Raw genomic sequence first — 576,716 nt, forward strand, 5'->3', positions numbered from 1 at the left:
AGAGATTGATTGCAAACATGTATAATATTGCTCTGTTTTATTGAAATATAAAAGAAATGCATGGAAAATAAAATGACTGTTAAAGAACTCATTTGGAAAACAGGGCCTGTACAGGTGAATGGCATTCCTTTCCCCAGTCACCGCAACAGCTACAGGAATGGGGTATGGACTGTTTTCCCAGGAGAAAAGTGTGAACACTGGCTTTTGAAGTTCAACTATTAAAGTGTATGACTTTGCTTGGAGTTGGTTCTCAGGATACAGCTCTGGATAGTAAAAGCAAATGCTTTCCCTTTACAGCTTTCAGCTCCCACAGGACCTAGGCAAATAACTTATGAATACATTGAATCCATTCTGAGCACTGGTCTCCTCTCTAGTAATCAAATCACCCATCGTCCAGGGTTAAGGAAATGTTGCACCTTTGGAGACTGGATGTCTGACACAAGGGATAGGCTGAGGCTGGAACTCATCATGGGGGCGGACTGAATTCGTAAATGGTGCTGCTAGCTCTGTACTTCAAAGGACATTTCACTATGGATACAGCATTAGGAGCAGTCATAAATTGCCCAATTCTCAGATGTGAAGAAACTAACATTATACAACCTCAGATGTTCTGCTCTCAGTCAAGGGATGGTATGTCAGTTCAGATGGTGATTCATCCCATCATAAGCAAGAAAGAAAATAATACACTATGGGAAATGTAAATATGGAATCATATTTTTGCTTGTAACTATTAAACATAAGGTCCTAGAGACCTAATATTATTTCTTAATGTTCAGGACGAAACACTCTGTCAGCTGGAGGTAAACCAATATTTGTGTGTTTTTATGTTCATTATGTAAATTAGGTGAATGTGGATATCTTCGTGCAAAAAGAAAGCGTTCCAGTGATTTATGCATCTAAGCGTTCCTGCCCGGAAGCTTGTTATCGTGAGATGGAACTATAATTTTTGTATAAAAGTGTAGGAAGGAAACATTAAAAAATCTGTAACCATTTGTCATGACAAAACAAAATTCATGTTATTTGATTTCCCCTGGTGGGAGTAATCTGAGAACTGATTAGTAACTTGATCACATGGGAGGAACATGATATTCTAGAAAACTACAATTGTTTCATGTAGAATTGATTTTGATTTTTAATTTGATTTTCACTCAGAACGGACTTAACCGTATAGCGGCACAGCATGCATCAGAGACAGAACAGTGCATCCAGAGATTCATTTTGACAGAAGAGTAAACTCCTGCACACCACCCCACAACTCCCTTATTTAAAAAGAAAGGTCCCTTGCCCCCCTCTTTCTCCCGCTGTTCTCTCTTGCCACCCCTTTTTTTAATTGACGCTCATGGGATGTGGCTAGTGCCATGTGGCTCTTTGTTTCTTGAGTGACTGGCTTTCTTATTCAGGTATCTTAAAAAACAGTGGGTTCCACAAGTGTAACACTTTGAGCAGTGACGCTAATTAAGAAAGAATAGGAATAACAAATAATTTGTCTTTCTTGAATTCTATACAATAATTGCTAGACTCATTAAAGGATTATTTTAGGCACACTTCACAAGGTGAGTCCTTAAACATTTCAAATTCACAATGCAAACAAAAACTTCCAAAAAGCATTTATAGTAGAATAAGCATCCATTTCGCACTATGGGCCTCATCACGAGTTGGGTAGTATCACGGCTATTATACTGCCTGACTGTAATAGCCTTATCACCCACTTGTCCGGCGATATTACCGCCAGATCAAGGGTTGGGTGTTAACGGTAAATCTCCATTCCCCATTGGGTCCATTGGATCCAATGGGGCATTTTTGATGCTAATACTGCAGGCTAATACAGCCAGTGGTAATACCGCCAAAAACATGGCGCTAAATGGCATTTTCACCTCCAGAAATCTGGAGGTAAAACAGCACATTTAGCGCTCAATTCATGATAGGGCCAGCCCTTAAATGCAGTGGTTATACTGTTACCGCCACATTTAAGGGCTACAGCCCAACTCGTGAAGTGGCCCTATGTATTTTGCTTTTTGCACATTGTAGTTATAGCATGTTTGTTCTGCCATTGTCTCTGTTACGATCATCACAAGACATTCCATTGCGGTGTCTTCGGTCACTTGACAAAATCCTTGTGCCTAAAAGCTTGTGTACAGTGTAGAAATGTTTGATCATGGCCCATAAAATGGCCCTTGATTTCATTGTGCCACAATTAATGCTTTGTTGTAATGTGTCTGTCTTTCCTATCTCCATGGCATGATGTTCAGGATGTTTGTTTGCATGTATGAGGTAATGAGTGCCCAGAGTACGGGATACCTCGTGAGTGCGCTGCTTTCCCTGCACTACCCTAAATTCTTTAATACAAAGTTATGAACCCTCCCAATGGTATGTATTTTGCCAACCTTTGAAGCCTGGAAAGAAGTCCATGCATGCTTGACATGTGGCCAGCTTTGCACTAGACCTGCAGATGAACTGACCTGCTGTTACACCTCAGTTACCAGTTTAATGGTATCCACTACAGAGTGTAATTTGCCTTCTGACTTAGAGAACATTCAGAAATGTGATTGCTCATTTTACTATAGCCGGTAAAATAGCCAGAGCCGGTAGGAAACCTCAGTGTGTTGAGTACTCGCTGGTGAAATGTGTGTGTGATTTGCAGGTTGCAGCTTCTAATTCCGGCAAGGCCAACTCAGACTTTCATGCTTATGAGGTTGATAAATGACTAGCAACACAGGTTGGGTGACATTGTATGTATATTTGTTCTATATGAAGTGCTTAAGCGTAAGTGCTATATTATAACACATCATTATTATTTGGCCTTGGACGACTGCTTGCATTCACAGTAATTTGGTAATATGGGCTTATACGCGCTGATATTAACAATACATATGTGGATCCATTCTTGTTTGAAATGTATATCACATTACAGTGATATTGTACCATATATTTGGTAGTGTACTTAGGAACAATGCTATGTGATGCCACTTCCTGTTTTGTCAAGGGGTGAAAGGTTGTGTTCCATCGCTTCCCATGATGTCACTTCAGGGTGGGATCAAATTACATCTCTTCCTGTGATATCATCAGAGGTCAAGAGTCATGTGATGTTACTTCTGCTACCTCTTGCATTTTGGTGAAATGTCGTCCCTGACCAAAAACGCCAAACCTTCTGTCTCACCTTGAAACATATGTCGACCGAGGAACCATCAACAACAGCTGGTCTCTTGATCATTGTTAGGGAACATTTCTCTTATGACTAATTTCCCTCTATATTTGAGGACCCCCCAAACATTTTGCTTTTGTTTCAACATCCTGACCTGACTTTTGTCCGTTCAGCACAGCCTTCAGCTGCACTTCACTGGGCTTTCGCTCATCATTATGGGGAAACTGACACGTCCTTCAGGCTGTCAGTACTGACAAACCTTATTCCTCTTAGGAGGTCATTACAAGGTTAGAGGTAGCCATGCCGCTATTTGCGGCATGGCTACCCCCATACCGCATACCGGGTACGGGTTCCCTGAATGGGGAAATACCGGGCCATTCCAACCTTGGAGGACCCGGTATTTCCCCATTCAGGGAACACATCCCCATTCCCATTTGAGTCCCCATAGGGCTCAATGGGAATGGGGACCATGCTAACAACGGGCCCGTTAATAACTAAGTGTGTTGTTTGAGTGGTGATTTTAATGTGCATTTCATTATTCACTTGTGTGTATTCTTGGGCCTAATAAAATGTATATTTTCGTATACTATCTGTCTAAGGGTAATTCTTGGTGTCCTATTGTGTGTGCTAATCACAGACCCCAGATCACCCCCTCTACATTTGTGACTTAGCCTTGACTGCTCTCCAAGCTATGATGAAATGGTCTGGTTATCTTGCCAGAAGTGTTCTCGGTTTCACTAACAAGGGTGGCCTTCTAAACATCTGTTCACCAGAGCAGAGTTTAGAAATCCATTCTAACAAATTGGTGTACAACAGTGGGATAAGAACTGAGTTACTTTGGTGTTGAACACTGGTGTAGTGCATGGGTTACAGTTACACAGTAACACAGTGATTTTTGTTAGCTAGTAATTGTGAACCACCTGCTAAACTTATACAATGTAATCAGTCACTGCTATTACTCTAGGTGCTTCTAAATCTGAAACGTTAAGAAGGCTGTGTGAAGAAAGAGGTATCACCACCTCTGACACAACAACTGAATGGATCCAAAAGATTGTGGATTGGCAGGAAAGTAGAATTGTACCTCTTCCCTCCTATGATTCTGCAGACGGTGCTGGGGCTGCTCCCAGTAACAGTCATGATATGTCTGTTTCTAACATCATAGAGAGAGAATATGAGGAAGATTCTCAATCAGATGTATCCTCTCTTTCCTCTGAGGCTGTGTTAGAACTCAAGAGACAGAAACCTAGGGTAAGAGAAAAAGAACTTGAGTTTAGCATGGCTGAGCTGGAGATGGAAACGTTGGAGAAACAGAAAGATAGGGAACATCAGTTGGTGCTTGAAAAGCTTCAAGTTGCCAACAGCTCCTCAGAGGGCCTGGGAACGGTTCTGGTCCCTCCTCACATCTTAGATTTCCTAAAGATCAGTGTGTATGATGAGAAACATGATGTCATGGACTGGCTGATTGCATTTGAGTATGCCTGTGAAGTACAGGAAGAATTTGATGCTGATAAGATTGCATGGTTGCTCAGTAGACTGCCCCACTCTGGCTGCAGTGCTATTGTGCAATTGTCAAAGACTGGGACAAAGGATTTTGCAAAATTGAAGGAAACCCTGATCTCCTGCCCAATACTTGAAAAGATTCAGGGAGTACAAGAAAAGAGAGGGTAGTTCTTGGGTCACATATGTTACTGAATCTTTAGAAAACTTGACTGGCTTGGTGGAAGGTTATATGTTCACCACTTTTGAAGGCATGATCCATTTGGTTATGCTGGAACACATTTTTGCCTCATGTTCCCCTGAGCTTAAGCAGCATCTGGCTGACGCTAAGGAGATAGATCCTAAGAAGTTTGCCACTGCAGAAGATTTATAGGTATCCCCCTGGGTGTACCTTCAGGCCAAGCCTGCCTCTTGGAAGCAGGAAGAGGGAAAGAACCAAAAAGTGAAACAGGTGGGACAACTGAAAAACCTTCACCCCAAAAGGGCAATAAAATGTTTTGAAAGGGTAAGTCACATGACCATGTACAGGGTAGTGGGTCTAAGCTTCCCAAGCACAACTCTGGTTATTCTAAGCCTTCTTATGTCCCAAGACCCAGTGGATCTTGTGTCGCTTGTGGAGCAAATGATCATGTGAAGGGGGACCCCAGATGTTATGTTATGTTATATTCACTTGTAAAGCACACGGTTGCCCGAAGGCATCATTGCACTGAAGAGGAAGGACTGAACCGTTAGGAACGAAATAAAGAAAAAGGGCACTAGAAAAGGGTGGTCTAAGAGCTCTTCTAAAAGCAAGATGATTGGGGATTTTCCTCATGGTCGGAGGGAGATCATTCCAGAGGTTGGCTGCGGCCACAGAGAAAGCCCGACCGGCAACCCTGGTACGATGATATCTTGGGACTACGAGGAGATCCGCAGTAGAGGAGTGTAGATCTCGCTCTGGATGATAATGGGAGAATTTGGCCTGCATAAACTCAGCCCCTTGACTGTGGATAGCCCGATGAACTATGCACAAGGCCTTGAAACAGACACGCTGATTAACCGGTAGCCAGTGGAGGGAGCGCAGCACAGGGGTGATGTGAGCTCCATATGGAGTGCCAGTAGCCAGCCTGGCCGCCAGGTTCTGTATCCGCTGAAGTCGCTGGATCATGCCAATAGTCTGTTATAAATACAGCAATCCAAGCGGGAGAGAACTAATGCTGCGACCACCGGGGGGCACAGCTGTGGCGGTATCATAGGTAGTACCTTCCTCAAAACCCTGAGATGATAATGGCCTGCCTGACACACGACATAACTTGATGTGAGATAGAAAGAGAGGCAGAGAGAATAACGCCTACGTTTTTGACCTTACTAACTGGAGTGGGGAGGGGACCCAAGGAAGTGGGCCAGAAGGCAGTGGCCCATAATAGGGGATCAGGTGGGCAACCCACCACCAACACCTCGGTCTTGTCACCATTGAGCTTCAGCCAGTCCTGATCCATCCAGTCGCCCACAGCACTCAGACAGTCACAAAGGCACGATGACACCTCAACACGATCCTGATCTAGTCGGATCAGAATTTGGGTGTCGTTGGCATACAAGTAACAGTTGAGGCCGTGGGCGCAGATCAGGCATAGCAGAGCTCAGATATAAATATTGAACAGGAGGATCGGGGACAGTGAGGAACCTTGCGGGACACCACACGTGAGAGAACAGGGTGCAGAGAGGAAAGGGGGCATAGCTACGGTCTGGGTGCGATCCAATAGAAAAGAGGTGAACCAAGTAAGAACCTGGCTGGATAATCCAATCTGAGCCAGGTGTGACAGCAGGATGGGATGGTCGACCGTGTCAAACGCGGCCGAGAGGTCCAGCAAAATCAGCGCCCCGACCCCACCTGAGTCAACCAATTTAGACATGTCATCCTGCACGGACACAAGCACACTCTTTACCCCTGCCTGGTCTAAATCCTGTTTGTGCTGGGTTAAAAACCTTAGAAGATTCCAAAAAGGAGGATAGCAGGGGGGTGATAAGTGATTCCAACAATTTAGAGAGAAAAGGGAGTAAGAGGATAGGGCGAAAATTAGCAGGAACCATTGTGTCAAGTGAAGGCTTCTTCAGAAGAGGGACAACCCTAGCTGATTTCAACTCTGGGGGGGACAAATCCTGATTGACAGGAGTTATTTACTGCCAGTGTAAGTTCTGACAGGAGATCAGGAGCGATCTTCTTCATAAGTACAATAGGAATCGGATCTGCGGAGGAGGAATATTTAATTCTTTAGATGGAATCCAAGACCTGCACCTCAGTGAAAAGAGGAAAGGTCGACCAGGTATTAAGAGATTCAATAGGAGGAACAGGTAGCAACTTAGCGGTATTGGAAGTCGAAATGGCCAAAGATTTGGCAATTTTGGTGCGGATGACTTCTATCTTGTTAGTTAAAAAAAGAGAAAGATCATCGCACAATTCTTGTGATGGTTGGACCTTGGAAGTAAGGGTTTTGGAGGAGGCTAATGACTTTACAATAGAGAAAAGGGTTTTTGGTTGGCACAGTGCTATTTCAATTTTATGGGAAAAGAAGATGGCTTTGGCAGTTTCAATATCAGCCAGATAGGATGAGAGACAGGACTTGTATAGGTCTCTCAGATCTGGGTCGTAATTACTGCACCATTTACATTCCATCTGCCTTAGCTTCAGACAGGCAACTTTAAGTTGCTCCGAAATCCAAGGTTGGGAAGGTAGCCAGCAACCCTGAACCAATTGCAGCGGGGCACAGGATTTGGCACCATCCAGAAACGATTGAGAGAGCGACTTCAGAGAGAGTTGTCTTAATGGGGCACAATTAGTGATAATTTGGGCGCTAAGTACTTTAGCATCAACCGTACGCCATGAGGGTAGAAAAGTTTTCGGGGGCAAAAACTTAGCAGTAGAGATCACGGACTTAAAGGCACAGGATACTAAGTGGTGGTCGGACCATACCACTGGTTCAGTAGCCCCTGGGTGTAGCAATGAGTCCTTTGAAAAAACCACATCAAGAGTGTTACTGTGGACATGGGTGGGGCCTTGGGCCTGTTGCTGTAGACCAAGGTCAGATAAACTATCGAAGAAGGAATTCAGCTCATAAAATCTGGGGGGATTAAAGCGGAGATTAAGGTCACCTAACATTACTAAATTCATGTATTGTAGACACATATCTGCCACTAGGTCAAGTAATGATTTCCCAAAATGTCCAATGGGTCCCGGGAGGCGATATATAAGCAAAACATTACTGATAGGTGAAATAACACATCTGAAAAACAGGGCTTCCATGTTGATCTTATGGAGGCAGGGTATTTGAGTCACAGCATATTCCGCACGTAAAATGACTGCCACCCCACCCCCACGCTGGGGAGGTGGGCGATCAAATATGATGATGCGATAGTCAGGTGGTATTGCTTGGACCAGGGCAGGTGCCGAGCTGGGAACAAGCCATGTTTCTGTAAGGCAGAGAAGTGCAGGTTGCCTACTAGACAGCATATCCAGGATTTCCCCAGAATGAACTGGGAGGGACCAGGTGTTCAATAGAAGCAGGGTAGGTGCACAAATTAATGGCTTTTTAGTGCTACTAAAAACAGGAGCATTGGATGATAGGTCATTATTCCAGCCGGCTGGCCAAGTGGTGTCTGCTGGGGCTAGGGAGAACATGAATCTTCTGCAATATAGCTCCTCCCGTCCCATCCCGGCACGGACGGGCACAGACGGGCTTGCCTTAAGCGTGCCTTTGGCGTGCTGACAGCATGCCTGCTGCGCCCGTCGTTGCGCGGGTGGCCGTTATTGGGACATTTGATGCTGGTGCTGGAGTGGGAGAGGGGAAAGCCCCGCCTCCTCAAGAAGTAAAACGAGGACTAACCCTCTGGTACGGCAGTAATAGAACTGCTAAACAGCCGCAATACGGCAAATAAAATACACAAGTACAATCACAATCTCAGTGAAATAAATCTTTCATTCGAGCATCAAAGTGGTTTTAAATTGGCATTCCCATTCAGGAGCAGCCTCACCTCTCGATGCGCGGCAGCTACTGAGGCACTTTTGTTGCCGGTGCTGGAGTGGGAGAGGGGAAAGCCCTCCTCCTCAAGAAGTAAAAAGAGGACTAACCCTCTGGTCGGCAGTAATAGAACTGCTAAACAGCCGCAATACGGCAAATAAAATACACAAGTACAATCACAATCTCAGTGAACTAAATCTTTCATTCGAGCATCAAAGTGGCTTTAAATTGGCATTCCCATTCAGGGGCAGTCTCACCTCTCGATGCGCGGCAGCTACTAAGGCACTTTTGATGCCAGTGCTGGAGTGGGAGAAGGGAAAGCCCGCCTCCTCAAGACGCAAAAAGAGGACTAACCCTCTGGTATGGCAGTAATAGAACTGCTAAACAGCCGCAATACGATGTAAGGTCAAAACCTTTGGGGTCCACTCTGTGAATCTGGCCTTCTCTCATGATGAGGAGAAATCCTCCCAGCGGCTTACCCTGTGGGAAAGGATCAGAAGAAATCTTTTTTTCCCTGGGTCCCTGGGAACCTAGAGTAGCTGAGGCATATGCCTCCATCCCTGATAACCCAAAGCATTACTTCAAGTATAGTGTCATGTAAATGGTGTAACCACCTCTTCCATTGGGCACACTGGGGCCAGCAGAATGGTGGGATGTTCATCCATCGCTGTTTTTTTTTTTCGCTGCACATTTTGCCAAACATATTTTTCTGAAAAAAATCCTTGAAAAATATGAAGGGTTGGGGTAAGAGAGAGAGGTAGGATGGGGGTGGGTATAGGGTTGTCACGAGACATTATGCAGCACAAGCAAGTCATGGACCCTTTTCCCCTGCAATGAAGGTGTCGCACAAAAAAATTTTTTCATTATTCCAGAGAACACTTTTGAAGAGGCCTCCAACCCGTCTCGCACCCATCCTCCACAAGAACCCCTTTTCCCAATAGACCAGGAGCCAGGCTGGTGTGTTGTAAAGTAATAATCTTTTAATGTATTATTTTAATATTCAAGAACCAAAATATGAGAGCAACCACTGATGTTGTGGCAACACAATGCACAGGCTTCTAGAACATAACCAGGTTACAAGAGACGTCAATGCCACACCAATTTTGTGTTGTGAAAAACAATCCCAAATAATTTCCCTCAACTGATTGCAGGAAGGTTAACGCACCCCCTGTGACAATAGAAAACTGAGTTTTCAATGATTCAATACTACTAACATGGGACAGCACACAAGGGTACTGTGGGCTGTTTACACTAGAGAACAAATAGGTCTTCAAAACAGACTAGCTAGCACATATAGGAAATGTGATTTTAACACAGGCAGCACATGAGAAAAAAAAATCAAAAAAATAAAAGGGAATATAATTCGAATTTGTGAAAAGGGTATGATAGAGAAAGAAAGATAGAGTAGGAAAAAAAGCTCAGAACTTGATAGACGAAGGGGAATATTCTAGGAAAAATTTGAAAAAAACAAAATTGCAAATCCTACTAATTTGGCTGGGGCTAAACATGACACACACGCCTTCAACAATGAAAACGGCACATAGGAACCGCGGTTTTCAGTGAAAAGGACAAGAGCATCTCACAGGTATGTTCTGGGCAAAGAGATTCTCACAGTGGGAACAACAGTTTGGGTTTAATAGGACAGGTGTAAATGGGGATTTGTTTTTAAATACACAATGCAATACATGGACAAATTCGGTTTTAGCTCATAATGGGAATAATTATTTTGGGGCAACACTTTAATGACTACGACAATTAAATAACAACACTGGGCCCAAGATTGTTGATTTTGAATTGAAACGATCTTGATCCGTGAATTTCAATGGGGGAATTACTTGATTTACTAAGCCAAATACTAGGGAAATAACTTACTTAGCTATGCAAACAAACAAAGGACTTTTCAAGGGAAAGAGAACTATAATCAACAGATACACAAGGGATGACTTTGTTCCATAGGAAAAATTACTTAAATGCTTGGAGGAACACAGTATTTGTCAAGGGCAGAGTTACCAAATTGCACAGACAAATAAAATACTTTTCAATAGAAAAATGACTACATTTCACAAACCCATAGCATAGAGGATTTTTTCTTATGGGGACACTCTAGGGTAGTACTTAAATAGATAGGACTTGTTTAATCTATGGCTGTGGACATCTATACTTACAGAAGAAAAGGACTCTATAGTAATAAAAAGCCAGGGCTCCACCGCAGGGACCATCAAAGAGATCAACCAAGACCACACTCTCCACTTCCAATCAGCCACTACCGCTCCCTGCTTCCCTTCATGACTAGGCCCACATTTCTGCAAGTACAGCTCCAGAGTTACAGTCAGCTGCACACCTTGAATTTTGTAGAGAGAATCTTCATTTGCGGAGGAGTAACCTATTTATAAGCCAAATTACATCACTGCTGTGTCATCCTCCTCGCACAACTGATTGGGCAATGTTTAAGGATTCCCTTCCCCTCTGTCAGCCGGTAAGCTCAGAGAAAGAAGGCATGATTTGAGCAGTCAGGGGAGGATACCCCATCAATCATATGACACAGGCAGGGGGTTGGATCTGGCTTTTGTACCTGGAAACCTTACATTTTAATAAATACCTTTTCGCATCATGTTATGTCACCTATGGCAGCATTTCTTGATAATATATTTTTCAGGCAATCACCTAAACTTTGTTTGATGACCGTGGGACCTACTGGTGCGAAAGCACCATTTTCCCTCATTTCTGCCCAAACCATATTACTGAAAATTCAGGCATTCGATGGGCAGAACACCTAGCACCTGTTACACATTTTCTCAAATTCTTATGATCATCCTATTTACGCAGATATCATAATCAATTTTTCCCTTATAGCTTTTGTTAAGTTGGGGTCACCAAAATCATTTTCGGTTGATGCAGCTTGCGAACAGCTTTCCAGAAATCCGTACATGAATATTCTGAGATAAATATTGGGGTTATTACACAAAGAAAAGCATATCTCCCCATTGTGTGCAAGGGGACACCAACCCCCTCTATAAAACTGCCCCCACCCTCTGTCATGTGGGGTGGTGATGTCACAAGGGTTGCTGTTCCTGCTTCAAAGGGCTAATGGCCAGCCACAGCAGATTTTATGATGTCCTTAAGTGCTTTTGGTCGTAAAGTAAAACTGTGGAACCCAGAGAATTCCTCAGCCTATCTCCTTGGCAACAGGGCTCGGGCACAGCCAGTATCACACTGAGGGAGCCCACAGCAGAAATGAAGGTGAAACTCTGGCATTTCCCACACTGGAAGCATTTTCTTAAATCAACTATTAGAATGTCACAATTACAGTATGTAAAAACCTTCACACTGTGGTTGCCTGCAAAGCCTGATTATAGAAAGGCAACATAATGTATTTTACATGACTATGAAAGAACATGTGGACACTTCAAGTGTTGGTGTTTAAAAACACAATTAAAATTTAGCTGCAGAAAGTTCCAGCTTTGACCCTTCATTTCTGTTGCAGTTTTACATTACCCCACGTGGAATCTGCGAATTATGTCTTTTCATGATGGGCTCATGATGCACAAATGAACAGTTCCTTGATTATACTTTTGCCCCCTGTTGCTGTAATGTGATCTCCCTTGGGATGTTATGTGCTTGTTTGTATGTCATGTTGATGATTTTCTTGAGATACCCTCTCCTAGTCAGTTGAGCTTTCAAGTCTTTATCTTGGGTAACATAGTCTTGTTTGTTTGTGCACAGTCTTCTCTATCTTAAGAACTGACCAAAAGGCACATTTTCTCTCAATGCCCTTGGGTGGGCACACTAGCCGAGCAGCACCATAGAGATGCCCACCGCATACTACACACGCGGATGCCACGGATGTGACTGCCAAGGAAGTCTAAAGGTAAAATGGTTTTCGGAATGACCAGACCGCATGATATGACAACTGCATAACCCTATATCTGGGTTTACTCAACAACACAGGTTACATTCTAGATATTGTATACGCCCATAGGACCTGGACTCCATACAGCATGCTGACCATCTGAGTTTGGTCCAGCATAGCCTGCAGGCCACGCACAATTGTAGTTTCTACCCCGCATGAAGTAATTCCAGATACAAAGGTAAGAAGGACTTGATCCTCTGATCTCAACAGTGCCGTTACTCGGTTTACTCACAGATGGTAATGACATATATGTGTTTCTAGATGCATTGACGTCTTTGAACAAGCTTCCTACAACTTACGTTTTACACCATCCGTTCCTGTTAGAACTCCTTCAAAACGGATTTTGGGTAGGTTGATAGGCTATATATACCGTACTGCACACAGGCATGCATGCAGAACACATGGGAGAACTGGCAGGTGCCAGGAGTTAAGAATAGCCTGCACGCTACTTAGTTGTAGGATCATCACTGGTCACTGGAACACACCAACATAGTCTTAGCCATGTAACTCAGGTATGCATGTGGCGCACATGATCAGATAAGAGACCATGCAGATTAGAGATGCCTGCACACCGTCCCAGAATAATAATGCACAATGGTCACTGGGTATAGCATTGATGAAGACCACATCCCCCCTCCTCCCCTCGCGCCACTGCATGAATAGAGTGCTACTATAAGGAACAGGTATGTATATCCTTTAGTCATCGCACTGACTCTACTTAGAAGAGATGCAAAGTAATGTGGGCAACAGTAACCCGCAGCCATCTACACAGCAGGATGCTACAGGGGGCATACTTACCCTGTGTATCTTTCACTTATGTTTCCTTGTAGGAAGCAGAGGTGTCCCTCGGATCAGTACGTTGATCTCCAGACAGAATTAATACCACGTTTAAACACAATTGGTCCTGAAGAAGATGACCACAGCTACCTTGATCATTGAAACTGGTCGACCCTACCTGGCATGAGTGAGCTCATGCAGAAGACGATGTCCACCAACATACCATAAGGACACATGTAGACATTTGTTTGTAGTGATAGATAGGTAATATAGCCTCTAGCTCACATTGCTCTCACAGTAGATCAACTTTTACGCCTGTATCAGAATAAGGTCTGAAGTCACTGACACTGCCTCCAACAACTGGTGATTAAAACCTAGACTGAAAGTCCAGTAGAGAGGTGAAGTTATTGTTACTTAGACCGAGACACTAGCATATGGTATTTTGTCTCCTTACCATATTGAAGTCATTGGCCTTATCGTGATATTTTAACAGGTTATGTGTATGAAAGAAGGCTGGTTAGGGATATTCTTTTATCTATCCCTGTTAGATAGGTGTTACACCATTTGATGCCTAGGGAAAGACCCCCACAGACAGGGACAGGGTGTTCTTCCAAGTAGGGATAGTACTTAGGACCAAGAGTCTTCAGTTACTTAGCCCTAGGTGTGTTTTGGCTCCAGTTTTGGCCAACTGGTCAGCCAGGTAATTTCCGGTTTTGTCTGCTCCCTCTATTCGGGAATGACCCTTGATCTTCTTCCAGTAGATGGTCATCTCATTAGAGGTGACCAGATCATCAATGGATTGTATTAGTTTGATATGTTATGTTATGTTATGTTAGTAGTATTTATTGAGCGCGCGATCACCCAAGGTATCTTGGCACTATGGGAAGATGAAAGCAGCCCGAACATCGCCATGCTTTAGTGGTTTATGATTTGCACACAGCATACCTCTGGTTTTCCAACTTATCAGGTGCTCCACGAACCCATTCTGGACATAATGTGAATCAGTGATTATGACCAGTTCATGTAGTCAGTGTTGCATGGCAGTGAGGATGGCCTGATGAACCGCCATCAACTCCGCCACCTGACTACTTCGGGGGCCGATCTTGTACCCGGCGGAGGGCTCCGGGGCATCATTCATCCAGGCATTTCCAATGCCGGCCACCAGTTCCTTTTCTCCATTGTTATCAACGTGGTAGGAGCACCTGTCCACATAAACTGTGGTCATCCCCTGGCATGTGTCTTCTTCATAGACTTTGTGCAGGGAAGTCAGGTATGCCTCCATGTTGTCCTGTGTTTTTAGACTTTCGTTCTCGAGACAGTTTTCTCGAGCACAATCATGCAAGTCAGCCAAACGTTGCGCGAGGGGGCTCTTACTATTTTGTCCATATCTGACCCCCACAGGAAAGCCTTGCATGGACAGAATCTAGGAAGTAATTCTGGAATTGCTCACATTCCCCGTCCGGATTCTGTCACTTTGGAAGTATTACAAAGGCTGGTGAGGAGCCTCGACAATGATGTGCTCCCCCTGGATAAACAGGCGATCATTTTTCAATGCCCAAACTGTTGTCAGAAGTTCCTTCTTGCAATCATTGAATTTTTCCTCCACAGGGGATAAAGTCTTACTCACATAAGAGATGACTTTATTTACCTTGTCATGCTTCTGGTACAATACTGCTGTTAAGCACCTACTCGAGAACCCTGTCTCCAAGTTGAACTTATTGAGAGGGGAAAGCTAGACAAGGCGCTCCTGAGAGGCTTAATTTCAGTTGTTTCACTGCCTCAGCTTACTCTGGACCCCACTCCCACTTGACCCTGGTCTTTAATAAATGGACCAAGGGTCTTGTGACCTCTGCGTAGTCTACTATGAACTTTCTACTGTAATTAGTCAGTCCAAGAAGGCTTCTCAGTTCACGCAGGGTCGTGAGGTCTTTCAGTTTTAATAATGCTTCTACCTTTTTCGCCTGGGGACAGAGACCCTCAGGGGTGATTTCATGCCCTAGGAAGTTCACGCGGGTCAAACACAACAGGACAGTTTCATTCCAGCTTCCTTCAACTGGGTCAGAACATAGCAGATTTCTGCTATATGTTCCTCCATGGTTGAGCTTTTAATTAGGACATTATCCACATAGGCCAGGTTTCCCCTTTCACTCAAGTCAGGCATGGCCTTGTGCAGAAAAATGTTAAATTCATTGCCAGAGTTTATATATCCAAAGGGAGTTCGGGTCCATGTGTACTGCTGTCCCCGAAGGTAAAGGACAGCTTGTACTTGTCTTCTCTACTCATGGGTACTGTCCAGTATCCATTGGTCAGGTCAATGGTGGTATACACCTTTGACCCTTTATTCTGGGCCAGTCCCTGATCAATGTTGGGAAGAAGAGGCCATCAGGACATGTGGATCCATTTGTTCAACTCCCTAAGGCCTGCACATAGTCTCCATTGGCCTTTAGGTTTTAGGATCCCCATTATTGGATTATTAAAGGTACTGTGGACTGGACAAATTATCCCACAGAACTGTAGGTTCTTTATGATTTCCGTGAGGGACTCCATAGATGCGAGAGGCAACCAATATTTCTTCACGAATACGTGAGTCATCCCAGGGTCCATGGGTATTGATGTAGAATGTATCTCAGTAGGACCACAGTCGTACATGTCCATGGCAAAGATGTCTTGAAAATCCAGAAACACCTGTTTCAGCTTTTGATTTTGCTCCTCGATCTCACAGGCATCGGCGAGGTTGATCCCTTCCTCAACCATCTGCCTGAAGCCTGGAAAGACCTCGGGTTTGGCAATCTCTGAGGTATCCTCTAGCTGCGTGCTGAGATCTCTGGTGATGGTGCTGGCCTGGACAGGATGTTTTAGGTTGGAGAGGCAGTCACTGTTGACCTGAAATACCACCTCATCCTTCCTGATGTTGCAGGTCACCTCTTCCCCCCGACATAAATGCAGGAAGAGTACACCAAGAATTCCCCCCTTGCCGGGTGAAAATCTTTTCTGGAGGTAAGTCATTGTCACAGTCGTAGCAGTCATTTGGGATCTGTCCCATGATTTCATTCCCTAAATCGATGGAGAAATGTTGGGCATCAACCGCCATTCCAATAAAGGTGTCTGCGCCCACAATAATACTCCTAGGGTCGCTGTTATCCACCAATATTGGAATGGTGTAATGTTCTAAGTCAACTAACGGTGTTCGGTTCAAATACAGTCCCTCCTGTTGGAGATGATGATTTAAATTTACAGAGGCATCTGGGTTTTGGAGTTTCTGTCCTCTCTTAATTTTTAGGGGGATTATGAATTGTCAGGCCAGTTCTGGGATGGTGACCTCGTTTGAATTTCAACAGCATACAGCAGCAATTGAGCTGACTGAAATGCCTTTTCAGGATTGTCAAAGCCCATGGGGTTACCCCGAAATCAAGACCAGACTTTGTAATTAATGAGGTCCAAATTAATTGAGAATCGATTGGGAATGTCACTGCCTAAGTGGAAGGCAGAGGGGACATCTCTCACAACCCAACAATTATGCTCTCTGCTTTTATCACCAATGGACATTTTTAGCATGCACCTACTAGGCAAGAGATGTTTGGAATTGGGAGTTTCCAGGTCGGTTTCCCACTTATCAATCAATTTAAATGTAGGAATGGTCTGATATTTTGGAAGTTTCCTGAATAACGCCTCGCTGATTAAGCGTTTTCTATTATTCAGGCATCCTCTGGTGAGAACAGTTCCCCCCGCTCCCTCATTTACCTGAATGAGGAGGAAAAGCTGTTCACTCTTTCTCTGAATATCAGCCAAGCATTGAGCTTTGAGCTGGTTTTCCTTCCAGCCACTTAAAACTGGGAGGAAGGTGGATTTTCAAGAATGGAGAAGGGTTCCCATCACCAGATTGTTCTCCTTCAGCAATTACAGTTATGTAGAGGATTTGATTGTTCCTAAAGTGGAACTCAATTTTGTCAGACTGCTGCTCAGCCATATGGCATGTGCCGTTTATACTAACATAGTTGGTGCTCTGTTTCAATTTTATTGACCAGTTAGTTTGTCCAGAGGACCTTGTTTACACAGTCTATTAGGGGTGACAACCTCCAAAGGAGGTAATTCCCTAAGAGACAGGGTGTTCCCTCTGGAGTAACCACTATAACCGGGTGTTTCACCTTGTGTCGTCCAATTTGTATCTCCAGATCTGCAGTCCCCTCGATGGGAATGTAATTTCCGTCGAAGTTCTGGAGTTGTCCAGGAAGAGGTGTGAGGGGAATTCAGTGACTCTCCCGCCTTCCTGAATTGAATTACTCAAATGCCCTTTTAGACAGGAGGGTGGCTTGGGATCCTGTATCCACCAGCGCTGAAAATGCACACTGCACTTGCACCCGGACGGGGGCATAAAACCTACCTTCTTTCTCCTCCAGGGGGCAAAGGAAATGGGCATTTTGGGCCAGCTGGGTGGTTAACTTCTTTATTTTTACTCCAACACCTTGTGACCTTGTGTTACGCTCACCTGGCTCCAACAGAGGCGTCGATCGGAACTGGACAGCTGCGGTCTCCACCAATGTGACGCGTAGGGCCGAGATGACGGACTGGACTGGCCCACCTAGCTTTGTTTGCTTGGCCCGTAGGAATATTCTTCTGCAAATGGAGAAAGGGAATTAACCACCCGTGGAGTTGAGCGTAAATCTCTCCACCCCCGCTGTTCTCCCCACAGATCGCCTTTGATGTCCCCTCTTATAGTCTCACCTGATGGTTTGAAAAGATGAGCTCTCCATCCTGCATTGAGCGCAGGGGCGTGTTGATAACCAGTTGCTTCACTGGCTCGAAGGAATTGGTGAGTTCCAGAACAATATTGACTCCGAGATTCCCGGCAAGACGCCGTTAAGTATAAAGTTCGTAAGAGTTCAAATGCCTGACTTTCACTCTTGTCCGATTCCCTGCAGGTTGTAGCTTGACCCTAATGAAGAGTTCCTCGTGGCAACCGGTAGTATTCTGGTAAGGATTTGTATTTTCCAACACAGTTCGATAAAATAATTTCAATATGTAACCTGTTGCTTTCTCCCTTATTCAGGCGCTGAGAGAAAGTATGAAGTCTTGGGGAATAATACCTCTGGCGGTAAAATCAGGTAAGTCTATTGTAGTGAGGAGTGTTCCCCTTGTTAGTCCCTTTGTTTCACCTTGCTGTCCTTTTGTTCCCCTTAGGGGCCGGGGTTCAGCGAAGATGCAGTGGAAGCTGCGCTGACCCGTGAAGAGGAATAGTACCCCCGGTGGTAAAATCAGGTAAGTCTATGGGGGGGTAACTAATATTCCTCTGTGTATTCCCTTAGCTCACCTTGCTGTTCTTGTCTTCTCCTTAGGTGCCGGAGTGCGGCGGGAACATGCAGGAGGATGCGGTGGAATGTGAAGATGCTGCAAAGGCCGGTGAGTTCAGCTGCAGCAGGTGAGGCGACGCGCATAAAATCACTTCTTTCTTTCAGCTCGAAGGCGCGATGGATCGGGAATTCAGGTAAGGATTAAAGGTATTGCTCTTGTTCTAACCTTTTCTCCTTCTATCTCCCTTTTTCTAGGAGCTCCAAACTCGAGGTGGGCGTGGCAGAAGGCTGGATGCAGACTTGCAGGTACGGTGAGCGTTACGCTGCTGGATGCAGAATAACGCGAAGCGTGTGCTGCTCTTCGGGCGTGGTTTAAATAGCCTCCAAAGAAGTCCCAGGTAAGTATTCCTCCGCAGCCCCGCCCGAGTAAAAAAAATAGTCCCTAAGTAAAGTAGTCCTTCCAAGCCTCTTTTGGCTTGGAGCTCTTGCAGCATGGTCTGCATCAGGTAAATTTGCAGCATGGTCTGCATCAGGTAAATTTTAATCTATGAGTCTGGCGCCTATGGCGCCAGGACTGTACCCAAATAGCCCCTAGCAGGGGCTGTTGGGCTTGCTTAGGATAACTTGATGCCTGCTTCCGGGGTTGCTGGACGTGGTCTGGGTCCCCGGGGGTAGGCATCATGACACCTTGGGCAATTTTCTGTGTCCAAGTTCGGGAATCTGTAAACAAAATCTGGCATCCTGAGATTTGGGGGACTTGGGAATCCCCTTTTTCCCCTGATTCTGTGCTGTACACCTTTTCCTGGAGACAGTCACTTGAACCGGTTTGGGGGGGGTGGGTATCCCTCCTTTATTTCTGAGTTTGTGGGAAGACATTTTTGAGGTTCAGGGATAGGCGGTTCTAGGTCAGTCCCCATACTTTCCCAGCCTAAATTAGGGTCTTTTGGGACCCATTTTTCTATGGGAGGAATCCCCCCATCCTTGAAAGAGAAGACTTTCTTCCCCAAATCTCCAGGGATTCTTCCCCTTCATAATGGAGGACGCAGACTTCCTTCACAGAATGGGTCTTCTTGATCACTTGGTTTCTCCTACTTACCCACTGTTCCCTAGGTTGTAGGGGTTGGAGATTTGGGCTCAAGTTCAGATGTTTCTAGGGGCTTTTCACGGGTGAGGAAGGAAGCTTCCTCTAAGGTTTTGCATCAACCCCACCCTCCTCCTGAGCCTGCTCCTCTGGAACCTGTGGGTTGTCAGGGCTTTCTCCCTGTCATTGTTCCGGGGTGCCAGACCCTTGGTTTGAGCTGTTCTGGGCAGCCATGCTCTGCTGAGCCCTCAACTTGCGACCCAGGTCTTGGGTCAAGCTCTGGACCTGGTGCTCCAGTTGTGACACCCTCTATGGCTGATATGGGGGTCCTAGGTCAAATCTTTGCTGCTCTTGGGAAGGGTAACTATCCCTTCTCCCAGAATAGCCTGGATATTGAAGGTTTCCCATGTAACCCTCCATCCTTGGTCCCACTTCTCTCTGATTTGGGGGTCTAGATTCCTGAAAGCGGGGGGAGGGAGAAGGATTGTTCTGAATTTTGGGGTTTGCAGGGTACCTGGGGAAGACATTTAAACTGGAGGGTGGTAGATTACTGCCCTCTGAGGGAAGTTTGGCGGGAAGTTTGGCGGGAAGTTTGGAGGGAGGTTTGGAGGGAAGTTTGGAGGGAAGTTTGGAGGGAAGTTTCCTGGGGCTGTACTTACCTGATTGGATCCCCCCCATGAGCCGGGGGAGTCCATATGTACCCCAAGATGGGTCTGTTCCCCTTATACCTCGAGCTAATGTAGTCGACAGAGTCAGGAGACACATTTGTGGGGTACCCTGCCCGGCTACCACCTGCTTGAGACTGGTCAGAGGGTCTTCTCTGCATCTGTTTTGGTTTGTTAACGGGAGGTGTATTTTTAGGCCCCCCATTTCTAGGTCCAAAATGGGTGTATTCTTCACCTCTGCCACCTTGGCAGCAGCGTGGGTGTTGGTCGGTTTGAGATTTTTGGGGGAATTCTTATTTTCCACAGGCTTTTGGACCTCAAAGATCCAGGTAGCTTGCTCTATTACCAAGTCCAGGATCCTTTCTTCATGGAACTCCTTAACCAGCTGCGTCATTATGTATTTAGGGAGGGCATGAAATAGGTATTAATGAACTCCCTACTGTTGGTGAGCACCCATCGAGCGGTTTGGGCCATTTTTAACTCTTGGAGAAACTCTCTCTGTGCCTGATCCTCTCCGCACTGCAGTTTGTAGGCTGCCTTGCAAGCCTTCTGGGGGTTCTGGTGCACGGAGAGCTGCTTCAAGATGTCCGCCTTGAGGTAGACCACCTTGAGTGATTCTGATCCTCCAGCCCAGCAAAGAAGCTGGAGTATTCTGGGGAGAATGTCCATTTGTCAAATTCCATTGATAATTTTTTATGCCAAATGACGTCATCATCTGGTCATACAGCTCCAGATGCTCCCAGACTGATTACTTGGCATTTTTATGGCAAAGGGCCATGAAATCTCTAATGGCTTTTATCTGTCTACGGGGGTCATACACCCTCAGACTCAGAGCTGCCGCGGTTTGAGGTCCCATTCCAATTGTCTAGGCGCTCCCTGAATCTTTGAGACTGGGAGTCTCTCCCATAATTACAGGGCCTAGTCTCTTCTCCCCTGTTGTATTGTGGGCTCTCTGGGTCACTTCCCTTGGACTCCCTCTTTCGCATAGGGGAGTACTCATCTGACTCCACCCTTCTTCCGGGGTTGGTGGAGAACTCCTCCGAACCTCCTGAATGGGTGGAGGTTTTCAGGATGCCCTATTGAGGCCTAAACTCAGACCCTTCTTTATCTGCAAAGTGGACAAAGTGGTCCCTTTGTAGCTGACGTCTTTGCCATTCGAACTCTCTGATCTTCTCTTAATGGGAGTCCTCCTGGTCAGATATATTTGCCAAAATATTTTTAAACCTAAGCAAGGAGGCACGTCCATCACTCTCTGATGGGGGCTGGCCTTCCTGCTCAGTCATTCAGGCCTGCTTGGGTCCAGCTGCCTCATATTTCCTGGTTCTGGTTGACTCGTGGGTAAGAAGCTAGCCGCACCTTGCGCATGCAAGGTGGTGGACTGGTTTGAGGTCCCTAGTACAGGGGGCATCCCACCATAATCAGGGGTCACCCTTCCTTTCCCTGACTGTTCGGGGTTCCTCAAGGTCTGATTAAATCTAGCTGGTTCTTTTTCTGCTCTATCTAATTTATCTTTCTCAGCCCTTATTTCTTGGTAGTATACAGAGGCCTTAGCATTGTACTATGCTACCTTTCCTTGGGCCACTACTTGGCCCTGTAGCCCCTTGTTCTCTTCATTTAGGGCATCACTTTCTTTCTGTAACTTTTGTAGGATCTGGGAATACTCCGACCTCTTCTTTTGCAGGAGGTTAATTTCCTCATTCTGTGCCGTTTGTGTCTGTGTTGTCTGCTCTAGATCAAATTCTATTTGCCTCATATGTCCCATTCATTTTTCATACTCTGCTTTTAGGTCAGTCTGTTCCTGAAGACCTGACTTATTTCTCCAGGTCTGCTTTCAACTGGCACACTTCCTGGCACAAGGCATCTTTTTCCTGACACAGCCTACTATTCTGTTCACTGAGGTGAACTCTCTGTTGTTTCATAACACCCAACCTCTGGCGCTCTTGGTCAAAATTTGCTTAGGAATGGACCTCCTTTATAACCCATTGATTATTCTGCTCTTTCAATTGCTTAATCTGCTTTTAATATACACACATGTCCTCTAAGCAGGCTCTAGTGTATGTCACTTGTTGGTTCAATTTTAGTTGACTCTCATCCAGAGAGTCAACCCTTTCTTGGCACTCCTCTTTCAGTGCAGATAATTGGGCCTCCTGCTCTGAATTAGTGTATTGCTGAACTGCCAACTCCTCCTTGAGCTGCTGAATGATGTTTCCTAATTCTCAGAATGTTGGCTCTTTCGCACTTTCTCCTCTACCTGCCTTAACTCCCCTGTTACTTACTCCAATAACTCTGATTGATTCCGCCCCAAGGTTACACTCTCCTGGTACCTTTCTTCCATAACTATCATGTGGAAGAACAAGTATGCAGTGAGATCGACCATTTTAGTTTGCTCATATTTGGTGGTCTGCGTCATGTATAAATTGGTCAGGGCTTGATGTAACAGGCCACTGTCCTGCCACACATCCAGACTTGTAGAGGTTACCTGTTGCATCATCCTAGATTGCCAGGCCTCATGTCACTGCTCTGCCCATTCCCCTTTAATGAACAATTTGGAAAGAAGGCGCTTCCTAGCCATATTAATTTCCATGGTGGTCATTATGACAAGTGTTCTGCACCTGGTGGGTTATCTATGCAAGGGCAAAATCTCCACCCGGCTCCTTCCTAATTTATGCTTACGCTATTTTGTTTGACCACACAGTTCTGATACCTATGGTACAAGTTTGGCTGGCGCCTTCATAGCGTAACACAATTTACCATCCACTAAATGTAACAATACTTCAGTGGGCTAGTGTGCTGTCCTACACTGTCACGGATGGAAATGTTCTGTCAAACCCGGACAGACTGCCAAGCTGTCACAAGATATTATGCATCACAAGCAAGTCAAGGACCTATTTCCCTTGCAATGAAGGTGTCACACAATACAATGCCTTTTATTATGCCACAGAATTCTTTTGAAGAGGCCTCCAACCTGTCTCGCCCCAACCTCCACCAGCACCCCTTTTCCTAATAGATCAGTAACCAGGCCGGTGTGTTGTAAATTAATAATTTATTATTTTAATATTCAATCAGAACCAAAATATGACAGCAACCACTGATGTTGTGGCAACACAATGCACAGGCTTCTATAACATAACCAGGTTCCAAGAGACTTCAATGCCACACCAATTTTGGGTTGTGAAAAGCAATGCCAAATAATTTCCCTCAACTGATTGCAGAAAGGCCAAGCGCTCCCATCCTGTGACAATGGAAAACTGAGTTTTCAATTATTCAATACTACTACCATGGGATAGCACACAAGGGTACTTTGGGCTGTTTACATTAGAGAACGGTTAGGTCTTCAAAATAGACTACCTAGCACACATAGGAAATCCGATTTTAACACAGGCAGCACATGAGAAAGAAGCATAAAAATAAAATAAAAGGGAATATAATTCAAATCTGTGATCAGGGTGAAATAGAGAAAGAAAGATAGAGTAGGAAAAACGATTTTCCAAAGGTGAAAAGAAAGAAATTGTAAATCTCACTACATTTAGCCAGAGCTGGAACTGCCAGGCAAGCTCAAAACCATGAAAATGAAAGAAAGGCAATGCCAAATCCAAGTTCAGAACATGATAGAGGAAGGGGAATATTCTAGGAAAATCACTATTTAAAGGAAAAAAAATATTTGGAAAACAAAATTGCAAATCCAACTAATTTGGCTGGGGCTAAAAATGACACACACGCTTTCAACAATGAGAACAGCACATAGGAACCATGGTTTTCAGTGAAAAGGTCAGGGGCAAATCACAGGTATTTTTTGGGCAAGCAGATTCTCACAGTGGGAACAACAGTTTGGGTTTAATAGGACAGATGTAAATAGGCATTTGTTTTAAAACACACAATGTAACACATCGACAATTTCGGTTTTAGCTCATAATGGGAATAATTATTTTGGGGCAACACTTTAATGACTATCAGCCTCATCACGACCCTGGCGGTAAGTTACCGCCAGGGCCGTGACTTTACCGCCATGGCGCTAACTACGTTTACGCCATGGCGGTAAGGGGATTTACCGCCCCATTCCGACCTTGGCGGGGCGGTAAATCCCCAATCCCCATTTACCCTTCCCCATTCCCATTTTTGCCCCATAGGGCATAATGGGAGTGGGGAAGGCGTTAATTACGCCACCGTAAATTACGGTGGCGTAATTAACACCAAGTTCCCTTACCGCCATGGTTTTTTACACCCGCTAAAAGCAGGTGTAAAAACCGCCATGGCGGAAAGGGAACTCGTAATTGGCGGAAAGGGGTTGGCGCAGCTAACGCTGCCGCAAACCCCTTTCCGCCAGGGTCGTAATGAGGCCCTATAACAATTAAATAACAACACTGGGCCCAAGATTGTTGATTTCGAATTCCAGCAATCTTGATCTGTGAATTTCAATGGGGGAATTATTGTTTATAAAGCCAACTACTAGGGAAATAACTTACTTAACTATGCAAACAAACAAAGGACTTTTCAGGGGAAAGAGACCTATAATCAACAGAGACACAAGGGGTGGCTTTGTTCCATAAGAAAAATGACTTAAATGCACAGAGGAACACAGTATTTGTCAAGGGGAGAGTTACCAAATTGCACAGACAAATAAAATACTTTTCAATAGGAAAATGACTAAATTTCATAAACAGATAGCGCATTGGAATTTTTCTCATGGGGACACTCTACAGTAGTGCTTAAATAGATAGGACTTGTTTAATCTATGGCTGTGGAGATCTATACTTACAGAAGAAAAGGACTCTGTAGTCACCAATGGTGCCAGGGCTCCACTGCAGGGACAATCAAAGGGGTCAACCAAGGCCTCACTCTGTCCTTCCAATCAGCTATTACCGCTCCCTACTTCTCTTCAAGACTAGGCCCACATTTCTGCAAGTGTAGCTCCAGAGTTTCACTCAGCTGCACGCCAAGTACATTTTGTAGAGAGAATCTTCAGTTGAAGAGGAGTAACCTATTTATAAGCCAAATTACATCACTGCTGTGTCATCCTCCTTGCACAACTGATTGGGCGGGGTTAAGGAGTCCCTCCTCCTCTGTCAGCCGGTAGGCTCAGAGAACGTTGCCGTGATTTGAGCAGTCAGGGGAGGATACCCCATCAATCATGTGACACAGGCAGGGGGTTGGGTCTGGCTTTTTGTTTTTTACCTGGAAACCTCACATTTTAATAAATACCTTTTCTCATCATTTTATGTCACCTATGGCAGCATTTCTAGATAATATATTTTTCAGGCAGTAGCCTAAACATTGTTTGATGAACATGGGACCTACTGGTGCGAATCCACAGTTTTCCCTCATTTACGCCCAAACCATATTACAGAAGATTCAGGCATTTGATGGGCAGACACCTAGCACCTGTTACATATTTATTCAGATTTTTATGATCGTCCTATTTTCACAGAGATCATAATTAATTTTTCCCTTATAACTTTTTTTAAATTGGGGTCACACAAATCATTTTCAGTTAATCAGATGCTTTCCAGAAATCTGCATTGGGGATATTACACAAAGAAAAGCATATCTCCCCATTGTGTGCAATGGGACACCAACCCCCAGTATAGAACTGCCCCCACCCTCTGTCAGGTGTGGCTCTGATGTCACAAGGGTTTCTGTTCCTGCTTCTAAGGGCTGATGGCCAGCCAAGGCAGATTTTATGATGTCCTTAGGTGCTTTTGGTCGTAAAACTGGCAACAGGGCTTGGGCATAGCCAGTATCACGCCTAAGGAGCCCACAGCAGAAATGAAAGTGAAACTCTGGCATTTCCCCCACTGCAAGCATTTTCTTAATCAACTTTTAGAATGGCATAATTACAATATGTAAAAACTTTCAGACCGTGGTTGCCTGCAATCCCTGATTATAGAAAGGCAACATAACGTATTCTACATTACTTTGACGGAAAAGGTGGACACTTCGAGTGTTGGTGTTTAAAAACACAATTACAATTTTGCTGCAGAAAGTTCCAGCTGTGACCCTTCATTTCTGTTGCAGTTTCACATTACCCCACGTGGATTCTGCGAATTATGTCTTTTCATGATGGGCTCATGATGAACAAACGCACAGTTCCTTGATTATACTTTTGCCCCCATCTTCAGGAGCATATCTTTTATTGAAAAGGAAAAATGACTTTTGAAGACAATGTTTAGGTTCCAAGTACAAAACTCCATTCTGCAGTGCACGTCTGCACACAAATGTACACCCTGGATGCTGCCGTTTTTGCCAAGATGGTCTCAGCCTTTCCTGATCTTTCTCAAAATGATCATGAGGTCTTCCCCTCATGTGTGGCAGGGAACATTTTCAGGCTTCACTAGGCTTATATGTCTAAATTGGCTCCTTCGTGTTTGGGGAAAGGCCTCCTTTTGCACGCACTCATGTGCAGACCTGTAGTTATGGCATTTTAGGGCTATTTCACCCCACAGGGAATAAATGTTGAATGGGTGATTGGGGGGGGGCCTCCCCAAATAAAAAATAAAAAAAATTGATGTTTTTTTTTGGCAAACGATTTTCAACACAAAAAGCTGCGAAATAAACACTGGGATGAATGAACATAAAACCAGCAGAATTGTATTGGATTCCACATTGGTATACCCAGAGGAGCTAGCAAGAGCCCCTCTGATGCCCACTAAGTTGGCTGATGGACCCCCTCTCAAGTTCCCAGTTATACCTGTAACTCTAGCTGTGAATGGTGGAGTAGTTAGGAACCTGCAAACATTGAGAGGCAGGTCCCTGTGAAAGTTCTGCTGTGAAATGATCTCAGAGACTTAGGTCTTGTGGGAGATAAAGCAGAACGACCCTGCACTAGGTCTCAGACCAAGACTGCCCCAGCCAAGACCAAGACTGAGTCAAAGCCAAAGGGGAAGGGGAAACCCAAGGCTAAGGGAGTAAAGAAACCAAAAGGAGGGAAAGAAACTATTCCCCCTAACTCAACTACCACTGAGGTGGAGGCAGTTGGCCAAGCCCCTGAATATAACGAGGAAGAGTGGCTGCCTGAAATTCTCAACCCCCATGTCCACCCAGAACTGCAAAGCTTCCTTGCAGAAGGTGGTCCTGACAGGGAAGAGTTCAGTAAGTGTCAACGTGGGTACCCATATTTAGAAGGCTAGTTCTCAGCTTGAGGGTGAACCTCCTGGGAAACACAGAATTTATTGGGAAGGTCGGCTCCTATATAGTGAACCCACAAAGTTCACTGAAGGACAACATAGGAGGTTGGTGGTTCCCCTTCAAGTGAGACCCTTCCTCCTGCAGTTGGTGCTTGAGATCCCCCTTGCAGGTCATCCTGGCATCAAGAAAATTAAGGAGAGGTTAGGCATGCACTTCTACTGGCCCAATATGGGGGTTGTGATAGAAAGCCACTGCTGGAGTTGTGCCACTTGCCAAATCTCTGGTAAAAGTGGTGAAACAATTCAGGTACCATTGGTACCACTTCCTGTAGTGGGTGCACCATTTGAGAGAGCAGGGATTGACATTGTTGGTTCCCTTGACACTTCACCACCATATGGCAGCAGCTTTATTCTGGTGTTAGTTGACCATGCCACCAGGTATCCTGAAGCCATTACACTCAAGATAGTAACTGCCAGGTCAGTTGCTAAAGCATTGCTTGGCATTTTCACTAGGGTTGACTTCCCTAAGTAAGTTATAGGATATACAATATATAATTGGTTATTTATAATGCGCTTAATACCCAGAGGTTTCTAAGGGCGGACCCGGGGTTTGAACCTCTGTTACACTGCGTTGTCTTGCCACCAATGCGAGCACATTGCCACTGAGCTATCCTCCCGAGACAAGTTGTGTATGACAGAGGCAGCAACTTCATGTCCATGTGGAAGGATTGTTGGGTCTCCTTTACGTTTTCATCAGCTTATCATCCATGGACAAATGGCTTAGTTGAGAGGTTGAATAGAACTCTCAAAAGCATGATTGGAACTCTTGAGGAGCCCCAGAGGAAATGGTGGGATTTCCTTCTACCATGCTTACTCTTTGCTTACAGAGAGGTCCCTCGGCAAGGGTTTGGAAATAGTTCCTTTCAACTTCTCTTTGGTCACCCTGTCAGGGGACCACTAACTATAGTCAAGGAAGGATGGGAGCTCCCCTTTCCTCCTGTCACTACACATCTGGTGGACTATGTACTAGGGTTGAGAAAGAGGGTGGTCTTACTGATGACTCAGGCTAGTGACAAGTTGAAGGTTGGCCAGGCATTGGTCAAACATTGGTATGACCAGAAAGCTTCACATGTGCTTTTTCCTCCAGGCAAGAAGTCCTGATCATGAATCCCATAAGGCCCAGAGGCCTGCAGGATAAATGGTCAGGCCCTTACAACGTTGTGGAGCAACTGGGTGAGGTGAACTATTTAGTGGACCTTGGGAGGCCTGGTCAAGCCCTTAAAGTGTTCCATGTAAATATACTAAAGGCATTTATCCCTAGAGTTGAAATGGCTGCTCTGCTCTTGGTATCAGACAGAGAGGAAGAGGAATCAGAACTCCTCCCTGATCTATACCAATGCAATCCTTCAGATGTCTCCACTGAGAGTGTCAAATTAACTCCTCAACTGTCTCTTCGGCAGCAAGTTGAGATGAAGACTTTGCTGAGGCGATTCCCCCCCTTGTTCTCACTTTCTCCCAATTTGACAAATTGGTGCAAACATGAAATTAACACTGGCGATATTTTGCCTACCAAATGTAAGAGCTATATGGTGTCAGGTGAAGTAAAGTCCCACATCAACCCTGAGGTCAAAATGATGTTGGATCTTGGGGTAATTGAACCCTGCAGTAGTCCATGATTCAGTCCTGTGGTTCTGTTGCCAAAGGCAGTTACCTCTGAGTTGAGGTTCTGTGTGGATTACAGGGATCTGAATGCTGTCACTAGTCACTAAGACAGATGCTCACCCCCTACTGTCATGATCTCTGCTTCCAAAAGGTCAGGGTTTTCCCAACTCCCTTGGAAGCAGATCCATAACCCAGGTTCCGAGTGCCAACCAGTCCCAATTGGGACCTTTTGGACCCAGTCCTGGCGCCAGTGGCACCAGGCTCATAAATATGCCCAGTCCCAGCGCTGGAAGCGCCGGGCTCATAATGCTTGGGTGGACTTACCTGCAGCAGACCATGCTGCTTACTTGCCTGCCAGTTGAGCCTCTGATCCTCTTCTGTTTGGAACTACTTTTCCTGTTGGGTGGGGCAGGAGCCACTCCCTAGATTCAGAACACTGGAACTCTTCTGGAAAGCAGGAACTCTTTTCTTACCTAGGCGTGGCTGTGGAAGGAGACACCTAAGCACTACAGGAGGCTATTTAAACCACACCCGATGGATGAATCTTGCTTTGCGTTATTCTGCATCCTCTGCAGCAGAACGTTCATCGTGTCTTCTGCATCTGATCCTGGGCCTAAGGAAAAAGGCTTACCATCCTGAATCCAGTCTTCAGCAACACCTATAAAGACAAGAAAGAACAGGTTAGCATTACGGTCTTCAGTGACAGCTCTTCACTTACCTGGTCCATCGGCTGTCACCAACGCCTCGCGCTGCATTCCGGCATCTGAAAGACAAAGGCTTACCTACTCTTTGTGCGCTCCGGAGGTCTTCACACTGCATTCCGGCATCTGAAAGACAAAACAAGGTGCGTTTAAAGACATTGGGGAACTTTAATACTCACGTGCCATTACTCCTTTCCACATCTAACCCAGTGGGTATTCCGGCACCCTGCAGCCGCTCCGAACTTGTACCTGCAAAATAAAAAGACAGTTAGAGCGCATCGTGAAGCAGGCAACAAGCGCTTACTTACGTGCTTCCAGGCGCTTCTATTCATCACACGGGCTCCATCTTCAACTCACTTCCGCCCGTCATCCGCCATCGCCGGAACCCTGCAAAACAAGAAACATCATTACTAAAGACTTTAAAGACATTAGAATTACTCGAAACTTACCATTCGTGCAGTAAACGACGGACAGCAGTCCTCTGAAGTCAAGAGGCCTGCTCCCCTTATCCAGTGAAGAAACTGGTTACAGCACCCTGCCCCGAGGCAGATGGAGAGCACGGCGTTCACTTACCTAAGGTGAGAGCGTTAACCTTTGGGGTTCTACAGGAGAAGAGAAAGGGAAGAAGAGAGAGACATTCAATAACCCAGTTCCTTAATCCCATATTTTCTATCTGCAGACATCTTACCCTTCAAGTCAGACATACAGTGCACAGAGGTCCAGCCCAAAGAGCCAGCCGTGTGTTACACATCACCTTTGCAGATACGGTATACGCCCAGTCAAGACTGGCGCCTCTACGGGAATCAGGTGAGCGTTACACCTACCAAGAACAGATTAAATTGGTAGACAAGCTGGGTGCTTCCAAGAATATCAGCACTGTGTATCTCACTGCAGGGTATTGGCAAATATCCCTAACAGAAGATGCCAAGGAGAAGACTGCTTTTCCAACTCCAGAAGGCTTTACCAGTTATGGATTGGAGAATGCACCTGCCACTTTTCAGAGGTTGGTCAATCACTGTGCAATGGAATGGGTTGCTGAAGGCTGTTTTCCCGTGTTACTTCAAGTGCTCTGAGACTAGCCACATCAGAGTTTTCTTTGTTCTGCAACTGAGACAAGATATATAGCTCCTGGAGTAAACTGGACCCGCATCTGCACCAGCCGCGCCTGTGCATTTTGAAGCCGAATTAAGAGCAGGTAATTGTACCTCTGGCAAACCCCTCTAGACCTGCCAAGCTTGGACTCAAACCGAGTTACGGGCTGTGATTACTGAAACCACTTACCGGTGGCCCCTTTTCATCCATTGTAATTTACGCACAAAGGATCCCTTGTGGTCCTCTCTTTGGTTTGGGTAGCCACTGCTTCCTAAAGACCTCTGAAACTTGGGAATAGCTTTGTTCATTTTTGCAGTTCCTCCCTTGTCTCTTGAAACCATTTTTCATCCTTCTGAATCCTGTCTCTAACTTTGCCAGCTCCTTAGAAATTGTACTTTGTGACTTTACGCACAACTGAGCACTTTTATGCAGGGATCGAACATTGAGCACAAGGCTCCATTCATCATAGGGTTGGACTAATAAAGCACTCTCTATGCTATAAACTTTGCTTGCCATTTTCCCTTACAGGTTTTGGCGGGATTCTGCACTTTACCGCATTGACCGAAGTGACTGTATATATTTTACAAAATGTGTTGTTTTAGTAGTGATTTTACGGTGCATTTCATTATTCACTTATGTTTATTCTTGGGCCTAATACATTGTATATATTCATATACTACTGTCTAAAGGTAATTCTTGGTGTCTTACTGTGTGTGCTCATCAGAGAACTCAGATCATCCCCACTCATCCTGTTAGTTAGCCTTGACTGCTCTCCAAGCTACCGAGAATTGGTCTGGCTATCTTCCCAGAAGTGTCCCCTGTCCCCCCATCTGTTCACCAGAGCAGAGTTTAGAAATCCATTCTAACAATCATAGCAGCCTTGCAGGCTGAAAACGACAAATGTAATCTCCCAAATAGGCAGGAGCAAGTCCATTTAAACATTTAAACATCAGGCACGCCACCTTAAATTCAATACCATCCTCCATTGCTAACCAATGAAGTGTTCGGTGTGAGGACGATACATGAGCAGATCTGCCCAACTGGCAGACCAATCTAACAGCTGCATTCTGGACTTTTTGAAACCTGTACAGTTGTTTGGCCAGAATACCTGCCAGAAGACTATTACAATACTCCAAGTGGGCATTCACCATGGCACCCACCATATTCGCATGGTCTTCCCCTAGAATAAATGTCAGGTCTTGATGTAGCAACCGCAATGAGTAAAAATGTGCCTGCACCTTGGCACTTACCTGACCCTCGCCTCCAAGATCATCCTGCCAAATGCAGCCCACATTTTTAATCTTGGTTGCAAACTTCAGTTCAGTGCCAAGGAGACTAGGGACAAAGGAACATTTTGCTACCGTAAGTAGATGTTTAGGTCTAAACAATACCAGCTCCATTTTGGTCTTATTATGCTAGAGCTGGCTTTCGGACATCCACTCACTCACTCAGTCCAGGCACTGTTTAACCTTTAGGAAAGATTCCTCAATATTACCAATATTAATGAAAATGTGGGTGCTATAGGTGTAAGAATGATATTTCGGCCCATGACTCCTCAGAATATCCATCTGAGGGCGCAAATATAGGTTAAAGAGTAGAGGTGACAATGAGGACCTTTGAGGCTCTCCACATCCCATCAGGATGGGATCTGAAATATATCCCCCAAATTTGACCTGTTGTTGTTGGTCAGCCAGAAAAGATCCGAACCACTTGTTTGCATACTTAGAGATGTTGCCCACTGTTCTCAAGCGGTTGAGCAGGATATGGTGATCAACCGTGTCAAGGGCAGTGAAAATTACCAGCATCACCAACAGTGATAGCTCGCCTTGATCTGCAACCCTTAAGCGGTTGTCCTGCACTGCCAACAGCATTGTCTCTGTTCCGAACTTGGGCTGCAAGCCTGGTTGAAAGGAGTCCAATAACGACACCTTCTTCAGAATTTTCCCAGGCCACAGGAGTCCTGCTACTGGCCGATAATTCTGGAGACTAGCTGGGTCCACGCTGTTTTTTCTAACAGTGGCATGATGATGTCATTCTTTAACCTCTGGGGCACTATTTCCTGGTATGAATATTTGTTTATGAAATAGGCAATGAAAGGAGTAATCTCCTGCGCCATATACTTTGCCGCAGATGCGGGCATTGGGAACAATCGTTTATGAGTTTTTTTGCTATAATTAACGATTGCACGTACTCCTCGGTTACTGGGTGGAAGTCAAATGGGACGGCAAGCCCCGCCGCTTCAGTCTGCACTAGAGAGGGTACAGTTATTGGTCTAGGGGAACACAATGGACCAGTCTGGAATTTTGCCAGAAAAATGTTCAGGATGAGCTCAGTTTTATCCTTGAGGAATATATTGAAAGCATTGGATTGTGCTAAAGATGGCTTAATAGATGTAACACTACAACTGGGCTAACAAAACTTAGATACAACTGAAAATAATTCCCTTGACTGATTTTTTGCTGCACATATTTCCTTTTGTAGGAACTCCCTCTCAGCTTTAAAGATCACTTGTTTGTAATTTCTTAAGGTCATTTCAACCATCCCAGCACCATCTGGTGTTGTACTCTACCTCCATTTCTGATCTGTTAAGCTAAGCTGTTTACAAAGGGAGACTACATTTTGAGTGAACCATGGTTTTGATAACCTCTTCTTCTTTGGTTTTGGTGGTACAATTTTGGAGCATATGTCATCCATGAGCCTTGCACCAGAGGTAATTATACAAGAGGACATAATTTCAAATGGGAAGGAAACTGGTTGCAGAAGTCAATCTCATTAGACTGCCCTCTTCATTAAAGTGCCCAATGAGTATGAAGGGGTGGTTTAGTGTGATGTCACTTTCAGAACCCTGTCCAATCACATACATTTAGCAATTAAATTAGAAAAATCATACACACCTCTAAAGGGAATGGATTTTGCTCTATGCAAGTTAAAACCCATAGATTTTGGGGACACACACAGACTTACTCGCTCACTCACTGGCTGGCTGGCTGATAGAGGGGACGGAGGAGGGATAGGAGAAGTGATAACAGCAGAAAGAAAAATGGAATACATTGCTTTCCTTTGGGTTCATTTTTGGATTACAAGTAGCACATAGCAAGAGATACCTACGAGATAACGAGATAACAGATGTGAGCAAAATAGTAAGAAGGGAGCCAGACTGTGGAAGGAAGCTGATCCCAACTTGCTGACTGAAGTCCACCTGTTTCAGAGGGGAGAATTTAACCAGCCCTTAAGAAGGTGCCACCCATCTGTGAGACAACCAAAAGAAATGCACATGTAAGAAACATTTCAAGGGAAATATTATTTTGAGGGGAGCGATACGCTAAAGGGGAATCAAATGAATCTCAATCCTTTGTATTAGCGAAAGTACTGAGCAGGTGGGATATGTAAATTGAATAGACAGACTGAGAAATTAATAAACATTTTAGAAGTGTATGTTCTTCTGGAATTATATATTTCATAGAATAGGGCCTATGGGGTGTATACTGTGAGATACCATGCCTCCTTCTCTGTTTAATGATCAAACACAGAAATATCATAGGAGTCAGAAGGATAGCTCACTGTGTGTATACCTAGAACAATAATGTAAATTGAATTGATACAGGCATGAATAGGGATTCCTGTTGCCAACAGACTAGCCTCCATTAAGGACTGGATATCTCTCTGCTTGGGACAGAAACTCGAACCTGCATAAACATTTATTATGTGTCATTTATCGCCTTTCAACACTATTTCTCGAAGTGCTATTTCTTGAAGTGCTCTTTTGTTTCATGTTGTTTGCTGTTTATCAGGATAAGTATGAAGGAAACAAGGTAGTGTATTATTAAAACATTCACAATTGTTATGTGAATTCCAAACACGTGCATGCAGGGATTGAGTCAGGACCTTTCCAAACTTTAAGTTTTACTACACAGTAATATATTTGATTTCACAGCAACATATTTCTTGAATTCATAATTTTATATTTTGTTTTAACAAAAGTATGCCCAAAAATGTACTAATCCATTTGTTTTTTTCCATTTTTTTTTAAAACTAGTTCAAATAAAGGGAACACTCAAAGTTCATGGAACTCAATGAGCGGACCCAATTTCAAAAATGATTGCTCTACAATCATCTTTTTTTTTAATCATCTTCTTCAATTGTCTGGTATCGAGTTATCCCATAACAATTTCTTTAGCACACAAAAGCTCATACCTCAAATAGTTCAACAAATAGACGGCACCATTGGGCATTTTACCTCCTTGAAAAAACAGACACACATACAGTCAATACAAATGATCCTACAGCATAAACATCTTAACAACACAGATAATGAATATCCCTTCTGTCCCCAGGTGTTTTTTTAGTTCTCTCAAGCACCAAAGTGTTCTTATGCAGCAAATAATCTTGCTTTCTATACATTCTTTAAAACATGGTCTACGTCACAGAAAGTATCATTTGAATTTCTCCTATACTAGACCAGGAGGGCTTGCCAGGGTGAACCTTCGCCCCCCTGCAGCACTAGCCTGACACTTCGGGAGAATAATTGATGCACTGCCTTATCAGGATCTTATTTTGTAGCCACCTGCGCCCGAATAACAACATAAAAGGAAAGGTGTGTGAGTCACTCCCGTCCCACTTAAAAACGATGTACATTGATTGCTAGAGTTCCAAACTGCATATACATTAAGATCTTGCTAATTACCTGTCTTGCCAGACAATTGAAGATGATAAAATAAAAAAAGATTGTGGACCAATAATGTTTGTAGTTGGACCTGCTCATTGTGTTCCATGAACTTTGGATATTTCGTTTAATTGAACTAGTTTTTTTTTTTAAGTAAATAAAAACAGATGGAGTAAACAATTGTGTGTGCTGTGTCACATTGTCTGGCGCTGCTGAGTTGGTGGGAGCTGGCTGGGGACTGCTGAAACATGAAGATTTGCGATTTGTTGGAATATATTTTGTAAGTCAGAGCGGTGAATACTTTAAAAGTCGAACTTTCGCCTATTAAAAACATTTATAAACACAGTGTTTGCGAGGCCAAGATCTGAATTGAGCTGAACAACTTTCACAGAATGAAGGTATTTTTTGTAACATGTCACTCTGACTTGAGGGCTTCGTGACGATGCACCGCTAAAAGAATGACCAAAGTGAAACTCAGAATTCGTTTGGTCTAGGTTTAAGAAAACAATCACAAGTGAGAAAGCGAGCACACGCGTAGGCCTTTCAGGCTGAAAACCGCTTTTTCTGGTCTTTCCACAGTGGAACATTAGTCATTTGTTTGACAATACGTGGTGTGTACAGAATGCTGCACAAGCACATACAACTAGACAAAAGGCTGGAACATCTAAATTTAAACAAGAATGAGGAGGTACGGGAGGACTCTTATCCGCATCCGTCATTGGTTGGTGGCCTCTGCCCTGGTGACGTCTTTCTCGGCCGTTGCTATTGTCAGGGCTTCCACAAATGTCAGTGAGATTAATCAGTAACCAATGGCTGGAACGAGCTTTGTTTACCCTGAAGCAGCGCGTGCCATTAGGCAGTTACCAGTGAGAAAAAGAATAATGTTAATGTTAAAGATGTTTGTACCACGCACCGTCACCAAAGGACTTGGTCCCCAGGCGCTCAGCCTCAGCGCCGAGCTTACACAAATGAATACAACACATTAGGAAATAGGATCCAAATCGGTAAAAGTAACAGTGGGTTAAACTTCTTAGTAAGGGTTTTGATTAAGAAGGCTACGTTTGCATTAGTCTTCTGGTGCCTAGCAGCAGTTAATTTCTGACTACGCCATTATGACATTTGCACAGCATGGGAATCCGTTCTCCCTCATGATGAGCTTTTTATCCTACAAATAAAGAGGAGCACCTTCTAGAGCAGAAGAGGTTGAAGGAGTGCCCCTCCTGAAGGTGCGAGCAAGCGTACTTTCCACTCCATGATGACTGTAAGCTTCAGAGGCAAATGGGGTATAAATAGGGGAGACTGGCTACCCTTCCCCCCGCCCCCAACCCCCAAGACCGCACAATGGCGTGAGTGGGGGTTTAGAGACACTGAGGTGAGTATTATGCATAATCTTCTTAACTCCTTAACTCCTCTAACAGCAACAAAGAAATAAAACATGTTTTAAAACATTTAACATTTTTTTAAACATGAACAAACAAATTTGACACTTTGCGAGAGGACCCCAGTCCAAGATGGCAGCCATGCCTTTCTCCCCCAATGGGATCCTTATGTAGATAGTCCCTTGTCCTCTACTGTAGCTGTGAGGCAAAGGCAAGAACAACAAAAAACAGTCCAAACGAGTACCAAAACCCACGTCCAGGCATCATGCACCTTCTTTGGAACACTCTGCGAACCCCGCACAGACGACATCCTCATAAAGGAACTGCAACAGAGCAAACACATGAGGAGGGAGGGCAGGAGGGATATCACTCGCCTCTGTGTCTCTTAATAGAATCTAAACCCCCCACTCAAGTCAGTGTGGGGCGTTAGCCATTCTATGGCGAAATCGGAGGCTTCATATTATGTAAGTTCAAAGCTCTTGCAACACCACATTAGCACATGTTGAACATTTCTATGATAAAAAGTCTTAAAAGTAGACTCTCTGGACCAATTAGCTGCCTTAAGAATTTCTTGCAGACTACCCCAAGGAAAACTGACTTAGAAGCCATAGCCCCCCTAGAGGAATGGGCTCGAAGATGGAGACATCCACCCCCGCTTCCTTCATTAACCAACACAGCCAAGGCGCTAAAATGTCATAAGAAACTGCCCCAAAAGGCTTCGTGATGGAAATGAGCAGCTGAGAGGTAGAAGGATGTCGGTAAACAGAAGTCATACGTTCATAGCATTGGAAACAGTTAACCACACATAATTTTTGATTCTATGTCAAGACTGGAGGCTCCCATTATGCTTCTCTTTCTTTTATTTGACAATAAAAAAAAGAGCTCAGCAGCAATATATTTGTGCACCAAAATTGAGTGTGCCATGAGTAATGTGCAGAAAACAGGTGCACCAAATATATATAAGAAACATAGCAATATAACAGTAATATAACAGTAATATCTTAACATAAAAGGTAAGAGTCTCTGAAGAAAACTACATTTCCCAGGGAGCTTGGCTCCAGTTCATTTGAGGCCATCAACACGTGACCTAGTCCACCAATAGTAGTTCAGGTCCCCTGCATAAACAGTCCTAAACATGATGACACTTCCTCTTTCTTTGCTGCTCACAGCAAGAGATAAGTACTTCATGTTTAGCACTGCTTACGTCATGATTTTATAATTGAAAAGATAACGTTATAAAATGTCATAATATGTTTACTGCATAGTTATAGACTTATACGAATTTTACTTTCAATATTCATTTTAAAAAAAAAAAATAATAATAATAATTTGTACTTTGATTTTGGGCTCCGACGTCAGTCCTCTGACCTCGGAGACCACTTCACATGGTCACAACTGATCAGTTATTTATTCCGCTCGCGCCGCCTTTGCCGCAAAGTCGTTGCGCTCCTGAGGTACTGGGGATCCGGCGCGGCCTAGTCGGACCACGCTGCACCGCATGCAGGCTGCCAGGGGAGCTCCTGCTCTCCGGGTCCTTTCCTCTACATTCCGGCACTCGAGCGCGCATGCCCGTTATAATATAACGGTTCTTGCAGCTCGAGCGCCGGAATCTTTCCTCATACAAGAGCGACCGTTTCTTCTCGCTGATTTTTCACCGCGCATATAGCAAGAAATTCTCTATTCAGCATTTAAGAACAATTTCAAACTGAAATAACATTACTGGGCAGTGAGAGAAGGCGTTCAGAAGCCCAGAAAAGAAAAAAAAAAATGTGAGTAAGGTGCATTATAATGACAGAACAGTACTTGCCTCAATCAGATCAGGCTTGGTCTGAGGCTGAGGGAGATCACTGTTACATAGATGAAGTGGCAATGGCTAATAGTTTTCAGAAGGTTCTGGGATCCTCTGTGGAGACCAGTGTTAAGAAAGCTGTAACGGATATGCTCATTCCCATACAAAATCGTCTAGATACTATGGAGGAGCATTTCAGAGGGACCTCCCCTCCTGGGAGGAAGAGAACACAGAAAAGGAAGCACCTTACAGAAAGGGGATGTATATAGGCTCGCAAGAGTAAAAGCTCAACGACCCCCCCGCGCCAGCCATCTAATGCCACAGCTACCGTAACGGACGCCTTCTCAAGGCTGAAACAAGCCTTCATGAATAGGAAGGTAACCCCTTCCCATCTACCCTCTTACCCCGAGGAGGAAACCAGGGGAACTAGACCCTCAAGCCCGGAGGGACACGGACAGGGCTCGGAAGAAGAAGATCATAACAAAAACATCTACAACGCTGATTTTTCTCACTCCTCTTCAGATGAGGAATTTCATTTCGAGGATTCAAGACCCTCTGCGTCAGGGATTGCGGCAGACCCCATCCCTAATGACACAACCGGGACCAAACCTTCTACTGAAGGTATATTTACCCCGGAAGACTTAATACACCCCAGGTCCACCGACTGGGAACTATCTTCCAAGACATCGAGTTACATCCACCTTAGGCTGCACAAGCCGCTTGATAAAGAAGTTCGCGCCAGACTACGTGCTGAATGTCCACGACCAGACATTGCGGATAAAGTAGCTCTGACTCCAGAGCTCGATTCTAAAATGATTACCTTTTTGGGTAAAAACGTTGAAGACCCCAGGAAGGGTATTGATCGCACCTGGAAAGCCTGCCAGGACAAAGTATTGGACATAGCAGGTCCACTAGCAAAAATCTCTGATCTTGCGAATGCAGCTATCTCCTCATCGGACCCCATCGACCCAGTGATACTGTCCAGTTGGGTCCAGAGGGCTATTTGCCTCTTGGGCAACGCCAGTTGCGCCATCTGAACAGAGTGACGGAAAGGCATCCTATACAAGATAGATGCCAAATTAACCGACCTGGCAGACACAGAATCCGGCCCAACGGCGCAAGGCCAGCTTTTCGGAGACCCTTTCATGAAGGAGATGACAAAATTCGTCGGGACATTCACAGTGTTAGACAAAGTACAGGCTTCAATAAAAAGAGTATTTGCAACCAAGGTTTTCTCCAGGGCCGGACGAGGAAGACGTCGCTCTTCCGGCTGTTACGTCTTTGACAAGAAGCCTCAACAATCTCGAGGTCAGCATGATTCCTGGCAAGAACGCCCCAACACTTTCTTCCCCTCGAGAGGTCGTGGTAGAGGGGGTCCCTGGAGGAGAGCGGCCAGATACCCAGCCCAGCAACAACCCACAGGTCAGTGTACTGATAACTGCGCCAGCGCCACTAACACCTATACGAGGGAGGTTAAGGATGTTTGCAAATGCTTGGGATACCTTATCGGGAGATGCCTGGGTCAGGGACACAGCTCGCGGTCTACACCTAGAGTTTTTTACACAGCCCGTTCAGACATGTCGCCCCACTCCCATAGTAATGTCTCTATCAGACCAAACCGCCTTAGACAGCGAAATACTCAGTCTCCATCAGAAGCACGCGATTCTCCCCTGCTCAAGTCAGGGAGGCTTCTTCAGTCCCATTTTTCTGGCATGCAGGAAGCAAAAAGTGTGCCCAGTCATAAACCTCAGAGCGCTCAACGAGTTCATCCTTTACCGCCATTTCAAAATGGAAGGTATACACATGCTCAGAGATCTTCTCAGACCGAACGACTGGCTTATGCGCCTAGACTTAAAAGACGCTTACCTCGCAGTACCGATTCATCAAACACACATCAGTTACCTCAGATTCTCCTGGAGAAACCGTGATTGGGAATTCACAAGTCTCCCATTCAGACTCTCTTCGGCGCCTTGGGTATTCACCAAATTCTTAAGACCTGTAGTAGCTTGATTAAGGGAGCAAGGTGTTCGTCTCATAATTTATCTAGACGACATTATTTTCATGGCCCAATCACAGGAGTTAGTTCAGAAACAAACCGAACTGGCAATAAACTTGCTGCACAGCCTAGGTTTTCTTATAAACTGGGAGAAGTCAGTTCTACTTCCATCCAGAAATATGGAATTTCTAGGATTCATAGTGGATACACAGAATTCACAGCTTCGACTCCCATCAGCCAAGATTCACTCTACCAAAAGAGAAATACGCAGACTCTTACAGAAGAACATGTTCTCCCTTCGAGAACTAGCAAGAGTGATAGGGCTACTTTCATCTTCCATCCAAGCAATATTTCCCGGCCTTCTTCACTATCGAGAGCTGCAAAGATTAAAAGGCCAATACGTAAGGAAAAACCTTTCTTATTCTCAACTCCTGACACTGTCTCCTAAAGCGAGGACAGAGCTCAACTGGTGGCTCCCTCACATGGAAGCCTGGAACGGCAGAGCCATCTTCGGCTCCGCTCCAGATATTATTATCAAGTCGGATGCCAGTCGCTCCGGTTGGGGAGCGAGATGCGGTCCCATAGCCACGGAAGGGACTTGGTCCCCACAGGAGCTGGACCTTCATATCAATTGTCTAGAGCTTCTTGCAGGTTCCTTTGCAGTGCGCTCTTTTGCCGAAGACAAAGCGAGTTGCTGTATTTTACATTTTATAGATGGACAACATCTCAGCGGTAAGGTACATCAACCATCTGGGCGGCACCAAGTTGAGACCCCTAGCAGAATTAGCCAAAGACTTTTGGCATTTCTGTCTGGATCACCAGATTTCAGTTACAGCGGAGTACCTTCCCGGCCTCTCAAATGCAGTAGCGGACTGGTACTCAGGCCACTTGACAGATTACAGCGATTGGAGAATCAACAGAAAGATTTTCCTCCGCCTTGAGGAGATCTGAGGTCCGATGTCCATAGACCTCTTTGCTTCCAGACTCAACTCCCAACTACCAGCTTTCTACAGCTGGAGGCCGGACCCAGCAGCAGCTGCAACTGACACATTCCTACAGTCATGGTCCCAGGGAATATTGTATGCCTTTTCTCCTTTCACTATGATAGCGCGGACCCTGGCGAAGGCCTGTCAGGAGCATGCAAATCTGATCCTTATAGCGCCGGTCTGGACATCTCAGACTTGGTATCCAGTTCTTCTGGAACTTTCTACGGATTCTCCAATCCTACTACCCCAGTTTCCGGATCTCCTATTAGATCCATCAGGTCAACGTCATCCTCTCCTCCTCAACAGATCTCTGACCTTAGCAGCCGAGGATTTCAGGTCAAGATGGAGAGTCCCAGGCATTTCTCACAAAGCGATCAACCTTATCGAAGAGAGCTGGGCTCCTAGTACCTGGAAGAGATACTCCAACTCTTGGAGCATCTGGAGCTCCTGGTGTCGTGAGAAAGGATTACATCCAATTTCAGCACCTATAAAAGAGATTTTGAATTTTCTAGCATCCCTAGCGGAAAAAGGGCTCGCCTACAGGTCTGTGAACGCCTACCGTTCAGCAATTTCCACAGGTCATGACTTTATACAAGGAGTACCAGCAGGAGAACACCACCTCGTCTGCAGGTTGCTCAAGGGAGTAAAGCTTACCGTCCCACCTCCAGCTCGCTATGACAAGCTTTGGGACGTTAATAAAGTACTGAACCTTTTTCTGGCATGGCCTAATAACAAAGAACTATCGCGTACAGCCCTATCTGGCAAACTCACTACTCTACTCTGCTTGGTCTCCTGCAGGAGAGTCTCAGACATCCAAGCTCTAGATCTAGCAGGCAGAACCTTTTCTCCTCATGGCATTGTATTCCATATTCATAGAAGAACAAAGTGCAGTTCCAGGGTGATTTCCTATCCCGCCTTTAGAGACCAACCGAAGCTCTGCTTGGTTAAATGCTTGAAAGTCTACGAAGAAAAGACGGCTCCACTCAGAACCTCCCCTAACGGGCAGCTACTGATTGCTCTGCGTAAACCGCACAAAGCAGTATCGGCACCAACCTTACCACGTTGGGTCCGGTGGACGCTAGCTCAAGCAGGGATAGACACCAAGCATTTCGGAGCCCACTCAGTTAGAGGAGCCATGGCCTCTAAAGCATTTCAGGAAGGAGTTCGCCTAGAAGATATCATGAGGAAGGCAGACTGGGCTAGTGAATCGGTTTTCAAACAATTCTACCTAAAGCCAGTAGATCAGCCGGCATCTATTGTGGTAAGTAAGCTTTAAACAAGCATAATGGGAGCCTCCGGTCTTGACATAGAATAAAGATTTTCCATAATAACTTACTAGAAAGTCTTGATTCTATTAAAGACTCGGAGGCGAGCATTATCCCACCCGGCGAGAAAATAACAACATGTTACCTGATGTTAATTAAAGATGTAATGAAAATATTAATGTTCTGAAATTTACATGTACCCTATCGGAATAACTCCAAGATTTTCTCCCACCCTGATAAGGGATCTATGGTTGTCATATACAAGAGACTAAAATGTTCCTTTTTCTTGACAGCGCCTGCAGGCAAGTCCGCCTGATCACGGCCCGATACAAGTTCTTCTTCTTCAAGTTAGCTACAATTATCTCCTACTATGGACAGCCAAGTTCGCAGCCCAGAAAGAGGAAGTGTCATCATGTTTAGGACTGTTTATGCAGGGGATCTGAACTACTATTGGTGGACTAGGTCACATGTTGATGGCCTCAAATGAACTGGAGCCAAGCTCCCTGGGAAATGTAGTTTTCTTCAGAGACTCTTACCTTTTATGTTAAGATATTACTGTTATATTACTGTTATATTGCTATGTTTATTATATATATTTGGTGCACCTGTTTTCTGCACATTACTCATGGCACACTCACTTTTGGTGCACAAATATCCTGCTGCTGAGCTCTATTCTTTATTGCCAAATAAAAGAAAGAGAAGCATAATTCTCACCTCTGAGTCTTTAATAGAATTAAGACTTTCCAGTAAGTTATTATGGAAAATCTTTATTCTCCTGGAATGAAGGATAAGAAACCGAGGTGGTGAAATTCTTGGTTCTATGGGTGAAAAAGAAAGTTACACCTTCCACAGAATACACCCTATTGTCCATATCCAATGCTTTGACATATGAAACTATTTTTATGGAAACAAGACATAACATAGCTATATTTGCAGGCAGCTGTTGACGTGATAAGGGCTCATTACCAGGCCAAGACTGAAATAGGTGAAGAAGCAAATTAACATCCCAAAAAATAGAATACTTAGCCATAGGGGGGACCTTAATGTCACCCAAAAATTGACCACTTCTACAGGAGTGAAAAAAACGGGATTGACACCCCTGCCTACACACTAGCCCACCCAGCTTGCTCAGGCAGAAGAGTAGGAGATCTGAGTGGATCTAGACCACAAGTCTCTGAGTACCTAGAAAGCATCTCCCAAAAGCCCTGAGAATGCCCAGGAATCTCAGCAATCTCCCACGTGATGAGAGAAAGCTGCCCCTGCAACATAAGCTCATGTGGACCTCCCCCAGGATCTGTGAGAAGAAGGGGAAACAACGGGAGCAGGCGGGGCACATCTTCCGCCAGCTCAAACAGGGCCGGAAACCACACTTCGGTTTGTCAGAACGGGGTGAGCAGCACAAGAGACACCTGCCGGCCGCAAATCTGAAGAAGAACCAGAGGAATGAGAGAAAACGGGGAAACGCATAACCCCTGAGGTATCTCCAGTCATGGATAAATGTGTCTACTGCCAGTGCCTCTGGATCCGTATGCCAACTGAAGAGCAGCGACACCTGAAAAGTGAGGTGAGATGCAAAGAGATCGGTTCAGAACAGATTCCACACCTCTACCAGGAGCTGAAATACTTCTGCATTCGTTTTCCAGTCGCTTCCATCTCGGAGAAACCTGGAATTCCAATCCGCTACTGTGTTCACTGGATCGGGAAGATACTCTGCCTGCAGAATTATTCCCCTGTTGAGACAGAAATGCCAAACCCCCCAGATCCTAAGAATGCGTTCCTCCCAGTTTGTTGAGATAACGTACCATTGAGACGTTGTCCATTCTCAGGAGAATGCAAGAATTCACTTTGTCTTTGGCTAAACTCTTTACAGCAAAGGACCCTGCTGGAAGCCCGATGACACTTTATATTACGAGACCTTTCCCGAACAGACCACATTCTGCCCATTCAACACAATCTGCTTACCCCTGGCAAGGGAACAATACACCACTATCCAGACAAGACTTCAAAAGAGTACACATGTTAATGAACATAAAAGAAGGTGGTGTGATGAATCCAGCCAATTTGTCCCTTCTCCCTAGAGGGGAGCCACCCCAGTGAGCATAGCAAGGTGAGTCCGTTCCGCAAGACTCTCTCTAGGGGGCTGGGCAAGTGGGATCCCACTGGGAGTGATGCCCTTCTCTGGGACAAGGACTCCCAGTCCGATAAGGACCTCCAGACTACATTGTCTGCCTACATGGGATCAGGGAAAGCTGTTGTTACTTCTATTATGACTTCACCAACTAGTGACATTTCCTCCTTGTATTTGGCTCCTGGCAATGCTGTATTTTGTCAGAGCACCTCTGCCAAAGAAGAAGGACACACCCTTTTTCATCATGATCACATACATAAATCTCAGAGAAACTGTGAATGGAGATTGAACTACTATGCATGAAGGAGGGTGATTCCTAGACAGAGTCGAGCCCCGGGATAGGAGACTTCCTGGAGGGGTTGAAGTTATGCTTGGCCGCGCAGTGGGCAGTAACATGGAGAGTGAGCCTAACGCTGGCTGGACAGTGGAAGGCTGGCGGCCTATCAGACCAAGAAGCCAAGTTCGAGGGAAAAGGGGGAAATGGGGAAGCACCCGTTTCCTCTGGTGGCACGACCACAGGGAAGATGATATGGGCAACCGCTGCTGAGACCAGATCGCCGAGAAGGGGTGGAGTCATGCTTGCCACCGAACTGAGCAGAAGCATGGAGAGAAAGCCTAACGCTGGCTGGATGCTGGAAGCCTGGCGGCCTATCAGACCAAGAAGCCAAGTTCGAGGAAGAGGCAGAGATGGGGAAGCACCCATTTCCTCTGGTGGCACGACTACAGGGAAGATGTGATGGGCCTGGGGCCCGGCAACTGCTGCTGAGACCAGATCGCAGAGAAGAGCTTGGATCCCCAAGCTCTACGCCCGAAGGACATCTGCTTCATAGAGAAGCAGCAATGGGAATGTGAACACTCCCACGGAGAACCTACCCCTGAGAGTTACGGACACTTTGAGAGAGCCAACAATGTTATGGGTACCTGAGAAATCTGAGCGGGCAAGTGGCGCTTGTATATCAGAATGAGAGAAGTATGAATACTTTGAATTAAGGCTTGGAGAACTAACGAGGTCACAGGAACCTGAGAAACCTGAGCAGGCAAGTGGCCCCTTCAAATTAGAACAGGAGAAATAAAAACACTTTGAATTAAGGTGGGAGAGCCAAGAAGGTTCGTGAGCCTATGAAACTGAAGCGGGCAAGCGCCTCTGTGAATCAGAACGAGAGTGGCACAAACACTTGGAATCAGGCTCCAAGAGCCAATGTGGGTACGGGAGCCTAAGAGCAGAGTGGGCAAACACCCTATGTGCATTACGTTAATTGTAAAGAAACAAGTTTGTTAGAGGGCCGATGGACTTCAGAAAGTCCACGAGCCTCGACATTGTTGTAAAGCGTACTGCATTGACAGGAACCTTGAGAGGTTCTGAAGAAGAAACCCTTGTTTCCTCAGAAACCAGGAACCCTGCAGAGGATACCTTCTTCTGAACCAGTACATTATACAGGAATGCTTTGAACTATTTGACCTTTTCACAAGCTTAAATCTAACAATGAGCTACCCCAGTGATTGGGCCAGGCAGAAGCCTAAGAAAGAGCCCATTGCTCTAGCCTTTTCCCAAGTGTTAGGGCCAGATAAGTTGGATAGTATTTGGACTAAGGACTGCTTTTCATTTGACGAGCACCATTAGATTTAGTTTTAGGTAGGGAACTTCCCTCATAGAGATAGGGTAAACTAGGACCCTAGGGTAAATCATTAAACAATGTAAAAAATGTCTGTCATTTTTAGTTCACCACAATGGGTATAGGAGAGCTGAAGCAACATGTTGAAACTAAGGAGGGCATATTTATATTTGGCTAATGTTGATATATGGGGATTTTTTAAGAGGCTGGTACAGTTAAAAGGTTGAGCCTATGCTAGAGGCAGTAACTTGATGTTAGGGAGAATTTTCATTTCAGTGCTAAATTCATCACCCCCTTAGAGACCCGCAGCTCTTTTGCTGGAATTAGGACTTTTTAATTTTTACTCCTGAGTGAGTGGGACCTTTTTCTCACTCTCTCATGTGTTTTTCCCTGATTTGGATTTTGTGTTTTCACTGTTTTTGTAGTCTGACAAACTCCATAGGCATCTGCATTTTGTATAGTGACGCACAGCACCTTCAGTCCTTTGAATTTCTCTTAAGGTTGAAATACCTTTTCTTAGGTGAAGTCCCGTTCCCAAGAGTGGTAAGGTGAAATTGAACTTACTTACCTTTTCTCTTTGTAGGTGCAGCACACACCATCTTATGTGGAGTGCTGGGTGGTTACCTAGTTGCCCCTTGTCCTACTTTCTCATGTAACATCTTTTGTAATCCTCACTACTTTAAATGGCTGGTGGCAGAGGTTTACTTTTTCCTACCATTGTGCTTTTCTACCACAGGCTGAACGCTCAGCAGCAGTACTGCACCCATGGGCTGTGTCAAAATGGCCTGTGTCTTCTTTTTTTGCCATTTTCTGTTTGTGAGGTCTTTCGTGGCTTTTACTCTATGCTTTGAGATGCATTTGAGCCCTATGTGTGTGTATGCCTTTAGCGGGCTTCAGCCCTTAAACCCGCCCCTGGCTCCAGTGTTTCGGGAAGGACAGGATGTGAGGGGGTCCCAAAACTCCCCTCTCCTTTGTCTCTAGATGTGTCTGAATAAAACCAGCCCTGATTGGCCCGCTAGCTGTCCTGACACCCTCCTGTGTGATTGACAGCCTAGGCTGTGCATGAATTGGGAACCTGGCTTAAAAGGAGAGGGTATTGGGACTAAAGGCAGAGTCGCCCACTGGAAGAAACATTGAAAGAAGTAACCATGAAGAGAACACTGCTGCAAACTCCTGAAACTGGAATTGCCTGATGAAGCCCTGCTGCTATGCCAACCTCCTTTCTCACCTCGACAGAGAAGCTCTGGACGGAATGAATTCTCCCCATGGGTTAGTGAGACCAATTAACCCTGAGACGAACTCCACTTTGGCGCAATCCTGACTTACTGTGCCTCTCTGTTGCTGCAGAAGCCCAATGGCAGGGGTCGTGTCTCCATAGTTGAGTACAATGTCTGCCGCAGAACAAATCCGCCCAAAGCTCTTGGAGCCTCCTAAGGACACTCCAGAAGCAGGATTTCCTGATCCAGAGTCCCCTCACCAGAGTGCAGCACCGAGGGAGCAAGGAAAGTCCAACCAGTGTTCATCATTCTGCATCAGTGCTGTTTGCGCAGCACTGAAATCGCAGAGTGCTGCTGACAGGGACGTCATTTAGGGGTCGCCAGAGGTCACAACTGCGACCTCTGAGGTCTCCCTTGTGACCTCTGTGGTCTCACTTGCGACCTCTAAAAAAACATGTTTTTTTTGTTTTTTGTAATGCAAGCTCCTGGCCTGTGGCCAGCACCATGTGGCTCTTTACTTCTGGAGTGGCTGGTTTTCTTGTTCAGGCCCCTTAAAAAAAGGAAGAAAAATAAGAACAGGAATGCCACAAGTCTAACACTTTCTGCACTGACCCTATTTAAGAAAGAATAGGAATACCAAATAATGTGTCTTTCCAGAATTCGATACAATAATTGCTAGACTAATTAAAGGTTTATTTCAGGCACACTTCAGGGGGTGAGTCGCTAATTTAGTCTGTTCTTAATCGCCTCAACTCAGCCTTTCATCCTTCTGAGGTCGATAAATGAGTACCAACACAGGTTGGGTGATATTGGGTGTATATTTTTTCTATATAAAGCGCTTAAGCGTAAGTGCTATATAATAACACATCATTATCATTTGGCCATGGACGTCTGCTTGCATTCACAGTAATTTGGTAATATGGGCCTATACACACTGATCTTAACGATACATATGGTGATCCATTGTTGTTTGAAATGTACATCACATTAGTGATATCGTAACCATATTTTCCATAGTGTACAATGCTATGTGATGCCACTTCCTGTTTTGTCAATGGGTGAAAGGTTGTGTTCCATCGCGTCCCGCAATATCACTTTGGGGTGGGGTCAAATGACATCACTTCCTGTGATGTCATCAGGGGGTCAAGGGTCATGTGATGTCACTTCCCCTACCCCTGGCATTCTGGTGAAATGACGTCCCTGGCCGCTGAAATGAAGAAAACCCATAGCTGCTGATGACCTTCCCAAATACTGCCGCAGGAGCCCTCCAGAAGTCCTCCCTCTTATCCCCACAACTGAGTCTCAGGAAACAGGGTCTGCTTGGCTGTAGCAAGACAGAATTCCGCTGGACCCCTTTCTTCTAACCAAAGGTACTTTTTCGGGCTTAGATATACTTACCCTCCTGCCTTAAGTCGTGTTGTCTCACTTGCGACTTGCACCTGCTTACTTTCTGCGTTGATTTCAACTACCTTTGCACGGGTTTAACAGCTTGTGTCATTACAAGTGATTTTTCTGAACTCTCTAACTTCGTGCAAGACTTTTATCCAAGAAGTGCATCAGAACTATAGACTGTGTCCAAAAGACTTTGGCTGTCCTAGCTCCCTAAAGTCACTCTTCTAAATCCATTGACTTGGCTATTGCTTATTCCCCCATAGGTTGTAGCTTGGTAATCACTGTTACTGCTGGGAAAGGCTTATCTAGACTTCATTGGAGGATTCAGTTGTCCTCACATTTCCTGAGAAACTGTTCTAACATTTTTACTTCCCTTAACCCTTCCTTTCTGCAACTTAGAATCTACAAAGTTTATTGGTGTGATATGTAAATACAAAATCTATCCTTCTGATTGAAGTCACCTCCGGGTGTAGGAGAAATGTTTTGAGCATGTCCAAAGATTATTCACTGGCTTTATTGATTGTGAAAAGTTATTTCAAAGTTTAATCGTGTTGTTACAATCCTTTGCCTTTTTAAAGAATGCTTATTTAAAACTGATGTTAAATAAATAAGCAATTATTTATAACTGAAACCTTGAGTGTAAGTATTACCTGGCTACTTGTATTTACGGATTTCATTTGTACAGCTCTACAGCTCACATTTATCCCTCTTGAGATAGGCCTGGCTGCTCAGTCACACTACCAACTTGTCTAGTACAGACCTAAACCAAAAGGTGGGTTACCTAATACCAAGCAGATACGTCTTGTGTAGTCTCACACAGTGTGACTACACCAATTCTTAACTAACACTTGAGATGGTCATTTAGTTTTCTGAGAGTTGTAAAAAAACACATTTTAGGTGAGTATTATTGAATGGGAAGATCTATTCATATATGCTGGTTTCCCTAAGACTCTGATAGGGCTGTTGCAGAATCATTCCTATTGGGCATGTCTTACTCAACTATGTATCCTTTTGTGAGCAATCAAATGAGCAGCATTGAGTTGGATAATCTTAAATAGGGACTGCCTCCCTGATGATGTGATGAGGACTAAAACCGGTAGGAGGAAACCACCAGTGGCTGAGTAGGTGAATTGTGCAGGTCCTGTACTATATATATATTTTTTTTTCCAGTGAAAAAACATTATTAAAAGGACATTATGGTTACAAGTAAAATCGAAGGGGGGCATGGAGTGAGGAGGTGAAGCTAACAAGCTCCCGTCTTGATCCTCCATTGATCCTAAAGCTTGCTGAAGTGGTAAAACCCGGAGAGTGGGGAAGCAACCTACAGGTGTGAGATGGGGTTTCCTAAAACCCGGCAGAAGTTTTGCAAAAATCAGAGTTTCCAGGCGCCCTGAGTAGACTTGGAAGTTCGGGTCCCCCGGTGGTCAAAATGGCGGACGGCGCCGCGAGATACAGTGTGCCATAGCTTGCCACCAGACCCAAGCGGCGCATGGATCAGATGGCGATCTGACAGTTGGCACACCGCTGATTGAGGAGGCTAACGGCTAACAGAATCGGTGAGGGGATGTTGCCTGAACGAGCTAACAGGTGCAGAAGTGAGACGAGGCGCCCGGTGCACACGTGCGGACAGGAGCTATCCCGCAGGCCCTAAACCGACACAAAGAGCTGGGAGGAGCACTAACTGGCTGGAGGACTGCGCCGAAGTCGGATCTTAGGGTGGAATATCCGAGTGGATGCCTGGCTTGGTAACAGCGCTGCTGAGAGCCCTGCAGTGAGATGGAGGAGCAGGGCCTAGAGGCTCAGTGCATGAGACTGTGAGACACGTCCTAGCAGAGGGAGCCCGAGGTGGAGCCGGTACTCGGGCGCACACAGCCTATGGTCGCTGAACCCCGGCACAACACTGCTGAGGAGCTGCCCGGCTGGTACCCTGGGGCTGCCTCATGGCGTTTTACCGGGGGAACAATGGCCGAGGGATGGACAATGGAGAGGCTGTGAAGAAGTGCGCAATAAAGGAGGTGGAGCTCGGAGGACTAATGCAGGGATCTGGCGGTAAGTGCTGTACAAGGACGCAGGATGGAGAGCTCATCATTCAAAAACATAAGGTGAGATTACTGAAAGGGAATATCGGAGGTGATTAGTGGGGAGAACAGTGGGGTGCCATTACTAGAATCCACGGGTGGATAAATCCCTTTCTCCACTTGCAGGAGAATACGGGTCAAGCAGATGAGATTAGGCGGGCCAGTCCAGTCTGTCATCTCTGCACTACGCTTCACGTTGAAGGAGACCACAGCTGTCCGGGTCCGATCAACGCCCCTGTGGGAGCCAGGTGAGCGTAACAGAATGCAAAGCCTCTCTACAAATCCCCACCCGGGCGTTATGGAAACCTCAGAAACCAACCAACTAACCCAATTATTAGGGGAACTTAGGGCGGAAGTGCACTCCGCGCGCCAAGAAACTAATGCCCTCAGGAGAGAACTGATTGTGTGAAAGGAACAGACTGATGATCTTGCTAGACAACTGCTGCAAAGCCAAGCTGGGCAAACACCCCTACCTGGACTCGGGGGGAACCCAACTCCTGTTTCATCGAGCAATCCTGTGCAAGTAATTCTACCAAGGACTATTCCTTTAGCTCTACCCGAACGCTTTGCTGGGGACCCAAAAAGGTTTGCAGTGTTTATGAACCAATGCCGCTTGCACTTTTTATGCAGACCTGGAGCTTTTCTAAATGACAAAGCCAAAGTAGCCTTTGTACTATAATTTCTTAGTGACAGCGGATCTGATTGGTCAATTCCACTAGTCAACCTGGATGACCCTCTTCTTAGGGATTTTCAGGGTTTTCAAAGGAGCATGGAAAGACTATTTGCCAGACATTTACAGGGACAGGCCCTGGATAACAAACTTTTATCCCTACGACAGGGTAACCAGGATCTGCTAACCTATATCGCAACCTTCAATAGGTTGGTGGTGGAAACCGGATGGCCTGAGGAGAAAGGAATTACATTATTTCATCGTGGACTTCGGGGAGAAATAATTGTTTTGGCTCAAGTTGTGAACCCACCTCAGGATTGCACAGAATATATAGACTTAGTGGTTCAGTTAGACCACCGACTTCAGAATAGAAAGGCTGATCGAGCTAAGTTCGAGAATTGGGTATGGGTTAAACCCAATGTTACCCCCAAAGGAACAGATGCATCAGAACCTATGCAGATCGGGGGGGTTAAAGGACCCTTAACTCAAAAGCAAAGAGAAAAGAGACGGCAGATGCAATTATGTCTGTACTGTGGAACCGCAGGACATTTTCTACGGGATTGCCCTATAAAACTACCCAAGAAAGTAGTAGGAGTTGCTGACAAAAGCCGAATAGAGCCTGATTCGGGAAATGACCACACCCGACAAGCGTAGAGGTCCGCTTGCCGAGCTTAAAGAAGGACACTCAGACGTCGCATATAATCATACCAATGGTCCTTATTGATCCAAGGCAGCCATCACGTATGCACGCAGTAAGGGCATACATTTATAGTGGGGCCGTAGGAAACTACATGGACCACAAATTGGCCTCAAGGATGAATTTACCCCTTTGCAAAAAGACCGCTTCGGATGTCATCACCACAGTCGATGGAACTGAAATTGCCTCTGGACTCATAACTCATTCCACTACTGAGATGACACTGTTGGGTCAAGATGGGCATTGAGAAACTATTGTGTTTGATTTAATCAAGACCCTGCAATTACAAATAATTATGGGAATGCCATGGGTGGAAACACATAATCCTTGTATTGAATGGCGAGAGAAGAGAATGACCTTCCCGGATTGTGCACACACCTGTTACCCGGAAAAAACCTTGAACAAAGGCCTGGCCAAAGTCACTAATCCAGTTGTGCAGTTACCTCAGCAATATCAAGAATTTCAGGATGTTTTTCAAAAAGAACAGGCAAACACCTTACCACCTCACAGATCATACGATTGTCAAATCGACCTCTTTCCTGGTGCACAACCTCCATGCAGTAGGATCTACGCCCTTATGGAACCCGAAAATCTTCACCTACGACAATACTTGGACCAATACCTTGCTAATGGCTTCATTCGTCCATCCAAATCTCCTGCATCCCCCACTTTATTCTTTGTGCCTAAAAAGGAAGGTGACCTTAGAACGTGCATAGACTACCACGCATAGAATCAGATTACGGTAAAAAAATGATACCCATTGCCTCTGATCCCCGAATTACTAGATCAAGTAAAGGATGCTTGTATCTACACTAAGTTAGATCTCCGAGGGACATATCATCTGGTACGTGTAAAGAAAGGCGATGAATGGAAGACTGCCTTTCGCACCAAGTACGGGTTATTCGAATACCAGGTGATGCCCTTCGGGTTGTGCAATGCACCAGTAGTCTTCCAGTATTTTATGAACGATGTCCTTCGTGAACTCATTGACGTCTGTGTGTCGTATACATAGACGATATTCTAGTGTACTCCTCCTCAGAATCAGACCATGTTAAGCACGTTTGTGCAGTCCTTGAGAAACTATGCCAGCACAAGTTATACGTAAAATTGGAGAAATGTGTTTTTCATTCTACAGAAGTTGAATTCCTTGGATTTATCCTGACTCCAAAAGGAGTTTGAATGGACACTCGAAAGGTGGACGCAATGCTCAAGTAGCCTTCACCCAGTTCAGTTAAAGGGGTACAAAGCATGCTTGGGTTTGCTAACTTCTATCGCAGATTTATTCCTGAATTCTCACTTAGTGTACACTCCATCACAGCACTTTTGTGAAAAAACAAACGCTTCTTGTGGACTGAAGAGGCGGAAAGAGCCTTCCAAGAGTTAAAATTGAAATTCACGTCTGCACCTGTCTTAAAGCATCCACGCCCTGAGCTTCCATACATAGTTGAAACCGATGCATCCAGTTTAGCCATCGGAGCTGTCCTGTCCCAGAAGGATCCTGAAACCGGTCAACTTCATCCAATAGCATTCTGGTCAGGAAAGTTCTTGCCACCCGAGTTAAACTATGCGGTTACTGATAAAGAATTATTAGCCATCAAATCTGCCTTCAAGGCTTGGCGGCATTATCTTCTTGGTGCCAGGCATACCATCACTTTAATCACTGATCACAGGAATTTGCAGTATTTGAAAACAGCCAAGGCCCAATCATCGCATCATCTTCGATGGGCATTATTCTTTGGCAAATTCGATTTCGTGATCACTTATCGACCAGGTTGTAAAAACGGCAAGGCAGATGCCTTATTCAGAATAGGGATGGGAGAAGCATATTCAAACCCGGAACCGGTGCCTATAATTTCAGAACAAAGATTTCTTGGCATAACTACTCTACAGACTTTAGAAGATATTCATTTAAAAATCCAACTACTTTTCGATCCTGTAGCCCTGCAGGACTGGGTAAAGAAAGGCAAAGATTATTCAGTCAGCAATGATCTACCTTATTATCAAGGGCATCTATTTCTACCACACAAGGAACTACAAGAACTAGTTATCTCCAATTATCATGATGCTCTGATGGAAGGACACCCAGGTATCGCAAAAACTGAAGCTAAAATTAAAAGACAATTCTGGTGGCCCACCTGGTGAAAAGACGTAAAGTCATTTGTGCTATCTTGTAGTATCTGCGCCCAAAACAAAAGTCAGAAGAAAAAATCAGCTGGTCTTTTACAACCTTTGGATATTCCACCTACACCATGGCATACTTTGTCTTTAGACTTTATTACTGATCTACCTCCATGTAATGGATTTAACAACATTCTAGTTATTGTGGATCTTTTTTCCAAGATTCCACATTTATTCCTTTAAAGGGATTACCTTCCGCTTCAATTTTGGCCAAGGAATTTCTCGAAAACATTGTTTGAATACATGGATTTCCTTCTGTAGTGGTCTCTGACCGGGGTAGTCAATTCATTTCGCAATTTTGGAAAAGATGTTGTCAATTAGCGCAAATCGACGTGGGGTTATCAACCAGTCACCATCCCCAGACCCATGGTCAGAAGGAGAGGACCAACCAGACTCTTAAACAGTACCTACGTTGCATGCTACACCAAAAAATGAAAGCAATTGGAAGGATATTTTATGGATTTCCAAATACGCATACAATAACTCTGTACATTCAGGAACCGGACAAAGCCCCTTTTATACCAATATGGACATCATCCTCGAACCTCAGAACTCAATTCGCCTCAACACTTAGAAATGCCCGCAGTGAATCATCTGCACTCTACTATTACAGAAGCCTTTAAGGAAGCAACAGAACACTTGAAAGAAGCGAAAGAGAAATACAAGAAAAATGCTGATCAACATAGAAGTGATGCTCCACAACACCAGATTGGGGATCAAGTTTGGCTGGCTACAAAACACAAACCTCTAAAAGGGACTGGGACTTTTAATTAATCCTAGATATTTGGGACCTTACACTATTAAGGCCATTATCAACCCGGTGGCCGTCAAATTGGAATTACCCTCTAATATGCAGATTCATCCTGTCTTTCATGTTTCACTCCTGAAACCAGTTCAACCCGGGACAAGACTAGCCAAACCACCCGACCCCATCCTAATAGATGGGGAACCCAAATTCAAAGTTAAAAATATCCTGGACTCTAAAATGGTTAAATCAAGACTTTTTTATTTAATCGACTGGAAGGGTTACGGACCACAAGATAGGTCATGGGAGCCTAGTGACCACGTTCATGCACCTCGGTTGGTGAAAAAATTCCATCAGAACTCCCCAGACAAACCAGGACCAAGGGGAAGAACACCTTTAGGAGGGGCCTTGGGGGGAGTGCTGTCATGATGCCTACCCCCGGGCATCCGGACCAAGCCCATCAGCCCCGAGAGCAGGCATCCAGGTGCTTACTAAAAGCCCAGCAGCCCCGGCTAGGGGCTGTCTGGGTACAGTCCTGGCGCCATTAGCACCAGGCTCATAGAGGAAATCAGTCCTGTCGCCATAGGCTTCAGGCTCATGTACATTACTTACCTCATGCAGACCATGCTGCAATGAAGTCAAGCCAACGTGAGGCCTGAATGGGACTACTTTACTTCAAGGACTATTTTTTTACTCGGGTGTGGTTCTGGGGGAACTTCTTACCTGGGACTACTTTGAAGGCTATTTAAACCACGCCCGAAGAGCAGCACATGCTTCGCGTTATTCTGCAAACAGCAGCGTAACGCGCACCGTGCCTGCAGTCAGCATCCAGTCTTCTGCCACGCCCGCCTCGAATCCAGAGATCCTAGAAAAAGAGGAAAGAAGAAGGAAAGGTTAGAACACGGACATTATTTTAATTCCTTACCTGATTCCGGATCCATAACGTCTTTGAACTTGGAAAGGACATTATTTCTGCACGCGTCGCATCGCCAGCTGCAGCGCTGCGCCATACTCACCAGCCCTCATGGATTTTTCGATTCGGCGCTGCCACCATCATTTTCCTCGCCGAACTCCAGCATCTAGGGGACAAAAGAAATATAAGGTGAGCCGAGAGGGCCAATAAATCCAATCTCTTTTTACCACCATAGACTTAACTGATTTACCACCGGAGGCATTATTCTTTAACATCCCACAACTTCTTACGCCGCACCTGTAAGGAGAGAGAAAACAACAAGTTAAATACACGCATCTTTCACCGGACCGTGTTGGGTAATACAGACTCTTACCTGAACGCCATCAGCTGCCACAAGACAATCTTCTCTTGGACCCAGCTGCAACACAAGAAGGGAATGGGACAAGAGTGAACATAGGACATATTGAACTCTTTGGACTTTATACTTACGGGTTCTCGCCAGGAACCTCGGAGTCAATATTCATCCGTAACTCTTCCAACGCCTTCAAACCAGTGAAGTAACTGGTATCTATGCGCCCCTGCATTCCACGCTGGATGGAGAGCTCATCATTCAAAAACATAAGGTGAGATTACTGAAAGGGAATATCAGAGGTGATTAGTGGGGAGAACAGTGGGGTGCCATTACTAGAATCCATGGGTGGCTAAATCCCTTTCTCCACTTGCAGGAGAATACTTCTACGGGTCAAGCAGACGAGATTAGGCGGGCCAGTCCAGTCTGTCATCTCTGCACTACGCTTCACATTGAAGGAGACCACAGCTGTCCGGGTCCGATCGACGCCCCTGTGGGAGCCAGGTGAGCGTAACAGGCACTCCATGTAGGCATGCTCCCTTGCCCCTCCACCCCCCTCTGCATCCCAATCCCACCTTTGCACTGGTCTGCTTCAATTTTGCCATTGAGTACTTGCCTGTTCATGCATCCTGTGTACATGCTAACTTCCACCAGCCAATCTGCCAGACATATGCTGTGGGGTACATCCTTTGTACTTGATGAAGGGTGTCTCACTTGGACTGTGCAGAGGTCAGATGCCCCGCAGGCACATGAGTGCCCATTCATGCTCCATGTGGATTCCATGCATGCCCCTATGTGTCCTTGACTGGATGATCATTGTAGTACGTGTCCAGGGTGACCTACATTGCATGGCATTTCATCAGTCTTCCCATGGCTACTGTGGCTCAGTCCTGCATCGCACACATGTTTAGGGTGTGACAGTCTGTGTGGGTCACAGGCCTCAGCCTGTTTCATGGCCAATGACTCTGTCCAACTGGTGTAGTGTCTTCTTCACACGTGGGTGTACTCCAGAGGTTTCATCATGTGTCCTGCTTACTGTCCCATCATCATCTGCTGTGTTGTCACTTAACTCACACTGTCTGTCAATACACAGGTCTATGGTCATCATTTTGATGCCATGCAAGGCATCCCTGCATTTGCACTTGGGGGGAGGGGTGGTTTGCTTGTAGCCATGCTACCCATTGCATGCACATTGCACGTGATGGCTGAAGTACTGCCTTCACATTTTCTGATACACATCATGAAGTACTTGTACATGTGGATAGTGAGTAACGTACAAATGTGCTGCACTGCATCGACCCACTTCAGAGCGATATAACACCCTTCTACATGCCTAATCACAGAAGCAATGTCAAGTTGAGTCAGCATGCATGGCAGGTTCTCTTTTGTGTGTGACATGTCTGCTTCATGTGTTTGGTGTCTGAGTGATGTCTATGTGTGTGTGTGTTGTGTACTTTTAACATGTGTAGTGACCTTTTTTCTCTCTACTTTTCACATGATGATGCAATGGAGCCAGAGGATGGTGTTGTCATGCCAGGCACAGGGTTGTTGTCACTACAGCAACCCGGCACAAGTGGGGGTAGTGGGGTGGTAGGCCACGAAAACCCACATGTGCTACAGTCCATCTTGTCTTTGGCTGGCAATGAGTCCAGCCCTAATGACCACTCTGACGTCCATGTCGAGTTGGATGTACATCGGGTCCGTATGTCAGGGGTGAGTGATTCTGATGTGGGCACTCCTCTGTCCGTGACACCTGCACTGAGGGGTCAGACAGTCTTGGAACCTATGCCTGTGGTGGATCAGGACGCAGGGTCACCCTCCACACCAGTCACTGATGTGCCTGGGCCATCACGTCAATGGGGGCATGTAGTCGTGCAGCTGCGGATGGTGCCAACCCAACGAGGACAACCGGTCCTTGGGTCCCGCAGGTGTCAAGCCCAGCAACGCGGTCACCGCACGCAACCGCTGCATACTGAGTGGGAGCAAGACATGACTGCCAATTCTGAATGCCAGGGGGCAGCAATGGAGAACATCGCTGTGAGCATGGAGCTTGTTGCCCAATCCATGCTCCCCCTGCTTGGCAGGTGCTTCTCCAGCAGCAGGCGGCACGGTCCACAACCCGCTCGCTCAGGCTGGGCATGGCAGCCTCAGACAGGGCACGCCAGGCTGAAATGTTGTCTCTGCGTGAAGCAATTGCAGAGGCACACATGGAGGCCCTGAGGGAGGAGTATGCTTCCCTCAGTTCCACTCTGGGTGTCCTTCTGATGTCCCAGAGGGAGCGGTCAGAGGAGAGGTTTGCGCAGCTTGATCGTACCATCTCGGCTGAGCTACATGCTTGCCGGGAGGTGCATCAGTTGTCCAGCCAGGCCTTGCTAGAGGAACTCTGTGTTACACGTGTTACCTTTAAGAGGAAGCACACGTATCTCGTGAGGTTCTGCATGCAGACCTACGTGTCATCGCCGCACAGAACCAGGCTCACCCGTCCGGCCGACTTGCTGCTGACGAGGGGCAAGCTGCGGCTAGGCGTGGTCAGGCTCCTGTGAAACGACCTCCTTTCCAGGAAGAGCCAGACTCGGACGACGAGGCATCTCCCACACAGGTCAGGCTGTGCAGGTGTTGAGCCCACAGAGTTTTTTTTTTCCTCAACATCATCGCATGTGGGTGTTGAGCAGCACCCTGTACCTCCCCCTCCTGAGTGCCTCCCCCCCCCAGGTCGTATGTGGCCATTTTTGATTTTTCTTTGAGTATAGTTAGTTAAGTTTCTATTTGATAGTTAGTTTAATTAGGTAATGTAGGTTTTTGACAGTTAGTGTAATTAGTTAATATAGTTTAAAATTGCTTGTCTGTTGTGCTTTCATGTGACGGTGTGGTGCTTTGTGGCTTTTGAAAGCATCCACTGTCTGTTCCAGCTGGTCCCTTCAAGCTTGTCTCGCGTATGTGTTTGCAGCTTGGGGTCCTGACTCACATATGCCACTCCTGCTTCCCTTATCCATGGGCTCGCAAGGATGGTTCAGTGTAACAGCCTATTACACAAGGGCTTAGGACTGTCATATCTGTGGCATGTCTGCTGCTGTACTACTTGTGTTGACACCCCTAGTGGGGATGATAGGGTTGATTTTGACCGCAGTTCTTCCTATGCTAGATGGGTGGTTTCATGATTCATGTGTGCATTAATTGCTATACATTGTGTAGTGTGTTTCTTATCTTTGCTGTACATGTGCTTCATGCAATTCATGCTGTAGATAGTGGCTGACCCACTTTGGCTGGGAAACTTGCACTGATGGAGTGATTTCAGATGTACGTCTCAGACATGGTCCACTCATGACATGCCTGAGGAGACACACACAGGGAAACTTCATGCATTCATCATGTGTTTTCTGCCCTTTCTGCAGGGGGATGAGCCTCCAGACCACCTTTCCCAGCAGACATGGCCCATTGGATGTCTGGAAGCTGGCCACGTTCGGTGGTGCAGACATGCACATGTGTGCACAGGCAGAGCCACAGGGATTGCGCTCATACATCATACAGAAGTTGACGTGTTTCAAGGAACTCCAGGAAAGGTGAGCAGCACAAGGGGGCCACACCGCAGCCAACTGTCCACCAGGACAGTTGCACATGCATGCTAAGTAGCACCACTGACGGTGAGCCTGGACAGATATTGGTGTTGAAGTGCACAGTACAGCTAAGATGCTTTGGTGGAGTAATGGGTAGTTGATGGGAAAGTTGTCAGGGGCACATGCAGGGGCAGTGGCACATATCCTCCGGTCCAACATGGTCCATTGAGGCAGTTGTATTAGCCATGTAGCGTTCCAAGACAGGGAAAGAAGCAGCTCACAGGGACAGACAGCGAGGGACAAACTCGTGTGCAGTGCATTTCATTTACAGGTTTGAATTGCCGCATGCACTACCTACTTTATCTAGGTTATGCTGGAACATGACTTGTACTGAAGTCGTAACTTGCTAAATGCGTCTGGATGCTTACCCAGGGAACATTGGATGTTGTGTGAATCTTGACACATTGGTCTTACATTTGCCACGCACCCACCGGCGCATTACTTACTGCATTGACTGTGTATAAACCATCACGGGGGGAATCTTACGTATGGGTACGAAGCACCAACCAGATAGTTTCTAGAGTATCTTGTTACTTTGGGGCATGCATGGTGGTGTGCGTGTGTGTTATGGGCACACACAGATTAGTGACTCTGGCTCTCTTTGCAGCATTTAACTGCTCATGTTACCGGACCTGAGAGTGCGCGAGTTTCTCTTTGACTTCAATTTGAGTAATTTGGTACTATGTGCATGATGTACACGTTTGGTCTGATTGTGTATGTGTTAATGTGAGGCCTGTGTGAGTTTGACCTTGCAGGCTCCCAGACCACGGTAGGGGTGGTTGGTTCGTGCCACTCCTGCGTCTGTACACGGGAGCTGTGACAGTACACATCAGTTCGTGCTGCATCATTCGATATTATGTACCACACATGGTACACATCCTGTTGTGACATTGTTTTACTGTGCTACCTTGGTTGTTCCATCATTGTGCTAGTACTTGGGCTTTGTGACATACTGCTACTTCAAGTAATCTACTGGAGGCTCTTCTGGTTTGTCTTGCAGCCTGCAGGCTTTTTGCTTGGCTTATGTGTTGGCCTGCTTTGAGTTCTCTTTGATTTGTTGTTTTTGCAAGTCAAGGTGGCCTCTGAGGGTGCTGGACACTTTTTACACGCAAGGTGGAAGATGGAGACAAATGGGAAGGTTGATCCTGTGGCCAGGTGAACTTCAAGAATGAAGGCTTCATACCCCATGTGCAGTTGTTCAGTGGGTCATGGTGATATGTGAGGGGGGTATTTTGTTGTTGGACAGTTGCCTTGCCCCACAGTGTGTTGGACACCCTGACATTGTAATTGTGGTATCCTATGTACATGATATATTCTGCTGATCAATGGCTGTTCATGTGGTGTGTTTACCTTTCAGGTGTGAGGGTATAGTTGTGGTTTGACATGCTGTGGTATACACATGGGCAATGTTCACATGTGATGAGGACACTGATGGTCACTTGATTGCACATGCATGTATTGAGTGCATGTCCCTACTGACACACACACTCGCACTATGATCCACAACATGTACAACCACCCTTCCATGTCCACAAGTGCACACAGTTAGCCTTCTGGGGACCACTGTGTCCCTGCAGCACATGATCTATGACCATTTGTGGATCCTGTACATGCGTGATTTGTTTTTTTATTTAGTTTGTCATTTTCATGTGATGCTCAGGGTGTGCAGCACACACAATGACTGGTCACTATGCTGTGTGCTGAGCAGTGTGTTGCAGGAGATGGACACAGCACACGTATTATGCAGTGTTTATTTTGCCGTGCACAATGTGCATGTGAACTGGCAATCATTGTTATGTTCAAGCTACAACTGTTGTTATGTATTTGGGTATGACTTGCTTTGCGTGGGAGGTTGTTGGTCAGTCATTTCATCTGATTCCATGTCAGGCATCATTGTCTGACCCCACTTTGCTTTTTTCACATGTCAATGTGTACATTATTGTTATTGTGTTGGTGTTTTGCTATTGCTTGCCATGTCATGTTGTGGTTTTGGTGGCTTTGTGTGACATACCAGTGATTGTCATGGCCTGTTTTGCAAGTCTGTGTGATACACACCTTGCATGTGTACCTTTTGGTCACACAGGATTGGTTAGGTTTGATTAGCTAGGGATGCACACAATGTGGCACTTCCATGGCAACATTCTCAGGGTGGTAAGGTTGTGACAGTTGACTGTCTCTTTGTCATCATCAATTTTCACCTGATATGTGCCAGGCCTGTGTGCACTCCGCAGGGGTGGGAGCTTAGGTGAAAAATGTGGCCACAAGCTGGGTCTGGGCTGCCTCGCCACTTGCCCTATCCCCTCCCATGGGCAGCACCTCTGCCTGTGGTTGGAGATGTGGGGGCACCACCATGTCCACCGGTACGCCCTGCCGTGTTGCAAGATTGTGCAGGAAACATGCTGCCACAATGATCCTGCACATTACTGGGGGTGCATAGACTAGCTGGCCACAAGAGCGGTCAAGGGAGCGGAAGCGTGACTTGTGCACTCCGAAAGTTCGCTCCACTATGGCCCTGGTTGCAATATGGGCAGCGTTGTTTCTTAGCTGGGGTGGTGTGGTGGGGCTCCGGATTGGCGTCATCATGTGGTCGCTCAGAGGGTAGGCACTGTCCCCTGGAGAGGTGATAATAGTTGTGATTATTGGGGTTTGTGTATTTGTCTGTGTGTGACATGCATGCATGTGTACGGGCATTTGTACTCACCTAGGAGCCATGTGTCGCCATGCTGCTCAGCTTCCAGGGCCCGGCTCAGGGCAGACATTCTGTATATGAAACTGTCATGGGTGGAGCCAGGGTAGTTTGCATAGACAGAGGTGATGATTCCCTTGGCATCGCATACCACCTGCACGTTGATGGAATGCCAGTGCTTGCAGTTTTGGTAGATGTGCTCAGTGGCCCTAGGTGGACGTAGGGCCACATGGGTGCAATCTATGGCACCAAGCACTTTGGGGAAGTGTGCCACCCTGTAAAAGTCCTGGACAACGGCCTGCCTTTCTGCGGGTGTTCTGGGAATATATATGTGCCTGCGGACTGAGGGGCGCGCAGTCATGATTGCCAACACCTGGTGTAGGCAGCGTGACTGCGTGGCCTGTGAGACCCCCCGCACTATGGCAGTAGTCCGCTGAAATGACCCAGTGGCCAAAAAATGCAGGACATTGAGCACCTTCTCCAAGGGGCTCAATGCTTGGGAGCAGAGGGTGGGTGATGTAAGGTCATCTTCCCACTCCCTGACCAGGTCTAGGATGATACGAGGTGGAAACATATACCTGCCGTAGACCTGGTCTTCAGGCATCCCAAAAAGGCTTGTCTGGGGGGAAAAAATGCGGGCCCTGGCTATTCTCCTCTGTTAGGCAGAATCTGTGCAGTTCCCTTGGGGCACACTGCAAAAAGATTAAGACTACAGGAGCAGCAGTAAACCCAATTGGTAGCAGTCTGCACCACCCAGTAGCTGTGGCTGAGCAGTCAGACCTCTCTCAAGAAGAGTAGGGCAGTATGCAGAGTATACACAATAGCTTTGTATAAAAAGTATATAGTTATTTATTTATTTATTATTTTTATTTAAAACACACTTTAGGTAATACACTAGCACTCTCAATGAAAAGTAATCTAAAACACAGTCAGGTAAGTATCTACACCTCCCTCGATAACTATCAGACAAGTCAGGGTTAAAGCACAACTATTTGTTAAGACAGAAGTGAGCGCTTAACCTAGATGGCACGCCAATAGTTTAGGTTAAAAAGGGAGAGAAAAGGCAGAGCATAAAATAAAGCAGTTCCCAACACTTTTAAGAGTTCAGAGCAAGGGGAGAAAGGCAGGCTATACTGTAGAGCCAAAGTTCATAGGCCAGGCCCACGTTAAATGGAGCAAAGCGAAATGTGCCCAGGATCACACGGTTTAAAGTGCAATGAAAGTCTTTGCAGAGTGTTCAAAAGAGGTTGGGGTGATTCAAAAGATATAGTTAGAGGCCTCGAGCGAACCCAGTATAGAAGCCAAGGATTTCAGGGTCACCTTTAGCAATCTTTAGACAGGGAGGCCAGGCAGGACACAGTACCTTAAAGAGAAAGGAAGCTCCAGCAGGGGCAGTTGTTCCTGGCAGTGATTGCATTTCATTGTTCCGACCAGGGGAAGAGAGGATTTCATCGAGGAGGAAACTTGGAGTCGTTGCACTGCACAGGGATGAAACCAGCCGCGGAGTTCCTGGTTAAAAGGTGCAGTCCTTTTATTCGCGGTCAAAAGTGGTGAGCTTGGCTATCCAGCCGCCGGGGTGCTTGGCACAGGCGATTCGACCAAGGGCCATCTTTGGAAGGCGAAAAGGGTGAACTTGTTGTCCCACCAGCTCAGAGGAAGAAGACTTGCCAGCAGAAGATCTTCTCTTGTCGTCGGGAAAGTGGTGAGGTAGCTGCAGCAGGGCTTCACCGGTGGTGTTGTCGTTGCAGATGCCTCAGCTTCGTCCCTCTTCAGATTCTTAGGTCCTGTGGCGACTTCTGAAGTTCCAGTCCCAAAGGCCCTGCTTTTATGCAGAAAAAACCCATTCATCAGCCTAGCTGTCAATCACACATGCTAAGTGGTGGGCCGGGCGGCTCACCACTGGGCCAATCAGAGTAGAGTGCGACTTGGGTTGCTAAGGCAACGCAGTCCAGGGTGCCAATTCCCCCCTCCACCCTTCCTGTGGAACCCAGACAGAGTGGCACCACTTGGAGGGCTTCTGTGGAGAAGCCCGCCAAAATAGTGGAACAAAGGGCTCGACCTTGGTCAGAGTTACAGAGGCGGACACAACGCCATTTTAGAATCGAGTTCTGGCAAAAAGACCCAAACAGTGATTTAATATTAAATAAATAAACCGGCGCTATCTTTGACATTGCACCAAAAAGTGGTGCGTTTAATATGAATGGAAAAATCCCATAGAGAATATTCCGGTGGAATATTTTGCGTGGTAACCACTGCCACCAGCCAGAAACTCGACGAGGGGGGAGGGGACAGTGCCCCTTCAAAAACAGACCCAGGGGCAATCGAATTACCCCTTACCAGTACTTCCACAATATGATGGTTTGTACTGGTTCTGTTCACAATTTTGGACTAGTAAAGCCAATGGTGACTTTACATGCCCTGGGAGACAGTAGTCAGTCCCAGGGTATGGAGTCTATGTTTGGGGGTCACTGTGACACCCCTGTGGTACTGCACTGAGGGTGGTGTGTACCACACATACAGAAAAACAGATGATACCCTATGGAGTAAAAGAAACCCCATAGCCCATAAGCACATAACAAGTCAAAGACATACCTCAAATCATGCCTAAGAGTGGGAGTAAAAGAGTCTCACTCTTAGCAGGAGAAAAAAACAAACCCCAAAAATCCAGCAAAGCTGCTGGGGGACTCACTAGGTTTGGGAAATTAGCCTTATCAGAGAATTCTCTCTAACATCCTCCTCCTGTGGTGTCCCACGATCAGTGCTGCGACAAATGGGGCATTCATTGTAGCTGTATGTACGTGTTTGTTGTTTGTGCATGCTTTTATACTGTGCACAGGGACGCTCACGCCTGCCTTCCTGTGGCGGACGTGTTGACACCTGTGCGCGTCTTTTAGCGTGCACTTGTTTCCAGTATTCAAATCCATGAATACGAGTTGTTTGTGTGCGTGTGGGCGTTCTGTTTATTTCCTTGCAGTACTTCCCCAGTTACGCCTTATTTTTCACACGTTGTTCCCCATTCCCTGCGTTACGCCCCGTGTCCCGCCCCCTTTTTGGTATGTGCGCGGATATTGTGCGCTTTCCCTGTGCACGTCGCGCACGGTGTTTGCGATGTTGCAATGACGTGTGCCCCCGTGTGTGTCACACACAGGTTTGGCGCACATCCCGAGAAAAACACGCGCAGGGACTTCCATGAATCGCACGCGTGCGCTTCCTTTTTCACGCTTGCGCCTGCTTACGCCAGCCTGCGCCACTTTTTTCGGCAAACATTTCTTCCATGAATTGGCACCTTAGTTTCTTACAAAAAGCCAGTAACCAAAATAACCAACTGTCTCTTATCATCCACACAGTTTTAAAACCTGTTTCATTGTAGTGAAATGCTTTTCTAGGTGCACAAACTATTGACATTGTGGGCAATTCTATTTAGAATTTGCTGATACAAAACAAAGTTCGTAGTTACCTAAATGGTTAGTGTAGTTGAAGTAATCCTAAATTTATCTATACTACACTCTAGATACCTCTTCTCTTTGAAACTGTTATTCTTTAGCCTTGTGTTTCAACATAATGTTCATTTATACCATTTTGAACATTTTTATTAAACCTGTCATATATAAATACTTGTAAAAAGTGAGATAATATATCATTTGTATATTTATATTTATTGTTAAATATTTTACATAATTGAATAGAGTTTTATTCTCTCCACTGATACGTTTTTTTTCCTCTGAAGCATGTCTAATGAATACAACTTTTATTGGTTGTGTAATACATTCAGTATTCAATTAGTACCATTATGAAAACAAACCAATATTTTTCCTTTTAACTTATTATGAAATACATTTCATTCTGTTTCAGAAATACTGTTATTCAACACAGAAGATGACAACATACAAATTATTAGGTGAGACATTTTATAAATATAAAATAGCTATGTACAATGCACATATGTATACACACAGATTTGTATATTATTTTTATATAAATATATATAGCTGTGGCTACAGCAGCAGCCAATGAGATGCAGGTATTTGTAGGCGCGTCCAAGCTGAGCAACGACTGGAGTGCTTCTATCCGCAGCTAAAGGCCCATCCAGCAACATTATAACCACAGTTATAAGTGGAAATCTTGCAGGATTTTTGTCACTCAAAGTGCATCAAATAAATTACAATAGATATTTTAATATGTTTTTGCACCCTGTGTTTAATTTCATCTATTTTTGTAATTTAGAGGGTGGGCCTTAAAAGGGCTGTTATGGGGAAGCAAAGAGGGGGGTGGAACAGGGAAGGAAAACACATAAGAATGAAACATATAACATAGGGAATTAAAATAAAAATGAACATATTATTTGGTATTTTTATTTAGAATTATTTTAATGATTTTTCTCAAAAATGGAGGTAAGAGGAAATTACCACTTTAAAAAAAACAGGATGACGATTAGCCTGGTGTTCTGATATGAACTTGCCCCAATTCTTTGTTGTGGAACCTCACGTGGCTACCCATTGGTGGCATAGGGAACACTCTCATAACTGAAACATTGGGAGCTGGTAATTTAGGAACAGGTAGAATTGACACTGCTGCAGAAGTTGAGGTTTCATTCACTGTCGGTGGAGTCCCACTGGTGGATGGTGGTGCTGGAGGTGGTGCGGATTTATGTGCACGTAATGCATGAGGCATATACATTTGAATTTTGTGGTGTTCGAACGATTTACGATATGCACCATCCACATCGTCCCAGTGGTCTTGCACCAGATGATTTATCATCACTGATGTTACCAGGCTTTGTGACAGGAAATTTGATGGTCCCTGTCTTAGTATCTTCTTGAACAATGTGCATTGTACGTCGTCTGCCTCTTTTTAGAACAGTTCTCCAGCTGACTGCAGTGGTCTTCATGACGGTTGCTTTTTTCCTGCGTGGCAATGGATTGGGGTCCGAGATGACATCACCATCGCTGCTTTTATCATGGTCAGACATGTTTAATTGTCTAACTGGGAAAATATAAAACAACAACAATAACAAGACTAATAAGGCAATGCCACAAAAAATGAAAAGGTTTTAAAAGAAAGAAAAAACTGTAAAACAAAAAATAGCCTGAACAAATCACAAGACAGGGGAAAAGAGGATTATGTTAAAGTGGCTAAAAATGACCAAGAATTAAATGTTAAGCTGCCAAAGGTCCTTGTAGTTACTTGGACACCCTTTCACAAGGAATGATAGCAATGATCAATATAAAATTAATTTTTGTGGGTGTGGTGATTATTCACGGCTACATACTGCTGCACGCCCTGATTGACCACTTTCACATGCACGGATCCCGTCATAAGGCGTGGGCATAGCCACGTCAATAAATTGGGGCCTTTGTTGACGCAGTTAGGAGTCATGTGTAGGCGCATAATTGACTGCGTGATCCGTTTGCCTGGCGCAAACAATCATGAAGACGCGTAGCTGTGTCAATGATGCACGATGTCTGATTGGGCTATTTCACGTGCACGGAATATGTTATACGGCGTGGGCGTAGCCGCACCAATACATCGCACTGTGTGATTGGTCCGTTCGTTGAATCAGTTAGGACTCATTTGTAGGCGCGCAACCGCAGAGTGTGATCCAATTGGCTGGTGCAACAGGTGTGAAGACGCATAGCAGCGTCAATGAAGCACGACGTCGGATTGGGTGAATAATGCCCACGTGGATTCCGTCACATGGCATGGGCTAGCTGCGTCAATACATTGCATTGTGCGATTGGTCCATTTGTTGACGCAGTTGGGCATGTAACCGCAGCCTGTGATTCGATTGGCTGGCAAAACAGGCATACATTTTCAATGGCATTTGGCCTTTTCTTGACACGGCTACCGCCATGTGTAGGCACGTCCTCTCATTGAGCCATGCAATAGGTAAATAATTCAGGCACAAACACGTCATTACGCTTGGGCGTACCCGCATGTAGGGCAAACACATTCCGGTTGGTTATATCACGTAACCGTGGTTAAATACCTCTCCCAAGCACCTTTTTCCTGTTTTCTGTCATTGCTCTATGTCTCTTGGTGTCTCTTTAATGAAAGCATTCAGGAACTTTTAAAAAACAGTACTTTTATTTTTCCATTCCTTTTTTATCTTTCTTCTTCCTATAGCTTTGTCCTTTGTCTTGTGCTTTGTAGTTTGTAATTTCTTTTTATTTTAGCTTGTTATTTTTACTTAAAAATGTTTTATGATATTAAGTGGCAGAGTCCTTTTTGTGTTTTTTTTTTTTACAGTTTTCTTTTTTCCTCCACGGTCTTACATTTTAAAATGTCTTTGACTAGCAGCGAGGATGAGGTGGTGTCGGTGGCTTTGGCTTTACTTCAATGGAAAAAGCAATGTGCGCAAAAAACAATTGCTGACAGTTGGCAATATTTTTGGGTGGAGTACCAACACAGCAAGATGGAGATCGAGGAAGTGATGTGCAACTTCTGTGGTAAGGTTTTGCGCAGGGGACTGTTGTAAGGGTAGTCCAACTTACAGGGGTATCTCTAATTATAATGGTACCCCTAATCACGCTCACACCAGAGAAAATGCAGGGCCAAGAGTCTATCTTGCAAGGATAACATGTTTATTCTTCACAGAAATGAGGACGGCAGCAAAGAATTCTTCTGCCTGAATAGTCTCTTCTGTCCCTCACCGTTCCTTTCTCCTACCAAAATGATGCCAGGCAGGGGCTTATATACTCTTGGCTTGGTCACTGAATTTGGGCATGGCTCCATTCCAAACCGTCCTTTTTCCATATAAGGGATGCTGCAAAGTCTTCCTTTCTTCATTGTCAGCGATTTCTGTCAGGACATGCAACTTTACATATTGCTACCTTACACAGACACACACTGCAGCCCTGCAGACTTTTACACACCTTGAGGCCTAGCCCAAGGAAAAACAAAACATTTCTATAACCAATTTTCATTCATACTCCACTCATTCTATTCATATTTTTATCTGGTCTTATAATCTCCTTAAAACCTTGTTTTCCATAATTCTGCACTGTGTGCATTGCGCATGTTAAAATCCCCTTTTAGCATGCATGAGCTTTTGACAGACAGCAGGCAGCTGGTCAGTATAGTCATGCTGCTAGTGCTGGCACGAACACTGCAAAGCCTCTAGTCCAATTTTAGTACATGCTGCATTCTTTCTGGCAGAGAGTCTGCTTGCATCTACCGTGCTTTAAGATTTTAGAACTACATAGGATTCAACATTTACAAATGAATTTAGCTAATAGTCATTTGCACCTTATATTTAAATATTAACTGCCTTATTTTAGTGCCTGCCCATGTATGTGTATATGATTATATTTGCATGAGAGAGCTTTCCCAGTGCCTCCCTTTACCCCTCGTTCCTTGTAGTGTCTAGAAGCAGTCAAAAGAAGTCTTGCCTAATTCTAAAGCACTAGCACCTTCCCAACACCGTCAAACAAACTGTCACAAAGTTTGGGAATTTTAACATTGATTCAACATCTTGTTCATGTACATTGCCTGCACCCGATCTTTCAAACTGTTTGGTAATGTGCAAAACCTGTCACAGCTGGATTGAGTGGGAGATGTAACCATAGATGTTTTGGGCAAGGCTGTTTCAGAACACCAGGCGAATTGCCAACGCTAGCAATATTTTTAAATGACTATTTTCTTTTTACTTGAGCAGAACCACCTCCAGTTCTGGAAAGCAACTCAAGACCTTCCTTTTCACTTCCGCTTTCGCTCTTCATCTCCCCTGCTATTGTTCCTGATAGCTCTGCACACTGGTCACCTGGCCACCCCTGAACTCGGGCCCAGGCTCCTGCATGTCCAGTTGCCCTTGCACTGCCTCCGGGGTGCCTCAGCCCTTAAGGGTCTGTATCTGTAGCTCTACAGTCCCTTCTCTTTGCAGTTAAGAGCCACACTCTGGCAGCACTTATTGCATCCCCTGCACTTCTCCTCACCCCCAGGTCCCCTTGGCACGTCTCCCCTCCCATCTTCCTGCACTTGCGTGATCTGAATGAAACAAGGCCTAGTAAGATTGTTGTTTGTCCTCCTTCTGTTGCCCCCTCCTGGTCTAGTTGCGCATAGGAACACTTATATACAGGCACGTGATAAATGACCCCATTATTTGGAGAAAAAAACACAAAAATGTACAAAATATAAAATGCGAGAAAACAAAATGTTCCTTTTTAACCCTTTGTTATATGTATGAATCCTAATGTTTTTCCCTTCTCAGTTCCTACATTTTTTTTTATCTATCTCCCAAAACGGTACTTTTCAGGCCCAACTTTTCACTTTATAAAAATAGACCATAAAAATACAAACTTTATTAATGGATCAAAGGCCTTGAATTGGTCATTTGAATACAGTGTGTGTGTGTTAAAAAAAAGTACATATGTTTATATATTTTAATGTAGCCACGGCTACAATGATCTCCTATATCAAATTGGTAGCCGCTGCTATGAAAACATGTGTAAAAAAATATGTTTGTATGTAGCATATTTGTGGGAGGTGATATAGTAACATTTTACTATAAGATACATTAATTGGAGTCTTTGTACACAGTTACCATAACACTTTAAAAACAGTTTAATCGTGAATAATACATAAAAGTGAAAATACTTATAAAAAGTTAAATAAGTATTCAAACAAAGTTTTTTAAAAAGAGGTTTAGTTAGGGGGAATCTGGTTGTGCGATTTTTTTTTTCTTTAACTTCGTACACATGATACATCTTTTTCATAAGCCCAATTGTCTGGATTATTAGTGTCAATTATTTATGGAATAACACAACCGTTGAAATTTAAGGAAAAAACATTAGTTGCTGGGACGTTAAGGTGAGTAATACATTGTAAAAAATCCTTTAAATTAAAGGAATTTTTTTTAGCTGCAGTAACGTTAAGGTGAATAATAGCATTTTTTTTAAAACCTTGAAATTCAAGGAAAAAACTTCAGTTGCAGGGACGTTAAGGTGAGTAATATATTCTAAAAAATCCTTTGAAATTTAAGGAAAAAACTTTACAGAAAAAACGTGACTTGCAGGGATGCTAAGATGAGAACATAATGCAACAAAACCCCAGAAATTCAGCTAACGCCACCTTAACTTCACGCCCCCTGTTGCGCAGCCTGACCACAATGATGACATCAACAGGGTCTCGTGAAGTTAAAGTGTCTTTACCTGAATTTCCAGGGTTTTGTTGCATTAAGTTCTCACCTTAACGTCCCTGCAACTCACGTTATTTCTGTGACTATATATATACACACACATGAAAGAATAGACACCCAGCGGCACTCAAGGACTCTAGACACACGTGTCCTGTAGTGAAAACTTTAATGATGTAGAGACACAGGCACACAAGAGGATTGGGAGGTCACTCTCTGACGACGTTTTTCACCCATAGCGGGCTTCATCTAAGTATATATTTATATTCAGAGTAAAAAACTTTAGATGCAGGGATGTCAATGTGAAAATGTAACACAACAAAACCCCTGAAATTCGGCAGACAATTCAGACAAAGCCACCTTAACTTGATGCCCCCTGTTGCACACCATATGACCACAATGATGACATCAGAGATTATATCACTGATGACATCACTGGTGACATCAGCATTTACATCATACATGACATCACTGATTACATCACTGATGGTATCAAACATAAAATGACTCATTAGGTTTGTTACAATATGTATAGGACCCCTCTATATATGTGCTTTCAGAATACTTAATAACAATGAGAAGATTGTATAACAAAATTAAATGTCTTAACATCCATGACATCAGTATTTTTGAAGCATTTCGTATTTGGTAAAAGATGATATTTAAAGTATACATATGTATTATTTTATAAATATCTTTAGTTGTATTAAATAGCCAGTAAACGAATTGTCCATTGCATAGAATGTACCTGATTATGGCAAATATATGTAAGAAATGTGTAAGATAATATAGTATTTATATACAGTAGTACACACATATTCATTGAATTAAATAGAATTAGAAACATGTTGAAACCTGAGTCTTTCGTACATCTTAAATGTACAGATTTACATGTTTGGTTGTGTTTATTATAAAAATAGTATGTCCACGTATTGTTTTGTATGTGTTACACCTTTACAACGATGGCAGTCTAGACGGCATTGGTCGTTATACAGATCTGCACTTCGTCGGAATTCCAAGATGGCGGGGAATCGCCGGCACAGGAGGATTGACAGTCTAGTTGCTGCACGTCTTTCACTCACGGGATCGAACGATCACGTTACTGCTTTAAAAGACCAGAAACCTTCCCTTCAGTGCGTCGCTTCTGCTCAGTACGACGCTTCGTAAGTTCGCTATTCGCTTTTCTGAAAGATTCCAAATTATATCCATCGATATTACCTTAATTTCTTTTCTACCTTCTTCCCAGTCAGTATTCCAGCGCCTCCTGTCCTTCCCGCAAGAACCCCTTTCCCGAACTTCCGGTCTCATCATTCTCTTCCCGTTCAGGGTTCGCCTTCCTATGCAGAATCCCTCTTGGGCAAGCCTTCTTTCTCAAGACAGTGAGTTACCTTTTCTCCAGAACCAGGACTCTTCTCTTTTTCCTTCATTTCTATCACTTACCTTGTGCTTAATCCGGAATCTCCAGGTCTTTTCGGAGCCCACTCTCCCGACACCATCTCCCACCTAAGGAATATATCAGTGAAAGGGTTACATCAGTAAGTGGGGACTACTTCCAATAGACTAACTACCCCACTCTATCCACTCTCATACTCACATTCTCTCCTTTCTTCTGTAGAGAACTCCACTTCTGCTGCTACAAACCTTGTGCCAAAGAAGAGATCACTACCCAGAAGCACTCGTCAAGACCACCCAGGGTTTTCTTCCCCAGAGGGTTTCCCTGGGGCTCCTGTCTCTCCCTCTCTTGCATTCATATTCCCCGAAATTCGGGGAAGGCAGAGGTCTCCGGGAGATTCTCCCTTGCTGCTCTAAGAGATTGCCATCAGAACAGGTTAGTGACCATAATTGATTGACTGCCTTTAATTGTAACAGTAAGCGACGCCAAAAAAAGAAGTAGGGCTTACCTGACTGGGGCTTTATCATGGAGCAACAAATGCAAAAGCTAATGTCGGCAATGCAATCCATGTCTTTGGAGATGCAAAACCTTAAGCAAGATAATGCCCAATTAAGACAACAGGTCAATCGAGCCTTTTCTGAAATCCCCCCCCCCCAAGTACCCTTAGCATGGGTAAGTTTGATGGGGACCCACATAAGTTAAAGGAATTCCTAGACAGTTGTACTATCCAATTCACTTTTAAATCTCGTTTCTTTCCCACGGATAAAGACAAGGTCGGTTTTCTGATTTCCCATTTGTCAGGCCCTGCTCTGGCTTGGGCCACCCCCCTTAGTCACATCGGGCAATGTTATACTCGACTCCTATCCTGCCTTTGTCAATAGTCTAAGATCAATGTTAAGTCGTCAAGAAATTTCTGTTACCACACAAGAGAGACTTCTAGATCTTAAGCAGGACAATAAGGACCTAATGTCTTAGTTCACCTTGTTCAAGCAGCTATCCTCGGAAACTGGGTGGCCTGATGACGGATTAGTAACCCTATTTCGCAGAGGCCCCTCGGAAGAATTGAATGATGAGCTTGCTAAGGTTCCCAGACCTGCTAATCTAGCAGAAATGGTTACCCTAGCTATGCAAATTGACTATCGGGTTCAAGAAAGAAGCCATGAAAGGAAGAGATCTAAGGGCTGTCGCCCTCAGACAGATTCAGTTCCTTCCATGAATAAGCCAGCGACAACTGAGGAACCTATGCAGATCGGCTCTGTGAAAGGACTGTTATCAAGTACTGAAAGAGAGCGAAGGAAATCACTAGGATTGTGGCTCCTCCTCACATATATTGCGTGATTGTCCCATTGTCCCTCCTCGCAGGCCTCGACTGATGACGTCGGGAAATGCCAAGTGCCTGCCGTACAGGGAACCGCGGCAAGGGACCCCTCCAAGAGATCCCCCCAGAGATTAGGGTTGTCTCTAGACCCAGCAGATCAAAACCATTCTATGGTAATCCTTTCTTTGACGCTTTGACTACCTGATCGGGTAATTCCGGGTATTCCAGCCTTGCTTGATTGTGGCGCCGCTGGACATTTTTTGGATGATCAATGGGCAGTTACAAATGGGATAGCAAGGATTGCCAAGTCCTGCGCCACTCCGATCCAAGGCGTGGATGGGAATCCTTTCATTTCTGGGCCTATACGAGAACAGACCCAACCAGTGACATGCTTGGTTGCATCCCACCAGGAACAACTGGTGTTCGACCTGATAAGAGTGGCCCATTTCCCGGTGATCTTAGGACTCCCTTGGCTCCGTACTCATAATCCGTTCATTAATTGGACGGCAGGAACACTCTTCTTGGGCTCTGAGTACTGCATTAGTCATTGCCTATCTCAAAACGCGGTCGGATTGCAGATCCCTTCGGAGAATCCTAAGATTCCAGATGTCTCCTCTGTCAGCCAGTTGCAACTGATCCCACCATGTCATCAACAATTTTCCAAGGTGTTCTCAAGTCCTCTCTTTCCAACATTACCTCCACACCGCAGGGATGACTGTCATATCCCTTTACTTCCAGACCAGCCTCTTTCATTCGGGCAGATGTATGTTTTGTTCCAAAAAGAAAAGACAGCTCTTAAAGACTATCTCCATTCCAACTTACAAAACGGATTGATCACTGAGTCCAAATCGCCTGTAGGCTCCTCTCTATTTTTTATTCCAAAGAAAGACACTGGGGAACTCCGTCCTTGTATAGATTACCGGGGACTTAATAAAATCACCATCCCTGACAAATACCCCATGCCCTTAATCAAGGACATTTTGGAAGCAGTTCGAGGAGCCGCGTGGTACACCAAGTTGGACCTTAGAAGGGCCTATCATTTGATCCGGATTGCAGCAGGAGATGAGTGGAAGACAGCTTTTCGTACTCGTTTCGGCCATTTCCAATACCAAGTCATGCCCTTTGGATTAGTTAACGCCCCGCGGTGTTCCAACGATTCATGGACCATTTGTTTTCCGATATTCTTTTGCATTTTGTTATTATCTATCTAGATGATATTCTGATATTCCCTACAAACAAGAGTGATCACATACGTCATGTCAAAATTGTCGTGGATCGGTTACAAACTAACCAGTTATATTGCAAACCCGAAAAATGTGTATTCCATCAAACTCAAGTCCCCTATCTGGGATTCATTTTATCAGCTCATGGCATATCCATGGATCCCAGAAAGGTGTCAGCCGTTGTAGACTGGCCACCCCAACCACCGTTAAAGAGATTCAACGTTTTTTAGGGTTTGCAAATTTTTATTGCAAATTCATCCCTGATTATTCTGAAACCATCCTGCCAATCACCAAGCTTCTAAAGAAGGGAGTCACATTACATTGGGATTTGCCTGCCCAACAAGCGTTTGATACCTTGAAAGGATTGCTCACTTCTGCTTCGATTTTGATGCATCCCGATCAGACACAACCCTTCATCGTGGAAACAGATGCCTTCCATCAGGCATTAGGGGCGGTTCTTCTACAAAGAACAGAACAAGGAGAAGAAAGACCGGTCGCATATCTCTCCAAGACTTTCACCATGTCAGAAGAACATTATTCTGTACTCGAAAAGGAACTTTTGGTAATCAAGAGAGCCTTTGAAGAGTGGAGACATCTTCTGTTGGGATCTTCCTTTCCAATAGAGGTACGAACGGACCATCAAACCTTAAAGTCCTACAACAGGCCCAGACTACTAACAGCAGACAAGCACGGTGGGCCCATTTCTTTTTACCCTATAATATCGAGTTCACTTGTGTACCTGGGAAACTAAACCTAAGAGCAGACGCTTTGTCTCGCAAGAACCCTCAGATGTCTAGATTCTGTTCGGAGAAGATGTTCCCTCATGCCCGATTCATTTCTATTATCTCGGATTTTCTTCAGAATCTCAGACATGAAACCTCTCGCCGACTACAACAATGCGAAGACATAGCGGTTACTTATCATCTGATAAAAGACCAGGATTTATACTTCCGTGCAGAACAGGTATTGGTTCCCACATCTGCACTACAGTTGGAAGTGCTCAGAATGTGCCATGACTCCCCAGCAGCCGGTCATCGAGGCATGCAAACAACTCTCGACCTTATCCAACGACACCTCTGGTGGCCCACTCTCCAGTCAGATGTCATTGACGATGTCAAGGCTTGTGGTATATGCCTTCAGTCTAAGACTATACGCGCTCCTCTTTTAGGACTACTTGCCCGCATGCCCATCCCTGAGAGATCATGGCAAATAATATCTACAGACTTCATAGTGGAGCTTCCACCTTCATCACACAACACTACCATCATGGTTACCATAGACTACTTCACTAAATATGCCCACTTTACTCCACTGATCAAGATACCTGGAACAGGCCAAATGTCCAAGGTATTAATTTCTGAAATATTCTCTCGACATGGCCTTCCTGAGGTGAATAGATCAGTGAAAGGGTTACATCAGTAAGTGGGGACTACTTCCAATAAAATAACTATCCCACTCTATCCACTCTCATACTCACCTTCTCTCCTTTCTTCTGTAGAGAACTCCACTTCTGCTGCTACAAACCTTGTGCCAAAGAAGAGATCGCTACCCAGAAGCACTTGTCAAGACCACCCAGGGTTTTCTTCCCCAGTGGGTTTCCCTGGGGCTCCTGTCTCTCCCTCTCTGGCATTCATATTCCCCGAGATTTAGGGAAGGCAGGGGTCTCCGGGAGATTCTCCCTTGCTGCTCCAAGAGATTGCCATCAGAACAGGTTAGTGACCATAATTGATTGACTGCCTTTAATTGTAACAGTATGTGGGAAGAGAAATGTTATAAAAACAAAGAATGTGTATGTATTGGGATGTATTCTTAAAAAAAGTATTATTATAGCATAATAACATATAAATATATATACAAAAGAAATGAAGTTTACAAATTCAATGTTTACTTGTAAACGTGCAATAACATTTGTATTATTTTCAGTTTTCTTCTCCAAATGAATTATAACTTAATATTATAGTAAAACAGATACAATGCAAAAGGAGAAGAATCTTTAAATACTGTCCTGTTTTAATATATTCAGTTTAGTACCTGCTTCAAGTAGTAGAGCATATACCACACTTAAAAAAATGACAGCTGAAGAAAACGTGCCTTATAATTTCAGTAGAAAATAATGTACCTTCATAATATGTATATGTATTTTATGTGCATTAAAACAGTCCTACAATTTCAAAACTGTATTAGGTGTTTTCCTCTACAGCAACATGATTAATAGTCACAAACTAAATTTGTTGAGTACTAAGAATACATTGAGTATTCAGACAGTACTATTATGAAGGCAAAAAAAAAAACATAACCATTATTCTTTTTATTTCCATTATAAAACATGTATAATCAAATAATATATATAATCAAAGCTTTCATTAGATAAGTCATACATGATGTTATATCTGATGCCATTGGTGATGTAATCAGTGATCTCATATATGATGTAATTTGTGATGTCACCAGTGGTGTCATCAGCGATGTCATCTCTGATGCCATCATTGTGGTCATATCCTGTGCAACAAGGGGGCAGTAAATGAAGGTGGCTTTGCATGAATTGTCTGCCGAACCTCAGCAGTTTTGTTGTGTTAATTTTTCACCTTAGCCTCTCTGCAACTAAAGTTTTTTCCCTGAATTGCAAAGGTTTTGTTACAATGTATTGCTCACCTTAACCTCCCTGCAACTCAAAGTTTTCTCTGAATTTCAAAGGTTCTGTCATAATTTATTTTTCATTTTGATGGTCCTGCAACTGACGATTCCTTTACAGTGATTTTTAAAGGTTTGACTATTTTATAGTTTATACTCTCCTACAATAAATAAGTTTGTACTCACATTACAAAATGACTTATTTTCTACTAAAAATATTTAAAAAACAGATAAAACAGTAATTACTCTTTATTTTGGCTTACCTGAATACCTTTTTCCTCTTAACTCTTATAGCTTAGTCAACATGAAATCTGTCAATGAGAATGTAACATGTTTTATAATGGAAATAAAAAGAATAATGGTTATGTTTTTTTTTTTGCCTTCATAATAGTACTGTCTGAATACTCAATGTATTCTTAGTACTCAACAAATTTAGTTTGTGACTATTAATCATGTTGCTGTAGAGGAAAACACCTAATTGGAGAGGAAAATAAACTACTTCGACTTACAGTAAAATACATGTGTGACATATTCTTATTTTTATAACAATAGTGTTTGAAATACTGTACCAGTGCTAAAGGATAACATTTATAATAATACTAATACTTGTGTTATTCAACTGTTTCTAAAAACATCATTACTATTTAATGTAAATAATGCTAATACATATTTTTTCTACATGTAATTTAACTTTGAACAAAATAATATACACACATGAAAAAAATACTAAAACATTTCACAAAGTTATCCCTGACGGAATTTAGCACTTAAACAAAGTAACATTTTATTTACATAAATAAGTACACTAAAAATATCATAACGATAAATAACTATAAACAAATAGCTTAGGTTTCATGTCTGTACAAACTTTTGATTTACTTTACTATGTACATGGGATTTGCAGAGTAGTTTATGTAATCTTAGTAAAGAAACCGAGACACATAACCTAACTATGTTATCAGTTTTACTACATATACAAAGCCATGCCAACATTGTATCATTATTTTGAGCGAAAACCTTCTAATGTTAAGTCATACTATTATATAAAATAAATACATAGATAGTTAATACAAAACTTACTGAATCTGTGTTATCATTAGACGACCTCTTGTAAAATCTGTGTGCGCCTTTATTTTGGCCACCTACACACATAAGAGGTTTGTTTTTTTGTTTGTTTATTTTACTTGTATAGCACACCTGACCCAGGGGTATCTGGGCGCTCTTGATGAAGGTAGATGGATACAGATAGCGACAATGTCATAAGGAGTACAGTGTATAAACAGAAGGTACATACATGCATGGTAAAATAAGTACAGTTATAGTTTGGTGATAGGATACATGAGGATCAAAGGTGGTAGTGACATGTTACAGTTCAAAAGTGTTATTTCAGGTCAAGTAGAGTAGTCAAGACATGGGTGAAGAAACAGTTATGTGGTTGATGTCTAAATGAGGCCACCTGTTTAGTTCTTGTTGAGTAACCAAGAGATGACACTTCTCCTTAAATTGGCGAATACTTGGATAGATTTAATGTCAGATGGGAGGGTGTTCCACAGTTGGGAGGCCAGGAACGGGAAGCTGGAACCACCTGCTCTATTTAGATAATATCTGGGGACCACCAGACAGGAGGTGTTAGAAGATCTGGTAATATGTGTGGAGGATCTCAGAGTGAATTTCTCAGTGAGATACGGAGGGGCTGTGTGATTCAATGCTTTATGGGTCAGACATACAGTTTTGAATTCAATCCTTTCTTTTATGGAGAGCCATTTGCAATGTTTTCTGGTTGAAGATATGTTCTCTCTTCTTGGTATGTTTAGCGCAGCTCTAAGAGCATTGTTCTGCATTATCTGCAGTTTGTTAAGTACAGTTTTATTGGCACCTAGGCAGAGACCATTGCAATAATCCAATTTGGACTGCATGAGTGCTCTGGCTAGTGTAAGTCAGCTTTCTGTAGACAGAAGTGGTCTGCAGGCCCTTGTTAGCTTGCCTGTGTAGGCGGTAGCTGAGGCGGTCATGTTTACTGGTTTGGTTAAGTTAAAGGTAGCGTCAAGATAAAAGCCTAAGGTTTTTACATCTTTGGCGATTGGGATGTTATTCCCATCTATATTGATAGTGGTATATTTAGGGCTTAATTTGTTTATGTTGATTGGTGAGCCAACTAGGATAAGTTCTGTTTTGTCGTCATTCAGGCAGAGGCCGTGGACGCCCATCCATGCCTGAATGATTGTGAATAGATTTTGTTCACACAGTGTACATCTGTGTCGTAGATGCCTGTCAGGGGTAAGAGTATCTGGGTGTCATCTGCATAGTTAGTATAGGTGACACCCAGATGGTCCAGTTTGTCAAACAGTGGCTTTGTAAAGATATTATACAAAGTAGGCGAAATGCATGAGCCTTGGGGCACACCATAGGTGATGGGTATGGGGTCAGCAGCTGCAGATGGCGAGAAGACCCGCATGGTCCTATTATTGAGGAACGATGAACCATTGAATCGACCCATCTCCTTGGAAGAAATCCTGTTCGCTATCAAAAGCCTACCCAACACCAAAACTCCAGGCCCTGACGGCCTATCCAGCGAATTTTATAAAGCTTTTGCAACCACAGTGGCCCCACTCCTCCTATGCGTATACGAAGAGGCGCTAGAACACAAGATCCTGTCACTGACCCTTTGGGAGGCCAATGTGATTCTGTTACACAAGACAGGTAAACCCCCTGAAGATTGCGCCTCCTATAGACCGATCTCCCTGATCAATCTAGATAAAAAGATATTGGCTAAAATTCTCACGGCTTGATTGCTCCGCCTGATGCCAGGACTGGCACTAGGTGACCAGGCCGGCTTCGTCCCTGGGCGAAATATGACATTTGGTATCAGGAGATTGTTTGGAGTAATAGAAGCACTCGACCCCTCACGCAATTGCGGTCCTACTCAGTGCTGAGAAGGACTTCGACTCTGTCGAGTGGCTGTACCTCTTTGCGGTACTCAATCAGATGGGCCTGGGAAAATACTTCATCAGGCTGATCTCCCTTTTATACAACAGCCCACGTTCGTCCATTATTCTGGGCAACACAAAGTCTACAAGTATTGACTTACAGCGGGGGACCAGACCGGGTTGTCCACTTTCAGCGCTAATATTCGCTCTAATAATGGAACCCTTAGCGTCAGATCTTTGCTCATGCCAACTCCAGAGAGGCCTTGCTCTCGGACCACACAAACTACTAATTTCTCTCTATGCGGATGATGTGGTCCTTTTTATCCAAGATCTAGAAGTAAACCTGAATCCCATCATGCGCAAAGTCACTAAATTCGGCAATATGTACTTAAGAATTAACCACACAAAATCGGTAATATTTCCACTGACACCAGGTACCCAAAAATGTACAGATGACCACGGGTTCACATGGGAGGAGGCCCACGTACGATACCTGGGGATTAAGATGTCGCTTAACCATAACGACGTATTTAAAGATAATTACGAAAAGACACTGGGGTCCCTCCAAACACAAATACAAAGGTGGAAAACACTCCCTCTGACACTATGGGTTAGAGCCTTGTTGGTTAAAATGGTGATACTCCCCAAACTCCTTTACCTGTTTTCCAACATACCCATATTGTTACCTTATGCCTTTCTGCGGGAAGCCAGAAGCCTGATCCTTGAGTTGCGTTGGGCCGGAAAACCTGCAAGGGTGGCCTACACTACGCTCATATTACCCTCATCAGGTCTAGCACTTCCGGATCTAGAAAGATACTACTGGGCAGCCCAGGCACAGTTCCTCAGCTATTGGTATGCTACTAGCTTCATCAGACTGCATGTACAAATAGAACATGCCCTGGTGTCTCCCAATTTGCTCAGAGCGTCATCCTCGGTCATCTCTCAGTACCCCAATCAACGATGAAGGTAGTTCTTTCCACATACGCGATGTGGAGAAAATTAGCGCAGAAATATGGGGCCCACACTAGATTCTCCCGCCTGCTGCCAATTAAGTTCATACCCGGTATTCCCCTAACATCAGAGGCTTTCTTCCATCAGTGGGCGGGCAAACTACAGTTACGGACCATGGGCGACCTGTTCACAGAGTGGTCATTTATAACTCCCCAGGCAGCCAAAGAGGAGGGCAGCAACACATCCCTCGATATGTTTATATACTTTAGACACAAGGTCACCCTGCAAACACTGTTTCCGACCTCCGCGCAACAACCACCTACCTGGCAGCTCCTACACAATACAATTGAAGCCCAGGGCAAAGGCAGACTAGTCTCAATACTATAAAGGTCCCTCTTGACAGACAAAGTACCTAAAAACGCATGCGTGAGGGCCAGATGGGAAAAATCTCTACTGGCCCGATACTTAATGAGGACTGGACGTACGTCCTCTGACAAACTCAAAAGGTAGCGTTGAACACACACTTTAAACAGATCCACTTTAACTATCTCCATCAAACATACGACACCCCAGCTAAAAAATATATTCAACGTCCTGACTCAGAGGCCATCAGAGATGTGACACTCCAGCAGTGAACTTCCTTCACCTAGCGTGAGAATGCTCCGGTGTTTCCCGTTTCTAATGAGACATATCTCCCCCGCGACAAAGAAACTCACAGGTATCCTACTGGTACTTGCACGCAGGAGGGTGGCCATGTCATGGGGAAGAAGACCAGCCCCCACTTTGGCGAACTGGCTGAAAGACATCCTATGCTGTCAAGACGTGGAATTGGAGTTCATCAGAACATTATCCTTGCATGCACACCCCCCTGACATATGGGGTCCATACATCCTCTAACTATTATCTTTTTCTAACGATGAATCCTCGTCAACCCAATCCCAACAGACTCCCTGAGCGGACTTGTCAAGTGTCCTGCCAGCAGAGGATCCTGAATTTGAGCGACTACACGAAGATACAATATCCTTTGTACGCAACTAATATGGGGGGGGGGAGCATGGGGGGACTCTGGGGTGCAACTGTTGATGCACCAAATTGGGTGGTTTTCTATTGTTATTTGTTGTAAAATCTAAAAAGAAAGGTTTACATTTTTTTTTATTGAGGAACGATTGAATCTAGGTGATGGCGGTCCTGGAGAAATGAGCTGCTGAGGCGAGGTGATCGCAGAGTACCTTGGGGTCGACAAGGTCAAATGCCGCCGACAGGTCCAAGAGGAGTAGGATGGCAAGGCTTCCTTTGTCTTTAAGTTCGTCAATCTGGCTTTTGAGGTCAATGAGGGCAGTTTCTGTCCCATTTTGCGGTTTAAAGCCAGAATGCCGTGTTCCCAGGAGTTTATTAGTCTCTAGATAATCTTGGATTTGCAGGTATGCAACCCTATCTAGGATTTCTAGCAAAAAAGGGACTTCATGGGGATCATAGGGTCTAGCGTTTGTTTTTTGAGTAAGGGTATTACCCAAGATTCCTTCAGGTTACTGGGTACAGTGCTGCTTGAGAATGATGCGTTAATTAACTTGGTAATAAATGGGGCCAAGTCTTTGGCTGCATCTTTAATGATCTGTGCTGGACAACTGTCGCCCTGGCAATTAGATGGTTTCAGCAAGGCTATAATTTTTTGAACCTCAGGTACCGATACCTTGGTAAATTTAAAGCCTGAGGGCTGTTGTGAGGGGGTTGCCGGTGTAAATGACAATAATTCTGTTAATAAGGTTAATACAAACTCCACCTCGAGCCATCTCGAAGCATAGTCAACCACAACAATGGCAAACCTGTTCTCTCTCCCAAGCATAGGCATAGGGCCCATAAAGTCAATGGCTATCTTCTCCCAGGCGCTTTCAGGGATTTCCACACTACCTGTTTCCACCTTCAGGGTTTTAAGAGATTTGTCACTTACTGAACATAGGATGCACTGCCCCACTTCCACGTCTACATGGCATCCATGCCTGGCCACCAAAATTTGAATCATAGTCTCCTTTTTGTTACATTTTTTCCCATCTGACCTTTGTGTACGCGCCTGGTCAATTAGTACCGTAATGAAAACGTAGGTATAATCTGTCAGGATTAGTCAGGCGAGCACAAAGGCAGCGAATATGGCAAGGGAAATGTGCACTAAATCACACAGTGAATAGCTTTGAATTAAACTATGTGCACACAGGAACAACGCCGCATGTATGCTAGAACCCAGGAGTGCAAATAGAGTGTGAAATCAAAACCAATATATGAAAAGGGATGTGGGGTAAGCACCGTACCGCGAGGAAAGTCGGCAAGCGCCTTACCCCCAATTGCTGTTACAGGTACTGACAGCGCTAAACCCACGTGGAGGGAAAGCAATGACAGGATCTGTGAACTAACACTCTTGATGGTATTAAATAAGGGAACTAAAGAACTGTACTCACGAGGACGAGATAAACCTCTTGAATGTCAGCTAGCCCACGAATCCTGTTGATGAAACTGGGACCCAGAAAGGCTAGAACAGCAATGGGAGGAAAACTAAATACCTAAGTTGGAATAGTGATTACAAATTAGTGAGGAAAACCTAAGCATTCACACAGGAGCTAGCTACAACCGCACACCACACCTAATAATCAAATGGGAAATAAATGCAGAAGTGCAATGGAAAACATGGAATGGATCCCAATAGAAAGTAAGGATCAGGAGCAGGGAAAAACGAAATAACCAATGCAAACTTCTCCCTACCCCTCCAAGGAAAAGACAGGAAGCTAATCTAAGAGGAAGGCTAAGGCATACGTGTTTACAGCAGCAAAGGACAGAGTCAAAGAAATATAGAACACAGACAAACTGGGCTGCATCTAAAAGGGGAAAGCACTGAGAAATGCTGCCTGCAAACAGAGGAAGACAAAAAGGGAATCAAGGGAGCAGAAATCAATTAGCGCATGAATCCGAGATTCAGGGCGGAGGAACAAGAAAACAGGAACTAGGTACAAAGGCAAGGAACAAGGAACAAGGGACTAGTCACAACAGGAACACTGCAAACGATGACCAGCGCTGGACTGAAGTAAGACTGAGGCTTTTAAAGCTGCTTAATGAGCACACGCCTCAGGTGTGCTGATTGCTGCACCTGCAGCCACAGGTGTTGCCTATCCTCCACCCAACCTTGTCCTGCAAGGGTGGAGGTGGAGCAGTGAGCCAGGCATTCTGGGAAGCATAGTCATTTGGTTAAAGAAGCATGCTGGCTGCCAAAAACCTGGAATGGATCCGGAAGGGAAGTAGCTTGGAAAATAGGGATTTAGCGCTCCCAATTCATCACAGCACTGTAGCATAAGGTTCGGAGGAAAGGTCCAGTAGGGAATAAACCCCAAATCATGCCCCCAAGTGGTGGGAACGGGAGCGAAGGGAGCGAGTCGTGACAGTATACCCCCTCCTACGGCCGTCTTCGGGTGCCCGCCACCCGCACGAGACATCTTCTTTCCATGATGGGAGTGCTTTTTCTTTGGAGGTGGCACTGATGGAAATGGTGGCCTGTGGGCAAAGGCAGATGGACTTCCATGATAGGAGTGCTTTGTCTTTGGAGGTGGTACTGATGGAAACGGCGGCTTCTGGTGAGGAAGAGACTCATGGTTCGAAGAAAGGCATAAAGGACTTGCAGGCCCTGAAGCAGAGTTGGAAGGTCCAGGAAGCTCAGTCACTGGGAGTGGACCCTTATAAGTCTTTGAGGAGGGAGGCAGGCTGGTGCAACATGCCTTAGACAATGGTAGAAGCCCTGTTAGCCTTTCTGCCGAGAGTGGACATGCGGGAGGTGAGGAAATTGCTGGCTTCAGGAAAGGTTTATGTTCAGCCATTAGAGAAGGTGGCGGCTGAGGTAGAGGTTCAGATTTTCTTCTGTCATCCATCTGGGAAAAGGCTTGTGGTTGAAAGTGACTAAGGTTTGACTGCACATGTTCTACGCCTTGGAGACCTGAAAGTCCAATGGGTTGTACAAGGCTGGTACTCCTGGTGACAGTCGTGTAACCACCTTGTTGCATGTGGGATACAACAGCAGGGACGTTTGGCATACTGATAGGAGTGATAGGCGCAGTACTTGGTATTTCAGGCACACTCGCAGAATGAGCAATAACAGACACATTTTGAACTGCAGCAGTCATTCCCTTCCTTTGGCTACTAGCACCCAACTGGTGCTTCTTGGCGGAATTCTGTTGCACAAGTCCTGTAGGTAATACGCCGGTCTGCACCACCCCCTGTGCACACCCAGGTGAGTGGTTCTGACTCACCACTTGGTCCAGCTTGATGACTCTGAAGCGGGAGCTGGCAAAAGTCTCAAACTCTGATGCTGCATTTTTAGGAGGCTCTGATGCTAAAGTGAAGCAGTTGGGAGAATCGTCTTGTGGAAAAGGCAGGCATTCTGCTGCTCCTCCTGAAGCAAAAGAAAGGCAAGCTAGACGTTCATCAACAGTAAATGGTTGGGATTCAGGAGGAATCGCTGGAGCAGAAGAAAAGACAGCAGGATCTGATGGTGTAGACAGGTATACCTCTGATATTGGCAGCGAGGCTAAGCAGGATACAGGCGTCTCATGAACTGAAGGCAAATACTCAGTATACTCCGGGACTGAAGACATGCACTTTGATGGACTACCGGAGGCTCTAAAGCTGAAGGATGATCTGCAGGATGAGTCACTGTAGCTGAAGACAGGCAGGCCAGGGGAAACCTTGAGGCTGAATGCATGCAAGCTGAAGCAATCTCGGTTGCTGGATACAAACATGTCCAGGTCTTTGGGACTGGCTCTTGAGTAAATGGCAGACATGGCAGCGGTTCATTGGTTGAAGACACGTGTGCCAAAGATGACTGCAGGGCTGTGGATTGGATCATAGAAGAGTCAATGGTTGTAGGAGGACAGACAGAAGTCTCAGAAGTTGACAGACACATTGGTGGCTCAGGAATGGAGGGCACCTTTAGGGCAGTAGACTCCTTGGCACCAGTAACCAAAGACTGAGCTGTACCCTTGCAGTCCCTTTCTTTAGTGGGTGACACAGAGTCTCTTTCTTTGTAGAAGTCAAAATCAACCAGTGGAATCACCATAGTAAAGTCTCTGTTAATCAGGATTTCGTCAATTGTCCATTCCTCTGTTTTAGCTTCTGAAAGAGGCAGATTATCAATCAACAGTTCAGGAATCGCCTGCCGGTTTTTTGGTTCTGTATACTGTGGAATGAGTCCATCAGAACATGAAATCTGTACTGTCTCTGACTGTTCATATTGATCAGAATTAGCAGAAGGAAGAGTGAACCCAGAGGTAGCATCGTTTTCCACATCAGCTTTAACATCTACTTCAGTCTCAGCAGCTGTATCAAGAGCAGGGCCTAAGCCTACTGTAGTGACTGAATCTGTGTATGCCACCATTGTGGATTGTGTTTGGAAATCAGAAGCTTGTATGTGTGCTAGCTCAGAATTATGACAAACTGCTACACAGGACATTTTAGGTAAAGGAGTGGCTTGTAACTCTTCAGCTAACTGCAATCCCTGACAAACAGCAGAACAATTGTTAGAAACTGTGCCCAGATTAAGCGCTGTGCTAGACGAAAGACCTTCACTCCCAATAGATCTAACATATTGACAAATATCATGGTTTACCAAAGTCTCTGCACTCAGGGGCTGAACAGTGTTCACTTCCTCAACATCAACAGATAAAGTCTGAGGTGTATTCAGTAAAGAGTGCAAGGTTTTATTCTCCTCTTGTAAAGAAATGAATTCTTGTCTTAACTCCTCAAGCTTAGCTCTTAGCATGCCCTGCATTAACTGTACATCACTATCAGTAGTCACAGGGGGAGGCATAGTGGCATCAGGGCTGGATCCTGCACTAGCAATCTGGATGTGCACCGATTGTACATTGTCCTCTACTGCTTGCAGGTTCTGTGATTTATAGTTTCTCTTACCAACTTGGTCTGTGTTTCCTTTAAGCAAACTATTGACATTAGACCTCTTGGCATTAGGGACTACAGTATGTACCTGTGCAAAGGAGTATGCTTTAGACTGAGGGTAGAAAACAGAAGTTATGCAAGGAACCCCTCCATTCTTTATGTTTGTACCATGAAACTGTTCTATCTGAGGTGAAGCACAACTGGAATCATGGGGTTCAACAACAGAGGTACTCTTGTATAATAAGTCTAACAGTGTGTTGTTTTCTGCGGCTAAGGCTTGCGCTGACATAGAATCGGGATCAAAACAAAAGATAGAACTAGGATCAGGCAATGTAGGATGTGCCATCCTATGGGAAAAATACTTTGCACGTAAATGCCCATTCGTGACAAGGAGTTCATTTAAATCAGGACTAGTGATTTGATTGTCACAGGTAAATGTAGGGGAAGCTTTCTGTACAAACTTGTTAGAGGCCTTGCTGCCTTTCTTTCTTAAACTTGCCATATTCAATGGGAATTTTGGGCTGGTCATTCTGTCAGGATTAGTCAGGCGAGTACAAAGGCAGCGAATATGGCAAGGGAAATGTGCACTAAATCACACAGTGAATAGCTTTGAATTAAACTACGTGCACACAGGAACGACTCATGTATGCTAGAACCCAGGAGTGCAAATAGAGTGTGACATCAAAACCAATATATGAAAAGGGATGTGGGTTAAGCACCTGACCGCGAGGAAAGTCGGCAAGCGCCTTACCCCCAATTGCTGTTAGAGGTACTGACAGCGCTAAACCCACGTGGAGGGCAAGCAATGACAGGATCTGTGAACTAACACTCTTGATGGTATTAAATAAGGGAACTAAAGAACTGTACTCACAAGGACGAGATAAACCTCTTGAATGTCAGCTAGCCCACGAATCCTGTTGATGAAACTGGGACCCAGAAAGGCTAGAACAGCAATGGGAGGAAAACTAAATACCTAAGTTGGAATAGTGATTACAAATTAGTGAGGAAAACCTAAGCATTCACACAGGAGCTAGCTACAACCGCACACCACACCTAATAATGAAATGGGAAATAAATGCAGAAGTGCAATGGAAAACATGGAATGGATCCCAATAGAAAGTAAGGATCAGGAGCAGGGAAAAACGAAATAACCAATGCAAACTTCTCCCTACCCCTCCAAGGAAAAGACAGGAAGCTAATCTAAGAGGAAGGCTAAGGCATACAGGTTTACAGCAGCAAAGGACAGAGTCAAAGAAATATAGAACACAGACAAACTGGGCTGCATCTAAAAGGGGAAAGCACTGAGAAATGCTGCCTGCAAACAGAGGAAGACAAAAAGGGAATCAAGGGAGCAGAAATCAATTAGCGCATGAATCCGAGATTCAGGGCGGAGGAACAAGAAAACAGGAACTAGGAACTAGGTACAAAGGCAAGGAACAAGGAACAAGGGACTAGTCACAACAGGAACACTGCAAACGATGACCAGCGCTGGACTGAAGTAAGACTGAGGCTTTTAAAGCTGCTTAATGAGCACACGCCTCAGGTGTGCTGATTGCTGCACCTGCAGCCACAGGTGTTGCCTATCCTCCACCCAACCTTGTCCTGCAAGGGTGGAGGTGGAGCAGTGGGCCAGGCATTCTGGGAAGCATAGTCATTTGGTTAAAGAAGCATGCTGGCTGCCAAAAACCTGGAATGGATCCGGAAGGGAAGTAGCTTGGAAAATAGGGATTTAGCGCTCCCAATTCATCACAGCACTGTAGCATAAGGTTCGGAGGAAAGGTCCAGTAGGGAATAAACCCCAAATCATGCCCCCAAGTGGTGGGAACGGGAGCGAAGGGAGCGAGTCGTGACAGTATACCCCCTCCTACGGCCGTCTTCGGGTGCCCGCCACCCGCACGAGACATCTTCTTTCCATGATGGGAGTGCTTTTTCTTTGGAGGTGGCACTGATGGAAATGGTGGCCTGTGGGCAAAGGCAAATGGACTTCCATGATAGGAGTGCTTTGTCTTTGGAGGTGGTACTGATGGAAACGGCGGCTTCTGGTGAGGAAGAGACTCATGGTTCGAAGAAAGGCATAAAGGACTTGCAGGACCTGAAGCAGAGTTGGAAGGTCCAGGAAGCTCAGTCACTGGGAGTGGACCCTTATAAGTCTTTGAGGAGGGAGGCAGGCTGGTGCAACATGCCTTAGACAATGGTAGAAGCCCTGTTAGCCTTTCTGCCGAGAGTGGACATGCGGGAGGTGAGGAAATTGCTGGCTTCAGGAAAGGTTTATGTTCAGCCATTAGAGAAGGTGGCGGCTGAGGTAGAGGTTCAGATTTTCTTCTGTCATCCATCTGGGAAAAGGCTTGTGGTTGAAAGTGACTAAGGTTTGACTGCACATGTTCTACGCCTTGGAGACCTGAAAGTCCAATGGGTTGTACAAGGCTGGTACTCCTGGTGACAGTCGTGTAACCACCTTGTTGCACATGGGATACAACAGCAGGGACGTTTGGCATACTGATGGGAGTGATAGACGCAGTACTTGGTATTTCAGGCACACTCGCAGAATGAGCAATAACAGACACATTTTGAACTGCAGCAGTCATTCCCTTCCTTTGGCTACTAGCACCCAACTGGTGCTTCTTGGCGGAATTCTGTTGCACAAGTCCTGTAGGTAATACGCCGGTCTGCACCACCCCCTGTGCACACCCAGGTGAGTGGTTCTGACTCACCACTTGGTCCAGCTTGATGACTCTGAAGCGGGAGCTGGTAAAAGTCTCAAACTCTGATGCTGCATTTTTAGGAGGCTCTGATGTTAAAGTGAAGCAGTTGGGAGAATCGTCTTGTGGAAAAGGCAGGCATTCTGCTGCTCCTCCTGAAGCAAAAGAAAGGCAAGCTAGACGTTCATCAACAGTAAATGGTTGGGATTCAGGAGGAATCACTGGAGCAGAAGAAAAGACAGCAGGATCTGATGGTGTAGACAGGTATACCTCTGATATTGGCAGCGAGGCTAAGCAGGATACAGGCGTCTCATGATCTGAAGGCAAATACTCAGTGTACTCCGGGACTGAAGACATGCACTTTTGATGGACTACCGGAGGCTCTAAAGCTGAAGGATGATCTGCAGGATGAGTCACTGTAGCTGAAGACAGCCGGCAAGGCCAGGGGAAACCTTGAGGCTGAAGGCATGCAAGCTGAAGCAATCTCGGTTGCTGGATACAAACATGTCCAGGTCTTTGGGACTGGCTCTTGAGTAAATGGCAGACATGGCAGCGGTTCATTGGTTGAAGACACGTGTGCCAAAGATGACTGCAGGGCTGTGGATTGGATCATAGAAGAGTCAATGGTTGTAGGAGGACAGACAGAAGTCTCAGAAGTTGACAGACACATTGGTGGCTCAGGAATGGAGGGCACCTTTAGGGCAGTAGACTCCTTGGCACCAGTAACCAAAGACTGAGCTGTACCCTTGCAGTCCCTTTCTTTAGTGGGTGACACAGAGTCTCTTTCTTTGTAGAAGTCAAAATCAACCAGTGGAATCACCATCTGTTAATCAGGATTTCGTCAATTGTCCATTCCTCTGTTTTAGCTTCTGAAAGAGGCAGATTATCAATCAACCGTTCAGGAATCGCCTGCCGGTTTTTTGGTTCTGTATACTGTGGAATGAGTCCATCAGAACATGAAATCTGTACTGTCTCTGACTGTTCGTATTGATCAGAATTAGCAGAAGGAAGAGTGAACCCAGAGGTGGCATCGTTTTCCACATCAGCTTTAACATCTACTTCAGTCTCAGCAGCTGTATCAAGAGCAGGGCCTAAACCTACTGTAGTGACTGAATCTGTGTATGCCACCATTGTGGATTGTGTTTGGAAATCAGAAGCTTGTATGTGTGCTAGCTCAGAATTATGACAAACTGCTACACAGGACATTTTAGGTAAAGGAGTGGCTTGTAAATCTTCAGCTAACTGCAATCCCTGACAAACAGCAGAACAATTGTTAGAAACTGTGCCCAGATTAAGCGCTGTGCTAGACGAAAGACCTTCACTCCCAATAGATCTAACATATTGACAAATATCATGGTTTACCAAAGTCTCTGCACTCAGGGGCTGAACAGTGTTCACTTCCTCAACATCAACAGATAAAGTCTGAGGTGTATTCAGTAAAGAGTGCAAGGTTTTATTCTCCTCTTGTAAAGAAGTGAATTCTTGTCTTAACTCCTCAAGCTTAGCTCTTAGCATGCCCTGCATTAACTGTACATCACTATCAGTAGTCACAGGGGGAGGCATAGTGGCATCAGGGCTGGATCCTGCACTAGCAATCTGGATGTGCACCGATTGTACATTGTCCTCTACTGCTTGCAGGTTCTGTGATTTATAGTTTCTCTTACCAACTTGGTCTGTGTTTCCCTTAAGCAAACTATTGACATTAGACCTCTTGGCATTAGGGACTACAGTATGTACCTGTGCAAAGGAGTATGCTTTAGACTGAGGGTAGAAAACAGAAGTTATGCAAGGAACCCCTCCATTCTTTATTTTTGTACCATGAAACTGTTCTATCTGAGGTGAAGCACAACTGGAATCATGGGGTTCAACAACAGAGGTACTCTTGTATAATAAGTCTAACAGTGTGTTGTTTTCTGCGGCTAAGGCTTGCGCTGACATAGAATCGGGATCAAAACAAAAGATAGAACTAGGATCAGGCAATGTAGGATGTGCCATCCTATGGGAAAAATACTTTGCACGTAAATGCCCATTTCGTGACAAGGAGTTCATTTAAGTCAGGACTAGTGATTTGATTGTCACAGGTAAATGTAGGGGAAGCTTTCTGTACAAACTTGTTAGAGGCCTTGCTGCCTTTCTTTCTTAAACTTGCCATATTCAATGGGAATTTTGGGCTGGTCATTCTGTCAGGATTAGTCAGGCGAGTACAAAGGCAGCGAATATGGCAAGGGAAATGTGCACTAAATCACACAGTGAATAGCTTTGAATTAAACTACGTGCACACAGGAACAACGACTCATGTATGCTAGAACCCAGGAGTGCAAATAGAGTGTGACATCAAAACCAATATATGAAAAGGGATGTGGGTTAAGCACCTGACCGCGAGGAAAGTCGGCAAGCGCCTTACCCCCAATTGCTGTTACAGGTACTGACAGCGCTAAACCCACATGGAGGGCAAGCAATGACAGGATCTGTGAACTAACACTCTTGATGGTATTAAATAAGGGAACTAAAGAACTGTACTCACGAGGACGAGATAAACCTCTTGAATGTCAGCTAGCCCACGAATCCTGTTGATGAAACTGGGACCCAGAAAGGCTAGAACAGCAATGGGAGGAAAACTAAATACCTAAGTTGGAATAGTGATTACAAATTAGTGAGGAAAACCTAAGCATTCACACATGAGCTAGCTACAACCGCACACCACACCTAATAATCAAATGGGAAATAAATGCAGAAGTGCAATGGAAAACATGGAATGGATCCCAATAGAAAGTAAGGATCAGGAGCAGGGAAAAACGAAATAACCAATGCAAACTTCTCCCTACCCCTCCAAGGAAAAGACAGGAAGCTAATCTAAGAGGAAGGCTAAGGCATACGGGTTTACAGCAGCAAAGGACAGAGTCAAAGAAATATAGAACACAGACAAACTGGGCTGCATCTAAAAGGGGAAAGCACTGAGAAATGCTGCCTGCAAACAGAGGAAGACAAAAAGGGAATCAAGGGAGCAGAAATCAATTAGCGCATGAATCCGAGATTCAGGGCGGAGGAACAAGAAAACAGGAACTAGGAACTAGGTACAAAGGCAAGGAACAAGGAACAAGGGACTAGTCACAACAGGAACACTGCAAACGATGACCAGCGCTGGACTGAAGTAAGACTGAGGCTTTTAAAGCTGCTTAATGAGCACACGCCTCAGGTGTGCTGATTGCTGCACCTGCAGCCACAGGTGTTGCCTATCCTCCACCCAACCTTGTCCTGCAAGGGTGGAGGTGGAGCAGTGGGCCAGGCATTCTGGGAAGCATAGTCATTTGGTTAAAGAAGCATGCTGGCTGCCAAAAACCTGGAATGGATCCGGAAGGGAAGTAGCTTGGAAAATAGGGATTTAGCGCTCCCAATTCATCACAGCACTGTAGCATAAGGTTCGGAGGAAAGGTCCAGTAGGGAATAAACCCCAAATCATGCCCCCAAGTGGTGGGAACGGGAGCGAAGGGAGCGAGTCGTGACAGTATACCCCCTCCTACGGCCGTCTTCGGGTGCCCGCCACCCGCACAAGACATCTTCTTTCCATGATAGGAGTGCTTTTTCTTTGGAGGTGGCACTGATGGAAATGGTGGCCTGTGGGCAAAGGCAGATGGACTTCCATGATAGGAGTGCTTTGTCTTTGGAGGTGGTACTGATGGAAACGGCGGCTTCTGGTGAGGAAGAGACTCATGGTTCGAAGAAAGGCATAAAGGACTTGCAGGACCTGAAGCAGAGTTGGAAGGTCCAGGAAGCTCAGTCACTGGGAGTGGACCCTTATAAGTCTTTGAGGAGGGAGGCAGGCTGGTGCAACATGCCTTAGACAATGGTAGAAGCCCTGTTAGCCTTTCTGCCGAGAGTGGACATGCGGGAGGTGAGGAAATTGCTGGCTTCAGGAAAGGTTTATGTTCAGCCATTAGAGAAGGTGGCGGCTGAGGTAGAGGTTCAGATTTTCTTCTGTCATCCATCTGGGAAAAGGCTTGTGGTTGAAAGTGACTAAGGTTTGACTGCACATGTTCTACGCCTTGGAGACCTGAAAGTCCAATGGGTTGTACAAGGCTGGTACTCCTGGTGACAGTCGTGTAACCACCTTGTTGCACGTGGGATACAACAGCAGGGACGTTTGGCATACTGATGGGAGTGATAGACGCAGTACTTGGTATTTCAGGCACACTCGCAGAATGAGCAATAACAGACACATTTTGAACTGCAGCAGTCATTCCCTTCCTTTGGCTACTAGCACCCAACTGGTGCTTCTTGGCGGAATTCTGTTGCACAAGTCCTGTAGGTAATACGCCGGTCTGCACCACCCCCTGTGCACACCCAGGTGAGTGGTTCTGACTCACCACTTGGTCCAGCTTGATGACTCTGAAGCGGGAGCTGGCAAAAGTCTCAAACTCTGATGCTGCATTTTTAGGAGGCTCTGATGTTAAAGTGAAGCAGTTGGGAGAATCGTCTTGTGGAAAAGGCAGGCATTCTGCTGCTCCTCCTGAAGCAAAAGAAAGGCAAGCTAGACGTTCATCGACAGTAAATGGTTGGGATTCAGGAGGAATCACTGGAGCAGAAGAAAAGACAGCAGGATCTGATGGTGTAGACAGGTATACCTCTGATATTGGCAGCGAGGCTAAGCAGGATACAGGCGTCTCATGATCTGAAGGCAAATACTCAGTGTACTCTGGGACTGAAGACATGCACTTTTGATGGACTACTGGAGGCTCTAAAGCTGAAGGATGATCTGCAGGATGAGTCACTGTAGCTGAAGACAGGCAGGCCAGGGGAAACTTTGAGGCTGAAGGCATGCAAGCTGAAGCAATCTCGGTTGCTGGATACAAACATGTCCAGGTCTTTGGGACTGGCTCTTGAGTAAATGGCAGACATGGCAGCGGTTCATTGGTTGAAGACACATGTGCCAAAGATGACTGCAGGGCTGTGGATTGGATCATAGAAGAGTCAATGGTTGTAGGAGGACAGACAGAAGTCTCAGAAGTTGACAGACACATTGGTGGCTCAGGAATGGAGGGCACCTTTAGGGCAGTAGACTCCTTGGCACCAGTAACCAAAGACTGAGCTGTACCCTTGCAGTCCCTTTCTTTAGTGGGTGACACAGAGTCTCTTTCTTTGTAGAAGTCAAAATCAACCAGTGGAATCACCATAGTTAAGTCTCTGTTAATCAGGATTTCGTCAATTGTCCATTCCTCTGTTTTAGCTTCTGAAAGAGGCAGATTATCAATCAACCGTTCAGGAATCGCCTGCCGGTTTTTTGGTTCTGTATACTGTGGAATGAGTCCATCAGAACATGAAATCTGTACTGTCTCTGACTGTTCGTATTGATCAGAATTAGCAGAAGGAAGAGTGAACCCAGAGGTAGCATCGTTTTCCACATCAGCTTTAACATCTACTTCAGTCTCAGCAGCTGTATCAAGAGCAGGGCCTAAGCCTACTGTAGTGACTGAATCTGTGTATGCCACCATTGTGGATTGTGTTTGGAAATCAGAAGCTTGTATGTGTGCTAGCTCAGAATTATGACAAACTGCTACACAAGACATTTTAGGTAAAGGAGTGGCTTGTAAATCTTCAGCTAACTGCAATCCCTGACAAACAGCAGAACAATTGTTAGAAACTGTGCCCAGATTAAGCGCTGTGCTAGACGAAAGACCTTCACTCCCAATAGATCTAACATATTGACAAATATCATGGTTTACCAAAGTCTCTGCACTCAGGGGCTGAACAGTGTTCACTTCCTCAACATCAACAGATAAAGTCTGAGGTGTATTCAGTAAAGAGTGCAAGGTTTTATTCTCCTCTTGTAAAGAAATGAATTCTTGTCTTAACTCCTCAAGCTTAGCTCTTAGCATGCCCTGCATTAACTGTACATCACTATCAGTAGTCACAGGGGGAGGCATAGTGGCATCAGGGCTGGATCCTGCACTAGCAATCTGGATGTGCACCGATTGTACATTGTCCTCTACTGCTTGCAGGTTCTGTGATTTATAGTTTCTCTCACCAACTTGGTCTGTGTTTCCCTTAAGCAAACTATTGACATTAGACCTCTTGGCATTAGGGACTACAGTATGTACCTGTGCAAAGGAGTATGCTTTAGACTGAGGGTAGAAAACAGAAGTTATGCAAGGAACCCCTCCATTCTTTATGTTTGTACCATGAAACTGTTCTATCTGAGGTGAAGCACAACTGGAATCATGGGGTTCAACAACAGAGGTACTCTTGTATAATAAGTCTAACAGTGTGTTGTTTTCTGCGGCTAAGGCTTGCGCTGACATAGAATCAGGATCAAAACAAAAGATAGAACTAGGATCAGGCAATGTAGGATGTGCCATCCTATGGGAAAAATACTTTGCACGTAAATGCCCATTCGTGACAAGGAGTTCATTTAAGTCAGGACTAGTGATTTGATTGTCACAGGTAAATGTAGGGGAAGCTTCCTGTACAAACTTGTTAGAGGCCTTGCTGCCTTTCTTTCTTAAACTTGCCATATTCAATGGGAATTTTGGGCTGGTCATTCTGTCAGGATTAGTCAGGCGAGTACAAAGGCAGCGAATATGGCAAGGGAAATGTGCACTAAATCACACAGTGAATAGCTTTGAATTAAACTACGTGCACACAGGAACAACGACTCATGTATGCTAGAACCCAGGAGTGCAAATAGAGTGTGACATCAAAACCAATATATGAAAAGGGATGTGGGGTAAGCACCTGACCGCGAGGAAAGTCGACAAGCGCCTTACCCCCAATTGCTGTTACAGGTACTGACAGCGCTAAACCCACGTGGAGGGCAAGCAATGACAGGATCTGTGAACTAACACTCTTGATGGTATTAAATAAGGGAACTAAAGAACTGTACTCACGAGGACGAGATAAACCTCTTGAATGTCAGCTAGCCCACGAATCCTGTTGATGAAACTGGGACCCAGAAAGGCTAGAACAGCAATGGGAGGAAAACTAAATACCTAAGTTGGAATAGTGATTACAAATTAGTGAGGAAAACCTAAGCATTCACACAGGAGCTAGCTACAACCGCACACCACACCTAATAATGAAATGGGAAATAAATGCAGAAGTGCAATGGAAAACATGGAATGGATCCCAATAGAAAGTAAGGATCAGGAGCAGGGAAAAATGAAATAACCAATGCAAACTTCTCCCTACCCATCCAAGGAAAAGACAGGAAGCTAATCTAAGAGGAAGGCTAAGGCATACAGGTTTACAGCAGCAAAGGACAGATTCAAAGAAATATAGAACACAGACAAACTGGGCTGCATCTAAAAGGGGAAAGCACTGAGAAATGCTGCCTGCAAACAGAGGAAGACAAAAAGGGAATCAAGGGAGCAGAAATCAATTAGCGCATGAATTCGAGATTCAGGGCTGAGGAACAAGAAAACAGGAACTAGGAACTAGGTACAAAGGCAAGGAACAAGGAACAAGGGACTAGTCACAACAGGAACACTGCAAACGATGACCAGCGCTGGACTGAAGTAAGACTGAGGCTTTTAAAGCTGCTTAATGAGCACACGACTCAGGTGTGCTGATTGCTGCACCTGTAGCCACAAGTGTTGCCTATCCTCCACCCAACCTTGTCCTGCAAGGGTGGAGGTGGAGCAGTGGGCCAGGCATTCTGGGAAGCATAGTCATTTGGTTAAAGAAGCATGCTGGCTGCCAAAAACCTGGAATGGATCCGGAAGGGAAGTAGCTTGGAAAATAGGGATTTAGCGCTCCCAATTCATCACAGCACTGTAGCATAAGGTTCGGAGGAAAGGTCCAGTAGGGAATAAACCCCAAATCATGCCCCCAAGTGGTGGGAACGGGAGCGAAGGGAGTGAGTCGTGACATAATCCTCTCACCCCGGGCTAGTCCCCATTCAGAACTACTCCATTCATCTTTAAATTGATGGTAAGGAGGTTTTGTGGATTCAACTGACTTCCAACCATGTTCCATATACACCGTAGCCGAGGAAGTCTGAGCACATCCCTCTGTTTTCAAATACTCTGTCTAATGTAATGTTGTAATACCAAAAAAATATAGTTACCCAATGCTTTTGATATACGTCATCTATATCTTCCACATCACTATTAGTCGGAAGATTTAATTATAAGTCTGTACATTTCCAGTTATGCATGTTTGGCATGGAGGATATATAATTAATTGGTATGGGGTGCATGCTTGATCCAGTTCCTTGCAGCATGTACCTTGTGCATGCGAGGTGAGACCAGGAAGAGGTTGTACCTCGTGCACACGAGGCACATGCTGCAAGGATACTACAAGCATGTATTGTGAAAACCACTGAGAAGATTTGGGTCAAATAACACATAGTTTAAGGAACTGGATCAAGCATGCACCCCATATCAATTAATTCTACATGCTCCATGCCAAACATGCATAACTGGAAATGTACAGACTTATAATTAAATCGTCTGTAAGGTTTCCATGTTCCACAGGGCATAACTTCATGTCGGTACATTGCTTAATGATTACTTTCTGTTCGTGCTAGGTTACTTTAATTAGTACACTGTATGATATGAACAGAGTAAGTGGGGTTAGTACATGCTGGCCCTTGTGTAATATAACATGGAGGTGACTTCAATTATACGCAATAGGAATATATCACAGAAATCTAATGAAGGTGTGCAGCATTGTGCAAGTATTGTTTTCAGTGAGAAGCTTTCGTTTACAATTTCTAACAGCTTCAATTGGTAGACTGGTGAAGTATTGTGGCTGTTGTAATTGCAAACATATAGAAAGGTTTGGAGTGCCGTTAGGTTGTGAGTAATAATGCTAAGACATTTCAGCACACATGCTGGATCATTTGTGTGCCACAGAAAAAGGAATCAGTGTAACTCAAACTAGTGTCTTAATTCTTCTCTTAGCCATAGAAATGCTGAATAGGGTGGTGTGCCATAAATGGAATGCATTGAAGCATTGCCCATGCATTTTGTTTACAGTAAATATTAGATCTAAGGTCTTTATATGTTAATAGTGAGTATTTCTAAAGGCCTTGTAGCGACCTTTTTGTTTTTGCAATCTATGTGGCTAAAATGCGTTTGCCTGCTTACCCCCGACCTAACAACATAGTAACATGCAGCTTTCCATATGTTCAACAGTAGAAAACCCATAAACATTCACCATGCTGGATCATTTGCGTGACACAGAAGAAGCAAGAAGTGTAAATGGTGTGTGTTGGAGCAGGGATCCTCAAAGTCCATGTGTTGTCAATTTTTTTTGGGTGCATATTCATCCAAAGAAAACAGTGATGATTTTCTTTACAGTGTAAGTTTTAGAGTTCAGCCGCTGAATTCCAAACTAACAGTGTTTTTTTCTGTGTCAGGGTTAGGTGGGCAAATGGGCCTGACAAAATGTTAAAGGCTGAAGGGTTCCAAAGCACATTTTCTACACATACAACAACCCTGCCCCTGCAGATTTGTGGCCTTTTTTAAATACTCTCTTTTAACATATCATGTCCCCAAAACTAGTTTTGACACGAAAACATCTCTCAAAAATATTTCACAAATTTAAACATCTTCATTAGACTGTTGTAATGCATTTCTTTTACACTCACTTAAAGTTACCTGCACCTTATTTAATTTCACATGAGTACTGACAATACACATTGCTACAGAACGACTCTTTGTAGATGTACTCTTTCTCAGAAACTACATTTCTAACTTTCAATACCCAAACAGTAAAAGCTAAGTTATGTTCCTTTTACCCAACTTAATCAAGGCAGTCGCTCAAATATATAAGTAAGCAAAACATGTAACACTCACTATCTACTTCTGCAAAAGATCCACAGATGTTCACATGAGCCAAGCATACACCATCAGCACAGTACATGTTCTGCAAGCAGATTGACACTATAAAATAAAATGGTGCCTCGAAACATTTAAAAAAACAATGGCAATGAAAGAGACGTAAAGTTCCCAAACTACCAAAATGGCCAACACATTTTCTCTTTAACCTATCACACATAGGTAGACAATGAAAACAATAAAGTTTACCAATGAGAACATTGTTTACCAACAATACTGACATAATCCACACTCCACTGCAAATAATACTTAATTTACAAATAAGCATGCATTTTCAAGAAACCGTTGACAGAGTGCAGACATCACGACTGGAGCTAAAACTGTGTGGTTAGTTAGAGATTCCTGCTTGTTTTGGTTAATGTGTTTTTGCTTGAAACCTACATATTGACATCGACCTGGGTGTACCTGATTTTCGAATTAACTGGTTAGGATTGCGAGAAATGGGATTGTGCCAGATTTGTCCTAAATTGTTGAGTTTGAGAAGGACAAAGCAGCCAGATGTCATACTCGTTAATTGTGGAGGCAATGATTTGGGGAATGTACGAGACATGTCTCTGTCTTTTATTTTGAAACAAGTTTTAGAAAAACATGGATACCTTTCCTCATATCACCTTCATTCTCTCCAACATACCTCAGCGGCAAAAATGGAAGTGGACCACCAGATTTAATTCTAAAATTGAGAAATATCAGAGAAATGTGAATAAAGTAGTTTCTGCATTCATCACAAACATATCTGGATATCCAACAACAACATCCAGTTTAACATTTCTAATATTTATAGACATGATGGAGTACACCTAATTGATGAAGGAAATGCACTCTTCCTTCACAACAGTAGATTAGCAATCAAACTTTTCTGAGATACTACAATCAATGTACTGCTAGACAGTCCTTGTAAGGACTACCTATTACACACATATACGTATATATACATTTACAAAGTAAATATAATTTGTTTACTATTACTAAATAACCATGACTATTTCGCAGTTATAATGAAAATGAACACAACACACTTTACATTTTCAATATCATTAACTACCTTCTATAGGTGGCTCTTAAAAGAGCTGTTGTGTTTTTATGTCAAAAATACATTTATGGTTATAATTTTATTTGCGATAACCCCTCTACTCCTCCATTTCCAATACTACATTCCTTCAAAGAATTAAAAACACATGCAAACCTTCTCTACGCTCTCCCCTTAAATGGCTTATTAATTTTCTTTTCTAAAAAGAAAATATTTTGTGCTCCCTGTCAAAAATATCTGACCACAGCTTGAGCACATCCCTCTGTTTTCAAATACTCTGATTAATGTAATGTTGTAAAACCAAATAAAATATAGTTATGCAATGCTTTTGATATATGTCACCCACATCTTCCACATCACTATTAGTCTGATTCTCAAAATGTTCTTTTCCTCCACAATCTTGTGAATAATCAAATTCATCACCTGACAACACAGTAAATGAGTTGTCACAATCTGCTTCTGAAAGTGACTCAATCTTTCCACCTCTAAAATGGTTTTCAGAAATGTCTACCAACAACAGCATGCATGCACTCTTTAACTCCACATCTGCTAATAACACACCTCTCCCACAAGACAATGTAAAATAAATACCACCTTTCAATACCATAACATCTTTCAAAATGTACCCGGGATCAACCAATCACACATTCTTTTCAAACTCACATTGTCATTGGTGCAAACCTTTTACCTTTATCTGTATAGCTGCGGTTATAATAGAGTCACACAGACCCCGATAATCGCGGCTATCAAAGGACAAGTTATAGCTGCGGTTATCGCATCCTGCCAAAATACATTACGTCCTATTGGCTGTTTGATAACTGCGGCTACGATAGGCACAGCTATAACCATGGCGATACTACGTACATGAAACAAAGCTAAAAATAACATTTCTCAAAGAACTAATCCCAGGGCACGCCACAATCAAACAAACCCAACTCATTAAAATTCTAAAAAAGAAACCTTTCTTGTTATATTTGCTGTATATTTTTCTGGTTCCACAGCCCGAACCGCAGCTATAAAATATAAATTATTATTTACTGGTACTATAACCGCGACTATAATGGTAAATGCATAGCTGCGGTTATCAACATGTGTCCAAATCACGCCACGGTCATTGGCTGGCAAAATAACTGCAGCTATTGCCACGCATACACAGCACCACATGTGATAACCGTAGCTACATGTGGAGGATTACTTTTGTAAACGTGGTTATAACTGCAAATACAGAGCCATTTTGAGACAAGACTTAAAAATGAGTTTTTTTAATGCAACCATATGCTACACTACAAACAATAATTTCAGCTCCATTAAAACCATAAGAACAGTCAAAATCATACATTTTAAGGTCCTCTGATTAGTTTGCTTGGATAACTGCAGTAATTCTACCACACCACAGGAAACTTACATGATTTTCACATTGGTTTTGGTGATCCTGTGAGACAGTTCCTGTGTGCCCAGAAGCAGCTTTTTCATTCTTAAAACGCCTATTTTTCCTGTTCCTGTTTACCTTCCCTTGTTCTTAAACCTCTATCCCTTACCTTGTCTGGTAATGTATATTATTTATTTTAGCTTTTTGTTTACTTTTTGAAAAACATATTTTCTTTTAGGTGGTACTGTCTTTTTGTTTTGTTTATTTACCATAATAAATGTTCCTACCTGTCTGACATACCAACAACATCTCTGCACCCAATATTTACAGCAGCAATGACATTGACAAGGTCATCATCCCACCCGTTTGGGCAGATCAATTGTAATAGAAGAGAGAAATTCACATTATGCGCATCATTTTACCATTAAGAATGGAGGCAGTATTGTTACAATGTTGCAGTTTTTCATGTATCTAGAATAGTTAATTGAGGGTTGTTAAAGGTTAGTTTTAGTGTTATTTTTGTTTCTAGTGTAATACATTTTAGATTTGCATACATGTAGCAACATACAATTGCACAAATACAATATGGGAGCACATTGTGCAACTTAGCATGATGAAATTTAAAGCACATAAGTTTCATTAAAAAAAAGGCTTGAATGGGGAATCCATTGTGGTAAGTTTTAACCCATGTACATGAAAGTAAATGTGCACACATTTTTGTTCGAACTGGCTGGTCAAGGGGGAGGTATTGGTTAGCAGGAAGGCATCTGCAACTACCTGAGAACAGCTATTTTAGAATGGCCCAGGATTTTTCAGCTTGGAAATTGGTAAGCGCGGCCGGAGAAGCATCTGCCACCTGGCACTGTCAATCTAAGGTAGCTAAATGTGTAACAGGGTGACTGGGAGTGGAGTATAGAGGAGCAGGTGGACGCATTATCTGTAACTCCCGCCCCCTCACCGCCGTCATACTGGAAAAGCAGGAGAAGGGCCCTATATGGGACTCCATGTGTTATGCCTTTACTGCATTGAGTGTACGAGAGATGATATGCACTCAGACAACCGTATCCAATGTATCCTCGCACTGAAGGAGTGGAAGGATGTTGTGTGGAGGGATGTCAGCATGCACCACTGGACATCATTTAGTGCGCAGTGGAAATATACAAAGAAGAATGAAGCACCTTGTTGACCAATGTGCCGCAACGCAAGGTAGCTGAGACAAAGAGAAACTTGCTTTAGAGGAAAATATAACATGGCAAGGATGGCCATCATAGGAAAATGGACACCGGCTCGTTCAAAGTTTCAATTCAGCTACCTCAGAAACAGACCAGGGCTCCGGATTCGAAGACGTTGGAGAATTAGCTTTGTGTGCAAAATGAAGAGGAGTCTATGTAGGTCTGGGATCAAGGATGCTATTTCAAGGAATAGCTGCAAAGCACAAAGGGAGGCAGATGGATAAGCCATGAACGTGAGACATATTTCTTTTAGATTAAAGAAGAAGAAAACATTTGCAAGATCCAAAGTATTGGACAATTAACAATGAATAAGGCTCCTACAAGATAGAGGCCAAGAGAAGCAACAACACCCAGCATAATTAAGTCAAATAGCAGTAAATAGGAAGTCAAAATGGACAAATTTGCGGTCTCCTCACGCCTGATCCAGAAGTCGAAAACAAGGGCTATTCAATAAGCTGTGGATGAAGATAGTGATGTGCTTACACTCCCTTGAATGTCCCAGAACAGAGAGCAGGCTACAAGGTCAACTACAAAACAGGAATCTTTGGCTCATGGTCGGACTGATGAGAGATGATGGACCAATTGGAAAAGTGGGGAGTAATCTGATGTGACTCAAGCACCTGGGTTTCATTGCGCCTACGTGCTGCTAGCCGAGCCAAAGGTCCAAGGTTGGGTGAGAATGCCAAACAATCAGTGGGTCCATGGGGCAACCTGTTATACAATTTTGCGTGACGTGTCTGAAAGATAAGAGACAGCCAATGAAGTAATAATCCATATGTATTCTATAAGTAGATATTGTCCCCTAACCAATCCCTCCCGTTGATATATTTTACAGTTGGCTATATAGGATGACATCATAGATTACGCATATTGGGGTATCAAACCTCTGTGTAATCAAGTTTGTGTGTGAGTGTGCATACATCAGTACGATGTCTGCCAGTTGATCCTGCTTTATTTAATTGGGAATAAAGTAGTCCTTTGCCATATTCTTTGAGTCTGTCTGGTTATTTGGTCTGAGATCTTTATTGGTAATCCCATCTAGCACAGAAGGTGCTAGAGCACATTTTGGTAGCGGTGCCGATGGTTCTGGTCTAATCAAGCTAGGCCCAGATCCAGACCTTTGGGTGCTCGACTGCTCCTGCCATTAGCCAGAAGACCGTGGAGCTTCCTGTGGAGAACGGCATGCAACAAAACACATGTAAGATGATATGGTTGGCAGGTCCCGCTTTGACGAAATTCCTGTTCCATCCCCGCAGGTGCCCTGTGGACTAAGGGCGAATTGGTTGGTTGAGGCAGAGTCGATGCTGAGGGACTCAAGCTGAGCCACGGATGTACTTAGAGCATTGAAGGTGGCAAAAATAGTGGGGGGGACTGTGTTGTAAATAATATATATAAAAGTAACAGGATTTTGGGGGATTATAAAGAAGAGAAGTAGATACCTTGATTCCCGGTTCCAAGGAGATGGAAGGATGCGCACTAAAAAGACTCCGAATAGGGTTGTTAAGGATTCCTGAGGTAAGGCCAACAAAAAGTGAGTGTATCAAGCTCCAAGATGAAGTAAAAATGAGATGAGATACATTTACTAAAGATAGTAAAGGAAGGCGTAAGCAGAAAAATGTAAAAAGTGCACATACAGGTTTATGAATATGTCAGTATTAAGCCTTTGTTGTGTTTAAACCAATAGATTTGTTAATCAAGAGATTGACGTCAATAAGGAGTATTCAAAAATCAAAGGAAATGAATAAATAAATAAATAAGAGACTCTTAAAATATTCGGGATAAAACAATGAGATACTAAAAATTGATAGAAAGTGCAAATGAAGGAGCAATAGATTTTAAAAGTGGTTAAAAGATTGTATGTACATAGTGGATTTTTGGGATGAATAAGAGGTGATTGATGGTGCCCGCCCAAATTGATCAGTGTGGTATATTTAATAAAATAAAGAAAAGAATAAAAGGTCAGGTAAGAATAGACAGTCGAGATCGACTCATCATCATGGGAGACTCTCCTCTTTTACACTTATACATAACATTGCCAAAATACACAGCTAAGATAAGGAAGTATCATTCGGAGTGGTTTTGATGTACGACTAATAAGACACTTATGCCGTGGCCTCAGGAGGGTTCCTTGTCAAAAACAGTATTACAGTGTACAACAACATATTTGTATGCACATACAACGGAAAGAAGTTACAGAAAAGGTCGGTTATTTTAGAATTATGGAAAATGTATCAGAGCTAGAAAGAAGATCCAGCTGAGAAGGAATGGATGCTTAATCAGCATAAAGAGGAGGATGTAACTTCTTTGGCTCCCATTTCCCCTCCTGAAAACAAGAGTGTAAACACAGGGGATATGGGATTTTATCCCTTAAAGGAATTTAATGTGAGGACAATGTGGAAGAATGTAAAAACAGAGAACGTAACTATATCTCGACATGCAATGTAAGTAAACAGCGTGATGAGAGGAAGGACAGGCAAGACAGACAGATGGAGATAGAGGAGGGAGCAAGGAACCAGAAATAAATAAAGGACAAAGCTAAGGGAATGACAATAGTACAGATGAAGGAATGGGAGGACAAATATTAATCAAGCTGGATGATAAGGGCATTGATGGGTTCGAGAAGGAGAAGAGCAGGAAAAGAAAGAAAAGGAAGAAGAGAGGGCATATAAAGAAGAGAAAGAAAGAGAATGCAAGCGAAGGGAAGGACGAAGAAGGCACAAGGTGAGGAATGAAAAAGAGAGGTTAGAAGAGATGAGAGGAGGTAACATCACAAAGAAGGAAAGAATGCAGGTTGCAAAGAAGGCGAGAGGAAGAAGAAAAACCCAGGAGAAGGATCTCTATCAAAGGAAACTGGAGGAAGGCTAGATGATGTCATGAGAGATGAGCACAGAACGCTGTCTTTAAGTAGACTAGACATTGATAACGCACACAAAATATATAGTCATACAAGCTGGGGCATAATGATGTCAGGCGAAGAAAGGGAAGAAAACGAGAGAGTGCGAAGGGAGGTCGCATGCAGATTTTCAAAAGAATTGAGTGTAGAAAAAGGGGCAAAATGGTCAGATTTAGAGGACCCCACAGAGAAAACACCAGAACCGGCACCATACACTGAGCAACCACACACACGATTGCGCAGTACTGGGGACGCATCCCCACCTTATGTAAGCAGATTAAGGGCACTACCAGGATGGAGACAAACGGGCGAGACTAGCCCCGCCTGGAAAACAAGTGTAGGCAGGTATGATTACGGACCAGGAAGTTCACAATTTCCATTATTATATAAGGGGGAGGATGTCCACAATATATACAGTGACCACAAATGGATAAAGATAATTTAAGATGTAAATTACCGGGTTTAATTTCCGGTATAGGAAAAAAGATTTATGCGCTAGAGAGAATGACTTCAGGAATGACATTGTGTGAGCTGATGACAATTGGAAACAAGCAGGATATGCAGGTGTCACTGAAGAAAACACGACGCACGATGAAGCCCCAGTAATGAAGGTGGGTTGACACAAGAGATGCAATCAGTGCAGCAAAACAAGGTAGTGTATCCCATAGATCAGAGTGGGTCCAATTTGTGGCCAAGGGGAAGAGGAAATGGGGCTAGAGGAGGGGGACAAGGGAGATTTCAAAACCCTCAGGGGAGAGGAGGATTTAATGGTGGACAGCCGCAACAATTTTGGAATTGCTGAAGAATAGGACACATAGCAAGAACATGTAGAAGCAGAGGAGGCATGTAGCAAAATTGGCAAGCTCCAAGGGGGGGGGGCTTTGTTCTGCAATATAATGCAGAACAGCAGGTCTATTATGCCCAAGATCACACGCAGGTTCAGACATAAGCGCTGCAACCACAGCAAATGCAGCAAGCACCATTCCAAATGCAATCACCACAAGAACAATTGCAGCAAGTAGCCATACAAACACAACAGGTACAAACCCAGCTGACACAGACACAGCAGGCTTTGGTGCCATAATGGAATATGACTACAGGATCTCAGCAAGCAACCGCACCCAAATTGGGCCGTGTTACTGTGGTATGAGGAAATACTGTCAAAGGTACAGGGATGAATTTATAGCCACAATAGGACAGCCCACAAAGCGACTTGGTGTGTTCAGTACTATCTGTGACACCAGACCCCCAAGAGGAACCAAGCGTTAAGGTGACAATAGAAGGGAAGACATTTACATTTCTTGTGGACACTGGAGCAACTCGCTCCTGTGTTCGAAATATCCACTGTCAGGGATCGCAATGAATGCACAGGGATTCTCTGGGGCGATGAGTTTAGTTTCTTTTACAGACGAATGACCAATCTCTGTAGGAGAACATGACATGTCAATGCCATTATTATATTTTAGGCACATTTTGGTTAACATATTGAGTCATTACTTAATGATGAAACTTAACATGACAATATCTTCTACTGATGAAGGAATAGTGTATTCCACCCGAGGGTTACATTATATGAATGTGAGAGTGTTTATACTAGCCTGTACAGGCCAGAAGGAATTATGAGGAGTTCCCTTAGATACAGAAGTATGTTATGTTTGTATGGAGTGACTGTTTTATTATTGTAGTTACCCATATTGATAGGTACATTATTAAGAATACCTGATGAGTTTTTGTTCAGACAAGAAATCCCTATGGGATGATGAAGAAGGGCAGATTATCCCCTTGGAGTTAGAAGCAGCAGTGGTCAGAGAGGAAAGGGTGGTTCTTCATGGCACAGATGATGATGAAGAAGATGGAAAACAGTGATAGCCCTCAGTGAAGGATGCAGGCTGACAGATTTGACAGATGAGGAGTTGTTAAGGGTGCGTCCTAAGACAATGAATGACTATTTTTCATAAATCTCACTTATTAGATAAAAGTAGAGAATAGAGAAATACCGCAGAGAATGGCTTTGGTAAAAAAGAAACCATTATTTTTTCAGGAAATTTTAGAGAAAGTGCCAGACATTATATAGATCACAAGTTCATATAATGTGAGCTATTAAAAGGAGTAGGAGCAGTTAAAATTAAACTTAAACCAGGAGCCCTTTTTCCACATGCAAAGCAATACCCCATGTCCAGAGAGGCGGATGAAGGTTTATTGGTGACCATCTCCACTCCAATGAAGCAAGGAATATTAGTACCATCTGATTCGCCATGTAACATAGCTGTGTACCCAGTGAGATTATCTATGGGGTATCATGGATAGTTATACACGACCTTTGCCCCCTAAACAATATTGTTGAAGCTGAGTTTCCTTTAGATTCAAATCCTGTGACCATATTGTGCAACATTCCATCTAAGGCCAAGTATTTCACAGTCATAGATTTAAACAACACATTCTTTTCAATTCCCCTTCATGAATACTCACAGGATCTGACTTCCTTTTTCGTATAGAAATATTTGCCTGAAACATACTCGTTTGTCCCAGGGGTACTGTGAGTCCCCTTCAATCTTTAATAGAGTTCTTCAGATGTACCTAGGTAATGTTCAGCTCGAAAGTGTAACCGTCCAATATGTGGATGACATTTTGATGTATAGCGAGACAGAAGAAAGATACAGAGAAGATTCAGTTACGCTCATGACTATACTCTTAGAAAAAGGATATACAGTGGAGAAAGAGAAGCTACAATACTGTCTGGAAGAGGTCTTGTATATAGGGCAGTTGATTTCTCATGAGGGGAGCAGAAGCAATTATGAAGACCTTGGAACCTAAAACAGAGAGGGAAATGCAACCATTTTTAGGCCTCGGTTTTCGATTACAGTACATATTTTCAACCACTTTTAAAAGGCCTTAAAGAATCACAGGTGGGCAAGAGCAAGATAATAGTTACAGATGAAATGACTGAAGGATTTGAGGAATTAAAAAAGCCGATCAGTACAGCCCATGTGCTAGAAATTCCACTTTATCATTAAGAATTTTGCTTATTTTTCCATTCAAATGGAGGAGTCATCACAGCATCCTAACACAGAAAACTACATTAGGACCTGCACACAAACCATTGGCTATCGTAGTGGGATTTTAGATCCAGTTATGAAAGAGCATAATGCCTGTGAGCAGTATTTAGTTGCTGCTGCTGCATTCGCCATTGAAAAAGATACAAGGGATTTGCTACAACTGTTTAGCAGCATCCGTAAACGCTTACAATCGTTTGGTATTAATATTTGTTAATAGAGAGTTCTCCCAATATTGGAACGCATGATAAATGCTTCCCAGAAGGCCCTGGTTCTTGTGCTCGTCTCTCATGAATGGTCGTTGTAAGTGCAGTTGACAGTTCCTTTAGTCTCTCCTGGGTTCCATGAGGTCGAGCAGGAGCTCCCTCGACCACCAGCTGCAGGAGCAGCCCCATGCTGCCTCGAGCCCTGCCTGATGTTAGGTAAGCCAGGAGGCTACACCTTTTTGCTTTTAGGCATCTCTGCCTCATCATCCTGAAAATTGCCTGAAATGTTATTTTTAATTAAGGCAGCTTTGCCAAGCACAGCAGACCTGCTTCATGGGCACTGAAAACGAAGCCCAGACCTTCTAGAATTGTTAATGCAAAAACACAAGGTTTTTGCAATTTAAAGATGGCCGCCGCCGCTTCCTTCTACCCATTCTGCTTCTCTGCCAAGCCTCAGAAGCCTGCTGTCCTGTGATTGGTCGCCTGCTGCCTCTTATTCAATCGGGGTGCACCGGCAGGCGAAGCCGGCCCCCGATGAAGGCAACAGACAAAGGCTCCTCCTGACTGAGCCTGGCCATGCTCGCCCTGTTACAGTGCTCGCGTTAACCAGGTGAGATGCTCACCAACTCATACGCCCACATGTTAACCTCCCGCCTCCTTACAGCAAGTCAACACATTGCGCACGCCGCTTGTGGCCTGCTCCTCACCCCTCCCAGCTACAGCACAGCCACGCTCCCCTAAGTGACTTTCTCCACTCCAAAATAGCATGCAAGCCAAGTACATGGCTGCGGGCGCGTCGCCCGATAAAAAACTCCTCCCTCATCAACCCCATGCATGCATGCAAAGCGAAACTGCATCCCGTGCTCTTACAACGCCCGGTATTTCAAAGGTACCCTATGCTATCGTGCACAGATCTAAATGACATTTCACACTTTGGTCATGCTAACTTGCCAATCATATGCTGTGCATTGTATGTATAACTCTTCATGCCGTGCCTTGCCTCCTCGTCGATGTTGAAGTGTTTTACCTGTTCCATTGTGTCAGCTTACCCTAAAAATTGAATCTAGGCATTGTGTCAGATTACTTTGTACTCCAAATCTAGGCATTGTGTCAGTTTACTCTAAAAATTGAATCTAGGCATTGTGTCAGCCTACTCTGTACTCCAAGTCTATGAATTGTGTCAGTTTACTCTGTATTCCAAATCTAGGCATTGTGTCAGCTGACTCTGTACTCTAAATCTAGGCATTGTGTCAGCTTACTCTGTATTCCAAATCTAGGCATTGTGTCAGGTTACGATGTATTCCAAATCTAGGCATTGTGTCAGCTTACTCTAAAAATGGAATCTAGGCATTGTGTCAGCCTACTCTGTACTCCAAATCTAGGCATTGTGTCAGCTTACTTTATACTCCAAATCTAGGCATTGTGTCCGCTTACTCTGTATTCCAAATCTAGGCATTGTGTCAGCTTACTCTGTACTCTAAATCTAGGCATTGTGTCAGCTTACTCTGTATTCCAAATCTAGGCATTGTGTCATCTTACGCTGTATTCCAAATCTAGGCATTGTGTCAGCTTACTCTAAAAATTGAATCTAGGCATTGTGTCAGCCTGCTCTGTACTCCAAATCTAGGCATTGTGTCATCTTACTCTGTATTCCAAATCTAGGCATTGTGTCAGCTTACTCTGTACTCTAAATCTAGGCATTGTGTCAGCTTACTCTGTATTCCAAATCTAGGCATTGTGTCATCTTACGCTGTATTCCAAATCTAGGCATTGTGTCAGCTTACTCTAAAAATTGAATCTAGGCATTGTGTCAGCCTACTCTGTACTCCAAATCTAGGCATTGTGTCAGCTTACTCTGTACTCCAAATCTAGGCATTGTGTCAGTTTACCCTGAAAATTTGAATCTAGGCATTGTGTCAGCTTACTTTGTATTCCAAACCTAGGCATTGTGTCAGCTTACGTTGTATTCCAAATCTAGGCATCGTTTCAGCTCTCTTTAAAAAGCCTTCCGTGCACATCCCAGCCACATATGCAGCATCGCTGATTGCCAACCACCAACCAGGCCACCCACCACCAACAAAATGTTCCTACCATGCATCTTCACAATGCTGCTGAGAACTATTCTCCACCTGAATTAATTCCTCTTGTCCGCCTAGTTCCACCCTGAGCTTGGCCACCGTAGGCACCATTCCACCACCTTCCGTAGAGCTCCACCCCACAACCATGCCGTTCCAATTCTCCCTACCATGCAGCCTCCCAGAAAGAAATATCAGATTACGGTCCGGATTACCTAAACTGTACGAGCCTCGAGCCAGGGACTCTATCCAGTCCAAACTGAATAACCGTTCCATTACCATTAGCACCTGCGCCAACCTCACATTGGAAAGACCTAAAACCAGCCCACCTAATCCTACACCCAAACACAAAACATACAGCACAGCCACCATCCCCACCAAAACCACTGCCGCACTCATAAAAGGCGCCCTCATCAACGCACGTTCAATAATAGCACATGCTACAGATATAGCAGACCTCATTCTAGCAGAAGATCTAGATTTCTTAGCCGTAACCGAGTCCTGGCTCCACGCAGCCACAGGACCAGCCCTCTCACTAGCCATCCCCGATGACTACATCATCCTCCGAGCGGATAGAACAGAATTTGGAGGCGGTGGCCTGACCGTAATTGCCAAAACACACCTCAACATTAGACTTGACTCCTCTACCCACCTCCCATCTTGTGAAACTCTCACTGCTAAGCTGCCTACTACTAACTCCCAAACGATATCCATTCACATACTCTACAGACCTCCCGGACCCTTAGGATCCTTTGAGGAAGACCTTAGCACCATCCTCACCAATAACCTGAAAAACACCTACCAGACCCTCCTCATAGGGGACTTCAACCTAGGCTTTAAGGACCCCAAAGATCACCAGGCTACCCTCATCAATAATACCTTTTCTGAATTAGGCTTTACCCAAAAAGTATCTGGCCCCACCCACAACAAAGGGAGAACCCTCGACTGGGTAGCAGTCTACAACTGCGCAGCCTCCATCACCGATAACTCCCCTCAATCATGGTCCGACCACCATCTCTTCTACTTTACCCTCGAAGCCTCGAGCCCCATCACCAACAATGTGCTAGCCTCAGCCATCCCCACGAGAAGTAAAAAAAATATCACAGTGGAAAAACTGATACCTCTCATCCTCCCTACTCTTAACCAACTCCCTGCTTCTTCCAACCCTCACGACCTTGTAGAAGGCTATAACAAAACTTTGCACACTGCCCTAGACTCCATTGCACCATTACAACTAAGAAAATGTAAACCGAAAAAGCATCTCAACCACTGGTTCTCCAATCACCTCAAAACCCTTAGATTAGAAAAATGCAAAATGGAACAAGCTTGTAGACATTCTCCCACAGACCACAACAAACTATTGGTCAATAAAATAACATCCAACTACAAAAAAGAAATTATAGCCGCCAAAGAAAACTCGTACAATCTGAGAATCACCCAATCCAACTCCAGCACCAAAGAGTTGTTTACGATCATTAAAGAACTGGAAACACCTGTGCTAACCTCAGATACCTGTGTGAAGGACAAACAGTGGTGCACCAGTGTCCAAAATGCCCTCAACAACAAAGTCATAAGCCTTCAAACTAAAATCAAAAATGAGAAAGACTCCTTAGCCAAACCAACCAACCCTACTAACACGACCCCGTGCCCCACGCCCCAACACCCTCTGCCCAAGCCCTCCCGCTTTAGCTTCTCCAAAGTCTCCACTCTCGAAGTGGAAAAAATCATTCTCAGCCTGAAACCATCTAACTGTCAGGGCGACCTTTGCCCCCCACAAATTATTAAAGATGCGGCAAGAGACCTCTCGCCATTCATCACAAGACTCATCAACGCCTCCTTCTCCTCAGGCACCGTCCCCAGCAACCTCAAAGAGTCCTGGGTCCTCCCCCTTCTCAAAAAGCCTTCTCTGGACTCCTCCATTGCCACCAACTACAGACCTAATACCACCGTCCCCTTCCTGCTCAAGATATTAGACAAGACAGCCTAACAACAAATCCAAAAATACCTTGAACTAAACCATCTCCTTGGTATCCGACAATCAGGCTTCAGACCCCAACACGGGACAGAAACAGCCCTTATCGACCTGAAGGCTCAAATTGACACTCTTAGAGACAACGGGAAAACGGCTTTACTGCTTCTCCTTGACCTCTCCCCGGCATTTGATCTAGTTGATCACAAAATCTTATGCAATCACCTGGATTCAGCTGCCCACTTTTCCCAAGAAGCCATCGGCTGGATCGAGTCATTCCTCAGCAACAGATCCATGTGTGTCTTCTCCAGCACAGCCGCCGCCGACCCCATCCCCATCACATGCAGAGTCCCCCAGGGCTCATGCGTCTCCCCTACACTGTACAACGTGTTCACAAAGCCCATGTTTGATGATCTAGATGGTCTGGGTATCACCTACACTAATTATGCTGATGATACCCAGATCCTCATCACGCTGATGGGAGATTGCAACCATGATTTGGCCTTGGTGAACAGGGTGTACCTCATCATCCAGGAATGGATGGCATCTCACAGTCCATGCCTGAATGATGACAAGACTGAACTCATTATACTTGGTTCCACCGCAAACCTAACCAAATTGGACCACAACTACACCAGCTTCATTATAGACGGGAACACGATCAAAGTAGCTTAGGAAGTGAAAACCTTAGGCATATACATTGACTCCTCCCTCTCCTTCCATAAACAGGTTAGCTCGATGGCATCCTCCACGGCCTACACATGTAAGCTTATAAGAGCAGCCAAACCCTTCTTATCCACCCAGAGCTGCATTACTCTAGCCAGAGCCCTTGTATGATCCAAACTGGACTATTGCAATGCCCTCTACATAGGAGCTAGCAAACAAGTTACTAACAAAATACAGATGCTACAAAACAACGCTCTCAGAGCAGCGCTCAGTATCCCATAGAGAGAACACATCTCCAACATTAGGAGAGCCCATAACTGGCTCAACACAACAGATAAAATCCTGCTCAAAGTAGCCTCACTAACACACAAATGCCTCAACAACGCTGCCCCCCGCTACTTAGTCGATAGAATAAGTAAACACACCTCCAACAGACCTACTAGAACCTCCAACGCTAATCTCCTCAAAGTTCCCAGATTGAAACACACCAAAATGGGTGGCAACAGCTTCCAGGTGAAAGCAGCACAACACTGCAACTCCCTACCACCTTCTCTAAGAACACCCCAAACCTACACACACTTCAGACGTAACTACATACACTGGATAAAGAATAATGTCCGCTAATTCCTTTCATCCCACCTCACTGCTACCTACCTGTAAATATGTATATTTGTAAATCTGTAAACTTTTGCCTTGTCATGACTGCTTCAATCATCTATTATCCATTGTATTTACTGCATTGCATCCATAAAACCATTGTAATTACTGTACTGCATTGTAACATGTAACCAAGCTGCGAATAACCTTGTTGCTCCTGCGCCCTCATACCCTCGGGTCTGGTGCGCAATACAAATGAATAAACTAAACTAAACTAAGTATAACAATGGGGTGTTCAGTAATATTATTTGTAGAGTATGAATTATTTCAAATTTTAGAGAAACCTAAAAGTACATTGACCACACAAAGAGCATCAGTATACAAGGTAATTATACTGAATCCTGCGATTAAAATGATCACATATAAGACAGTGAATCCAGCAATGTTCATAGCTGAACCAGTAGGGGAGGATGATTACGTACATAATTGCACATTGCACCATGTATACTGAAAACTATAATGAAATTCACCAAGCTAGAGAAAATGCCCTCGGGAGGGGGAAGTTCTTTTTATTGATGGTTCCTCAAAAATTGACCAAATGGCTGATGAAAGGCATACTGGATTAGCAGTAGTAAAGCTGAACCGAGAAGGTGAATTTTAAGTAGTAACAAGTTCGAGATTGCCTTTGCATTGCTCAGCACAGGCTGCAGAATTAGTGGCACTTATCGCTCGCTTCAGAGATTAGAAGATGAGGAAGTGACACTGTACTCTGACTCTGCCTATGTGACGTCAACCGTACACACATGTTTCTCATGCTGGAAAAGGAGGGGCTTCCTCCGTGCAGACGGCACTCCAGTGCAACATGCGGCCCCATTGGATAAACATATTGAAGTACTAGCACTCCCATTGACTCTAGTAGTCATAAAATGTGCAGCACATACTAGAAGAGAAGATGTAACTTCCTGCAGGAACAAAGCCGCAGACTTAGAAGCTAAAAATGCCGCCTATTCCCCGACCATTTCTAATTTTGAAATAGAAAGTGTTAAACAGGGCGATGCATGTTGGTAAAGGAGGGCTTTAACATGCTGTCTATTGCCCAGTTAATTGAGATACAAGGTCAAGCACCACAAGAAGTGAAAGGATAATGAAAAAAGTGGGGGTGTTCTTTATCCCTACTGAGGCAGTTTGGAAACAGGATAGCACTGGAAAGTCAGTTATGCATCTAGCATTATTGAGGGTAGCGTTGGAGCAGCTAAACTACCCTGCGCATGTGACTCAAGAGAGTCTAGTTGCTACAATAGCAGAAGAGTGGTTCTCACCAAATCTGTTAGAACATGTGGCACAGTTTATTGTAAATTGCATCGTGTGCCCGAGATGTACTGCAGAGCACACTTTGCGAACAGTGAGGGAAGCAATTCCTAGACCCAACGGCCCATTTCAGCAGCTGCATATAGAGTTCGTGGATATACTGCAGACATGCAATGGCTACAGATATATGCTAGTCGTGGTGTGTCCTTTTTCTATATGGATTGATGCAGGTCCATGCACACACCCTGACTCCACTCGCACTGCCTAGTTCCTTGTGCGTGAAGTGTTCCCAAGATGGGGTGTGTGTCAGGTTTTACAGTCTAACAATGGACCGCATTTTGCAAATGAGCTGTTTGAGCAAATCGTTCTTGTATTAGGCATTAAATATACATTTTCCTCCCTTGCCTTATGGGCCCTAAGAGACCAGCGTGGCTCAGATCCCCATCTAACTTCTCATTAATTGGCGACTGGACGCCGCATGAGAACCCCCCCACCTTTCTCCTCCAACTGGGTTAAAAACTGATGGCCATAGTGTAGCAAAGACATTAGGTGACGAGATGCATGATTACCTAACAACAATGACAAAGATGATGAATCTATTGAAGCACAAGATTTGTTAAAACAACCAAACCGATACCAAGGGGGCCAGGTGCTGGTATGAAAGTTTGTACGCACAAGTAGCACGCTCTGCTTTGGAAGTGCATATGAGGTGGAAGAAGTTACCCCTACAGCTGCCAAGTTAAAAGGAAGAAGAGCTTGGCTGCATTTGCATGACATCAAACCATATGAAGGAGAAACCCAAACCCCTCCTGCAACTAGTGACTGTGAAGCAAGATAAGAAGTTCCACGCATGCCGACTCATTCTATGGCCAAGAGTAAAGACAAAGAAAATGAAGAACACAGCACCACTTTAGACTAAAGGCCAATATCTTTTAACGTTTGACAATGAATAAACAGACTTGAAGTTATCCTGGAACCTTTTTACATAGGCTAAAGGAACAATGCGTTGAATTACCAGAGCTGAAAGAAGAGAAGCACATTTATCTTTATGTTCCCCATTATAATCACATTACACACATTCTTGTATGCTGTTTCTACATACATACTACTGTCTTATCCTGCTTTTGTAAGAAGATATGTGAATATAGTGATGTTTTTTGGCAATCCTAAAAACAATAATATTATTTTCAGAATAATCATAGTAATCATCTTGAAGTTCTTGATATGAAGGTGTGATTCATAGAGACTTACAAACTTATATAGTAAAAGTATAAGTAAAAATGTGGAGGTTTCAGAATGTAAGAGATTCATTGCCATCAAGAAAGTAGATGAGCTTTGGTGGACTAATAAATGGAATATCATTCTGTGTTATGATTTGTATTTTCCTCCTGATCTTTATGGCATTTAGACATGTTATAAGAAATAATACAGACATGAGGGGGACAATGAAATAGTTACTATTTCCCCTGATGAAAGCACAAAAAGTGTCCTTTATAATCTTACAAGGGATCTATTTCAATTTAACAGGGATATTGGGGAAGATCATGAAGATATGAATACATATCTTGATAATTCGGCTCATTTACTCAGCACATGAAGGAGGTGGGAGAGGGCGCATCGGATGGAAGATTCTATGTCTGTTCCTTAATATCGTATCTGGGATTTAGGAGGAATCCCGGTACACACTAAGCTAACACCAGTTAGGAGTGTGAACTCTATCTAGGCCCGTGAAGGGTAGACAATCTTGAATAAATGAGATAGAATATGGAGTGACAGACGGCAGTGATTCTAGTGAACAACAGTAGTACATTCACATATCAAGTAAAACATGTTTTACTAGTTCTCAAACAATAGTTAAAAATTGACAAACAATAAGTCTAAAAACCAGTAACATAGGAAAACGTCAAAGTCAATTAATGATTTTTGTCATAGCAATCAATTTGCAGCATCTCAATGCATTTCAGTCATAGTGTACATTCATCAACTTGTTTACAATCATGAGATTTTTTGTTCTCTCTGTTAACATCCAGAGAGGAGGGGTCTCAATATGTTTCTGTTCTTTACAAACAAATATAGAACATTCATCAGGAGAAAAACTATTTGAGAGCGAGATCCTATTCAGAAACGCCAAATGGAGAAAAGGAATCACATGCGACCTGTGAATTTAAAAAGAAATGGGAGAAAGCTAATTACTGACTGAACTTCCACTCTCAGTTTGTTAATTAGAACTTAGAACCTAGCTATAAGGGTAGAAAATTACCTTATAGGGTTCTTGTGGGGGCACACCGCTTCATGAGTAAGTTAGGACTATCGTATGGGTCCTCAGTTGCCACACCTACAGGGAAAAGCACAAAGTTCAACTCTTCTAGAGTGCTAAAAACATAGCCATATGTATCTGTCATAAGGGCGGCTGATTATCATGTCACTCACCTGAAGGGTAAGTGGACCAATGGTATGATGGTTGGTGAAAACGAGCCGTGAAGCGCTAGGTCATATATACATGGACCGTGATGTCATCTGAACTCGAGCTAATTTCTGTCCCTCAATCGGGGTTCCACCGGTAGGATAGAGGAATAACAGTTCTATCGTACTGAAAGTGATAGATTCCTAAGTACCTTTTTAGAGAAAGAGGCTGGACCAAAAAAACGGCAAACTTATGACTCTAATTCACCATGTCAGTCAACAGGACTCTTGCTTATAGCGATGATTATGCAGCAGCCCTAATGAAAGCCATATCAATATTTAATGATAGAACTCTAGGGGATATTGCCCCACAACCAGACGAATGGAATGAGCTTGTCCAACTGAAAAGAAAACTGATCCGCACAGAGCTACATGGGCCATCATGCTCGAGTACTTAAAAAATAAATCATTACCCCAGGGACTAACTGTACCGAACAAACCAAGGCTTGTTTCTAGATAATGAAAAATGTTGCATACAGTGGAGCTTAATTGCCAATCGTTGTGGAAGGGACTGGCTCATCCTAATAATTGATACAGCTAAAGAGACCTCAGAGAAGATTGAAATCGACCTAAACAAAATAGAAGAGACATGAAAAAACGTCTATCACTTGACAATTATAAAAAAAGATTGGAAGAGATCAAAAAGGAGATGACCGAATTCAAGACTAACAACACCCTTGAAAGGATCCAAAGGATGAAAAAATACCTAACCCGTTTCACACATGAGGGAGTGTTTCCTTATGTCAAGGAGGATTATATTAGTAAAACACTTCATCAAACAGCTCCTAACAACAAACGCAACAGACGAGTTTGTTTTCGGACATCGTATGGTACGAGTAATGACACTAGCAACCAGGATGATGCGGGGGAAGGTACATCAACTATGAGCAATAAACCAACCCCAAGGGGACGTGGCCAACAGAACAGACAGATTGGGAACGGTGGATACAGAGGCAACTCACAGCCTTTTTTATACCAGGCCCAAGACCGGAACCTCTAATCCGACCATCATCATCAAGAAGACAGACAAAGGCGGCGGTATTGTGATTCTTAATCGCCTAGACTACATTAATGAATGTGAAAGCCAACTCCAGAATATTCATTACTACACCTGTTTTACGGATGACCCTACCAAGGAATTACAGCAGCTGATTTCTGACAAAGTATCTAAAGCGAAAGACTGTGAGTGGATTTCAAAGCAAAAAGCAGATTTTCTGACTAATACCAAACCCACCATACCCACCTTTTACATCCTTCCCAAAATACACAAAACTCTGGTGAAACCCCCGGGCAGACCAATAGATTCCGGGATTAACTTGGTATTAGAACCACTCTCTAAATTTGCCGACCATTACCTGAAGGGGCACGTCAAGACCATGGAATCCTACCTAAAAGACTCCAGAGATGCGATTAATCATTTTGAAGACTTTGAATCCAATCCAGGGACTTGTATCCTACTAGGGCTTGATATTGTATCTTTATACACTAACATCCCTCAACAAGCCACAATGGATACCATCCTGTTAAATAGACAAGATGATGACGCGGTTCCTACTCCATTCATTTTATGGTGTGTAGAACTAGCTCTAAAGCAGAACTATTTTGAGTTTAATGGTCACCTCTACCAACAGACGGAAGGGAGAGCGATGGGGGCAATCATGGCACTTAGCATGGCCAATCAATATGTGGAGATTTTTGAGAAAACCTACATCTATAGCAAGACCAACCCTTTCACTACAAACATCAAAAAATGGACTCGCTATATCGATGATATTCTGGTCATCTGGGAAGGGTTGATCGAGGACGCAAACAGTTTTTTTGCGTGGCTCAACAGACTGCATCCCCACCTGCAATTTACCCTTATGGCTGACAAAATATCTACCAACTTTCTTGACCTTACCATTTTTCATCAAGATGGCGTCCTCAAAGTGAAACCTTACCACAAGCCGACCGATAAGAACACTTTGTTGGACTACAGAAGCTATCACATTAAACAGCTGCGAGATAATCTCCCTTTTTGTGCCTCAAACGCAACAGTTCAGATCAGGCTACCTATGAATCTGAAGCTAGACTACTCAGAATCACGGCCACCTGTCACTCCATACTCTCATTTATTCAAGATTGACCTTAATATCGTCTGCCATGAATGCAGCAAGGACATTTATTGCCAAAGAGATGTCTGCACATGATTCAGTATCTCTCAGCCATCTAGCAGTGTGTACAAGCAGAGGAAAATTTGAAGGAAAATGGCCAACTGTACGATGGCGATCAAGAGGAACATTTCCATATGAAGATACTTCTTTAAAGACAAAACGCATAGAAGGCGGGATTGGGTGGGCGAGCAAACAACATATGTATCCATCCCAGATTGGAGAATGAATAAAAATTGTCGAAATGAAGAGGATGGATTGCTCAGACATGATTGAAAGGTCAAGAGAGCCAGGATGCTGGGAAAGACCTCAGCTATTGATATATGGGCGTGTTGCCACCAGTACCGGTTGGGAGGATGGGAGGATGGACTATTGTCTAGCCCTGCACATTTATTGAAGAAAGAACCAGTGAATGACAGATGTCTAAAATCATGGCCCAAGTATGCCACGTTACAAACATGGGTCGATAACGAAGCAGGACTAGTATCTATAATGCCATTGAAAAATGCAACAACATGCTTCAAGAATGGAGGCTTGGTTGTAGTCGGAGAGAACAAATGATGTAGACAGACACTCGAGGTCACAGGGATTAATGGAGGAACTGCTGTACTGATGGGCCGATATGGGTCTGTGGATCCAGAGCTTACATGCAGTTGCCTAAAAATCAGGGAGGAATATGTTCCATTGTATCAATACATGTTCCAATATTAGTGATCCCTCAAAGTGATCTCAATATCTGTGAATTTCCAAAGATGAATGAACACCAGAGAAGGAAGATATTGCTTATTCTTCGCCAGCTGAAAAGGGAGAACTACTTTTCATTCGAATCAATAAAGGCTTATAAAGACATTACAGATGAACACAAACTGTTCAGCAAGACAGCAATGATAATGACATCTATAGTTATGCCAGGATGCACTGGCTGCAAATAACCAGATGCGGTTGCTGCAGATGATTAATGCAATAATTAAAGGATACAATGCAATCGGAGAAGAACTGAGAGCCATTAAGCGGATGACTCTCCGGAACAGGTATGCTCTGACTTAATAACAGCAATGGAAGGAGGTGTGTGCGCCAAGGTTGGGCCTTCTTGCTGTACATTCATTCCATACCATGATGGAGAAAATGGAACCCTGACAGTGGCAATAACTATGCTGACAACCCTGCATACAAAGATGGGAGATGAAGCTGATGAGACAGCAGGAGATGACTGGTTCTCAATCCTATTGTTATGGATTCCAACTTGGCTGGCCAGTGCTTTCAAAACACTTGGAGCAACACTTGTGTTAGTATTCCTGGGATTCTCTCTTATAAGGATCATCTTGGGACAGTGCCAGAAGACAGCCAAGAAAGCTATTGTGGTGAAGATTATGATTGAAATAGACGCTGGAACTGGTGAGCAGATGCAAATTGAGGAAAGCACCCATGAGAATATAAAGAAAAGTACCCTTGCACCTCCAGGAACGAAGTTCTACTATCCCAAGGATCATAAAAAATATGTAGGATGTTGGATATTTTGTCCACCATCAGGAGACTGCTGCCACATCACCTGGAGTGTGGATGAACATATAACTAATGCAGGTCACCTGAGGAGGGTGACAAAGATATGGGCCCCAAAGAAATTACAGTATGAAGAGATGATAAAGGAGAATGAGGAGAAGAATGTGGTCGAGGATTCGACCTGAGAGGGGAATATAGAGGAGCAGGTGGACACGTTATTCTTTATTCCTACCCCCTCACTGCTGTCATACTGGAACAGCAGGAGAAGGGCTCTATAATGGGCTCCATGTGTTATGCCTATACCGCATCGAGTGTCCAAGAGATGATATGCACTTAGACAACAGTATTGAATGTATCCTCACACTGAAAGATTTGAAGGATGTTGTGTGGAGGGATGTCATCATGCACCACTGGATATCATGTAGTGCTGAGTGAAATCTGACATGGCAGAGTGATGTCATAAAGGAGCTATAAGAGGATATACTGAAATGATATGAAAATACTGAAGAGTAACGATGTAACTGAAGTGATAAGTGAAACATGTACGAAACGATAAAGTAATCACATATACAAAGAAGTTAATGAAATAGCTGCAAAGCACAAAGAGAGGCAGACGGATAAGCCAAGGACATGAGACATATTTCTCTTAGATTAAAGAAGAAGAAAACATTTGCAAGAGACAACGTATAGGATATTAAAACAATGACTAAGGCTCCTGTAAAATGGAGTCAACAGGTCTCTAGAGGCCAAGAGGAGCAATGACACCCAACATTATTAAATCAAATAGAAGTAAATAGGTCAAAATGGCCAAATTTGCGGTCTCCTCACATGTGATCCAGAAATCGAAAACAAGGCTATTCATTAAGTTGTGGATGAAGATAGTGATGTGCTTACACTCCCTCGAATGTCCCAGAAAAGAGAGCAGGCTACAAGGTCAACTACAAAAAGAAAACTTTGGCTCATGGTTGGACTGATGATAGATGATGGACTAATTTGGAAAGTGGGGAGTAATCTGATGTTACTCAAGCACCTGGGTTTCGTTTTGCTTACGTACTGCTAGCCGAACCAAAAGTTCAGGGTTGGGTGGGAATGCTAAGCAAACAGTGGGTCTATGGGGCAACCTGCTATACAATGTTGCATAGACCAATCTGCTGCCATTTTGTCCACTATAATCAGTATCATGCGTATTGAGAGGTAGTTTGAGGCATGTCTCAGAGATAAGAGATAGCCAATGAAGTACTAAACCATATATATTCTATAGGTGGATATGTTCCCCTAACCAATCCCTCCAGTCGATAGGTTTTACAGTTTTCCACATAGGATGACATCCTATATGACGCCTGTATTTGGTATAAAACATCTTTGTAATCAAGTTAGTGTGTGAGTGTTTATGCATTGTTTTGATGTCTGTGTCAGGCGCCCCGCTTCCTGTCGCCTGTGGCCCTGTTACAAGCTACGCAGCGGCCATTAACTGTGCCATCACGTTTTCCCAGTTTCTGGCATCAGCAGTCTAGTTGCTATCTGTAGCGTTCCAGGGAGACTTATCAGTCACGCCCTCCCTGCGCGCTACGCATTGCAAATGCTTCTGTTCCAGCCCTCTGTTCCTGGCTGTCACATGTTTTTGGTTTGCTATGCTAGTTTTCTCTATTTTTCTGACCCACACCGGGTCCCTTTCTTTCTAGCTGTTTTTCCTTCTCTTGGTTCTGTGCTACCGGCACTCTGCCGCTCCTCGTGGTCTGTTTATCCAGAGTCTCCGTGACGGCTACTCTTATTTCCCTATCTTACTCTCTCTCTCTTCCTATTTCACTTACCTTTGGTCTCTCTTATCTTGCTGTTTCTGTCTCGAACTCACCTTGGAATCTTGCTCCATTGCTTCTGACACACTCTCTCTCTCTTGGTAGTTTACCGCTACGCGAGCGGCTTCTTTCACTTCCTGCTGTCTTACTGGAGGTTTTGCCTTACTGCTGTTTCCGCCTATTAAAGTCCTGATCCTCTTCATATCCGTGGTATACTGGAGCCTGCGGAGCCCATCTTCCATATCCTCTGGGGACTTGGTCCTCACTACTTCGGAGTTCCACCCTGGAGTTTTTTGTGCCGAACGGCTTTTTCCCCAAACTGTCCCTCTCGGGAAGGGGCCACCGGCTATGCTGTGGTTCAGCTTATTACTGTGGCTTCCCTCCAAGAGCGAGACACTTTCCACAAAAAAAAGAAGGAAAGAAGAAAAAAGAAGGACTATTCTTCTAGAAGACCCCACTTGGAAGCCACCTCGGACTCTTGGCTGTCAGGTGAGGAGGAGGAGGAGGTGGAGGGAAGGTTGGAATCTTGGGAATTGGCGTCCCGGGGGCCTGACAGTCTGCCAATTGACACTGCTGTATAAAATTGGGAATGAAGTAGTACTTTGCCATATTCTTTGAGTCTGTCCAGTTATTTGGTCTGAGATATTTTTGGTAATCACATCTAGCACAAGAGATGCTTCAAGGTGCTAGAGCACAGGAGAATGACTGTGGGCCTATGACAAAGTTAAATGAATTAGCAGGAAAAAGATTGTAATGGGGACAGAGGCCACATGAATTGAACTGATGGTAGTGCACGATGGAAAGGTGAGAGAACATCAAGAATAGATATATAGAGTGTCAGAGTGTGTGGAGAAATGAGTTAGTGCCCGATTAAAGGAGCCTTTTGTTAACTCTCTAGCCTCATGAAGTGTCCATACATAAACCATGTGTGTCAGATCTAGCATTGCAGGTCTGTGACCAAGTAGAAAGCTGTGCTAAAAATGTATTGAATGCCATGTTAGGGTTGGCTGTTTTGCAGGGAGAAACTATAGAGGATTGGGTTTGTATTTACAATGTCATGGAAATTCATTATCAAGGGCATGGTGCCACAATGAAAGGCAGCCAATTTGATTGCGAGCATTCGATTATTTTGAATAGGGACAACCCATTTGTATTTGGGTAATGACTTGTAAGGGAACATGAGGGAAATGTGGGAGTGTGTTAAGTGTTCTGGAAATGTATATATACTGTACCTGTTGTGTGGTTGAGAATAGACTCAGTTTAGTTCAACTCCAAGGAGTTGTCTAGTCTCTCTCCCAGTGGCCGCTGTGAAATAAACTTGGTTTAATGGCAACGTACATTCACTTCTTTTTAAGAGGTGGGCTATTTTAGAGTGCAGAGATCAGTGGTCAAGCCTTACAATCCCAACCTGAAGATATTTTCTGGGTCGACACTGCGCCCTCCCCTGCAAGAAGAGCTGCAGCACGCTAAAGGTATGGTGTGGTATTGTTTATTTATAAAGTGCCTACACACTGGCAAGTGTTTCAAAGCGCTCAATGAGGGTGGGAACATGGGGAAAAACAACAGTCGCGCAGAGCTCTTAAAATTCGGAGATGATAATAGTCTGCACAGGCAGAGTAAATGTGTAGAATACATTTAACAGTTTGAGATACAGCAAATAGGCTTGATGGCAATTCTGCAGTTTTACCAGTGCAATTTAGGTGTGAAGACAAGGCAGAACAGACAGACGATCTTCAGGCATGGTGCACAGACGGTCACAGGGAGGGGGGGTCTAAGTGCACCCTGTTGGTGGAGATTGGGGTAAGTGCAGAGAGAGTCACTCTCTTGGGTTATTTCTCAAGTGCAGTGAGTGTGTGTCGGGTGTAGGGCCCTGAGGCAAGTGCGGAAGAGGACTGGCAGGGGTGCCAGAGACCTCTAAGGCTCTAAGGTACACCAGGTAGCCAGTCAGCACGCTGCAAGGAAGAGGAGGGAAAGAGGGAAAGAGCATAGAGCTAGGTTAGCTGGGTAGAGGGAGAGAGAAGGAAGAGGAGAAGAGGAAGGTCTTGGGGAGTTTCCCGGAACTTAATAAGATCAGGTCGAAGATGGAGGGTGGCAGGGAGGCTATTCCAGAGGGAGGCACATGCTGAGGATATGGATCTCCCTCCAAATCTCTAGTTGGAGAACCGGCTCACTCACAGAAGGTTGGAGGTAGATGAGCGGAGGGCATGTGAGGGACAGTATTTAGGTAGGCAGTGTTGGAAGTAGGTCGGTCCCAGGCCCCAGAGAGACTTGTGAACAATGCAGAGTGTCTTGAACTTGATCCTTGCAGCCACAGGGAGCCAGTGAATGGATTTTAGTGCCAGAGAGATGCGGTCCCTGGGCTTGAGGCCGAGAACAAGTCTTGTGGTTCTTTTCTGGATGAGTTGTGGAGGGCGCATGGAGGAAGAAGGGAGATTGAGGAAGAGGCTGTTGCAATAGTCCAGCCTAGAGAGAACCAGGGCTCTGGAGACACTGAGCCACTGGGGGAAAGTGAGAAAAGTGAGAGCAGAAGGAGAGAGTGGACTCAAAAATGACCCCAAGGTTTCTTGCCTCGCAGGTGGGTGCTGGTGCAGGGCCAAGGGAGGCCGGCCAGAGTGAAAGTGGGAAAGCGGGAGCGGGGGTCCCAATGCGAACGAGCTCTGTCTTACTGGCGTTGAGGCAGAGGTTGTTTGCAGCACACTATGACTGAATAGAAGATAGACAGTCAGATATGAGTGAGGAGGAGGAGGCGGCTGAGGGTAGCCTGAAAGATAGTTGCATGTCATCCGCATAACACTGGAAATTAGAGGTGAAAATGGCATTCACACGAGCCAGGGCAGCCATATAGACGTTGAAGAACCAGGGGTTAGGTTAGATCCCTGGGGAATGCCACAGGTTGAGAGAGCTATATTCAAGAGAAAAGCTCAAGTTGTACCTGGGATGGGCGGTCAGAGAGAAAGGAGGTCGACCATGCCAGAGGCTAACCTGTGATTCCCAGGGTGTCACAGAGACGTGCGATCAGGATGTTGTGGTTAACCGTGTCAAAGGCACGTTGTTTGATGCCGCAGGAGATGCAGGCCAGAATAAAGACTCTTGTCTTGGAGCGGATGTAGAGTCGATATTGCCTTTGAAGGAGGCGGAAAGCCAGTTTGTCAGATGGTATGCCCGATGCGTTGCATTTCCGCTCAGCTGCCCTACACTTGCGCTTAAGGGCAGCCAGGTTGGAGTCGTACCAAGAGTTACACACTTTTTGGAAGGCTTCAGTCAGACCCTTATTAGAGGGCAAGAGTGTCAAGAGTGTTGGGGATAGAGAGATTGAGGTTAGTGAGGGCTGTGTCAGTGTGGGAGCCAGCCACAGGAATGGGTGGAGGAGAGTAGGTGGAGACAAGGGCAGCCACTGCCACTTTTTTCATGGGTCTGGGACTTTAAAGCTGAGTGGCTGTGCTGGGTGTGTTGCTGCAAGAGGAGAAGAGAGCTTCAGGTGTGTTGAGAGAAGAGAGTGGTCAGTCCAAGATAGGGAGGAAGGGAGAGTGGCAGAGAGGGGGATGTCAGCAGAGATGAGAGGAACCAAGGTGTGGTCCGCGATGTGCATGGAGCCAGATGGTAGTATAGAGAGGGAGAGAGAGTCGCAAAGGTTGTGGAAAGGACCTGAGGAGTCAGGAGAGTCCAGATGGATGTTCAGATAACCCAACAGGAGTTGAGAGGAGGAAGAGCGTAGGGAGGAGGTCAGGTCAGCCCATTCCGAGAGGAAGAGAGTGCTGCGTGGAGCCAGAGGGTAGGATAGAGAAAGTGAGAGCTGCACCCACCTCCTCACCAAGAGCACCATCAGCTCCAGCTATGTCGTCTCCAGCGCCATCCGTTGGACCGACTGCTCAACCTTCCTCCTTCCACCCTAAATTGTTCTTCTTAGAACCACCCTTAGGGAGAGTCCTTCATATGGTGTGAACACACTTAAGGAGCCACTTGCGCTCAAGGAGCCACTTGCGCTCCATAGCCAGACCCAAATATCTAGCGAGGGAAAAGAAGCCTCTATCTTTAAGAAAACAATGATGCAAAGGTTCAGAGGTGTTGCTAGGTCTGGAAAAGATCCGGGGCCATGCTGATGTCGGGACTGTCGGGACTCGGGGCTAGGTAGCCTTTTGGTTGTAGCCCCTGAGATTCTATCCGGGGCTAAAACCAAAAGACCCAGGGCTATAGCCCCTAAGCCCCCCCCTAGCAACGCCTCTGCAAAGGTTCATAGTTCTGAATGAGCAAAGAGATAAAGAGATACTTGTTTTCCTTTATCACTGATGGCAAAAGAACAATTGCAACTCATGGCTGCTCAGCCTGGGAAAGCCCAGACATTACAAATTGACATGAACGATGAAGACGTGACTTGCGTGAAACGCGAACAAGGAAATAAAAAGAAAACATCCTCTGCATTCTCCTATTGTCACAGGGATTAGATACTTGCAAATTAGCCACAACGAAGGAGGTTTCAATCTAGCAAACAGCTTCCAATTATTATGATTATTATTATTATGAGTTTCTAAATCGAGCATCCCACTCTTGGAGAGCAGAGGAATCCAGAATAAAGCAGGAATAACAGCAGAGGTTTCAGGGGACCTGTCCATTGCCTAATGGAATCCAAGATAGTAACAAGTCTTCATGTAACCTCAGACTGGTCACATTCCAAGCTACATGACCAATAGCCTATGGCCCAATCACAGAAGGGCACCACCCTCTGTACTCAGGTGTCCTCAATATCATTAAGCACTACCCAAGGGGAGGGGAGACCCTATCATAAAAAGCAGCAAGTCCAGTCTAGAAGGAGCACCATTAGGTGACCAAACGATGAAAAGAGGGAAGGAGGTTAAAGGCTTTACCATCGGTGGTGGAGAGAGGAGAGGTATAGGTGGAGATATACCCACCATACTGAGGAGGTGGGGGGAGAGAATGTATCTCCCTATAGAGAATAATCAGGGATGTTGCGGCGGACCAGTTTGGTGCAGGGCAAAATCTACAGCCGGTTGGAAGAGGTATTAGACAGGGAGACCGGAAGTTCAGAGAGTGTGCCATAGGTATCACCAGGAAATGGATTTTCCTGGGACTAGAGCCCTATATCAGGGAGCTAGACAGTGGATAGTGTACTCACTAAGTCTCGTTGTGACACATTGAACAACTGAACTACACCCGTAGAGAGGCCACCTCCACCTCAAACTCCAGATGTGTTGACCAAGGAGGTCCCTAGCTACAGGAGGTAACATGATGTCAGGTTGATTGGGGCACCTGTCACCCTTCTTGGTTGCTGCACTTTAGAAGTGCTGCTGGAAACCAGTACAAAAGAACCATATACCAGTGCAGGCATACATGAATGAGCCAGACTGTGAACCAATAAGCTTAATAGTAATTGATCGAGTGTGACCCAAAACAGCGAAAGACTTCCTAACAAAGTTTACTGTTACCTGCATCAAAATGATTGACGTCACAGAAGATAGTGTCTGTTTTTATAAATTATCTTGTGTGCACAACCTCTTATTAATTGTTCTGTGTATGTCACACTCTATATGAACATCCTTATTGCCAGCCTAGGAGTTCTGTGTGTTACTTTTAGGTGATTCAAGGAAGGCTTGTAGGAACCTTGTGTTGCCTAGCTGTTTGTCACTATCACTCGTCCTGAATACACGGAAGAGATACACCATCATAACACCACGCAAGACCTAACATTTCAACCTAATTCTGTCAGTTTATAAACAAATGTCACAAGCAGCCAAAGTTATAATGTTATTCAAATGCATTTTGACAAAATCACATTAGACATCCATCATGTGAGGGTTGGGGTGCTCTGGGGACCTGGGATGCCCGCCAAAGATGAGATGCTCTTCCTGGAAGTGATTGACTGGGCAAGTCCACAGAAAGCTCCCACTTATTCCAGCACTCACCCCACTACCTGGGCTCACCAGGCACACCCTCCGACTCCTAGAATACGTGACTCAACATCCAGACCCTACCTTTAGAACACAGAATTCTACAGGGTATGGCACATAGTTTCCTTCGTAGCACTTGGTGAGATAGCGGCTTGTAGCAGACAGCAGTGGGCAGTGCAGGAGAAATCAACATCCAGAAAGAAGGCTGCATGCAAGATGTAGACTTGAGGGGGACCAGCACGCTTGGGGAAGCCCACAAGAGAAACACTCATGGAAGAAAAGTGGCTGTGTGGGCTGCAGTTCCCAAACTAGCACCCAAACAGATGACTGTACCAATTAAGATCACCAGTAGAAATAGCAGCAGTGGGGAGTAACACCAATAACAGGACTGAATGACAGGAGAGGGAAGTGTAGTGGCCAGTAACTATGTGTGTGAGGTCATCACTGGTGATATCAAGCATGGAACCTTACTGGCAGGTATAGAACCCAGGTAGCATCATATGTGTGAAGTTCCACAAGTGGCAGTTACATAATATAGAGAGCCAGCCTGGGTGGTGCGTACCGATGACAGCTTGTACTTCAGGACATGAACTAATAAATAAGTCAATACTGAAACCTACCTACATGTCATCTTGTTTGCTTGGCCCCTGATCCGTCCCTGGGAAGCAATTAAGGTACAGCTGGGTACAGAACTTAACAGAAAGCTACCCAGAATGCAGAGAGACTGGAAGACAATTGATGTAGAGTGTTCAGGACTCTTCTGCCTGACTTCAAAATGGCCCCCACCTGCTTGAGGGCTCGGCCAACCAAATGGTAAACACCTGAGATAATTACGCATCAGGAGGAGGAATATAAAAACAGAGCAGCAAGCCTCGGTAAGGAGTGTGAGAAAACTGGATCCTATTCATGGGTGGACCCTGGCGGTGGAGCTGCGAGGGAGGATCACCTGGGTGGAGGGTCCTTGGGGAATGTGGAGACGATGTCTGCAGGTGAGACTTGGTTTCCCCATTTCCCTTGTAGAGCAAACCTTATCCTTCCTCTACTTTTAAAGGTTGTTGTCAATGACTTCTTTTTATTTTCCCTCAGTCATATCACTCTAGTACTGCAATGAGGAAGAGGAGAGTAGGAGGTGTACACACTAACATGTAGTTACATCACTCTGGTAGTAAGACGAGGAAGAGGCCTGTAAACTATTGTGAGGGGCAGGCAGGACCAGTAATTGTATTCAGGCAATTGCACACAAGGGCTCGCACCTGCAACCTATTAATGAGCTACAGGTGCATAAAAGGTGGAGCCGACAGCAAGGAAAGGGAGACTAGCAGAAGAGATGCGGGGCTGGGAGAAAACGAGTCTGAGAGCGTTGAAGTCCTGCAGAGAAGAAGGCTGCCAAGGAGGGTTACTGCCTGGAGGCCAGGACGCCGGCGTGTGCTGTCAGGAAGCTGTGGCAGTGGGGCCTGAGCGGCCGTGCATGAATCGAGCCATGGGGCATGGAGGACTCGCAGTCCCAGACCCACAGAACAGTGTGCAGAGAGCCAAGAAGAGAGAGAGAGAGAGAGAGAGAGAGAGAGAGAGAGAGAGAGAGAGAGAGAGACCGCCCGGAGGAGCCACCGAGGATCGGTGAGTGAAACAGACAGACCACTCGTATCGAGGTGCTCCTGGGGCTACTGCAGGGCATATGGTGATGCCGGTTAAAAGGAAATGTATGCGCAAGTGAATGTGAACCCAAAGTTAGGGGTTTTGAATATTACAAACAACACGCTGAACTTTAAAGTGAGGGAGCTTAAATAAGAAACATGTATTATTAAAGAAACTTTACAAATATTATTGAATACCGAACTCAAGGAAAGCTTTGGGAAGCCCATGAATGAAATGGAAACAGGTGTGAAACACGCGTAATGAACATTTTAAAAAGGCAAAGAATGAAATGTTATGAATAAAGTGATAAGCAAGTGATGAACATTTTATGAAGTTTGTGAAACTAAAGTGTTGGAAGAGAGCGAGCACCATGGAGTAAGTTGTATAGAAGAATACACTGTGGCAAAGTCAAGAGAATGGCAAGGAGAAGTGAGTTGTATGGAAGAACACACTGTGGCAAAGCCAAGAGACTGGCAAGGAGAATTCAGAGTGAATGCAAACTAAAGCACATGCGTGATGAGGGAGCAATATGTGTAGGCAAGAAACCTAGGGTTATCGGTTGTGCGACCTGTAATGGGTGGACCGTGTGGTCGGACAACTGTGCCTAGGCCAAGGTTACCCTGTCTGGATGAGTCTAGGAAAGGCCAGATAAAGAATCTTCATTAGTAAGTCGTATTTCTAAAGTGAATGGGAAAGATAGCAATCTGTATTGACTGAACCTGAAGGATTATAAAGGTGACCTGGAAATGGTAGTGAGAATTAAGAGACTTGAACTAATTGTACATTGGCAAGCTGGAAGAATTGTCGCCTTGGGGAAGGGAACCCTGAGGCCATTTTGGAACTGTACTGTCTACTTGTGGAAAGGAACCCCAAGGTTTTTTGGAACTACTTTGAAAGCTGGAAAGTAAGCCTAGAGCTATGAGAAGCTCAGAACTTTATTTGGGACACTATTTGTTCCTGACATCCATACACAATGTATAGCTCAGTTACCAGTTCCGCCTGTCTTGCTGCCGATGTATCCGGTTTGAGATTCTTTTTTATGGCCTCATCGCTTAAAAGTGTAGTGAAGCCCTGTGTCACAGAACCAAATGGTGGCTCCACTGAATTAACATATCTTACCTCATAAGGGAAGAGGTGAGAACCCATCTGACAAATAATGTCCAGTTCACTCATCAACATAGACAAAACCCTTTTGACTTAAAAGAGAGCCTAACATTGTCTGTTTGGGCATCACAGGGAAAGTACACCTGAACTATGTCTGCAGAAGTAAGTAATCTAAATTGAGGGATTTCATGAAATAAAGCAAGCACATTCACATGATTTAGCACTAAGTACTCCTCGGTATTCAACATAAACTCCAAAATCATGAGCTGAATACCATCCTCCCTCATGTTATTACAATAATGATGGTTCTAAAAATCTTTCTCCTTAGACTAGCCGGAGGTTGATACTGAAGTCATACATTGCTGGACCTGCTGTTTATCTGTTTTCAGGCAAGATACCTGATTATCAAATTGATTTATTGGAGTAGTAAGGGCAGAGAAAGTCTTTGTCTGTATACCGACTTGGTGCTGGCACGTATATTTTGATTGTCAGCTAAAGTAGGCGGCAATAGTCCAGGTTTGGGTGGGACACCCAAAATAATCCCAGAAGCTTTATTTGGGTTTCATTATCTTTTGTTAGCACTTGCAGGCACAGGGATGCGGGGGCAGGGGCTAGCTTACATCCATCTGCAAATGCTCCAGGTTATCCGAAACAAACACCACAGCAGATGGTCCGGCCACGTTTTGTTCTGGTGCGATGTACTAAAGAAAGTCTCCATTGTTTTTTGCTTTAAGATTCGGGCACCAATGGATTCCTGTGCTTTCCCTTCTGCATCTTCAGGGTTGTCTGCGTTTCTGAGAAATTTTCTGGAACTCCTATTATTTACTTTGGGTTTCTTACTATTTGTTTACTTTTTGGTAGCTTTATGAGGCCCATTCCTGGGCTGTTGAGTAGAGACAACCCTAGGAAGATCTGGATTATTGCTCTACGGGGGCTGGGGGGCAGCGGGAAAAAGGTAGTTGTCTGTATATGTTTTGACATAGCTGTAGCTTCCCTGTTGACACCAGCAGAAACAGAAGCAAGGTTACTCGCCCCACGGGCGTCCATCAACTCTATTTGAACCTTAATATCACTCAGTATCTAAGTGTGGGATTGAAGCTCCATTCTTTTCTGGCTCATTTAGCTCACGCACTACACTCCACCCCATGGATATTCAACTACCATAACCCAACGGGTGAAAAGGAGGTTCACAGAAACTATGAAACAAGCGCCATATATTCGGAATACAAGGAATACAGCAGCAAACCAAAACAGCAAAAATCCAAACTAAAGTTCGAACGCAACGCCTCAGGATTCCAAGAAAACATCTGACCCCACAAGTCCCAGTTCGTATCCTGCGTCCTGGCAACAAGAGCTTTCAAATCCTTAATATGGTTTTCAATAGAACAGGAACGATCTTCCAGGTCAAAACAACACATTCCTTCCACATCGCTACACCCCAAATTATGCTTTAAAAACAAATAGTCAATGGCTGCTCTGTTCTGCAAAATGGATTTCCTGAAATGTCTATCATCTAACAACAGGTCAGTTAAAGGTTGCGAAGTTTCATTAAGCCCCTTAACTACTAAACAAGCGAAGTTAATCATAGTTTTGTAACCCCAGCTGCTAGTCCCCAAATCCCCACTAAAGAGATAGCCAATGCCAACACGTCAGTTTCCGATAACAAGTGTATATCAGGATTACAATTGGGCGATAAAGCATTATAGGAGGCGGATCGCGTGGAACGCCAAATAGCAAGCGCAGTGGGGATAGCATCAAGCCGAGGCGGGTCAATGTACAAGGACCACCTGAAATATTAGCAGGAACATATGAATACGTTTGATTTCCACAAGACAATAGTCAACCTGCAGGCAGTTTCACATGACTCAGGTGGCTAGCAGTCAGAATTGTAAAATGACACAACATATTATTCAAAACATTCATACAAACAGATATTGGGGGAGCACACAAGCAGCACTCGAAATCCAATCTTTCCTCCTTACAGTCCAAGTCCAATTGCTGGCATTTGCCAACAAAGTTCGGATCACATGTCATTCGGTAGCAGACATCAGCCAGGGCAATATTATGGGTAATGATACTGGTCATATTTCTTCATTTTTGGTCAGTGTCTGAACACAATTTACACTATTCATACACAAAAAAGGAACCTCGCACATCAGAGTTTTCAACTAAATTATTATTGTGCAAGACCCTAAACAAGGTTTGCAAAACTGGAAAGGGCTTTGGTATTGCCACAAGGCATGTGGAAACCAGAGTAGCGGAATCGTGTACATCGTGTACATCCCACATGCAAAAATGTGAAACGTTCAGTACCCTCCGGGTCAAGAAAATCCATATGTTATCAGTCTGCCCGACCAGTGTGGGATGATTATTCTGCACTGAAGATATCGAAAGGGCAGAAATGCGTAATGCATCACGCTTTCGTCCACGTTGTTTCCTCACAACACTGCGATAGGCTGCAATGGATGCATCAGCAAGTCCAATAGTAACAGCAGGCGTGCCAGTCTTGATCCAGATCCACGAGTCCATCGGAAGAATGGAGACATTTGCCATGTCCTCTGACATGTTCCCGGACCCTCCCAAATATACTCCATCGTCCCTCACACCGGCACTCAGCATACATAGGATCTATAAATCAAAATTCAAAAACATCATATCAGTGAAGTACATCACTCACGCGAATAATATTTGTCAGCTGGTATATGCAACTGGTTCTACCACAAGAACTACCTGATCCTCCCCTGCTGCAATCACATCCACTGCAATGGGCGGCCCACTAGGTTTGTCAACCCATACCATCGCACCCGGTACCATGGCATCTGATGAGCCAAAACCTTTGTCCCCACGAATGGTTAACACATCATCATAGATAATTTCTTTTTTTTTTTTTAAACATTTGTTTATTGGCAGAAGGTTGAGACAGGTGCAGCACAGAATGAGCAGAGACAATCAAACATCATAGTAGCGTACGGAGGTATTACATCATAACCATTATAGACATCTCATGTTGAGGGGGATTATCAGCATGGAAAAGCATAAATGATGCGTTCCTCAAGGTGAGTTGGGCTGGGCAGGTGGTGGGGTGGAGCTACACTCGACCTCGTCTCTATTGTTCAAGTAGGTGCAAAATTCTGACCACACATTTTTGTGGCGCGATGGTAAAGGTAAGGATCCAATGTACTCTTCTTCACACCTTTGTACCCAGGTGAGGGCTTTCAACCACATCTGGAGAGTAGGGGGGTAGCGGTGCTTCCAACATTGTAATATGCATCTTTTGGCGACAATAGCACATTTAGAAATTTTGACATTTTCCTTTTATTTTCCCCAACCCATATTCCGAACAATAGGGCTAATGGGTCCAGGTCTACTGGTGACCCAATTATTTCTGAGAGCGCTTTTGCCACTTCCACCCAAAACGAATTTAGCGCAGCACAGGACCAAAACATGTGCACATGATCTGCCTCACCTGATTTACATTTCGGGCATGTGTGAGTCGGGGTGCGTGTGAATTTCGCAACTCTATGCGGTGTGTAATAGAGCCTGTTGAGGAGTTTGTATTGTATACAGCGGAATCTAGCGCTAATGGAAACCATGCGCGTGTGTGCGCACATTTTGCTCCACAGTTCCTCAGTGATTTCCGTTTCCAGCTCCATGGCCCATGCTTCCCGTGGTTTGGGGATATATTTACTCCTTTTTCCAGCTGCATTTTGTACAGAGAGGATATTATGCCCCTACTGCCTGCAGAGTTTCCTATGTATTGGAGTTCAGGTGAGTCTGGGGGTTCATCTGGGTAGGAAGGCCACATTGCCCGTATCGCTGCTTTGAGCCTGTAATATTGCAGCATCTCGAATGCGGAGTTGGATTGTGCGGGTCACCATGTTTGAGGGGTGATAAATGTACCGTCGGGGAATAGATCGGTTAGGGCTCGGTATCTCAGGTTTTCCCAGTATCGCGAGAGATGTTGGTCGTGTGTGGGGGAGAGTCCGGGAAATTGCCATATGGGGAGCCACTTATAGTATGGGTATTGTTCTTGCTCAGAATGCAGAATACTCTTCCACGCTCTAATCGTGGTTGCCATTTCTTGCGGATTGCCCCGGAGTGCCACAGAAATTGAGTGCACTCAGAGTGGAGCCGCTTGAAGTATTGCTTCCCGGGCCACACAGGCACGTTTGCAAAGATGTATAAGAGCTGGGGGACCACTATCATTTTTATTAGAGTGAGTCTGCCCGCAAGTGATAGTGGGAGATTGCGCCATTTGAGCATTTTGGACTCAATGAGCTGTGCCATTGTCTCGTAGTTGTCCGCCAGTAAGGAAGTTTTGGTTAGTGACACTTGCACCCCAAGGTATCTGCTGCCACCTAGGTATCAGCGTAGGAGATATTCACACGCCGGTTGTTGAGTTGTTGTAGTGAGAGGGAACATTTCTGATTACGAATAGTTGATAGTGAAACCGGAGTATGTGCCTATTTTAGTTATGTCATGGATGATCGGGTCTAGATATGTGGAGCGGTTTCTGACGTATAGGAGTACATCATCCGCGTATAGTGAGATGATTTCCGGCGTGTCCTGTAACTGAATGCCCTTACTGGTATGTCGTTCCCTTATGTGATCAGCCATAGGTTCAATGGCAAGCACAAAAAGTATGGGGGAGAATGGACATCCCTGACGCGTACCTCTATGTAGCGCAAAGGGAGAGGAGGGAATAGAGTTGACCAGCACTCGAGCCAGTGGTCCTGTGTATAGTAATTTTATATAAGAAATCATATTTGGACCCAATACCATTTTTTCCAGCACAGCCCATAAGTATTTCCATGAGACCATGTCAAATGCCTTTTGGGCATCCAATGTTACTGCCACTGGATCAGCATTCGGGTCAATTCTGGACAGCACGTTGAAAAGGCAGCGGATGTTAAGTGCCGTAGAGCGACCGGGGACGAATCCACTTTGCTCAGCGTGGACCAGATGGGGCATAAATGGGAGGAACCTATTGGCGATTATCTTGGCGAAGATTTTCGTGCCCGTGTTGATGAGGGAGAGCGGCCTGTAAGATCCACATTCGTACGGGGTTTCCCTGGTTTGGGGAGGACTATTATTACGGCTTCTCTTAAGGAGGGGGGAGGATGTTTAAACAGACTGATTCAGTCCAGACCCTGTACAGTACAGGTGCTAATATGGCAACATGCTCCTGATAGAACTCAGATATGAGCCCGTCAGGGCCCGGAGCCTTGTTCTTAGGAAGGTCAGAGATTACCTGGACTATCTCGTCTAGGGTGAACGGAGCATCAAGGGAGTCCTTGGTGTTCTGAGAGATAAGGGTCATAGGAATGTCTTCTAGCAGGTCGTCCAGGTCCTGGGCCGCGTGTTCAGGTTGTGGGCCATATAGGCTGGCGTAGAAACTGGCGAAGGTGTCAAGAATGGCCTGGTCCGACCAATGTCTTACACCCTTTTCGTCAATTATGCTATCGATTCGGGTCCTGCCGCCTTCCACCCGCACCAGCCTGGCCAGGGTTCCACCTGGTCTGTCTCCCTCACCGTATCTACGGTGAGCGACGGGGCGAGCGAAGTATCGCACCTCGCTTAAGGCATGCGACTCAAATTGTTCCAGTTGTGTTCTAATCTTTGCTAGGGTTGTTGGGGCCGGCATGGAGACGTACTCTTGTTCTAGGGTTTTGAGCTTGGTTTCGGAGTTGTTTAGGGCTTGCCTTATGGTTTTGAGGACCACGGCTTCCCTGGAAATACACATCCCTCTGATGTACAGCGGATCCCTTCTGGTGTATCGGATGTATTGATATTTTCAAAGAATGTGTTTACGTCCGCTAGGATCTCAGCCTTAAAGACAATTTCAGCTAGGGCATCAGATCTAAAGCGCCAGGCGGGGCGGGCTGACAGTGTACTACCGAGTTGGATCTGCAACAGTACGGGGGAATGGTCAGAGAGCGTGCGTGGAAGGATCTTGACCTCCAAGACCCTGCCCACGCAGCTACCAGACAGTAGAAACAAATCTATTCTCGAGGAACTGTCATGCACAGTTGAGTAGAAAGTGTAGTTTCTTTCCTGGGGTTGGAGCGTTCTCCACACATCATGTAGATTCAGAGAGCTCATGTGTGTATGTAGTCATTTGGCAGCTCGAGTTGTGGCCCTGCGAGTAGTGGTTGTTCTATCTAAGACATTGTCGAGTATGAGATTCATGTCCCCTCCCCATATAATGGGTATCTCTATGTATCTCGTAAGGATGGCAATCATCACGTCTATAAATTCAAGGGAATCGGAGTTGGGCGTGTATGAGTTCACAAGCAAGCATTCTTCGTAAGTTAAAGTGCAATGTAGAATCACATATCTACCTTCTGTGTCGATGTGGGATGTGTGGAGCGTGAAGTTTACCGATTTGTGGATGAGAGTAAGAACTCCCCTGGCTTGAGTTGAGTATTGTGTGTAGTATTTGTTGGGCACCCAGGTTTGTGCAAGGTTCGAGGACAAGAGTCTCAGATCGTGTGTCTCCTATAATAGGAGTACCTTGACCCCATGCCTTAGTGCATATGCCGTGATCCTACGGGACTTTGTAAAATTTGTCAATCCCCAAATATTCCATGTCATTATTTGAATAGCCATGCGGGTACCTTATGGGACGTCCCTAGTGTAGAGTCTGTCTCTCATTGCTACCATATGTACTGCAGTGGCGTAAGAACGGCTCTCTGTATAAGCAGTCACAACCAACTTGCCATTTCATGTATAACATCCCCCAACTTCCCCACCCCCCACCCTCACCGCCCTGTGTATCCTCGCAGTGTATAGGTACCCACCCTTAGAGCAAACACCTGCGTGCCGTCCCCAACCTGGCAACGCTTGAGAACACGCCCAACCGGGGCTTGAATGCAAACATTTCGCCATAGAGGGCATTGCAGCTGCAATGGGGGCTGCTGTTGCCGTCTGACCCACATTAGTTAATGCATGAATTGGATGATACATCATTAATTTTTTAACCGGCTGATGAAACTTAGGTTACGAAGCAAGGACACTCATGTTTTAGAGTAGCAAGGTCATAGTTTGAACTGCCCTGGACAGTGTGCAACAGTGGTGCTTAGCTTTGCAAAGTTTGGGCACAGTGAGTGGTGTTACAGTTGGGAGAGCTAAGGGTGCATACCCCTCCAGAAGCTGTGCACTTTCTGCAGTGGTATTGGGCCACAGTGGGCCTGCAGCGGGACAGAGAGGGGGGAGCCTAGAGCCCAATAGGGGAGCCAACAGTCGGTCCACTACCACCACTGGGGTCTACTGCGGGAGCCCGGGAGTCCTGGTGTTAGTCGTCGTCCATCCGCTCCTCAGGAGGATCCACCAGTGGGATCTGCGCCTCGATGAACTTGACAGCTTCATCCGGGACCGTGAAAAAGAGTTTGTTACGATGGGTGAATTTTAGGGAAAAGCATTGCGTACTCGATTTTCCATTCTCTCAACATTTTCTTCACCCCGCTGAATTGTCGCCACTCCGCCTGCACTGCCACTGAAAAATCTGGGAAATCCTGATGATTTGTGAATCCAACTTCAGTTCCCCTTTCTCCCTGGCCAATCGGAGTATATGGTCTCTGTCCTTATAACTCAGTAGTTTTGCAATTATTGGTCTGGGGAAGTCTCCCGGTTTAGGCCGGGGTGCCAGGGAGCGATGTGCCCTTTCCACCGTGAAGAATGGTGAGAGCGCTGGGTTGTCAAGGAGGTCTTTGATGAGTTGTTCGACCGCAAGTTCCATGCGGGCCTTTAGTGCAGATTCGGGAACCCCTACTATGCGAATATTATTTCTTCGGGACCTCGATGATTCGAGGTCATCACACTTCGCTTTGACCTGTTTCATGTCACGGACGAGCTCTGTGACTGTGTTTTGTAGGGTATGAACATTGTCCTCATTAGTTCCTATCCTTTGTTCCGTCTCAGTGATCCTGGCCCCATGTTGGTCGATTTTCGCTTTCAAGGAGTCTACATTTGCGTTGATATCGTCTAGCTTTTCGTGGAAGGCGGTGACATTTTTGGCCATGGATTCCATCATCGCAGATAGGTCTGGTTGCGGGGAGTCTGGCCTGCCTTCGCCCTCCTCCTTTGTCGCTGAAGACGACGCCTGGTCCGCTCCAGGCGCTATCCTGGCGATCTTGTCCATGGCGTCCACTTTGCCGTTAGCCTGTGCCTTGCTGGGCATTGCAGTGGAGGGAAATAGCGCCTGATTAGCTAGGATTAATGGTGGCCCCAGGATAGCCCCCCGAGGGGAGGATGGTAGTAGGACAGTGGTTGCGGCGCGTGAGCGGCTCAAGAGCAGTAGGGTTAGTATTGCTAAGCCAGGGTGGAGGAGGCCAGTTTTTTAGCGAGGCAGTGATGGCAGGTCTGCAGGCGGGGGTGAGCCCGGGAGGGCCAGCAAGCCTTATGTGGTAGGCGTCACTCCGAAGTACTGTTGGGTGCGCTGGGCACTGAGCCGTTAGTGATACAGGTAGGGCGCCCCCACGTTCAGCGGTGTACGTTGATAGGGTGGGGAGTTGCAGCCTTTAACTGCACCCTGGAAGTAGCAGCCCAACAGCACACGACCCCTAGCCTGTGGATATGGGGAGCCCCATGGGGCGACAGCCACACAGGGATACTACCACCCCAATGGGGTGATGGAGAATCAAGGTCCAGGGGATGGTCCATCGGGGGCTGAGGTGCTGTGGGTAGCGAGAGTTGGGGGGGAAGCAGGGCAAGCTCCCGTGAAGCACACAGGATGAAGTGCAGGGGTGGGCAAGGGGCCCCGCTAGATTAGAGAAGAGGGGTGTAGTTCAGGCCCAGGCACCCACCTTGCAGCCTTCAGGGCGGCTGGACCTAGAAGTTCTGTGGCGTGGGATTCTCCCCTCAGGGGGCCGCGCCCCACCTCACAGGGCCAGGCCCAGATCCGGGGTCCAATGCGGCGTGGAGGCAGTGGCCAGCCGGCGATCGGTGCTGTACTCATTGTGGGTTGGAATTGCACAGCCAGGTGAGATTGCCCCGGGCCAGGCATGTCAATGGGGTCGTGTTGGTAGGCCCCCGATGGATCCGCAGGCCTGTGGCTTCAGAGGGCAGTGGGGGGGCAGCACCGATGCCCCGCGACCGGTGTCGGCGAAGGATGTTGCTGCTAGCCGGAAGACCAAGGCCGCTCCGCCCATGTGGTGTCTCCCGGGCACAGCGCAGCACTAGCGGCCCCCGCTCCTCCAGGACAGGGGGGTCATGGCTGTGTGTGGAGGGGCTCCAGCCCAGCCCGTGGCGGTAGGTGCCGATTGGCCGCCCCACGAAGCCGGCGGCCGCCGGACCGGCAGCCCTGGCACCACAGCACACGTCCGCGGGTGGGCGCTATGATTTTCCAAGACCCACTCTTCAGGGCACCGGCGGGGGAACGGGCCTCTCGGGCGATGCAGCAGTGCAGGGAGCCTGCGGGTGGCGGCACTCAAGGGCAGGCAGGGGAGCGCCTCCAGATAGGGGAACGTGCCCAATGGCTGTGAGTGGGCACAGCAAGGGTCCACGAGGAGGCCGCACGGCTCCGCAGGCCCAGATGTTCGTTATGCCAGCCCCAGATTTCTCTCCAGATTTCGGCCACGTAACAAGGAGAGTAAGAGTGGAGCAATTGAGGCAGTGTCGCTAGTCAGAAGTGCAGATTAGCGCCGATGTTCAGCAGATTCAGGTGGGCAGAAATGGAGCTCACCGGCTAGGCAGCCATTTTCCTCGGCTGCTCAACAGCGCCCCCCCCATCATAGATAATTTCATGGGTAATAATATCAATTGGGCCACTCGGTCCCATTTATGAATTGGTAACATATTATCACCACTATTAACAAGGTTGACCTTGATCTCTCCTTGGTAGTCTGCATCCACAATCCCACATAATACTTGAATCCCATATGTCCGGAAGGAATTTGTACCCAAATACCCGTATCAATGACCACAATGCCTCTAGGTTCAAGTCGGATTTCTTTTCTTGCATGCAAATCCATCCCTGCTGATTCCAGAGAGGCACGTTAAGGGGCTAATGCACCAGGCGATATTTCCCAGTGCAATAATGTTTCCACAACTTTATGGGTTCTGAATTGCAAGTTTGGCATCAACATTCGCATTAATGGAGTCTCACCATTTGCAATGGGACGGTTATTAAGTATTTGCACAGCCTCCACCACGCGTTCACGCCACCCTTTCAAGGTACCCTCCTAGTTTTTGCGTAACTGTGCTTCTAAAAATCCATTCATTCTCTTAATTTACCCGGAAGCCTCTGGGTGATAAGGCACGTGAAAGATCCATTCAATTCCTATTTAATTACAATAGTCTGAAACCAATTTACCCATTGTCGCTCTGTATTTGCAAGGGAACACCCAAATACACTACAACTTGATCTAACAATTTAATTGTGTTCAATTCTGTGTCCCTTTTACATGGTAATACCATTAAGTAACCCGAATATGTGTTTATAATAGTGCATGTATATTGACATCCCCTACTAATGGGCGTCGGACCGATATAGTCGATCTGGCAAATTGGTCTGGGCAATTTGCCTCTTCTCAATGTACCATGAACGATATGTGGGATAGATCATTATTTCTGATGCGGACACATAGGACACTGCAATATTATTGTTTTCACAGTCTCTAATGGGATGCTAATTCCTCTATTTTGTGCCCACCTGATAGTAGCTTTCTCTCCAAGATATCCACTTTTTTGATGGGCCCACTTAGCAGTCCCTTCCAGATCCTCCTCTTCATTTTTCAAGTCCATGATTGCAATTTTTGCATGTTCATCTGCATCAGAATTGAACCACTCCTCTAATGAATCTGTTGCACAATGTGCATCTACATGATACACTGTCACAGTAATATGTGTTCGCATGTCAGCAGTGTCTTGCCACACTTTCTTCCCCCTTACTTCTTTGGCATGGATTTTCCAACCATTCTTCTGCCATGTAGCCAACCACATCACCAAGCCATTGGCAACAGACCATGAGTCAGTATAAATGATAACTTCAGTGCTACGCGGATGATACCCAGCTCATTTTCAGGCTACCGTCAGCCTTCTCTTGCACTTCCCTCATCTCTGACTGTCTTTCTGCTATCCAGGAATGGTGTGCCGCCAACGACCTCTGCCTTAATGCCAGTAAGACTGAGATTCTACTTATCGGCACACCCACTCCCTCCTTCCCTGCAGCTCTCTGGCCGGCCTCCCTTGGCCCTCTTCCTGCTCCTACCTGCACGGCAAAAAACCTCAGTGTCATATTTGACTCCACACTCTCCTTCTCTCCTCACATCTCTGACGTCTCTAAGAAGTCACACTACCAGCTACACCTCCTCAGAGTTATCCTTCCTTTTCTCTTCTTCCCCCAGATGCTCACTGTCTCCAGAGGTTTGGTTCTCTCTAGGCTGGACTACTGTAACATCCTCTATCTATATCTTCCTGCCTCTACTCTCCGCCCTTTGCAACTCATCCAGAACAGGACTGCGAAACTTGTCCTTGGCCTCAAGCCCAGGGACCGTATCTCTCCAGGACTGAAATCACTACACTGGCTCCCAGTGGCTCCAAGGATTAAGTTCAAAACCCTCTGCATTGTCCACAAGGCTTTCTGGGGCCTTGGGCCAAAATACCTGCAACTCTCTCTTCCTAAATATCTTCCTTCTCGAGCCCTTCGCTCATCCACCTCCAACTACCTCAGGGTCAGTCGCCTCTCCAAGCAACGAGCTGGTGGTAGATCCCTCGCCGCAGCAGGGGCCTCCCTCTGGAACAGCCTTCCTGCCTGCCTGAAACTTGAGGAGAACCATCTCCGGTTCCGGAAGCACCTCAAAACCTTCCTCTTTGCCTCCGCTTTCTCTCCCTCTCTCCCCTGCTAAAACCACTGAACCTGCACTAAATCTGCAACTGAGCCACTCACCGATCTCATGTCCTGGCCCAGCCACTCTTCCTTGCACTGCCTACATGCACTACCGGACTGTCTCTGTATCCTACAGCCCCTTCTCCCAGCACTTACCTTTGCACTTGCCACCAGCTGGCCCTATTATTTATCTCGTATTCTATTAACCATGTACCGCACTTTCCTTGCACTCGCCACCAGATGGCCCTATTATTTATCTTGTATTCTACTAACCATGTGCTGCACTTCCGCTCTCCCCTTCCCCTGCACTTTTTCCCAGTCCCCCTACCCTTGCACTTGCGCGATCTGAATGACACCTGGCGTATTAGGATCGTTGTCTGTCTCTCTTTGTCCCCCACCCCCTGCCTCGTCGCGCCTTGAAACACTTGTGTATAGGCACGTTACAAATGCCATATCATATCATATCATATCATATCATATCATATCAATGTAACAACTCCAGGGCATCTCTTGTTTTAAAGCCTGATACACTGCATGTAATTCAGCAAATTGACTACTTTTCCCTTTTCTCTTTTCCAGAGGTGGTTAACACCTTTTTCAGTTGGGATTATAGGCTACTGCTTTACAATGCCGATCAACCCCAGATATTTGGCTGAGCCATCCGTGAACCAGGCATGTTCAACTTGCTCACTCGACAGTTCTCCGTAAGGGATTCCCCATTTTAAAGGAGATTTACCCATCATCCCTGCCTCATTTTGTACAAAGTCAGCTAATGGAACTCCTGCACTTGAATGTACCATTTCCATTTAATAATGTTCGCCTCCTGAGCATCTCCAATTCGATGTGCTTTAGGTGAACTCAGCATCCATTGCATAATAGGTATTTCTGGCCGGATCAAAACATCATGGCCCACCATCATTTGTTCGGTATCCACTAGTGCCCAATAACAAGCTAACAGTTGTTTTTCAAAATGAGTACATCTGTCACCAGCTTCAGGTATCCTTTGACTCCAAAATCCTAATGGCACTCGTTTTCTGTCGTGGTTTTGCCACAACCTCCAGTTGGCATATGCATCCTGGCGGACACATTTAATTCAACCTCAACTTCTCTAAATGGCCATAGATCTCGCACTATCTGAATGGTGTCCTTAACTAACTGAAACACTAGATCTTATTCCTCACGCCATTCGTAATTGAATTTCTTACGTGTGACTTTGTATAGTGGTGCCAGGATTTGCCCAAGATGGGGTATGTGTTGTCCAAAATCTAAACAACCCAATAAACTGCTGGGCTTGTTTTTAGTACTCAGAGTGGAGAACTCAAGGATTTTTTGTTTGGCTTTAGGCACCATCTCACAGTGTTCATTGTGCTACTGAATTCCAAGAAAATTGCGGTATCTGACGGACCTTGTTTTTTAGTCTCATTGTGTCATGATTCCTGCCCCTCATGTCCCCAGCCCTCCAAGATGTCAGGCTGGAGCCAGGCCACGATCACCTACATGGCCCTCAATGGCCTCTCCATCCCTCCAAAGACCCACTTTGAGTCAGACTTGGCGCTTGTGGCACCAGACTCACTCACTCCCATAGGATAACATTGGGGATTGGACTTGTAGTCAATTGATGGGGACAAGATGGATGCCCCCACATATTTCGGTTCCCAGAACTGCATGTGCAGTCTAGTCTTTTGGGTGTGGTTCAGCCCAGAGACACCTGGGATACCCAGAGACTATTTAAACCACACCCAGGCTGAGAAACATGGTTTGTGTTTTCTGCACCTGCAGCGTGACATTCACTGTGTTCGGATTGGTCTCCAGTAGGCCTACATCTTTCTTCTGTGCTCAGCTCTTGCAAGAACAAGAACACCATTAGGAACAGCCTTACCTTGCAGCGCTTCTGCCCATCATTCATCGCTCCTTCTGTTCTGCGGGCATCTTCGGCGATGTCATTCTCATCCCGGCACACCGCTTCCTATGGAAAAGGGAAAAGAACAGAAAAAAGGCATTAGTAAGCATTCAGCAAATCTTCGCTTATTTTTGAAGACTGTATGAGCTTCAAACACTTACCTGAATCACAGCCACTCTGGGGGAACTCTTGTCTCCGGAACTTCTCATCCATCTGCAAGAGGGAAAAGACACTCCAGGTTAGTGTGGAAACATCTAGAGGCGCTGAATACCGTGCTTACTCACCGCATTTCTTCTTCATAAATGGCATCCACGCTGAAAACGTCGCGGCACCTAAAAGACACAGAAAAAGAACTCAGTTCAATACAAATATGAAAGGGTCGCATCACGCATCGCGCATCGCGCTCTCACTCACCTTCAGCGCTACTGATCTCAGCAGCACGTCGCCATCCCCGGACTGCGGCCATCATCTAAGGAAGGAAAGGAACGAAGTTAGAGAACTGTTCAAAAGACTCATTATACTTACCTGTCGGACTCTTGCCAGTGAAGTAACTAGGCAGCAACGAGCCGGCATCAATCAACGCGCCCCTGCGCTGAAAGCAGGACAGAGAGCACACTTTCCAAGAAATCAAGGCCCAGTCTCCAGTCGAGTAGACTCCAAGGAAGGATTTGAGGTCGTAAAAGGTCAGAACAGGCTGAGTGACGTCCCCGTGGATACCAGGTGAGCGTTACACATTTTTTCCCATTCTTCCTTTCTGAGTCCATCCAAAATAAGGTCTAAATGCACTTGGACACTATGCTCATCACTCCCTTGAATAAGTATATCGTCAATATAATGTACGATTTGCACATCCGGTTTGCATGGGATTTTGTCCAAATGTTCGGCCAGCAGCCGGTGACAAATAGTGGGGCTATGCATATGTCCCATTGGGAGACGTTTGAACGTATATTGTCTCCCATTCCAGGGAAATGCAAATTGCTCCTGACATTCTTCAGCAATCGGAATAGTAAAGAAGGCATTAGCCAAGTCTAACACGGCATACCATGTTCACTCAAATCTCTGTACATTTTCGATTAAAGTCACCGGATCCAGAACCACCGGTGTCAGCGGGGGTGTATGTTTATTCAATTTGCGGTAATCAACTGTTACCCTGAAGCTACCATCCAGCTTTTCTACAGGCCAGATTTTGGCTTCAACATACTCTTTAATGGTTTCTGTAATTTCCTTTTGTCCCCCGGGGATTCGAGATTATTTTATAGACACCATTTTAGTGGTTATAGGGACCTGCACCGGGGACATCTTCAATTGACCCACCATCATGGGGCTACAGGTGAATGCTCGGACCCCAAACTGGTAACGTTTTCCTCCCAATCCAAGGGTCAATCCTTCCAAAATATCAAGTCCAATAATGCATTCGGGAATCAGGACCACTAATACTTGATAGCTGTCTTTTTTTTAGACTTCCAATTTTCATGTCTATGTTTGTTTGTACAGCAGGGGACTCTTTGCCCCAATCAAGTTATGATAAAATGTCTCCCCTTAAATCTCAAAGGATTCCCATGCATCAATGAGACTTCCGCCCGTGTATCAATTAAAGCATTGACCTCTTGTATGTTGGCCAATTGCCAGAAAATGTAACTTCTACATGAGCTCTTCTGACTATTTTAATTTGGGCATTTGTTGCCGGAGTATGAGCATCTTCCTACTCATATTTGGAGTGCAGGTTTCTGCATTCCATCTCTACCATTTTCCTCAAGTCAGCATACAGCGGTGGAAATTGCTTAGACGTATCCGAAGACATATCATCTGCCTTCTCAGGGTGCGATACGAATGGATCCTCCCCTGTCTCTTGTTTATGCACTTCCACCCGTTTTACTTGTTTATAACGCTCTTTTCCGTCTAAACCCCTTTTTTTACATAGTTGATACATTTCTCGTGTCTCAATCCCATCGATATCCCCCCACAGTACCCCATCTTTCAGTAATGCTACAAACATATCCTTTCTACACTTCTACACACACACACACACACACGTATCGCGGCTGTCAAACCTCTTCCCAGGAGTGCGTCTTTCACTGCGCCCCTCTCTCGTTCTCGAGGTGTTTCCTCAGCCTTTTCCCATTCTCCTAAATCAGCCAGTTGTCTAATAGCATCTACTACCTCATCCGTTGTTTTGACTATCATACCCACTAACAAAGTCATGATAACATTCTTATATGCTGGAGGGGCGGAGCGGGTAAGAGTGTTTCTAGCGGAAACAGATAATGCTAGCAGCCCCATATGTTTGGGATCATCTAAATGGATTGCCTCTTTCCTGGCATGTTCTCTCACCCTTTCAATCACCTCTTTCAGTGTGTACCATTTATTTTCCTCCATCGGCCCAATCTGATGCAACAGAATACTTGCGATTGCAGCCTTGGGCTGCCATTTGCAATAAAGACATTTAAGACTCTCCTCCATCAGCCTCTCGCGGAGGACCTAGCCATAGAATTTCCTGTATTTGGACTTCCAGCGTCAACAGTAAAAACCGAGCAGAGTCCATTGCATCTACGTGACGACCAGCTGCCCCACCATCAAGTAACCTGACCATCCAAGTAAGCAGGGGTTCTTCCGTCCTTTGCTTCAACCAGCCAACTATTTCCTCAATTTCTTGCTGGGAATAATCTTCCAATGCGGTCGTATCAACTACCCCTGCCCCAGGATTGTTGGGATTACGACCCATTCGCTGTGGTATCACCAGGTTAACCACTACCCCTTTACGATCGGGTTCCGATTTGGATCTGGTTTCTGGTTAAGAACCCCTCTCAGTACTGTACTATCAAGTACATCACTGTCCCAGTGATCGGGGTCCCAATCCATTCCTGCAGCGGCTATTACAGTTACAGTTTCCACCTTGTGAGAATTCACTCTCCCTCTTCTCTTTTTATATTTATAACGAGCCAATCTTACAGCAGCTTGCTCGGCCACCACCTGATATTTATCAGCTTTATCATGATATTATTTAATCTGGAGTTGTTGCATTAATGCTAGTTGTTTCTCAGCTGATATGATATGATATGGCAATTATAACGCGCCTATACACAAGTGTTTCAAGGCGCGACGAGGCAAGGGAGGGGAAAACAGTGGGAGACAGACAACGATCCTACTAGGCCAGGTGTCATTCAGATTGCGCAAGTGCGAGGGTAGGGAGAAAGGGAAGAGTACCAGGGGGAAGGGAAAGGGGAAGTGCAGTACATGGGAAAGAAGAATAAATACGATAAATAAAACGGCCTGATGGTGGCAAGTGCAAGGTAAGAGCAGACATAAGTGCTGGTAAGGGTACTGAAGGGATACAGAACCAGTCCCTAAGTGCAGGGGGTTGCCAGGGAGGCAGGGCAGGTGTGCAAAAGGTGGGCCCTGGCCCCAAGATCAGAAAGGGTGGCCAGGTAACCAGGGCAGAATCGGCAGGGATTTTCAGCAGATGAGAGAGGCAGAGAAAGCAGAAGCAAAGAGGAAGGTTTTGAGGTGTTTCCGGAACCGGAGATGGTTCTCCTCAAGTTCCAGGGAGGCAGGAAGGCTGTTCCAGAGGGAGGCCCCAGCCGAGGAGAGAGATCGACCACCAACTCGTTGCTTGGAGAAGCGGCTAACCCTGAGGGAGTTGGAGGCAGATGAGCGAAGAGCCCGAGAAGGAAGGTATTTAGGAAGAGAGAGTTGAAGGTAATGCGGCTCCAGGCCCCAGAAAGCCTTGTGGATAATGCAGAGGGTTTTGAACTTAATCCTTGCAGCCACTGGGAGCCAGTGGAGAGATTTCAGTCCTGGAGAGATACGATCCCTGGGCTTGAGGCCAAGGACAAGTCTTGCAGTCCTGTTTTGGATAAGTTGCAGGGGGTGGAGAGTAGAGGAAGGCAGATTTAGATAGAGGCTGTTGCAATAGTCCAGCTTAGGGAGAACCAGGGCTCTGGAGACGGTGAGCTTCTGGGGGAAGTAGAGGAGAGGAAGAATACCTCTGAGGAGGTGCAGCTGGTAGTGTGATGTTGGAGCTGCCAATTATTTTTCTAATTTCAGAAGATTTTCCTGTAATTCAACATTCTGCTGGTGTAGTTTTCGGAAGGCATGTAACAGGATCCAGCTCCTCCTACCTAGGGCCGAACACTCCTTCCCTTTTTCCACCAGCACCTTCTGTAGACAACTCACCAAGTCATCCAGACTCTCCTCTCCTATGTTGGTGTCCCATTTCTCACTCAAACCCACCCCACATGCCCGGGTCTGGGCAACTTTATCATACAGACTTTTGGTCCACCCCGGAATGGTTACCTCAGTACAGCCTCCACCTGCGGGGCTTCCTTTTTTCTATCAACTGTAGATTACTCGTCCCCTATTGTCAATACCTCACCACACACTACTCACTTTCCAAAGATGGCCTAACTGAGTCCAATATCATATGTCTCAATATATATATGCAGGGAACTTTGGCATCAATAGCAGCACAAAGACCCTGCTCAGAGCGCCGATTGTTTTGCTTTATCGTGGTCGCTTGCAGTAAATGGAAGGGAATATCCAAAATGGCAACGCGTCAGCGCCAAGTTTTCTGGCTCATTTAGCTCATGCACTACACCTTCCCAGGTTAAACTGGGCATTTTTCTCTCCCCTATCACACTCTCCATCTGCAGCGTTCCTTAAGATTCTATCCTCTTGCCGTGGCTCTTCAATATCTACCTTGCCCCTCTGGCCCCTCTGGCTCCTCACTTCCATTGTTATGCATATGACACGCAGCTCTCCTTTAAACTTCCCTCTACTGCCTCCTCTTCCTCCTCTCTTATCCTTGAATGTCTGACTGCTATTTAGGCATGGTGTGCTGCAAATGATATTTGCCTTAATGCCAGTAAGACTGAGATCCTACTCAATGGGAACCCTGCTCCCCCCTTCCCTCTGACTGCCCTCTATTGGTCCCCTACACTCACCCTCTTGCGAGGCAAAAAAACGTAGTGTCATCTTTGACTCCTCTTTCTCCTTCTCTCCTCACATCGCAGAACTTGCCAAGAAGGCTCACCATCAGCTGCACTTCCTCAGAGGCATTCTCACTTTCCTCACCTTTCCCCAGAATCTCAACGCCTCCAGAGCTCTGGTCGTCTCTAGGCCGGACTACTGCAACAGCCTCTTCCTCAATCTTCGTTTATCCTCTCTTCGCCACCTTCAACTAATCCAGACCAAGAACTGCAAGACTTATCCTTGGCCTCAAGCCCAGGGACCGCATCTCTCCAGCCTGCCCGGTTGCTGCTAGGGTCAGGTTCAAGACCCTTTGATTCCTCCACAAGGCTTTCTGGGGCCTGGGACCGAGCTATATCCACTTTCCCTCCCTAAATACCTACCTACTATAGCCCTTCAGTCGTTTAGCTCAAACTCTATGCAGATCAGTCGCTTTTCTAAGCAGAGAGTGTCGGGGCGATATTTCTCCTCTATAGGAGTCTCCCTCTGGAATGGCCTCCCTGCCCCTCTCAGGCTTGAGCCCGATCTCCTTAAGGTCCAGAAGCTCCACAAGACCATCTTGTTCTCTTCTTCCTTCCCTCCCCCCTGCTAAATCCCTCCCTGCCTGTCTCAAACTTGAGTAGGACCACCTAAGGTTCCGGAAGCAACTCAAGACCTTCCTTTTCACTTACGCTTTCTCTCACCCTTCCCCTTGCTGATTTCCCTGTCTGCTGCACATACTGGTTACCTGGTCACCCAATGAACTTACGGGACCAGGCTCCTGCACGACCAGTTGCCCTTGCACTGTCTCTGGGCCTCCCAACCACTTAGGGACTTATCTGCAACCCTACAGTCCACTGACTCTCTGCACATATTAGCCACCTCCCTGGTAGGACTTGCAAGCTCCTTTGCACTCCTCCCTCGCCCTCAGGCCTCCTCCCCTCTTCCCGTACTTGTGCGATCTGAATGACTCAAGGCCTAGTAAGGTTGTTGTGTTGTCCTTCTTCTGTCTTCCTTTCCTTGTCTTGTCACGCCTAGAAACACTCGTGTACAGGTGCGTTATAAATGACTTATATCATATCATAACTTCCCCGTCTGCTGCAGTGACTAGCTGGCTGGGTCCCTATGAGTTCTACAGGGTACCAGGCCCTACCCCGCCTAGTCTATCCCTCTCTTCGCACTTAGAATGTGGACCCTCACCACCTGCACCCCATGCAACCCCTGGCACTTGCTCTCCTGGCCTCCCCTTAGCACTCGCCTAGCCCCTGTCGCCTTCTTCCCCCCCATCCGGCACACCCCCTTTCACTTGCACTCTCTCCTCTTTACCCTGTGCTTCCCTTCCCACCCTAGCAACTTGCATTTCGCAGCACTTCCCTCCTCCCCTCTCCCTTGCACTTCTTGTTACCACACTTGCACAATTCGAATGTTACAAGGCTTAGTAGGACCGTTTTTTTTAAAAATCTTTCTCCCTTGTTGCCGCACTTTTTTGTCTTGTGGAGCCTTGAAACACCAGAGGCGCCTAACAAATATCCAATAAATACGTAAAATAAATAAAACAAATGTGAGCACCCCACCAGTCAGCTCGTCCATCGACAATATTTCGCCGCACATAAAATTAGATAGTATAGGATGAGCTCAATGGCCAGAAGGTGGCAGTGTTGATCAACGCTGGAATCTATTTAATTCCCAAACAGATTGCCATCGCCCTGCAGCCAAGATTACTCTGATAAAAAAAGTCTCAATATTTGCAACTAGATTGTGTACTGGACGGCCAGGCTATTCGGGTGGCCTTCACTCTGAGTAGATGATTTATTTCTTGTCCTGGGCTCTTTTGATGAAAGGCTTAGAGGCTGTGGTTTAAAATTTAACAAGGAACACAATGTATTGATGTGCATGTAAAAGGAGGGGCATGGGGCAAAATGTACGGAGACTCTGTTAACACAAGACCTGCATCACAATGTGCCTGCCTTTTTTGTTGATCCCCAGCGCGAGCCGAGTCCGTGCAGCTCAGCTGAGCTCATTTCCTCATGTTCAGTCGACTCCTTGTCTGACAGAAGATGGACGAAACGGCTGAGCCAAAGCCCACCACCGTGAAAGCGCAATGCTGCCACAGCGACCAACCGATTAGGTCATAGAAGGTTGAGGAGGTCTGGTATCCTGAGTGGAGGACGAGGCACAGCTCAGAGGTCTGCCTTTACCCTCTGTCATCAAGGTTAGATTCAACTGTTGGACAAGGCACCTCGTCTGGTCCTCCTATGGGAAGCGAACCAGCTCTTGTCATAGGTTCAACGCCTCTGCAAGAATGAAACAGAACAATGGATAAGGCACAGCGGTTTTAAAGACAAAGCAGAATACATCTTCCCCCAGAACACCTAGGAAACGCCAAACCCTCCAATTGTGGAGGGGGCAGGAGGGGACTGGGGACACCATACAATGAGGCCCCGTGTAATCGCCCATCAAAGTGGCCACACACATCAGTTTGACATTTTCAATAAGTACTATGGCGAATCAGTGCTGTAACAGGGTTTGCTGAGGACCCCCTTGCTGTTTTTTGAATTGCACTAGGAGCACCGCAGATCGGATAATGATAAAGAGAAGCAGAAACGTTCCTTTTGAGTTTGTGTAAAGGGAGAGATATGTTAAATGGTATTTGTATAGTGCCTACTGCCAGGTGTTACGCCTTCAAAGCACGGAGGGTTCAAAACCACTTGGGCAGGCCGTGGTCTGAAACATACGAGAAAACAGTGACGTATCGTATTTCATGTGAGAAGTCGATAGTTTATACATATTTGACCTTATTGCAATTGTGTTGTGCCTTATGGTCGCTTTCAGACCTTTATTGCAATTGTGTTGTGCCTTATGGTCGCTTTCAGACCTTTATTGCAATTGTGTTGTGCCTTATGATCGCTTTCAGACTTTATTGTAATTGGGTTGTGCCTTATGATCGCTTCCTGACCTTATTGTAATTGTGTAGTGCCTTATGGTCGCTTTCAGACCTTATTGTAATTGTGCCTTATGGTACATTGTGCTTCACTATTTTCAACAATGCATTGTACCCCGACCACTTACTTACAATGCCCATTACCAGACCCCATCACATATAAGCCGGTCTATCTGCCACGGCCACATTTGGCCCTTCACTTACTGTACACCACCCTGTACACCATCTTGGCCTTAACCACCTCGCAACCTGGTCCCACTATGGCTATACAACATAATCTGGCGACCACCACTTCTACCACCCTACTGCACTCACCCCTATCCTACAATATGACAGCTCCAAACCCATATCTCAATGAGCCAGCCCTGTGGCTACAACACTTCGCCTCCAAACCCATCCCTATCCAACCGTGCCATACACGCATCAGGAATGCGAGGCTTGGCTCTCGCCTACATTACACCTCAAGAACACATTCTACACCACGGCACTGCATCACATCATTCCTACCTGACACCAATAGGCCTAAACCCACAGCAGACGAACCCTCTTCGCCAGGCCTATCTAGCTGTTTAACCCCAAGGCTACGTAGCAAACCATGCGTCACCTCATTTTGTAACCTAAGACTAGCAACCAGATGTCACCACTGGTCCTATCACGTGAACACAGACAATAGGGACAATCCGGTTAACTCCATCAAGAATAATACCTCTACCCTAGCAGCCCCTTCAACTGCAGAGGCCCCCCCAGCCAACACCCCCAATACCCAAGCTAAACTCAAAGGTGCGCTCATCAACGCCCGCTCTGTCCCCGCTCACGCGCTAGACATCGCAGACTTCATTGTGACCAAAAACCTTGATTTTCTGGCAATCACAGGAACCTGGTTACATGCGGCTTCAGGTCCTGCCTTGACCCTTGCCATTCCCGATAACTACTCTATCATTAGGTGCGACAGGGACACTAATCAAACCAAGGGGGGAGGATTAGCATTCATATTCAAGAACTCTCTTAATCTGAGAGCTGTGAACACCTACCAGTTGCCCTCCGCCGAACTACTCTCAATTAAACTCCCAATCTCACCCAACCATACCGCTTCAGTGCACCTCATCTACCGGCCACCCGGTCCCATTTCCACATTCGTAGAGGACATCTCTGCCATTTTAGCAGTTAGCATCAAGCCTAAGTCCCAAATCATTATACTTAGAGACCTCAATTTGGGCTACCTGGATACGAACGATACCAAAGCCTGTGACCTAGCAAGTGTCCTGTCTGACTTTGGCCTCACCCAACATGTCAATGAACCGACTCATATCAAGGGACGCACACTAGACTGGGTTTCAGACTTGAATTGCGCATTAAATATAATCTCAGTGTCACCATGTGCATGGTCCGACCATCATAAAATAACATTCTCTATCAACTACTGCCAACCCATAGACAAACCCTGCACCGCGCCACCCACCTTCACTCGCAACAAGAAGGACATCACTATTGAGAAACTACTCCCGCTCATCCTCCCTTTATTGAACTCGGTTTCCTCCACCTGCACCGACCCCACTGTCCTTGTGGACACTCACAACCAAGCGATGTTAAAAGCCCTTGATTCCATTGCCCCTATCAAACAGCGCAAAGAAAAACCGCGCAACCACCTTAACTCATGGTTCACCCCACACCTACGAGAACTGCGCAAAGATAAACGTAAAGCGGAGTCTCTCTGGAGATGTTCCCCTTCACCAGTAAACAAAATTAACCTCCTATCCATCACCCACACGTACAAGGAAGCCATACTAGCGGCTAAAAAAGAAGTGTACAACAACAGGATCATACAAGCACAATCCAACACTGAGGAACTCTTTAAATTTCTCAAGGAATTTAGAGTCCCCAGTTGCTCCTCTCGACAAGTGTACCCCCAACGTTGAATGGTGTGCTAACATACAAAAAGCATTACTAAACAAAATCACTACACTCCAAGTTAAAATCAATGCCAAAAAAACCCATCTCCTAGACTCAGTAGGTAATCCCCAATCCTACAATATCCCATCACCTAAACACTCCTTCCAACCTTTCAGCTTCTCACCCCTCACCATTAAGGAAGTGGAAAACATCATTATGAAGTTAAAACCATCCAATTGCCAAGGTGATGCCTGCCCGGCTCCAATCGTAAAGGAAGCAGCACACGACCTTGCCCCTTTCATCACTTCCTTCATCAACTCTTCCTTTAAATCTGGCATAGTACCTAACAACCTCAAGGATGCTTGGGCAATCCCCTTGATCAAAAAACCTAACCTAGACCCTAGCAATCCCTCTAACTATAGGCCCATCACCACGGTGCCCTACCTCCTCAAAATCTTGGACCGCGCTGCGTATCTACAAATTCAAGATTACCTCGATACCATCAACCTATTAGGCCTCAGACAATCGGGCTTCCGCCCGAGACACGGCACTGAGACAGCTCTGATCGGTCTAAAAACCCAAATTGAGGACATGAAAGACAAGGGTAAACAAGCGCTTCTACTCCTACTGGATCTCTCTGCGGCCTTCGACTTGGTTGATCACCAAATCCTTTGCCAGCACCTCAAAATTGCCGCCCACTTCTCTGATGCAGCCACCTCATGGATCAGCTCATTCCTTGCAAACAGGTCCATGAGGGTCTTCTCACCACTCGCCGCCGCGGACCCAGCTCACGTCCCCTGTGGAGTCCCTCAAGGTTCATGCGTATCACCCACGCTCTATAACGTATTTACGAAACCACTCTTTGATATTCTTGACTATCTGGGTGTCACCTACACAAATTATGCGGACGGCACCCAGATACTCATCCCTATCACTGGGGATTATGTAACAGACACCAAAGCGCTTAATGCAGTCTACACTGCCATCCAAGCGTGGATGGCCCACCTGTCATGATGCCTACCTCCAAGGAGCCAGGCCCAGCCCAGCAACCCCAGAGGCAGACATCATTTTCCCCAAGGACGTCTCAGCAGGCCCAAGTTGGGGCCTTTTGGACGCAGTCCTGGCGCCTTTGGCGCCAGGCTCATTCTGGACCCCAGTCCTGGCGCCTTAGGCGCCAGGCTCATAAAGCAAGACAAGTGTGTAAGTGTTTTAATGTGCACTTACCTGAAGCAGACCGTGCTGCTACATCCAGGCCCTCTTGAGGACTGAATGGGACTACTTTATCTTTTGGACTACTTTATCACTCGGGTGTGGTCTGAGGAAGAATACATATCTGAGTGGAAGGATACATACCTGGAACTACTTTACAGGCTATTTAAACCACACCCGAAGAGCAGCACATGCTTCGCGTTGTTCTGCATCTAGCAGCTGGACGCTCACTGTGTTTGCTCCTGCATTCGGACTTCTGCCACGCCTGCCAGCATCCTGATCACCTACAAAGGAAGAGAAAGAGAGAATAGGAGAAGGAAAAGACTTTACCTGCAAGATCCGCATTCCGGAGTCAGCTCGCCGACGATCCTGCAAAGGAAGACACTTAATTTAAAAGCACATCGCATCGACCGCCGCAGCGCCGCATTCCACTCACCTTCACAGGGCGCCTCCATGTTCAGCAGCGATCACCCGGATTCGCAGCCACGCTTCCACGTCTAGGGAGAAAAAGACAAGAGCAAAGGTGAGAGAGAGAAGGGAATGAGGAAACCTAAACCTCCATGTTAAGACTTACCTGTTGGGTCATTCCCTTTTCATTTCGGGTCCGCGCCGCATCCAGGCGTTTCCGGACCCCGGCCCCTATGGGGAAAAAGACATTAGCGTCAATGAGCGAATGAAAAGACATTACCCAAAAACGCTCATCAAGACTTACCTGATTTCTGCAGGGATTGCACCTCGCATCTCGGGTCGGTGCCTTTTCCCCGGCATTCCGTACCCCGGCCCCTATGGGGAAAAAGACATTGACATTAGCATATTGATGCAAGGACAAAAGGGGAACCTTTCAAGGAACTTACCTGGAAGCCAAGCAAGTTTGGTTCTCATAAAACCAAGAATCCAGTGAAGTAACTAGATACCAACGCGCCCCTGCATCAGAAGCAGGAAGGAGAGCTCGCCCTTCAAGACCCTAAGAAGGATACTTTTGCAAGCCGGACAAGCAGGAGTTGGGAGTCCGGTCCAGTCCATCTTCTGAGCCCCCCGCAACACCTTAGAAGAGGTCACAGCAGCACGATCCTGGCCAGCGCCTCCGTGGGAGTCAGGTGAGTGTAACAGAACGCGAAGCCTACCCACAATTTCCCACCCGGGCGCTATGGAGACTTCTGAGACAGACCAGCTGGCCCAGCTGTTGGGGGAATTAATGGCAGAGGTACACTCAGCTCGCCAAGAGACTAATGCCCTCAAAAGAGAACTCATTCTCTCCAAGGAACAAACTGATGACCTGGCCAAACGATTGCTACAGAGTCAGGCTGGACAAATTCCTTTACCTAGTCCCGGGGGAATTTCCACTTCGTTGGGTTTGAGTAACCCTGTTCAGATCAATCTGCCGGGATCCATGCCTTTAGCACCGCCTGAACGTTTTGCGGGGGACCCAAACAAATATGCCATTTTTATGAACCAATGTTGCTTACATTTTATATGCAGACCAGGAGCCTTCCCTGATGATAGGACCAAAGTGGCCTTCGTGTTATCGTACCTAAGTGGCTGTGCTGCCGATTGGTCTGTTCCCTTGGTGAACCAGAACGATCCAATTCTCCAGGATTTTCAGGGCTTTCAGGCCAGCATGGAAAGGTTGTTCGCTCGACACTCGCAGGGACAGGCCCTTGACAACGAACTGCTATCTCTACGACAAGGTAGTCAAGATCTTTTGTCTTATATAGCCTCCTTTAACAGACTGGTGGTGGAAACCGGATGGCCTGAAAATAAAAGGATCACTTTATTTCACCGGGGTCTGCGCGGAGAGCTAAAAGACATTCTGGCCCAAGTAGTGAATCCACCCCAGTGCTGCGCAGAATATATTGACTTTGTGGTACAACTGGATCACAGACTTCAGAATAGGAAAGCAGATCGGTCCAAGTTTGAAACCCGAGTACCGATCAGAACCCTCGTAAACCCCAGGAATACCGAAGCTTCGGAACCTATGCAAATAGGGGGAGTTAAGGGGCCGTTAACTCAGAAGGAACGCGAGAGAAGGCGACAAAAGCAACTATGCCTCTATTGCGGGGCTTCCGGTCACTTTCTTCGTGATTGTCTGGTAAAACCACCTAGGAAGGTGGTTGGTGCCTCTGACAACAACTTAATGGAACCTGTTTCGGGAAACGACCTGGCTCGACAAGCGTAGAGGTCCGCTTGCCGAGCTTGAAAACGAACTCTCTGACCTTGCATTTTGTCTTGCCAATGGTGCTCGTGGATCCAAAAAAGCCCCAACGGTTGCATGCCATCAAAGCATACATCGACAGCGGAGCTATCGGAAACTACGTGGACCGCGAATTGGCCTCCAGGATGAACCTTCCTCTGCATCCAAAAATAAACCAGGATGTCATTACTACGGTTGATGGTACCGAAATAGCCTCTAGGCCGGTAACGCATTCCACCACAGAAGTGACACTTGTGAGTCAGGATGGACATCGGGAAGCAATAGTGTTTGATATAATCAAGGCTCCACAATTTCAAGTAATCCTCGGAATTCCTTGGTTAGAAACACACAATCCTCGAATAGACTGGCGAGCAAAGAGAATAACTTTTCCAGATTGTGGTCCCACTTGTTATCCTAGAAATCCAGCTATTGGTTTAGCCACAGTAACCCCCGCCACTGTTCAACTACCGGCAGAATACCTTGAATACCAGGACGTTTTTCAGAAAGAACAGGCTAACACGCTACCCCCTCATCGTTCTTACGATTGCCATCTAGTTCCCAATGCTCAACCGCCGTGTAGTAGGATTTATGCTCTCACTGAACCTGAAAACCAGCATTTGCGTCAGTATTTGGATCAGTACCTTGCCAATGGCTTTATTCGCCCATCAAAGTCCCCGGTCTCTTCCGCTTTGTTCTTCGTGCCTAAAAAAGAAGGAGACCTTAGAACTTGTATTGACTACCGCGCTTTAAATCAGATAACGATAAAGAATCGTTATCCCCTGCCTCTGATCCCTGAACTTCTTGATCAAGTAAAAGATGCTTGTATATACACCAAGTTAGATCTCCGGGGAGCTTATCACCTAGTGCGAATAAAAGAAGGTGACGAGTGGATGACAGCTTTCCGCACCAAATACGGGCTCTTCGAATATCAGGTTATGCCCTTCGGTTTGTGCAACGCGCCTGCAGCTTTTCAACTCTTCATGAACGATGTTCTGCGAGAACTTATCGATGTTTGTGTCATCGTATACATCGACGACATCCTGGTGTACTCATCTTCTGAGTCAGATCATCGAAAACATGTTCGAGCAGTTCTAGAGAAATTGCGCCAGCACAAACTATTTGCCAAGCTGGAAAAATGTGTCTTTGATACCACTGAGGTTGAATTCCTCGGATTTGTTCTGAAGGAATTCGAATGGATTCACGAAAGGTGGACGCCATCCTCAAATGGCCATCTCCCGGTTCAGTGAAAGGGGTTCAGAGTATGCTTGGCTTTGCCAACTTCTATCGAAGATTCATCCCGGAGTTTTCACGAATAGTCCAACCCATTACTGCTCTTTTACGTAAGAATAAACATTTTGAATGGACTCCAGAGGCCGAACAAGCCTTTCAAGACCTAAAGACCAAATTCACTTCCGCACCTGTGTTGAAGCACCCGCGTTCTGATCTCCCGTATATTGTTGAAACTGACGCATCTAGTTTAGCCATGGGAGCTGTCCTGTCGCAAAGGGATCCGAAAACTAACCAGCTACACACTGTAGCCTTTTGGTCCAGGAAATTCTCAGCTCCTGAAATTAATTACGCAATTACTAACAAAGAGTTACTGGCCATTAAATCTGCTTTTAAGGCTTGGCGTCATTACCTCCTCGGTGCAAGACACACCATCACTGTAATTACGGATCACAGAAATTTGCAGTATTTAAAGACGGCCAAAGCCCAATCTTCACGACAACTCCGATGGGCTTTATTCTTTGCAGAATTTGATTTTATAATTACCTATCGCCCTGGCTGCAAGAATGGCAAAGCGGACACCTTATCCCGGATTGGCATGGAAGAACGTAATTCGTGTTTAGAACCTGTGCCGATAATACCTGAACAAAGAATCTTAGGTTTGACTTCATTGCAAACCACCAAGGACGTTGAAACTCGAGTCAAACTACTTTTTGACCCTTCAGCCTTACTGGAATGGACTCAAAAGGGTCCCCACTTCACCGTTAAGGATAACTTACCGTATTTCCAAGAGCGGTTATTTCTGCCAAGTAAGGAATTGCAAGAACTAGTTATTGCTCATTATCATGGATCGTTAATGGAAGGACACCCTGGTATCGCTAAAATGGAAGAAAAGATCAAACGCCAATTCTGGTGGCCTTCTTGGAGAAAAGACATTAACAGGCCGATTCATGGAATAAATGTGCGCCGAAAAATAGCGAAAAGCGCAGGGAAACCAGCGCACGTCGATTCATGGAAGTCCGTGCGTAAGAAAAGCATAGGACGTGCGCTGAAAAAGTGCGCGGCGCACGCTGGCGCACAGGTCAACCAACGGCGTGCGCCACGGCCACTGCGCTATCACTCCGAGTGCAGCGCACAGCTCTAAAGTAGGCGGAACACAGGGCGGGACACTCGGAATGGGGAATAAAAATGGGGCACAACACTCGGAATGGGGAAGAATGTGGGCGGCACGGGGAAGTACAGGAGGCAAGTGCGCGGAACGCCCACACGCTCTCCGGCAACACGTATTCATGGATTCGAACAGGGCAAAACAGCGCTCGATGAAACCAGCGCACAGGCCCAAAAACGTACGCCACAAGTAAGCAGGCGGTAGCGTCCCGACGCACTTAACGAAAGTGCGCCAAAACCTGCGCCAACAAATACCACCCACATACAGCAATGGGCCATACCGTGACCCCAAAGGACAAATGAGGTGCAAAGGTGTACGCCATTAACACGGACACCCACTGTTCAAAAATTCGCGCGTGTGTGTACAACGGGTTGCGCGAGAAGTCACTCGCGCGATTGCCCTGGGTACGTGTATCCCGGGGTGCGGGGAAGTCCCACACGCGATTGCCCTGGCCACGTCGATATCAGGGGTGCGTGTGAAGTTCCACACGCGAAAAGCCAGGGTACGTCAATTACAGGGGTGCGCGGGAAGTTTCACACGCGAAAAGCTAGGCTACGGGAATTCCAGGGGTGCGCGTGAAATCCTACACGCGAAAAACTAGGGTATGTCATTTACAGGGGTGCGCGGGAAGTTTCACACGCGGCTCTGCTGGGTGGGTCCTCACAGGTGTTCCATTCACACCCTCCACGTCCCCTGCATGCAACCCACACCACAGGGGACTACCCTGCACACCTGCTCATGCCTCCCACCACCCCCACCCCCCCCGCAGTCAGGGGCACCTGCCAGAAGGCCCCCACCCATGTCTACCACCACCCCCACCCCCCCCCCGCAGTCAGGGGCACCTTCCAGCAGGCCCCCACCCATGTCTACCACCACCCCCACCCCCCCAGCAGTCAGGGGCACCTTCCAGCAGGCCCCCACCCATGTCTACCACCACCCCCACCCCCCCAGCAGTCAGGGGCACCTTCCAGCAGGCCCCCACCCATGTCTACCACCACCCCCACCCCCCCAGCAGTCAGGGGCACCTTCCAGCAGGCCCCCACCCATGTCTACCACCACCCCCACCCCCCCAGCAGTCAGGGGCACCTGCCAGAAGGCCCCCACCCATGTCTACCACCACCCCCACCCCCCCCCGCAGTCAGGGGCACCTGCCAGAAGGCCCCCACCCATGTCTACCACAACCCCCACCCCCTCCGCAGTCAGGGGCACCTTCCAGCAGGCCCCCACCCATGTCTACCACCACCCCCACCCCCCGCAGTCAGGGGCACCTTCCAGCAGGCCCCCACCCATGTCTACCACCACCCCCACCCCCCCAGCAGTCAGGGGCACCTTCCAGCAGGCCCCCACCCATGTCTACCACCACCCCCACCCCCCCAGCAGTCAGGGGCACCTGCCAGAAGGCCCCCACCCATGTCTACCACCACCCCCACCCCCCCCGCAGTCAGGGGCACCTGCCAGAAGGCCCCCACCCATGTCTACCACCACCCCCACCCCCCCCCCGCAGTCAGGGGCACCTGCCAGAAGGCCCCCACCCATGTCTACCACCACCCCCACCCCCTCCGCAGTCAGGGGCACCTGCCAGAAGGCCCCCACCCATGTCTACCACCACCCCCACCCCCCCAGCAGTCAGGGGCACCTTCCAGCAGGCCCCCACCCATGTCTACCACCACCCCCACCCCCCCAGCAGTCAGGGGCACCTTCCAGCAGGCCCCCACCCATGTCTACCACCACCCCCACCCCCCCAGCAGTCAGGGGCACCTGCCAGAAGGCCCCCACCCATGTCTACCACCACCCCCACCCCCCCGCAGTCAGGGGCACCTGCCAGAAGGCCCCCACCCATGTCTACCACCACCCCCACCCCCCCCGCAGTCAGGGGCACCTGCCAGAAGGCCCCCACCCATGTCTACCACCACCCCCACCCCCCCCCGCAGTCAGGGGCACCTTCCAGCAGGCCCCCACCCATGTCTACCACCACCCCCACCCCCCCAGCAGTCAGGGGCACCTTCCAGCAGGCCCCCACCCATGTCTACCACCACCCCCACCCCCCCAGCAGTCAGGGGCACCTGCCAGAAGGCCCCCACCCATGTCTACCACCACCCCCACCCCCCCCCCCCGCAGTCAGGGGCACCTGCCAGAAGGCCCCCACCCATGTCTACCACCACCCCCACCCCCCCCGCAGTCAGGGGCACCTGCCAGAAGGCCCCCACCCATGTCTACCACCACCCCCACCCCCCCAGCAGTCACGGGCACCTTCCAGCAGGCCCCCACCCATGTCTACCACCACCCCCACACCCCCAGCAGTCAGGGGCACCTTCCAGCAGGCCCCCACCCATGTCTACCACCACCCCCACCCCCCCGCAGTCAGGGGCACCTGCCAGAAGGCCCCCACCCATGTCTACCACCCCCCCCCGCAGTCAGGGGCACCTACCAGAAGGCCCCCACCCATGTACCATCCATGTCCACCTTCACCTGGGTCACAACCCCACACAATCATGACCGTAATGGACAGTCTGCCCTGCAAGAATTCCCAAACAACTATCCCATCCACCCACATATCAAACACAATGACATGTGACACACCCAATGTAAATCATATGAATGAACACATGTCTGTCACACACAGATGTTGCAAGTGAATGTCCAAACACCCCACATGTCATGCATGAAAGCAATGAGATGATACAACACATTGAAGGATCAAATGAAAATGTATTAAAAATAAACAAGGATGGTAAAAATAAAAAATAACAATAAACATGCAATGCAAACTAAATAATAAAAAAGCACAACCAAAAAAATCAGGAACACTAATTAACAAAAATAAAGTAAAATAGGGGTCCAAAGTCAAAGTCCAAAATTAAATCCAAGTACAAATGAAAGAAGAAACACATTGCCTCATGTGAAAAATTCAAACAAATATTAACATCCCTCAAACTATCAACATGATGATCCGGGTCCATGAGCCCTAATAAATGAAACCTAACTATTTACACTAAGTAAGAAAATGTCTATATACAAAAATGTGGTGCATTGTCCTTTGGCAACCAAATAATAACATTAAAACAAAGGAAACCTAACTACAACTAAACTACAGAACTATATACAAAGGCGGCGGGCAAGTCCTGCGGCTCACTGATTGTTGTTCCGGGCCAGGGCATCATCGAACTCCCGCTCGATGTCCCGGAGGCGGCCCCGTTCCACAGCCCCGAGGGTCCGCAGGGACGCCGATGTACCCACCTCCAACTCCCTGTGGATGGCCTCGAGGCACTCGGCCCGCCTCAGGGCCCTCCGCATGGAGTTCTCCGCCCTGACCATAGCGAGCCGCGCCTCTTCCGCCCGCCGCCGCTCCGCATCTATGGCATGGCCCAACCGCTGCCACACGGAAGACACTTGACGTCCAGGGTCCTCCTGCCCTCCGGCTGATGCCTGCCCCTCTGATGGTGATGGCCCCGAGCCATCAAGGCTCCCACCTTCTTCCTCCTGCTGCTGACGTGCTGGTGCCGGTGCCCTGACACCTGCTGCCTGCACATCCTCCATTGTTTGGGGTGCTGTTGTTGCGGTGGCCACCCCTGCTGGACTCACGACTCCCGACTGGGGCAGGGATGTGTCCTCCACCAGCCTGGCCCCATCGTCAGAGGCAGCTCCACAGGGCACCCAGGTGACAGGTGGGTAGGAAGATGGCACGGAGGACGACTGGCGCATAGGGGGTTCAGGTGAGGAGGGGGTCGGAACAAGGCCCAGTGTATGGAGGAACACAGCCTGCTCTCCCTGAGAATGGGTCCGGACGTGGGCAACCCTGCTGGTGCAAGATGATGCAGACACAGGACCGGGGACAGGATTACACACAGGCACCTCCGCGGCGGCCTGTGCTGCCTCCTGTCCCTGCCCCTGTGCTGCACCACTAGCACCAGTGGAATGCCCACCTCCAGACCCCATCTCAGTCCCTTGCACGGCCTCCTCCTCCACCAAACCCACCACCAACCTGGATGACTCCCTGCCATCTTCCGCCGCGGAACCCTGTGGGGTCTCAGCTGCCCCTTCTGCTGCCGAGGAGTCCAACTTCCTCCTGCGCCTCCTGGAACTCCCCTCGGCAGCTGCGACCTGGGACACAGCACCGGACTCCTCACTCCCCGACGAGATGACAACAGGGGAGGGGAGCCGGGCCTTGCGTCTCCGGCTGGCGGTGGCATCCCTGCTGCTGTGCTCCACAGCACCTTCTCCGCCCTCCACATCAGATGACGCTGCAGGCAGGGAGAGACAGGAGACAGGCATCAGGACACTGTACAATTGACTCAAACACATAACAGTTGTACAAGAGTGGCATTGTCATACTCCAGACCTGGCATCACAATCCCCAACACACTTGTCTCCTCAACGCACACACATGAGTCATTCAACAGCCATATTGCTACAGCCCGCTACATACATTCACATACAGCAGCATGAGCAGACAAAGGTGAGCCACACATCACACACGGACTCAAATACACATGCACACATGCAAAGCACACATCCAAGCATGTGTACCACTCCGCAAACTGTCAGTCATGAGATGAACATCCATGTCACATTTGCAATTCACTCTCCAACATGACAGTGTCACCTGCATCCATGTAGCAACACTGTTGCACCCTTCACAACTACACACACGCACACGCTGCAGACTAATGCACCTGGAATCAACATCCATGTGTCACACCACAAGAATGCCAACTCACATGCACAGTCAAACACATGTGCCCACACACAAGCATTTGCACTGCAAGCACACACACACACACATGCACCATCCTTGTCTCACACATCACAGGCACACATGTGCTTGTCTCACAGCCCTGCACACACACATTTATACATGGCCACACAAAGAGATGTGCAACATGCACACTCCTGGCACACCACCACACACACAGCTTACAATCAGTATGCATGTACACTCACCGCTCGACTCCAGACGGGTCTGCCTCCCAAGGACCTGGACATGGAGCGCTGGGGATATGCGTTCCAGGACCCGAAGTTCATCTTGCGACAAGTGGCCCCGCCGCCCCTTGGCATCCACTGCCTTCACGAGGCGCCGGGCCTTGTTCAGGGTCCTGGACCTGTAGTCCTCCCAGCGCTTCTTGACTTGATGGAATTCTCGGACTGCCACCCCCTCTGCGTTGATGGCAGTCACAATGTCCGTCCAGATCCTGGTCCGTCCTTCCTTGTCGAGGCGCATCCGTCCGTAGAGGGCATCATACTGCCCCAGGACTCGCTCCACCAGGACACCAACTTCGGTGGCACTGAAGCTGGTGCCCCTCTGCCTCCCTGGCCGGGGGTTGCCAGTCGTGCCAGATGTTGTGCTCCCTGACATGGCAACCCCAGAGGCAGGAGTGGGTGGCCAACTGGGTCCTGGGGCTGGGCTGTGGAGCGATGGTACGGCTGTCGGGAGTCTTTGGTTCCAGCAGGGGTGGTCACAGCAACTGCACCCCTGGCTGATGTGCAGGCAGCAAACAGCAGGGCACGTGGGCAGCAGGCAGTCAGGCAGCAGCAGATGGCAGGTGGGAGCGTGCTCAGGGCTCTGGGGGGCAGGATTCCGGCCTTAGGGGCAGGAGCATGGTCTTCCGTGTGTGAACGCGTGGCCAGCTTGATACGGAGTGAATTGGCACGTGAAAATCATGCACGTCTGCGTGGAATCCGAGGAAAGGCCGCGTAAGCACGTCAGCACGCGTACGCGATTTCATTGGTCCAAAGGGCCAGACGCGTAAGCGCGTCTATAACGCACGGCCGTTTCCCAACCCGCGTGATTGGTCCAAAGGGCCAGGCGCGTAAGCGCGTCTATAACGCTCGGCCGTTTCCCAACCCGCGTGAAAAAATAAACCTCCCGCGCGAGCGAGTCAGCACGCGTACGCGATTTCATTGGTCCAAAGGGCCAGGCGCGTAAGCGCGCCTATGACGCACGGGTGTTTCCCAACCCACGTGAAAAAAATACACGTGCCGCGCGAGCGCATCAGCACGCGTACCCGATTTCATTGGTCCAAAGGGCCAGGCGCGTAAGCGCGCCTATGACGCACGGGTGTTTCCCAACCCACGTGAAAAAAATACACGTGCCGCGCGAGCGCGTCAGCACGCGTACCCGATTTCATTGGTCCAAAGGCACACAGCGAGTAATCGCATATTCAACAGCGCGCGTGAAAAACGCCCGGTTACCATTTACATCTGAATACAATTACAATATTAATAACGTACATTTAACCTGGTAAACCTCGAGCATGTAGTCACACACGCTCGGCCACGACACGTGCAAAGTTACAACAGGCAATACGGAAAGACGTACGCCTGCAGGAAGCAGGCGTACGTGACCCGGCACGTCTAAATATTCACGTGAAAACATCCTACAAGCTCAGTGCAAAGATGAACATACCGTTCCTAGCAGCAGTGGCTGTGGGTTACCAAAGGAGGAGGAGGAGGAGAGTCAGGGCCAGAATTTTCTCACCCAGAACCAGCCTATTCGGGATGCCTGATGACCAGGTGTATGGGAGGTACAGGTTTCCAGCACACATCATACTGGACCTGGTCAGTGAGTGGGAGGATGACCTCACATCACCCACCCTGTGCTCCCAAGCACTCAGCCCCCTGCAGAAGGTCCTGAATGTACTGCACTTCTTGGGCACTGGATCTTTTCAGCGGACAAGTGCCATAGTGGGTGGTGTGTCACAGGCCACGCAGTCACGCTGTCTACACCAGGTCTTGAACATCATCACTGCACGGCCATCAGTCCGCAGGCACATATATCTCCCCAGGACTCCTGCAGAAAGGCGGGCGTGCATCCAGGAATTCTATGGTGTGGCTCAATTCCCCAAAGTGCTTGGTGCAATTGACTGCACCCATGTGGCTCTACGTCCCCCCAGGGCAACAGAGCACATCTATAGAAACCGCAAGCACTGGCATTCCATCAACGTGCAAGTTGTATGCAATGCCAAGGGAATCATCACATCAGTATATGCCAACTATCCCGGGTCCACCCACGACAGCTTCATCTACAGAATGTCTACCCTAAGCCGGGACCTAGAGGCTGGCCGGCATGGAGATACATGGCTGCTTGGTGAGCATGAATGCCACTGCACATGCATGCATGTCAGATACAGGGTCATGTCACAACACCACTAATGATACCCATCACCACCTCCGCAGGGGACAGTGCCTACCCTATCAGCCCCCACATGATGACCCCAATCCGGAACCCCACCACGCCACCCGAGGTAAGGTACAACACAGCCCACATTGCAACACGGGGCATAGTGGAGCGCACATTCGGAGTGCTGAAGTCACGCTTTCGCTCCCTTGACCGTTCTGGCGGGCAGCTGTTATATGCTCCCCCACTAGTGTGCAGGATCATAGTGGCAGCATGTGTCCTGCACAACGTTGCAACACGCCGGGGCCTGCCCGTGGACATGGTGGTGCCCCCACATCCACAACCACATGCACGCCCGCTGCGCATGGGAGGGGAAAGGGCACGGGGGGAGGCAGCCCGTACGCAACTGGTGGCAAACTTCTTCACCTAGGAATCACAGTGCTGGCTAGTGCACACTGCTCTGGCACATACCATCTGACGATCAATGATGACACTACCTGACAATGTCACAAAATTTCTTGGCAATAAACTGTCAGAAACACATCAGCCTGAGATTGTTAACATGGAAGTGTCACTATGTGTGCACCCCTACCTACACATACACCAGCAATGCATAACTATGAAAAGACACAACTCCATTCATCAAAAATGCATTGGCACAGGCGAATTGCTACATGACAACATTGCCATGTCACCCAATCCCTTCACAGTCCCGCCACAGAGGACACCATGTCATGGTATGTGAGAGCAAACAAACTGACCCTCACAACATGACACCGGTGTCACAAATTGCAGTGCCCCAAATGGAACATAGCCGCACTTGAACAGCTAACCGTGATGGAGGCACTACTACACACCTGTGTAAGAGTAATTTCAATCAAATTACACACCAACCCACCCTGAAGCCCACCAAAACAAGACACAATGCATGTAATCAATGGTAGTCTCAATACCTGATTGTGCTGGTATGTCCTCACCGTCCAGATGTACAGTGATGGCGCCACGCAAAAGTGTCACTGCACATCTACCGACATGTAGTCTGACTCCAGAGAGTATGCCCGTGTGAAGAACTGTGTGAAATACCTGCAAAACATGAGTAACATATGTAAGTTGAGGCACATATCAAACCATCATGCATAGTTAGGTGCAACAACAATGTACACTATGAATGTCTACACAGTATTGACTATGGACTGCCCAACAGCTCATGGGAGTCCAATGTCACCGTGTAATTTGCTGTCACTTGGGCACACCCTTTGCAAGCCCATGGAAACGGAAGCAGGAGGGGTGTGGATGCCAGGTACCCAAGCATCGAAACCAAACTCAGGACAAGCCTGCATGTGCCCAGCCACAATACAGTGTATGCCCAGGTACCCACACAAGGCAACACACTTGAAAAAGAAAAATATGATAAGAAAAAATGGCCATGAAAGGGCCGGCGGGGAGGGGGGGGCCACCTATGAGGTCCGAGGACAGGATGCACGCCACAATCCACCTGTGTGGATCATGGGAAGTAAAAACACCCCATAGGCTCGTGGCCCACACGGCTACTCTGTGGTGGGAGATGAGTCGCTATCGCTCTGGCCAGACCCTGCAGCTGACTCAGGAGGTGGGGGAGCTGCCTCAGAAGATGGTGTGACAATGGGAGGCAGCCCACGCAAAGCCCGAGTTTGCTCCTCCATGGCTGCAAGCAGGCGGGTCTGGAAGGTCTGGTTCTGGATTATAATCATGCGGAGGTCCCCATGCAGTAACTTCCGGGATGACCTGACCTCCGCACGAGTTGCCTGCATCTCGGCCGAGAGCGTCCGTGTCAGACGCTCCAGCTGCTCCTCTGTCCTTCTATGGGATGAAGCCTCAAGCTCTGACAGGGTCGACCTGAGGTGATGGAATTCTTCCCTCAGGCCTTCCCTGTGGCGCTGGGACTCCATGGAAAGTGATTCCCGCAGAGTCGCCAGTCCTGCCCGCCTGTCCATGTTGGACGCCAACATGTCCTCCCTGTGTGCCTGGCAGATGGACTCTGTAGCCTGCTCCAGTCGCTCCATCAGCCTTTCTGGGGGGACAATGGAAGTGGCCACCCTATCCATGGCCTGTGCAATCATCTCGGATGATGCTGCCTGTTGGGTGGCCATACTGTAGATGGATTGCTCCCAAGCGGTATTGCCAGGTGGCATACGGCCACCACGTTGGCGGGCACCACACCTGCCTGGGGCAAGGCGGACTGCGCCTTGCTGTGCCGGCAAAGCCTCAGGCTGCAGGACTGCATTCCCTCTCTGATCTGCAGCCCCAGGAACAGGATCAGAGATTGTGTGGTGTGGCCCTGCATCCGTAACCACCGGAGGCTGAGCTGCCGACACTGACATCCCCATTGAGGGCAATAACCCGGCTGCAGGTGGGTCGGACAGAGGAGATTCTCTCCCAAGAACACTCACCTGCGACTGCACATAGGTGTCATCCTCCGAGTCTACACCTGAATACTGCTCGGGGGAGGAACCCCCAGAGACACCCCTCGACAGCACGACCTGCAGCACTTGTGGGTTTTCACCCACAAACACACCACGTCCCTCACTTGTGGAAGGTCGGCCCGGGTTGCCCTCCTGGGACGGCTCCACCACCACATCCCCAGCATCAACAAGTGCGTCGTCCCCTGCAAAGACATGAAAGAGAGAAATGGAAACAGGCATTAGCACCATGGCATACAACAAGGGCTGATGAACAACAGAGCCAGTAGTTCAATGACACATGTCCCACATGACTGGGAAACCTCCTATGCATTCACCATCACTGGGTCTGGAGGGGAGGCTCAGGGCACACAATGATGACACAGAGAATGGAGAGCAACGCCTGCTCCCCATGCTGCCTAGCACTGGCATCACACATTGGCCGGTGATTGCCATGACAAATGCACATGCCATCACACACATGGCATGTGACATAGCCACCAAGTGAAGAGGGAGAGGAGGGCAACTAATTTGGATTTTGGCCACTCTGGTCCTGACATTGCTTCATCACATCAAGAAGTTAACATGTTGGACATGGATCTGCTAGTCCCAATTGGCCACGATGCACAGTGCCTTGTCAACATTAACAAAATGCAGTAAACAATGAGATTCCACCTCCCCATCACCTGTAATGGAATCATATAGCATTCGTGAAGCACCTGTACAGAAATGTATGAAGGTACAGCGGAGCACTGAGGGGTGGTGGGGCAGAAGGGGATGCCATTCAACAATCCTACTGGTGCTGGTGTCATTCATGTAACGCAAGTGCAGAGGTGGGTGGCACAATGAAGTGCAAGGGGAAGTTGCGGCTGGAAGTGCTGTACAAGGTAAGTAGGACTTAACGTCGAGGGCAGATGGTGGTAGGCGCAGACAAGTGCTGGGGGGGTGGCCTATAGGGGTACAGAGACAGTCATGCAGTGCTGTGGGCTCGGAGGGGACAGGGGAGGTACACACTGCATCTGGCTCGGCAAGGTCCTTGCAGATTTCAATGTGTCCTGCAGAGTTGTCAGATGCCGCAGATATGTGCCCTTGGATTGGGGCTCTCATCTTGGTGAGAAGGGTGAGACGCTATTGCCTTTGGAGCAGGCGGCAGGCCAGTTTGCCAGAGGATGAGCATGATGCAGGCCATTTCCTCTCTGCCACCCGGCACCTGTGTTTTGGGTTCACAAGATCCGAGTCATGCCAGGAGTCAGCATTGGCATGGGGCTTCAGGCGGATTGTCATGACCGTGGCAAAGACATCCAGTGTACCTGACATAGAGTGGAGCATGGAGTGGGCCCTGTCAGGATGGGAGTGAGCCTAAGGGGGAGCTGGATGGGGGGGAGATTTTGGCAGCATAAGCCTCGACTGACACACACTTCATGGGTTGGAATACCAAGAAGGTGTGTGACAGTGGTGAGGGTGGCTTTGCCTGTGGGGTGGTGAGGGTGAGGTGGGAGGAGAGGAGAAAGTGATCACTCCAGGAGAGAGGAGTGCAGAGAGGGATGGAGAGGGGAAGGTCAGATGAGATCAGAGCATCAAGAGTGTGCCCTGCAGAATGAGTAGGGACAGACGGGAGTTTAGAGGGTGATAGGGAGTTGCTGAGGTCACGGAAAAGTCACGTGGGGGGGACAACAAGCATGCAGGTGGATGCGTACATCACCAAGGAAGAGGATTTCAGTGTCTGGGGACATGAGTGAGGAGGAGAGGTGAGGCCACTCAGAAAGGAAGTAGTACATTTGACCAGTTTTCCGATACACAGTACGCACAGTTTGTGAATGTCGAGGTGAGATGGAGAGAGACGTCACACAAGCCATTCCAGAGGGGAGTAGGTCTACGTAGGAGTGACAGTGGCAGGAATACCCTCAGGGAAGGCAAGGGCACACCCCCCCTGCACAGTAGTGCCGGGCCAAGGAGAGGATCTCCTGAACGTCAGGTAGGAGTGTGTCAAAGATGCAGACAGAGCTGGCCGTCAGACATGTTTCCATGAGACCAAGGATGTCAAGGTGCATTACCTCATGTAAGTGACATATATTGGAGGAATGCCTGATGCAGCGGCAGAGTAAGGAGTGTAAATGTGGAGGAGGTTGACAGCCTTGTAGGACTTACGGGGAGTGCTACAGATCAGAGGTGCAGCATGTGTAGGAGTTGGAGTGGGAGGCGGAGAAGGATCATGGGAGGGTGCAGGGAGGCAGTGCAGGATAGATGAGGAGAGAGGAGGGGGGACAGCAGGAGAGGAAAGGAAGTTGATGAGATGTGGGTAGCATTTGTCAAGGAGAATAAGGTTGGCCTGAGGTCCTTGGACTGAGATGCTCCCATTACCATACACATCAATTGTGGCCTCTGAGGATTGGAAGGAGGCCAAGAGTACACCCCAACGGGTCACACCATTGATGGTGGAAGAGGAGCAAGGAGAGAGGACTGGGACCATGTGAAGGGTCCATGGGACAGGCAAAGGCATGTATGAGCAGATGTCAGTGAGAGTTAACCTTGAGTAGGCTCAGATGTACTTGTCAGCAATAGGGTGGGTTGCATTGGAGGGCAGGGTGCCCTCATTTGACTGTTTGCAAGCAGGTGTCGTGAGTAGGGCACAATGGTCTGAACAGTAGAAGTCAGGGAAGATAGACCATGAAGAGCAGCATGGAGTGTGAGGGAATGGGGCTTGAAACCAGACGGAACAAGAGCACACAGGTAGGAGGTGGGTGTCAAGGCAAATTCCAGAGTATGACAGCATGTTGAGTGCCATGTATATACAGAGGACGCATTAGCATATGGTATCATTGCATGTCAGGCATGTGACGATGGAACTTGAATGGCTGGGGGAAAGTGTAGGAATGGTATGTAAGACATAAGATGAATAGACAGGGGAGAATGAGCAACAATGTCGTGACAAAATGACAATTCAAGGGGAACTTCCATGGTGTAGGGCCATATGTGCACTGTTGGCAGTAGGGATAGTGGTGTGGGCACATGGTGTTGCACTGAACATACTGGATGAGGCACATGGGTGACACTATCAACTCTGCCACACACCCCCTTGACAGGCACCCAACATGAAGGCTTCGCACACACACCATGCACATGGATATAACACACATGCATGTGCACTCACCGGATGATGCCTCGTAATCAGGGAGATCTCCCACACCTTGGAGTTGTCCCTCGGTGACGTAGGATCCAGCTACGGACTCGTGTGGTGTGAGTTCTATTTCCTGTGCTGGGGACCCACCTCCAGTCACCAAGGTTGCGGCATGACTTGAGGCCAGCTTATCCTTTGCCCTGCGCTTAAGGTCATTCCAGCGCTTCTGGCAATCACTAGCTGTGCGCCTCACTACTCCAAGGGCACTTATTTTGTCAGCAATGGTCTGCCAGTGTGCCTGGCGTCTGGCATGTGTGGTCTTGGACCCTGCAACGATGACCATTTCCCTATCATGGTCTGACACATACTGAACAAGTGCATTCAGTTCGGCGTCTGTGAAGCTGGGCTTCCTTGATGGGCCGGACTGTGCAGCCGTGCCTGGGGCATCAGCCTGTGCCGGACGTGCACTCTTCCTCTTCCGCTTGGAAGGGGGTGGGGATCCAGAGTGTCCTACGCCGCTGTGGACACTAGGGGCAGGAGCCGTGGTGGACTCAGTACTGGGTGTGTGGGATTGCACACTCAGCATGGGAGTAGGTGCAGGCATTGGGGGTAGAGGGATAGGGTCAGGCCTGATCTGAGGTGCATGAACTAGGACCGACACAGTCTTGGCAGGGTGTATGAGAGGTGGGGTGGATGGAGCCACACCCTGCCCACGGGGGGCAGCAGATGACCTATCTGGCATAGATGCGCGTGTCCTGATGACACCAATGTGCACCGGTGCACGTGCAGTGGACCTGCTGACCTGGATGTCAGCGATGGAGTCACCCTCGGACAGGTCTGGTGCCACAATGGGCTGGTCCAACAAGGGCTGATCAGGGTTGGTATCAGCCACATGACCCTCAACCTGGGGGGGGGGGGGTGTCCCTGACTGGTCCTCCAGACTGGGGGGGACAGGGGCACCCTGCAAGTCACAACCACGTCCCCTAGTGGATCCTCCACGGCCACCACGTGTGGCTCGGCCACCTTTGCCACCCTTACGGCTTGCACGCCTCCCAACCATGGCACTGATGTTATTGTGCGTATGGGAGTGAGTGTGCACAATTGTCCTGGGCAATTGGGTGTCAAAGGGGTTGGGTACCAGATGGTATTCGTACCCTAGTGCAGTGGCAAGGCTATATGACACCCCTGGGGAAAGATGACGGGTCACGCAATGCACAGGCACCCCAAAAAAGTTAAGGAACGTGCACGATACCCCTCCTAGACCACGTGTGCGTATAAAAAACCCTGCACTACGCTGTGGCATCCAGTAACACAAGAATGAACGTATGCGTGTCACACGCAGCCTAGATTGACCTCTGAAGAGGTACGTGACACACGGGGCAAGCACAGATGATAGATGCGTGCGCAACTCACCGTCTGCCAGGGAGAAATGCGTCAAAAAGACGCGCGTGTGCGCGTTGGCAACACCCCCGCCAAAAGAAGAATGGGACGCTGTCTGAGGAGACAGGACAACAGTAGAAGGGAACGCTGTGTGAGGAAACAGGCCCAGGAAAAAGAGCAAAAGAGAAAAAGCTGTCAGAGGTAACAGGGAGTACGACCTTTGAACGCCGTGAAGTAAATCGCGTGTCAACTGACAAGAAGTACAGAATACACCAACTCGCTCTCCACGAAAAGCACGTACAAGGAAATGGCGTTCTACATGTCCCTTTTATGCAGGCCCACAGGTCCTGCGTCACTTCCGCGTGTAGGCGCTGAAGGGCCAGCCTCCAATCACACGCATTGACACTGGCTTGTGTTTCTTTCACGCGTGTTGGGAAACGGCCGTGCGTTATAGACGCGCTTACGCGCCTGGCCCTTTGGACCAATGAAATCGGGTACGCGTGCTGACGCGCTCGCGCGGCACGTGTATTTTTTTCACGTGGGTTGGGAAACACCCGTGCGTCATAGGCGCGCTTACGCGCCTGGCCCTTTGGACCAATGAAATCGCGTACGCGTGCTGACGCGCTCGCGCGGCACGTGTATTTTTTTCACGTGGGTTGGGAAACACCCGTGCGTCATAAGCGCGCTTACGCGCCTGGCCCTTTGGACCAATGAAATCGCGTACGCGTGCTGACGTGCTTACGCGCTGAGGGCCTTTCCTCGGATTCCACGCAGACGTGCATGATTTTCACGTGCCAATTCACTCCGTATCAAGCTGGCCACGCGTTCACACACGGAAGACCACGCTCCTGCCCAGAAGGCCGAGTTACTGCCCCCCAGTGCCCCGAGCAGCCTCCCACGTGCCATCTGCTGCTGCCTGCCTGCCTGCCTGCCTGCTGCCACCATGCCCTGCCATTTGGTGCCTGCACATCAGCCATCTGCAGGCGTACAGTTGCTGTGTCCACCCCTGCTGGAACTGAAGACTCCCGACTGGAAGAACACCACTCCACAGCCCAGCCCCAGGACCAAGTTGCCCACCCACTCCTGCCTCTGGGGTTGCCAGGTCGGGCACTGAAACATCTGGCACCACTGGCAACCCCCAGCCAGAGAGGCAGAGGGGCCCCAGCTTCAGTGTCACCGAGGTTGGGGTCCTGGTGGAGCGAGTCCTGGGGCAGTATGATGCCCTCTTCGGAAGTAGCCGCGCCAACTATGAAGGACGGACTCGGATCTGGGACGACATCGTGACTGCCATCAACGCGGAGGGGGTGGCAGTCCGCGACAACCCACATGTCAGGAAGCGTTGGGAGGACTGCAGGTCCAGGACCCTCTCAAAGGCCCGGCGCCTCGTGGAGGGGGGCCGGGGCCACATGAGTTAGATCCAAATGAGGGTCCTGGCACGCATACACCCAGCGCTCCACTCCCAGGTCCTTGAGAGGGAGACCCGTCTGGAGTTGAGCGGTAAGTGTGCAGGCATTGCTGTGTGAGACAGTGCATGTTGCAGTGTGCTGGTTGTGTGATGCTGTATGTGTGGAATGGGCCTTGTAGGCATGTATGTGTGCAGTGTTGTCATGGCGATGCATGTGCGACCAGTAATTTGTGGATCACATGGTTGTTGTATGTGTTGCTATGCAACCTGAGGAGGCCTATGCAGATTGGACACATGTGAGCATGCAAGTGTATGTTCGTGGACATGGGTGTGGGTGAGGGATGGATGCTGATGCCAGGTACATGTATGGTGTCGAGGTCGGTGTGCTTGACCTGCATGTCTGTGACTTTTGAATGGCATGGATGCATGACACATGTCTGTGACACTGTACAGATTCACTGATGCTGCCTAATCATCCTTGTATCCACTGTGTTTGTGATGTACGAGGCCACATGGATGTGACAGAGGTGAAGTGTGTGCGTGTGATTTGCATGACCAATGATGCATGTGAGTTCCATGACATCGTACTTTAGAAGAGTGCAGTGGACATGTATGTTGATGTGCATGCCATGGACCATGGGTGTTGCGTGTGTGTATTGCCTGACCCATGTGTTGTGGAGGGACATGATAGAAGTGTACTTTACCATTGCCAGTCATCTGATATTGCTTCCTGTGTAGGGGACCATTGTACAGTGCCCTGATGCTTGTGTTCTATGTCTCCCTCTATGCAGCGGCTAGTGATGGAGAGGGCGGAGACGGCGCTGTGGAGGTAGACGGCGGGGATGCCCCCACGGCTGCGGCAGAAGGGGTGGGTGAGCCCCCACAGGGGCCAGCTACAGCAGAAGAGGGCAAGGAGCCATCCAGGTTGGTGGTTTCTACAGAGGAGGAGGCAGCCGAGACTGAGGCACACCTGAGGCCTGGTGGGGGCATCCCTGCTGGTGCAAGTGGTGCAGTCCAGGGCCAGGGGCAGGAGGCAGCACAGGTCGCCGTGGAGGTGCCTGTGCATGTCGCTGTCCCTGACCCTGTGAGTGCACCACCATGCACCAGCATGGATGCCCCGTCCCAGGCCCGTCCGCAGGTGGAGGGGGTGTCTATGTCATCTGACTCCCCTCCACCTGCGGACGAGGGGACCCGTGGGCGCATGGAAAAGGTCCTGATTGGGGTCGCGTTGCGCACGGGGGTCATTCGTGATGACGTGCGTGCTTCCCGGGAGGAGCACGCACATCATCACGAAGAGCACCGTGCCGACGTGGCCCAGTTGGGATCTGCCATTGGCGCGGGTTTTCTGCAGGTGATGGCCAATGTGTCGGGCATCTCCTCCTCTGTGGAAAGTATGCGCCGGTCGTTCTCCTTGCCGTCTTCCGGCCCAGTTGACACCAGGGCCCCCTGTGGACCTGCCCCGACCAATGCAGCCGGCTCAGTGGGGATCCCATCCCTGCCACAGTCGGGAGTCGGTGGTCCAGCTGGTGTGGACACCATGGCAACTGGACCCCTGCAGGTGGAGGATGTGCCGGCATCATCAGGCAGGGCACGTGCACGACGGCGTCGGTGGATACCATCAGCCTGGATGCCGTCGTGCTGGCAGAGGCAGTGGCTGCAGAGGCAGCGGCAGCGACGTGGGAGGCGTCATGGCTCGGGGCCATCAACATCGGAGGGGCAGCCATCGGCTGGAGGGCAGGAGGACCCTGGACAGAATGTGTCTTCCGTGTGGCAGCGGTTAGGCCACGCAATAGATGCGGAGAGGCGGCGGGCAGAAGAGGGGCGGCTCGCTATGGTCAGGGCGGTGGACTCCATGCAGAGGGCCCTGAGGCGTGCCGAGTGCCTCGAGGAGATCCGCAGGGGCTTGGAGGTGGACACTGCGTCAGCCCTGCGGGCCCTCGGGCCATTGAGGAGGAACGCCTCGGGGAGATAGAAAGGGAGTTCGATGATGCCCTGGCCCATAACATCTCTCAGTGAGCCGCAGGACTGGCCCGCCGCCTTTGTATATAGTTATGTAGATAGTAGGTTTCCTTTATTTTTATTTATTATTTGGGTTGATTGGACAATGGCCCACGTTTTTTGTATATAGTTAGCATTAGTTAGGTTTTCGGTAGGTTTCATTTTATGGTTTTTAGGGATATTGGACCCGGACAATCATCTTTGTACATAGTTTGTGGATATTTTCGATTTTATTATTTGGACCATGGGGCAATGTGTTTGTTCTTGATTTCCATTTTGATTGACTTTGCACCCGTTCTTTTGGATTTCACCTTTCATTAGATTTTTTTTTTTTTTTACCTGTTACTTTGTGTATTCATTTAGGTGTTTCTTTTTTTTTCCTTCTTACATTTTAATACATTGTTCTTTTGATTCTATTGTGTGGACTTCTCTCATTGGTTTGTTGACTGTCACAATCTGGGTTTTCACAGTCATGTGTTGCCATTGTGTGAGTCTGACGGACTTGGACTCATGCGCATACTGCTCATTGGTTATGTATCATGTAATGGGTATTTGATTTTTGAATGGATGTGTACCTTGGATGTGTGTATGGACTGGGGTGACATGGGGTGGGATGTGGTTGCCCATGGGATCCTGGGATCTGTATTGTGATTTCCTAGTGGTAGGGGAACATCTGTGTGGGCCTGGTGGGGGGTGGGGTTGGTGGGAGACATGAGTGGGACATAAGTGGGGGCCTGCTGGCAGGTGCCCCACAGTGCTGGGGGGTGGGTGTGGTGGGAGGCATGAGTGGGACATAAGTGGGGGCCTGCTGGCAGGTGCCCCACAGTGCTGGGGGGTGGGTGTGGTGGGAGGCATGAGTGGGACATAAGTGGGGGCCTGCTGGCAGGTGCCCCACAGTGCTGGGGGGTGGGGGTGGTGGGAGGCATGAGTGGGACATGGGTGGGGGCCTGGTGGAGGGTGCCCCATGACTGCTGGGGGTTGGGAGTCATGAGCAGGTGTGCAGGGTAATCCCCTGTGGTGTGGACTGCATGCAGGGGACGTGGAGGCTGTACAGGGAAGACCTGTGAAGACCCAACGATCGGAGTAGCGTGTTCAACTATCCACGCCCCCCTGAAATGGACGTAGCCTGGGATTTCGCGTGTGAAACGTTCCCGCGCACCCCTGAAATGGAAGTAGCCTGGGATTTCGCGTGTGAAACTTCCCCGCGCACCCCTGTAATGGACGTACCCTGGCTTTTCGCGTGTGAAACTTCCCGCGAACCCCTGTAATGGACGTACCCTGGCTTTTCGCGTGTGGGACTTCCCGCGCACCCCTGGTATTCCCCTAGCCTAGCTTTTCGCGTGTGAAACTTCCCGCGCACCCCTGTAATGGACGTACCCTGGCTTTTCGCGTGTGGGACTTCCCGCGCACCCCTGGTATTCCCGTAGCCTAGCTTTTCGCGTGTGAAACTTCACGCGCACCCCTGTAATGGACGTACCCTGGCTTTTCGCGTGTGGGACTTCCCGCGCACCCCTGCAATTCCCGTAGCCTAGCTTTTCGCGTGTGAAACTTCACGCGCACCCCTGTAATGGACGTACCCTGGCTTTTCGCGTGTGGGACTTCCCGCGCACCCCTGGTATTCCCCTAGCCTAGCTTTTCGCGTGTGAAACTTCACGCGCACCCCTGTAATGGACGTACCCTGGCTTTTTGCGTGTGGGACTTCCCGCGCACCCCTGGAATTCCTGTAGCCTAGCTTTTCGCGTGTGAAACTTCCCGCGCACCCCTGTAATGGACGTACCCTGGCTTTTCGCGTGTGAAACTTCCCGCGAACCCCTGTAATGGACGTACCCTGGCTTTTCGCGTGTGGGACTTCCCGCGCACCCCTGCAATTCCCGTAGCCTAGCTTTTCGCGTGTGAAACTTCACGCGCACCCCTGTAATGGACATACCCTGGCTTTTCGCGTGTGGGACTTCCCGCGCACCCCTGGTATTCCCCTAGCCTAGCTTTTCGCGTGTGAAACTTCACGCGCACCCCTGTAATGGACGTACCCTGGCTTTTCGCGTGTGGGACTTCCCGCGCACCCCTGGAATTCCCGTAGCCTAGCTTTTCGCGTGTGGAACTTCCCGCGCACCCCTGAAATGGAAGTAGCCTGGGATTTCGCGTGTGAAACGTTCCCGCGCACCCCTGAAATGGAAGTAGCCTGGGATTTCGCGTGTGAAACTTCCCCGCGCACCCCTGTAATGGACGTACCCTGGCTTTTCGCGTGTGGGACTTCCCGCGCACCCCTGGAATTCCCGTAGCCTAGCTTTTCGCGTGTGAAACTTCACGCGCACCCCTGTAATGGACGTACCCTGGCTTTTCGCGTGTGGGACTTCCCGCGCACCCCTGCAATTCCCGTAGCCTAGCTTTTCGCGTGTGAAACTTCCCGCGCACCCCTGTAACGGACGTACCCTGGCTTTTCGCGTGTGGGACTTCCCGCGCACCCCTGCAATTCCCGTAGCCTAGCTTTTCGCGTGTGAAACGTTCCCGCGCACCCCTGAAATGGAAGTAGCCTGGGATTTCGCGTGTGAAACTTCCCCGCGCACCCCTGAAATGGACGTACCCTGGCTTTTCGCGTGTGGGACTTCCCGCGCACCCCTGGAATTCCCGTAGCCTAGCTTTTCGCGTGTGAAACTTCCCGCGAACCCCTGTAATGGACGTACCCTGGCTTTTCGCGTGTGGGACTTCCCGCGCACCCCTGCAATTCCTGTAGCCTAGCTTTTCGCCTGTGAAACTTCACGCGCACCCCTGTAATGGACGTACCCTGGCTTTTCGCGTGTGGGACTTCCCGCGCACCCCTGGAATTCCCGTAGCCTAGCTTTTCGCGTGTGAAACTTCCCGCGCACCCCTGAAATGGAAGTAGCCTAGCTTTTCGCGTGTGAAACTTCCCGCGCACCCCTGAAATGGACGTAGCCTGGGATTTGACGTGTGAAACTTCCCGCGCACCCTTGAAAATCGCATGGCCCGCTTGCCGTGATGGTCCAGGGTTAGCGCAGCCCCTTGCGCTGGTTTGTGATTTTTATGAGATTTCCCAGCGCAAGGGGCGTTCCTGGGGGCGTAACTGGCGCTGCAGCGAGTCGCTGCGCCACTGTGCGCCACGGCTGCCTGGGGAAGCTAAAATCCATGAATACGCTGTGCGCCGGATTCGGTTTTGGCGCACGCGGCTGGCGCAGACTATCGCACGCGCACGCTGTGCGCCAGCCGCATGCGCTACTTGTGCGCTGAATTCTATGAATTACCCTGTAAGTCTTTTGTGATGTCTTGCAGAGTTTGCGCCCAAAATAAAGGTCAAAGGAACAGGCCAGCCGGCCTACTTCAACCCTTGGAGATTCCACTGGCACCTTGGCACACCTTGTCTATGGACTTCATTACGGACCTGCCTCCGTGTGGTGGTTACAACACTATCCTAGTAATCGTGGATCTGTTCTCCAAAATGGCCCACTTTATCCCTCTAAAAGGATTGCCTTCAGCTTCCATCCTGGCCAAGGAATTCCTGGAGAATATAGTTCGAATACATGGTTTCCCTTCCGTACTAGTCTCAGATCGTGGAAGTCAATTCATTTGCCATTTTTGGAGGAAGTGTTGCCAACTAGCACAAATAGATGTGCGATTATCCACCAGCCACCACCCCCAGACCAACGGACAAACCGAGAGGACAAATCAGACTCTCGAGCAATATCTTCGGTGCATGTTGCACCAATCCGAGTACAATTGGAAAGACATTCTTTGGATCGCAGAATATGCATACAACAATTCTATGCATTCCGGAACCGGTCAAACTCCTTTTTATACTTTGTATGGTCACCATCCTCGAACCTCTGACCTAGATCCACCTCTGACCCTGGAAATGCCCGCAGTAAATCATCTGCATTCCACAATAACCCGAGCCTTCAAAGAAGCTACAACTCATTTACAGCAAGCCAAGAAAAAGTACAAAGAAAACGCTGATTTGCACCGAAGTAAAACACCTCCTTACCAAGTAGGAGACCAGGTTTGGCTAGCAACTAGACATTTATCTCTCAAGGGCCCACAGACTTTCAATCCCAGATTCATTGGGCCTTACCCCATCAAAGCCATAATCAACCCAGTGGCCTTTAAACTGGATTTGCCTTCCAACATGCGTATTCATCCCGTTTTTCACGCATCACTTTTGAAACCGGTACAACCAGGAACCCGATTGTCCAAGCCTCCAGATCCTATTCAAATTGACGGGGAATTAGAATTCGAAGTGAAAGACATTTTAGACTCCAAAATGTTAAAGTCAAAACTCTTCTATCTTGTTGACTGGAAGGGTTATGGACCTCATGAGAGATCGTGGGAGCCTAGTAACCATATTCACGCACCTCGATTAATACGAAGGTTCCACCGTAGATTCCCGAACAAGCCAAAACCCCCGGAGGAAACAACCTTGGGAGGGGCCTTGTGGGGGGGTACTGTCATGATGCCTACCTCCAAGGAGCCAGGCCCAGCCCAGCAACCCCAGAGGCAGACATCATTTTCCCCAAGGACGTCTCAGCAGGCCCAAGTTGGGGCCTTTTGGACGCAGTCCTGGCGCCTTTGGCGCCAGGCTCATTCTGGACCCCAGTCCTGGCGCCTTAGGCGCCAGGCTCATAAAGCAAGACATGTGTGTAAGTGTTTTAATGTGCACTTACCTGAAGCAGACCGTGCTGCTACATCCAGGCCCTCTTGAGGACTGAATGAGACTACTTTATCTTTTGGACTACTTTATCACTCGGGTGTGGTCTGAGGAAGAATACATATCTGAGTGGAAGGATACATACCTGGAACTACTTTACAGGCTATTTAAACCACACCCGAAGAGCAGCACATGCTTCGCGTTGTTCTGCATCTAGCAGCTGGACGCTCACCGTGTTTGCTCTTGCATTCGGACTTCTGCCACACCTGCCAGCATCCTGATCACCTACAAAGGAAGAGAAAGAGAGAATAGGAGAAGGAAAAGACTTTACCTGCAAGATCCGCATTCCGGAGTCAGCTCGCCGACGATCCTGCAAAGGAAGACACTTAATTTAAAAGCACATTGCATCGACCGCCGCAGCGCCGCATTCCACTCACCTTCACAGGGCGCCTCCATGTTCAGCAGCGATCACCCGGATTCGCAGCCACGCTTCCACGCCTAGGGAGAAAAAGACAAGAGCAAAGGTGAGAGAGAGAAGGGAATGAGGAAACCTAAACCTCCATGTTAAGACTTACCTGTTGGGTCATTCCCTTTTCATTTCGGGTCCGCGCCGCATCCAGGCGTTTCTGGACCCCGGCCCCTATGGGGAAAAAGACATTAGCGTCAATGAGCGAATGAAAAGACATTACCCAAAAACGCTCATCAAGACTTACCTGATTTCTACAGGGATTGCACCTCGCATCTCGGGTCGGTGCCTTTTCCCCGGCATTCCGTACCCCGGCCCCTATGGGGAAAAAGACATTGACATTAGCATATTGATGCAAGGACAAAAGGGGAACCTTTCAAGGAACTTACCTGGAAGCCAAGCAAGTTTGGTTCTCATAAAACCAAGAATCCAGTGAAGTAACTGGATACCAACGCGCCCCTGCATCAGAAGCAGGAAGGAGAGCTCGCCCTTCAAGACCCTAAGAAGGATACTTTTGCAAGCCGGACAAGCAGGAGTTGGGAGTCCGGTCCAGTCCATCTTCTGAGCCCCGCGCAACACCTTAGAAGAGGTCACAGCAGCACGATCCTGGCCAGCGCCTCCGTGGGAGTCAGGTGAGTGTAACACCACCACGGGCTTTGCCTAAACGACGAGAAAACTGAGCTACTCATCCTAGGTTCTCAGCCCAAACTCGCAAAACTCGACAGTAAATATGAGGCCTTTAACATTGATGGTAACATTATCAAGGTTACTAATGTCACTAAAACCCTCGGTATTTACCTAGATTCCACCCTTTCACTCAACAGACAAACCATCTCAGTAGTCTCAGCATCCGCGTATACGTGTAAACTGATCACAGCTTGCCGTCCCTTCTTAACAACGGACAACTGCCTTATTCTCGCCAGAACCCTCATCTTATCAAAAATTGACTACTGCAACGCCCTTTACCTCGGTACGAGCCAAAGAAACATTGATAAACTACAGGTAACCCAGAATAACGCCATCAGGGCTGCCCTAAACATACCCAGGCGCGCCAACATCTCTTCCACCAGACGCAACATACATTGGCTCCCCATTGCACGGCACATCGCCCTCAAAACACTTGTTCTTAGTCACAAAGCACAGAATAACGCTGCACCTGCATACCTATCAGCGCGCTTTAGCCAACACACAGCCTCCAGACCTTTAAGATCTGCACAAGCGCACCCACTTATCATCCCCAGTTTCAAGCTTCAAACTGCCAGAGGCTCGAGCTTCCCAGTCCTTGCGGCGAAGCTCTGGAATTCCTTACCCAATGAACTCAGGAATGTCCCTTCCCTCCAATCCTTCAAAAGTAAAACAAAACACTGGCTCCATGAGCAAGACGCTATGGCGGCCAGTCCTATGTAACACTGGCTGCATGCTGCACCTTCCGGCTACCTTGTATATAATGCATCTGTATATTACCCCTGTAAATGTTGTACATAATTTATATATGTTTATGTATATATAAGTGTAACCTCTAACTACCTGCTGTAACACTTTCTTGTAACCACCTTTCTAAACATGCGCCATGATGCCCGTGGGCAGGCTGCGCAATACAAATAAATCAATACAAATACAAATACTAGTCACTGTTGTTATTTTTTGGAGCAATAGAATGAGTGGGATATTTTGTTTCTAGAGTACAATAGATGTTATGTTGATTGATACCGCTGCCATTTTTATGGTCTCAAGGCGCTCTATGGATGTTGGACATTTTGTTTGAAGGGTACAATGTGGACTGACCTAATTACAAAGACATCGACTTTTCACAGATATGTCACAGTGAGATAAAATGATTTGCCTAAGATCACACACTTCAGTTAAGTGGTGATGCAGTGATTTGAGCCCAGTCTGAAACATAGAATATTTACCATATATATCTTCCGGTGCGAGTCAAGGGCGGTGCTTCGTTTTTGAATCTACGCTGTTTTGCTGCTGTGGCTCTGTCTGGTCTGGACTATAGACCATTGGAGTGGAGTGGAGTGTGAGCCACAGCGTTTCCACAGCGTTTCCCTCTTACTTGGCGACTTTTGGAAAACTCGAATAACTCGAAGCTTGCGCTTGCAGGACAGAAAAGGAGTCTTTCTCCTTTAAGGTTTCCTGAGCGGCAAGCCACGCCCCCTGGAGCCAGGAAGTAAAACGAAGAGCCCTGAGCCCTTGCGGCGTGAAGCCCGGTGCGAGTCAAGGGCGGTGCTTCGTTTTTGAATCTACGCTGTTTTGCTGCTGTTTGGCTCTGGAAGGCAACGGAAAGTAATCGTCGCGGAGCCCGGCAGTAAAAGATCGAATCTGCCCAGTCCGCCCTACTACGCTTCTGAACAGCTGAGCGTCTGAGATATCTGGGGTTGACTAATGAGCGTAAGAGGCTCGGTTCAGATGGATCCATCTCCAGGCGAGGAGACCTCAGGCGTGGGAGCACACACGCGAAATCGGCTGCGGAAGCAGATTTCTAAAAAGGAGCAAGGTAAGACAAACGTACTCAATCTCACGTTAAACACGTTGCCCCAAAAGGCAGAGCTGCGTGCCTTTGATCGCCCAGTGGAGACATCTTCAGAGACTCTGAATGATGGTTCTCCTAGCACTTTACAAACTGAATCTCCAGTCTGTCTATTATTGCCATCATCTATTACATCACCACCCTCAACGACAGCTGCGATAGCAGAGGTTGTAGTCGCAATAGAGGGAAGAGCGGGAAGAGTGGGAGTGGAAGTGGGAGCTGGAACTGACATCTCGCCTGTATTGGCGCTACCTGAGGCAAATAACAAAACTCACTACGCCTACACAGACACAAACCCTGAAATGGCCCACCAGCAAAGAGCAAACTTTAATGGGCAACCGGAAATGCTTCCGGTATCCGAGATTAAAGGTCCAATGTCTGCAGAACGTCAAAAAGAGCACAATGAACACAGTAAGATTGAATATTCAACACGCCCGCCTGCTCTCCCTATAATTGTGCGAATCGATTTGCCAAAACATCCTCCAACAGTATACCTAGACGCCTCTGAGTCCTTCTCATTTGATATCACTGATGCAGATCTATTGGCAATGCGGTCCCCATCAGTTGGAAGTCTAAAATCTCCCGAAAAACAATCTGATGATATATCAAATAACACAGTGGCGCTGCATGGTCACTCTAGTTTACGAGAGTTTCAAGGAACAGCAAAATTATCTGACTTGAGGCCTCCCATTCAAAAAGAAGCTTCTCAATTGCATATAACTACGCAAGTAACAACATGCACTGCGGAAAAAGTAGTTAGACGCACATCCACCGACGCAAATAGCAATGCTGCACTTGCTGCCGGGGCAAGGTGTGGAAACAACAAGTTAAAATCACAGTTGACACCAAACGTGAATACATCCATGTCCTTCGACATTGCTGCGCGAGAAGCACGGCTAACTGCCCGTCTCAAATCAGATTTTAATCTAATGCGTCAGCGCTTAAATGAAAGCTTTTCAGCCAACAATGCCAATGATCAAACACCTGGTTGCATGGCAAGCACTCTACGTAAAGAAGCAAAACATACTTTAAAAAAAAAAACACCTTCCTCACCATATCTCGGTTCCACAGTAAGCCAACTGAACCTAGATGCTCTAGACGCCCATCAACAAATCAACCGACAGGAAAAAATGGAACGCAAAAAACACGATGAACACAATGTAAATCAGATAGAAAACAACTCGACCGAAAATGGGCCATCGGACCAAAACGAAACTAAAAGCCCTGAAAATCACATGATCAGCAAAGGAAACATTTCCATCGCAGCCGGAATTCAGATCCATAACAATGTCCTAGCGGCCACTTCAATAGCACTCATGCCATTCATGAAATTATATGAGTCAATAAAAGAATCGGTACAGGACCAAAACGCCATTCTAACAATGTTAAACAATAAACTGTTGACTTTAGAAAAGGGAAACCAACATCTATGCAATCGTCTGGACCTTGAGGCTGCGTCGACCCACCAATGGCACTCTCGTCTAAATGAAATCACACGACGGGAGGCACACGAAAAATTAGATCTTGCTGAAGCCTTAGTAGAGTGCACCAAGTGGCTTAGACATAATGTTACAGTACAACCACTCACCAACTTAATGAGAGAGCCTATAGTAGGCAAACTGAGTCATGTTGATCATGAGAAGATGCCTAAACAACAAGAGAGTCATGATTCCCCACGTAAACAACAAATCAACCTGGAGGAAAAACTCACAGACATTGCGACTAGCGATGACAAAATAGCAAACAAGAATAAGGAAAACAACCAATTCAAGAAAACAATGCTCCCTAGCGTTGAATCTGGGACCAAAATAAACAATAGAATAAGCTCTGCTACTTCGACTGAAGCCCAAAGAAGATCTACCATTCAAAAAGAAGCTGCTGAGGTGACAGTTGGCGTAAAGCAGAATGAAATGCCACCTATATCACTGATCACACTGATGAACCAAGCAGCACCAACGGAGAAGAAAATCTCTTTTGACATTTTTTCGGGCACAGCAAAAACCATACAAACAGCAAAACCAGTAGAGAAATTGAAAACAACTCAATCCACTACCTCGAAAACTCAAAAGAGTAGTTCGGTTATAAAACGTCCACGAACAAACGAGGCAAAAAAATTTATAAGAAACTTGAACACACCGCCGCGACCAGTGATACAAAAATCTAAGGTTGTGGGGAAAAAAAATGACGCGCATGAAAATGTTAGGCCGGATACTATTTACCGCATAAATAACAAAGAACCACCCATCAAACGTAGAAGAGACGACATCAGTCCGTCGGAAGATCGATCCATAGAAGAGGAAATTGATCTTTGCGATCTATCAACCTACTCTGTCGACGACGAACAGGATCACAATGATGTTTCCAAGGCACACGACTCGTCAGAAAAAGAACAGATCACTTTAATACCATCTAGAAGAGAAGAAAGAGATGCACACTCAGATCGCTATCCTTTAGGCCCAGCTGGGCGACGGCCAAAAGAAGTTGAAAAACGGCGAGAAATTCTTGGAACGAATAAGACAGAAACAAACAGACGCTCCCAAAGCTCACCTGGAAATTCATTACTAAATCTAAACCCGAAACTTACAAAGGCCCAAACCAAAAATCTAAATCAATCTGGCACACTACGCAGAAGCAACAACCCGAACCATTATACAGGTAGTCTAGACAAACTGGAGCTCGAAAATATTCTAGAGGAAAAAAACGAAATAAACCTCAACAGAACAAATGTGATGAAGCTGTTACATAGTATACCTGCCTTGAGGAATATCCGATCTGACGATATTAATATCGTTGAATACAAAAAAGAATCCAGATCAGATTGGGTAATCCTGCATATGCAATCCAAAACAGTAGCACGCCCAATTCTTGACGCAAAAGAAGACCTACTGTTCTATGGATTTAATCTAACCACAGCAATCGATTCTCCAGTTTCAAACAAATCGACACAGGGAAAAGACCATCACACAAAGACACTTACTACAAAAAGAGAAGACCTGAGAAACCAACTTAAACAACACTCATCTCAGGCCTCCGAAACAAATAGACGAAAAAACAATGTATAGGATGACGGAGGGTCCAGACAAGTGACCCAACTATTAACAACTTGGAACACCAGAGGATTTGCTCACCTATTCCGTGAAGGAAGAGAGCTAGACATCAGAAGCCTGTTTATTTGTTTCCAGGAAACTTGGCTCAGAAAGACACCCTCCTGCGACGGATATACAACATACTTAAACGAAGCAGGCAAAAACGCACTGGGAAGGCCTTTCTCCGGACTTCTTGCCATGATAAAAAATTCATCAGGATGGAAAGTAATCGACATCCAGAACCCAAATTTATTTGTTCAAGCAATCACGCTTGAAGCGTTGCCCCACACCATACACGGACTAAAAGGAAAACAACATCTGATGCTGGTAAACACTTACTGGAATCCCGCAATGATTACAGATGATGACTATTTGAGGTCAATAACTACCCAAATAGATAATTGCCACGCTGCATTTGTCGCACCATTCATACTAATCTGCGGAGATCTAAACTTTTCTTGGTTCAAAACACCTAACCAATCCGATATGGACACTACACAAGTGATCCCATCTGAAAGGTCGGATCGGAGCACAAAATGGACACACGAAATATCCGCTCGTAATTGTGTGTTGCTAAATGGGAGTACAAAAGGAGATATCCCTGCTGCAGCAACATGGCAACGTGGTGGCCTATCTAAAACCTTAGACTACATATGGGTATCGGATAACTTGCATGCCTTGATCTCTGATTTACAAGTAAGGCAACAGCCCAATAGTGATCATAACCCACTTATTCTATCATGGTTTACGAGCTTAACAACAACGCTACAATGTTACCCCACGAAATTAGACATCAACTCCTCACTAAACCGCTTAAAAATAAACAATAAGCAAATTGACAAAATAACTTTAGCCTTTATGGAGGCATGCTCCACAAATTTACACATAGAATATACTCCTTTCCTGGATCTGCATAGAAATACAAACAAGAAAACGACGAGAGACCACACCCATCCATTTAGCCCAGCACTAAGTGAAGCAAAAAAGCTACTCGCCAGTGACTTAAAAAAATTAAAAGCTAACGGAGGGACAAACCTATCACAACATTTAGCCACCAGGCGTCAAAAATATCGAAATTGGCTGAAATCGTTCAAAATCATTCGAAGACAAGAACAAGCTGAACTAATGCTGCGTCTTTTAATTCAAAAAGACAGCTCCAATATTTGGAAAATAATAAACAATGGTTGCTTGACTCAACCCAATTACTTAGCAAATGGCGTGAATGCATCCTCCTGGATAACTCATTATGATACTGTTTTTAATAATATTGGCGATGTTAAAACCTCAAATCTAAAAACAGATCAATATATCTGGGATGTAAAAGAATCACTCGAGAACATCTCACACGCAATTCAAAAGCTAAAATCTTCACGTGCCGCTGGCCCTGATGGAGTATCTAACATCATGCTCAAAACAAATATAGCAAGCTGGACAAAGTTCATCAAGGTGCTATTCGACCAGATTGCCCGAACATCTAAAATTCCTTGCTCATGGACAAAAGCAATAATCGTTCCAGTGTTTAAAAGAGGAAACAAAGACGATCCTGCAAACTATCGCCCCATAGCCTTGCTTGACACTATGGGGAAGATATTTGCCACATTCCTCCAAGAAAAAATTGAAAGGTGGGCAAAACTGAATAAGATCTACGATGAGAGACAAACTGGATTCACCAAAGGAGTCGGAGTGGAACTTAATTTAGTTCTACTAAATCTAGCTAAACTAAATGCAATAAAACAGAAAAAAAGGTTGTATTTAGCGTTTATCGATCTAAAACAGGCCTTTGATTGCATAAACCGGAACCTGCTGTGGCACAAACTAAAAAAATGGGGATGTCCCAACGAACTACTAGCCCCATTAGTGGCACTACATACCAAAACCAGTATCCGCGTGCGTCTAAATGCAGAAGGAGAACTAACCGATGAAATAAAAACCACACAGGGGGTGAAGCAAGGATGCCCACTAGCAGCCACTCTGTTTAAACTTTTTATCTCAGATCTACCTGAAGCTTTTGCTCTAACGAGGTGCTTTCCCCCAAAAATCAACGGCACACACGTAACACATATAATCTATGCGGATGACATAGTGCTGCTTGATTGCACCGAAATAGGCCTACAACGATCACTAACAGCTTTGCAAACCTACCTAACAGAAAACCATCTAAGGATAAATGCAAACAAAACGCAAGTGATGGTTCTTGGAACAGGAAACAAGTTAAGAAAACCGAGGTTTAACTGGCATATCGACAAAGAAATATTAGCAAAAACAGAAGCCATCCGATATCTGGGTGTTTCATTTAATGATTCAATAAGAGAGTGGAGCTGGACAAATGAAATCATCCAGCGCATGAAAATGTTTGCCCTGCAAGGTCGTAAACTACATTTAAACTACGGGAAATTCTCACTCCAACCCGTAATGACCTTTTACTTACAGAAAGTGATACCAGCAATATGTTTTGGGAGTGAAACAGGGTGGAATATCAGGGCAAGCCTATGGGCACAAGTTGAAGGTTGCTTTTGGCGCAAAGTCCTCCAATTACCACACTGTGTCTCAATGGTGGCTGTGAGACACGAACTTGGCCTTGACTCCCTGCACTCTACCATACAATGGAAATCCATATTACTGCTAAGAAAATTCAGAATGGTGCCGGTAGCAACCACCTATACAATCTTGGCTAACAAAAAACCTGACGCATCTGCATCTATGCTAAAAAGCTGGGAAGAAAATCTATTAAACATCCTGGAAGACGCAAACATAAAAATGCCTCTGGTGCTACAGATGCCAAAACAGGCTAAAACAAAATTCATGCAAGCCAAGTGGATTAAAAACGCGGAAAGGCGAGCAGCACTATCCACTGGACTAGACTTTGGATTGTGCGTACAGGAAAGAGGTAACCTACCGAAATATCTGGCCAAGTTCCCCTCTCAATATCATCGGAATCAATTTTTAAGGCTTCGCCTTAACTTGTCCAACACCAAGCTATATAAAAGAAGAATAAAAGATCCCACGACAACTGATGCAAACTGTCGCTTCTGTAAGCAGGAACCTGAATCTATTAAACATCTCATAATCGAATGTACACAAATCACTGAACAGCGCACTCTTCATCTCGAACGCTATGCCCCTAAAAACGGCAACATGGAAGAATGGTGGTCGTATCTGATAACAGGAAGAAATGCACAACTAACCTGCAATGTGATTAACTTTATGGACATGCTACTGACATAAACTTCTGCAAATCATTAGCTCGCCAAAAACATGGTTTAACTTCAGTTGATCCATTATGCCCACGCTCGCCTAACTTAAAGGAAAAATGGAATAATGGCCTGACGTGGGCTAGGGAGTATAAATGAACTGAATGTGACAAAAAAGTTTGTTTTTCTTTACAAAACTAAAGTCAATAAAATAAAAAAATAAAAATATATATCTTCCATGCTCTAATTGGTAGAAAGATATGTTTTTGTCTTCCAAGAATCCTATATACATAAATCACAATAAACCACTCTAACAAACATTTATTTATATACAGGATTGAACAATGATCTTTTGCTCACAAAAGAACATACAATAGAAAGGAAATCACATTTGATAGGAAGTAGTGTGTTTCTTACAATGGGGTGAGTTTTAGTGGCATTCTGACCAGTTTGTAGAGGGGAGTAAATGGAACAGTCACGATAGACAATACATGGGTGGACCTACAAAAATTAAGGGCAAACAACATTCAACATTTTTGAGTGCAGGTAGGTGGTACTGCCAGCTGTGTTAACATATATATCTTTGTAGAACTTTGTCAAGCAAAAAGAGGATCATTGTGGCTTTGTATTCCCCATCTTGAACACAAGACTGAATGTATCAGAATGCAAATCAGCGTGAGACTAAATAATGACCTTTGAGTTTTGTAAATGAACTTTCAAGAATTAGATGCAATAAATTATGTCGATGAAATAACCTGGTTTAGTCATAGTTTTACACATGCATGCAAGTGGAGACTAGGGACGGTTGGCAGGCCCTCAATTAGCCGGAGTAGGAAGGGCCATAAAAATGTAACAATACCGTGCAACAATGTGCTTTGTTTTCTGACAGCACCTCTCTCTCACCTTTTGCGTACCTTATCTCAACATGTGTACAGGTACAGAAGCAAATACAATGTTACTTTTTTTTAGTGTAAAATAAATAAGAATGCGTCAGTGGTCGCGGCTGCTTAGAAGAAGGGTGGCACGTTTCAGAGCTATTTTTTGGGGGTGGGCAGACAAGTGAATGAGCGATCGAAAAAATGGCTGAACCTTTTCTCAAAACAGCCCTTTTCCCCTGACAAATATGTTATTTACAAAAAGAAAAATGATGCAACAGAGATTTATCAGTGTCTGTGCATGTCTTATTCTAACACGACATATATTGCAATAATCTCAAAGACAGACTGGCATCCTTATTTAGCTGACAAAAAAAGTATTTGTCTCCAGTCAGGGCCTATTTTGAGAAATTGCGGCAAATTCTGAGATGTGATAGCACGCATTTAGTCTAATTGTGTAAGGTAGCCTTACCTTGCTTTTAGCCCATGTATGTTAGTCAGCCATATCAGAAAAAGAGCCTGAAATGGTCATCAACTCAATTAGAAACCTAGCCGACTGTTAGGATGTGCAGTGTTTCCAATGTTTACCTGTTAAACCATGAGTGTATAATATTTCCTTCACTATGTCTATTGTCACTTAGATACTATAGAACATAGAACTGCATCTTATGTAGCAGGGTTCCAAGGAGAGCCAGTGAAGAAGCAGGGCCTTAGTGGGAAGATTGTACTCCTCCTGCTGGGGGTCGTCTTATGTCATCAACTTGCAAATAAAAGGTTCTTTACCTTTAAACTACTGGTTATGTGAAAGCCTCCCTTTGTACATAACATTTGGCGACGAGGATTTTGACTGGGACCCGGAGGACGACCCCCAGCGCCTTTTCTACAGATCTAGTGTGCTGGCTGTGGAGCGGAGCCAGCCTGACTTGCCTGAGGGAGGGCCTTTTTCAGTGGATTATTGACGGCCTGACATCCAGTGTGTGGCATCCACCGGAGGGACATTGCTAGCGCCAGAGGAAAACCCCTGGAGGCTCCGTGGTCTGTGGGAGCTGGAATTGGACCCCTACAATTTTGTTGAACTTGTGGAGACTGGGCTGGCAAAGACACGGCTTTGGCACTTTTATAATTGGATTTTGGGTTGTGTGTTTTCTGAGCGGCCATTGGACACCCTGGCCCCACACTGAGCAAGGTTGAGAAAGGAGTCGCCGCCGATGACCCTGGTGAGGCGCTCCAGGGTGAGTACATAACCAAGCAGCTATCTTTTAATTAGTGTCACCTACCTGATTGGGTGGGAGCTCTATTGGTTAAACCAGAATTGCAAGCTTGTTATTCTATTCTGCAACTTTGAGACATGGCAAATGTGCCTGCTCCTGTGTTTTTTCTGGCAGTGCCAGGTGAACCCAGGGTTAGATGGGAAGACTGGAAGGAAGGATTCAGCAAATATGTCTTAGCAGTGTTTGGTGCCAACTACTCCAATGAGCGCAAGGAGGCATTGCTATTTCACTGTTTGGGAACTGCAGGCCAAGAGGTCTTAAAGAGATTGCCAGAGCCTTCTGACATTTTGGATGCTGGTCCATATGAAAGGACATTAGCCAAACTGGACAGGCATTTTAGAGTGGAGGAGAACATTATATTGGAAAGATATAAATTTGCCACGAGAGAGCAGAAGAATGGGGAAAGTATCGAGGATTTTGTCACGGCTTTAAGGGGCTTAGCAGTGAAATGCAAATTCACTCACTGTCAGGATGAGCACTTGAGAGACCAGCTAATGATTAAATGTTCCAATGACAGTATTAGGAAAGAACTATGGAAAGAGAGGAACCCCACTTTGGATCGAGCAATTGAGATAGCGAAAATGGTGGAACACACAGATAAGTGCATTGAAGTTCTTCAATCGGATACTGTGAACAATGGTAAACCCAAGTTGGATGAGAGTCAGGGTTCAGTGCTGAAGGTGTCAAAGGTTGTTCAGAGGCAGAGTACGTGGAATCCAAGACGCGCCTCGCAGAATGCTAAAAGGAGCGAAGAGAACAGACCGGCAACTGGCAGAGGATGGCGTCAATGGGTTCCTGCAAAAGATAGCAGAGGGATTCCCAAAGACATGAATTCTTTCAAGATGGTTAGGGATTCAGGACAATCCAGAGGTTTTCCAGGGAGAAGATGCTTTAGATGTGGAAGCTTGTCGCATATAGCCTCTGATAAGGATTGCTTTGCTATTCATATCATATGCAATGAGTGTGGTGTGAGAGGGCACATTGCCCGATGTTGTAGAAATTTTAATGCTGGGTCAAATCAAGTGCATGAAATAAGTGCAAGTTATGAAGATGAGTCATATTGTGAGGATGGCAGAGAAGTGGTATTTACAGTGAATGCTGTCAATGGCAGAGTGAAAATGCAGAAACCTTATGCTGAGGTTGTAATTCGAGGTGTACCCGTACGCATGCTAATGGATAGTGGTGCTGACTACACCTTGATAAGTGCGGAAGTGTGGAGGAACAAATTCGATAGTTGTACTCTGTGGGAAAATACTGTTAAAGCAAATGCTTATGGAGATGTTCCCATAGATATTATAGGTTGCTTTGATGCTGAATTACAGTTTAAGGACAGGAAGGCCAAAGGTTGTGTGTATGTTACCAACAGAGGGGGTGAATTGTTGTCATGGAGTGATCAAGCTGAATTGAAGATAAGGCTTGAGGCAAGTCATCCCGAGCAGGTAATGTCTGTTGCGGGAGGAGAGCCCACAGAGATACAAACCACGTTATCTGGGAAATTGGGGTGTCTCAAGGGCTTTGTACATGTAATTCGCCTAAAGAAAGGAGCTGTCCCTAAGATTGCAAAACTGCGAACTATTCCTCTTGCTCTTAGAGGAGATGTAGAGGAAGAACTCAAGAGAATGGAAAGAGATGGTGTCATTGAAAAGATAGAAGCATCTGAATGGGTCAGTCCTATAGTTGTAGTCAGAAAAGGCAATGGGTCTTTGAGGCTCTGTATAGATCTTAGACATCTAAACAGCATGGTTGTGGCAGACAGGTTTCCCCTTCCCCGAATAGATGATCTGATGGTGGGAGTAGCTGGGTCAAAAGTGTTCTCCATACTAGATCTTAAATCGGCCTACCATCAGGTTGAATTGCACCCTAATTCCAGGGATCTCACCGCCTTCATCACCCCGATTGGATTGTTCAGGTGTGTTCGCATGCCATTTGGTTTGGTCTCAGCCGCAAGTGTGTTTCAGAGTATTATGCATAAATTACTTGGGGGTGAAAAAGGGGTGATGTGTTATCAGGATGATGTTCTTGTATGTGGGAGCGATGAGAAGGAGCATGATGTTCGTTTGAAAAGAGTTTTGGATATTTTGAAGGAGGCAGGCCTCACCGTTGCCTTGGAAAAATGTACTTTTAAAGCCAACAAAGTGGTGTACCTGGGTCATGAGATCACTGGGGAAGGGGTTAGACCCAAGGAGGAGGCTATTGAGGCCATAAAAAGAATGGAGGAGCCTAAGTCTAAAGGGGACATACTATCATTTTTGGGACTGGTGGAGTTTTACGGCAAATTTGTCAAGGGGTTAGCAGAAATGTCGAGGAATATGAGATTTCTCACTCGCAAGGGAGTCGTTTTTAAATGGTGTGACCGGTGCAAGAAAGAATTTTTGATGATAAAAGAGGCTATTGTCAATGCTCCCATTTTGAAAATATTTGAGGAAAGTAAACCCACATTGCTTTTTGTTGATGCCAGTGATTATGGTGTTGGGGCTGTTCTGATGCAGGAGGATCAGACAGGTTTACAGACTGTGGCTTTTGCGTCCAGGTCTTTGAAGGGCCCAGAATCTAGATATTCAGTTATTGAGAAGGAGGCTCTAGCATGCGTTTGGGGTGTCGAGAAATTTAAAAGATTCTTGTGGGGGAGGAGTTTCACCATTTGCACTGACCATAAACCCTTGGTTGGAATTTTTACAAAAGGTGGTTTGGAGGGAGTGTCAAGACGCATTATGAAATGGGTCACGGCATTGCAAGGGTTACAGTATACCATGCTCCACGTAAAGGGGGAGGTTAATGTGGTTGCAGACGCCTTGTCTAGATCTGTCCAGAGGGAAATTTCTGACGATAGTGACTTTACAAGTTCAGAGGAGAGTGCAGAAATATTCCAGGTGCATGAAACATTAAAGAAAAGTGAGTGGGATGTGTCTTGCACGGAGGATGTTGTATATCAAGGAGTACTTGCTCTGGTTGCAGAAGGTAAAATTAAGAGCCACAGGGGCGAGATGAATGGTTTTGCCAAAGTGAGGGAGGAGCTATGGATTCAGGATGGTTATTTATACAAGGGTCACCAGATGGTTGTGCCAGTCGGTATGAGGAAGTCTGTCTTGGAGTTGGCCCATGTTGGGCATTTAGGTCTGGCCAGGACGAAGGGACTTGTGAGGTCTGAATTTTGGTGGCCTGGTATCGACAAGGACATAGAGGAACAAGTCAAAGACTGTGTGGAATGTATTGAGGGAAACAAAGGCTTGAAAGTGCAAAAAGTTCCCATGGTAGTGAGGGAGTCCCCGCGTGTCCCTTGGGACGAAATTGCGTTGGATCTCCTCGGTCCATTTAATATTGGTGGTGGCAGAGATAGCTACCTATTAGTAGTCATAGATTTATTATCAAAATGGCCGGAGGTATGTGTACTCAAGGACATATCCAGTAGTAGTATAATCAGATTTTTGGAACAACTGTTTTGGAGAGAAGGGTTTCCAAGAAAGTGTTTGTCTGACAATGGGACCCAACTTGTTTCCAGAGAGTTTAAAGAATTCTTAGAGAATCATGGGATTGAGCAGGTGAATACTTCTTTATATCATCCCCAGAGTAATGGGTGTGTGGAACGATTTAATAGGACTCTGATGGAGGCTATTAGGATAGCGGTGGCTACTGGAGGAGATTGGGTGAGAACAGTGATGGAACGCACGTTCCAGTATAGGCTAACTACCCATAGTGTCACAGGCGTGAGTCCATTTGAGATCTTGAGAGGAAGAAAACCAAATACTCATTTATGTCCAGGTTGGATGGGCAAATCAAAAATGGTGGATGTGGATCTAGAGAGTGTAAAAAGGAGAATTTTTGAAGCTGGAGTTAGATCCAAGGAGAGGTATGATCAGAAGAATTGTTGTAGGGAACTCCAGGTCAAAGAGGGTGATTGGATTAAAGTCAAGCTCCCCACCAAAGTTCGTAAAGGAGCCTCGTTGTTTTCTGAACCCAAGCAAGTTGTGAAAGACTTGGGTTCGTCAGTGTTGGTCAAAGGAGGAGCTATTTGGAATAAGGAAAGGGTGGCTTTTCCGTTTCAATGTTAATTTGTCTTCAGTTAGTTGGAGACAGGGACTTTCTTGTGACTCTACCTAATCAACCACTAGATGTCATATATCTATGCTCTTGATTTGTGCCAGGACTTGCAGCGCATCCAATGTTTTACCTGTTAAACCACGAGTGTATAATATTTATTTTACAGGTTTCAATTTCAGTTGTTCAATATGTGTTTTACAGGTTTCAATTTTAGTGGGTCCTCACCCACACAGTTACTTGTTATGTTTAAGGAGGAGAGGTGTTAGGATGTGCAGTGTTTCCAATGTTTACCTGTTAAACCATGAGTGTATAATATTTCCTTCACTATGTCTATTGTCACTTAGATACTATAGAACATAGAACTGCATCTTATGTAGCAGGGTTCCAAGGAGAGCCAGTGAAGAAGCAGGGCCTTAGTGGGAAGATTGTACTCCTCCTGCTGGGGGTCGTCTTATGTCATCAACTTGCAAATAAAAGGTTCTTTACCTTTAAACTACTGGTTATGTGAAAGCCTCCCTTTGTACATAACACCGACCTATTCAAAGATGAAACAAGAATATCTGAACACTCTCAACAACCAAAAGATGGTAAGGAGAACCACCAACAAAACCACCCAAAGATGCAAACCAGAACAAATCAATTGACTACAGAGAAATCTATACTGCAACCTAATCAACACCAGATCTATGTCCAAACATGCAACTTAGATCTATGGCCTACTCTGTGGCCTACTCTGCAATGGGGGACTTGACATCCTATTCATCACAGAAACCTGGCTAGCTGGAAACTACAAAGTCATACAACACAATTGCCTAGCAGATAACTTGAAATGCAAACAGGCAAACAGGAAAGGAAGAAGAGGGGGAGGACTTGCAGTAGCATACAAAGTACACCTACAATTTGAAACTACTGAGTCTTTAAACATCCAAAAATGCAAATCCCTCATCCTCCACCTTACAATGGGTCCACAATCAAACCTTACATTCATACTAGTTTACAGGCTTCCAAACTACGACGCCGCCTTCACAGGCACCTTCATAGAAGCAGTCACCAATCTAGCCATCAAACATGATCAAATGATCAACTTGGGGCCATGAACCGTCGACAGATGGTGAAAGGATCAACACACACAGCAGAATACACCCTGGACTCAATCTTTGCCAAAAAAACCCTGATCACAACAGCACCGCCCATCCAAACACTATGGAGCGACCACTTCATCATCCCGTTTCGGATCGAAATACCATCAAACCCATCCGAAAAGTTACTAAAATACCTGCCAATTTGGAAAGGAAACTGGAAAACCATCAAGAACAGTAACCCAGAAGAACATGTAGAAACTGCGAATCCAACGGCCATATCATTGGATGCGACCGACATAGACGGAAAAGCAAACATGCTCCAGAAATGGATCACAGAAACAATAGATGCCATTTGCCCGTAAAACAACCCTTCAAGAAAGAAAGCAGTGGCTAAGCGGTTAACACCCCACCCAAACGCAGTGAAAAGAACTAACCACAAACTAAAACATGATTGGAGGAAAAACTACGACCAGGGCAAAAGAGTAAAATACTGACTAGAAATTTGATCATACAAATCGTAAATTCTCAAAGCAAAAAAGAAGCACTATGATGACCGGATCATAAAAGCCACCAACGCCCAAAGGGAGTTATTCAACATCGTAAATGAGATGAGAAACCCACCTGGATGCAACAACTCACCAGTACCCTCCCAAAAACGATGTGAATCACTTCAAGAACAAAATCACCAACCTACACCGAGTCATACAAAGCAGACAAATCAACCATACAATGCACCAGCTACCACCAACACCTGGAGCACTAAACAAAATGTGCTGCTTCCAACAGAAGAAAAGAGAAAAACTTGTAAGTCTGGTTAAAAAGAGTAACAAGGCAGGCTCCCCAATGGACTCCTGCCCCCCAGACATCTATGAAACCTTCCTCGCACAGAACACACCATTGGAATACTACCTAAACCTCTTCAATCAATCACTTAGAACAGGGAGAGTGCCAAGAGCATTCAAAACAGCCTACATCAAACCTCTGCTCAAAGACACAACGGGCGATGTGGAAGACCTCTCAAACTACAGACCAATCGCAAACACCCCATACTCGGCAAAACTATTAGAAACCTACATCTATGAACTACTACTTGAGCACATTGAAAATAACCATATACTGGACCAGGCACAATTAGGTTTCAGACCCTCAAGAGGAATGGAGACAGTACTAGTATCAATATGGGATGATCTAAAGATGAACGCAGACTCTGGCACCAAATTAGCAATGATATTACTGTATCCCTCAGCTGCCGTTGACACAGTCAACCACAACATCCTAATAAAAGGACTGGAAGAAATAGGGCTCACTGACACAGCACTGCTCTGGATCAAATCATTCCTCTTGGAAAGAACAGAAACAGTTTAGTTAAAACCTTTCAAATCCTCACCACGGGACACCACCTGCAGAGTAGCCCAAGGCTCATCACTATTGCCGCTACTCTTCAACATTTACATGACACCGCTGATCAACCTAATCAAAAGACATGGACTAACATACTACAACTACGCATATGATACACAGATCATCTTCAAATACCGTGACATACAAGAAGAGAACGTACCCCTAACAGAGTGTCTCAAGAAGCTCTACCAATGGATAAACATCAACTAACTCAAAATGTACCTGCACAAAACTGAAACCGACTCCATCTGCAGCTGTAAAAAACCTTGGAATCATCATGGACTAAGAGTTAACACTATAACTCAAAGTTAATACGATAATCTAGTAGCACCTCGTCCACCTACAAACGATAAAAAGAATTCTTCCATTCCTCTCATTCACACACAAAACACTGGACATCATATCCCTCATCATGTCCAGGATAGATTATGCTAACAGCATGTACCTTGGAATGACAGACTACCTACTAAGGAAACTGCAACAAATACAACAGAGCAGCTAGACTTCTCCTTAAGCTCAACCAAAGAGATCATATCACACCAGCACTTAGGATACAACACTGGCTCCCGGTGAAGAAAAAAAAATTACTTTCAAAACAATGTGCATAACGCACAGAGCAATACATAGCCAGGGATCGGAATTCATTCAAAAGAAACTATCCATCTACAAACCAACCAGAACCTTGAGATCATTCAACTACATCCGCCTAGAGCCCAAACAATACACCAAGAATAAACTGGGTAGATCAGCATTCACCTGCTTAACCGTGAAACTTTGGAACCCCCCCACCCCCGGGAAATAAGAAATATGAAGGACCATACAAAATTTGGAAAACTCCTTAAAACCTAGCTCTTCAGCTCCGAACACAATGATATCGACTGAACAGCGCACACACACCTCGTAACCGGCCAATCAATGAAATCAGAAAAGGACCTCCAAAAACAATAGAGGAATGAGGGATAAGACTGGGAAGAGAGACCTTAAACAGAGGCATTCCCCTTGCCCCTAAAGAGGGACTGATAAGAAACAGGAGAAGCTGACAGGCCCAATGTGATAATGCCAGGGAAGGTTGCTCAAGGGAAACTGGGGGAGGGAAAATCAGGGAAGGGAAAATCCCAGCCTAGGCATACCCCCATTGAGGACCAGAAGGAAAACAGGAGTAATGCATCAGACCCTCCAATAGATAAAAGATAACGTGCCATATGGTATTGAAGAAAACGACTAACCGTTCCATACATATTACTCTCAGACCAGTGAACACATCGCCTAGCTAGAAATAGGGCCTGTACAAAAAATCAGACAGCATAACAAATCCCGGAAAAATTGAGGAATGAGGACCACTGAGGTGACAATCAAGGCAAAACCCAGAAAGGGCAACTAGGAGAGAGACAAAGATTGCGACTGCCACAGGTGACGCAGCTAGATGAATTTCATGGGTAGGAAATGTTACCCACTCAGACAGATTTAGGAGTGGGAATTGTGATGCACTTGGATGGATGCCAGGGCTCAGAAATCTGACGCGCTTAGGCGGCTTTGGGAGGTAAAAATGGGATGCACTCAGATGGATTTTCAGGGGACGGTGGAAGGTGTGAAACACTCGGACTGACTACTGTCATGAGAGGGCTGACGCCCTTGGATGGATTTCAGGGGTGGGAGTTGTGCAGCTGGATGAACTTCGGGGGTGGGTGGTGTGATGCACTTGGATAGATTTTTCCAAGGGGTGGGAGAGGCATGACTCACTTGGATCGATTCCTGGGGTAGCAGGAGTGGTACACTTGGGCGGTTTTTCGGAGGGGGTGGGGCACAGTTGGATGGATTCCTAGAGTGGGACATTTTGGAGCACTACGGTGAATTTTTGGGGGTGGGAGTTGTGGAACCTAGATGGATTGCCAGGACTCACACCAGCAACCAGTAATAATAAACTCAACCTGTGCATGCACCTCTCAAACGCTGGACCTAACACAACCAGACCTCTACAGCACCAGCAACCCGCACATACTTCATAACACCATAACTACAAAACAAACCACACATAACCTTGTACAACAGCACACAATGGCCAACTTTCTAAAATCACATTTATGCTCAGTGAACAGTGTTTCCGAACTGAAGCTACCAACAGCAGATCACAGCTCTCATGCTCTTCTCCTGCTCAACCCCACTAACCACCCACCCTCCCGCCTTGCATTACAGATCCACCTGAGCGCCTGGAGACCACACAAGTGGAATCGGTGCGCGGTATGAAACCCTTTAACATTAACATATCTTGCTTTTAGCCTAATTGTGTATGGTAGCCTTACCTTGCTTTTAGCCCATGTGTGTTAATCAGCCATATTTCGCATTTAGCCTAAATGTGTAAGGTAGCCTTACCTTGATTTTAGCCCTTTTGGTAAAGGTAGTGATATCACATATTTAGCCTAATTGTGTAAATTGCTTTTAGCCCATGTGTGTTAGTCAGCCATATCACGCATTTAGCCTAATTGTGTAAGGCTTCTGGCCCTTTTGTTTAAGGGAGTGATATCACACATTTAGGCTAATTGTGTAAGGTAGCCTTGCCTTGCTATTGGCCCCTATATTTACGTTAGTGATATCACACATTTAGCCTAATTGCGTATGGTATAATGCATTCATCTAGCAGTTAGATCGCCTGTGAAACGTAGCACTGCTCCATCTACATAGCTGGAACCCTGGAAATAGACATGATGTTTTGTACAGCTAACCCTTTTCTACTCTCGCGCACTGCACCTTTGTAACCTAGGGAAAGGCACGGGCTCATTCCACACACCCTGCATTCACATATAACACAAACACTATTGCACATCACCTCAGCCATAAGAATTAAGCTACTTTTAATGACAAAAATGCAAACTGTAGTTTCTCACATAACTATCTCCTTAAACACAATTTCCCCTTTAGTGCAGTGTATACCTGTGCCCATGCACACTCCCTTTAGAAATAGGCAACTAGAATGGGGGTCTTGGCCACCCTCACATAACTTTAATGGGTGAAATTCACATACGCACACACACATAATTGCACTTCCAAAATTCTCCAAAATGTTTGGACTCCGGTCCCTCCGAGGACAATCAACCAAAAGCGCGCTGGGACCATAATTATGTTGAAAGGCACTATAACAACTGACAGAATGAATGAATGGATGTGTTTATTTGTGGGGGTGGTGAATTCAGGGTCATATGCAACGGCTCAAAATTGGCTACAATTGTTCAAAGTAGCACATGCCAACTGACAAATACTTTTATAAACAAACGATGCAACATAAATTGTTTGGTGTCTGTGCATGTCTTATTCAAACACTACATTCGAGGCAAGGGAAAAAAGAGGGCCTTGGGCACAAATAGAGACACTGAAAAATGCATGTTAAACCATTTTTTGTAAATACAAATATTTGTCAGTGGCCTTAGGCTATTTTGAGGAATTATGGCCAATTTTGAGATGTGAATCGGCAGCACAAAATTGGCTCAAATTTGTCTACAATTCCTCAAAATAGCCCCTGACCACTGCCAAGAAATGTGCTTTCTTTTTACAAAGAAAACAATGTAATATAGAATGTTCAGTGTTTTTTACCATGTCGGTAATGTCCCACCGCCCAAGTTAAGGGCCAGAGCTAAGCAATGGTACCTTAACGTGGGTGGTGGTGACATGAGAGGCAGGTTCAGCTCGACAGCGAGGATCATATCGCCGTTAGCACATGAAAGTAACTGCAAGTGGGTGCTAATTGATGTATACAAATAAAAGGAAAAATGTACCTTTCTTTAGTCTTCCAACGTCGAGTCCATTTTCAGTGTTGATTACAATGACGTAAGGCAGACTCCTGTAGCATATGCGTCATCGCAAGTGTAGAGAACCAACTGTTTACCTCTGCAGGAGACCCCGCCCCCTTCATCCTATATGTTGGAGGGATGAGACTGTTCCGTGTTTGACACCAGCCATGGTGCCAATACCGCAGCGTGTGTTCAAAAGAAGACCCATGAAGACAACCTTACCGAAAGTATCCCCGAAGTGATGACAATGTAAGGGAGGAACTCCCTGAAGGAATGTGAAAAGGAGCAAAGAAAATAAGCTAGTGACATCATCAAAAGTATGCACAATGTCCCGAGATACTGGCTGAAAAGGATGTATAGATCCTAAAGAAACTAATGATGAAGTAAATAATCAAGTGAACTCTCAAAGTATAAAAAGATTACTCGTGGACAGGGTGCTGCAGAAAATCAACCGTTCAATAAATGTACAACCAATGAAATGTAAGGTAGACTAAGTCAGTATAGAAACTGGCTATACATAGTGAATAGAACGCAGGCAAAGCTGCCATTACGTAGAAGCTGGACATCGGTATCAGGTTTAATGCAATAAATAACTGTTTTTAAATGTGATTGCTTCTTGTTCAACTCACTTGTCAAATTGAATTGCCAATTAAATTATATATGATCTTTAATACCTATATGTTTGAACACTGATAGGGCCCTTAGGGCGCATGTAGAAAGTGTGCAGGGGACGGGAGGATCCCTAACTTGGGTTCTCTTATTTTTTCTTCATGAATTTAGTAAGCCAGGATCCATGAAGCAGGAAAGGAAAACTGTGTAGCAGCAAGAATAAACAGAATCATGGAGCTGCAAGATGAGGTTATCTGGCTTGGAGTCAAGACTAAAGCAGCGAAGGTCAGCTATCTATTCTGGAAATGAGCGAATGTGCGGATGATGAATCTTCCCTTGTTTAGGTACAAAGAAAGAATACCAAGAGTGCCAAGTTGAATTCATTTAGAGCATTTTAAAACTACAAAATGGACCAAATCGTGGACTCCTGTGATGTGAGCCATGGATGACAATAGAGTTCGAACTTGGAGTCCCAGACACGATAGTGAGTGCTCTCACTCCTCTGTATTTTCAAACAAAAGGATACTTTGCAAGGCCAAGTACAAAGACAATCTTCATGGCAGAAGGCATGGGCAATGAGAGATGCTGGGGTAATTGGGTGGGGAGGAAGTGTCATGCCCCATCTCCTTGCACCTGGGTCTGGGCTTGCGTGCTGCTAAATGTACCGAATGTTCCAGACATGGAACATACATGCCAACCAATTATATTGGTCCATATGACACAGGACCTTATAGGTTGAAGACCAATGAGAAACTATGTATCTAATGTTTCTGAAAATGACATGTGTTAGATGTAGGCAGATGTTGTCCACCTGATAGTGGACAGACAATCACAATCCTAGCTCCTATAGAAAAGTATACTTAGATGTTTCCCTTAGCCAATCCGACCCTTGATAGGTTTTTCACTACTGTCACATAGTATGACATCACCCATGAGGTATTTATGGTATTAAAACTATTTTTTGTGTAAAGGTCACTGAGAGACTGAGCTGCATCCGTTGATGTTCGTTGTAAACTCGCTGTTTTAGATAATTGTTAATAAAACAGTAATACATCTTCCTGAGTTGGTTCTGTTACTTGGACTCAGAATTATTCTGTATTATCCATCTATTACATATGCACGTTCCTAAAGGGCCCTAAGCTCACGTGGTAGTGGTCAGATGGTTTAAAGATCCAAACTATTTCTGCTCCAGAGTGTCAGACTATTGGGCATCCTCCGACATTAGCTGGAAGATCGCTGAGTTTCCTGTGTAGAGCGGCCGAATAGAAATAAACTTGCAAGAAGAACCGAGACAGTGGGCAGGTCCCCCTTTGAAGAAATCCCTTGCCGGTTCCATGGGCGCTCTGCAGATGGAAGGCGAAGTGGACGGATTGAAGGAGGAGTTGATACCGAAGGCCTCCAGTCAATTAACAAATGGTAAGTAGACTAAGGGGAATGCAATATAAAGGGGCGGGATTGTGATAATCTTGAGTAACAGGAAATATTGTGAAACAGTACTTTGCCAGTTGGTTCTGTTATTTGTACTCTGAATTTTTCTGTATGATCTCATCCATTACATATGCACATTCCTAAAGGGCCCTAAACCCACAAGACTGCAGAATTTTACAGTTTTCTTTCCTACAGCCATTAGCACCCACATGTGGTTACTCATGGATGCTAAAGGTGAAGTAAACAATTAAAAAAAATGGAAACACTTTCCTTTCCTCAAACTCCTATCCCCACCACGGCTTTGAACACTGAGGAAAGGGTTTTATTTTAATTTTATATTTTTACGTCCCCTGTAGCACCTATGTGTAGTTATGCAGTGCGTACTGAGGGTAATTTAAGGACATGTGGCCTCCCGAGCTGTAATGTGGCATAAAGGCTGCTTATAACAATGAACCCTCACAGAGTGCAAAGTAATGTACACTGGGCCTCATTACAAGTATGGCGGTAAGGCAACAACGGCGCCGGTATCGCTACCGGCACCATTGCTACCGTACCGCCATACTAGGAGTTCTGCTCTCGGTTGCCCTTGCAGCCACCAGGTCTGACCTGGTGGCCATACCGGCACCCGCGAGCAGAACCGGATGGTAGCACCGGTAACATTATTAACGGTACCGGTGCTACCACCCTCCCCATTCCCATTCAGCCCTATGGGGCCGAATGGGGATGGAGAGTCCCTTATTACCAGCACCCGCGAATAGGCAATTACCGGGTGCGCCAAACTCAGCATGACCCGATAATTGCCCATTCGCAGGTGCCGGAAAAAAATGGATACCGGCGGCAGCCTTGTACTCAGGCCCACAGTCTTACCTTGTAGGTTGGAGAGACTATTGCCCTCATTACAAGTATGGCGGTCTGGAAATAAGGGTGTCCTGCATCATAGCACGTATCAGAAGGAGTCATATCCAGAGTCCCAATAGCGGATGACGTAGGCTACGAACACGTTCAAAGACTGTTCAAAGGAAATGACTCAAACTCTGTAGGAATATTTCTAGGGGTGTCACGAAGATCGTGAGTGAAGAAATGGTCTTGAGGAGTGTAGGCCAGAGATATACATAGGCCAGCCGAATCTCTCAGTTTGTATGTTTGTTTTATGTGTTGTGTAAATGTATATGTGGTAAAGAAATAATAGATACATTAAGAGAAGTGAGAAAAAGAAAGCACAGAGAATTTAAATTGAATTACTTATGGTGTCTAGTAAAAAAAAATAGATTGATGAAAAACGTGATATAAAAGGCTTGGAGCTGCGATGATTGGTGCACGCTCATATTGTTTTATTTTTCTGAAACGTTTTTTTGAAAAGTGTAAAGGTGAGTATTGACAGTGAAGTGTGACAAGTGAAAATGAAAGCACAGAGAATTTAAATTGAATTACTTATGGTGTCTAGTGAAAAAAAATAGATTGATGAAAAACGTGATATAAAAGGCTTGGAGCTGCGATGATTGGTGCACGCTCATATTGTTTTATTTTTCTGAAACGTTTTTTTGAAAAGTGTAAAGGTGAGTATTGACAGTGAAGTGTGACAAGCGAAAATGGAGGGTATTACTCAGTTTATACATCTATGCAAGCAGTTGCCAAAACACAGACCCAAGCTTAAACAGTACAGTGTGGAATAGATTAAAGGCACGGCAGATAAGATGTTCATGCCATGGCCACAAGGGGGATCACTATCAAAGGCAGTTTTGCAACACATGACGACATACTTGCACGCAGCTTACACAGGAAAAATGTTAGATAAAAGGCTAGCGAGCTTAAAGCTCTGGAAAATGTACCAGGAGGAAAGCGAGGAGCCGCCTCCTGAGGATTGGATACTTAATATACACAAAGAGAGGGGTGAGGAGCCTTCTGCTCCCCCCGACACGCCTGGAGTAAAAGGTGATAGTACGAAGGATGATGGAGTGTACCTATTAAGAGAACTTAATGCAACAACAGGGTACAGCAATCCGGCATATGAGTCGACTTTAGTTTATTAAAGGTGTTTTCTTTTGCCTCAATGCCTTTTTTGATTTCTTCTAATTTATCCGTCATGGCCTCCTGGATTGATGTGCACCATGCCTTATCTTTCACTAGTGGTTCCTTATTGGGTCTCTTGGGGCATTCCTGTTCTCTTAGAATCTTGAATAGTTCTCTACTATCTGAGGTAGGCCTTTGCTATTCTATCATAAACATGTCGTTTTTAGACTGTAGAATTGCATTTTTATCAGTCCTTGCAGCTTTTTTTATACACTTCCAGGCTTGAAGTGTACTGCCTCTTCCTCCAATCGTAGAAGTATTTGGTTTTCCTTGTTTTTAGCTCTTGAATATATGCATTAAACCACCTCTTACGTTCTTTAAAGCAGAATTTTTTCTTTAATGGCGCTATGGTTTCTGAAATTTCCTTAAAGGAAGTGAGAAAAGACGTGGTCATCTCTTGTAGTGTTTCCACCTCCATAATTTCTGCAGTCAGAGTAGAGACCCAAGGTTTTAGTTTGTTCAACGTTAATTTCTTCAGATTTCTTACTAAGATTGGTACCCTGCTATAATTGTTATTTTAAATAAAACATTCGGTATTGATCTGAAAATATATACATGAATGATCCGACCAAGGACATGGCAGGACTTCAATAGCAGAAGTGCTCACATTGTGGGCGGCAACCCAATCCAATGTGTGTCCCTTTACGTGCGTGGGGGCTGTGACCATTTGGCGAAACCCCAAGGATCTCAAAGCCACCTCCAAGACACTAGCTGTGGCATCTGTAACAGCACAGAGCCAGTAGTTGAGATCACCCAGTATTAACAATTTTGTGTTTGGTTTAAGCAGCAGTAGAATGTGATTGCACAACTGGTCAGGGAAATCAGACCGTGCTGTTGGCACTCTATATACCAGTATTATATTAAGGGTTATTTCATCGCTCATGCCTATTTTCACTAACATTAGTTCAGAACCTGGAATGTCTTCTACCTTTGCCTCCCAAATCTTTAGGTCTGATTTGAAAATCAAAGCAACACCCCATACCCCCCTTTGCCCTCCTTTCTATATTGGCGTAGAAGGCTGTACCCCTCTGCAATGGCCAGACTTAAAGAAGGGCCGGCTGCGACATGGCTCCATGTTTCCGTTAGTGCATCTATAGGTCTCAACTCCTTTATTGCATTAACTGATTCCTTCCTCAAAAACCTTGTCACTTACCCACTCCATAGTGCCACCACCGCCCTAATCCCGCCTTCCACATAACGATGTGGAATTAACGTTATTCAGACTGCAACAACATGACACCGACCTTCAGTGTCTCCCCTAACGTATTCATTGTGACTTCACAAGAGACACAATGGGCCTCATTACAACCCTGGCGCTAATGGGTTAACGGCGCCGTAAAAGGCTGCGGCGCCGTTAACCCATTAGCGCCTAATTACGAGGTCTCTTTGCGGGACCCGACCTTAACGGCTGGTCTAGACCAGCCGTTAAAGTAGGGACCCGCAAAGGGACCTTCGCGGTAAGTATGGTACCACAATTTGCGGTACCGTACTAAGCGCCTTCGCCATTCCCATTATGCCCTATGGGCAAAAATGGGAATGGGGAAGGGCCATGGGGAAATGGGGAAATACCGCCCCGCCAACCTTGGAATGGGGTGGTATTTCCCCATTTCACCATGGCGGACACGTTACGATACCGGCACCAACCATGGTGCTAATAGCGCCATGGTTTAGCGCCGGTATCGTTATGAGGGCCAATATATATAATTAAAGGTATGCTCTGTCATGGTGCATAGTTGGGATAACTCAAAATGCTCGCAAGCATAACTGTGGGAATACTAATCTAACTCAGGTCACAGTCTAGCTACACATTTAGGTTAATAACTCTACATGTCTGTGATCTGCAGATGCTCCATGAAGTAGTTGTAAAGTATTAAAATATTGGAAAATGTATTGACTTTCATACGTAAGTCGAATGTATTAAGGAAACTAAGCTGGAAATGTATTGTCATAAAGGAACTATGATGAAACACAAGATAGGATCCAGAAAGTAGTATTTTTTGTATGTTTAGGACCATGTTTCGTGAGCTGCGGTCCACAGCTGGAAAGAAAGGCATGTGAAAATTAAGAGGTGGGTTTTCGTTCACCTGTTGTGAGGGGGATGGCTCTAGGAGAGCAGGGCCAGCAACACTGCTGGCAAGAGAAGGGAACGTGCAAAGCCTGTCACACCAAAAGCTACCACAGAGAGAGGAACCCGGAAAGGGAGGCCTGTTGCAGGGAGCCTGCTTCCTCTTCGATACAGAGCCTGTGAGTGTGGAGGCCAACAACACACCCTGCCAGGTATACAATGAGTAAGGGACCCTGAAATTAAGGTAAGAACACTGTATATAGACGTGTGACCCTGATGCAAGGTTTCTGTCTGCATGAAGAGGTGGAAAGAAAGCTGCCAGTAAAGTCAGTACAGCCCCTTGTTCAATGGAGCCTAACAGAAACATGCCTGCAAACTGAAGATTAATGTCTGCAGATCAGTTTTAGACAAGGCCGACAAAGCTGGTAGTGATGAGTTAGGGAGGCCATGGCAGTCAAGGAGTAAAGCTTCAAAATGTAGTTGATTGTGGAGTTACACACGAAGCACTTTGTCAACCAGGAATCCAGTAAGGGGTTGGAAACCTCTGTGTAAAAACCTGCGCTAGTAATGCGAGTCTTAAAGCCACAATGACCTGAATCTTAATTTGTTCAATGCGCGAGAATCTTAAAGCCCTACGTGCATCAAAATGTCAGTTGTCTAAGTGCTGCCTGCTGGGAAAGAGAGTCTTGAAAGCACAAAGCAAATTGACCCATTGTTTGTCTAACTTTTTCTGTACTTGGAAGACACCTGTCAGTACAAACATACGAATATAGTTTTGTTTCAACCTTGACCCTAGTGGTCTTAGATGTCATCAAGTAAGCAACCATAGGAATCAATTTTATTTAGCCTACTGAATGTGCGCCTACAAAAGGTGGTTTGGCCATTCTTTTGACAAAGCCCTTCTTTTATGCCAAGTTCAATTGGATGGCAAGACATGTATTGATTCTTATTTATTTGTTTACTGAAATTTGAGTTCTTTCTCTTGAGTGTACTTGAGTGCATGAAAAGTGTACTACCTACCCAACAATCACATACTTCATAGATCACGGTTATGTTTCTTTCATTTCTTAATAAGGCAGCCCAAAATACGTTTTCTCTCAGCCCATATCAGGGTCTATAACAACATGACAAGACAACCTTCTTCATTTTCATTTTGACTGTGTGAGAAGAGTTTGGGGCTTGTGGGAGACAGCAGTGTAGACCTCTGGACAAAATGAGAAGGGATTCTGGCCTCTGCCCTGACCAATCCCCTTATGAACTCCTGACAAATGCCTTGCCTTACCTCCACGTGCAAAAGTCCCAGCCGGCCAATGAACATAGCACCTGAGCATGTTAGAGTGAGGCTTGCAGCATCTTTCAGGCTGCTAACAAACATACTAAGGAAGGTGAAATTGGGGACTGCGCTCCTCAAATTTTACCGTGCCCTTCCACTGAACCTTAAATTCTTGCATTCCATAAGCCATAAGAGGTTACGGTAATGTGTGACTTTACAGACCCCCCTCTCCCTCATCTGCGAACTCAGGCATGTATTTATGTATGTATGTATGTATGTATGTATGTATGTATGTCATCTTATATAGCGCCAGCAGCCCGCAGGCATCAGGGCGCTTCAACACAAAACACAAACTATACTAAAGTGATGCTTCCCTCTTCGTTATATGTTCTTAGTCTCAGGTTGCCGCTAGTCAACGGGTCACTAATCACCTACACAGGTGGGTCTTCAAATGTTTTCTGAAAGTCAGATGGTTGTCTTCCGGTCTAAGCTCCAACGGGAGTCTATTCCACTGCTGTGCTGCCAATACTACAAAGGATCTGCCCAAACCTGTCTTTAGCTTATGTTTTGGCACTATGAGCAGGCTTTTACCCAAATCGATTTTAAGGTAGATGGGGGCTTTACCAAACAGACACTTGTGCACAAGTGTCATGGCTTTAAACTTTGTCCTCTCTTCTACACTAAGCCAATGGAGCGATCTTCTAACCAAAGTTACATGATCACTACTCCTTAGTTTTTTCACAATCCTCACTGCGTCATTTTGTATAACTTGGCATCTGGCCAGGTCTTTTGCAGTAGCACCTATTAACAGGGCATTGCCATAGTCCAACCTCGACACTTGTGCTTCTGAGTTGACTGAGGAATTGACCATCATCCCAAACGTTTTGTCCTGGTTGGATATTTGAATTTTAGCTTCATTTACGAGGAAGGTCTCATACTCATTCCCTAGCTTAGCTATTATTCGACTGGACCCAAACAACATAAGTTACGTCTTAGTGTCATTAAGACACATCCCATTTTTCTGCATCCATTCATTGATTTTATTATACACTTTAGCAAACTTCTCGCTATCCTTGGCATATGTTCCCTCTATTGCTATAATAAGCTCTGTGTCATTCGCATAATTGGTGAAAAACACGCCGGCCTCAAACAGTATGTCACACAGACTTCTCACATATATATTAAATAACATAGGCGAGAGACTTGCTCCCTCTGGGACTCCAAATAGGGTTGAGATGGCCTCAGAGAAATTGTTCCCCCAATGCACTTTGGCTTGGCGATCAGTTAGAAAAGATACTAGCCACTCCAGTGCTACCTTGGAACATCCCACAATATCTTTCAGTGCATTTACTAATAGTTGATGATCTACCAGATCAAACGCCGCACTGAGATCCAGTAGTATTAATAACCCTACTTTTTTCCTCTATCGACCAAACCCAGCATATGATTTTGAAGGTCTATCATTGCCTTTTCAGTGCTATGAAAAGCCCTAAAACTAGATTGTTGTTGGTGTAGAGAGGTCTGTTTTTCTATATGTTCTTCTAATTGCAGAGTAGCAATTCTGTCCAGGATTTTGAGTATAAAATTAGAATTTGTGATGTGGTGAAGATTGCCAGGGTCCTTTGGATCCAGATCTGCCTTTTTCACCAGAGGCGTAATAGTAACCTTTATAATCTCTTTCGGAACTATTCCTTCCTTAAAAGAAGCATTGACTATTCTCCACAGAATAGGTGCAAACAGTTCTTTGCTTTGCAGTATAATATTAGATCGTAACACATTTTCGGCGCATGCCATGAGTTTTATTTGACTTAAAACTTCAAGTAGTTCTGCTTCTGTGATACTAGGGAAATTGAAGTTGTCTAGCCCACCATGTTTATTACTCTCCTTCATCAATGTTTCCTGGCTGGGTGTTTTCCTGGCATTAATTATATTTTGTCTAGCTTTAGTTATTTTAACTGCAAAAGCATTTTGCACAGTGTCACAATCATCCTTGGGCGGTGAAAAAGGCGGTGTGAGATTTTTTGGTTTCTCAACACTTTTCAGAATTTCAAATAGCTTGTGGTGTTTGATGCTGCTTCAATTTCTTTGTCAAAGAAATTCGCCTTAGCTGACCTTATACTCTCTCTGTACGTTTTGTTTGCTAGCCTCGAATTATCTTTACTTTCCTTAGATTTATCTTGATGCCACTTTCTTTCAAGAGCTTGTTTTTCCATTTTAATTATGTCCAGCTCTGTATTGAACCATTTCTGTTTTTTACTGTCTTTCCTGGTTATTTCGGTTTTCAGTGGTGTCACCTGGTCTACTAAGTCTTGAGTTTGTGTTCTATATTTATTTAGAAACATCTTGCAGCTATCCTGATCCTGAAATTATAGTTACATTTTGTCTAAGCAAGGCTGAAGTTGATCGGTTTTCAAATTTTTGAAATTTCTGATTGCTACCTTAATGTGAGGATTCTGTTGTTTTAATAGGGTTTGCAATACTATTTCTAAAGAGACCAGGAAATGGTCACTCCAGATACAAGGTTCTGTGGAGATCATACGAGTTTTGTGTTAGTATCCAATCCAGTTGGTTCCCTTGCGGTGTTGTGGGCTCGTTATTGATTACCATGAAATCTAAGTTTTTTAATGTTTTTTCTAAGGCAATAGCTTCTTTGTCTTTCCCATTCCCTCTCCGGTAGTTAAAATCACCTACTACTAACGTAGATACATTATGTGATTTTAAATGTATTAGTTGAGAGCAGAACTCATGTGCAAACTCCGAGACCAAAGAAGGCAGTCTGTAAAGCACTACTATATTAAGGCAGTTGTTGGGAGTAAATGCCAATTTCAACTGGATTGATTCGCATCCGCTACAGCTAAAGTTAACTTTAAATAGTTTCCGCTCCTCTCTGGCTATAATGGCCACTCCACCCCCCTGCCCACCTTCTCTATTCGAATTGTAAATTGTGTATCCCTCTGGGACAGCTAAAACACATGTGGGTCCTATAGGGTCCTTCAACTATGTTTCTGTCACACATAGAATATCTATGTGTTTATCCATGATCATTTCATTTATGTTGATTGCATGTTTAATCATGGACAGTGTATTCAGAAGCCCCACCTTTAGCCTTAAATGGTGATTTAGAGTATTTCCCTTCATCCTCCCCCTTTGAAAGTCCATGTACACCCATATCTTCACTGACACGTGGCAGCCCCTTGCTGCTTGTTTTGTTCCTCTTGGGGTACAATGTATGTATTTAAGAGAAAGAGACAAAGAGGAAGAGAGTGGGTGGGGTGTCATTGGGAGCTAGAGAAATGGAAACAGTCTGCAAATGGCCAGGGGTAGGAGTGTAGGGTTACATGTTGTTTTGCTTTGTAAGACTAACCGACTCCTTTCTAAGATCTCCTACCACCTTTTGCTGCACACACATACCCCACAGAAGACTATCACAGGCCTACCTGTTAGCACATCAACACTGACCGAGCCACGGCTAAGCTCTCCTCTTTAGCCTTATTGCACTCTTCCACATCAGCGGCTAACCAGACAATACGCGCAGCAGTCTATCAGATCTTGGGCTCTTCCCTATGGATAACATACTCCCAAGTTTCTTTCCACCAAACTCATACAAAGCTAATTAGTACTCTCAAACCGGGTGTTATGAAGAGGCATGGGGAGGCAGGTAAGTTGCATATAAGTATTTATTTTAGATTCTCAAGAGGGAAGAAGACCCCCAACACTCAGAGGCTCCTTTCCCTTCAGCAACTTTTCTCCACTGACAACATTAGAACACATACAAGAGATGCAGCAATCAACATTCTATGACATCACATAGGGATGATGCATCATGGGGTCCTTACAAATACATTTCAGACAGGGAGACTGCCTGCTCTAAAGAATAGCATCACAACACATCTTCCCCTTTTTTTTTTTAACTCAAAATGATCATTTCACTAAATTATTTTCAACTAAGCGATAATCTACAGACAACTTAACTTTCTCTTTCTCCGACTCCCATCTCACACATGACCTCTTTTCACAGTAGCGATTCTATCTTTATTCCACACTTGCCCTCCAGCTACGCGTACAGCCCCCTTCATGACTGCCACAACTCTGACAGGATCCGAATAAAGAGAGTCCCCCTTCCTCTTGATGAAACCCTTCTTTATCCTGACCCAATCTCCACACTCCACCCGTAACTCTTTCCTTCCTCTCCTCAAGTTTTCACGCATGACCCATTTTGACTTCTTCTTCACCAATGACTTTCTCACTTCATCCACAACCAGATCCGTCTCCCTACTCCTACCAAGCCATGGTGGACACGCCATGGAATACGGCTTCCTGCCCCTCATGAGCTCAAATGGGCACAAACCGGTTGTAGAGTGTGGCGCCATCCTCAAAGCCCACATCCTATTTTGTATCATGGCTAACTTATCCAAACCACACTCCTCTCCCATACGTATACTCTCCATCACACATCTGTTCATCCTTTCAACCACTCCATTTGACTCGGGATGATACAATGAAGTCTTTTTGTGACCAACTCCACACTTCCTTAGGTAATTGGTGAAGCTACCTTCATTTGCACAAATCTCCTGCAACACTTTTATCATACTCTCTCCAGTGATGTCTCTTACAATTTTAAAATTCACCCATCTGGAAAACAAATCTACAACCAAAACAATGTATTTTCCACGACCATAACCTAACTCCACGGGACCTAGTATGTCCATGGCAAGATCACTCCATATCCTTGATGGGAGACCTACATCCACCAATGGCTGTTTCTTGGCTACAACTCCTTTTCCACTCTTAACACAAAACTGACAATTAGCCAAACAATTTTCTATCTCCTTATCAAAACCCGGCCACCAATAATCTTCTCTTAACACTCCCTTGGTTTTGGTAACTCCAATGTGACCACTATGTGCCAGATCTATCACCTTCTTTCTCAAACCAATTGGGACCACTGCCCTACCCCATCTGAACAAAATATTATCATTGACCGATAATTCATCCTTCACTTCCCAATACGGCTTCACACCCTCTGCCAATTCCAATTTATTTGGCCATACCGCAGATACAACATATGGGATTACTCTATTTATGATATCATTTCTTTTCATCTCATCCAACCACTCCTGTTTGGATACAATACCGTCAGTGTTAACAAACACTAATTCCATTTCCTCAATTTCCACAACTTCAGGGTCTACTACCCTCACCCTCGACAAACTGTCTGCCAAAACATTTTCCTTTCCCGGTATGACCTCCATTCTAAAACAGTGTGTCTGCATCCTGGTGACCCAACCTGCCACTCTGCGGGAAACCTTGTCAAGACCCTTATTTTCAAAAATAGCTTTTAGGGGTTTATGATCCGTACGTATCACAAACTCTACCCCCCACACAAAATTTCTGAACCGTTCCACAGCCCAAAAACATGCCAGTGCCTCTTTTTCGAGAACAGAATACCTCAACTCCGCACCCTTGAGACCCCTTGAGGCATGAGCTACCACCTCTTCAGATCTGTCTTCTTGCTTCTGAGATAATACAGCTCCTAGACCACCTTCACTAGCATCCACAGTGATAATAGATGGCTTCCTTGTGTGAAAACATCCTAACGGATGAGCCATATTTATGTCTTCCTTTATCTTATTAAATTCCATATCACATTGACTATTCCACACAAAATCAGCACCTTTTCTCAGAATGTTTCTCATTTCCTGTACCTTATCAGTATAGTTTACCACAAACTTTTGATAAAGTTCCGTCATTCCCAGAAAAGAGCGCAGCTCACTTTTGCTATTTGGTTTCTTAATACTCTTTATAGCATTTACCATGTCTTCCTTGGGCTTAATTCCATCCACCGACACTTCGTGACCCAGATAATCCACTTTTGTCACCGCAAATTTACACTTCTCTCCTCTCAATGTGATACCTCTCTCCTCAAATATTCTCAATACTTTACATAAGTTTCTGTCATGCTCTTCCAATGTCACTCCACTCACCAACACATCATCTTGAAAACAGAACACGCCCTTCACTCCTTTCAACAGACGATGCATGATTTTCTGAAACACTGAAGAGGCAGACGCCAACCCAAAAGGCATTCTCCTAAATTGGAACACACCTTCATGCGTCACAAACGCCGTGACTTTTCTACATGCCTCCTCCAATTCAACCTGATGATAGGCTGACGTCATGTCCAGTTTAGAGAAATACTTCCCCCCACCCACCATGGTTAACAACTCACCCATGTTGGGCAGAGGGTGCCTGTCCACAAACACACACTTGTTTAACTCGCGCATATCTACGCATAGTCTTAGATCCCCTGAACTTTTCTTTACAATCACCACTGGGGAGACCCATTCTACCCCCTCAGCTCTCTCGATCACACCTGACTTCAATAATTTCTGTAATTCTTTCTTCACACTGTCCCGTAAAGCAAAAGGTACCGGCCTGAGCTTTGCCACGGTGGGGATACTGCCTCTTTTCAATATTATCTGGTGTTGGAACCCTTTTACTTTTCCCAAAGTCTCATCGAATACTTTCCCATACTCTGACATATACCTGCTGTAAGTCGGGTATACATCGGATACTTGTAATACTTGCTCTGGGTGGTTGGGATCAAGTCTGATCCCTAAATTCTTTTGTTCTCTCCATCCCAACAAGGATTGTCCCTTCTTGGTAACATACACTTTGCCATCACAACTGCGTCCCTTAAATTCAAACCTAATCCACACATAACCCAGCAAATAGATTCTTTCTTGATTGTAACCGCCTGGACTTATGTCGGGTTCTGACAATGTTGACACTACCCCTTTCATTTCACACTCAAATGCACTTCTGGACACTAGAGTTATCTTCGATCCTGATTCAGCCATCATCGATACCTTACACCCATTCACTGTCAACACAGCATAGGGACGCTCACAATCGTCCGGGTTTCCCCCATTAGTAACAACATTGACTGTATTAACAATAACATTTTGCAATGGCATCACAACGTCATCTTCTGATGACCTCCCATCTTCTTCTTCATTTACATAGAGGGCCTTTCTTTGGCCTGTTTGACCAAATTGGTAGTTCTTGCAGCATGTCGCAAAATGTCCTCTTCTTTTGCACTTGGTGCATACGGCCTTCCGCCCCGCACATATCACAGAAGACGCTAAATGTGTCGCACTGGCGCACCGATAAGACAATCTCTCGTCCTTTCTATCCTCTTTCTTTTCGCTTCTCTGCGTAGATTCTTGATTCCTCTTTTCTTCCGGATTACTCCTGCCTGTCTGTTTGTTTCTTCCTCTCCTTTTGTTATTCCCTTCCCCCACATTCAATACCTCCGGCTTATTTTCTTTAGAATCTCCCCCTTCGGTTCTGGAGAGTTTGGCTACACATGCCAGGGAATGCTCCACACGTTTGGCCAAGTCTAACACTTCATCTAAATTCGGCTCATCCTTCAGCCACAGTTCCTCCCGTATCTTGTTCGATCGACAATGCGTCATGAACTGATCTCGGATGTGTTCATGGAAGCTTCCTTGAAACTTACAAGTTAGGGCCAGATGTCGCAGCGCAGTTACATAGTCCTCAACAGATTCACCATGAGCTTGTATGCGCATGCGGAAATTGTATCGTTCCAAAATTGTGCTCCTTTTGGGGTTGAAATGCTTATCAAGTTTCAACAAGGCCAACACGAACTCATTTAAGTCATCACCACTCCCATCACCTACTAGTTGAGGAAGAGTTTCAAAAATCCTCTGACCTTCATAGCCTAGAAATTGTAGCAATAATGCCACCTTCCTCTCGCTGGAAAAAGCTGTTCCCCCGGCCGCTTTCATGTAGTTCATAAACCCCTTGCACCATTGAGGCCAAGCAATCTTCGCCGCCCCGGGGGTAGGCATAAAAATGGGTGGGCCTGATATGCCAGGTAAGGCTGCCATCTCTTAATGCGTGGGACGGCAGGTATCACCCCTCTTCCACAGTGTAGAACACCTTTATAGTTTTTATTTAGATTCAGTGCTTCAGATGTCTTCCTCCAAGCGTAGCATGCACCAGTCCAGCTAAACAAGAGGTAGGGGGTCCCTAAACAGCACTGAGGCTTGCAAATGTTGCTTGCAATAACAGATTTAAATTGCGTGGATGCCACGGAGAATATTCAGCGTGCCCCTTTTTCTTTTTCTGCACGTCTGGTAGCAACTTCACCTAGGATGCAGTCCTTCTCCTCAGGCTGCTTCTTCCTCTACTAAACACAACGACTTGGCAATGAGTGTAGGCCTTCTCCTCAGTTTGCTTTCCTCTCTATCAGACTCCTTGCAGTAGATTATGGAATCTTCATATTTCCACTCCGATTGACTTTCCCTCTATTAGGTGCTATACGGTAGTTGGAGTTTAATGCCTCAGTTCGGTCTGCTTCCCCCTCTATTACGTGCAGTACGGTATCCAGAGCCGGCCTCACATCGTAACTCCCTCTCGTAGATCCTCGGGCTTATTGAACAGACGATCCAGGCAAAAGGGGCCCGGAAGAGTCTGTAGGAGAACGGCGCAGGTACATAGACAACACTTACTTGTGGGCGTTGTGGGAACGCCAATCGCCGCCGAACATCGCTTTGGAACAGTTCAATGGCCGCTCAACGCTACGGGGAAGTGGAGCGGCCTTTCCAGGACTGTACCTTTCACGACTGGATCAGTCACTCCTCCAGGATGACGCCGCCGGGTCAAGTATGCACTCTTCGCCGTAGCGGGCCGCTCAACGCGGGCACAGCGGAGCAGCCCACGGACATCAGGCGGGACCGGGCAGGTTCCTCTCACTTCAGCAGCGCAGATGTCCACGCTGCACACGGGGAAGGAAACTCCTGCTTCGGGTCACTCGACACCAGGCACGGGCGGAGCGGACCTCGGGAGCGATGCAAACAGCTCATCGCAAGCCGTCGCTCAACGCCAGGTGAGGCGGAGCAGATGCGGCTGGTAGCCGGGGTCTTCTCTTCACCTGCCTCCAATGGCCTCACATCCCATCCTCGTCGCCATTGTTATGAAGAGGCATGGGGAGGCAGGTAAGTTGTATATAAGTATTTATTTTAGATTCTCAAGAGGGAAGAAGACCCCCAACACTCAGAGGCTCCTTTCCCTTCAGCAACTTTTCTCCACTGACAACATTAGAACACATACAAGAGATGCAGCAATCAACATTCTATGGCATCACATAGGGATGATGCATCATGGGGTCCTTACAAATACATTTCAGACAGGGAGACTGCCTGCTCTTAAGAATAGCATCACAACACTGGGTACATCCGACATTCAATCATCAACACCAGAGGTTTCGAATCCGCCTTTCCCACTTATGAACCGCACTGGACTTTTCTCTTACAGAGTCAAGAGCATGCAAGGTCAACAATAGTGGCAAACAGGCGCTGTACAAGACCACTTACATTACATTATTACATCCTTGGTCACTAAAATGTTTTCGGCGGTATTGATGTCCGAATAACTGTCTCATTTATTCTCAATGAAAATGTCTAACACAAATTGCCTCTCTTAAAATGCACATGCCCAACCCTCACTCTTTCTTACCTTCCATTCTTCCATTCACCCTGTTATAACTCTGTCAGAATTTCAGCCTCTCACCACAGGGCCAGTGAGTGTGTTGCATATAATCAGCAATGCTAACTTTAGCTTACTCATTGATGCTTGTGAGGCAGCAATCTTGAAATAGCTTGAAAGTCTGATTATTACTGTTGTCTAAACAACATCTTCATCTTAAAAACCCCTCCATTTAATTAGATTTTTGACCTATTCCAGCTAAACTTGCATTGAACTCGAAATAACGAGATATATTCGAGGCATCAGAATTATCTGGAACACTTCGAGACTGGTTTTCAGTCGGTTTGCAGGACGGAATCCGTACTGCCCTTGGGCTTGAATGACTGCCACCTGGTTTCTCATGTTGCCAGTGGCGTTGCACAGATTGTGTTAAATATATCAGTGATGTTGAGCACTTTTAGTGTTGGCATCTGTTGTAGTGCCTAATGGAGATTGGTATCAAGGGTGCTGCGTAACCTTTTCCAATACCTTCTTGTCAAGCTGAGCACAGGCAGTCACTTTCTCACAATTCACTACTTAGTCTTGACTCCTCACCCACAAGTTCCCATTAAGTGCTGCCTTGTGGCTCCTTCTTTTGTTTGTGTTTAAGTATTTTATTGTGTCCATTAGATATGTAAGATTCATATACCATTTTAAAACAGCAAATGCAATATTACAATGCCACACATGGCTATATAATGGAACGTTCATTAACATTTCATTGAGTAACAATAGAACCTTATATAATTAGTATAATATTATATGCTATTGCAAAGAATGCATTTTTAATAATCTAATAGTTATATATCATATTTGTAAGATAAAACATATTGAACAAAACAAGATTTACAGGACTAACATGCACACAGGGAGGGTAGGAACGGGAGTGGTATAGTACAAGGATAAAGACTAGTAAGGCCTAATGCTGTTCTCTAATTTTTAGTTAGGTATTTCATTATTCAAGAATACTAGAAAAGATTGCCATTTTAATACATATTTTTGCAATAAGAGTGGAGAAACGACATTGACCTTTTCCACCCTATGAATATTGGATACTGAGGACCACCACATTTTAAAATGTATGCCCTTAAAGTTCTTCAGATTTGATGTAATAATCTGGATGGCAATAGTAAAGAATAAATCAAACAGATAGCCTTCATTTTTTATCAATCATGGGTTGGAAACATCCACAGAAATAGTTACCTGTGTTTGGAAGATGTTATTAAGAATTTCTCCAATCTTTTTCCAATATGCTTCAAGAATGACACTCAAAAACCATATGCTTAAGGATCCTTGGCGATTTAAACAACTCCAACATTTGTCATGTTTAGATATTCCGGTTTTGAAAAGCATGAGTGGGGTAATAAAAGCCCTCTGGTGGAAGAAATATAGTGTTTGGAGCAGACTGGCAGATACAATTACTTTAGAGATATTGGTTCATAAACTTGGCCATCTATATTGTATGATGTTAGGAGCGCAATCTCAATTCCATTCTTCATGGCATTTGAGCAGAACTTCAGCTGTTGATGTAGCGGAGCAAACTTTATAAAACATAGATGAAGTAACATAAGAGTAAGATAAATGGAGTAGTCTTTGTTTTTGAAAGCTATTAGAGTTGAACACCAACACTTCATAGCTCTCCATAATAGCATCTATTAGATTTAGGTATCTCCCAAGGGAGCACCTTGGAACTGGGTATCTGGTTATAAATTCTTGAAATGACAGTGGACTACCCTGTTGAAATAACTGTTCTATATACTTAATGCCTACAGATAGCCGTGGTCTCCAACATATCTCTCTTTTATTGATTTTTATTAGGGGATTCATCCAAATATACTTAGAGATAGGCTTAGAATTGCCTGCACCGAGTAGGAAAAGGTACGAACGCAAGTACTTGATGGCGATGTTAATACTTGTACTGATAAAGCATTTATTAGTGTTGTTAACATAAGGACAATCACAAAGAACATGAGGGGAGACCATCGTCCTCTCTATAAGCAACCATTTCGGTAAGTCAGTACCATCAGAAGAAAACCAGAATTGTGTTTGTTTTAGAACAAAAGCAACATGATATTTATTATAATCTGGAAAGCTTGCTCCACCTTCATCTGTGGTCTTCTTAAGTTTACACAATGATATCTTTATTTTCCATTTCTTTTTTAAGATTTTTGATGGCTTTAAAGATTTCACTTGAGGATAAGGAGTTGTTTAGGGATTGGAGGATGGGATTGGAATATTAATTAAAATGTATATTTTTAAGAAAGTCTGATGCATGCGTGCTATTAGTGGGGGATTCAGACAAATATAAGTTTTGATAGAATTCTGAGAATACGTGTAGTATATCTTTATCAGTGAGGACTCTATTGCCATTTTGTTGGTCTTTTATGACTGTAATCCTTGCTTTATGTTTTCTAAATTTGAGGTATGATGCCATTGCTTTTCCAGATTTGTTCGAGAACTGAACTATCTTGGACTTAAAAGGTTTGCATATGAGTACTCAGTAGTTAAGTTATTGTATTGTATTTTGAGTTTGAAGAGTTTTTGTTGAATAGGGGTTGGGTTAGTCTGCATATATTGTGCTTGTAGTAGTTTGATTTGTTTGAGAATATCTTCTGATTCTTTTTTAAGTATTTTCTTTTTAGCCGCCGTATAAGCCATAATATGTCCTCTATGTACTGCTCTATATCAATCCCAATTGTTATGGACAGATGTATCTGTAGGAGAGTTTTCTTCAAAGAAATACAAATGCTGTTGGTGCACAAATTTAACAAATTCTTCATCTTTTAGGAGTGCTGAATTGAATCTCCATCTGTTATATTTATGTGTGTTTTGATTTTTAGACAATGAGATGTAAACAGTGACATGGTCAGACAGAAATGTAAGGATAAAGGAATCTAGAGATTTGCAGAAAGTTGCTGGGAGGGGAATAGGGAGCATATATAGAAAATACAATTCAATAGGTGAGATCATCATTTTAAACGTTTCCAATCTCCCCCACCAAGAAAGATAAAGGGGAGACCATATGTTTGTTAGTTCTTTCACTTTGGCAATAATGTTAGATGTATTTAGGTTAACAATAGTTTTGAATGAAGATGTGATTTGTATTCCTAGATACTTACAGGCCGATTCATGGAACAAACGTGCGCCGAAAATCCCAGCGCAAGCTGGCGCAAGGCGGCGCAAGCGTGAGAAAGCAAGCGCACGCGCACACGTGCGATTCAAGGAAGGCGCTGCACGTGTTTTCCACTGGTTGTGCGGCAAATCCGTGCATGGCGTACGTGGGCGCACACGTCATCAAACGGCGTGCGCTATGCGCACAGCGAAAGCGCACATAGCGTGGCGCACACAACAAGAGAGGGCAGAACAGTGGTCTTAACATGCGGAATGGGGAATAACGCATGAAAAAGAAGGCGTAACTCGGGAAGTACTTCAGGGAACTACACGGAACGCCCACATGCACGCGAACAACCCGTATTCATGGATTCGAATACGGGAAACCCATGCATGGCAAAAGACATGCATAGGCGTCAACGCGTCCGCCACCCAAAGGCAGGTGGAAGCGTCCCAGCGCACAGTATAAAAGTGCGCACAAACATCAAACACGTATATACAGCTACGATGAATGCCCCATTTGTCGCAAGAACTGAGCGTGGGACACCGCAGGAGGAGGAGAATAGCCAGGGCCCGCATTTTATACCCCCGGACAAGGCTTTTTGGGATGCCTGACGACCAGGTCTACGGCAGGTATAGGTTTCCACCTCGTATCATCCTAGACCTGGTCAGGGAGTGGGAAGATGACCTTACATCCCCCACCCTCTGCTCCCAAGCATTGAGCCCCTTGGAGAAGGTGCTCAATGTCCTGCATTTTATGACCACTGGGTCATTTCAGCAGACTACTGACATAGTGGGGGGGGGTCTCACAGGCCATGCAGTCACGCTTCCTACACCAGGTCTTGGCAATCATGACAGCGCGCCCCTCAGTCTGCAGGCATATATACATGCCCAGAACACCCGCAGAAAGGCAGGCCGTTGTCCAGGACTTTTACAGGGTGGCACACTTCCCCAAAGTGCTCGGTGCCATAGATTGTACCCATGTGGCCCTATGTCCACCTAGGGCCAGTGAGCACATCTACCGCAAGCACTGGCATTCCATCAATATGCAGGTGGTATGCGATGCAAAGGGAATCATCACCTCTGTCTATGCAAACTACCCTGGCTCCACCCATGACAGTTTCATATACTGAATGTCTGCCCTGATCCGGGCCCTGGAAGCTGGGCAGCATGGTGACACATGGCTCCTAGGTGAGTACAAATGCCCTTGCACATGCATGCATGTCACACACAGACAAATACACAAACCCCAATAATCACAACCATCATCACCTCTCCAGGGGACAGTGCGTACCCTCTGAGCAACCACATGATGATGCCAATTCGGAACCCCACCACACCACCCCAGGTAAGATACAACGCGGCCCATATTGCAACCAGGGCCATAGTGGAACGCACATTCGGAGTGCTCAAGTCACGCTTCCGCTCCCTTGACCGCTCTGGCGGGCATCTACTCTACGCACCCCCAGTAGTGTGCAGGATCATTGTGGCAGCATGTGTCCTGCACAATGTTGCAACACGGCAGGGCGTACCGATGGACATGGTGGTGCCCCCACATCCCCAACCACAGGCACAGGTGCTGCCCATGGGAGGGGATAGGGCACGTGGCGAGGAAGCCCGGACCCAGCTTGTGGCCACATTTTTCACCTAAACTCCCACGCCTGCGGAGTGCACATAGGCCTGGCACATACCAGGTGACAATCGATGATGACAAAGAGACAGTCAACTGTCACAACCTTACCACCCTGAGAATGTTGCCATGGAAGTGCCACATTGTGTGCATCCCTAGCTACGTAAACATAAGCAATCCTGTGCGACCAGAAGGCACACATGCAAGGTGTGAATCACACAGACCTGCAAAACAGGCCATGACTATCACTGGTATGTCACCCACACCCTCCCAAACCACAACAGGACATGGCAAGCAATAGCTATACACCAACACGGTACCAATATGGTACACATTGACATGTGAAAAATGTAAAGTGGCATCAGACAATGATGCCTGACATGGAACCAGATGGAATGACTGACCAACAACCTCCCACCCAAAATAATTCATACCCAAATGCATTCCAACAGTTGTAGTTGTAACATAACAATGAATGCCTGCCTACATGCACATTGTGCATAGCAAAATCAACACTGCAGCTTCTGTGTGCCGTGTCCACCTCCTGCAACACACTGCTCAGCGCACAGCATAGTGAACAGCCATTGTGTGTGACACATACCGTGAGCATCACATCTAAGCGACAAACTACATCAAAAAGCAAATTACACATGTACAGGATCCACAAATGGACATAGATCATGTGCTGCAGGGACACAGTGGGCCCCAGAAGGCAAACAGAGTGTACATGTGGACATGGAAGGGTAGTTGTACATGTAGTGGATCATAGTGCGAGTGTGTGGGTCAGTAGGGACATGCACTCAATATATGCATGTGCAATCAAGTGACCATCAGTTTCCTCTACACATCACATGTGAACATTCACCATGTGTACACCCCAGCATGTCAAGCCACAACTATTCCCTCACACCTGAAAGATAAACACAACACATGAACAGGCATTGATCAGCAGAATACATCATGTACATAGGATACCGCAATTAAAATGTCAGTGTACGCATCACACTGTAGGGCAAGGCAACTGTCAACAACAAAACACACCCCCCCTCACAAATCACCATGACCCACTGAACAACTGCACCTGGGTTATGTAGCCTTCATCCTTGAAGTTCACCTGGCCACAGGATCACCCTTCCCCTTTGTCACCATCTCCCACCTTGTGTGCAAAAAGTGTCCAGCACCCTCAGAGGCCACCTTGACTTGCAAAAGCACCAAATCAAAGAGAACTCATAGCAGGCCAACACAGAAGCCAAGCAAAAAGCCTGCAGGCAGCAAAACAAACCAGAAGGGCTTCCAGTAGATGACTTGAAGTAGCAGTATGTCACAAAGCCCAAGCACTACCACAATGACGTAACAACCAAGGTAGCACAGTAAAACAATGTCACAACAGGATGTGTACCATGTGTGGTACATAACACAGAATAATGCACTATGAACTGATGTATACTGTCACAGCTCCCGTGTAAAGGTGCAGGAGTGGCACGAACCAACCACCCCCACCGTGGTCTGGGTGCATGCAAGGTCAAACTCACACAGGCCTCTGAGACCCTGGTGGAGAAGGATGGTCAGGGATATGCAGTCGGGACAGGCATTGCTATACTGGATAACTGGAATGAGGGGCAGGAGACGGGAGTAGGATTGACACGGGAAACTAGGAAATGCACAAAACTGTACTACTCACATTAACACATACACAAGTACACCAAACTTGATCATCATGCACATAGTAATAAATTACTCAAATGGAAGACAAAGAGAAACTTATCCCTGGGGTGAGTGCTGGCCTCCTGTCTGCACACTCTCAGGTCCGGTAACAGGATCAGTTCAATGCTGCAAAGAGAGCCACAGTTACTAATCTGTGCGTGCCCATAACACACAAACACACCACCATATATGCCCCAAAGTAACTAACTACTCTACAAAAAAACAATCTGGTGTGGATGCTTTGTACCCATATGTAACATTACCCCTGTGATGGTTCATTCACAGTCAATGCAGTAAGTCATGCGCCGGTGGGTGCGTGGCAAATGGAAGACCAATGTGTCACGAATCACACAACATGCAATGTTCCCTGGGTAAGCAGCCAGACGCATATAGCAAGGTATGACTTCAGAACAAGTCGTGTTCCACCATGACCCAAATAAACTAGGTAGTGCATGTGTCAAATTCTACATGGTAATGAAATGCACTGCACATAAGTCTGTCCCTTGCTGTCTGTCCCTGTGAGCTGCTTCTTTCCATGTCTTGGAATGCTACATGGCTAATACAAGTGCCTCAATGGACCATGGTGGACCGGAGGGTATGTGCCACTGGCCCTGCAGGTACCCCAGACAACTTTCCCATCAACTAGCCATTAGTCCACCAACGCATCTCAGCTGTATTGTGTGCTTCAACACCAATATTTGTCCAAGCTCACAGTCAGTGCTGCTACTAAGCATGCATGTGCAACTGGCCTGGTGGAAGGTCTGCTACTTTGTGGCCCCCCTGTGCTGCTCACCTTGCCTGTAGTCCCTTGAAACACGTCAGTTGTTTTTGGATTTATGAGCGCAATCCCTGTGCCTCTGCTTGCGCACACATGCGCATGTCGCCACCACCAAACGTGTCCAGCTTCCAGACGTCCAATGGCCCATGTCTGCTGGCCAAGGTGGTCTGGAGGCTCATCCCCCTGCAGAAAGGGCATGAAACACATGATTAATGCTTTAAAATCATCTGTGTGTGTCTCTTCACGCATTTCATGACTGGACCATGTCTGAGACGTACATCACAAATCACACCATCAGTCCGTCTTTCACAGGCAAACTGTTGAACACACTATCTGCAGCATGAATTGCAACAAGCACATGTACAGTAAAGATAATAAACATACTACACAATGCAAAGCAATGAATGTACACATCAATCATGAAACCCCCCATCTAGCGAATGAAGAACAGTGGTCAATAACACAACTATCATCCCCACTAGGGGTGTAAACACAAGTTTCACAGCAGCAGATATGCCACAGATATGACAGTCCAAAGCCCTTGTGTAATAGGCTGTTACACCGAACCATCCTTGCGAGCCCATGGATAAGAGAAGCAGGAGTGGCATATGTGAGGCAAGGACCCCAAGCTGCAAACACATACACAAGACAAGCTTGAAGGGCTCAGCTGGAACAGACAGTGGATGCTTTCAAAAGCCACAAAGCACCACACCATCACATGAAAGCACAATAGAGAAGCAATTTTAAACTATATTAACTAATTACACTAACTATGAAAAACCTACATTACCTATTAAAACTAACTATCAAAATGAAACTAAACTAACTAAACTAAAAGAAAAATCAAAAATGGCCACATACGACCTGGGGGGGGAGCACCCAGGAGGGGGGAGGTACAGGGTGCTGCTCAACACCCACATGCGATAACGTTGAGGATAAAAAAAACCTCCATGGGCTCAACGCCTGCACAGCCCGACCTATGTGGGAGATACATTGTCGTCCGAGTCTGGCTCTTCCAGGAAAGGAGGACGTGACACAGGAGCCTGACCACGCCTAGCTGCAGCTTGCCCCTCGTTGGCAGCAAGTCTGCTGGATGGGTGAGCCTGGTTCTGTGTGGCGATGAGACGTAGGTCTGCATGCAGAACCTCCCGTGATACACGTGCTTCCTCTTGCAAGGTAGCACGTGTAACATAGAGTTCCTCCTGCAAGGCCTGGCTGGACAACTGCTGCACCTCCCGGCAAGCATGTAGCTCAGCCGAGATGGTACGCTCAAGCTGTGCAAACCTCTCCTCTGCCTGCTCCCTCTGGGACATCATAAGGACACCCAGAGTGGATCTGAGGGAAGCATACTCTTGCCTCAGGGCCTACATGTGTGCCTCTGCGTGAGCAGCAATTGCTTTACGCAGAGACAACATTTCAGCCTGGCGTGCCCGGTCTGAGGCCCCCATGCCCAGCCTGAGCGAGCGTGCCGTGGACCGTGCCGCCTGCTGCTGGAGAAGCACCTGCCTAGCAGGGGGGAGCACAGATTGGGCCACTCGCTCCATGCTCTCAGCGATGTCCTCCATTGCTGCCCCCTGCCGTTCAGAATGGGCAGTCATGTCTTGCTCCCACTGAGTATACTGCGGTTGCGCGTGGCGACCGCGTTGTTGGGCTTGACCCCTGCGGGACCCAAGGACTGGGTGTCCTCATTGTGTTGGCACCGCCCGCGGCTGCACGACTACATGCCACCGTCGACGTGATGTCCCAGGCACATCAGTGACTGGAGTGGAGGATGACCCTGTTTCCCGATCCACCACAGGCGGAGGTTCCAACACTGTCTGACCCCTCAGTGCAAATGTCACGGACAGAGGAGTGCCCACATCAGAATCACTCACCCCTGACATATGGACCTGATGCTCATCCACTCGACATGGTCGTCAGAGTGTTCATCAGGGCTGGACTCATAGGCAGCCAGAGACAAGATGGACTGTAGCACATGTGGGTTTTCGTGGCCTACCACCCCACGACCCCCACTTGTGCTGGGTTGATGTAGTGATAACAACCCTGTGCCTGGCATGACAACACCATCCTCTGGCTCCATTGCATCATCATCTGAAAAGAAGATAGAAAAAAGGTCACTACACATGTTAGCAGCACACAACACACACACAGACATCACACAGACACCAAACACATCAAGCAGACATGTCACACACAAAAGAGAACCTGCCATGCATGCTGGGCAACTTCACACTGCTTATGTGATTAGGCATGTAGAATGGTGTCCTTTTGCACAGAAGTGGGTCGATACAGTGCAGCAATTTTGTATGTTACTCACTGTCTACATGTACAAGTATTTCATGATGTGTATCAGAAAATGTGAAGGCAGTGCAAGGTCAACTTCAGGCATCACGTGCAATGTGCATTCAATGGCTGGCATGGCTACAAGCAAACCACCCCTCCCTCCAGGTGCAAATGCAGGGATGCCTAGCATGGTATCAAAAGGCTGACCATAGACCTGTGTATTAACAGACAGTGTTGACTAGCATCAACAGCATCATATGAGTCAAGTGACAACACAGCAAATGATGATAGGACAGTAAGTAGGACACATGATGAAACCTCTGGAGTACACCCACGTGTGAAGAAGACACTACACCAGTTGGACAGAGTCATTGGCCATTAAACAGGCTGAGGCCTGTGACCCACACAGACTGTCACACCCTATACATGTGTGCAACGCAGTACTGAGCCACAGTGGACATGGGAAGGCTGATGAAATGCCATGCAATGTAGGTCACCCAGGACTTGTATTACAGTGATCCTCCAGTCAAGGACACATAGGGGCATGCGTGGAATGCACATGGAGCATGAATGGGCACTCATGTCCCTGCGGGGCATCTGACGTCTGTACAGACCAAGTGAGACACCCTACATCAAGTACTAAAGATGTACCACACAGCATATGTCTGGCAGATTGGCCGCTGGAAGTTAGCATGTACACAGGACGCATGAACAGGGAAGTACCCAACGGCAATATTGAAGCAGACCAGTGCAAAGGTGGAATTGGGGTGCAGAGCGCGGGTGGAGGGGCAAGGGAGCATGCCTACATGGAGTACCCGCATGCAGGTAGAGGACACATGCACGTCAGTCATGCTATGACAAATTCAGTGGGCTGAGAGGAAGGTCACCTCATGCTACATGCAGAAGGGCCAGTGAGCTGGAACATGGACCGGAGGGGCATACTGGTAACCAGCATGTGAGTAGGGTGCAATAGTGGTGATGCGGACAGTCCCTGTCTGCTCCACACGTCCAGCATCCAGCAGAGCAGATATGCATCAGGGAAGTATTGCATTACTTGCACATCAGAACCATGTACACGTGACATGTAGTGGCAGTCATGCACAACACATCACACAAGTAAAACACACACGTCCTCAACAAACACGCATCAACACTCACTGGACTGGGCATCAAAGTCCGGCATCTCTCCCACTCCTTCGACCGATTCAGATGGTATGAACTCCGTAACGAGTGACTCATGCGGAGTGAGGTCTTCCTCCTCCGGTGCAGACCCACTGCCAGTCACCAGAGTCAAGTTGTAATTTGAGGCACGCTTAGCCTTAGCGCTGCGTTTGAGGTCATTCCAATGCTTTTTGCACTCTTGCGCCGTGCGCACCTCATGACTGAATGCACTCACATGTTCCGTAACTTGCTTCCAGTGGGTATCACGGTGGGCAGCTGTAGTCTGACAATTAGGACCCACTAGCATGTCACGGCTGTGGTCCCGCATGTAGTCCATGAGGAAGTCCAGTTCCTGGTTGCAGAAAGGCTTCTTCCTCGACGTGCAGGAGGTCGTGGCTGTGTGTGGGGTCCCAGCCTGTGCTGCAGGTGCAACCTTCCTCCTCTTGGATTGTGGCGCAGACCCTGGCTGGCTAATGCCGCCCTGATCAGTATGGTCAGTGGGACCGGTGGATTGAGCCAAGGGAGTGGCAGGTGGAGGGATGACCAAAGGCCTGACTTGCGTCATTGGCAGCTGGTGCCCTCTAATGGACCCTGCGCAGCAACATCCGCTGTAGCAGGGTCATTGACCGCAACTGTCCTGGTTGGCAGACTCACAACCGGGGTGTTGTTGGCTGCATCTGCCCCTGCACTTGCCAACACCGGGCTGTTCGGGGCAGCAGATGACATTACTGCCCCAGCAGCCCTGCATGCCCCTACGTTTTCCCACCTGGCCTGTTGGAAATCTTCCAAGGGCTCTTCAAGTGCCAACGCAGCCTGCGCTGGCAGACCCTGAGCCTGGGTGGTGGTGTCCACAGCTGCACCTGCAGCTACCACTACCCTTGGGCCCGTGGCAGTCGATGAAACGGACTGCCGGGTCACACGGGTGCCAGTGCCAGATGCAGAAGCTGCATCTCCCGGAACCACAGGGGGTGGTGGCATGACTGCACCGACACATGGCACAACATCGTGCTCAAGTGGTGCACCCCTGCCTCTTCCCCCTCTGCGGCCACCCTGGACACCCTGGAGTCCCCTTACTCCCTGGTCAACCCGGCCACGTCCCTGACCATGCCCGCCACGAGGAGGACACCCAGCTGAGGCGCCCCTCACCTTTGGTGGCCTCCAACCATGGCACAGATGGAGTAGTGCCGGCACAGATGGAGTAGTGCCAATGGGAGGTGTACACCACAATTGACCTGGGCAATTAGGGTGAAGGGGGTGGGATGCAAGATGTTAACAGCCCCCCTGCACCTGCAAGGCTGTATGTGACCCAGGTGATGTATTGACGGGTCACGCAATGCTCAGGCACCCCAAAACTGCAGTTAAACCGTGCACGCAACCCTGTAGCCTACGTGCATGGAATCAACCTCCCGCAGTACGCGGTGGCACCCAGTAACACAAAAAACGCATACACGTGGGACACGCAGGATACTATGACCTCAAAATCTGGTGTGATACACAGGGGCACCCGCAGTGGGAAAAATAGCGTGCGCGACTCACCGTCTGACTAGCATGATAATGAAAAACACGTGTAGCCAATCCCCCGCCAAAAGAAGAAATACGTCCTCGATCCGCTGTGAAGTTGTGATGGCGCGCGAAACAACACGAAGCAGCAACACATGTCGGTCTCCACGAAAGGCATGTACAGCAAACTGCTGGCCCCGCTTACTTTTAACCCGTGCTGAGGGAAACGCCCGTGCGCGTCACGTCACTTACACGTAGGCCCTTTCCTCGGATTACACGCATTCACACGCAGACGTGCAGTTTTTTCACGCGTGCTGAACCACTATGCCCATGTCACGAGGGAAACGCCCGTGCGCGTAACGTCACAGATGCGCTTACGCGCTAAGGGCCTTTCCTCAAATTACACGCAGACGTGCAATTTTTTCACGTGCCAAATCACTCCGTATCAAGCTGGCCATGCACCAACACATGGAAGAGCACGCTCCTGCCCAGAAGGCTGAATTACTGCCCCCCAGAGCCCCGAGCACGCTCCCACCTGCCATCTGCTGCTGCCTGCCTGCCTGCTGCCCACGTGCCCTGCTATTTGCTGCCTGCACATCAGCCATCTGCAGGGGTGCAGTTGCTGTGACCACCCCTGCTGGAACTGAAGACTTCCGACTGGGATACCATCGCTCCACAGCCCAGCCCCCGGACCCAGTTGCCCACCCACACCTGCCTCTGGGGTTGCCATATCGGGCACACCACCATCTGGCACCACTGGCAACCCCCAGCCAGAGAGGCAGAGGGCCACCAGCTTCAGTGCCAGGGAAGTTGGTGTCCTGGTGGAGCAAGTCCTGGGGCAGTATGATGGCCTCTTTGGAAGTTTGCGCACTGACAATGAAGGATGGACCAGGATCTGGATGGACATCGTGACTGCCATCAACGAGGAGGGGGTGGCAGTCCGCGACATCAAACATGTCAAGAAGCGCTGGGAGGACTTCAGGTCCAGGACCCTCGACAAGGCCCAGCACCACTTGAAGGCAGCGGATGCCGAGGGGTGCTGGGGACACCTGTCCGACAACCAAATGAGGGTCCTGGAACGCATACGCCCAGCGCTCCACGTCCAGGTCCTTGAGAGGCAGACCCGTCTGGAGTCGAGCGGTAAGTGTACATGCATACTGATTGGACGCTGTGCGTGTCGTGGTGTGCCAGTAGTGTGCAGGTTGCACATGTGTTTTTGTAGGGCCATGTATGGATGTGTATGTACAGGGGCATGAGGCTGACACATGTGAGTCCTCTCAAGTGTGAGACACATGGATGGTGTATGTGTGGGTAAGCATGCAGGCCAAATGCAGATGTGGGAGCACACATGTTTGAATTACTGTGTATGTACGTTGGCATGGTTGTGGTGTCACACATGGATGTTGGTTCCAGCTGCATGTATCTGCACTGTGTACATGTGCATGTGTGTGTATTTGACAAGTGTGCAACTGTGATGCAACATGGATGCATGTGACACTGATATGTAGAAAGCTGAATGCCAGATGTGACATGGATGGCGATCTCATCACTGCGACAGTTGGTGGAGATGTACACATGCATGTAAGTGTGGTGGCATGTGTGCATGTCTTGTGCACTCCCCGTGTTTCATGTGATGTCAGGCTCACCTTCGGCTGCTCATGCTGTTGTATGTGTATGGATGGTGCTGCCTGGGTTGATATTGCTGTGGAATTGCTCAAGTGTGGGAGTTTAAATGACATGTGTGTTGGGGATTGTGATGCCATGTCTGAAGTTTGACACTGCCACTCATGTGCAACTGTCATGTGTGTATCAGTCCATTGTACAGTGCCCTGATGCCTGTGTCCTATCTCTCCCTGTCTGCAACGTCAACTGATGAAGAGGGCGGAGAGGGTGCTGTGGAGCAAGGCGGCAGGGATCGCACCGCCAGCCGGAGACGCAAGGCCCGGCTCCCCTCCCAGGTTGTCATCTCGTCAGGGAGTGAGGAGTCCGGTGCCGTGTCCCAGGCCGCAATTGCCGAGGGTAGGTCCAAGAGGCGGAGGTCGGAGTTGGACTCCTCGGCAGCAGAAGGGGCAGCTGAGATCCCAGAGGGTCCGACGGAGGAAGATGGCACGGAGTCATCCAGGTTGGTGGGGGGTTTGATGGAGGAGGAGGCCGTGGAAGGGACAGACACAGGGTCTGGAGGTGGAGATTCCACCACTGCTAGTGGTGCAGTGCAGGGACAGGGACAGGAGGTAGCACAGGCCGCCGCAGAGGTGCCTGTGTGCAATCCTGTCCCCGATCCTGTGATTGCATCATCCCGCACCAGCAGGGATGCCTACATCCAGACCCGTTTTCAGGGAGGGGATCCGCTTACAACAACTGGCCTTCCTCTCCCTGCGGACGTGGCTATCGGGACCGGGTTGAGTCTGTCCTGAGTGGGATGGTCTTGCGTCAACGGGGCATGCGAGGTGACCTGCAGTGTTTTCGTGAAGACACTGCACGTCATCTCGAATGCCTCGTTGACCGCGTTGACCTACTGGGATGGGTCACCAGGGCCGGATTCCTCCGTATGCTGGACCTTGTTCCGACCCCTTCCTCACCTGAACCCCCTATGCGCCAGTCGTCCTCCATGCCATCTTCCCACCCATGTATCACCTGGGTACCCTGTGGAGCTGCCTCTGAACCTGCGGCCCGGCTGGTGGAGGACACATCCCTGCCACAGTCGGGAGTCGAACGTCCAGCAGGGGTGGCCACCTCAACAACTACATCCCAGATGGACGAGGACGTGCAGGCAGCAAGAGCCAGGGTACAGGCACAGGCACAACAGCAGCAGCAACAAGGTGGGAGCCATGATGGCTCGGGGCCTTCAACATCGGAGGGGCAGGCATCGGCCAGAGGGCAGGAGGACCCAGGATTGGAAGTGTCTTCCGTGTGGCAGCGGTTGGGCCAGGCCATAGGTGCGGAGCGCTGGCGGGCGGAAGAGGCACGGCTCACAATGGTCAGGGCGGAGAACTCCATGCAGAGTGCTCTGAGGCGGGCCGAGTGCCTCGAGGCAATTTGCAGGGAGTTGGAGGTCCACATGTCATGTTCCCTGCGAACCCTCGGGGCCATGGAAGAGGACCGCCTCCGGGACATCGAGCAGGAGTTCGATGATGCCCTGGCCTGGGAAATCGGGAAGTGAGCCGTCAGACTAGCCCGCCGCCATTGTAAATAGTTTTTAGAGTTAGGTTTCCTTTTCCTTTTCCTTTGATTTGGGGTGAATGGACTATGCCCCACACATTTGTATATAGTTTTTTTCTTAGGTAGTTTCTTAGGTAGGTTTCATTTCTTTCGTTGGGCTCATGGACCCTTGACAATGGATTGTACATAGTTGGACAATGGATTTATTTGAACTTTTTATTTGATTTTGAACATGGATTAATGGATTTTTCTTTTGGACAATGGATTGTACATAGTTGGACAATGGATTATTTTGAAATTTTTCTTTTGATTTCACCATGGATTAATGGATTTTTCTTTTTACATTTCCTTTGGATTTGTGTTGGTGGAGGGAGACTTTGGACTATTTTTCTTTCAGATTTCTTTGGATTGGTTATACTTTTCATTTAGTCATCTTTTGCACATGCTTTTCATTTCATGTTTGCTATTTTGTTATGCTTTCATTTCATTGCTTTATTTTTGTACATAATACATTTTAATATTTTACTTCCATGTGTGGGATTCGCTCATTGGGTTCATGCATGTAAAAAATGTGGGTTTACACAATCAATGCCAACCAGTGTGTGTGTGACGGACATGTGTTGATGTACATAGTTGACTTTTGGTTTGTGTCTTGAGATAGGCATGTCAGTGTGAGGTGGATTGAGAAATCATTGCGTCTTAAGAATGGGGTGGCGTGCTGTGGTATTTTGGTGTAGAAGTGGGCCATGATTGTGTATCTTTATATCATGTAGGGGGGGCATGGGTGGGGGCCTGCTGGCAGGTGCCCCTCACTGCTGGGGGGTGGGAGTGCAGGGGGACATGAGTGGGATATGAGTGGGGGCCTGCTGGCAGGTGCCCCTCACTGCTGGGGGGTGGGGTGCTGGGGGACATGAGTGGGGGCCTGCTGGCAGGTGCCCCTCACTGCTGGGGGGTGGGGGTTCAGGGGGCCATGAGTGGGGGCCTGCTGGCAGGTGCCCCTCACTGCTGGGGGGTGGGGTGCAGGGGGACATGAGTGGGACATGAGTGGGGGCCTGCTGGCAGGTGCCCCTCACTGCTGGGGGGTGGGGGTGCAGGGGACATGAGTGGGTGCCTGCTGGCAGGTGCCCCTCACTGCTGAGGGGGTGGAGGTGCTGGGGGACATGAGTGGGGGCCTGCTGGCAGGTGCCCCTCACTGCTGGGGGTAGGGGTGCTGGGGGACATGAGTGGGGGGCTGCTGGCAGGTGCCCCTCGCTGCTGGAGGGTGGGGGTGCAGGGGGACATGAGTGGGACATGAGTGGGGGCCCGCTGGCAGGTGCCCCTCACTGCTGGGGGATGGGGTGCAGGGGGACATGAGTGGGGGCCTGCTGGCAGGTGCCCCTCACTGCTGGGGGGTGGGGTTGCTGGGGGACATGAGTGGGGGCCTGCTGGCAGGTGCCCCTCACTGCTGGGGGTGGGGTGCAGGGGACATGAGTGGGACATGAGTGGGGGCCTGCTGGCAGGTGCCCCTCACTGTTAGGGGTGGGGGTGCTGGGGGACATGAGTGGGGGCCTGCTGGCAGGTGCCCCTCACTGCTGGGGGGTGGGGGTGTAGGGGGACATGAGTGGGACATGAGTGGGGGCCTGCTGGCAGGTGCCCCTCACTGCTGGGGGGTGGGGGTGCAGGGGGACATGAGTGGGACATGAGTGGGGGCCTGCTGGCAGGTGCCCCTCACTGCTGGGGGGTGGTGGTGCAGGGGGACATGAGTGTGGGCCTGCTGGCAGGTGCCCCTCACTGCTGGGGGGTGGGGGTGCAGGGGGACATGAGTGGGGGCCTGCTGACAGGTGCCCCTCACTGCTGGGGGGTGGGGGTGCAGGTGGACATGAGTGGGGGCCTGCTGGCAGGTGCCCCTCACTGCTAGGGGGTGGGGGTGCAGGGGGACATGAGTGGGGGCCTGCTGGCAGGTGCCCCTCACTGCTGGGGGGTGGGGTGCTGGGGGACATGAGTGGGACATGAGTGGGGGCCTGCTGGCAGGTGCCCCTCACTGCTGTGGGTGGGGGTGCGGGGGTACATGAGTGGGGGCCTGCTGGCAGGTGCCCCTCACTGCTGGGGGGTGGGGGTGCAGGGGGACAAGAGTGGGAGCCTGCTGGCAGGTGCCCCTCACTGCTGGGGGTGGGGGTGCTGGGGGAAATGAGTTGGTGATCATATTGCAAGGTGACATGTGGCTTGGCTGGGGGGCATGCCCATGGTGGATGGGCTGCCTGCGGGACATGACCAGGGGTGCAGGGTAGTCCCCTGTGGTGTGGGCTGCCTGCAGGCACCGTGGAGGGGGTAGAGGGGACACCTGGGAGGACCCACACTGCCAATTCACGTGTGGGACTCCCCGCGCACCCCACTGGATACACGTACCCCGCTCGCACAGGCCAATCGCGTGTGAAACTTCCTGCGAACCCCAGTAATACACGTACCCCGTTCGCACAGGGCCAATCGCATGTGAAACTTCCCATGAACCCCAGTAATACATGTACCCCGCTCGCACAGGGCCAATCGCATGTGAAACTTCCCGCGCACCACAGTAATACACGTACCCCGCTCGCACAGGGCCAATCGCGTGTGAAACTTCCTGCGCACCCCCGAAAAACACGTACCCGCTCGCACAGGGCCAATCGCGTGGGAAACTCCCTGCGAACCCCAGTAATACACGTACCCCGTTCGCACAGGGCCAATCGCATGTGAAACTTCCCATGAACCCCAGTAATACATGTACCCCGCTCGCACAGGGCCAATCGCATGTGAAACTTCCCGCGCACCACAGTAATACACGTACCCCGCTCGCACAGGGCCAATCGCGTGTGAAACTTCCTGCGCACCCCCGAAAAACACGTACCCGCTCGCACAGGGCCAATCGCGTGTGAAACTCCCCGCGAACCCCAGTGATACATGTACCCCGCTCGCACAGGGCCAATCACGTGTCAAACTCCCTGCGCCAGGGTGTGCATGTATTCGGAAGGGGTGCGCAGGGAGTTTTACAGGCGTTTTCGTGGTTGGGGGGCTGTATGCTGGTCCAATGGCCTGTGCGCCATGTACGGGATTTGTGCGCTGTGCATGGCGCACAGGGAGGGGTTGGGGCGAAACTAGCGCTGCTGCAGGGTCGCTGCGCCACTCTGCGCCACGGCTGGTTTTGGTTGTTAAAATCCATGAATACGCTGTGCGCGGAAATTGATTTTAGCGCATGCACGCGCACACTGTGCGCCAGCCGCGTGCGCTACTTGTGCGCTGGATTCTTTGAAATACCCCCTTAATGTCATTTGAGCACCATTTTATGCTAAGGTTCGAACAATGATGACTTGTACAGTGTATATTGAGTGGTAAAACTTTAGATTTGTCTGTGTTAAGTTCATACTCTGAAGCTTAAGAAAATTGCAAAATGAAGTGTTTCAGATGTTGTAAACACTCATCTGTTGTCTTTAATAAGAGTAATATGTCATCAGCATGAGCCATTGATATCTTTAAACTGAATACCTATTATGTTATTTTCTTGTCTAATTGCTTTCAAAAGCGGTTCTAATGCTAATATAAATAAAAGAGGGGAAAGGGGCCCCCCTGACGAGTACTTCTATGCAGAGGAAATAGTGAGGACATTTGGTTATTTATAAAAATTGATGTTGTAGGGTTGGAATATAATACCTCAATCATTGATATATACAGATCCGGGATCCCATGCCATGTCACAGCTTGAAACATATAATCCCATTCCACCCTATCAAACTCTTTTTCAGCGTCTAATGCTATGGCTGCATATGGATCTGGGGAGTTATGAATAATGTTAATAATATTAGCGAAAAGTCTAATGTTCGCTGAGGACGTTCAGCCCTTAACATACCCCACCCGATCATTCTTAATCAATTTTGGAAGAAGACGAATAAGTCTATTGGCAAAAATGTTGGCAAATATCTTACAATCAGTATTAATTAAGGATATAGGTGTGTAGTTTTGGGCTAATTCAGGTTCTTTAAAGTGTTTGGGAAATACAATCAGCATTGCCTCAGAGAAGGATCCGGTGGCTTTATTATTATTAATAAAAGATGTATATAGTTTGTTAAGCTTGGGGACCAATATTTCTTTAAAATGGGCAAAATAATAAATGGAGAGACCATCTGGAACTGGGGCTTTACCTTTTTTAAGATTTTTGATGGATTTGAAGATTTCACTTGAAAATAAAGGGTTGTTTAGGGATTGGAGGTTGGGATTGGAATATGAATTAAAATTTATATTTTTAAGAAAGTCTGAGGCATGCGTGCTATTAGTGGGGGTTTTAGACAAATATAATTTTTGATAGAATTTTGAGAATACGTGTAGTATATCTTTATCAGTGAGGACTCTATTGCCATTTTGTTGGTCTTTTATGACTGTGATCCTTGCTTTATCTTTTCTAAATTTGAGGTATGATGCCATTGCTTTTCCAGATTTGTTGGAGAACTGATCTATCTTTGACTTATATATTAAAAGGTTTGCACATGAGTACTCAGTAGTTAAGTTGTTGTATTGTATTTTGAATTTGAAGAGTTTTTGTTAAATAGGGGTTGGGTTATTCTGCATATATTGTGCTTGTAGTAGTTTGATTTGCTTGAGAATATCTTCTGATTCTTTTTTAAGTATTTTCTTTTTAGCTGCCGTCTAAACTATACTATGTCCCCTAAGTACTGCTTTATAGCAATCCCAATTGTTATGGACCGATGTATCTCTAGGAGAGTTTTCTTCAAAGAAATACAAATGCTGTTGGTGCACAAATTTAACACATGCTTCATCTTTTAGGAGTGCTGAATTAAATCTCCATCTGTTATATTTATGTGTGTTTTGATTTTTGGACAATGAAATGTAAACAGTGACATGGTCGGACAGAACAATGGGTTCTATCTTTGCATCTAATAGGCCATTGGGTAAGGATTTAGATATAAAAATGTAATCTATCCTTGAAAAGGAATTATGAGGGGGAGAAAAGAAGGTATAGTCTAGATCTGAGGGATGGGTAATACGCCAGGTATCAACGAGACCTAGGTCTGATTCAAAGTTAACAAACTGTAGGTGGGATTTGGTAGTCTTATATCTTACATTTGTTTTCTTATCCAGGATAGGATCAATAATTTCATTAACATTCCCCCATACTATTAGGTTGTTGGGACACAATTTGGATATATGATGTCTTAAATAAGTCCAAAATCCTGGGTTTGCATTAGTAGGACCATATACATTTAAAATGGAGTATTTGATAGAGTTAATGAGCAGTTTTACTAAAACCCATCAACCAACATCATCTGTTTCCGTAGACATTACTTTACATTGGAGATATTTACTAATAAGGGTGATAACCCCATTATTTTTCCCATCTGCTGCGCTAGAGAAAACTTGACCTACGCATGTCTTTTCAGTTTGGCAGCTTCATTTTGTGAGAGGTGAGATTCTTGTATGCATGCGATAGATGGTTTGATTCTATTAAGGTGTGAGAGTATTTTTTGTCTCTTAACAGGATTATGTAATCCTTTAACGTCCTTTACAACATTAAGTGCCATTAGTTATAATGCAAGTAATATACTTATTTTGTATTTATAGCAATAGATAAATGAGGTACCACACATAAGGGAATGAAACATAAGGGAGAGGGAAGGACAAACATGAAGAACACAGAGTTTTGCAATTTGAGTATCAACCTACTAGTATATAAAAGAGTAGTGGCTAACTGGATACATCCACTCCAAACCATGTTCTTATGAAGTCTGTTAAAGATGGGGGTGGAGAGCCAGATTCGAATGAGCTACTCCATGCCCTTTTCTGGCAGAATAAACATGTTATAGACCAGAACATTCCGTGCGTAGCTTCCGTTTCAAGTATGCAGTCTTGTAGTATCCATATTTTCCCTTCTATGGTTTGAATGAAATTTCGTAAGTCTAGCGGGTCTTGGAAGGTATATGAGTGGTCATTAAGTGTAACTTTTACGGATGCTGGGTGAATAATCCTGTATCTGGCATAATACTGCCTTAGCTCTGGTCTGAACGTTAATAGTTCTTTCCTTCTCACTGCCGTGGTGTTGGAGACATCTTGGATTATGAAAATCTTGTTGCGTTCCCATATTAGAGATTTCTTCTGTTTGGCTTTCTCCAATATAAGCATGATGTGGTTGTAATCTAGAACAACAAAAATCAGAGTTCTTGGAATGTTTCAAGATGCATTCCTGGGACCAATATGATGTGCTCTTTGGATATTGAATTGTGTGGGGATGGGAAGGTCCAGAAGATTAGGAAGTATATGATAAAGGAACAGGGTTGACTTATCATTTTTGATGTTTTCTGGAAGACCGACTATACGTATATTGTTCCTTGTATTCCTGTTTTCTAGGTTCTCTGTTTGCTTCCCGCAACATCTTCAGCATTACTCACCCTTTTTTCCACTTCATTTATTCTGGTTTCAAATGTGAACCACTTATCATCAGCCATTTGTAATTTGGCCGTTGTGGCTTCCATGAAGGGTTTAAAGGATTTAAGGGATTTAATTTCTGTTAAAATCACCTGCATGACTGGGTCTGGTAAATCTTCCTTTGGCATTGGAGTGTCACTCTTCTGCCCCTTGGGGGCATTACTATTAGGTAATGATGCATTTTCTTTAAGTTGCCCCTTTTTTGAAGTCATATTGAGACAGTGCAAGTTTTACTTGAGGCTACTGGTTGCCCTTTATTGTTCCATAAATACATTTCTTCCACAGAGAGCTTGATATACTTATGTTCCAGTATAGTTGCCTTAATTTACAGTGTTCGCAATACGGGTTGGTGCTAAAATATAGCTTAGGTAAAGTTTAGTAATTGAGCATCTAATGATGTAAATAACTAAAAGTGTTGTAGAATCATCACTAGAACTTACAATTTTCAACCCACTGTGACTACCTTGAGGCAGCAGTCAATCACAGTGTCACTATAATGGAGCATCAACCATATGCTCATCAGTCGTACAATGAACCAAAGGTAACTGTCCAGAATGCACTGCTGGGCTCCCAGATTGGGATAACCAACATCCCTAGCCATGTTTCCATCTCATTGGGCAGTGTCAGTGAGGGGAAGGTTGCACTGCTACCCTCTGTGAGCAAAGGGCATACATCTCAATACATCTGAATACACCACTCTCTACAAAGTGATGAACATGCAATTGAACAACAGTATGAAGAAAATGCTTGAACAATGGGATTTCTAAACAATGGGGCAGGAAACATAATTTTAGCTTTGATGTGCCTTTCATCATTTTGCACCCAACTCATAGGAAATGCAAGCGATTATGTGGATAAGAATCTACGTCACAGAGACAACCAAATTGGCTCCCTGAGTAATTAATTAATTAATTTATCTTTTATAGCATGCTTAATACAGGAGATCAATCATTATGTGCGAGATTGGGATCCAAACTTTTGTTGCTCTGCATTGTCTTGCTTCCAAGACAAATGCGTGGCCCCTGAGCTATCCTCCCAGCCGTAGTTGCGCCTAATCCCAATTTTAAAACCTAGTTACAACTATTGATGGAAACACCATTAAAGTAGCATGAGCCATTGACACCTTATTTTTTTCAAACCAATGAAGCAGGGCTCCCATTCCCGTTTGCCGCACAAAGCTGAACTTCTACTTTCCAGAATCAGGATAATTTCCTTGCGATAATCAAAAAGAAAAAAAAACAATCTTCTTTATTTAAAAACATATTTCCAGTGTTTATTTGGTTTATGTTAAACTTTAAACACTTAATACTACATATACAAAAAGGAGACCTTTCATTACATTAAAAAAAGCCATAACTATTGTTGGGAAGGGTGCGAACCCATTAGGAGAATTGTAATAGACCAGGGGCATCATAAAGGCCCCCACATGTTCATATTGTACACAATTTAGATCTTTAGACATAGTGCACGTTTATAAGCAGACCCAATTTTGGGGATATTAAGTAGCCATAGTCGAAGCATAGGGCCTGCACGGCCATGCAGTATTTAATGCATTAGAGACAGGTTGCAAGCCTGAATGGAAAATCTGATTAGGCCCAAGTGCTGATGAGAGAGGCCCACACTGCTAACCTCCACAGTAACTCTCCTTTGTTCTACAATTGTTGCCAATATGTTTGTTCTATGAAATAATGTGTCCTGCAAGGCCACAAGACAGTGTTGGGCGCCTTGGTGTATGTGTTATGGCAAACAGGCCAGAGCAGGCCTCTGACCCCCACCCAGCCAACTACGAGTTATAGCCCCTGCAACTGCCCCAGTCACAAGACCCCTGAATTCCGAGATACCAGTTCACCCCAGACTACCAACCATAAACCAATCAGCCATTAAAGATCTAAGAGCATGGTCATCCCATCTTTATTTCAGAATGATTTGTAATGTGAGGTACAGGGAGGGATACATTATAGTTCAAAAGCGAGGGTAGAAGCCTTTGCAGCCGAGAGATGCGATCGGGATGAGTGCAGTGTGTGTGGGTAAATGTGTGACCTTGAAACTCCCCCTGTGCCAGTCTTTGAGCAAGCCAGGTGCACCGCTTAATGATAGAGTAACACTATTTGCAAATGCAACTAATGGCTTCTTTGGCTTTGGTTCCCTGGAGACCATGAGCCCAGATGGATGGACTGGGCTGGTACCAATGGCCGGGCATCCCCTGTGGAGTAGGCCGACAATGTATAGGGTCGCACTAACCTGCCACGCAGGTTTCCACTATATGTAATGATGTAATCTATGTCTCTGTGTCCCCTTTTAAGCTTCTGCTCGCACTCTTTTTCCCCAGAACATTCCATGGCAGCAGAGTTCTTTGCTGGTGCACCTATTTTTGTAGATATAAACACTTGTTATCCTTGCAAGAGTTTCTTGGGCCTTTTTCCCTAGCGGGTTGTATTTTTTCTGGTGTGAGCGTTTAGGGGCATGCCTTCAATTGGTTATCCCAACATCATCCCATCGCCCCTCCGTGCCTGCAGAGGAGTCCAAGCCGCTTCTCTGGATGGGCTGCAGCCATCTACAGTCCCAGAAAATGCCTATTTCTGAGTGGTTTTACAGAAGCAGTCTTTACAGAATTCCTGTCTGCTATTTGGGGCGGGGTGCGGCTCTAAGGATAGTGCAGGCTGGTATTATTGGGACTCGATGATGGAGGAGTTTGGGTGTAGGCATAAACAAAAGAAGGGGGGGATTTGTCCCAGAAGCAGTAAGGGAAGGGACAGGAAATCCAATTATAACAAGGAAGGCTCTACTGCTGTAAACTCAAGTTGCTTATAAGTAGTTATGTTTTAAAGAATGTACCGAAACTGGTATCACACAATTTTTAGGAGTTTCTCTGGAAACAAGGAGGGCAAGTTTGTAAAAGAAATTTAAGATGTTTATTTTTCAGAAAGAAATTGTTTAATCAACAATAACATAAAAAACATGGTACAAAAAGCAACAAACAAATAGCTGCAAACATGAGTGGTTTGAAAGTTTGGAAAAAGGACACAAGAGTGCAATTATTGATGATTCACCTTGGTTATAAAGATAGAACAAACAGAAAATTGTCAGTTTTAATTGCAAAAGAAAAGGGGAATACTCGTGGAAACTAGATACATGGACTGCAAATAGTGAAAGAAATGAAAAAAATGGCCTTGTTGTAAGCCAACCAATTAAGTTTTTAGAAATGTCCTTTTTTCTGAAGGCAGTAAAGTCCAAATTTGCTCTGTTTCCTGTATTCCATTGACAGGTCTGCCTACGTGTAAGTGTCAAAAGAATATAATGGATTGAAAAAGATCAAATTGACATCATCAAAACAACGTTTCGGCAAAAGTGCCACCTGTCTGCCATGAATTCATAACATAGTTGAAAGTTGTCTTCCTCAGGGCGATATACCTCACAACAATTTGACCCTGTGGGGAAGCAGACATGAAAAGAATAATTAAAACTTGATAGGGGCAGTCCCCAAATCACGAAATAAGAAATGGCCCTTCTTGATTAAAAGAGAAAGAGGGAAGCAAATTACCTAGTTTGTAGGCTGTGGGTAAATTGGAAGAAAAACAGGCGTGAGGGGGGCTCGAAAGCCCAGAAATGGGCGCCTGCAAGGTGGAACCGGGGTAATCCTCAGGGAAGCTGCATCGAGTTTTAGGGTCACATTGGAGGAAAAACTCACTGGAAATGAAAAAGGATGGGGTTAGTGTGAAGAAAAAACTTAATGGGGAGAAGCGTAGTGATAGCGTTGTCTTTGTATAGAGAGTACTCACATTCGAGTCTCCAGAATAGATGATCCTGCACAAAGGCGTGCGGAGTTGTCAGTGAAGTCCGTGATATACCATCAAATGGATGCCTGGGGGCTAAACAGACCAATAATCGCTTTGAAACTACAGGTAGGTGAAAGCCGCTGTATAGTCACCTCACATTTGCATAGGGAATATGCTGCCGCTGAGGAAAAAACAGTAGAGGCAGAAGGATGTTGCTAAATGCATTCACGGGCTGGCGTATTTACAATTTTTGTAAAAAAACATGCTAACATGCTAAGATGTACTGCCCGTGACTCGCAGCGTCTTACCTGATTGATGGCTGTAAGAGCGAAAGCCCAGCAGCTCCTGATTCACTGCTGCTGCGGGGCTCGAATGGGGTTTCTAAAGATATGTGCTGGTGCGTCATTGGTGACGGCAGGGGGCGTGTGTCTGAGTGGCCTCATGCCATTGGGATTTGTTCAGAAGAGCGCACGGATTGGCTGAGGATAGCCATACCTCCGTGTCACTCACAAGAGTGAAAGTAAAATACCTTTGTGGCGGCTGCTTCTGTAACTCTAAGTTACAAAGCAGGTCACACGAAGGAGCAGGACGCCGTGCCTGTGCTCGAATCATGCGTTTGGGTTCGAAAATGACTATGCGTCGGTTGCTGCTGTGCCGCTGAATCAGTATACGAACCGCTGGAGAGAAAGGAGGAGGGAGAAACGTGAGCGGGCATGGAGGAGTTTGGGTGAACATGCGCACGTGAGTATACACTTGCAAGTGCTAACAAGTAAGGGATGGGTATATGAGAAGGTGTGAAAGGTGTGAGCATGTGGAAAGTGAGATTGTTGGTGTGGTTTGTTTTATTTTTTGGTGTTATTGAATTTATTAAGGAGAATATTAAGGAAAGGAAAACGGAATAGTAGGGAGCCTTCCCAAGTGAAGGGAAAAGCTGGTACCATGTATATTGTGTAACGGAGGAAAAAGGAAACAAGTAGGAAACAAATAGGAGCCCTGCATAATTAGTGGGCTCAGAAATAGTAGTTATTTTTGTTTTAGCCTGTTATTTTAGCTTGTTTTGCCTGTGTTTTTATTGATTAGGGTTGAGGCTCCAGGAGGGCCATTGTGTAATTACTAGTGTGTTTTGAGTGTGTGGAGTGTGAGAGTGGGGTTGTGGGGAGGAGGAGGGGGTGGGGGAAAGGTATTTTTTAGTTTTGACGGGAGGGGATGATGGACTGATTTGGTTTCTTGGTAGCGGCAGCGTGCGCAGTGCATTATTAAGGAGTAAAGTCGTGAGGCAGAAGGACCATATAATGGGAGGAGAAACGCCCATAGAGTATATGTATAAGGCACCGGCCACTATATTGGGACAGAATCGAGAAGTCTCACAAGCAGTGGTTGGTGGAGACGAGAGGGGGGCACTCATGTCCAGAGCAGGGTTCCCATAGTAAGGGTATTTTGAAACACATTTCCATATTCTTGACAGCCAAATATAAAGGAATGCAATTACAAAAGAGAAGAGAGGTGTTAGAACTCTGGAAAATGTTCCAAGATACAGAAGATCTTGAGGGAAGAGGAACGCAAAAAGATAGCAGGGGCAACTGTACAGGAAAAGAGGGCAGGGCACTAGCGGAGCACAGGGGAATATACCCATTGCCTGCTCGCCCCACAATAGGTTGTACCAACCCGACCTATGTGTCCACTGCAGCAGCAGCCCCACCACCCCCTTATGCATTACCTCTGGATTTCCCAGAACATGCTAATGTTAACCAATGAGTCCTAGAAGTGGCAGTGGCAGCGGCAAGGACTGAATTGAAAAGGTTGCGAGCAGTACAGACTGAGGTGAAGCCCGACAAACCAGCAGAGCAAGGACTAGATTGGTGGAAAGCAGATGCCTTCTTGTTCAGAATAGATAGCACAGCCATAAAGAAATGTGCATATTGAAAAGGAGGGAGAAGAGGATGAGCGGGCAGACAGTTTAGGGTACGAGAATCTAGGTCAAGGAGAGGAAGCCGGGTGGAGTACATTTGATGAGTTTCGGGACGATGAGGATGAGGAGGCAAAGCAAGCAATTGAACAAACTCTCCGGTTGGAAGTTTGTGGAAGGGAAGGTTAACGAGCAGATTTGCAGGGTGGCAGTCGCAAGGAAAAAGGGAAGTGGAAAAGGACTGATGGGAGTAGGTCAAGGATGCAGATGCCCCTTATACATAACCCCTCTATGTGCCATGGGCGCAGATGGACACAAAAATGTGTTAAAGGCACTCCCACCCCTTGCCGCGGGTGCAGGTAAGTGGATTTACGCATTCCAAAAGCAGACCGTCGGAGTACCCCTGGCAGTCGGCGACATAAAAAGCTTATTGGTAGTGACTATTCAAGACCAGGCTGGGAATGTGTGGGTGAAAGCAGGATACCCAGGAGTGACTTTGGGTAACGATACACATGATGGAGCATCATTTAACAAGATCTGCGCAAATATATGGGATGCACTGTGGCGAGCGTTCCCTGACACACCCAACCTACAATCAATAATGCAATGTACTATTGGTTATGACAAAGACCCCTCTCAGTTTATTCTTAAGGTTTAGGAGATGTGGAGAGCGGAGACTGGTAGCTTGTGGTACCAGTCAATGGCATTTTTCTATTTTATCATCAAAAAGGGCCTGCCCAAAGAAGTGCAAAAGGCAGTAGACAAAATTGTAGGAATTGAGGCAAAGGGGTGGGCCGAAATACAAAGCATAATAATACACCATTGCAAGAGAGTAAAGGAGCGCAACAAGGAAACGGTGCAGAGGCAGGAAGCAAAGGAAACAAAACTAGTACAAAACAAATTAGCTAAAGTCACAGTGGAGGCGTTACTATTGACACCAGTGCAGCAGGAAACACCCAAGAGTTTGCAAATGCTAGAATAGTTGCAGTTTGGTCGGAAGTAGGGCAGGGACAGTGAGGCAGAGGTCCACAGTACCCCGGCCCACAGTGGCAACAAGGAGGACAGCAGCGAGGAAGAGGTGGGTTATGAGGAGCGAGGGAATTGGGTTTTGGGCGAATGGGGTCCAGAGGGGAAGGAATGGGGCCTTCACAATGTTGGAACTGGGGGCATTTTTCAGGAGACTGCAGGAGCATAGATGGGATGGGGTATGACTATGGCACCCCACCCCAGGGTCCCCCACAAGGGCCGACACATAGAATGACTTCTATACCCTACAAAATACACCAAGCCTACACACAGTTACCATACGCAGATACCTGGTCCGCCTGGTATTTTTTTGCCTTCCAGACAATTGGATTTTATGAGCCTCGAATATGGGTCTACTGTTATTTTTATTTAGTACACTGACTCTGAAAGTGGGCCAGGAGGCAGCATACATGAAATTAATGAAGCCAAGCTCCTGAGAACTGAACAGGTCAGGTAAGAAGTGGGGGTGCCCACGGCAATGTGGGCAATGGGGGTTTCGTATTGGCCAGTGAGCCAGGAATGTAGATGAGAAGTGGGATCTGAGCAAACAGGCAGATGCCAGCAAACAGTAAATGCTGGTCATTTTACGCTCACATGCAGACCGTGTGGGATAAGTAGGGTCTCTCTCTTTCTCTCTTTTTAAATTAATACTTCCTTCTTGGGGCAAGTGGGCCAGTACTCTGCAATGGAACTAGGTTGCAGGATTTAGCAGCAGCAGCCTCCTTGCTGCAGACACAGTGTGAGGGGGACAGATGAGGCTTGGACAAAACACAGGTGAAAGTCTCTTGTGGCGAAGGAGTGCCAGAGCCTCAGTGGGGGCAGTGGCTCTCACATCAGAGTGTTCACCTGGGTCGCACTGACACCACAGCCCAGGTCTTTCATTAGCAGCTTCTCTCTGGCATATGTATTTCACTCTTGAGTGAAGCAGCTCAGGGAGGGCTGCAGTCGGTGACTCCTGATAGGGCTGCTCTCCCTCACCTCTTCCCACAGAACCTGGTGCCAACAGTGCTTAGGAGATCCATTATGTGCTCTTTGTTGTTTGTTTGAGGGTGGGAATGCCCAAAACAGATATGATTCAGCCTAGATGTGGCCCAACCACAGGCCTACAAAAGTCTTTGACCTTCTGTGAGGACTGCTCGGAACATCAGTCCTCTGGGTCAAACATATGACACCTTGCACAAGCCCCAATCCCTGACCTTGCCTCCAAAATACATGGGTATCTGTTCCATTAAGCAGCCTATTAAAATCCCCCTTTATTCAAAACAGCAGATGGCTAATTGATATTGGTTCAGCCTACTGTGATGAATCAGTGATGATTCCCCCAGAAAACCTAGCCTGGGACCCTTCTCATGTGTCATGGGAAGCGCCAATCCTTTCTGATCCTGACCCTGGGGGTGGTGTTCTGTGGGAGGATCACATGAGGGGGGGAGCAGGTCAGGAGGAATGCCTGAAACACTGGGACCATGAAGGGGGCTAAAGAAGAACAAAACTGCAAAGTGAAGCTTGTTAATGGGAAATAGTGAGCAGAGTGAGCGGTTTGAGCACTGTGAGCAGCAGAAGCAGGGACTGGAGGAGGGAGAAGACGCTGGGACCACTGTCGAGCAGAGAGCAGTAGCCAGTCTTGCAAGGGTCTTTGCCTCCAGAAGCCTTAATTACATAGCTCACGCAGCGGGGAGAGTGAGAGATGGAAATTTGCCCTCTGAATACCTGCTTTGCAGAGACTGCACAGTGGGAAGCAAAAGGGTGGAAATCGTTCTTCCCCACAAGGCTCTCTCCAGTGGCAGGCGAGCACCAGAGAGCCTCTGGAGCAATGGAAGCTACATGTGCAAGTGACATGGGTGGCGGCAGACCGAAATTAGCAGATTAGCAGATTGCTGGATCGCGAGGATCTGCTAAAGCGAAGTACATGTGAGCGGCGAGGGAATCGGACGTGCATGTCTTACCCGGTGAACTGATAGCGACTGTTTGCGTGCTCAATACAGGTGTTTCAGATTAGAAAACAATTGCGCATGTGTCAAATTAACAATGAGGCAATTTTGAATACTGAACTATCAGAAACCAGTGAAAACATTATTATGCACAACCAAATCTCTGTGTCTTTAAGCATGCAGGTTTATTTAGAGCCCAGCAACAAGAAGGGGCAATACTCCGAGATCCTAATGGCGACAACCATTACCCAAGCGAAAACAAAGTAACAACGAGGCAATTTAAAACCCACAGCTACTGCCAAAGTAAGGAGGGAACAAATGAAAGTCCCAAAGGTTGTAAAGCTTATTGCCCATATTTGATGAAATACATTAAAACGCTGCTATAAACCCACAGTGCCAAAGCCAAGGAAGAAGCAGAATACAATAATATCCTTGTCAGTGTGTGTTAATAAAGCAGTGGGAAAACAAGAGTGGCAAGAAGGCTGCCCTTCTGGAAAAGGTTGTTCAGAAGAAGAGGAGCATAACTTGCAGGGGTTTTGGAAAGTACAAAAGAGTAATAAAGAGCACCAATGTGAATCTTCCATTCCCTGAAGAATTGCTTAAAGCCTGATGTTGTAAAGTAATGAACACTGCAAAGCAGTTGTAAGTTGATCTTAACCACAGAGGCACTCGTTTGTAAATTACTTTTCGGGCATGGGAGCATACCCAAACAGCAAACCTTTAAGCAGAAGGCTGGCATGGGAGTAAACCAGGTGTGATTGAAGCAGTAGGCTTGGCATGGAAGTAAACCAGGTAAAGGTTTATGAAGTGCTGTGAAGTGGTGTTAACAAATTATATTGACAAACTTTCATTGCTGAAGCAAGAACTGTATAAAACTGTGGCAGAAGTGTTATATATCTTCAGAAATGATAGGTTGTTGCAAAAAGCATCATGACAAAGACAATTGGCCTCATTACGGGTCCGGCGGTAACCCTGTCGGTGCTACCGGCGGGTTACCGCCAGACCCATAATAATTTACAGGCGCCTGACTTCCTGGTGCCACTGGCTAATTACTTGTCTGGCAGCCGGGAAGCCAGGCGCCAGTATATTTGGCTATGGGAGTGGGGACACGGAAGCACCGGCACCGTAGGGTCAGACCTGTAGGGCACAGCTCCTCCGGCAGGCAAACACGTAGTTTTCTGGTCCAGAAACAAGGGTGCTGGTGAGCTTACCGGCACCTTTGTTTCCAAACCGGCAAACTTGGCATGAGACCCAATGTATGTTAATATTGATGAACTAAGGAAATATTCTTTGTTTATGTGAAGATTACTTTGATTCTTACTACAACAAGAGGAAGAGAAAGAACCTTTGTTGAACGGCTGGAGTGTTGGACTTTTTGTTGTCAAGTTGGAGTCAGTGTTAGAACTTTGTTACAAACCAGGATTTCCTTATTTTCATTGGAAATGTGGAACAGAATCCTGTCTGAATCTGGGGAAGGGGAACTCACCCAGATTATAAGGAGAGACTGTCATATTGTGAATTTAACTGTTACATTTTTCTTGCCTTTGAATGCCATGCATTACCTTGTTGAGTTACTGTGTGTATTAGTGTGAGGCACAGAGATCCTTTGTTAGAGTGTTTCCTTTAGTTTTTTTAAGCAGGGAAATCCTCATCGGGGTTAGAATAGTGAGGCGTTTATCCAACTTTCTGCGTTAATGAAATGGCATCTTTTGAAAAACCTTCACAAAGTTGTCTGCCTCACATTATGACCCTAGCTAAACAAAAAGGGGATACCTGGAAGGTTTTCAATTAATCATAACCATGGGCCTAGCTCTGGGCAACCCTCCAGACCATTGTTTTTTAGCCTGCCAAGCCATTACACAAGGGGAAAAAACATATGCAAATCAGGCTTGGTTCTAGCCCAAAAGGGGCAGTGCAGCCCGAACTGCTAGGTCACACCCCTTCTGCACAAGACCACAAGCATCCCCACACATGTTTCAGCCTGGTTGTGCATCATCAGTGAGGAGTAGCTTGGATCTCTGAGCCGGGCAGACTAAGGACCCATATCTGGGCATACCCATCCACTCGGGTTGACTTTAGCAAAATAAAAAGGTGATGGCTGGAAGGTTTTGAATTAAACTTAACCACAGGCATAGCTCTGGGCAACCTTCCAGACCATAGTTTTTCAGCCTGCCAAGCCATTACAGAAGGGGAAAAACCATATGCAAATCAGGCTTGGTCCTACCCCAACAGGGGCAGTCCAGCCCGAACTGCTAGGTCACATCCCTTCTGCACAAGACCACAAGCATCCCCAGACATGTTTTAGCCTTGTCGGGCATCATCAGTGAGGAGTAGCTTGGGTCTCGAGGCCGGGCAGACTCAGGACCCATGTCTGGGCATACCTGTCCCACTCGGGGTGACTTTAGCAAAACAAAAAGGTGCTGCCTGGAAGGTTTTTTATTCTTAGAGAGGCACAGCTCCACCCTACTAATGAGGTCCAACCAGACCGAAACATGTGTCTGGGGTTGCTCTTGGTACTCTTGTTCAGAGGAGAATTGCCTATCATTTCGGTGCTGGACTGCCCCTTGGCAAGACAAAGACTGATATGTTTGGGATATTTCTCCTCTGTGAAAGATAGTGAGCTAATGAATCTGGGTAAGGCTCTTGCACCCAGGACTAATGTCTGTCAGAGAAACCCCCAGGACACCTCTTGTTTTTTTGCATATTTAAGTAACTTTGGGTCTCACCCTAAGTTACTAGGGAAATCCAGAAGTGGACCCCTTGCTCACTATTCTTAGAGAGGCACAGCTCCACCCTACTGATGAGGTCCAACCAGACTGAAAAAAACACGTGGCTGGGGTTGCTCTTGGTACTCTTGTTCAGAGGAGAATTGCCTATCATTTTGGTGCTGGGCTGGCCCTGGGCAGGACAAAGACTGATATGTTTGGGCTATTTCTCCTCTGTGAAAGATAGTGATCTTAAGAAACTGGGAAAGGCTCTTGCAACCAGGACTAATGTCTGGCAGAGAGACTCCCAAGATCCCCCTTGTTTTTTGCATATTTAAGTAACTTTGGGACTTACCCTAAGTTACTAGGAGAATCCAGACGTGGCCCCCTGGCTCACTATTCTTAGAGAGGCACAGCTCCACCCTGCTGATGAGGTCCAACCAGACCTAAACACGAGGCTGGGGTTGCTCTTTGTGCTCTTGTTCAGAGGAGAATTGCCTATCATTTCGGTGCTGCACTGCCCCTGGGCAGGACAAAGACTGATATGTTTGGGATATTTCTCCTCTGTGAAAGATAGTGAGCTAAAGAATCTGGGTAAGGCTCTTGCAACCAGAACTAATGTCTGGCAGAGAGACTCCCAAGACCCCCCTTGTTTTTCACATTATGACCCGTCACACTACATACAAACAACATACACATCACATACAAATGAAATGCAGCCTATAAATGTGCAGCACAAGAAGGGGGCATTCAAAGTGACCATTGGAAATACATTATCAGTTCTAAGTTTGGAACCTTTTGTCCAATTAGGAAACTGGATAAAGATCTAGGTGAGCAGAAAAATTTAAATCATATGTATATAGAAATGGTAAATATACAATCTATGCATAATTTGTATATTTTAATAACCCCATTATGCATGAAGTGGCAGAAGCATAAGTAAGTGATTTCTCTGAATTCAGAATATACTTGTGAATATGAACATGCATTTCTCATCAGTGACCATATATAGAAATATTTGAAAATCAATATTACCTTTTTTAAATGTATTTTGTGTCAATAGTTTACAAAAACTTCAACACATATACAAATTTAGTTTTACACATTTCCAACATACAGACACATAATTCATCATCTATCAAATAATGTCAAAGAATGAATAACTCTTACAAACAAGGGCAGGGATCACAGGTATCTTTCTCACTGCCATCAACTCATTCCAAAACCATTCTGCCCCCAAACTCTCCTCTGTTGCCCCACATTTCCCTCAAAAGTCTGCCCGTTGGATACTGAGCCACACAATGTTTTAGGGCCTCATTACGAGAATGGAGGTAATGAAAAAAGGAAGGCGGAATGGTAATAGCGGCATCGTTAACGGGTCTAGGTCATTCCGACCTGACAACCCGCCAATACCATCACCGCCCGTACCGTACCCCCTCATACCGGCATGGGCGCATACGCGCCCCTGCTAGGAGTAAATACCGGGATGCCGGTAATAGGAGGACATCACAACCCACGCGGGCATGCAATTACCGGCATCCCGCAGGCGGTAATTAGGGCCTGCACGATGGCAGCCATACAGGCATCGCGGACCACCCGTAAACAGCAATCTGCAATCAAGCAAACTGCTACAGGTGCACACAATCACCACAGGTGGAGTCAATGGAGCCTGTTCTTGTATAACACACACACCACACCCCTTCCTACACCAAAATGATAACACTAGCTGTTGCAATCATCGGGCTGGAGGACATGCCCATACTGCCACAAATACAGCAACAACAGCAACTACAACAACAACAACAACAACTACAGCAGCAACAACAGGCAGCACAGAGGAGACACAGGAGGAGAAGGAGAGTGAGACAGGCCCAGCAATTACCACCAGTGCAGCCAGTAGTACCTCGTAGGCAGCCTCCAATCCCTTGCATCAGGCCCAGTCCATTCAACCTAACCCCTGAGCAGATCCACACCCTGTACCGGATGGACCGGGACACCATCACCACCATAGTGGACATGATAAACAACGACATCGTCAGCCTCATAGAAATACGCACTACCATCCCTCCGCTACTAAAGGTGGTGTCTGTGCCCCATTTCCTGGCCACAGGTACCTACCAGCACACAGTGGGCCAGCTGCATGGCATTTCACAACCACTATTTTCACGCATGCTGACCCAAGTGCTGGATGCCCTCCTGAAGCAGGCTATATCCCAGGCGTCCAATCCGGGTCCCGCAATGGGAACCTCATAATCGGCCCTGATGGAATGATTGGCCGGTCCTGTACCAGCCCCCATCATTCCGTCAGCGCCAGCCTCGTAATGAGGCCCATAGTCTACATAGACGTTCGTGGGCTGGTATACCTCTTATTCTACCCTATCTCTCTAAGGTACCCGGTAGATTGAATCTAAATCTCATATTCACATACCTGAATTTGTGGTCAGGGAATTTTACAACATTTTTGAGCAACTTCCTATAGGGCCTATGTCGTTCTGCAAATTGGGAGTGGAGCCTATATTTAGAGAGTGAGTCCTGATCTTCACTCCATTGGTCTAATTGAATCTTTCTATAGACTGTCACTGGGTTACTGGTCAGCACATCCTTGTTCATTCCTTTATTTTCCACCATTAGATGACACTCACCCACACATTTAGACAAAAGTATCATATTCTTCCTTTGCAGAACTATTCTTAAACAAAGAATTCCAAGGTGGGCCCGAGATCATAACATATAACCATAGTATGGCGATTTGAATAAGCCTCCTCCATATAACCAAACCAAACTCATGATGAATTTGAACATATAGGCTTGACATAGGTAGGTTTAATAAACTTTTCCAATAAGTACTTTCAAGACGATACATTTTAGACTGATCTATGCTTGCCAAATCAAGCCCATAGAGCACAGAAGGTATCACCTTACCGTTATAGTAACTTATCAATGTTTTTAGTGTATATATGCAATATTTTAACAAGATGTTCCTACTTTGAGCACATAATTGCACTTCCTTCTGTTTCAATCGTGTTGGCAGAGAACTAAACTAAGCAATTAGGAATCCTAAATACTGCATTTCATTAGATGTATCTAGGAGCTGTTTTTCCAGGTGTTTACCACGGACCATAGTTCCCATATTTTTTGTTTGTGGTTTTTATTATGGTCGTCTTGTGAGGATTCATTGTTAAGCTTTTATCTCACGTAGAGTTCCAATGCCTATAAGGTTCTCTGAATGTCTACTGTTGTTTTATCGAAGACATCAAAGACATCATCAGCAAAAAGGAGTGCGCTGATTTTTAGTTTACACAATCTCATAGGCAAATTATTACACATTTCCAACTCTTAAATAATATCATAAAGATATAGGTTAAATAGGCAGGGGGCCAATATGCAACCCTGCCTAAGTCCTACTGTGGCAATCGCTGGGAAAAACAATTTACAATTTGAGTCGAGGCGTACCTGAATGAGTGTGCCAGTGTGAAGGTCAACAAGAGGTTTCAGGAGCCTACTGGGTTTCCCCCATGCATGGAGTTTGTTCCATAATCTGGCCCTATCTACTGTATCATATGCAGAGGCCAGATCAATACTGGCCAGGCGCAAAGGAGAAGAATCTTTATACATTGCCATTTCCATAAACAGCCTGATTATAATGCCATTAAAGTTGATATGCAATTCTTCCAAACACCTGTCTGGTATTTATTTGGCTTGCCGATACTATTGGCCCAAGATGTTAGGTCTTTCAACAGTATTCCGGCAAATAATTCAAAGAAAGAATCTAATATTGCAATTGATCAATAATTGCCTGAATTTTTCACATCCCTTTTAAATATGGATACAACATAGGCCTTTCTCAAGGAGTCAAATATCTGCCCCGTTTCTCTGATGGATATGAACTCCTGTCCCAGTATATAAACCCATAGATATGGATTGGAATTATAAACTAGGTTTTTTACTCCATCGGGACCTGATGCTCTGATGCTTTCGATTTTTTAATCAGCCTCTCTGTTCATCCTGATCCCATGTTCCCACCCATTTTGGAAACATGTTGATGTTAAAACTAGAACATGTCTCCTTGTTAAGAAAGGAAGAAGGCAATGAATATGGCAAGGGAAATGTGCACGGAATCACACAGTGAACAACTTTGAATCTAACAACGTTCATACAATACCCAAGACTCGTGTATACTAAAACCCAGGAGTGCAAATAGAGTGAAACAATAATACCAATATATGAAAAGGGATGTGGGGTAAGCACTTAGTACCTCCTTATGACTGAAAGGAAAGTCGGCAAACTCCTTACCCACTATGCTATTACAGATACTGACAGCGCTAAGCCCACGTAGAGGGCAAGCAAGGACAGGATCTGTGAGCTGACACTCTGGATGATACTGAATAAGGAACTTAGAAACAGTACTCACGAGGACCGGAAAGACCACTTAATGTCAGTAAACCCACGAACCCAGTTGATCAAACAGGGACCCTGAAGGCTATAATAGCAATGGGTGGAGGAAACTAAATACATAAGACCCTAGTCAAGGGGCAAGTAGGAATAGTGATTATAGAATAGTGAGGAAAACAAAGGGCATTCACACTGGGACTAGTTACAACAGCACCCCACACCTAATAATCAAATGGAAAATAAATGCAGAAGTGCAATGGAAAACATGGAAGGGATCCCAATAGAAAGTAAGGATCAAGAGCAGGGAAAATGATATCACAAAAGGAAACCTTTCTCACCCATCCAAGGAGAAAAGGCAGGAAGCTAAATCTATAAAGGAAAGACTAGTGCATCAAGTTTTTCAGTAGCAAAGGACAGCTTCAAAGAAACAGAGAACACAGGCAAATTGGGCAGCATCAAAGGGTAAAGCACAGAGAAAGGCTGCCTGCAGACAGAGGAAGACAGAAAGGGAAATCCAGAAAGCAGAAATCAATTAAGCACATAAATTCGAAATCCAGGGCAGAGGAACAAGAAACAGGAACTAGGAACCAGGCACAAAAACTAGGAACCAAGAACAAGGGACCAGTCACAACAGGAACACTGCAACAATGACCAGCGCTGGACTGAGGTAAACTGAGGCTTTTAAAGCTCCTTAACGAGCACACCCCTCAGGTGTGCCGCTTGCTGCACCTGCAGCCACAGGTGTTGCCTTTCCTCCACCCAACCTTGTCCTGCAAGGGAGGAGATGAAGCAGTGAGCCAGGAATTCTGGGAAGCATAGTCATTAGATTAACGTAGCATGCTGGCTGCCAAAAACCTGGAATGGATCCGGAAGGGAAGTAACTTGGAACATAAGGTTTTAGCGCTCCCAATTCATCACAGCACTGTAGCATAAGGTTCAGAGGAAATGTCCAGTAGGGAAAAAAACCCAAAACATGCCCCCAAGTGACGGGAACGGGAGCAAAAGGAGCGAGCCGTGACACTCCTGATATAAATTGCAATTGCCCCATACATTCTTTCCATGTCCCTTCCGAGATGATGTTAGTGATGACCTCTGTACTCTTTAGTTTAGTCCCATCCAGGCTATTAATTGCATCCAAAACTTTGCTGTATTGAACTTCATACCAAAGCCCAGCATTTCATGTGCTGCCTCATTAGCCTGATGCATTCTATAGAACTTCATCCAGTTTCTCAAGTATTGTTTAAGCTTCTTGATCTCTCTCTGTTGGGAAAATTGGTCCTCTTCAGGGCTATGAAGACCTTTATGAAACCCTTGGTTTTCAATTTAGCTGTTTCATGCAACACAGTATCCTGAAAATCTTGGAGGATTTTTATCCAATTATTCTCTTTATTGTCAAGTGTATAATTAGCCTTGACATCCCCTAGATGTTCATTTATTCTTTGCATCATAGAATTAGACAACCTGATTATATTTGTTTGGGTGTTTTTTTTCTAAGCTCACAAGGCCCTAACTCGATACAGCTCTATAGCCCACCAGGGAATGAGAATGAGAACCCGAGAGGTATGAGTGCTCACAACACTGAGTTATATGAATTGTGATCACCCCCACAAAAACATTTTCGAAACGAATATGTAGTCCATAGTGGAATTGCTTGCCCCTCTCCACCATGTTGCTTACACAGTCAAATCACCAGTGATGTTCCGATTTAGCTTATTCATATTCCAGGTAGACATGAGACCAGTGCCACTTTCTATCTCTCTCTTGAGAATTAACAGAGCTCCCTTTATTTGGTGTTTTAGTTGTATCTTTAACACCCTCCTCTGTCACCTTTAAATACTTGTCCTCAAACCTTGGTAGAGAATTTTGAATTTCTACAGTGCCAATCAGTCAGTAAAGCATTCATGGTTTCAAACAACGTGTCATCTTCTGTCTTGTTCCAATATATATTTACTAAGAACGCTTCAAAATCCTGCACGCCCTTCAATCATTTCAAAATAGTTTAATCACCAAGAAGTCTTTCAAATCGATAGGTATTTCCTCTATCACCAGACAAAAGGATAGTTTAATTCCAAACAAAAGTCCCCCCCTCGGGCTTCCCTTATCCCCCATAGCTGGCCTCCCTAAGGACCATTGTATAGCCACCCATTTGCGGAATTCCGGTTAACCAGACCTCCTGGAGAGCCACCAATGTCAAAATCAGGCAGGCTGGGAGTGTCCTTTACTGGATTTATAAAACTTTTGTACCCCCGACTATTCCAAGACAAAAATGTAGAGCTTTCATTGCCCCCACCTAAAGTGCAGACTATTTCCTTTGTCATTTGAGACTCAGGCACAGGCCAACCATGAACAATCTTCTACTTTTTCTTTCACTATTTCTCTAACAAGTCTCATTCTCAACAGCCTCTCCTGATAGTTTCCAATTATTCAGGTGATTGGGACTTTCATGTCCACCTTTCCCTGCGGTCCTGGTTCAATTATTGGCTGTAACACAACTGTCTCTTCGAGTCTTTCATAAGACATATTGCCAAAACCATACTCCCCAAAGAAGTTTGCTTCACTCAATAATAAGTCAGGAATCATTTTACTTTTCAAGTGAAGCAAGAGTATGTCCATACGATCACCGTCAATAAATTCCCCCTGGTCGATATAACTATACCGGATTGAAGGAAGAAAAAAAATATCCATAATCAGGTCCAAGACAAATGATCTATTTAACAACAGTTTTCCATTTCAATTTATGACTGCCGATAAAACGAACACAGGATGGCCTTCATTACTGCATCTGTTTTAACAGGAGTGTGAGGCTTCTTGCTAACTTTACTTTATAATTCCTCAAAGCAGTGCATAGATTTGTTTCTTAGACCAGATCCTGCATCACTGGCATTCAACCCAGAAAAAAGTATCAGCGACTCCAGGTAATTAAAAATTTAGGAGTTCTGGGCATTTCAAGGCCCCCGCCAGCCATTCAATGCCAACATTCTCCTCACTGCCCATACGAGAACCCAAGCATATGTTTTTGGTCAAAGTTATAAGGAATTTCCACATTTCCTCCCATTGAACCACCGAACCCTTTCTGTGATGAGTTGTTTTCTAACAACATTTCATTGTTTGGCCTGCCAATTTGACTGGGTCTTGGTGGTTCTTTTAGCAGAGCACCGACACCACTTTCCAGACCTTCTGGAGATGTATCAGCCCCTTCCCCAAATCAATCACCTTCTCCTCCAAGGCCTAATTGCATCATTCTGGTCAATATTTTGGACAGGCCTAGAAATTCGGGTTAGAAATGGCAAGATGCCATGCTGTTTGTTCCAGGCAGTGGTTTTCTTTTCACATCTCTTTTGAGGTTTTGACATCATGTTTTTTCCCACCTCATCCTTTTCAGTTAGGTCTCTATTATGTGGACCATATGATCCTGTGGTTGGACCATAGAACTGTCTCCAGTAATATATTGCCTTTGCTTCATTCTTCCTTTATTTGGGCTATTTCTACTACCCCTTTTTGGGACTCCTCATGGTAGTGTCATTTTATCAATATTATCTGGATTCATATTTCTTAAACAATTACTGGAATAACGTATTTTATTTGCTCTTATTGTTTACTTTTTCTTTTTTCGCATACATCTTTGTGGGTTTTGTCTAGATTGTGTCGCTTGAGACCTCTCTTTGTCCTGTTGGTCATTTGCACTTGCCTATATCAGGGCCTATATCCAGGGTTAAGGAACCATCCAAATCCCATAGGGCTGTCTTCTTTCTAGACCCACATTCTGTATTAACTATCGATCAGACATTTGCCCAGTCTCATGTGCACACCTAGAATCGCTAAACAACAGCTAGGTTCTCATTATGGCGCTCATTCATATTAACAGCATCCCTTTCATTTTCTTGTGGTGCAGTGATCTTCTTTTCTGTTAGAACCTTTATTTCTGACACTGGGAAAACTAATGATTTTATATCCTTGCGTAAAATGTTGTATAATCTTACCAATGTATGTAGATTAATATGAGTAGCCAGATGCAAAATATTGGTCAATGAGGTCCCCATTAATGAACTATTAAATAGTGGATTCCCTCCATTTGCTCCCTTGGCCATGGGGGTTTGGCCTTTTGCTCTCGACGCTACCAGCCCTGGTTATTTAATTGTTATTATCGTGGACTCTGCCGGGTGAACTACTGAGTCAAACAAATTCAGTGAGCCTGAAGTGAAGTCTGATGCCTCACAACTAGAGTGATATACCCATCCCTTTCAAAACTTTGACAAAAAACAATGAAGGACTTCTCCACTTCCTACAGTGGGCGATTCTTCTTGGGGCTCATCCCGACCCTTACCTATGGCGACCTTCTGGTAGTTTTTCTCTATGTCGCCTTTCTTTAGTGCTGGTCGATGAGAGTTCATTGCGGGACCCCTGGTCCTCCCATTCCTCTCAACGTTCCCTGACCCCTTCTGTTGACCCCTTTGTAAACCCGCATTGGTTTGTTTCTGCAAAGGTATTTTTCTGAAAACGCAGATTGTATGATTTTATTCAAGATGCCATTAGAAATTGAATCGGTAGCTTTTCCCAGCTCTTCATTTTCAGATAGCTCAGATAGTTCATATTTGCTCAAGTAATGACTTTTTCACCCAAAACAGAAGCAACTTACCTTCCTGGTGGTAAATATGGGTGAGAATCTTCCACTGCTTCCTGCTTCCCAATCCCCAACTGCACTCTGCAGTCTGCCGCACTGCGGTATGGCGGCCCTCTGCGCCTGTGTTCCCTTGGTGTAGCAAATTTGTGCAGCACAGAACAGTGTCCCTCTAGCAACTCAGGCAACTTAATGCCCCAAACACAACTGCACTCTGCAGTCCGCCCCACTCCACTATGATGGCACTCCGCGCTTGTGTTCCCTTGATGTAGCAAACTTGTGTAGCACAAAACAGTGCCCCCCCCTAGAAACTCGGGCAGCTTCAGGCACCAAACACAACTGGACTCTGCAGTCCGTCACACTTCGGTATAACTTTCATTTCAAAATGAATTTCATTTAGAAAGGAATGGGTTAGTTTGTAGGTAGCCCATCCTTTTAGGGCACATCAATTGATGCTGTATCAGGGGGAAGTTTGCTTGATATTTAAACTCAAACACATTGGAAGAACAGGGAGTTTTGGGTAAACAGAAAAGCAGGAGGACCTATTCATCCAACAGTAGATAAGCAGATTGGAAACCAAATGGATGGTTAACTGATTGAGGAAACCTCCTTAAAAGAGCCTTTTTCCACATCTGACTGAATGCTGAGGCCTGTTCCAAGGCAGTGTTAGATAACCTGAGAAGGGTTTGGGTTGCAGCTACACAGACTGAAAGAACATCTTACCTGGTAGAGTTGCCTGCGGCCACTAAATGTCGCTACGTGCCCTGAGTCTTTGAAAATCAAACAAAATGTGAGTGCTATAACCCCAGATTATTCAGATAATTTCCCCAAGAATTAATTAAATGCTAGGTAGAATACAAATATATTTTGGGAACCCTGTTTAAAAGGTATAACTCTGAGAAGGGGAAAATAGTGCCAGTTGTGTGTGCTTTGTGATTTATATCTAAAAGTGAAACTCTGGGTAGCATCATCATTATAAGGCTTTTCTCCTGCAATGTGTGATCTGTGGAAGCCTCAGACATCTCAGATTGAAGTGTGGAATTACTAGTCCTTTGATTGGTGTCTGGTGAGAGTTAGACACTGCAGCCCCCGCAATCCAAAACACAGAAACCCTGCGAAACCTATGCCTTTACAATGATTTGCAACCAACCCAACATCACAAAAAACATCAAACAGTATTTATGCCCAACCTAGGAACCAATAGTTTGCCACAAATAAAGTCCAGCATTTTAGATTTAAATAATTCCCAGAATTTGTGAATTATATTAAAGCAGCATATGCTCTGGTGCCAATACCCATTAAGGGTTTCAGCAAAAAATGGTTTTGTTTTCAAATGTATTCTGAGAACTGCTTCACCTTTTGATTAAAGCAGGAGGTGGGTCCGGTAGACATCATTCAATAATGTAATTTGATAGTTTTACAAATGATAAATCAAACAATGTCAATTTATGCCTCAACATTGGGAAGTATTTGAATCTATTGTCTAGAATAGTTATTCATATTGGTTTTTCCATCCATGGACGTTGGTGTGATTATGAAACATAAATTGGATATTATATTTGGCATGTCAACATTAGTGTGAGAACAGGAGAGAGGTTGCATTTTCCTTGCTGTAGACAGCCCTCCTGTGTTCATTTGAAATATTGTCAGTGACTTCACCAGCATTGGGGGGACCAAAGTTCTTTAATTTATTATTTTAAATAAAACAGAATTTTCAGATTAAAACAGCCTTGTGCTTTTCCCAGATGGTGGGATGGGACTGTTGCAGTGGGCGGTATTAGATCAGATATGTTTCTCTGCAGTAAAGAACCAACCCCGGGAAATGTAAATATATTCCATAGATAGATCTCATTACAGCGTGTGACTAATCAGGTTATTCCTAACGTGGGCTGTACCTGATGGTATAAGCATGTATTCAAAACAAGCTGAAGGATGCTCTCATATGCGCAACCATGGCCTCCCCTATACTTTTTCTGCCATTGCCCCTGCCTTTCCCTGGCACACTCCACCCATATAGAACTAAAAACAGTGGACTTTCCCACTCACTGGGGCCTGCAACAGCTCGCTCATTTTTGCTTCCACCTCTCCACTTCCGTACATATGATAGCTCACTCCATGGAAATGAAAACGTGCCTACAGCTGGACCCCACAACCTCCACTTCTACAGCGGTCATGTTTAATTGATTTCTTTAGGGCTTCGGTCTTGTTGTAAACTCATGCTGGTTGTCTGTTCCAGCGGCCTGCACAGGATTTCGAGTCACAGTAATTCACATATTCTTGATGATATCACATAGCGGTATTGTAAATTAGCTAATGAAGACAGACATTTTTGTAAGGAAAAATTAATGAGGCGCATCATTCATTTTTATTGTTTTTAGGCAATTGACGTAGCACCAGATGTATAATAGAAAGAATAATATTTGATTTAGAACCAAACCTATAACTCCAGAGTTCACAGTTTTGGGCATTAGAGAATCATAAAATATTTCATATAAAAGTTAGAAAGTTCCCGTGGGGTCCAAGTAAAATGTCTATATGCCTGGATTGAAGATTTGTTTTCATTCACAAATAAGTTTATATGAACAGATTCCAAGGTCTGCAGGTTCTGTACCCCACATAATTCCAACTTGTCCCGGAATCTGCTTATGCAAGAGATTCATGTTCAAGATGAGCCTTTTGATATGTGGGTCATCTGGCCATTCCATACACAACTTCTTGTAGGCAAGAACTTGACCTTTATATACAGGGTGGCTGCCTTAAGCTCCATAACACTCATACACAAATAACTATTACAATCTTTTACTTGTAGTTTAGTAGCGTTCCATAAAATTAAATGTTCTTCTCTTGCGAGCCTCAGAAAATTCAGGTTTTATTATTTGGTCTAGCTCCATGACATCCTCATTAACCTCCAATTTGAAATGCAGTTTCCTTGTAATTAAGATGCATACAATTAGAAGGGCAAACAACAGGAAGACTAATGCAAAAAGAAATGCATCTTTGAATATAAAGTCTGAGCAAGAGGTTCTATGGTTCGAACAAGACGTTAATTCATTTCCCGTGAGATGTGCTACTGGTTTCCGGAACAGGAAAGCAGGAGTCGAGCAAATGACCTCTCCGTGCATCTTCAGTGGCTGATCTTCTAACCAAGCCTTTAAGTACATAATGTGGCAATCACAGTTCCAGGGGTTGCTTGATAGATTGATGCTCATCAGAGCTGAAAGACCATCAAATTGACCAGGGTGAATTGACATCAGCAAGTTGTTCTGCAGATAGAGCTCTTCAGTCTCGCTGGGAAGAGGAGGGACCACTTCCAAGTCTTTGAAACTGCAGTTGACTTTTAATCTCTGTGCTCCTAGCAGATCGCATGTGCAGGGATGCGGGCATGAGACTATGCTGCAGGATTTTCGGAAGAGAAGCATTAATAGAACCAATTCTGGACTGATATGCATTCTGCAAATAGAAAACATAAATTAGTGAATTTATGAACTTGAAATTGTAATCAAAGACTAATGATGTGTATACACAATGATGCACATCAATCTTGCCCAATGTGATTTATGAATATTTCTATAATATAATTCTAAATAATCCAATTTAATACAAGTCAAAAACATGTTCACTTATTTGGAAACTTCATCACAATGTTAGATGTAAATTGCATAACTGCCAACTAATGTTCCATAGAGTGTTAGTTTATGAACTGACGGAAAATGAGGACGTGACAAGATACTAAATTGAGATTTGAATCAAAGTACATATTTTACTACTATGTTGCCAAAGTCTGAAGTACATTGAAAAACACATTGAAATCTACAACACACCCTAGGGCAGGGGACTGCAACCTCGGCTCTCCAGATGTTTTAGACTATGAATCCCATGATCCCTCACCATTGACTATGCTGGTTATTGTTGCTAGACATTTAGGCCGAAGGATGCAGACCCCTGTCCTAGGGCCCTACCTAAAAACAAGAATTAAACAAACAGTCACAATGACAAGATATCAAGAATGCATGGTAAGAGATGGAAGAAAGACATTACAAAGACTAGAGAGAGACAAACACATAATGGCAACAGAACATGTTTTTGTGAGGCCCCAAACATCTGATCACCTGTAACATATTCTATTTTGGAAAGGAATGTAGCTTTGAGACATTGTGCTTCATTATGAGTATGCTGGTCTGGAACAAGGTGCTAGTAACAACGTGTACTGCACCTTTTCTGGACTGGCATACTCAGAGTCTGCCACTAGGGGCACTGAACTACCGGCAGGCCTGATCTGCCCAGCACATTGTAATTGCCATCCCTCTCGGATACATGTAATTTCCCTGCAGGCAATTTTTGCAGAAACCGGGTTTCTCACGTCCGGCTTTGTCTCTGTGAGGAAACATTTTGAATGGGGTTGTTATGCCCCACCGCCTTCTCTGATGGGGGGGCCAACTCAGCAACCCCAAGTGGATCCCCACCTCCTACCGGCCCCCCTCTTCTGCTGGCCCGCCTCCCTTTTTCCCCTTGCCACCACCTCCTCTGTTAGCTTTTTCCCTACTCATGACCTCATACCCCAACCCACACCCGACCTCACCCTACTTTTTTTTATTGTATTAACGTTTTTCGGATCTGTGAAAGCATGCGCGTATTTGGGCATGTACTGTTCCCAACAGGCCGCTGACTGTGAAAGGTGGTCTGTTGGGAAGCTTTATTTGAAGAAAGAGGGTGATACATCTCTCCCTACCAACCTACTAAGCACTTGACTTCACTATGAGGGTGCAGGCGCTAATGTTTCTTTGACAAGACCTTTGAACACCCCAAGCAGCAAGTACATGTTCTTTTTTCCCAAATCCTTTCAGGAGCAAGAGTTTAGAAACCCAGCAGAATCAAAAAAGTAACAGTTTAATTTTCTGTGGCATAACTTTGAACCCCAATGTTTCCTGTTGTGATGGTTTGCACTGATTTCTTCCTGTGTATATACTTGACCATGTTCGGGATAAGGATTTGAAAATGCCTAGAGTTATTCAACAATATTTTTCAATGTTCTAGCTTTTGCTAGATGTTCTTTAAATATCTTTGTTTTCTATCTATTGATATCTTTGGGTGGAAATTATTCAAAGGATTTCATTTTTGTACTACATTGGGCCTCATTACGACCCAGGCGGTAAGGGGTTTACGGCAGCGTTAACAGCGCTGACCCTTACCGCCTGAGTACGAGGTCCCTTAGCGCCATGGCGCTTTTAACACCTGCTTTTAGCAGGTGTTAAAATCCATGGCGCTAAGGGACCATGGAGTTAATTACGCCACCGTAATTTACGGTGGCGTAATTAACGCCTTCCCCACTCCCATTATGCCCTATGGGGCAAAAATGGGAATGGGGAAGGGTAAATGGGGATTGGGGACTTACCGCCCCGCCAAGGTCGGAATGGGGCGGTAAGTATGCCAACCACCATGGCGTAAACGTAGTTTACGCCATGGTGGTAAAGTCACGGCCCAGGCGGTAACTTACCGCCTGGGTCGTAATGAGGCCCATTGTGTTGTACTGTATCTTACATCCCTTCACCTCTTGGTCCAGACCAGTGACACATGCATTCGATCTTGCTACCAAAGGCGATTCAAGGAAGCTTGGGGAGTCACCGTTTTCCCCTATCACAGAGGAGAAACGGAATGCTCTGTTGAAAGGGAGCTCCAGTGGTACCATGCTTAAAACTAGATTTAATGCTTGAAAGTGCTGTATGCGGACACATAATACAACTAAAAAGAGTGGGGCGGTGAGCTTTGCTGCACGGTCGGGAAAATACTTTAAAATATATCTTTCCCAGCCGGCCTAATCCTTGGAACGTCATTCTTTGACCGATCTGTGGGCCTGGTGGGTTTTTACCCCAACATGTGCTGTTTGCAGCATCTCAGTGGCTCCATACTGAGCGAGACATCAGCGCCTCCCACTGGCAGTATCGGAGCATGGAATGAGACGGGTCTAGGGGGAGCACTCAGTGCCATGCTCCTGAGGCCCAGCTAGTATCCAGCGAGGCTCCCAACAGAGCAGGGCAACAGCCATTGGAGGGAGGACCTTCCTGAGACGATGCCCAAGGTGAGTGTCCAGCTGCTGTGTCCCTGAAGGCCAAGGGCGCATGTGCTGCGGTCAGCTGGCAACTGTGCTGCTGGTGGATCGTACCAACCGAGTGCAGCAGATTGGTGATGTGGGTGTTGGAGGCCGGGGCACCTCACTGGGGCTCCCTCACAGGGGATGTGCCTGATCAATCGTCCTTCTCTGTTGGAAACGGGGAAGATGGGAGGCCGCGCTATGCCTTCCCGCAGGCTTACACTGAGCTGTGAGCTGGCCTAAAAGAAGCACAGAAACAAGAACAGCAGTGGCGACTGCACTGGGATGAGGCTTTGCCCCCACGGCCTCTCAGAACATCAAAAGCCACAGAGACCACCAGAGAGCGGCGACATGGGGTGGGGCATGCTGCCGCTACTCCGTGAGTGGATTGGAGTGACCCCTTTGCAAGACAGCTCTGCAAAAGATACCATATTCTGAGCGCACAAATAGACCAGAAACATCGCATGGAGCACATGGTTAACCCCAAGCAAGAAACAGACAGAAATTGACAACTTCACAGAACAATCCTCCATGTCATGTGGCAGGCAACATCAAGATGAACTACCTGGAAAGGAGTGGGTGAATCGGGACAAATCTGGGACCCAGGGAGACCTAAATCAAACACTGCTCGCCATGATAGAGGCCTTGATTCATAGAGCAGAAGATTGACTCTTTAACATGCAGAGTGGAATGGTCCATGGTCCAAACTGAGAAAATGTGCTCCCACCTTAATAATGCTGAAAAAGTGATTGGCGACACTGAGGACAACATCACAAACTTACTAGCCGACGTACATCGCCTACCAGCAGAAACGAAGAAGATGTCTGCTAAGAATGAGGATGTTAAGGGGCGCTCATGCCAAAATAACGTACAGATAATGGGGGTGCCGGAAACGACAGACAACATGGAAACGTACATAGAAAAATTCCTCTTGGATTTGCTGAATAACCCTCCAGTGACCCAACACTTCCTGGTTGAACAAGCGCACTGAACCTTGAGCCCTAGATCCACTCCGAGAGCACCGGCGATACCTATAGTGGCCCGCATTTTTAACTACAGCGACCGTGACACAATCCTAAAAGCAGCAAGTGAAAAGGGTGAATTGAAATTTGGGTCACTACCTATCAGAATCTTCCCAGATTTGAGACCCATGTACAAGAACAACAAAAGCTGTTCCAAGAGGTAAAAACCCTGCTCTGCAAGCAGGAAATACAGTATGCCATGATCTACCCAGCAAACTTGAAGGTTACGACCATGAGGAGCGCTCTTCTTCACAGATCCACAGGTGGTACGGATTTTTGCCAAGGACATGAGTAAAAAAAAATGCAATAACGCAGGATGCATGGGGTGACTCATACAGCAATACCCATAACAATAAGTGACACTTCTGAGGTTGGCGGCCCAAGCAGCTGTGAAGTCGAGACTGAACTGCTTAATCCTGGTCTTAGAGGTGCCCAATAGGGAGCTGCTGCTCTTCAGCGACTGCACCCGAGCGCGGATTCTGCTTGGTTAACTTACATTAGCGGTTGTTTGTTAGTTTCTAGTTGGGGTTCAGCCAATATGTTCATGGTTTCCAGCAAGGGTGTGGGGGGAACAGCTATTGGGGTGGGTAAGGAAACACACATGTGGAATCACATAGGTCACACTTATCACATGCTGCTTATGCGCTTGACACAGTCTATGAACATATGCAGCCTCGTCATACACTCCCATGCCCACAACTACATGCTATCACCACCGTTGAACCCACGTCAGAATGACTACTGAAGTGTCAGTAAGGACATGGAACATCAGAGGAATGAGATCCCCCAAAAACATTTAAGCAAATCTTTCTATATGCAAAACGGCATAAGTTCAATATCCTGATGCTTCAGGAAACTCACCTGGGTAAAGCTGCCCATCTTCCGGAAGCTATATAATTATAATTGGTTATTTATAACATGCTTAATACCCAGAGGTTTCTAAGCGTGGACCCAAGGATTGAACCTGGGTTGCTCTGTGTCGTCTTGCTTCCAAGGCGAGTGTGTTGCACCTGCGCTATCTTCCCAAGACATGGGCTGGCATATACATTGCTATGGCTCTTCACATTTACCCAACTCTAGGGGTGTAGCTACTTACATACATAGTTCGCTACAATTTAGACTACATGACAACAAAACGGACGCAGAGGATAGATTCCTACTCCTATCAGGGGAAATCCACTATACTAACTTAGTACAAATAAACCTCTATACACCTAACATGGACTCTCCTGACGTTGTCTCCCGCACCTCCCAACCCTTGCACGGGTACACGAATTATAAAGTAATATAGGCGTGCAATTTCAACTGTGACATGCTTTGGATTGGGATAGAATAAAAATGACACAACTAGTTTCACCAAAAAAAAAACAAGGCATTGGAAGAGATAGCTTCCTATCACCATCGACACAACGCATAATAGAAATATACACTATTCAAATGTTCGCAAATCTAGCTCTTGTATCGACTATGTCACGGTGTCGAAAAACATCCTTAAATATACTGCCACAATGTCCATACTCCCGAGGACTGTCTCGGACCATTCACTGGTCCTGATGGTGACAGTTCTTGAGGCAGCTCAGCACCATTGACGCATGTGGAGATTCAAAGGGACTTCCAATAGGGACCCCGAATTCATGTCCGAAATAGCCCAAGAAATAGACATGTTCTTTACACATAACAAAGACTGTGACTGATTTTAACATGATCTGGGAGTACTTTAAGGCCTATGTTAGGGGTATGTGTATCACTAAGGAAGGAGGCATATTGTGGGGCATCAGGTTACAAACCTAGAGAGCGATATCAGAGACATAGAGAATACGCTAGCGAGGTCCAGTGATCACGACACGGTTAGGTGGATACAGGAAGCCAAATTAGATTTTGCAGTGTTTGCTGCCTGGGCACTACATCTCCTATAATGCCCGCAGCGGGCAAGACAATATGTGGAGGATGAAAGACTAGGTAGAACACTAGAACATCACAACATGATATGTAGAGATGGAGTAAGCAAGCAGATTGTGGGTGAAGGATAATACTAGCATAAATACAGAGTACACTTTTTATTATACTGAACTATTTACGTCTAGGCTAAAAGAGACAATTTTGACCATCCACGATTTCTTGGACCTGATCGTGTCTAGATGCAGAAATAGAAACACAACTGAACTTACCTATTATGACTGAAGTGGTAAAACAGGTGATCTGATCGCTTCCCAATAACAAATCCCCTGGCTCTGATGGATTGATGGCAGAATTCTACAAGGAATTTGCACCGGAAATCACTCCATATCTCGTACGAATGCATAGCTCACTGGAAGGCTACCGGCAAACCAAGCGTGGGGCAATGATAACTATTTTACTGAAAACCAAACCAAACTCCCCCACAAATGCTCCTTCGATTAGCCTTTATCTCTAATGAATACCAACAACAAAATTCTAGCAGAAACCCTTGCCAGCCGCCTCCTGCCACTCATGCCAGCACTAATATTGAACGATCAGCTGGCTTTAACCCTTATCGGCCGACACAAAATAACCTGAGAAGACTTTCGCTCTGATTCATAGTAAAGATAACAGGGTCCCAGCCATAGTGGCGACTCTGGACGCTGAGAAAGCATTAGACTCTGTTGAATGGACCTTTCTGTTCGAAGTATTGAGAAGATCGGGCATAGGTACACATTATTTGCACTGGGACAAACTTCTGTACACTTCGCCAAAGGAATGTTTGTAACGAACAGGGGGTGCTCGAATATATCTCCCTCTAGGGCTACGAGACAAGGTTGCCCTCTGTTGCTACTGTTTTATGCACTGGCGTTAGAACGCATTGCCTGTTACATTAGGATTTTTCATACACACAGGGGGATTAAGATCTACGCCTCAATTAATATAATATTGCTCTATGTGAACTACAATCTTTTATATATCAAGCATCCAGAAGTTAACTCACAACCGATAGTATTAGATATCCAAAGGTTCGGGAGACTATCAAGGCTGAATATCAATTGGAAGAAGTCAGAAATCCTACCCTTTTTTTAATATAACCGTTTATCATTTTAAAATAATAACATAGCTGAAAAACATATGCCATTGCTTGGTTAGACGTCTTCAGGGGAACATCATGAAAATCAGTAGCATAACAGATTATAGCAAATCCCAATAGGTACCGGTTCATTGTCATAAAGGAAAGGGGTAAAAGAAAAATATAATACTTCTCAACCCTCCCCCTCCCACCTGCCCCATATCTTTTGACATTTTTGGGGGAAGCCCCTTGCATTGCATACCCGTCTCTCCAGGGACATACATCTGCCCATCTCAGCAGTCCATTGACTGAGTCGTGGGTGATCTGCTGAACCCAACGTTGCTGAAATGATCCTCTTTGTCAGCCCCATTGCTATTGGCAAAAACCACTTTTTCGTACTTTGTGAACACAGCTTCTCCGCAAATCCCGAGCAGTGCTAACTTCAGGTCAAGCAGCACCTGAGGGACCAGTAGTGTGGTCAGCTTATGTACACATTCACCCCTGAAAACCTGGATTTGCGTACATTCCCACAACACGTGGAAGAAGGTGCACTCCCGCTCTCCCATATCTCCGACAGACATCGCCATCCTCTATGCCCCATTGAGCCACTGCCGTTTGGGAACAATACACGTGATGCAGCGGAACTCCTACCCTTCACCTCGAGCACACAAAAGGGCGATATGCCTCCACCTTCAGATGGTGCCAAGGGGCTATTCGATAACTCGGGATCCCAGTCTTTGCAAATATATACCAAGATACCCATGTGAAAACATTGGAGTGTCTAAGTTGCAAGATAGAAAGTTGGGTGCAACTTCTCTTACCTCAGTCAGCCAGGAACTCACTGACAAAAGGGTGGTGCCAACACATCTGGATCTCACTTGCTAAAATGGTGGTGGTGCCAAAACATCTTTATATCTTCAATAATGTACCAGTTACTCACCAAGCAAATATTAGGATGGAGAAAATAGCAAGAGGGTGAAATGAATTTGGGTGAATATAGTGCCATGTGTTGCATATGATACCTTTACCAAACCGTACGCTGTGGGGCGACTAGACGTCCCAGATCTGTGCATGTACTTCCTACCAGCCCAGGCACAATATGCCACATGGTGGTATATGGACACCCACGAATACCTTACACGTCAGACTTGAAAGGGGTTTGTTACATCCAGCCTCTCTCTCCTCCATTTTGTGGAGAAACCACAAACTGAGGAAAAAGGATATACAAATGGTACATACCACGTGCAGCGCTTGGGATAAGATGGCCACCTTAACCGGGGTTGACTTGTTATATTCTCCCGAATTTTCGCTGTTCCCTTCCAGTGGAAGACACTTAACATTTGAAAAGATATTTCAGGTACATTTTAGGGGCCTAGGCATCACTACGTTGGGTGACATATTCTGAGGGGACACTGCTAACACTAGAACAACTCAGGGGTGCAGTGAATGCCATAATGACATTATTATATTATAGGTTGAAACACCTGCTGCAACAGAACATTGACTGCACTCCCAGCTAACTGCTGATCTCTCATTGACCAATATATAGTGAACCCACCATCCCATAGAGAAATGGTCTATAAAATGCTAAAGGCACACACACTGTGGTGCCCGGAGCGAGCTGGCCTTAGATGGGAAAGCGCACTCAACAGAACACTCACTGACGGGGAATGGTCGTATACCTGCTCTTTATCAAAGAAGATCTCTCCATGTGAGAGATATAAACCCACACATTATAAATATCTGCAACAGATGTACCCCTCACAATAAACTCCATTCCCACCTCCCTGACTTATCCCCACTGTGCAATCGATGCCAGGCTCAATTGGCTGATTCTCTACACATGGTGTGGCAATTTCCATCTATAGCTCATTTCTGGCGGGAGGTGGCTCAAACTGCCAGTGACATCACAAACTCAGACATCCCGACCACACCGCATGCATGGCTGCTATGGTCATTTGAAACAAGAGATGTAAAAACCCATACATTCCTGTGCATGTCCTCGATTGTGGCAAGGCAATGGATAGCGAAAACGTGGAATAGAGGCCCAGCCGCATGGCCAGAGACATGGCTTTGGTCTGTCACTAAGTGCAAATTAAATGAAACACAATGCAGTATCACACTACCACACTGTAGCCAACCCACGGACATATGGCAACAATTTAAAGCATACCTTACTACGCTACCATGACACAAGACACAGTGGGAAACCACGCTAAGGCAAATTGATCAGGGGCCGTGAGAGTGCCCAATACCTTTTTTCTGAACTGCATTTATGTGACTGCAATTTCCTCCTGAGCTTTTCTCTTTCCTTCTTTTACCCCTCGTTCTACTAAGGAAGGGCGTGCGCGAGTGCATAGGTTAGCTGGATGAACTGCAGACATCAGGCTGCTTTCCGAGGGAGCATGAGTGATGACTCGCAAATCTGAACATTCTAGAGGTATGACAAGTACCCAGTGTGATGTTTCCTCCTTTATTTACTTGTATTGATTATAAAGCATGAAATGACAAATAAAGTGTAATATGCTCGCACATGGACCTCCTCACGCTCTGCTGTCGGACTCACGCTCATACATGCCAAGGAAGAGGGCCGACACAGAGCTGGAGTGCAACACGTCTTTATTCTTGTGTGCCCAAACTCCAACTGCCTTGCGGGCGGTAACCCCGCCCCTTCACACACACGCGGGTCGCAGCCCGCGAAACAAACACAAACATAAACAGAGTACTTCTGTCCAAAAGGAGAGAGTGAGGACATCACATAAAGTTTGAAAAAAACCTGAATACGTGAAAAATGCCACAAGACCGGTAGATCCTCTATTGACGTTACCTTTTACAATTTTAATTGAGGTACTGAGTCAGCAATTAACATGGGTAATAGGTCATTACATTGCTGGAAAAACAGTTTTTCATATAATTAACACTTTAATTTCGTTTAGATAAATAACTTTTAGGCAATTTCCTCTTAAATAGTTTCATACCACATATTATTTCTCTTTCATGTTTTGTCATCCAGTGGACCTTTATGGCATAACAAGACAGTTAAACAATATGTAGAATCTCAAATCCCACACATATTTATTATTAAATGTGTCCAATGTATTACATATGTTTTTCAGAATGGTATGCAGCCATATTATAGGTGCTAATCACTACACTACAATGATTATAATATAGCTGGATACCATGAACATGATATGTGAAGATTCCCCTTTAAGCCTAACAACATTTCGAACTCAAAGTAAAATATTAGGCAGATTCCAGCAATATTCAGGGAAATCGGGTGTTAATCGGACATAAACAATGTAAGGAAAGGTACAAGGCAATGCAGTGGAGTTGGGATAGTGTGGCCAAAATGCAATAACAAAAAATGTGACCATGAAAAAAGAATTCACGTAAGATCGAAATTCTGAAGTCATTCCAAAGACTGAAAACCCTAAAAGGAGGGCCCCAGAAGACCCCGACAATGACAGGTTCCTGCTCCACTGAAAAATGAAAACCCCACAACTCAGGATGCAAACATATAATTTATGACGGTGGTCATTTAGCTTATGGAGTAACGTAAACAGCCTCCGTAAAAGACATGCATAAAACAATTATCATTTTTTGAATCTATTCCACATGTTTGGTTGAGCCGGGGCGCAGGTCGGAATTATTGGCTCACCCACCCCAATCCATACTGCCATAAAAATATTAATGGATTACCCTAGCATTGATTTTCATGCTGGGGGTAATGAACTGGAATTCTAATGGAATCCACCTCTTATTTATACCAGCTAGGAATCCATTGTTAATGTTGTCTGCCATATGTACATGGCAAGCGGCATGTACACCATTTGCACTACGAAGTGTAAAAAGAATGCATAAAGGAGCCTGTTTTTCATTCCTTTTTTTTGCACTTTGGGCAGCAAATAATATTGCATGGAGATGACCTGTTTGCACATAAGAGCAGACATAACAGGGGCCCTTGTGCAATTTACTAAGATTTGGAATATAGACTCCACTGTTTATGGGCGTTGGAAGCGGCTGAGGCACCTGTAGCGTTCATAGAGTGCACAGTGCGGCTTGATGTTGACTTGCTAGGTACTTTCCTCTAACCCAGGGGGAGAGGGGGGAGCTCGCTGCTGCCCAGGGATCTGCGGCTTGTCCATTTGCAATTTGCCCAAGGCTGCGGAGGCGCTGCTGCATTCGTGCTGAGCCAACGCCTTCGAGCTCTGTTTGCCTGCCGCTCCTCGAGGTGGAAGGTGGTAGGTGAAGAAGCTCCTTACGGTTCAGTAAGTGGGATGGTATGCAGTAAGAGGCATAGCGCTATTCGGGGAGAGGGCCCAGTGATATTACACTCCTCATACTTGATAATCAGCCCCAACACCAATACCTACAAATACGTGCTAGGTCCTCATCTGGTAGCAAGTGCACATGGCACCTGGTTGCCTGATTAGTGTCGGAGGCGGCCACTGCGTGATTTTCTTTCATTCCCTTTTCACTCTCTACAGTGCGGCTGCCCCAGGCGCCGTACCGTACAAAGTACGGCACGATGGAGGGTCTGGGGGGTTAGGCGTGGGGGATGAAACGGCACGAAAAGCAAGGGGAGGGGCAGCCAGGCGGCGCCCCCACCCATGGTGCTGCCAGGAAACAAGCAACACAACAGGGGAAGGTGCGAAGGAAAAGCAACAGGGGGGCCAGGGGAAGCCTGGCCCCCAAAGGGACAACAAAGGAGCAGGGGAGTATAAATAACCCCACAGGAACCAAGAGAAGGACAAACCAGATAAGGAGCTCACCTCATTCGGGAAAGCTCCTAGGGCCTGGAAAAGGGGGAGAAGGAAACATTTTTTCTTTTCCCCTTTTCGTTTTTTGACAGTCACTTTCACTCACCTCGTTCGGGTAAACTGAAGGAACTGGGCAGAAGAAGGAGAACGGGCCCGCTCACCTTGTTCGGGTAAGCTGCGGCTTCGGAGTGAAGACAGGAGGGCTGCCAACTCAATCACCCGCCGAGGGCCAGCAGAGGAGGGATGCCGGCAGAGGAGATCCAAGGAAGACGCGCGGCGGAGAGTGTTAGGCAGAAACCTGTGCAGTTCCCTTAGGGAACACTGCAAAAGATTTAGGACTACAGGTGTTAGCAGTAAACCCACTTGGTAGCAGTCTGTACCACTCAGATTTACCTGGTAGCTGTGGCTGAGCAGTCAGACTTCTCTCAAGAAGAGTTAGGCAGTATGCAAAGTATACACAATAGGCACTAAGACACAATAATACAAGCAAACACTGCCCAGAGCTTTGGTATCAAAGTATTTAATTATTTCTTTAAAAACACACTGTTTGAAACACTCCAGCACTCTTGTTGTAAAATATTCTAAACACAGTTACTATTGTAATATATGCACCCCTTTTTCCTTATCAGATAAGTCACAGTAAAACACCACTTATTTTCATACAGAGGTGAGCGCTTAACTAGATGGCACTCCAATAAGTTTGTGAGAAAGGGAGGGAAAAAGACAGAATATGGAAAGGTACACCACTCTAAGATCCAGGAACACTGTTAGCAAGGCAGAAGAGCAAAAGTCACTAGTGAGCCAAAGTCCAAAGGCTGGGCCCATTCTTAGAGAGAGCAGAGCACAAATGCGCCCAAGATCACACAGTTACAGGGCTTAGAAAGTCTTGCAGAGGGTTCAAAAAGAGTTTAGAGAGGCTTAGGAAAGTTTTGCCAGGGTGTCCCAGGCTAACCCAGGTTCGAAAGCCGGGGGCTAAATCTACCCCGTACAGTCGGTAGCAAGGGAAGCCAGGCGGGACACGGTACCTTAAGTGGAAAGGATCCTCCAGCGGTGGCAGTTGTTCCTGGCAGTGGGTGCAAGTCGCGTTGTAGTCCAGGGGAAGAGAAGATCTCGATTTGGAGGAAAGATGAAGGTCGTTGCACTACCAGGGAAGAAACCAGCCGCAGAGTTTTCCGGTTAAAGGTGGTACCTTTGTTTGCGTTCGTGGTAAAACGTGGTATCCCGGTTGCCGGGGTGCTTGGCACAGGCAAGGCGGCCACGAGGTACGTCGGGCAGGCGAAAAGACGGTGAAACTGGTTATCCCCACCAGTCAAAGGAAGAAGACTCTCTGGCGGGAGATCTCCTCTGTCGTTGGGAAAAGTGGTGAGACGGTCCAGCAGGGCTCCACCGGTGGTGGCGTCGTGGCAGGTCGGCTCAGCTTCTCCCTCGTCGGAGCCGGCCAGCTCACCACTTGGGCCAATCAGGACGGAGTGCGACTTGAGTTGCCTAGGCAACTCAGTCCAGGGTGCCTAAATCCCCCTCCACCCCTCCTAAGTACCCCAGACAGAGTGGCACCACTTTGGAGGGCTTCTGTGGAGAAGCCCGCCAAAAAGTGGAACAAAGGGCTCGACTTGGGTTGGAGTCACAGAAGAGAACACAAACGCCATTTTAGAATCAAGTTTTGGCAAAAAATACCAACCAGAGAATTAATATTAATTAAATAAACCGGCGGTATGTTCGAGGCTACCATAAATAATTAAATAAAGATAGTAGCCTAAAACAATGCGAAATCCCATAGGAAAATATTCGCGGTTGAATATAAAAAGTAGTATCCACTGCCACCAGCCAAAACTCGATCAGGGGGGACGGAGACGTGCCCCCTCGACTAACAGACCCTGGGGCAATTGAACTGCCCCAGCCAGTACGTCCACAATATGATGGTTTGTACTGGTTCTGTTCTGAATTTAAGACTAGTAAAGTCAATGGTGACTTTACATGCCCTGGGAGACAGTAGTCAGTCCCGGGGTATGGAGTCTATACTGGGGGGTCACTATGACACCCCTGTGTTACAGCACTGAGGGTGCTGTGTAACACACATCACAAAAACACATGAAACCCTATGGAGTAAAAGACCCTATAGCCCATTAAACACATCTAGATTCAAAGAAACACACTCAAATCATGTCCAAGAGTGAGGGTAAAAGAGTCTCACTCTTGGCAGGAGAAAAAAAATAAACCCCAAAAATCCAGCAAAGCTGCTGCGGGACTCACTAGGTTAGGAAATTCAGCCTAAACAGAGAATTCTCCCCAACAGAGAGAAGTTCCAGGAAGGTCCCACGAAGGCGTAGTGCACCCGAGGGCTCCAGAGCACACTGCTGGAAGACTGCTGAGAGCTGCGAGTGCCTTGCCGGGCGGAACCCCAACTCAGAAGCCGGAGGTCTGCGGGCGTAAGAGAAGACGACTGCCGTGCAGGAGAAGTGCCGTGTTATTTTGAGGCAGCCGGATGGAGCCAGGAAGACAGCTGCAAGGCTGCCGAGAGGGAACCGGAGAGGTAGCTGAACGAGGCAGCAAGGAGCACGGAATCAGCGGGCGCTGGTAAACGAGTCATCGGCAGCAAAGAGAGAGAAGCCGCAACGAGACCTGCGTGTGGTGAGAAGGGGAAGCGGTTACAAGCGCCGTATGAAGCCTGCGGATACTAGGTAAACAAAACAAAGGAGCGGCGAGGAAGGGGCGTGGCTTTTACGGGGCATATATAATTGGAAGGAGCGGCAAACGAAGTACCGGGACACACTGATATCTTAAAGGGGCAGTCACAATTAATGTGGTTGTGTGCTGCAACGGAGGGGAAAGGCCCGGCTGGGAGAAGAACAACGCAACATTAAGGACAAACACAAAAGGCAAATCTTTGGGGCCAGCAAAGAGCAGGAAAGGCCCGGCTGGGGGAAGAACAGGGCTAAGGACCAAAGAAACACACACGAGGGGGCAAGGAACTGAAGAGTGTAGCAGAAAAAGAGAGTTGCCTAGTGACACAGAGAAGGCCCTGACTTTTAAAGGGACAACTACACAGCGAAAATTGTAGCACATTGCACCCGTAGAAGAGAAAGTAATAAAAGCTACTAGAACTGAAAGGAAGATCTTTGAATTATGGCAGAGGAAAGAGCAAGACGTGCACAGGAGTTCAGTGAATGGGCCAAAAAGGCAGAAAAAGAATATGGGGCACAATGGGTGCTGGATGTTATGCAGAAGGAGGAAAGGGCAAGGGCAATGTCGCCTTTGCTGCTAGAGGATTCCAGCGGCAGCGAGGAGGAGGTTACAATACCGCAAGGCCAGAGGAGGGCGAGAGAGGAGACAAGAGGGTCACAGGAGCAGCAGGTGGAGCCTAGGAAGAGGCAAAGGAAAGAAAACAAAAATAAAAAAAGGTACTGTGAAAAGTTATAATAAAATTGGGACAAAATTGTAAAAATGTTGAAAACATGCATCACGGCTCAGGGTAAGTCGCCCAGAACCCGTGGGGCACAGAAAACACGGGGTAGGACAAAGGGTGGTGTCTTCTGAAACGGAAAGTAGCGAGGACGAAGAGAGGGACCACTTGCAGGCATGGGTAAAATGGGAGGAGGTAATGAGTAAGGATAAACTGAAAAGGGCAAGGGTAGAAAGTGCAGGTGACGGTCAAGAGGCAGGAGGGCCAGGACCAGCAGACAACGGGGTCCCCATACCACAGGGGGTGGCACAAGGGATTCCGCCAGGGTCTATTCCCCAGGGGATGAACCCCAGCTTACCGGTGACACCCACAGGGTTCACCCATGTACCAATACAAGGGACAGTCATAGTCCCAGCAGGGCCACTCACTGGCACAGCATTAAAGGAGGGTGACCCATATGGTAGGCCCAGGGTCGGTAAGGACACCCAAGGCCGGTCCATGAAGGCACATGCATGGCACATTAAGGAGAAGGTAAAGGAGAAAATAGGGAGAAAAGAGTTCATAGATATTTTTTGAAGGGCCCGGATAGCTCAGTCGGTAGAGCATCAGACTTGCCCTGCTAGAATGCCAAAAGAGAAGACAGAATGCATCAATAGAGGACATACAGGAGGATGAGAAAGGCTTATTAAGGTACCAAAGAGTTTTTTGATAAATGGATGGCGGCTTTTCAAATAATGTCCACTATTATACTGCAAAAATACCCAGAGGACGGGGTACCGTTGGTGACATACCAGCAGAGAGTATTGAAGGTACAAAGCACTTAGGGGGGGGAAGTATGGAAAGAGTATGACCACGAATTTAAGAAAGAAATGGTTTGCATCCCAGATTTAGGTTGGGATGAGGAAAACTTCAACCTGTGCATATTAAAGGTTTTAAAGGAGAAATGGGACACCAGGGAGCAAAATGCGGGAGGATATCATAGAAAGCAATAGTGGCAAAATGATTACAGAAGTGATTACAAATAGAATAACAGGGGTCTCAGAACACCCCAAATAATCTGAATTCCACCTTAGAGAAGAGAGTTAGTAGGCAAGGGGTTTCATCATCATCCGAAACAGAGAGCAACGATAATGAGGAAGGGGATCATTGAAAGGCATGGGATAAATGGAAAGGTGTCGTAAACAAGGAGCGGGAGGCAGGGTTGGAACCCAGAGGGACTCCGGCCCCAACACTTCAGGGGGCACCAATACTGCCAAACTCAGGAGGGGTACCGCAAGGCACCAATCCACAGGCAATAGGACCTATAGGAGCAACAGCAGTACCAGTGGCAGGGAACCCACCGCAGGGGGGTGGCACCAACAGTGGTAGCAGCTGCAGTTAAAGCAGACAAAGAAAGGGGACCTCTCATGACTAAATACGGCAGACCAACAATGAGAAAGGACCCACAGGGCAGGTACACAAAGGCAAGGGGATGGTATATAAACGACAAGGTAAAGGGGAAAAATATGGAGAAAAGAGTTGGTTGACATTTATTCTCTGCTAAGAAGAAAGAGTGATGAATGGGTCAACAGAAGATATAAAAGAGGACGAGAAAGGAGTACTGAGGAGGGCAACAGTAGTAAAGAGCTTCGACAGCTGGATGACTGCCTTCCAGACAAATGCCCACCATTATATTACAGAAATTCCCAGAGGACGGGATAGCATTGGTAGCATATCAGCAGAGGGCGTTAAAAGTATACAAGGCATGCGGGGGGATGCATGGAATGAAGAGGACCACGAGTTTAGATGGACTGCTTTCCGGATATGGGATGGGACTTTTTTAACCAGACATATTTAATGTATTAAAAGAAGAGTTGATCAGGAAAAAGGAATCACAGAAATGGCTAGGTATGCAAGGGGAGGAGGAATATTTCAGGGGCAAATGTCTACATATGGGGCGTGCCAGCTCTTGGCATATGGATAGAGGGGAGGTTCAGTCCGGCAAGGGGTAGTCAGCTAAAAGGGAGGAACAAGGCCACCGTGACAGAACTGCAAGCATTAGCTGAAAAACTAAATACGGCAGGAAGGGTCATAGAACAAGGGAAAGTGATTTCTAAAGAAGCATTGAGCCAAGGACAAGGGGGCCAGGGTGGGGCTCCACATAGGTAGGATACGAGGAGGAAGCAAGGGGAAAAGAGTGTTGCTCACGGGTGCGGCAAGGGAACTTGGCGTCGGCACAACACTAGGGTGAGAGTGGTGCACGGAGAAATGACCAAAAGCAGGGCAGGAGGCTGCATGAGCTAGGAATAACACGCAGGCGGGAATGGTTTCCTAGCTGGGTAGCATTATGTGCAGCGGGAGAGGAGCTGAATAAAAAAGAAATAGCGGTGCAGTCGGATAACATCGCAGTGGTGCATGGGTCGAGTAAAGGGGGTGCATCATGCCCAGTGGTATTAAAAGTGTAGCTGTCACCTTGGCGCATTTTCAGTGACAAGAGGTGCAGGGATCCAAGGCCGGGCGCCAGAAAGGAGAAAACACCCACGCCAAAGAAGGCATGGGTCCCATCAAAAACTCTGCAAAGGGAAGAACGGTTGACTATAAGGTTAACTCAAAAAGTAAATAAATAAATAAATATAAAAAATAATGTTTCGGCAGAGAAAAGGTGTGGATGCTTGGTAAGGGCATTGGCCAAAGCGAAAAGGAAAAGTGGAAATGTCCACGAAAAGCTCTGGAATGATAAGAACGGTTAACTACAAGGTTAACGCAAAAAGGAAAAGGAAGACCGCAGGGGAGAGCAATGTGAAAAAAAAAATAATAATAATTGCGGCAGAGAAAGTGTGTGAAGGTTTGGAAGAGGCATTGGCCAAAAGGAAAAAGAAAAGTCCATTAAAAACCTGGAAAGGAAAGTACGGTTGACTTCAAGGTTTAACTCAAAAGGGAAAAAGGATACAGGGCGGGTCATAAGCAAGCGAGCAAGGAACGCCCTAACGTACAAAACAGGTAAGCAATACAAGAAGCAGGTAATAAATGCAGTGGTGGAAACAGGAGCACAGGAGGTGGGTGTAATTTCGGCACAAAGGGGTGAATGTTGGGAAGAGGCATTGGCCAAAGGGAGAAAGAAAAGCTGGGCCGAGGCATACCATGGGGCTTTCAGGGCAGGGGAACTAATGGCCCGTAACACGATAGATGGGGAGGGCCAGGCAAAAAGCGAGGTTATTATACCAGTCGGGTAGAGGGAGAGCAATATACCTGAACTGCATCAGAGAGAAGGACCACTACCATAGAGGCAGCAGCAGCAGGTATACTGCGTAGCATGGCACGCAATGGGGGGAAAAACGGAAAGTTTCATGTCAGAATTTATAGCACAGAGAATCTGGGGCGCACCTGTCGACTAAGGAGAGGGGGGTTTTTGTTATAGCAACATTCTCAGGGCAGATAGGGGCGCTTTTGGGGGGACCTGAGCGGCTGATGCAACATCCACTCAGGTGTGGCGGCACGTGTCCGGGGTCGGATGCCCAAAGGTAACAAAGACTTGCTGAGGAGAAGGCTGGGCATCTCCTCCAACCCTGGACACGATGTGCCCAAAAGCATCTGGTGTGATGTATTCTGTTATGTTATGTTTTGGTGTTATTTTTGGTAGAAAATAAATAAGCCTACGGCCTATAAGTTTTCCACACCCAAGTCTGCTTGTCATATTATTCCATAGTCGGGGTACAAGGAACAAGAGCGAAGGGGGGGGCCCACACTACTCAGCCTATGCCCCAGGCCTCGTACCGTACAAAGTACGGCACGATGGAGGGCCTGGGGGGTTAGGCGCAGGGTGGGGGACGAAACGGCGCAAAATGCAAGAGGAGGGGCAGCCAGGCAGCACCCCCACCCATGGTGCTGCCAGGAAACAAACAACACAACAAGGAAAGGTGCGAAGGAAAAGCAACAGGAGGGCCAGGGGAAGCCCGGCTCCCAAAGGGACAACAAAGGAGCAGGGGAGTATAAGTAACCCCACAGGAACCAAGAGAAGGACAAACCAGGTAAGGAGCTCACCTCATTCGGGTAAGCTCCTAGGGCCTGGAAAAGGGGGAGAAGGAAACATTTTGCCACCCAACCCACCCTGCAAAAAGGAAGGAAAGGAGAAAGAAGGAGGAACCGGAACGCCGAGTACTTTCTTCGGTACACGGTAGAAGAAAGTCGTAGGCGGCGGCACGTGTCTGGGGTCGGATGCCCAAGGGTAACAAAGACTTGCTGAGGAGAAGGCTGGGCCAACCCTGGACACGATGTGCCCAAAAGCATCTGGTGTGATGTATTCTGTTATGTTATGTTTTGGTGTTATCTTCGGTAGAAAATAAGTAAGCCTACGGCCTATAGGTTTTCCACACCCAAGTCTGCTTGTCATATTATTCCATAGTCGGGGTACAAGGAACAAGAGCGAAGGGGGGGGGCCCACACTACTCAGCCTATTAACACAGTGGAGCGAATTGGTCTTTGCAGTCCATGCGGGAAGTGGCTTTTGCACTAGCGGCTGTTGCTCCCGACTACCCCGCAGCAAGTTCATAGAGCGGAGTGTCCCGTTGCCGCACCATCGACTCTCACAGCAAGTGGAGCTTTGAAGGTCAGTGAGTGTAGCAAACGACATATCAGCAGTCGCGCAAAAGCGTTTGGATTCGCTCTTTGTGACTTAGCCCCGCAGTTGCAAGCTGTGGCGGGGCTTTAATCTTTAGCATCAAATTGCCCCATATTTGTGGAGACTGCGGGGTGGAATAGTCCCTATGACCCACATTCTCAGGCACAGCACGCTAACAATGAGGGGAGAAAACAAAAGATATCATCTCAGGAATGAAGATTCTACTCCATCGGAACGTGCTGTGGTCATAACAGGGACACCACATGAGCCGTCCGCAACGTGTATTGATAAGAGGAAAATCTCTTAGTTTTTCTCAGAGACCGCAGAAGACATACTCTCAGGTTGTGCAATTGGGGGGATACCATCTCTGACGACGCTTTGGTGACAGCTGTAAATGAGGATACCGTGGACTGCAAGAAATCTGGTCCTGTTCTCTCCCAAGTAGAACATGATGTGAATACCTCCACCTTTGATGCCTGTCTAAGTCTGGAAAATTAAATCCATGCAATTGAGAACATGAGAGGTAATTTGAGTGTGTCCCGGGGTTTCTTTAGAACGCAATTTGTGTCTGATGAAGTAATTCCAGACACATTATTATCTGCAAATTGCATTTCTAATCATAAACCTGTAATAAGAGAGTGAATGCCACTACTATTTCTAGGGGATGACTCTAATGCCCATGATACATCAGAGACAGGCATAAGCTCACTGGCAGCACTGAATTTAGTGCCACAAGCATTTATTTGCCTATACGACACAGTGACCCACGAAGTCAGAATGAACCCAGTTGCACTTAATGAGATAAGGTCATTGCTCATGAAGGGAAACCAGCTGCATAACTGTGACCATGACCCCCTGGTCCACAGTCTGTCTAGCTTTAACCTGCCAGAGGCAGCCAAACTTATTGAGCCAGTGCAGGGTGGAAATGCAACTAGTCAAGATACGCAATTAGAGGCTGGAATATTGGCTGATCAATCCGTGAATAATCAGTGAGCTATAAACATTCCTAAGAAGAAAAAGTCTAAGAACATGAGTATAAATCTAGGAACAAGGCGTCAAAGACGTTTCTGTGCACAATTATGTTTGCAGCCAATAAAACAGCTTCCAAAGAAAACCACTGGCTTCCGCCGTGTGAAAGTGCGCCTGTAGCGCATGATACACTGATCACGGTGAGGACTGCAAATCCTACGTGTTCTGGTGTGGAGAAGCAAGACAAGCCTGCTTCAAGCCACACCTCTCCCCCCTGTTGCAATGAGGCCGGTGTAAATTCCAAGAAAATCAAGAGGGCCCCCAAGAAAGTCCTGCCAGAGATGACAAGTCCTGTGGTGAAGGTTGTTGCTGGGAGGTCCCAAAGAGGAACCTCTGAGGAGTTATTCAATCGGGGAGGGAGGCTCAGCAATAAAAACGCTAATACTGATGGCCGATCTTCAAATCTAAAGCATATCTCCAATGAAACCATGGTAATAAAAGATATCCAGTGGCCAAGCGATGGCAGGCCATCTTCACGGCAGAAGACTTTCCAACTGCTCAGATTGGTCTATTGAAGAAGAAGGATGGCCAAATCTTAATCTTTGAATCTATGTTTGATGGTGATTGGGATATTCCTCTAAATCGATGCAGATTGCTGACCCTTTTGAGTTCTATTTCAGTGTTAAGGTCGATCTCATCATCGGACGTAAGTTTTGGCCATCTTTTAGATTGAACCCGTCTGGGGATATGTGCCGTTCACTTTTACTTCAAGCTGATTGAGAGGCTAGTGGTTGAGGCAAGAGGAAATCCTGCTAAAAGGTTTCGAATGCTACCAAGCAAGCCAAAGAAGGGCCAGTCCAAACGATCAGAATAGGTCCAACCTCACAGTGAGATGCTACTTCGATGCAGACCAGCAAAGATATATTCTGCATCAGTCTGAATCTTCAAGTTGGGGCTGGCTTGCAACAGCTCTCCCAGCCTCAGTAGGAACCTGTCCAGGCTTCTAGTGAGATAATTCATCTTTTGAGCTGGAACTCGTGTGGTGACAATGCCTTCTTAACTGAGGACATGAAGAAGATCCTGGACACATTTGAGATCATTCTTCTCCAAGGAAAGTGGCTCAGGACTAGTCATGTATGGGATGGTTATTCAATCCACCATTCATTAGCTAAGAAAGGGGTAAGGTGGAGGCATATGGGAGGGCTACTAACTGCTGTAAAAATGAAAAGGTTCCATTCTATTGACAGACTATGTACACATTCAATTGCCATACTGATAACAAAGGCTGAGGATACCAGCGATAGAAACCAGCAAGCCGTCAGTTTGATAATTAACATCTATTTAAATTCGACAAGTATGGCCTTAGACATAGTTATACATGATATTGATATTGTATTAATTGACTGGTTCACTGCTCATCCTGAAGGTCCCATTGTGCTGGTGGGCGATTTGAACTGTAAATGTGTGGCAATGGGTGGAGGGTTGGGCAAAGCTGGATAACTGCTTAAGTGTTGTACCCAATAAGTATTCCTCAGGTAGAGATAACAATGGGAGGATTTGGTCAAAATGTCTTTCTAGATGGGCCTTCCTACAGACTAAACTACTTTTTCAATGGTCTCTCCAGGGGGCTCCTACTTGGTCTAATGCCTTTACAGCCTCCACTATCGATTATATTTTTCTTAAGAACTTTGGGCTGGAAGAGGTACTTCTTCTGGAGATAGAGAAAACCAGTGCCAGTGACCATGCAATCCTAAAACTAGCTCTCTGTTGTAGGTGCTCTCAGGTAGCTGCCGAGTTCATGAACAGTGGGCCTTTGGTGGTTTCGGGTCAGGGTACAAGGGTTGCTCAATATAGTACCAACCTGAAGCTAGTTCATGTAGCATTGTCCAACTGGTGGAACAATCTGAATTGAGGAGGAGAACTGCATACACTCAGCGCAAGGAAAGTTCCCTAACCTGCTATCAAAGGTGAAAAGATCTAAGAAGGCCAGTTCAACGGCCAAGCACCTTATTTCCCTTTTTGGGAAACATAGTAATTTTGATAGAATGAGTCAAAATAAAAAATGTCAAATGAGGAAAGAAGTCAGGATCACGTTGAAAAGTCCGGTCAAAACTTGGGAGGAAAAGGAAAAAGGGAAAAAGGCGATAAAACAATGCTACAGAAATTGTACAGAAATTGGGGTAGAGTATATCAACACTAACAATATATCGGAAAAAATCAATATATATTGAGCAAAATCCTTACCCAGGATACACATGCTATCTGCTGGACACTTAATAATAAAGATCAGAATCAATCGCATTCCTAACCCTCTGGAATTTAGAAGGAGGTCTGGGTTAAGTACTTCACTGATAAATATGAGGCAAAGTGTGATATCAGTAATGCATTGAGTATGAGTGATGCCAGTTCATCATCCTGGTCCCCGTCTTTTGATCGACTTGACATCCAGCTCATTATCAATAAATTAAATAATTCAAGAACGTCAGGTCCAGATGCGGTGATGAATGGTATAGTCAAGAGCAATCTGCCACTATGGTCTGACATACTGTATCATCTCTTTACCAATATTGTCAAGGACGTTATGTGCCCGTCCTCCTGTTCTACATTGACACTGATTCCGATCTTTAAAAAGGACAAAAGGGAAGATCCCTCTAGTTACTGTCCCATTTCACTTATAGACACTTCATCAAAGATCTTTGTTACATTACTACTTCAGGAACTAACTGCGTGGGTCGAGGGGATCAATCTCCTAAGCCTGCTACAATGGGCTTCAGAAGAGGTAGCAGTATGGTGGTGAGTGGATTAGTTTTAACTGCCTGCTTGTCAGATATCATGTCTGCTACTGGTCGATCATTTTATGTTGTAACCATTGATCTATCCTCAGCCTTCGACAATGTAGACATTTCATTGCTATGGCTTAAACTGTCTAGATGGCGCATAGACCCATGCCCACCTCATTTGATTGAGCTGTTATACTCCAATAACTCCACCAAGGTTAGATTAAATACACTAGGTGTACTGTCCAGAAATATCTATTTGAAGAAGGGAGTACGTCAAGGGTACATTCTCGCCCCACCCTATTTAATCTATCACTTGCCAATTTGTGAGCAGAGTAGTGAGTGGGGGGGCTTCTGTCCCTATCACATTACATTACATTTCATTTATAATGCGCACTATAGACCTGCAGGCATGAAGGCGTGGACATATGGAACATAAACATTCATAGAGTGGACAACCAGGTAGGAACGTGCAGCAATGGCTAGCCAGAGGTATCTATTTTGGATGGTAAGGTGGGGTCCGAATTGATTGTGATTTTAGGAAAACAACAGGATTTTCAAATCTTTCTTAAAGACCTGGAGAGTTTTATGGCTGCGCGTGCTTTCTGGCAGTCGGTTCCAGAGAATAGGCGCTTTCAAATAAAACACAACATTTTCTGCTTTTGGGGTTGTATTATCAGGTTTTGTTTACTAGACCTCAAAGCTCTGGTGTTGGTTTTGTCCTTAATGTAGCACTGCAAATAAGAAGGCATAATTTGGAGCTTGCATTTAAAAGTTATTACAAGGACTCTGAATGTAATCCTTGATTCGATGGGAAGCCAGTGAAGCGAGCGCCTGGCTTCTGATAGATGGCTTTGCCTCGGTAGTCCTAAAACGACTCTAACCACCCAGTTCTGTACCACTTGTAGCATGTGTAATGCATGCTGACTAATGCCCAACAGTAGACTACAACAATAATCAATGTTTGCTCCGATTATTGCCCAGGCGATAGTTTCCGCACATTCCTGCGAGATCATGGGTCTCAAGTGCGATAGCAATTTAATGTAGTAAACTGAACCTGAGACCACTGTTGTGACATGTGCCTTCATGTTTAGTGACTGGTCTAGTGTCACTCCTAGGATTTTTGTTTTAGATAGAGGTGATATAATATCATCTCCTAGTTTAAAGGAACTATAAACTTGACTAAGTTTGCTCAGGGCATGCGGGCTGCCTACAATCATGAGCTCTGTCTTACTACGGTTTAGTGCAAGAAAGTTGTCTAACATCCATTTTTCAATTAGTGTGAAGATTCTGTTACTTCCAGCTCATCTTTCTCATGTTGGCCAGTTAGGGGGATGACACATTGAGTGTCATCTGCGTAGTTTAAGAACACAACCCCTTCCCCTTCTAACCTAAAGAAAAAAGGGGCCATAAAGAGATTGTATAGACAGGGCGAAGTGCGTGCGCCTTGTGGTACTGCATACAGTACAGGTAGTGATGTGGCTTCTGCTGAATCAGAGCCCGCTCTGCTACTTCTATGCTCGAGAAAGGAAGCGAACCAGTGTGCCGCAGTATCAGAAAGGTTAGCAACCTCCCTCAGTCTGGGACTAAGAATGGTATGTTCGATTAAATCGAATGCAGCTGATTGATGTAAGGAGATGACAAGAGATAAACCGCTCCTATCCCATCTCCGCTAGGAGTTTAGTGTTCAACTCCAAGAGAGAGGTCTCTGTACCATACTTCTTTCTAACACCTGACTGATGGGAGTGGAGAATGGGATGTGAGTCTAGATGCTCCGCTATCTGACTATAAGCCGCCCGATCAAGAATTTAAAGTAGGAACGGGGTATTAGATATGGGCCGAAAATTCAATGGATTGTCCCTATCCATCCCCGGTTTCTTGAGAATGGGTGTTACCATTGTTAATTTGAGCTCATCTGGTACCTTTCCCTCCTTCAGGGAGGCATTAATGAAAGTGCACACTGCTTTAATGAGACGTGGAGGTCATGTTTTTATGATCATAGATGAACATGCGTCTCCTCTGCACTGTGAGGGCTTCATTTGTTCACTCATTTTAGTTAGTTCAGTCTCTGACATTGGATGAAAATTTAACTGAGGTACGTTAGGATCACAGATGTAAGATTTAAATGATTCCTTAAAGGGGGAGCTGGTTTTCATTATCTTTTTTTCAAGCATTGCTGTTCGGATTTTGTGCAACTTATTCTGTAGTTCATCTTGTATAAGTTGGCACCAATGACCGTCTTTTTTAGCAAGAAGGCCTGAGGGAGTGGGAGTCATCTCCTGTTCCTTCAAAATCTTAAATATTTCCCTGGTTTTTGACTTTTCATTATGAAAGTCTCTTTTTGCTTTGAGTATAGCATTTTTGTAACCTCTTACTATGTTCTTATAACTAACTAAAAGTTCAGAATTGGGATCCCTTTTCCATGCAAAAAATGCCTTACAAGAGGCGTTTTTTAAAATTCTGAGATCTTCAGAGAACCACGCCTTACTTTCATTCTCTCCTTTCTTTAACTTTTTTTAACTTTAACGGCACAAGTTTATCTGATATGCTAACCAGATTTTTTATGAGAAGGGTAGCCATGTCCTGCGAGGACATTCCTGTTTGCAAATTTGGGAAGTTATTTAACATTGGGTCAATATTTTCAACTACAATGCATTTTAGATTCCTCTGCAGGGTACTAGGTTGCATATTCGATAATTTTAGTGGAAACGGCACAAGTAGAGTATAGTGCACAAAAAAAATGATCCGACCATGGACATGGGCTGGTGTTTACATTACTGCAAGTGGTGTTTAAAATAGCTAACCAGTCAAGAGCGTGGCCCAACTCCTGGGTAGGGGAGAGCATATGCTGTATAAATCCCAAATTTTCTAAGGACTGTTGAAGTATTCGTATTGAAACTATCTAATAATCCAATTCAGAGAGTAGCATCTGAAATTAAGACTTAATGAGGAGATTTGCTCCTGTACTTCACTGTTGAAGGTCACAAAAAGGAAATGACGCGCCTCCTCACTAATTCCATTCATCGAGCTCTACAGAGCTAAGGTTTCATCCAAGATTCTTTATGGTTGTGAATTATGGAATAATAGAGACAGGAAATTCTTTGATGTTTTGGAGTCCAAAATCCTAAAACGAGCACTGGGGCTCCAGATCTCAGTTCCAATCAGTGCCATTAGATTGGAGTTGGGATTGACCTCATGGTGGGCCCACTACATTAAAATATGTCTTTCTCTATTAACTAATTTAGAACATCCAAGCAAATCGTCTCTTTGTATTTAGGTGATGGCACTACTATCAAAGGAATCAAATCCATATCTAAATAAATGCATGAAACAATGTAAAAATCGCAACGCAAATATAGATTTGAATGGCTTGGAGCCAGATGGTATCCGGAAAAAAAAAAGATTAAACATTTGGATGGAGCGATGGATCTCCACGATCTAGGCAGATTAAAACTCTACTCTGGTAAGGAATGTTTTTGTTTACCGCTAATTGAGTTAAGATCTTGTCTAGATAGGTTTCCATCAACCACATTTTGGCATTGGTATCTGAAATTCAGATTACAATGTCTTCGCACCTTGGAGTTTATTGGTCCAAAACTTGGCAATCCCAGTGAAATGCAAATGTGTATAGCATAAGGCCTGGGTTCTGTCAAGACTCTATTTCATCTCATGGTGAGCTACCCTGTTTTCTTGGATCTGCGAACCCTAAGTCTGGGGCGAATTGTCCACTCAACTTCCCAGATCTTAACTCAGGATTTATGGGGTAGACTCATGATTGGTTCTCACATGTCTCTTACCATAGCTTTGGTTAGGATTCTAATGGTGATCTTTGCAGAACTAGATAAGGTATCAGGGTAGGCTTTGATTGATCTTGCTGGGATTGATGATATTTAAATATGGGAACCCCTCATGGTATTGTTTATAGCATGCCAACAAAACATTAGAGATTTTGGAACAATGTGATTGCAAACATCATGGTTATAAAACCTGTGCTGGTATACATTTTAATAATTTTCCGTTGATGTTTTATGTTTGATTTTAGATTTTTGTTTGTCCAGGAACTATTTAAGTGTATACAACTTGTGTAATATTTATGTTAATGTACTTCCTGTACTGAAAAACACAAAAAAAATAATAAGAATGATAATAAAAAAAGTATATAGGCATTACAGCAAATATTATTAGAAAGCCATCCAAGAGATTATTTATGTATTGGGACAGTTATTGTTTATTTGATGTGATACCAATCTATAAACCGGAAATGCTATCTTCTAAACTGCAAGCATTTATATTAATGTCCCTTTGAGCTTAAAAGGTCAAAGAAGTAGCTTGGAAGTATATTCACAAACACCTTAAGAAAAGAAACAGAGCTTTAGCTAATATCAAAATCTACTTATATGTTTGAAAGTGTTTTTTAACATTCTTATGTGTATCATTTGTTCAGGTTTGGCTCACCGTTTAGCTTTATCCCTCCCCTTATCTTTCCTTTTTGCTCTGCCTTTCTCCTGATTGTTTATAACTGCTGTTTTTGCTATAAATGCGCTGATGTTAATTAATTTTTTATGTTTATATGTTGATGTATTGTATCTCTAGTCCTTGGTCTTGAATGAGACTTTGTCATTACAAATTCTAAAAAAGGAAATTTGACCAAAAGCTGCTAGGTTCCGGAATATGATGGTATTTATTCTTCCACAGTCCAACTCTTTCATTTCACAATTCACACCATTGTAATTAATTCATATTGCTTCAGGTCCAATATCTTACTTAGTAAAAGTTAAAATGTTTCTATGAATAACTTGTATCAAGATAGGATACTGGTGGAAGTAAGAATTATTGAGCCAACTACAGTATTATAATGTTGGTGGTCCCCTCCATGCAACTACCACTTTCAACAAAACGATTCTGTATGGTTCAGCATAAACGATGAGTATTGGCGAATAATTTACAAAGCACTGTGAGGAAAGATTTCCCATTGGTTGCAATTTTCCCTCCATTTATGGACCCCCCAAACTTTTTGCTTTTGTTTGCCTAACCTAACCTGACTTTTTCCTCTTGAGCACAGCCTTCAGCTGTGCACCTCTGGGCTTTTGCTCATCTGGTATGAGGAAACTGACACGTCCTTTGGGCTGTCAGTATTGGGAAAGTATGTTTCCCTTAACCTTTGATTATGTTGCAATTTCTTGTTAACTTTTTATCTATGTGCCACGCACCTTACGGTACTGCGCTTAGGGGTCTTTTGTTTTATGGCCCTAGACACCCTCTAAGGATTTTTTAGTGACTGTTCAAGTAAGTGTGCCAAGGATGAACTGCTGGCAGCAATTTACTTTTAAAATAGTTTTACTTATTTTTAATGAACCACATTGTGTTTATCGCATTGGCACAAGACTGTGGCAAGTGCTGAAAATGGCCATGCCACAAAGTCTTCTGTTCTGTCCTTTGGCCATTTTGTCCCTTTGCCTTCCCCCAGGTCGAGCTGACCCGGGAATTTCTTATTTAGGCATGCAGCCTCCTGTGAAAACCGCAACCTTCGCGGGCTACTGCATGTCACGTGTGCTAGTGGCCAGGAAGAGGTTTGGGACTGTCTGGTCCCAATCCACACTACTGGTGCCAGTATGTCTGGTATGCCAGAATGACTGGGACCACTGTGGACCGTGATTAGTCCACGTCTGGCGTGCATGCATGAGAGCAGATCTTTGATTGGGTATCACAGATTTGAGCACAAAATGAATCTCGGATAAGAGAAGGGGCTCTGCATGCATTCCAGGTCCATCACCTGAAGTTCACACTGAACGACAGAAGGAGGTAAGTATCCTGAAATGCTAATGCAGACCTGTGGACCCATCAGAGACATGCTGGAAGGTTTGGCACCCTGAGCCTGCTGTTGTCCCGTCCAAACCCTGTTTTTGCATTGATCACTGAATGCCTGCAAGGGCGGTTCGACCCTTTGAAGTAGTGGGAAAAACTACTCTCGGCACCTCCTGATTACCCTGAATTGAACCTCTTCTGAAGTGTTCCTGGGCGATCCAGCGAACTGACCAGCTTGAACTTGGGATATTGCCTAGGAGCGCCGTCGTCCTGAGTTGACACTTGAGACTTAAAGAAGAGCCAGCTAGTGCCCCTGGGCCCTCTCCCGCCTAATTTTATAGTCCTAGCTCCTCTGTGTCGTGATTTAAGAGAGTGTGCCATGCTGCGAGCATGTGCATTGCATGATGATACTGTGAAGAAATGTATTTGTTTTTTGAGATGTCTTGATTGTTCAAGTTGATGAACATTTTTGAGTACCGTAAATTGACTTTTCGCCACTTGAAAATTTGCAGTGCTGGTTGGTTGAGGAATAGAGAGTGAATCTGGAGTTAAAATGTGTCTATTGCCATTGCTTGGAAGATGTTCTGGATTATGAAAAAATTGCACAACTGATTTCCCTATCTCTCATCTTCGCTGCTCAAGAGTGCGAAATGTTGGCTCTCTCTGGGAAGCGAGCTGCTGATGAGGATCAGACTGAGATGGTGCTTTCTTGGATTCCAATTTGCTTTGAATGGATGTTGTTTTGAGATCTTACGACTGTATTATTTGTAAAAGAAAATCCAGTGGTTCTTGGGACGAGTAGTTTGAAGTGTTCAATTGGTGATTGTCCTTCCTAATTATTTTTTAACATGCTATTTTTGTGTATTTTCTCGAGATAGCTGAGCTAGTGTTCTGTGTGCTGTTCTTCATTTTGGTTAAATCATTGATAAAGTGTCTTGATGATGTCTGCTCATGCGAGGATGTAGTTTTAACGTTCTTGCTCTTTTTGTTTTGCATTTGGTTGTCCTCAATTTCTTTTTTGTAGTCAGTTTTTTTTTGTTTACTCCTTTGTTGAATATTATAAAATCAGTTTTTTTCTTTTTGTGCAGTCTTCTTGTTTAAGTCAGGGTTTTCATTTGAAAGCAAGGGGGACGGTTCTAGAGCCAAGGGTAAGACACAATGTAGAGTATGGATGGAGTTTTCTGGTAAGTTTTTACATGTAGAGCTTGGCTTAGAGGTTTGAGTGCACTCAATTATAACAGGCATGCTTGAATTTGAGCAGGAGTTGTGTTTTTGTAGTTGAAGTGGTTTTCCTTGTAGAATCTTCTCCAACAAGATGATTTGTACATCTAGTTTCTTGTCAATGACCTCATATAATTTTGACAGCGATTGAAGGGCAAGGTTCATGGTTGCCAGGGTCATATCTATTAAGGCAGTATTGTGAAGTGGCACTGGGGGTTAGTCTGCTATGTTTCTAACCTGAGATTTAGTGGAGTGCTGATTGAAAGAAATTGATAAAAATGGAGGAGTTCTGATTAGATGGCTCAAACATTATCAGGGATTGCGATAAATTGGAGCACATTTTTGAATTCGAATTAGGCAGTATTGAGTTTGTCCCACAGGGTGGGGTAAGAAAGGAGAGCAGAGCACTTGGGTGTTCGATTGCATCTAATTGTATTGTCTCTAGGTCTATATCTTTGGCTAAAGTTTGACGGCTCCGTTAAGAAGGAGGACTAATAAAGGTTAAATCATCCGTGATTGAAGGTAGCAGGTGTGTATGAATCTGGGCTGTAATGAATTGATCACAAACATGTGACATGTCTTTTATCCCATCCATGTGTGTTGTAGTTCGCGTGAAGCCAGGGAAGTTGCTAGATCTAGAAAAGACCCGGGGCTAAGCAGATGTCAGAACTGTTGGGACTGGGGGCTAGCTAGTCTTTTGGCTGTAGCTCCTGAGATTCTATCCGGGGCTACAACCAAAAGATCAGGGGCTATAGTCCCCTTAGCCCCCCCCCCCTAGCAACGCCCCTGCGTGAAGCCAAGTTTCAAGTCTTGAGCAATTGTTTCCATTGTAAGGTCGCTGGGGCGCTGTGTGGTCTCAGCATGAATTGATGTTAACGATTCAGTTGGGGTGACAGTTACAGATGAGGGGCATGTTGTTTCTGTATGATTGACCAATTCAGGTGCAATGTCTGAGATAATTTCCGCGGTCAGCTGGAGGTGACTTCTGGTGGAATCCACTGGGTAGAAAGACCTTATATCAGTAAATAAGGAATTAGTTCGAGAGCGAGTCCGCGGGGTATTAGACGTTTTTAAAGTTGTATAATTTATGTGGTTGGGCAGAGTATGCTTTAGCCGTTCTACAGGTTTTAGCGTTTCCGCTTTGAAGGCATCCCAGATTTTAATGTGTAGCAGTGCATCAGGATAGCCGGTTACGTTGAAAGGTTGCAAGTGAAGTGCCTACACGTATGGAATGAGGTTGGGGTGCAGAATTAGGCCGCTGTAAAAGAAAACACCTTTGTGAATATTGACGTGTGGGACGCACACCATGCAGTGATGTCCGTCCCCTTGTCAAGAATACAAAAAGGATTATAAATTGCAAAGGGTGATTCAAAACTGCACAGAGAGCCCGTGTTGTAAGTGGGAAAAGGACAGAGCCCCTTTAAGAGGGAAGCCCAGGACTGATGGGAAGGAGCGGGAGGCAGGAGGAAGGGGAGGAGCATGGGAAGGAAAAGGGCAGTCATGTTACGGAGGAATAAAGGGAAGGTTGGAGAGCAGGATGGCTCCCGTGTCTTCTGTCTGCAGCGTATGTGTATGGCCAGCTGAACAGTATAACAACTGGCGACGAGACAGATGCGACCCCACGCTCTGCAGCATTAATGGAGGGCCCGTGTGCCCAGCAGAAAAGAGGGGCCCGTGCGCCCAGCAGTAACGGAGGGCCTGAGTGCCTGCAGTGAAGAAGGGCCCGTGAGCCCAGAGGAAGAGCCGTGTGCCCAGCAGTAGCGGTGGGCCCGTGCGCCCTGAAGAGGGCCCGTGTGCCCTGTAGGTGGGCCCGTGTGCCCGGCAGTAGTGGTGGGCCCGTGCGCCCTGAAGAGGGCCCGTGTGCCCTGTAGGTGGGCCCGTGTGCCCGGCAGTAGCGGTGGGCCCGTGCGCCCTGAAGAGGGCCCGTGTGCCCTGTAGGTGGGCCCGTGTGCCCGGCAGTAGCGGTGGGCCCGTGCGCCCTGAAGAGGGCCCGTGTGCCCTGTAGGTGGGCCCGTGTGCCCGGCAGTAGCGGTGGGCCCGTGCGCCCTGAAGAGGGCCCGTGTGCCCTGTAGGTGGGCCCGTGTGCCCGGCAGTAGCAGTGGGCCCGTGTGCCCTGAAGAGGGCCGGTGTGCCCTGTAGGTGGGCCCGTGTGACCGGCAGTAGCAGTGGGCCCGTGTGCCCTGAAGAGGGCCAATGTGCCCTGTAGGTGGGCCCGTGTGCCCGGCAGTTCGGGTGGGCCTGCGTGCCCTGAGCAGAGGCCCGTGTGCCCTGTTGGCGGGCCCGTGCGCCCAGCAGTTCGAGAGGGCCGGTGTGCCCTGCAACTAAGCAGAGGCCCGTGTGCCCTACTGGAGGGCTACGCGCCCAGCATTCCGGAAGGGACCGAAGCGGAGCCGTGCGGGAGGAGACCCAGCAACTGCGGAGCCACCAGAGAGGGAGAGGAGAAGGCCGTGTCTGCGACGCCCGCGACCGCGCTGCAGACCCGGCTGCCCAGCTGATCCATCCCGCCCACCCGCAGAGGAGAAAGGAATCACCCGACCGCCGCGGTCGCAACACCTCAAGTAAGGAGCTAGGACGGGGGCTGGGAGTGAAAGGAACCCCGTGTCTCCCACAACGTGACATTGCAAAGCGACGAAACACTAGCCTACCAAGATTAACCCCGTGTCTCCCACAACGTGACATTAAAAAAAAAAAAAATAATAATAATAATAATAATAATAAACCCAAGCAGTGAAAATAAAAGCCATAACTCAGGGCCCAGCAGCATTAACCCCGTGTCTCCCTGCGAAGTGACACTTCATCTGGGCACCCCAACGAATAAAGAAAGGGAAACCCTGTGTCTCCCAACGAAGTGACAACATACCAAAAAAAAAATATATATATATACATACAGGAAAACAATAGCCGGATCAAGCTGCACCAACAATCAAGCAGCATTAACCCTGCGCCTCCCACGAGGAGCCACTGCACCCAAGAGGGGTCGAGACCAACGGCTGCCAGCACAGGCGTGACAGTCACTACACGAACCAAACCTCAAGGGACAGGACACACAGCCACCTGCATCTTAAATGAGGACAGGCCCGCGCCAAAGCTTATCAAACAGCACAAAGCTGAGCAAAACCACTCAGTGGAGGGCTCGCCACCAGCACCCACGACACAGGTCGACCCAAGAAGAAAGCCCAACACAGCAGTAGTGCACTGAGCATCCAAGGCCCACGGCTGCAACACCACCCAACATCTGAGTAAGACACCCACGGGAAAGGGCTAAAAGCCGTCTGAACAGGCCCGGGGAGCCACCGAAACGCAATACGAAGGTTAGGAAACTGAAGCCCACACAGGCCAAACACCACCTCACGGGCCCGTACAGGAAATAAAAAGAAGACAGACCTAGAAAGCTGCCCAGACATATGCGCACCAGCAACAGAGAAGACCTGTACCAGACAGGACCGGCAACAACGGAAGTAAACGCAGCACCACCCATACAAACTAAAGGACCATACAAAAGTGCATAGCGACTCCACAACCAAACTAAACACCGGCCACCATGGCGGACCAAGAGCAAGCAGATGCCGACGCAAGTGCGCAAGCCCTAGAAGACTTGTGCCCCACACCATATGCCGCCATCATGAGAAGACCCAGCCCATTTGCCTTGATCCCGCACCACGACCAAAGAACAAGATGGGAGGAATGGGTCGAAGAATTCGAAGACTTTCTAGGCGCAATCGGGAACCAGAACTCGCCAAACAAACTCAGCATATTCAAGAACTTGGTAGGAAAAGAGGTAAAGGACATCATCAAGACAATCCCAGCCACAGACAAAACCACGTACCAACGTCTCCTCGATGCAGTAAACAACATATTCATAGTAGGATCCAACAAAGACTACGAACACATTGCATTCAACCAACACAGGCAGCGTCCACACGAATCGATTGGAGAGTTTGTCATCCGTCTCCAGCAGAAGATAGGAGACTGTGACTTCGCCAACTTCAATGATGAAGAAGCTATAAGACTAAGGATCATAGAAGGGTGCACCTCGTCAACGTTCAGGAAACACCTTCTCATAAAGCCCCTACCCCTAGTGAAAATACTGAATATGGCAAAAACATACGAGAGAGTTGAGGCACAGGCAGACACCATTGAAAGGAAAATGGAACGCGACGCCATCGCAGCCCTCACGGAAGAGCGACCGCAATACTCTGAGCCCACTCGACCCTGGAGAAGGAGGAAACCGAGAAGACACTGGCCAGAAAGCCCGGACACAGAACAATGCCACGGGCGAGGGTGGAAACACACCCACAGACAACCATACCCAGCCTTTGGACGAACATGCTGGTGCTGTGGCCAGGAAGGTCACCTTCAGAGAATGTGCAGGACAAGACCACCCACAAGCTCGACATGCCAACCCACACCCCAGGCAAGAGTCCCGAGTACACCTAGAACACGGTTAGACATCAGAAAAGACATCACGATTGTGGACACCAGCCCACCCAGAAGTCTCAGGAATGCACAACCCCTCGACCCTTACGGACCAGCACTTGGCACACGAACCCCACCCGTCCTGCGAGAGGACTATGAGCTTCGCAACCGCCCAGTGCCCTTGGAAATATCGTACGGGGGGGGAAATAGAAGTCACAGAAAACGGCAGTACAAAGCAACCGTACCAGACAAGGGTGGAAGAATACCCCCTAGACAAACCCCAAGACCATGCCGCCCAATGGAGGACAGCACAGACAGAACAGCCCAAAGGACAGTCACGACGTGACCCGAACCAAGGAGACCGCAGAGTGCCGGACACCATCCGCATGATACCGAGTCCTGCCAGAGGACACAGCCGTCTCAGTCACCGGACAGCACTACAGCACGCACTCATCAGCGTCCACTACAGGTCATTCAAAGTAACCCACAAGAAAGACTACGTGCCCGAAGAGCGGGTGACAACTATGACAGAGAACCACGGCAAAATGACGCCAAAGGACTCCCTCCTCCACGAGCTATACTTTGAAGAGCAGGAACCAATGAAGGGAGAGGAGACTGAGAGAAGGGAAGAGGAGAGCGCAAAGACCTATGAAACACGGCAACAAGAGAGTGTGGAAGAGACCCACGAGCAACCAAGCAGGCCCCACCGGGCCACAAAGAGACCCCAACGTCTCATCGAACAAATGTGACCCGGGAAGTCTCATGTTTAGCAAAGGAGAGGTGTTGTAAGTGGGAAAAGGACAGAGCCCCTTTAAGAGGGAAGCCCAGGACTGATGGGAAGGAGCGGGAGGCAGGAGGAAGGGGAGGAGCATGGGAAGGAAAAGGGCAGTCATGTTACGGAGGAATAAAGGGAAGGTTGGAGAGCAGGATGGCTCCCGTGTCTTCTGTCTGCAGCGTATGTGTATGGCCAGCTGAACAGTATAACAGCCCGTAAGCCCTCTCAGCCCTCTCAGCCTTAACAGCCACTTTCAAAAGCCACTTGCTAAAATGCGCGTGCATAATGCGCGCACGCCAATGTATTTGAAGAGAAAATGGGTGGGGCTTAGCTCCGAGCAGATTGTAAACATAAAACATAAAATGGTGTAATTCACACCTGAAATAGCAAAAAATAAAATATAAATAATATTGAAGCAGTTCTTCATTATGCTAATGTTACAGGGGGGTTAAGACTGTTGCAAACGTACTGTGATAATATCATAGCAGCAGTTGGGAGAATCAACGTTGCAAAGTGCAGCAGAGTCTCCAGCCTTAACAGCCATTTTTAAAAGCCACTTGCTAAAATGAGTGCACGCGAAATGTGCGCACGCGGATGTATTTATAGGGAAGGTTGGCGGGGCTTAGCTCTGAGCAGATTGTAAACATAACATGGTGTAATTCACACCGTGATAATATCGTAGCAGCTGTTGGGAGAATCAACATTCCAAAATGCAGCCAAATAATATGTTGCATGTGACAAGTTAAAGAAATAATGGGAAATATTTTTGTCCTCGTTATGAGTTTGCTGGTGCAGTAAAAAAGTGTAATTTTGTAACCACCACCTTTTTGGGTAATAGCAGCATTACTGTCACTTTTACTTTTAAGTGGAGGATTGACCTCCAGCATGACACTTTAATGACAGAAATCATCAGATTTCCAGCATGGGATTTTACCATTCACGGTAAATCCTCCAACAATCCCAATGGAGTCCAATGGACTACAAAAATTGTATGTTATATTGTGCTACCACCACTCGTAATTCTATGGTAATGCCCTGGAACTCAGTAGCACTAACGGTAAAAAAGTTTGGTGGTAAATTGTCAGATTTACCACTGATTCACCCTTTGCGGTAATGAGCTTGATTCCTGGTAGACAGATCAAGGTAAGACATGTCTTGATAATTCAGTGGCTGGAAGATATCGGGCTCATTAGACATACATACTGATATCAATAAGTCTGAATTTCTTTTACTTATTGGCCTTACAATTAATTGCCCGAATAAACCGGTGTCTACGGATTAATGCCGATGAATTTTTTTGAGGCATGATTAAAGAATGTTACAAATGAGGACCTCCCCCCCATTTTCAGAAAGGCTTTGGCAACTTGCATGGTCCTTCTGCGCACAGACACAAGAGGACAAACAGCAGCTTTCTGTGGCTGATGGTATACTTGTGCCTCTGCCTATGGCCCATAGAAGTTGCCAACACCTTGATTTCAGCTAGCCCAGCAGCAGAATGCAAGCAGGAACAGGGAGCAGGAGGTTCCATCACAGACCCTTCAAAACATTGATCTGTTCAAAATACAAACACTCATGCGCATTTCTATGTGTATTTTACATTTTCATCTCTCAAAGACATTTGGAGAATTTACCTGATCTCTTGGAATCAGACTTGTTTAAGTTTACCCAAAGACATTTGCAGAATTGGCTTGATCTTTCGGGCTTAAATGTGTTAGGTTTAATTGTTGTATAATGAAACATAGGAATTGTCTTGAAAAAAAGACAGCTGCAGTTATTTCCTGTCCCTGCCAATTCATATCACATTCTAGGTCTATGCAACATGAATGCGCCAGTCCAAGATCTATTCAGACAAACAGCCATATAGAATGTGTCGAGTGTGCCAACGTATATCCCTTTGTATCGAAGCCATCATTGGTAACTTTGTTAAAGTTTAAATGTGTGTTTCTACTTCTTCCATTAATTGGTTCATTTGATAAAGATAGGTGAAATCAGACTTCAGTTATGTAGAAGGAATGAGGCGCTCCACACGTGCCTGTGACACAGAGTTAGTGCTATAGGAGTGGAAGACGTTTACGTTATTTTAAGAAATTATGAACTTTTAGAAGCAAGCCTCTTGTAAATGACTTCTAATTAGAAACCCATTTTAATCTTTGTATTTTAGCTCATCCAAAAAGAGATAGTTGTCATGTGTGAAATAGCGAAATAGCCATAAACAAGTAAGCGTGCTCCCTTTGATCAAAGTTTCTGGAGTGGGGACCACATAAATGAAGATGTGTGTATTACCACCAGCCCTATATTGCATTTTGCACCTCATCAGTGAACAAAGCGAGGGACAACACCACCTCAACCAAAGACATTTCTAAACAATAATTTGAATACGTGAGTGTGTGTGGCTGTGGGAGAGAGAGGGAGAGAGAGAGAGAAAGGAAGAGAGTATAGAGATGGGTTTGGTGTATTTATCAGGGAAAGCAGCAACAACGTCTTTTGTTCAAAGACGTTTCACAAAGAACAAAGAAATGACCTTAGCATTCTTATTTCTAGGTGCCTTATAATGTAAAGAATGATGGGGCTGAGGGGCAAATGATACACACATCAGGTGTAGAAAATCTGTGACATACAAGAGGAGGGAATTGGGGAGGGAGGTAATCAGGGCCTAAGTAGCCATCCAGCGAGTGAGGGCAAGAATGACCAGCAGCAGGGCAGGTCTACAAAGGTTGCTCCATCTGATATAACAAGGTGCTCTCAACGCCAAATCAGGGAATGGTATCCCTTCTCGGTAGGTGGGTGGATGGCCATGGGCGGTGGCAAGGATCTCCGCTTCTGGGGGCAAGGTCAAAGGCAAAGACATATCCCAGTAGTGTCCAGCTGCTGAGTGAGGGCGTTGTAAGTGAATTGTGTAATTGGAATAAGTGTTTGTATGTAAACATCTGTGTTTTTATAGGTGTAGTTGTATGCGTGGATGTATGTATAGTTGTAGTGGTGTGTGTACATTTATGCTTTTATGCAATACCTTGATATTTTGTATTGTATTTGACTTCCCCTCCAAAAATATCACTCATTACAGAGCAAGTGACATTTGTTTATTTATTTGTAATTTGGTTAAATATTAAACCCTTCACATTACATAACACAAAAGCATCACAGAGTTGAGTTATTTCAACTTATACTTCACATTAACAAAAATAAAAATAAAAGTTATTATTAGCAGGAGGAAAGATTATTATCAAATTAAAACTACATTCCCATCAGCTAATACAATTTAGTACCCAGTGCTTAAGAGTTTCTATATCCTGTACATGGCATACTCTGCAGTTCCTCTGTTCAGAGGGAAGACCAATACTAGGTCCCAATACCTTAAGAGTAAGCAAACAGTTTAGGCTAATTCTTTTTTTTTAAAAACCTTCTAAATGTTTTAGATGGAAACTTAATCAGCTATAATAGAAGTTCCGACATGCTCACTGAGACCCCTACATATTCTTTATATAATCTATACTCCTGGATTCATCCCAGTCTTTTAGTTTCTTTTTATAGCATAGGTAGCTGGTCTCTTCAACAATTGCAGCTTCTATCAAGAATTCCTCACATATCAGCATGAAGTCCATCACATATGGATCTTTCTTGTCTCTATAGACCCCTCCAAACATATTAAAAAGGGAACATTCCCTCTCTTTTTAAATTTAAAAGGAGAAGCTCAATTTCTTAAATTTATAAACATGCAACCACGAGAGCAGACCCAACTCACAACGTATAATACAACGTGGCATCGAGTTCGGTAAGCCTAATACAGATCGCCATAGACTTCCTTCAATAATCCCCAACCATCTCTTAATTGTCAAATGGAGGAACTCCAATCCATACATTAATTTTGTGTTTATAAAATTGCAATAAGTGAAGCAAAGAAAAGGAACAGAACCTTAAATGGATTCATTTCTTTTGTATAGCCTCCAATTTAGCAATAACCATTTCTTTTACAAAAGCAACAATGGATTTTGTAGCAAATGTGTAGCAAAGATATACTAAGGGCACCACCTCAGGAATTGGCAAACTATCTATACTACATATAAAATGTCTACCTTTTTTGTTCTTTTTATAGACCAGTATACGTGACTTGTCGGGATTAACTATAAGTAAATTCTCTTTTGCATATTTCCCCACTGTGTCGAAGGATCTCTGTAGACCAACTGGGGTTAAATCTAAAAGGACTATATCATACACATATGGTGACCACCACACTTCTACCGACCCCAATTGCAGGGGAAATGCATTAGCTGCACTTAGGGCGACCGCAATATCAGAGAGATATACATTAAAAAGGGTTGGGCCAAGCAGGCACCCCTGCCTTACCCTTACCCCAACATCAATCCGCATTGTAATAGCTCCATCAGCATTTAACCTAATAATGATATAGGAGTTTAATCATGTTTAAAAGACCTTCAGGAATCTCCAAGAGGTAAATTTTCCACCAAAGACGCTGCTAGTCAACCTTACCAAAGGGGGCAGACATGTCTAGACAGGCCATGCACATTTACGTATGCTCATTTGTTGTAGAAATTGCCTTCTTAGTTAATAATGTTAATACCAGTCCATTAAGAGAGGTCCCAAAACCTTTTTTAAAACCTGTTTACTTAACATTAAAAATCTGATGTTGCGCAGCCCAGTTCGACAAGTCCTTTAAAATAAGAGCCGCAAAGATTTTTCCCATAGAATCAATAAGGGCAATTAGGTGATAGCTGTTGGGTTGACTACGAGGCCCCTTTTTATAAATTGGTACCACTACCACTAACTGCCATGACACAGGGACTCTATTAAATTCAATTATTTGTAAAATGAGAGTGTACAGAATCTCAGCCCACAAATCGCAATCATTTTCAAATGCCAAATTTGAAATAGCGTCAGGGCTGCAGGTCCTTTATTTATTTATTTATTTATTTAGACATTTATATTGCGTGCATAACCCAGAGGCATCTGGGTGCTTTTTGCTTAAGAATTGCGGTTATATTCGGTACTTGTAGCCTCAGGTTACAGTCATTGGATAGAGAGGTCACAAAGGTGTCAGATTAAAAATTACAGCATTTCAGATTGCAGATTACAGCATTATTTTACATTAGGTCACAATGGTGCCAGAACTTAGTTTCACAAATAGAACCTTAATGTCTTGAGTGCCCCAGTGGACCAACCACTTGTTGGTTTACTCATAATCGGCAAGTCACTTTATAGTCCGTATAGAAAACAGAGTGGGAGCAATGTTCAGTAATTCCGTTATTCTGCAAGGTCGCTGATGATCTTTCAAACAATTCAAGTTCCTCCAGATACGTTGATTATCATGCTATGCACATCTTAATAACATCTCCTGAGTATGTCTAATATACTTCCCAATTTTATAGAATTTAAGCCAGGATAATGGTTAGAGGGGATATTTATACTCAATATCAATTTGGCATGATCACTCAATGTGCCATGTGTATACCATGCAGTATATTTAGAGCATCTGGTAGACGGACATGAAAATCCAACAAAAAGACAAAATCAATCGTCATATTTGAGAAGGGGCCAAACCAAGTAGAACCACAGTCCCATTTTCCCTCTATATTTCCATTTAAACTAATGCCATTCCAATTTATCATACAAATGACACAAAAATCGGTGTACGATGTCTATAGTCGAACTTGTGCACTTAGGCAAGTGAGACAAGAGAGACTGCGGCTGTGGACGTAAACCACCCGGGAAAAATACGGAAATAACTGATGAATGAAAAGCTACCTTTGGGGGTGAGCGTTGTTCCAATATAGCAATTACTAGTGTGTGAAGCAGTGTGTTACGTGGCTGGTGGCTGATGGATGGTGCAGGGAGTCCCGGTGCCGTGGATACTGCTTTCTATGTGTGTGGATCACATTATAAGTTAAACACACTATCACCATCATTAGAACGCTTCCTCTGCAATTGCTCCATTATTGGTTGATCCATGCTACGCGGATACTTCGGAGTGTGGGTCAGTGAAATAGACTCATAGCCCGAAACCTTTCTTAGCTTCTGTACCTTGATAACTGATACACTTGACATTGGTGATACTGTTCTGTATTACGTTTTAACAGAGCTGCGGAGTGTGGATTTCAGAACTTAATTTAACACTCATTAATATACCCGGCTGTACGTACACGTGGCTTCTGACTTGGCTACTATTAGTAGCTGACAACAGTCTTCCCTGGTGGGTGGCTCTTCGGGGAGTGGAGGTATATTTATGATCTACGCAGTGGGGAAATCCAAATGGCTCAACAAATTAAACCCAACTATATCTCAGATGCAGAAATGTTGGTAGCACTGAGTCGCCCCTTTCCCAAGCCCCCAGAAAGACATTTGATCAGGAGAAGGTCTTTTGCGCCAGGATGGGAGAATGTGAGGAATTGTTGGAGGTTATCGAGGTGCAGTCATCAGCAGTTCGTTTGCAACTGGCCCCTGTACCCCAAAAAAACAAATACCAAGATAACATCCTTTTTATTTCCCCAAAGAGCACTCTAAATTACAGAATAAAACAATTTTGACGCATGAACGCAGAGGTAAGATCTGTTCTCTTGTGTGGTATAGTGAGTGGGGTGTTGCATGGGACACCTCCGCAGCACACTCGAAAAAAAAAGAAGAAATTAAAAGGACCCAGCTGCGCCGGGTTCCCGATCACGGAAGTGAAAGGGAACTGGCGCCGCAGGGACTCAGCGTGAAGAAAAAGGTAAGTAGGGTATGTTTATGTTGGGGGTGTGGGTGGGGGGTGTTGAGGGTGTGGGTGGAGGGTGTGTCGTAGGTGTGTTGTGGGTGTGGGTGGGGGTGTGGGTATGTATGGTTTGTGTACTTGTGTTTGCATGGGAAATGTGCGAACCATTGAAAATCAGCCGCAGTAGGATCACGTAGATCCGAAACTCGTAAGCGGGTGGTGGACAACTCTCAGTCCATGGCCTCTCAGTGTATAACTTCTGTGGTGAAAGACAGTAACTGTGTGGTAACGTAACAGCAGCAGCATTTTCCAGTGAATCAAATGACATCAGTATTTCTGGTGGAACTTTAATTCCTGATTATGTTGTGTTATCTACAGTGGGCGGCTCTGCTCCTTCTCCGGCTGTAGTTCCCACATTGGTCACTCTATCCAAGTCCAATGACGAGGTGATTTGTGTTATATCTAGGGCCCCCATTACTATTTTTATTAAATCGGACGTAGAGGTTTTTTATCTTGAAGATAGTGGGCCTCATTACACGGATGGCGGTAAGGGTTTACCGGTACCGGTATGGGTACCAGTGCCGGTAAACCCTTACCGCCTTACTACGAGGTCCCTTTGTGGGACCCTACCTTAACGGCTGGTTTTACCAGCCGTTAACGACGGGACCCGCAAAGGGACCTAGGAGGTAATTACGGTACTGCAATTAGCGGTACCGTAATTACCGCCTTCCCCATTCCCATTGAGCCCTATGGGGGCAAAAATGCGAATGGGGAAGGGCCATGGTGAATGGGGAATTACCGCCCCCACACACCTTGGAATAGGGCGGTAATTCCGCCATTCACCATGGCGGACTTGGTTAAATACCGTCCGTGTAATGAGGCCCAGTGAGTCTATTATACCTGCTATTGTGACTTATACATAAAACAAAAAGCAAGGGAATCATTCCTCGCCAGTTAAAGTTACCTCCATCAAAACAGTTTTGGGACAAAATGTCGATCTCCAATCGGATGCTGCCATTAAAACACAGAATTCCCAAAAAGTGTTCTTTACCGAATGGGCAATGGGATGATGGTGTTCTACAATACAGTCTGCGGGGAGTTTGGGGGGGCCTCAGCGATCAGAGCCCACAAATGATGGTATGCCCCCGATAGTAAGAAGGGAACCAGGACCCCCCTTGTTATTTGCATATTTCAAGTAACTTTGGGTCTCACCCTAAGTTACTAGGGGAATCCAGACGTAGACCCCTTGCTCACTATTCTTAGAGAACCACACCTACACCCTACTGATGAGGTTCAACCAGACCGAAACACGTGTCTGGGGTTGCTGTTGGTACTCTTGTTCAGAGGAGAATTGCCTATCATTTCGGTGCTGGACTGCCGCAGGGCAGGTCAAAGACTGATATGTTTGGGATATTTCTTTTCTGTGAAAGATAGTGAACTTAAGACTCTGGGTAAGGCTCTTGTAACCAGGACTCATGTCTGGCAGAGAGTCTCCCAGGACCCCCCTTGTTATTTGCACCAGATTTGAGTATAGGGTCAGAGGGCCCTTCATTGGGAGGTGGACATTGGGTCTGTTGTATCCACTGGCACTGTGGGTTCTATGGAAGCCCAGGTTGCACTTCGGGGGCAGGGAGTGGCTTTGATTCCCTCTTTGGTTAGGTCTCTTGATACAACTCTGTTGGAGACTAGCAAGGGTTCTGTTCTGACATAAGTGCCCTCTTTTGGGCCTTTAACATCAGTTCCCGTTCAGCTGGAAGAGGGTGGTCGTGAGACGGAATTTTTGTTTAAATCCCTGAGTATCCCAGACCGGGATGAAACAGCTCCTAACCTGGACTCTAAGAGACAGAAGACATACACCCCAAAGGGTAGATGGATGTGGTGACCCTAGAAATAAGGTGCATTCTGAGAGGTATCCTATAGGTCTGATCACCCTATTGAGCGGTAGAGCACAGGGTACACAAAGTGTAATTAATGCTCATATAAAAAAAGAATTAGAATAATAAGCAAAGTCGGTCTTCGATTAACTTTGAGGATTCTCTTTATGTAATTTTATTCGAAAGCATTTTACCTGAAAACAAAATGGTCACACTGAGATGAACTGAGATTTTGCATATACTTTTAGAGATGTCAAACCTTTCTGGAATTTCAATCAATGATATGCAGCGGATTGATTTTATTGATCGTCAGAGGACAGAATGTTCAATCGCAGTTTCCAATTCCAGATTTGTGTTTTATTCCATTATAAAGGAAAGAGAATATCAGAGTATATGGTTTTAACCTCTCACGCTTTAAGGGAGAGTATAACCAAGTAAATGATGAGAATGGGATGGAGAGAGAACAGATGCCGCAGGCTGAAATCCATTATTTGAAACATAAAATGGAGTCGTCCGAGACCACTAACAACTTGTCGTGGTTGGTGAACGCAATGCACCATAAAGTAGTTTATTCTGTTGACTGTCCAGTTTAAATTGCTATCATAGACTACGAGGGGCCATGGGCATCTGTTCTCCTTACCGAATTTAGGTCAGAAACTTCAAACCTTTTTGATTATTGCTTTACAGGAAACCTGGTTAACCAAGCCCCCTTCTTTTGACAGTTATGACGTCTCCTTCCAGTCCGCTAAACATGGATCTGTTGGCCGCACTTCGGATGGATTATTAACATTTATTAAATCTTCCAGTACAATCGAAGTTGTAAGGTCCTATGACGTATGTTTTGGAGCCATGGCAACGCACGTCAGGTCACTGAAACTGGAGCCACTCAACCTTTTAGTTATAAATGTTTATTGGCATGATGTGGTTGGAATCCTAGATGACATATTAAACTGTCTCTCGCAGGGGAGCTCTGGACTTCCGAAAGGTCATGTAATGTTGGCTGGGGATCTAGAATTCAGATTGTGTAAATGCTGAACATTGGGAAGAGATTGGTAGGCAGAGAGTGTGGAGCAAAAACAAAAAGGGGAATAGAAGGCGTTGGTTGTCTTGCTTGGATAGTTTCGGTTTATCCATCTTAAATGATTGCTTCAGTGCCCCTGCATATGCTGATGGACAAATGACAACTCGTGTTCTACTATCGATTATGTTTTCATAGATGAATGGTTGTCCTCGAGATGTACTAAATTTGAGGTCGCTTTTCCGTCCCATTGCGACCATGCCATGTTAGAGGTCTCTTTCCATATTTACATGGGTGTAGGGGTACAGCAAGTTAGGGGTTCAAGTGAACTGCGAGTCAATTCTGCTGCAATTGGATTTTTTGGAACGCTTCTGCGGTATATTCTCTACTTGTCACCTATCTGAGCTCCACATCTGAGGAATGGAACATTTTGAAAATGAGGAAGACGGGCTATCCATCAACATGTATATAACGCAGATGTGGTTACATTGAAAAAAGACATGATCAGTCAGTTGAAGAGGGTTGCTACTATTTCCTTGGAGGACAGGCAGGGGGGATTAGAAAGATACGTCAGACTTATACAAACTGGTTGCACCAGTCACATGCTAAACGGACGCTGGAGGATGCAGAGGCAATGTTACATTGTTTAAAGAATAAAACTACTAAGGCATTTTGGCGAATTATTAATGCCAGAGATGTGACGCAATCCAATGCACAAATTAATGAAGTGTCTGAATCTGCTTGGGTGTCACACTTCAGACTGGCATTTGTAGAACATGCTGGGGTAGAGAGTTGGCCCCGATCATTGACTGGAAATATCTATAATTTGAATCCTCAGGATTTTGGGCATGAAAAAGTACATGAGGTGTTAACTAAAATAAGTGCCTCTCGCGCACCGGCCAATAACGGGCTATCACATTTTCTATTTAAATGTGAACTGTTTGCCTGGGCAAAGGTCTTGTTTGGTTACGGGTGTGTTTCCTGCTACGTGGTCTACTGCTCATGTAGTCCCGATATTCACAAGAGGGGATAGATCAAGTCCTCTTAGTTACCAGTCTATTGCGATTCTGGATGCTAACAGCAAAGTGCTTCAATACTGCTGTCCCATTTAGAGTCCTGGGTTGACAATACTAGGAGATTAGGAAAATGACAAACGGGATTTCGGCCGAAGATCGAAACATCGTTGAATGGCCTCAATGTGAATTAGTTGCAGCATTTAGCTTTAGGGGGAAATATGATAGTATATATGTTTCTTCACTCGATCTCACTGCAGCATTCGATGCAATGGATCATAGATGGTTATGGTCTAAACTACACTCATGGGGCATTCCCTCTGGCTTGTTAAAATTAATTATTGGATTGTATTCCAACACATATATTCAAGCCACCTGAATCATTCTGGAGACTTATCAAGGAATATCTTGACAGCCTAGGGGATCTAGCGTTGTGTTCTTGCACCCTGCCTGTTTAATTTATACATGGCTGATATCGATGACCATCTGAATCCTGCAGCTTTTGTTTCTCCTAAGCTGCACAGTTTGATATTTCGTCGGTTGGCCTACGCAGACGACTATCTTTTATTTGACTGTACCGCTGTAGACCTCCACCATTTACTTAACGCATTCATGAACTATGTGGAAGACCATGCCCTGAAGGTTAATCCTGGAAAAACGAAAGTTATTCAATGCACAGAACATAGGAATGAAAGTATGTTTTGCTGGCATATTGGGGATGGTGTGGTTTCTAATGTAAATTCACTGACTTATTTGTTGTTTTTGATTATCTCTAAGCCTAGTTTGCTAAGCTTCCATTTGTGGTCCAGAAATCGAGCCTTAAGCTTGTCTAGTCAGCTGGTTAAGGTTGATTCGAAATTTGGCAATTTCTCATTCATGCCTGTGATTCGTTACAATGAATCTTAAATTGTGACTAAACCATTGTGCAGAATTGAGACTTATCCACTTCATGTGTTGGATTACTTACCTGCTCTCAAGGCAAAGATATCAAAAAGAACCATAAGATTACCATATTCTCTCCCAGTTGATGCCATCAGATACGAACTGAGGATTGTTTCATTAAGAGCAAGAGCACATCTGAGGTTTTTATCATTGTTGCGCAAGATTTTATGTCCAGCAGAGAAATCCTTATACATGGACTTTAAACTTATCCATCAAGAACAGAGCTGTATCTGGATTAAAGCCATCAATGAACTATGTACAACTAGTCTTTACAATATGTGTAGCTCTTTAGCAGAATTAGTAGGATTTACATTAAAAAAATGAATACAAAAAGCTCAAATTACTAAATCGCGAAGCCCACTTGTTTGCATTTTGTAATTGGAACTTTTTGGATTTCGGTTGTTTGTCTCCCGCTAGGCATCTGATGTATATGGGGACACCCCTGCAACCCCTGCAGCCCATAATACCGAACTAGTGGAGTGGGGGACACCCCCGCAATCCCTGCTCGTCTTGTTTGTTATTACAGAATACAATCTTTTATACCAGGCTGAATGCGTACTAAGTCTGCATTCAACCTTTTTTCCTCTCTATTTTGGGGGTAAACCTGAATTAGTACATACCCCAGCGAAAGTGAAACTGGGCCTCATTACAATACTGGTGGTCCGGAAACAAGGGTGCTGGTAAGCATACCGGCACACTTGATTCCAGACCGCCACACTACGAGTCTGCCTGCCGGAGCCACTGCGCCTGACAGGTCTGACACTGCTGGGTGTAGAGGCCACTGTAGTCAGAGCCATCACGGAAACACCGCCACCGTTCACAATGGTGCCGGTGCTTCCGTGAACCCATTCCTGTGGAAACCCGTTTATCTATCAAGGGACCTGCATGTGAAGTTGAATACAACAACGCTCAGATCAAATGGCACACTTCAGCTCTAAGAGCCAAAATGCACACTCTCACAGGTTAAACAGAGCACTTTTTTACATGGCAGCCCTGAAGGCCTGGAAATCTCTGCCCGAAGAAATTCGAAAGAACAACTTAGTTGCAAACTTTAAGAAAAAATTTAAAACATATCTTTTCAACTAAACTGCTAGCTGCCTCAATGATAACCATGCCCCCCAGTTTCCCACAAGCTGAGCTCCATGCTTCTATGTTTGATTGTTAGTCTTTGTCACGCCCATATGCCTTCGGTTCTGAGGAGCGCGTCATAAATGACATTTTCCGGCACCTAGCTTGCTGGACCGACGGGATGTCCCGGTGGCACCGGAAAGCTAGGTGCCGGAAAATGTTACGAGCCCGGCGGCAAGCCACCGGAAGCACCGGCAGGGTTACCGCTGGACTCGTAATGAGGCCCACACTCCTCATTATCACACTTACAGGGTGAACACAAAATGATGGGAACCTTAGCTCTGTTTCTTAGTGTCTACTCAGATAAATTAACTAGGTCAATTTTCCTGCATTTTCTTTGGAATGTGATTCTTTCCAAGCAAATTCTGGTGAGAATTGGCATGGTACCATTAGATCAAGCATCATGCCGTTTTTGTAATTTGGTTGGCCATTGTGAGACGCTTAAACATTGGTTGATAGCATCAGAGGCACTATCAAGTTTGCAATTTTTGTATTTAAAAATAATGTTATCAATTTAATTCTGGGGATGAGGACAATCAAGTATGGTCTATTTGCTTGACAGGGCGTATTACCTCAATGGTATTTGCAGTCACAGGATTTATCAAATCGCTGAAACTAGATGTGTTGTTTTCTGATTAAGGTCGAATTTGGTGCTATTATGGTGCTACTTTGACTGTGACTGGGGGTTTATGAACTTGATTTCATTTAATTAAGAATAGGATGAATCAGTGAACCTGCATATAGGAGTTCCTTTTATAAGTCTTTTTAAGAATTTGTATTATATTTTAAGTCTGTATTGATTCATTGATGAAATGTGATGAAATTTAATGGTGAATTGAATTTTTTTGTATGTTTGAAATTGTATCTTACATTTCACCTTTCCGTAATGATTTTGTTATTATTGTAATTATGTTTATTGTGTATGATATTATGTCAAAATTACTTCAAAATATGATAAAATAATAATAATAAAAGAAAAGTACATTTTAACCCTCGCGATTCATCCCCTTTCAAGCGACTACAATAGCAATTAAATTCCCCTACACAAAGTATAGGAGCGGAAGGGGTGACTTCATACCAATTTAGTAGAATCTTATCTAACTCCACCATCAATAAAAGATCAGAATTTAGTGATGGATTTAGATATATGTTAATCTGGAGACACTCAGTTTCCATTTCACACCCAGACGCTCTTAAAATTCCTGTCAGAAACACATCAGACATAGAACTTAAAGGGTCAAACTTCCACTTCGAAGAATTCCTTGCCATAATCATAAGACCCCCAAAAGGCCACCATCTTCGGCCTTTCTTAGCTTTTTTTTATTATGACAGAAAAGCCATCCAAAACCGGTGGGTCAAGCAGTAACGTTTCTTGTAAAGCAATGATATCATATACTTGCAGCTTCTGCCATTCATTAAGTCTTAGAAAGCTGTTATGACCCCTGTTATTCCAATTGAGGATTTTGGTCAACAAAGCATTAGAACCCGGGATGGCACCCTGACCACTCTCCTGAGGCACTTGCCGCCCAGACCCAACTACCTTGATTATTTGTGCAGTGTTGATACTCAGAGACCTGCCTCTGTCCCAAGGTGTCAAACTTACATAACATATTCCCATGAGAGTTGACTCGTACATCTCTTTCCCTCTCACCTTTATTGGACTGATTACCCCAATTTGCAATCAGAGAGCCCACCTTCCTACCCGTCAGGCTCCCACCAAGGTCAGACCGATCAGGTACTATAGTCATTGTAACATCATACCCCTTCAAAAGGAAGTCTTCCTGGGCTGCTAATTTTAAATCCCTTGTAAGTTCAGTACAGATGAAAACCTTACATTCATTCAAATAATTCACACCCGGAGAGAAACCTGTCTCATATCGTCTGACAAAATTCTAATCAGAGATGATACAACTTTTAAAATGCTTATTACTCTCCTCCTGTTAAGGGGATATTGAATTACATCTTTAAGAACAGTGGGCAAATTTACACCAAATGCATCTTGCTGTCTACAATCACCATCCTTTATCCACCTGCCCCACTTCTCATTACATCTCGAAACATCCTTGGCAACCCTACTGAGTGGGGCTTTGTCCCTTTTAACTGTTTCTTTCCCAAACATAGAGAACAATTGATTTCATAGGACAGGAAGCTTAAAATAAGTGATTGGGTCCAAGCCCGCATCTCAAACCCTTTCCTTCATTTCTTGAGCAGGAAAGAGTGAGCTAGTATTCTCAAAGACTGAGGACACTACACACAAGGGCCCTTCCACCCCACTCTGTGTATATAAATGACATCTTATATCAGTAAATCCTAATTTAGTCTTTTTCCTTTAGTGGTCTTTTTCGTTTTTGCTGCCGTTTTTCCTTCTGTCGGAGGTCACACCCAGGCCCTCAAAAGGGCTGTCTTGAATTGGCTCAGCGATAAAGGACAGGTCTGACATTAAAGTGGTCTCCTCTTGTTCAGGGACTTCTGCTCTGATAATAGCCGTCTCTGACCTACTGGTTCAACTGTCTTTACCATATTTAGAAGTTTCTCCTCTCTTTCATTGACTGCTCGAAGTATATTATGAAGACATTTTCGAGAACCTTGCTTCTTATTCCTTGAGTCTTTCGGCTGATATTTAGATTTATGTGATTTTTAATATTCAGCAGCAGCCGTCTCAAATCTCCTTGTTTCCAATTCAAGCACTGTGTGTGTCTGAGTTCTAATTACTATAGGTTCCTTACAAATGAGAACTGCCAAGCTCATTTCACTCACAACCACAGTCAACTTCATTCTGGATATCTCCTCTCTGATTTCCAACAACGTGCCCATATTCAACTGAACATCTGAATAGACAATATTGTATATCGGGACCAGGGCTTGGAGAACCAAATTAAACGCTGACATGGCAGTCCCACTCACTAGTGAATTATTTCCAGGAATTGGATCCAATAGATTCTCCGTAACAAGTCTCTCTGCCACATTTTGATACTCTCTTGCAGTGTCTTCCAAAAACTGATCATCCCCTGCCTCCACATTGGAATGGGCAAATAAACAGGGGGAGCCACTTAAGTTGATCAATGGGTCTCCACCTCTTCAGTTCCCGCCTCCAAATCCAGATAGGCATTACATAGAGTTTTATTGGTCATATTTAAATCTGTGTTAAGATTTTCAGCAGTTCCTATCTCGGACTGCAAAACTCTTACCAGCGAGGCATCAAACCTATCCTTTGATGATTTTGTACCTTGTTGACATTCTTGTCAAAGCCCGCCATCCATGCCCTGATTTCCCTCACCCCCATTCACATCAATCCAGACCCCAAAACCCAGGAATTTCTTTAACTGTAGCACTGCACTATATGATCTAATGGGAGGCAGCGGTTTGGCGTTGGGAAAATAATCTGTCATTTTACCTTTCTCACCCAAGTGCTCTTCGTGTTTAGCCTCTGCAATGGCTTTCGCCATTTCATTATCCAGAGACGTGGGTACCGGCGAAGATTAAAATGACTACCTTCATGCAATATACCTTTGTTTGGCTCCCACTGCGGAGTAGTACAGCTGCCAAATGTTTATAACTCCAGAGACGTTTCAGCAGGTCTTTATAAAGAAAGTCCACTTGTGATCACTGTGAGGCTGAAAACAAAGAGCCCAGGGCTCCAGGTCACTGAGGTCCCGCGGACTGCAAACTGCCAAATAAAACACTTCTGCACACTTTGCACGCTTTGCGGAAGTGGTGTTTTGAAAGGGCAAGGATCCCTTCCTCTCTCAGCTCAGGTCTCTGTCTCCAAATCGCTGTCAACACTTCATACAGAGTGACCTGCAGACTGCCAGATAAAACACTTCTGCACACTTTGCGCACTTTGCAGAAGTGGTGTTCTTAAAGGGCAAGCAGCCCTTCCACTTCATCTCTGATCTCCACCTCCAAATCACTGTCAACACTTCAAAAAGAACAACCTGCAGACTGCCAGATAAAACACTTCTGCATGCTTCGCGGAAGTGGCATTTTTAACGGGCAAGCAGCCCTTCCTCTCTGGGCTCCAGGCTCCAAATCGCCATCAACACTTCACTCTGTTGTTTAATTGGATTGCATGGAATATGCAGCATTCAAGTGAAATGGTCCAAATTGCCCCTATTGCCTACTTTTCATCCTGTTGAAACTCCAAATACAGATAGGTCTATGTTTTCGGATGGAGAACATGTAAAGCCAATGTAGAGTTACAGCCTTTGAAGGATGATGAAGGTTTGTGTTGTGGAGCAGTTCAGCGCACGACCCGGGCCTCTGTGTCCCGTGCAAGAGTCAGTCTCCCAGTGCAGCATTGAACTCAGTGTGGGTTTCAAACCGACTACGGTTGACACAGTGGGCAGAGACAACAGCCATTTGGGAGTGCCAGGAGGTCGGGTGCAGCGTGTCTCCCTGGATGGACTATGAATAAAAAGGCACTGAACTTACCTCATTGTCTGTGCTTCCTTCATCCTTCACACCTATTGCCCCTGCAACAGTTTACTTCAATGGAAAGTCTAGTGAACTCTACTGGATGCTTTAGGCTTGTTAGGAGCATGAAAATGAGTTGAAGGTTATTTAATCCTCGAAACGTAGGGGAGTTGAAGGTATCCTCTTGGGTAGTCTTCTATACTTCCATCTAAGCATATACCCTCGGACAATGCCCTCACACAGTTTGCCCTTGTAGCAGGCAGCACGATTGGCATTGATTCTTTATTCCCACTCACACAGAAAGATAGGAGCAACCCTTAAAAGAATTATTGAAAGATGAATATAGAAGGATGTGTGTGATGGAGAAACATCTTTATTGATACGATAAGCAAAAGTACAAAAAGTGGTTAGAGGAAAGGAAACGGATATATGTAGAATTGTGGGTGACATGGTACGTGTTAGGAATGACATCCGCCATTAACTCACAATTTGAAATCAAATTCATGCAACAGATGTTGTAAAAACTGGAATATCTCATTGTGGCAGAACCCGAATAGGATTAGGGTTCAAAGTGAAATCAATGTAAAGCTCACAGCATTTGCCAGGAGGATAGCTTAGGGGCAATACACTTGTCTTGGAAACAAGACAATGCTGAGCAGCCCGGGTTCAATACCCAGTCCCACACTAAGAGGCTGGAATCTGGAATAAAGCACTATATAAACAAGCTATTTAATTGTTTTACATTTGTAGAGAGTTTAGATTCCATATGTCCTGTACAGCTGGTTTCAGGAAGGGCGACAAATTTCCCCCAAAAATCATCTGGGTGTAGATTGCATGAGTAATCCTTTTCATCACTAAGAACGACCAACATCTATTGAGCCACATCATCTTTGTGGGTATGTCAATTTTTCCCTGGACCACTACTAAACATTAGTTGGTCACCAAGAGTAGATTTCCCATCACTGCCATGACACTACAAAGCATCAGCTTCAGGAGGTGAGACTGCCAACAACTAGAACTGGGGCATTCCAGGTTTTGAGTAACCCAGCATGAAGTTGAAAGTCAACCTAACCCCAACAAAAAATCCTGGTGATGCTGGCACTGCAACCACATGTGCATTTAGGTTCCTGCACTCCACAGTCCCTTCATCATAGGTCCAGGGGAGCCCGACAAATGTGTGGACTTTACATGAATTACAGTGCTGTTACAAATTATTTTACATTGCAATTCCAGAGTCTGTAAACTCCTGGATATTTTGAAAGCATTCTTCCTTATCTTCTCTCAGTGCTCATCATCCAAGGTTTTACCTAATTCTTTTTCCCACTCCCTTTTTGCGGGTGCCAGTCTCATATTTCTCAGATGTTCATAGAATTTATAAAGAACTTAGATGAACTGCTTGGCGGATGTAGCCAATGCTTTCTCAAGCTTAATAAGGGGTCGACTTCCTCCCTCAAAATTTGGGGGTCTTCAACTCCCCAATCCTGAGCTATCAGTAGTGTGCTCTCTCTGACAGGCAAAAGTCGGATTTGCCTGGCAGAAAACGTTTAATTTTCCCTTCTTGGAATAAATTCCCCAGATTGGAGCATCCTCCTGTAATCCAGTCCGAAAAGGATTGAAGGTGCTAGGTCGAATGGCGTCCCTCCCATTCTACAACCCTCTTCTCAGATTGTGAGAGTAAGCTTTGTTGCTCAATGAACACCCTAGCGCCAAGGCTGAAATCATGGAGGGAGCCACGGTTGTCTCCAGATGTGAACACCTGCCACTGATTGTTCCATCAACCTACACATTTGGTCAGATTGCTCTTTCATCCATTCGACCAAGATGCTTTTCTCAGCAGCCAAATAATATTTAATAATGTCAAGCAATCCACAGTCCCCTCACTGCTAGGCTTAAACAGAGTTGTTTTCTAGAACCAACCTTTTTCACCAGCCCTTATAAAATTCATAATCATTCTTTGCATGAATTGCTTATTTGCTTTAGGATCTAAAATGAGCAATTAAATAAGGCGTGGACATATATTTATTTTGACAATGCAAAACTAGCAAACCAGCATACCGATGACCCTTTTCAATTCAATAAATATTGTTGAACTGCTGCTGTCTGGGTAGGTAGCCCCCTGAATTTCCCCAAATTTCCCATTAAGGATGTCACCCAAATATTTAATTGTGCATTTAGCCCAGGGGCAAAGAAATAAATAGATCCTTCAGAACTCCAATTCTGGCCTTGGTGATATCTGAATTTAGCCGTTCAGATTTTGAGATGATGACCCTGAATTCTGAGACTTCTGGAAAGCTAGCAATCATGATTAGTAATTCCAGACGTATGTTTCAGAATGGGTGATTGGCAATAGGACATCATCAGTTAACAGGCTGATTCTGTTCTCAGTTGATTCCCCCAATATTTTATTCCCTCAGATATCTGTTGCAGACGGCTCCATTAATAACGAGAACAAGAGAGGTGAGGGTGGCATCCCTTTATTGTTCCTCTGCGCACACAGAAGAATTCAGTCAGTGTCCCTTTAACACTAATCCTTGCCCTTAGATACTAGTAATTAGCTAGTATAATTGAACATATTCTAGTTCCAAACCAAAATTTGTGACAGACCTCCGTCATGTATCTACAAATGACCTGATCGAATGGCTTCTTACAATTGATTGCTACCAAGACAGATTTGATCTTGGATCTTTGTGCTTTTTCAATGTGATGGAGTATTCTTCAAGTATTATCAAATGCATTTCTCTAATAAACGAAACCTGACTGATCTTGGTCTAACCATAATGGCATGATTTAGCTATAATTTCATCATGCTAAACAGCTTTGCATCTTAATTAATTAACGATATCGCCCTACAAGATGAGCTTAATGATTAATCTTTACCAGCCTTTGGTATTAGGGACATATGGGTTTCCTCTATTGTATTGAAGCTGAAGGCTGATTCCTAGAAAAATGTAAGAGCTTCATCATGTGTTTAATATAATGTGGGGACACAGTTTTATAAACCGTCATGGCTTTGTGTGGCTTAAAATCTTGATGGCTGGCTATATTTTGTCTGCTGTCATTGCCTCATCAAGCTCCACTTTTTGATCTGAGGTTAAGCTTGGTAGGGACACTTTCCCCAGATATGCAAGGGCTCATCTAAACATAGTTTCTGAAAGACGTAGTGGAATTCTGTATGTTTACCATCTTCTGAGTATATATCCAACCTATCATTGTTTATATTTTATTTATGTGTTCTATTAGTTTGGGTTTTAAGTTGTCTAGCCAACCTTGTCCCTAGTTTTTGTTCATATTTAAAAAATGTAGGTTTTGCTTTCAGCCATGTGTTCACCACCCTGACCATTGGAAAAATGTTTAATTGTCCCTCGTCAATGCATACGTTAGTTTAAAAAAATGGATTCGCTGAGTTTGCAAATCAGACTGTTCTTGATTTGCAAACTTACCTATTTGATACACAATGTTTTCTAATTATTCTTAATGCCACAGAAAGTTATTTGTATCCAGGAAATAAAATGAGCAACACTACCCCTTGTGCCATCTAATATAAGACATTGAGATGTGTGTGTGTATGTGTGCATGTGTGTCTGTGTCTGTGTGTAAGATGCAGAAAAAAGTACAACAAACCCCACAAATTAAAGAAGAAAAAGGCTCTGAAAACAGTTTTCAGTGCAAGGCTCTGTGCATTTAGGCACATATAGTGTTGTACAGAACAGTGTCACCATATGCTTCATGCCTGCCCCATATGTCTGAATTGTGTGAGATAGGGAAGCTTAGAAATGTCATGTATCAGAATGCTCACATGGTTAGAGCAAAGTCAAAGCTGGTGTCACAGTAGGGAGAGTGGTATGGCAGATGAAAGGGTATTTGTCAAGAGCAGTTGATCCTTTACTGCCATTAATATTAACCATATTTTTTTACTCTCACCTGCTGCCATTGACTGAACTACTAGCAAAGGAAAAAAAAGGTATCCTAAACTTCAGGACACTCCCATCCATTGCACAACTATGTGCTGAAAACAGTCAACAGTTCATACTATGCTGGTACAATTATAGTATTCACCAGTGTGTACAATTTTTATATACTTAAGAATAAAGTTATTAGTCCAAAATACGTGAAATTGCTCAATGTGTTTCTGGATAAGATATCTTCATCAGGAGCATACATTATTTGAACATAAGGAAGATAATACAAAAAATGTATGTTATAATGTTTGTGGAACTATAATATCTCAAAATCAGATCATCTTTACAATGATGACGCTTGCATTAGATTTTGAATTGTTCATTAGGAAAAGTACCTAGGGGGTTAAGTAGACAGAGTCTAGGTTCTAGTTCTCTCAAAGAAAGATAAAAACCTCTTTTGGAAATGATTGTGGTCCAATGTATGGAATACATTTTAGTTTGACAGTATAATAATAAATTCAGGTACCTGAAGTATAAGTGTGAGTCCAACAGTGGATAGTCCAAAACATCTTTTTAGATGCCAATAATGGTAACTGAGAAATAAGCCAATTTTATGTATTAGAGACTAATACGAGAAAAAAGGGTTAAAGAGTAAAAAGGCCAAGCTTCTAAGCAAACATACCCATTATCAATAGATGAAATATTAGCAAAATAAGTTGTTGTCACTGTCAGTTTGTGTTTGTGTCGAATGCCAAAATGAGCTTCAGCGGTGAGTACTTTCTGACTCTTACCTGCTGCTATTGATTGAACTATTGCCTGCGAGCCGTGCAGTGATTACGGAGCATCTAGCTCTTTTAGCCTCTATTTGGCCACACCGCTTTGGCATCACTACAAATACCATACTCGTGCTGAAGCAGCACATACTTTTTGACTCTCACCTGCTGCCATTGTCTCAACTTGTGCCTGGGAGCCGTGCACTGGCTTGCAGGTAGCGGCGTGCCCAGTAAGCTGAAGGGGAGAAAAGTACACAAGAAGCAGGAATGCAAGGAGTCCTGCAGACAAGAAAGTTTAGGCAACAAAGGCAGTGAACAGAAAGGAGCAGGCATACAAGTAAAACAAACACGTTAGGTTCCCTCTTGTGGTGTACGCAGAATGGGGGAAGAGTTTCCCACAGAACCAGAGCCTTCTGAACAGGTTACTATTACAGAGCAGTACTCTGAATGCTCATGGAATGGAGCAGCAGCAGTGGGTTTCTGTGTCTGGACCCTCAGTGACGAACAAGGAAACAGTACGTACAAGACTGAAGCCTGTACGAGTCCAGCAGAAACTGAACAATGACTGCCGCCTGAAACAGGAACCAGCACACCGTTAACAATGACACAAGGTACATATTGAAACGCGACAAAGGAAAGGGGCAGAGATTGCCTGCTGGAACCTCAGCAGCCAAACTCTGAACAAAAGAATTACACAAGGCACAAGTGAAGGCAAGAACTGTAATAGAAATATCCAGGAAAAAGGGAGGAAGTCAAAGTGAGCAAGGTTCAGGACAGAGAACCAGAAGAAAGAAGAAGAAAAGAAAAACAACTAGAATCTAAGTGCTGGGGTAAGGAGACTGGAAACTGCAGACTGGTAACAAGGAACAGTATCTCTGGACCGGAATAACAAGGGTAAGACTGCAGACAGAAAACAAGGACCCACAACTCTGTAGTGGGATAACAAGGGCAGGGCAGAAGACAGATAACAAGGAAACTGTAGCTCTGAAGTGGGATAACAAGGGCAGGACTGAAGAATCAAGGAAGCTAAATCCAGGTAACATGATTAATGGGCACAGAACAAGGAACTGCAGGCAGGGAACTAGATAATTAGTGTTAGAGAGCAAGGGGCTGTAAACAGGGAACAGAGGACTGCAAGCAGGGGAGCAGGGCTGCAGTGTAGGAAGCGCAGAGATGAAGGGCAAAAGGCAGGGGAGTGACGGCAGAGTAGCAGGGCTGCTAGGCAGGGAGCACAGGGCCCTGGAATAGGAGCAGGTTCTGGAAACAACAGGATATGGCAGAAATCAAAGGACAAAAGTAACAAAGGGCTGGGAGTGAGTTTAATGCAAGAGACTTATGCTACTGCAGGCAGCTGCTTAAATACTCACCCGCCCTGTGCAGATGCAGGCTCATTAGCAGCACCTGGAGCAGCACACCTGAACGTAATTGGCCTCCTCCCACTCTGGTCCTCGGTAAGTGAAAGCAGCACTGATCTGAAGGCTTCTGGTGATTGTAGTACTAAGAATCTCTCTCAAAACTCTTGCGCTAACGCACAAGGCTCAGAACAACTCAGCTCCCGCCTACCTAACCAATCGCTTCTCACGGCACACGGCTAATAGACCGTTGAGGCCTGCCCACTCTAACACACTCACAGTACCTAGATGTAAGCTTCAGACTGCTGGGGGATCAAGCTTCCCTGTCCTTGCGGCAAAACTTTCGAACGCGTTACCCTCGTCACTCCGAGCCGAACCCTCCTTCCTATCCTTCAAGAACAAAACCAAACTCTGGCTCCACAAGATTGACTCTGCCTCCACGTCCTAACTAATTCGGCCATGTAGGATCTGATGCCTCTGTCGCTCTCTTCAGTCACCTACCACACCCACCTTACGTAGTTATCTGGTATAAATATCTACATGGCAGTCTGCCATATCTTACAGGTTCTACGGTGTATGTATGTATCAACTTAATTACCATTGTGTCACCTGTTCTGACTTCACTCCACTCAACTTGTTGATTGTACTGTTTGTAACTATTTTTTACTACCATTGTATCACTTGTTGTTCTCCAAGTAACGTTCTTTTGGCTTCTCCCACTTGGGAAATGCTTTGCTCATGTATGTAACCATCTCCTTAAATTATGCGCCCAGATGCCCCGGGGCAAGGTGAGCAATACAAATAAACAAAATACAAAAAACAAATACTGCTGCGTAGGAATAGTCAGGGAATAGGAACTGTCACAAAGTGCATTATGGAAAGTTCCAAAGTCTTGCAAACAAAAAGTATAGACTATGAATAGGTATTGTCCAGGAAGGTTTATGGTGATGATTGAGTACCATATAGTCCACAATGGGTGCCAATGGATGCTCCAGTGGCACAGTAGTGACATACAGTGACTGCAGAGCAGCTTGCTCTTTGAGACGCAATTTGCCCCGGCCCTCTGGTATCACTCCATACACCAGCCTTGCGCTGAAGCGGTGCGTGCAAAGCGTGCCGCGTCACACTGTGACCCAATCGTTCATCGACCAGCAGTCGGGACTTCTTGCAGAAGAAGGTCTGCATGACTACTGAAACCATGGCAGGCTCCATTCCGTGTGGCAAGGAATACATAGTACAAAAGCCAATGACACTGAGTTCAACATCTCACTGTAAAATCTCTTGCACTGAGGCTCCTTACTATTCAAGGGATAGGAGAGACAAACCCATCTCCATGAAATGGAATAATGACTCCATGACAGACAGAAATAAAAACGTTACCACCGACTTTCCTGTAGTATTGGCAGCCAGCACAGACTAGCACCAACTGCCTTGAGAAAGAAATCCAGTCTTATTTGGAATGTTTAGGCACGATATTGACCGATTGTTTAGTTAAAGTACTGGAACAGGGTAATGTTTCTGGAAATGGGGAAGGGCCCAGTCAGACGAGGGATATCATTATAACAAAAAATAAGGAAACGGTGTCTGAACTATTTATCCCAAATAACAGCTCCTTGCAAGGTAAATCAACTTCTGCCAGTCTCAACTCTCTGAGAGCTCCAAAAATGGTCACAGTTAATGACATTATAGTGCACTGCTGTAACTTGTACCTGATTGATAAAAGTATTCTCTGTACACCTGAATTCTCCTTGATGAACTTGACAATATCTGATATAAACCGATCCAACACTGACTCCTATGCCAAGACCAATGAGCAAGATGGCCAATTAGAACTGAACCCCAATAATACCAATAACGAGTTCTCAGGAAACTCAGGTCTATCCAACCAGCAGTTACAAGCGTTCAATAATCTGTTGACCTTACAGGTTAATCTTTGCAAAAATATATTCGAAGAAATAAAATTACACAGATCACAACTGACTAAAATTGAGGAATACTGTATAAACAATGCTCAATACCTTTTGATGCAAAGGGCTGGAACTAACATTGACAATATTAAAGATATCAATAATATTTCCATTGGCATACAAACAGGTCATAAGGTGTGCCATAATGAAATAATGAAGATCCCCTGAGTGCACAATTAGAACCCATTCCTACTGAAACAACACAGGCCGAGCCATTATGCTCATCCACTGCTGATAATTACTGAAAATTACTAGGTGGTGATGCCATTGAACTCATTAATTATACTATTGCCTCTGGTAACCAGATAAAGTTCAAAGGGAAAATAAATAAATCCATGAAGCATAACACTATAGCCAATAGTAAAAATAACAAAGCTACAACTTGGAAAAGGCTATAGAACAAAGGGAAAAGTGAACAAAACAGAAACACATAATTAATTCTAATTGAGAAGACACCATGTTAGCCGTTAAAGATGAGCGGAAATACACTCTCAAAACATGCTGTGGGGGCCAGGGAAAATCTGCTAATAAAGGAAAAAAAAATGTAGCAAATACTCCCGAAATACAAAGACATGTTATCACAAGTATGACACTGACACAATGGATATCATTTGTAAAACCTTTATTGAAAATGTTGGGGTCAGAGAAACTACTATTTGGCTCTATAACTAAGATGTGAGTAGTCTCGACCATCAAACGATAAACTAAACAGTCCTAATGGAGTCCGTCAAATCAAAATGGCCTATGCACACAAAAACCTAATTCCTGCCCTATCTCTTGTACAAAAAGTGTAAAAAGCAGAAAAGTATTCAAAGGAAAAATCAGTGTTCAAAAGAATAAAGGGAGTTGAACTAGCTCTCCTCCTCACGTAAAACCTCATGGAGTAAGGCTTTCCTTGTAGGCAGGATGACACACTCTGGCTCGGTGTCTAACACTCCAAGAAGTTCCAAACCGTGGATTGAGGCCCGCCTGGCCTTCCAGGCTAAAGTCTATTTCTTGACTTTCAAAATTGTATTCCAACATAAAGTTCACAAAGGTCCCCCTCTGCAGGACTCAGACCTCTCACGTCACAGTTCAACACAAACTTCCCGGGGGACTCCCTTCCCCAAGCTTATTGTACTTCAGGTCTCCCTCAATCGTGCTCTGACCCTTTTCAAATGTTGAAGACTTTCGAATGTGTGTGGCTCTTTTTACAGACCACAGCAGGACCACTTCAAGTCAAAGTTCAAGATTCCTCTCGCTTAATTCACTTTTGCTGTTTGTTCGCTTTATAGCTTCAAACAATGTACCTTTCACAGACACTTTCGAATGGTCTACTTCCTTTCGCAGGACTACTCTGTTACTTAGTATCACTGATCTTACAGCTGCCTTTTACTTCAAAGTTCATTCACAGGTCTGCCTTTCTTTGCGTCTCATCCACACGTGTGTAGCCTTCACTTGTGGTATAATGTTGCTACTTAATTTGCTTTAACACACACCAGTCTCTTAGGTTGCTTGCCAACTCACCGGCTGTGTGCGCTTCTTTCTTGTTTTGCTATTTATAATTCAAAAGTCAAGGTTAGTACCACAGCCTTGGCCTCCCCTCCCCAACTCTGCTGTTAACCTGTGAGGGTCACTGGCATCCTTGAAACACAATGCAATCTTCACTTGTGGGATCTGGCTTTTTCCATGTGTCTTTCATGGTCTGTTGGAGGCAATGACCTCCAATAGGCAACCCTTGGGGTTTTCGGCTCGCTGCTCGCGTCCCTTGGTCCATTGCTCTGCTCCAGTAGCTGTGCCATTGTCTCAGAAGTTCTGCTCGTACTCGTGATCCATCTTGCTCAGAGTGTGTCTTTAGGTGTTGCCTTTATCCGTGTGAGGATAGCTAACTAGTATCAGCTGTATGCACTAAGTGTAAAGTGCCTGACTTTGCCTGACCCGATTAACAGGACATGTCCAGTACAATGTGATAGAGTTAGTCTGGTTACTCTCAGTCGCCCTCTTCCTCGGCCCAGTGTTTGTGTAAAAATGGGTGGGGTGGCTGGCACTTTGGAAAATCCTTCAAAATAGGATGGGGCAGATGACCAAAAAAGGGGGGAATACCGCATTTGACCATCGGCTGTCTCACCCCCACTCCCGAAGACCCCTCACCCATATGATCCACCCCAGGAACTGGATCCCAAATCAATGGTCGTGTCATGGCCACCTGGATGAAAAGTCCTTGAGGACTAGCGGGTGACACAACCTGTGGTTTCTCACACCACCCAACATGGACAAAATGGATATCTCGTAGAAAAAGCAAACAACCATTGCCACTATAGAGGCTGGTGACGATGATACATCGGCTTGGAAAGACAAACAAACAAAGACTGCATATCTTCAGAGCTAGATTTGGCTTGCCCTCAGGTTAACAGCAATTTCCAAGGCCCACTTAACATCACCATCAGCAACTCAAACTCCAAGATAAACACTCATACCTCAACCAACTATTATACTGTGAAAGGGCTAGCAGATCTCAACTACGGATGCAATGACAATCTAACGATGGTCATTAGGTGTAATGATTCCAGCCACAATTCAGATAGTCACCACACATAATGCCCAATATGGGCCTCGGAATTTGCTGTTATAGCCCCGGCGATAATACTGCTGAGGTTAGTGCCCGACTAATTCTATAACATGCAATCTTATTTCTAATCAAATGTCAAACAGATTGCATGTTATAGAATTAGTACATATGATTCCACAGCTCAGAGACCTTAGCTCTGATGACATCGATATTGTGGATCCCTCAGAAGACACTGAGGGCCTCATCACAAGTCGGGCGCTAACTTCAGCTGATTCATTGTATATTTTATCAACAGTGAGGTCCGTTCGTTAGTGTTGTCCTACTACGACACATTTTTGTGTTTAGGATACCACTGTGACTACTACAGTACTTGTGATAACAGTGTAGTGGGTAAGACACAACAAAAACAATCTAAGGAGAACCACTGCTACACTAAGGAGGACATCCGTACAGGCATACATATTACATTGGATGATAAAAGGGTGGTACAAACAGGGTGCGAAATTGAGGGAGCTGGGAGCTATTTGGCTCCTTCTTGTGGCCTATGAGAGCCTGGTTAGCTTAAAACCAACAGCTAGCAGGAGCGACTATTGGCTGCCCAGGATAATTGGTGCCTTACAAACGTACATATGTGACATTAACCTTAAGTATTTTAGAATGCTTATAAAGAAGAATGTGGGCACACCTAACACACATTTAAACATAATGAATCATACAAAATGGACAAAAAGTGAATGTGTGCATCTCATGTGGAAGTTAGAATTGCGGTGCATGGGTACTTGCTCCTGGTTCCTCTGCGGTAGCTCCTGTGTACTGTGTGAGGCCTCATAGCCAGGAGCTGGTTTTAGTTCCTGCTCATCGAATCTTAATGTCGAACCCTGTATAAATAATAACACCTGGCCCACCTCGACACTACAGTTTTTGAAAATATGGAATGGAACTGGCTTGCTTCAATATTACCAATAAAGCCTAAGCTAAGTTCCTAACATTAGGAAGGCTGTAGGAGAGATACAATGATCATCCTGGATCACCATGTGACACTCCCACTTCACTGACAATGGGGGGTTAATTGAAGAATGAGAGACTGTTGATGTTATTGCATTACAACAAACGTGGGCCACGGAAATGTTTGTTTTCGATGGACGCAATACGATACAACAAAAGGTGCTAAAAGGTGACTTGGGTCGGTCAAAGCGAGGATTGGTTGTGATGTTCTGAACATATACTTTATAAAGGAGATTACAACTCCTAGTAGCTCTGAGCACATTCTGGCGGGTCTAATCACAGGAGTAAGACCATGTGGAAAATGCCCTCAAATTCTCATGATAACCATTTATGTCCTGTCTGGTTCTAAACATACTGCTTCAAATAGTAAGGCTTTTATTGAGCTACTGGAGTCTGAAGAGATTGATTGGAATGACACTGCTGCAGTGGGAGTTGGTGATTTTAATGTGAAAATGCCAACGGCCATGAGCTGCAGCAACACTGAGATGATTGATTCTCTGTGACAGATTCCACATGGCTCTCTACAACAAAACACTGTTGATAAAAAAGGCAGAAGATGGTGCAGAATACTGATACCATTAGGCCTGTGGCTGGCCAATGGCTATAGTACTGCAGACATTCCAGGGAGTTGTACCAGAATCTTGGGCACCTCAACAGTATTTTGGACTATATATTTGATAGCGGTTCGGATTTTGACCACATATGCAATATGAGCAACAATGTTGGGGACGCGAGCGATCAGTACCCTATCAGCATTAGCTGGGCCTGTGACCAGGCTAGGGAAGTGAAATACGATATAACAAAGGAGATTGAGATCAGTCAATCAGCAAAGCATCTGAAATGGACTGTTGCAAATATGGATCCCATGAATGTATGGGCAGAGGCACTGGGATTAAAACTCCTTCATGTTGCTCATCATCCCTTTAATAATGGATTGTACATTGACGCCTTTCAGACCTTCATAGCGACCCTTATTACATCACCAAGAAGCTGTTATAAAAGGAATACCCTACGATACAAACAAAGCAGACCACATAAACAAAGGTTTAAATACTTGAGGCATTAATCTAATTCCAGCACGACCAGTGAAGAATTGACAACTGCCTGTAAACACAGGAAAGGGGTATATAGGGACTGGTTGAAAATCTATAAAAACACATATTACATAAACAGTGGCAGTAAACTTTTCATATTCTAAAAAATAATAATGCTAGGCTGTTCTGGACTCCAGTATATGGTGACAACCCTGCATCGAATCTGGATGTTGGTGCATTTAAGCAGTGATGGGAAAGGTGTATTGCTGACACATTACAGAAACAATTGAATTCTGTTATTGACATCAATCTCCTGGCAAACTGGCAACTATTAGTCCAAAAGCAGATATTGCGGCTATACTAAAGAGGCAAAACAATTCCAACTGCTCCAGGTCCTGTCGGACTATGCAACACGTTGCTACAAACCCTGTATACTTTGGAGTCAGCTATATCTATTATTTAGAACTATCAGCCAAAACTGGCTAGGGTATGCGGACAACCCTATAATCATTGATCGTACATAATCTGGCTCAAAAAAGTAAATTACTGCACTGGCAGAATATACTAAATCACATTCACTGGTTGTTAATAAAAAACAAACAGAAAATAATGATTTGTAAAGGTTCCAACAAAAATCGAAAATACACCTTGTATATTGATTGTGGTGGAAACATAAATACTTGGATGTTAATATAGGTAGCAAAATGTACCTGGAAAGGACACATGAAGATGATAAAATCAAACATAACCCAGCATTTTAGAGCTTTTAGCTCATTAAGGTGCCAACATTGTGGCTACACTGTCCAGCCACTAATAGAGTTGTACACGCTTCAAATTTAGGAGCACAAACAAACTAAGCGTCTGTTAAATCCGGAAAGCTACTTCCTTAAGGAATTGTTTTTCTGTGATCTGGGCCTGCCAGTTGAATTCATCGAGGCAGAATCCGGTTCTCTACAATTTCTACTGATTAAGAAGAAACTTTGCCTATCAAATATGATTTACTGTTCCATGGATAACACTTTATTACATAAGCTATATCATGCATTTACTACATCCAGGAATGGATACACTACCACCACCATGGCACAAGTAGATAAAGAGACAGTGGCCCTCATGACGATCATGGCAGTCTGGGAAGTACGGTACCTGTGAGCATGCTGGTACTGTACTTCCCGGACTGCCATACTACATGCTCTGCTCGCGGGAACCGTTTCACCTGCCAGGTTTCTCCTGGGGGTGTAATGGCACCCGCGAGCAGAGCACATCGGATGCACCGGCACACTCTGAATGTGCCGGTGCATCCAAGGGGCAGAATGGGGATGGGGAGGCCCTTGATTCCGTCACCCAAAAATGGACAATTACCGGGTCTGCCTAACTCGGCCTGACCTGATTCTTGCCCATTCACGGGTGCCGGAAAAAATGCAACTCTGTTTTTAACGGCACGGCTACCACCAGAGTTGTAATGAGGGACAATATATTGGCCAATTGCAATAAGATAAATATCTGGGATACAATGGATAAAGCAGCTAAAATTGAGCTGAAGTGCCACATGATTTAAGCACCAAATCCACCTCTGAAGAATATCTACCCTTTCTACCAGAACTGGGAAATATACCCAAATATGGGACTGAATTTCCTAAAAAGAGGACAAAAAGAGATTATACAGATCTCAGGTTTACCAGGATCGCTATGCTTGATGTCTTAGGTACATGGACTAATGGAGGCTGTCGTCTATATACTGTAGGTCACATTGAAACACTTAAACATTTGCTGCTATCTTGCAGTGATACTAATAGGTTAAGAATGCCATTTTTCCCTGAATATCACACGTCATGTATAGCTGCAGAAACTAAAATCCAGGTATGGAACGCATTAATTACTGGTGATGATTCATATATAATATATACAACTATGTGCTACTGGTATGAGATCAGTGCAATGTTGACTATGTTTTAAGCATACCTTGAGAACAAAGGTGGTTCGTAATGTTATGTTACTGTATTGATTGTTTATTCAATTTTAAGTGTCATTATTTCTCTTTTTAAATGATATATAGGGCCTCATTACAAGTCTGCCAGTCCAGTCACAACGGTGCCGATAAGAAGTCACACTACCAGCTAGACCTCCTCAGAGGGATCCTTCCCTTCCTCTCCTTCCCCCAGAAGCTCACTGTCTCCAGAGCCCTGGTTCTCTCGAAGCTGGACTACTGTAACAGCCTATTTCTAAATCTGCCTGCCTCTACTCTCCGCCCTTTGCAACTCATCCAGAACAGGAATGCAAGACTTGTTCTTGGCCTCAAGCCCAAGGACCGTATCTCTCCAGGACTGAAATCTCTACACTGGCTCCCAGTGGCTGCGAGGATTAAGTTAAAAACCCTCTGCATTGTCCACAAGGCCTTCTGGGGCCTTGGGCCAAAATACCTTCAACTCTCTCTTCCTAAATATCTTCCTTCTCGAGCTCTTTGCTCATCCACTTCCAACTACCTCAGGGTCAGCCGCTTTTCCAAGCAACGAGCTGGGGGAAGATCTCTCTCCGCAGCAGGGGCCTCCCTCTGGAACAGCCTTCCTGCCTCCCTGAAACTTGAGGAGAACATCTCCGGTTCCGGAAGCACCTCAAACCTTCCTCTTTGCCTCCGCTTTCTCTCCCTCTCTCCCCTACTAAAATCACTGAACCTGCACCGAATCTGCTACTGGGCCACTCACCGATCTCGGTCCTTGGCCAAGCCTCTCTTCCCTGCACTGCCTACCTGCACTACGGGACTGTCTCTGTATCCCACAGCCCCTTCTCCCGGCACTTACCTTGCACTTGCCACGAGCTGGCCCTATTATTTATCTTGTATTCTACTAACCACGTATTGCACTTTCCTTGCACTTGCCACCAGCTGGCCCTATTAATTATATTGTATTCTACTAACCATGTACAGCACTTTCCCCCTCTCCCCTTCCCCTTGCACTTTTCCCAGTCCGCTCTCCCCTTGCACTTGCGCGGTCTGAATGACACCTGGCCTAGTAGGATCATTGTCTGTCTAGCTTTGTTCCCCCCGCCTCGTCATACCTTGAAACACTTGTGTATAGGCGCGTTACAAATGCCATATCATATCATATCATATCATATCAAGTCTACCGGCACCGTTGTTACCGGAAGGGCACACTACGAGTCTGCGGGCGGGTGCCATCATGCCTGCCAGGGTCAGACCTGGTGGGCGTAACAGCACCCGCCTGCAGAGTTTCACGGAAGCACCGACACTGTTAACGGTGCCGGTGCGTCCGTGGTCTCCATTCCCATTGAGTCCAATGGGACTCAAATGGGAATGGGGAATTATATTTTCTGGTGCCTGACTTCACGGACCACCAGGGCTGTAATGCCCCGGTGTTTCTGACAAGTCAGGAGCTGGGAAAATTCGCAAGTCTGGCGGCTTCCTGACGGTTTTACCAGCACGGTTACCACCGGACTTGTGATGAGGCCCATAGGCAATGGTATCAGGTAATATTTTCGCCACCAAAAATATCGCCGTACATATGGTCGTCGGGAACGGCCATAGGCGATATTTTTGGTGTCGAAAATATTAGGTGCAGGAGTTGTGGGGGTGTCCCCCGCACATAAAAAAATGATGCAGGGGTTGCGGGGGTGTCCCCCGCAGGGTCCATGTGTTATTTTCGCTGCAAAAATATGGTGAGATTTTTGTATGCCGATATTTTTGCGCCAAAAATATCACATGGAACCATAGCAATTATGAATTACTGTATTTTATTGCTCACTGGTGACAAACATTTGGCCTCATTACGAGTATGGAGGTAGTCATGCCACTTTTAGTGACATGGCTAACCCCATACCGGGTACCGGGTCCCAGGAATAGGGAATTACCAGACCATTCCGACCTTGGAGGGCCCGGTAATTCCCTTTCCCGGGACCCGGACCTGGTACATCCCCATTCCCATTTGAGCCTCCATAGGGCTCAAATGGGAATGGGGAGGATGCTAACAACGGGCCCGTTAATAGCATTCTTGTCTGCTAGCGGGTCCCGATAAGGACGTCTGGTCTGGCCAGGCATCCTGAGCGGGACCCGCTGCAGACCTCGTAATGGGGCAGCCCAGAATGAACGGTGCCGGTCCCTTACCGCCACCGTTCATTCCGTGGCAGCCTTCCTCGTAATGAGGCCCAATTTAATCCTTTGTAAATTGACACATAACCATGATGAATTATTGAGGTTGTAAGGTGATGCTACTGCATTAGGACTATCTAAAAGCGAAAGTATTACATTTTAATACACTTTGTAATTTGTATAAATAACCACTTTTATGGCTGTTATATACTAATAATAAATCAATGAATGTATTCATATTAACCGATTTGAATGTGTACTGTAATACTAAATCTAAGAGAGATCTGAAGACTGAGGGCCTGACTCAAAGGGCGGTGTAAGCCAGAACAACACATTTTTTAAATGCACCATATTCTGATAGGGAAAGAACGTTGTTTGGGACATGAAAGCCTCGGCTTTTGCATGAGCCTGATTTACGGCTTGACAACAGCCGTAGCAACCATGAGGAATGCAGGGCAGCCACATGGAGGGGATTCTCCTCCCAGCAGCACTGGTTTAGCACGTCAATAAAAGGACCTCTGAGGTGCCATTTAATTCCACTGCACACTTTTTCCCTTTATAAACATAGCATTTCTTAGACTGCAGCACTGCTTTTCTAGTTTAATAAAAATTTATGAAAGCTTTCTTAAATTAGAAAAGTAGAAGTCTTTATAGAAATGCTTGCAATGCCCCTGGAGCATGTTTCCCACACAACGTGTGATTTTAACAGATTTCGCTGCTGGAAAGTACAACATCTCCCCTCCAATACTTCCACCCTCTTCAGAATGGTGGTGTTGGAAACTGGAGGGGAGAATGTCATACTTCCACACTCTTTTTATCATGAGCTCAGAATCAGCCCACGAGTGTTGCAGTAGGTCTGTAAAAGGGCAGACTGGATGGGCATGCCATCCCTACTTTGCGTAAACTCTAGTTAGCAAAGTGTGTATATAATATATTTATTATGTTGGCACAAAGGCAAAACTAGAGACTTTGTACAGTGGATGGTGTTGTAGGGACAACGTACAACAATCCTTTATTGTTATGTTCCTTGATAGGAGCCACGCCCGACTGCCTCTGCTGTGTCCCGTAATGGCTGCTGTCCTCACCACCTTGTGCCAACTGCAGCCTGAGTTCAAACCCCACACTACGTCTGACACAGTGCAGGGAGGTCACCACCTGCACAGCACACAAAACACGGCCTGAGCACTAGCTCGACTCTACTACAGATGGTCTCGTAGCAGGCAGTCAACTTGGTAGAGTAGTCAGAAAATATTAAGTTTCCGGCTATCTAACGCTTTTCAAGGTACATATTATAAAGCAAAATGTCAACAAAGGATGGCAAGGAGTTTGAGATCAGTGGGTTGAGAACAAGCCACAGACATCTATATGACCATCCGGTCACACTTAGCAAGTTTAAATTCTGCGCCAGGGACAACACAGCCTTTTATCCCTCATAGATCGATTGTGTACTATTAAATGGGGTATTGCTAACACTTGTTTTTGCAGTACTTGGAAATGGAAGGAATCTGCCACGTAGGGATGTATACAAACACAAATGATAATAATATAGTGCATACTCCTGAGTGTTGGAAAAAGTAATTTAAACAGAAATGTACTGAAAGACCTGGGGCCAGATTATCTAACATTTGCACTGGTACTAAAAAGTGAGCAAATGCTTTGATAATACAAAATAGAGCAAATAGATTTTGTCAAAATCCATATTATCTAAAAACTTTGCACTAGGCCAAAAATGAAGTACGCAGTTTTTTAACTACGTTTAGCACATAACATACAATAGAAAACATAGCAAATAAAGCAAACTGCTCTACATTTCCATGAAAACATTTTTAGATGATAAGGTATGGGGCTAAACCGGGTTGTTTCATTCTCTATTATCAAAGTAGCAAGCACAATTGGTGCTAAAGCCATTTGCTCTGCTTTTTTTCACAAGTGAAAGGGCCTCATTTCGAGTTTGGAGGCAGCCATGGTGCTGTTAGCACCATGGCTGCTCCCAAACCCGGGTCCGGGTCCGGGTCCGGGTCCGGGTCCGGTCTGGCTGAAAGGGAACTTACCGAGTCATTCTGACCTTGGAGGACCCGGTAAGTCTCCATTCAGTAAACCATTCCCCATTCCCATTTGAGCCCCTATAGGGCTCAATGGGAATGGGGAAGGCGCTAATTATGGGCCCGCTAATAGCGGGCCCGTTATTAGCGCCCTGGTCCCTTAGCGGGACCCGCTAAGGATATGTGGTCAGACCACACGTCTTTTGCGGGTCCCGCTAAGGGAACTCGGAATTGAGCGGTAAGGGTTTACCGGCACCGGTATCATTACCGGTGACCGTTAACCCTTACCGCCCAACTCGGAATGAGGCCCATAGAAACGATACAGCAGAGGCAATTTGTTGATAGGGCAGTTTCTGACATTTCCATTATTTCAAGATGGGATGATTCCAAGTCGGTGATTTGGAGAAAAATAGTAGTGATTGCTAGAAAAAATAAGTGCCTTCGGTAAATTGCGATACAGACACTTGAGAACAAACTGAGACTAGCGGTGCACAAACATAAAAAGTAACCTAGCCAGAGGGACTCTTAAGAAATTGATAGCGATAAGGTGCAAGGCATTCAATAAGCATTGTCGTCTAGCAATTTGCAATGTAAAACCATAGATGTGTAACTAATTTTAAATTTGCTTAGCACTTCTAGTGATTTAAGTTCCATCTTCAAAGGAAACAGAGAAAACGGAGATCACACTGCAATTACTTCTTGCCCTGAGGCATTTCGCAAAGGCGTTATTTGGAGCATGAAGCACTAATGATCTCAGCCACTCTTACCTCAAAGAGTCAAGGAACTGTGCTGGACTGCTAGCCAGAAAAGGCCCACTTTCTTTTTCACAGAATTGCAAACCAACAGATCCATTTATTTATCTAAACGTACTTGCTTTTGCAGGTATTTCTCTTAACTTTAAATTAGTCATGCAATTCCATTTCTAATATGCAAGTTATTATAATATGGATTGTTAACCATATGGCTACTGTAAAACACTACATAGTATCAAGGGGCCAGACTATCAAAGATTTTGGGCCTCATTGCAAGTTTGGCGGTAGCCTTGCCGGTAAAACCGGCAGGCTGCCACCAAACTTGCGATTTTTTCCTGCACCTGCGAATCAGCAATTACCGGGTCATTACGGCCCCGCCAGACCCGGTAATTGCCCATTCGCGTGCACCGGAAATAAATGCTCCCCATTCCCATTGAGCCCCATAGGGCTCAATGGGAATGGGAAGGTCGAATGCACTGGCACCATTCGTGAATGGTGCCGGTGCATCCGACATGCTCTGCTCGTGGGTGACGGTATGCCTGCCAGGTCAGATCTGGCGGGCGGGAAGGCACCTGCGAGCATAACTCGTAGTGTCCCGGTGCGGTAACACCGGTACTGGAAAGCTTACTGTTACCATTGTTACCAGACCGGCAAACTTATAATGAGGCCCATTCTCTTTTGGTAGGATTTAAGCAGATATGTCTCCTGAAGGCAGATCATTTGTGCTTGGGGGTTTCTTGAATTTAGACAGCAGCTTACATCTTTTGTTTGGTGCATTAAACCCACGCACATTGACCGACCAAATATCAGCCACTGCACTCTCCAGTTTAGACATGATTGGTATGATCCCTTTCCTCAATCCATCTCTTTAGCCTTCTTTGGCTCATTACATCCTGCTGCCTTTTGCATGATGTAATCTTACACTTTGTTCCTTCATAGCAACCCACAATCCCAACATGTAGTTACTGGCTTCTGCTAGGCGAGTAAAGCAGGCGATAAACCAGCCAACCCTATTTTAAAAGTCAGCTGTCTCCATACAACCACAACTCCCTCCCAAAAGAATCACTGCATCTGAGCCCAGAAAATGATCACACTCTTAAACTGTCACAGAAATGTGCTTACATGGTGGCCACAAACAAAAATAGACTCATATTAAGAGATTAAGAGATTATAATACCCAAGAGAACCAACCGGATCACATAAAAACTTACTTTGAGGGTAATTGCAAATTATTTGCCCTTTGCGAGCTATACTTTCTATTTCTTCTCAAGGCAGGCTCAAAATCTTTTGTTGAAAATCTGAACAATAACAGTGTCCGAGGCCAAACTAAGGCTTAATCCAGTAGGGGAGTCTTGCAAGAGCTAGAGCCCTCTTCTGCACTTCCCAGGCCAGGCAAGTGTACCAGGTTACCTACAGGAATTATGCTGCACTGGTAGTTTGGTATCTGGTCAAAAGGTCCTTAAATACAGTCAAGCTACAGGGCTCTTTCAGTCGGTGGTCTCTCGTTTCTTCAGAGACCTGATGATGAAAGTGGTCTTCCTACCTTTTTGAATAAATTGCTTCACCCCTATGCAAGGGCTTTCAGCTGTCAGCATTAATTGACTGCGTATTTATAAATTAATCCTAGCAGAGGATTGGCTAATTTTCAAGTCGAAAGCTGATTTCCACTTAGAAGAACATCTTACCGAAGGGTCGGGCCTCTTTTGCGGCAGTATCCAAAGGCCAGAAGCCATAGGAAGACATACAAGTGCACAGAAACGCATAAAGGGTACACTTAGAGATAGTGGAAACAAATACTTCCTTTGTCATCTCCTCCTGGCTATCTAACATTCACACATGCTCTGTGTCTTGGAATCAGCAAATCTTTGTAATTGCCTTTCCTTGTAAGTTTACCCCTTGCAAGTCCGGCTCGACCAATCTGTTCATGGGTAAATTCAACCTTTAGAAACCAGACTCCTTTAGCTGATGTGGTAGGAAATTCTCATATAAAACAGAAAAAAGGGTTTCTTGAGTGTAACTGAACTCAAAAGACGACTATTCAGAAAACAACTGCTACAACTTGAACAGCCAATAGGAGCGTGGTAAGAGTTGGTAACAAAAAATCAGGGTGAACTTTTCTTCTCTACACATATACATATTCTTCTTTGGTAGAATACTGATTTAGTGTAACTTAACAAGAGGCTTTATATTTATTCTTGTGCCCACTCAAACGGCAAATTCAAAATTGTCCATACGTAGCGTTCTACGTACATGCCATCGCAAAATACATTGGAGAAAATCTGCTTTATAGTGACGTGTGTCTAGCATCCAATTATGAGGCTGTGGGATACTTCCACTATGCATGACACATAACACGTCATGCCAATCTATGTATGCCAAAGGGTTGCACTTTTAAACTAAACCCCATTCTGCTTAGCCCAGTTATGGTCTTAGCAATCAAAATAAGTAACAATATACTTTCTCTGATTAGTAGCTTTTGTGCTACTAGTCTATTTGGTGCCAACTAACAAGAGCATATTGGTCATCTGTTTTCTGAATGCAAGTAGGCATTCAACAGATAGTACATAAATGCTGTTTCAATCGTACATGTGCAAATGTCTTTGCTTTCACCATATGGAGTTTCGTTATTAATTCAAAGGCCTGCGGTCCAGCCCCTGAAACTCTCCCCGGATCCTCACGTGCCAAGAATGTCATGAATTATTATTATTATTATTATTATTATTAATATGAATGGTATCACCTGTTTCACTCAATGTCTCCCAGTGCATATACGGGTTATGGTTCTCTCTTTTCTTTTGCGGGACTCCAACTCCAACAGTGTAAATGGAAAACTAACAAAACACGGACTGGAGCAAGCAGAAAAGAATTAATAAAGCACAGCCCGGGTAGGGACCGGAATTTCCATGCCAAGCAGAAATGAGACATCGAACACCTGAAGTGCCAACCCCTGTTGGATCCCAGGCGAAGGAAGGGGGAACAGAAAATGAACTTGGGGCGAGGAGAAACTGCAGGGGAACAGGAGAGACACAGAAATCCTCACCAAACCAAACCAACTAACCAACACCGGAGGAATGCCACAGGCAGAATGAGTAGCCTGAGCGCCTGGCCGCTAACACAAAATCAGAGATTTTCTAAACCCTGCTACAATACAGGGAGGGTCTTAGAAGTTTTTTAAAGCCTTTCACCAGTCTAACAAAGTCCTTGGTGAAAGGACAGGTACAGTTTGGTTCATAGAGTCAGATGAGCACTACAGCCAATGGAAGGGGTAGCGCGAGACAGAACCAGTAGGATCACAGTATAAAAGGAGACTGAAGGAGAGACATAATGTGGGTTGCAGGGTGAGGTGAGGAGGAGTGAAGCTGGACCGAGAGACCAGGTGGAGGACGGACAGTGGAGTGGAGTGCTGGAGAGTTGGTGTCAGAATTGGAGCAGGGTGCTGCTGAGGTATTTATGAGAGATAGTTAGGTGTAGTGTTCTGCAGTGTTGTGTGAGGAGAGGGGCTGTGTATAAGGTGAGTGAGGACAATAGAGGTTGAAAGGGATAATGGTGGGGGAATTAGAGAGCGGGAGAGAAAGTGAGAGAGATATAGAGTTTATGAGGGGGCGTGGAGAGGTACAAGGTGGAAGTGGGAGGAGAGGAATGGGCTGAGTGAAGCAGAAAGAATGTGGTGAAGGTAGTGGTAAGATATAGGTGGAGAGGGTGTGGTAATGCGTGAACAGGAGAGGGAAGTAGTGAGTGGTGAGAAGCAGGGTTTACCGAGAGGTGAGAAGGCATTGTAGTGAGAGGGGAAAAGAGGGTTGTAGTGAGAGGTGTGAAGTAGTGTAATGAGAGGGGAGAAGAGGGTTGTAGTGAGAGGTGAGTAGAGGGGTGTAGTAAGAAGTGAGCAGAAGGGTGTAGTGAGAAGTGTGGAGAGTGGTGGAGTGATAGGTATGGAGGGTGGGAGGAGAAAGGTGAGAGAAGTTGAGAGGGGGAGAGAGACAGAGAGAAAGAGAGAGACAGAGAGAGGCAGAGAGAGTGAGAGAGAGAGTCAGAGAGAGAGTGAGAGGGAGAGAGAGAGAGAGAGAGAGAAAGAGAGAATGAAACAGAAAGAGGGAGAGAGAGCATGTGCAGGATGACCAGAGGAAGTATAAAGGGAGAGGAGACAGTAGGAGAAAGGAAAGGAAAGATTTGGTAAGCTCAGGGCGAGGAGTGAAAGGAAGACACTGAGGGTGAGACTGAACCAGATGATTTGAGATTTTTCCATCCAGCCACATTGACAATCCTGGGGAGTGCTAGAATAGGGCATGTATAGAAAATTCCTAGGGGGAGCCAGATAGATAAGTTTTCTGCATTCAGGCCCTCTTTACCAGCTAGACCTAGATAGTAGGTGTTACTGATCACTAGTGAGGAACCTTGGGATTTAGGGACAACAGGAGAGGGAGCCCATGGGAGATGAGAGAGAGATTCCCATTAGCATATTTTCCCACCCCTTCTCCAGGCCTGTGTGTGATATTGAACAGCTACTTATCATAACATTGAACAACTTGAATATCGTAAAAGTGAATAAATAACCTGCATATTTTCTGTTATCAAAAATTAAAAACCTTGAATTTTCTTGGAGACTCGTCAAATGTTTAGACCATCTGTGACACAACTAAGAGCAAGCATTTTATAAAAGTAAGTCTCATTAGCATACCAGATATTCATGCAGAATCCATTCACTTGAGCTCCTAAAGTTTTAACCAGGACGGTTTCCCGGAGTAGATGGAAATCAGATAGAACTCTGTCCCACCAAACCTTTATTGTTGTGACCAGGCACACCATTTCAAGTATTCAATCTGACCCACTACTCACAATATAGTCTTGAATAAATGGGTTAAAACAAGGTACTTCACAGGACGTATTAAAATATATATTGGCTTGAATGTCAAAGGTTGTAAAGGCAATTCTGAAAGGGAAATTTAAGAGAAGGGTTCCTCGGAGATTGAAGAACAAGACCTGGGCACATATTTGGCAACGCCCGGTAATCACATTCAACTGCAATTGCAAACAAAGGTATTTTACAAAATATAATATTTAATTGCGGGTTAGTTCCACAAAACAATAGAATGGTCATCAATTAAACAATAAACAAACTTCCAAAAAATTTAAATCATGAACATAGCAATTTGTTGACAAATTTTCAAAAAATGTACATCATAATTTCAAGAACAAACGTTTTTCTACTAAATGTGCAAAATCTTCATCAATCTACAATGAAAATCAAATTAATTCCTTAATGGAGACAGATATCACTGTCAAGAAGATTGATTCATCAGAAGGGGATATCTGTTTTTCAAAGCTGTAACTATAAATAATAGTGGGTAAGTGACGCCTTAAATCTAAATGGTACCCTATGACCTGTGGGGAAGTCAGACTAACCTGCTGTTTACAGGAGAAACGTCAGCTGTGAGGTGTTAAATGTGAGCATGTGCTGGTCATATTTTCGCTCAAGTGCTGCTTGTCCACACCGCAGAACACAATAACATAAAAGTGACTGTTTAAAGAGATGAACTGCAATGGCTAGTTCATGTCAAGAAATGTTGTGGTCTAGCATGGGCTCGGTCGCTCAAGTATAGCAATGGGTCCCACTTCTAGATCATTGCGAAAAAGGGACTTAAAAAATTGCATTGAGGTAGATTCTGGTACCCAAGGGTAGAACTGACCTTTGATGGCAGGAAGCACTGTTAACTTCTGTGGACTGTACTTCACAAGAGTGCCATTACCAACGGTCACTATAAGGAAAGGTAAAACCTATAACTTGCTGTTTTTAAGTTAGCAATGCTTTAACGAGAAAAGGTCATATGTAGTAAATGCAAGATAAGCCTGGGAACAATCCTTTGGAGTGAATATAAGTGTCATGTCTGGTGGTTACTCATTACTCACGAGCGCGTGGTTGTGTTTCTCCCTCCCCCCTCCACTTGCAGCCTCTTCCTGGTGCCGTCCTCCAGCCCGCCTCCCTGCCAACCCACCACCCCCCCATATACCGACCCTCCTGAGCAACCCCCTGCCCGGCAGCCCCCACGGCTAAGGGCCCCTCAGGCAAAGGGCGGCTCCTACGGCTGCGGCTCCCACTGTGTCTGCAGGTGTCCGCAGGGGACGCTTGGCGCAGGTCCACCTTGTTAGCTCCACGTGCTCCCTCGGCCCGCCGCACCTACACCTGTTCACTTCATTCGCATGGTGCCTTCACTTCACTGTGCCCTGCAAATTGTGGTAAACTAGGGTTTTTCTCCCCTCGCAGGATTTTCAAACTTAGGTGGCCTCTCCACTGGGTACCTTATATGCATTACTGTGTTCACTGTGTTCTGAGTTTGTGGTAAACTAGGGCTTGCCGCTCTCTTCCTGTCTGCTTGTGCTTGTCCTGTCTCCCCCCCCACTTCCTCCTATCCAATGGTGCTCTCTATCTCACCTATCTTTTCTAACTGCTTCTCCATTGACTATCTTGCTCTGCTCACTAAATCTGGTAGGAAAAAGTTTAAAAAGGACATCCTGGTCTCCAACCCAAGCCTCCCTATCGCTGACACCTACACCAGTGCCTCCTCTAAGGAAACTCTCACTGACATCCTCTTTTTCGTGCCTTCACCTGACCTATGGACCCTTCATATGGTCTCTGTGCTCTCTCCTTTCTCCTCTTCTCCCATTAATGGTGGCACCCGTTGGGATGCCCTCTTGGCCTCCTTCCACTCCTCTAAGGCCATCATTAATGTCTACGCTAATGGGATCGTCTTGGTCCAAGGCCCTCAGGCCAATCTTTACCTCTTTGATAGACGCTTCCCGCGCCTCATCAACTTCCTTTCCTCTCCTGCTGTCCCCCCTCCTCTGTCCTCGGCTACCTTGCCTCTACCCTCCCTCCCTGCCCCCTCTCTTGCTCCTTCTTCACCTCCTTCTTCTTCACCTCCGCAGGGCGTACCTCTGATCTGTACCCCTCCCCAGAAGTCCTTCAAGGATGGCAACCTTCTCCACATTGCCACTCTTAACTCTTGCTCTGCCATCAAACATTCCACTGATATCTGCCACCTTCTTGAGGAACTAGACCTTGACGTACTCGGTCTCACTGAGACATGGTTCACGGCCAGCTCTGTCACCAGCTTTGACACACTCCTACCTGACGGTTACAAGATCCTCTCCGTGCTCAGGCCCAACCGTGCTGCGGGGGGGGGGGGTGTGGCCCTTATCTTCCCTGAGTGGATTCCTGCCACTGTTACTCCCACGCAGACCTACTCCTCTTTTGAATGTCTTGTCTGCCGACTCTCTCTCTCTCCTAGCCATTCCCTTACCGTGGCTACTATCTATCGGCCACCTGGTCAAATTTCCACCTTCCTCTCCGAGTGGGTGGACCTCTCCTCCTCACTCCTGTCCTCAACCATTCAACTCCTCCTTCTTGAAGACTTCAACATCCACCTGGATGCCTCCTGTCCCCCCTCTGGGCTCTTTCGCAACCTCTGCGACTCTCTCTCACTATTCTCCCGTCTGGGCCGACTCATTCTGCAGGGCACACTCTTGATGCCCTGATCTCTTCTGACCTTCTCCTCTCTGTCCCTCTCTCCACTCCTCTCTCCAGGAGTGATCACTTTCTCCTCTCCTCCCACCTCACCCTCCCTATCCCACAGGCAAAGCCACCCTCATCACTGCCATCTTCTTTCTCGGTCATCCGACCCATGAAGCGTGTGTCAGTTGAGGCTTTCGCTGCCACCTTCTCGCCCCCTCCTCCCCCTTCGGCTGACTCCCACCCTGACACAGCCCTCTCCACTCTCTACTCTGCTATATCTGATGCTCTTGATATCCTTGCCCCTGTCATGAGAATCCGCCTGAAGCCCAAAGCCAAATGTAACTCCTGGTATGACTCGGATCTCGTCACCCTTAAACGCAAGTGCAGGGTGGCAGAGAGGAAATGGCGTGCTTCATGTTCATCCTCTGACAAACTGGCCTGTCGCCTGCTCCAAAGGCCATACAGGCTCTCCGTTCTCACCAAGAAGAGAGCCCTTATCCAAGCCCGCATCACTGCGGCATCTAACAATTTCGGCCGAACTCTTTAAAATCTGCAAGGAGCTGGCCAACCTACGTCTCCTGTCCCCTCCCAGGCCCTCTGCACGGCACTGGCCTCTCACTTCATTTAAAAAACTCAGGACATCCTGTCCGCACTCTCCTCCTATCACCTCCCCCCTTCTATTCCCTGCCCTTCCTCTGGCCCTTCTGCAGCCACCCCTCCTCTCTCCTTCTCTGCCTGTCCCCTTTTACCTGCTGACGAGGTTTCGAGACAAGTCCGATCTATGAAAGTCTTGTCAAAACAGGTCCACCCCTGTTCCTCCAAAACTATCAAGGACCACATCGACTCCTTGGCTCCTGCCCTTGCTGACTTCTGCAATCACTCCTTCGCCTCTGGAGTCTTCCCATCCCCTCTCAAGCACTCCCTTGTGCACCCCCTTCTTAAGAAACCCTCTTCCGAACCTTCCTGCCCAGCTAACTATCGCCCAATCTCTATCACTCCCTTCCTGGGCAAGCTCCTGGAGAAACTGACCATCTCCCAGCTAAATCTCTATGCTGAATCTGTTGGTAGCCTTCATGACCATCAGTCTGGCTTCAGAGCTGCCAGAAGCACGGAAACTGCTCATATGAACATCCGTGAGGACCTGCTCTCGAACCTTGACTCTAACATTCCATGTGTTCTCATTTTGCTTGATCTCTCTTCTGCCTTTGATACTGTCAACCATACCACCCTGCTCAACCGTCTCCGTGATAACCTGCGTATCACTGGTCAGGCTCTGGCGTGGCTGACCTCTTTCCTCTCAAATCGACCCTCCCAGGTCCAACTGGGGTCTTTCCTCTCTGACATCTTTTTCTCTACCTGTGGTGTCCCCCAGGGTTCTAACCTCTCTCCCTGGCTGTTCAACCAGCATCTGGCACTTCTCGCCCACCGCATAGCCGCTCTCTGCCCCAACTTTCAGTGCTATGCGGATGATACCCAGCTCATTTTCAGGCTACCCTCGGCCTCCTCTTCTCCTTCCCTCATCTCTGACTGTCTTTCTGCTATCCAGGAATGGTGTGCCGCCAACGACCTCTGTCTTAATGCCAGTAAGACTGAGATTCTATACATTGGCACACCCACTCCCTCCTTCCCTGCAGCTCTCTGGCCGGCCTCTCTTGGCCCTCTTCCTGCTCCTGCCTGCAAGGCAAAAAACCTCGTGGTCATCTTCGGCTCCACACTCTCCTTCTCTCCTCACATATCCGACGTCTCTAAGAAGTCACACTACCAACTACACCTCCTCAGAGGTATCCTTCCTTTCCTCTCCTTCCCCCAGAAGCTCACTGTCTCTAGAGCCCTGGTTCTCTCGAAGCTGGACTACTGTAACAGCCTCTACCTAAATCTGCCCGCCTCTACTCTCCGCCCTTTGCAACTCATCCAGAACAGGACTGCGAGACTTGTCCTTTGCCTCAAGCACAGGGACCGTATCTCTCCAGGACTGAAATCACTACACTGGCTCCCAGTGACTGCGAGGATCAAGTTCAAAACCCTTTGCATTGTCCACAAGGCCGTCGGGGACTTTGGGCCAAAATACCTTCAACTCTCTCTTCCTAAATATCTTCCTTCTCGTGCTCTACGCTCATCCGCCTCCAACTCCCTCAGGGTCAGCCGCTTCTCCAAACAACGAGTTGGGGGCAGATCTCTCTCCGCTGCAGGGGCTTCCCTCTGGAACAGCCTTCCTGCCCCCCTGAAACTTGAGGAGAACCATCTCCGGTTCCGGAAGCACCTCAAAACCTTCCTCTTTGCCTCCGCTTACTCTCCCCTTCTCCCCTGCTAAAATTACTGAAACTGCACTGAATCTGCAATCTGGGCCACTCACCGTTCTCAGTCCTTGGCCCAGCCACTCTCCCCTGCACTGCCTCCCTGGCAACCCCTGCACTGCGGGACTGTGTCTGTATCCCTACAGCCCCCCCTTCCCAGCACTTGTCTGCACTTACCTCGCACTTGCCACCAGCTGGCCCTTGTTATTTATCCTGTATGATATAACCCTGTACTGCACTTTTCCCTCTACCTTTCCCCCCCCTGCACTTTTCCCTTCCCCTCTACCCTTGCGCGAACCGAATGACACCTGGCCTAGTAGGATCATTGTCTGTATCCCCTTGTTCCCCCCCCCGCCTCGTCGCGCCTTGAAACACTTGTGTAAAGGCGCGTTACAAATGCCATATCATATCATAATGGATTTGGCGTGCTCATTACTTTGATATAAACAGCAAGTGTCTACTTGCTGTTAGGACGGTAGTGAATGAGGCGTGCTACTGGTGCTCATACGTCTTACAAATGACTGGTGTGGAATACGAATCCATTTTGGGAAAAGAGCATATAACTGATCAGATGAGGACAGTGCTTGCCAGGTCTTATAGGTGACATTTCTTATCCTTGGACAGGAGGGGTACGGAGAGGTACAACCCGTTGCGCTGGTAGTGTTTCACTGCATCATCAACGCAACGCGCATGCTTGTGTGTGTGTGTGTGTCCTGCCTGATGTTATAGCGGGTGAGCACCGAACAGCAGTTCACCATGTTTGAGTCTATATATACTAACAATCGCATATGTGGGACTGATAAGTGTGGAAGACATGAGCCCTCAACAAAAAAAGAAAGTTCTCACTGAAAAGTATTAATGGTGAACGCGACAAAAACTGTTCAGATTGATCAAAGAGCTTAGGGCATATTCTGGGACAGAAATGTGTGTCAAACATTTTTTGCAAAACCTCAAGTGTTTCACTGTAAACATTATTGCCAACCATGCATAAACATGTTGCAGCGGGTACGTGGCAACCTCTCGGATGTCTCAGAGCAGCATCACAAATCATACGGAAATGTGTAAAGGGCATTGAAAATCAATGTGAGTATAGTACATAGAAATTACAGATGAAAACCCAAATCCCATTCAACATTCATGTCACCTGGTGACATTGAATCAAGCCGATCGAACCAGTAAAATCTTCTTTGTAACAATAATCTGGTGATGTTTCCACCCCTCCTGGGTAGGCATATGTGTTCAAGAATTATAAATTGCATTTGGGCAATGGTATGTTGTAGCTTGCTGAAATGCTGAAAGAATGATGATCTTTCTGATCCTAATCTGACATTTGATGTGTGCCCAGACCAGCTCGTTTTAGCTTTCCTTGAAGGCATGCCAGCATCGTACAGGCCACAAGAGCACTTGATACCATAAATTACATGTTTAGAATCAATGGTGGAAGTGTGGTGGAGGGCAATCTTATAACGTTTGTGGGGATGTGTGATGGTGTTTCCCCTAATGTCATTATGGCAATTACTGCAATTGGTACATGGTAGTTTGACTCTGTAATTGCGATCCTTGTTCTCATAAGCTCATAAAACAATCTAGTACTTCAAAGTCTCTCATGAAAAGAGCATTTTGTCACCACACAACCAATACTCTCAATATCCATATAGAAATGTTTATCAAGTTAAAAGAAAACACTGGATCTGCAGAAGACAATTGTTTGTACTAGAGTAGCAAATTCCCCCATCATTTATTTATTGGTGATTTGCAAATGTTCATCTTGGAGCAGGCCAGGCGAGCCGCTCATTGGCTTCCCGTATAGGAAAGGATCACCTTCAAGACCCTCACCTTGATGCACAAATGCTTAAGCCTCTCTGCCCCTCCATACCTATCAGAGACTATCACCAGAGACACCTCATCATGTCCTAAAAGAACCTGCCACGCCAACCAACTGTGCATCCCACCCATCAAAACAGCCAAAGAGGGGGTTTGGCTTCCCTCACATAGCACCTTAACTATGGAATGCCCTACCTAACACGCTCAGATCCGAGACCTCCCTCCCAGCTTTCTGGAAAATGCTAAAAACCACACTATCAACTAACACAGTCACCTCCTGCTACTGAACCCCTCATCCCCGTCCCTCCTGCTCATCATGTAACTAAGTAGGTATTTTGGTTGTCTTCATGTAACTAATATGTAGTATGCAATGAATAACTGTCTGTAACAGCGCTGCGATGCCCACGGGCTGCTGCATGCTTTAAGAATGTCAATAAATAAATAAATACATAAATAAATAAATGGGAACAGAGGGTACATATCTCATCGTTCATGGGTCCTGGATATTCCATGTCAGTTCATTGAAAGGACGAAGAAGGGGAGAAATGTGATTAAAAGGACAATGATCATTTTACATACTCATAGACAACAAAAGAGAATAAAGCAAAATGTAGTCACAAGGAGAAGAGAAATTATAGGCTAATCAGGACAGCAGTACTTGTGTAATTTTAAATTATTAGGATACCTAAATCCAAGGTTCAAAAGGCAAAGGTCTTTTTGAACAAGACAATCTTTAGTCTGTCTGATACTGTTGGCTGTTTTTTCAGATAAAGTGGAGATCAGGGAAGGAGGTCATCCCATAGGGACATTTCTGTGGAGTCCAAAGTTCTGCCACCATACTTCTTCTTCTCGAAACTCGCAATTGAACTGGTAGACCAAGCCTCTACAAGTTTAATTGAGGGTTTCAAGAAGATGAAAGGAGTCTGGAGGGGCAGTATTGCTTGGCCTTTTGCTTAAAGCATCCCTGACAAGAGTCTCAGTTGGCTCGGTGGATAAGGCGCAGTGTCTTAGAAATAGAGGAAAAAAACCTCAACTGGGAGCCAATGGGGGGACATCAGTGCAGGAGTAATGGGTGCTGTGGTTTCAAACTGTAAACCAGACTACATGCCTTAGTCTGAAATATCTAAAGTTAGTGAGCAAAGCATTCTAGGTGGTCCAAGTGATGTATGTTGAGAGATGACTATGGCCAACATTACTCCAACTCATTATGACATGGTAAGAAGAGGTAGGATGTGTTTGAGCAAGCATATCTGGATGTGCAATTGAGTGCAGTGCAAATGATAGGAGCCGATCAAAGACCACACAGATGTTTGGTAGAGAAGCAGAGTGAAGTAAAGCCTCTCAGTGTGGCTGGCCATGAGAAGGGAAGCAAATGAAAAAAAAAATCAAACCAAAGTCACTGGTCTCTGGATTACAGGCAATCAGACACAGGTTGTTATCAATCATCCAGCTCTGAATGTGAGAGAGGCAAGCGATGATACAGAGTGTACATGCTTTTGAGAGGTACCTAGTTTGAAGGTAATCTGCTGATCATCTACAGAGGCCTAGACATTTTTTTTAAGGATTTAAAAAATGCTGTAATGGGTGTTCTAAAGATTTTAAGTAGCTGTTAAACAACCAAGACTGTAAATAATATTTTTTGGAAAGAAATGGGACTTATTATAGGGATGGGAACAAAAAGTTGTGGATTATAATTATTTATTAAGTAACAGCTGACACTGCATTGATCTCCTCTCTTGCTGTCCACCACCAACATCTGCTCCATGTTCGTCCTCAGTATTCCAGCTCTAGGATACTACACATTTTCCCCTTTGTTTGTTTTAAGTCTGTAGATATTTCATTGTCAACAGCAGCTCACTGTTCAAAGTACCCTTTTACAAGCATGGTATTGAGATAAACCAAGTGAGTTTGCACAACTACACTTAACTATGTACATGAAGGAAAACCACAATTATGCACGTGGCTATTCTACATATTCGCTTAAATATGCCAGTCTAAATTTCATTATTTTCATCTGGCTTGTCTCGGTGTCTCCATTAACAACTCTATCTCTTCTGTATTGCCTTCTTTCTTGTTTCGCCCATATCTCCTTTGTACTCATCTTACCTTTTCTTCCTCTGCCATCTCTATTACTGTTCCATACTCTTACACCATCTGTCTTGACAACTCCATGCATCACTTCTGTCACTTTACAAGGAACAGACTGCTTGCAGTCTTGACCTTTCCAACCAACCGTGAATCTTGATGTGCACTATTGTGTCTCCTTTCCTATATTCTTACATTCTTGTAGTTTTGCGCCAGCCACATATCACCTTGTTATATCTCTGTTTTTCCTTAATTATTTTCCTTATAGTTTCCCAATCAATATTCGATTAGCTTGCCCTGTCTAGCCATGCCGTAGAAAGCCTTGTATTTGGTTTTCTGCCTCTTAAAATTTCAAAATGTGATACAGCTGTCATTCAATGTGGAGTAAATCCGTGTGCAATAATGGTGTTATTTATAGTTTGATTAGAATCCCTTTCCATACTCAATGCTTCTTGTATGCTCTCTTTGATGACTTTGTTAAAATGTTCAACTAAACCATTAGTCTCAAGATGGTATAATGAATTTGTGTGATGCTCTATCCCATTATCTTTTAACGATCTTTCAGTCTCCTGTGATGTTGCACTCCATTATCTGTGAGTATTGTAACAGGGCATACTTCTTTCCTACATATTTTGTCCAACGATTTAATTATAAATTTCATACAAATTTTGTGTACAACACTTACTTCTACCCCTCTTCTATGTCAATGAACACAATGCAATACTGTTGTAACTCTTTTCCACAAACTGGCCCTACTATGTCCAATGCTACCCGTTCACATGGTATATTGAGTATGTGCATTATTGTCATGGGATTGATGCCTGCCACACAAGCCTTTTCACTTTGTTCATATGTGATGCATTCTCTGATCCATTTCTCAACTTCCACATCACATGCTGGCCACCAGTAATCCTGTCTGATTCTCTGTTTGGTGTTAATCGTTCATTGATGACCATCATGTGTCAGATCTATCAGCTTATTCCTAATTCCTTTAGGTGGAATAATATGATCACCTCTCAATATCAGTCCATTTTCTGTGCTTAATTCATCCTTTATTCCATATTGATTCACAGTTCCTATGTAAAACGTTTGTTCTTGTATCATTTCACTTATTTTGGTGGTAACCCTTAAATGTGGCGGTAGTGCTATTACCGCCACATTTAAGGGTCCGCCAGATCATGGCCTTAGCTGATTTCCCCCCACCTCTGAGCTGGGGACAAATCCGCAGCAAATTTGCCGATTTTCGGCGCTATAACCGCCGGCGGGAAATCCACCAGCGGTAATAGCGCAAAAATTCCCCATTGGGCCCAACCGTTCCGCCAAACCCATGATCCGGCGCTATCCGGCGCCGTGGGGTTTGGCAGTAGCACTAATAGCCTCAGCGCTAATAGCGCCGGGTCTACTGCCCAACTTGGGATGAGGCCCCTTATCCTTTGCCATGGCCAATTGTGACTTCTCTTTTGATATTGCTTGAAGTTCTATTAACATAACTTGCTCTGCTTAATTCATTTTGCTGTCATTCTGTTTATCCTCTAAATGTGTTAATCTCGAAAGACAATCAGATGTCCTATTATTTCATCCTGGAACATATTCAAAATTGCACGTATATTCCTGATAGTCAATTACCCATTTCCTTATGCAGAATTAAACTTTAGCTAATCATTTAGATTTAAGAATTTCTTTTAACGATTTATGATTCAAACATATTTCAAACATACTGCACATTAGAAAGGTTGACATTTCTTCTAAGCCCATGTTATGGCCAATAGTTCCTTTTCTATGGTAGGGTAAATTTCTTCAGCTTCCTTCAACATTCTAGATGCAAAGGCAATTGTTTCTTCTCCAGTTTTTATGTTTTTTGTTCGAACTGCATCTAGCATCCGTGGTCACAATGCTTTTCCTGTGTCATTGACAGTTTTTGAAGGAAGAAGTTCTATTAAGTGCCTTGTTAACCCCTTTACAAATTCTGTTTCACACTTCTCACACTTCTCATCCCAATTAAAAACGTTCCCTTTCTTAGCTAATTGTCTCATATTGGTGATGGCATCAGCGTAATGGGAATACATTTTGCATAATATTCAGTTATGCCCAGGAACACAGTCATTGTTCTTTATCTTCAGGAATGGGCCTATTGCCTATAGAATTTGCAAAATCCTTCCTGGTTTAATGCCATCCTTGGATATCACGTGGCTTAAATTCTGAATCTCTTTCTAATTCTACTTGCATTTTTCTTTACTTAGCGTCATTCCTGCTTCTTTAAGTGTGCTTAAGGCCCTTTTCAATCTATCATTATGTTGCCCTTGATTTTGTCTAAAGATCAATAAATCATCTTGGAAAAACGTGATGCCCTTTTCATCTTGATCAACATGATTATTTGAAAAAAAGGAGATGCTGATACAAATCCATACGGCATCCTCACACATTTAAATAATGCCTCCAGTGTTATGAATGCTGTGAGACTATTTGCTTCTTCATGCACTTTGATCTGGAAATATGCATATATCAAATCCAACATGGAGTACACTTGTGCATCTCCTAGTGTCCATACCATTCCCATTATGTTGGGGAGTAGATGTCTGTCTGGTATTATGCATTTATTATGTGATCTTAAATCTATGCATAGTCTCACTTTACCATTAGGATTAATTACCACAACAATAGGGGAGACACATTCAGATGAATCAATTATTTCTCTAACTCCTTGCTCTTCGATGTTTCGCAACTCCTTTTCTTTTTTACCTTATCACACATCGACAAAAGAACACTTCTGACTTAGTGTGCCACTGGTACTGATACATCTTTGAATCTAATCAGTTGTGCAAATCCTGTTAAACATCCTAATCCATTCCTGAAAATGTCATGTTCAACCACTCCTTTAGTCACACTGCTTGTTTTGAATTCATTACTAGTTTTCCCCTCTTCTGCACCCGCAAAAAACAGATGTCTCTGCATTTTGATCCATTATTATCCTGTAATAATTGAAAGCCCAGACACTCAGGTGGGTAGAAGCAGGTTCCTTTATTAGGTCATAGTTCATAGGTTACAAGTACAGGGGAAGGAGAAGACCTACCAGTCCCCATCAGCCAGGTAGCTCTTCCAACTGTAGCTCCCGGAACCTCTTGGAAGGAAGCTTCCATAACATGCATTCATTCCATCACTCACTCATGCCATCACAACGACAGGGCTAACACACACACTGGGATAGGGAGGGATACAAGACACTACACACCTCCCTTTCTTTCACAACAAACATTTAAAGAGTGTTAAAGTACAGGGATGGGGGCAGGATACCACACAGACCTCCCTATCAACCAAACACAGGCCCACTAGTGATCAAACCAGAGTCGAAGAGAGAGATGGAGAACATAAGCACAGAAGACACACCACTATATGGTAATAGGTGCTGGACAGATGTCGCTAAAAGAACAAATGTGCCAACTGGATGCAGAGAACAGGGACCACATAATCAGTTTACCCACACAGACTCAAGGACCAGGTGAGAAAACACCCACTATCAGGACCAACTCTCTCATACCGGAGGACAAACAACATAACACACCACTCTCTCTCAACGTACACACAACCTGACTAGCCACAATGGAATTCAAATTAAGTAAATACACATATCACATGAGCATACACCATATTAAGGCATGTATGCACTGACTCGTGTAATTTAAAAAACCTTTCACTTATATTGTTAAGTGGAGGAAACCAACATTGCAGCAGCATAACCCATATCGATGTGAGTAAGCACTGATGTCCTTTTTTTCTATTCACTTTCATTGTTACATGGAGGTCATAAACACTGCAGCTGCATAAACCATATAAATGTGCGCATTCCCTGACTGGTGTCATTTTGCTCCCCCATTCACTCAAATATTTTAATGGAAATCCCAAATTACCAGGAACTAAATAGTACCATCACCTAATACTCATCACACTTCCTTTTGTATACTCCAAAGTGAAAATGGTGCACCATATTCCATCACAAAATAGCTGCTCAACCCAGAACCCTTTTGGTAGCCCTTGTAAAAGCCAGGTCACCAATGCCAACACAAAAAACGACTTTAACCGTTCATTTCCCATCCTCGCCATACTTATAATACATACTTATTATATTTGTTGCCTATTTTCTTTCAAGATGACATTTGTCCTTCTTCGAAAACACAAGCAAGTACAAAATAAAATGTTAGGCTCTTTTTCTTTAAATACTGTAACATAAATTCCTTTCACCAAATGCACCACTTTTGTAGCTTTAATGATAGTTCCAATCACCATTTGGTAGCCAGCCATTTTTTCAAATGTGACATTTGTCACTCTATCACATCCTAAACACCATTTCTTTCAAACATTGTCATTTCGGCTTCACAATGACGTGCATATCATATTAAAATGTGTGTCCATTACCAAAACAACACATTTTCTGAAAGCACTGTAGCATGTTAACATTTTTTTTTCCATGTCCCATCTGAAAACACTATTTGTATAAATGCATGCCAGTTTATTTATTTTAAAAACAAAGAGGGGCAGGAACTGATCATTAAATACTTATCATAAAATTACTAAAACGTCGCATTGGAAGAGAATTCCATTAGCAATTTAAAAGCACAGAGAGTGCCCATGGATCTTTACTTAAGCGTATTATATCAAAATAATGACATACTTCTTCACTCTTGTCAGTTATTCTCTCCAGAAACTCGGAGAGCTTGAAACCATATTGCTACAGTTCGTACACGTGTGCCCATCAGCAGAGCAAAACAAATATCAGATATCTCTGCATGCTCAGGAAATGATGTTCTCATATGCGAAGATTAAATTCAAGGTGAACAAAATCATGTCAGTACCTTATCACGGGAAAGCATTCTTGCTCTCTACTGAAACACACGTGAACTGAATAACCTCAGCCCTTTAAGATGAGTAGCAATCACCCTGGAGAGGGATGGGGCAGCAGAAGCTACTCAAACATCAATAATGCAAATGACTCTGTTAGTTGGTAACTGTTTTATTTTCAATTGTCTAAAACAGGGAGCAGCACGAACATCAACGAATTTGCTCGATCCTCTTACTCAACGAGTTTCATAAAAAACTGAACTTATATATCAAAAACCCATCATCATTGATGTTGACCTACATCACTACCAATGTCATCCTATGTGGCAAACTACAAAAACCTAATAACAACTGTGATAGGCTCTAAGTGAATATCTAAGTCTATGATCCATACTAGTATGGGATAGTGAGTGAAAGTGATAGGTTTCTTAACATCAGGTGGGGTAACTAAGCCCCTCCTTCAAAATGGCCACTACGAACGTCACTAAATACACAACGTGCCATTGGCTACACAAACTATAGGATCTTTAATTACGTGGTCCCCTACAATTGGTTGGCACTCTAACGTCCGTCAGTACTTTTCCACCTACGTCTAGCAGCACGCAGATTGGACCTCCAGGTGCTGGTGAGCTCGTCTTAACCCCAGCTTCCCACCAATTAGCATATTCATCTATCATCACCACAGTGGTCAGTGTAGTCAATTAGGCTTTGAAGCTCGGCCTTGAGTTTGTTCTGTATTGTAGAGAATCAGGGGAGTGTAGGCACGCTCTGCCCTCATGCGTAGTTGTGAGCATCTTTCTCATCCAACTTCATCCTTCCCCATGATTGTAGACCATGATTTTAAGCTTTTACTGTCTTTAAAATACTATTTTTAATAGACCTCTGACGTCTTCCTTGTTTTGTTCATACCTTCTGAACAGGAGCTGTTCTTTCACACAAATCTGTATCCAATGTCAGCTCAGTCCAACCTGATAAGACCTTTGCTTCTTGGCTTGGCTTCATGGCTCATCCAGCCTCGTCTTTTCGAGATTCACTGTTAATTCATTTTTCTCTTACTGTGCCACACTGAGAATGGGGCCTTTCATTTTTAGTCCACCTCTTCTATAACACGTAGTGAAAAAATCCTCTTCTGGGCACGTCGGCTCGGCTCTGTGTGACGTCACCATTCATATAGACCATTCATTTGCTCTGCTTCGTCCGGAATTCAATTCAAACGGCCATCATATTTTCTTGTATGCAGGTACGGTTTCTCAATGGGAACCTTGCCTCCAGGATTCTCCTAGGTATCGGAAGCTCCCAACATATAGGTAATATCGGTGAGGTGGGGGTAATTGGCTCCTCCTCTACACACAGTGTTATTCAAAAGGGGAGTATATGTTCCTCTGTAACGCTCCAGAACATCAAATAAAAGCCTTCTGTGTAGGCTCACAGAAAAGGTGAGCATGCACGCCACATTATGGAGGGACCATTCCTTTCTGCTACAATACTCATCGGATGAATATCTCCAAATCCCTCCAATGGCTCCCATGAATTGGAAGGAGTGCAACGAAAGCACTAATGTAAGAAAGCATTTTTTACTCTCCTTTTTTCCACATTTCGGCGTGGCATTTCCCCATGAATGAAGGACAGCACATGGCACTTCACCCTGCAGGAAGGAAACCTCCGAGGCCTGTGCAGGCCTGAATAATGGGATTGTATGTCTCAGAATGCAGTGCTTTTGCTGCCATAACTGTGTTTCTGTCATGCACCGGTATGTGCACCAAAGCAACACCACTGCAATATTTACAGATGCTGGCTTAAGTGTCCCTGGGGCTTCTTGTGCCCTTCTCAGCACGGACAACACAATGATAATTAAGATGGTAACAGCAGGACTCATTCTTTGAGTTTTCCAGGTTCCTTCAGCGCCCTGCCTTTCTTACAGCACTATATTCACATTCCGAAGAAAACCCTTGGTTAAATTCTTAACGCAGTGCAGCCTTCAGTAACCAACCAGCTCTTTTTACTTATAGCGCGATTTAGTTTATGGTAATTTGTGATTTCCATTAAAATATTTGAGTGAATGGAGGAGCAAAATGACACCAGTCAGGGAATGCGCACATTTATATGGTTTATACAGCTGCAGTATTTATGACCTCCATGTAACAATGCAAGTGAATAGAAAAAAAGGACATCAGTGCTTACTCACATCGATATGGGTTATGCTGCTGCAATGTTGGTTTCCTCCACTTAACAATATAAGTGAAAGGTTTTTAAATTACATGAGTCAGTGCATACATGCCTTAATATGGTGTATGCTCATGTGATATGTGTATTTACTTAATTTGAATTCCATTGCGGCTAGTCAGGTTGTGTGTACGTTGGGAGAGAGTGGTGTGTTATGTTGTTTGTCCTCCGGTATGAGAGAGTTGGTCCTGATAGTGGGTGCTTTCTCACCTGGTCCTTGAGTCTGTGTGGGTAAACTGATTATGTGGTCCCTGTTCTCTGCATCCGGTTGGGACATTTGTTCTTTTAGCAACATCTGTCCAGCACCTATTACCATATAGTGGTGTGTCTTCTGTACTTATGCTCTCCATCTCTCTCTTCGACTCTGGTTTGATCACTAGTGGGCCTGTGTTTGGTTGATAGGGAGGTCTGTGTGGTATCCTGCCCCCATCCCTGTACTTTAACCCTCTTTAAATGTTTGTTGTGAAAGAAAGGGAGGTGTGTAGTGTCTTGTATCCCTCCCTATCCCAGTGTGTGTGTTAGCCCTGTCGTTGTGATGGCATGAGTGAGTGATGGAATGAATGCATGTTATGGTAGCTTCCTTCCAAGAGGTTCCGGGAGCTACAGTTGGAAGAGTTACCTGGGTGAGGGGGACTGGTAGGTCTTCTCCTTCCCATGTACTTGTAACCTATGAACTATGACCTAATAAAGGAACCTGCTTCTACCCACCTGAGCATCTGGGCTTTCAATTATTACAGGAAAAATAATGGATCAAAATGCAGAGACATCTGTTTTTTGCGGGTGCAGAAGAGGGGAAAACTAGTAATGAATTCAAAACAAGCAGTGTGACTAAAGGAGTGGTTAAACATGACATTTTCAGGAATGGATTAGGATGTTTAACAGGATTTGCACAACTGATTCGATTCAAATGTATCAGTACCAGTGGTACACAAAGTCAAAAGTGTTCTTTTGTCAATGTGTGATAAGGTAAAAAAAAAAAGGAGTTGCGAAACATCGAAGAGCAAGGAGCTAGAGAAATAATTGATTCATCTGAATGTGTCTCCCCTATTGTTGTGGTAATTAACCCTAATGGTAAAGTAAGACTGTGCGTAGATTTAAGATCACATAATAAATGCATAATACGAGACAGACATCTACTCCCCAACATGATGGAAATGGTATGGACACTAGGAGATGCACAAGTGTACTCCATGTTGGATTTGATATATGCATATCACCAGATCAAAGTGCATGAAGAATCAAATAGTCTCACAGCATTCATAACACTGGAGGCATTATTTAAATGTGTGAGGATGCCATTTGGATTTGTATCAGCATCTCCTTTTTTTCAAATAATCATGTTGATCAAGATGAAAAGGGCATCACGTTTTTCCAAGATGATTTATTGATCTTTAGACAAAATCAAGGGCAACATAATGATAGATTGAAAAGGGCCTTAATCACACTTAAAGAAGCAGGAATGACACTAAGTAAAGAAGAATGCAAGTAGAATTAGAAAGAGATTCAGTATTTGAGCCACGTGATATCCAAGGATGGCATTAAACCAAGGAAGGATTTAGTAAATTCTATAGGCAATAGGCCCATTCCCGAAGATAAAGAACAATGACTGTGTTCCTGTGCATAACTGAATATTATGCAAAATGTATTCCCATTACACTGATGCCATCACCAATATCAGACAATTAGCTAAGAAAGGGAAAGTTTTTAATTGGGATGAGAAGTGTGAAACAGAATTTGTAAAGGGGTTAACAAGGCACTTAATAGAACGTCTTCCTTCAAAAACTGTCAATGACACAGGAAAAGCATTGTGACCACAGATGCTAGATGCAGTTCGAACAAAAAACATAAAAACTGGAGAAGAAACAATTGCCTTTGCATCTAAATGTTGAAGGAAGCTGAAGAAATTTACCCTACCATAGAAAAGGAACTATTGGCCATAACATGGGCTTAGAAGAAATGTCAACCTTTCTAATGGGCAGTATGTTTGAAATATGTTTGAATCATAAATCAATAGCCTTGATAAAGACCTACAGGTCGAAACACGTGTCGGCTGACAACATGGGGATGTAAGAACCCCGGATGTACTGTAATGTGTACAACAAATTCAAGAACAATAAACCTTTTTCACGAATAAAAGTGACAAAATACGCACCAAACAGCGTTGAAAAACAATTTCTTTAATGCAGAAAAGCAAGATATCCAGGAAAAAAAACCTTCCTTTTTACCTAACAAATGAGGTTTTTGGCTAGACCTCAAGCAATAACCTGTGATCTTGTGACACATGTACCTTACCCTGATGTGTTTATCAAAAATGGCACCTGGTTGATTCCTTTCCTTTTGATGCCTTGCTCTACCCAGGTAGGTAGTCACGTATTAAAGAGCAAAAATGAGCGACTTTTCTACTGAGTTATATAGAACTACCAAGCTAAGCCATTGAATAACAGTTGCTCATAATAGAATGCACATCCATGTATGCAGCACTACTCCTCCTTTGAATGCCTGGTCTGCAGGCTTTATATCTCTCCTGGCCTCTCTCTCACTGTGACCACTATCTACAGGTTGCCTGGCCAGGTCGTCCTCTTCCTCTATGAGTGGACTGACCTCTGCTCCTCGCTCCTTGCCTCTACCTCTCAACTTCTCCTCCTCTGAGACTTGAACATCTACCTGGATGCTACCAGCCCTTCTTCATGACTCTTTCGCAACCTCTGCTATTCTATCTCTCTCTCTATTCTTCACTCTAGCCCGACTCACTCTGCAGGGCACACCCTGGATGTTCTGATCTCCTTAGACCCCCTTCTCTAACCGGCTCACCACATCATTTTCTCCTTTCTTCCCACCTCTATCTCTCTTCCCCTCAGGTCAAGCCGACTCCAGCACTGCCACCAACCTTCTCAGGCATCAGTCCCATGAAGCGTGTGTCAGTTGAGGCTTTTGCTGCTACCTTTTCTTCTCCTCCTGCACCTTTGGGTGACTCACACCCTGACACAGCCCTCTCTAACCATCATCTCGCTACCTCTAACACTCTGTATGTCCTTGCCCCTGTCATGAGGATCTGCTTGCAGCAACTCTTGGTATGATTCCTCTCTGCTGCCCTTTAACACAAGTGTTGGGTGGCAAAGAGGAAGTGGGAGGCATTGGACGCACCCCCTAACAAATGGGCTGCCGCCTGCTCCAAAGGCAATACACTCTCTTTTCTCTCTAAGAAGAGAGCCTACACCCAAACCCACATCTCTGCGGAATCTACAACTCAGCTGAACTTTTCAAAATCTGCAAGGAGCTGGCCAATCCTGCTGCAGTCTCAACCTCTCCTGTTATCTCCTAAGCCCTCTGCACGGCTTAATCCTCTCATTTCACTACTAAATCTCAGAACATCCTGTCCACCCCTCTTCCTCTACCTCCTCCTCCTCTACCACTCCTGGCCCGTCTGAGGCCGTCTCTCCTCATCCTTTCTCCTCCTTTCCCCTGTTCACCCCTAACAATGTTTCTAGACAAGTCCAATCTATGAAAGTCTTGTCAAAGCAGGTTCTACCCTGCTCATCCAGAACCATCAAGGACCACATTGACACCTTTGCTTCAGCCTTGGTAAATTTCTGCAATCACTCCTTTGCCACTGGAACTTCCCCTGCCCCTTAAGTACTCTCTTGTGCACCCCCTTCTAAAGAAGACCTCCGCCGATCCTTCCTCTCTGGCTAACTATCGCCTGATCTCCATCACTCCTTTCCTGGGCATACTCCTGAAAAAGCGGGTCATCTCCCAGCTTAATCTACATACTGAATTTGTTGGTTGCCTCCATAACCACCAGTCTGGCTTCAGAGCTGCCAGAAGCATGGAAACTGCTCTCCTGAGCACCTGTGAAGACTTGCTCTCTAATCTTGACTCTAATCTCCCTTCTGTACTCATCTCCTTGATCTATCCTCTGCTTTTGACACGGTCAACCATGCCATCCTGCTCAATTGCCTCCACGACCACATTGGTATTACTGATCAGGCCCTGGCCTGGTTGACCTCGTTTCTCACCAACCAACCCTCTCAGGTACAACTGGGGTCTTTCCTCTCTTCTATCTCTCTCTCTACTTGTCGTGTTACCCAGGGGTCTAACCTCTCTCTCTGGCTCTTTAACCACTACCGGACACCTCTTGCCCACCGTATCGCTATTTTCTGCTCCAATTTTCAATGTTATGCGGATGACACTGAGCTCTCTTTCAGGCTCCCCTCTGCCACCTTTGCTTCTTCTCTCATACCAAAGTGTCTGGCCGCAATTCAGGAATGGTGTGCCGTCAATGATCTCTGCCTTAATGCCAGAAGACTGAGATCCTCCTCATTGGGATACCCGCTCCATCCTTTCCTCTCTCTCTCTCTCTGGCGGCCCACTCTGGGCCCTCTTTCTGCTGCTTCCTGTGAGGCTAAGAACCTTGGTGTCATCCTCGACTCCACCCTCTCCTTCTCTCTTCACCGCTCTGACGTCTCTAAGAAGTCAACTTATCAGTTGTACCTCCTCAGAGGTATTCTTCCTTTTCTCACTTCCTCCAAATGCTCACTGTCTCCAGAGCTCTGGTCCTCTCCAGGCTGGACTATTGCAAGAACATCTTTCTAACTCTTCCTGCCTCTACTCTTTGACCTTTATAACTTATACAGAATTGGACTGCGAGACTTGTCCTTGGCCTCAAGCCCCCGGATGGTATCTCTCCGGCTCTGTAATCTCTTCACTGGCTCCTCGTGGCTGCAAGGATCAAATTCAAGACAATCTGCATCGTCCACAAGGCTTTCTGGGGCCTGGGACCACTCTACCTCCAACGTTCTCTTCCAAAACATCCTCCTTCTCGAGCTCTCCTATCATCCACCTCCAACTCTCTTAGGGTCAGAGGCTTCTCCAAGCAGAGAGTTGGGGGCAGATCTATCTCCTTGGATGGGGCCTCCCTCTGGAACAGCCGCCATGCCTCTCTCAAACCACCTCTGGTTCCGGAAGCAACTCAAGATCTTTCTTTTTGCTTTTGCTTTCTCTCGCCTGCTGATGTACCTGACAGCTTTGTGTACTGGTCACCTGGTCACCCTCTAAACTTGGGCACAGGCTCCTGCATGTCCAGTTGCCCTTGCACTGCCTCCGGCCTCCCCGCACTTAGGGGTCTGTATCTGCAACCCTACAGCCCCTTCTCTCTGCACTTATGAGACCCCCACTGGCTGCACTTGTTTACTTAACTGTACTCTACCCCTCCCCTCCCCCTGGCACTTCTCCCCTTCCCTCTTCCTTGCACTTGCACGGTCTGAATGACACAAAGCCTAGAAAGATCGTTATTTTGTCCTCCCTTTGTTCCCCCCTCCTTGCTAGAAACACTTGTGTACAGGCACATTATAAATGCCACATCATATCAAATGTAATATGTATGCATGATTACTATGAAACAAAGTTCAAAGTATTTCATATATGTATTATGTGTAAAATATGTGCAAGAGTGTACTAATTGAGTCACATACACAATATTGTAACGCACACTTTATTACTGTGCCTTGAGAAAGCCTGGGTAAGGGCGAAACAACTGCAGGTACCTCTAAATGGAGTATGTTGGTGCCTTCTCAACAATTATAAGCTACTTTGGTATATAACCAATAAAATACTTTTTAGAAATCTCACTTGTAGGAACTCTTGCTTTAAATAAAGGGCTAGGGACAAGCAACCTAACATACCCACTCTATCTCCTTTTTAGTTATGGTATTTGGGTATTTTATTTCTTATAATACATGGACATATGCCGGCATCCCCTTCTAATACTGGCCTCTTGCTTAATCTAATTCAACAGACCTTCAGGTTGCTGATGCCTATTATCTGTTTGGATTTTTTTTAAAAACAAATATGTCGTTTCTAGTGTGTTGCAGAAAAATAGTTGAAGCAGGTTACTAAACATGCATCTAAAACATTCTCGTTTTGTGCTTTAAAATAAGTTATAGCATGCAGTGAGAGTCTTGTGCTCGTGTGTTTAACTCCCACAATGCACAAACTAAGTATACTACCATAAATAGTTCACTACCAGTGTACCGGCTGTAAAGTGCCACAGAACAAGAAAGGAGTTTGCAAAGCACGTCAGTGATGCAGTGGCAGCTGGAGTTCTGCTCAGTGCTGGGTGAGGCAGCAGGCATTGTGACATCACAACTGATTACAGAGCGTGATGCCATTTTCTTTTGCACAGATCAGTAGTGATGTCATAAGTAGCCTAGCCTAGGACATTGAACGATGATAAGACTGAATTTATAATCCTGGGTTTGCAGGCTAATATCAAAAAACTAGGCGAAGAATTCACCTCATTTAACATTGACGGGAACACCATCAAAGTCTCCAAGGAAGTAAAAACCCTTGGATTCTACTTGGACTCCACACTGTCCTTTGATAAACAGGCCAAATCCTTCACCTCTGCTACGGCTTACACCTGTAAACTACTCAGAGCTGGTAAGCCGTTCCTCTCTGACAATAGTTGCCTGATCCTGGCGAGAGCTCTAATACTCTCTAGAATCGACTACTGCAATGCCATATACAGCGGTGCCAATAAATCTACCATCCATAAGCTCCAAACACTTCAGAATAATGCCCTAAGAGCGGCCCTAGGCATTAATAAGAAAACTCACATCTCCTCCTTGAGACGTCAACATAAATGGTTATCCACATCTAACAAAATACAACTAAAAACACTCTCCTTGACCTACAAAGCCCTTAATAACGTAGCCCCCTGCTACCTTATAGATACATTCCAGAGAAGAACCTCTGTCAGACCTACCAGAACTGGGAATGTTAACTGTCTGACCATACCTAAATACAAGCTCACCACTATCGGGGGCAATAGTTTTACTGTTAAGGCAGCTAAATTATGGAACTCACTGCCTCAGGATCTCAGAGTAGACCAACCTTACCTTCATTTCAGGAAAAAGGTAATAAAACATATCATCACTACTGACCCTTAGTCTCCCATTACACATGGGGGACCAGCCCACATCCAAAGAGACCTGTTCATCTATAGTGTTCTACAGCGTCAATTCTGAAGACCTTGTGTAATGTATCTACCCGGGAGCCTAAGTGTTGCACGAGGGGCTCATCACTCTTGGCATAGATTTCTTATGCACAGCGTCTACTGCTTATTTCTGTAACTACATCGACTATTCCCTGTCTTCGCCTCAATTCTGTACACTGTGTATATTGTGTAATTATGTAAATACTGTATATCATATGTATATACGTAACCCCTGTAAACTTTGCATTTCCTTATTGTTGTGCCCTTTTACTCACGAGTCTGGTGCGCCTAACAAATGAATAAACAAACAAACAAACAAACAAACAAACATTATTTATAGGTAGAGGTATTGTAGTCTGCCATGTATTATAAGAATATAAACATATAGCCAGCAATCTGAATGTGTATTGGTGGCTGTTGAAATTGATTTCAATATCACGACTGACTTAAAGGCCCGTAAAATAGATATATAGAAAAACGTTCCATGACCATAGCTTTTCAGTTGCATTGCCCTATTCAAGAATATAATATGTATAGGTTTTATGTAGTGCTTAATAATGGTTTGTATCTGTTTCTTAGCGCTCCCAATGTTTACACTTCAGGAAACAAAAGAACTTGGATATTTGCCCACAATCACACAATATGGTAGTGTTTACAAGACATTAGGACTCGGCCCCTAGTTAAACCACTAGATCATGTGTAGCAACAATTCGGCTGAAATGACTGCTCGATGACGCTATTTATAACAGGATGGCAGAATGAAATGCAGAAAGCCCAAGTCCCGACCGAAATCCAGCTGGTCTCTTGCTCGCTGCTAATATCCTGGATGCCAAGTAGCCTGGAAAACCTAGAGTAGACTCCACATCTTCCTGGCTGGTTCAAAACTATCTCAAGACCGCTGTCAACATTATAGACTGCATTGTTTTATTGTGGGTTTTCTCTCCGCACAAACGCACTTGGCATGAACTAGAACCTAGAATCGTGGGGTTGCCTGGGGCGGGTCTGGTTCATAACGCAAAACGGAAAGAAGCATATACCTCTGTGGTTGATGGGAAGCGGAGACCTCGGCAGTGTGCGTCCGGGCATGCTGCTTGGGCAGCCCGCTTGGCCAGCTGTGGAGGAGCAGCTCCTGAAGTGCAAGCAGCGGTGGCAACGTCGCACTGTCGGCCGCCGTGGGTGATTTTTTTTAAAGTACAATACCCGGGCCTGGTTGGTTTGCTCGCTGGTCGCTCACGCTGCAGTGTGGAGGTGGCCGTGTGTTTTCATTGTTTCTGCCAGCCTTGATAAGAGCGGCCGTCGTGAGCGACTCGCCCGGGCTGGCCGCGCGGTGATTGGCTATTCGGAAGGCCCCGTCAGCGCACGACTGCGAGGAAGGCCACTGGCCTGCAAAGATAAGAGTTTTAAATAGCGCAGCAAGCCATCCTCGCATCTCCCACACGCAGCCTTCTCCGTTTCCTCGTCGGTGCTTCGAGGCACGGACAGCTTGACCTGAGAGCGGCCAACCGTTTCAGCCGTCAAAGTAAAGTTCGCAGCTGTTCAAGGAATTACATCTTTCAAACAAAACTATCTGGACACTGTAATATAAAAATAGGCATTAACGTTGGAAATGGGGGCCTACGGTGCGGCCTGTGCGTGTTTGTATAATTTCCTACAGGGTTCAAACAATGTGGCTACATAGACTGCAATAAAGTGAATATTGGAGTATTTTTGGGTATGGCTGAACGTCACAGGCAAATTGACTCCTCCTTGTACCAATAACAACGCCTGTATTGGAACGCGAGACTGCGCTGCTTTACACGTCAATATGGACGACTTACAGTCCTCGGGCTTCTTACGTTTCTACACACCTTGGCTAAGCTTCTGGTTTACGCATTCAGCGTTTTTAGTTTCCATATTTGCAGGAGGGACTTAGCTTAGCAGTTCAGATTAGATGTATCCCATCAGTGGCCGGACCTAGACTGGAAGACTGCTTTGAGTATACGTGCATATGGGCAGTCTCCCCCCTCTACTCACCAGCCCTACTGTGACAAGACCACACAGACCAAGAAGAGTACAAACCCACGACTATACTCAACCCGAGAAGATGGAGTAATGAGGCTCAAGCCTCGGTATCCAAAAATCACAGCTGATGGATACAAATCTATCAGCAAGAAGAAGAAGAAGCGCCCCCCTGTACTGTTTTAGAGGACTACTACCCTCAAGGGAAAGCAGAGAGAAGTCTGTGGGCAGGGGATTGGAAGGCGAATTGGGGGGCTCACTATGTGCTACAGTTGCTTTGATCATCCAGTCATTGTTTTCAGTCCCTTTTCTTTCTCCACACCTGCATCGCAGAGGCTAAATCTCACATTCCTTAATACCCTGGCCCCTCATTTGCCAATTTCCAAATCCTTATTGCACATGGCGGCAGATAGTTTGAAAGTGGCAAAGTGAAGAACTGAAATTGGAGGGGGGGGGGTGAAGAGACCAGGTTTTCCCTGATTGGGACTTCTCTTGCCTTGCTCCGTGTGGCCTGGTTGTTGACACCCCTCGCTAATCTGCTTGCCTTTCTGCTTTCTGTTTTACACCATACTGCTCCCACGTGTCCCACTGATACGGCCCTCTGGGATTACCACTCATGTGCCCCCCCCTAGATTTGCTCCGGGGTGTCCTAATGTAATTTTGCCCGCCCCTCTGCCAGTTTGCCTCTCTTTATCCCACTGTTATTTTCTTCTGCTGGGATTTTCCTCCCAACTGCCTCTCTTCAAATGTGCCCTTATGGCAGGTTTCCAATGGAGCAATGGTACCCACTCCTTCCATAGGTCTAACCCCGATGTGACTTCGGTACAAGCCCTGCACGAGGTTGGCTGCAAGGAACACCATCCCATTCCAGGGGGTCTCATGATTTCTCATAATGATACTACCAAAGGTGCACAACTATCAGGGCATTGGCACAGCAAAGGATTGGCACCCAAATGACTATCAAGGTTGCCTCCGACTGCTCCCCACACTAGCAGGAGCACATTCTATGTTGGAACAAGCTTTTCGCATGTCAAGCAAGCCACTCCCGCATGGCAACTGAGCAGCCCTCCAAATAGGCAAACATCAGAATAATACTGCAGATCTTCAACCAACATATCACAGTACGGACCAATGTCAAATAAAATCTCAGGGGCTACACCCAAAAGGCTAGCTAGTCCTGAGTCCCGACAGACCCGACATTAGCGCAGCCCCGGATCTTTCCCAGATCCAGCAACACTCCTGCTCCGCTCTGACAGCTACCACAAGTGGTTTTCGTCACAGACTGTTAGGACAGTTTTTCTGATGTCCAACTAAGGGCTTAGTAAAACCATTCAACTGAGGCAGTACAAGACTCCACTTTTAGTATAATGCTGTACCACCTGAGTGTATGGTAGCGTAGACAGAGCAGCCAGGCTTATCTTAGGAGGGAGAGAGGGCAGTAGACACAGTACAAGTGAAATTGTAATACAAATGATCCAAAGAAACACTGAAACACTATCAGGCCGATTCATGGAATCAATGTGCGCCGTAAATTCCGGAGCAAGCGTGCGAAAACGTACGATTCACAGTTAAAGAGCGAAAATCGCAGTGCAAGTGCGAATATCGCAGGGAAACCGTTGCACATCTATTCATGGAAGTCCGTGCGTGAGTAAAATCAGGGATGTGCGCTGAAAAAGTGCGCGGCGCACGCCGGCGCACAGGTCATCTAACGGCGTGCGCCAAGGCCACAGCGAAAGCGCACATAGCGCGGCGCACATAACAAAAGTAGGCGGAACATGGGGCGGAACACTCGGAATGGGGAACAACTCGTGAAAATGTGGGCGTCACGGGGGAAGTACAGGAGGCAAGTGCGCGGAACGCCCACACGCTCGCCTACAACACGTATTCATGGAATCGAATAGGGCAAACCAGTGCACGGGCAAAGATGCGCACTGACCCCAACCCGTCCGCCACAGGAAGGCAGGCGGTAGCGTCCCTGCGCAGGAATAAAAAAATGTGCGCCAAAATGTGCGCTAACAAAAAGCACGAATAAACAGCTCTGATGAATGTCCCATATTGTGGCCCCCTAGGACAAATGACGTGCAAAGGTGTACGCGACAAACAGCGACACGCGCTGTGTGAAAAATTAGCTTGTGCGTGTATTTCGTGTGTGCGCATGAAGTTTCACACGTGATCGGGCATGGGGGAGCGGGGTACGTGTGTTTCAGGGGTGCGCGTGAAGTTCCACACGCGATCGTGCCTGGGGGAGTGGGATGCGTGTATTCCAGGGGTTCGCGGGAAGTTTCAAACGCGATAGACCCTGTGCAAGTGGGGTGCGTGTATTCCTGGGGTTCGCGTGAAGTTTCACACGCGATTGGGCTGGGTACGTGTAAATCTGGGGTGCGCGGGAAGTTTCACACGCAATTGGCATTGGTCGAGCAGGGAACGTGTATTTCGGGGGTGCGTGGGAATTATCACACGCGACAGGCCCTGTGCGAGTGTGGTACGTGTATATCTGGGGTGCAGGGGAGTCCTACACGTGAATTGGCAGTGTGGGTCCTCCCAGGTGTTCCCTCTACACCCTCCACGGCCCCTGCAGGCAGCCCACACCACAGGGGACTTCATGTTCCGAAGGCAGCCCATCCACCATGGGCATGCCCCCCAGGCAAGCCACATGTCAGCTTGCACCACTACTACTGATCACCAATGCATGACCCCCTGCACCCCCACCCCCAGCAGTGCGGGGCACCTGCCAGCAGGACCCCACTCATGTCCCCTTGCACACCCACCCCCCACCAGTGCGGGGCACCTGCCAGCAGGCCCCCACTCATGTCCCCTTGCACACCCACCCCCCAGCAGTGCGTGGCACCTGCCAGCAGGCCCCCACTCATGTCCCCTTGCACCCGCACCCCCACCAGTGCGGGGCACCTGCCAGCAGGCCCCCACTCATGTCCCCTTGCACACCCACCCCCCAGCAGTGCGGGGCACCTGCCAGCAGGCCCCCACTCATGTCCCCCTGCACCCCCACCCCCCACCATTGCGGGGAACCTGCCAGCAGGCCCCCACTCATGTCCCCTTGCACCCCCCCCACCAGTGCGGGGCACCTGCCAGCAGGCCCCCACTCATGCACCCTTGCACCCCGACGCCCCACCAGTGTGGGGCACCTGCCAGCAGGCCCCCACTCATGTCCCCTTGCACACCCACCCCCCAGCAGTGCGGGGCACCTGCCAGTAGGCCCCCACTCATGTCCCCTTGCACACCCACCCCCCAGCAGTGCGGGGCACATGCCAGCAGGCCCCCACTCATGTACCCTTGCACACCCACCCCCCACCAGTGCGGGGCACCTGCCAGCAGGCCCCCACTCATGTCCCCCTGCACCCCCACTCCCCACCAGTGCGGGGCACCTGCCAGCAGGCCCCTACTCATGTCCCCTTGCACACCCACCCCCCACCAGTGCTGGGCACCTGCCAGCAGGCCCCCACTCATGTCCCACTCATGTCCTCCTGCACCCCCACCCCCCAGCAGTACGGGGCACCTGCCAGCAGGCCCCCACTCATGTCCCCCTGCACACCCACCCCCCACTAGTGCGGGGCACCTGCTAGCAGGCCCCCACTTATGTCCCCTTGCACCCCCAACCCCCACCAGTGCGGGGCACCTGCCAGTAGGCCCCCACTCATGTCCCCTTGCACACCCACCCCCCAGCAGTGCGGGGCACCTGCCAGCAGGCCCCCACTCATGTCCCCTTGCACACCCACCCCCCACCAGTGCGGGGCACCTGCCAGCAGGCCCCCACTCATGTCCCCTTGCACACCCACCCCCCACCAGTGCGGGGCACCTGCCAGCAGGCCCCCACTCATGTCCCATTGAACACCCACACCCCAGCACTGCGGGGCACCTGCCAGCAGGCCCCCACTCATGTCCCCCTGCACCCCCACCCCCCAGCAGTGCGGGGCACCTGCCAGCAGGCCCCCACTCATGTCCCACTCATGTCCCCCTGCACCCCCACCCCCCACCAGTGCGGTGCACCTGCCAGCAGGCCCCCACTCATGTCCCCTTGCGCCCCCACCCCCCACCAGTGCGGGGCACCTGCCAGCAGGCCCCCACTCATGTCCCCTTGCACCCCCACCCCCCACCAGTGCGGGGCACCTGCCAGCAGGCCCCTACTCATGTCCCCTTGCACACCCACCCCCCACCAGTGTGGGGCACCTGCCAGCAGGCCCCCACTCATGTCCCCCTGCACCCCCACCCCCCAGCAGTGCGGGGCACCTGCCAGCAGGCCCCCACTCATGTCCCCCTGCACCCCCACCCCCCACCAGTGCGGGGCACCTGCCAGCAGGCCCCCACTCATGTCCCCTTGCACACCCACCCCCCACCAGTGAAATGGCGATCCCACGCCACAAACCAAAAGTCAACCATGTACGTCAACACATGTCTGCCACATAAAGGCAGGTGCTAGCGTCCCTGCACATTAAAAAAATGTGCGCTAACGAAAAGCCGTATATACAGCTCGATGAATGTCCCATACTGTGGCTCTCTAGGACAAATGACGTGCAAAGGGGTACGCAACAAACACGGACACCCGCTGTGTCAAAAATAGCATGTATTTCGGGTGCTCGCGGGAAGTTTCACACGCGATTGGGCCTGGGGGAGCGGGGTACGTGTACTTCAGGGGCTTGCGGGAAGTTTCACACGCAATTGGGGCTGGCCGAGCAGGGTACGTGTACTTCAGCGGCTCGCAGGAAATTTCACACGCGATTGGGCCTGGGCGAGCGGGGTACGTGTACTACAGGGGCTCGCGGGAAGTTTCACACGCGATTGGGCCTGGGCGAGCGGGGTACGTGTACTTCAGTGGCTCGCGTGAAGTTTCACACGCGATTGGGCCTGGCCGAGCGGGGTACGTGTACTTCAGGGGCTCGCGTGAAGTTTCACACGCGATTGGGCCTGGCCGAGCGGGGTACGTGTATCACTGTGGTGGGCGTGGAAGTAGAGGAGGCAAATGCGCGGAACGCCCACACGCACACGCAAAAAAAGTCGCGCTAATCCAGAAACACGTACGCAAGCAGGAAGCAGGCGTACGTCGACCTGCGCAGCATAAAAGTGCGCGCAAACAACAAACAAGCTCAGGCGCCAGGATGAATATACCGTTCCTAGCAGCAGTGGCCGTGGGATACTGCAAGAGGAGGAGGAGGATAGCCAGGGTCAGAATTTTTACACCCAGAACCAGCCTTTTTGGGATGCCTGATGACCACGTGTATGGGAGGTATAGGTTTCCACCTCACATAATACTCGACCTGGTCAGTGAGTGGGAGGATGACCTCACATCACCCACCCTCTGATCCCAAGCACTCAGCCCCTTGGTGAAGGTCCTTAATGTACTGCACTTCTTGGCCACTGGATCATTTCAGCGGAAAAGTGCCATAGTGGGGGGGGGTGTCACAGGCCACGCAGGCATGCTGCCTACACCAGGTGTTGGCCATCATGACTGCACGCCCATCAGTCCGCAGGCACATATACCTGCCCAGAACACCTGCAGAAAGGCAGGCTGTCGTCCAGGATTTTTACGGGGTGGCACACTTCCCCAAAGTGGTAGGTGCCATTGATTGCACCCATGTGGCTCTATGTCCCCCCAGGGCAACTGAGCACATCTATAGAAACCGCAAGCACTGGCATTCCATCAATGTGCAGGTAGTATGTGATGCCAAGGGAATCATTACCTCAGTATATGCCAACTATCCAGGGTCCACCCACGACAGTTTCATTTACAGAATGTCAACCCTAAACCGGGACCTAGAAGCTGGTCGGCATGGCGGTTGGTGAGTATAAATGCCACAGCACATGCATGCATGTCAGATACTGAGTAATGTCACAACCCCACTAATGATACCCATCACCACCTCCCCAGGGGACAGTGCCTACCCTCTGAGCACCCACATGATGACGCCAATTCGAAACCCCACCACGCCACCCGAGGTAAGATACAACACAGCCCATATTGCAACCCGGGGCATAGTGGAGTGCACATTCGGAGTGCTCAAGTCACACCTTCGCTCACTTGACCGCTCTGGTGGGCAGCTGCTATACGCTTCCCCAGTAGTGTGCAGGATCATAGTGGCAGCATGTGTCCTGCACAACGTTGCAACACGCAGGGACCTGCCGTTGGACATGGTGGTGCCCCCACATCCCCAACCACATGCACGCCCGCTGCACATGGGAGGGGAAAGGGCACGGGGTGAGGCAGCCCATACGCAGCTGGTGGCTAATTACTTCACCTAAAATCACACCCCTGTGGAGTGCACACAGCCCTGGCACATACCAGCTGACTATCAATGATGATGAGTCAACTGACAGCCAAGTGTCACAACCATACCAGCCTGAGATTGTTCCCCTGGTAGTGTTCCATTGTGTGCATCCCTACCCACACAAACACCACCAATGCTGTGTCATCAAAAGACACACTTCTATGCTGCTAAAATCATTAACCCCTTGCAAGATACAACATGACAACAGTGCCATGTCACCCAACACCTCCCCAGCACCACCCCCCAACACACCATGGCATGTCATGCTATGTGAGAGCAAACAAAAGGAATCCCAAAAACATGACACAAGTGTCACAAAGTACAGTGTCCCGATGGGACAATGGCCACACACAATGTGCTCCCATTAATGTAGAACTGACAACACACATGACCAAAGACTTACCACAATGCAATGCAGCTAGCTACCCCAAACATAGCATTCACATGACAGTACTAAGTTAAAGGATACATAGACTTACAACCTGGTGATGCTAGCACATCGACCACCCCCAGCTGTACAGTGTTGGTGCCACGCAAATCTGGAAGTGCACTGCTTACAACATGAACTCCATCTCCAAAGTAGACGGCCTTGTGAAGACATGTGGAATGAACCTGCAAATTAGGAGGGAGACATGGATGCACAAGCACACATCAATACACCATGCAGTGTACAATACTACAACAATATGCACTAGGAATGTATACACAGTATTGACTACAGACTGCCCACACATGTCATGGGAGTCCAACGTCACTGTTAAGTTACTGTCACTTGGGCACACCCTTTGCAAGCCCATGGTAACGGGAAGCAGGAGGGGTGTGTATCTCATGAACCCAAGCATCTAACCCAAACTCAGGACAAGCCTGCATGTGCCTAGCCGCAATACAGTGGATGCCCATGGGAGCCACACAAGGCAACACACTGTAACAAAAAAGCAAAAATCAAAAATCAAAAACCAAAATCCAAACATCGAAAATCAAAAATGGCCATGTGGGGGCCAGGGGGTGTGGGGGAGGCCACCCAGGAGGTCTGAGGACAAGGTGCACACCAACAGCCACCTGTGTGGATGTTGCGAAACAAAAACACCTCCATGGGCTCATGGCCTGCACGGCTACGCTTATGTGAGAGATTCTGAATCACTGTGCTCGCTCTCATCACCCTGTGCTGCTGCCACTACAGGAGGTGGTGGTGCTATGGGAGGCAGCCCACGCAAAGCCCTAGTCTGGTCCTCCATGGCAGCAAGCATGCGGGTGTGGAAGGTCTTGTTCTGGAGGATTATGGTGCGGAGATACCCATGCACCACCTGACGTGATGCCCGGACCTCCTCCCGAGTTGCCTGCATCTCTGCTGAGAGCGTACGTGTGACACGCTCCAGCAGCTATTCTGTCCTCGTGACAGTGGAAGCCTCAAGCTCCACAAGAGTCTGCCTGAGGTGACGGACTTCTACCCTCAGGGCTTCCCTCTAGCCCTGGGACTCTAAAGAAATGGCTTCCCGCAGAGTGCCCAGGGCCGCCCGTCTGTCCCTGTTGGACGCCAACATGTCGTCCCTGAGTGATTGGCAAATGGAGTCTGTTGCCTGCTGTAGTTGCTCCATCTGCCTCTCTGGGGGAACAATGGAAGTGGCCACCGTCTCCATTGCTTGAGCCATCATCTCAGATGCTGCTGCCTGTTGGTTTGCCATACCGTATATGGATCTCTCCCATGCGGTATTGCCTGGTGGCGTACAGCCACCGCGTTGGCGGGCACCACACCTGTCTGGGGCAAGGCGAACTGTGCCTTGCTGTGTCGGCACTGCCTGAGGCTGCAGGACTGCATTCCCCCTCTGATCTGCTGGCCCAGGAACAGGATCAGATGTTGCGGAGTGTGGCCCTGCATCCGTAACCACCAAAGGCGGACCTACCAACACTGACATCCCCATAGTGGGCTGTACCCCTGGTGCAGGTGGGTCGGCAGAACAGAATCCCTCCCAGAAACACCTACCTGCGAAGCCACATAGGTCTCATCATCCGAATCAACACCCGAAAAGAGATCTGGTGAGGTGCACCCAGGGACACCCCTGGAGGGAACGGTCTGCAGCAAGAGTGGGTTCTCACCCACCACCACACCCCGTCCCCCACTGGTGCACGGTCGTGCCTGAGATCCCTCCTGGGTCTGCACCATCTCCTCACCCTCAACAGCATCAAGTGCGTCATCCCCTGCAGAAACATGAAGACAAAAAATGGAAACAGGCATTAGCACCATGGCACACAATTAGGCCTCACGAGGTACAGAACCAGTACTTGATTGACACATGTCCCACATGACTATAACCCTCCCATGCATGCACTGTCACTGAGTTTGAAGGGAAGGAAAATGTCAGACACTGATGACACCAAGATGGAAGAGCAACACATTGGCTGCATGCTGGCTAGCAGAGCCATCACACACTGGCCTGTGAGTGGCATGTCCAATCCACATACATGACCATGCCATCACACAGATGGCATGTACCATAGGCATGTCCCATATCATTTGACAATAGGGCTCAGATATGCGTAGTGAAAGTGGGGGGATTGAAAAAATTAGCCTGAATGAACAATGAGAAATACGGAACAATGTTGTTGCAAGATGCCAGTTCAAGGGCAACTGGCGTGATGTTGCACAAAAAGTCTACTGTGGGCAGAAGGGATACTGTAATACCCAAATCCAGGGGCGCAGAATGTTTTGGATGAAGCACATGGGTGACCCAAACCACTCAGGCACACACACCCTCACCTGGCACTCAATCAGAACCCCTCACACACACAACATACACATGTATCACACACACATGCATGTGCACTCACCGGACAATGCCTCGTAATCTGGCAGATCTCCCACACCTTGGATCTGTTCCTCTGTGACGTAGGTCCCAGCAACAGACATGTACAGTGAGTTCAATGTCCTCTTGCGGAGACCCACCTCCAGTCACCAGAGTAGCGGCATGACTTGAGGCCAGCTTTTTCTTTGCCCTGCGCTTAAGGTAATTCTAGTGCTTGTAGCACTCACCAGCTGTGCGCCTCACTGATCCAAGGGCACTTATGATGTCCGCGACGGTCTGCCAGTGTGCCTGACGTCGGGCAGGTGTGGTCTTGCACCCTGAAGTGATCAACATTTCGCTGTCGTGTGCGGACACATACTGCACAAGTGCATCACGTTCGGCATCATTGAAGCTAGGCTTCCTTTGCGTGCCGGACTGCGTAGCCATGTCTGGGGTATCAGCCTGTAGTGGACGAGCACTCTTCCTCTTTTTTTTGGAAGGTGGTGGGGATCCTGAGTGGCCTACACCGCTCTGGCCACTAGGGGCAGGAGCACCGGTGGACTGGGTAGTTGGAGTGTGGGAATGCACACTGAGCATGGGACTTGGTGCAGGCATTGGCTGAAGTGTTACGTAGTCAGGGGGAACGTTAGCAAGATGGACTGGGACCAACACTGCCCTGGCTGGGAGAGTCAGAGCTGGGGTGGATGGAGCTGCAGCTGCCCCTGCAGCCTCCCCACCCTGCCTACTCGGGGCAGCAGATGACATAGCTGCCCCTGATCCACGTGGCCTGGTGACACCAACTTGCACCGCCGTACGTGGCCTAGACTTGGCGACCTGGAAGTCAGCATGGGAGTCACCCTCTTCCAGGTCAGGTGCCACAATGGGCCGGTCCAACAAGGGCTGATCAGAGATGGTGTCAGCCACGTTTCCCTCAACTATGGGGGGGGCCATGGGTGTCCCTGACTGGTCCTCCACACATGGGGGGCTAGGGGTACCCTGCAAATCCCGGCCACGTCCCCTACCGCGCCCACCACGGCCACCACGGCCACCTCTTGAGGCTCGGCCACCTTTGCCACCCTTACCGCTTGGTCGCCTCCCAACCATGGCACTGATGTTGTTGTGCGTATGGGAGTTGCAGTAAACTATTGTCCTGGGCAATTCGGTGTCAAAGGGGTAGGGTACTAGATGAAATTCGTACCCTAGTGCTCTAGCAAGGCTGTATGTGACCCCTGGGGAAAGATGACGGGTCACGCAATGCACAGGCAACCCAAAAACAGAATATAACGTGCATGCAACCCCTCATAGACCACGTGCGTGGAAAAATGAACCAGCACTACGCTGTGGCACCCAGAAACACAAAAATGAACGCACGCGTGTTACACGCAGCCCACAATGACCTCTGAAGGGGTACGCGATACACGGGGCAAGCACAGTTGGTAAATACATGCACGACTCACCGTCTGCCTGGAAAATGAGCGTGAAAAAGACGCGTGTGTGCGCGTTGGCAACACCCCCGCCAAAAGAAGAATTGTACACTGTCTGAGGAGACAGGACAAAAGAAGAAGTGAACGCTGTTTGAGGAAACAGGCCCAACAGAAAATCAGAAAAAAGCTGTCAGAGGTAACAGGGAGTACGAACTAGAAATGCTGTGAAGTAAATCGCGTGTGAACCGACAAGAAGTACAGAATTCACCCACTCGCTCTCCACGAAAAGCACGTACAAGGAAATGACGCCCTACACGTGCCTTTTGAACCGGCCCACACGTCCCACGTCACTTCCGCGTATACGCGCTAAGGCCCTATCCTCCAATTACACGAGCTGACACTCGGACGTGCAGTTCTTGGAAGTGTAACATGCACCCGTGTACAGGGAAACGCCTGCGCACGCACGTCACAGACGCGCTTACGCGCTAAGGGCCTTTGGTCCAATGAAATCGCGTACGCGTGCTGACGCGCTTACGCGCTAAGGGCCTTTCCTCAAATTACACGCTGACGTGCAAGATTTTCACGTGCCAAATCACTCCGTATCAAGCTGGCCACGCGTAAGCACACGGAAGACCACGCTCCTGCCCAGAAGGCCGAATTACTGCCCCCCAGACCCCTGAGCACGCTCCCACCTGCCATCTGCTGCTGCCTGCCTGCCTGCTGCCCACGTGCCCTGCTATTTGCTGCCTGCACATCAGCCAGGGGTGCAGTTGCTGTGACCACCCCTGCTGGAACCGAAGACTCCCGACTGGAGTACCATCTCGCTCCACAGCCCAGCCCCAGGACCCAGTTGCCCACCCACTCCTGCCTCTGGGGTTGCCATGTCGGGCACTACACCATCTGGCACCACTGGCAGCCCCCAGCCAGAGAGGCAGAGTGCCACCAGCTTCACTGCCACCGAAGTTGGTGTCCTGGTGGAGCAAGTCCTGGGCAGTATGATGCCCTCTACGGAAGTTCTCGCGCCGACAAGGAAGGACGGACCCGGATCTGGACGGACATCGTGACTGCCATCAACGCGGAGGGGGTGGCAGTCCGCCTATTCCATCATGTCAAGAAGCGCTGGGAGGACTTCAGGTCCAGGACCCTCAGCAAGGCCCGGCGCCTCTTGAAGGCAGCGGATTCTAAGGGGCGCCGGGGCCACCTGTCGGAAGATCAGATGAGGGTCCTGGACCGCATATCCCCAGCGCTCCACGTCCAGGTCCTTGGGAGGCAGACCCGTCTGGAGTCGAGCGGTAAGTGTACATGCATACAGATTGTATGCTGTGCGTGTGGTGGTGTGCCAGTAGTGTGCAGGTTGCACATGTGTTTTTGTCGGGCCATGTATGTACAGGGCCGTGAGGCTGACACATTCAAGGCCTCACATGTGTGACACATGGATGGTGCATGTGTGTGTGAGCTTGCATGCAAAATACTGATGTGGGCACACATGTTTGGATGACTGTGTATGTAAGTTGGGATGGTTGTGGTGTCACACATGGATGTCGGTTCCAGCTGCATGTGTCTGCATCGTGTGCATGTGCATGTGTGTGTATTTGACAAGGGTGCAACAGTGATGCAACATGGATGCCTGGGACACTGATGTGTAGAAGACTGATTGCCAGATGTCACATGGGTGCACATCTCGTCACTGCGACAGTCGTAGGAGGTGTACACATGCATGTGAGTGTGGTGGCGTGTGTGCGTGTCTAGTGCACTCTTTGTGTTTAATGTGATGTCAGGCTCACCTTTGGCAGTTCATGCTGTTGTATGTGTATGGATGGTGCTGGCTGTTGCAATATGGCTGTGGAATAGCTCATGTGTGTGAGTTTAAATGACATGTGTGTTGGGGATTGTGATGCCATGTCTGAAGTTTGACAATGACACTCGTGTGCAACTGTCATGTGTGTATGAGTCCATTGTACAGTGCCCTGATGCCTGTCTCCTATCTCTCCCTGTCTGCAGCGTCAACTGATGAAGAGGGCGGAGAGGGTGCTGTGGGGCACAGCGGCAGGGATCGCACAGCCAGCCGGAGACGCAAGGCCCGGCTCCCCTCCCAGGTTGTCATCTCGTCAGGGAGTGAGGAGTCCGGTGCCGCATCCCAGGTCGCAGCTGCCGAGGGGAGGTCCAAGAGGCGGAGGTCGGAGTTGGATTCCTTGGCAGCAGAAGGGGCAGCTGAGACCCCACAGGGTCTGACGGAGGAAGATGGCACGGAGTCATCCAGGTTGGTGGGGGGTTTGGTGGAGGAGGAGGCCGTGCAACGGACAGAGACGGGGTCTGGAGGTGGGGATTCCACTGGTGCTAGTGGTGCAGTGCAGGGGCAGGGACAGGAGGCAGCACAGGCCGCCGCGGAGGTGCCAGTGTGCAATCCTGTCCCTGATCCTGTCACTGCATCATCTTGCACCAGCAGGGATGCCTACGTCCAGACCCGTTCCCAGGGAGGGGATTGGCTTACACCAACTGGCCTTCCTCTCCATGCGGATGTGGCTATGCGGCACCGGGTTGAGCCTGTCCTGGGTGAGGTGGCGTTGCGTCAACGTGCCATGCGAGCTGACCTGCAGTCTTTTCATGAGGAGACTGCACGTCTTCTCGCATGGCTCGTTGACCGCGTTGAACCACTGGGCTAGCTCACCAGGGCCGGATTCCTCCATTTTCTGGACCTTGTTCCGACCCCCTCCTCAACTGAACCCCCTATGCCCCAGTCGTCCTCCATGCCATCTTCCCACCCATGTATCACCTGGGTACCCTGTGGAGCTGCCTCTGACCCTGCGGCCAGGCTGGTGGAGGACACATCCCTGCCACAGTCGGGAGTCGTACGTCCAGCAGGGGTGGCCACATCAACAACTGCACCCCAGCCGGAGGAGGATGTGCAGGCAGCAAGAGCCAGGGCACAGGCAGCGGCACAGCAGCAGCAGCAACAAGGTGGGAGCCATGATGGCTCGGGGCCTTCATCATCGGAGGGGCAGGCATCGGCCGGAGGGCAGCAGGACCCTGGACGGGAAGTGTCTTCCGTGTGGCAGCGGTTGGGGCATGCCATAGATGCGGAGCGGCAGCGGGCGGAAGAGGCATGGCTCACGATGGTCAGGGCGGAGAACTCCATGCGGAGGGCCCTGAGGCGGGCCGAGTGTCAAGAATGGCACTCTGTCAAGAGTGGCACAGGGTACCCAGGTAGATTTTGGGTGGCTGTGCCGAAGTAAGGTAGCAGATAAGCACACACAGCAGGGGGTTAAACAAGAAAGAAGAGTAGGAAACTGTAGCTGTGAGCCAAAAGGGACAAAAGATACAAAGGTACAAACAAACTGGATTCCCTCTTGGGGTGTATGCTGAAATGGGAAAGAGTATTCCACGAACCTTAGGAAACTCCAGCCTTCTGCACAGATTGCTATAACAGAGGCCCACGCTGTATGCTCATGGCTGGGAACAACAGCAGTGGGTGTCTGTAACACTGAAAACACAACAAGGGAAGGGGCAGAGGTTGCCTGCCGGAAACCAACAGGCAAGCTCTGTACAAAGGGATTACATAACATGAGAAGACAAGAACAGATATATCCAGCGAAAAGGAAGTCAATGAGCAATCTAGAAGAAGGAAATGAAGGAAAGGCAGTTAGACTGAAGTAGATAACTTAAGGTGGAGTACAGAGGACTCAAGGAAGAGACCAAGGGAGCAGCAGTCAGGAAAACAGAAGGGCTGCAAAGTAGGAAGCAGGTCTGCAGTCTAGAGTGGGACTAGGTGCAGGCAAACTGTAGTGGACTGCGGAGGACTGCAGTAGGCTGCAAGGCAGGGAGTCCAGAAGAACAGGACAGAGAGAGATTAGTAGGAGGCGACAGACAGAGAGCCCAAAAGAATAGGGCCGCGAGGTAGGGAGCCCAGAGGAGCAGGGCAGCTAAGTGTAAAACAGGCTGTACTGCAGAGGAGTGTAGCAAGCCGCAAGGCAGGGAGTCCAGAGGACATGGGCTGTAGGCAGCGGAGGGAGCAGGCTGCAAGGAAGGAGCCCAGAGGACAAGGGAGTAGGCAGCGAAGAGGTGCAGGCTGCAAGGTAGGGAGCCCAGAGGACAACGGCTTGGAGACAGCAGAGGGTTGCAGGCTGTAGGGTAGGGAGCCCAGAGGACAAGGACTGTAGGCAGCCTGAGTGAGGCAGGCTGCAGGGCAGGAAGCCCAGAGGACAAGGACTGTAGGCAGCCGGAGTGAGGCAGGCTGCAAGGCAAGGAGCCCAGAAGAGCAGGGCAGCAAGGAGTGAGCCCAGAGGAGCAGGGCCGCTGGCTGTAGAGGGCTGCAGAGGACTGTAGTAGGCTGCAAGGCAGGAAGCCCAGAGGACAAGGGCTGTAGGTAGAAGGCAGCGGAGTGTGATCGGCTGCAAGGCAGGGAGCCCGGAAAGGGCACTGGATCAAAATAGGATAATGCAGCAACAGGAACAGCATACAAAGTAGCGGGTCAAGGCAAACAGGAGCGGGGAGATCTCAAGATGCAAGACACTGTGCTCCTGCAGGCAGCTGCTTATATACAGCCTTGCCCTGTTCTGAGGCAGGCTAATTGACAGCACCTGGGGCAGCACACCTGATGACAATCTGCCTCCTCCCTCTCTGGTCCTGTGCAGGTGGAAGCAGCACTGGCGGCTAGGGCTTCTGGGGATTGTGGTCCCAATAACGATGAATGAGAATAGCCAGGAACTGAGGACTGTAGCCAGGTGCATTATGGTAAATGTAGTTAATTGAATAAAATAAGAAAGAACCAAAGTTGAGCAAATGGAAATAAAAGACCAAGGCGTGAAAAGGAGTTGTTCAAGTAGTATTAGGAGGATAAATGAGTACCAGGTAGTCCATGATGGTTGCCAATGCGTGTGCCAGCGGCGCGGGCATGACACCGAGTGCCTCGAGGCCATTCGCAGGGACCTGGAGATCCGGATGTCATCGTGTCAGACTTCGGCTCCACCTCCCCCTTCTCCTCACCTGAATCTTCTGATACTGAGTCCTTTACCGTAGTCCGGATTCGGTGACGTTCCTTCTTCTTGGTAGAGATAAGATCCTTAGGTGTTCTAACCTTCTTATCGTGCAAGTAAGGTCTGGCCCCTCCGGAGGCCACCTTGGCAGTAGTGGAAACCTGCCGTAGGGGGCTCCCAGTGCAGAGGAGCCGCAAGCGGTATGAGGCACAGGAAGGTATCAACGAGAAGTAGAGTGCGAAAGGTTTCGCTGGCAGAGAACTGGTTAACTGGAAGGCTAAGAGAGGAGCGGAACGCGAAAGGGATCGCGAGCAAAGAAAGGTTTCAGGAAGGCAGAGCGAGGAGCAGAGTGCGAAGGGTTTCGCAAGCGGGGAAAAAGTAAACAGAAAGGTAAGCAAGGAGCGGAGTGCGAAAGGGATCGCGAGCGGAGAAAAAGGTATCATGAAGGCCGAGCGAGGAGCAGAGTGCGAAGGGTTTCGCAAGCGGAGAAAAAGTAAACAGAGAGGTAAGCAAGGAGCGGAGCGCGAAAGGGATCGCGAGCGGAGAAAAAGGTATCAGGAAGGCAGAGCGAGGTGCAGAGTGTGAAGGGTGTGAAGGGTTTCGCAAGCGGAGAACCTCCTGGATGACCATCATACTTGCCGAATGAGAGAGGCATCGTGGGTAGGTCTCCGTGGTCATCTCGACGCAATACTACTTGTTGGCGCAGGACTATGTTTTCAGCCCTTAGGGATTGTACTTCAGCTGTCAGGTTCTGTATAGCCGCTACGAGTTCCTGGTATTGTTCCAAGGATGCCATGATTGTAGTTGGGCGTTGTATGCTGTCAGACTTCGGCTCCACCTCCCCCTTCTCCTCACCTGAATCTTCTGATACTGAGTCCTTTACCGTAGTCCGGATTTGGTGACGTTCCTTCTTCTTGGTAGAGATAAGATCCTTAGGTGTTCTAACCTTCTTATCGTGCAAGTAAGGTCTGGCCCCTAGGGGGCTCCCAGTGGGCCAGCCTCGGTGCCCAAGGGAAAAAGCCGGAACGACAGAAAAAACCCTTGAATGAAGATCTGCAGGCAAGGTAAGGAGTGGTTCCTAGGGCAAGGTATAAGGCAGGTACTCCCAGGCTGAAATGATGAAGATTCAGGAATGATGGAACGAAAAGCGAAGGCTTTCTCCAAAGTCAGGACACTGTAGTATGTCTGGAGTGCCATATGCCTCAGACACAGAAACTGATAGGAGCCGCAAGCGGTATGAGGCACAGGAAGTTATCAACGAGAAGTAGAGTGCGAAAGGTTTCGCTGGCAGAGAACTGGTTAACTGGAAGGCTAAGAGAGGAGCAGAACGGGAAAGGGATCGCGAGCAAAGAAAGGTTTCAGGAAGGCAGAGCAAGGAGCAGAGTGCGAAGGGTTTCGCAAGCGGGGAAAAAGTAAACAGAGAGGTAAGCAAGGAGCGGAGCGCGAAAGGGATCGCGAGCGGAGAAAAAGGTATCAGGAAGGCAGAGCAAGGAGCAGAGTGTGAAGGGTGTGAAGGGTTTCGCAAGCGGAGAAAAAGTAAACAGAATACAAAAGAGGTAAGCAAGGAGTGGAGCGCGAAAGGGATCGCGAGCAGAGAAAGGCAGAACTCAGATAGTCGGTTACGAAAACCACGTAGACAAAAACACAGAGCGGACAGAAGGAGAAAACACAAGCTCACGCCGAAAACGAGAGCGAGAAGGAAAACTCGGAAAGAAAGTTACGAGCAACTCTGAGCGCAGGTAGAAGTGTAAGCAATACACAGATACAACGCGCCGAGCTGGAGGCGGGGCCTAGATTTATAGTGGAGGCAGCCATGATGGGTGAGGACTAGAGCGTCCATCGATCCCACAGCTTCCACCCTCTATTCCTGACACATCGTCCCTGCGAACCCTCGGGGCCATGGAAGAGGACCGCCTCCAGGACATTGAGCAGGAGTTCGATGATGCCCTGGCCCGGGACATCAACCAGTGAGCCGTTGGACTTGCCCACTGCCCTTGTAAATAGTTAGTTAGTTAGTGTTAGGTTTCCTTTCGTTTTTTCTTTATTTTGGACCGCTTGAACACTGATCCACATTTTTGTATATAGTTATTTTTATTAGGTAGTAGTATTTTGTAGGTTTCATTTATTGAGTTGGGATCATGGACCCTGGATTCTTCGATTGTACATAGTTCTACATTGGATTCATCTTTTTTTTATATTTTTTTGTGTTCACCATGGAGCAATGGTTTTTACTTTGTTTTAAACCTTGCATTTTATTATTTGGACTGTGACTTTGGACACCATTCCTATTTGGATTTCTTTGGCTTATTATTTCTTGTTTTTCATTATTTACCAGACATGGACCATTTCTTTTGTCATTCCCATTGTTGTGTGTTTGATTTGATTTACGTTCATGTTATCTTCAATATATGTTTTTTAATACTTCCATTTGTGGTATTATCTCATTGGTTTCATGCATGTCATGATTTGTGTTTTGAGATTCACTTGCACCCATTGTGTGTGACGGACAGGTGTTTGTTAGGGAGAATTCTCTGTTTAGGCTGAATTTCCTAACCTAGTGAGTCCCCCAGCAGCTTTGCTGGATTTCTGGAGTTTGTTTTTGTCCATCCTGCCAAGAGTGAGACTCTTTTTCTCCCACTCTTGGACATGAATGTGTGTAATTCCTTTGAATGTCAATGGCCCTCATTACGACCCTGGCGGAGAGGGGTTTACGACCAGCGTAATGCATGGCGTACCTCTCCGCCAGATTAGGACTTTCCGTAGCGCCATGGTGATTTTTACGCCCGGATTTTCCGGGTGGAAAAATCCATGGCGCTACGGGTCCCCTCGTTAATTACGCCACCGTATTCTACGGTGGCGTAATTAACGCCTTCCCCACTCCCATTATACCCTATGGGGCAAAAATGGGAATGGGGAAGGGTAAATGGGGATTGGGGACTTACCGCCCCGCCAAGGTCGGAATGGGGCGGTAAGTCCGCCAACCCCCATGGCGGAGTTGGCAGCTCTGCGCCATGGTCCATGGTGCAAATTGCACCATGGACCTCCGCCAGGGTCGTAATGAGGGCCAATGTGTTCTATGGGCTATGGGGTCTTTTACTCCATAGGGTCTCATATGTTTTTCTATGTGTGTTACACCGCACCCTACGTGCCGTAACACTGGGGCGTCCTAGCGGACCTCCACCATAGACTCCATACCCGGGGACTGACTACTGTCTCCCCGGGCATGTAAAGTCACCATTGGCTTTACTAGACCTAAATTTACCAACAGAACTAGTACCAGCCACCTTATTGTGGACGTGCTAGTAGGGGTAATTCGATTACTCCTGGGTCTGTTACTCGAGGGGGCACTGTCCCATCCCCCCTCGTCGAGTTTTGGCTGGTGGCAGTGGAAACTACTTGTTATGTTCGACCCCGAACATAATCCTATGGGATTCGTCCCATTGTTGGAGATTAATACTTTTCCTCGTTAATCTCTAACGTACCACTGGTCTACTTATCTTAAATAAGTTTATCGAATGGTATTTTCTGCCAGAACTCGGTTTTTAAAATGGCGTCTGTGTTCGTCTCTGTGACTCCTAAACCAAAGGTTGAGCCCTTTGTTCCACTTTTGGCGGGCCTCTGTACAGAGACCCTCCAAAGTGGTGCCATTCTGTCCTGGTTACCACAGGGGTGTGGGAGGGGGTTTAGGCACCCTGGACCGAGTTGCCTTGCCAACTCCGGTCGCATTCTGAAGTGATTGGCCCAAGTGGTGAGCCTCCCCGCTCACCACTTAGCGAGTGTTGATTGACAGCTAGGCTGAATGAATGGGGGTTTTCTGCATAAAAACAGGGCTTTTGGGACTGGATCTTCAGAAGTCGCCACAGGACCTAAGAATCCGACGAGGGTAACGCTGAGCCGACCTGCACGACGACACCTCCGGTGGAGCCCTGCGGAACCGACTCACCACTTCCCGACGACAGAGGAGATCTCCCTGCCGGAGAGTCTCTTCCCCTGACTGGTGGGAACAACCAGTCCCCTTTGCTTTTTCTTCGCCTTAGGACACGTTGGTCGAATTGCCAGTGCAGAGCACCTCGGCAACCGGATAGCCACTACCCCTGTACCGTGACCAAAAGGTGGTGCCTTGTGACGGAGCACTCCGCGGCTGGTCTCTTCCCTGGTGGTGCACCGGACTTCACTTTTCTTCGAGGACAAGAACATCTCTACTCTTGGCAAATACCTGACGTGCATCCACCACCAGGAACAACTGCCCCCGCCAGAGCTGCCCTCCACAACAAGGTACCGTATCCGCCTGGCTTCCCTTTCGATCGGTTCGAGTGAGGTGTCTTAATCCTCGCCTTTCCGTTGGGTCACCTCCAAGCTTTCTCACGTATTGTTCTGAACTGGTTCAATCTGCTGATAACAATTTGCTACAAAGACTCGAACGCACTTCCTCTAGAGACTTTTTGGGACATACCGCCTTGCCTCTCTCCGAGTGGGCCTGGCCTCTGAACTTTATGATCTATTGTGGTTCTTGCCTTCGTGCCTTGCATTTTTCCCGTGAAGTATTGAACTGTGTTGACTTCGTAAACCTGCCTATTTTTTTCTCTCCCGTCCTAACTAATATTAGAGTGCCATCTAGGTTGAGGTATACACCTCCGTCTGAAAATAAGTGATGCCGGTAGAACCTAGACTTGTCGAAATATTGTTAGGGGGTTTGATCGTTTCTTCTTCGTAGAGTAATTGTAATTGAATTGTTTGCCGTGATAGTGCCATAGTGTTTTTCATAGATGTTCCGTTATAAATAAATACCTTAATATCTTTACACTGAAGCCTCGTCGCGTGTTTGCTTGTCTTGCTGTGAAGAATTGTCCTATATTGTATACTCCACATACTGCTTAACTCTTCTTGAGAGAGGTCTGACTGCTCAGCCACAGCTACCAAGTGAATCTGTGTGGTACAGACTGCTACCAAGTGGGTTCACCGCCAAACACCTGTAGTCCTAAATCTTTTGCAGTGGTCCCAGAGGGAACTGCACAGGTTTCCGCCTAACAGTGTTCATTTAGATACTTGCCATTGGGGTTGTATCATGTAATTGCCTTTTCGATGTGGGTGGATGCAATACTTGGTTGGGTCTTTGTGCTGGGTAGGCTGGCTATAAGGGCCATGATTTCGGATCGTCATGACCTGGGGGCAAGGGGACATGAGTGGGGGCCTGCTGGCAGGTGCCCCGCACTGCTGGGGGATGGGGGTGCAGGGGGACATGAGTGGGACATGAGTGAGGGCCTGCTGGCAGGTGCCCCGCACTGCTGGGGGGTGGGGGTGCAGGGGGACATGAGTGGGGGCATGCTGGCTGGTGCCTCACACTGCTGGGGGGTGGGGGTGCAGGGGGACATGAGTGGGGGCCTGCTGGCAGGTGCCCCGCACTGCTGGGGGGTGGGGGTGCAGAGGGACATGAGTTGGTGACCAGTAGTGCAAGGTGACATGTGGCTTTGCTGGGGGGCATGCCCATGGTGGATGGGCTGCTTGCGGGACATGACCAGGGCTGCAGGGTAGTCCCCTGTGGTGTGGGCTGCCTGCAGGGGCCGTGGAGGGTGTAGAGGGACCACCTGGGAGGACCCACACTGCTAATTCACATGTAGGACTCCCCGGCACCCCCGTAATACACGTACCCAGCCCATTCGCGTGTGAAACTTCCCGCGCACCCCTGAAATACACGTACCCAGGCCAATCGCGTGTGAAACTTCCCGCACACCCCTGAAATACACGTACCCAGCCCATTCGCGTGTGAGACTTCCCGCGCACCCCTGAGATACACGTACCCAGCCCATTCGCGTGTGAGACTTCCCGCGCACCCCTGAGATACACGTACCCAGCCCATTTGCGTGTGAAACTTCCCGCGCACCCCTGAGATACACGTACCCAGGCCAATCGCGTGTGAAAATTCCCGCGCACCCCTGAAATACAAGTACCCAGGCCAATCGCGTGTGAACCTTCGCGCGCACCCCTGAAATACACATACCCAGGCCAATCGCGTGTGCAACTTCACGCGCACCCCTGGAATGCACATACCCAGGCCAATCGCGTGTGCAACTTCACGCGCACCCCTGAAATACACGTACCCAGGCCAATCGCGTGTGCAACCTCACGCGCACCCCTGAAATACACATACCCAGGCCAATCGCGTGTGAAACTTCCCGCGCACCCCTGAAATACACGTACCCAGTTCAATCGCGTGTGCAACTTCACGCGCACCCATGGAATACACGTACCCAGGCCAATCGCGTGTGAAACTTCACGCGCACCCCTGAAATACACGTACCCAGGCCAATCGCGTGTGGAACTTCCCACGCACCCCTGAAATACACGTACCCAGCCCATTCGCGTGTGAGACTTCCCGCGCACCCCTGAAATACACGTACTCAGCCCATTCGCGTGTGAAACTTCCCGCGCACCCCTGAAATACACGTACCCAGCCCATTCGCGTGTGCAACTTCCCGCGCACCCCTGAAATACATGTGCCCAGGCCAATCGCGTGTGAAACTTCCCACGCACTCCTGAAATACACGTAACCAGGCCAGTCGCGTGTGAAACTTCACGCGAACCCCAGCAATACACATACACCACTGGCACAGGGCCTATCGCGTGTCAAACTTCCCGCGCACCCCTGGAATACACGTACCCAGCCCATTCGCGTGTGAAACGTCCTGCGCACCCCTGAAATACACGTACCCATCCCATTCGCGTGTGAAACTTCCCGCGCACCCCTGGAATACACGTACCCAGGCCAATCGCGTGTGCAACTTCCAGCGAACCCCAGTTATACACGTACCCCGCTCGCACAGGCCCTTTCGCGTGTGGAAGTTACCGCGAAACCCGTAATACACGTTCCCCGCTTGGCGTTTGCTGTTTGGCAGTCCGGTAAACTGGTTTTGGGTTGGCGCAGACCTTTGCGCTGGATTGGGGATTTTGATGCCTTTTCCTTGCGCGAGGGCGTTCTTGGGGGCGTAACTGGCGCTGCTGCAGGATCGCTGCGCCACTCTGCGCCATGGCTGGTTTTGGAGGCTAAAATCCATGAATACGCTGTGCGCTGAAATGGATTTTATCGCACGCGGCTGGCGCAGTCTATCGCACGGGAACACTGTGCGCCAGCCGTCTGCGCCACTTTTGTATGAATTTCCATGAATTACCCTGTTTATATTGTAAAAATAAAGGATTTATTTAAATACAGGTAGGCCCAGATAAATCTAGGGGTAAGTAAGTACTAAACCATTATAAGAAATCACAGTATAAAAACACACTGCTATACTTGAAATCCACAGACCCAAGTATAGACCTTATTTGGAACACCTAACAGTAGTTCTAGGGAAGTCAAAACCTTGTTATTCACATTTAGTATAGGTCAAGACTATTCGTTCGGAGTAAAAGACCAATGGTTACTCCTTTCAGATTACATTCAGTAATACAAGGGCAGTAGGCCCTTCCAGTTGTTCAGTGACTCTTGGAACAAATCATATAAACAGTCAACTGGACAATATACTTTTGTTGAATAGTGAAACACATCCTAGGTGCAGTAAAAACCTATAACTACTTTTGTCATAACACACAATTATACTAGGTGAGTGAAACCTAAGGATGTAATATACAATTACAGATGTTTTTGAAATCAGGGAACTCCAGATTGAGGTAAGCAATAACTCTGGTAACTTATTTTGGATGGCACACAGCTAACACATGGTAAGTAAACCCCACATACTTTAACTTCACAATGAAGGGGAAAGTAAAACCCAATGTCACACTTTACTGAATAGTTATTCTAGGTAGGCAACAACCTAATGTAGACTTATTAAGGACACGCTAGCAGCAAGTCAGGGGAAGCAAGACCCAGTTGGGGGACACTCATACAGTTATCCTAACAGGACTAACCTGGTGAAACCAATAGTTGGAGGACACTCATACAATTATCCTACAGAAATACTCTGGTGAAAACAACACATTACTTTTGTAAAGAGGCACAACCTAATCACAGGAGAGTAAAACACCTTCACATCTACTTTCTTTTAAACTGGCAACACAGTGGCTAAGGAAGAAAAGATGTTAACCATACTTTTAAGAATAGTGCATCACACATTCAAGATCAGTAACAACTTTTGTAACTGTTCACTCTTAGAATTACAGTTACCAACCAACTCTTTACAAGTAAGTAAACCACTTGATTTCTTTTCTAGGTAGAAGTCCCAATCCCTTCAAAGTCTTTCCCTTATTCTTGGAGGATGAGTGTTCTCAGTTGCAGAAGGGGGGTCACTAGAACTAGCGACCAACAGGCAGCATTAGAATAAGTTCTTTAGTAGCAAAGGCAGAGTTTTCTTAGGAAAACTGGCAAACAGGAGAGTACCTTACTTTAGAGTTAGAAGAGGGTCCAAGGGCTTCACAGAAGACACCCTAGCAGGATTCTAGCAGTGCGACTGGGTGCACTGGATGAGGGAACTCCCAATCACAGAAAACACCCCAGGACTACACAGAAATCCCAAAAGGCTTAAGGTAAGTATATACCCAAGCCAACACAGTACCTCAGCAATGCAGCCAAATACCCGGTCAGTGGATTCCTTGTCCTGGAGACTGAACACAAGACCTCAGAAGGGACTTTGCAGCAGGGATCGATGAAGAAGGCTCTAGGCAAGATTTCTCTCATAGCTGAATGCGGTTCTGCGGATTTAGCGCCTTTTCAAAGAGCACAGAAGAAGACAGACAATCGCGGTTGAATTCTCATTGATTTAAAGGTCCAGCACACTTGTGAGGGGACTTTTCAGACTTGATTCGTGTCTCTGGAGATACACCAAGATGCCCATGAAGTTTCAGTGAGATTCGGAATTCGGAAGACCATGCACCGCACAGTGGCTGGAGGTCCCAGGGTATTGGGGTATTGCAAGAACGCAAGGTTGCAGCAACCCGTGGGGTGGCTCAAAATGCAGGCCTTCTGAAGTCTAGTGGGTCTCACCAGGCTCTGGGTTCATGTCATTGTTTTCAGAGTCCCCAGGTCGTTTTGAAGGAAGGGCTGCAGCAGGCTCAGGTTACGCAGCAGGCTCTCCGGTCGCTGGAAATTGTGTCTGCCGCTTTTCCTTCGTCATCCTCTTTGGTTTTCTGTTCCAGTGGTCGACATGACTTCAGCTTCCAGGTTTCCAGTATTTATCAGGAACTACAGCACAACCTCTGCATTCTCTCCCCGCATTTTACAAGAAAGGGGCGTCTGGTTGTCCAATCAGGACAGCCAGCCCCCCACTGGGATTTGTCCCTGTTGAAGCAAGGCATAAGACAAAGGAGGGGGTAGTTCCAGGAGACTCCCGCTGAAGACAAAACTCACACAAAGGAATTTCCCACCCTGGATGTCAGAGGAAGGAATAAGAAATGAAAAGAAACACTAAAATGGCAGAAAAAGAAGACAGGGGCCATTTTGGTAAAATGAGCACCCTTAGGTGCCTTTACTGCAGCTGTGATCACAGCCCGTGGTAAAGGTGCACCAAATTAGTAAAAGGTATCACTGCCACCAGCCATTAAAGGTAAGCTTGTCACTGTAACAGAATTGTTACAGTTTAAATGTGAAAGGGGATACATTGTATCTCCACAGCAGTCCACATAAGGTGGGGTGTGCTGGTTTCACAGAATAAAATGTAAAAGGGATCCAAAGATCCTTTCAACCCTTTGGAACTGTAGTTCACTCAAGGTTAGCACAAGAAAGTTAAATGGGGAGCCTCTAGGGCAACCCAGCCACAACTAGCACTTATTGTCAAAAAGTTGTTAAACATTATAACTTAAAAAAGACACTTTGGGCCTCATCACGACTTGGGCGGTAACGCCGGCGGTATTACAGCCGGCGGTATTAGCCTTACCGCTGAACTCCCCGGCGCTAATAGTGCCGGATCACGAGTTCGGCGGTAAAGTAAATCCCCATTCCCCATTGAGCCCATTCGGGAATGCCCCATTCCCCATTGGGATCAATGGGGAAAATTTGCGCTCTTACTGCCGGCGGATTTCCCGCCGGCGGTAATAGCGCAAATTTTCGGCGGATTTCCTCCCAGCTCAGAGCTGGGGCCAAATCCGCTGAAGTCCTGATTTGGCGGACCCTTAAATCGGGAGGTAATAGCGCTACCGCCGGATTTAAGGGTTACCGCCAAAGTCGTGATGAGGCCCTATGTCTTACAAATGACACCCATAAAAAGAGTTAAAAATTACGTGAGTTTAGAAAAAGGTTCCCACTCACTGAGGTATTAATGAAAAATATCCCACTAGAAAAACAAAACGTTCTGGGGTTGAACCAGGAAAGGAAGATTTACCAGCTCTGTGGAAATCTTATCTAACACAGACCATCTAGAAATGTAGAAAGAGATCCTGCACACGTACTTCAGGGTACCTTCGGTTTGCACACATCAACACAACATCTAAGGTATGGTGCATTTTCCCCTTTGCACCCTCTAACCTAACACCCGCCCCCTTTTTCAGATCCACCAGATGATCACGCAAGCGTCAGCAGAGCACGTTTTAAAACCCCAGTTTCATAGCATCCCCAGTTAGAAGTTCAAGGTTTATCTGCATTCAAGAAATCAAAGAAGTGAAATGATGTTGAAAGCAGTTCATTCCATTTCCTTGGCACTAAACATTGTATTTGGTCTGTCCAAGAATGACTAAAATCAAGCAATTTTATCACACAGGCTCCTTTGGAGTGTCTTTCACCTCTTCAAAGTATATGGAAGTGCACAGAGAGCTTAAGATCTCCCTTATCACGTGCAAGCTAGTCACCAGCTCTGTTTTTTCAGCTCACGTTATTTTGTATTCTGGCTGTTTAGATATATATGAACATTACATTAATTCAAAATTACATATCCAGACAGTGCACATCAGAAATTGCAGACTTGCATATTTTTTTTAAAATGGAAGCAGGAACGATCAAGGCGTGACATCAGGTGAGAAAAGCAGGCGGTAAGTGGTTTGCGAACAATAGTAGGTTCATAGGAATTATTGCCAGCAGGTACATGCCTTAATTTTCCTGGCAGATTAATGCTATGCAGGGGGCACAGACTTCAGGTTTTTCAAGGGAGGGTGCCGGCGCGCGAAAACAAAAATAGTCCCATTAAAGGTATATGGACTTTTACGCAGATGGCCTTTCCCTGTATGCAGATGGCCTTTCCTGGCGGGATGGCACAGGCCCCGGAGCTCCCGTGTACTCAGCACCTCTACTTAGCCGTGCTTGGATGCCACTAACATCTAGAAAGAGTGAACCTCTAGCCCTCTTGTGAAGCTCCAACCAGAGGCGTAACACAAAATGTGCCCCCGCCCCCTGCGAGCCATGCATATGGGGCCCAATCCCTAGGTTCGGCAACAAAGTACTGGCCTCGCCACACTCCGGGCCAGCCTGGAAAACCCTGCATGTGCAATGTGCATTCTGATCATGCTGTTTTAGGGGGGAAAGATGTTAGTATGTGTTTTAATCAAACCTTAAATCTCCTGACACCCAAATGTACCTGCCAACCCTATGCGTGGCCAGTAATATTCCACCATAAGAAAACCTCTTCATGCTAGCTAGATCTGTCAGTATATGCCAGTATCCCGCTGTACAAATATTAACTTTATGGATTCTCCCTTAATGGCACTTAAAATCTCCTGCCACAGGAACCAAACTTGTTATTGCCGCTGCACAAATGCATGCCCAAACCCTGCACCGCCATGTAAAAATATTCTTCATGTTGCCCTTTCCCTCAACGCCAGTAAAACATGCAATGCTACAGTAAGAGACCATTTCCTTGTTTGGCTGCACAAATGCCTTTGCCCACAATATATGCCAGTATAAAAAATATAGCTATTCTTTGGGATAGAGCATGGGTTATGAATAATGTATCCAACAAAGTTATATTTCAGGAGTACTTAATGCAAGGTTTTCCCTTTCTTATACCTTTTAGTTGCATTATCAAGGATAACTGCATTCGGTTAAGACATTTCATAATGTGCCTTAGGTTCAACCTACTCCATACCTTTGATTATATTGGAGCGTGGTTAAAAATCCTGCACAATTTTAGTATATGTAGACTAAGTAATTCTACGATTGAAACCTCATGACATGTTTTAAAATCTTGCTCCTCATTGACAAATTTGTATATGAAAGGTTATGTGAAATTTGTCAGTAGCATTGAGCAAATTGAGACAGAGCAATTTTGGACACAAGTTTACTCTGGCAACTCTCTAGTTGATACTATGACGGGTTGTTTTATTTGGAAAGATTTTGAGAAAGTAATTTAAAGGAATGTACTTCCTCGATCTATACGATAAGGAAGAGGAGATCAATGATCTTATGATGAAATTATTTTATGAGAATGTTATAGATGAAACATTGGTTTTTTAACATTTCATATTTTATCTTGAATGTATATAATTTTTAGGCATGGTATGTCGTTTATGTTTGTATGTAAATGATTATTGTTGAAGTGTAAAAGGTTTAATATTGTAAACCAGAGACACTAATAAAAAGTAAAAAACAAAAAAAAACATTTTCAAGCTGGCTGGCCCTTAAACGTCCATGATGACTGTACCAATATATGTCAGTATTGACATGTAAGAACATACTTTGCGCATAATGCCATTAATGATACTATAAGAAAACATGTCTAGGCTACCAATATATGGTGGTATACCTAGGTAAGGGCATACTCCTGTTGGCTTTGACATTGAAAATCCCATGCTACAAAAAGAAAACATATCCAAACTGGATGCACCAAAATGCCAGTCTAACCACATAGTAACACTTATCATGCTTACTTTATGAAATATACTCAATAAAATGTCATGTCACTATAAAAAAACAGCTAGCTTGCTTTGTCATGGATAGATGCACATTTGAAATACTGAAGGCTTTCCGCTGTCTGCCCCTCACCCATCCCTTCTGCACCTCACCACCCCACCCACCACAATTATCTCCTTTGTGGCCAACCCAGCACAAACACATGTGCACACCCATTCACTCATTCACACGTGCACCCCTCCACCCATACATCATAGACACTCACTCATTCACACACACATTACATAATACATAACACATCTCTGTATGCACATATGCATATATACAAACATACATACATCACACACGCAATCACACAATTACAAAAAATATATGTTTCTGTTTTCCCTTTTTCCCGAATCAGACTTACCAAAGGGACTCTTACAGGAAGGTCTTCAGCAGCCTGGCTCCACACTCCAGCCTTCACCACGCCAACAGGAAGCAGGGAGAGCTTCCTGGTTCCTGTCATGCGAAGTGGAGCTGGAGCATGGGCCGCAAATTGAATATTACTTTTTGAAGTCGGAGTGCTTGCTCACCGACTTCAGAAAGAAATTATTTCTTTCTTTCAGAAGTCTGACTTTAGAAAGAAATGATTTCTTTCTGAAGTCGGAGGGCAGCCACTCCAACTTCGGAAAGAAATGATCTGCTCGCTGCAGCTGAGGGAGTGCTCATGTTTCACTGGGACAGCCCTCTGTCTCATACAGAATGCTTGACAGAGCACATCCCTGTCACTTATTATTGACAAGCAAACACTGCGAATAAACAAATCTCCTCGTAACTTATTTACTTACCAACAAAACAGGTGTCTGCTATAAAAACGAGCAAGTGAATGTGCACATGAAAAATGAAATTGTGAAGCTCATTGTGCAAATCCACTTTATTACCACTTATCTATCCATTCTGATTCCTCAGGGAACCATTTACCACCGATTCCCAACACAAACTCTCTTTTTCTGGAGCCTCTGAAAATAACATTTAAAGATAAGGCTGTCTTTGACCTTGGCGCTCCTAAACCTGGTGAAGGTGATATTTGGCATTCTGGAGTAAACGGATACACAATGACAAAAAAGACAGCCCCCTACTCATCGTATCACGGGGTCTTGTCCCCTTCTGAACTTCGGAATCTCCTAAGCTTTTGAACAGTGACATTTTTGTATCACACAGCAACTGAGAAAAAAATAGTTTTTATTTTTTCTCTCTTTAAAAATGTGACTGTTCTTTGATGTGTTTTAACTTTTACTTTCATGCGTTTGTGTTTTCATCTAAGGGTTTGTTTTAAATCAATTGATGCTAATAAAAAAATCATTTAAAGATACTGAGTCAGAGTCCTGCCAAATGTTCTTACATTACAGGAGGCTCTTTCGCGTGACTACATTTACCCCGGTCTTTTTCATTCATGTCCAGAATTGTATTACATCCATTCTGTGGCAGGCAACTGAGCAGAGCACATTGTCATCCCTATTCTCCATGTGCATCTTTTAAGCTGGCTCAAAGCAAGTAAGCCAAGAGAAGGTGTCTGGGAATGGGGTTGGGGATGGGAGCCTGCACCATTACCTGTCTTCAGTGTGGTCGGATTCGTCACCTTGGCAGCTTCCAACTCATGCTTCTTCAGCTCAATCTGGCGTATTGTCTCTCCCACTCTTTTCCCTCTGGGTGTCTTCTTCCATCAGTTCAGATTCAGAGTTTTGTTCCCAATGGACAGTTCGCTAGCTCGCTGCTTTTCAGTCGGATTTGCTTTCTGGTGTTTTACTTCCAACCACCCACGGAATTCCTGTCTGTGAAGCTGGAGAAAGTTGTGGAGCATATAGCGTGTCTGCTGATGTCCCAGTATTCTTCAACATTGTCTTGTGCCTGAACCTCTTTGCAATCTTGTAATTTAGTGATAGGAGCAAACAAACCAGCTGTTGCCCGGCCAGCTGTCTTGAGTTTCCTGCCTTTGCATAGCTCTCGCATTTCTTTGACCTCAGTGACAGCCAGGGTTCTCTGATACAGCCTCCATCCTTGATAGTTACTTGGAGATCCTTAGATTAGGTGTGGAGATCTTATGTCAGCTATTGATGTTTCCTAGGTCCTTTGATGGGCACTGTGATGAATTTGATGGACTCATCAGTATTTTTCCAGTCGTGACATACTCCCATTTGTCCAGGGGACGACAGCCGCTCAGGGCCATCTTAAGCATTTTTGGGGCCCTGCGCATGGACATCTTTGGGGCCCCCCTCCACCAAACCAAAGGGATAAAGTGATCAAGAATATCTGGTGGCACCTCGTGCCTCGAGCATTCAAAATAAGCATGTTTACTCCCTTTAAGTCCCCTTACCCTCTCCATACTTGCTCTAACCAGAATGATACACCAGTAGCATTTGAAGGCCAACATTAGCAATCTACGAAGAGGTTACTTCTCTTCTAGTGTAGAAACAGGATACTTTTTATCAATAGCATCCGGGAAGGTGTGCAGCCTGTAGTATTAATGCAGGACTGTAGGTAAAAGGTGCATTTAACCCAGAATAGGCAGATAACTCACATTAGCCGCCTCAGAGAATGCAAAAATGCTCATGCATGGATACAGTAGACCAAATGTAAGGAAGGAGGAAGCTACACATAGCATAGCATGGATAGTGAATGCAGATTAGAAGCTACCAGGAGGTACCTCTATCCAGACAAACTGACATTAGAAGTGGGACATGGTTTTCAAATAGTGTTGCCATTAGAGATCAAGGGAACAAGTGCCTGTGGTGTGCAGTATGTCAATGCTCACTATTACGGTGGAAGCAACCCTATAGCCAGTGAGACCATGAGTGTGGCTTTTATGAAGATCATACCCTGAGAAGGAAATCACTCAGAAAGTCTGACAATTTTGAAAGGATTAGGGACTGTCAATTCTGAGAGGTTAGGCAATACAAGATTAAATGAGTGCCCAGGATCACACATTGCATAAGGGGTGAAGCTGGGAACCATGCAATTTCAGCATGTGAACATTTTCTTTTCCAGCTCTTACCATGTACTAAAACAATCTCATTTTTATAAAACTGACTTGCAAAGTACACCAATCACATTTCCAAACGTGACCATTTTTAAAATCAAAATATTATAGAAGGGTGTTACGCAAAATTGATATGATTCTAGCTTCATTCTCTCCATCATCAAGGGAAGTATATAAGTACCAGCATATCAATTGATGTGATTTAACAGATTTAATCAAGATATGTCTTTTGTACTTTTAAGCTTTAAATACTTCCAAAACAATGGCTTGTGAAATTGTCATTCATAAACGTGCAGAAAAACCTTTGACTTTGACACAAAAAACGTTTCGCTTTTTGTGTAAAATGAGCAGAGCTTAAAATATGCTTGCCCAAGACCTACAACATCTGGTCCGCTCTATCCTGTGTACCACCCCTTCCACTCAAATGGCCTACATAAGAAGAACAATCAAGTAATGAGCTAAACAATGCCACACGCATTTAAGAAGGCAAACCTCACAGAAGACAGCACAGTAATGCAAGAGATATTATATGATTTGACCAGGATCACTGTATCGTCTGCTGGCAAAGCCAGGATACAGGCATGAACACTTTGGTTCCAGAGTCTTGAATTTGGATACTTATTCACCTCTTGGACTAATTGTTGATGCTCATCTTTGGAGGGGATAGCCTGGGGTTTAGAACGCCCCATCTGATCAAACCAATTTCTAGACCTTCACCATACGAATTACATGTTAGTTTTTATAGCAACCTCTATCTGGTGCAGGAACATTGCTGATAATAGCACCTCTTATACTGCAAAACCAAGTACATATGCAGGTATGTTTATAAACTTCAGACATAGGAAAAGTTCAGCCAGCCTTGCTGGAATGTGATCTTCCAATCTTCCATATGAACACATGTCTCTACAATGAGTGCTTAACACACTGAGCTAACTTCTGAACCATTGGGGCACTCAATTTAGCAATATGGATTTCAACTTTGGCTATTGCAATGATCAACATAATACCCACAGGAAGGAAAGAATGCTACAGAAGTTGTTCCACACAAACTTTGTATTCCACAGTGAACACAGAAAGCATTACACGATTAATTGATCAAGACAGAATGTACTTGTCAAAACAGACAGGCAATGGGTTTAGCGCATCAGCAGCATGTCATAAAATCTCCTGGCGTGTGCTATTTAAGTCTGGTGAACAATGGAATCTTACTTTAGACCAGGCAGCCTCTTGGGGGCCCCCTCCAAGGTGGGGGCCCTGGGCAAGTGCCCCCTTTTGCCCTCCCATAAAAACGTCTCTGTAGCCGCTACATGATCCTTGGGGCGGTTGTATGAGGGAGGATCACATGGGGGGAGACAGTCTCCGGGGAGATAGTCTGACTTCCTCGGTGAGATGTGGTATCCCCCCCTTTCCCATGACGAATAGCCTCTGATCCCCAGACCTTTGATGATATATTATCAGGTGTCGGTTTCCCCTTGTAAAGAAACCTGTTCTCTATCTTCTTTAGATCAAAACCCCATCTTTGACCAAAAGACACACATCTCCAACAAAACCCTTTTTGCTTCTAATATACCTTTTTGTGAAGATATGCCCTCATGCAAAACCATTGAGGAAAACTACCTGAACACTATAGGTCCAATAATATCTACAGACTCCAACTTCCATAACCCCCGAAGTACTGAGACGAGGAGGAGGAAGGAGTTGATGCAAGACAACAGGAGTTCGAAACTCCATGTGCAGACACATTGTTCTACATAAAGATACCTGTACGTGGGATATTTAGGGAGTGCAACCACACTTCTGAGTGTGGCAGTGCAGGAGAAGATGTCATCTCCTATGACAAGGCTTTGTAGTGCAGTGGACACACGCCGGTGCAGCTGAGCAGAGGTGTCACAGAAGCAGAAGAAGAAACGCTGTGAAAGAGCAGTAAGTGCAGTGGAGACACTGGGAGCCGCGAGAGTTCATCGGGACTCAGCAACTCAATGAATCAGCGTTCTCCAGATCGGGGTCTGAAAGGAAGCAGACATGTGACCGCGGAGCCGCAGAGGAAGCCAAAAGGGCATCTGGACCATCCCGAGTCGTGCGCGAGCGCATTTCCACACCACAGAAACGCAAACAGAACTAGAGACGCTAGAGATAACTAGTTAGTCTGCCCAAAGCAAGTGGAGATCCTGGGTCATTCTGGTAAGCACGCCAACGACCGTTTGAGTGTTACGAGATTGCTGATGCAGAGAATACCCAAAGTTTGTTTGAATGTAGTCAAGGCAAAGTACAGATTCAAAACCCGATAAGAAGAATGTTTGAATGCAGATAGGGCAAAGCACATAGGCAAACCCAATCAAATACAGATACATGAGATGCAAGTGTGGGGTGAAGTTTGAGTAAATATGACCACAGACATATATACTGAGCACATTGCGGTATATACAATTGTGGTAAAACCGAAGATCTGTGAAATGTATAAGAAGTCCTGTATACCAGGCAAGTGAAACCACAAGAGAAGTCCTGGCAGGGTAGTATACCAGGCAAGTGAAACCACAATAGAACAATAGAAGTCCTGGCAGGAGAGTAAACCAGGCAGTGGGAATTGCATAAAGAGTCCTGGTGGGGGGACGGGAGTTCGGGGGGTATACAAAGTGAGCTGCAAAATGACAAAGAATAATAAAGAGCAGTGTTTACTAAGTAAAGAAAATACTTGTATTAAAGAAAAACTTTTGCAGAACTTGTTGTCTGACAGGAACATTGTGAATCAAGGAGAGACACAAAGGACTGTTAGTAAAAGAGACATTGCTATTTTACTTCAAGAATCCAGTGGAAGGGAACCACCCTCTGGGTACAAGTTCTTTCACCTTGGACAACATTGCTGTTGTAGCATTTCACATTTTTCAGTTGTGAACACTTTTTGCCTATATCAGGTTGAAGACATTTGCTTTCACACTTTTATTTTGTTTGTAGCGTGAGGCCCAGGATATGATCTTTTGGACACAAAGATGGCATTTCAGTTATTGACATCCTAACACAGACAGATCCTTAGTTTTTGGTTGTTAGGTAGGGAAACTCCTCTTTAGCATAGGGTGAGAGAGGCATTTTCCCAACTCCTTTTCCTTTAAATAAAAGTCTTTAACCAAAAATATGACAACTTTGTGTCCGGCTTTCATTTCTGACCCCTCACAACAACCCACTGCTGCCACCAAATGTTAGGAGCATTTTCCTGAGTCCTATGAATGATGTAGAAATAACCACACCCTCAAATAGGTTGCTTGGCTTCTCCCCTGAAGCCTTACACTGCCAGAGGTAAACACAGTAGAGTGGTCAAAACCACAGTCTCAGGAGGGAGCATGGTGGTAAAGCATTCAGTGTAACAGGCAATAACACAATTTGAGACTGGTCACATACTATATTTGGAGTACAGAAGGAAGCCAATGCGGTGGTATGGCGCAGCTAGCTGGGAGAGTAGTCTTGGTGACCAAGCAGTGCAGTATTGGCCCAGCAACATGTCAGCAGGTAAACCTGGGGATTTTCAGAGACCTATAAAATGAAGCAGTTATCTTGAGTAGTTGTAAGTTGCAGATACCACCCACTGCAGTCCTTCCCAGAATTCTAGTGTTCCAGCTACAAGACGAGCCCCACAAAGTCCAGCATGTACTTTCCAAGGTACAAGGGGACTGTAAGTAAGTAACCACAGCCACACCTAGGTTGCAGGCTTCTCATTTCTTTCCCGAGTCTCCCAGAGATACACATGGAAGAACAGTCAAGGCTACACTCTCAAGATGAAGCAAGGAGGTAAAAAGGTACACTGTAATAAGCAATAACTATTGGTAAAAATATATTCTTTACAGAGGATTCATGCCAAGAGAAAAATGCAATATGTAACCGCAGGTCACTTTTCGGAATAGCATGTTTAGGGCACTAAAATCCTCAAACGTCACCTAATGTTTGCGGATTCAATTTAGAGCCAAAATTCAATCTTATAGATATGGTTTATAGAACTGAGGCAAAAACCAATGTTAAACAATGGTGTAAAGTGAACAGGAATAGTCTGTGATCATGGAAAGGCATAATTGTCAATTTTTCCAAAGTCAGCACACATCACGGTTAAACAAACTGCATGCATAATGTTACCCTTTAAGCCAACTTCATCCGATTCTCACATGTCAAACAAAAGACTTTGTGGTTATGGGATAAATCAGCTGTCAACAACAGGCTGTAAGCCCCAGAAAGGAGGATGACTCATGGACTCAGGAGGATACTGTTGGAGGGCATAACAATGGATCTGATGCTGCAGTTTTGTGCAGCCACTGGAAGAGATGTCTTGGGCACCAAGCAGTTCAATAGTGACCCAACAATCTATCAGCAGGTAAGCCTGTGGTTTCTCAGAGTCTCAGAAGATGATGAGGATGTCTTGCAAAGTTGTAGGTTGCAGATCATCCCCACTGTCAGTCCTTCTATGATGTTTGGTGCTATAGCCACAACATGAGCCACACAGAGCCCAGCAGGGTCCGACCTGTGCTTTTCAGCGAAGATGGGGTGCTGAAAGTAAGTAATCCAACGTGTCCCACTGAGTCAAGGAGGCAAGGGAAGGGAGCACCAGTGAGGTCCCCGCTTGCCATGTGAACAAGTCTGAATTGCGTTGAGGTCAGAAGTACTACATCACTGGCTGCAGGTTCTGGAGAGATCACTCAGCAGAGTATTTGTCATGTTCCTCAAGTAAGCCCTCTACGGCTGCTTTGAATGAGTCCCAGCAAGCTATCGAGGTATGGGGCAGAAACATCTATCTTTATTGCACTGTTGGGAGTTGGATGCACATTTAGCTGCCAATCCAATATTCTCATTTTTTTTATTGTTATAGCTGAAAAATATCTACTTTACAACATTTAAAACATCAAACATTTCCAAAATTTCCAAACATAAAAAGATCACAAACAAATCACAAAAGATCACAAAAGACAAGAAAACAACTTGATAAATTGCACACCTGTAAATTTGAAAAAATAAGATAAAGTAATATAAAACTAGGCATTAGCCTATAAATGCACTTTCTAAACCATGCAACCACATGCCAGGTATATCTGCTGGATAAAGAGATGAGACCCAGTTTATATCGTACTAAGGGGAGCGGAGTACAGTTTGGTAAGTTTAGAACTCCTCGCCAATATTTGCCTTCTAACAAGGACCAGAACTCCTTGGTCAAGATTGGTCTTGTGTCAGCGGCGTATAGCAAAATGGTTGTGGCTTTCTGTTGATAATAAGTCAATGCAGGCATGGCTGAAAATGTGCCTATTTTTTCTTTGGATGTTATTGGTTTGATACTTGGCTGTATTGACTTTATCAATCAAAAGCTGTTTATAGATTTCGGTTGCCCCTTGACTGGCTATTTGGACACCTAAATAGGTATAGAGGCGAACCACTTGCAGACTTTGCTCTCTGAGGGTCACATTCAGCTGCCAATCCAATACTCTCATTAATCAAACATTTGTCCAACATGTCACAGGGGGGCCTTGTTGAGAACACTGTGCTGGAAAAGGGGTTTGGGAAAGTGGTGCTAGGTCCATCCCTCCCTCTCTCACCTCCCGTGGTATTCCTGTCCTAGCCCAGGCGTCGGTTAGGGCCACTGACCGTAACCCCTTCTGTCTAAACATTGATCTTGTAGCAGTGATATTTTCCCTAGAGGTCAGTTCACTGACTTACTCATGAACCTTCGAACTGGCCCTACACTACTTGCAGTTATTTCTAAAAAGGGTGCTGTATGTTTTTGTAATTTTTTCTTCAAATCCTCTATTTTCTTACTACTCTCTTTCTCCTCTGTCCAACACCACCAACCTTCTCTGCTCCTCACGTCCTTCTTCTCTGTCCCTCTGATGTTATTAACTTCTTCCTACCACTCTCCCCTCTGCACTCTACTATTTTACAGCTTTCTCTGTACTACTACAACTCTCCCTCCTCCACACCAATCACTACTACTTTTACTGCTACTCTACCCTCTCCTCACTTCCCTCGGTTGACACCTGTAATACTAGTCTTCGCATCAACCCTTTGATGTTACTCTTTTGTCAATCCTACTACTACCACTGCCACCCTACTACTACTACTCTCTTCTTCCCCAACCTCAGGAATATGATTCCCTGCTCTCCGTGCCCCTACGCTCCCTCTCACCCCCTCCCCAATTCCCCATCACACCTCTCTCCTCAAACCGAGTCCTATACCACTCTCTGCTAGCCTCTCTCTAACACTTACCTCCTCTTACATTAACTACTACTAGCCCACTCCCCAACTCCTATCGGTCACACTACCTCTACATCTCTCTTTCTCACACCTTCTTTACAATCCACTACCCACAATACACTACACTACACACAACTGGTACCACCCTCTCTTAAATATCTCACTTTTGCGAAGCTCTGCCATCAACTCTCCAGCTCTCTGCTCCTCTGCCTGGTCTTTTGGTCCACCCTCAGCTGCTCTTGTGATCTCATGCGTACAACCCACACTCTGCCTCTCCTGCTGTATGTTTTTCTGGTGCAGGGCTGATGGTTCAGTGCCTTTCTCTCAATCCCATTGGCTGCACTGCACACCTGACACCTTGCACCAAAGAGCCTGTCTTTACCCCAAGACCCAGTTGAGAGGCTTTAAGAAAACATTTAAGCCCCTCCCTCTTTTCCTGCACAGTTTTCCTGGCAGTCTCTGATGTTGATTCTGCTGGTTTTTTGTTGGCGTGTGGCTGAAAACTCGTTTTTCTCAAGATGGGGTGAGTTTACTGTTTTCGTGGGGTGCTGGTCTGTGGTGCTGGTTGCTGCAGGGCTGTTGTAAAGGCTCCTGCGTCTCCTTAGTTGTCAAGTTTCTTTTCTCTTTACCCTGCACCTGGCTCACAATGGATGGTTGTACTTTTTCAGACTTTAATTAATTTGGGAGTATTCAATTTGTGTCCTGAGAACGCTTGTCTCGTGCCTTCTCTGTGGTGTTCAGGCCCTGCCTTATTTATTAGTAACCTTGATTCAGGCTACAAGCTACTGTCTGCTCTATGCAAGGATCTTAAGGTCTTTCATTTACTTAGAAGCGTGATGCAGCTTCTATTTTAAAAAATATGGCTGTCCATTACTGTTGCATTTGTATGTTCGTCAGCTATATTCACATGTTGTTTGTGTTGCATTCAGTTTATATATTGCTTATGTTGGTATTCTTCATGTCTTTATGGCTGCAATGTTAATATTCTTCCTATATAAATGGATATTTGACCTAGTGCATTTTCTTCATGTCTAATTGATGCATATGCATGATTCTATGATCAGTTTTTAGTTATTCTTGGCATCTTCAAATTACATCATATTCATCCCTTGCTGTACCTGCCTGGGATAAGGACGGTATGGTTGCTTTATGATATTGGGCCGGGGGAGGGGCCACAGTTATGCACATTTTTGGGTTTAGCTGAATATTATAATGAATTTATTTAAAGGTTTGCGGAAATTCCTCAACCATTAAGGGAATTTATGAAGAGGAATATAAAGTTTGAATGGACCACAGTCCGGGATCAGGCAATGAAATAAATAAAGAAAGGCATTGTAAAAGCACTTTTGTTCAGAGGGTTAATCCCGGAAGGAAATCAATAATAAACGTGGATGCTAGTTGCAAAGGTTTAAATACTAATGTTTGCATCCAGAGCAGTGCCAGATACAAACACACAATATTCAGTGGCAGAAAGATTATTATTAGCTTGCTGTTGGAGAGCAACACATTTTAGACAGTATGTTTGGGGATAGGGGTTTGTTATGGGGACAGACTAAAAGCCTCAAATCGAAATGTTGACAGCACAAGGAATGTCCAAGGCGACTCCTAGAATTGCCAGATTAAGATTAAGGCTGTTAGAGTACAATTGTAAAATGGAGTATTTACCAGGGAAAAGGAATAATGTAGCAGATTTCTTGTCAAGGATGTCTATATAATTCAAGAAGAGGTTGAGGAACAAGTGTGTGGAGTGATAAAAGCCACAAGTGGTGAGTTTTGGGAGAAAGTATTTTGAAGATGATGAATTGTTAAGTACAGTGATGGAATGGATTACAAGTGGATGTCCAGAGAAGGATGTGATAGAAGAGAAGTATAAACGATATTATATGATTAGGGAAGAGTTCTTTATTGAAAATGGATGGCTTATGAGAGGGTGGAGAGTGATACCTCCTGGATTGTTGAGAATGTAAATTATGAAACTGGCACATGAAGGCTATCCTGGTGTTACCATAAATTAGAAGGAAGTTCGAGAGAGGTATTGGAGCCAGCGATGGACACGTAAATAGAAAGGTTGGTGAAGTCATTTTGACCTTGTGCAAATTGTGATAAGAATTTAGTGATGAACACATTACCTTTTAATCTGCTTCCAGTCTCTGAGGGGTCTTGGATGGAATTGGGAATTGACATATTGGGGCCACATGAAGGATTAGGACATGGTAGTACATTTGTATTTGTTTTGGTGGACCGATAATCACGTTGCCTGAAGTAGGTATATGAATAGAATAACCTCAAATAATTGGTTGTTGTTCTGGATAAAGTGTTCAGGAGAGAAGGAAGTCCTGAAAGTATACTTAATGACAATGGATCTCAGTTTATGGCCAAGGAGTTAAAGGAATTCTATAATCTTTTGGGATTCAAGTGGAAGTATTATTCAGTGTATCACCCAGAAACAAATGGCATGGTTAAAAGGATGAACAGGGTGATAATAGAGTGCATCAAACAAGCCTTTGCTTATAGTTTAGAGTGGAGGAGAGTCTTGAGTGATTTAATATGGAGTATAAGAGGAACATCCCACAATGCTACAGGAGTTTCACCTTTCCATTTAATGAGAGGAAGGGAACTATCAGTATGTTTTCTCATGCACAGTTGAATGAAAAATTGGGAATCAGAAAGGTATCTGAAGGGTTAATTTCTTGTGAGATGCTAGCCATGCAAAATAAGTACAAGAAATATCATGATAAGATGTTCATGATAAGTATTAGAAGGAAAATGGAGGCAATTGAAGTTGGAGATTAAATTAAAGTGAAGTGTGGAAGGAAAGGGACAAAAGGATCATCAAATTATTTGAGTCCTGTGAAAGTGATTAAGTGTTTAAAAAGGCTTTGAGTGTTGAGGTTGATACAGTATGAAACCTTAACAGGGTGGTTAAGACAGAAGGGAGGAGGAAAACAAAGATGAGAGAATATGGGATGGAGCAGGTGAAATGACAATCCAAGGAGACAATATTCAAGTTGAGGAGATTCGTTATTGATTAATGAGAATATGTTGAGAATGAATGATGAGAATGGAAGGGATATGAGGAAAAGTGTAAGGATGTGTAAAATTCCCAACAATTGAAAGAGGTATATATTATATAAAAAGATAAAATGTTATCAAGTTTTCTTTGTTTGTTTTGTTAATATTTGAGGGGGAGGATGTATGGTGTGTGATGCATGAATGGAATGTTGATGTATGAATGTTGTCATGTAGGGACCTAGAGTGTTGGTGGTTGGATAGTGAGACGGTTAGAAGCAGAGCTGGGAGAAGGAGCAGTTGTACCGTACATGGAGCTGGCAGAGAGGTGTCTGCGGTTTTGCATAATCTGATACTAACAAGAATAAAGGAGACACATATCATTTACCTGCTTGCAGAGTATCTTCCTTCACACACATCAAAAGGCATCTCGAAACTACACTGATTGACATCTCTCCAAGAGGTTACCTACTATTCCAATTTAAATGGTAGATTACATGGGATGTTGTCAATTAATATGTATCTACTACGAAATAGCACAAGAGACATGGGGCTATCTCCTGAGGGACCTCAGAATGTTTATTGGAAAACAACAGAAATTGCCCCTGATTATTATTTTGGATTCCTTTTAGTGAAATAACTCAGAGAAATAAACAATGAGATCAGCTAGCACTGATAGTGCCAGCTGCCAAGCCGCCAAGAAAGGCCGGGTCTGTGGCTCAGTGGACTAATGCATCCACAACAGGGCCAAATGGGTACCATTAAATATGAATAACATTAAGTTGGGTAACAATAAACATCTGTTATTAGCGCCAAGATGCCCCTTTGGGGATGAATGTGCACTTTACAAATACGTATGTTAAAGTGAGCAATAAGTATATTCATGCTTTTTAGAAAGTGGTTGTTGAAGGGTCCTCTTGTACTAAGTCAAGCAGCAGATAATTCAAATCCTCCCTGGAGATGGGTTAAGCAGTATGCATAGATGAACCTAGTCCGGATGTTTTTAATCCATCACCTAAGAGGATAAGGTTGATGCATAAAGAAATAGTGTTTTTTGTTAATTCTCTAAAAATAGAAAGCTTCAGGGGACTGATGATCTAAAATATGACATGTTTGTATTGCACGCAGATTCGTTGTCCTCAATCACATCACACAGAATGAATGCAAATAATGAAATAAAGTCACTTTACAATTTTTGGAACCATGGTCTTATAGTGCTAAGGCATAAACCATATCTGCGGAAACAAATAAAAAGTCCAATCTCGTTTCTAGAAATATTGGGGAAGAACTTCATCAAGTAGCTATCTCCGAGAGTACAGACCTGAGCAGACAAGAGCAAATCACACTCTCCCTTACAATTTAGGTTTTCAGCTGGCTTTCCAATGAACCACCATTGTGTGTGGTCTTTGCTAAATTGGCTAAAACATGCTGCAAGTTCAGGAAAACATATTTGTATGGCACATATCTGCATTTAAGCTAGGTGTTTATTTTATAAACAGAGGTGGTGTGTGCCATGCCTAGCAAAATGGGCCTAGCAAAATGGGAGCCACAGAAGACCTGCAAACATGAATTAAATGGACATAAAATAACTTTACATCAGTGGTTCTTTGTGGGTGTAGAAGTACCTTCATCATTCAATGCAGACAAGGGTGTGTGCCCCGGATGTTCCCCTGCTGTTTATTTTGTATTATATTGTATTGTAGTCGTCATTTATACAGCCCCATTTTCCCATTTGTATGACCTCAATGCGCTTTGTGGTGGGAAGTCCTTTGGGGGTGCCATGCAATAATGTCCCTGCAAAAATGTCTCCTGACAAAAAGGGTGCAATTTTTGTGAAAACATTATTACATTGAACGTACGGGGGACACCCGGCAACCCCCATATTTCTTTTTTTACAAGGGAAGCAGGGGCCTTCCCCGCAATCCGTCCCCATACATAATGTCACCATATAAATTGTCGCTAATGGCTTTTCCCCGAGACATTATGTATGGGGACATTATTACTTGATACCCCTTTGGGACATAAGTCCAGGAATGGGAAACGTTCTAAGAGTAGACTTTAAAATGCATGTGTGCATTTGGCTGGGATTAGGATTTAGGAGTTCTGGCTATCCTCCAGTAAGCAGCCCAAGAGGTCAGGTATGTGGATGGGTGCTGTGGCTTGTCATAACAGAGTGCTAGTGCAGGAGAGTCCATTTGTATCCAGCTAGACCGAATTTGTCATAAGTTGTCATTGTATTCTAATGGCAGAGGTGTTGAGGTCAGTCTGGGGTTTCAGTGAAAAAAGTTATGTGGCCAGTATTGGGATGCATGTCCAGCTACCCCGTCCCCCAAATGATTCAGGTTGAGGAAAATATATTAAGAATATGAAGATATGAAGATACGCGGCTGTAGGGGGAAGAGGGAGGCCCAATATGCGAATTAGGGTTAGTGTGTGGCGCAAAGGCATAGCAGATTATGCATTTCAGGAAGGCCTAGATGTATGGTGTGTATTTGTGCATTAGCATGATATAGGTATGAAGCAAAAAGAATGAGCAACATAAAAGCTAGCCCTTAGTCCCACAGCAGGAAATACTGAAGCACTGCCATATGAAGAGTGAGGCCTAGTTTGTCACAGGCTGCAGTAAAAGCAGCAGCTCATCATGGCGCTTAGTCCTGCATCGCTTCCCCATTCTCCCTTCCCAGCCAGCGCATTAGACAAGGAGGTCTCCAGGCCTGGTAGATAAGCCATTAATTGTATTGTGTTGCAGGCCTGCGAAATCAGAAAGGAATGCTAATGGCCGAGCAACTGGCAGGGCTGCGCCCATCCCTAAGGAGAAACCCATGGTAGTCAGGGCAGAGGTCCTGGGATGTCAAAACAACCCCTGCCAGATTTAGGGCACTAGCGCCCCAAAGAGAATGGTCATCCTATTTGAACTGCCAGATGCCCACAAACAGAACTCCTAAATCCCTCAGAACCTGATTTATTTAGTGTGGTCCTAGAGAGGCCCAGGTGTAGCTCAGAGGAGGGAGAGCTGCTAAGGGGGGTACACAGAGCAAGTTGTCCTGTGATTTGTACTACGAGTTGCACATGGTGATGCCAACAAATCCAGCCTTGCGATCGGGAGGCATGGTGGGGGCGCCTGCATGTCTGGAATCACGATAAGTGCTTCTTCATTCTAGAAGCTAATTTGAACTTGAAACTATCCACTGAGCTCATGTCAATATCCAGGTGCACATCACATGATTCGGCCCATGGAGAGGGTAACGTTCACAAATACCCTCCAATCATGTACAGAGACCACAAGGTGGTAGGGCAAAAGACCACGTCCTGATGGAGTGGGAACAGATTGGGCACGGCCAATCGGTCGGGGAACTATAGGGGACTGGTAGTAAGTACATAGGGGATGACCAATGAGGGTGAGGAATGAATACTGTATATTGCTTGCATCACGAGTGATGACGTTGTCTTTTAAAATGCTGTGTTTACTTTGAACTAACCTAGAGATCTTTGTGGTAGGTGGGTTCTGTCTTTTAAAATGCTGTGTTTACTTTGAACTAACCTAGAGATCTTTGTGGTAGGTGGGTTCTACACTATTCTCGGGCACTTTCTTTTTTTGTATGCAAAATAAACCTTGTTATCCTTGCAAGAGTTCCACCAAGCCTTTTTCCTCACAGGATTGTTTTTTATTGTATGATTGTCTGGTGGTCTTCTCTACAAAAATTGGTGGCCCTGACATGATCCCAGACCCTCCGCAGGGACAGAGGATTCCTGTTTGCCAATCCAGTGGACCCACGCCCACCTGCAGTGACCTTTGTGCGCAAAGTGGAGAGATTTACAGAATTCCTGTCTGTTCTCTGTAGCAGGGCGCCACTCCCTTATTGTGCAGGCTGTTGATGGGACCCTGTGACGGAGGAATTCAGGAGAACACATAGATGTAAGTACACCTTTTCCAAGAGGAAACAATGTGGGCAGGGGAAAAGGGATACGCGCGACTGTTGGTGATTGTGGAGGAAATTGGTGATGCAGCGATTCATGTGTGGGTGGTGAGTAGAAAGAACAGGTGGAAATTTTGTTTTTGAATAGTTTTTTATTATTATATCGAATAACGAGGATAAAGAAGTAATGTGATCCTTCCCGATTGGGGAAAGAAGATAGCTCTGTATCACTAAGAGGAAAAAGAGGAACATGGGTAGAGGCTCTATATATTGAGGGGGCCTTGGATCTCCCCACTGATATAAAGGGGGTGTGGGAATGAAGCGTAGTATGCTGGGGTTTTTTATTTGCCTTTGTTATTGTATTTGTGTGGACCAAGGAGGAGTTGAGGTTTGTTGTGTAGAATATTTGGAGCAGAGTGGAGTGTGGGAGAGTGTGGGGCATATTTGTGCGGGTCTGGTATGAGGGGTGAACGGGTGGCATGGTGTGATGAGTGTGATCAGAGGGTGTACCTCTGATTTGTACCCGTCCCCGGAAGGTCTTTAAGGCTGACAACCTTCTTCATCTTGCCACACTCAACTCTCGTTCTGCTGTCAAACACTCCTCTGACATCTGCCACCTCCTGGAAGAACTTGACCTTGATGTCCTTGGTCTTACTGCAACATGGTTCTCGGCCAGCTCTATCATGACCTTTGACACTCTCCTCCCTGATGGCTACAAGATCCTCTCTGCCCCAGATCCACCTGGCCGGGAGGGGGTGTAGCCCTGATCTTCCCTGAGTGGATTCCTGCCTCGATCCTCCCCACTGAGACTTACTCCTCTTTCGAATGCCTTGTCCGCAGGCTCTCTCTCCTAGCCACTCTCTTATTGTTGCTACTCTGTACTGGCCGCCTGGTCAAATCATCTCTTTTCTCTCTGAGTGGGCAGACCTCTCCTCCTCCCTCCTTGCCTCTACCACTCAACTCCTCCTCCTTGGTGACCTCAACAATCATCTTGTTTCACACTGTTTCTCATCTGTTCGCTTTCGAGACCTCTGCGACTCACTCTCCCTCTCCCTCTCTATCCTCCCTTCCGGCCGTCTTACTCTGCTGGTCACACACTTGATGTCCTAATCTCCTCTGGCCTTCCCCTCTCTGCTCCCCTCACCACTCCTCTCTCCTGGAGTGATCACTGCCTCCTCTCCTCTCATCCTTCCATCTCTTCCCCTCAAGCCATGCCTACCCCAAGATTGCCACCCACCTTCTCGGACATTCGGCCCATAAAGCATGTGTCAGTTGAGGCTTTTGCTATCACCTTCTCCCCCTCCTCCTCCCCAGGCTGACTCACACCCTGACATAACCCGGTCCATTCTCTACTCACCTATTTCTGTTACTCTTGATGCTCTTGCCCTGTCATGAGGATCCGCTTGAAGTCCAAAGCCAAGTGCAACTCTTGGTATGACTCTGACCTAGCTACACTTAAACATAAGTGCAGGGTGGCCGAGAGGAAAATGGAGGGCTTCTTGTTCATCCTCTGACAAACTGGCCTGCCGCCTGCTCCAAAGAGAATACTGACTTGCTGTCCGCTACAAGAAGAGAGTCCATATTCAAGCTTGCGTCTCTGCAGCATCTAACAACTCGGCCGAACTCTTTAAAATCTGCAAGGAGCTGGCCAACCCTGCTGCAGTCTCCACCCCTCCTCTCACCTTCCAGGCTCTTTGCAATGCCCTTGCCTCTCACTTTATCTCTAAAACTCAGGACATCCTGTCCACCCTCTCCTCCGTCCACCCCTTCCCTCTCCTTCTCGGCGGGCTGACCATCCCTCAGCTAACCCCCCCTTCTCTTTCTCCTCCTTTCCACTTTTCTCCCCTGATGAGGTTGCTAGACAAGTCCGATCTATGAAAGCCTCATCAAAACAGGTTCATCCTAGTTCCTCTAAAACCATTAAGGACCACATTGATACCCTTGCTCTTTGCCCTCCCCACTGAAGCACTCCCTTGTGCATCCTCTCCTTAAGAAAACCCCCAGCTGATCCCTCTTGTCCGGCTAACTATCGCCCAGTTTCCATTATTCCCTTTTTGGGTATGCTCCTGGAAAAGCTTGCCATCTCTCAACGTAACCTTCATTTCGACTCTGTCTTTTAGAGCTGCCAGAAGCACGGAAACTGCTCTCCTAAACATCCGTGAAGACTTACTCTCCAACCTTGACTCTAACGTTCCCTCTGTCCTCATCCTATCTTTCCTTTGCCTTTGACATGGTCAACCAAACCACCCTGCTCAATGGTCTCCATGACAACCTGGGTATCACCGATCAGGCTCTGGCCTGGCTGACCTTCCCAGGTACAACCTGGGTCTTTCCTATCTTCTATCACCCTCTTTACCTATGGTGTACCCCAGGGGTCTAACCTCTCACCCTGGCCTTTCAACCAATTGAAGTGGGAGAATGGAAGACCAGGCTCCCGTCCTTCCCCTCTCGCGCCTGGCCTAAAGGATCACGGCCCAGGCACCCGCCACGAGAAGAGTTTGCCCATCTGCCAGACGACCAAATACCCTGGTACAGGAACATACGATGTGTCCAGCAGCCCGCCCTGCCCATGCCGACACCTGCGGCACGGATCAACTAGACTAAAACCTACACGTCGTTAGAGATGCCATGACGACCTAGCCAACGGTCAGCACACCTGTGCAAAATTTACACACTGGACACTCCCGCACCAGTCTACACGAAGAATATACTCAGTGCTATGACGTAGGCGACAGACATACTCACGGACGTGCATCTTTATTATTTTCCACATAGGCTCTCAAAATGCAGAAACGCAAGACGCATCATGAACTCATCTAAAGAGCTTGCTTACGCCGCTCCTAAACCCAGGTGCCGTAATGAGAAATATAACGAAGACACGATACTGGTCATAAGACAATATGATACTATAACCTAAAGCGCCTGTGCACCAAACGGTTCAATCTATACACCAGGCCTAAGTAGGCCGCAAGCAAGAGCTTCCATGGACGTTAAAAGAACAAGAGTCAGGTTGCTGATCCTGCAGAATGAGCCCGGCGAAAGCAAACAGCCATGGTCGCAATGTTACAAACCCACATTCCGAGAGCAGACCATCAAGGGCACGATGTTGCAACCTCGCACACCGCACACCAACGTTAAAGTCACACCTGCAAATTAAACCAGGCACACAGTGGAAAAACAATATCAATTGTGCAGAATTCTGCCTCAAACACGGTCCCACCTCACGTGACCAAGCCGAACCTGACAGGATGCCAAGCCCAGGAGGAAGAAGGCGTCTGGATCCCTCGTTACAAGACACAGGCAGATACAATTAAAAGGCTCAATGGACATCTGCGACAGTGGGAGTAGTCGGCCTTCCAGCTCATGAATAAGTCCTCACATTGTCTGCACGTACTCATAGTGAAATATTGTTGCAAATGACAGGTACACCGAGAGCTGGGAACAGCGATGGTCCCAGGCTGGGAAGCTCGCGGGCGCACCAATCAGAACATGGGGCTCTTATCACTGACGCCATTAACATTAACCAATCATCAGGGGTCTTCATGTAACAATTCTCATGTATCTAATTGTAGGGACAACCCAGATATATCACCTGACTAACCCTTGTCCACTAATATTGTTCTCTATACGTATGCTCTACTAACTCTACCACTCGAGCAACCAATTAAGAGTGGCGATAGGTTTTTTGCTAACTTTCCAAGGTGACGCAAGTAGCGCGTCATACTAAGGTAAAAAGGGCCTGCGAGCCCCACGATTGTGTGTGTGTCAGGACGGACGCGTACGATCCTTGACCCATCCCTGCCGTTTTTGTCTAATAAACAGCAGAGTCACCTTGCTTCTTGCGTGTGTCTCATACTCTATCTCTTTTGGGATATACGGGAGGAGTTGGGGCCTCCCTGCCCGGAGGTCCGCGGACGGCCCGGCCGACCCCGGCAGAATTTCCCCCCGACAAGTCGGAGGCACTGCTGAGATCTGTTTAAGATCCGCCTTTTTATTTTTACTTTTTCCAGGCACTCCCGTTGCGAGGAGGCCCGGCGGCGCGGCCCCCTCTGCCGTTGCCCCCTTCTGAGGACTACAGGACCATCGCGGAGCTGCGAGAAGACCGGACAGCGCAATCCGGATATTGGCCCTCGGGAGCCGGTTGAGAAGTATCCCGCCCGCGGTTGGCGAGTGTCCAGACGTGGTCCAGACGAGGGGAGGTGACGAGCCGCTTGGAGGGGTGCACGCAGTCGAGCGGCCCCGCATCAAGAGAACTTGGTGAGCATGCCACGCACAACAAGCAATGTGAAATTGTGAGGGAGGGGGGAGGAATTAAATACGGGAGGAGGGAGGTGTTGCACAGGTGCGCGGCGAAGGTTTGACAATTTAGTGTTGGCAATGGAATGAATGGTAGCCGAACAAGTGCGAGAGCAGTCGGCTACGTTACGCGAGAGAGGGGGGCGGAGCACGAAAACATCACGTGCGGCCGCTCGTAGAAACTGATTGGCCTAGGTCGCGACTACGTGTAAGGGTGGGTGTGTGTGGTTTCCTACGATTTGGCATTTATTGATCAATGAGTAGATTAGGATCCCTATTGTTCGAGCAAGAAACTCGATAGGTAGATGACGTTTCCCTGTAGGCGGTAGCTAGTTAGTTGCCCAATACGGAAGATAATTGGCTGGTTAAGCCCTCCTGTCGAGGGGCGTATCACACGCGAGGCGACGCAGCGTGCGCAGTCCGATTATATTATTGATTTGATTATCTTGTTCCAGGAGTGACAGGAAGACAGCTGTAAGGTTAACGGGGGTAGATTGCAAGTGTATTTTGAACTTAAAGAATATATGAAGAACTTACCAGTAGCTCGAAGAGATCGGTGACGTCACCAGTAGGGCTTTCATAGGATATCGCGAGCACAAGGCATGTTCGTTTTGAGAGTGGTGGGGAAGAGAAGTGTGGTAAGGGAGTGGAAACGGAGATAAACGGTAAATGAGTTGATCGGGGAAAGGCGAAACGGGGAACGTGGCTGCGCACGGAGAACGCCGGCCACGGCAAGTGTAGAAGGGGGGAGGAGCACGCGAAAATAGGACGACTGTATAAGAACGTCATAAGGGGTACGCAGCCGCAGGGGGCTACGTGCGCCTCGGCCGCAGGGGGCCGTAAGGGTGTTGTATAAAGAAAGAAAGACAGAAGAAAATATACAAATGTAAAATACTATATTTTTTATAATTTTCCTTAGCGGACTATCGTAAGTCCCCAGACTTACGGGGCCAGGTAACGATATAAGGTTGTATATTGTAAACTACTAGTGAGATAAACTGCTACCAGATAGGGGAAGGGTAACAAGTGGAGCGCTACTATGTCATACGGGACAGGATCGGGAGGGTGGGGGAACACCCTCACTACCCCACTACAACACATATGCACAACACTGCCACCCCATAGGGAGAAACTGATTAAGTATAGCATAGAATGGACCCAGGGGACGGATAACAAAATGCTAACACCGTGGCCGCCTAATGGTAGCTTCGATCCATATGCCCAACATTCACTATTAAACCATCTGCACAATACATATAAAGGGAAGAAGTTGGCAAACCACGTGGAGGTGTTTAACTTATGGAGGATGTTCCAAGGGTCCCGACCAGGACCAAATGGAATGTTCACTATGGGGGAAATACCGGAAGAAAAAGAGATTAAGGAGGAAGGAGAGGATGGGAAAAAGGGGAGTGAAGACCCAAAGAACACGGGGAACGGAGGAGAGGGAGGAGAAAAGAATAATACATCAGATGACATAAAAAAGGAACCGAGCAACGATATACCCATAGCAAAGGGAGTGAAAACAGAGGGAGGGGGGTTGTACCCTTTAAGAGAATTAGGAGAAATAGAAAGAGGACAGTTAAGGGCGGCTGAGGGATACTCGAACCCGGCATACAGCCCTCCACCATATGTGGCTCATAGGAAGATGCCAGCAGGGGAGGGGAGGACTGGAGAAGACCAGACTGTGGAAATAGGAAATGATGAGTGGGTAGCTGCACAGATATTATTAAAATTACGAGGTTCATTAACAGGAGAAGAGAAGGAGGTAGTAAAGAAAACAGACGAGGATAATGCCAGGGAGAGTGAAATGAGGGGGGAAGAGCTGTTACGACAAAAGGAAGAGATTTTGGAGGAACGACTAGCAAAATTAAGGGATGAGCAGAATGAATTGATAAAGCAGCTCGAGAGGGAGGAGAGAGAGAGAGCGAGGAAAAGGAAAGAAGGTAAGAACGAATTGGAAAAAATAAGGGAACGGAATGAGGAGCAAAGGAGAGAAGCTGAAAGGTTAAAAGCAGCAGCAGAAAGGGTATCAAGAGTAGTGCTGAGAGAAAAGAAAAGGGAAGAAGAAGAAAAAGAAAAAGAAATGGCAATGTGGAAGAGGAGGTTACTATCAGAAACAACTAAGAAATACGAAGAAGGGAGGGTGATAGAGAGTATAGTAGAAAGAGAAAGGGTGAAATGGGAAAGGAAGAAAGAGGATGAAAGAATATTGGAACAGATGAGCAGTGAAGTGATGGAGGAATTAAAAAGGAAAAGGGAGGAAAATAGTAGGGAGATGGAGGAGAGAAATGAAGGAGAAAGAGAAGATAGGAGAAGGGAGAGTAAAGAATGGGGGGATGTATATAGAAACACAGAAGTAGAAACAACATCAGCACAAAGGGGAGCGGTTGATAAAGGAGAAAAAGGAGAACTGGACCTAATAGACTTACATACAGTAACAATAAAGGGGAAAAAGACCGAGTGGGGGGTGCCGTTTATGACTGACTTTTGTAGTGAGGAAGAAGAAGGAGTGGAGAAGGAATGAAGAAACAGTGAAAGGGAAAGCTTAGATAAACTATACATCACCCGGACCAACACAGACTCACCATGGATCAGTAGGAGAAAGGATGAGCTCGAGAGAAGTGAGGAGGGAGAGCGAGGAATAGCGGAAAGACAGACACATGAGGCCGCACCATCCCCATCCCCATCACGCCCTCCCCCATCGCACCCTACATGCTCAACCACCTCACGCTTGTTACGCAAAATAAAACTCGCGCCCTTCACAGACGAACTGACACCCTATGCATGTCGGCTTAGAGACCTCCCTAGTCGCAGGCAGGAAAGACGAATACACATGCCCACATTAAATACAGGAAATGATGGAAGAAGGGGAAAAGATGTAGAAGAAAGAGTTACGAGCAGGGGAAATACGGACGAAATTGAAGATGTAGAAGAAAGGGAAGAGGAGGAAGGGTGTGAGGACTCGATATTATGGAAGACAAAGGGTGAAACGAGACATAACTTAATGCCACTTTTAGAGAGAGGAGGGGTTAGACCACAGTATGTCCCTTGGAAGCATACCGATAAAGAAAATATAAAATGCAGGCTCCCATCATTAAGTGGAGGTGCGGGTAAGTGGATATATGAAATGGAAAAACACACCGCAGGACAGAAACTGGCAGTAGGAGATGTAAAGGGCCTTTTAATATCAATATTAGGGGATAGAGCGGATGACATTTGGAAGAGAGCGGGATTCTATGGGGTAACAATAACAAACACATCGCATGATGGGGCACCATTCGCAAACTGCAGACATGCACTGTGGCAGGCCCTGAGGGTACAGTACCCAGACACATCAGACATAGGTGCAATTACCTCCCGCAAGATGCGTGAGAACGAAGATCCTGTTGATTATATCCAGGAAATCCAAGAGAAATGGCGCATGGAAACTAGAGAACAATGGGATAAAACACCAGCAATATTTTACCATATACTAGTACAAGGGCTCCCAGAAGGAGTTCAGAAACAACTAAAGAAAGTAGTGGGAATGGAAGCAAAACCATGGCCAGAAATACAACTGACTATAGTACATCATTGCAGGACATGGCAAGGAAAAATGAAACAAAAGGAAGAGGACAGGAAAACGGAAGAGGCTAAACTAGTACAGAAAAAGCTTACTAAATACACAATGGAAGGGGCACTAATAACTACGCCTACAACAATGACCCAAAGCCCCACACAAGTAGTGGCTGCACAAGATTCCTCCCAAATACCACCTTCACAGACTATAACACAACAGGCGCCGCCAATCCAACCATACACGACCAACATGGGAGGAGGACATCCAATGGCAGGAGCTGGGTATTATAATTATAACAGGGGGAGAGGAGGAATTATGAGAGGGAGAGGATACGGATATAACACCCAACAGCAGGTGGGAGGACTTAGAAATTCCTACCCCACAGGGCAACCAGTATACCAGGACAACACAGGGAGCTTCCCATGGCAGAGTAGGGAACCACTGGTGTGTTGGAGTTGTGGACTATTAGGGCACATGTCACGCACGTGTAGAGTTAGACCAGGAACACCATCATGGAGTGAACAGGGACAACCAAGGCCCTCACAGGAACAGCAGGGCCTACAACAACAGCAGACGTTGCAACAGGGAAATGAACAACAACAACAAATAACACAACAACAGCCACAGACATATTCACTGCCACAACAACAGGTAGCGATGACACAACAACCCCAAGCACAACAAACACAACTGGGTAGGGTGACGGTTTTGGGACACAACCCTTACACAGGAAATGGCCAGTCGTTGTACCCTCAATAGGACAGCCCACAGACGGCCTTGGTGTGTCCCATCCTGTCAGTAACACCTAATAGTGCGGAGGAACCACGCATAGAGGTAACGATAGGTGACAAAAAATTATCATTCCTTGTTGACACCGGGGCGACCCGGTCTTGCATAAGGGAAGGTAATTTAAGATGTCAGGCGAAGCCATGAACACCCAAGGATTCTCTGGGGCTAGAGGGTTGGTTCCCTTTACTGATAACATTCCCTTATCTATTGGAGATTATGATCTGTCAGTTCCACTTCTATATTATAGTGCCTCACCAGTAAATATACTGGGGAGAGACATAATGAACAGGTTGAATATGACGATCTCCTTTACTGAGGACGGCATAATTTGCTCTACTCCAGGGATTAACATGCTCACAGCACGACAGATTATGCAAGCATACTGCGGACAGACAGCGATTAGGGCGGAGCCAGTAGATGGCGAACTATTCCAGTATGGAACAGATATGGCATTTGCATGGATGCCAGGGATAGAAGGGAAAATATGGAGGAGGCCAGCAGCCTATCTGTTCAGACCAGAAACACCTGTTAATGAACCAGAAGGAAAGGTGGTTCTAATGGACATTGAGAGCATTATTGCAACAGCTGATTACATTGCTGTACATGCCCAAGACAGAGAAGGAAGAGCATGGAGGGCCGTGATAGCATTAGCAGAAGGATGTAGGCTCACCCAGGTGTCAGATGAGAAGCTGTTTTCAGATGGAAAGGAGGAAGGTGAAATGGTGTTTATGATGAGTGTAGAAATATGGCTAAGAGTGGCTTACAAACAAGTAGCACAGAAAATTGCAATGGCACTTGAGGCACCCGCATGCACCCCAGTCCCCTTCTTCAAGGAGGATATGTCAAAGGTACCCAAATCATTGTGGACTACTAGCCCCTATGACGTGGGGTGCATAAAAAGCATAGGGGGAGTAAGGATAAAATTGAAAAAAGGTGCAATACTCCCCAGAGTGAAACAGTACCCACTATCAAAAGAGGCAGATGAGGGCATATATGAAACCATAACGGCCCTTATAAATAATGGCATATTGGTCCCCTCAGAATCACCATGTAACACGGCTGTGTACCCAGTGCGCAAGGCTAAAGGGGGGTCTTGGCGCTTCATACAGGATCTCAGGCCCTTGAACAACATAGTAGAAGCAGAATATCCCGTAGCAGCAAACCCGGCCACAATATTGTGTGGCATTCCAGCAGAAGCATCACGATTTACAGTGATCGACCTTAAAAATGCTTTTTTCTCAATACCATTGCACCCAGACTCACAAGATCTGACGAGCTTCACTTACAGAAACACAAAGTGGTAGCACACCAGATTGCCACAAGGGTATTGCGAATCACCCTCAATTTTCAATAGAGTAATACAGATGGATTTGGGTAACATTGAAGTGGAAAGCACAGTGTTGCAGTATGTGGATGACATAATAATTTGCAGTACAAACGAAAGAACATGCAGAGAGGACTCCTTAAAGATGTTGACAATATTGGCTGAAAAAGGTTACAAGGTAGACATGGAAAAGATACAGTACTGTCAAGAACAGGTACTTTACATTGGTCAACTTATATCCCAACATGGAAGAAAGATTGCACCACAAAGAGCACAGGCCATTTCAAACACTCCAATGCCACAAACTGTGAGAGAACTGCAGCAATTTCTGGGGCTGTGCAACTACTGTAGAGCATGGGTATTTGATTACAGTTCGTACATAGGACCCCTGCTTGAGGCGTTAAGGGAAGCTAATAAAGGGGAGAAAAAGCTGGGGTGGACGATGGAAATGAAAGAGGCTTTTGATGAATTGAAAGATGCGATATCAACTGCTCCAGTACTGGCATCCCCAGACTATGAGCGACAATTTTTTATATTTTCACATTGCGACTCAGCAGTAATGAAAGCAGTGTTGGCTCAAAAAACAAGCATGGGCTACAAACCAGTAGCATTTTACAGCGGCCACTTAGATCCTGTGATGTTAGGTCACTTCCCTTGCGAACAAGGTCTCGCTGCAGCTGCTTTTGCGGTGGAAAAAGCATCAGCAATCACCATGGGGTGCCCAACTACACTGTTTGTGGAACATGCACTATTTGCGATATTGAATAAACCTAAGTCCACCCTAACCACGCAGAGGGCATCAGGTTATGAGATCATTTTATCCAGAGCTGAACTATCAATTGTTAGATGTAGCACGGTCAACCCTGCAAGGTTCCTAGCAGAAGTAATTGAGGAGGGAGATTATGCCCATGACTGTACGCAAATAACTGAAATGTACTCATGTACTAGAAAGGTTGAAGAAAACGCACTAGAGGGAGGTGAGCTCTTGTTTATTGATGGGTCATCAACTATCGATCAAAGGGATGGCATAAGGAGGACTGGGGCAGCAGTGGTAAAAATGATGGAGGTACCGGTGTGTGTGGCAATGAAATGTGTACAATTGCCACAGCATTATTCCGCTCAAGCAGCGGAATTAGTTGCACTGATCTTGGCGTTGAAGGAAAGCTTTGACAAACGAGTGACCATATACTCCGACAGCGCATATGTTACATCCACTGTCCACTCAGGGCTGTCGAAATGGAGAAGAAGAGGGTTTAGGAGAGCTGATGGCACTCCAGTGCAACATGCCCTCTTATTGGCTGAACTAATTGAAGTAATAAATGACCCCCAAGAATTAGCTTTAGTAAAATGCACCGCACACACCAATGGTGAAGACCACGTCTCGAAGGGGAATGCAGCAGCAGACGCACATGCGAAGTATGCTGCATACTTTGGTGAGATAGGGAACCCCCCAGAGTCACAGAGAGGGAGGGGGAGGGGAATGGCTAAGGAGATGTTGATAAGAGAAGGGTACACCCATCTCCCAGCCACACAGATTATGGAGCTACAAGCGGCTGCACCAATGGCCGAAAAAGAAATATGGGTAAAAAGAGGATGCACAATGTCACCAACCGACGCACTATGGCGCCAGGGTGGCACTGGAAAGGTTGTAATACCATTGGCACTTTTGAACACCGCCCTGAGCCAACTACATCATCCAGCCCACACAGGCAAGGAAGTAATTGCAGCACGAATTAGGGAAGACTGGTTCTGCCCCGAGTTAAATTCTCATGTGTCAAATTTTATCAGTAATTGTCTCACATGTCAACAGTTTACGGCCGGCCATACTCTAAAGGTGATAAGAGGTACTATACCCCGGCCAGAGGGACCTTTCCGGCATCTCCATATTGACTATGTTGATATGATCAACATATGTCAAGGAAATAGGTATATGATTGTAGTAGTATGCCCATTTTCTAGGTGGATTGAAGCAGGGCCCTGTTCACACCCAGATGCATTTAGAGCAGCTAAATTCCTAGTGAGGGAGGTCTTCCCCAGGTGGGGAGTGTGCGAGGTGTTAAGGTCAGACAATGGCCCACATTTCGCAAACGAAATGTTCCAGCACATCACATCATTGCTGAACATCAAGCATAAATTTGCATGTGCATACCACCCACAGGCCAACGGTATATGTGAACGCCTGAATGGCCTATTAAAGGAGGCAATTGCAAAGATACAGCAAACAACAAAGAAGAGTTGGTTATATTGCCTTCCATTAGCCCTATTTGAGCTAAGGAATAGACCAGGGTCCAACCACCACCTCACCCCTCACGAGGTGGTTACCGGACGTCAAATGCGCTTTCCCCTAACGCCAACATCAAGAGCATTTACCGACCACGAAAGTACAGCGAGTGTTCTTGGTGATGAAATGTACCAATATGTGTCTTCTTTGATTACTAGTGTAGTGTTTGTGTCTCAACAGCTCGAGCGCACACGGGGCGGGTCTAACAGCAATCAACAAGAAGACGCGGATAAAGAATTGGAAAAGGAAAGACTGTGTAAAATTGCTAAAGGTGACCACGTACTACTTCGCAATTTCAACAGGAAATGGAATAGTCCACGATTCACTGGCCCCCATCTGGTAGAGGAGGTATCAATGAGAGCAGTAAAGCTACAGGACAAGCGTGTCTGGAACCACCTACACGATGTAAAGATCTACAAACTCCAGACCCGCCCCAGCGCCACCGACAGGTCCATTGGGAGAACAACAACAACATCACCAACGGAGGAAGAGAGTTCTACCACAGCTAACGACCTAAGTGTTTCCATACCCTGTCACTCCCCAGATTTCCCAGAGACAATAACTGAAGAAGAAAGGGGTGATCCCCATACTGCCCACCCCATGGTCACACGCTCAAAGAGTAAAGATACTTCCGCCAGTTGAGCCCCAAACCCCCTGCCCATTGACCCCTACCCCCACTACAGTAATAACTGAACTGAAGGACATTATCTTGCACACGTACACATGTAAACACGTGAATGCTCTCTTTTCTTTTCTCTCGCACATGCAGGAACTGCGTATTATTGTACTGCTAAGAAAATAGATAACTAACAAATTCACTGCCCAGGAGTAGATGGTACCCTCAGACGATAACTACCCAGAAGAATTGTCACACCAATTTGTATATGAAATAAAAAGGCCAACGTACTTGAAAAGGAGAAGGGTACGTGTCTACTACACAGCATTCCTCTTGGCCATAGAATACTCAATGCCCCACCTCCACCCATACTTGCCTGTCCTAAGAGATAGATCGCTTAGATTAGCGTGGGAACAGCTCTTTGCCTGGGCACTGAATGACTATTTGATAGGGAGAGCTTAAAAAACAACAACTAACATTTGATAACCAGCATATTGAGAATTTTCAGGCGGGCAACTTTAACGTTGCAAGAATACGCTGCCGGACTGCAGCAAGGTAAGAGCAAAATGCCGGTGAAATTAGCATGTGTAATAAAAATAATAGGCATTTTGATGATCACCGGGTTCTTGGTTGCCTCTGTATGGCAGTACAGCTATGCTATCAATATTATTGCTGTACCCAAACCTAATCCACCCCCATCCCCAGCTGCAACAGGTGTTACGTCAGGTGATACTAGTAAAATTGCGCACAAGCAAAATAGAGTTCAACGCAGCACATACTCAGATAATAAAGGTATTGACAATTATATACAAGATTCAGCACACGTCTCAAACAACATATGGTACCAACACATGACCCGCATCGGTAAGCAGACAACAGAGGACAGCTGCTAGGTTTGCTTATTAATACCATACGCCATGAGCGCTTCTCGAACATTCGTTGCCACAGAAATAGATGAAAAGACAGCACGATGCATAATATACTTGGCACTGTTCCAAACGAAAGGAAGATTTCAAGGGACAGTGGTGCATATGGTGTGGAAAACACAAGACTCATACCCATACGAAAACAACTTCCTCAAGACTTATTTGAGTTACCACAAGAGCAGTTTACATGCTGAAGCATTCAGATACATAACAAGTGGTCCTGCAAAAGGGGAAACAAAGAAAGTAACACTGCAGTATTTACCATGTGATTGGTACGCCACTGAAGTTCCTGGTAAACCAGGATGTTGGGAGAGGCCATTGGTGACGATAACAGGGAAGGTGTACCTGGACAACAAATGGGAGATAGGAGTGATTGGCAGCAACATGGTAACAAAAGAAACTATTTCAACTATCGATGCACACAACCACAGATGTTGGACGACTTGGATCAAGTACGTACCCATGCTCACGTGGATAGAGACGGATGAAGACCCAATAACAATACTGCCGCTGACTGCGCCTAAGGTATGCTACCAACATAAAGGAGAGGTGGACGTAGGATACAACACCAACTGTGCAAGCGTGATGGAGTTACCTGAGGGGGGAGCAGGAACAGCAGTGATAATGGACCATTACTGGGCCTGTGGAGAAAAGGCATACCACACACTGCCCCCTCTGTGGAATGGTGTATGCACGATGGTGCACGTCAATGTACCATCACTAGTGGTACCCCAGAAGCATGTGAATGTGGCGAACTTTCCCAAAATGGATGAAGGGGACAAGAGAAAGAAGAGATCTGCACCACCTCAGGAGGAGCAAGGGAACAGGACCAACGGCAATAATACTGTCCTAAATAGAAGGAAAAGACAAGGAGAACCTCTGACAGGAAATTACCTATGGGGAAGGTCGGAAACGGCACTCACTTCAATTCCACCAGAACACAGACTATTCAGCAGAGCAGCAATGTTCTTCTCCTCAATAATCCATCCGGGACTGCAGGCTTACGCAAACGCAAAATGGCTCCAGATAACTAGATGGGAACTAATGATGACCATCAATTCTACAGTAAATGGATTCAACGCAATAAAAGAGGAGCTGCGAGCTATCAGGATGGTAGCACTTCAGAACAGATATGTATTGGACCTCCTCACAGCCATGGAAGGAGGAGTCTGCGCAAAGATAGGACAATCATGCTGCACGTTCATTCCTGCCAACGATGCTGGCAACGGTACACTGACAGAAGCAGTTTCACAATTGGCCCAGATGCACTCCAAAATGATGGATGAAAGTAAAGGTGTGAAAAAGGATGAGAGCTGGTTTTCGCTATTATGGTCATGGATGCCATCTTGGCTGTCAGATGGACTGAAAATTATAGTTGGTTGTACTATTTTGGCTGGAGCTACACTGATCATAATAAGATTTTGGAAGGCCCGGAAGGCACGCACCACTGACGAGTTGCTTGAAATGGTCGGTATGCACCCCTTGATGCCAGCAGATGACGGCCAACACACAGGCATAATAATACAAGAGAGAGAGAAGTTGCGCAACCAGATCATCACCAACCACCTGGACCCACCATCTGTAAAGATCGAGAACCCAAGAAACCCCAGGAGTTACATAGGGAAATGGGTATACTGTACTCCTGGAGGAACCTGTGAATATATGTATTGGTCATTTGAAGATCATGTTAACCACTATGGACATTTAGGAGGAATAACTAAGATATGGAGAGTAAGAGGAGATAACGAAAAGGATATGTTTGTGGTCGACAAGTCGACCAGAGGGGGGACTGAAGTGGGAGAATGGAAGACCAGGCTCCCGTCCTTCCCCTCTCGCGCCTGGCCTAAAGGATCACGGCCCAGGCACCTGCCACGAGAAGAGTTTGCCCATCTGCCAGACGACCAAATACCCTGGTACAGGAACATACGGATGTGTCCATCTGCCTGCCCAGCAGCCCGCCCTGTCCATGCCGACACCTGCGGCACGGATCAACTAGACTAAAACCTACACGTCGTTAGAGATGCCATGACGACCTAGCCAACGGTCAGCACACCTGTGCAAATATACACACTGGACACTCCCGCACCAGTCTACACGAAGAATATACTCAGTGCTATGACGTAGGCGACAGACATACTCACGGACGTGCATCTTTATTATTTTCCACATAGGCTCTCAAAATGCAGAAACGCAAGACGCATCATGAACTCATCTAAAGAGCTTGCTTACGCCTCTCCTAAACCCAGGTGCCATAATGAGAAATATAACAAAGACACGATACTGGTCATAAGACAATATGATACTATAACCTAAAGCGCCTGTGCACCAAACGGTTCTATCTATACACCAGGCCTAAGTAGGCCGCAAGCAAGAGCTTCCATGGACGTTAAAAGAACAAGAGTCAGGTTGCTGATCCTGCAGAATGAGCCCGGCGAAAGCAAACAGCCAAGGTCGCAATGTTGCAAACCCACATTCCGAGAGCAGACCATCAAGGGCACGATGTTGCAACCTCGCACACCGCACACCAACGTTAAAGTCACACCTGCAAATTAAACCAGGCACACAGTGGAAAAACAATATTAATTGTGCAGAATTCTGCCTCAAACACGGTCCCACCTCACGTGACCAAGCCGAACCTGACAGGATGCCAAGCCCAGGAGGAAGAAGGCGTCTGGATCCCTCGTTACAAGACACAGGCAGATACAATTAAAAGGCTCAATGGACATCTGCGACAGTGGGAGTAGTCGGCCTTCCAGCTCATGAATAAGTCCTCACATTGTCTGCACGTACTCATAGTGAAACATTGTTGCAAATGACAGGTACACCGAGAGCTGGGAACAGCGATGGTCCCAGGCTGGGAAGCTCGCGGGCGCACCAATCAGAACATGGGGCTCTTATCACTGACGCCATTAACATTAACCAATCATCAGGGGTCTTCATGTAACAATTCTCATGTATCTAATTGTAGGGACAACCCAGATATATCACCTGACTAACCCTTGTCCACTAATATTGTTCTCTATACGTATGCTATACTAACTCTACCACTCGAGCAACCAATTAAGAGTGGCGATAGGTTTTTTGCTAACTTTCCAAGGTGACGCAAGTAGCGCGTCATACTAAGGTAAAAAGGGCCTGCGAGCCCCACGATTGTGTGTGTGTCAGGACGGACGCGTACGATCCTTGACCCATCCCTGCCGTTTTTGTCTAATAAACAGCAGAGTCACCTTGCTTCTTGCGTGTGTCTCATACTCTATCTCTTTTGGGATATACGGGAGGAGTTGGGGCCTCCCTGCCCAGAGGTCCGCGGACGGCCCGGCCGACCCCGGCAGAATTTCCCCCCGACACAATACCTGGCAACTCTTGCCTACTGCATTTCCATTTTTTGCTCAAACCTCCAGTGTTATTCTGATGACACCCAACACATTGTCAGGCTTCCTTCAGCCACCTTCTCTCCTTCCCTCATCTCTGATTGCCTAACTGCCATTCAGAAATGGTGTGCTGCCAACGATCTTTGTCTAAATTTCAATCAGACAGAGATGCTCCTCATTGGTACACCTTCTCCATCCTTTCCCCTCACTCTCTGGCCGGCCTCCCATGGCCCTCCTCCTAGCCCTACCTGTGAGGCTAAGAACCTCGGGGTAATCTTTGACTCCACACTTTCCTTCTCCACACACATCTCTGACATGTCTAAAAAGTCAAACTTCTTACTGCACCTCCTTAGAGGTACTTTGCCTTTCTTTTCCTTCCCCCAGAAGCTCACTGTCTTCCAAGCTCTGGTTCTCTCTAGGTTGGACTACTGTAAAAGCCTCTTTCTAAATCTAACTGCTTCCACTCTCCGCTCCTTACAACTAATCCAGAACAGGACTGCGAGATTTGTCCTCAGCCTCAAGCCCTGGGATCGTATCTCTCCAGCTCTGAAATACCTTCATTGGCTCCCTATGGATTCAAGGATTAAATGTAAAACCCTCTGCATTGTGCACAAGGCCTTCTGGGGCCTAGGTCCAAAATACCTTCAACTATCCCTCTGTAAATACCTCCCCTCTCGAGCCCTGCGCTCCTCTACACCTAACTCCATCAGGGTCAGTCGCTTTTCAAAGAAACGAGCTGGGGGTAGATCTCTGTCTTCGGGTGGGGCCTCCCTTTGGAACAGCCTCCCGGCCACCCCGAAACTTGAGGAGTACCATCTCTGCTTCCGGAAGCACCTCAAGACCTTCCTCTTTGCTTCCGCCTTTACCCCTTCTCTCCCCTGCTGATCTGTTTTCTCTCTCGGCACTGTGCTCCAGGCCACCTTCTGACCTTCTGGCCCAGTCACCTGCTCACCCTGCCTCTTTCCTGCACTGCCTCCGGGCCACCCCTGCACTGGGGCCTGTATCTGTACTCATCCAGTCCCCCTCCCACTCTTCTTCTGCTCTTATCAGATACACCCTATCTGACTAATCTAGCACTTGCACTGGCTGCACTTCCACTGCTCATCACCTTTATTTATTTATTTATTTATTTATTTATTTTATTATTTATTTTGTTTCTCGCCTCTTTTCTGCACTTTCCACTTCTCCCCCTTTCCATGCACTTTCCCCCTTCTTCCCTTTCCATGCACTTGCGTGCCGTCAATGCCACTAGGCCTAGTAAGATTGTTGTTTTTGTTTCTGCCTTGTTCCCCTGCCTTTGCCTGGTTGCGCTCTGAAACTCTTGTGTACGAGCGCGATACAAATAAAATATCATATCATATCATATCATGAAGAGAGCCGGTGGGAGTATCGGGAAGGCGTGGATGACCAGGTACCGCTGGATCATAACCTGAATAACTGAGGATCTTAAACTTAACGTAGAGGCTGGAGCAGCTAAAATGGAGCCAGCAACCCAGCTAGAGTATATGTGTGCAACTTTGCCATTATATAAGGAGAATATAATGAAGTACCACCAGGAATGTGGGGCTGAGATCAGGGGGGTATGTTCAAACCCTGCCAGAACAAGGGATGAATAACAAAGAGGTTTTAAGAGCAACCTTTTTAACAGCAAAGTACAAGGAGAAATAAATTGAAAAATAGAAAAGAAGTGTTGTAATTGTGGAAGATGGTAGAAGACTTAGAAGATGTTCCACCTGGGTGTATGAAGACAGGGGCCGAATGCTACCCCAATGTGTGCTGCCTCAGGATATACAAACCTAATCTATGTCCCCTGCCCACCACTGCTCTGCCCCCTCCATCCTCACAGGCCCAATATCAGAATCTCCCGAACCCAATAGCATCTGCAGCTGTGCATGCACAAGAGCAGGGAAGCTATGTTGGAGGAGGCGTTGAGGAGGACACAGAAGGAGTTGGTACATTTGAGAGTGGATAGGAGAGAAGGACAGAAAGCACCTGTTGTGATGAACGAATATTATTTTATTTTTTTATTTTTTTGTTTTAATTTGTTCAGTTGTACAATCAACTTTTCAAATTGTTTACATAAAACAATAACAACATTCTTCCTTTAAGAATCAATATCATTAAATTCATCATACATGTCAGTACTGGATGCATGATTAGGACAATCATAATAATAAGATTGCATATATACATACATTGTGAGTAAAAGTGGTGTCACTACAGGATAATGAAAGTCAATAATGTAAAAAGAGCTTTTTGTACGACAACTTGAAAGAAATGAGTTGGAGGCAGCAATAGCTGGGCTCCTTGCCCATGACAGTAAGTAATGCTCCAACTGTCCTTGTTTATAGATTGCAGGGAGTAGAGTTGTCTTGCTCATTTAAGGGTAGTTCCGGCAACACCATATCTAAAAATTGAACAATCGCTATCTGTATGGAGATTCTTGTATTGGAGAAGAGTGTTTGCCATTTTTGGAGTTGAGTTAGATGGTTCTGAAACATCAATTTGTCCTTGAAGCATCTGCTGCTTGCCCCACTTACAGCCTCACAGTCTACCAACAGATGTTGTACAGTTTCTATTTGGTTTAAGTTCTCGCAATACCTACAATAATTTTGCTCACTTGAGATGATTTTCCTCCTGTGTAGTATGTCACGAGTAACGTATAAATTTAGCCTGAACCTCATATACTTCCTCCAAATGAGAGGGCACGGATGCTTTATGAGGTAAGTTGCTATTGTCCCCTGCTTCTTCAACCCAAACAAAAGGATATCAAAATCTTTATGTGTTGTACATTTTGCTATATTCTCTGCCCAGTCATGCTGGATGATTATCGCTTTAGCCCGGTCAGGATTTGATATGAGCAGATCTATAGTTATCGCTGCCTCACTGAGTGCATCTAAAATATGCTCACGCCATTTCCGAGGAAAGACGTTATTTGACGTAAGTAGATTATGTGCTACCACCTCGAGTATGGTTGGTTTCTCTAAGCCAGTAAGTGCTTTCCGAAGGAAAGCGCATTGTTTCGATACCACTTGGGAATAGAGTGATGTGAGGCCCAACTCAAAGCGAATCAGCGCTGTTGGTGTGCCATTTAGGAGTTGTATCACTTGCTTCCAATAGGAGGACTCTATGCCATCCCAAAAGGTGCGATCTTTAGGGGGGCACGCTTCAACACCATATAATAAGATGGGTGTTACTTTCATTTTATAGAACATGATGATGTGCTTCGTCGAGAATTTCCCAAACTTTCCGAGAAGAACTCTGGATTGAGACACCAGGGATTGCAGCTTATTTCTTACTTTGTACTTATATTGTGCTAATGACTTTTTATGTTGTATAACTACACCTAGGTATCTATATTGGTTAACATCATCAATTCTGCACTGCTGCAAATGCTATTTGTGATTGCATACTGGAGACAGGCGATCGCCCTTTTTATAGATTGGTACTGTTATGGACTGAGTCCATGTTGGTGGAAGTCTTTGATTATGATTGACTGCAGTAAAGATGTGAAACAAAATAGAGGCCCGCAGTTCTGGGTGCCTTTGCATAGCGAAATTGGACAAGCCATCCCGGCCAACTGCTTATCGACTTACTGGCAGCTGTTATAAGTTGAAGTATCTCGGCCTCATCGAATAACAGATTGAAAGGGGTTAAAGAGTCAGATATGTACGAGGGGGAGCTACTTGCTGGTAGGGCATAAAGTTCACTAAAATGCATAACCCAAGTGTGTGTGTCCATGGCTGAAGACTGAACACAGACCTGATGTTGTCCTAGGGCTTGGTTCAGTACAGCCCACATATTGGAAATGTTTTTGCTAGAAAGCATTGTGAGCATTTCATCTCCATCTTTTTGATAGAGCAATCCTCGATGACACTTAACCCAATTTCTATAGTTGTTGTGTAGTTTCCTTGATAGATTCACTCTGATGGTGGGGGGATGCCTCGCAAGTTTCCTTAAATACGCCTGATAGGAAGTTTTTCTTCGATGTACCAACTTGTCAAATGTATGCAAATGTCACTGTTGTGTATTAGTGATGGTTTTAGTTTGCTGAAATATTTGGAGCATGTTACTATATGTAATGCCAGTATTATCCGGCACATTACCATTGCTCAGATTTTACTCTTTAAGGAGTTTGCTAAAATGTATTAAAGCTTCCTCCGACCATCAACGACGACATCTGCCTGAATTTGCCACCAAACAACCCTTGGTCGGATTCTTCCCAACAAGATCACGTTGCATTTGGACACCAAGTTCCGTAAACAGCACGTTGTGGTCACTGGCTTCAGAAATTATAACATTGCATTTTTGTACAGTTGGCCAGAGAGCCGCATTTACATAGATATAATCAATAATTGAAGACACAGTACCTCTGTGCCAAGTCGAAATCGGTGGTATATCAGATGCAAATGCTCCGTTCAAAACATACAGACCTCTATGCTGGACTACAGCCCTCCAACGTAAATTTCTTTGACTAGTTTGCTCATTCACGCTTTCCAAGCATCTAAGATTTAGATCGCCAGCGAGAATGAGCAATCTAGTTTGTCGATCATTAATCACCATGTCTAACAGGCTATTCAAGTCTCTGAAAAAATAGTCATCGCTTATAGCGGCGGGGTTCCAATATAAGTTTAGTACAGCATAAGCATCAGCAGCGGTGCTAACCTTGACCAGCATCATGAATTCATTAGGTATGGCCCACAGCTGTGAAGAGAGGACATTGCTCTTGCTAACAGCCGTGAGTAGCCCTGACATTGGTCTCCCCATTGTCGTCCTAATAGCTGGATTTAAGAACACTTCATAGCGGTCCCAAATCGGGGGGTTGTCAGCCAAGTCTCTTGCAGAAGTACCAAATCATAGCTGTTTAAATGATGCTGATCATAATTAGCAAGATGCTTATGACCCCTGGTATTCCAACTGACCAGAGTTAACATCTGTGCATTTTTCTGGCTTAGTTATTTTCACTCAGTATCATGCAAGCAAGTAGAAGGCTTGTTGAAGGTAACATTGCCTTTTGTTTTATTGGACATTGGAGATTTTAGGTGATTCAAGTTAGCTTGCTGTATCTGAGATGGAGGCACATGGGGAGGCTGACTATGCTTGGTTAAGGCCCCTTGCAGGGCAAAATGATTAATACTAAGGTCAAGGTCCAGTGTGGCTAGAGAGTCCTTTGACTGCCAAATAAGGTTTTCTACCACCCTGTACTGTATCCACAGTCTCACTGCATTTAGATTCATATTTTCCACAAATTCCACCAGTGCCAAATCGGCAGATGCGATGTCTTCGAGCTGTTGGATGTCAGAAAATATTGCCTTCACAGCCCTCCAATTTAGGTCGTATTGGATGGATGGAGGGGGTTTGCAAGCTAAAATTAAGGAATAGGGAGCTGGTTTCGCCTTGATGGGGATATTTTTTTCTACCAATATCTTTTTACTAGATTTTTTTGTTTCATTGACCTCTTTCACCACTATGGGTGTAGATTGCAAATTCCCCAGTGCACCCTCAATTAACCGTAAAATGGCACTAGACAGATCATTCAAGGGGCATGGATCATTCATACGAGTGTCAACAATAGGGTGTTCATCAGAGCAGGTTTCGCCATTTCCCATTTTGGAAGTCTTATGAGCTACATTAGGGAAATGTAAGGGTGTATTCATCTTATTTGTCTTTGCAGGCAACACCTGTTCATGTGCTATATCTGACTTACTCGGTTCCTGGATAACTTTTCTATTATGGGTTCTATGCTATTTTGCCAACGGAAATCTCATCTTGGGACATTTCATCGCCGAATTTTCATCGCCAAAAACCCTGTTTTTTTTTTTTTTTTTATTTATGGGGGGAGGTTCTCTCCCAGACCCCCCCACCACTTTGATAATAATACCCCAACCCCTACAAAACACCCCCCCAAGAATATTTTTAAAAAACCAGGGTTTTTGGCGATGCAAAATTCGGCGATGAAATGTCCTACGATGAGATTCCCGTCGGCGAAATGCGTGTATATCCTATTCTGAGAGCACTCACACACTCTCTTGGGCATCTCTATATGAGACTGAATGCGATCAGTTATATAAGCATCGACCACTTTTCTGATTTCAGTTCTATCATGGTCAACACTTGGTATATTCTTACTTTTGAGGTTCTTGCTCGCGTTTGACTCTATACTGTTAGGATCTGCTAAGTCACCTGATGGAGGGGGGCAAGTTGAGCCTTGAGACCTTAGTGCCTGTAAGAGCTCATTCAGAGGAGGATAGTTCAGTGCTTGAACGGGTTGAAAATTGGGTGTATCCATTTTTTTCTTAATATGCATTTGTTGGGCGTACTTTTTCTTGATGGCCTGGGAAACAAGTATTTGATTCTTTTTAGGGAGCAAAATTGCCTTCAGAAATTGTTTAGTTGCAGAGCCTCCCGTATGCTTAATAGAGACTTCATTTTTTGATAATTTTGAATTCGGTTTCTTAATTCCCTTACTTAGTGATTGGTATGGTGTCTCGTCGTTAAGAGTGATGGCTCTTATATTTTCCTTGTTTTTTTGTTTGCATGCACCGGAATTCACTGGAGTAAATATAGGGTACAGTGCTCCTTGGGGAGCCGCATTTGATTTGATCAATGGTGCTACGTTTGACTCTTTAGACGAATCTGAAATGTTCGCTAAGGGGTCATAGATAACTGAGGCAATAAATGGCAAAGCACTAGCTGTTCCTCCTTTTTCTCCATGCTCTATAGAAATAACACCAAGATTTCCTTGCTCTGGGACATGCTCAGTCTGGCATGCTATGGAGTTGACAGCTGTTTTCAATGGCAAGCACATGGTTTTATGGGCCAAGTGATGCTGCGTTTCACACTTTGGTGATTCATGTAATGTTAACATTTTCTGCATGAGGGTTTCTTGCATCACCAATCGACTATCTATGGTTTGATATATTTTCCCCAATGCCTGAATGGCTAAGTTCATGGCTTGTAGTGTAATGTTCAATGGTGACTCCATTTTTTCAATGCAAAGTGATGTGTTTATTCCCTGTGAGTTAGGCTGTATGCCACTTGTCTCTGACATAGAAATGGAGGAGACAGTTTCAATTGAGGTGTGAGTGACCTCAGAAAACATCATAGGGGACTTAGACAGATTTTCAGATAACATCTTATTGGAAAATATAGAGTCATTAAGGTCCAAATCAAGTACTGCTACATCCTTGGCAGACGGAGTTAGGTAAATAGATGCAATTGGCTGAGCAGTAGCGGGTATGTTTTCAAGTAGTGCCATATCAGAAATAGATTGGGAATACAGAGATTTCAAAGGCTGCTCCTTTAGTTTGCCTTCACAAGCATTTGGGATTGTGATTACTTTTTTGGGCACAGGGTCAGAGGATGCAACGCTAGGCATCTCCTTGAACGAATATTGTTCCGACTCGATAATACTGCTATTAAACAAGTACATATCGAAAAAGAGGACAGGGGACAGGGAAGATAGCAGGCAGGAAATTTAGACTACGGGACGGTGCGGCCACAGGATGGGAGCAGGGGAGGACCTGGGGATGAGGAATGGGATACAGTGGGCGAGGTGGAAGAGAAGAAGATCCGCCTGGGGTATCACCACAGGTGGAGAGTTTGTTGGGGGCCCAGGTTGAGGAACTGGTATGGGCATATGGCAGTGGCCAAAGGCAAACAGGTGGAGAAGAGGAAGGTGAAAAAGGTAGTGGAGAGACAGTTCTCCCTGTTACATAAAGGATCAGGGAGGACACAGTATGTACCGTGGCCACAAATGGACAAACATATTTTGATCAAAGCCCCTGCCGACCCTTACAGCAGGGTGGAAAAATGGATTAACGCATTAAAAAAACAAACAGCCGGCATTACTTTGGCTATAGGTGACTTAAACAGGTTTATTTGTCACAATATTAGGAGACCAACAATGACATTTGGGTGAAAGCAGGGTACCCCGGAGTGTGATTGGGGGATGACATTCATGATGGTGCCCACTTTAATGACATCATCACACAGGTGTGGGCGGTGCTGCAATGTTCCTATCCAGATACCCCGGACCTCCAGTCAATCATGCAGCCCACAGTGCAGGAGGGCGAAGATCCCGCCCAATATATTTTACAGATGCAAGAGATGTGAAGGGCAAAGACGAGCGATTCATGGGATCAAAAAAGGGCTCCCAAAGAAGTGCAAAAGGCACTCGACAAGATAGTAGGGATTGAGGCAAAAGGGTAGGTGGATATACTGTCTAGAAGTGTGCACCCCTGTAAACGGCTAAGGCAAAAGGAAAAGGAAATGGCCCAAATAGTTCAAACAGAAAAAGAAAAACTAGTACAGAAGAAGTTAGTGAAGATCTCAGTAGAAGGGGTGGAAGGGCAGAAGTGGCAGCACTGCAGGACATTCAGACGAAGCACAGGGCAGTCCAGGCTGAGGCGCGAGCGGCACCCACATGGGGAGGGGCCTACGAGTGGAACAGTGGGTCATAACTGCAATATCAGGGGTGGCCCCAGGGAGGGTATCCGAGGGGGAGAGGTGGGTTTGCAGGGCCCCAAGGAGAAAGGGGAGGCATCAGGGGATGGGCCAAGAGAGGAGGGGGGATGGGACAGTGTTGGCTGTGTGTACCAGGGGCTGCCATTAACTACCAGATGCCCCTGTATGTGCAGGGAGGACAAGCTCCATATTAGAAGCAGCCTTATGCCCCCACAGCCCCAGTAGCCGTGTATGGTGCATCACCTTCAACAGCCCCGCCTGCTCCTCCTACACATTTTCCACAGTTACAAGCTCTGGTACCCGGTGGCTCACCCACATATGCAGTAAATCCTACTCAGGAACAGGTGCTGCACATGCCTAATAGTAACGCAGTGTCTAATGGCACAGTGACCTATTACCAAAGGGCCAGTGTAGTGAGGGGAACCCCTTTGTCTTCCCAGACAAACACATACCATGATTAGGACAGCCCACACAGAAACCTAGCATGACCAGTCCTGTCAGTCACTGCCAACCCAGAAGAGGAACCTTTAGGGGGAATGGAGATAGGAGACAGACCCTTCATTTTCATGGTGGATAGAGGTGCAACCAAATCTTGTATCAGTGAGCGTCAATACCTTTGTCAGATGAGGGGCATTGAAAGCAGTTCCATCCAGGCTGGTACGAGCACCATTGTTGTTTTTCAACAACATTCCCTGTCAACCTGTTAGGACAAGACATGACTATCCCATTTACTGAGAGAGAGGTAGTGTGTTCCAGTCCAGGAAGGTGCCATATAACAGCAATGGCAGTTATACACACACTGGTAAGTGAGACAGCAGCTCAAGGAATACCGGTGCACCCCGATTTGCTTATCTACAGAGTACCAGTGTGTTGAGTTCACTACCCCAAGTGGCTAACAAGTGCTGGTGAATACCATCTGATTTCCTTTTTAGACCGTGGCAGTCCCAAGAACATGTTTCATGGACTATCATTTCATTAGATGTGGAAGGGGTGCTGGTGGCAAAGGAGAAGGAGGTCCTGATAGGGACAGACAGAGATGGAGGAGAGTGGTGCACAGTGTTGTCCATAGAGTCCATCCCGCACTTAAAGGAAGTGACAGAAAGTGATTTGTTGGAGGACAAGGAGGTTGAGGGAGAGATTGTCTTGGCAGTCTGATAATGATACAATATCACCAAGTCCCATGTCCCATGTTTGTGGCAGAAAGCAGCCCATCATTTGCCCAAAGTGAATTAGCACAGGTACCTGACAATTTATGGACAACGAACTCCCATGATGTAGGGATCCTATGGAGCATCGCACCAATACAGATTACCCTTAAACCGGGAGCAGTGTTGCACTGAGTGAAGCAGTAGTCCCTGTCCAAAGAAGCAGAGGAGGGAATAAACGACACCATCACAGGAATGTTATACCAAGGAATTATTGTACCTTACCCTGCAACACTGTTATATTCCCCATCAACAAATCAAAGGTATTAGTTGGAGAATGATCAAGGATTTGAATGATATAGTACAATCTGAGTTTCCAGTTGTCCCCAACCACGCTACAATCCTATGCAATAGACCCACTGCAGTGATCCACTTTACTGTCATTGATTTGAAAAATGCATTCTTCTCAGTTCCACTACATCCCAAATTTCAATATCTCACAGCGTTTACACATGGCGGGAGGTGATTCCAACACATGATGCTGCCCCAGGTATACTGCAAGTCACACAGTATCTTTAACTGAGTACTCCATCCAGACTTGGGGAGCATACACGTTCTGGGAACTATTATTCATTACGTGGATGACTTGCTAGTGTGCATTACTAGTGAGCAGCAATGCAGGGACGATTTCATCACCTCATTGCAATTAATGGCTGACAAAGGGTACAAGGTGGACAGGGCAAAGTTGCAGTACTGTCAACAGGAGGTACTATACCTCGGCCAACTCATTTCTGTCAGTGGCAAGTATAAATAAGTCAGAACGTGCCACAGCAGTACATAGCACACCTCAACCAGTGAAAGTTAAAGACATGCAGAAATCAGAGACGTCTTTATGGGAGGGCAAAAGGGGCACTTGCCCAGGGCCCCCACCTTGAAGGGGCCCCCCACAATGCTGCCTGATCCAAAGTAAGATTCCATTGCTTACCAGGCTTAAATAGCACACACCAGGAGATTTTATGGCATGCTGCTGAAGTGCTAAACCTATTGCCTGTCTGTTTTGACAAGTACATTCTGCCTTGATCAATTAATCATGTAATGCTTTCTGTGTTGAGTGTGGAACACATAGTTTGTGTGTTCCATATGGCATAGCTTCTGTGGCATTCTTTCATTCTTGTGAGAATTATGTGAGCACAGTGTATTAAGCAATCATTGTAGAGATATGCGTTCATATGAAAGATTAGAAGAGCACTCCAGCAAGGCTGGCTGAAGCTTTCCGACGTCTGAAGTTTATAAACCTACCTGCATATGTACTTGGTTTTGCAGCATAAGAGGTGCTATTATCAGCAATGTTCCTGCACCAGATAGGGGTTTCTATAAAAACTAATATGCCATTCATATGGTGAAGGTCTAGAAACTGGTTTGTTCAGACGGGGCGTTCTAAAAGCTAGGCAATCCCCTACAAAGATGAGCATAAACTATCAGTCCAAGAGGTGAATAAAAGACTGTGGGCCTCATTAGGACCCAGGCGGTAAGGGGTTTACGGCGGCGTAAACAGCGCCGACCCTTACCGCCTGATTCCGAGGTCCCTTAGCGCCATGGAGGATTTAACACCTGCTTTTAGCAGGTGTTAAAATCCATGGCGCTAAGGGACCTTGTTGTTAATTACGCCACCGTAATTTACGGTGGCGTAATTAACGCCTTCCCCACTCCCATTATGCCCTATGGGGCAAAAATGGGACTGGGGAAGGGTAAATGGGTTAATGGGGACTTACCGCCCCGCCAACCTCGGAATGGGGCGGTAAGTCCGCCAACCACCATGGCGTAAACGTAGTTTACGCCATGGTGGTAAAGGTACGACCCAGGCGGTAACTTACCGCCTGGGTCGTAATGAGGCCCTGTGGAACCAAAATGTTCATGCTTGTATCCTAGTTTTGCCAGCAGACGATACAGTGATCCTGGTCAAATCATATATCTCTTGCATTACTGTGCTGTCTTCTGTGAGGTTTTCCTTCTTGCATGATGGTGACATCGTTTAGCTCATTACTTGATCTTTCTTCTTCTGTAGTTCATTTGAGTGGAAGGGGTGGTGGACGGGAGAGAGCGGACCAGATGTTGTAGGCCTTGGACAAGCATATTTTAAGGTATGCTCGTTCGACACAAAAAATATTTAGCTTTTTGTATAAAAGTCAAAGGTTTTTTTGCACGTTTATGAATGAAAATTTCACAAGCCATTGTTTTGGAAGTATTTCAAGCTTAAAAGTAAAAAAGACTTACCTAGATTTAATCTCGCGGATTGTCGGAAGTGGCCGTCCTGAGACTGAAACGAGTCTGAGAGAGTTACGGTGCGGCTTGACAGTCCCTGTTCATGCTAAGAGGTCCATTCCTCTAGTCCTCCAGCTCCTCCGGACCTCCACTCTATCTGTGAGCCGCGAGTGCGCTACGCAGGGCCGGATTTGTTTGCTTCCCGTTGGTTGGCAGCTGCTCGTTTCTATTAGGAAAATAATCGGAGTCAACAGCTACCCTAGTCATTGACGCTTTCAGTAGGAAAAAAGGTCACAGTGGAGCTAATTTAGCACATATCAGTTAGCTCATAACATAAGCACCAAAAGATAAGGATATCTTTTTCAAACATTAAAGAATGCGATTTATTAGATTTGCACAATTAAAAACCTTTACAAGAGTCGAAAGGTAAAGTATTCCATCTTTGGCACAAGAAAAACAATAAGTTTGTATAAAGTTATGCAGTAATTATACGCATGGGTGGGTTAGTACAACAATGGTGATTATGATTACATATACTGCTAATGTTATGGCAGTATGAAAACTTGTCGACACACACAAAGTTCAGGTGTTTCTGGTACGGTGAGTAGATGGAAGAACCAGCGGATGAGGTAGTGGAACCTGCTGGCAGTTTCACCGGACTGTCTTCAGGACTGGGGGATTTGTTTTAAAAAGAAAACACGAAGTGGTTGGTGAAGTGCCAGGCACCTGAAATGGGTGAGACAAAGGATGGTGAGGTTACAAACCGGAAATTAAGATTAAAAGGGGAAGTGTTTTGGAAACACTGTGAAAAAAGGACCTACCTAGGGTAGTTGAAGCGTCATGACTAACGTGGTATATTTTGTATAGGGCCACAATCTGGATGAGTCTCTGGCCGGTGGGTTTTGTCCAATATTAGGACAGGAGGTCTCTGAAACAAGTGAAAAGACCGAGTTGTAGTTGATGAAATGGGTTTACGATGTAGAAAAAAGGGTTTAATAATCGTTTTATAATCATTTACCTGGTCTGGTTCACAAAATGAGTCCCAGGTTGTTAGAGATGAGAACTGATTTCTATCTAGGATGCTGGGTAACCGCCGTCTATAATAGACAAGGAGGAAGGTTGTTGTAAGCGTTTGTGTAGCACGCATCGAGATATCGTGCTTAAAAACGTACTGACAGTGCCTGAATGGAAGTACAGTGACAGTGATAAATACAGTAGGTGATGGATAAAGGCGGTCTCTATTTATGAATCGAGTGACTGTGTGTTTTGGTTTATAGTTTCAGCATGCCTACACTGTGAACTATCGTTGCACCGTGATCGATTCATTATTTTAAAAAATGGCAGAATATAACTAGAGCAAAGGTCAGTGCCGATATAATTTGTCTCATATAGTGTTGGCGCAGTGAGCAGAGGTTTACTTCTGGGAGCACCGAAGCTGATCGGCCTTGTAACTAGTAGGAAAAGGTTGGCGGGGAGGGCTTACCTCTGTAGTCGAGCTTTGTTTGTGGCTGCCGGGGGAGTTAGTAGCTTGCGCATGCGTATATATGTCTAGCAGTGGTCTAGATGACATGCGTGGGGAGAGTAGTGTTCATGATTGCTTAGCCAATGTGAGTGTTCATAGACATGCGCACGCGTTTAAAGATAGAATGAACGTGCGTGTAGAGTGAGTAGTGTCACTGCGTCTGCATGTATTGAGTAGAGATGGGGACTGAATTCCATGACATCAATCAACATAGAGAAAATAATATATAATCTATAATCAACTGATTCGCCAAAAACTGAAACGTAATATTACGGCAGGAAAACAGAAACATCAAATGCCTACATTTTTGTTGAAAAAAACATTTTTAAACACGAGTGATCAAGACGTATTGTTATAAACATACATTTGTAAATCATTTTTTGTGGCAGACGGACAACCAGTGGAATAGTCACAAGGATATTATCATGCGTGAGGAAATGATAGGCTTAATTTTCAAAAATATGTAATAAAAGGGGTCTTCCATTACTAGAAATGCAGAACTATGCGAGATATAACTTGTCTGCTATTCTAGGGTGATATGGGGCGTCAAGAGTCAAGGCAGCGCTCAAGGGAGATTGTTAGAAAAAAGGGGGGGGGGTTAGTTATTTGTTGAAGAAGAGATTCCACTCGATGGATATATTTAAACCATTTTTGACAGAATCAAGACGATAGATCCATTTTTGCTCAAGTTTTCGGAGCGCTAGGTCACGATCACCTCCACGAAAAGGGTTTTGGACAGTCTGTAAGATGACCCAGAAAATGTCATTATGGCTGTGTTTTTTCTGCTTGAAATGAGCTACAAGTGGTTTGTCTTCAACGAGGTTTTTGACACAGGAGCGATGTTCACAAATTCTCTGTTTAATTTCCCTTTTACATTTGCCAATGTATATCAGGTCGCAAGGACATTTAATGGCATATATTGACCATTTTGTTTTGCAGTTGGTGAAGTTTGGAAAAGTCCATCTAGTTTCTTTTAAGTCGATGTATTTGATGTTTTTTGTTAAGCTACACACTGAGCAGTTTCCGCATTGAAAGTTGCCTTTTACGCTCGGAAGATCCCACAACGTGGTTTGTCTTGTCTTTGCTTTTGTCTTATCTTCATATGTATGCACTAGGCGATCTTTTAAGTTCTTATTGCGTTTGAACGCAAATCTTGGTTTTTCTGGTTTGAAAACATCTGTGTTCAATATGTCCCAGTTGGTAAGAATGATCTTTTTTATGCGATTGCTGAAAGACGTGAAGGTGGTTACGCATGTCATTCTTGTTGTTTGTATTTCTTTTGCTGTAGGAGGGAGACATTGTTCCCTGTCGGTGTGTTTTGCTCTCCTGCGAGCTTGACGAATAACGTGTCCGGGATAGCCTCGTTCTTTGAGACGTGTACTGAGGTCACTGCTCGTGGAGTCATATTCGTTATTGGTACTGCAGTTTCTCCGTAGTCTGAGAAATTGACCGAAGGGTAGGTTCATTTTCAGGCCTTTGGGGTGGAAACTGCTGTAGTCCAAAAGGGTATTTTTGGATGTAGATTTTCTGTATAGGGTCGTGGCTAGGCCATTGTTGTGGTCTTTATAGATGTAAAGATCTAGGAAGGGTATTTTATTCCGGTTTTGCTCACAGGTAAATTGGATGCAGGGGTTGCATTTGTTGAGCCAGTCTAAAAAAATTAACAGTTGATCCTCCGTATCTTTCCAGATCCTGAAAACATCGTCGATGTACCTACACCAGCAGCCGATAGAATTCTTGAAGGGATTGGAGATATGGTAAATGGAATGTTGTTCAAAAGAATCCATAAAGAGATTTGCCACGTCTGGGGCAAAAGTTGCACCCATACTTGTCCCGTGACATTGCTGATAGAAAGTTTCTTCAAAAATGAAGTAATTTTCTGTTAGTGCTATCCTTATGCATTCTAACAGAAAAGAAGTGGGTGGGTCTAGGCGTGTTCTGTTATCCAAATAGGAGGCCAAGGCTTCAATGCATTCCATTTGTGGAATGCTGGTGTAGAGTGACTCTACATCTAGTGTCACTAGTAGATCATTGCTGTCTACAGTCAAGGTTCTTAACTTTTTTATCATCGCAGTGGTGTCTTGTATGTAGGATGGCATGCAACTGATGAAAGGTCTTAGAAAATGATCGATGTAAATCGATAGAGGTTCTAATATCGAGCCAATTCCGGCTACTATGGGTCGTCCTGGTGGGTTCTCTGCGTTTTTATGTACTTTGGGAAGCAGGTAAAAAGCTGGAATAATAGGATGATGGTTGACCAGGAATGCTTTTTCGTCGTCATCTATCCAACCTTCTTGCCAAGCGTGGCACATTAGGCTTTCGATTTCAGCTAGTAATCGGGTGGTTGGATTTGCTGGAATTTGTCTGTAAAACTTAGTATTGGACAGTTGTCTAATCACTTCATTGTTGTAGAGGAGGCGACTCCAAAGGACAATTCCTCCCCCTTTATCAGCTGGTTTTATCAGAAAGTTGTGATCACCTTCTAGTGATTTTAAAGCTTCTCGTTGTGATTTAGTGAGGTTGTCCTTATAACGAATGGTATTCGATCTGAACATTTCTCTCATCTCAAGTAGAATGCGGTTTTCAAAACTAAGTATCTCCGGGCATACCATCGATGATAAAGGTGTAAAGAATGATGGAGGTTTTAGGCCGGTTGTCTCTGGTGGATCTTTTTCAGGGCTATCTCTGAAGAAATATCAAAGGCGGATGGTTCTGAAGAATTTTCTGAGTTCTACTTCTGTGCTGAACTGATCGGGTTTTGTGTTCGGTATAAAACTAAGACCTTTACTGAGGAGATTGATTTCATCTGACGATAGAATGTGTTCACTTAGATTGAAAATAGGAATTACCATGTTTTCGGCGGCGGCACCCATTGTCGGGTTCGCATTTGGTGTGGTCCTTGATATCGTGGCCGTCCGCGTTTGCCTCTCCCTTGAAAAAATTGTTGCTGCTGCGGTTGGTTGGTTCCTTGGTTTGCCTCTGCTTGTCCGCTTGTAGTAGAATCAGAGTCGCTGCTATGGGAGCTGTTCGAGAATGTTACAAATTTTGTGTTCCTTCTTTGGTATTGTCTACTGTTTGATGTTCGGTTTTGTTGGTCATAGAAACCAGGTACCAGATACGGATAGGTTTTTTCTTCTTTATAATTTTTTGTATCGTTTTGTAACTTCCAAAGTTTTTTATCAATTGTAAATTTTTTGAATTTTGCAATCTCCTCTTCAATTTTCTCAAGGTGGGTTTTTATTTCTGTAATTACGCAGTCTGTTTTTATTTTTTCCTCAAGGGTTTTCAGTTCTTCTTGTTGGTTCTTACTTTCCTCCTCTGCTGTCTCAATCACTAAAATAATCCAGTCGCGTGAACATTTGTTGCCGACACCGCTGAATTTCTTCATGAATCAGGGGTTGTCCAGGAAAACTCGTGGGATATTCTTAACCTGTAGACCATCAGGTATCACGCCTGCTTTTAGATACTCAAGCATCAGTTGGCCATGGGACTCTGTCCTGATTAGTTTTTTCTTTTTTTGTAATAGGGTATCTAAATCATTTGAGCCAGGATTATTGGCTGGTCCTGACGGTGTTTTAGTAATACCTAAAAGTGATGGAGTATCTAATAGTTTTTTATAAAGTTCGTCAGAGAAACTAACGATATTAACATTCTCCATTGAATGTTATTTTATCAATGAATGAGCCCAACAACCAAAGGGTTGTCCAATAAAGTGTATAAGATAAGGCAGGGAACCCTCTTTTTTTCTAAGGGGGCTTGACTCCAGAGGGTAAGGAAATAATTAGGAAAATAATCGGAGTCAACAGCTACCCTAGTCATTGACGCTTTCAGTAGGAAAAAAGGTCACAGTGGAGCTAACTTAGCACATATCAGTTAGCTCATAACATAAACACCAAAAGATAAGGATATCTTTTTCAAACATTAAAGAATGCGATTTATTAGATTTGCACAATTAAAAACCTTTACAAGAGTCGAAAGGTAAAGTATTCCATCCTTGGCACAAGAAAAACAATAAGTTTGTACAAAGTTATGCAGTAATTATACGCATGGGTGGGTTAGTACAACAATGGTGATTATGATTACATATACTGCTAATGTTATGGCAGTATGAAAACTTGTCGACACACACAAAGTTCAGGTGTTTCTGGTACGGTGAGTAGATGGAAGAACCAGCGGATGAGGTAGTGGAACCTGCTGGCAGTTTCACCGGACTGTCTTCAGGACTGGGGGATTTGTTTTAAAAAGAAAACACGAAGTGGTTGGTGAAGTGCGAGGCACCTGAAATGGGTGAGACAAAGGATGATGAGGTTACAAACCGGAAATTAAGATTAAAAGGGGAAGTGTTTTGGAAACACTGTGAAAAAAGGACCTACCTAGGGTAGTTGAAGCGTCATGACTAACGTGGTATATTTTGTATAGGGCCACAATCTGGATGAGTCTCTGGCCGGTGGGTTTTGTCCAATATTAGGACAGGAGGTCTCTGAAACAAGTGAAAAGACTGAGTTGTAGTTGATGAAATGGGTTTACGATGTAGAAAAAAGGGTTTAATAATCGTTTTATAATCATTTACCTGGTCTGGTTCACAAAATGAGTCCCAGGTTGTTAGAGATGAGAACTGATTTCTATCTAGGATGCTGGGTAACCGCCGTCTATAATAGACAAGGAGGAAGGTTGTTGTAAGCGTTTGTGTAGCACGCATCGAGATATCGTGCTTAAAAACGTACTGACAGTGCCTGAATGGAAGTACAGTGACAGTGATAAATACAGTAGGTGATGGATAAAGGCGGTCTCTATTTATGAATCGAGTGACTGTGTGTTTTGGTTTATAGTTTCAGCATGCCTACACTGTGAACTATCGTTGCACCGTGATCGATTCATTATTTTAAAAAATGGCGGAATATAACTAGAGCAAAGGTCAGTGCCGATATAATTTGTCTCACATAGTGTTGGCGCAGTGAGCGGAGGTTTACTTCTGGGAGCACCGAAGCTGATCGGCCTTGTAACTAGTAGGAAAAGGTTGGCGGGGAGGGCTTACCTCTGTAGTCGAGCTTTGTTTGTGGCTGCCGGGGGAGTTAGTAGCTTGCGCATGCGTATATATGTCTAGCAGTGGTCTAGATGACATGCGTGGGGAGAGTAGTGTTCATGATTGCTTAGCCAATGTGAGTGTTCATAGACATGCGCACGCGTTTAAAGATAGAATGAACGTGCGTGTAGAGTGAGTAGTGTCACTGCGTCTGCATGTATTGAGTAGAGATGGGGACTGAATTCCATGACATCAATCAACATAGAGAAAATAATATATAATCTATAATCAACTGATTCGCCAAAAACTGAAACGTAATATTACGGCAGGAAAACAGAAACATCAAATGCCTACATTTTTGTTGAAAAAAACATTTTTAAACACAAGTGATCAAGACGTATTGTTATAAACATACATTTGTAAATCATTTTTTGTGGCAGACGGACAACCAGTGGAATAGTCACAAGGATATTATCATGCGTGAGGAAATGATAGGCTTAATTTTCAAAAATATGTAATAAAAGGGGTCTTCCATTACTAGAAATGCAGAACTATGCGAGATATAACTTGTCTGCTATTCTAGGGTGATATGGGGCGTCAAGAGTCAAGGCAGCGCTCAAGGGAGATTGTTAGAAAAAAGGGGGGGTGGGGGGGTTAGTTATTTGTTGAAGAAGAGATTCCACTCGATGGATATATTTAAACCATTTTTGACAGAATCAAGACGATAGATCCATTTTTGCTCAAGTTTTCGGAGCGCTAGGTCACGATCACCTCCACGAAAAGGGTTTTGGACAGTCTGTAAGATGACCCAGAAAATGTCATTATGGCTGTGTTTTTTCTGCTTGAAATGAGCTACAAGTGGTTTGTCTTCGACGAGGTTTTTGACACAGGAGCGATGTTCACAAATTCTCTGTTTAATTTCCCTTTTACATTTGCCAATGTATATCAGGTCGCAAGGACATTTAATGGCATATATTGACCATTTTGTTTTGCAGTTGGTGAAGTTTGGAAAAGTCCATCTAGTTTCTTTTAAGTCGATGTATTTGATGTTTTTTGTTAAGCTACACACTGAGCAGTTTCCGCATTGAAAGTTGCCTTTTACGCTCGGAAGATCCCACAACGTGGTTTGTCTTGTCTTTGCTTTTGTCTTATCTTCATATGTATGCACTAGGCGATCTTTTAAGTTCTTATTGCGTTTGAACGCAAATCTTGGTTTTTCTGGTTTGAAAACATCTGTGTTCAATATGTCCCAGTTGGTAAGAATGATCTTTTTTATGCGATTGCTGAAAGACGTGAATGTGGTTACGCATGTCATTCTTGTTGTTTGTATTTCTTTTGCTGTAGGAGTGAGACATTGTTCCCTGTCGGTGTGTTTTGCTCTCCTGCGAGCTTGACGAATAACGTGTCCGGGATAGCCTCGTTCTTTGAGACGTGTACTGAGGTCACTGCTCGTGGAGTCATATTCGTTATTGGTACTGCAGTTTCTCCGTAGTCTGAGAAATTGACCGAAGGGTAGGTTCATTTTCAGGCCTTTGGGGTGGAAACTGCTGTAGTCCAAAAGGGTATTTTTGGATGTAGATTTTCTGTATAGGGTCGTGGCTAGGCCATTGTTGTGGTCTTTATAGATGTAAAGATCTAGGAAGGGTATTTTATTCCGGTTTTGCTCACAGGTAAATTGGATGCAGGGGTTGCATTTGTTGAGCCAGTCTAAAAAAATTAACAGTTGATCCTCCGTATCTTTCCAGATCCTGAAAACATCGTCGATGTACCTACACCAGCAGCCGATAGAATTCTTGAAGGGATTGGAGATATGGTAAATGGAATGTTGTTCAAAAGAATCCATAAAGAGATTTGCCACGTCTGGGGCAAAAGTTGCACCCATACTTGTCCCGTGACATTGCTGATAGAAAGTTTCTTCAAAAATGAAGTAATTTTCTGTTAGTGCTATCCTTATGCATTCTAACAGAAAAGAAGTGGGTGGGTCTAGGCGTGTTCTTTTATCCAAATAGGAGGCCAAGGCTTCAATGCATTCCATTTGTGGAATGCTGGTGTAGAGTGACTCTACATCTAGTGTCACTAGTAGATCATTGCTGTCTACAGTCAAGGTTCTTAACTTTTTTATCATCGCAGTGGTGTCTTGTATGTAGGATGGCATGCAACTGATGAAAGGTCTTAGAAAATGATCGATGTAAATCGATAGAGGTTCTAATATCGAGCCAATTCCGGCTACTATGGGTCATCCTGGTGGGTTCTCTGCGTTTTTATGTACTTTGGGAAGCAGGTAAAAAGCTGGAATAATAGGATGATGGTTGACCAGGAATGCTTTTTCGTCGTCATCTATCCAACCTTCTTGCCAAGCGTGGCACATTAGGCTTTCGATTTCAGCTAGTAATCGGGTGGTTGGATTTGCTGGAATTTGTCTGTAAAACTTAGTATTGGACAGTTGTCTAATCACTTCATTGTTGTAGAGGAGGCGACTCCAAAGGACAATTCCTCCCCCTTTATCAGCTGGTTTTATCAGAAAGTTGTGATCACCTTCTAGTGATTTTAAAGCTTCTCGTTGTGATTTAGTGAGGTTGTCCTTATAACGAATGGTATTCGATCTGAACATTTCTCTCATCTCAAGTAGAATGCGGTTTTCAAAACTAAGTATCTCCGGGCATACCATCGATGATAAAGGTGTAAAGGATGATGGAGGTTTTAGGCCTGTTGTCTCTGGTGGATCTTTTTCAGGGCTATCTCTGAAGAAATATCGAAGGCGGATGGTTCTGAAGAATTTTCTGAGTTCTACTTCTGTGCTGAACTGATTGGGTTTTGTGTTCGGTATAAAACTAAGACCTTTACTGAGGAGATTGATTTCATCTGACGATAGAATGTGTTCACTTAGATTGAAAATAGGAATTACCATGTTTTCGGCGGCGGCACCCATTGTCGGGTTCGCATTTGGTGTGGTCCTTGATATCGTGGCCGTCCGCGTTTGCCTCTCCCTTGAAAAAATTGTTGCTGCTGCGGTTGGTTGGTTCCTTGGTTTGCCTCTGCTTGTCCGCTTGTAGTAGAATCAGAGTCGCTGCTATGGGAGCTGTTCGAGAATGTTACAAATTTTGTGTTCCTTCTTTGGTATTGTCTACTGTTTGATGTTCGGTTTTGTTGGTCATAGAAACCAGGTACCAGATACGGATAGGTTTTTTCTTCTTTATAATTTTTTGTATCGTTTTGTAACTTCCAAAGTTTTTTATCAATTGTAAATTTTTTGAATTTTGCAATCTCCTCTTCAATTTTCTCAAGGTGGGTTTTTATTTCTGTAATTACGCAGTCTGTTTTTATTTTTTCCTCAAGGGTTTTCAGTTCTTCTTGTTGGTTCTTACTTTCCTCCTCTGCTGTCTCAATCACTAAAATAATCCAGTCGCGTGAACATTTGTTGCCGACACCGCTGAATTTCTTCATGAATCGGGGGTTGTCCAGGAAAACTCGTGGGATATTCTTAACCTGTAGACCATCAGGTATCACGCCTGCTTTTAGATACTCAAGCATCAGTTGGCCATGGGACTCTGTCCTGATTAGTTTTTTCTTTTTTTGTAATAGGGTATCTAAATCATTTGAGCCATTTGAGCCATTTGAGCCAGGATTATCCTGGTCCTGACGGTGTTTTAGTAATACCTAAAAGTGATGGAGTATCTAATCGTTTTTTATAAAGTTCATCAGAGAAACTAACGATATTAACATTCTCCATTGAATGTTATTTTATCAATGAATGAGCCCAACAACCAAAGGGTTGTCCAATAAAGTGTATAAGATAAGGCAGGGAACCCTCTTTTTTTCTAAGGGGGCTTGACTCCAGAGGGTAAGGCAATAATTAGGAAAATAATCGGAGTCAACAGCTACCCTAGTCATTGACGCTTTCAGTAGGAAAAAAGGTCACAGTGGAGCTAACTTAGCACATATCAGTTAGCTCATAACATAAACACCAAAAGATAAGGATATCTTTTTCAAACATTAAATAATGCGATTTATTAGATTTGCACAATTAAAAACCTTTACAAGAGTCGAAAGGTAAAGTATTCCATCCTTGGCACAAGAAAAACAATAAGTTTGTACAAAGTTATGCAGTAATTATACGCATGGGTGGGTTAGTACAACAATGGTGATTATGATTACATATACTGCTAATGTTATGGCAGTATGAAAACTTGTCGACACACACAAAGTTCAGGTGTTTCTGGTACGGTGAGTAGATGGAAGAACCAGCGGATGAGGTAGTGGAACCTGCTGGCAGTTTCACCGGACTGTCTTCAGGACTGGGGGATTTGTTTTAAAAAGAAAACACGAAGTGGTTGGTGAAGTGCCAGGCACCTGAAATGGGTGAGACAAAGGATGGTGAGGTTACAAACCGGAAATTAAGATTAAAAGGGGAAGTGTTTTGGAAACACTGTGAAAAAAGGACCTACCTAGGGTAGTTGAAGCATCATGACTAACGTGGTATATTTTGTATAGGGCCACAATCTGGATGAGTCTCTGGCCGGTGGGTTTTGTCCAATATTAGGACAGGAGGTCTCTGAAACAAGTGAAAAGACCGAGTTGTAGTTGATGAAATGGGTTTACGATGTAGAAAAAAGGGTTTAATAATCGTTTTATAATCATTTACCTGGTCTGGTTCACAAAATGAGTCCCAGGTTGTTAGAGATGAGAACTGATTTCTATCTAGGATGCTGGGTAACCGCCGTCTATAATAGACAAGGAGGAAGGTTGTTGTAAGCGTTTGTGTAGCACGCATCGAGATATCGTGCTTAAAAACGTACTGACAGTGCCTGAATGGAAGTACAGTGACAGTGATAAATACAGTAGGTGATGGATAAAGGCGGTCTCTATTTATGCATCGAGTGACTGTGTGTTTTGGTTTATAGTTTCAGCATGCCTACACTGTGAACTATCGTTGCACCGTGATCGATTCATTATTTTAAAAAATGGCGGAATATAACTAGAGCAAAGGTCAGTGCCGATATAATTTGTCTCACATAGTGTTGGCGCAGTGAGCGGAGGTTTACTTCTGGGAGCACCGAAGCTGATCGGCCTTGTAACTAGTAGGAAAAGGTTGGCGGGGAGGGCTTACCTCTGTAGTCGAGCTTTGTTTGTGGCTGCCGGGGGAGTTAGTAGCTTGCGCATGCGTATATATGTCTAGCAGTGGTCTAGATGACATGCGTGGGGAGAGTAGTGTTCATGATTGCTTAGCCAATGTGAGTGTTCATAGACATGCGCACGCGTTTAAAGATAGAATGAACGTGCATGTAGAGTGAGTAGTGTCACTGCGTCTGCATGTATTGAGTAGAGATGGGGACTGAATTCCATGACATCAATCAACATAGAGAAAATAATATATAATCTATAATCAACTGATTCGCCAAAAACTGAAACGTAATATTACGGCAGGAAAACAGAAACATCAAATGCCTACATTTTTGTTGAAAAAAACATTTTTAAACACGAGTGATCAAGACGTATTGTTATAAACATACATTTGTAAATCATTTTTTGTGGCAGACGGACAACCAGTGGAATAGTCACAAGGATATTATCATGCGTGAGGAAATGATAGGCTTAATTTTCAAAAATATGTAATAAAAGGGGTCTTCCATTACTAGAAATGCAGAACTATGCGAGATATAACTTGTCTGCTATTCTAGGGTGATATGGGGCGTCAAGAGTCAAGGCAGCGCTCAAGGGAGATTGTTAGAAAAAAGGGGGGGGTTAGTTATTTGTTGAAGAAGAGATTCCACTCGATGGATATATTTAAACCATTTTTGACAGAATCAAGACGATAGATCCATTTTTGCTCAAGTTTTCGGAGCGCTAGGTCACGATCACCTCCACGAAAAGGGTTTTGGACAGTCTGTAAGATGACCCAGAAAATGTCATTATGGCTGTGTTTTTTCTGCTTGAAATGAGCTACAAGTGGTTTGTCTTCGACGAGGTTTTTGACACAGGAGCGATGTTCACAAATTCTCTGTTTAATTTCCCTTTTACATTTGCCAATGTATATCAGGTCGCAAGGACATTTAATGGCATATATTGACCATTTTGTTTTGCAGTTGGTGAAGTTTGGAAAAGTCCATCTAGTTTCTTTTAAGTCGATGTATTTGATCCCCCAGTCCTGAAGACAGTCCGGTGAAACTGCCAGCAGGTTCCACTACCTCATCCGCTGGTTCTTCCATCTACTCACCGTACCAGAAACACCTGAACTTTGTGTGTGTCGACAAGTTTTCATACTGCCATAACATTAGCAGTATATGTAATCATAATCACCATTGTTGTACTAACCCACCCATGCGTATAATTACTGCATAACTTTGTACAAACTTATTGTTTTTCTTGTGCCAAGGATGGAATACTTTACCTTTCGACTCTTGTAAAGGTTTTTAATTGTGCAAATCTAATAAATCGCATTCTTTAATGTTTGAAAAAGATATCCTTATCTTTTGGTGTTTATGTTATGAGCTAACTGATATGTGCTAAGTTAGCTCCACTGTGACCTTTTTTCCTACTGAAAGCGTCAATGACTAGGGTAGCTGTTGACTCCGATTATTTTCCTAATTATTGCCTTACCCTCTGGAGTCAAGCCCCCTTAGAAAAAAAGAGGGTTCCCTGCCTTATCTTATACACTTTATTGGACAACCCTTTGGTTGTTGGGCTCATTCATTGATAAAATAACATTCAATGGAGAATGTTAATATCGTTAGTTTCTCTGACGAACTTTATAAAAAACTATTAGATACTCCATCACTTTTAGGTATTACTAAAACACCGTCAGGACCAGCCAATAATCCTGGCTCAAATGATTTAGATACCCTATTACAAAAAAAGAAAAAACTAATCAGGACAGAGTCCCATGGCCAACTGATGCTTGAGTATCTAAAAGCAGGCGTGATACCTGATGGTCTACAGGTTAAGAATATCCCACGAGTTTTCCTGGACAACCCCCGATTCATGAAGAAATTCAGCGGTGTCGGCAACAAATGTTCACGCGACTGGATTATTTTAGTGATTGAGACAGCAGAGGAGGAAAGTAAGAACCAACAAGAAGAACTGAAAACCCTTGAGGAAAAAATAAAAACAGACTGCGTAATTACAGAAATAAAAACCCACCTTGAGAAAATTGAAGAGGAGATTGCAAAATTCAAAAAATTTACAATTGATAAAAAACTTTGGAAGTTACAAAACGATACAAAAAATTATAAAGAAGAAAAAACCTATCCGTATCTGGTACCTGGTTTCTATGACCAACAAAACCGAACATCAAACAGTAGACAATACCAAAGAAGGAACACAAAATTTGTAACATTCTCGAACAGCTCCCATAGCAGCGACTCTGATTCTACTACAAGCGGACAAGCAGAGGCAAACCAAGGAACCAACCAACCGCAGCAGCAACAATTTTTTCAAGGGAGAGGCAAACGCGGACGGCCACGATATCAAGGACCACACCAAATGCGAACCCGACAATGGGTGCCGCCGCCGAAAACATGGTAATTCCTATTTTCAATCTAAGTGAACACATTCTATCGTCAGATGAAATCAATCTCCTCAGTAAAGGTCTTAGTTTTATACCGAACACAAAACCCGATCAGTTCAGCACAGAAGTAGAACTCAGAAAATTCTTCAGAACCATCCGCCTTCGATATTTCTTCAGAGATAGCCCTGAAAAAGATCCACCAGAGACAACCGGCCTAAAACCTCCATCATCCTTTACACCTTTATCATCGATGGTATGCCCGGAGATACTTAGTTTTGAAAACCGCATTCTACTTGAGATGAGAGAAATGTTCAGATCGAATACCATTCGTTATAAGGACAACCTCACTAAATCACAACGAGAAGCTTTAAAATCACTAGAAGGTGATCACAACTTTCTGATAAAACCAGCTGATAAAGGGGGAGGAATTGTCCTTTGGAGTAGCCTCCTCTACAACAATGAAGTGATTAGACAACTGTCCAATACTAAGTTTTACAGACAAATTCCAGCAAATCCAACCACCCGATTACTAGCTGAAATCGAAAGCCTAATGTGCCACGCTTGGCAAGAAGGTTGGATAGATGACGACGAAAAAGCATTCCTGGTCAACCATCATCCTATTATTCCAGCTTTTTACCTGCTTCCCAAAGTACATAAAAACGCAGAGAACCCACCAGGACGACCCATAGTAGCCGGAATTGGCTCGATATTAGAACCTCTATCGATTTACATCGATCATTTTCTAAGACATTTCATCAGTTGCATGCCATCCTACATACAAGACACCACTGCGATGATAAAAAAGTTAAGAACCTTGACTGTAGACAGCAATGATCTACTAGTGACACTAGATGTAGAGTCACTCTACACCAGCATTCCACAAATGGAATGCATTGAAGCCTTGGCCTCCTATTTGGATAAAAGAACACGCCTAGACCCACCCACTTCTTTTCTGTTAGAATGCATAAGGATAGCACTAACAGAAAATTACTTCATTTTTGAAGAAACTTTCTATCAGCAATGTCACGGGACAAGTATGGGTGCAACTTTTGCCCCAGACGTGGCAAATCTCTTTATGGATTCTTTTGAACAACATTCTTTTTACCATATCTCCAATCCCTTCAAGAATTCTATCGGCTGCTGGTGTAGGTACATCGACGATGTTTTCATGATCTGGAAAGATACGGAGGATCAACTGTTAATTTTTTTAGACTGGCTCAACAAATGCAACCCCTGCATCCAATTTACCTGTGAGCAAAACCGGAATAAAATACCCTTCCTAGATCTTTACATCTATAAAGACCACAACAATGGCCTAGCCACGACCCTATACAGAAAATCTACATCCAAAAATACCCTTTTGGACTACAGCAGTTTCCACCCCAAAGGCCTGAAAATGAACCTACCCTTCGGTCAATTTCTCAGACTACGGAGAAACTGCAGTACCAATAACGAATATGACTCCACGAGCAGTGACCTCAGTACACGTCTCAAAGAACGAGGCTATCCCGGACACGTTATTCGTCAAGCTCGCAGGAGAGCAAAAAACACACTGACAGGGAACAATGTCTCACTCCTACAGCAAAAGAAATACAAACAACAAGAATGACATGCGTAACCACCTTCACGTCTTTCAGCAATCGCATAAAAAAGATCATTCTTACCAACTGGGACATATTGAACACAGATGTTTTCAAACCAGAAAACCAAGATTTGCGTTCAAACGCAATAAGAACTTAAAAGATCGCCTAGTGCATACATATGAAGATAAGACAAAAGCAAAGACAAGACAAACCACGTTGTGGGATCTTCCGAGCGTAAAAGGCAACTTTCAATGCGGAAACTGCTCAGTGTGTAGCTTAACAAAAAACATCAAATACATCGACTTAAAAGAAACTAGATGGACTTTTCCAAACTTCACCAACTGCAAAACAAAATGGTCAATATATGCCATTAAATGTCCTTGCGACCTGATATACATTGGCAAATGTAAAAGGGAAATTAAACAGAGAATTTGTGAACATCGCTCCTGTGTCAAAAACCTCGTCGAAGACAAACCACTTGTAGCTCATTTCAAGCAGAAAAAACACAGCCATAATGACATTTTCTGGGTCATCTTACAGACTGTCCAAAACCCTTTTCGTGGAGGTGATCGTGACCTAGCGCTCCGAAAACTTGAGCAAAAATGGATCTATCGTCTTGATTCTGTCAAAAATGGTTTAAATATATCCATCGAGTGGAATCTCTTCTTCAACAAATAACTAACCCCCCCCTTTTTTCTAACAATCTCCCTTGAGCGCTGCCTTGACTCTTGACGCCCCATATCACCCTAGAATAGCAGACAAGTTATATCTCGCATAGTTCTGCATTTCTAGTAATGGAAGACCCCTTTTATTACATATTTTTGAAAATTAAGCCTATCATTTCCTCACGCATGATAATATCCTTGTGACTATTCCACTGGTTGTCCGTCTGCCACAAAAAATGATTTACAAATGTATGTTTATAACAATACGTCTTGATCACTCGTGTTTAAAAATGTTTTTTTCAACAAAAATGTAGGCATTTGATGTTTCTGTTTTCCTGCCGTAATATTACGTTTCAGTTTTTGGCGAATCAGTTGATTATAGATTATATATTATTTTCTCTATGTTGATTGATGTCATGGAATTCAGTCCCCATCTCTACTCAATACATGCAGACGCAGTGACACTACTCACTCTACACGCACGTTCATTCTATCTTTAAACGCGTGCGCATGTCTATGAACACTCACATTGGCTAAGCAATCATGAACACTACTCTCCCCACGCATGTCATCTAGACCACTGCTAGACATATATACGCATGCGCAAGCTACTAACTCCCCCGGCAGCCACAAATAAAGCTCGACTACAGAGGTAAGCCCTCCCCGCCAACCTTTTCCTACTAGTTACAAGGCCGATCAGCTTCGGTGCTCCCAGAAGTAAACCTCCGCTCACTGCGCCAACACTATGTGAGACAAATTATATCGGCACTGACCTTTGCTCTAGTTATATTCCGCCATTTTTTAAAATAATGAATCGATCACGGTGCAACGATAGTTCACAGTGTAGGCATGCTGAAACTATAAACCAAAACACACAGTCACTCGATTCATAAATAGAGACCGCCTTTATCCATCACCTACTGTATTTATCACTGTCACTGTACTTCCATTCAGGCACTGTCAGTACGTTTTTAAGCACGATATCTCGATGCGTGCTACACAAACGCTTACAACAACCTTCCTCCTTGTCTATTATAGATGGCGGTTACCCAGCATCCTAGATAGAAATCAGTTCTCATCTCTAACAACCTGGGACTCATTTTGTGAACCAGACCAGGTAAATGATTATAAAACGATTATTAAACCCTTTTTTCTACATCGTAAACCCATTTCATCAACTACAACTCGGTCTTTTCACTTGTTTCAGAGACCTTCTGTCCTAATATTGGACAAAACCCAACGGCCAGAGACTCATCCAGATTGTGGCCCTATACAAAATATACCACGTTAGTCATGACACTTCAACTACCCTAGGTAGGTCCTTTTTTCACAGTGTTTCCAAAACACTTCCCCTTTTAATCTTAATTTCCGGTTTGTAACCTCACCATCCTTTGTCTCACCCATTTCAGGTGCCTGGCCCTTCACCAACCACTTCGTGTTTTCTTTTTAAAACAAATCCCCCAGTCCTGAAGACAGTCCGGTGAAACTGCCAGCAGGTTCCACTACCTCATCCGCTGGTTCTTCCATCTACTCACCGTACCAGAAACACCTGAACTTTGTGTGTGTCGACAAGTTTTCATACTGCCATAACATTAGCAGTATATGTAATCATAATCACCATTGTTGTACTAACCCACCCATGCGTATAATTACTGCATAACTTTGTACAAACTTATTGTTTTTCTTGTGCCAAGGATGGAATACTTTACCTTTCGACTCTTGTAAAGGTTTTTAATTGTGCAAATCTAATAAATCGCATTCTTTAATGTTTGAAAAAGATATCCTTATCTTTTGGTGTTTATGTTATGAGCTAACTGATATGTGCTAAATTAGCTCCACTGTGACCTTTTTTCCTACTGAAAGCGTCAATGACTAGGGTAGCTGTTGACTCCGATTATTTTCCTAATTATTGCCTTACCCTCTGGAGTCAAGCCCCCTTAGAAAAAAAGAGGGTTCCCTGCCTTATCTTATACACAGCTGCTCGTTTCTGCCATGTCTAGCCCGCGACCCCCCTTGAGACCCCGCTCCCCACACCCCACGGCGGTTCGGGCGAAGAGGGTGAGGCGAAGAGGGTGAGAAAAAGGAGGATTACGCTGTGGTAGAGAGCCGCGTGGATAGCGCGGGGCGGAGTGGTTGGAGGGGTTGCCTGATCTGCATGGGTCATGTTCTGTATACAGAACACAGAACGCTGAGCCCCCAAGGTAAAGAGTGCTCCCCTGTCCCTCTCTGCTTTGCTTGAGTGCTCTCTCTGCTTTTCTAGTTGGTCTAGCTGCCTTTGCCTGGACATTGACTCCACCCAGAGTGGCTGAAAGGTGGTTGTAAGGTGATAAAGAGGAATCCTTTTAACATAATATAAAAAAGTATACTGTTGGGGCTCAATGCTACGGTTCGCTTAGGGTGTTAAGAGTGTTAAGAGTGTCATTGATCACTGGGGTAGGGTCAGGGTGCACTCACGTTCACCAAGGTGTCCTGTTAAGGCTGCACTTACTCTGTTAGTACGGTTACGGGCGGCGCAGGGGCAACGCACGCACTGTGAGCAGAGATTCTACCGTGAAGCCCGCTGCTGAAAAGGGCGGTGTGTGGTTGGGTGTCACATAAACTAATCTTGTGACTGGTCCGCGGCAAAAACAGTGTGAAGGATACCTTACCAAGGCCAGATAGTCATTTTACCAGCCACTCTATTAGCCCTTTCAATTTAACCGGCTGGTTATTAACATAATGAAGCTGAGGAGTACAGCTGCCCTTGTCTCTGTAAACAGGGCAGACTAGAATGGCTCTTATACTGCTCCAATGGTGAGTTCCACAACCTTAGAATCCCTGCATAGTGGAGACCAAAGAATAAACCAAACTAATCACCCAGCGGTTACAATAGCATTGGTGCATGAAACCACGCAGAAAGAGACTGAAAAACAAGATACTCAGTTTGGTCAGACACTTATTGTTCACCAGTGGAGACGAGGTTTGGAATACACAGTTACAACAAAAAATATTCAAAGGAAGATCAAAGAATACTTCGGTAAAAAGAGACATAAAAGTTCAAATGATGTGGTCAACCCAAGAGAAGGTAGCTGGGGTTCGCCAATCTTAAGAGCAGTGGATGTAAGTGAGAGGATCGACAGCTCAAGTCACATTAATGCCCCTAAACTGGGAGTTCCTACGGGACCTGAAAATGAGGGAGAGGAGTTGGAGACTCACACCAACCACCCAGAGGAAAACAAGGGTTCGGCCTTGGAGAACTTCACCCCAGAAGGAGGGAAGGTGAATGATTCAAAATGACCAGGGGGACAACTCAACCTTAAAAGCACTAAGCTTTGTGCTTAATTCATTGTTGACAGTGTTTGAACTGTTAAAAGGAGAAGTCCAAAGTCAAGCTGGAATCGTCCTCGAACTAACTGATGAAGTAGCCAAATGCGATTCCTCATTGGTGGGGCTAAAGAACACAATCATCTCCTCTATTACCCCTATGTTGAATGACATCCGAATTGAAGTGGCTAAGCAGGGGCTAGATATTGCCGCTATACAGAGACTTTCCCAGGCAAACAGAAAGGAGGATGACTCGTCCCGAGCACAAATCCGGGATTTACTCCAGTCCAAGTTCCAGAAGCTTGGTGCACAGGAGCCAGTACTGAGTGTTTCCGCTGGACCTACCAGCACTCACGACGATACTCCGTTGTCGGAATCAACTTTGGAGGAATTCATGAAACTGGCTCAGGTGGCGGAGGCTCAAGTATTGGATGCCGGTGAAAGAAGTGTAAATAGTGAAGGCCACGAAGTATCTGGGGATACGGTGGTCGACGGCGTTTCGGAATGGATCGTCGCAAGCAATCAGTACGTCAAGAGGAGGAGGAGAATGAAAAGAAAAGAAGGGGCGAAAAAAGGACAACAGAGCACCCAGAAAAAAACCTAAAAATCAAAAAACTGGAAAAGTTAAAAATGTGGGAATCCTAAGCTTTGTGAACAACATCAACACAACAAATATTGACTCGCAACAAGAAATGACAAAAGAAGTTATCCACAATAAAGGATCTGTTAAACCAACAATTGCGTCGGGGTCCCTAACAAATACCCTGTTGATGTCAAACAGAGCAAAGCCAAAAGCGAAGGCTCCACAAGAGAACCCAATGGGAAGTGATATAGCGATTTTGAGAGTAAGCGTGGGGTTGCAGACAGAGCTCCCTTCTAGCCCGGGCCAAAACGTACGGAACCAAAAAGAGGGGGCCCCCTTCGCCCCAAAGCTAAAACTGGCTACCATATTCACACAAAGCAAGACATCTAAGAGAAGATCGGTGGTTAAGAGTGCTGATACGGACGCAAGAGGAGCTAAGCTAAAAATAGCACCAATTTTCCTCGCCACAGCAAAGAAAGTAGGGAGCCCATCTATTATAAGTGAACCACCATCCGCATTGAGGTTGTATCCGAAAAGGCTGGTGGGTATTCTATGCCAACTCAGGGGACATGGAACGGCGTAGGAAAATCGATACAGTTTGTTCAACTTGAAAATGGACTAATATCTCAAGGGGACAGGAAATTGGCAGATTGTCCGCCACAAGAGGATACTCCAACTGGTTTCGAAGCACCCAGGCTGTGGTTAAAATCTACACAAAAGAACAATTATTATAAATCCTTAAGCAGAAACACCATTCTAGGGGAGTTTAAGAAAATAAAGAGCCTGTACCTTTTTGCCTCAGGGGATATAGAATAAGTGAAATTCCCCGACTATAAAAATGGTTTTCTGGTCAAACTGGGGCTGAGTTCCATTAGGGCTTATGATGCAATTTTAAAAGCTGCAAGGGCGCTAGAAGAAAAAGGCTTAAGAGTTGCGAGAGACGGCTGCAAGTTTAACTTGAATGAGTCTTTAAAAGGACATGGGCCCGTTCAGATAAATTCACAGAAGCAAGAAAGAAGCCTTGGGCTCCAAAGAAAAGAGGACAGTAGAGACTTGGTAGAAACTAAAAAGGAAGAAAATGTCTTGGCGGCTCTCCCTGAAATCCTGGCCGAAGTCTTGACGAGCATGGGTCTGGGGTCAAGACGACTTTAGTCAGCCCGCCTTGCATTTAGTGAGTGGGAATACGTGGGGTTCCAGCACCCTCAGAGCCAAAAAAGTCAAAGATCACCTTTGGGGCAAGATGGATATCTTGATATTTCAAGAAACGTGGTTGGTGAATGCAATAGAAATCGAAGGCTTCACCATTTTTTGCATACCCGCAACTCAAAAACCGCTGGGTAGACCAGCTGGAGGGCATTTGATAGCTCTGAAAAATAGCTCAGTGAGGGATGCTAAGTTGATCTTTATGGATAAAATTAGCATTTTGGCCACCGGAACCAAACTTAATTTCGATATTCAAGACCCATGGGTAGTGGTGGTAAATGTTTATTGGAACCCCGCGTCTTCTACTCTTGATACATTTTTGGATATGTTGGGAGGTGTACTGTCAACAGTGAAAACAGACTTGGGTAAGGCTAACATTATCGTGGCAGGGGATTTTAATGCCATATGTACTGAGAGTTCAAACCCCAAGGAGAATGAAAGGACTAAAAAAATCACCAGGAGTGGGCAGAAAGGGTTAGCTTTCATGAGCTCATGGGGTCTTGAAATGCTGAATGGGAATTCAGAGGGGGAAAAAGGTGCCACCGAGACTTGGAGTCGAGGAGAGTCAACATCTATATTAGATTATATTTTTGTCAGTGCAAGCCTCTTCTCAAGAACCTCCATGTTGCTAGTAAATCACAAAGGGGGTAGTGACCATGCTAGGCTGGAGCTATCCTTTCCAGAGATGCAGGGACATCAGCAGTGGCTTCATAATCAAGATCTGGAGGGAAGGGGAGGGAGAGTTAGATTAGGCATGTATGGGAAAGTGGGGCAAAAGCTTAATAAAGTACTGAAGATGATACCAAACTCCTCCCTGATAGATCATTATCACCCAGACAACTATATTTGCTTTATCTGGTCCACCGTGCCACCCAAAATGCCATCTTTAGGAGCCAAACAACACCATCTGCACGAGTTCGATGAGGAAACTATGCTCAGGAAGAGAGAAATGAGAAGGAATCTTCAGGGTCTTAAAAAACAGAATTTGGCACATGAGAGCTTTATAAGGGAAGCCATTGGCATTAGGAGTAAGCACCGGCATTGGTCAAAAAAATCAAAGAATGGCCAGACTACAAAAAGATGGCGAACAGATGTTGAAGCTCGTGGCTGAAGCTAACTCGCGATTTTGGTCAGTAATGGGGCAATTGGACCAACAATCAAACAGCACCCTGTGTAACCTGGTCACAGAAGCAAAGTGGGTTGAACATCTATCAGCTATCTTTCAGAAACCAAGTGAGGAAGGGGAGCCACTGAAGCTGGAGGCCAAATGGTCCCTGACCTTGGTAGAGGGAGAAATTGCAGAGATAATCAGATTATCCTCCCTTTCTAGGGCTGCCGGTCCTAGCGGGCTGACGTACCAAGTTCTTAAAAACGCACCAGAGTTCTGGGCGGGTTTCTTGTTGAATCTTTTTGGGGAAATTTTGTCAACAAAACACTTCCCACCATCCTGGAAAACAGCGTTGATCATCCCACTCTTTAATGGGGGGACAGGACCAACCCTGCAAGTTACCGGCCGATCGTGCTTTTGGATATTGAAAGCAAGATCGTTATGAGACTGAAAGTCAAGGAGCTCACAAACTGGGTGGATAGTGTGGGGGCCCTTCCCCGTTTTCAACAGGGTTTAGAAAGGGCCTTTCCACATCGTTAAATGGGCTAATCTTGAGCCTAGTGAGTGAGTCCTCTGCTGAGAAAGGTGGTCTACCCTTGTATGGGGTGTGGATCGACCTTTTAAAGGCATTTGACCAGATTAGCAGAGGTTTGCTGTGGGCAAAACTCAAACTGAACGGTGTCCCAGAATCTCTATTGGCTATGTTAATGGAGCTACATAGGGACACTATAGTAAGGGTAAGGCTAGATGACAAGGGACATCTTTCAAATGAAGTGAACGTAGAGAGAGGAGTAAGGCAAGGGTGCTTGGGAGCCCCTTTATTCTTCAATCTTTTTCTGTCCGATTTGGGGCAAGATCTTGAACCATCTGCTTTGGCCAGTCCAGTCCTTGATGGGAGTGAGATCTTTTGGCTGGCTTATGCGGACGACATAGTCCTTTTGGACCAAATGGCCATAGGCCTTCAAAGACTCCTGACCAAATTGGGTAGCTATGCTGAGAAAAATCGTTTAACAATAAACCCATCAAAATCAAAGATTCTTGTGTTTAAACATCCAAGAAACAAAATTAGCCTCAATAACTGGTCCTTGAACAGGCAGATTATACCACGAATGGATGAGCTAATTTATCTAGGTTACAAGAGCCATGCCAGTCCGAGAATTCAGGAATATGATATCTTTTCCAAGGCCTATGAATTGATCCCCCAAATGAAAAAAAACAAAGCCAAATATTGCAAATTCTCCATCCTGCCATTGATCAAATATGTAGCCAAAATATTTCCGGTTATTTTGTATGGCTTAGAAGCAAAAGCCTCACTATGGAGTGCGAATTGGGCCAGGATAGAAGGTAGAATTTGGAAAGTCTCTCTTAATCTCTCTATGAGTACACCTGGGTGGAACCTGCAGTTCGAACTGGGTCTTGTTTCTCTTTAGGATGCTGTGCAGAATGGAAACTAATCGCATTGCACAGAGAGATAATGTGTCCTAAACCAGACTCCCTGTATGAAAATGTCAGAGGTCATTTGAAAGGCGCAACATCTAGAATCTTGAGAGGGCTGGATTTAAAAGCAAAAAACATACTGGACAGAGTAAATGTAGATCTTGAAACTCTGATAACCAACCCTCTCAAGGTAAAACGGGACCTGAAGCGGTTAGACTGGATCAAAACTATCTCTTTAGTGAGAAACTCTAAGCCGCGCAATGCATTCTTGACGGCAGAAAAAAAACATAGGCCATTTGCCAGGTTATTTAGTAAAATATCCCGATCCCAGAATAAGATCTAATTTTTTACGGCTGAGATTGAACTTGGTCCCCACTGGGGAGGTCTTGGCAATAAGAAAGCAGGAAGATCTGGCGGTCAAATTATGTAAAATATGCTCCGATCCAAGACTCCAATCACTTTGTCATATCCTGATGGAGTGTGAAGGAACTTGGCCCTTGAGGCTAGCAAAATTAAGAAGATTCACATATAAGGAGGTGGGTCTTGTCTCGGGTCATCTTTGGGAAAGAATGATTGCAGGCCAAGAAATCCAGCTCACGGCAACAGTGGTTGAAATATTGGGAAATTTGAACCTGTTAAATTAACTATGTTGTGAAATGACTTGGTTAAGGGCTGTGGGGTTGGGCGATAGCTTGACCAATACAAAAGAATATCAGATCATTAGAATACCTTTGTGGAATGTTGGGAAAAGGGGAATGTCAAATATATCCTTCATTGTTCGGAAATTAATTTACATATCAAAGGAAAAGGAGGTAATTAGACCACGATGAGTTTAAGAAATGGGGAGAATGGGGGCGTGGCTTGGCGCCATGGTGAACGGTCGGGTCCGGTGAGAGCTCCCGGCCGCGACCGAGTGTTACCTAAAATGCCCCAGTAAATTGTAAGTTTAGGCGAAGGAAATCGACACCCTGCAGAGCCGGGAGACTCGGGCTGCTCATGCCTTAATTTGGCGGTTCGGAGTGACGGGGGGATCGAGCTGAGACCGTCTTCTCTCAGTGGGGGATTCCGACGTGCGCGGTGAGCCAAGATGGCGGACGGCGGATGGACATAATGAAGGCCCCTCCGACGTCCGAGTGCAGCGGGAACTGAGGGAGCCAACCTCTCCGAAGCGCGCAACAATCGATCTGCCTTGATGAGACTGATTGGCAACACCGCCAGCACCCCCTGATTGTGGAAGCAGGGGCTGATCCCTGCCCAAGGAGGATCAGTGTTGGATCCCCCCCTCTGCCGGCAATTTCCGAGAGTGAAAGTGTGAGTCCTGCTGAGCCCTGCGACTATCCACAGCCGCTCACCTCTCGGGGGACTGTCAGGGGGAGTGGCGATGAACGGGGGGCCTGTGCCGAGCTCCGTTGTAATCCGCTGAATCCTGAAGCGAGCTGAAGCCTCCCCCACTCTGACCCAAGAGAACCGCCGCCAAGGTGGACCCAGATCTCCCGCGCCCGCCACCCCTGAACCGTTGGGCCCGCGCCCGCGCCCGCCCCTACCCTTCTGCAATTGTGGGCCGCCGCGAGGAACATCGGAGAGGCAGCGGGCAACTAGGGGGCCGGCGGCACTCTACAACGTCCTCGGACGAACTCCGTGACCCTCTCCAGCAATCACCAGCGGAGGGCGCGGGACCCGGCCTTCCTCCGGGAGCTTGCCGGCACTTCTTCCGCCCCAAACCAGCAGCTACAGCGAAGTGTCCTCCGATGGGAGGGGGGGGAGCATATCAACAACTACCAGCGGTTCCGGCAGCAACGGGCCTCTCCCCTGAACGGAGCAACTCAGCAGGCAGGGAGTCCAGCCGCCCCCATCAAGTGCAGCCCTGGACAGTGGAAAAGAGGCTGAAGGCGGCCCCCCCTCGGCGGGAGTGAATTCCCCCCCCTGACGGCCCGGTGGAGTCGGGGCAGGAAGATCCTCGTCCCCCCCGACTGCCCCCGCGATCTGGGAGGGCCCAGTCCTCCGGCTTCCCGGGGGTGCGGATCCTGGAGACTGCTCCTGGGGGGAAGGTAAGGCGGCACCTGCCGCAAACTGTGGGAGTTTCCTGGCCCCTCAGGCCTATCCTCGCGCCCCAGTGCCCAGTGGGGTGACCAAGCCAGCCGCACAGACGCGGTCCCTCCGGGGAGCAGACCTGGGACTTGAATTGGCGTCGGAGGCCGCGCCTGATCCCCAGTATCGGCACTCCCGGCCCCGGGGGGGTTCCCCTCGCCTTCCCCTGGAGACACCAATTGGCCAGGAGAGCAACCGACGGTCCGGAGTCCCTTCACCCAAACTTTGAGATCTGAAAAGAACCGAGTAGCCCGTATGCAACGAGGTCTCCAGCAAATCCTCCACAGCGGCCCATCTGGCCTGTAGAAAGGGCAAAAGGGGGCCCTAAGAGGGGACCAGGCGCTCTATAACAGACATTCTACCCCTGGGTGGGTCGGGCTCCGGCGTAGTCCACAAGAAGTAATGTCCAGAAACCTGAAAGTAACCAAACAGACAGACATTGCGACACTGCTGTCCACTAAGATGGGAGAAAAGAACAAGAAAGGAGAACGCAGTGACGTGGTGGGGGCCACTCAAGAACCCAACGGGGGGTCTGCAGCCCAGGCGGTGACCAAAGCCGACCTACAGGAGCTCCTCTCCGCCATAACCAAGGAATACCACAGAATTGCGTCCCTGGATAGGAGAGTGGGTGAGATTGAAACCAGAACAACAGAAATAGAAACCACCCTGTGCGAACAGAACTTTGAGATCGGGGAGGGGGCTGATAGACTCTCCGCTCTGGAGGCCAGATGTGAGTCCCTCGCGAACAAACAAGAAGAGGCTGAAAATAGGTCCAGACGCAACAATATTCGCTTGAGGGGAATCCCGAGTTCGGTCTCCGACGAGGAGCTCAATTCCTATGTCAACGACTTATTTCGCTTCATCATAATGCTCCCAGATGGAGCTCCTTTGGAACTGGACAGGGTCCACAGAGTTAGAGCCAGACAAAATGCAAATGTTGTGCCAGATGTCTTAGCAAGAATCCACTTCTATAAAGTAAAGGAAGAAATTATGCAGGAAGCTAGAAGTTCGGCCCGAATTCTCTTCCGGGATGGCGAAATATCCCTATACCAGGACCTAGCTGCGACTACCCTCGCGAAAAGAAAGGCCCTTAAGCCACTAGCCGAGTGGCTGCGTGAACGGAAAACAACATACCGCTGGGGCTTTCCCACCTCTTTACTCTTCACCTGGGAGGGTAGGTCTTGGTCTATCCCTTCCCCCAAAGAAGCCGAGAGGTTCATGAATCCGGAAAGTGAAGAGGGGGCCCTCCCTGAAGTTGCCGAGGCCCCCGGAAGAACCCGTGGGGAATCCACCAGAGCCTGGACTAAGGTTCCTAGCCACCGCAGACCCTGTGGCCCTGCGGGCAAGCCCAAAAGGGACAACAACCGCTGAAGGGGCAGCCTAGAACACTGAAAACACAAGCTCCCCCTGGCGGAGCTATCTGCTCCCCCGCTGGGGAGGGCCGAGTTACCTCAAGATGCCTTAATCACTCAAATCAGTTAAGCTTATTCTGAAAATTTACTGGCCAAAGGAAGATGCAAAGTTTGCTTCCATGCTGAGTTTACACACCGGTCCGGTCGTATGCCCCGTTGGTTGAAGGCTGGCCCGGAAACCTTGTTATAGTTGGATGGGTGGGGGGTGGGGAGATGGGGGGGGACAAGGTGGAGAGGAAATCATCATAAAGATGGAAGGAGGGAGAATTTCGTCACGCAAAAAACAAGGAACAAGAGAGCTTCAAGGAACAATCTGAACCGACCTACGTGAAATCCAAAAGATGGGTTCGCTAGACAAAACCCTAACTATTACAACCTGGAACGTGCAGGGGCTTAATGCGCCTAGAAAGCGGAAAGCAGTGGAACACAAACTAGATCAACTAGCAGCCGACATTGTCTACATTCAGGAAACCCACCTCATTGCGGACGACGAAAGCCGACTAAGGTTTTGGCGCTACCCGAAACGCTAGTTTGCTTCGGCCACACAGAAAAAGAGAGGCGTAGCTATCCTACTAAAAAGAGACCTCCCACTAACACAGATCACCATCAAAAGAGACCCCGAGGGCAGATTTCTACTTTTGAAAGGCCTCCTAGTTGAGCTACCGATCACGTTGGTGGCCATTTATGCGCCAAACAAAGAGCAAGACCAATTCCTTCACAGCCTTCTTCCAACCATCACGTCCTTCGCAGCGGGCTGCTTAATAATTGGAGGGGACTTCAATCTCCCCCCGGATCCGACGATGGATAAGTCGCTTCCAGCCTCAAGGGAGGACTTCGGCAAACCCCTCGCCCTGGCGAAATTCTTGCGGGAAACCAAGACAATAGACATATGGAGATTCCACAACCAGGGAGAAAGGGACTACACCTTCTTTTTGCACGTGCATAAAGGCTACTCACGGATCGACCTCTTGCTAGCCACGAACAACTTGGCCCCCTGCGTGGCGAAGATTCAAATCGGACCAATTGCAATATCGGACCATGCACCAGTCACGATGGAGGTGTCTATCCACGGGGCCCCGAAACCTAACCAGCGGCAATGGAAACTGCAAGATTACATCCTTACCGATATAACGCCTAGCTCGGATCTCACTGAGGCGATTCGGAATTACTTCTCCGAGAACACAACCCCCGACTCCTCAACAGCAATGGTGTGGGACGCCATGAAACCGGTGATTCGAGGGGTCGCAATGGATTTGACAGCCAGACTCAAGCGCCAAAACCTACTGAAGCAACAAAAGCTCGAGCAAAGACTCACAGCCTTGGAAAACAAACCCAAGGCCTGTTACAGGAAAACAACGCACCAAGAACTTAAAATAACTAAAAGAGAGCTCGAGATTCATCTGGCGGACCGGGCCGCCAGAGCATTAACTTATACCAAACAATACTATTACCTGAACAGTAACAAAGCGAACAGGCTCCTAGCACACAAACTGAAAAAGCTTCAGACCAGGAACCACATCCAATCCCTGCAGGATAGGAACGGCTCCTTACACCACCTGGACCCCGAAAAACTCGAGTTAATGGTGCAACAACACGAAAAAATCATGGCAGGGCCCCCGACAGCCACTTCAGCCATCACCCAATTCTTGACCTTAATGCCAAAGAAACAGCCACCTCCATCCCTAGCGGACTTAGAGGGCCCTATCTCAGAGGAGGAAGTTAGCGAAACGATCCACCACCTGAAGAACACAACACCTGGCCCGGACGGGTTATCGGCAAAATTTTACAAAAAATGTGCTCACCTGCTAGCCCCACAGTTGGCAAATCTATTCAATTCATTCCTGTCCACTGGTTCCATGTCCCCTTCTATGAACGAGTCAATAACAGTGCTGATCCCTAAACCAGGAAAAGACCGAACACAATGTGCATCGTACAGGCCCATAACGCTCCTAAACAACGATGCGAAAATATTTGCAAAAATTTTAGCAAACCGGCTGTCCCCCTTCCTCCCAGAGCTCATCCACCCGGACCAGACAGGATTCATCCCGGGCCGGGGTACCCAAGACAACATCCGCAGAACCATCAACATCATTGAATCAGCGAACAGACTGGGCACAAAGCTGGCAGTTCTCTCCTTAGACGCGCACAAAGCTTTCGACATGCTCGACTGGGGCTATGTTGGGAACATTCTAGAGCACTTTGGCTTTGGCCCGAATTTCGCAAAGTGGGTCTTGGCCATCTACCAAAGACCCTCTACAAATCTTCGCCTCAACGGGGCCAAATCCAGTAGAATAAACATAACTAGAGGCACGAGACAGGGATGCCCTCTCTCCCCACTGATATTCGCCCTATCTATGGAACCATTCGCTGAAAGGGTCAGCCGAAATGCATCAATATTCGGCCTAACGATTAAAAAAGAATCCTACAAAATTGCGCTATACGCGGACGATGTGCTCCTCACACTCACTAGACCAGAAGAGTCAATAAGAGCCCTATGGCAAATGCTCGAAGAATTCCGAGTAGCATCGGGATTCACAATAAACATCACCAAATCCGTTGCACTGGGCATAAACATCCCAAGAAAGTCCAAAGCTCATCTCGAAGAGGAGTTCCAAATCCCCCGGGCAGGAAGCAGCTTAAACTATCTAGGGGGGCATATACCCAATAAAACTGAGAAGCTGTATAAGACTAACTTCCTGGCATTCTTCAGAGATCTGAGAAACGACATCAACCGCTGGAAAAAACAGGAAATCTCCTGGTTCGGCCGAACTACTGCAATAAAAATGAACCTCACGCCACGGTTGCTATACTATGCCCAAGCACTGCCGGTGTCGATCTGGGAAAAGGCCCTGCAAAAACTGCAAGGAGAGGTGCTGAATCTAGTATGGGAAGGAAAGAAATCTCGTATCCCAAAACGCATCATGCTCCGAAGTGCCGCCCTTGGCGGCCTAGGGGTCCCAGACGTGTCAAGGTACTGCCTCGCGGCCCAACTGGCCCCGGCCTTTGCCTGGAAGCTTCCAACCAACCTACCCCGGTGGCTACAACTGGAGGAAGATTGGTGCCAGACCCCACTAGAATCCTTGCCCCACTCCAGGGAGCCCAAAGGGGCCCGGGACCTGGGCCCCCTACCAGCAACAAGAAACACAGTCGCCAGCTGGAAAGCAGCTGCACGCCGGTGGAAATGCAGGAGCACAATGGGTCAACTCACGCCAATTTGGAACAATCCTGACTTCTCCCCCGGAATTACACCAAATCAGTTCACGGAGTGGCGAGCCGGTGGCTTAGAAACTATCTCCGATTTCTTCGAGAACGGCCTCCCTTTGAACTTCGAAGAGTGTAAAGCAAAGTTCAAGATCCAGGAAACAGAAAGGTTCCGCTATTCCCAGCTGAGGCACTGGCTATCGCACCCTCAGGTCAGGAAACTAGGCAGCAGGGAGCTAACGGCATTGGAACACACCCTCTCAACAACCCCCCCTAAGGGGAAAATATCCGCTCTGTACAAAATACTAGATAGAACAGATCCCACAAAAAAAGAGCCATATATGGTGAAATGGGAAGAGGACATCGGGAGACCAATTGAACTGGAGGAATGGCAACACATCTGGTCCCGTGCACTGAAAAGCTCAAAATGTGTGACGAACAAAGAAAGTGCGTTTAAAGTCTGCTACAAATGGTACAGAACCCAGACAATCCTTAACAAATGTAACCCGGCTATCCCAGCGCAATGCTGGAGGGGATGCCCGGACCGCGGAACCCTATTCCACCTCTTCTGGTTATGCCCTAAAGCCACCCTATTTTGGAAAAACATCCTGGAACAAATTAAAACAATCACCAGACTCAACATCCCCTGGGATCCAGGGATCGTGCTACTGGGGGCGACAGGAGAAGGCCAATTCCCCCTAACCGGCAACCTGGCGGACCTATGCTCCCATCTCCTGACAGCCGCCAAAATTACCATCGCCAGACTCTGGAAAAACCCAGAGGGTCCGTCCACACAGATATGGTGGTCCAAATGCTGGGAAATTGTCGCAGCGGAGAAAGTCACAGCCATCAGGTCAGGCAATAAACCCAAATTTGAACGCACATGGGCGCCCTTTCTGGACTATGGGCAGCAATTCCCTGGGGTGGCGAGGCAGCCACCTAACTTACGCTGGATGGAAACCCAAGACTGAAAAAGAACGCACAGCCCCAAGCCGGACAGGCAGCTGAGTTCCTCCAGTCCTCTGAAGTGCCACGAACGATCAATCGATTTCCCCCGACTTGGAAGATCCGGTGCTAAAGTACCCTGCCGAAATCTAGTGAAAGTGTCACCTCGAACCCCTGAAATTGTCTCCTTGTCGAAATAGACAGTAATCTGCTCTTATGTGAAAACAGCTCCTTGTGAAAACAGCTCCTTGTCCCTTGTTCCCCCTTCCTCCCCCCACCCTGTTGTAGTTATTACTTTTATTATTTTTTATTATTGAAGAGAACGCAAGACTGGCTAAGACTTAAGCACGCAAAGTACTGTTCTCCTAAATTATATGTTCTAACAAGCTGGCAAAACATGTAATAATCTCAACTTCTGCATGACTTGTTATGTTTAAAACAATAAAAATAAGTCTGGAAAAAAAAAGAAATGGGGAGAATGGACTTAACCTATTGAAATCAAGGTGTGTAAATTGGTTTTATCTCTTTTTTAATTATCTTTATTTTGTTTATTTTCCCCATTTGTTAGGAATGTTGAATGTTATTAGTTGCTAAATAATTTGTTAAGGTTCTAATGAAATGGAAATTTCTTTTTTTATTCCTTTTCTTTTTGTGAACCAAATACAAAAAAAAATAAAAAGATTTAATCTGTTAAATCACATCGATTGGTAAATCATTCACATTTTGCGTAACACCCTTCTGTAATATCTTGGTTTTAAAAATGGTTAGGTCTGGAAATGTGATTTGTGTACTTTGCAAGTCAGTGGTAAGAGCTGGAAAAGTAAGTGTTCAAATGCAGAAATTGCAGAGTTGGCACACATCCCAGCTTCACCCCTTAAGCAATGTGTGATCCTGGGCATCTCATTTAATCTGGTATTGCCTAACCTCTTTGAATTGCCAGTCCCTAAACCTTTAAAAATGGTCAGCCCTTCAGAGTGATTTCCTTCTCAGGGTATATCTTCATAAAAGCCTCACTCATGGTTTCACTGGCTATATGGTTGCTTCTACTATATTAGTAAGCATTGATATACTGCACACCACAGGCACTTGTTCCCTTGATCTCTAATGACAACACTATTTGAAAACCATATCCCACTTCTAATCTCTTCTAATCTCAGTCTGTCTGGATAGAGACACCTTCCTGGTAGCTTCTATTCTGCATTCACTATCCATGCTATGCTATTTGTAGCTTTCTCCTTCCTTACAAATGGTCTACTTTATACATGCTTGACCACTTTTGCATTCTCTGAGGCAGCTAATGTGAGTTATCAGTCTATTCTGGGTTACATGTACCTTTTACATACAGTCCTGCATTAATACTACAGGCTGCATACCTTCCCGGATGATATTGATAAAAAGTATCCTGTTTCTTTACTAGAAGAGAAGTAACCTCTTCGTAGATTGCTAAGGTTGGCCTTCAAATGCTACTTGTTTATCATTCTGATTAGAGCAATACTGAAGAGGATAAGGGGACTTATATGGAGTAAACATGCTTATTTTTAATGCTGCGAGGTGGCATATCTACCTATGGGTTACGCTCTCGGTGGGGGAGAGTGAGTGGGGGTACCACCAGATATTCTTGATCACTTAATTCCTTTGGTTTGGTGGGGGGGGGGCAAAGATGTCCATGCCCAGGGCCCCAAAAATACTTAAGATGGACCTGGCAGAAATTCCGGACATTGTGTAATTACTGCAGGGCATGGATTGTTGACTACACAACACACACACACGCCCATTACTACAGGGACTCAAAGATGCCCATAAGACAAAATGTACAATCACGTAGACAGAACAGATTCTCACTAGTTTCAGGAATTGAAAGATGTTATTGCCACAGCCCCTGTACTGGCAACATCCGATAATACACAAGACTTCTATCTCTTCTCACACTCAGACGGGCAGATAATGACAGCAGTACTAACACAGAAAAGCACAATGGGTCACAAGCCTTTAGCATACTACAGTGGCATGTTAGATTCAGTAATCCAAGGCCAATTCCCAGATGAACAAGCTCTAGCTGCAGCAGCTTTTTCCATAGAGAGGTCAGCCACCATTATCATGGGGTGCTCAGTAACACTACATGTAGAGCACGTGGTATTCGCTATTCTGGCAAGGTCCAAATCCATCTTGACCACACAGAGAGCATCATTTTATGACGTCATGCAGTACAGCCCTACCATTCACATAGTACAATGTAAAACAGTGAACCCAGCTACCTTTTTGATAGAAACAATCACTAACAACTGTGCCACACATAAAGGTCCTGACAATGACATTCCAAAAGTACAAGATTACACCCTTGATTTTTCGTGGATTTGTCAGCGACGATTGACCAGGAGATGGGCGAAAGGCACACACAGCCGCAATGGACTGCTTTGTAGACAGAGAATATGAAGTACTAGTGCAAAAGCGACTACTCATCCATTACTCAGCAAAAGCTGTGGAACTCAGTGCATTAATAGAAGCTCTAGAGGCCTCTCAGGGATGCCGAGTGATGATCTATTTTGACTCGACTTATCTCATGACCACCGTGCACTCAGGGTTGTCCTGATGGAAGAGGAGGGGATTTAGGAGAGAAGATAAGTCCCCATTACAGCATGCTGCACCTTATTGGACAGGTTGTTCTGTGCCTTGTCGCGGCCCACTCTAGTAGCAGTGGTAAAATACGCAGCTGTTACAAACAACACTGACATCATTTCTCTTGGCAATGATGCAGCAGACCAAGCGGCTAAGATAGCAGCATATCTCTCAATGCCAGACATTACTGGATATCCTGATATAGTGAATATTAAGTTGCAATTGCAAGTTTCATACACTACACTACCAGTCACTGAAATATGTGAACTACAGGGATAAGCACCACAAGATGAAAAACTGTTATGGCAGAAATAAGAGTGTGAACAATTGCCTACCAATCTTATCTGGTGACAGGGCACCACAGGTAAGGAGTTGCTGCCCCAAGAACTGGTCATGGTAGCATTTGAGCAGCTGCACCACCCCTCCCACATGTCGAAAGAGCACATTGCTTCGGACACACAGGAGGATTGGTACATGCCAATCCTGCAAGAGTTGCTAAATGTGTTTATTTCCAACTGTGTGATATTCCAGACTTACAATACAGGGAAAACACGCTGCAAGGCATATTGCCCTAACCCACCGGGCCGTTCCACGAGCTACACGTTGATTTCACAGACATGGAAGAATGGTGCAACACCTTTCGGTATTTAATTGTGGTAGTTTTCCCCTTCTCTCATTGGGTTGAGACTGGTCCATGTGCACACCCAGATGCCAAGTCAACTTCAAAGAGCTATTTAAAGAAATAACATCTCTGTTAGGCATCAAGCTTAAATTGTGCTCCATTTACCACCCTCAAGCCAACAGATTTGCCAAGCGGCTAAATGGCCTCCAAAAGGCCAAACTCTCTAAATTGTGTGTAACACTCAAGAAGAAGTAGCCCCTTTTCAGTATTGAGACTCTGAGGAACCTGAAGGCATCCTCACTCATGCAGAGTCGTTGCAGCATAAGCGGATGGTGGCGGAGCATTTGAAAGGTCTCCGGGGGCAGAGCCAGTCTGCACACCTCCTGGAGTCAGGCACACACCTTCTCTGTAGAATCGAGCTGGCAGAGATCCTGGATAACAGGCGCACCAAGCTAGGAGCAGCAACAGCCAAAGAGAGCCTGCCGACATGGAGACAAGCACCTACAGCCAGCGTACCCAGTGAGTGAGAGAAGCTTGATTGACTATGGAATGCTTTGGTGTGTACCATGTGGTTGCTGCAGGTCGGATCACTTGTGAGTGAGTGCAGGGTCATTTTGCAATGTGAATGCCGGTCCCGTTGGAAATAAATGATGCTGATGAAACGCTAATTTGAACTTTCTGAGAAAACTGAATGAAAGGGTTTTTGTGAATATCCGACGGCAAATAAGATGAAAGTGATAAGGCCAAGAAAGGGCCAAGGAAATAGAAATATTTGAACTTGTGACTATGCCTGTGAGCAGGGTACAAATTCACAGCAGGAGAATAAACTGGGAATTTGATGGTAGTTTATTCAATGTGATGGAATGAAATTAAATGAAACCTTTGTTTTTGAATACTGAACTCAAAGAAAGCAATTGTGATTGAAAATCAATTGGTCTGAAAGCAGTTGGTGAAATTCCCTGACACCAAGGAAAGGAATTGTTAACTGTGTGATCTTAAAAGAACAAGCATTGGCAAGTGCCATGAGAATATAAGGAATAGAGAATTGTGTAACTTGAAAGAATAAGCAGTGGCAGAAGCTCTGAGAATATTTAAAAGTATAACAAGTGAATGGTGGCAAAACACGTATTTAGAAAGCTGCAAGAGGATAAATCCAATACCGCTGTGAAACCTGAAACAATGACAGTGTAACTGTGAAGAATAATCAAGTAAAGTGTGTCGGTTGCATGACCTGTAAGGGATGGATGTGTGGTCTGACAACTGCGCCTTGACTGAGTACACCCACCTAAAGGAAAAGCCACTTAACTTGCTGAGAAACTTTGGATTGAAGATAAAGGAAATCTTGTGTTAAATAACTGAACTCTGTGATATTGTTGAAATTGATGAAAGACAACTCAGCCAGAAAAGATGGGAAATAACCAAAGGAATTGTGTTGTTTTGGAAAATTTAGAGACTTGAAAGCTTGGGGCAGGGAACCCCTCTTTTTGACAAAGTGAACTATCCTGAAATCTTGGGGAAGGGAAAACCACTTTCCTAACCAAGAACTGGAAGAAGCTCTGAACTTTTATTTGAACAATCTCATTTTGATGCTGATATCCCTACCCATTATATACCAGTAGATGCGAGGGCAAATATAGGTTTTGGACACAGACAGACATTTGCTTTGGACTGACCCAGAGAATCATTAGTTTCAGTTAGGTAGGGAAATCCCACCTTAGCAAAGGGCAAGTTAGGCTTTTTTCCAACCTTCTCGTTATTTTATTAACAGTTTGTAACCCAGGTTATACTGAGGAATCTGTGTCTACTTCTTGATACCTTCACAAATGGTATCATGGGTGGGATGTGGCTCAACTGATACAAGTTGAGGAACACACAGGCTGTGGTAAAAGCAGCAACGCATCATGGCGTCTAGTCCCGTAGTGCTTTCCCATCCCCTTACCCAGCCAAAGTATTAGACAAGGAGGCCTCCAGGCATGGTAGATAAACCATTAATTGTATCATTTTGCAGGCCTCCAAAATCAGAAAGGAATGCGAATGGCTGAGCAACAGGCAGGGCTGAGCTCATCCCGAAGGAGAAACCCATGGGAGTAAGAGCCGAGATCTTGAGCTGTCAAAACAACCCCTCCCAGATTTAGGGCATTAGCGCCCCCCAGGAGAATGGTCATCCTATTTGAACTGCCAGATGGCCACAAACAGAACTCCTAACTGCCCCACAACTTAATTGATTAATGAGGTCCTGGAGAGTCCGAGGTGAAGCTCTGAGGTGGGGCAGCTGCTAAGGGGGGAGAACAGAGCCCATTGTCCTGTGATTTGTACTATGAGGTGCACGGGGTGATGCCAACAAATCCAGCCTTGCGATGGTGAGGCATGGCAGAACGTCGGCATGCCTGGAATCACGAGAAGTGCTTCTTCATTCTAGAAGGCTAAATTGACCTCAAAAGTATCCACTGAGCTCATATCAATGTCCAGGTGTAAATTATATGATTCGTCCCATGGGGTAGTTAACATTCTTAAATGCCTGCCAATCATGTACAGAGAGCTTAAGGTGGCGGCGCAAAAGACCACATGCTGGAGGGTGGGAACAGATTGGGTACTGGCAATCGGTCGAGGTACTATAGGGGAATGGTATTATGCACATAGGGGATGACCGATGAGGGTGGGGAACATATCAATGTGGTAACCTCTTTAGTCCAAACCCATATGGCCAAAGCACAAGAACAGAAGAAAAATTCATACAATCATACAATCAAAAGGTCACCTTATGATCTTCCTCGGTTGGCCAAAAAGTGTTAGTATTGCTGCCAACTTGGAAAATAAACTAATATCCAAATGGCACGGGGCGTATGATGTGCTAGAAAAGACAGGGCCCTATAACTACAAAATCTTCCAACCTGACTGCCGATTGAAAACCCAGGTATACCATGCTAATCTTTTGAAAGAGTGGACAGAAAACCCTACAGAGTCTACTACCAGCATTTTATCTTGTCTGTGAGCCGATGACTCTGATAGCAAAGTACTTATCCCTCCTGAACTTAGAAATAACTAAAAACAAGATCTCTATTACCTACTCCTCCATTTTACTGATGTTTTTAAAGAGGAACCAGGGAGAGAGAAAGGATTCTACCACCATATCCACACGCATGTGGGCAAAATGGTGAACCTAAAACCTTATAGACTACCTGAGGCACGGAAAGAGACCATCATCGAGGAAGTCAAACAGATGATTGAAGCTAATATTATTGAAACATCTACTAGTCCCTGGTCTTCTCCTATCGTATTAATAGCCAAGCCCGACTGGAGCTGGAGATTTTGTATTGACTTCAGAAAAGTCAATGGAATACTGACTTGTGATGCCTATCTGATGCCCCGATTATCTCATTGATCGAATTGGTAAAGCTGTCTATCTTTCTGCCGTAGACCTTACAAAAGGCTGTTGCCAGGTTCCATTGTACGGTCCGGATAGCGAAAACACTGCCTGTCCCACACACCTAGGCCTGTTCCACTTTAAAGTACCCCATATGGGCTACATGAACCCCCCCAACATTCCAACAGTTGATGGACACAATCTTGCAACCTTGCTCTGACTTCTGTGGGGTCTACATAGACAACATTGTGATCCATAGTAAGACCTGGGAGGATCATATTTATCATCTCTAAACCATCATAAGAGTCTTAAGATCAGCAAGGTTAACAGTTCATTCTAAGAAATGAAAACTGGCCCATTAAGCTCTAAAGTACTTGGATTTTGTCATGGGAAATGGCGCGGTACAGCCACAACAAGGAAAAGTTAAAGGAGTCCTAGACAGCCCTACACCTAAAACAAAAAAAGATCTGCAGGCTTTCTTATGACTAATATGCTATTACTGCAGGTTTATCTCCAACTCTTTCAGTAAAACCACTAGACTCACTGACAAATTGAAAAATGCTGAACCCCAGAAGATCAGGTGGAATGAAGATCAGAAGTGTTACACAACCTTGAAAGAGTCCCTTTGTCAGAGGCCTACCCTAAAAGTGGCAGATTCTTTGAAAGATGTCATCCTTCAGACAGATTCCTCTCTAGCAGGATTAGGAGCTGCTATTTCCCAAGACCACAACGGCTTAGAACATCCAATACTCCGCATAAGTAGGAGGCTATTCCCAAGAGAAACAAACTATTCTGTTATCGAGCTAGAAGCCCTTTCCATTAAATGGGCCATCATCCACTTAAAGTACTACGGGCCTCATTCCAAGTGGGCCAGTACGTTAAAAAAGTGCCAGTATTCATGGATACTGACACGTTGCTACACCGGACGATTACAGGTCTGCTGATGGGGCACCTGGGTTACCTCCAGCTAAATGCTGGAGCCCTGCCAGAAAAACACAGCTGTCATTACTGGCACCGGCATTGTTGGTGCCGGTAATGATGCCAAATCCCCCCATGGACTTGCCTTTAGTGTGAAGTGACAAAAATGACCAAAATAACAGTCAGCCCCCAGTCCCACAGCGAGAAATACTGAGCACCGCCATATTAAGAGTGAGGCCTAGTTTGGCACAGGCTGTGGTAAAAGCAGCAGCGCATCATGGCGTCTAGTCCCGCAGTGCTTTCCCACCCCCTTACCCAGCCAAAGTATAAGATAGACAAGGATGCCTCCAGGCCTTGTAGATAAACCACTAATTGTATCATTTTTCATGCCTCCAAAATCAGAAAGGAATGCGAATGGCTGAGCAACAGGCAGGGCTGAGCTCATCCCGAAGGAGAAACCCATGGGAGTAAGGGCCGAAATCTTGAGCTGTCAAAACAACCCCTCCCAGATTTAGGGCACTAGCGCACCCAGGAGAATGGTCATCCTGTTTGAACTGCCAGATGGCCACAAATAGAACTCCTAACTCCCCCACAACTTAATTGATTAATGAGGTCCTGGAGAGGCCGAGGTGAAGCTCTGAGGTGGGGCAGCTGCTAAGGGGGAGCACAGAGCACATTGTCCTGTGATTTGTACTATGAGGTGCACGGGGTGATGCCAACAAATCCAGCCTTGCGATGGTGAGGCATGGCAGAACGTCTGCATGCCTGGAATCACGAGAAGTGCTTCTTCATTCTAGAAGGCTAAATTGACCTCAAAAGTATCCAGTGAGCTCATGTCAAAGTCCAGGTGCACATTATATGATTCGTCCCATGGGGTGGTTAACATTCTCAAATGCCTGCAATCATGTACAGAGAGCCTAAGGTGTCGGCGCCAAAGACCACATGCTGGAGGGTGGGAACAGATTGGGTACTGGCAATCGGTCGAGGTACTATAGGGAAATGGTAATATGCACATAGGGGATGACCGATGAGGGTGGGGAACAAGTAATGTATACTGCTTGTGCCACGAGTGATGACATTGTCTTATAAAATGCTGTGTTTGCCTTCAACTAACACAGAGATCTTCATGGTAGTTGGGTTCTACACCACCTTCTGACACTTTATTTCTTTTAAAACTTGTTATCCTTGCAAGAGGTGCACTGAGCCATTTTCCCCAGAGGATTATTTTTTATTGTCTGGTTGTCTGGTGGTCTTCCCTACACCAGCTAGACCAGATCTGTCATAGCCGTAGCTGCATTCTAGAGTTCGTGGATGGAGAGCCAGGCCTTTGGCAGATATCCACCAAAGTGGTGCATTTCTACATACCTTAAACTCAGAAGGAGTTTATCTTCGAGGTTGCTGTGTCCGCTTTTTTTTTATTGCACTATGGGATGACTATCCCAGAGACTCTCAAGGCGATATGCTGGTTGTCCAACAGCATCTTCCAGTAGGGGTAAACATGCTACTATGGAGGGACCAGGCTAATGGGATTGTTTGAGTGCAATCGCCAAGTAAATTAAATAGAAATAGCTCCTACTTGTCTTCCATGTTCTAAAGAAGCTAACAAGTAATCTAATAAGCGCAATGTCAAGGGATACTTGCATGTAACCACTGTTCATTTCAATGGCTAACCTAAGCACTTATTAGTGCGAAGGGGGTTTCTAGCAAGTAACTTGGAGCATCAAGGTGGGCTGAAACCTTGTAGGCGTAATGCTCTGAGTGAACCAAATGTGTTAATTAGATGCAGTGCCAGGCCCCTCATATGCCTTTGACCAGCCCTATCATATGTCCTTGTCGGTATTGTAAGGCACTCACCTGTGATCTATTTCCCATCCCCAAAAACAGTCCGACTAAGTGCATCACATTTTATGCCACTCAGAAAAATCTTAGCGCATTACCATTCCTTCACTCAATAAATCCATTAAAGTGCATACCATGTCCTCACCCAAATAAAAATGGGCGCACCTCATTTCTACCTGCGGTGAATCTATGAACCGGTCATTCTAGTTTCTTGTTCAAGCCCCTTTGATCATTAGATAAGGAAATCTATCTAAGGGCATAGCATATCCTGTCCCCATAATCCAGTCAAGTGCACCTCATTTGCTACCTCCTGTGATACATCTAATCGAGCATTCTCAGTGTATTCGGCAAGCCCCTTTGAAGTTGGATAGGACAGGATCTACCGGTTCAGGGCATGTAAGTATTCAACTGAAGTGGGAGTTAGCATGAGACCCAAGTGCATATTTCAATGCATGATCTGCTGTCCCAAAACATTTCAGTTGGAATGTACAAGCTACCATCAGATTGTCTGGTGTTGTCTGGTACCCAGAGTGCAAAGGTTAGAGTGAAGGAAATCTGGGGAGTGAAGTGTGGTTGTGTGCATGAGTGGAATGGGTGGGCCGCCACGAAAGCAGCCAGCATCTTCTGCCACATGAAGTGTTGATGTATCGGTGGGTCAGTGCCGGTGCTTGTGTGTGAGGACAGCCATGGGAATGTGGAGGAATGAGGATTCCAGAAGAGGTAAGGAATAGCCATGTTTCGAGGGCCTTTCTGCATGTGAGGTGGTTATTAATGCGGCGGATGTGGAGAGGGAGAGAGTTCCAGATGGTAGGAGCTTGGATAGAGCAAGAGGATCCTCCCAATCTGATTCTATTCCCTTTGAAAGCTTTTCTAGCTTTTTTAGTTTCCGACCGGTAGGCACTTGTCAGTCTTGCCAAGGAGGGTTTGTTTTAGGGGGAGGGGTTGGTTCTCCAAGTCCGCTCCAGTCGGTGCTTGAGTGTTTTGATCAATTTGAGGTAGGTGGTGTACCATTTGGGAGTAGGGTCTGGTCTCTGACAGGTCCGTTTTGTTGGATTGAGGGGCCTGAGGGCACTGGAGAGCTAGTGATCAAAGAGTTTGATGGAGGGAGGGCCTTTCTGGAGAGAGAGCACTAGGAGTGTATGTTGTAAGCCTTGACAGTGTCATTGCTCCTTGCCCCTCCGATCCGCAAAGTTGAATGGCATTAAATATAGAACCTTAATGTATGCCGACCTTACCGAAAGGAGCTTACAGCAAAATCTGACATGTGCTTAGAATTGTTTCAGGAAACATAAGTTGGAATTTAACCTAGCCTAAGCTATGTTTGTGTTCTTTGGAATGGCATTCACAGGATTACATTGAGTATAGATCAAACTGAACACTTAAAAAAAATTATCAATGGGCCAGAACCCTCGTTCTGCTGACAAATTCCTTTTGAAGTGTTTGCTGATTCTTGGCATTGGCCCCAGCCTAATGGAAGCCCAGCTCCCCCTTTTCTCTCTCAAGTCATTTCCTAATTGGATGAAATTGCTTTTCAGACTAGCTTTTACCTACTTTTTTCCCCTTTCCTGCTCTACTGCAACCTCAGCACCAAAAAACACCACTGTGTCGTGCACAAGCACACTGGAAATTCAAAATACAATACAATGCAATACATGATGCCAGATTTTATGGAATTAAAAATGATCATTTCTAGTCACAGCCTGACACATTGATAATCCAATTCTGGAACTCTGGCGTGGGTAAAGCCATTGGCACAATGATGGATATATTTTGTGCCACAACTCAGTCACATTGAAAAACACACTGGGGAAGATTCCCAAAAACTAGCACACAAAAAAAGTGTACTGCATGCACTTCTTTATTTGAGCGAATTTGAGCAACTGTTACCTTATTCTCAAAGGTTACCACACATATTTTGCAGGAGCAGTGGGCCGCGAAACTGTTTGAAAATGCCCACCAAAACAAATGACGGCCGTTTCCACAAAATCGACGCAATAAGGTTATCATAGAAATCTTTTACTGTGATACATTTCCATGGGAATAATTAAAGAAACTTTTTTAAAAAAATAGCATTTAGGTTTTGATATTTCTTTCTTTCTGATACTTTATGGTGTGGATTATAAATAGAAATCCTTGTGAGGAGGGAACAACGGGATCAGAACCTTTAAAACATGGCACAAAAGCATCTACATAGAACCGTTATGTGGTTATTCTTTTTTTGCATTTTTTGGGGGGAATAAAAAATCTCCATGTAATAAAAAGTTAACAATGGCAGGACCACCAGTGTTGGTAATGGGATCTATCCAACCGTTAAAGGGGGCACCCCCGCATGATGATGTGCAGGAGGACCCATAGATGAGGATGTGATGGAAGAAGTGGAAATGGAGATTTCAGAAGAACCAAAGAGTATGTGAGATCGCTGGCAGAGCTGGATGTGGCAGCTGAGGTGGGCTTTAGTGCATGTGCCAGTGTCTTCTCTTTCTGGGCCTTGTTGTGCCTGGTGGAACGTTTTGTCCACCTCATCCCAATGTACTTGTATCAGGTGTTGGATCAGGGATGAGGTGTCCGTGCTCTGAAAAGGCACTGCTGCTCGTCCACTGCATACTGCTTCCAGGTCCTTCAGGCACTGCTGTTGTGGCACTAAAAAGTAGCACCAACTGCCTGCTGCCGCCATGGATGTTTTAGCCTTCTTCTGCAGGGGAATGGCATTCTGGAACAAGATGGTGTTGTACTATTCCGTCACAGTCACTGACTGGACACCTCATCAGCTCAAGCTTTTTTTCTTTTTTTTATCTTTAAAAGATTTTATTATAGGGAATAGACATACATAGCAATTAGTAATCATTGAGGATGTGTGAAATATATGAGAAATATATGAAAGATGCATAACAGAATCAGTTTATAAACAGATATTCAGCGTAAATGGATGCCAAGTATATATAATTAGCTGGGTAAAGCGGCTTGAACATTTTTAAATATATGAAGTGGGTGGGTGACGATACAAATGTCAAAACAACGAATAAAAAACAAGACAAAAACACGACAAACACCCATAAGAGGGAAGGAAGGGGATTAGGGGATACATGGTAATCGTGACAAATAATGCTCATTTGACATTAATGAGAGTCAATGTTAGATAAGAAGTCAAGAGAGGGATGCCATTTCAGTTGATGTTTACATAATAAATCAGGAGAGGATGCAATACAACTTTCTAATCTATGGATATTACAGATATTATTCCACCAGATTTTGTAACGGATATGGTTTAAGTTTTTCCAATTGATGGTAATGGTTTGGATTGCAAGTATTAAACATAAGTCAATTAGAAAGTTTACATATTTGTTAGCTAGAGTCGCTTGTAAAAGGTAACTTCCATGAGTATGGCTTGCATGGTAGCATCTGGTTTATCTTCTTTAGGCATTGGCGATTCGTTTTTTTGGTCTCTTATTGGACATAGAGATAGGTGTTTCCTTGGTTTGATTCTTCTTGGATGTCATGTAGAGATTAGTCAGTATAGTCCCTCACTCTATGTTTGGGTCACATCTAGATATTCACACACCTTAATAAAGCCTTAACCAAGGGTATACTTCTTGTTCACCTATTTTTCAGCACAAGCTTACTATGTTCTCCAATGTGAAAAGTAGAAAGGCAGCTAGTGATACCTTGCTATATATTTACGTAGAAGCTGGCTTTTCATGCACCTAGATAGAACCTTTACATAAGGATATGTCACTTGTCCATATATTGTAAGTACAGGCTTGTTGAATGTAGCAATGTGAAAAGGAGACTAAGGCTAATAATGCCTCAGTACGTGTTTGAGTAAATCTAATTCTCTGTGTATCTTAATCCCTTGCACAGGAATATAGCACTTGTTCTCAAAAATGTACCACAAGCTTTTTAAGTGCTCCAATGTAAGTGGCAGGTAGACTGTTAGTATTTTAATTTCACTGTTTCAAGAGTGGTCCAGCAAATATTTAAGTTTATAGCTTTTAAACCTTAAGACTACTGTATCTACTTTATCTTGTGAGAATAATCATTATTCACAGCACTTTCATATGCGACATCTATCCTTTTCCTTTTACATATAAAATTATTATGGCACATATAAATGTTGGAATTGCCACAGAAGCAGTGCAAAATAGATGAACATGTGAGTCATTAGAACGTTCTTCATGTAATCTTAAAAGTCTTTAACTGCCATAATTTGAAGTAGTGAAATGGGAGGCAATGTAGTTTCCAGTGTGTACATTAAAACGTCGTCTGTACCTTTAAATCCTTTAAGGAATTTCCTTGTGTGATTGTTTAACAGTGTTTAACCGTGCCGGGCCAGTGTCATATAAGAAAACACGACCCGCTTCATTAGCGAGTACTTTACTCGAACCGTTCCCAGCCGGCTGACAGGAGCGGTGGCGCACATGTCACGAGACTTCCGGGTTCGGAGGCCCTGCTCCTCCCCTCACATAACTCGCCTTCTTCCAGATAAACCACAGGATACTTAGTGCTCCACGAACCACCAGGGAGGTCCAGCAGGTAGGCAGTATTCTTTTATGACAAAATATCAGTCGCCATTACAAAGAAAAAAAAAACATATTTTCGTAGCGGGAGGGTGTGAGCTACGCCGCCATTATTATTATTATTATCCCGTACGGCGCATGGCCACGCCCACCCTCATGCTTTTTTTCTGAACTACTTCTTTCCTACTGTACCGCCATGCTGGTGTGTGGCGGGCATTGGGAGCAAAACATTAAAAGAAAAAAGACAACACAGTGCAGTACACCAATAAAAAGAAACATTTAATAAGACAAGAGAGAGAACATTTTAAAAAGGACTGTAAAATTGCCTTTCTAGTACAAATGAAGATGTTAAGCAAAAGCGGCAGCACTCTTCAGAAGCGCAGAAAGCTATGGAAAGTGCGCATGGCTTGCACGAAAACCTACGCACGAAAACCTATGCCCATGTTCCCGCAGGGATGAGGAAGAGCCAATAGGCTTGCAAGATATGTTCTCACGAGATTTCGGCCCAGTCTCACTCACACGCAAATCATGCAAGAGCATTTCTGTGGTAACTGGACGTTCTATAAAGTACGAAAGCATTTAAAACGTTAACTCTAAGTGATCTTTCTTTTCCTAGATTGTACTCTGATGTTCCATAGACAAACTACTCTATGGTTCATGTTGGAAACGTTACATCCTACTCTCGCATATCCACAGTTCTATTCTCCAGCAACGATGAACACCCCATCAGATCTTTTTGCTAGTAAGTATCCCATTGGGTATTGAGAACCTTTGATAGCAGTTACTGCCTAAATCCAGCGGTAACTGTGAGAAGTTTAAGGAACAAAATGGCTTTAAAGCATTTAAAATATGAAATATCAGTCATTTTACCCTTCTGTTGTTTCACAGGTAAACAGTATTATTGGATATGCAAGCATTTTATTTTGTAGTTCTGTATTTCCGGGGTCATATAACAAAAATGCTGCACAGCATTCCGTGGTAACAGGAAGAAGTTTAAAGTGCAACTTTTGATTGAAGCATTTAAAACATGAAAGGTCAGTGATTTTACTCTTTCCAGATTCTGCTTTTGTGCTTCTTAGGTAAATGTTACTACAAGATACGCCAAAAATGTTCTTTTGTTTATTTCTGCGGTAATGTACTGAGAAAATTCCTACAAGAGCAGTCTGCTGCAACTAGACATTTTTTTTTAAAATGGCTTCAAAGTATTCCGAACATGAATTTCAGTGATTTGACTTTTTACTCTTACTACAATTCCCTCTGATGCACCATAGGTAAATGGTATTATTGGATATGCTTAAAATGTTGTTTTGTAGTTACGTATATGTCCTAAGTATTGTAATTGTACATATCCAGCGAGAGCATTCTGCAGCAACAGGAAGAAGTTTAAAGTCATAATTGCTTTGAAACAGGAAAGGTTAGTGATTTTACTTTTCTAGATTCCACTCTGGTGCTCCAGAGTTAAATGGTAAGCTAATGCTGTTTTGCAGTTACATATTTTTGGGTTAATGTATTGAGGTAATGATAAAAATCCTACAAGAGCATTCTACGGTAACAGAAAAATTTCAAAATACAAAATTGTCTCAAAACATTTAAAAAATGAAAGGTCAGTAGTTCTACTCTTTCTGGATTCCTCTCTGGTATCACATAGGTAAACTGTATTTCCCAGTCAATGTATACAAATCCAGCAAGAGTATATCAAGGTAATGGCAAGTAACATAGAGAACAAATGAATGGTCAGTGATTTAACTCTTACTAGATACTCCTTTGGTGCTCCAGGTGTAAATGGTATTATTGGATATGCTATAAATGTTGTTTTGTAGTGCAGTATTTCTGGGTAATGAATCGACTTAATTATTTGAATCCTGCAAGACCTTTATCAAGCAAACTCGTGAAACTATATGATCCGAACATTAGCCAATTGGATGTGGAGTACCTCAGACAGAACGTTTACGTTCCACCAATGACAAAGTACACAACGAAAATGTTAAGTGATTGGATGAAGGAGTGTGTCATTAAGATTATTTTGTTTTTCTGGGCAAATGGACTACATATTTTATAGTCAGTAAGGCAAACGCAAAGTAAATGGGAGTATTTTATAACTGAAAATGTACGCCATTGTTTTGGAGGCAGTATTGTCATTGATTATTAAGACAAGCAGATAAATGGAATATGAAATTGAGAGTCAATCTTCCTTCTGATGTAGTGTAGGGGAGCAAGTGGACGCATTCTCTCTAGTCAACGCCACCTGACCCCCCACCCGATTGGAGCAACAGTCTAAACGCTACAATTGGGAACCCATTTACAAGTTTATGCGACATGTCTGTACCACATCGACTGCATGAAAAACAATATGCACTAAGGCAGCCATTCAGAAGATAACCTCACATTGAAACAGTGGAGGAAACCTACCAAGAATGATGTCCCTTGACAAGTTGTCAGAAAGCAGTCATGAATAAAATAGTGTGCGACATGGATGTACATTAAACAAAGTCTTATAACAGCAAAAGAATGTCTGAACGAAGATATATGACCCTATGCTGAAACGATATGAAGAAACGTAAGAATGATGATGTAAATGAAGCAGTAAGAGAAACATGTACTCCATGATGCAGTATTTATGAATACAAAGAAGAATGAAATGCCCCGTGGTCAATAACTGTAAATACACTGAAACGCAAGGTATCAAGAATACATAGAAGCTTGCTTATGAGAGGCATATATTCAACGTTTAGGTCTACCCTTACAGCAAGATGGATGACGGCTCATGTCAATCAACCCTGTTACCTCAAAATGCAAGCCCAGAGTTTTAATATGGAAAGACAATGAAGAAGCAGTTTTCCTTGCGAAATAGTTGAGTACATTGGTTTTGAACCAAGGATGCTATTTTGAGAGAAGAAGAAAAAGCACAAAAGGAATCTACAAACAGATCATGCCCAAGGACATATTTTCCAAAGATTAGGAGGAACACAAACATTTACTGATGCAAAATATTGGGTGATTAAAAGGCATAAACTCAATATGGGATAGAGTGAGCAAGTCTCTAAAAGCCAACAGGATAACTGCACCCAGCAAAAGCAGAATAAAATAAGGTTAAAAGCACCGTCAATATAGACAATTCGTGCAACACGTGATGAAGAGCTCACAAACAAGGGCCTGGAGCTAGGATAGCGGTGTACCTACACTCTCTCGAATGTCCTGAGACTGTGCAGACTGGCAAGGTCAACCTTCTAACAGAAGACACTGGCATGAGGCCTACCGATGAGAGAGGGTGGCCTGATTGGGAAACAAAGGGTTTTGTTTCTTTGTGCATGCTGCTAACAAGCCAAATGTTCAAGGTTGGATTTGGGTTGCCAACCAATTAGAATAGCCTGCCATGCACTTTTCCATACTAAGTTGCAAAATATAATTCAGCTGCCACATTTTCTGCTATGATGATGACTTTATACCATATGATTCGAAATAGCTCAGGGGGTGTCTCACAGAAAAGAGACCACCAACGAGGGACAAACACGCACATTATCTATATGTAGAGATGATAGCCAATCCAATCCGACCCTTCGATAGGTTTTTGAAGTTTGCCACGTAGGATGACGTCATAGATCAATCATCTAGTATTATAAAAGCTATAACTAAATGAAAAGATGGTGAGATCTTGCATTAGTTGAATTGATGAGTGTTTATTCACCCTGCTTTACTTCTTGAGATTAAAGCAGTATTTTACCATCTCCTTGAGTCTGTCCGGTTATTGGGTCCAAAGAATTTTCTTGGTAATTCCATCCAGCACAACAAATGCTTCAAGGTTCTAGAGCACATTTGGTAGCAGTGCAGATGGTTCTGGTCTAATCGACATAGAACTCAGACCTAGAATGCAGACCGAGGTTCCCAGACAATCGACGACTCCCCACATAAGCCAGAGGAGCACTGAGTTCCTTGCAGTGAGCGGTGCGCTAAAACAAAAGTCACATGACTGGTATATGGTCAGCAGGTCCCTGTTTGAAGAAATTCCTGTTTGGTCCCCGCAGGTGCCCCACGGGCGAAAGGCGAACTGGTTGATTACGGGAGAGTCGATGCCAGGGGACTTGAACTGAGGACCAAACGTAAGTAGGCCATCGTAGTTGGTAAAAGCATATGTGGGAGGGATTGTAATTGTCATGTTTTAAACAAAATATATAGAAAGTAACAGAATTTTTGGGGATTATATAAAGAAAAAGAGATAAGGATACCTTGAATTCACAGGCTCAAGATAAACGGAAAGGGCACACACTATTGTTCTATAGCAGAACATTAAGGATTCCTACTGACAGAGCCAGGTAGAAGAGTGAGTGTCAAATTCCCAGAGGGGGTAAAAAAATAGAAGAGAATACACCCACTCAAGTAGTGGGAGAAGACGTACGTAAAGTGGATAATATTAGCGCCGCCTGACTTTCGGGAATCATCGGGGGATTATGACCCCAGCGTTCCGGGAAGTCAGGCGCCGGTAAATGTTAATCCCCACTCCCATAGGACTCGATGGGAATGGGGATAACGGAAGCACCAGCGCCATTAATAACAGTTCCGGTGCTTCCGTGAAAGTGTGTGGGTGATGTTGTTCCTACGGCCAGGTCTGACTCTGGCGGGCGGTACGGCACCCACCTGCAGACTCGTAGTTTGACGATCCGGAAACAATGGTGCCGGTAACCGGCACTGTTGTTTCTGCACCGGCAAACTTGGAATGAGGGCCAATGTGTTTAAAACGAACAGCAAAAACAAAGAAAGAATACTGCAAGACAAATAAATAAAAAATCATGATTTTTTTCTTACGCTTTTTTTGACAAAAGATCGACCTCGATCAAAAAGCTAGAATTAGACAGAACCAAAATAGAAGTAAAGAAGACAGTATAAAGATACTAAAAAATCAAAAATTATATAAAAATCATTAACAGAAAGTAAAAAAAAAAGGAGTTAGAAAAATAGTGTCGAATACATTTTGTTTTAACAAATAATAAACAAAGATAGGGGAAATGTTATGATCTTTTGGAATACTAGTGGCGATTGATGGTGCTACTCAAAATATTGAACCAATATATTTAATTAATTTGGCAGTAAGAAAAAAATTTGAGCAAGTATTGACAGCCTGAATCGGCTTGTTGTACTGGAGGAGACACCTCCCACACATTTATGCAGGTCACTGCCAAGGTGGTGGCAAAAGAATATAAATTAGCAGTTATTGATGCTAAGAAAGACATGTTTAATAGCAGGATTCAGTATTCCCAGTCTGAAGTTAAGGAACTTTTTAAAATTTTAAGAGAGCAAGAAACCCCTCATGTACAGGACACTGGCTTCATACAGAAGGATGATGTATGGTGCACATCTATTCAGGAAGCAATGTTAAAAAAAGTAGAAAAAAATAAGGTTGACATTGCTCAAAAAATGTATCTCAAAAACTGCATCTGGAAGCTTATGAAGTAGTGGCACCCACAGGTAATTCGTCAATGCATCAATTTAGGTTTTCGCCCATATCAGCACCAGAATTGGTTGGTATTATTGATCATCTCAAAGCAACTAGATGCAAAGGCGATCCATGTTCAGCCATGATTATTAAAGCCTGTTTACCCATTTTTATTGATTCTCTTTATAATTTTGTAAATACATCTTTTTCAGAAAATCTTGTTCCATTGGGGATGAAAAAGGCTTGGATAACCCCTATCTTAAAAAAACCTGGATTATGTCTGAAAATGCTATTAAATAATCGACCAATCACCAACACTCGCTTTCTTTTAAAGATTCTGGACTGTGTGGCCTATATTGAAATCTCGGCCCACTTAAATAGATATCCAATTCTTAATAAATTTCACTTCGGTTTCAGGCAAGACTATTGGACTGAGACAGCACTACTGGAGCTGAAATCCAGGCTTATTGACGGATTGGACAATGGAAAAGCCTCTCTTCTCATGTTATTGGAACTGTCTGCGGCCTTCGACCTGGTTGACCACGCCATTTGGTCACCAGGTTGAGGGAGGTTGCAAACTTTTCGGTTGAAGCAGCTTCTTGGATATTATTGTTTTTTAAATAAAAGAGAGTGTTGAGTGTTCTATGGAGAGATGGAACCACTGCCTGTTATCCTTGAATGTGTCTCCCAGGGTGCATGTGTTTCCCCTCCCTCTATTATATTTTCATGGTCCCTTCAATCTTTTTGAACAGAATGGTGTGGCCTTTACAAATTATGCAGATGACAAACAATGTGCCATCCCTCTGACCGGGTCACACGAAGATGACAAAATCCTTATTAATAGAGTGTACAATCCCATCCAAAATTGGATGTTGCTAATGGCTTGGAATTGAATAAAGATTAGACCGAGCTCATGGTGGTTGGCATGCCAGACATGATTAAAACACTAGGATCTTCTTATGATTGCTTCTCTATTGCTGAAAGTAACATTGCCACAAAAAAGAAAGTTAAGACGCTAGGCACTATTCTTGATCAGCACCTAAATATGAAGGCGCGTGTTAACAGCCTGGCTTCATCTTCTGCTAATTACATTAAATTGCTACTCCATCGTCGTCCATATATCTCTCAGACTAATGCAGAAACCATGGCCAGGGCCATAGCAGGACCATAAATTGACTACTGCTGTAGTCTCCTGATTGGTATCACAAAGTCTGAATGCAACCACATACAGGTGATCCAAAACAGTGCGGTTAGAGTAGCCACAAGCCTTGGCTGGAGAGATTATGGAGCAAGAATCCAGCGCAGAAAAGGCACAAGCGCTGCACGCTGAGAAGGAGCATGTGCCACGCGTGCACAAGCTGTGGTGCAAAAAAACAATTGCGCGGCACGCATATTCATGGTTTTCCCGAAGCATCAATAGCCGTGGCGCAAGAAACATCAAGCAGCACCAGTAACGCCCCGATGATGCCCCCACGTGCAGTAAAAAGCAAGATAAATGACAAACACGGCGCAAGGCCCCGCGCCATCCCTGGACCAGCTTACAGCCCCCACAGCAAAATCGCGTGAAAACTCGGTGCAGACCGGGTATGCGCTGAGTATCCACGCAATTTCCTGGGGTGCATACGGGGGTACATACTGAGTTTCCACGCGATTTGGCTGGGGTGCAAACGGATTATGCGCTGAGTTTCCACATGATTTGACTGGTGCGCAGATGCGGTATGCGCTGAGTTTCCACATGATTTGGCTGGAGTACGGACGGGGTATGCACTGAGTTTCCACGTGATTTGGCTGGGGTGCGGATGGGGTACGGGCTGAGTTTCCACATGATTTGACTAGTGTGTGGACGGGGTACGTGCTGAGTATCCACGCGATTTGGCTGGGGTACGTCCGTGATACGTGCTGAGTTTCCAGGTGATTTGGCAGGGGTGCATCCGGGGTACGTGCTGATTTTCCATGCGATTTGGCTGGGGTGCGGATGGGGTACGTGCTGAGTTTCCATGCTATTTGGCTGGGGTGCATCCGGGGTACGCTCTGAGTTTACACGTGATTTGGCTGGGGTGCGTCCGGGGTACGCGCTGAATTTCTGCGCAATTTGGCTGGGGTGCAGGCGGGGACGCGCTGGAGTTTCCACGCAATTTAGCTGGGGTTTAGCAGGGGTGCGTCCGGGTGCGCTGCCTTTTCACACGATTACTCTGTTCATCTTCGGGGAGTAAGGAGACTGGTGCCGCTTCTGAGCCACCGACAGCAACTGCTGAGGGGAGGCCCAAGAGGGTGAAGTTGGTCGTGGGCTCCTCAGCAGTGAGAGGGACAGGTAAGGTAACACAGGGGCAATCCGATGCGGAAGATGGTGGGGTGGCATCCAGGTTGGCGGAGGTGGAGGAGGTTGCATCATGGGGCCTGGCGGGGGTGACGATGTGGGTGTGACTGGTGCAGTCCAGACTCAGGGGCAGGAGGCAGTACAGGTTGCCGTGGAGGGGCCTGTGACTGATCCTGCCTCTGGGACTGCAACTGCACTAGTATGCACCTGCGGGCATGCCCCAGGCCGGACCCATCTGCAGGTGGTGGATGTTTAGACCCAAACGGAACTACCAATACCTGCGGATGTCGCCATTTGGGACCGTGTGGAACCGGTGCTAGCCGGTATCATGAGGCAGACAGTCACCATTCGTGATGATGTCCAGGCTTCCAATCTGGGGCGTGCATGTCCTCACACGAAGGTCTGCCATCTGGTGAACTGGCTAGCATATTTCCTGGTCTCGAATTGGGTGCGTGGGCTGGCCACTTCTACGCCCCCCTTCTCATTTTCCTCCTCTGTGCACCAGCCATCATCCCTGCTGTCTTCCAGCCCGGATATCACCAGGGCCCCCTGTGTACCTGTCCCAACCCCGGCGGCCAGTCAGGTGGAGACCATATCCCTTCCAGATTCGGGAGTCGAAGTTGGATCAGCCGAGGTGGTCACCACGCAGATCCAGTCAGCGACAGGATCTGTGGCAATGGAGGAACAGCAGGCACCAAGGAGCAGGGCACTTGCACGACAGCCCTGGGGGTTGTCATCATCCTGGAGGCTGTCCTTGAGGGGCAGACACCAGGCTATTTGGCAGCAGCGGGCTCGGAGTAGGAGGCTACAGGACTTGGGGCATTCAATCGCAGGGAGGCAGGTATCAGCTATCAGGCAGGAGGCAACCTTGGACCTTACAGAAAGGATGTCTTCCGTGTAGTAGCGTTTGGGCCAGCAGATTGGGGCAGAGTAGCAGCGGGCACAGGAGGCAAGACTCACCATGGCCAGGGGGGAGAATACACTGCGTCGGGCAGAGAGGCGGGCTGAGGTCCTCGAGGAGACTTGCAGGGGGTTGAGAGGAGCATGTTGGAGTCCCTGTAAGCCCTCGAGGGGGAAGCGAAGGCCTGCCTAGGGGAAGTGGCCCAGACTATGAGGGAGCATGGGGAGAAGGACTAGTCCGCTGCCATTGTATATAGTTATTTAGGTGTACGTTTCATATTTTGGTTCATTTATTTTGGAGTTATTGGACTGTGCTCCACTTTTTGTATATAGTTATTTTTTAGTGCGTCATTTCGTGGATAGTTTTTTCATGTTTTTGTTATGCATTTCAGACAATGGTCCTCTTATACTTGTGCATAGTTTTCATCTTTCTGGATTCATTCGTGTTCCCCATGATGGAATGGATTTCTTTTAATTTTGGTTTTAATTTTGAGAGTCATTTAACCGCATTTTTGAGTTTGACATATTTTTTTGGTGACCTCTGTTTTTTCATTTGGACATGCTTACTTTTTCTTAATTTCATGCACACTTTATTTATTTTCAGGAAATTCATGTGAATTTCATACTTGTTTTAATATATTTTCTTATTTTTACTACAAGTGGTGTTTGGCCTCGAATTTTGTGCTAGTTTGATGCTTCCTTACTCTGTTCTGTGTCCCTGATGATGACCAATGCGGTTCATGTGTGTGCACACAAGCATGCATGTGTCATGTTTGACATCCATTCGCATGGGGCATGTCCTGGTGTGTATGACCAGTGGATGGGTGTGAAGGTGGAGTTGGAGTGTGCACCGTGTGGTGGTCTTTGATTTCACATGTGCAGCATATTTGTGTCTTGGTCCTCAGTGATTTTGGGAGGGTGGTGGGTTGGGAGAGTGATGGGAGTGTGTAATTTTGAAAATTTTGGAACAGGATTTGCTTGATGCAGTGTAAGTGCCTTCACGATCATGGCTTTGTGCTAATTTAATTGTTTCTCGTGTAGTTGGACATCCTGATTTGCCATTCCTAAATTCCTATTGCTAGGGTTTGACACATGGACAGACCAATGCTGAAGTATGTGTTGTTAGGTAACGGTATGTTTGCCATGTACACAATCATGACTTGAGTCATTCCTCAGTGCTTGTGCTTTTGGTACTCCTCTGCCCTGAAGAGGTCCTGTGGAAATCTGCTATGGTCAGCTCTGTACCCTCTGAACTTGTCATAAGGTCCTCTTGCACACCACTTGCACACTGGAACTGGCTCACAGGCATGCACAATTTTTAGGCTGTTTTTATGTATGCCAACAGACACCTACCGACAGCTTGCAACTCCTGTTTTCACTTAGGCTTGGAATTGACACCGGCTGGCCAGATTAACTTTGTCGTTGTTTTTTTTTTTTTTCTTGAGGTGTCCTACAAATGTGGAGAACTACCACCTCCGCAACCACATTTCATCTATCAACACTTCTCAGGCATGGGTGCCTGCCCGGACACATTGCTAGTGTCTGTCTTCATTCAGTTGCCCCTCCCAAGACTCTTGGGCACTTTGCACACTTGTGTACATGTGCATTGCAAATGACGTGATTTAATTGGATGTCATGTCATGTCCCTCATACATGGGAGGATCACTCGTGTGTTTATGGGGTAAATATCGAGGGTGCTTTGAATTCTGTCACAATGTGTGTATTTGAAGCTGTGTTTGTTTACATTACTTTGTCACATGGCATGCAGGGCCGCTCTTTGGCATACACTTTTGTGATGTGTATGTTGGGATGTGGTTGCAGTCAGCAATTGCGTGTGATCAGCTGGGACACTGATGCGTGTGGGCCAGGTGTATGGCTTTTTTGTTGTTTGCTGTATGTTTTGTGGACAGGAGTTTGAGGGTGGTGTCAGTACATAGCATGCAAGTTCAAAGACACGCCATCGATGGAGTGTACATGTGTCACTATGTCAGCATCCGGCATTCAGGTGGTGTCCAGTATACAGGGCCTGCAGGTTTCCATGGCAGGTGATGGGGGTGTCCCATGACACGGGGCCTGCCTGAAGGTTGCCGTGAAGGGTGATGGGGGTGGGGGTTGTCCCATGACACGGGGCCTGCCTGCAGGTTGCTGTGGCAGGTGATGTGGGTGGGGATGTCCCATGACACGGGGCCTGCATGCAGGTTGCTGTGATGGGTGATGGGGTCTGGTGGGGGGTCCCTTGTGGTGTGGGCTGCCTGTGGGGTGTGGTCACGGGTGATGGGGGGTCCCATGTGGTGTGGGCTGCCTGCGGGGTGTGGTCACGGGTGATGGGGGATCCCATGTGGTGTGGGCTGACTGCAGGGTGTGATCACGGCTGGTGGGGGTGTCCCATGTTGTGTGGGCTGCCTGTGGGGTGTGTTCACGGGTGATTGGGGGGTCCCATGTGGTGTGGGCTGCCTGCGGGGTGTGGTCATGGGTGATGGGGTCCCATGTGGTGTGGGATGCCTGTAGGGTGGTGTCACAGGTGGTGGGGGTGTCCCTTGTGGTGTGGACTGCCTGTGGGGTGTGATCACACCTGACGGGAAATGGGTGGTCCCTTGTGGTGTGGGCTACCTGTGGGGTGTGGTCATGGGTGATGGGGTGTCCCTTGTGGTGTGGGCTGCCTGCAGGGTGTGGTCACAGGTGATGGGTGATCCCATGTGGTGTGGGCTGCCTGCAGGGTGTGGTCATGGGTGATGGGGGGGTCCGTTGTGGTGTGAGCTGCCTGCAGGGTCTGGTCACGGGTCATGGGGTAGTCCCATGTGATGTCGGCTGCCTGCAGGGTATGGTCACAGGTAATGGGGGTCCTATGTGGTGTGGGCTGCCTGCTGGGTGTGGTCACAGGTGATGAGGGGTCCCTTGTGGTGTGGGCTGCCTGCGGGGTGTGGTCACGGGTTATAGGGTTTGGGGGGGGTCCCTTGTGGTGTGGGCTGCCTGAGGGGCGTGGTCACGGGTGATGGGGGTCCCATGTGGTTTGGGCTGCCTGCGGGGTGTGGTCACAGGTGATGGGGGGTCCCTTGTGGTGTGGGCTGCCTGCGGGGTGTGGTGGTCATGGGTGATGGGGTGTCCCTTGTGGTGTGGTGTGGGATTCCGGCAGGGTGTCGTCATGGGTGATGGGGGTGTAACGTGTGGTGTGGGATGCCTGCGGAGCGTGGTCATGGGTGACGGGTAATTCAATGTGGTATGGGCTGCCTGCGGGGTGTGGTCACAGGTGATGGGGGTGTCCCATTTGGTGTGGGCTGCCTGTGGGGTGTGGTCATGGGTGATGGGGGTCCCATGTGGTGTGGGCTGCCTGCAGGGTATGCTCATGGGTGATAGAAGGTCCCGGGTGATGGGAGGTCCCATGTGGTGTGGGCTGCCCACAGGGTGTGGTCACAGGTGATGAGGGTCCCATGTGGTATGGGATGCCTGTGGTGTGGTGTCACAGGTGCTGGGGGTGTCCCTTATGGTGTGGGCTGCATGCAGGGTGTGGTCACGGGTGATGGGGGTCCCATGTGGTGTGGGCTGCCTGCGGGGTGTGGTCACGGGTGATGGGGGTCCCTTGTGGTGTGGGCTGACTGCGGGGTGTGGTAATGGGTGATGGGGGCTGGGGAGGGTCCCTTGTGGTGTGGGCTGCCTGCGGGGTGTGGTGGTCATGGGTGATGGGGTGTCCCTTGTGGTGTGGTGTGGGCTTCCGGCAGGGTGAGGTCATGGGTGATGGGGGTGTACCTTGTGGTGTGGGATGCCTGCGGAGCGTGGTCATGGGTGACGGGTGTTTCAATGTGGTATGGGCTGCCTGCGAGGTGTAGTTACAGGTGATGGGGGTGTCCCATTTGGTGTGGGCTGCCTGTGGGGTGTGGTCATGGGTGATGGGGGTCCCATGTGGTGTGGGTTGCCTGCAGGGTATGCTCACGGGTGATAGGAGGTCCCGGGTGATGGGAGGTCCCATGTGGTGCGGGCTACCTGCAGGGTGTGGTCACGGGTGATGAGGGTCCCATGTGGTATGGGATGCCTGTGGTGTGGTGTCACAGGTGCTGAGGGTGTCCCTTGTGGTGTGGGCTGCCTGCGGGGTATGTTCATGGGTGATGGGGTCCCTTGTGGTGTGGGCTGCCTGCAGGGTGTGGTCACGGGTGATGGGGTGTCCCTTGTGGTGTAGGCTGCCTGCTGGGTGTGGTCACAGGTGATGAGGGGGTCCCATATGGTGTGGGCTGCCTGCAGGGTGTGGTCACAGGTGATGGGGGTCCCATGTGATGTGGGATACCTGTGGAGTTGCGTCACAGGTGCTGGGGGTGTCCCTTGTGGTGTGGGCTTACTAGGGGGTGTGGTCACGGGTGATGGGGGGTCCCATGTGGTGTGGGCTGCCTGCAGGGTGTGGTCATGGGTGATGGGGTCCCATGTGGTGTGGGATGCCTGTAGGGTGGCATCACAGGTGGTGGGGTGTCCCTTGTGGTGTGGGCTGCCTGTGGGGTGTGGTCATGGGTGATGGGGTGTCCCTTGTGGTTTGGGATGCCTGCAGGGTGTGGTCACAGGTGATGGGGATCCCATGTGGTGTGGGCTGCCTGCACGGTGTGGTCATGGGTGATGGGGGTCTGTTGTGGTGTTAGCTGCCTGCAGGGTGTGGTCACGGGTGATGGGGTAGTCCCATATGATGTGAGCTGCCTGCAGGGTGTGGTCACAGGTGATGGGGATCCTATGTGGTGTGCGCTGCCTGCTGGGTGTGGTCATGGGTGATGAGGGGTCCCTTGTGGTGTGGGCTGCCTGTGGGGTGTGGTCACGGGTGATAGGGGTTGGGGGGTCCCTTGTGGTGTGGGCTGCCTGAGGGTTGTGGTGACGGGTGTTGGGAGTGTCCCTTGTGGTGTGGGCTGCCTGCGGGGTGTGGTGGTCATGGGTGATGGGGTGTCCCTTGTGGTGTGGGATTCCGGCAGGGTGTCGTCATGGGTGATGGGGGTGTAACGTGTGGTGTGGGATGCCTGCGGAGCGTGGTCATGGGTGACGGGTAATTCAATGTGGTATGGGCTGCCTGCGGGGTGTGGTCACAGGTGATGGGGGTGTCCCATTTGGTGTGGGCTGCCTGTGGGGTGTGGTCATGGGTGATGGGGGTCCCATGTGGTGTGGGCTGCCTGCAGGGTATGCTCATGGGTGATAGAAGGTCCCGGGTGATGGGAGGTCCCATGTGGTGTGGGCTGCCCACAGGGTGTGGTCACAGGTGATGAGGGTCCCATGTGGTATGGGATGCCTGTGGTGTGGTGTCACAGGTGCTGGGGGTGTCCCTTATGGTGTGGGCTGCATGCAGGGTGTGGTCACGGGTGATGGGGGTCCCATGTGGTGTGGGCTGCCTGCGGGGTGTGGTCACGGGTGATGGGGGTCCCTTGTGGTGTGGTCTGACTGCGGGGTGTGGTAATGGGTGATGGGGGCTGGGGAGGGTCCCTTGTGGTGTGGGCTGCCTGCGGGGTGTGGTGGTCATGGGTGATGGGGTGTCCCTTGTGGTGTGGTGTGGGCTTCCGGCAGGGTGAGGTCATGGGTGATGGGGGTGTACCGTGTGGTGTGGGATGCCTGCGGAGCGTGGTCATGGGTGACGGGTGTTTCAATGTGGTATGGGCTGCCTGCGGGGTGTAGTTACAGGTGATGGGGGTGTCCCATTTGGTGTGGGCTGCCTGTGGGGTGTGGTCATGGGTGATGGGGGTCCCATGTGGTGTGGGTTGCCTGCAGGGTATGCTCACGGGTGATAGGAGGTCCCGGGTGATGGGAGGTCCCATGTGGTGCGGGCTACCTGCAGGGTGTGGTCACGGGTGATGAGGGTCCCATGTGGTATGGGATGCCTGTGGTGTGGTGTCACAGGTGCTGAGGGTATCCCTTGTGGTGTGGGCTGCCTGCGGGGTATGTTCATGGGTGATGGGGTCCCTTGTGGTGTGGGCTGCCTGCAGGGTGTGGTCACGGGTGATGGGGTGTCCCTTGTGGTGTAGGCTGCCTGCTGGGTGTGGTCACAGGTGATGAGGGGGTCCCATATGGTGTGGGCTGCCTGCAGGGTGTGGTCACAGGTGATGGGGGTCCCATGTGATGTGGGATACCTGTGGAGTTGCGTCACAGGTGCTGGGGGTGTCCCTTGTGGTGTGGGCTTACTAGGGGGTGTGGTCACGGGTGATGGGGGGTCCCATGTGGTGTGGGCTGCCTGCAGGGTGTGGTCATGGGTGATGGGGTCCCATGTGGTGTGGGATGCCTGTAGGGTGGCATCACAGGTGGTGGGGTGTCCCTTGTGGTGTGGGCTGCCTGTGGGGTGTGGTCATGGGTGATGGGGTGTCCCTTGTGGTTTGGGATGCCTGCAGGGTGTGGTCACAGGTGATGGGGATCCCATGTGGTGTGGGCTGCCTGCAGGGTGTGGTCATGGGTGATGGGGGTCTGTTGTGGTGTTAGCTGCCTGCAGGGTGTGGTCACGGGTGATGGGGTAGTCCCATGTGATGTGAGCTGCCTGCAGGGTGTGGTCACAGGTGATGGGGATCCTATGTGGTGTGCGCTGCCTGCTGGGTGTGGTCATGGGTGATGAGGGGTCCCTTGTGGTGTGGGCTGCCTGTGGGGTGTGGTCACGGGTGATAGGGGTTGGGGGGTCCCTTGTGGTGTGGGCTGCCTGAGGGGTGTGGTCACGGGTGTTGGGAGTGTCCCTTGTGGTGTGGGCTGCCGGCAGGGTGTGGTCACAGGTGATGGGGCCCCATGTGATGTGGGCTGCCTGCGGGGTGTGGTCACGGGTGGTGGGGGTCCCATGTGGTGTGGGCTGCCTGTGGGATGTGGTCAAGGGTGATTGGGTGTCCCATGTGTTGTGGTTTGCCTGTGGGGTGTGGTCATGGGTGATGGGGATCCCTTGTGGTGTGACTGAATGTGGGGTGTGGTAATGGGTGCTGGGGGCTGGGGAGGGTCCCTTGTGGTGTGGGCTTCCTACGGGGTGTGGTGGTCATGGGTGATGGGGTGTCCCTTGTGGTGTGATGTGGGCTTCCGGCAGGGTGTGATCATGGGTGATGGGGGTGTACCGTGTGGTGTGTGCTGCCTGTGGGGTGTGGTCATGGGTGACGGGTGTTTCAATGTGGTATGGGCTGCCTGCGGGGTGTGGTCACAGGTGATGGGGGGTGTCCCATTTGGTGTGGGTTGCCTGTGGGGTGTGGTCATGGGTGATGGGGATCCCATGTGGTGTGGGCTGCCTGCAGGGTATGCTCACAGGTAATGGGAGGTCCCGGGTGATGGGAGGTCCCATGTGGTGTGGGCTGCCTGCAGGGTGTGGTCATGTGTGATGGGGATCCCATGCGGTATGGGATGCCTGTGGTGTGGTGTCACAGGTGCTGGGGGTGTCCCTTGTGGTGTGGGCTGCCTGCGGGGTATGTTCACGGGTGATGGGGTCCCTTGTGGTGTGGGCTGCCTGCAGGGTGTGGTCACAGGTGATGGGGTGTCCCTTGTGGTGTAGGCTGCCTGGCGGGTGTGGTCACGGGTGATGAGGGGGTCCCATGTGGTGTGAGCTGCCTGCAGGGTGGGGTCTCAGGTGATGGGGGTCCCATGTGATGTGGGATGCCTTAGAGTTGCGTCACAGGTGCTGCAGTTGTCCCTTGTGGTGTGGGCTGCCTACGGGGTGTGGTCATGGGTGATGGGGGTCCCATGTGGTGTGGGCTGCCTACAGGGTGTGGTCACAGGTGATGGGGTCCCATGTGGTGTGAGATGCCTGTAGGGTGGTGTCACAGGTGGTCGGGGTGTCCCTTGTGGTGTGGGCTGCCTGTGGGGTGTGATCACGCCTGATGGGGGATGGGGGTCCCTTGTGGTGTGGGCTGCCTGTGGGGTGTGGTCATGGGTGATGGGGTGTCCCTTGTGGTGTGGGCTGCCTGCAGGGTGTGGTCACGGGTGATGGGGGTCCAATGTGGTGTGGGCTGCCTGTGGGATGTGGTCAAGGGTGATTGGGTGTCCCATGCGATGTGGTTTGTCTGTGGGGTGTGGTCATGGGTGATGGGGGTCCCTTGTGGTGTGACTGACTGTGGGGTGTGGTAATGGGTGATGGGGGCTGGGGAGGGACCCTTGTGGTGTGGGCTGCCTGTGGGGTGTGGTGGTCATGGGTGATGGGGTGTCCCTTGTGGTGTGGTGTGGGCTTCCGGCAGGGTGTGGTCATGGGTGATGAGGGTGTACCGTGTGGTGTGGGCTGCCTGTGGGGTGTGGTCATGGGTGACGGGTGTTTCAATGTGGTATGGGCTGCCTGCGGGGTGTGGTCACAGGTGATGGGGGTGTTCCATTTGGTGTGGGTTGCCTGTGGGGTGTGGTCATGGGTGATGGGGGTCCCATGTGGTGTGGGCTGCCTGCAGGGTATGCTCACAGGTGATGGGAGGTCCCGGGTGATGGGAGGTCCCATGTGGTGTGGGCTGCCTGCAGGGTGTGGTCATGTGTGATGGGGGTCCCATGTGGTATGGGATGCCTGTGGTGTGGTGTCACAGGTGCTGGGGGTGTCCCTTGTGGTGTGGGCTGCCTGCGGGGTATGTTCACGGGTGATGGGGGTCCCTTGTGGTGTGGGCTGCCTGCAGGGTGTGGTCACAGGTGATGGGGTGTCCCTTGTTGTGTAGGCTGCCTGGTGGGTGTGGTCACGGGTGATGAGGGGGTCCCATGTGGTGTGGGCTGCCTGCAGGGTGTGGTCTCAGGTGATAGGGGTCCCATATGATGTGGGATGCCTGTGGAGTTGTGTCACAGGTGCTGCGGTTGTCCCTTGTGGTGTGGGCTGCCTACGGGGTGTGGTCACGGGTGATGGGGGTCCCATGTGGTGTGGGCTGCCTGCAGGGTGTGGTCACGGGTGATGGGGTCCCATGTGGGGTGAGATGCCTGTAGGGTGGTGTCACAGGTGGTGGGGGTGTCCCTTGTGGTGTGGGTTGCCTGTGGGGTGTGATCACGCCTGATGGGGGATGGGGGTCCCTTGTGGTGTGGGCTGCCTGTGGGGTGTGGTCATGGGTGATGGGGTGTCCCTTGTGGTGTGGGCTGCCTGCAGGGTGTGGTCACAGGAGATCGGGATCCCATGTGGTGTGGGCTGCCTGCAGGGTGTGGTCACGGGTTATGGGGGGTCCGTTGTGGTGTTAGCTGCCTGCAGGGTGTGGTCACGGGTGATGGGGTAGTCCCATGTGATGTCGGCTGCCTGCAGGGTGTGGTCACAGGTGATGGGGGTCCTATGTGGTGTGGGCTGCCTGCTGGATGTGGTCACGGGTGATGAGGGGTCCCTTGTGGTGTGGGCTGCCTGTGGGGTGTGGTCACGGGTGATAGGGATTGGGGGGTCCCTTGTGGGATGGGATGCCTGAGGGGTGTGGTGACAGGTGATGGGGGTGTCCCTTGTGGTGTGGGCTGCCTGCAGGGTGTGGTCATGGGTGATGGGGGTCCCATGAGGTGTGGGCTGCCTGCGGGGTGTGGTCACGGGTGATAGGGGGTCCCATGTGGTGTGGGCTGCCTGTGGGATGTGGTCATGGGTGATTGGGTGTCCATGTGTTGTGGGCTGCCTGTGGGGTGTGGTCATGGGTGATGGGGGTCCCTTGTGGTGTGGGCTGACTGCGGGTGTGGTAATGGGTGATGGGGACTGGGGAGGGTCCCTTGTGGTGTGGGCTGCCTGCGGGGTGTGGTGGTCATGGGTGATGGGGTGTCCCTTGTGGTGTGGTGTGGGCTTCCGGCAGGGTGTGGTCATGGGTGATAGGGGTGTACTGTGTGATGTGGGCTGCCTGCGGGGCGTGGTCATGGGTGATGGGCGTTTCAATGTGGTATGGGCTGCCTGCGGGGTGTGGTCACAGGTGATGGGGGTCTCATGTGGTGTGGGCTGCCTGCAGGGTATGCTCACGGGTGATGGGAGGTCCCGGGCGATGGGAGGTCCCATGTGGTGTGGGCTGCCTGCAGGGTGTGGTCACAGGTGATGGGGGTCTCATGTGGTATGGGATGCGTGTGGTGTGGTGTCACAGGTGCTGGGGGTGTCCCTTGTGGTGTGGGCTGCCTACGGGGTATGTTCACGGGTGATGGGGGTCCTGTAACGCTCACCTGATTCTCGCAGAGGCACCGGTCTTGACTGGGCGACTACCGTATCTTCAAAGGTGATGTGTAGCACCCGGTTGGCTCTTTGGGCTGGACCTCTGTGCACTGTATGCCTGACGTGTAGAGTAAGATGTCTGCAGATAGAAAATATGGGGTTAATGAACTGGGGTTATTGGGGTGTCCCTATCTCTTTCCTCTTCTCCTCTCCTGTAGACCCCCAAAGGTTAACGCTCTCACCTTAGGTAAGTGAATGCCGAGCTCTCCATCTGCCTCGGGGCAGGGTGCTGTAACCAGTTTCTTCACTGGATAGGTAGCGCAGGCCTCTGGACTTCAGAGGACTGCTGTCCGTCGTTTACTGCACGAACAGTAAGTTTCGAGTCATTCAAATGTCTTTAAAGTCTTTAGTAATGATGTCTCTTGTTTTGCAGGGTTCCGGCGATGGCGGATGACGGGCTGAAGTGAGTTGAAGATGGAGCCCGTGTGATGAATAGAAGCGCCTGGAAGCACGTAAGTAAGCGCTTGTTGCCTGCTTCACTATGCGCTCTAACTGTCTTTTTATTTTGCAGGTACGAGTTCGGAGCGGCTGCAGGGTGCCGGAATACCCACTGGATTAGATGTGGAACGGAGTAATGGCACGTGAGTATTAAAGTTCCCCAATGTCTTTAAACGCACCTTGTTTTGTCTTTCAGATGCGGGATGCAGCGCCGAAGGCCTCCGGAGCGTGCAAAGAGTTGGTAAACTTTTGTCTTTCAGATGCCGGAATGCAGTGTGAAGACCTCCGGAGCGCACGAAGAGTAGGTAAGCCTTTGCCTTTCAGATGCCGGAATGCTAACCTGTTCTTTCTTGTCTTTATAGGTGTTGCTGAAGACTGGATTCAGGATGGTAAGCCTTTGCCTTTCAGATGCCGGAATGCTAACCTGTTCTTTCTTGTCTTTATAGGTGTTGCTGAAGACTGGATTCAGGATGGTAAGCCTTTTTCCTTAGGCCCAGGACCGGATGCAGAAGACACGATGAGCGTTCTGCTGCAGAGGTTGCAGAATAACGCAAAGCAAGATTCATCCACCGGGTGTGGTTTAAATAGCCTCCTGTAGTGCTTAGGTGTCTCCTTCCACAGCCACGCCTAAGTAAGAAAAGAGTTCCTGGTAAGAAAAGAGTTCCTGCCTTCCAGAAGAGTTCCAGTGTTCTGAATCTAGGGAGTGGCTCCAGCCCCACCCAACAGGAAAAGTAGTTCTAAACAGAAGAGGATCAGAGGCTCAACTGGCAGGCAAGTAAGCAGCATGGTCTGCTGAAGGTAAGTCCACCCAAGCATTATGAGCCCGGCGCTTCCAGCGCTGGGACTGGGCATATTTATGAGCCTGGTGCCACTGGCGCCAGGACTGGGTCCAAAAGGTCCCAATTGGGACTGGTTGGCACTCGGAACCTGGGTTATGGATCTGCTTCCAAGGGAGTTGGGAAAACCCTGACCTTTTGGAAGCAGAGATCATGACAGTACCCCCCCCCCCAAGGCCCCTCCCAAACCGGGCTTCTCCGGGGGTTTTGGCTTGTCAGGAAATGTTTGGTGAAATCTTTTGATTAGGCGAGGAGCGTGGACATATTCAGCAGGTTCCCAGGATCTCTCTTGGGGGCCGTAGCCTTTCCAGTCAATTAGGTAGAATAGTTTAGATTTGGAGATCTTGGAGTCCAGAATGCTTTTGACTTCAAACTCGAGTTCTCCATCCACTAGGATAGGTTTTGGAGATTTGGTTAGTCGGGTTTGAGGTTGCACGGGTTTTAATAGAGAGACGTGGAAGACCGGATGTATCTTCATGTGCGGGGGCAAGTCCAACTTGACCGCTACTGGGTTTACTATGGTAGTGATGGAATAGGGACCAAGGTATCTTGGGCTGAATGTGCGTGGCCCTTTTAGAGATAGATATTTGGTGGATAACCAGACTTGATCCCCTACTTGATAGTGAGGGGCTTCCTTCCGATGTTGATCTGCTCCTTTCTTGTATTGTTCTTTAGCCCTTTGAAGGTGAGAAACAGCTTCCTTAAAGGCTTGGGTGATTGTAGAATGCAGGTAGTCTACTGCTGGTGTTTCAAGATCTTGGAGGGGATCCAACTCCGAGGTTCGAGGGTGACTGCCGTACAAAAGAAAAAACGGGGTTTTCCCAGTTCCCGAATGGACAGAGTTATTGTAGGCATACTCGGCTATCCAAAGGATATCTTTCCAAGTTTTTTCAGTTTGTTGCAGCATGCAGCGTAAATACTGTTCCAGAGTTTGATTGGTCCTCTCGGTTTGTCCGTCGGTCTGAGGGTGGTGACTGGTCGATAGTCTCACATCCATTTGAGCCGACCGACAGCAACTTCGCCAAAAATGAGAAATAAATTGACTACCTCGATCCGAAATTAGAACCGAAGGAAAACCGTGCAGTCGGACGATGTTTTCGAGAAATTCTCGGGCCAGAGTTGCTGCTGTTGGCAAGCCTTTGAGCGGAATGAAATGCGCCATCTTGGAGAATAAGTCCACGATTACTAGAATCGTATTGTATCCGGAGCATGGAGGTAGATCGGTGATGAAGTCCATAGAAAGCGTATGCCAAGGGCGAGGTGGGATGTCAATAGGGCGTAAGAGGCCTGCTGGTCTTTCCTTTTGACTCTTGTTTTGGGCGCATACTCCACAGGACATTATAAAGTCTCTGATATCTTTTTTCCAAGACGGCCACCAGAAGTAGCGCTTGATCTTTTCTGAGGTCTTGGATATACCGGGATGACCTTCCATTAAAGAGTCGTGATAACAAGAGATTACTTTTTTCTGTAAATCTGTGCTGGGTAGGTATAATCGTTCTTGGAAATACAATAAGTTGTCCTTTACTGCAAAGTCCTTTGCCTGCAGATGCCAATTCTGTATGTCTGCTGGAGTTACAAGTTGCCTGGCTTTATCCTTAACTTCCTCTATGGATTCTGTGGCGATTACACCCAGAATTCTTTGTTCGGGAATGATTGGTACAGGTTTAGGGTTGACCAAGTGTTCTTCCACTCCCATCCGAGAAAGGGCATCGGCTTTACCGTTCTTTGTACCAGGTCGATAGGTAATTATGAAGTCAAACTCGGCAAAGAATAATGCCCATCGGAGTTGTCTAGAGGATTGGGCTTTTGCGGTCTTCAAATATTGCAGGTTTCGGTGATCCGTAATCACAGTAACGGTGTGTCGGGCCCCCAGCAGATAATGCCGCCAAGCCTTAAAGGCAGACTTGATAGCCAGAAGTTCCTTGTCAGTAATCGTGTAATTGATTTCAGGAGGCGAGAATTTGCGGGACCAAAATGCCACGGGATGCAACTGATTGGTTACCGGGTCCTTTTGTGATAGAACTGCCCCCATGGCAAGGCTTGAAGCATCAGTTTCCACGATGTAGGGGAGTTCGGGGCGAGGGTGTTTTAAGATTGGTGCAGAGATAAATTTAGTCTTCAAATCCTGGAAAGCTTGTTCCGCCTCGGTAGACCATTCAAAACGTTTGTTTTTCTTTAACAAGGCAGTGATGGGCTGGACTATTCGAGAGAATTCGGGGATAAACCTGCGGTAAAAGTTAGCGAAGCCTAACATGCTTTGCACACCTTTTACGGAGGATGGTGATGGCCATTTGAGAACTGCATCAACCTTCTTTGAATCCATACGCACTCCGCCAGGTGATAATATGAATCCCAAGAATTCAACTTCAGTCACGTTGAAAACACATTTTTCCAACTTAGCGAAAAGTTTGTGTTGACGCAATCTTTCGAGGACCATTTTCACGTGTTTCCGATGTTCAGATTCCGATGAAGAATAAACGAGGATGTCGTCAATGTAAACAACAACACATACATCTATGAGCTCTCTGAGGACATCGTTCATAAAATATTGAAAGGCGGCCGGGGCATTGCAAAGTCCGAAGGGCATGACCTGATATTCAAATAGCCCATACTTGGTGCGGAAGGCCGTCTTCCATTCATCGCCCTCTTTTACTCGTACCAAGTGGTAAGCTCCTCTAAGATCCAGCTTTGTATATATGCATGCTTTTCTGACTTGGTCCAGGAGTTCAGGGATCAAAGGTAACGGATATCTATTCTTAACGGTGATCTGGTTCAGGGAGCGATAATCGATACAAGTTCTAAGGTCTCCTTCCTTTTTTGGAACGAAGAACAAAGCTGAAGAAGCAGGGGACTTGGAAGGACGAATAAACCCATTTGCCAGGTATTGATCCAGGTATTGTCGAAGGTGAAGGTTCTCAGGCTCGGTGAGGGCATAAATTCTACTACAAGGAGGAGTAGATCCAGGTATCAGGTCTATCTGGCAGTCATAAGACCTATGAGGAGGTAGAGAGTTAGCCTGATCCTTCCGGAAAACATCTTGGTATTCTAGGTATTCGGGAGGTAACTGGGGAGTCTCTGAAGAAATTGCGGCCAGTGCAACACCAGGTGGAGGGTGACAAGTAGAGACACATTCTGGAAACTGGACCGTTCTTGCTCGCCAATCGATCAGAGGATTGTGTTTCTCTAACCAAGGTATTCCTAGAATAATCTGAAACTGAGGGGCCTTGATCACATCGAACACGATCTTCTCATGGTGTCCATCTTGACTTACTAGCGTCACCTCTTGAGTGCTATGCGTTACTGGCCCGGAGGCTATCTCCGTACCATCCACCGTAGTGATGACGTCCTTTACAGCCTTGGGACAAAGAGTTAGATTCATCCTCAAAACCATTTCATGATCCACATAATTGCCGATGGCACCGCTGTCGACGTAAGCTTCAATTGCATGTAATCGATCCGGATTATCAGGGCTAATGAGGACCATAGGTATCACGAAATGCGAGGTCACGGAACTGGTTTTCACGCTCGGCAAGAGGACCTCTATTCTTGTCGGGCGAGGTCGTTTCCCTGCTCAGAGTTTGTAACTTTGGTAACTGCAGCTCCTACTGCCTTCTTGGCAGGTTTCACCAGACAGTCTCGAAGAAAGTGCCCTGAGTTTCCGCAATATAGGCATAATTGCAACTGTTTCCTCCTTTCCCGCTCCCTTTGTGTTAGAGGACCTTTCAGACCCCCTATTTGCATGGGTTCCCCGGAGTCTACTCCTTTGGAAGGAGTTGGCGGTTTGGAAAATACTCGAGCATCAAACTTGGAACGATCGGCCTTCCTGTTCTGCAGCCTGTGATCTATTTGAACGACCAAGTCTATATAATCCGAACAGTCTTGTGGGGGATTCACTACTTGGGCTAAAACGTCTTTGAGCTCTCCACGTAGACCTCTATAAAACAGCGTAATCCTTTTGTCCTCAGGCCATTGAGTTTCCACTATTAGTCTATTGAAAGATGCAATATAAGCCAAAAGGTCTTGATTACCCTGTCGCAACGAAAGAAGCTCATTGTCCAAGGCCTGCCCCTGTGAATGTCTTGCGAACAGTTTTTCCATACTAAGCTGAAAGGCTTGAAAATCATGGAGAACCGGATCATCTTGATTAACTAGAGGGATCGACCAGTCTGCCGCATTGCCACTAAGGTACGAAAGTACAAAAGCTACTTTTGCTTGATCAGTTGGAAAGGCTGCTGGCCGGCATAAGAAGTGCAACCGGCACTGATTGATAAATACTGCAAACCTCTTTGGGTCACCAGAAAATCGTTCGGGCGGAGCCAGAGGTACATTCCCAGGTAGGTTGATCTGCACTGGATTCATAGAGGATGTTGAAGGAAGATTTGCCCCTGATGCGGGTAACGGGGTCTGTCCGGCTTGTGACTGTAGCACTTGTCTAGCAAGATTGTCTGTTCTCTCCTTGGAAATAATTAGTTCCCTTCGTAGAGCATTCGTTTCCTGACGAGCTGCATGCACTTCTGCCCTTAGTTCCCCAAGTAACCGGGCTAGGGGGTCAGTATCCGAGGTTTCCATAGCGCCTGGGCGAGAGTTTTGCGGTAGTCTTTGCGTTCTGTAACGCTTACCTGATTCTCGCAGAGGCGCCGGTCTTGACTGGGCGACTACCGTATCTTCAAAGGTGATGTGTAGCACCCGGTTGGCTCTTTGGGCTGGACCTCTGTGCACTGTATGCCTGACGTGTAGAGTAAGATGTCTGCAGATAGAAAATATGGGGTTAATGAACTGGGGTTATTGGGGTGTCCCTATCTCTTTCCTCTTCTCCTCTCCTGTAGACCCCCAAAGGTTAACGCTCTCACCTTAGGTAAGTGAATGCCGAGCTCTCCATCTGCCTCGGGGCAGGGTGCTGTAACCAGTTTCTTCACTGGATAGGTAGCGCAGGCCTCTTGACTTCAGAGGACTGCTGTCCGTCGTTTACTGCACGAACGGTAAGTTTCGAGTCATTCAAATGTCTTTAAAGTCTTTAGTAATGATGTCTCTTGTTTTGCAGGGTTCCGGCGATGGCGGATGACGGGCTGAAGTGAGTTGAAGATGGAGCCCGTGTGATGAATAGAAGCGCCTGGAAGCACGTAAGTAAGCGCTTGTTGCCTGCTTCACTATGCGCTCTAACTGTCTTTTTATTTTGCAGGTACGAGTTCGGAGCGGCTGCAGGGTGCCGGAATACCCACTGGATTAGATGTGGAAAGGAGTAATGGCACGTGAGTATTAAAGTTCCCCAATGTCTTTAAACGCACCTTGTTTTGTCTTTCAGATGCGGGATGCAGCGCCGAAGGCCTCCGGAGCGTGCGAAGAGTTGGTAAACTTTTGTCTTTCAGATGCCGGAATGCAGTGTGAAGACCTCCGGAGCGCACGAAGAGTAGGTAAGCCTTTGCCTTTCAGATGCCGGAATGCTAACCTGTTCTTTCTTGTCTTTATAGGTGTTGCTGAAGACTGGATTCAGGATGGTAAGCCTTTGCCTTTCAGATGCTGGAATGCTAACCTGTTCTTTCTTGTCTTTATAGGTGTTGCTGAAGACTGGATTCAGGATGGTAAGCCTTTTTCCTTAGGCCCAGGACCGGATGCAGAAGACACGATGAGCGTTCTGCTGCAGAGGTTTCAGAATAACGCAAAGCAAGATTCATCCACCGGGTGTGGTTTAAATAGCCTCCTGTAGTGCTTAGGTGTCTCCTTCCACAGCCACGCCTAAGTAAGAAAAGAGTTCCTGGTAAGAAAAGAGTTCCTGCCTTCCAGAAGAGTTCCAGTGTTCTGAATCTAGGGAGTGGCTCCAGCCCCACCCAACAGGAAAAGTAGTTCCAAACAGAAGAGGATCAGAGGCTCAACTGGCAGGCAAGTAAGCAGCATGGTCTGCTGAAGGTAAGTCCACCCAAGCATTATGAGCCCGGCGCTTCCAGCGCTGGGACTGGGCATATTTATGAGCCTGGTGCCACTGGCGCCAGGACTGGGTCCAAAAGGTCCCAATTGGGACTGGTTGGCACTCGGAACCTGGGTTATGGATCTGCTTCCAAGGGAGTTGGGAAAACCCTGACCTTTTGGAAGCAGAGATCATGACAGGTCCCTTGTGGTGTGGGCTGCCTGCAGGGTGTGGTCACGGGTGATGGTGTGTCCCTTGTGGTGTAGGCTGCCTGCCGAGTGTAGTCTCGGGTGATGAGGCGGTCCCATGTGGTGTGGGCTGCCTGCAGAGTGTGGTCACAGGTGATGGGGGTCCCATGTGATGTGGGATGCCTGTGGAGTTGTGTCACAGGTGCTGGGGGTGTCCCTTGTGGTGTGGGCTGCCTACCGGGTGTGGTCACGGGTGATGGGGGTGCCCCTTGTGGTGTGGGCTGCCTGCAGGGTGTGGTCATGGGTGATGGGGGTTGGAGGGATCCCTTGTAGTGTGGGCTGCCTGCTGGGTGTGGTCACGAGTGATGGGGTGTCCCCTGTGGTGTGGGATGCCTGCGGGGTGTGGTCACTGGTGATGGCAGCTGGGAGGGGTCCCTTGTGGTGTGGGCTGCATGCAGGTGTGGTCACGGGTGATGGGGGACGGGGGTACCCTTGTGGTATGGGCTGCCTGTGGGCTGTGGTCACTGGTGTTGGGGGTGTTCCTTGTAGTGTGGGCTGCCTGCGGGATGTGGTCATGGGTGGTGGGGCCTGGGGGTGTCCCTTGTGTTGTGGGCTGCCTGCGCGGTGTAATCACAGGTTATGGGGGCTGGGGATTGGCTGTTCCATCAGGATGGGTCAGCTTCCAGTGGATTTGTGCGTGTATCGCAGGGTACACGCACAGTCTCCTCGCTCCGCCCTCTTTTTCCATCGTCGCTGTTCATAGGGAGACATAGAACACAAACATCAGGGTACTGAACATATGTCTGTTGTGCACAAAGCAAATGTACATGAGTGGCACTGTCAAAGGTCACAACCATCATCACCGTCCACAACACACAATTAACACATGTGCACAGTCATGCCTGGTATTCTCAACAGACAATCACATCCTTGGACAAGGCACTGTCAGCACCTCAAAATGTTGCATTTACCTCACATCACGTCAGAGTGCACTAGAGGTCAATTTGGCAGCATGAGTCAATCACACAATCTAATGCTCAAGTGACATCCATCACGGAGTGTTTTCCAGACACACACTCATTCTTCAGACACATGCACATATGCACTATGCTTGTCCATGATTTTGCCAAAAGCATCCATGTGTGACACCTCTCATATGGCCAAGTCCAGACACATGAAATCAACCATGTGCACGTTGTTACATGCTGCCCCGCATCACACATTGCTACACAAACACAGTTGATATGACACATGCTTGAATGGACCCGCATGCAGCACTGTCTGGGACATGCACACAGACCTCTGTACAAGAGGCATACCAGACATGAGGCCAAGGTGCACACTCCAACCATACATTAACCTGCACATGCACTATGGTGGACAAGTACACGTGGACACTTACCAGTCGACCCCAGACGGAGTTCCAAATCCATGACCGTGCTGGGTAGAGCCGCTCCAGGACCCGCTTGTTGTCTGTGGTCAACCGGCTCCATCGCCCCTCTTGGTTCATGCCAACCTTGAGGAAGTGCCGGGCCTTGTTGTGGGTCCTGGCTTTGAAGTCCTCCCAGTGCTTGTAAACATGGATGTAGTTGCGGGGTGCCACCCCCTCCGTGTTGATGCCATCCACGACGTCCGCCCAGATCTTCCTCCGTCCTTCCTTACCAACTTGTGATGGTCCTTGGAAGAGGGCATAATAATGCACCAGAACTTGCTCCACCAGGATGTCAACTTCCCTAGCTGAGAAGCTGACAGCCCTCTGCCTCGCTGCTGGGGGATTGCCACTTGCCTCCGATGATGTTGCTTCTGACATGGCAACCCCCGAGACAGGTGTGGGTGGGCAAGGTGGTCCTGGTGCTGGGCTGTGGAGCAGTGGTCTGGCACGTCGGGAGTCTTCTGGATTATCAGATGTGGTCACAGGTCCAACGACAGGAGCACTGGCAATGGCTGTACAGCAGGCACCAAAATTGCAGGGCACGTGGGCAGCAGATACACACAGTGGGCAGGCAGCAGCAGATGGCTTGTAGGAGGCAGCTCAGGGCGCTTGGAGGCAGGTAGATTGGCTGGTAGGCAGGAGCGTGGGTCTTCCGTGTTATTTGTGTGGCAAGCCAGAAACAGAGTGACTCTGCAGGTGCGGAAACAGTGCATTAGCATGGACTTAGAGGAAAGGGTCTACGTACGCAATTTACGTGACACGCGCTAGATGTTCGGTGTTAGCTTACAGTATCGGGCTAAATCAGTGCATAGGAGACCATCACATGCTTGTGCTAGCGATAGCGGACGGATGTGTGGACTTCTGCAATTCTAGCGTTTCCACGCTATCTCTTCCCTGCAGCGAGAGTGCAAGATTTTTCTTTTGGTGGGGGATTTGACTCCGCACACACGCGAGTGCATTTTGATTTTTGTTTTTGAGGCTGATGGTAACTCGGGTACGCATTTTTCATACTGTGGATGCCCCTGTGTCTTGCATCCCCCCATTTTCAAGGACATACTACCCTATGTGTCCTTCGGTTATGCATGTTTTTGTGTTTCTGGGTGCCACAGCGTTACATTTTTACTTTACACGTGGGCTAACAAGGGGTCGCGTACGCATAATTTTCATTTTCGGGGTGCCTGTGCATTACACGGCCCATTTATTTTACCCAGGGGTTACATTGACCCTTGCGGGAGCACACTGGTACCTTTAACATTACATACGGTACCCCCTCACTGAAATTGCCTAGGACAATTTATATCTTTGCCTCCCATTGCACATTTCCATCAGTGCCATGAGTGGGAGGGCAGCAGGTGGGAAGGGTGGCCGAGGTGGACAAGGTGGCCGAGGTGCCCAGCGGCATGCAGGGAGAGCTGTGTCCCCCACCCAACAGGGTCAGGCAGATGCAGCTGATGCTGACGTCCCCAGCACCCAGGGTCCCGGGGCAGCTGTGTCTTTTGCTGTCCCTACCAGCCAGGATCAGGAAGCTGCAGGGGCAGCTGCAGCACCCGCTGCCCAGGCTCAGGGTCGCACAGCCAGGCCTGTAGTGGTCCAGGCACAGGTCCACAGGAACCCAGGTGCAGTAGTCCCTGTCTCGAAGAGGAAGGGACGTGTCGGGAAAGTTGCGGCCTCCACCGCCAGGGGTCCCAGAGCAGCAGTGTCATCTGCTGTCCCTACCAGCCAGGGTCAGGAAGCTGCACGGGCAGCTGCAGCACCCACCGCCCAGGCTCAGGGTCACACAGCCAGGCCTGTAGTGGTCCAGCCACAGGTCCACAGGGACCCAGGTGCAGTAGTCCCTGTCTCAAAGGGGAAGGGACGTGTCAGGAAAGTTGCGGCCACCAGCACCAGGGGTCCCAGAGCAGCAGTGGCATCTGCTGTCCCTACCAGCCAGGGTCAGGAAGCTGCAGGGGCAGCTGCAGCACCCACCGCCCAGGCTCAGGGTCACACGGCCAGGCCTGTAGTGGTCCAGGTACAGGTCCACGGGGACCCAGGTGCAGTAGTCCCTGTCTCGAAAGGGGAAGGGACGTGTTGGGGAAGTGGCGGCCACCAGAACACAGGTACGGATACCTGCAAAGCAACCTCCTGTCCAAACATTGGTGGGTGATGCCATAGACCAGTTCACCAGTGCTCCAGCCCCTACTGACTGACTCTGCTGCTCATCCAGACCAGCACAGGTGGGAAGTGTCCATTTGGGTTGGGGCCAGGGATTGTGTCTCTCTCGGACTCTGATGATGCCACTGTCTCCTAGTGGCTATGACTGTTCTTTTCTAACCCTGTGCATTGCCCACAAGTCCTGAGGCCGATATTACTTCAACTCCATCTTCAAGATTTGCTTACCTGTCATAGTCTTCACTCATCCATTTCCCAATCAATCTTGGTCAGTAGCTCCTCATTGCAATGAGTTGGTGGTTAATGTCTTTCTTCGGCTGGGTCCTCCCTCTGGTACAGCCTCTCTTCCTCAATGGAACTGGAGGTGAAGCTTGTCCAGGCATGTAGGCACATCTGATGCTTCCTCATGTGTTGGACATACTCTCCTCCTCTCCCCTGCTAGAGTCCAGGATGACTGAGATGATGCACTAGTGACCTGGCAACAATCTGATCTCCGACACGGTCTTCTGAGCCAACATTTTCACCCATGCACTGCATCAAGGGCATCCCCTGCACTTGATGTCTGTTTACTGTATCCCTAAAACCTACTGCCGCCGCTTGACACCTGATGTCTACATTTGCCCTTCCACTGCCAACAGGCCACAACATTTACATTATTGGTGACGTATTTATGTTTGAAATTACGGCCGTTCACATGTTCTGCACTGCCGGCTCTCACTTCCAAACCCAGGGATCCCCTTCAACATGCCTATTCACTGGCGTGATGTCAATGTGACCTCGTATCATGATATCAGTGTGCTTGTCTTCACTCTATTCTGAAACCCTAGCATCGTTGCGCAGTGTGTCACTTGTGTATTTTGATTTTGTATGCACAATGTAATGTCATGTCACAACTGTTGTACGTGGCTCTGGCACTGTAGTTATCAGGTTCCATCTCATGCTGTTTAGCAGTTCAGGCATGGCTATGTGGCATCTGTTTATTGCGTGACCTATGCACGTCAGGTGGTTGTGTGTGAAGCAGGTGCTATGCACCATGCACTACATGTGTTGTTGAGCCCTTGATCACACATCCATGGCTGCATTCATAGTTCCCTTCCCTTCCATTTACACTGCGTACATGTGTGGTTTTTGAGCCATGAGTGACATAGCAGGTTAATGTGTTGCATGTCAACATTGTGGTAGCTGTCTGTGTGGGCTACGTAATTAACATGGGTCTTCATTTCCTTTTCTGTCCATGTGCAGGTGATGAGGCACTTGATGCAGAGGAGGAGCGGGAGGTGGTACAGGCTACTGAACGGCTACCAACCACCAGTGGAGGATGTGGTGTGGTAGCCCATGAAGATCCACTGGGGCTACAGTCCATCCTGGCCCTGGCTCAGTCGGAGTCCTCCTCTGATGATTCCTTTGGGTCAGGTGGTGAACCAGATATGGCTTCTTCAACACTGTCGCAGGTGAGTGCATCAACTGTGGGTGCTGTTGTGACGCAAATGCCTGCAGGGGGTGTAGACCCCTCACAGGGTCAGTCAGTGTTGGTATTTCCATCTGTGGTGGTGTTAGGGAGAATTCACTGTTTAGGCTGAATTTCCTAACCCAGTGAGTCCCCCAGCAGCTTTGCTGGATTTCTGGAGTTTGTTTTTTCCATCCTGCCAAGAGTGAGACTCTTTTCCTCCCACTCTTGGACATGAATGTGTGTAATTCCTTTGAATATCAATGTGTTCTATGGGCTTTGGGTTCTTTTACTCCATAGGGTCTCATGTTTTTCTATGTGTGTTACACCGCACCCTACGTGCCGTAACACTGGGGCGTCCTAGCGGACCTCCACCGTAGACTCCATACCCGGGGACTGACTACTGTCTCCCCGGGCATGTAAAGTCACCATTGGCTTTACTAGACCTAAATTTACTAACAGAACTAGTACAAACCATCTTATTGTGGACGTGCTAGTAGGGGTAATTCGATTACTCCTAGATCTGTTACTCGAGGGGGCACTGTCCCGTCCCCCCTCGTTGAGTTTTGGCTGGTGGCAGTGGAAACTACTTGTTATGCTCGACCCCGAACATAACCCTATGGGATTCGTCCCATTGTTGGAGATTGATACTTTTCCTCGTTAATCTCTTATGTACCACCGGTCTACTTATCTTAAATAAGTTTATCGGATGGTATTTTCTGCCAGAACTCGGTTTTTAAAATGGCGTCTGTGTTCGTCTCTGTGACTCCTAAACCAAAGGTTGAGCCCTTTGTTCCACTTTTGGCGGGCCTCTGGACAGAGACCCTCCAAAGTGGTGTCATTCTGTCTGGGTTACCACAGGGGTTTGGGAGGGGGTTTAGGCACCCTGGACCGAGTTGCCTTGCCAACTCCGGTCGCACTCTGGTGTGATTGGCCGAAGTGGTGAGCCTCCCCGCTCACCACTTAGCGTGTGTTGATTGACAGCTAGGCTGAATGAATGGGGGTTTTCTGCATAAAAGCAGGGCTTTTGGGACTGGATCTTCAGAAGTCGCCACAGGACCTAAGAATCCGACGAGGGTAACGCTGAGCCGACGTGCACGATGACACTCCCGGTGGAGCCCTGCGGAACCGACTCACCACTACCCGACGACAGAGGAGATCTCCCTGCCGGAGAGTCTCTTCCCCTGACTGGTGGGAACAACCAGTCCCCTTTTCCTTTTTCTTCGCCTCAGGACGCAGTGGTCGAATTGCCCGTGCAGAGCACCTCGGCAACCGCATAGCCACTACCCCTGTACCGCGACCAAAAGGTGGTGCCTTGTGACAGAGCACTCCGCGGCTGGTCTCTTCCCTGGTGGTGCACCGTACTTCACTTTTCTTCGACAACGAGATCATCTCTACTCTTGGCAAAGACCCGACGTGCATCCACCACCGGGAACAACTGCCCCCGCCGGAGCTGTCTCTCCACAAACAAGTTACCGTGTCCGCCTGGCTTCCCTTTCTGCCGGATAGAGTGAGGTGTCTTAATCCTCGCCTTTCCATTGGGTCGCCTCCAAGCTTTCTTTAACGTGTGGTTCTGAACTGGTTCCAAACTTTCCAATAACAATTTGCTACATGGGCTCGAACGCATTTCCACAAAGAGACTTTTTGGGACAAATCGCCTTGCCTCTCTCCGAGTGGGCCTGGCCTCTGAACTTTATGATCTATTGTGGTTCTTGTCTTCTTGCCTTGCATTTTTTCCCGTAAAGTATTGAACTGTGTTGACTTCGTAACCTGCCTATTTTTCTCTCCCATCCTAACTGATATTAGAGTGCCATCTAGGTTGAGGTATACACCTCTGTCTGAAAATAAGTGATACCGGTAGAACCTAGACTTGTCGAAATATTGTTAGGGGGTTTGATCGTTTCTTCTTCGTAGAGTAATTGTGATTGAAGTGTTTGCCGTAATAGTGCCATAGTGTTTTCCATAGATGTTCTGTTATAAATAAATACCTTAATATCTTTACACTGAGCCTCGTTGCGTGTTTGCTTGTCTTACTGTGAAGAATTGCCCTATATTGTATACTCCATATACTGCTTAACTCTTCTTGAGGGAAGTCTGACTGCTCAGCCACAGCTACCAAGTGAATCTGTGTGGTACAGACTGCTACCAAGTGGGTTTACTGCCGAACACCTGTAGTCCTAAATCTTTTGCAGTGATCCCAGAGGGAACTGCACAGGTTTCCGCCTAACACTGGTGTACAGCGGTTGGATTTGTATCGAGTATACAGTTTAGAGTGCTTTTCGACACTTTAGGATAACTAACCACGAAGCTTAGCACTAAAAAGCAACTTTCAAAAACACGTCTACGATGGAAACTTACAGTCAAGAATCCTTGTCAGGTGAAAATACTCGGAGTTTGCGAGCTCTCTGTAGGCAAGAGAATCTTTCTGTAAGAGGCAAGAAGTTAGAACTAATAGAGAGATTGCTGGCGAACCAAAGTCTGGGTACTGGTTCAGAGGAACCAAGTTCTCCAGCAACTGTAGATAACAGTGATGGTGTTGATCTAAATCATAATTCTGATGATAGCGATGAAGAGGCTGACGAGGACGGAGGGGCTAACGAAACTGTCTCCCCTGCTCCTCTACCTGCCTTACCAGCTGTGCCTACGGGGCCCATACCAGGTCCCACATGTAACCCTGCTTATTTTGAACTTGAAAAAATTAAGCTCGAATTAGAATATAAACTGTTCTTGGCTCAATCTGAACGAAACCAAGAAATCGAGTTCAGACGGATGAATGCCCAGGCTGAGCAGAAGCAAGCTGAGTTAAGACTCAGAGAAATAGAACTTAATCACGAGTTAGAGATGAAAACGTTGTCTATAGAAAATGCTTCTCTCTCCTCTGGTTCCTCTAGGAGCTCCAGTCCCAGAAGACCCCGGATGCCGAAGGAATTAGTGGGTATCTATGAACCGAGATTGGATGTGTTGGATTGGTTAAAACTGTTTGAGTACAATCATGGGCTCCAGGACATCACCGGGAATGATTTACTTCCCTGGTTGTTCTCTAGGCTCCCTCCTGTTGCGACTGATGTGGTAATGGAGTTGGGGGAGGCGGATAAGACGGATTACGAAAGTGTGAAACTAGCTTTGATAGCTAGATTCGGGAAGACCCCTTCCCAGTATCTTAAGAGGTTTAGAACCCTCAAAAAGCATGAAGGTACCCCTTGGGCCACCTGGGTGAGTGAAGGGTTGAAAAACTTAGAGGGATGGATTAAGGGTTACAAAGTGAACACTTATGAGGGTATGAAGAATCTTTTTATGTTGGAGTCTATTTATGATGCCTGTTCTCCCGAGCTCAGACAGCACTTGGCTGATTCGTAGGAATTGGATTCCCGGAGGCTAGCTAGGGCTGCTGACTTGTGGGTTGCCAACAGGGCGACTCACAAGGATTCTGGGGTAACTCAGAAGAAGGATGAGGGAAAACCGCCTAAAAAAGACTCAAAAGAGAATTTGAATAACTCAAATTCCAAAGAGGGCCCCAAACAAAACCAGAAGGGTAAGCCACCGGGAAAACCGCAGCAGCATAGTGTGTCTTCTGGTGCCAAACCAGAAGGAGGTCAGAACAAGCCACCATTCCAAAAAGCATTCGGTAAATGCTTTGTTTGTGGCTCGACTGACCACGTGAAAGGAGATCCCAGATGTAAGGGTAAACCTTCAGGGGGCCAGCTTGTCTCCTTAGCCTTCGCTCCAGAGGAGGAAGTCCAAATGGCAAGTGGAAACTTTCTACTGCTAGCTGACGAACCCATTGGAGTCTCAGCCAGCGTTTCTTTAGTATCTCTGGGGTTGTGGGAACAACAGAATTTAGATGTCTATAAAGAGTATTATAAGGACAGTGTCCAGGTGAATGGTCAGGAGACTCCTGCCATTAGGGACACTGGGGCCAGCATAACTGTGGTGGATAAATCGTTTTTTCAGGCTGAGGATGTTGCTAAGGCACCCAAACGCCTCAGCAAGTTAGCTGGAGGGCCTGTGCAGATGCTTCCCCAATTACCAGTTCTCATCCAGTGTAACGACATGACTGTGAAGATACCTGTCAGCATACAGAGTGAGGTACCAGGGTGCGTACTGTTGGGTAACGATTTGAAAACTCTCGGAGTTGTATCGCATACTCCCAGACCTCCTAGTAAACGGTTACAGGAGCTAACCAGACCCGCAAGAGAGGACCATGCGCGGTACTCTCCAGGAGATGATGAAGAAAGAGATCACTCCTGCTCCACTGGAATTGTCGGCAGCTGTCTCCAAGAAATCAGAAGCGAAAGGGAAACCTAAGACTTCTATCCCGAAACCAGCAGCCAGCATTTCAGTGCAGCCAACACGGACTTCCCCGCGGTTGTCCAAAGTTCCACCCGTAACTCCACCTCCAGCTGAGGCTGAGAGAGAGGTACAACCCTGTGTGGTAGAATTAGACTCTGAGGAAGAGCTAATGGAAGGCCAGGAACTCATTGGAGATTTGGATCCTGTTGACCATCCTGAGCTGCAGTCTTTACTGGCAGAAGGTGGACCCAGCAGGGCAGACTTCAGTAAGGGACAGAGAGAATGTCCAACTCTGGAAGGTCTTCGCCACCAGGCAGAAGCTCAGGCTGACGGGCAAGAGCCTGGGAAATACAGGTTGCACTGGGAAGATGGCCTCTTCTACAGTGAACCGACCGAGTCTGCACCTAGAGACTACAAACGACTTGTAGTACCCCAAGAGAACAGACCACAGTTCTTGCAGTTAGCCCACGAGATTCCTTTGGCTGGTCACTTGAGTTTCAAGAAGACTAAGGAAAGGCTCTCTCTCTACTTCTATTGGCCGAAGATGGGGGCCGAAGTAGAAAAACACTGCAGGAGCTGCCACACCTGCCAGACCTCTGGTAAGGTTGGCTCCGAGAATGTGGCACCTTTAGTGCCTCTCCCAGTTGTGGGATTCCCGTTTGAGAGAGTAGGGATTGACATTGTTGGTCCCCGTGATCCTCCAACCTCCTCAGGCAACAGGTTTATACTTGTTGTAGTAGACCATGCTACTAGGTATCCTGAGGCAATTCCTATGAGAACTGTTACAGCTCCGGCTGTGGCTAAGGCCCTCCTTAGTATTTTTACTAGGGTCGGGTTTCCTAAGGAAGTAATCTCTGACAGGGGGGCAAACTTTATGTCCCACTACATGAAAGCCATGTGAAAAACCTGTGGAGTTACTTACAAGTTCTTAACAGCTTACCACCCACAAACCAATGGGTTGGTAGAACGGTTCAACCGAACCATGAAGAGCATGATAGGTGCTTTAGAAGAACCCCTTAAGCGTAAGTGGGACCTTCTACTGCCATGCCTTCTCTTTGCTTATAGAGAAGTCCCTCAGGAGGGAGTAGGTTATTCTCCCTTCGAACTTCTCTATGGTCATCCCGTCAGAGGTCCATTGGCCCTGATTAAGGAGGGGTTGGAGAGTGCTCCTTCCCCCAAGCCAGTCAGAGTGACTGACTACGTGATAGGTCTCCGGAGGAGAATGTCGCACATGATGACGGAAGCAATCGATAACTTGAAAGCTGGACAAGCATTGGTCAAGCACTGGCACGATCAAAAGGCTAACATGGTTGAGTTTGCTCAAGACCAGCTCGTTCTCGTTATGATCCCAACAAGGCAGAGGGCCTTGCAAGATAAGTGGATGGGACCCTTCAGAGTTGTGGGTAAACTCGGAGAGGTCAACTATCTGGTGGACTTGGGCAATCCCAAGGAGGTTCCGACAGTCTTTCACACCAACCGACTCAAAGCGTATGTCTCAAGACCCGATGTAGGGGCATTGCTTCTAGCATCATCCGAGGAAGAAGAAGAGAGTGAAGCTCTTTCGGATCTCCTCAGAGGCTTACCTTTAGACGAAAAAATTGAAGGAGTAAATCTCTCCTCCAATCTGACACCCGAGCAACAAGAAGAGTGCAAATCCATGTTGAATTAGTTTGCCTCTCTGTTCTCGCTTTCGCCAGGCTTGACCCCTTGGGGCCAGCACGACATACTCACTGGTGACTGTCTGCCGGTCAAAAGCAGAGGATACAGAATGTCAGAAAACGTACAAACCCACATCAAAGGTGAGGTCAGCAAGATGCTTGCTCTCGAGGTAATAGAGCCCTCTACTAGTCCATGGTCTAGCCCAGTTGTGTTAGTACCAAAGGCCGGATATAAAGAGCTTAGATTCTGCGTGGATTATAGAGCTCTGAATGCAGTCACCAAGACTGATGCCCACCCTTTGCCAAGAACAGATGAGTTGGTGGATAAACTTGGCGCCGCCAAGTTCCTCAGCACATTTGACTTGACGTCAGGCTATTGGCAAATAGCCCTGACAGACCATGCCAAGGAGAAAACGGCATTTTCTACCCCCGTTGGCTTATACCAGTTTAAGGTAATGCCTTTCGGATTGAAGAATGCACCTGCTACGTTTCAACGGATGGTAAACCAGGTTCTGAATGGGATGGAGGACTTCTGCGTGGCATACTTGGATGACATCGCAGTGTTCAGCAATTCCTGGGAAGAACATGTAACCCACCTGAGAGATGTTTTGCAGGCTCTTGGACGAGCCAATCTGACCATAAAGGCGAGTAAATGCCAAATTGGACAGAGTAAGGTAGTCTATCTTGGACATGAGGTAGGAGGTGGAGAAATAAGGCCTTTGCTCAGTAAGATTGAAGCTGTGCAAAACTGGACAACACCTACTACTCAAACCCAAGTGAGAGCCTTCCTAGGCCTCACTGGGTATTACAGGAATTTCATAGAGAACTATGGGACCATAGCTTCTCCACTGAATGTCATCTCCTCGCCCAAATTTCCTAAAAAGTTTAAATGGAACGAGGAGTGCAATCAGGCTTTTGAAAACCTGAAAAAGGCTCTTTGCCAAGCCCCAGTACTGAGAGCTCCTGATTACCGCCAAAACTTCTTTGTGCAGACAGATGCTTCAAATGTAGGGATAGGTGCCGTACTCAGTCAACTGGATGGGAAAGGTAGGGAGCAACCCGTTTGCTTCATCAGCCGCAAGCTGAAGGATCCTGAAACAAGGTGGGCAACAATCGAAAGAGTGTGCTTTGCTATCGTGTGGGCTCTGAAGAAGTTTAGGCCGTACTTGTATGGTTCTACTTTTGTCATTCAGACTGACCACCAACCCTTGAGATGGTTAATGCAAATGAAAGGGTAAAACCCAAAACTATTGAGATGGTCGATCTGCCTGCAAGGGTTTGATTTCGCCATTGAGCACAGGTCAGGATGTCACCACCAAAATGCTGATGGTCTCTCTAGGATGTATGTCATCGACTAAAGCTATGAGATTCATCCAGGAGTGGATTAAATCCTCCTGTCCCTCAGTCTGGGGGGGGCGAGTGTTAGGGAGAATTCTCTGTTTAGGCTGAATTTCCTAACCTAGTGAGTCCCCCAGCAGCTTTGCTGGATTTCTGGAGTTTGTTTTTTCCATCCTGCCAAGAGTGAGACTCTTTTCCTCCCACTCTTGGACATGAATGTGTGTAATTCCTTTGAATATCAATGTGTTCTATGGGCTATGGGGTCTTTTACTCCATAGGGTCTCATATGTTTTTCTATGTGTGTTACACCGCACCCTACGTGCCGTAACACTGGGGCGTCCTAGCGGACCTCCACCATAGACTCCATACCCAGGGACTGACTACTGTCTCCCCGGGCATGTAAAGTCACCATTTGCTTTACTAGACCTAAATTTACTAACAGAACTAGTACAAACCATCTTATTGTGGATGTGCTAGTAGGGGTAATTCGATTACTCCTAGATCTGTTACTCGAGGGGGCACTGTCCCGTCCCCCCTCGTCGAGTTTTGACTGGTGGCAGTGAAACTACTTGTTATGCTCGACCCCGAACATAACCCTGTGGGATTCGTCCCATTGTTGGAGATTGATACTTTTCCTCGTTAATCTCTAATGTACCACCGGTCTACTTATCTTAAATAAGTTTATCGGATGGTATTTTCTGCCAGAACTCGGTTTTTAAAATGGCGTCTGTGTTCGTTTCTGTGACTCCTAAACCAAAGGTTGAGCCCTTTGTTCCACTTTTGGCGGGCCTCTGGACAGAGACCCTCCAAAGTAGTGCCATTCTGTCTGGGTTACCACAGGGGCGTGGGAGGGGGTTTAGGCACCCTGGACCGAGTTGCCTTGCCAACTCCGGTCGCACTCTGGTGTGATTGGCCCAAGTGGTGAGCCTCCCCGCTCACCACTTAGCGTGTGTTGATTGACAGCTAGGCTGAATGAATGGGGGTTTTCTGCATAAAAGCAGGGCTTTTGGGACCGGATCTTCAGAAGTCGCCACAGGACCTAAGAATCCGACGAGGGTAACGCTGAGCCGACCTGCACGACGACACTCCTGGTGGAGCCCTGCGGAACAGACTCACCACTTCCCGACGACAGAGGAGATCTCCCTGCCGGAGAGTCTCTTCCCCTGACTGGTGGGAACAACCAGTCCCCTTTTCCTTTTTCTTCGCCTCAGGACGCAGTGATCGAATTGCCCGTGCAGAGCACCTCGGCAACCGGATAGCCACTACCCCTGTACCGCGACCAAAAGGTGGTGCCTTGTGACAGAGCACTCCGCGGCTGGTCTCTTCCCTGGTGGTGCACCGGACTTCACTTTTCTTCGACGACGAGATCATCTCTACTCTTGGCAAAGACCCGACGTGCATCCACCACCAGGAACAACTGCCCCCGCCGGAGCTGTCTCTCCACAAACAAGGTACCGTGTCCGCCTGGCTTCCCTTTCTGCCGGATCGAGTGAGGTGTCTTTATCCTCGCCTTTCCATTGGGTCGCCTCCAAGCTTTCTTTAACGTGTGGTTCTGAACTGGTTCCAAACTTTCCAATAACAATTTGCTACACAAGCTCGAACGCATTTCCACAAAGAGACTTTTTGGGACAAATCGCCTTGCCTCTCTCCGAGTGGGCCTGGCCTCTGAACTTTATGATCTATTGTGGTTCTTGTCTTCTTGCCTTGCATTTTTTCCCGTAAAGTATTGAACTGTGTTGACTTCGTAACCTGCCTATTTTTCTCTCACATCCTAACTGATATTAGAGTGCCATCTAGGTTGAGGTATACACCTCTGTCTGAAAATAAGTGATACCGGTAGAACCTAGACTTGTCGAAATATTGTTAGGGGGATTGATTGTTTCTTCTTCATAGAGTAATTGTGATTGAAGTGTTTGCCATGATAGTGCCATAGTGTTTTCCATAGATGTTCCGTTATAAATAAATACCTTAATATCTTTACACTGAGCCTCGTTGCGTGTTTGCTTGTCTTACTGTGAAGAATTGCACTATATTGTATACTCCACATACTGCTTAACTCTTCTTGAGGGAAGTCTGACTGCTCAGCCACAGCTACCAAGTGAATCTGTGTGGTACAGACTGCTACCAAGTGGGTTTACTGCCGAACACCTGTAGTCCTAAATCTTTTGCAGTGGTCCCAGAGGGAACTGCACAGGTTTCCGCCTAACAGGTGGTTACAGATTGTTAGGCGGAAACCTGTGCAGTTCCCTCTGGGACCACTGCAAAAGATTTAGGACTGTTAAGACGGATTTCTGAACTCTGTCCTGGTGGCGCAGAAGTTCAGAAGGCCAACCTAATTACTTGGAACAGGGTAACCTCTGGACGAGCCAGACCAATCAAGGTAGCGATCGCGGCGGTCAAGACTAGGTCTCAAGAGGGGTGAGGGTGACTGAAAGCCCGCAATGAGCACACAAAGCAAGAGCGCTTACAAACTACTCCAAACAGTTGTTATATCAAAAATATATACACATTTATTTTAAGGCCTTTAAAATAATGACCGTAGCGAGAAAATCACAATATCACAATATTAAGCCAACACATACCATATCTACACATTATATATACAAATACGACAGTCGCAAGCGTTATATGCACGAAATGTGTAGTCCACCTGCAAGGGAAGGAAAACAGGCAGTGCGATAATGCTTTAGACTCAGTTCGCCTTCAGAGGCACCTAACTAGATGGAAGTCCGAGCCCTGCGAAGAGTGGAGCCTTGTGCTCAAAGTACATGCACACGCTGGTGCCAACGGGCAAAAGGAGAAGCTCTTCGGAGGAAGTCAGGCAGTTCGGGTTAGTGCACAACAGAAGAAGAACAGGTTCCACGACTCAAGCGCAGCCTCCACAGTGAGCAAAAGCAGAGCGCGAGTACGGACAAAAGGGTGCTGTTTTTACACAGCGGGGAAAAGCAATGGGCTACTGCAGGAGGGCGACCAGATCCTAGCTATACTACTCACCGGTCCCCGATGCAAGCAGACCCAGGCTTCTCCACGTTAGTTTCAGCAGCTGGCAGGTTCAGAACAGCCGGGAATGCCTCGTCGTCGTGTAGAGAAAAAAGACGTCCCAATCGAAGAAACCTGCACAGTTTTGTCACCACAGCAGGGCAACGGAGCGGCCGTGTGTATCTGAGCCAAATGTACACTACTCACTTCAGACTTGGGAACGCCAAGTGTACTAAGCGTGTGAGAGTGACAAGGACTCGAAATACAACACAACCTGGCGGCGGTTACAGAGCAAGATTCCCGTGTAAGCTGGTCAGTCAACTGGATGGCCCAGAGACGCTTCCGAAGGCTTACTGGCAGGAGATGATGAAGTCGCCGAGAATAGCTGTTCCTGCTACTCCAAAGGTCGAAGCACCAGTACAGGCCTTCTGGTTCGATCAAAGGAGGAAAGGGTTTCACAGGACGACAGCAGTGCAAAGGAGGAGTCCTTCAGCGGGTCACCAGCGATTCCTCGGTCCAGCCTCGTGGTTGCAGGATACTTGGCTCCTGTATTCCTTCGTTCGTGAGAACTCAGGAGATCGACATGGTATTGGTGTTTCCAGCCCCCTCTTATCCACGGTTCCCTTCGCGCCAAAACGGAGGGGAGCCAATGGGAGATCCGCTCATCAACACACACACCATTCGTGGACCAATCACGGACCACGGTGGTCCCAGGCGTTCACACTACCCTAGACTCTCTGGCACCCAGGATGTGTATTGGGACCAGACATCCCAGCCAACACCCTGGAGGGACACAAACGACATGTAGAAGCCCGCGAAAGCAACCACGTTTCGCGGGAAAGTACATGCCCAAATAAGGAAGGCCCCGGGTCGCTCGACCTGGGGAAGGTGAAGGGAGCAAGAAGGTCAGTGGACAGGACAAAGGAGCCTCGTGGTCTGGCCATTTTGGGAGCCAGGCCACCATTTTGGGTTCAGTGCGAAAAACGCGCTCAGAACGCCAAAAGGAGCTCAAAATACACAAATCGATCGCTGCCACCATTCCAGTCCCTGAATGACTTGCACCGATCAAATACAATCCTAAAAGAGTATCTAGGGCCTGTAGAAGGCTAAAGACCCAAGAGAGCTGTAACTTAGCTTACAGTGCCCTCTTGTGTCATGTTGCACTAAAGCCGCAACATGATAAAAGAAACTACGGGAAACAGCGTTCCGCGGTACTGACTGTCTTAAGGGCATGTCAGTTTCCCTATAAGAAAAGGAGCGAAAGCCCAGAGGAGTGCGGCAGAAGGCTGCACTTCTCTGGCAAAGTCAAGAACACGGTGAAAAACAACAGCAAAAAGTTTAGGGGTTGCCACATGGAAGGAAAATTACCTACAATTACGAAATCTTTCCTAACACTCGCCCCTCCCAGACTTTGGACAGGGGGAACTAATCCACCCCTGGATGAGTCTCTTGTTCAGGTCGGTTAAACATTCTGGACAACCCATCAGCATTGCTATGTTGGACACCTGGCCTATGCTCAATAGTGAAGTCGAAGCCTTGTAGACTTATGGACCACCTAAGCAACTTTGGATTCTCCCCCTTCATGTTCATTAGCCACTTTAACGGCTTATGGTCAGTCTGCACAGTGAAGTGGGTCCCATAGAGGTAGGGCCTCAGCTTCCTTAGGGCCCACACAACAGAGAAACATTCTTTCTCTACCGTGGACCATCTGAGCTCTCTGTCCTTAAGCTGGCGACTAATAAAACCGATAGGGTGTTCCTTACCCTTCTCATCTACTTGTGATAGTACAGCTCCTATCCCAGTGTCAGAGGCGTCCGTCTGCACGATAAAAGGTCTTTGATAATCCGGGGCCCTAAGGACAGGGGCCTGGCACAAGGAGTCTTTTAAGCCATTGAAGGCCTTCTCACACTCGTCGGTCCAAGTTACCTTCTTGGGTTTCTTCGGAGTTGTGAGGGCAGTCAGAGGAGCAGCTATGGTGCCATAGTCTGCCACAAAATTGCAGTAATACCCCGTGAGTCCTAAGAAGGCTCTCACTTGGGTTTGCGTAGTGGGGGTAGGCCAGTCTTGTACTGCTTGTACTTTACTGGGTAGAGGCTGTCTCCTCCCTCCACCTACTTCATGTCCAAGGTAAACCACTGAGCCTTGTCCATTTTGATGAGGGGCCACTCGGACACCCTCAAAAGAGCTATCTGAAGGACTGCTTGGGAACAGGTCGGGGAGAGGTTCAGACTCCTCTTCCTCAACATCTGAAGCCAGTAGCAGTGCTGCGATTTCGACGCTTGGGACGAAAGCCTTCAGCCTATTCACGTGAAACACTTTTGGAGCCTGATCAGGCCTTCCAAGGTACACTGAATAGTTAACCTCACCCAGGGGCTCCACCACTGGGTAAGGGCCTGACCATTTGTCCTGTAAAGCTCGAGGCCTTATGGGATTCATGATCAGGACCCGCTGACCAAGTGTAAAGTTGATGAGGGAAGCTTTCTGGTCGTACCAATGTTTCACCAGCGCTTGCCCTGCCTTCAATTTATCACTAGCCAAGCCCATCAGAAGTACCATCCGTTTTCTGAGCCCTAGCACATAATCAACTACGTTGGTAGTAACAGGGGGAGTGGGCATCTCCCATCCCTCCTTGACGATGGCTAAGGGTCCCCGTACGGGATGACCGAACAGAAGTTCGAAGGGGCTGTAGCCAACACCCTCCTGTGGTACCTCTCGGTAGGCAAACAGTAAGCATGAAACAAGAAGATCCCATTTTCTTCTCTGAGGTTCCTCCAGAGCCTAATCATGCTCTTTAACGTCCTGTTAAAATGCCCCGCCAGACCATTGGTCTGGGGGTGGTATGCAGAAGAGAACCTGTAGGTGACCCCACATTCTTTCCACATAGCCTGCCTATACTTCGACATAAAGTTGCTGCCACGATCTGACACAACTTCTTTAGGGAAGCCAACCCTAGTAAATATGCCGAGTAAAGCTTTTGCAACTGACTTGGCAGTTACAGTTTTCAATGGGATGGCCTCAGGATACCTGGTTGCATGGTCGACCAGCACCAGGATAAACCTATTGCCCGAGGATGTTTGCGGGTCAAGGGGACCAACGATGTCGATCCCTACCCTTTCAAATGGTACCCCCACAACTGGGAGCGGTACCAACGGAGCTTGGATTGTCGCGCCAACCTTACCAGACAACTGGCAGGAGGCACAACTCCTGCAGTGACTTTCTACTTGCACCCCCATCTTGGGCCAGTAGAAGTGCATGGATAACCTTTGCTTGGTCCTCTTCATACCAAGGTGACCAGCAAGGGGAACTTCATGCGCCAACTGCAGGAGGAAGGGCCTAACAGCAAGGGGAACCACCAACCTCCTATGGTCTCCTTCTGTAGACTCTGTGGGCTCGCTATACAGGAGTCCACCTTCCCAATAAATCCTATGCGTCCCAGGAGGTTCACCCTCAAGCTGGGAGCAGGCCTGTCTCCTTAGGCCTTCCAGAGATGGGCACTCACGTTGGCCTTTACTGAATTCGTCCCTATCAGGACCTCCTTCAACTAACAAGTCTTTTAGTTCAGGATGATCGTTTGGGTCGAATACTTCAGGCATCGCCACCTCCTCGTCAGGCCCGGGCGATTGACCAACTTCCTCCACCGCAGTGGTAGGCGAGCTCGGGGGAATATTCTCTTTCCCTCGTCGTGACTTGTTGACTCCTTTCGCCTTGGGTTTCCCCTTTGGCTGGGGCGGCGTATTGGACTTGGCCAATGCTGCCCGTGCTTGAGACCGTGTGTAGGGTCTTTCGGCAGTGTCTCCTACGAGCCCTAAAGCTCTGAGATCATTACCCAACAAGACCTTTCCCGGGACGTTTCTCTGAATGCTCACTGGAATCCTGACTGCTGTACCATTTAAAGTAAGATTTACAGGTATTACTGGAAACATACGGAGGGGGCCGTCAGCCAACTTAGTGGGCATCAGAGTAGCTCTGGCAACTTCCTCCGAGTCTACCAAGGTAGAATCCACTACAGTGCGACTGCACCCACTATCCCTAAGAGCTGGAGTATCCACTCCATTGATCAGCACACTGTCTTTAAAGTAGTGCTTGGTATTATCCGGAATCCTAGCATAAGCCTCTGCGACTTTAGGCTCCCAGGAACCCAGGGACACTAAAACTACCTCAGCCTCTATTCCGCTGGGAAATGAGTCTGAGGAGAAGGATGCTCCTGTAATCTCTTCTTCCTCGTAGGAGGAGAAGGCCAGATTAGCGGAGTGGACCCCCAAAGGTCTAACCTTACAACGGGGATCCCCCTTCACGTGGTCAGTTGCTCCACAAGAAAAACAAGCCCCAGTGGGTCTGTTTACGTAGGGAGGCTTATTGTAACCAGAGTTCTGTTTCGGAGGCTGACCTCCACTACCCTGTGAGTTCTCTTGTGTCTTACCCTTGTTTTTCTTTTTGTGGCCCTTATGGGAAGAAGATTTAGCAGATTCCCCACCCTCCATATCTTTGGACTTTTTCCCTTCCTCCTGCTTACCAGGATGAGTTTTGTCCTTATGGGACACTCGATGTGACACCCATAAGTCTGCTGCAATGGCCAGCTTCTTAGGATCTATCTCCTTCGAATCGGCCAAATGCTGCTTAAGCTCCGGGGAAGAAGAAGCAAAAATGTGTTCCAGCATGACAAGATTTATCATGCCTTCGAAGGTAGAAACCTTATAACCTTCGACCCAGCCAGTTAAGTTTTTCAAAGATTCAGCGACATAAGATACCCAAGTACCACCTTCCTTTTTCTTATACTCTCGAAAACGCTTTAAATATTGGGCCGGAGTCTTCCCAAACTTTAAAATGAGAGTTTGCTTTAACATTGCGAAATCAGCTCGCTCAGCCTTCGACATTTCCATGATGGCACTACAGCCAGAATGGGGCAGTCTACTGAGCAACCACGCAATCTTATCAGCATTGTCAACTTCTTGAACCTCGCATGCATACTCAAACGCATTCAGCCAGTCCATAATGTCATTCCTTTCTTCATACACACTGAGCAGATCTTTCGGAAACCGTGGATGAGAGGAAGCCCCAGACCCATGTCCAGGACCCTTGGACCCATTTGCAACCTGAAGCTTGGCCAGTTCCAACTGGTGATCCCTGTCTTTCTGTTTTTCTGCCTGTTCGATTTTTAGTTTGGCTATGCTGAATTCAAGCTCCTGCTGCCTAAACCGCAGCTCTTGCTTCTTGAATTCAAGCATAGCATCCCCATCAACACTGGCAGAGGAAACATTAGACATCTCGTCCTCCCTGTCCTCGTGGTCGCGATGGATCAGTGCAGCGGCAGAACCGTCGGTTCTACCAGTGAGAGCAGCCCCACCACCTTCTGCACTGTCCTCAGAAGTTATAGCGTCAAGCTGCGCTTCTTGCCACGCCACGATTCTTTGGATCATTTCCAATTTAGTGCCTTGAGAGGAAACACCTCTCTCCGCACACATCTTCTTCAATGTTTCTGATTTGGAAGCATTTAAAGTTAACAAGGTATTTGTTTCCATACTGTTTGATAGGACTATGGCCTTTTTAAAGTTATACTACAACAATTCACTATGTGTACTGGTTGGAATAACCTGAAATGCCTTAGTTCGAGCGCAACACTGGATACCTTCAGTCGTATCCCACCGCTGTACACCAATTTGTTAAGACGGATTTCTGAACTCTGTCCTGGTGGCGCAGAAGTTCAGAAGTCCAACCTAATTACTTGGAACAGGGTAACCTCTGGACGAGCCAGACCAATCAAGGTAGCGATCGCGGCGGTCAAGACTAGGTCTCAAGAGGGGTCAGGGTGACTGAAAGCCCGCAATGAGCACACAAAGCAAGAGCGCTTACAAACTACTCCAAACAGTTGTTATATCAAAAATATATACACATTTATTTTAAGGCCTTTAAAATAATGACCGTAGCGAGAAAATCACAATATCACAATATTAAGCCAACACATACCATATCAACACATTATATATACAAATACGACAGTCGCAAGCGTTATATGCACGAAATGTGTAGTCCACCTGCAAGGGAAGGAAAACAGGCAGTGCGATAATGCTTTAGACTCAGTTCGCCTTCAGAGGCACCTAACTAGATGGAAGTCCGAGCCCTGCGAAGAGTGGAGCCTTGTGCTCAAAGTACCTGCACACGCTGGTGCCAACGGGCAAAAGGAGAAGCTCTTCGGAGGAAGTCAGGCAGTTCGGGTTAGTGCACAACAGAAGAAGAACAGGTTCCGCGACTCAAGCGCAGCCTCCACAGTGAGCAGAAGCAGAGCGCGAGTACGGACAAAAGGGTGCTGTTTTTACACAGCGGGGAAAAGCAATGGGCTACTGCAGGAGGGCGACCAGATCCTAGCTATACTACTCACCGGTCCCCGATGCAAGCAGACCCAGGCTTCTCCACGTTAGTTTCAGCAGCTGGCAGGTTCAGAACAGCCGGGAATGCCTCGTCGTCGTGTAGAGAAAAAAGACGTCCCAATCGAAGAAACCTGCACAGTTTTGTCACCACAGCAGGGCAACGGAGCGGCCGTGTGTATCTGAGCCAAATGTACACTACTCACTTCAGACTTGGGAACGCCAAGTGTACTAAGCGTGTGAGAGTGACAAGGACTCGAAATACAACACAACCTGGCGGCGGTTACAGAGCAAGATTCCCGTGTAAGCTGGTCAGTCAACTGGATGGCCCAGAGACGCTTCCGAAGGCTTACTGGCAGGAGATGATGAAGTCGCCGAGAATAGCTGTTCCTGCTATTCCAAAGGTCAAAGCACCAGTACAGGCCTTCTGGTTCGATCAAAGGAGGAAAGGGTTTCACAGGACGACAGCAGTGCAAAGGAGGAGTCCTTCAGCGGGTCACCAGCGATTCCTCGGTCCAGCCTCGTGGTTGCAGGATACTTGGCTCCTGTATTCCTTCGTTCGTGAGAACTCAGGAGATCGACATGGTAGTGGTGTTTCCAGCCCCCTCTTATCCACGGTTCCCTTCGCGCCAAAACGGAGGGGAGCCAATGGGAGATCCGCTCATCAACACACACACCATTCGTGGACCAATCACGGACCACGGTGGTCCCAGGCATTCACACTACCCTAGACTCTCTGGCACCCAGGATGTGTATTGGGACCAGACATCCCAGCCCACACCCTGGAGGCACACAAACGACATGTAGAAGCCCGCAAAAGCAACCACGTTTCGCGGGAAAGTACATGCCCAAATAAGGACGGCCCCGGGTCACTTGACCTGGGGAAGGTGAAGGGAGCAAGACGGTCAGTGGACAGGACAAAGGAGCCTCGTGGTCTGGCCATTTTGGGAGCCAGGCCACCATTTTGGGTTCAGTGCGAAAAACGCGCTCAGAACGCCAAAAGGAGCTCAAAATACACAAATCGATCGCTGCCACCATTCCAGTCCCTGAATGACTTGCACCGATCAAATACAATCCTAAAAGAGTATCTAGGGCCTGTAGAAGGCTAGAGACCCAAGAGAGCTGTAACTTAGCTTACAGTGCCCTCTTGTGTCATGTTGCACTAAAGCCGCAACATGATAAAAGAAACTACGGGAAACAGCGTTCCCCGGTACTGACTGTCTTAAGGGCATGTCAGTTTCCCCATAAGAAAAGGAGCGAAAGCCCAGAGGAGTGCGGCAGAAGGCTGCACTTCTCTGGCAAAGTCAAGAACACAGTGAAAAACAACAGCAAAAAGTTTAGGGGTTGCCACATGGAAGGAAAATTACCTACAATTACGAAATCTTTCCTAACAAGGACTACAGGTGTTTGGCAGTAAACCCACTTGGTAGCAGTCTGTACCACACATATTCACTTGGTAGCTGTGGCTGAGCAGTCAGACTTCCCTCAAGAAGAGTTAAGCAGTATGTGGAGTATACAATATAGGGCAATTCTTCACAGTAAGACAAGCAAACACGCAACAAGGCTTCAGTGTAAAGATATAAAGGTATTTATTTATAACGGCACATCTATAGAAAACACTCTGGCACTATCACGACAAACAATTCAATTACAATTACTCTACGAAGAAAACAGATCAATCCCCCTAACTATAGTTCGACAAGTCTAGGTTCTACCAGCATCACTTATTTGCTGACAGAGGTGTATGCTTCAACCTAGATAGCACTCTAGTATTCGTTAGGACGGGAGAGAAAAATAAGTAGGTTACGAAATCAACACAGTTCAATACTTCATGGGAAAATGCAAGGCAAGAAAACAAGAACCACAATAGATCATAAAGTTCAGAGGCAAGGCCCACTCGGAGAGAGGCAAGGAGATATGTCCCAAAAAGTCTCTTTGTGGAAATGCGTTCGAGTCTGTGTAGCAAATTGTTATTGGAAGATTGGACCAGTTCAGAACAATACACTAGAGAAAGCTTGGAGGCGACCCTATGGAGAGGCGAGGATTAAGTCACCTCACTCTATCCGGCAACAAGGGAAGCCAGGCGGACACAGTACCTTGATTGTTGAGAGACAGCTCCGGCGGGGGCAGTTGTTCCTGGTGGTGGATGCACGTCGGGTCTTTGCCAAGAGTAGAGATGATCTCGTCGTCGAAGAAAAGGGAAGTCCGGTGCACCACCAGGGAAGAGACCAGCCGCGGAGTGCTCCGTCACAAGGCACCACCTTTTGGTCACGGTACAGGGGTAGTCGCTATCCGGTTGCCGAGGTGCTCTGCACGGGCAATTCGACCACTGCGTCCTGAGGCGAAGAAAAAGCAAAAGGGACTGGTTGTTCCCACCAGTCAGGGGAAGAGACTCTCCGGCAGAGAGATCTCCTCTGTCGTCGGGAAGTGGTGAGTCAGATCAGCAGGGCTCCACCGGAGGTGTCGTCGTTGCAGGTCGGCTCAGCTTTACCCTCGTCAGATTCTTAGGTCCTGTGGCGACTTCTAAAGACCCAGTCCCAAAAGCCCTGCTTTTATGCAGAAAACCCCCATTCATTCAGCCTAGCTGTCAATCAACACACGCTAAGTGGTGAGCGGGGAGGCTCACCACTTGGGCCAATCACACCAGAGTGCGACCGGAGTTGGCAAGGCAACTCGGTCCAGGGTGCCTAAACCCCCTCCCACAGCCCTGTGGTAACCCAGACAGAATGACACCACTTTGGAGGGTCTCTGTACAGAAGCCCGCCAAAAGTGGAACAAAGGGCTCGACCTTTGGTTTAGGCGTCACAGAGACGAACACAGACGCCATTTTAAAAACCAAGTTCTGGCAGAAAATACCATCCGATAGACTTATTTAAGATAAGTAAACCGGTGGTATGTTAGAGATTAACGAGAAAAAGTATCAATCTCCAACAATGGGAAGAATCCCATAGGGTTATATTCGGGGTCGAACATAACCAGTAGTTTCCACTGCCACCAGCCAAAACCTGACGAGGGGGGACGGGACAGTGCCCCCCTCGAATAACAGACCCAGGAGTAATCGAATTACCCCTACTAGTACGTTCACAATAGGATGGTTTGTACTAGTTCTGTTAGTAAATTTAGGTATAGTTAAGCCAATGGTGACTTTACATGCCCGGGGAGACCGTAGTCAGTCCCCGGGTATGGAGTCTATGACGGAGGTCCGTTAGGACGGCCAAGTGTTACGGCACGTAAGGTGCGGTGTAACACACATAGAAAAACATATGATACCCTATGGAGTAAGAGACCCCATAGCCCATAGAACACATTAACATTCAAAGGAATTACACACATTCATGTCCAAGAGTGGGATAAAAAGAGTCTCACTCTTGGCAGGATGGAAAAACAAACTCCAGAAATCCAGCAAAACTGCTGGGGGACTCACTAGGTTAGGAAATTCAGCCTAAACAGAGAATTCTCCCTAACACTCGCCCCCCCCAGACTAAGGGACAGGAGGATTTAATCCACTCCTGGATGATTCTCATACCTCTAGTCGATGACATACATCCTAGAGAGACCATCAGCATTTTGGTGGTGACACCCTGACCTGTGCTCAATGGTGAAATCAAACCCTTGCAGGCAGATCGACCATCTCAATAGTTTTGGGTTTTCCCCTTTCATTTGCATTAACCATCTCAAGGGTTGGTGGTCAGTCTGAATGACAAAAGTAGAACCATACAAGTACGGCCTAAACTTCTTCAGAGCCCACACGATAGCAAAGCACTCTCTTTCGATTGTTGCCCACCTTGTTTCAGGACCCTTCAGCTTGCGGCTGATGAAGCAAACGGGGTGCTCCCTACCTTTCCCATCCAGTTGACTGAGTACGGCACCTATTCCTACATTTGAAGCATCTGTCTGCACAATGAAGTGTTGGTGGTAATCAGGAGCTCTGAGTACTGGGGCTTGGCAAAGAGCCTTTTTCAGGTTTTCAAAAGCCTGATTGCACTCCTCGTTCCATCTAACCTTTTTAGGAAATTTGGGCGACGAGATGACATTCAGTGGAGAAGCTGTGGTCCCATAGTTCTCTATGAAATTCCTGTAGTACCCAGTGAGGCCTAGGAAGGCTCTCACTTGGGTTTGAGTAGTAGGTGTTGTCCAATTTTGCACAGCTTCAATCTTACTGAGCAAAGGCCTTATTTCTCCACCTCCTACCTCATGTCCAAGATATACTACCTTACTCTGTCCAGTTTGGCATTTACTCGCCTTTATGGTCAGATTGGCTCATCCAAGAGCCTGCAAAACATCTCTCAGGTGGGTTACATGTTCTTCCCAGGAATTGCTGAAAACTGCGATGTCATCCAAGTATGCCATGCAGAAGTCCTTCATCCCATTCAGAACCTGGTTTAGCATCCGTTGAAACGTAGCAGGTGCATTCTTCAATCCGAAAGGCATTACCTTAAACTGGTATAAGCCAACAGGGTTGAAAATGCAGTTTTCTCCTTGGCATGGTCTGTCAGGGCTATTTGCCAATAGCCTGACGTCAAGTCAAATGTGCTGAGGAACTTGGCGGCGCCAAGTTTATCCACCAACTCATCTGTTCTTGGCAAAGGGTGGGCATCAGTCTTGGTGACTGCATTAAGAGCTCTATAATCCACGCAGAATCTAAGTTCTTTAGATCCGGCCTTTGGTACTAACACCTGGGCTAGACCATGGACTAGTAGAGGGCTCTATTACCCCGAGATCGAGCATCTTGCTGACCTCACCTTTGATGTGGGTTCGTACGTTTTCTGACATTCTGTATCCTCTGCTTTTGACCGGCAGACAGTCACCAGTGAGTATGCCGTGCTGGCCCCAAGGGGTCAAGCCTGGTGAAAGCGAGAACAGAGAGGCAAACTGATTCAACATAGATTTGCACTCTTCTTGTTGCTCGGGTGTCAGATTGGAGGAGAGATTTACTCCTTCAATTTTTTCGTCTAAAGGTAAGCCTCTGAGGAGATCCGGAAGAGCTTCACTCTCTTCTTCTTCCTCGGATGATGCTAGAAGCAACGCCCTTACATCGGGTCTTGAGACATACGCTTTGAGTCGGTTGGTGTGAAAGACTGTCGGAGCCTCCTTGAGATTGCCCAAGTCCACCAGATAGTTGACCTCTCCGAGTTTACCCACAACTCTGAAGGGTCCCATCCACTTGTCTTGCAAGGCCCTCTGCCTTGTTGGGATCATAACGAGAACGAGCTGGTCTTGAGCGAACTCAACCATGTTAGTGTTTTGATTGTGCCAGTGCTTGACCAATGCTTGTCCAGCTTTCAAGTTATCGCTTGCTTCCGTCATCATGTGCGACATTCTCCTCCGGAGACCTATCACGTAGTCAGTCACTCTGACTGGCTTGGGGGAAGGAGCACTCTCCAACCCCTCCTTAATCAGGGCCAATGGACCTCTGACGGGATGACCATAGAGAAGTTCGAAGGGAGAGTAACCTACTCCCTCCAGGCGACTTCCCTATTAGCAAAGAGACGGCATGGCAGTAGAAGGTCCCACTTACGCTTAAGGCGTTCCTCTAAAGCACCTATCATGCTCTTCATGGTTCGGTTGAACCGTTCTACCAGCCCATTGGTTTGTTGGTTGGTAAGCTGTTGAGAACTTGTAAGTAACTCCACAGGTTTTCCACATGGCTTTCATGTAGTGGGACATAAAGTTTGATCCCCTGTCAGAGATTACTTCCTTAGGAAACCCGACCCTAGTAAAAATACCAAGGAGGGCCTTAGCCACAGCTGGAGCTGTAACAGTCCTCATAGGAATTGCCTCAGGATACTTAGTAGCATGCTCTACTACAACAAGTATAAACCTGTTGCCTGAGGAGGTTGGAGGATCAAGGGGATCAACAATGTCAATCCCTACTCTCTCAAATGGGATTCCCACAACTGGGAGAGGCACTAAAGGTGCCACATTCTTGGAGCCAACCTTACCAGAGGTCTGGCAGGTGTGGCAGCTCCTGCAGTGTTTTTCCACTTCGGCCCCCATCTTCGGCCAATAGAAGTAGAGAGAGAGCCTTTCCTTAGTCTTCTTGAAACGCAAGTGACCAGCCAAAGGAATCTCGTGGGCTAACTGCAAGAACTGTGGTCTGTTCTCTTCGGGTACTACAAGTCGTTTGTAGTCTCTAGGTGCAGACTCGGTCGGTTCACTGTAGAAGAGGCCATCTTCCCAGTGTAACCTGTATTTCCCAGGCTCTTGCCCTTCAGCCTGAGCTTCTGCCTGGTGGCGAAGACCTTCCAGAGTTGGACATTCTCTCTGTCCCTTACTGAAGTCTGCCCTGCTGGGTCCACCTTCTGCCAGTAAAGACTGCAGCTCAGGATGGTCAACAGGATCCAGATCTCCAATGAGTTCCTGGCCTTCTATTAGCTCTTCCTCAGAGTCTAATTCTACCACACAGGGTTGTACCTCCCTCTCAGCCTCAGCCAGAGGTGGAGTTACGGGTGTAACTTTGGACAACCGCGGGGAAGTCCGTGTTGGCTGCACTGTAATGCCGGCTGCTGGTTTTGGGGCAGAAGTCTTAGGTTTCCCTTTTGCTTCTGTTTTCTTCGAGACAGCGGCCGATAATTCCAGTGGAGCAGGAGTGATTTCTTTCTTCATCATCTCCTGGAGAGTACCGCGCATGGTCCTCTCTCTTGCGAGTCTGGTTAGCTCCTGTAACCGTTTACTAGGAGGTCTGGGAGTATGCGATACAACTCCGAGAGTTTTCAAATCGTTACCCAACAGTACGCGTCCTGGTACCTCACTCTGTATGCTGACAGGTATCTTCACAGTCATGTCGTTACACTGGATGAGAACTGGTAATTGGGGAAGCATCTGCACAGGCCCTCCAGCTAACTTGGTGAGGCATTTGGGTGCCTTAACAACATCCTCAGCCTGAAAAAACGATTTATCCACCACCGTTATGCTGGCCCCAGTGTCCCTAATGGCAGGAGTCTCCTGACCATTCACCTGGACACTGTCCTTATAATACTCTTTAGTATTATCGGGGATAGAATTATAGACATCTAAATTCTGTTGTTCCCACAACCCCAGAGATACTAAAGAAACGCTGGCTGAGACTCCAATGGGTTCGTAAGCTAGCAGTAGAAAGTTTCCACTTGCCATTTGGACTTCCTCCTCTGGAGCGAAGGCTAAGGAGACAAGCTGGACCCCTGAAGGTTTACCCTTACATCTGGGATCTCCTTTCACGTGGTCAGTCGAGCCACATGCTTTTTGGAATGGTGGCTTGTTCTGGCCTCCTTCCGGTTTTACACCAGAAGAAACACTATTCTGCTGCGGTTTTCCTTGTGGCTTACCCTTCTGGTTTTGTTTGGGGCCCTCTTTGGAATTTGAGTTATTAGAATTCTCTTTTGAGTCTTTTTTAGGCTGTTTTCCCTGATCCTTTTTCTGAGTTGCCCCAGAATCCTTATGAGTAGCCCTGTTGGCAACCCATAAATTAGCAGCCTTAGCTAGCTTCCGGGAATCCAATTCCTTTGAATCATCCAAGTGCTGTCTGAGCTCAGGAGAACAGGCGTCATAAATAGACTCCAACATAAAAAGATTCCTCATACCCTCATAAGTGTTCACTTTGTAACCCTTAATCCATCCCTCTAAGTTTTTCAACCATTCACTCACCCAGGTAGCCCAAGGGGTACCATCATGCTTTTTGAGGGTTCTAAACCTCTTAAGATACTGGGAAGGTGTCTTCCCAAATCTAGCTATCAAAGCTAGTTTCACACTTTCGTAATCCGTTTTATCCGCCTCCCCCAATTCCATTACCACCTCAGTCGCAACAGGAGGGAGCCTAGAGAACAACCAGGGAAGTAAATCGTTCCCGGTGATGTCCTGGAGCCAATGATTGTATTCAAACAGTTTTAACCAATCCAACACATCCAATCTCGGTTCATACATACCCACTAATTCCTTCGGCATCCGGGGTCTTTTGGGACTGGAGCTCCTAGAGGAACCAGAGGAGAGAGAAGCATTTTCCATAGACAACTTTTTCATCTCTAACTCGTGATTAAGTTCTATTTCCCTGAGTCTTAACTCAGCTTGCTTCTGCTCAGCCTGGGAATTCATCCTTCTGAACTCGAGCTCTTGGTTTCGTTCAGATTGAGCCAAGAACCGTTTGTATTCTAATTCGAGCTTCATTTTTTCGAGTTCAAAATAAGCAGGGTTACATGTGGGACCTGGTATGGGCCCCGTAGGTACAGCGAGTAAGGCAGGTAGAGGAGCGGGGGAGACAGTTTTGTTAGCCTCTCCTTCCTCTTCAGCCTCTTCATCACTATCATCAGAATTATGATTTAGATCAACACCATCACTGTTATCTACATTTGCTGGAGAAATTGGTTCCTCTGAACCAGTACCCAGACTTTGGTTCGCCAGCAATCTCTCTATTAGTTCTAACTTCTTGCCCCTTACAGAAAGATTCTCTTGCCTACAGAGAGCTCGTAAACTCTCAGTTTTTTCACCTGACAAGGACTCTTGACTGTAAGCTTCCATCGTAGACATGTTTTTGAAAGTTGCTTTTTAGTGCTAAGCTTTGTGGTTAGTTATCCTAAAGTGTCGAAAAGCACTCTAAACTGTATACTCGATACAAATCCCACCGCTGTACACCAGTGTTAGGCGGAAACCTGTGCAGTTCCCTCTGGGACCACTGCAAAAGATTTAGGACTACAGGTGTTTGGCAGTAAACCCACTTGGTAGCAGTCTGTACCACACAGATTCACTTGGTAGCTGTGGCTGAGCAGTCAGACTTCCCTCAAGAAGAGTTAAGCAGTATGTGGAGTATACAATATAGGGAAATTCTTCACAGTAAGACAAGCAAACACGCAACAAGGCTTCAGTGTAAAGATATAAAGGTATTTATTTATAACGGCACATCTATAGAAAACACTCTGGCACTATCACGGCAAACATTTCAATTACAATTACTCTACGAAGAAAACAGATCAATCCCCCTAACTATAGTTCGACAAGTCTAGGTTCTACCAGCATCACTTATTTGCAGACAGAGGTGTATGCTTCAACCTAGATGGCACTCTAGTATTCGTTAGGACGGGAGAGAAAAATAAGTAGGTTACGAAATCAACACAGGTCAGTACTTCACGGGAAAATGCAAGGCAAGAAAACAAGAACCACAATAGATCATAAAGTTCAGAGGCCAGGCCCACTCGGAGAGAGGCAAGGCGATATGTCCCAAAAGTCTCTTTGTGGAAATGCGTTCGAGTCTGTGTAGCAAATTGTTATTGGAAGATTGGACCAGTTCAGAACAATACGCTAGAGAAAGCTTGGAGGCGACCCTATGGAGAGGCGAGGATTAAGACACCTCACTCTATCGGGCAACAAGGGAAGCCAGGCGGACACAGTCCCTTGATTGTGGAGAGACAGCTCTGGCGGAGGCAGTTGTTCCTGGTGGTGGATGCACGTCGGGTCTTTGCCAAGAGTAGAGATGATCTCGTCGTTGAAAAAAATTGAAGTCCGGTGCACCACTAGGGAAGAGACCAGCCGCGGAGTGCTCCGTCTCAAGGCACCACCTTTTGGTCGCGGTACAGGGGTAGTGGCTATCCGGTTGCCGAGGTGCTCTGCACGGGCAATTCGATCACTGCGTCCTGAGGCGAAGAAAAAGCAAAAGGGACTGGTTGTTCCCACCAGTCAGGGGAAGAGACTCTCAGGCAGGGAGATCTCCTCTGTAGTCGGGAAGTGGTGAGTCGGATCAGCAGGGCTCCACCGGAGGTGTCGTCGTTGCAGGTCGGCTCAGCTTTACCCTCGTCGGATTCTTAGGTCCTGTGGCGACTTCTGAAGATCCAGTCCCAAAAGCCCTGCTTTTATGCAGAAAACCCCCATTCATTCAGCCTAGCTGTCAATCAACACACGCTAAGTGGTGAGCGGGGAGGCTCACCACTTGGGCCAATCACACCAGAGTGCGACCGGAGTTGGCAAGGCAACTCGGTCCAGGGTGCCTAAACCCCCTCCCAGAGCCCTGTGGTAACCCAGACAGAATGACATCACTTTGGAGGGTCACTGTACAGAAGCCCGCCAAAAGTGGAACAAAGGGCTCGACCTTTGGTTTAGGAGTCACAGAGACGAACACAGACGCCATTTTAAAAACCAAGTTCTGGCAGAAAATACCATCCGATAGACTTATTTAAGATAAGTAAACCGGTGGTATGTTAGAGATTAACGAGAAAAAGTATCAATCTCCAACAATGGGAAGAATCCCATAGGGTTATATTCAGGGTCGAACATAACCAGTAGTTTTCACTGCCACCAGCCAAAACTCGACGAGGGGGGATAGGACAGTGCCCCCCTCGAATAACAGACCCAGGAGTAATCGAATTACCCCTACTAGTACGTCCACAATAGGATGGTTTGTACTAGTTCTGTTAGTAAATTTAGGTCTAGTAAAGCCAATGGTGACTTTACATGCCCGGGGAGACAGTAGTCAGTCCCCGGGTATGGAGTCTATGACGGAGGTCTGCTAGGACGCCCCAGTGTTACGGCACGTAGGGTGCGGTGTAACACACATAGAAAAACATATGAGACCCTATGGAGTAAGAGACCCCATAGCCCATAGAACACATTAACATTCAAAGGACTTACACACATTCATGTCCAAGAGTGGGAGAAAAAGAGTCTCACTCTTGGCAGGATGGAAAAACAAACTCCAGAAATCCATCAAAGCTGCTGGGGGACTCACTAGGTTAGGAAATTCAGCCTAAACAGAGAATTCTCCCTAACACAGATGAAGGGTCACCCTCCACAGTATTGGCTCCTGGTCCTGGGACAGCTGATCAAGGGAGGGATGCAGTCCTACAGCCACAGACAGGCCCATAACATCAAGGGCCAGGTTCCCTTGGGCCTGCCAGGCGTGGGGTCCGACAACGCGGTGGCCATGTGTCAACTGGCTACACTGTATATACTGTATATCCAAGTATGGTGTTGCACGGCAACAGGGGGCTTCCTAAGAGATGTTGGCTCAGGGCATGGAAAGGGTGGCCAATTCCATGACCCCCCAGAAAGACTGGTGGCACTCCAGCTGCAGGCAATGCGGTACACAGGCTGCACATGGAGGCCAGCAACAAGAGCCTACGGGTGGGACTCAGCGCTCTGCGTGCATTTATTTTATTTTTATTTTATTACATTTGTTATACGCCTAGACCCAGGGGTATCACGGCGTAGTTACAGACAATGGGAGAATGCAATCTTAAAGGTGAACACAGAGATACACTAAACAACAGTCAATAATATACAAAACAGTCAGCTATGTACAGTTAATTGGAGCGAGTTAGTGCTCTGGTTCAGTTAGTACTTGTTGAATAGCCAGGTTTTCAAGAGCCTTTGAATTTTGGGAATGATGTTTCATTCATAATATTGGTGGGTAGAGCATTCCAGTGTCTGGGAGCCAGTATTTTAAAGCTGCTACCCCCCGCTTTCTATCTTTTGTATCTTGGAGTTTCGAGGTATGCGTTTTTATTGGATCTGAGGAGTCTGGCCTGGGGTTTCTTCATCACTATGTTGTTGAGGTATTTAGGGGCTTTGTTGGCCATGCATTTATGAGTGATGCTCAAGGTTTTAAATAAGATTCTGGCTTGGGTAGGGAGCCAGTGGTGGTCTCTTCTGGTGTTAGAGATATGTTCAGATTGTTTGATGCCTAGGGCTGCTCTGAGGGCCTTGTTCTGCATGAGTTGAAGTTTGGCTATGTTGGATTTGGAGGTGCCAAGGAAAAGGATATTACAATAGTCTAGCTTGGAGAGTATGAGAGCTCTGGCTAGTGTAACGCAGTTATTGGCTGAGAGGAATTTGCGACTAAGGGAGATGAGTTTGGAAGTGTAAGAGGTGGACGAGGCTAGTGTGTTTACTTGTTTTGACATTGATAAGGTTGCATCTAAGTAGACGCCAAGGGTCTTGACTTGTTTGAGAACGGGGATTATGGTGCCATCAATGGTGAATGATTTGAAGGCAGGCTCGAGGGTATCAATTTTGGTGGAGGAGCCCAGTATGAGGAGCTCAGTTTTGTCGTCGTTTAGACAAAGGCTGTTGTTGGTCATCCAGTTTTGTATGAGTGAGTAGATTTGGTTGACCAGAAGTGAGTCTTATTCGTGATTACCTGAGAGTGGGATGAGGATTTGGGTGTCATCAGTGAAGTTAGTATAGATGACACCCATGGCATCCGAAGCTGCGAATAGCAGCTTAGTATAGGCATTGTACAGAGTGGGGGATAGGCAGGAGCCTTACGGAACACCCGCAGGGACTGGCAAAGGGTCTGCTGATTCTTTGCCGATGGATACTCTGGTGGTCCTATCTGCCAAGAATGATTTGATCCAGTTAGTGGCGTTCTGAGTAGGTTGAAGTTGTTAGCTAGAGTGTTACAGATTTTATCATGGTCGACCAGATCAAAAGCCGCTGAGAGGTCCAGGAGCATTAGTAGGCAGAGTTTACCTGCTTCTCTAGTGGCATCCATTTGGATCTTCAGATCAAGGAGGGCTGTCTCTGTGCTGTGGTTAGGGCCAACTTTGAATCAGCCAAGTGCTGTCTGAGCTCAGGAGAACAGGCGTCATAAATAGACTCCAACATAAAAAGATTCCTCATACCCTCATAAGTGTTCACTTTGTAACCCTTAATCCATCCCTCTAAGTTTTTCAACCATTCACTCATCCAGGTAGCCCAAGGGGTACCATCATGCTTTTTGAGGGTTCTAAACCTCTTAAGATACTGGGAAGGGGTCTTCCCAAATCTAGCTATCAAAGCTAGTTTCACACTTTCGTAATCCGTCTTATCCGCCTCCCCCAATTCCATTACCACATCAGTCGCAACAGGAGGGAGCCTAGAGAACAACCAGGGAAGTAAATCGTTCCCGGTGATGTCCTGGAGCCCATGATTGTATTCAAACAGTTTTAACCAATCCAACACATCCAATCTCGGTTCATACATACCCACTAATTCCTTCGGCATCCGGGGTCTTTTGGGACTGGAGCTCCTAGAGGAACCAGAGGAGAGAGAAGCATTTTCCATAGACAACTTTTTCATCTCTAACTCATGATTAAGTTCTATTTCCCTGAGTCTTAACTCAGCTTGCTTCTGCTCAGCCTGGGCATTCATCCGTCTGAACTCGAGCTCTTGGTTTCGTTCAGATTGAGCCAAGAACCGTTTGTATTCTAATTCGAGCTTCATTTTTTCGAGTTCAAAATAAGCGGGGTTACATGTGGGACCCGGTATGGGCCCCGTAGGTACAGCGGGTAATGCAGGTAGAGGAGCGGGGGAGACAGTTTCGTTACCCTCTCCTTCCTCTTCAGCCTCTTCATCACTATCATCAGAATTATGATTTAGATCAACACCATCACTGTTATCTACATTTGCTGGAGAAATTGGTTCCTCTGAACCAGTACCCAGACTTTGGTTCGCCAGCAATCTCTCTATTAGTTCTAACTTCTTGCCCCTTACAGAATGATTCTCTTGCCTACAGAGAGCTCGTAAACTCTCAGTATTTTCACCTGACATGGACTCTTGACTGTAAGCTTCCATCGTAGACATGTTTTTGAAAGTTGCTTTTTAGTGCTAAGCTTTGTGGTTAGTTATCCTAAAGTGTCGAAAAGCACTCTAAACTGTATACTCGATACAAATCCCACCGCTGTACACCAGTGTTAGGCGGAAACCTGTGCAGTTCCCTCTGGGACCACTGCAAAAGATTTAGGACTACAGGTGTTTGGCAGTAAACCCACTTGGTAGCAGTCTGTACCACACAGATTCACTTGGTAGCTGTGGCTGAGAAGTCAGACTTCCCTCAAGAAGAGTTAAGCAGTATGTGGAGTATACAATATAGGGCAATTCTTCACAGTAAGACAAGCAAACACGCAACAAGGCTTCAGTGTAAAGATATAAAGGTATTTATTTATAACGGCACATCTATAGAAAACACTCTGGCACTATCACGGCAAACAATTCAATTACAATTACTCTACGAAGAAAACAGATCAATCCCCCTAACTATAGTTTGACAAGTCTAGGTTCTACCAGCATCACTTATTTGCAGACAGAGGTGTATGCTTCAACCTAGATGGCACTCTAGTATTCGTTAGGACGGGAGAGAAAAATAAGTAGGTTACGAAATCAACACAGTTCAATACTTCACCGGAAAATGCAAGGCAAGAAAACAAGAACCACAATAGATCATAAAGTTCAGAGGCCAGGCCCACTCGGAGAGAGGCAAGGCGATATGTCCCAAAAAGTCTCTTTGTGGAAATGCGTTCGAGTCTGTGTAGCAAATTGTTATTGGAAGATTGGACCAGTTCAGAACAATACGCTAGAGAAAGCTTGGAGGCGACCCTATGGAGAGGCGAGGATTAAGACACCTCAATCTATCCGGCAACAAGGGAAGCCAGGCGGACACAGTACCTTGATTGTGGAGAGACAGCTCCGGCGGGGGCAGTTGTTACTAGTGGTGGATGCACGTCGGGTCTTTGCCAAGAGTAGAGATGATCTCGTCGTCGAAGAAAAGGGAAGTCCGGTGCACCACCAGGGAAGAGACCAGCCGCGGAGTGCTCCGTCACAAGGCACCACCTTTTGGTCGCGGTACAGGGGTAGTGGCTATCCGGTTGCCGAGGTGCTCTGCACGGGCAATTCGACCACTGCGTCCTGAGGCAAAGAAAAAGCAAAAGGAACTGGTTGTTCCCACCAGTCAGGGGAAGAGACTCTCCGGCAGGGAGATCTCCTCTGTCGTCGGAAAGTGGTGAGTCGGATCAGCAGGGCTCCACCGGAGGTGTCGTCGTTGCAGGTCAGCTCAGCTTTACCCTCGTCGGATTCTTAGGTCCTGTGGCGACTTCTGAAGATCCAGTCCCAAAAGCCTTGCTTTTATGCAGAAAACCCCCATTCATTCAGCCTAGCTGTCAATCAACACACGCTAAGTGGTGAGCGGGGAGGCTCACCACTTGGGCCAATCACACCAGAGTGCGACCGGAGTTGGCAAGGCAACTCGGTCCAGGGTGCCTAAACCCCCTCCCCCATCCCTGTGGTAACCCAGACAGAATGGCACCACTTTGGAGGGTCTCTGTACAGAAGCCCGCCAAAAGTGGAACAAAGGGCTCGACCTTTGGTTTAGGAGTCACAGAGACGAACACAGACGCCATTTTAAAAACCAAGTTCTGGCAGAAAATACCATCCGATAGACTTATTTAAGATAAGTAAACCGGTGGTATGTTAGAGATTAACGAGAAAAAGTATCAATCTCCAACAATGGGAAGAATCCCATAGGGTTATATTCAGGGTCGAACATAACCAGTAGTTTCCACTGCCACCAGCCAAAACTCGACGAGGGGGGATGGGACAGTGCCCCCTCGAATAACAGACCCAGGAGTAATCGAATTACCCCTACTAGTACGTCCACAATAGGATGGTTTGTACTAGTTCTGTTAGTAAATTTAGGTTTAGTAAAGCCAATGGTGACTTTACATGCCCGGGGAGACAGTAGTCAGTCCTCGGGTATGGAGTCTATGACGGAGGTCCGCTAGGACGCCCAGTGTTACGGCACGTAGGGTGCGGTGTAACACACATAGAAAAACATATGAGACCCTATGGAGTAAGAGACCCCATAGCCCATAGAACACATTAACATTCAAAGGACTTACACACATTCATGTCCAAGAGTGGGAGAAAAAGAGTCTCACTGTTGGCAGGATGGAAAAACAAACTCCAGAAATCCAGCAAAGCTGCTGGGGGACTCACTAGTTTAGGAAATTCAGCCTAAACAGAGAATTCTCCCTAACACAGATGAAGGGTCACCCTCCACAGTATTGGCTTCTGGTCCTGGGACAGCTGATCAAGGGAGGGATGCAGTCCTGCAGCCACAGACAGGCCCATCACATCAAGGGCCAGCTTCCCTTGGGCCTGCCAGGCGTGGGGTCCGACAACGCGGTGGCCATGTGTCATCTGGCTACACTGTATATACTGTATACCCACGTATGGTGTTGCACGGCAACAGGGGGCTTCCTAAGAGATGTTGGCTCAGGGCATGGAAAGGGTGGCCAATTCCATGATCCCCCAGAAAGACAGGTGGTGCTCCAGCTGCAAGCAATGCGGTCCACAGGCTGCACATGGAGGCCAGCAACAAGAGCCTACGGGCGGAACTCAGGGATCTGCGCGCATTTATTTTATTTTTATTTTATTACATTTGTTATACGCCCAGACCCAGGGGTATCACGGCGTAGTTACAGACAATGGGAGAATGCAATCTTAAAGGTGAACACAGAGATACACAGAAACAACAGTCAATAATATACAAAACAGTCAGCTATGTACAGTTAATTGGAGCGAGTTAGTGCTCTGGTTCAGTTAGTACTTGTTGAATAGCCAGGTTTTCAAGAGTTTTTGAATTTTGGGAAGGATGTTTCATTCATAATATTGGTGGGTAGAGCATTCCAGTGTCTGGGAGCCAGTATTTTAAAGCTGCTACCCCCCGCTTTCTATCTTTTGTATCTTGGAGTTTCGAGGTATGCGTTTTTATTGGATCTGAGGAGTCTGGCCTGGGGTTTCTTCATGACTATGTTGTTGAGGTATTGAGGGGCTTTGTTGGCCATGCATTTATGAGTGATGCTCAAGGTTTTAAATAAGATTCTGGCTTGGATACGGAGCCAGTGGTGGTCTCTTCTGGTGTTAGAGATATGTTGAGATTTTTTGATGCCTAGGGCTGCTCTGAGGGCCTTGTTCTGCATGAGTTGAAGTTTGGCTATGTTGGATTTGGAGGTGCCAAGGAAAAGGATATTACAATAGTCTAGCTTGGAGAGTATGAGAGCTCTGACTAGTGTAACGCAGTTATTGGCTGAGAGGAATTTGCGACTAAGGGAGTTGAGTTTGGAAGTGTAAGAGGTGGACGAGGCTAGTGTGTTTACTTGTTTTGACATTGATAAGGTTGCATCTAAGTAGACGCCAAGGGTCTTGACTTGTTTGAGAATGGGGATTATGGTGCCATCAATGGTGAATGATTTGAAGGCAGGCTCAAGGGTATCAATTTTGGTGGAGAAGCCTAGTATGAGGAGCTCAGTTTTGTCGTCGTTTAGACAAAGGCTGTTGTTGGTCATCCAGTTTTGTATGAGTGAGTAGATTTGGTTGACCAGAAGTGAGTCTTGTTCGTGATTACCTGAGAGTGGGATGAGGATTTGGGTGTCTTCGGTGAAGTTAGTATAGATGACACCCATGGCATCCAAAGCTGCGAATAGCAGCTTAGTATAGGCATTGTACAGAGAGGGGGATAGGCAGGAGCCTTACGGCACACCTGCAGGGACTGGCAAAGGGTCTGCTGATTCTTTGCCGATGGATACTCTGGTGGTCCTATCTGCCAAGAATGATTTGATCCAGTTAGTGGCGTTCTGAGCTAGGTTGAAGTTGTTAGCTAGAGTGTTACAGATTTTATCATGGTCGACCAGATCAAAAGCCGCTGAGAGGTCCAGGAGCATTAGTAGGCAGAGTTTACCTGCTTCTCTAGTGGCATCCATTTCGATCTTCAGATCAAGGAGGGCTGTCTCTGTGCTGTGGTTAGGGCCAACTTTGAATCAGCCAAGTGCTGTCTGAGCTCAGGAGAACAGGCGTCATAAATAGACTCCAACATAAAAAGATTCCTCATACCCTCATAAGTGTTCTGTGGTTAGGGCGGAAACCTGACTGTCGGTCTCCTAACAGTTGGTGGTGTTCCAGATGGTTTTGAATTTGGCAGTAGGCTATTTGATCAATTATTTTTAGGAGAAATGGGACAGTTGTAATAGTTCGATAGTTAGTGGGTATTAATGGGTCCAGGGTTGTTTTTTTTAGAAGGGGTGTCACCCAGGCTTTTTTGATGCTGGTGGGGACTGTGTTAGCGAGGAAAGAAGCATTGGCGAATTTGGTGATGATTGGTGAAAGGGTGGGGGTGCAGAGTTTCACTAGGTGGGAGGGGAATTGGTCTTCTTTACAGTTGGAGGCTTTAAGTTTCGTTATGGTGCCAAGTACTTCTTTGTTAGAGACTGGTGTGAATTGAAATGGGGGGCCAGGAGTGGTGTTTGCTGTGGTCACTGATATGGTGGATGGAGTTGTGTCTGCTAGGAGTGTTTTTTTACTATCAATTTTGTTTTGCAGTAGAAGGATTTTGGATGAGAGAGCGTTTTGTATGGTGATGCACCATTCTTTACTAGTGTTAGTAGGTGCTGTGGTTTGACAGGGGTTTTCAAGCTCTCTAAGGATGGTGAACAGTCCTTTACTGTCTGAGGACGCATAAGTAATACGGAGGTTGAAGGCGTTGGCTTTTTGGGTGATTATTGCTGATTTGTATTTTTTGTTGGCTTCAGCAAAGGCTAATGCTGATTCTGGGGTGTTGTTTTTCTTATGGAGGTGTTCAAGTGATATTTTTATGTGTCTTAAAGCCACTATTTCCTCATTAAACCAAAAGCAGGATAGTGTGTTTGGTCTACGGGTTTTGGTGGTGATGGGAGCAAGTAGGTCAATAGTTTGGGTGAGGCACTGTTGGTATTGTTCTGCTAGGTAGGAAGGGTTGTTGGTACCTAGTACCATGTGGGCTGGAGCAGCACTCAAGGCTGGAGTGAGACTGTCGGATGAGAGCTTTTTAATATTTCTGCTTTCGAAGGTGTCTGGTTTTTTGGGAGTGATGTGGTCTGTGCTAGCATTGTCTATTGTGAAGTTAATTACAAGGTGATCTGACCATTTAACAGGGAGGATGGAGTCAATGGCGACTTGAGATTTGAGAGTGAGGAGCCAGTCCAAAGTTCTTCCTTTGGAGTGGGTGGGTTTGTCTATCAGTTGTGCGAAATTCATTTCTGACATGGCTGTATGGAAGGTTGATGCATCGGGGTCCAGGGGGTCATTGTATCCTAGGCATCCCTGGCTGCAGAGGGATGTGCACACAGGAACGCCCTGAGAGAAGAGTATAGGTCCCTCAGAACTACACTGGCCGCACTTGAGGCAGCCCACAGTAGACGGTTTGAACAGCAGATGTAACAGTTGACTCATCCCATCACAGAGGAACTCTGTGCATCCTGTGAGGTGTTGCACGGGGACCCCCGAGCCATCATGTTGCAGATGTGAGCATATCAGTCCTGCATGGCCGATGCCATGGAGGACCAGGCCATGGCTATGCGAGGTGATCCTTCCTTAACACTACCACATTCTAATGCTACACCAGTGGGTGGTGACAACAGCGACAGCTCTCCCAAACCTTTATAGCCTTGCGGCCCATGAACCCATGGATGGGTTTTGTTTTTTTCTCCTGAACATCCACACATGTGCATGTTGATGTGCACCCTGCACCTCCCCACTCCTGGTTGGGCCCCCCGACCCCGTCCACCATGGGCTATTTTTTGTTGTTTTTTGTCTATTGTTCATTTATGTGACAGTGGTGCCTTGTGTGGCATCCAAGGTCATCCACTGTAGGTTCCAGCTAGAGGCTAGTCTCGTGTTTGTGTTTGTGCCTTGGGTCCAGACACATATGCCACTCCTGCTTCCCCTTTCCATGGGCTTGCAAGGAGGGCAGCGTGTGAAAGTAATTGACACAGACGCATTGGGCTTCCATTTCATCTGTGGACAGTCTGAAGTCTGATATGTGTGGGATTCATGATTGTATGTCCAGTGCATGGTTGCCATCCCTTTTTGTTTGTATATTGGGATCCATCCTTTGATCATGTTCCATCTTCATGTATTGGCTTGCCTATCTGTATTATTGTTGGTCTTCGGTCTGTATGTGCTTCCCTGCCCACTTTAGTTATCCAGGCCACCCCAAATAATGGAAGGGTGGCATGTACAAGTTACGACATGTTGAGGCACTTGTGCAATTATGATTGGTCACTGTCAGACATATTCACTATTCAGGCCTGTGTATCTGGTATGTTGTACTGCCCAATTGGTGTCCCTGTGTACATTGATAGTTTGATGGGTGAGAGTGACTTGTTTATGAACTGGTTGTGTTGATTGTTGAGCACTTTGTGACAGTGGAGTTGAGTGATGGCCATTTGATTTACACTTTGACATTGCAAGGTGTGGCGACCAGGTGACATGGAGTGTGGGATGGTTTTGGTGACATACCAGCATTTAGAGGTGTACCTTGCCATGGTGTTAGTGGCATGCTACATCTTCCATGTGCTACTTTTGTGCACACCAGATTGAGTTGGTTTAAGTTCTAAGGGATGCACACAATGTAGCACTTCCAAGGACAGGTTCTCAGGGTGGTAAGGTTGGGACAGATGATTGTCCCTTTGTCATCAATTGTCACCTGGAATGTGCCAGGGCTGTGTGCACCCTGCAGGGTTTGGATTTTAGGTGTAAAATTGTGCCACATGCTGGGTACGGGCAGCCTCGCCATGTGCCCTTTACCCTCACATGCGCAGTCGGCATGCATGTGGTTGGGGATGTGGGGGCACCACCATTTCCACCGGTACACCACACCGTGTTGCAATGTTGTGCAGGACACATGCTGCCACAATGATCCTGCACACTACTGGTGGTGCATATAGTAGCTCACCACCAGAGTGGTCAAGGGAGCGGAAGCGTGACTTTAGCACTCCGAATGTGCGCTCCACTATGGCCCTAGTTGCAGTATGGGCTGCGTTGTGTTTTACCGGGGTGGTGTGGTGGGGTTCCGTATTAGCGTCATCATGTAGGTGCTCAGAGGGTATGCACTGTCCCCTGTGGAGGTGAGATGGGTTGTCAGTGGTGTGGTCTTGTCTGTGTGAGTCATGCATGCATTTTCAGGACCATTTGTACTCACTAATGAGCCATGTGTTGCCATGCCTCCTAGCTTCCAAGCCCGGGTGTAGGGGTGGCATTCTGAATATGAAACTGTCATGGGTGGACCCAGCATAGTTGGTATGTACAGTGGTTATGATTCCCATGGCATCACATACAACCTGCACGTTGATGGAATGCCAGTGATTGCGATTGAGATAGATGTGCTTGGTGGCCCTAGGCGGACGTAGGGCCACATGGGTGCAATCGATGGCATCAAGAACTTTCAGGAAGTGCACCACCCCGTAAAAGTCCTGGACCACGGCTTGCCTTTCTGCGGGTGTTCTGGCCATGTATATGTGCCTGCGGACTGAGAGGCGTGCAGTCATGATAGCCAACACCTGGTGTACAGAGCGTGACTCCGTGGCCTGTGAAATGCCTCCTACAATGGCAGTTGTCCGCTGAAATGACCCAGTGTCCAAAAGATGCAGTACATTGAGCACCTTTTACAAGGGGCTCAGTGCTTGGGAGCACAGGGTGGGTGATGTGAGGTCATCTTCCCACTCTGTGACCAGGTGTAATATGATATGAGGTGGGCACCTATACCTGCCATGGACCTGGTCATCAGGCATCCCAAAAAGGCTGGTCCTGGGTAAAAACACAATCACAGCTGCGTAAAATGGTACATTCATCGTAGCTGTGTACGCACGTTGGCTTTTGTGTGCCCTTTTTATGCATTGTTTTTAGTTTCAGTGACGCTTACGCCAGCTTTCCTGTAGCGGACGTGTTTCCGGATTAGTGTGTCTTTTGCCATGCGCCGGAGAGCCCTGTTCGATTCCATGAATACGTGTTGTTAGCACGCATGTGGGCACTGCAAGTATTTTACTGTGGTACTTCTCACGGAATGCCCATATTTACGCTTGTTGTTTCCCATTCCATGTGTTCCGCCCCCTTTTTAGGTGACTCCGCTAGACGGTATGTGCCTTCGCTGAGTGTATGGCGCAAGGCGTTTGTGGTGTCGCAGTGACGTGTTGGACCCACACGGATTCAGCGCAAGTCTCGGGTAAGGCATGAGCAATGTGTTCCATGAATCGGCAAACAGCAGCTTGTGTGCGTTTTGCACGCAAGCGCCCTTTTTTCCACGCAATTTTATTCCATGAATCGGAACAGCAGCTTGCATGCGTTTTGCACGCAAGCGCCCTTTTTTCCACGCAATTTTATTCCATGAATCGGGCTCTATGTTTCTAAGGCCAGACAGAGTTTGCACTGGCTCATGGTGGAATCTAGTTTACTATATCGTCTACTGCTGATCACACATAAATGCTGTGTGGGAATGATGCCTTCTTATCTGCAGGAACTTCTCATTGAGAAATCTAGTACAAGACTCCTCAGATCGAATAATTCAAATCAACTGAAGCCCCCTAGATGTAACACCAATAAAGTCATGAAAGGGGCCTTTGTGAATGTGGCTCCGAAGGCTTGGAATGCCCTTCCGCTTGATCTTAGAGAATTTAAGACTACAGATGTTTTTAGAAATAAAATTAAAGAGATTGATATTTTCTTAAACCATCTTTTTTAATCTGATATGTTTTATTCAGCGTCTGTTTTTTAAGGTTTTGTACCATGTTTGTTCCTGTGTCTGTTTTTATTTGTGTGCCCTTAAGCCCACGGGTGATTGGTTGCCCGTTATAAATTAATGAAAGTAAAAGTAAAGTAATGTAGCCAAGATTATGCAGTACAATTGCGAATGGATTAAGGGCATGGTAAATAAGACATTTATGCCCTGGCCTCCAGGAGGTACATTGTCAAATATAGTATTACGAATTCTGATGACATATTTGCTTGCCACGTATAAGGGAAAGAAGCTAGACAAGAGATTTGTATTATTATAGCTTTGGAAAATGTATCAGAATGAGAAAGATGACCCAGTCTATAAGGTGTGGATGCTTAGTCAGGATAAAGGGGAAGACATAACACCTTTAGCCCCTCTTTGCCCTTTTGAGAAACAAGACGTCGAGAATAAACAGGAGGGGTTTTACCCTTTAAAGGAATTGAAAGCAGCAGTGGGGTATGTTAATCATTATACAACCCCCTGCCTATACTAGTGAAGAGACAGAAGAAGAGACCAAAAGTAGAGAACGCACATATATGCAGACACACAATGAAAGTAAACAGCATGATGAAAAGAAGGAGATAGAAGAAGAGCCAGAGAAACAAAGGAGAATAATAAATACAGCTAAAGTACAGAGTACAGAATGAATGGATGGGAGGACAAATACTACTCAAGTTAGATGACAAAGGTATTGGTGAAGTTCGAGAAAGAGAGGAAAGGGAAGAGCAAGACAAAAAAGTGAAATAGAAGGAAGAAGAGCGGTTATATAAACAGGAGAGAGACAAGGAATGTAAACCAGGGGAAGAGCAAAGAAAGCATTAGGCAAAAAGGGAGAAGGAGAGGTTAGAAGAGGAGAAATGAAGGAAGTAGAAGCCCAAAGATTGAAAGCACGCCGGTTACAAAGAAGGCGAGAGGAATTAAGGGAAATAAGGAGAAGGGAGTTAGAAATGAACAGAAGCAGGGGATTGTCACAATGCCTGCCCCCGGGAAACCAGGTTTGGCCCAGCTACCCCGGAAGCAGGCATCATGCCATTTAATGCAAGCCCATCAACCCCAATTCGGGGCTATTTGGGTGCAGTCCTGGCACCTATGGCGCCAGGCGCATAAGTTCAGAATGAGACCTAGAGCCATGGGCGCCAGGCTCATGGTCAAGGACTTACCTGAAGCAGACCATGCTGCTAACTTACCTGAGGCAGACCATGCTGCCAGTGACCATAAGTCAAATGAGGCCTAGGAGGGACTATTTTTCCCGAGGAACTATTTTTTACTCGTGTGGGGCCGCGGAAGGATACTTACCTGGAACTACTTCCAAGGCTATTTAAACCACGCCCTGACAGCAGCCCATGCTTCGCGTTATTCTGCACCTGCAGCGTAACGCTCACCGTGCCTGCAGCAGCTTCCAGTCTTCAGCCAAGCCCGCCTGGATGCCGGAGCTCCCGAAAATCTGAAAGAAAGCAGAGGGAAGGTTAGAACCGGAGTTTTACCTGCAATCCTTACCTGAATCCTGAATCTTCTTGGCTCTGACCTAGAAGGAAGAAATCATCACACGCGCGCCGCTTCGCATCCTGCAGCGCCGTGCGGGAACTCACCTGAAGCAATCCTCCGCATTCCATCGCGCTTTTCAGCATCCAGCGGCCGCTCTCCAACACCTGTGGAAATAAAGACAATAAGGTGAGCAAGGGAGCATTCCCAGACAATAAAGGCAATCCCCAGGACTTACCTGATACCACAGGGAGTACTTACCTCATCTCGGGTCTGCGCGGCCTCCACAGCTTCTCTGCCGTACCCCGGCCCCAAAGGGGAAACTAAAGCAACACAAAAGCGCAAGTAGGGGAAACCGAATTCCGCTACAGACTTACCTGGTTACTGCCTGAGGCCGCAATCACCGGAACCTCCACCGATTCATCGCCTGCAAAAGGAAAGGGTCACAGTTTAGACCAGGTTCTCATTATCGAACTGAACAGAATCCATAAACACTTACCTGCATCTTACTGGTTGCCACTTGGAACTCTTCTCAAGAACTATTAAGGCAACCTAGGGAATTTGGACAGAGTGAAGACCAGATGTTTTTGAACTCTTTTTCAAACTATTTCCTTACGGAGTCAATACCGTTCTGCAACTCTCCAACATCCCACACCAGTGAAGTAACTGGTCATCTACGCGCCCCTGCGCTCGAGGCAGGATGGAGAGCTCATCTTTCCAAACTATCAGGTGAGAACATAGCAAGAGTTCGGAAGTAATTTGTGGGAAGAGATCGCAGGAGTGGGGGAAGGTGGGGTTGGCGCCCAGTCCCCGCAGGTGGCTAATTCCCTTTTCTCCATTACAGAAGAATATTCATACGGGCAAACCAAGCTAAGCTGGGTGGTCCGGTCCAGTCCATCATTTCGGCGCCCCGTGTGCCGCTGGAAGAGGTAACAACAGCCCAGTTCAGATCGACGCCCCCGTGGACACCAGGTGAGCGTAACAGAATGCGAAGACTACCCACAAAAGGCCACCTGGGCGTTATGGAGACCTCAGAGACGGATCAGTTAGCCCAATTATTAGGGGAGCTAAGAGCTGAAGTGCACTCCGCCCGCCAGGAAACTAATACCCTTAGAAGGGAACTGATAGTTTCAAAGGAACGGACAGATGATTTGGCCAGACAGTTATTGCAAAACCCAGCGGGGCAAACACCACTACCTGGACTCGGGGTTAGTCCAGCTCCTGTACCATCAAGTAACCGAGTACAAATAAATTTGCCAGGAACTGTTCCATTGGCTCCGCCCGAACGTTTTGCCAGAGACCCTAAAAGGTTTGCCGTATTCATGAATCAGTGCCGCTTACACTTTTTATGCAGACCTGCAGCATTCCCAAGTGATCAAGCCAAGGTAGCCTTTGTACTGTCCTATCTGAGCAGCAGTGCAGCAGATTGGTCCATTCCTCTAGTTAATCAGGATGACCCAATTCTTCGGGATTTCCAGGGGTTTCAAACAAGCATGGAAAGACTTTTTGCCCGACACTCCCAGGGTCAGGCCCTGGATAACGAACTTTTGTCCCTACGACAGGGGAATCAGGATCTTCTTTCTTACATTGCAACCTTTAATAGACTAATAGTAGAAACCGAATGGCCTGAAGTTAAACGAATCACATTGTTCCATCAAGGGCTTTGAGGAGAACTCAAAGATGTCTTGGCCCAAATTGTGAACCCGCCTCAAGATTGTGCGGAATACATCAACCTAGTGGTCCAACTAGATCACAGACTTCAAAATAGGAAGGTCGATCGAGCCAAGTTTGAGAACCGAGTGTTGGTCAAGACCCACATCAATTCCAAGGGAGCAGAAGCCTCAGAACCTATGCAAATCGGTGGGGTGAGAGGACCCTTGACTCAAAAAGAGAGAGAAAGGAGACGGCAATTGCAGCTATGCTTATATTGCGGGAATACTGGTCATTTTCTGCAGGACTGTCCTATAAAACCGCCTAAGAAGGTCGTGGGGGCAGCAGATAAAAACTCTGACTCGGGAAACGATCTCACCCGGCAAGCTTAGTGGTCTGCTTGCCGAGCTTAAAGAAGGACACTCAGACCTCGCATTTCATCATTTCAATGGTCCTCGTAGATCCAGAACAGCCATCTCGGATGCATGCGGTAAAAGCATACGTTGATAGCGGAGCCATAGGAAACTACGTGGACCGTGAATTGGCTTCCAGGATGAACCTACCTCTCGCCCAAAAAAATCACCTTAGATGTCATCACCACAGTTGATGGAACGGAAATTGCCTCTGGTCCCGTAACTCACTCCACCACAGAGATGACATTGCTGGCGCAGGATGGGCACCGAGAGGCTTTGGTGTTTGATTTAATTAAGGCCCCGCAGTTCCAAGTAATACTGGGGATACCTTGGTTGGAAAAACAGAATCCCTGCATTGATTGGCGAGAGAAGAGAATCACCTTCCCAGAATGTGCGCACAGCTGTTACCCCAGGAAATCTCAGAACACAGCCCTGGCTTCTGTAACCCCAGCTGCCATGCAATTACCTGCGGAGTATCAAGAGTTTCAAGATGTCTTCCAAAAAGAACAGGCAAACACCTTACCTCTGCACAGATCGTATGATTGCCAAATAAATCTCATCCCAGGCGCACAACCCCCTTGCAGCAGAATCTATGCCCTTACGGAGCCCGAAAACCTTCACCTACGCCAATACCTGGACCAGTACCCTGCTAATGGTTTTATTTGCCCGTCTAAGTCCCCTGCATCATCCGCTTTGTTCTTCGTGCCCAAAAAAGAAGGTGACCTCAGAACATGCATAGACTATCACGCACTGAACCAGATAACCATTAAAAATCGGTACCCGTTACCTTTGATCCCAGAATTACTAGACCAAGTGAAAGAAGCTTGCATTTATACTAAACTCGACCTCCGGGGGGCATATCATTTGGTACGTGTCAAAGAGGGCGACGAATGGAAAACAGCTTTTCGCACTAAGTACGGACTGTTTGAGTACCAGGTGATGCCTTTCGGACTGTGCAATGCACCAGCAGCCTTCCAGTTCTTCATGAACGATGTCCTTAGAGAACTCATCGATGTTTGCGTTGTCATTTATATTGATGACATCCTAGTATATTCTTCATCAGAATCTGATCATATCAAACACGTCCAAGCAGTTTTAGAAAAATTACGCCATCACAAACTTTATGCCAAATTGGAAAAATGCGTTTTTCACACCACCGAAGTGGAATTCCTAGGATTTATCCTAACCCCGAGAGGAATAAGGATGGATACACGAAAGGTAGATGCAATTCTCAAATGGCCTTCGCCAAGTTCTGTCAAATGTGTGCAAAGCATGCTCGGCTTTGCCAACTTTTACCGCAGGTTTATCCCAGACTTTTCGCATATTGTTCATCCCATTACAGCGCTCTTATGAAAAAATAAATGCTTTATGTGGACAGACGAAGCGGAAAGCGCCTTTCAAGAGCTAAAGGCTAAATTCACATCTGCACCAGTCCTAAGGCACCCACGTCCTGAACTCCCGTACATTGTGGAGACTGATGCATCCAGCTTGGCAATGGGAGCCGTCCTCTCTCAAAAGGACCCCGAAACTAACCAGATTCACCCAGTGGCCTTTTGGTCAAAAAAGTTCTCGATTCCTGAATTAAACTATGCCATTACTGATAAGGAGCTGTTAGCTATCAAGTCCGCCTTCAAGGCTTGGCGGCATTATCTACTCGGAGCCAGACATACCATTACAGTCATCACCGATCACCGAAATTTACAATATCTAAAGACAGCTAAGGCCCAGTCCTCTCGCCAACTCCGTTGGGCACTATTCTTCGCCGAATTTTATTTTGTAATAACCTATCGGCCCGGTTGTAAGAATGGTAAAGCAGACGCCTTATCCCGAATAGGGATGGGAGAAGCAGAAGTGACCCTGGAAGCCGTACCTATAATTCCTGAACAGCGAATTCTTGGCATAACATCTGTACAGACGCTGGAAGACATTCAAGGAATTATCCGACAACTCTTTGATCCTCTTGCCTTACAAAACTGGGCTAAGAAAGGCCCAGACTTCTCTGTCACCAATGAGCTACCATATTACCGAGGACGTCTATTTCTGCCACAAAAGGAACTACAAGAGCTAGTCGTCTCTTGTTACCATGACACGTTAATGGAGGGGTATCCTGGTATTACAAAAACGGAAGCTAAAATCAAGAAACAATTTTGGTGGCCCACCTGGCGAAAGGACATTAAGTCGTTTGTCCTATCTTGTGGCATTTGTGCCCAAAACAAGAGTCAAAAAAGAAGACCAGCTGGTCTATTACAACCTATGGACATCCCACCGATTCCTTGGCACACCTTGTCATTAGACTTTATCACGGACTTACCCCCGTGCTATGGTTTCAGCACTATCCTAGTTATTGTGGATCTTTTTTCTAAAATGGCCCACTTTATTCCATTAAAAGGGATACCTTCAGCTGCAGCCCTGGCCAAGGAGTTCCTTGAAAACATTGTTCGCCTACACGGCTTCCCATCCGTGTTAATTTCCGACCAAGGGAGTCAATTCATCTCACACTTCTGGAGAAAATGTTGCCAACTGGCACAAATAGATGTTAGGCTTTCAACTAGTCACCACCCCCAGACCGATGGTCAAACTGAGAGGACCAATCAGACTCTTGAACAGTACCTGCGTTGTATGCTACATCAGTCTGAGAGCAATTGGAAAGACATCTTATGGATCGCTGAATATGCGTACAATAATTCAGTACACTCAGGAACTGGACACAGCCCCTTTTATACTATATATGGACATCATCCTCGAACCTCGGACTTGGATTCACCCCAACGTTTAGAGATGCCTGCAGTAGACCATCTCCACACCGTCATTACACAAACCTTCAGGGAAGCAACAGAACATTTACAGAGAGCTAAGGATAAATACAAGAAAAACGCTGATCAACTTAGGAGAGAAGCACCACAATACCAGATAGGAGACCAAGTATGGCTATCTACTAAACACATCCCACTCAAGGGAACACGTTCCTTTAATCCTAGATATTTGGGATCCTACTCGATCAAGACCATTATAAATCCAGTGGCCGTCAAGTTGGACCTGCCCGCCCATATGCGAATTCATCCCGTCTTCCATGTCTCTCTCTTGAAACCAGTCCAACCAGGAACTAGATTAACCAAACCACCAGATCCCATCCTCATTGATGGGGAACCTGAATTTGAAGTTAAAGACATCTTGGACTCCAAGAGGGTTAGGTCAAAACTCTTTTACCTAATCGATTGGAAAGGATACGGACCCCAAGAAAGGTCCTGGGAAAGTAGTGACCATGTGCACGCCCCCCAATTGGTGAAGAAATTCCACCGGGAGTTCCCTAACAAACCAAAGCCCAGAGGAAGAATGACTTTAGGAGGGGCCTTGAGGGGGAGTGCTGTCATGATGCCTGCCCCCGGGAAACCAGGATTGGCCCAGCTACCCCGGAAGCAGGCATCACGCCATTTAATGCATGCCCATGAACCCCAATTAGGGGCTATTTGGGTGCAGTCCTGGCGCCTATGGCGCCAGGCTCATAAGTTCAGAATCAGTCCTGGCGCCATGGGCGCCAGGCTAATGGTCAAGGACTTACCTGAAGCAGACCATGCTGCTAACTTACCTGAGGCAGACCATGCTGCCAGTGACCAGAAGTCAAATGAGGCCTAGGAGGGACTATTTTTCCCTAGGAACTATTTTTTACTCGGGTGGGGCCGTGGAAGGATACTTACCTGGAACTACTTCCAAGGCTATTTACCACGCCCTGACAGCAACCCTTGCTTCGCGTTATTCTGCACCTGCAGCGTAATGCTCACCGTGCCTGCAGCAGCTTCCAGTCTTCAGCCACGCCCGCCTGGATGCCGGAGCTCCTGAAAACCTGAAAGAAAGCAGAGGGAAGGTTAGAACCGGAGTTTTACCTGCAATCCTTACCTGAATCCTGAATCTTCTTGGCTCTAACCTAGAAGGAAGAAATCATCAAACGCGCACTGCTTCGCATCCTGCAGCTCCGCGCGGGAACTCACCTGAAGCAATCCTCTGCATTCCATCGCTCTTTTCAGCATCCAGCGGCCGCTCTCCAACACCTGTGGAAATAAAGACAATAAGGTGAGCAAGGGAGCATTCCCAGACAATAAAGGCAATCCCCAGGACTTACCTGATAGCACAGGGAGTACTTACCTCATCTCGGGGTGACCCGGCCTCCACAGCTTCTCCGCCGTACCCCAGCCCCAAAGGGGAAACTAAAACAACACAAAAGCGCAAGTAGGGGAAACTGAATTCCGCTACAGACTTACCTGGTTACTGCCTGAGGCCGCAATCACCGGAACCTCCACCGATTCAGCGCCTGCAAAAGGAAAGGGTAACAGGTTAGACTAGGTCCTCATTATCGAACTGAACAGAATCCATAAACACTTACCTGCATCTTACTGGTTGCCACTTGGAACTCTTCTCAAGAACTATTAAGGCAACCTAGGGAATTTGGACAGAGTGAAGGCCAGACGTTTTTGAACTCTTTTTCAAACTATTTCCTTACGGAGTCAATACCGTTCTGCAACTCTCCAACATCCCACACCAGTGAAGTAACTGGTCATCTACGTGCCCCTGTGCTCGAGGCAGGATGGAGAGCTCATCTTTCCAAACTATCAGGTGAGAACATAGCAAGAGTTCGGAAGTAATTTGTGGGAAGAGATCGCAGGAGTGGGGGAAGGTGGGGTAGGCGCCCAGTCCCGCAGGTGGCTAATTCCCTTTTCTCCATTACAGAAGAATATTCATACAGGAAAAACAAGCTAAGCTGGGTGGTCCGGTCCAGTCCATCATTTCGGCGCCCCTTGTGTCGCTGGAAGAGGTCAGTTCAGATCGACGCCCCCATGGACACCAGGTGAGCGTAACAGGGATTTAAAGATGATGAGATTGAATATTTATGCTGTAGAAGCATAATACCCATAGAAACACAAGAGCGAACCGAAGAAGAAAGAGGATCACAACCGTCCCATGGGGGATGGTGAGGACCATTAGATATGCCAAAATGGAGAGAAGGAGATACAGAAAGTATAGGAACAAGAATGGGGAATCTATATAGACAAATGAGGGATAAGGAAGGGTAGAGAACCCAAGAGGCAAACAAGGAGCATCCTTTTGGGGAACAAGAGGAAGCTTAGATGATGTCAGAATAAACAAGCATAGGACTATATCCTTAATTGGGGTAGATCCTGAGGATGCAGAAGAGGACAATAGCCATACGAGGTGGGGTATAATGATTTCAGATGAGGAAAGGCAACAAAATAAGGAAACTCAAGAAGAAGGCGGATATGAATTTTCATGAGAATCAAGCATAGATGAATGGGTAAATTGGTTAGATCTAGAGGACCCTACACAAAAAACACCAGAACCAATACCATATACTGAACAAACACAAGTACAGGGGATGGGTCCCCGCCCTATGTGAGCAGACTAAGGGAATTGCCAGGGAGAAAACAAGCAGGCGATGATAATGCTGGCTGGAAGACAGGGATTGTGGGTAGGTATGATAAATGATCAGGATTTTCATTATTCCCACTATTAGAGAAAGGAGGGGCTACCACAATATAGAGCATGACTTCAGATGGATAAGGATAATTTCAAATACACACTGCTGAGTTTGACTCCCGGTGCGGGAAAATGGATTAAGGAATTAGAGAAAAGGACGTCAGGAATGACGTTAGCTATGGGCGATATAAAAGGCCTATTGTCAGCCATTCGAGGGGAAAGATCTGATGACATTTGGAAAAGACCAGAGTACCCAAACTGCACATCACACAGTGCATAATGGAGCGCCATTCAATAATTGTAGAACAGACCTATGGTGAGCGCTTAGAGTACAATATCCAGATAAATCAGATATTGGTGCGATATTTACTAGGAAGATGAGGGAGGATGAAGACCCCATTGCTTTTATTCAGGATATTCAAGACAAATGGAGTGCCAAGATGCATGAACCGTGGGATAAAACTGTAGCATTATTTTACCATATGTTATGTCAGGGACTGTCAAAGCCAGTGCAGAGGCAGTTAAAGAAACAGGTGGGAATGGAAGCAAAACCATGGCCAGAGATACAATTGGCAATCATACATTATTGGAGAATACTAAAAGAAAAAGCTAAGAAAAAAGCTGAGGGTTCAAAGCAATAAGAGGCGAAGTTGGTGCAGAAAAAGTTATCAAAGTAGGCCATAGAGGGAGCAGTGTTGACAAGCAATGAGGGAAGCACAGTGTAAATAGAACAGTTCCCGCAGAAAAATAATATAGTCAATGCCCAAAATCAGAATGGGAATAATTATGCGCCGAGAGGCAGAGAGACTGGGCCTCAAGGAGGAAAACAAGGAGGATTTCAAAACCTTCAAGGAAGTGGAAGATTTAATGGTGGACACTCATTAATATGTTGGAATTGTGGAAAATCGGGGCACATGACTAGAGTATGTAGAAGTAGAGCAGCCATGCCACAGCAGAATTGGCAATCTCAAAGAGGGCGGATGAGATATGCTCCACAGTACAACACATATTCACAAGGATATTATACCCAAGATCACACGCGAAATCGGGCATACGCGCCGCACCCACAGCAGTTTCAACAAGCGGCAATACAGACACAAGTGTCACAACCAGAGCAATTCCAACAAGTACCAATTACAGGGGCAGCAACAGCAAGCACCTATGCAAATGTAACAGCTACCCACTCAACCAATACAAGATATTCCTATGCAACAGACAGGTGCATCACAATGGCAGATGGACACGGGAGCTACACAGGACCAAACTGGGGAGTGCGACTGTGGTAGGAGGAAATCCCTTCACAAGCACAGGGATGAATTTATACCCACAACAGGACAGACTACAGGATCACCTGGATCACCTGATGTGTTCAGTATTGTCTGTAACACCAGTCGCCCCCAGAGGAACCAAGGGTTAAGGTGACGATAGGAGGCAAGACGTATTCAGTTCTTGCGGACAGTGGAGCGACTAGTTCATGTGTCCATAGGGGAACATTTTCAATGTCAGGCATTGCCATGAATGCTCAAGAATTTACTGGGGTGACAACTTTAGTTCCATTTACAGACAAATTAAATATTTATATAGAGGGACACAATATGTCTATGCCATTGCTATATTCTAAACAGACATCAGTGAATGTATTAGGACGTGATCTAATGACAAAACTTAACATGACGATATATTTTACCGACAAAAGTAAAGTGTATTCAACCCCCAGGGATACAGTATATAAATGTGTGCAGAATTTATACTCGCTTTTGCATGAAGAAAAGCTTTACGGGGAGTCCCCCTAGACGAGGAAGAATTCTTATATGGAGTGCATGTTTTACTATGTTGGTTACCTAAATTAACTGGTAGGTAATAAGGCTGCTAGATACATTTTGTTCAGGCCAGAAATGTGTATGGATGATGAGGAAGGGCAAGTTATTAGCTTGGAACTAAAATCAGCAGTGGTAAGAGATGAAAGGGCGATGCTTCATGGGACAGACAATGAGGGAAGAGGATGGAGAACAGTGATAGCCCTCAATGAAAGATATAGACTAACAGACTTGACAGATGAGGACCTATTCAAGGATGACTATACAGATGACAAATTAGTATTCTTTATAAGTCTCAATTTTTTGATTACAGTTGAGAGCATAAAGGTACCACAGAGAATGGTGTTGGTAAAAATGAAGCCGCCATTTTTTCAGAAGACATGGGGAAGTGGCAAGTGTTTTATGGACTTCAAGTCCATATGACGTGGGCCTATTGAAAGGAGCAGGAACAGTGAAAATTAAGCTTAAACCAGGAGCTATTTTGCCACGTGCAAAACAGTACCCAATGCCCAGCGAAGTGGATGATGGGATATTCAAAACCATACCCGCACTAATGAAACAAGGCATTCTGGTTCCATCAGATTTGCCATGCAACACGGTCGTTTACCTTATTAAGGTAGGGGGGTTATGGAGATTTATCCCGGACCTTTGCCCTTTAAACCATATAGTTGAAGCAGAGTTTCTTTTAGTTCCAAACCCTGCGACAATATTATGCAGTATCCTGTCAGCAGGCAGGTATTTCCCTGTTGTTGGGCCTCATTACACGGTAGGCGGTAACCATGGCGCTGGTTGCCGCCGGTATTTTACCGTTTCCGCCTTGGTGGATGGCGGAATTACCGTCCTACTCCAAGGTGAGCGGGGGTGGTAATTCCCCATTCACCAAGGCCCTTCCCCATTCCCATTTTTGCCCCCATGGGGCATAATGGGAATGGGGAAGGCGCTAATTACATTACCGCAAATTGCGGTACCGTAATTAGCACCAAGGTCCCTTTGCGGCACCCTACTTTAACGGCTGGTAAAACCAGCCGTTAAAGTCGGGTCCCGCAAAGGGAACTCGTAGCAAGGCGGTAAGGGTTAACGGTCACCGGTAGCATTACCGGTGACCGTTAACCCTTACCGCCTTCCGTGTAATGAGGCCCGTTGATATGAACAATTATTTTTTCTCAATTCCCTTACACGAAGACTCGCAGTATTTGACTTCTTTTTCATACAGAACAATTCGCCTGAAACATACTAGATTACCTCAGGGGTACTGTGAGTCCCCTTCCAGCTTTAACAGCGTCCTTCAGTTGGACTTAAGAAATGTTAAGCTCGAAAGCGGCATTATTCAATATGTAGATGACATTTTAGTGTGTAGTGAGACAGGTGAGAGATGCAGAGAAAACTCTGTCAAACCTTTGACGATACTTGCAGAGAAAGGGTACAAAGTAGACAAAAGAAAAATTACAGTATTGTCAAGAAGAAGTGTTATAGATAGGATAGATAATATCACATGAAGGGAAAATAGTGACACCTGAAAGAGCAAAAGCTATTTTGAGAACCATGCAGCCAAACATGGTGAGACAAATTCAGCAATTTTTAGGTCTGTGCAATTAGTGCAGGGCTTGGGTCTTTCACTACAGTACATATATTTGACCACTTTTAAAAGCACTTAAATAAGCACAGGTGGCTAAAACAAAATCGGTGTGGACAGCAGACATGACTGAGGATTTAATGAATTAAAAAATGCCATCAGCACAGCTCCTGTATTAGGGATTCCAAATCATAGTGAAGAATGTAACCTATTTTCCCATTCAAACTGAGAGGTCATGACAGCAGACCTTAGACAGAATACGACATTCGGACATGGTCATAAACCATTACCTTAATACAGTGGGATCTTAGATCCAGTATCAAAGGACACTATCCTTGTGATCAATCTTTGGTGGCTGCTGTATTTGCAATAGAGAAGGCTTCAAGTATAACAATGGGATGTTCCATAACTCTATTTGCAGGAGCATGTGTTTTTTGCAATTTTGGAGAAACCCAAGACCACGTTGACCACCCAGAGAGCATCGGGGTATGAATTAAATATCTGAAACCCAGCGATTAAAATTGTAAGGTGTAGTATAGTGAATCCAGCAATGTTCATAGCTAAACCAGTGGGAGAAGATGAGGATGTGCATGACTGTGTCACTTACACTGAGTGTTATAATGATATTCCCTATGTTACAGAGAATGCTCTAGGAAGAGGAGTATGTTTCATTAATTGTTCATTGAAAATCAACCAACAAACTGGGGTGAGACATTCGGGATTGTCAGTAGTAAGGGTGACCCGAGAGGGCATCCTTGAAGTATTAACAAGCATTATCTTCAAAGGTACATTGGAATAAAATCCTCGTTTAAAAATCTTCGATCTAACAACCAGAACCTGCTCCACCAGCCCAGAGTTAAAAGCAAAAAAGCACAATGCGGGGCCTTTGCCTATGGGGCACCGGCTCTTTGGAACACTCTGCCAGATCATTTGAGAAATTCAACAGCCCTGAGTATCTTTAAGAAAGGCCTTAAAACCTTCCTCTTTAAATAGTTCCCCTCTTTCTGCGGTTCCTTTCTCATACGATTTCCCGGCCTTCGCTCTCTTTTTGTGTTTTGTCTGCGCCCTCACACCCATGGGTCTATGGTTGCGCTATACAAATGTAATAAAGTAAAGTAAAGTAACGATGATTGCTGTTAACCTTTTCAGCACAGGCTGCAGAATCAGCTGTGCTTATTGATGCGCTGCAAAGCTTTGAGGATGAGGAAGTGACGGTGTACACCTATGTGACGTCAACAGTACACGCAGGCCTAGTACGTTGGAAGAGGAGGGGCTTCTTTCGTGCAGACGGCACTCCAGTGCAACATGCAGAGCTATTAGATAAAGTCATTGAAGCCTTGAGCTTTCCAGCAACCATAGCCATCGTGAAATGCACAGCGCATTCAAAAATAACAAACTTAATCTCTTGCAGGAACGAACCCGCAGACATAGAGGCCACATGTTATTCGACTAGGTGTGAAGATGAGTTGAAAGATTTGAAGAAAGTGAAAGGGCAATGCATGTTAGTATAAGAAGGATTTAGTATGATGTCCATTGTGCAGTAATTGAGATACAAGTACGAGCATTACAGGAAGAAAAGGAGCTATGGAAAAAGCGGGGGTGTTCTTTATCTCCCACTGAGAACATTTGGAGGCAGCACAGCACAGGCAAGCCAGTTATGCCCCTACCTTTATTGAGAGTAGCATTGAAGCACTCCACAATCCCATGCATCTGGATCGAGATAGTTTTGCTGCTACTATAGCAGAAGACTGGTTTGTACTGAACCTCAGTGATCATGGGGCCTAGTTCATTGTAAGCTGTATTGGGTGCCAAAAATGTACAGAAGGGCACACCCTGCCAATGGTAAGAGGAGTCATTCCCAGGCCTAATGGCCCCTTGGAACATTTGCACATAGACTATGTGGATATGTTGCAAACATGTAATGGCTATCGATACATGATAGTTGTAGTTTGTCCCTTTTCCAGATGGATTGAGGCAGGTCCGTGCACGTATCCTGATGCTGCATGTGCTGCAAAGTTGTTGGTCCACGAGGTCTTTCCAAAATGGGGGGTGTGCAAAGGTTTGCGATCCGACAATGGACCACATTTTGTGAAAATGTAGTCTCACTATTATGCATTAAGCATACGTTTGCTTTGGCCTATCACCCGCAAGCCAATGGGATATGTCAGTGATTAAATGGAATATTGAAGGAAAGTATAGCAAAGCTAAAGTTAACACTAACGAAAGGATGGCTGCATTGCCTACCTCTGGCATTATATGCACTGAGAAATCAACCTGGTTCAGATCACCGTTTAACGCCCAATGATTTGGTGATTGGATGCCAAATGAGGACTCCTCTCACCCCCCTGATAAGGGCAAATACAGATGCCCACAATGTAGCAAGGGCACTAGGTGATGAAATGTATGATTATTTAAAAACAATGACTCAAAGTATTTCTTTTATTTCTCAAAAGATCAACCATCAACAGGAGCATCAACAGGAGGGTCAAATGTAAACAAAGAGGACAATTTGCCTAACAATTTGGGAAATGCATTAAAGGCATTGCCATTATATATAGGGGACCAAGTGTTAGTACTCAAATTTGTATGCACCTGGAGTACTCCTCGATTTGAAGGCCCATGTGAGGTGGAGGACATAACCGCTAGCGCTGTTAAAATTAAAGGGACAAGGGCTTGGATCCATCTGCACAATGTCAAACCTTATAAAAGTGAAGCAACATTGACCTCTCCTGCACCCGTTTCAAGTGAAGCAAGCATTTCAGGTGAAGCAAGTCCCCACAGCAAAGCAAAGGAAGTCCCCACAGCAAAGCAAGAGAAGAAAAGCAAAGGATGACCACAAGATCAATGATCAAGAACTTGGATAAAGAAAACAAAACACTTTCAGATTAGAATTGACGTATGTATTAATTCAGCTGCAGCTATTTTGAAATGTCTTCTCTAGACTGGAATAGAAAAAATGATGAAATAATCAAAGAGCGAAAATGATATTTGAGCTTTCATGTTGCCGATCGTCCATACATTATTACTTGCTTTTTTCTCTTACATACTTCAGCCTTATCCAGCTTTAATAAGAAGGAATACGAACATAGTGAAAGTTTTGGGGATCCAATAAATGGTTAATCATTTTAATAATTGTTTTGACAATCATTTTGCAGTTCTTGTAATAAATGTATGACTTACAGTTAAAATGACAAAAACTAATATATATTTTTTACAAAGTGGTGACAATTGAAATGTTCCAAGAGGTGAGAGCTGTAGCTCTAAGAAAAAGATGTACCAAACGCAGAATATTTGTGGCATTCTGATTTTGTCTATTCTCCTGATAACATTGGCATTCACAAATATTATAAGCAGCGAGAAACCAGGAAATAAGACATCTCCCACCAGTCACATTAGTCCTATTTTCCAGATTAAGAAACCAAGAACCTAATTATGTTCTGATCTTAAAAAAAACCTTTTCCCGAATAAAGAGAGATGCTGGAGAAGATAATGAAAGTAGTAACTCATATTTGGACAAATCGGTGCATTTGGCAAATAATTTATGGTATCAGCACATGAAAGAGGTGGGAGAGAGAAGGTCACAAGAAAGTTGTTATGTCTGTTCCTTAATACTGTAACCCATCAATGCTGCAAGAACATTTATTGCAAGAGAAATGTCTCCACATGATACAACATGTCTCAGTCATTTAG

General features: G+C 46.2%; 1 long non-coding RNA gene across 2 annotated transcripts; it reads left to right on the top strand.

The window, feature by feature from the left end:
- Positions 1-490,389: 490,389 nt before the first annotated feature.
- LOC138566528 (uncharacterized) lies at positions 490,390-496,643 on the top strand. Of its 2 annotated transcripts, XR_011301951.1 has the most exons (5): positions 490,390-490,573; positions 491,174-491,299; positions 491,446-491,591; positions 494,580-494,654; positions 496,198-496,643. It is a non-coding gene; the product is annotated as an uncharacterized lncRNA (long non-coding RNA). The 2 variants fall into 2 exon arrangements; XR_011301952.1 differs by lacking the exon at positions 494,580-494,654.
- Positions 496,644-576,716: the final 80,073 nt, after the last annotated feature.

This window comes from Ambystoma mexicanum, chromosome 2p (assembly GCF_040938575.1).
Source record: "Ambystoma mexicanum isolate Mex_15411 chromosome 2p, UKY_AmexF1_1, whole genome shotgun sequence".
NCBI classification, from domain to species: Eukaryota; Metazoa; Chordata; class Amphibia; order Caudata; family Ambystomatidae; genus Ambystoma; species Ambystoma mexicanum.